The sequence below is a fragment of the Phyllobates terribilis genome, unplaced genomic scaffold, assembly GCF_046119375.1.
Source record: "Phyllobates terribilis strain yellow unplaced genomic scaffold, ASM4611937v1 Scaffold_4__5_contigs__length_816908805, whole genome shotgun sequence".
Taxonomy (NCBI): Eukaryota; Metazoa; Chordata; class Amphibia; order Anura; family Dendrobatidae; genus Phyllobates; species Phyllobates terribilis.
In genome coordinates this window covers 420,353,359-420,930,074 of record NW_027362764.1, presented here as the reverse complement: position 1 = coordinate 420,930,074, position 576,716 = coordinate 420,353,359, and the positions used below count along the sequence as shown (strand labels likewise).

At 43.0% G+C, this 576,716-nt stretch overlaps 4 protein-coding genes and 3 long non-coding RNA genes across 9 annotated transcripts; 3 read left to right on the top strand and 4 right to left on the bottom strand.

Annotated features, from left to right (window-relative positions):
• Positions 1 to 60,137: 60,137 nt before the first annotated feature.
• Positions 60,138 to 79,967, bottom strand: ZNF622 (zinc finger protein 622). Its single transcript, XM_073678628.1, has 7 exons — positions 79,861 to 79,967; positions 75,511 to 76,138; positions 74,780 to 75,046; positions 74,353 to 74,515; positions 71,679 to 71,794; positions 61,840 to 61,983; positions 60,138 to 60,731 (listed from the first exon to the last, which is right to left on the bottom strand). The coding sequence occupies exons 2-7, from the start codon at positions 76,109 to 76,111 to the stop codon at positions 60,604 to 60,606; spliced, it is 1,419 nt and encodes a 472-aa protein (XP_073534729.1). The 5' UTR covers positions 76,112 to 76,138; positions 79,861 to 79,967; the 3' UTR covers positions 60,138 to 60,603.
• A 34,781-nt stretch (positions 79,968 to 114,748) lies between these two features.
• On the bottom strand, positions 114,749 to 243,820 carry RETREG1 (reticulophagy regulator 1). Of its 3 annotated transcripts, XM_073678625.1 has the most exons (9): positions 243,454 to 243,820; positions 234,731 to 234,837; positions 228,416 to 228,446; positions 145,376 to 145,502; positions 130,501 to 130,585; positions 125,799 to 125,936; positions 124,231 to 124,298; positions 121,475 to 121,601; positions 114,749 to 118,562 (listed from the first exon to the last, which is right to left on the bottom strand). In XM_073678625.1, exons 1-9 carry the CDS (start codon positions 243,594 to 243,596, stop codon positions 118,096 to 118,098), a joined length of 1,293 nt encoding a protein of 430 aa, XP_073534726.1. In that variant the 5' UTR covers positions 243,597 to 243,820; the 3' UTR covers positions 114,749 to 118,095. The 3 variants fall into 3 exon arrangements, with proteins under 3 accessions (XP_073534726.1, XP_073534728.1, XP_073534727.1); XM_073678627.1 differs by lacking the exons at positions 234,731 to 234,837; positions 243,454 to 243,820 and adding an exon at positions 230,393 to 230,416; XM_073678626.1 differs by lacking the exons at positions 228,416 to 228,446; positions 234,731 to 234,837; positions 243,454 to 243,820 and adding an exon at positions 169,433 to 169,705.
• A 27,730-nt stretch (positions 243,821 to 271,550) lies between these two features.
• On the bottom strand, positions 271,551 to 512,853 carry MYO10 (myosin X). Its single transcript, XM_073678623.1, has 41 exons — positions 512,469 to 512,853; positions 465,798 to 465,896; positions 425,277 to 425,435; positions 375,604 to 375,791; positions 369,732 to 369,866; positions 367,767 to 367,891; positions 367,447 to 367,460; positions 367,268 to 367,352; positions 359,293 to 359,396; positions 356,693 to 356,822; positions 356,475 to 356,593; positions 355,086 to 355,232; positions 351,449 to 351,549; positions 351,298 to 351,364; positions 351,093 to 351,185; positions 349,401 to 349,469; positions 349,161 to 349,243; positions 347,190 to 347,298; positions 346,969 to 347,049; positions 309,509 to 309,633; positions 308,497 to 308,611; positions 307,565 to 307,671; positions 305,436 to 305,741; positions 304,741 to 304,780; positions 300,204 to 301,097; positions 296,697 to 296,820; positions 291,676 to 291,919; positions 288,354 to 288,449; positions 285,417 to 285,510; positions 283,365 to 283,420; positions 281,785 to 281,927; positions 279,901 to 280,095; positions 279,661 to 279,818; positions 279,387 to 279,510; positions 277,833 to 278,130; positions 276,488 to 276,695; positions 275,846 to 275,982; positions 274,517 to 274,637; positions 273,929 to 274,381; positions 273,596 to 273,787; positions 271,551 to 272,529 (listed from the first exon to the last, which is right to left on the bottom strand). The coding sequence occupies exons 1-41, from the start codon at positions 512,487 to 512,489 to the stop codon at positions 272,419 to 272,421; spliced, it is 6,270 nt and encodes a 2,089-aa protein (XP_073534724.1). The 5' UTR covers positions 512,490 to 512,853; the 3' UTR covers positions 271,551 to 272,418.
• On the top strand, positions 288,281 to 298,769 carry LOC141265475 (uncharacterized). Its single transcript, XR_012320100.1, has 3 exons — positions 288,281 to 288,385; positions 291,539 to 291,616; positions 298,616 to 298,769. It is a non-coding gene; the product is annotated as an uncharacterized lncRNA (long non-coding RNA).
• On the bottom strand, positions 316,463 to 318,029 carry LOC141264119 (uncharacterized). The gene has a single exon (XM_073676433.1). It carries the CDS (start codon positions 318,027 to 318,029, stop codon positions 317,322 to 317,324), a length of 708 nt encoding a protein of 235 aa, XP_073532534.1. The 3' UTR covers positions 316,463 to 317,321.
• LOC141265477 (uncharacterized) lies at positions 334,265 to 382,385 on the top strand. The gene is made up of 3 exons (XR_012320102.1): positions 334,265 to 334,570; positions 347,568 to 347,718; positions 381,815 to 382,385. It is a non-coding gene; the product is annotated as an uncharacterized lncRNA (long non-coding RNA).
• LOC141265476 (uncharacterized) lies at positions 409,326 to 485,573 on the top strand. The gene is made up of 3 exons (XR_012320101.1): positions 409,326 to 409,391; positions 459,964 to 460,078; positions 485,441 to 485,573. It is a non-coding gene; the product is annotated as an uncharacterized lncRNA (long non-coding RNA).
• Positions 512,854 to 576,716: the final 63,863 nt, after the last annotated feature.

The window sequence follows — 576,716 nt, the reverse complement described above, 5'->3', positions numbered from 1 at the left end:
TCTCGTAGGTTCTCCTCTGTATATCCTTCAAGCATCTGGTTCTTCAATTCCAAAATTATACATATTTATTTCGTTCTCTGCTCTTTACTCCTGAGGTCTTTTTATATAACTAGTCTATCAAAACCTCAATGCTTTTGAATATCCAAGAATCACATCAGGCATAGCTTTACATCTTTAATTGGGATATGCGACGACTGAATCTGTCAGTACCATGTTTTAAGAAATGTATACTGATGAGGCAAAACAGCGGCCTTCCTGCATTACTCACTGCTGTCAATTAATCTAGAAATGAGGGCATGTATATTTTCGGCTGTAATCACATTTAGTCCTATAGATTAAATGTTTCTATTTCCATAACTTCAATAGGGTGTCATATTGTTCCCCTGATGACCCATGAAGTTGAGAATAATGGTGCCTGGTGGAAATATCACTTTTTGTTGTGGCCTAGACAAAATCTTTCCAGATCCCCATTTTCTTGAAGCCACAATGAGAAAACTGCATAGGTCATGACATTACTCGGCCACCCATGAACATTTTGCAGTTTCATATATTCCAGATGTTGGGGATGTCTTGTAGCTAAGCAGAGGTCCACATGTGTGTATCTTGGCTCACATATACCTACTGTCTATGGGATTCTGCAACGTGAAGATCATGCTACTCTCAGTATACCTCCATGCCGAACAAGACACTTTCTTACTGATGGCTACTTTGGTTCTAATCTCTTTAATATGTTTCATATATTGTGGAGCAAAACATTTTGTTCCCATCTGTAGTATGTCAGGTTTCAGCTGATTTAGCCCCCATCTTGACAGCATACTTTGGTTTCTAATGTGGGCGGCCAGCTGTGCTGATTTTTACTTTATTGCACTTATCATCAGCATCTCCAAATCAGCACATCAAATTTGTTGAATTAGAAAGAAAAAAAAATCCATTTTACAATAGTGGATTGAGTCTTTACATAGGAACATGACACATGTTAAAAAAGAACCAAAGTCAGAATTTTCCTAGACAGGGATAGAAGTTCTGAAACATAAAGCGCTATTCCCATCTTCATATTTTTGAATAGTACTTTTGCCATTTACTGCTTATTAAAGTTTGCAGCCAGTCTTGAGATTTTAACACTTTTTTTGTTTACAGCTCATGGCCTAGGATACCGACCACTGCTTATGTTTAGTCTGTAAACTCTGCACTGAAGCTGGCGGAGATTAGGAGGTAACAGCGCACTGACGGGATCCTGGTCAGCTTCAGAACAGTAATTACATGCTAAATAGAAAGAACTTATAAGCATTGCACATGTTCTGCCATATAGCAGTGGTGGTCGGTCTCCAAGGCAACAAGCTGAAAACAAAAGAAAAGCTTTAATAGCTCATGCACAGATGAAAATTTTAATAAGCAGTGAATTGCAAAATACTTTTTTATGAAGATGGGAATAATCCTTTAAGGCTGGGGCTACATGGCAACTTTGGCTGCAAAACCGATTGTGCAGCCAAAGATGGCTCTATGCCACTGCTAAATCGCAGCATAATGCAAGTGAATGGAATTACCTTGCAGCCGGTAAGGTCCCACAACTGCAACAAGCAAAGTCGCAAAAATAAAACTAGTTCTGTCTTTTTGCATCTTGTTTGCTGCAGTTGCGGTAATTCCACTTTATTCCCGTGCAATATGCTTCAATATAGCAGCCAAAAACAGCAATCCTTGACTTTACGACCTGTCACGACAAAGTAACCGTGCTCTAGTCTAATAATGAGCTATGTTCCAACTTTTTGACTTTGGAGAGTTTAAAGATGTTGTTCAACACATCAAAAAAAATGTGTAAAAGGCAGGGATGTTTTATAAACAATAAAATCAAATATATTCACTAGATCTAACTCCCATGGATCCTGGGATGACGTCCCGTTAGTAGTGGGGGAGGCACAGGGGGCAGTTGCCCCAAGCCCTGCACTTTGAGGGGCCCACCTGGAGCTACCACTACCCTTAAAGGGGTTGTCCACTACTTATTATCCCCTCCCCAATGTATCCACCCGGGCCCCATAAGTGTCTTTGTGTCACCCAGGGGGAATATAGGGGACTCGGTACCCGGGCCTTTTGCCTTGTTTAGGAGGTCACGGCAGTCGGCTCCCGGGCCCGTACTCTGGGTCTCTCTTTAAAAAGGGGTTTTAGTGTACAGTTTGTCCCGTGACGCCACCTGTGGTTTCCGGTAATGGTTACCGGGGCTGCTGCAGACCTCCGGGGGTGATGGGATGGCAGCTGGGATGTTCTTGCTCCCCACAGGCGGAGCGGGCCCCCGGGGCAGTGTAGGTGCAGATGGTGGTGATGCTGGGGCTTGTAGTGCAGGCAAGATGGCGCAGCAGGAGTAACTGACAGAGACAGGGGATTCACTTCAGTACCTTTTACTGGTGCGGATGTCAGGTACGGTCCAGGGTACTCGGTAGGAAGGGTGCACTTCAGGACTTCTCCCCAGTGAGGGGGTATAAGGCCTCCTGGTCCGTGTCTCCCTCTCTCTAAGCTCCTGGCCAGCCTGCAACTGGGCCTAGCTTCTGTGTGGTGCTGTTCCTTCACCTGTCGCTTGGTAGTAGGACCTTTTTCTGGCAACCACTATCCCTGGACGCCGGGGCCTTCATGGTTCCTAGTCCTGTCAAGGGTTTAGCTTCAGGTCGACCAGGAACTTGTAGTCCTCCTAGTATGCCGGTGATCCCTACTGGGTATAAAGGACCCTGTAGGCGCAGACCCGGTGTCCAGTTCGTGTCTTGGGGTGAGCCTGTGATGCTCCTCTGCCCCCTCAACTCCTCTCTCCTCTCCTCCTTGCCTCCAGCCACACTCAGGGCCCTCAATACAGCAGCAGACGTGCTGCGTCTTCTCTGCTCTCAGTGGCAGCACACTCTCTGAATTCTAACTAACTGCCTGGCTCCACCCTCCATATATATATCCCTATCAGGGCTCCCTCTGGTGGTATGAGGTGGAAGGGTGGAGATGTTTGTTTGTAGTGAGGGCCTCTTGTGGAGAAGTCCATCCATGCACCCTTTTGGGTCCTGTGGTACCTGTGAACAGCAGGGTGCCACATCTTTGTAATTACCTTCTGTTGCAGGTTCTGCCTGTGAGCAGCGCTATCACTGGCCGCTCACAGGCATCACGTGACCCCCGGCTGCAGCCGGCGCTGACATCTGCTGACATCATGACAAGTCCAGGATGCAGCCGAGGGTCCCTCTTTTGCGTTTCACCGGTGGATGCTGGGTTGTGGGCGGGGTTACCCAGCACATCACACCCAGCATCCACCGCACGCTCTGCCTCTCCCCATTCATTGGGAAAGCGCGAGGTGGATGCTGGGTGTGACGCGGGGAATAACCACCAGCAGCCACCGCGGCGACCCCAGCACTGAGTCACACCTCACTTGTCGTGACGTCAGTGCGGGGTCACGTGATGCCTGTGAGCGGCCAAGGATAGCGCCGCTCACAGGCATTATCTGCAAGAGAAGGTAATTACAAAGACACTTATGGGCCCCGAGGGGATACATTAGGGGCATAATAAAAAGTTGTGGCCAACTTCTATAACTACAGTATATCAGCGTTCGCAGTTCACTGATATAGCTAACTTCAGTGACATGATCTCCCTGCACTACCACTCTCTATTTTGTAAACCGCAGGTCACTTTACACCTACCGTCTAGAGAACGACAGGGTGATGGAGTGGCTGAGGCGCAGCTGCACGTTAGAGTCCTGGCACAGTGATGTCATCCCGTCACACCGGGATTCTGACGTCCTGTGCGTGCGTCGGTGCTATTATATCAGAAGACGGTCCACAAGGCCCTTGTCAGGATCCTGGATTAAGGTGAGTATACAGTTTTTGGGCCTAATTCGGGGGCTATTATACATTTTAGGGGCTAATGTGGGGGCCATTATAGTTTTGGGGGCTAATGTGGGGGCAATTATACATTTTGGGGGCTAATGTTGGGGCCATTATACCGTTTGGGGGCTAATGTGGTGGGCCCTCATACAGTGTGAGGCATCCTCAAACAGTGTTATGGCCCTCATATAGTGTAGGGGACCTTCATACAGTGTGGGGGGCATCTTATAGTGTGTGGGGCTGTCATACTGTGGGTGGGCCCTTCATACATTGTTGGGACATCTTTGGGGGGTCCTCATAAAGTGTGGGAGTCATTGTACAGCGTAGGAACTAATGTGGGGGCAATTCAATTGTTCGGTACCTACTGTGGGGCCATACAGTATGGGGAACATTATACAGTGTGGGGTCTACTGTGGGGGCCATTATACAATTTGGGAGCTATTGTGGGGGTCATTATACTGTGTTTTGGGGGAGTTGTGGGGACATCATATTATGTATAGGGGAGCTGCTGGGACATCATACTGTGTATAGTGGAGCTGTGGGCTCATTACACTGTGTATAGGGGAGCTGTGGGGGCATTATACTGTGCATAGTGGAGTTGTGGGCCCATCATACTGTGTAAAGGGAAGCTTTGGTGGCATTATACTGTGTATATGGCCCATCATTCTCTGTATAGGGTAGCTATGGGGGTATCATACTGTCTATAGCAGAGCTGGGGGCCCATCATACTGTGTATAAGGGAGATGTTGGCCCAATTATACTGTGTTTTTGGGAACCGTTGGTTCATTATACTGTGTATAGGGGAACTGTGAGACCATCATACTGTGTATAGAGGAGCTGTACATGATAGGACTCAGGGGACATTATTAGTGGGCACTTAAAAAGCATTATTGCTATAGGGGCACTCAGAGTATTGTGACTGTCAAAGGTGCACAGGGGGCATTATTACTTTCCAGGGTCAAAGTGTGGGCACTGTTTTCTAGGGCACTTGCACAGGGCATTAATATTTTCTAGGGAGCAATTTTACCATCTAGAGGGCACAAAGGAGGCATTATTACTATGTAAGGGGCACAGTGGTGGGCACTATTATGTGGGGAACTAACAGGAGCACTGTTTTTGTGCCACACATAAGGTGCAGTAATAGGGACAAATATGGCAGCAGCGGCTCAGTATTGGGGTGACAGCATGGTGAGGAGTTTGTGCAGGTTGCAAATAGATAGAGACAGTGCTGTAAATGTGAGAACTCATATGTGTCTTTGTTGTAAAGTCTGCTGGAAGAAATTGTTATGTTGGTCTGGACCAGATGGAAAAGATGGGAAAAGTGAACGATTTCCTCAGAAAGAATGTCATCTGTAAGTCTCCTAATATAACTTTACTGTGATTTCTTATACGTTATGCAGGACTGAGATATACCACTATATGGTCACCATATGGCAGTAATATCAGTGTTGGTCTTCATATAATGATTTATTTTCAGTAACTCCATGGACATCTGCTGAGGTTCCCCTAAACTCACTATTAAGGGGCGCCACTGTACTTGTACACACGGTTACCTGGTTGCGGGCCCAATCAGAATTTTTGCCCCCTCTAAGCTGAACCCCTAGTTACGTCTCTGCGTCCAATTCTTCACTCACCTGACCACTTACGCTTGACTTTATCGCCCGTCAAAGAACAAGTTTATACATAAATTACAAAATTTATTGCTTTAGTAGTACACACAGTTTTTTGTTAAAACAGTTCTATGAAAATTTTCCTAGACATCTTTAATATATGACCCCATAATTAGTCTGTTCTAGCATATTACTTATTTTGGACAGTTTTAATGTACCCAGTACCAGTTATCTGGCATTACAAAGGTTTTTTTATATTGCTACTTATATGAACTTTTTATTATAATACTGTCATATATATTGAGGGTATATAAGAAAGATTTTGTCTAGTGATGGATCCTTAGGTAAGTAAAACTTATAGTTTATTTAAAAAAAATTGTTTAAAAACATGAATAGCAGTATATAGCAGGCCAGACTCCAGGAGTAATACCACAACCTACGCATTTCGGTGTATAGCCTTCATCATGGCTATGGTAAAAATAAGACTAAAATAATAAAATCCTTATACTCACCTGTCCGGAGATGTCCCCCACTGTAATCCTCTGACCGCTGACGCAGAGGAGCTGGGGAAAATGAGCCGCTCCAGCGAGCAGGGTCCTGCTCTGTGCTGAGCTCAGTGAGTGTCCTGTCATTCAGTGAGCTCCACTCAGTGCAGGACCCTGCTCGCTGGAGCTGCTCATTTTCCCCGGCAGCAGTCAGAGGATTATCACGGGGGACATCTCCGGACAGGTGAGTATAAGTATTTTTTTATTTTATTTTTATTTTTACACAGGGACACAGGGGAGCAAACACTACTGCTCCCAACATTGTCCCTGCTGGTGCTGATCACTGCGCGAGCAATAGACAATGATGAGGTCAGCGTTCAGCACCCAGCGCTTGGGAACAGCGCTAACTGTATGCTGATTCCCAGGCGCCGGTATGTGTCACACTGATGACAAACGAATGTCATCTGTGTGTGTTCAGCGTGAGACATTTTGCGGACTGTGCAGCGTGTTAAAAAACGGACATGTCAACGTGTTGAGCATACAGACACACGGTCCGTGGAAACACACTGACATGTGCGCAGACCCACAGATTTGAAAGGGTCTGCATGTGTCAGTGTCTCCAGTACGTATGGAAATTGTCACCACACGTACTAGACACACTGACTTCGGACTGGTGGCTGCTACTAACATAAGTCCAATGCAAAAACCTGCTGAGCACAAAGTCCAGAATAGTCTCCTGTCACTGATTGCAAACTGACAGCAATCTGTGCTTTTGGAAATACTGAAATGCAAAACTTTCTAGAGAATTGCATAACTTTTTCATCATACAATGATAAAGCTTTATTAACGTAAGACTGTTGCAATCATTTAACACAGGGCTGACAGAGATTCCAACCTATAGTCATAAGAATTATAGGTCAGCAGCTTCAAAGGGCACCTGTCAGGTTTCCCAGTTCTGAATTAATGTCAGTTCTCTGTTTACTCTCTGCAGAGCGCGTTGTTATTCTGTGTCCTTATTTCACCTCCGCAGCTCGACACACGAGAGAATAGTGACTTGTCCCAGGTCTTGTGCAAACCAGAGCAAAGCACTCCAATGGGCAGCATGGTGGCTCAGTGGTTCGCACTACTGATTTAATAGTGCTTAGGTCCTGGGTTCTAATCCCACCAAGAACAACATCTACCAGGAGTCAACCAAACTGGCCCTATCTATATATATAATCGTCTTATTCTGTCTGTCTGTCCAGGAAATCCCGCGTCGCTCATTGGTCCAGCAGCGGCCAATCAGCGCCGCGGGATTTCTGAAAAAAGATGGCAGCCGTTAGCGGCTTATCTGCAGGACAGAGCTGAGCGGCGATGCAGCCGGGAGATGAGCACCACGAGGCGCTCATCTCCCAGCCGGTACCAGCAGAAGGACCTTGACCACCGGACACATCTGCAGGACGGAGATGAGCGGCGCAAGGTGCTCATCTCCCAGCCGGTAGCAGCGGAAGGACCACCAGCGTCGCTGACCTCCATGAGGAAGAGAGGACCGGGGAGCGGTGCTGCGGGTCAGGATACTTCTGCTGCAAGCGCCCGCTCATGTCCTGGGTTCTCGCAGCGGAAGTACCCACACAGGCAGCACCGCTCCCTGGTGCTCACCAAGACAATTCAATGATTGGTTGCGGTCTTCAGACCTGACCAATCACTGATCTTAGTGAAAAAGTTAAACACCGCTGTGCTGATTGGTCGCGGATGCTGCCCGCGACCAATCACCGATTTGGGCGCCACATTTAAATATCGGCCACGACCAATCAGCACAGCGGTGTTTAACCTTTGCGCTAAGATCGGTAATTTAAATTTGGCGCCCAAATCGGTGATTGGTCGCGGGCAGCGTCCGCGACCAATCAGCACAGTAGTGTTTAACTTTGGCGGCAAGATTAGTGATTGGTCGCGGGCCAAGACGACGACCAATCACCGATTTGTGCGGCACATTTAAATAGCGGCCGCGACCAAATGGATGTCAGCGCCGCTCCCCGGTCCTCCCTTCACACCCTAGCCGCATGGATGTCAGCGGCGCTGCCTGTGCGGATACTTCTGCTGCGAGAACCCGGGACATGAGCGACTGCTCGCAGCAGAAGTATCCCGACCCGCAGCGCCGCTCCCCGGTCCTTCCTTCGCAGCCTAGCCGCTGATGTCCCCACAGTAGCCGCATGGTGCTACAAAGGTCCGGACATTTGTGTTAAAAATCGCTGATTGGTCGCTGGCGCTGCCCGCGACCAATCACCGATTTGGGCGCCACATTTAAATAGCGGCCGCTACCAATCACCAATTTTGACGCCACATTTAAACACTGCTGTGCTAATTGGTGGCGGACGCCAGCCGCGACCAATCAGCGAGCTTGGCGCCAAATTTAAACAACGCTCTGCTGATTGGTCGCGGACGCCAGACGCGTCCAATCTGTGAGATTGGCGCCAAATTTAAACAACGCTCTGCTGATTGGTCGCAGCCGGCCACCGCGACCAATCAGCGAGATGGCCGGCAAATTTAAACGCCGCTCTGCTGATTGGTCGCGGTGGCCGGCCGCGACCAATGAGCGAGATGGGCGGCAAATTTAAACGCCGCTCTGCTGATTAATCGCGGCCGGCCGCAACCAATCAGCGAGATGGGTGGCAAATTTAAACGCCGCTCTGCTGATTAATCGCGGCCGTCCACCGCGACCAATCAGCGATATCGCCGGCAAATTTAAACGCCGCTCTGCTGATTGGTCGCTGTGGCCGGCCGCAACCAATCAGCAGAGCGGCGTTTAAATTTGCCACCCATCTCGCTGATTGGTCGCGGTCGGCCACAGCGACCAATCAGCAGAGCGGCGTTTAAATTTGCCGGCGATATCGCTGATTGGTCGCGGCCGGCCACAGCGACCAAACGCCGCTCTGCTGATTGGTCGCTGTGGCCGACCGCGACCAATCAGCGAGATGGGTGGCAAATTTAAACGCCGCTCTGCTGATTGGTCGCGGTGGCCGGCCGCGACCAATCAGCGAGATGGCCGGCAAATTTAAACGCCGCTCTGCTCAGTGGTCACGGTGGCCGGCCGCGACCAATCAGCGAGATGGGCGGCACATTTAAACGCAGCTCTGCTGATTGGTCGCGGTGGCCGGCCGCGACCAATCAGCGATATAGGCTGCAAATGTAAACACCGCTGTGCTGATTGGTCGCGGCCGCCAGCGACCGCTACCAATCAGCGATTTTGGCACCAAATTTACACACCGCTCTGCTCATTGGTCCCGGCCGCCGGCCGGCCGAGACCAATCAGGGAGATTGCCGCCAAATTTAAACAACGCTCTGCTGATTGGTCGATTTTATCGCCAAATTTAAACAAGCTCTCCGGTCCTCACTAACACAGTTCGCTGATTGGTCGCGGCCGCCACCCGTGACCAATCACCGATCTTGCCGCCAAATTTAAACACCGTTTTGCTGATTGCGCCCGGTCAGCCGCATACATATTCTAGAATACCCGATGCGTTAGAATCGGGCCACCATCTAGTTTGTAATAAGAGTCTATAATATACTCCAATATAGAAAAAGGCTCTATATCATACAAGACAATGGTGCTTTATTATTTCAAAAATATTATATATTGAATAATATAGTATCAAATAAAATCATGTAAGAATCAGGGAAACAAAACATGATGTGGAAAACAAGGTCAGGTAGCACTCTGCAATGCATGACAGTAAGGGCTCGTTCACACGACTGTATTTTCATGAGCGATTGTTTTCACTAACTGAATGTGTGTGAAAAAACTTGCAGCATGCACTATTTTCCTCAGAAACTCACCCATTCAGGTCTATGGGTGCACCAAATAAATTGGGTGCCATACAGAGCCACAGTATAGCATGCGTATTTGTACGGATATAATGTGATTGTTTAATATAGGAAACTCTAAATGATCTTGTAAATGATGAATAGATGCAACTGTAAAAAGCAGATTGTATACAGACTGCACACGGAAGACAAGTAAGAAACAAATCGTCCCACTTTTCTGGATGAAACTCTGAATGATTTTTGTATACGCTGATTTGAACCTACTCGATTATTAATTGTATACCTGATAACATGGGTCAATTCATTCCCAATAAACTAGCCTTCAATCAATAGCTAATGTGCATGTCAATATGAATATTACGCTACAAAGTGCAACAATAGTGTCACACATAAAGTGCATGTGACTCGCCCCCTGGGCCGTGAGGCACTCGGAACCAGGCTTCTGCGCAATGATGGGGGTAGTAGTGGCGACCCGATCCCGTGGCTCAGGGTGGTCAGACCAGTGGCAATCTTTCATATGTTTTAGGTTAATGTCCGACTACGCCACCCGTGGATTGCGGTCAGGGATAACCGCCGCTGCAGTGCAGACCGCTGGGGCAGATGTACGTGTGCAGCACTGAATAATATAACTCCCCACGGGAGGAGTGTGGCCCCAGGGCAGTATAGATGGGTGATAGAGGGGATGATTCCGACCGCAATAGCCAGGAAACGGAGGCCTCTTAAACAGTTCAGGGTCTTTATTTGAACAGGTGAAATGTCCCAAAAACAGTCCCGGCTAGGAGGGGGCCTGGATGTCTGAGAACAAGTGGGAAGCCCTTCTGGTCAGGGTGAGGGTGTAGGCCTACCGTGCTCTCTGCGTTCTTCCTGGCTATTTCCCTCCTCGTGGTGTAATAGCCCACGTTCCTGAGCTTGCCGTGTCTTCTCGCCCGTATGGCTTGCAACTTGGGTCCCTTTCTACTCTTGGCCTGGTGCAGCTTTGCTGGTCCCTTCTGCTGTGGCAGAACCTCCGGGCTTCTTAGGCCAAGGGACATACAATCCCCTGCGGGCTGGTTATTTTCTGTAGGACTTGGAATCCTAACAGCCTCGGACACCAAAGTCGGGTAGATCTGTTTCTCTCTCAGCCAGGACAGGCTCACCTCGCCTTCCGTCCCTGGCTCATGGCTCTTCTACTGCCACACGACCTCCTCAGCTACAGCTGAACTGACTCTTCCTTCTCTGGGATGCCTCTCACTTCAGAGACAGGTCGTCCAGCTCTCCCTAACCCTGCCCCCAGTTCCAGCTTTTATAGGGGCAGCCTGCTCCCCCTACTGGCCTGGGACAGGAGGTGCTGCATGCTAATGGTCCCTGACCAGAGAACCTCCCTCTTGCTCTCAGACACAGCTTTATTAAACATTTGTGGCATCCAGGCCAGGGTGACACATTCCCCCCTAGTGAAACTTATTACTCCGGGACTAAGCTTAAAACAAGAGTAATATGCATGACCATAAAAACATTACTAGGCAAGTAAAAGCAAACGACGCACAGGTTGAGTTCTTAAGGTCACAGTGTGGTCTGTGACCGGGTGTCCATCTCACCAACAACAACGGGGAGCTCTAACCAGGTGGGGGTCTGCCGTAGCCCCAAGTCCTTGACAGTCCTTGTTCATTCCGTTGGTTAAGCGCCAAACATATTTACAGGAAAGTCTCGGTTACTCACAGTTCATAACCTGTTAGTCCATGTATTAACTGAAAGAAACTGAGAAAACGCGTAGTTACTGGTCATGTAATTACATTTTAAACAATTCAACATTTTGCAGGCTATTTACATTTGCTATCACACCCTACACTCTCCAGTGAGCTGGTATTTGCCCCTTAGTGCTCCGGGTTGACCTACGCAACCCACTGTCTGGTGGTGGTCTAACCTGGCTTTTCTCACTAGCACTCGGGGTGTAGTCACTGGCTAGATTTACAGGCAGGGCAGGCTGCTATCTGCGGTTCCTTTGGCTTACCACAGGCATGGCAGGCTCACTGTCAGCAGAGGGTTGACTCTCCTGGGTTGCTGGTACAGGCTCTTCTGCCTCTGGGGCTGCTTGTTCTTCTTCCCCTTCCTGCTCTAGTGTAGGTTGTTCCTGAATTGGTTGCAGGAAATGTAGGACGGGTACCACTATGGCATAGTTTATTCGAGTCCAGGACTGAGGGAACTCCCCAAGAACTGTGCTGATCATCTCTTCCTTGTCCTCTGCCGGTTCAAGGTCACTTTGATCCTCTTCTGCACTTTGTAGTTGCTCGGGGCACCTTTTTAGGTGGTCTCTGGAGACGGTACTAGTGGTTTCTCCTCCATCCTTGGTGATCACGCACACCTTCGGGTTGTCGTGATCAGACTGCAGTACTGTGTAGGGTTCCCTTTCCCACTGGTCGTCCAGCTTGTGTAGCCTTCTCTTTCGCTTCAGGACTTGCTCACCAGGTTCTAGGGGACCAGCAGGGGCGTGTTGGTTGAAGAGTCTCTCTTGCCTTTCTCTCACCTGGGCCAGGCTCTTCTCCACATTTTCCTGTACCTTCTTGTACTGCAGTCACCTTTCCGTATCCCAGTCCGCATCTGGGGAGGTGTCCTCGGGTGTTAGGACTCCCATCTCCAGATCTATGGGCAGCTTACCTGGTCTGGCTCACATCAGGTAAGCCGAGGTGCAGTTTGTAGCATTCACCGGGATATGGTTGTATAAGTCTATCAGGTCCGGCAGTTTTTCTGGTCACAGGCTGCGTTCCTCCAGGGGCAACGTCTTCAGGAGATCAATGACTATATTGTTCATTTTCTCACACATCCCGTTGGTTTGTGGGTGGTAAGGCGTTGTCCGAATCTTCTTACAGCCATAGAGGTTGCAGAACTCTTGGAAGATTTCAGCCTCGAACGCTGGACCCTGGTCTGTCAGGACCTGTTCCGGATACCCGTGTGGGCGGCAGAAGTGTTGCTGGAAGGCTCTAGCCGCCGTTTGAGCTGTCAAGTCTTTTACAGGGACCACCACTAGAAATCGGGAATAGTGGTCCATGATTGTCAGGGCATAAACGTATCCTGACCGGCTTGGAGCCAATTTGACGTGGTCCAGAGCTACCAGCTCAAGAGGCTGCTTGGTGACGATGAGCCTCAAGGGTGTCTTCTGGCTGGTGCGGTCCTTCCTCCTTAGATTACAAGGGCCACAGTCTCTGCACCACTTCTCTATAGCCCCTCTCATGCCGATCCAGAAGAACCATCCTCTTAGCAGGAACTCCAGTTTCTTCCAGCCGAAGTGCCCCGCTCTGTCATGGTAAGCCTCCAGGACCATAGCTGCATCTCGCCTTGGGAACAAGACTTGCCAGGTCAGCTCATGCGTCCAGTGGTTGACGAGTCTCCTGCACAGCTTACCTTCATAGAGGAACAGCCTGCTCTTCTGTTTCCATAGCTGCTTGGCTTCCTCTGGAGCATCCGGATCTAGACGGGTATCTTCCCGGGTCAGCAGGTCTTTCGCCATGTGGATTGCAGGGTCACTATCTTGGGTCTCGGCTCAGCTGTGGTGAGGTAGGGGATTGATCATGATGGTTGTTAAGTCTTCGTCCTTCACGCGGTGGGAGTATTGAGTGGCTCCATACAGGTGAAACGCAGGGAGTTCTACCTCCTCCAGCTATTCTGGGTCTTCGCCTCCGTCAGGTAAGTGAGGCATTCTTCATAGGGCATCAGCGTTGGCATTGGTTCTGGCTGCCCGGTACTTGATCGTGAAGTCATAATTCGAGAGTCGCGCCATCCATCGCTGCTCTAGGGCACCTAGTCTTGCATTGTCCAGGTGTGTCAACGGGTTGTTGTCCGTGTACACGGTGAACTTTGCGGAGGCCAGGTAATGCTTATACCGTTCTGTGACGGCCCACACCACTGCCAAGAATTCTAGCTTGAAGGAGCTGTAATTCTCCGGGTTTCTTTCAGTGGGCCTCAGCTTCCGGCTGGCATATGCGATCACCCTTTCTCTGCCCTGTTGGTTTTGTGACAGTACGGCTTCCAGCCCCACATTACTGGCATCTGTGTGAAGGATAAAAGGCTGGCCATAATCTGGGTAGGCCAGGATCTCATCCCCCGTGAGGGCCATCTTCAACTGGCGGAAGGACTCCTCTTCCGGCTTGTCCCACTTGAAGGGTGGCTTTTGACTTCTGGATTTGGATTGACCTATCAGGAGGTCGTGCATTCGAGCTGCCATCTTAGTGAACCCAGGGATGAACCTTCAGTAGTAGCCTACCAACCCGAGAAACTGCCTCACTTCTTTGATGTTTGAGGGGCTTGGCCAGCGCTTGATTACTGTGACCTTGTCAGGGTCGGGGGCTACTCCTTCTGCACTCACCACATGCACTAGGTACTGGACCTTCGGTTTCAACAGGTGACACTTTGATGGTTTCACCTTCAGGCCATAGCCTGCCAGGGCTTCGAACACCTCTGCCAGGTGTTTTAGATGGTACTCGTAGGTCTTCGAATAGACGATCACGTCGTCCAGGTAAAGTAGGACCGTCTCGAAGTTTCGGTGCCCTAGACAGCATTCCATCAGCCTCTGGAAGGTCCCTGGTGCGTTGCAGAGCCCGAAAGGCATACAGTTGAATTCGCTCAATCCCATCGGGGTGGTGAAGGCGGTCTTCTCCTTGTCAGCCTCTGCCACAGGAACCTGCCAGTACCCGCTAGTAAGGTCCAAAGTAGAGAAGAAGTTAACTGATTTTAGGGCGGCCAAGGACTCCTCTATCCTAGGTAACGGATACGCGTCTTTATGGGTGATACGGTTGATTTGTCTATAGTCCACGCACATTCTCATGGTACCGTCTTTCTTTTATACCAGAACCAAGGGGTCTGCCCAGGGGCTACAGCTATTTCTAATGACCCCAGCTTCTTTAATTTCTCTTAGCATCCCCTTTGCATTCTGATAATGTGCAGGGGGTACAGGTCTGTGCCTCTCTTTTATTGGTGGGTGGCTCCCCGTGGGGATGTGGTGTTCCACTCCCTTTACTCGGCCGAAGTCTAGCAGGTGTTTACTAAAATTTCTCTCGTACTCCTGAACCACCCGGTAGACTCCTTGTTTTTGGTGCAGGGGAGTGGAGTCAGCACCCACATGGAGTTTCTGGCACCAGTCCTCCTTTTGCTTCTGGGAGCTATTTCCCTCCGCCTGTGGAGATGGAGGCAAAGGTTCCACGGCCCAGATAACTTTGTGCTCAACAGCAAACAGTTTGGCAAGTGTAGCGTACCTGGGTAAGTGTACCTCCCTCTCCCCAATGTTGAGAATGCGAACGGGCACCCTCCCATGACGGACATCAACCACCCCCCGGGCTGTCAAAATGGTGGGCCTGCTGTCTGAGTACACGGGTTCTACCATGGCTTGGTAGTCTCTGCCTCTCAACCTGATTGCAGTCCGACACCAGATCATCATTTCACTTTTGGGAGGCATGGAAATGGGGAATGGGTCACTCATTCTTACGCTACCGATCTCACCACCAGACAGTTCTACCTGCTGCCGTCTCATCAGAGCCTTTATCTCTTTGTTGAGGACTCTCTGTTGGCTGGAACTAGCATTCACCGCCACCTGCTGTAAAATTACAATTATCTCTGAAAACAATTTTCAATCACGTTAGTACCCACAGTTATTTTAGGGTGACTTTCACGAAGGTCAATGTCCACAATAATCACCCCCTGTGCCAACAGTTCAACTTTACCAATCTTAATGGTCATCTCTTTGAACCCCATCTGCGGCACGGGCAAGCCATTACTGGCGATGATGCTCAAGTCATTGTCTGGATACCGTGTTATATCAGCATCAGTCCAATACTGCTTAAAAAGTACATAAGGGATAGTAGTATCCAGCAAGGCACTCATGGGGATACCGTCCAGCACCACGGGTAAAACCGGGCGCCCCCCAACGTACTTATTACGCCAATTGTAAGGGCCTGGTGATCTTATGCCTGGGGGTTGGCCCTCTGCCCCAGGTTGGACCCGTTTAAATTACAGTACCTGGAAATGTGTCCGGGCTGGCTGCATCGACGGCAAATGGGCTGTCCATCCTCTGCGTAGCGGTCTGTGGGCCTCCCTCGGAACCACGGGGTCCTCCTCTGTCGACGCCACGGGACATCCTCCGGACTTGAAGCCAACTAGATGGGCCTTGACGGGTCCACTTGTAACGCCTGGACGGTCCTGGTCAACGCCGCGACGCTCCTGGTCAGCTCCTGGACTTGGTGGTGCAGATCTTTCGACGGGGCTTGGTTCAGGGCCTGTGCATCGGCCCCCACAGAGTCCATAGAAGAGGGCGCCGCCTCCTGGTGGTAGGTGAGAGCAGGGCGCCGGGGGTTTATAGCGCCACTTGGTGCAGGTTCACGGAGCACCCTTATGGCCCTGTCCTTGAATTGGGCAAAGGTCAGACCAGGGTTTTGAAAGAACATGAGGTGCAGCTGGGTTCTGTGGGCACTAGACAGCAGACCTTCTATGAATTGTTCTGTTAGTAGCTTATCTGTATCCTGCACGCTGCCAGGGTCAGCTTGCTTGATGGCTCTTAAGGCTTCCTGCAAATTTAGGGCATAGTCTCTGATGTTGTCCTGTGCCCGCTGTTTACAGCCATAGAACCGCATTTTGATCTCTGCTGAGGTACGGGTGTAAAAGGTACTCCGCAGCCAGGTCAGAATGTCCCTTACAGTCCTTTTCTCCTCATCTGACCATGATTTCACTTCCCGCTAGGCTGCGCCGGTTAACTGCCCCGTCAGAATGCTCACCTTCTGTTCTTCTGTCAGGGGATAAACTTTAAATAGACTGTGTAGTCTTTCTTTAAAGTCAGTTAAGGTATGGGATTCCCCTGAGTATTGGGGCAGCCAGGCTGCTCCGGGAATGTAGGGCATGGAGAACGGCATCACCGCTGCTGCAGCCACGCTGGTGGTAGAAGGTCCCTCTGCTTCTGTCATTTTCCTCCCCCCTAGTTAAGCGTGGCCTGCCTTCCGTTGATCCTCTTTCGTAGGCCGCGGCTCCGCTGGTGCTGCTCCGCGCGAGGACCTTGCGTCGCTTCCTGGTGACGTCAGCGTCGCTCTCACTCCTTCCAGGACCTTGCGCAGCGTCGGTGCGTAGGGCGGGGCTTCGGGTCTCACGCGGTTTGGATGTCCACGCCCCTCTTCTTCCCGCGCGGCGTCCTGAAGATGGCGTCCGATGGCGGGAACATGGCTGAGGATGGCGGGAAACGGCTGAAGATGGCGGGAAACGGCTCCGGATGGCGGGAAACCTCTTTCTCAGGTAAGTGTGAAGTCTTTTCCAGGCACGCAATACCCGTTTGTGGCGGGTTGGTCACAATCCTGCCGACTACGCCAAAGCTGACTCGCCCCCTGGGCCGTGGGGCACTCGGAACCGGGCTTCTGCGCAATGATGGGGGTAGTAGTGGCGACCCGATCCTGTGGCTCAGGGTGGTCAGACCAGTGGCAATCTTTCATATGTTTTAGGTTAATGTCCGACTACGCCACCCATTGATTGCGGTCAGGGATAACCGCCGCTGCAGTGCAGACCGCTGGGGTACATGTACGTGTGCAGCACTGAATAATATAACTCCCCACGGGAGGAGTGTGGCCCCAGGGCAGTATAGATGGGTGATAGAGGGGATGATTCCGACCGCAATAGCCAGGAAACGGAGGCCTCTTAAACAGTTCAGGGTCTTTATTTGAACAGGTGAAATGACCCAAAAACAGTCCCGGCTAGGAGGGGGCCTGGATGTCTGAGTGGGAAGCCCTTCTGGTCAGGGTGAGGGTGTAGGCCTACGGTGCTCTCTGCGCTCTTCCTGGCTATTTCCCTCCTCGTGGTGTAATAGCCCACGTTCCTGAGCTTGCCGTGTCTTCTCGCCCGTATGGCTTGCAACTTGGGTCCCTTTCTACTCTTGGCCTGGTGCAGCTTTGCTGGTCCCTTCTGCTGTGGCGGAACCTCCGGGCTTCTTAGGCCAAGGGACATACAATCCCCTGCGGGCTGGTTATTTGCTGTAGGACTTGGAATCCTAACAGCCTCGGACACCAAAGTCGGGTAGATCTGTTTCTCTCTCAGCCAGGACAGGCTCACCTCGCCTTCCGTCCCTGGCTCGTGGCTCTTCTACTGCCACATGACCTCCTCAGCTACAGCTGAACTGACTCTCCCTTCTCTGGGACACCTCTCACTTCAGAGACAGGTCGTCCAGCTCTCCCTAACCCTGCCCCCAGTTCCAGCTTTTATAGGGGCAGCCTGCTCCCCCTACTGGCCTGGGACAGGAAGTGCTGCATGCTAATGGTCCCTGACCAGAGAACCTCCCTCTTGCTCTCAGACACAGCTTTATTAAATATTTGTGGCATCCAGGCCAGGGTGACACACATGTGCTTGCTGTACTCTACAAGGTGCAATAAATGTATTCTCACAGATGCCATAGAAACTCGCCAAACTGGAGGAGACAAGGCATATCATGCACCAAATGATGGTGGAGATGTCATAATTCGGGGATAGAAGGAACTTAAAGAGCCAACTTAAATATACCATGCAGCATGTGGCACCAGGAGCACCCCTGATGTTAGCTTCCCCAGATGGGGCTTCATTTATTGCACCTTGTGGATGAGGTGTTTGCGTGGGTTTCCTCTGAGAGCTACGTTTTTTTCCCACACTCCAAAGACATACTGATAGGGAAGTTAGATTGTGAGTCCCAATGGGGACAGTGATGATAATGTCTGTAAAGTGGTGTGGAAATTATGTCAAAGTACTCATGGACATTTTCATGGCAGTGGAATGAACTGTCCCATGCACATACGGCAGGTTTTAGATCAATGACGATAGTGCAAACAGTGCTGTATAAATGATGTAAGGGACATGCTTCATATCAATGGGAGGCTAAGGTGCTCGATCCTGAGGTTCACCAAAGGCGGGTCTGAACCCACATCTTAGACCCCTTTGTCTTGATCATGGACTAACCCTTTGTAGAGAAGTTATCATCAGAAAATGACCTATGGTTTAAATCAGGTTTTTATGTTAAATGTTTTTTCTTTTTTTAAGTTTTGGAATTTTTTTTTTACATATCACAATCTATATTAAAAATATAAATCTTACGATTCTCACACTGGCTACTATGGCTTTTTTGGACTCTAACGTCCTCTTGTTTCAGGAAACAACATATGTACATAGCCACAATAAACAAACAATGAATCTACCGTTAGAAGCATCTAATGAACATGTGCAAAGGTCATTGTGAAGGAGGGGGAGCGAGGTTAGCTGTGATTGGTGGATCCTGTGTGCATAAAGGTGATTCCTGTCATGGTCTCTCCTGATAAGAAACCTGCTTTAAAGGACAGAAAATAGTGGTCTAAAAATTACCAATGTGAAAATTACAAGATTATTAATTTAGTTCTTTTAATAAAGATTGGGATATGAAAAACAACAAACGTTACCAAATAATAAGAAACACATATAACTCAAACACATGAATTAAACATTAGGACATTTTCTGATGAAAGCTTCCTTTTAAAGGATGAAATTAACTAGGGACACTGCTTCCAATATTAGCATACCCATTACATTCAAGACAGATGTATTGTACGACCATTACACTTCTAATAAGTTTGTCAGGTTTACATTTTTATGGGAAAAAAGCAACAGGAACCAATGGAAAGGACCCTACAGATAGTGTGTACAGGGACGGATTTTGATTTATTTCCAGTTGTCAACTGTTTGCCGCTGTTTAGAAGGAAGTGATTCATGTTTTTGTCTAAATAAATTATTCTGGACTTTCTGCTGCTGCTCACCGTGCTTGTATTATTCACAGGTCTATTAATGCCTACTATAGAATCTGTCAGCAGTTTTTTGCTATGTAATCTGAAGACAGCATGAAGTAGGGGTTATTACACAGATTTCAGGGATGCCTCTGTTATCAAGCTCTGTGGTTTTGTTTGCTTCCAATGATTGTTTTAGCACCAGTAGACTATCATTGCTGTGACTAGCTGTCATGTGAGCCCTGGTCCCACACGCCCACTCCTGTGATAGGCAGCTCACTGTCTATGGACATTGTATATACAGAGCCTGGTGTGGGCGGGGTTTGCTTTCTCAGCTCTGCTTCATGCTAAATCTAAAAGCTCTTATTGTGGAGAATGGCTGCACCCAGTTATCTAAGTGATACATCGTTGGATTCAAGATCTATTTGCGTACATCAGGCTGCTCTTAGAAGAGGTAGTTAAAACCTACTGACAGATTCCCTTTAAATGTTTGATTGGTCTCTCTCTATCTATCTAGTCTCCACCACAAAACACTTTTTTTTAAGTAATTTTATGAACTATGTAATTTACTATTGATAGATTCCTTTTAAGTATTGCTGGTTTTATCGGATCAGCTGTTCCAGCCTGGGCTTATATCATTACATTATTTGTTGTCCTCTATTGTTGATAAATGTGTACATCAATATTGATGACATTTTTACATTGTAGAACAGTAACATGATGTCAGTATTCACTGACCTACACACTGGATGATATAAAGGTTTTCCTGTTCCTGTCTGTCCAAGTTGGAGCCACGAACATTGATTTTCCTCCATGATTAAGCAATGGGATGATACACCTCAACATCATCAAACAATATAAACATTATTCTATAGAGCTAAACAGATATAGCCAAAGCTAGCGATATGGGAGAGATTTATACTCATTGTGATGGACAGAAATCTAGAATATACTTGATTATATTGTCAATATCTTTTAATATGAACAGCTATTTCTTTTAAATTAGGGTACATAAATGCTTTGTATATATACAATATATAATGTAATATCATGTATACACAGCACTGTGCTAAAGTTTTAGGCGGGTGTAAAAAAAAAAAGTAAGAATGGTTTAAAAAAAAAAAAGAAGTGTTAATAGTTTATATTTATAAATTAACAAAATGCAAAATGAATGAAATGAGGAGAAGTATTCTTCATTTGCGGCATGTTTTCCTGATCTGCCTAAAACTTTTGCACCGTACAGTATATCTGTAATTTAACTTCCCTGAGCTAATTTTATGCAATATCAGTAAGAATATGCCATTTTTTTAATTGAATTGTAGGATGTTATTCCATGTAAAAAGCAAAAAAAAAAGAATAAAAACTTGAGGGATTTGGCAACAAAAAGAAATGTGTGGTTATTTGCTAAAATACTGCAAAAAATATTGTGTAGACAGCATCTGAACGTACCATAATTCAGCCCTCCCAGGAAGACAATATTTTTGGTCTGTAGCCACATCTCTGAAATTTTTTTCACACCGCCATACCCTTTTTTCAGTCCAAACTCATCTATGCCCCCTCCATCAAAGACGCTGCTGCTTTTTGACAGTCTTTGGAAAGATTCAGTGGTGCACAGGTGATTTGCCAAATGTTCTGAGAGTACGTCAGGTCTTCCCTTTTTCCAGGAATCTCCAGATGTTCCAGAAGACTTGGTAGTGATTAAATATGCTCAGGCCACAAAATTAAAAGACGCTTTCCCAATTTCTTCCCCAGCAAAGAAACTCCTTCTATGATCTCCAATGACTTCATGAGTTATATGGATGGCCACTTAATTGAATGTCTGTATATAACAGCACATTTCTCAAGAAGGCAACAGATCCAGCAATGGAGTTAAAAGCGACAAAGTTTTTTAAAACTTGTTAAAATCCAATGTGTATAATCAGCACATAAGATGCACTATTACTGACATGTTTAAAGGGATTGTCTGACCTTAGGCTACAAGTCTGCAGCCACTGTGTGTGACTGCAGACGGGTGAATCCTCACATCGCACACACTGTGTGCTGTGAGGATTCTCCAGAGCCGGGTGCGACGGCCACATGACCACAAGTAAGTAATTTCCATACATACGGTCATTTGCCAACTAGATGGACATGGCCTCGCTCAATTCAAGGGTACTGAGTGAGGCCAGAAACAGTCTAGTTGAAATGTGGCCGTGAGTATGCATATTGCATAGCCGTGACATAACCGCTGTTGCCGGTGCTGACATAGGAGAATCCTCACAGCGTGCAGTGTATGTAGTGTTATGGTTCACAAGTCTGCAGTCACATAGAGTGATGGCAAACTTATAGCTTAAGACTGGACAACCCCTTTAATGCTGCAACTTAAATACCTTACCAACAACTCTCCAGTCTGCATTCCCTTGAGATATTTTTTCACAATTCAATAAGGCTACATCCTTCCTCCCCCTTCCAGAATTGGGTTTTCAACTCTGGTGGCTAGTGGCTAACCTACAGTCAGCTTTATGGTCAAGATGTACAGATGCATCTCACAAAATTAGAATATCATCAAAAAGTTAATTTATTTCAGTTCTTCAATACAAAAAGTGAAACTCCTATATTATATAGAGTCATTACAAACAGAGTGATCTATTTCAAGTGTTTATTTCTGTTAGTGTTGATGATTATGGCTTACAGCCAATGAAAACACAAAAGTCATTATCTCATTAAATTACAATACTTTATAACAACAGCTTGAAAAATGTTTGTAAAATCCGAAATGTAGGCCTACTGAAATGTATGCTCAGTAAATGCACTCAATACTTGGTCGATGCTCCTTTGGCATCAATTACTGCATCAATGTGGCGTGACATGGAGGCGATCAGCCTGTGGCACTGCTGAGGTGTTATGGAAGCCCAGGTTGCTTTGGTAGCAGCCTTCAGCTTGTCTGCATTGTTGGGTCTCATGTCTCTCATCTTCCTCTTGACAATACCCCATAGATTCTCTATGGGGTTAAGGTCAGGCGAGTTTGCTGCCAATCAAGCACAGTGATACTGTTGTTTTTATACCAGGTATTGGTACTTTTGGCAGTGTGGACAGGTGCCAAGTCCTGCTGGAGAATGAAATTTCCATCTCCAAAAAGCTTGTCAGAAGAGGGAAGCATTAAGTGCTCTAAAATTTCCTGGTAGATGGCTGCGCTGACTTTGGTCTTGATAAAACACAATGGACCTACACCAGCAGATGACATGGCTCCCCAAACCATCACTGATTGTGGAAACTTCACACTAGACCTCAAGCAGCTTGGATTGTGGCCTCTCCGCTCTTCCCCCAGACTTTGGGACCTTGATTTCCAAATGAAAATTGGAACTCTGGGACCTTGTGGGGTGTGTCAATGACTGCCTCCTGGACATTTGTCAAGTCAGCAGTCTTCCTCATGATTGTGGAGCCTACTGAAACAGACTAAGGGACCTTTTAAAGGCTCAGGAAGCCTTTGCAGGTGTTTTTTGTTAATTATTCAAATTTACTGAGATAATGACTTTGTGTTTTCATAGGCTGTAAGCCATAATCATCAACATTAACAGAAATAAACAATTGAAATAGATCACTCTGTTTGTAATGACCCTATATAATATATGAGTTTCACTTTTTGTATTGAAGAGCTGAAATAAATTAACTTTTTGATGATATTCTAATTTTGTGAGAGGCACCTGTAAGACTGCAAGTATGTGATTTGCGTACATGTGGTCACTTAACAAGTAGATGGGCGCATCCTCACACAGTGCAAATGTATTGAGCGAGGCCGGAAACAGTCTAGTCGGAATGTGGCTGGAAGTATTCAAATCGCATACTTGGGGTCACATATCCCAAAGAATCCTCACAGCATGCAGTGGGTGTGATCTGAGGATTCCCAGGTCTGCAGTCACATAGAGTTTAAGGCATCTCTACGCCCACAGTAGTAGCTTCCTAGTATAGTGCAGCTTGTGTTCTGATTATTTACATTGGATTTTAACAAGTTTAACTGCTTCCCGACCTCCCACTGTAGATAAACGTCCGCGCTGCCTTGGCTCTGTGCAGCGCGAACGTTTAATAACGGTGGGTGGTCCCGCAGCGCTCAGGACCCCCAGGGTCTTGCAAGTGCTGCGGGAGCGGTGCAGAGCGATTGCTCTGACAGGGAACATCATCGGGACCTGATTGGATCAGGTCCCAGTGATGTTAACCCTTAGCTGTCTTCTATATGCCGCGATCTATAGTGATCGCGGCATATAGAAGACAGCAGGAGGAGAGGGGGTCGTCCACTTACCTCTCCGACGACTGCTGATACCTTCCAGGACCTTGGGTTGCTATGGCAGCTGGAGGTCACATGACCGCCTCCAGCTCTGCCATATATGGTGTCCTGCCTGGCTCAGCCTGCAGCCTGCAGCTGAAGCCTGGCAGGAGACTCTGACTGTGAAACAGTCAGTGAAGATTCATGTAATGTAATATATGTCTATTACGTTACATGAGATCAGGGATCAGAAAAATAAAAATTAATGTCCCATACAGGGACTAAGTAAAAATGTAAAAAAAAGTAAAAAAAAATGTTTTGAAACTGTTAAAAAAAAATACAAAATAAATAAATAAAATATTAAACCGATAAATCCGTATATTTATGCAAAAATAAAAAAAGTACACATATTTGGTATTGCCGCGTCCGAAACAACTCGAGCTATAAAACTGTCACACTAATTAACTTCTTCTGTGCACACCGTAATAAAAATAAATAAAAAACGGAGCAAAAAACTATGCTTTTTCCTCATATCGCCAAACAAAAAGTGGAAAAAAATGTGATCAAAAAGCAAAATGGAAATAAAAATGGTACCGCTGAAAACGTCATCTTGTTCCGCAAAAAAAGGCCGCCATACTGCTCCATCAGCCGAAAAATAAAACAGTTATAGCGCTCAGAATAAAGCAATGCAAAAAAAATATTTTTTCTATAAAATTGTTTTATTGTGTAAAAGCGCCAAAACATGAAAAAATATACAGTAAGTGTAGTATCGCTGTAAACGTACTGACCCGAAGAATAGAGCTGCCTGATCACTTTTACCACACGCAGAACGGCATAAAAAAACCCTCAAAAAACAATTCCTGAATTGTTGGTTTTTGTTAATTTTACCTCCCAAAAAACGGAATAGAAAGCGATCAAAAAATGTCCCGTACCCAAAAATGGTACCAATAAAAATGTCAACTCGTCCCGCAAAAAACAAGCCGTCACATGACTCTGTCGGCAGAAATATGGAAAAATTATAGCTCTCAAAATATGGCGATGCAAAAACTAGATTTTGCAAAAAAAAAGCATCTCTTAGTGTGTGACAGCTGTCAGTCATAAAAACCCGATATAAATCTGGTATCTCTGTAATCGCACCGACCCGAAGAATAAAGTAATCTAATCAGTTATATCACACTAGGAACGGCGTAAAAAAATAAATAAAACCAATTCTTCACCTGCTACTGATTTGTTTATTATGTCTCCCAAAGATCGCAGTATGGCTCGGCACACATTTATCCTGCGCTCTGCGCTGAGCACTTACGCCAGAGTTTCCGTGTAAATCCCTGAAATATGTGATTCAGCCGGAACCCATGACGGAAGATTCCCTGTAATGAGGCAGATATAGGCCACTGTGGATGCCGTCTGGCCTGTGATCCCACGGTGTCATTTGTTTTAGGCGTGCATAAAAGTGCGTTTGGCCACAGTTTTGTGCACTTCTGAAAAAAAGGACACCACTAAACAGAGGCCAGACGGAGTCCAGAGTAACTCTGCTGCCTCATTACAGTGAATGGATCCCGCAGGGGTTTCATCTGAATTACATCACTTAGAAATTTAGATGGAAACCCCGATGTAAGTGTTCAGCCTAGAGCGCCGGATAAATGTTACGTAAAATGTTCCCAATAGAAGCTTCAACTCAGTCCTCAAAAAAAGCTAGTCCCCACTCAGGTCCGTCATCTGTTAAAAATATAAGGGACTTTCAAGTTACTGGTAGCAGAAAGGCTCTGGAAAAGCAAAATGGCCCTTGCCCCCCAAAAGAAATTCAGAAAATTTTGTGCTCCCAAATCCAAATGCCTATTCTACAATAATTTGTTCTCCAATTGTCAAATAGCGCTCCGTCCCCCCCAGATCTCGCCGTATGGCTGAGTGGTACGATACAGCCACATATGGGGTATTGCCACTTTTAGAAGAAATTGTGTGACACATTTCGGCACCATTTTTACCCATTGCCCTGTGTGAAAATGTAAAATCTGAGGGTAAAACATTTTTTTGTGGTAAAAATATAATTATGCTTTTTTCACTGCCCAATGGTATAAATTTAAAAATTAAAAAATACTCACTACTTCCCTAGATGAATTCCTTGAGAGGTGTAGTTTACAAAATGGGGTCACTTGTGGGGGTTTCTGCTGTTTCGGCATGTCAGCGACTCTTCAAATGTGACATGGTGTCTGCTGCCTATCCCAGCCAACATAGCGCTCCTTTTTCTTCCGAACCCTGCCGTACACCAAAGCAGTGGTTTTCCCCCACATATGGGGTATCAGCGTACTCAGGAGAAATTGTACAACAAATTTAATGGTGCAATTTATCCTGTTACCCTTATGATAATGCAAAATTAGGGAATGAAAAACATTTTTTGTGGGAAAAATGTGAAAATTTTATTTTTATGGCATAATATTATAAACTTCTGTGAAGCAGCTGGGGGTGCAAGGTGCTCGCCACACATCTAGATAAGTTCCCTAAGGGGTCTAGTTTCCAAAATGGTGTCACTTGTGGGGGGTTTCCACTGTTTAGGCACATCTGGGGCTCCCCAAATGCAACATGGCGTCCGCTAATTATTCAAACAAATTTTACATTCAAAAAGTCAAATGGCGCGCCTTCCCTTTCAAACCCTGCCATGCGCCCAAACAGTGGCTTGCCTCCACATATGGGGTATCGGCGTGTTCAGGAGAAATTGCACAACAAATTTCATGGTGCAATTTATCCTATTACCCTTATGATAATGCAAAATTAAGGGATGAAAAACGTTTTTGTGGGAAAAATGTGAAAATTTTATTTTTACAGCTGATTATTATAAACTTCTGTGAAGCACCTTGGGGTTGAAGGTACTCACCACACATCTAGATATGTTCCCTAAGGGGTCTAGTTTCCAAAATGGTGTCACTTGTGGGGGGTTTCCACTGTTTAGGAACATCAGGGGCTCTCCAAACGCAACATGGCGTCAGCTAATTATTCAGACAAATTTTACATTCAAAAAGTCTAATGGCGCTCCTTCCCTTCCAAACCCTGCCGTGCGCCCAAACAGTGGTTTGCCCCCACATATGGGGTATCGGCGTGTTCAGGAGAAACTGCACAGCAAATTTCATGGTGCAATTTATCCTATTACCCTTATGATAATGCAAAATTAAGGGATGAAAAACGTTTTTGTGGGAAAAATGTGAAAATTTTATTTTTACAGCTCAATTTTATAAACTTCTGTGAAGCACCTTGGGGTTCAAGGTGCTCACCACACATCTAGATATGTTCCCTAAGGGGTCTAGTTTCCAAAATGGTGTCACTTGTGGGGGGTTTCCACTGTTTAGGAACATCAGGGGCTCTCCAAACGCAACATGGCGTCAGCTAATTATTCAGACAAATTTTACATTCAAAAAGTCTAATGGCGCTCCTTCCCTTCCCAGCCCTGCTGTGCGCCCAAACAGTGGTTTTCCCTCACATATGGGGTATCAGCGCGCTCAAGAGAAATTGCACAACAAATTTCGGGGTCCATTTTTTCCTGTTACCCCTGTGAAAATAAAAAAAATTGGGTCTAAAGTAACATTTTTGTGAAAAAAGTTAAATGTTAATTTTTTTCTTCCACATTCCAAAAATTCCTGTGAAGCACCTGAAGGGTTAATAAAGTTCTTGAATGTGGTTTTGAGCATCTTGAGGGGTGCAGTTTTTAGAATGGTGTCACTTTTGGGTATTTTCTGTCATAAAGACCCCTCAAAGTGACTTCAAATGTGATGTGGTCCCTAAAAAAATGTTTTTGGAAATTTTGTTGGAAAAATGAGAAATCGCTGGTCAACTTTTAACCCTTATAGCTCACTAACAAAAAAAAATTTTGGTTCCAAAATTGTGCTGATGTAAAGTAGACATGTGGGAAATGTTATTTTTTAACTATTTTGTGTGACATATCTCTCTGATTTAAGGGCATGAAAATTCAAAGTTTGAAAATTGCAAAATTTTCAAACTTTTAGCCAAATTTCTGATTTTTTCACAAATAAACGCAAGTGATATCAAAGAAATGTTACAACTATCATGAAGTACAATATGTCACGAAAAACAATCTCAGAATCAGCGGAATCCGTTGAAGTGTTCCAGAGTAATTACTTCATAAAGTGACAGTGGTCAGAATTGACAAAATTGGCCCGGTCACGAAGGCAAAAACAGGCTCTGGTGCGAAGTGGTTAAAGAAAACTTTGGTGCTTTTACCTCCACTGCTGGACCTTCTTGAGAATTCGTTTCTGCACCCAGCCAGAGGTGAGCACTGTGCGTGAAGGAGCAGCTAAGCATATGGTGAGCCGGAATTATTTTTTGTTGTATCTAACACTTAATTTCTCCTGTGGGGGCTACTACAGGTAATTCAAGCAACTCTAGAATAAATTTCATCAGGGCACTAAATAATCTGCTTTTACAGAAATCTTGTGCATTTTATTGTTGATTATTTGTAATGTAAATTGATCTGAGCTGCAGAATATCAATTTAACCACAGATTTCACCATTTACAAATGGGATCTAAGGGATAACGTTTCTACTTGTGGAGAGTGACAATCCAGGCATGTCAGAGTAAGGACACTTATATGCCATGCATACTCCTCTGGGAAATTAAATATGCAAATTGTCTCCTCAGAGTGTAAGAGGACTAGAACTCTAGTGCCACCTATTGGAAGTGGCAATCCTAAAAGTCAATATTGACCCTTGATTGAGCCTTGTTAGATGACTTAGGATAAAAGCTAAACCAGTATCTAGATTGGCAGACAAGGTGCAAGTCACTCTCCACAAGGACAAATGACTCGCCTCCTGGGCCGTGGGGCACTCGGATCCGGGCAACAGGGCAATAATGGGGGTAGTAGTGGCAACCCGGTCCGTGCCTCATGGTGGTCAGACCAGTGGCAGTCTTCTATATGTTTTGCAATGTCCGACTACGCCACCCGTGGATTGCGGTCAGGGCTAACCGCCGCTGCAGTGCAGACCGCTGGGGCAGATGTAAATGTGCAGCACTGAATAGTACAACTCCTCACGGGAGGAGTATGGCCCCAGGGCAGTATATGATGGAGGGGATGATTCCGACCGCAATAGCCAGGAAACGGAGGCCTCTTAAACAGTTCAGGGTCTTTATTAGAACAGGTGAAACGACCCAAAAACAGGCCCGGCTAGGAGGGGGCCTGGATGTCTGAGAACAAGTGGGAAGCTGGCCCTGATCAGGGAGAGGGTGTAGGCTTACCGTGCTCTCTGCGCTCTCTCTGGCTATTTCCCTCCTCGTGGTGTAATAGTCCACGTTCCTGAGCTCACTGTGTCTTCTCGCCCGTATGGCTGGCGACTTGGGTCCCTTTTTACTCTTGGCCTGGTGCGGCTTCACCGGTCCCTTCTGCTGTGGCGGAACCTCCGGGCTTCTTAGGCCAGGGAACATACAATCCCCTGCGGACTGGTTATTTGCTGTAGGACTTGGAATCCTCACAGCCTCAGACACCAAAGTTTGGTAGATTAGTTTCTCTATCTGCCAGGACAGGCTCGCTTCGCCTCTTGTCCCTGGCTCGTGGCTCTCCTACTGCCACACGGCCTCTTAGGCTGCAACACAACTGTCTGTCCCTGCTTTGGGACACCTCTTTCTCCAGAGACAGGTTGTCCAGTTCTCTCCTAACCCTGCCCCCAGTTCCAGCTTTTATAGGGGCAGCCTGCTCCCCTTACTGGCCTGGGACAGGAGGTATTGCATGCTAATGGTCCTTGACCAGAGAACCTCCCCCTTGCTCTCAGACACAGCTTTATTATACATTTGTGGCATCCAGGCCAGGGTGACACACAAACATTATGCCTTAGATCCCAGTCTTAAGCCTCGCACCTAGCCAAATCAGATCTCATACTTTGCACTGATGAGGGACAATACCTGAAACACAGTGTCTGCAAATTGAGGCTCTGGTTTGGCATTCATCCTAAATTGATGGCTTGTTAAAAGGTCAATATTGACTTTTAGGATTGCTACTTCCAATAAGTGTCACTAGGATTCTAGTTCTATTCCTTTCTAAAGAGGCAATTTGCATATTTAATTTCCCAGAGCAGCATGCATGGCATATAAGTCTCCTCACTCTGACATTCCAGGCCTGGCTTGTTGCTCTCCTCAAGGAAAAAGGTTACCCCTTAGATCCCAGTCTTAAGCCTCTCACCTAGACTAATCAATATCTCATACTTTGCACTTAGGAGCAGCAATTTCCCGAAACACAGTGTCTACAAATTGAGATTCTGGTTTGGCTTTTATCCTAAGTCATGTGACAAGACTCATTAAAGGGTGGTTGATATTGACTTTTAGGATTGTTACTTCCAATAGGTGGCACTAGACTTCTAGTCCTCTTCCTCTTTGAAGAGGCAATTTTCATATATCCTTTACAATGCAAAGTGTAAAATGTGTGACTCAACCACACCATTAAGGATATCACTGTGGATATCACTGCAGGATTTCTGCTGTGGAATTTCCCTTGGGAACATAGTCTTAATTTTGTTACCTCATGAGATGTATTACAAAATCAAATGCTAATATTGTGCAACAATCTACCACTGTTTTTAATCACATACACACGTGGTCAAAATTGTTGGTACCCCTCATTTAATGAAAGAAAAACCCACAATGGTCACAGAAATAACTTGAATCTGACAAAAGTAATAATAAATTAAAAATCTATGAAAATTAACAAATGAAAGTCAGACATTGCTTTTCAACCCTGCTTCCACAGATTTTTTTTAAAAATTAGACTCATGAAATAGACCTGGACAGAAATGATGGTACCCCTGAAAATAATGTGACAAAGGGACATTTTAAATCAAGTTGTGTCCACTAATTAGCATCACAGGTGTCTACAATCTTGTAATCAGTCAGTGGGCCTGTATATAGGGCTACAGATACTCACTGTGCTGTTTGGGGACATGGTGTGTACCACACTCAACATGGACCAGAGGAAGCAAAGGAAAGAGTTGTCTCAGGAGATTAGAAAGAAAATTATAGACAAGCATGTTAAAGGTAAAGGTTATAAGACCATCTCCAAGCAGCTTGATGTTCCTGTGACTACAGATGTACATATTATTCAGAAATGTAAGATCCATGGGACTGTAGCCAACCTCCTTGGACGTGGCCGCAGGAGGAAAATTGATGACAAATTAGAGATGGATAATATGAATGGTAAAAAAAGAGCCCAGGATAACTTCTAAAGAGATTAATGGTGAACTTCAAGCTCAAGGAACATCAGTGTCAGATCGCACTATCCGTCGTTGTTTGATCCAAAGTGGACTTCATGGGAGACGACCAAGGAGAACACCATTGTTGAAAAAAATCAGAAAAAAGCCAGACTGGAATATTCCAAACTACATGTTGACAAGCCACAAAGCTTCTGTGATAATGTTCTATGGACAGATGAGACAAAAATGGAAGTTTTTGGCAAGGCACATCAACTCTATGTTCACAGATGGAAAAATGAAGCATATCAAGAAAAGAACACTGTCCCTACTGTGAAACATGGAGGAGGATCTGTTATGTTCTGGGCCTGTTTTGCTGCATCTGGCACAGGGTGTCTTGAATCTGTGCAGGGTACAATGAAATCTCAAGACTATCAAGGGATTCTAGAGAGAAATGTGCTGCCCGGTGTCAGAAAGCTTTGTCACAGTCACAGGTCATGGGTCTTGCAACAGGATAATGACCCAAAACACACAGCTAAAAACATCCAAAAATAACTAAGAGGAAAACATTGGACTATTCTGAAGTGGCCTTCTATGAGCCCTGACCTAAATCCTATTGAGCATCTTTGGAAAGAGCTGAAACATGCCGTCTGGAAAAGGCAACCTTCAAACATGAGACAACAGGAGCAGTTTGCTCATGAGGAGTGGGCCAAAATACCTGTTACAGGAATCGTTTGATTGCAGTGATTGCCTCAAAAGGTTGTTAAAATATTAAGTTAAGAGTACCATCATTTCTGTCCAGGCCTATTTCATGAGTTTTATTTTTTTTTTTAATTCTGTGTACGCAGGGTTGAAAAGCAATGTCTGACTTTCATTTGTTCATTTTCATAGATTTTTAATTTATTATTACTTTTGTCAGATTCAAGTTATCTCTGTGACCATTGTGGGTTTTTCTTTCATTAAACGAGGGGTACCAACAATTTTGACCACATGTGTATATTAATATCCTTGTTATAGTCAAAATTAAAAATCCTTGCAGAGATGAGAGAAAGAGCTTGCACTCTTCAAGTTGTCTCCACATGACACTCTGTAGCTGGCCCCCTCCTTTAAAATCAGGCAGATTTACGAGTGAGATATGAACTAGGAGAAACCTAAAGATCCCTGTGGTCTGTGCCTGCTTATTAGAAATTAAGAAGGAAGGTTTGTATGAACTGTGTTGATCTAATAGATAGGAAAGCCATATTTTTGGAAATGTAATGAAGTGGCGAATGCAAAGCATGGTTTCACGTCGCTGGGCAATGGCCAGAATCCCTCCAATTGAATAACGCCTGATAGACAAGGCTACACCTGTCATATTTGGGGTCTATGCAATGGTAAAATCATGACGAAAAAAATGACAGCAATGTCTAGTGCCTGCGACCCTCAGGGTCAAAGATATAGTGAAGGTAGGGAATCTCATAATTTTCGGAAACTGAAGCGACATTCCATGACTAGCCCTGTTATGAGTCATCAAGGGGAGGTGTGTGGGTGTAACTTAGGAGCTAATAAAAGGCAAACGCCAAATTTTAGACCTTGTCAGACCCTGGAAGTGCAGCTAACTGTGGTTCTGTCCGTTTCCTTCTAAAGTGTCTCCCTGCATAAATCTGAAGCCTTTGCACTGATGTCAGGTTTAGTAAGGTTCTTTTGTTAATCCTTTTTATTTTATGTAATTGTATACACTGTATTGTTTTGTCCCCTTTGTAAAATCTTTTGTATATTTTTTCATAAACACTGCCACCTGAAACTGGTGTCCAATCAGCCTATATAAACGATTGGTGGTGGCAGCTAATAATCTTTCTTGTTTTTTTTTTAAGCTGGCAGTAATCATACCGAGGTATATATATATTCCATGCATTGGAATAGGTTGTATATATACAATACAATACACTGTGAGCTCCCCAATAATCGGCCTAGTAGTGGTAACAGCCGCAGCCTCCTCTGTTAATCGTCGGTCAATTGCGTAATTGATGATAGGGGGAAGAAGAGGGCTGTTCATGACAAAAAGGTGACAGAGGGTTGGTTCAATGTGACCCCCCCCCCCTGGCTGTGATCTTGGACAATCCAGTTTTATAAAGATCATTCAACGATCTTACAAAATGAATTACATTTTCAGACTCAGACCTCAAAACGTAACAGTCAAAATGCAGGACAACTCGCTTTACCCAACTCTCACAATTCCGTTTCCTATCTACAATTCGAAGGCATAAAGGCATTCATTTGTTTTGTCTATTAAAGAGAATCTACCAAAAAGGAGACCAAAAAAAATCTCAAATAAACAGTATATCATTACGAAAACCATCAAATTCCTGTCTAATTTAGTGATAATAGCTCTGACTCATTAAAAGGAACCTAACAGTTCCCCCATGCCCTCTAACCCTCCAGCATTACTATTTGTTGCTAAATACCCTGTCTAACAAGCCCTCTATAGTGTTTAACACCTAGACACCTGTTAAAAAAAGGCTATATAAATGTTTGGTTTTATATGCTAATTAGGCCTTTGACTAGTCAATGGGACATTGTTTTCCTCCAGCCTAGTCGGCCCTATAAGCATGATATCACACCCCTGTGGGCATGATAAAATGATTTGCAAGAGTCAGGGTCATCCCCAATCCTCTGCAAAACTCTTGCATGCGCGTGGCTAAGGGTGCAGATAGCGAAGACATTGGGATGCCATACTGTTGCAGCCCATGGGCCACTGTTTTCAGCCCCTTGGCTGTCTCGGTCCACGGGCTGGACTGGAACAGCCAGAGGGTCAGATGTGGCCCCACTTTTCCCAGGTCTGGTTTAAAAGGTACCTGTCACCAGCTTTTCCCTATTTTATTCACTACCTTTAAGTCATCTGAAACAGTACACCAGCAACCTGTTTATAAGAGCTAATATCAATTGACGCCTTCTGATCCAATGGGTGTCGCTGGTCTTTGCTTGGCACCTGCTTTGTCCCAGCAATTGTAGGAACTCCTGTCTTGAGTGATATCTCATACAGAGTCTGTTGTGCCTGTGTAACTCTTGTTCTCTACAGCGCAGGCATGAGATTTGATCAGACTGTGGATGACATAGGAGACTTCAGTCCTGTCAATCAAGACAGGAGGTCAGCAATTGCAGGGACAGATGAGGCGCAGAGCACAGACCAGCGACACCCATAGGACTAGATATGCGGGGCAGCTGGGCTCCCCGCATTGTACTTTCAACTGTTTTGACATCCTGGATGCCGATACAGTTGCAAACAATGATGGGAGAGGGAGCGTCAGCTGACACTCCCTCTCCCATCATTCCCTCTTTGCGTCTGAGCTCTGTGATGTCTAAGCGCAGAGAGCGGGATGACATCACTACAGCACGCCCTCTGTGCCAAGCAGTGTAGAGGGTCAGAAGACGTTGAGGAGACACGGAGCAGCCAGGGAAGGGGAGAGGTGAGTATTCGATTATTTATTTTTTAGATATGCAGCATTATATGTGGCCCAGTATACTGTATGGAGTACTATTTGGGGCCTATTATACTGAATGGAGCAACATATGGGGTCCATTATACTGTATAGAGCAATATAAGGGGCCCATTATACTGTATGAAGCAATATATGGTGCCCACTATACTGTATGGAGCAATATATGGGGCTCATTATACTTTATGGAGCATTATGTGGGGCCCATTATACTGTATGGAGCACTATGTGGTGCCCTTAATACTTTATGGAGGACTATGTGGTCCCCATAATACTGTATGGAGGACCATGTGGTGCCCATAATACTGTATGGAAGGGAAAACTATATAGGAGAAATATGACTTTGTAAGGGCTGCAAAGTTGGGAGATATTCTTTGGGGCTGAAGCAACATTTTTGTGAGAAAAATGTATTTTCATGGCTCAGCGTTATACAATTCTGTGAAGCATCTGTGGGTTCAAGGTGCTCACAACACCTCCAAATAAGTTCTTTCAGGGATGTAGTTTCCAAAATGGGGTCATTTGTGTTTTTTTTCACTGTTTAGGCACATCAGGGACTCTCCAAACGCGAAATGGTCGTCCACTATATATTCCAGCCAATTTTGTGTTCCAAATTCAATTAGTGCTCATTCCCTTCCGAGTCCTGCCGTGCACCCAAACAGTAGTTTTCCACCACATATGGGGTATCAACGTACTCAGAAGAAACAGCACAACAAATTGTATGGTCTATCTTCTCCTGTTACTTTTGTGAAAAAGAAATATTTGGGGCTAATGCAACATTTTTGTGGGAAAAGTATATATTTTCATTTTCACAGCTCAACGGTATAACATTCTGTGAAGCACCTGTGGGACAAGGTGCTCACTACACCTCTAGATAAGTTCTTTGAGGGAGGGGTGTAGTTTCCAAAATGGGGTCACTCCTGGGGGGTTTCCAGTCTTTTGGCACATCAGGGGTTCTGCAAACACGACATCGCGTCCGCTATCTATTCAAGCCAATTTTGCATTCCAAAAGTCAAATGTCGCTTTTTCCCGTCCGAGCCCTGCCGTGCACCCAAATAGTAGTTTTCCTCCACATATTGGGTATCTACATACTCAGGAGGAATTGCACAACAAATTGTACAGTTCATTTTTTCCTGTTACCCTTGTAACAATACAAAAATGGACATTTTTTGGGGAAAAATTAAAATGTTCATTTTTTTCCTTCCACGTTGCTTTAATTCCCATGAAGACCCTAAAGGGTTAATAAACTTCTTGACTGTGGTTTTGAACACGCCCGCAGGAAGAAGCAAGCGAGGTGAAATGTGCATCAGGGCAATGGTACACATTATGCCTGCAACATCTAGATAGACCCACAGTGACAGTTAACTCTAATGTTCAGGTAAAATTCCTTATATACAATTAAAATACTTTATAGGAAAACTATTAGGGAAACTTAAGTAATTAAGTCAATAATACACATGTATAAATAATATCAATGGAGTCTCCTTATAAGGAAAAGTAAAGCTATGTGCCCACGACGCAGAAATGCTGCATATTTTTTCCGCTTCTCCCTGGCAGGAAAAAAGCATGCGGTTTTTACCTGTGTTTTTCCCGCCAAGTAGAAGCGTTTGTCAAGTGTTTTTGCATGCATTTCTGCATGTGGGTGGGTTATCAAGCACTTTTCCAAGCGATTTTAGCATCACTTGGAAAAGTGCTTGACAACTTGTTCACACTATATAAATCCATGCAACCGGCAATTTATAGTAGTGTGACCAAGTTAGTTAAAAAAAAAAGAATAAGAAAGGTAAAAAATTAAAAAAAAAAGATTATACTTACCTTCTGATGTCCTCCTGTGTTTTCTCTGCTGCGTCCGGTGTCTTGGGCGGCTCACGGTGGTGTGAAGGACCTGCGGTGACATCATTGAGTCATGTGACAGGTCACATGACTCAGTGACGTCATGGCAGGTCTTTCACAACACCACGACCCATACAGCAGACCAGACGGAGGGGAGAAAACACCGGGAGGACATCGGAAGGTAAGTATAATCTTTATTTTTTATTTAAAATTCTTTTTTTTACAGTTTCTATGGTACCCAGGTCTGGATGAGAGTCTCCTCTTCTCCAGACCTGGGTACCATCCGCACATTGAACCGTGTGATATCCGCTTGTGCAGATGCAGTGATGCGGATGTCACGCAGTCCAATGCAAGTCAATGGCAGTGATTACGCTGCGTGTCTGCAAAATTAATGGACATGCTGCGTATTTTTCCGCAATGATAATCCGCAGCGGAAATTTCCGCAGCATGTGCACAGCACATGCGGATTATCATTGGGGACCATGGGGCACGTATTACTAAGCGTTTTTTAAGCGTTTTCGCTACATAAATTCCGCGGCAAAAACACTTGATAAACGCATAGTGGACACGCAGCCTTAAGGTGCACATAAATACACTGTTCAAAAAAATAAAGGGAACACTCAAATAACACATCCTAGATCTGAATGAATGAAATATTCTCATTGAATACTTGGTTCTGTACAAAGTTGAATGTGCTGAACACAAAATCACACAAAAATCATCAATGGAAATCAAATTTATTAACCAATGGAGGCCTGGATTTGGAGTCACCCCCAAAATTAAAGTGGAAAAACATACTACAGGCTGATCCAACTTTGATGTAATGTCCTTAAAACAAGTCAAAATGAGGCTCAGTATTGTGTGTGACCTCCACGTGCCTGTATGACCTCCCTACAACACTTGGGGAACGGAGGAACGTTTTCAGACACAGGCGGACGACCTGAGAGACCGTTTTTTTCAGAGGGGGTACAGCAGGAGAAGTATTAGGGCAGGCTACAACAGGGCCAAAAAGTGTCCCGTGGGCAATTACTTCAGTCTAGGAACATGAGAAATGGGCCTGACCAAACAGTCAGATTCATTTCCACTTATAATCATGAGTGGGAAACAATGAGGCAGGCTATGTTGAAGCATTGGTCCATACTTAAGATTGAACCGTGTTTTGCAGAATGTCTGGGTGAGGGGCCGTCTATGACCCCAAGGCGCAGCAAAAATTTAAAAGATCTATTGACACGCAGCCACTACGCCCCCCCTGTGCCCGGACTGTTTGGTTCTCGACGACCCCTTTTGGGCTGTTTTCCCTGCGGCCATTGTGTCGCCTGTACCAACATCATCCGATCCACAACTTTTTCTTCCGTTGACGGCACACGTACCTTTAATATTAAGCAATACAGGCATCAAAACTATGAATTAACACATGTGTAATTATATACTTAACAAAAAAGTGTGAAACAACTGAAAATATGTCTTATATTCTAGGTTCTTCAAAGTAGCCACCTTTTGCTTTGATGACTGCTTTGTACACTCTTGGCATTCTCTTGATGAGCTTCAAGAGGTAGTCACCGGAAATGGTTTTCACTTCACAGGTGTGCCCTGTCAGGTTTAATAAGTGAGATTTCTTGCCTTATAAATGGGGTTGGGACCATCAGTTGTGTTGTGCAGAAGTCAGGTGGATACACAGCTAATAGTCCTACTGAATAGACTGTTAGAATTTGTATTATGGCAAGAAAAAAGCAGCTAAATAAAGAAAAATGAGTGGCCATCATTACTTTAAGAAATGAAGGTCAGTCAGTCCAAAAAACTGGGCAAACTTTGAATGTGTCCCGAAGTGCAGTTGCAAAAACCATCAAGCGCTACAAAAAAACTGGCTCACATGAGGACCGCCCCAGGAAAGGAAGACCAAGAGTCACCTCTGCTTCTGAGGATAAGTTTATCCAAGTCACCAGCCTCAGAAATTGCAGGTTAACAGCAGCTCAGATTAGAGACCAGGTCAATGCCACACAGAGTTCTAGCAGCAGACACATCTCTACAACAACTGTTAAGAGGAGACTTTGTGCAGCAGGCCTTCATGGTAAAATAGCTGCTAGGAAACCACTGCTAAGGACAGGCAACAAGCAGAAGAGACTTGTTTGGGCTAAAGAACACAAGGAATGGACATTAGACCAGTGGAAATCTGTGCTTTGGTCTGAAGAGTCCAAATTTGAGATCTTTGGTTCTAACCACCGTGTCTTTGTGCGACGCAGAAAAGGTGAACAGATGGACTCTACATACCTGGTTCCCACTGTGAAGCATGGAGGAGGAGGTGTGATGGTGTGGGGGTGCTTTGCCGGTGACACTGTTGGGGATTTATTCAAAATTGAAGGCATACTGACCCAGCATGGCTACCACAGCATCTTGCAGCGGCATGCTATTCCATCCGGTTTGCGTTTAGTTGGACCATCATTTATTTTCAACAGGACAATGACCCCAAACACACCTCCAGGCTGTGTAAGGGCTATTTGACCAAGAAGGGGAGTGATGGGGTGCTACGCCAGATGACCTGGCCTCCACAGTCACCAGACCTGAACCCAATCGAGATGGTTTGGGGTGAGCTGGACCTCAGAGTGAAGGCAAAAGGGCCAACAAGTGCTAAGCATCTCTGGGAACTCCTTCAAGATTGTTGGAAGACCATTTCCCGTGACTACCTCTTGAAGCTCATCAAGAGAATGCCAAGAGTGTGCAAAGCATTCATCAAAGCAAAAGGTGGCTCAATTCATAGTTTTGATGCCTTCAGTGTGAATGTACAATTTTCATAGTCATGAAAATACAGAAATTTCTTTAAATGAGAAGGTGTGTCCAAACTTTTGGTCTGTACTGTATATCCTCTTATAGGTGCATGTGTAGACTGGACTATATGATGACCAATCGGCAATGGAAACATGAAAAACCAAGAGAGACAGAAAAAACGAAAAAAGGTCAAATGGTGGTAAAAAATGTCAAACTTTATTAGAACAAGATATTAGTGCACGTAGGGGAAAGGAACAACCAAAAGAAAGAGGACACCAATAAAAGTTTGCCACATAATTAATAGGCATGTAAAAGACATTATACAACCCCTGGCAAAAATTATGGAATCACCGGGCTCAGAGGATGTTCATTCAGTTGTTTAATATTGAAAAAAAGCAGAGCACAGAACTAAAGTCATTTCAAATGGTAACTTTAGGGCTGTAAGAAACGCTAAAAGAAGTCAAGATTAAAAATGTGGTACTCAGTAAGGGTACTTTTCTTCAGACCAAGCAGAGGGAACAAATTATGGAATCACTCAATTCTGGGGAAAAAATTATGGAATCACCCTGTAAATTTTCATTTACAAAACTAACACCTGCATCAAATTAGATCTGCTCAAATAAAATGAATCTAAGGTATCACAGAATATGCTTATATTAAATTAAATAGAGGTTTATCAATGTGGATAAAAAAGATCATCAGTAGTGTTGAGCGAGCACTAAAATGCTCAGGTGCTCGAAGCTCGCGCCGAGCTCACCGTGATACTCGGGTGCTCGACCCGAGCAATGAGCCCAATGTTAGTCTGTGGGAGAACCGAGCATTTTGCGGCAGCACCCCCGGCAGTTTGTAGAAAGCCTAAAAAGTGCCCAAAACGATAGTGACAGTGCTCAAATGACATGGGGACAGCATGGGGATTGCCCCGGGAATAATTTCTGACCCCCAGGTCACTGCTGTCAACAACGTGGTCAGAGGTATGAAGCCACTTTTACAGGCTCACAATAAAACGTTCAAAAACGAAACTGAAACGGTTTTCCTGTGAAATATGTTCAGGAACATCCTTTCCAGGGTAAAGACTTGTGTATAAGGTAAAATAAATAACCAAAAACAAAAATACTCCTCCACACCTTGGGCTATGTTCACAAGTAGCATTTTTTATGCGTTTTTGCACTTTTGTATTGCTTTCAACCATGACAAATGCATTCACCAGGAAATGTCATTTTAACATTTTACAACCTTATCTGGCCTTGTGCTGTGTGACACATGCATACAGTGCTGAAAAGACATGGGAACAGCATGGGGAAGACCCCTGGAAGCATCTCTGACACCTAGGTCACTGCCTAAAAGTGTGCCCATCAGAAGTGATCCTTGCCGTATCAGAAGATGCAGACTTGTAACTATCCCCGTGCAAGTCCTTGTCTATCTGGGATGGATATTAGTCCTCAGAAGAACTGTTTGTTTGATTTTAAAGGCTTTAGAGACCCTACACTACCTATTTCGCAGTATAAATCTCTCCCTAGCTCAGCAGCACTCTCCCTACACTGTCTGATCCGGAGCGACTGTGTCCAAGATGGCGGCACCCGGTTTTAAATACTTGAGGTGATGCTGTGCGGCCAGCCAATCACTGTAATGCCCACAACCAACATGGCTGCAGCATTACAGTGACTGGCTGGCAATCCCTGCATGTTCATTGGCTCTGTAAAGAGCGCCAAACATGCAGGGCGGAGACCCGAACTCCCACCCGAGTAACCTGAAAATGCTCGGTGCTCGCCAAGCATCCCGAGTAGTGAGATGCTCGGGTGAGTACCGAGCAGTGTCGAGCATGCTCGCTCAACACTAATCATCAGATATCTAAAGATAACATAATATTTTGCAGCATAGTAAAAATCTCAATATTTAAACCATGAGGTAGTGTGTTTGCATGTGTTTATGTCTCTTAAACAAAAATAAGGTGCAATAGTGCCTAGATACCTGGAAGGAAAGAGGGCTCCTAGCTTATGTGATGTGGCTAAGTGATCCCAATAGAAGGTAGATAATGTAAATATTTTAAATATATATATATGTACCTGGGAAGAAGCCAGAGGCTAGGGGTCAGGGGGTGTCCTGACGAAGGCAGGCGCCGAAACGCACGTCGGGGTGGGCGCATCCTTGTGTGACATTTGGCCTCTGGCCACAGCCCCTCCTGATAACTACTCACCCCTCTTCCTCCAAAACCAGCTTCCCCCACCATTACAGAATATAAATCTTCCTCTCTACACTCCAGATCACATCTCACCACCTGTGCATTTCACCCAATCCCATCCTACCTCATCCCAAACCTCACTACAGTCTCCATCCCAACCTCTTCAACTTATTACTAACAACTGGTGTCTTCCCCTGATACTTTAAACATGCATTGATCACACCAATCCTCAAAAAACCTCCTTTGACCCATACTCAGTGTCTAGCTATCGCCCGTTATCACTTCTCCCCTATGGCTCAAAACTACTGGAACAGCATGTCCATCTCGAACTGTCCTCCCACCTCTCCTCCTGCTACCTCTTTTACCAGTTACAATCTGGCTTCCAACCGCATCATTCAATCAATACTGCCCTAACTAAAGTCACCAAAGACCTACTAACCACCAAAGCTAAGCGACACTTGTCTGTCCTCCTTCTCCTGGACCTGTCTTCTGCCTTCGACACAATGGACCATTCCCTCTTTCTACAGATTCTTTTGGCATCACAGACTTGGCCCTATCTTGGATCTCTTCATAACAGACCAGACATTCAGCTTCTCCCACTCACACACCACCTCCTCTTCTCGTCTCCTATCTGTTGGTGTAACCCAAGGTTCAGTTCTAGGACCCTTGCTCTTCTCCATTACACCTTCAGCCTGGGACAGCTCATAGAGTCCCATGGCTTTCAGTATCATCTCCATGCTGATGACAAAACAGGACCCGATATCAACTCCTTACTAACCAGAATCCCACAATGTCTGTCCGCTATTTCATCCTTCTCTGTTCGATTTCTTAAACTTAACATGGACAAAACAGAATTCATCATCTTTCCCCCATCTTACTCAAGTCCCCTATCAGACCTATCCATCAAAGTCAATGGCTGCTCACTCTCCCCAGTTCCACAAGCTCGCTGCTTTAGGGTAACCCTTGACTCTGCTCTCCTTCATACCGCATATCCAAGCCCTTTTCACCTCCTGCCGACTCAAACTCAAAAATATTTCCCAGATCCATACATTGCTTAACCAAGAATCTGCAAAAACACTAGTGCATGCCCTCATCATCTCCTGCCTCGACTACTGCAACCTCCTGCTCTGTGGCATTCCTTCTAACACTCTCGTACCCAGAGGCGTATCTACGGGGGGGGGCCAGGGCATGTGCACCAGGTGCAGCTGGCAGGGGTGGTGCAGTTGGGCCGCCTTATGTGGCGGTCCAAAGTGTCCCCTGGCGGCTGCAATTTTCCACCCCCAAATGGGATTCAGCCATTCTCTGAGTCGACTCACAGAACCTACAGCGCACTGGTTCCCAGTGTTCAATTGTACTCTCTTCTTTCAGATTCGAGTATACTTGAAGCTCTGACCGCCGCGTTAGAGCGACGTCAGCAGTGTGATCAGCTTATGTGATCATGCTGCTGACATCACTCGCCGGCGGGCAGAAGCACTGAAGACACCGAAGATTAAATGTAACGGGAGGGCAGGAGGGAGATTTACTGTGTGGGGGTATTTACTGTGGTGGGGAAGATTTACTGTGGTGTGGGAAATTTAGTGTAACAGGGGGGATGATTTGAGGACACAAGTTTCGGGAGCAAGGAAGGGACAGGTGCAGACACAATATGGGGATCAGGAGAAATTTGAAGACACAATATGAGGAGCAAAGGGTGAGTGGGGGGATGGGTGTGGACACAGTATGAGGAGAGAGGGGAAAACGTATGCGGACACAGTTTGGGAAGTCGGGGGGATGAGCCAGGATGCAATATGTAAAATGAGATGGTAAATGTATGAGGAGGGAGAGGGAAACAAGTGAGGAGAGTATTGAGGGGAATAGTGCGAGGAGACAGTATGGGGGAGAAAAGTGTGAGTGGGCACAGAATAAAGACTTTGTGTGTGTGCGTGGGAGGGAGTAGCATGGGGGAGGGACAGTGTAAGGGCACAGCCAGGATGGGATTGTAAGCCAAGGAGGGGGGTGTGGCGAGGGTGCATAGTATAGAGACTGGGCGCTATAGGGGACACACAGTGTAAAAGTTCAGGAAAGCCGAGGCACCAAAACAGCAGGTTCTTAATAAAAACTTGTTCTTTATTCCATGTCAGTTAAAAACATCACAGGAAGACACAGCAAACAACGTTTCAGCTAAAATTGGTCTTTTTTAAGCCCTTAAAGATTTCATACTGCTATAGAGTCTTTTTCAAGCCCTAAAAGATTTCATACAGCTATAGAGCTAAGGGCTTGAAAAAGGCCAATTATGGCCGAAACGTTACCTGCTGTGTATTCCTGTGATGTTTTTAACTGACATGGAATAAAGAACAAGTTTTTATCAAGAACCTGCTGTTTTGGTGCCTCAGCTTTCCTGAACTTTTATATTGCTTCTGGACCCGATAGAAGGCACAGCCAAGTTCAGCACAAGTCTATTCAATGGTACATATGAATCTAACTTTGTACGGGGGAACACAGTGTGAGAAGACAGTGTAAAGAGCAGGCCCAGTATGGAAAGGAGAGGGCAGTGTGGAGAGCATGTACCATAAGAGGAACAGGTGCAGGTCATATTTTGTGCCGGGAACATAGTGTGGGGCAATTATTTATTCAGGACCATTATAATGACCCGGCTATCTGTGGGCATCGTGTGGAGATGTGCTGCCCAAGACCGAAGAAGAGGGAAGTCTACAGAGACGAGGAGTGGATGAGAAAAATTCATCATGGAGGCTGGACAAGATAAAGAAAAGAGAACGACTCCAGAGACAACGTCATCTATAAGGTACCTGGATGTAAATGTTTTTTTGTGATACTAATTCTCATATTTTTATTTATATTATATTTATATTATTTATATCTCAAACCTGGACAAGCCCTTAAATATAAAATGAAGCCCTGTAGCATGACAATCCTAACAGCGTGTAATATACTCACTGTCAGAATTCAGCTCTGCTTGCTGGTTCCATGAGTCATCACATGGCCACTTCACTCATATGCGATATTCAATCTTATGGTCACGTGACAATGAGCTTATCAGTTTTTCACTGAACATTGAGAGAATTAGGGAGAGCAGCTCGTCGGCACGTGACTAAGGCCCCGGCTCCACTATCAGTATTTGGTCAGTATTTTTTCTCAGGCGTTACAGCCAAAACCAGGTGAGGAACAATCAGAGAAAAGGTATAAAAGAAACAAGCGCACCAATTCTGCACTTATCACCCACTCCTGGTTTTGGCTCCCACTCCTGAGAAAAAATACTGACCGGATACTGATAGTGGGGCCGTGGCCTTAGTGTGCAAATCACATTTATGCTTAGGGGAGCCAAACTGAATTATTATCCTGGGTGCCAGAAATCCTAGATATACCTCTGCTCACACCCCTCCAATCTATCCCAAACTGCTGCCCAACTATTGCACCTATCCCCCCTTCATATCCTCTTCCCACAATCGCATACAGGATTTTTCCCAAGCATCTCCCCTACTCTGGAACTCTCTAGCCCAACACATCAGACTCTCACCTACCGTGGAAACCTTCAAAAGGAACCTGAAGACCGACCTCTTCCGACAAGCCTAAAACCTTGCTCCATCATACCGCTCCATGACCAGCGCTACCCTCGCCTACTGTATCCTCACCCATCCCTTGTAGATTGTGAGCCCTCGCGGGCAGGGTCCTCGCTCCTCCTGTACCAGTCGCTGACTTGTATTGCTCATGATTATATGTATACACCTTTTCACATGTAAAGTGCCATGGAATAAATGATGCTATAGTAAATAATAATAATAATAATACAGTATAAAATTAATCACAACAGAAATTTGGAGCTTTCTAGATAAATTAAATTATACTAAATGTTCAGTATAATAAAACAATACAAGGATACCCAAGAGAGTAGATTCCTGGAGGTTATATAAATATAGGAGTTTCCATACATTAATAGTATATACTAGTAATATTTCACCAAACAGGATTACGGACCAACGTAAACCAAGGGGACAGTCGGAAAATGCAGACAAGAAAAAGGGGGGGGGGTGAAGAAACCGACCATAAAGTCCCAAACGTCAAATAAAGTGGAAAATTATATATTTATTAATTACAGGTGACAAAAAATGGATAGTGAACAATGTACAATAAAATATTAAAAACATCTAAAAACAGGGGCACATATCCGGGTTATGTGTAGAACAATTCATGTTGGGAACCGACAATTAATAAATGGAAAATCTAATCAATAGACCACAAATTACATACAGTTATATGAAAAAGTTTGGGCACCCCTATTAATCTTAAGCTTAATGTTTTATAAAAATTGGTGTTTTTGCAACAGCTATTTCAGTTTGATATATGTAATAACTGTTGGACACAGTAATGTTTCTGCCTTGAAATGAGGTTTATTGTACTAACAGAAAATGTGCAATCTGCATTCAAATAAAATTTGACAGGTGCATAAGTATGGGCACCCTTATCATTTTCTTGTTTTAAATACTCCTACTTACTTTTTACTGACTTACTAAATCACTTTTTTTGGGTTTTGTAACCTCATTGAGCTTTGAACTTCATAGCTAGGTGTATGCAATCATGAGAAAAGCTACTTAAAGTGGCCATTTGCAAATTGCTCTCCTGTTTGAATCTCCTCTGAAGAGTGGCATCATGGGCTCCTCAAAACAACTGTCAAATGATCTGAAAACAAAGATTATTCAACATAGTTGTTCAGGGGAAGGATACAAAAAGCTGTCTCAGAGATTTAACCTGTCAGTTTCCACTGTGAGGTACATAGTAAGGAAATGGAAGAACACAGGGACAGTTCTTGTTAAGGCCAGAAGTGGCAGGCCAAGAAAAACATCAGAAAGGCAGAGAAGAAGAATACTGAAATCAGTCAAGGACAATCCTCAGACCACCTCCAGAGAGCTGCAGCATCAACTTGCTGCAGATGGTGTCACTGTGCATCGGTCAACTATACAACGCACTTTGCACAAGGAGAAGCTGTATGGGAGAGTGATGCGAAAGAAGCCGTTTCTGCAAGCACGCCACATACAGAGTCAGCTGAGGTATGCAAAAGCACATTTGGAGAAGCCAATTTCTTTTTGGAAGAAGGTCCTGTGGACTGATGAAACCAAGATTGAGTTGTTTGGTCATACAAAAAGGCGTTATGCATGACGGCAAAAAAACACAGCATTCCAAGAAAAGCACTTGCTACCCACAGTAAAATTTGGTGGAGGTTCCATCATGCTTTGGGGCTGTGTGGCCAATGCCGGCACCGGGAATCTTGTTAAAGTTGAGGGACGCATGGATTCCACTCAGTATCAGCAGATTCTTGACAATAATGTTCAAGAATCAGTGATAAAGTTGAAGTTACGCAGGGGATGGATCTTTCAGCAAGACAATGATCCAAAACACCGCTCCAAATCTACTCAGGCATTCATGCAGAGGAACAATTACAATGTTCTGGAATGGCCATCCCAGTCCCCAGACCTGAATATCATTGAACATCTGTAGGATCATTTGAAGATGGCTGTCCATGCTCGGCGACCATCAAACTTAACTGAACTGGAATTGTTTTGTAAAGAGGAATGGTCAAAAATACCTTCATCCAGGATCCAGGAACTCATTAAAAGCTACAGGAAGCGAATAGAGGCAGTTATTTTTGCAAAAGGAGGATCTACTAAATATTAATGTCACTTTTCTGGTGAGGTGCCCATACTTATGCACCTGTCAAATTTTGTTTGAATGCAGATTGCACATTTTCTGTTAGTACAATAAACCTCATTTCAAGGAAGAAACATTACTGTGTCCAACAGTTATAACATATATCAAACTGAAATAGCTGTTGCAAAAACACCAATTTTTATAAAACATTAAGCTTAAGATTAATAGGGGTGCCCAAACTTTTTCATATAACTGTATATACATGTGCATACACGTGACTGTCACATGAGAATCATACAGGAGGTAAACAAAATATAATATATAGTATATAAAGTGCAAATGCGTATAGTATATCACTCTCTCTCCCCAGAAAAGTGTACAGAGTTGCAATACATATCTACCTCACTCTCTCCCAGAATGTGCAAAATTGCAAAGTATATATCTCACATTCCTACAGTGGAGGGAAGGGGGAGGAGAAGCCATGCGGTGGCCAAATAACACAAAAAGAGTAGTCAAAAAATCATGTATGGTAAGGTGAGATTCAAGGCAAAGATGTGCACAGGGAATGCTCCTTAATCATTGGACCACATAATTAGCATGTATCATAGATATAGGATACCTACAATGAATTACAAAAAGTTCCCAATCCCGGGTTGCGTCCACCCCGACGCGTGTTTCGGCAAGCGCCTTCATCAATGGGTGGAGACATCAAGTAGGCTGGAAGTATAAAAAGAGTCAAAAGCCAATCAAAAAGAAAGGGTGTGTAATGGTGGACCAATCAACAAGGAGGGGGCGTGGTGTGACGCGATGCGGGCTCCAGCACCAGGACGCCCCCGTGACAACCACGTCAGGTGACCAGCAGCCCCGAGAACACGACACCAATGAGAAGCGGCTGGCACGGAGACATACAAACCCGGGAGCGCGCCCGCGTGCCGCCATCTCCGAGGTGATAGAGGAGGCGTGGTGTGACACATGCAATGCCACGATGCCAGAGGGCAGACGCGACCACCACGTCTTGTGACCCAGCGCCGTGATCACATGGAGGCACGCGATCCAGCGCAATGGACCACATAAAGACGCAGCGGTCGCAGGTATCCAAAAGCAGCAGGGCACCCACGCGTGCCGTCTCCTCCCAAAGGAGATTAATTAATCAGTACTTGAAAATAAAGGAGGAACAACCCCATAGAGAACATGCCAAAGAATGAAGAATGCACCTATTTAATTAAATAAGTATATAATAGGGAAATAAGATGACAAATAATATATAGATATAACATAAATGAATAAAGATTAAAAAAAAGTAAGGATGATGAAAACCATGAATAAAATATACATACATAATACGTGTATAAACATTATAATATATATAGACTAACAAAATATATATATATATATAGTAAAGACAATAATGTGACAAAACCATAATGATGCATAATACTGTGTTGTTATACAGATAAAAAATTAGTAATAATAAAAATAAAAATAATAAATAGAAATAAAATCATAATCCTGAACAAAAATGGAACATAAAAATTATTATAACAGTATGTGAAACATAATAGCGTGAGTGTGAATGTATGAATGATCATAAATGTGTAAACACAAGTGAATGTGAATGAGTGATGAGTGATGGAATGTGAAAAAAACATGACAATAAGATAAGAATGGTGATAAAAATAATATTATACATGGTGACCAAAAACAAATACTAAACAAAACGTGTCAAAAAACACATGTAATGTATATCGGGGAAATGAAAGTGTGAGGTGAATAAAAGATGAATATACAGTCATGGCCAAAAGTATTGAGAATGAGACAAATAGTAATTTTTCCAAAGTTTACTGCTTCATTTTTTGTAATGGCAATTTGCATATACTCCTGAATGTCAAAGAGTGATCAGCTTAACAGCAATTACTGTACTTGCAAAGTCAATATTTGCCCAGAAAATGAACTTTAACCCCCAAAACACATTTCAACATCATTGCAGTCCTGCCTTAAAAGGAACAGCTAACATCATTTTAGTGATTGATCCATTAACACAGGTGTGGGTGTTGATGAGGACAGGGCTGGCGATCAATCAGTCATGATTAAGTAAGAATGACATCACTGGACACTTTAAAAGGAGGCTCATTCTTGGTATCATTGTTTCTCTTCAGTTAACCATGGTTATCTCTAAAGAAACACGTGCAGCCATCATTGCACTGCACAAAAATGGCCTAACAGGGAAGAGTATCGCAGCTACAAAGATTGCACCTCAGTCAACAATCTATCGCATCATCAAGAACTTCAAGGAGAGAGCTTCCATTGTTGTCAAAAAGGCTCCAGGGCGCCCAAGAAAGACCAGCAAGCGCCAGGACCGTATCTTAAAACTGTTTCAGCTGCGGGATCGGACTACCAGCAATGCCGAGCTTGCTCAGGAATGGCAGCAGGCTGGTGTGAGTGCTTCTGCACGCACTGTGAGGCGGGGACTCTTTGAGCAAGGGCTGGTTTCAAGGAGGGCAGCAAAGAAGCCACTTCTCTCCAGAAAAAACATCAGGGACCGACTGATATTCTGCAAAAGGTACAGGGAGTGGACTGCTGAGGACTGGGGCAAAGTCATTTTCTCTGATGAATCCCCTTTTCGATTGTTTGGGACATCTGGAAAACAGCTTATTCGGAGAAGAAGAGGTGAGCGCTACCACCAGTCTTGTCTCATGCCAACTGTAAAGCATCCTGAAACCATTCATGTGTGGGGTTGCTTCTCAGCCAAGGGAATCGGCTCACTCACAGTCTTGCCTAAAAACACAGCCATGAATAAAGAATGGTACCAGAATGTCCTCCAAGAGCAACTTCTCCCAACCGTCCAAGAGCAGTTTGGAGCCCAACAATGCCTTTTCCAGCATGATGGAGCACCTTGCCATAAAGCAAAGGTGATAACTAAATGGCTCATGGAACAAAACATAGAGATTTTGGGTCCATGGCCTGGAAACTCCCCAGATCTTAATCCCATTGAGAACTTGTGGTCAATCATCAAGAGACGGGTGGACAAACAAAAACCAACAAATTCTGGCAAAATGCAAGCATTGATTATGCAAGAATGGACTGCTATCAGTCAGGATTTGGTCCAAAAGTTGATTGAGAGCATGCCAGGGAGAATTACAGAGGTCTTGAAGAAGAAGGGGCAACACTGCAAATATTGACTTGCTGCATTAACTCATTCTAGCTGTCAATATAACCTATTGGTACTCATAATATGATTGCAATTATATTTCTGTATGTGATATAAACATCAGACAAACACTAATAAAAACCAGAGGCCAGCAGATCATGTGAAAATATAATTTTGGTGTCATTCTCAAAACTTTTGGCCATGACTGTATGTGTATGTATGTGCATGAATGTGTGTATCATGTGAAAAAATAGTGTAAAAACGTGAAATAGTGTGAAAATGAACAAAAATAGTGATTTGAATGCCTGGATGTACAGACCAAAAGTTTGGACACACCTTCTCATTTAAAGATTTTTCTGTATTTTCATGACTATGAAAATTGTACATTCACACTGAAGGCATCAAAACTATGAATTGAGCCACATTTTGCTTTGATGACTGCTTTGCACACTCTTGGCATTCTCTTGATGAGCTTCAAGAGGTAGTCACCGGAAATGGTCTTCCAACAATCTTGAAGGAGTTCCCAGAGATGCTTAGCACTTGTTGGCCCTTTTGCCTTCACTCTGAGGTCCAGCTCACCCCAAACCATCTTGATTGGGTTCAGGTCTGGTGACTGTGGAGGCCAGGTCATCTGGCGTAGCACCCCATCACTCCCCTTCTTGGTCTGATGAGTCCAAATCTGAGATCTTTGGTTCCAACCACCGTGTCTTTGTGCGACGCAGAAAAGGTGAACGGATGGACTCTACACATGCCTGGTTCCCACCGTGAAGCATGGAGGAGGAGATGTGATGGTGTGGGGGTGCTTTGCTGGTGACACTGTTGGGGATTTATTCAAAATTGAAGGCATACTGAACCAGCATGGCTACCACAGCATCTTGCAGCGGCATGCTATTCCATCCAGTTTGCGTTTAGTTGGACCATCATTTATTTTTCAACAGGACAATGACCCCAAACACACCTCCAGGCTGGCCTCCACAGTCACCACACCTGAACCCAATCGAGATGGTTTGGGGTGAGCTGGACCGCAGAGTGAAAGCAAAAGGGCCAACAAGTGCTAAGCATCTCTGGGAACTGCTTCAAGATTGTTGGAACACCATTTCCGGTGACTACCTCTTGAAGCTCATCAAGAGAATGCCAAGAGTGTGCAAAGCCGTCATCAAAGCAAAAGGTGGCTACTTTGAAGAACCTAGAATATAAGACATATTTTCAGTTGTTTCACACTTTTTTGTTAAGTATATAATTCCACATGTGTTAATTCATAGTTTTGATGCCTTCAGTGTGAATGTACAGTTTTCATAGTCCACCATATACAGGATAGCCTATATCCACATCTAGGACACCCTATAAATAATAAAACATAACTAAAAACACATAAATACAGTATATATAAATATAAAATATAAAAACAGAGAAAAAAGGACCAGCCTGATGTCAAGTAGGTAGTCAGAGAAACGGGACAAAACTGTTATTTTCACTAAGGCCAGAGGGGTGGACTGTATTTAAAGTCCAAATCCATTTTGTTTCCCTCTGGGCAAGATTACGACTAATATTACCACCTCTAATAGTGGGGGAAATAGTGTCAATACCACGGACCATAAACCTAGTGCTGTCACAATTATGGTGAACTTTAAAATGTCCTGGAATTGTCTTCAAAACCGATGCATCCTTCTCATCCTTAGCGGCCAAAATACCCAGAACATGTTCACGTACCCGCACTTTAAGTTGTCTCGTTGTCATCCCGACGTATATTTTAGGACAGGGTTCCCCAACTCCAGTCCTCAAGGCCCACCAACAGGTCATGTTTTCAGGATTTCCTTAGTATTGCACAGGTGATGTAACTATTGCCTGTGCTGATGATGGAATTATCACCTGTGCAATACTAAGGAAATCCTGAAAACATGACCTGTTGGTGGGCCTTGAGGACTGGAGTTGGGGAACCCTGTTTTAGGACATGGGTATGTAGCATAATAAATGACAGCCTTAGTCGTACATTAAATATTTTTATTCATTTTTTCGTTTTGAACCCCTTTGAATCAGCAAAGGTATTAGAGCGCTCTATATTGGGGCACGCCACACATCTACCACAGGCTGAACATCCCCCTGCCGGATGGTGACTATCCAAAAATGTCTTGGGGGGATCCGCTTGGTAATGACTTCTTACTAGTTGGTCGCGTAAGTTTTTGGATCTCCGGAACGTAATTTGCGGTTTATCCGGAAGATATTTAGATAGCGTAGGATTGTCATGGGGGCATCCTGGCGCTGGAGCCCGCATCGCGTCACTCCACGCCCCCTCCTTGTTGATTGGTTCACCATAACACACCCTTTTTTTTTATTGACTTTTGACTCTTTTTATACTTCCGGCCTACTTGATGTCTCCACCCCGTGATGAAGGCGCTTGCCGAAACGTGCGTCAGGGTGGACGCTGCCCGGGATTGGGAACTTTTTGTAATTCATTGTAAGCATCCTATATCTATGATACATGCTAATTATGTGGTCCAATGATTAAGGAGCATTCCCTGTGCACATCTTTGCCTTGAATCTCACCTTACCATACATGATTTTTTGACTACTCTTTTTGTGTTATTTGGCCACCGCATGGCTTCTCCTCCCCCTTCCCTCCACTGTAGGAATGTGAGATATATACTTTGCAATTTTGCACATTCTGGGAGAGAGTGAGGTAGATATGTATTGCAACTCTGTACACTTTTCTGGGGAGAGAGAGTGATCTACTATACGCATTTGCACTTTATATACTATATATTATATTTTGTTTACCTCCTGTATGATTCTCATGTGACAGTCACGTGTATGCACATGTATATATGTAATTTGTGGTCTATTGATTAGATTTTCCATTTATTAATTGTCTGTTCCCAACATGAATTGTTCTACACATAACCCGGATATGTGCCCCTGTTTTTAGATGTTTTTAATATTTTATTGTACATTGTTCGCTATCCATTTTTTGTCACCTGTAATTATTAAATATATAATTTTCCACTTTATTTGACGTTTGGGACTTTATGGTAATCCCCCTCCCCTTTTTCTTAAATGTACAGTATGAAGTCTACAAAATGATGTCTGCACAATATTTGTCAGGTTTATAATTATGAAACAAAATACTATGACCACCTAGAAAGAATATAATCAGAAAAGAGAATTTCAGTGGCTGTTTATCTCAGGCATTGATGAATAGACCCAAGACATCCTTAAATAACCCGAGTGTCTTGAATTGGTATCCAGAATATAAACGTACGGGTAGAAAGTGATCTCAGTGTGTGCAGCATGTATCTATTAAGATCATTATAGCACAAGCTGAATGGCTGAACAACGTAGAAACCCTGTATAAAATATGTTTCCGCCATCAGGATGAGAGCAGCACAATCTGTTGGACTTATTGCAGATTCTTACATGTGATGGTTGTGACCTTTTTATTGCTGCGAGAGTCTCGCTTTTCACTTTGCCAACACATTATAAAATATTGACAGCAACACTTTGCATCTCTTTCCTTTTAATTGCCAATTTATCTCAACTATGAAACATCTGTCTTCGTATTATTGAAGGGCTGTTTTTCATTACATATATAGCACCAGCCTGCTTGTCCTTGTCAGTGGCTGCCAGCACTTCATGCAGATTAATGTCGTGGAGTCTGGCATTTCTCCTTTTTATTTATTTTTTTTCCCCTAAATCTGCTATTTGAAAAGGTTTTTTCTTTCAGATGAGAAACGTGATTTTAATTTGGATATCTGTGAATATTTTAAAGAATGTCTTACTATTCGACAGAATATTGCAAACATTTCCACTATGTCAAGTACTGTATGGGCAACAGATATAAACCACGTCTTCATCTTATACTGCCAATCTACGCAGAAAGAAATATCAGTATTTCACTCACAGTTCCTTTTATATTGTATGATAACGTTATTAACCCTCAGCGCAGGGTATTTGCAGACACTTGGGGTAATAAGATAGAGCAACAATATGGCTAAGACTACATAGTGACACCGGTCCCATAACATGAAGATTGCGATGTTGTTTTGGGACTTCCATCCTAATGATTATCAACGGGACCTACTGTCTACGACAACCATGGTCCGATAGATGCATGCAACTTTGACCCCTAGACTCCAATGCATGTCGCACGGGACCTGTCTGCAATGACTTTTTTTTCTTGTACACATAAATTGCGGCTCTAAAATTCTTAACAATAAAAAGTTGCAGACATGTTTTGGTGGTGTGTCCGGTTTTGCCCTGTTGTCCTAGCCTAACAGTAAGTGGTTGTCAGTAGTTATAGGTGGTATTGCCTCCCTTCTTAGTTAACACATGATTTCTAATGAGGGGATTCTTATAGACAACCCCTATATTAAAATAAAACTGTTGTTCCAATCAGCTATTTAACAGAGGTGAGGCTAAGGGTGGAGTCAGACGGCCATATTACTCACGCGAGGATTACATTGCAATCCTCGGACTGGCAGTCGGGCTCTCCAAATGTATTTTCAAGAAGCCTCTTTTTTTTGTGGCAGCCCGTGTAGGTGGGACCCCTGCTATCACAAAGCTCTGGTCTCTCATGAACAAGTACAATTGGCATGTCCACGTGGATTCATTAACCAAGACATGCTCCGCATAAGCATGTTGTGACGCAGTAGTTTACGCAAAACTAGTTCACAGTAGCTGAACTTCCTGTGAGAAGTTCAAGTTCCTGCTTCATTCTGAAGCAGATACATAAAAACGAATGCTATGGTTGATCCGTATGGGGTCTGTTCTTCTTGTGCACCCATAGACTTGGAATAGGTGAATCTCATCCAAAATATGGAAAAAACTACTGCACTGTGTGATTTTTTTTCACAAGCAGATTCGGTCCATGGAAATAAAACAAAAAAGTTATCTGAATATACGAGGGTCAGTCAATAAGTAATGCCTCCTATTTTTTTTTTCTTCTTAAATAAGGTAGTTATGTTAAATATTCGAATTTGGCACAATTCCTCAAACCTTCTTCTCCAATCCACAGCAATTGCAACTTCCTGCACCAACAGGTGGCAGGACTGTATCCGTTTGCAAAATGGCTGACATTGATGTTCGTATTAGACAACGTTCTGTGATTGAATTCTTGCATGCAGAAGGTGAAACGCCCATTCGAATTCATGAGACTGAAAAATGAGTACGGTGATGCAACAGTGGATGTCAGTACTGTTAGACGATCTGTTCATCGCTGTAACACAGCTGAAGGGCCATCACCGTTGGCTGACAAAATGCGGAGTGGCAGGCCAGTAACCGCAGTGACTCCAAGCAACATTCAGCGAGTCGATGACATCATTCGTGGTGACCGCCGGGTGACTGCAGATGAATTGGGTGGCATTATCTGCCTCAGTAAAGGCAGTGTGAGGAAAATTATTGGACAACTGGGATACAGAAAAGTTTGTGCACAGTGGGTCCCAAGAATGCTTTTTACCATGCTGGAATACATGCCCTTGTTAAACGGTGGACCAAGACTGTGGAAATGGATGGAGATTATATTGAAAAGTGACAAATTAATCGTTAATGTTGTGGTTTTCAACCTATGCAATTGCATTTGAATTTCTTGCCAATTAAAAGGAGAAAAAAAATAGGAGGCATTACTTATTGACTGACCCTCGTACCAAGTGAATAACATCGGTCTGTGTGGTCACTTTTTTCATGGACAGAACTCGGACCAAAAATACAGTCGTGTGAATGTACAGTGGCGACCAAAAGTTTTGCATTTTTTTTAAAAGTGTGATTACGTCTGTCTAATTGTTGTGATGACATTTTCCTGGTGATTTTAGTAAACTGGAAACAAATGGTTGTCAGCTATAAGGACGAAAATGATGATTACTTACCGGTAATCGGATTTTCCAGAACCCACGAGAGCACCACGGAGAGAGTATCCGCCCGTTTGGTTAGTTTATATAGACATATATACATACAGGTTTTGTAATTCATGATATTGGTATCACATCATGACCTGTACGTGACATACATATATATTTGGACAGAGACAACATTTTTATAATTTTGGTTCTAGACATTACCGCAATTAATTTTAAACAAAACAATTCAGATGCAGTTGAAGTTCAGACTTTCAGCTTTCGTTTGAGGGTATCCACATTAAAATTGGATGACGGGTTTAGGAGTTTCAGCTCCTTAACATGTGCCACCCTGTTTTTAAAGGGACCAAAAGTAATTGGACAATTGACTCCAAGGCTATTTCATGGACAGGTATGGGCCATCCCTTCGTTATGTCATTCTCAATTAAGCAGATAAAAGGCCTGGAGTTGATTTGAGGTGTGGGGCTTGCATTTGGAAGGTTTTACTGTGAAGTAAACATGCGGACAAAGGAGCTCTCCATGCAGGTGAAACAAGCCATCCTTAAGCTGCAAAAACAGAAAAAACCCATCTGAGAAATTGCTACAATATTAGGAGTGGCAAAATCTACAGTTTGGTACATCCTGAGAAAGAAAGAAAGCACTGGTGAACTCATCAATGCAAAAAGACCTGGGCGCCCACGGAAGACAACAGTGGTGGATGATCGCAGTATAATCTCCATGGTGAAGAGAAACCCCTTTACAACAGCCAACCAAGTGAACAACACTCTCCAGGAAGTAGGCGTATCAATATCCAAATCTACCATAAAAAGAGAAGACTGCATAAAAGTAAATACAGAGTGTTCACTGCACGGTGCAAGATACTCATAAGCATCAAGAATAAAAAGGCTAGACTGGACTTTGCTAAAAAACATCTAAAAAAGCCAGCACAGTTCTGGAAGAACATTCTTTGGACAGATGAAACCAAGATCAACCTCTACCAGAATGATGGAAAGAGAAAAGTATGGTGAAGGCGAGGTACAGCTCATGATCCAAAGCATACCACATCATCTGTAAAACACGGCGGAGGCAGTGTGATGGCTTGGGCATGCATGGCTGCCAGTGGCACTGGGTCACTAGTGTTTATTGATGATGTGACACAGGACAGAAGCAGCCGAATGAATTCTGATGTATTCAGAGCCATACTGTGTGCTCAGATCCAGCCAAATGCAGCCAAACTGATTGGTCGTCGTTTCATACTACAGATGGACAATGACCCAAAACATAAAGCCAAAGCAACCCAGGAGTTTATTAAAGCAAAGAAGTGGAATATTCTTGAATGGCCAAGTCAGTCACCTGATCTCAACCCAATTGAGCATGCATTTCACTTGTTAAAGACTAAACTTCAGACAGAAAGGCCCACAAACAAACAGCAACTGAAAACCACCCCTGGCAGAGCATCAAAAAGGAGGAAACACAGCGTCTGGTGATGTCCATGAGTTCAAAGACTTCAGGCAGTCATTGCCAACAAAGGGTTTTCAACCAAGTACCAGAAATGAACATTTTATTTTCAATTATTTAATCTGTCCAATTACTTTGGTCCCTTTAAAAACAGGGCGGCACATGTTAAGGAGCTGAAACTCCTAAACCCTTCATCCAATTTTAATGTGGATACCCTCAAATGAAAGCTGAAAGTCGGAACTTCAACTGCATCTGAATTGTTTTGTTTAAAATTCATTGTGGTAATGTCTAGAACCAAAATTGGTATGTGCTGCACCTCCAATCCTGGTATGCATGGTACCCCTCATCCCCAATCCTGGAATGCTTGGCACCCCTCATCCCCTAATCCTGGTATGCGTGGCACCCCTCATCCCCAACCCTGGAACGTGTGGCACCCCTCACCCCCCCAATCCCGGTATGCATGGTCCCCTCACCCCCCAATCCTGGTATGCATGGTCCCCTCACCCCTCAGTCCTGGTATGCATGGTACCCCTCATCCTGGTATGCATGGTCCCCCCAGATCCCTATCCCGGTATGCGTGCCACCCCTCACCCCCAATCCTGGTATGCATCGCGCCCCTGTGTGGTCAAATAGCCCTTACACAGCCAGGAGGTGTGTTTGGGGTCATTGTCCTGTTGAAAAATAAATGATGGTCCAACTAAAAGCAAATCGAATGGAATAGCATGCCGCTGCAAGATGCTGTGGTAGCCATCGTGGTTCAGTATGCCTTCAATTTTGATATATATATATATATTTTGCTCAATTGGAAAAAGTAATGATGTAAGGTACCAAACACCTACAGTGAAACATGGTGGAGGCAATGTCATGGTTTGGGGCTGCTTTCTGCAACTGCATTGGCCCTCTGCATAGAATTGATGGAAATATGAATTCTACCATGTACAAGGATATACTGGAGAATGTAATGCTGACACATGGTAAAACCAAAGTAGGCAGGGGATGGAAATTCCAGCAAGACAATGATCTTAAGCACACATCCAATTTAGTCAAAGATTGGTTAGCAAAGAAAAATGTTCCCCTGTTGCAATGGTCAAGCTAATCACCTAATTTAAAATATAGAGCACCTTTGGGACGAGTTGGGGCCTGTACCCATAGTAATAAGGATGAATATGAATTGCTTGCAGATTTGCAAATGGAATAGAGCAAAATCCCTCAAGATGTCTTGAATACCCTAGTGGCTTCAATGCCCCGTAGGTCTGGTGCAGTAATTAAAGCAAGATGTTAGTATTTTGTAGAATAAGTTATGTAATTGTAAACAATGAATTACTCGATTACTCTATGTTGTCATCAATAAATAGTATAAGCAAAACTTTTGGCAGTCCGTTTTCTTTAATTAAATGACCATACCTATATTCAAAAGCATTTTGGTTAAAATTAAGGTCTTGCATGATGACCTCATGCGCTTTCAATTCATCATCAGGGAAATGGCATCACAACCACCAGACAGAAATAATCACACTTTTTAAAAAAAAAAAAAAAAAAGCAAAACCTTTGGTCGCCACGGTACCTTATAAAATAGTGCACTTAAATGTTATCAGCGTTCCTCCCGAATCCTCACTTTAGAGAAAGTATAGTTTGAACAGATGAAGAAAAAGGACACATGGATAAATAATAAAGTATACAAAGCGTGACACATTCCCTTAGAATTTGTATTATGTTGATAAAAATGTTAGGTTTCTGCTAGACTAAATTATTCACACAAACTACTATTAAGGAGCAGACTTCACATCAAATTTGATTCTTGCCAAGTTACTTTTAGTTAAGGCCTTATGCACATGGAGTCTTTTTCATGCGGATTCCGCCCAGAATCCACCTGAAAAAGTGCCCCAAAAGATGAACATAATGCGCAGCAATGATAAAACAACATTGCTGTGCAGATGTTCAGTCTTTTGTTACTACTTTTGCCTGCTTCAGGATTCGGAAACCCTGGAGGGGTTAAAACGTGTAACATGCTCATGCTTTGGGAGGCTTCTACTAGGAAGCTCCTTGCTCTCTGTACTTAAAAGTATGACGTGAAGGAGCCACTGCAAAAGCGGTGCCAAAACTGCCAGCGAAACCGGTTCAGTAAAAGGACTGCCAGTATTTTCTTGAAGCGACTTCGCTTGGAAAACCTGCCATGTGCACATAGTCTAATACAAAAATCACTGCAGCGAGAGCTTCATCATACTTACAATTGCTGCAGCCATTAAATATTAACACAGGATTGTTTAACTTCTCCACTAAATGAAGCTATATACTTGATATACTTGATTTATTTAATTCTGGGTACGCTGCATAAACGTATCCAAGTCTCACCAATAATATAACATTTTCTGCATTTTGTTATTTTAAGAAAATTATTAGGCTTGTTGGATATGTGGTCATGCTGGGAGTTGCCCATATGTTTTTTTATTCCATAGAACTTGTGAAAGCTGTAATGCAACATGAGAAGTATCTTTTCATTCAAAGACCATTTGTGCATTTTATCCTGTAGGGTGGTATTCCGGCTCTCATAATAAGGCCACGGCCCCACTATCAGTATTCAGTCAGTATTTTTTCTCAGGAGTGGGAGCCAAAACCAGGAGTGGGTGATAAATGCAGAATTGGTGACTTGCTTCTATTATACCTTTCCTCTGATTGTTCCTCACCTGGTTTTGGCTCCCACTCCTAAGAAAAAATACTGACTGAATACTGATAGTGGGACCGTGGTTTAAGATATATTATTGCGAAAGGACTAAGTGTTGTCTCTATTTTTACATTTTATCAATGGTGAATTGGACAGAGCCCCACTACCAGCTGTGGTAGAGAACTTACCAAGAAATCTGGAAGGTAAGATAAAGGCTTGCGCTTCTAGTCTTACATGATTATTTCATACTTGTGTCTGCATGTACTAACAATACTACTCAGGATTCTGTACTGCAAGTTTTATTTGGATTAACAGCATAATATACATTCATTAAAAGTTTTTTGGGGAGGCAATAACAGTTTATCGAAAACTTCCACAGCCACGCACTGGAGACTGTACGTGTTTTTGTTCAGCATTACAAATACCTCTTGAAGGTACCATCCTACATTCGTACATACATTTTTAGTTGCATTTCTTTATTTTCACTGATGCAGTAAACAGTGAAGCAGGCACTGGTACAATTTGCCACTTTTCTGCTTGTCTTGCAAAATGTGTTAAAATAAGTATGTTGTAATAAGTGGGCATATTAAAGCACTCCTAGAGGGTCTCACATCAGGGTCCTCTAAAGGCCACTCTTTACATTTCAGATACATCGCTCACAAGACAAAGAAGATTAGATTAGGACTGTACATCACGACCTGGCAACAGCCGAACCATTTCACATTCATCCATTCCTGTTAACCAAACATATGAGAGCTTCAAAATCGAACTTGGGGCCTGTAGTGCATCTGCTTTGTAGCATTATTGCTCATCCCTGTTCTCAGCATCCACTTTGACTTCATCTTCTGCACATACTGCATGTCCCGTCCATGCTGAACACTGCCACCTAAGAGGGGAAGACCAGTTTTGCAGAATTAGGACAAAAATCTAAGGAAATTCTGAAGATAAACTACCATGCAATGCAAAATTGCCAACATTCAAGACTAGTGTTGAGCGAGTATGTTCTGTTAACCCTTTCGCCGAGTATGCTCGGGCAGAGCTCCGAGTAGTTACAGCTGCTCGGTGATATGTTTGAATCGCTCCCGTGTGCATGATTTGTGACTGTTTGACAGTTTTATTACATGTGAAGAATGTCTATTTCTTACACATTCCTCACATGTACTAAAGCTGTCAAACAGTCGCAAATCATGCACACAGGAGCGATTCAAGCATATCACTGAGCAGCTGTAACTACTCGGTGCTCAGCCGAGCACACTCGGACAGAACATACTCGCTCAACACTATTCAAGACTCTAAACTGAACATTATATTGAGCCATGTGTCTCCAGTATGGAATCTATTACTTTTACAAACAAATCAAGTCATTATGTGTGACGAGGAATGCCAGGAGGACTCGATCTATGGCATCATGCATTTGAATGAGGCACACCGGTTTGTGTGACAATTGCTGGGGACATATTTTGTCATTATACGTTATTGTATCTGAACAGCCTGTACATGCTGTGGTAGTGTGTATTGTACAGCAAAAATCTACAATTCAACTTACAAATAGGTTTAAGATTTAGTTTTTTTGTTCGTGTGGGTTATGAAGGTGAAAATTTTGTTTAAATCAACTTGTACAAAGCACACATCTTGAAAAGAGTGTTAATCATTAATAAAACGACATGGGGTTTTGTCACACACATCTCGCTTCACAATTCACTATAGCTATGTGTAGAGGTGGCACCAATCTCTGGGCTTGAGGCTCAAAGGACAGAATTACTTGCAATCAGCTACATGCAGTGTCCCTGGTACTGACCAGTCATCCTCATCAGCAGCACTACACTTGTACTTTCTAATTATACATATTAACTGTTACCTGTATAGTAAAAATTATGAGTAGTACAACAACTAAGATGATAAAAAAAGTATGTATGTGTTTGGTCTACTTAGTACATTTACCTCTTTGAACATCACTATCAAGCAAACCAGTCACGCATTTAGTAGAAACTTACCAGTCCCCCCAGTCCAGCCCAGGGCTTTGTACTGCTGTAAGACTCTGCCTACAGCTCTTTGGTTCTTGGATACGACCACTGCTCTGTCCACACCAAATTTCTGTTTGTAGTATTTCATAAGTGAGCGATGACCGATCCTGGCACCTATAATAGAAGCACAGATGCTTTAAAGGAAGAAACAAACAAAAAGTTCTAAAAACATAAAAAAGGCTTCTCATACTACACCATAGAACAAGCCGCTGTTGATTGGTAGCCATAATGAGAGTGTTCAGAAGTAGGGATGAGTGGACCCGTGGAAGTTCGGGTTCTGGTACCCAACACAAACTTTAGTCCAAAGTTCGGTCCGGGTACCAGAACTGTATCCGAACTTGAACCCCATTGCAAACAGTGGAGACCCGAACTTTGGAGATCTCTCACTCTTCATTGCAACAGACTTTTCAGTTCGGGTTCGCTCATATCTATTCAGGAGCCTCGATCATAAATGAATGGAAGAGTGTGCCACAGCTAAACCTTCAGATATATGCCCCACCTATTATACCCTTCATAATCAAAACCAAATCTAGATTTATGCCTTATTCAGGCATCAGTTTTTTAATGTACGTACAAGAAAAATGATGATCAGTGATTTTTATTAGAATGAGATCCGAGTTATCAGAGTTTGTTCTGATTTTCATCAATTTTTCTCGTATATGAAAAGAAGAAAAAAAAAAAAGATTCTCCACTTTCTCATATCTAACAGTCCGTGAAAAACAAACAGCACTCAGAAGGGATCCAAGTGCGGTCCAGTTTTCTTACGGACCCATAGACTTGCATTGCTGAGTTTGATCCGACACTCGGATCAATATCGGACATGCCTCTGCCATTTTGCATGGACCACTCAACCTGCAAAAAAATCATGGACATGTGAACAGGCCCAGACTATATTAGGTACAGTGAAAAACACAGAGAGCAATTTTACGCAAAGAAAGGACGTCTGAATGAGCCCCTAGACTGTGAGACGATCAGAGTGAAGAGACCAAAGAAATGTTTAAAATCTAGGACTTAGAGGTGATGCTTGTATGAAGACAGTCCGCACCATTTACCTACAGTTCTCAAATAATAACAAACGTCAAGTACTAGCAAAAGGGAATGTGTTAGTAGGTTCAACCCCCCAAACTGGTATTAAGTGGTCTTGGTGTGACGCAGCACTTAATATGCCTCTTGAGGTTGTTCCCACCCAGCACAGACATCAGGTGGCAGGCAAGGAACTCAGACAGTGAGCCATCAATCATGCTAAAGAGGGTGGTGCTGGGCTGTCACCAGCTCAGGGGGAAGCGCTGTCACCAGCTCAGGGGGAAGCGCTGTCACCAGCTCAGGGGGAAGCGCTGTCACCAGCTCAGGGGGAAGTGCTGTCACCAGCTCAGGGGGAAGGGCTGTCACCAGCTCAGGGGGAAGGGCTGTCACCAGCTCAGGAGGAAGGGCTGTCACCAGCTCAGGAGGTAGTGCTGTCATACTCAGACCTGGTAATGCCTCATTTGAATAGGAATTAGAAATGCTAATTTGTTGACAGTGAAGCAACAGATAGAAGATACAAAGGTGTCAATGGATTTAGATTACAAAGAACTCCATGCCCATATAGTTGGTTTGGGGGGAATTTGATCTTACTGACAGATTCTTTTTAAAGCACAGTAAAATTTCAAAAAGCCATGACTTTCTGCTGATCATAAAACAAGGGAAATGGCCACAAAATACTGTTATAACAAAGCCACCAGATACAGAGCCCATACAGTAAAGCACAAATGTCTTCTTGATAATCCTGCACTACTCGTGAGGTCATCAGCCAGGAAAAAGATGATTGCAAGTCGTATATGACTCCTGAGCCACACTGAAGCCACGCCGGCTATGTTGCCAAGGATGAAACAATGGCAGTCCTGTCACTGATGGCTGTCATGGAGGCTGACCAGCCTTTGCTTTCTGCTAAATGTCACATGTGGGACACAAGTGGGAAAACAGCATCTTTCTCTTATTACTGGTTTCAGCACATACAGACTTTGTGATGTGATGGAAAACCTTGCTTTAACTAGAACTAGCCACACTGTTATTAACACTGAAAGCTATCAAAGTGGTAGCTTACTAAAAGGCTCCTGACAGATTAACACACCGGAAGTGAAGGAGTAATATTTCAGACAGCAGTCACACTGGACACAGGACGGCTAGTAATAACTCAGCTTAGAGAGCCGCGCTGACTGCACAGGGTTTTTACATTCGGCTTTTCGTATCCTTTCGCAGATCAATATACAGTACTATCAAATTCTAATCTCCAGCCGGGATAATACCGAGCAGTGAGACATTTAAAAGGGCAACTAAACCTAAAGAGGCGACTTATAATAGAGCAGCTTATACAAAGAGCTGACTGCATCATCTACACAGATGTATGGAGGATTTCACAACCGATACTGCAATGATATTGGGGGGAGTCAATATTTTCTGGACTTTCTGTAAGAAATCTCATTGCAGTTAGTCTCTCTCCACACTAAATGGCTGATAACAGGGAACATCAGACCGTTTCTTTTTACTATACGATTACTTTAATCCACCCTACACCAGGTAGCCGTGCCCAGACCAATAAGTTGCTTAAACAATAACCTGAAAATACAGAGCTGCTTGTTATGAATCTTATGTACTGAGATTTATCATAAGTCTTCTGCGTTTTCTTTGCATTTCCCCACATGCAGGCTTTATTCAACCTGAAATCAATACCTAATGCTACAGCCCTGCTACAATGAACCCTGCATTATTTCCTCCCTTTAATTTTAAATCAATAGATCGAGCTTTTAAAAAACCTTTTACAAGTGAGCCTGTCCGTTCCCTTCCTTGTCTCGATAATTATTATAATAGGCACTGTACAAATAACACAGACTAGAATATCTAAAGCCTTGTCCTATTATCTGCCATCAGCTGACTGCCGGCTGGATTTTAATGATTGGGTCCTTAACCAGTTCAGGACCGGGTCATTTTTCCCTGCACATTTTTAGGGTTTTAGCATACAGGCACTTTAGAAAATAAAAAAATTCTTATTTGAATATTCAAATAATTTTTGCCTCTTTTTTTTCACGTCCTTTTTAGATTTTTCTACTGTTAAATAAAATGTAATGAAAAATAGGAAATACATGCCTATTCACATTTTATTTATTCATTTATTTTTACTATCACAAAGGACCACTCAAAAACTATTTTAAATTGTGTTTCCCTTTCCGTAAAAGTTATTTTTATATATTGGGACTTTTTTTTTTCTTTTTTTAACAGAGGCGGAGCTATAAACAGCGATTCTGATTGGCACGGTGTTCTCTTAGTTTTATTTATTTATTTTAATTTTTTAATTTCATTTTGCACAATTTTCCCCCATAAGGTCTTGAAAGAGCTTTCAGGGGTATTTGAACACAAAACCTTTTCTTTATTCCCAAATTCCAGTTATGATGGAAATTCAACCTCCTGACTGCATAGGAAAGCTGACTGAGTCTCATAGGACCCAGCAGCAATTGCTCCCTCCCGACACTCAGCGAGCACATGACCAATGGGCACAGAGGAGAAAGCACTGTTAGTGCTTCATAGTCTGTATGCACAAGCTTGGCTCAGGATTGTCTACACAGTGATTAGGAGGGCAAACATAAGAATAAATGTCTGCCTTCTGTGTGTGGAGTCGGGCTGTGCCTGACAGCCAACTGTCCGCTCCACAATCTCTCTACCTGGACGTTTAGGCTGTGTGGATGCACTGTGTTTTTGATGTGTTTTTTCAGTGCAGATTTGTCTCAAAGTGAATGAGAATCCTGAAGTCTCATGCATACATTGCTTATTTGTGACTTGCAGATTTGGTGCAGATATAATCTGCAGCATGTCAATTCTTTCAGTGTTATGCTGCAGATTTCACCCTTACTAACGAGTGTTAAAATCGTGCGTTTTTGCCACTGAGTTTTTCCTATCAAGAGATGCAGAAATTTCTGCACCAAATACTTAATGAGAACCTGTCAGCAGGATCAAGACCTATAAACTAAAGGCATGGCCATAATGGCGCTGTGATGCTGATTAATATGATCCCTGATGTGAAGGGATCCGCTGAGTGGCTGCTGAATACTTTAAGAAGTTTTCATAAAATGATGTCTTCTGTGCTCCAGTGTGCTTCAGGGAGGGACGTGCGGCCAGGATCTTCTTCTCGTTCTCTGCCCCCCCGCCCCACCAGCCTCCTCTGTTTCTTGTGCAGGTCACTGATTATTCAGTGACCTGCCTCCTTTTTAAAATTCCGTGCCGCTGCCACCATTGTAGTGTGGACAGCCTTAGTCTGTGTACTGTGTACAGGACTTCAATAAAATGGTGCCGAGGCGGCGCATGCGCAGATGGAGATTTTGGCTCAGTTGAATTTTTCGAAGAGATGGGGTGACCAAAAAAAAAGGAATACTGGAATTATGATTATTTTTCTGTTTATGACATTTAATACAGTGCTTTCGAAAGTCTTGGTGACTGTAAGGTAAAGGCAAGCTATACACTCACTACATCTAAGACAGCCAGTTACATCAGAGGATAACAAAGTAGTGGGCCCTGAGGGAGATGTATAGCGACTGTGAACCAGTCTGTCATTCAATGATCTACCCTTTCTAAAGGTTATCTGAGGGTAAGGGGCAATGGAGTTGACAATTTATTGGTCCATTTTGAGGATCGGCCAATATTTTTCCAAGATATATCTAATTGCTATAGGCAAAAAAAAGCCAACAAGGGGTGGAGACTGGGACAGACCCATGTTACAATGTGAAATTAAATGAATACATAGTCTTAAAACTCTTTTACCCCTAGGTTTCAATGAACAACTTTCCTATAGCTGTTTTGCCTACCAAGGCCTCAAGAGGGACAGATGGGAAGGGAGTGGAGTGGGAGCGCCACTGCGCAGGTTCTTTATGGTGCCAATCCCCGCGGTTAGGTAGATTGGTACACCATTTCTTTAGGGAAAGTTTTTTTTCTCATACCTCCTTTTCTACCAAATTGACAGTAGTTATTTGAGGTGGTAATTTCGAGGTAGCCCCCGATGTCCTCTCTGTATATATATTTTTTAAATAAAAATCAATGATACAATGTTTTATCAATTAATAAATCATATGCCTTTGTATCCAACTGATGATTTCAACCCACTAATGCCTTGAATCCAGTATTAGAAACACTAGAATTCTCCATCCCCATGAACTAACCAAATTAGGAATCACATGATCCATTAGGACTTCTAAGTGTGACTGGGGTTAATAGAGTTTTTTCTGGTCTAATAATTGCCTTGTATATCTGCAGGTATGGGTTCCTTATACAATCCTCCTTTACCCCCTCCCTTCTGGCGATATGCGCTTCACTTGTGTGTTCTATGCGTCAGAGGGCGATGCCTATTGATGCAAACATGCCTACTTAAAGGGGTATTCCCATCTCCAAGATCCCATCCCAATATGTAGTAGGTGTAATAATAATAATATTAGCACATACCTCCAATTAGAAATGCAGTATCGTTTTTCTAATTCGCTATGTCTCTTTCCTCATGTGCAGGCATTCCAGGGCCTTAGGTATCCTTGGTTACATCCACTGATATAGTGACAGTTATCTAGCTGCCAGTGGTCGTAACCGTGGATACCCAAGGTCCCGCAATACCTGCACATGAAGTGACATAGCAAATCAAAAATACTATACTACATTTCTAATTGATGATATTTGCTAATATTATTATTATTACACCTACTACATATTGGGATAGGCTCTTGGAGATGGGAATACCCCTTTAAGACAATAATACTTTTCCCAGACGCGATCTACGACTATTCTAGTCTGATGTCTGAATGTTTCAAGGATGCATTCCTTGCTGACACTGGCGCCCAGAAATGAAGACGCTCCAGGGATGCATTCCGGATTTCTGGTTGATACCCGGAAGCGATCCTTCTGCATTCCACGGGCTCTACAGCGCTTATTGAATATGCTACCTGGCCATATCAGGCAGTCATCTACACACCTGGTGTCTAGAAGTGATGTAAATCAATTATTTCGGTGCCAGGAAATGTTTTTCTTCTAGTAAAAGCATAATTACATATAGGAGCCATATGGGATGGGGCAGACTAATGGAGATGTGCAATATTTTTGGTCTATGCCGCCTTGGACGAGGCAGCTTTCTAATTTCCTGATGAATCATTTATGAAAAAAACAAGTCAGGAGTTTTTCTATATTTTTTATGCAAATTGTCTCTTCAGAGAGGAACAGCAACAGAACTCTAGTGCCACCTACAGGAAGTAGCAATCCTAAAAGTCAATAGTGACCCTTTAACAAGCCTTATCAACCCTTTTAACCCAGCCAAACCAGCACTCACACTTTGCACTGACGAGGGGCAGTACCCCCGAAACACCGTGTCTGCAAATTGAGTTTCTGGCTTATATCCTAAGTCATGTGATAAGGCTCGTTAAAGGGTCACTATTGACTTTTAGGATTGCTACTTCCTGTAGGTGGCACTAGAGTTCTGGTCCTCTTCCTCTCTGAAGAGACAATTTGCATATTTCCCAGAGGAGCATTGCGGTTTTAAAAGTCTCCTCACTGTGACATGCTTAACATGTCGCTCTCCAATAGGAGAAATGTTACTCCTCTATATTTTTTGGAAGCTAATTCACACCCAAGATACTACAAGATGACGGGTATCTGGACCCCCCTTTTTGGTATTATCTTAGAATCTGAATTGACAATGGAATTGGGTGAGACCTTTCATACTTTTCATAGAGCCCTCCATATTAGACATAACCCCATTTGATATCTATACCTACCACTGAGAGGAATATGTTGGAAGATGATCTAATAGGGTTTTTTTATTGTTTTAATGCAGATTTCTTTTTGTGAGATTTGGGTTTATTACAATTTTTCAAATGGCATAAATTTGGGGATTGACCAGGCCTAATTTTAATGACCTAATAAAGGTTACGTTTTAATCAGTGACGGAGGGAAACAGCAACTCAGTGAACTGTAGCGCTAGGCTAGAATAACATGGCATCCGTCTCCACCCATACTTGTGAACTGCCCATGACAGGGTGTGCACTTTCACAGCTGATGTGGCCACAGCATAGGAGATTGTCGCCAGAGTTCGACCGCAGTCTCCTATGTTCTATGGCTGCCCCCAGTGAATGCTAAATAAATTAATAAAAAAAAAAAAACAATCCTATAGTTAATTTTAAACTCTTTTTAAAAATATTTACTTATATCTTTAATAAAACAATTGTGATACATTACCTTTAAAGAAACCAGGCAATCCCTTAAATGTGGTGCAAGAGCTCAAGTAACAAAGCACAATCTGCTGTTGTTCAAATACATATGTATACATACATAAGACTACATGTATGCTGATCTCTGTATACATAGTTACAAAAATATTATTATTATGAATCATTTCTATAGTGCCAAAAAATTCCACAGCACTTTACATTTTAGAGGGGACTAATACAGACAATAAAGACATTGCAGAACAACAAATAACTCGGGTACCAAATGGAGTGAGATCCCTGCTCACAAGCTTACAATCTATGAGGAAATGGGGGAGACACGAAAAGTAAATGGTAAAAAGTGTTTGTATTGTACGGTCCGGCCATCAATATAATAAATAGGGTATTCACATAATGCTGCATGAATTGGTCACCAGCCAGTGTGAGAACAGGTACAGACACAGAGGGCCATTAATAGTGTTGAGCAAACATGCTCCGATAAAGGGTTATCCGAGCACTCTCGAGTCCTAACCGAGTACCTTCGGCATGCTTGCAAAATATGTTTGTGTAGCCGCGGCCATTTGACAGCCACGAGACATGAAGATTGCCTGGCAATTGCGGCATGTGTTGCAGCTGTCTAACAGCCGCGAGACATGCAGCCATGGCGACGCAAACATATTTTGCAAGAACGCTGAAGATACTCGGTTAGGACTAGAGAGTGCTCGGATACCCCTTATCCGAGCACATTCGCACAACACTAGCTATTAAGTACAAGGAGGGTGTGTGAAGAGATGCTACGAGGGTCATGAGTTTCAAGAAACTTGTGTGTGGACAAAACGGGGAAAGTGTGTTGAGGTGATAGGCCAGTCTAAAGAAATGCGTTTTAGGCCACGCTTAAAACTGTGGGTATTGGGAATTAATTGAATTGTCCTGGGTAGTGCATTCCAAAGAACTGACGCAGCACGCGAGACGTCTTCGGGACGGGAATGGGAGGTTTGGATTACTGAGGATGTTAGCTTTAAGTCATTACCAGAAGGGAGGGCACAAGTAGGGTGGTAGACTGAGACGAGGGAGGAGATGCAAGATGGTGCTGAACCATGGAGCGCTTTGTGGGTGAGTGTGATAACTTTATATTGAACTTTGTAGAAGATGGGTAACGAGTGCAGTGACTGGCACAGGGCAGAGACATCGGTGTAGTGGCTGGAAAGGAATATAATCCTGGCTGCTGCATTCAGGACGGATTGGAGAGGGGAGTTTAGTAAGAGATTGACCGATTAGTAGAGAGTTACAACAGTCCAGACGAGAATGAATAAAGCAACAGTAAGAGTTTTTGCAGAGTCAAAGGTAAGAGAAGGTTGAATTCTAGAGACGTTTTTGAGGTGTAGGTGACACGAGCGAGCGAGTGATAGGATGTGGGGAGTGAAATATGAGTCAAATATGACCCCAAATTGATGGGCATGTTTTTGAGGAGCAATGGTAGAACCACACACGGAAATGGCAATATGAGGCATAGGTAGATTAGTGGGAGGAAACACAAGGAGTTCAGTTTTTGACAGATACAGTTTTAGATAGAGGGAGAACATAATGTTAGAGACAGCAGAAAGACCATCACTGGTATTTTGTAGTAATGCAGGGGTGATGTCAGGAGATGATGTGTATAATTAGGTGTCATCACCATAGAGATGGTACTGAAAACCAAATCTACTGATGGTTTGTCCAATAGGGTCAGTATAAATGGAGAAGAGAAGGGGGCTTAGGACTGATACTTGAGGAAACCCAACAGTAAGGGGGAGAGGTGAGGAAGAGGAACCAACAAAAGATACAGTGAAGTGAAGGAGCGTTCAGAGAGGTAGGAGGAGAACATAGGAGAGAGTGGCATCTTTGAGACCAATAGAACGGAGCATAGTGAGGAAGAGCTGGTGATCCACAGTGTCAAGTGCTGCAGAGAGATCCAGGAGAATCAGCAGAGAGTAGTGGTCATGAGATTTAGCTGTTAGTAGATCGTTAGAGACTTTAGTGAGTACAGTTTCATTAGAATGTAAGGAGCGGAAACCAGATTATAAAGGGTCAATAAGAGATTTACCTGAGAGACAGCGGATTATATAGGAGTGGACCAAGTGTTCCATGAGTTTATAGATGAAGGGAAAGATTAGACAGGTCTGTAATTAGCATTGTAGTTCTGGTCGAGGGATGTTTTTTTTAAGTAATGGATGTATGTTGATGTGTTTAAATGAGGAGGGAAAAATACCAGATGAGAGAGAGGTTAAATATTTTAGTTAGGTGAGTGGTGACAGCCGGAGAAAGGGACTGAAGGAGATGTGAGGGTATAGGGTCACTGGTGCAGGTAGTAGGGCGAGAAGATGCAAAGAGCCTGGTCACTTCTTCTGTTACTGGTTCAAAGACAGATATTGAGCTAGATGCAGTGCAAGAGGGAATAGAATGAATAACGTTAGGGGATTGGGAGAAAATTTCCTGTCGGATATCGTCAATTTTTTCTTTTAAATATTTGGATAGATCAATTCATGTCACTGGCCATATTCATGTCAAGGAAATGTAAACTGTACACAATTTCACACACTGTGAAAATATTAGCCAATTCCTCACCTGAGGGCAACACCAATTCCATGGTTTCCTCATCATATTCTAGAGCTTTCTCATGTGTAACTTCTCGGTCAGCCATTTCTACATCTTCACCTTCTTTATGATCTGGATAACTGGACCTAGTACACAAAAACACAAAAAGTTGCCTCATGTCTCAAGGTGTACCTATTGAAAAGAAGATGTTACAATCAAGCTGGTAATAAGCCTATTTCACTCAGGCCTCATTCACATGTCACTGATTTTTATTGTATGCAAAAAGAGGTATTTTCATCAATATTTAGTCTGTGTCAATTTTTACCATCACAGTGATTTTCTCATAAAAATGAATAAATACAATGCGTATGACAGCTTTGTAAATGTTAACCCTTTCACAACATCAGCTGTACAGATGTGCTAGTTCACACCATACTCAGCAGATCATGGCTGTGTGTTACAGCTAGGACCTGCCTCTCACAATCGAGGGTAGAGTGGAGATCCGCCCGCGATTGTTAACTTGACAGCGGCATTTAACACGTGATGACATCCATGCACCCATAGCAGCACAAGTGACGTGATCGCGGGTCCCTGATGGCTTGGATGACAGCCGGGGGGGGGCTACTGAAGACCTTCGTGCTTGTCAGTACTTCGCTCCTTTGAAACCCTGCCTGTGGCCGGGCTTCAAAGGAAACAGTGATTTTTACTATATGCAGCGATTCTGTGGCCTCGCTGTATATAGCACAAGTGATCAGACGATCGCAGCATCTAACAAAAACTATTAAAAGTAAAAAAAAATGTAATAATGTTTTAAAAAATATGAAAAAAACAAAACATAAAAAAGTTCAAATCAGCCCTTTTTCCCCCCATTAAAAATAAAGATATAAAAAAATACACATTTGGTATCGTCACGTTTAGAAAAGTCAGATTTATCAAAATATAATAATTATTAACCTGATAGGTAAACACCCATCCCAAAATGTAATCAATAAAAACGTTGTCTCGCCCCACAAATAAGCCATTACACAACTCCTTCGGCTGAAAAATAAAAATGTTATGGGTCTTGGAGAATGGCGACACAACCCCCAAAATTTTTTTTTTTTTTTTTTGTAAACTTCTGATTTTTTCCACACTAAAATAATAGTAAAAAAAACTGGACTTGTTTGGTATCGCCGCAATCATACTGATCAGCAAGATCATACTGCAAGGTAATTTTTACCACAAAATGTACACTGTAAAAATAATGTTAAAATTGAAAAACCTACAAGGAGCAAAATGAACATAAACCCTGCTGTAAATAAATAAAAAGCAAGTGCATTTAAATAAAATAGGGTTCTTAGTAACACTGTTTTTGATCAAAAATAATATATAAGCCATCCCACCATCAACAAGGAGAACCCGCTTGGGACGGTCCTACACTGTCTAATATTAGAAACCTTACCATGTGTCAAAGTTGACCTCAATGTGTGAATAAGGGCAGACAAAGCACTGGGATCTAAACTATTATGAATGTTAGAATTGAAGTTTTTTTTTTTCACGATTTCTCCCCACTTGGAATTTTTTCCCAATTTTCTAGAACATTATATGGTAAAATGAATGGTGTCATTCAAAAGTACAACTTGTTCTACAAAAAACAAGCCCTCATATTCCTTGAGCACAGAAAAATAAAAAAGGTATGGCTCGGTATGGCTCTGGGAAAAAGGGGAGGAAAACAAAAATGCAAAAACAAATTGGCTGCGGCGTGAAAAGGACAGCACACGGACTGAATCATGTTCGGTCTGTGATTTTTACAAACTCAGACTAATATGTGTAATTTTTATCCAAGACTTGGATCGAAAAAAGGAATGTCTCCAATTTTTTTTTGTGTGGACCCCATTAGGGAATAGGAATGTTACAAATGAGTCTCCTGCTAGGGATATCATATATAACATGAAAGTTATAAGGTAGTAAGAGAATGCAGGTTCAGAATAATTAAAGGGGTTGGTTACGTTAACAAATGAGCTGTGGACATGATTATGTGGCACTTACTAATATATATAAGTATTACAGGTTCTCCTCCTGCACTTGTTAGTATAGTCTTCCTCACACACTGTGCGGTGCTCCTGTCCATAAAATGGCTTTTGGTGGAGGCACATGTGACCAGAACTTTCCATCAGCCGCCTCCATCAGTGGTCGCTCACTCACGCTCGGAATTCAGGAAAATCGTGACAGTGAGCACGTTCCAGATTTTTATGATTTGGCAATCTGTTGTCACATAGAGTGGCTGCAGACATATGTTTACAGCCTGGAAACCCCCTTTAATGAAAACTGTATAGGATGCTGTGCACAAGTGATTTCAGCCCATTTGTAGTTTAAAGGGGTTGTCTAATATATAAAATGCCTTGTATAAATATCTATTTTTAAGTCCTAACCACTTCTGTAATTTGCTTTTATGGAAAAATCCCTACTGTTCTCCCCGTACAGCTAATCCCTATATCTGACTTTTTATTTCACCTCATGCGCGACATTATGTTTGAGAGGATTCTCAAGAGAGACATCAGGAGTCACTTTCCTACAGCATCTACCACCTCCCCTGGAACAGGAGGTCATCAGGGGACGGCACTGTGGTCACTTACCATATCATCTATCATTGCCAGCAGTTTTGTTTAAGTGGAAAACCCCTTTAAATAACTAAAGGAACAGTGAAACAATTGTTTATTCATACCTGAAATCATAAAAGTCGGCAAACTCCAGAGCAGCATCTCCATCAGTGAAGAGCTTGCAGTGGCTCTTGTCATTCATGTGAGCTTGAACCGATTCTGTAGTATAAAAAGATTTTCCTTTCTCATTACACCACAGACATATCTTCCCGATACCGACCTTCTCACCTAAAGGGACAGAAAAAAAAGAAGGTAAATATAAGGGTGTCCAAATATATATTCCCATAAAGCTACACATAATTTTGGTGACAAACATTGCAGATTATCTCCACCCAAATATCAGAAAATGTATGGTTTTAGATGGACATGTAATATTGCACACAACTGTAGTGAAATGCATATTTTTAATATTGCAGTATGAACCAGGCAACCAATATTCCTTTGTTATGGCCGCATTCATTTAAGCTGAACATGAAGACATGGTCCACCTACCTAAGTAGCGAATGAGACCCTGGAGATCCTGGAGGAATTCAATGTCTGGAATAAAGAAGCTGTGGACTTTGGTCATGTGGGCGACATTCTTCAGTAAGGAGCGGGAATGGTGTAAGCAGAACAAGCAGTTTGTGGTAGGAATAGCTCCAGTAGGGGGCGCAGAGCTCTCTGCTGCTAGTGCAGAACTGGCCTCATCAACTCCAGTATCATCCTCCATTTCCTCATCGGTGTCTCCATCATCCTCATCTGAATCCATATCTTCCCAATCTGCAAAATGAAAACGTATAGACTTCAATAGAACTTTTTTCGCACTCCCACTTTCATGGTAACATTTCCAGTAATGCATGGCTAATGCTTACACTGAATGGAACCACAACCAAAGCCATTGGGGAGGTGCAATCACCAGGAATGAATTAGAGCTACTCTGATTTGGGTTTGTATTCTGGGCCGAAATCTGCGTAAAAACAAGCTCTAATTCACCTCCTATTCTTTTCAATGGGAACTCCATGTTGACGTTCAATTAGCCACATGCTGATTAGCCCTATGTAGAATTAATCTACATGTGGATTAGCAACAATCAGAGGATCATCTCTGAAGTTCTGTCACTGAAGATGACCATTCTGGCTCGTACATAAGGGACCTGAAGAGCCCTTATTTCCTAATAGGAAGGTAAAATTATAAGTTACTCTAAGTTGTGTGAAAGCAAACCAGTTCCCTATGCTATGCATTACCTTGTTCTTCCTCCTCCATAGAGTCTTCATCATCCTCCAGGGTGGCCAGTTTCTTGGCTTGATCTTCGTACCATTGTAACCTGGGTGGTTTGTCAGGACGTACCCTCGCCTGTTGTTCTTGCTTGCCAGGAACAGCGGCTTCCCTTTCTTGACTGATGCTGGCTTTCTTTTTGGGAGAGGACGGCTGGGACTTGACAGCCTGCTGTATGACTGCGTTCATGGCATCTTTGTCTACATTCTCGGCCCTGATGCCTTTCTCCAGGTTCTTCTCATTCATCATCTCCACCTTCTTGGTGATTGCCTCTGCTGCCTTCTTCTCTAGGTCCAAGTGCTTCTTGGATTTCAGGTGGTTTTCATAGGCATTGAATGTTGAGAACCTCTTGCTGCACACAGTACAGTAGGTGGCCGTTTCCTTGCTCTGCTCCTCCACAACAGCTCTTTGGGCCAGAACACGTTCTTGGAAATTTTCAGCTGTTACTGGGGGCATGTCGGCCACCTTCCTCTTCAGGTTGTATCTGTGCCAGTCAGTCTTGTAATGAGCTCTCTGGATATCAGGGTCGGCAAAGGCTACTCGACACGTAATGCAGGTGTAGGCAGCCATTTTTATACAAGTTTGGTCTCTTGACCACTGGAAAACAAATCGCAACATTTTAAGGATATGGACATGTGTAAGCAAATCTGAGATATGTCATGATCCAACGGTCTGTATGCATAGGAGTACAGAGCATAACACAAGCGCTGTATCAGTGATCCCCAATGTGTGACTCGCTATGTGCTGCAAAGCTACAGCTCCTGTGACCCTTTACTCCATGAGAACTCTGTAATAAGCACTAGTGATGAGCAAAGAGCTTGTTGCTCGAGTCTGCCGAGGGTGCTCGGGTATGCACCAAGTAGTGACATGTTCCAGACCCCACAGCCGCATGTTAAACACCGGCAATCCCTGCATGTTTTGTGGCTGCCTTAACAGCCACAAAACATGCGGCCAAGCGGACTCAAACATGTTACTCAAGCACCTGCGATGCTCGATGGATACCCGAGCACCCTCTGTAAACTTGGGTAACGAGCACTTGCGTTCATCACTAATAAGCACCTAGTCCCACAGCAATAAACAGGCTGAGGGCCCAGCAACCAGCACAGAGTGAAGTACCACAAAATAACTGGAGATATCTGGTGCACTCCATATAACACGACCCTTATACCCAGAATCCACTCACTGGGTGTCCGGTGGCATCTCTCCACACATGAAACGGGGGGAATAGGGTTTAGCCTGGACAACCCCCTTAAAGGGAACCTGTTGCCATTTCATGAAAGAAGTTTTCCCACAAACAAAAGTTGATTTCATTCAGTCAATAGATCTTGGAATAATAATAAGTTCCACAATTGAATGTGTTTAAATAAAATGTTCCCGTGCTGATATAATCTTATATATGTGCCCCTGCTGTGTACTGTGTAATGGCTGTGTCTGACCGCACAGGAACATGGTCTGATCATACCACATCCCCTGGATGGGGGGGGAAGCAAAAGGGTATACAGACATTAATGCAGGGGATCACAGCTGATTCTATCTGTGAGGTAAAACATTTCCCTGCCTGTTTTTAAACAATGTTTTGCCTCACAGAAAGAATCAGCTGTGATCCCCTGCTGTAATGTCTGTATACTCTTTCTCTTCCTCCCCTGCCCAGGAGATGTGGTACGATCAGACCACATCCGTGTACGGTCAGACACAGCCATTACACAGTACACAGCAGGGGCACATTTATAAGATTATCTCAGCACAGGAACATTTTATTTAATCACATCTGTGAAAATTATTATTATTCCAAGATCTGTTGATTAAAATCAACTTTTGTTTGTGGGGAAACCCCCTTTAAGGACATCTATAAGATGCTCAAAGTATTCAGCTACTTAAACTGCAAGGTGTCCATTCATAAGTGTGCTACGTATGCTAAACAAAGGACTACATGGGTACGCGGCATCACGATATGGTAGCCATGATAAACCTTGATTGGCATGAAGGCAAACTCTTTCATAGGAGTTATAACACAAGCAATAATCACAGGAGTCTATAGACGTTCTTTATAAGGGTACGTGCCCACGCCAAGGGTGCTTTCCTGAATCGACTTCTTGTGGTCACTTTTGTGGCATCCCATTTTCTTTCTTTTTTTAACCTCTTACTGACGTGGCTAAATTTTTCAAATCTTATGTGGCAATAATTCTGGAATGCTTCAACATATCCTAGTGATTTTGAGACTGTTTTTGGTGAGCTATTGAACTTTATGTTAGTGGTAAATTTTAGGTCAATATGTTTTGTGTTTATTTATAAAAAAATATCAGAAAATCAACAAAAATTTTCCAAGAAATTGCAGGCAGTCAGCAAGTTAGTTTTAACCCCTTCTCACCCTGCACCTTACTAGCAACACATGGTCACAGGTTGCACATGTATATAGCTTGTATGGTGTGTAATCGGGGTCAGCTGTAACAGACTGAATGACCCAAGACTGGAGCAAGCTGACTCTGGCGGATTTCCTGTAAGATGGCCATCAGTGCTGCTGCAGCCCAACTGCACGGTGCCTATGGGTTCCCATGGCAGCAAGGAGCCATATAGAGATCACCATGCGTGCCAGGCAGGGCCGACTCCAACAATATATAATAAATTGGGTTCATTAGTACAATGCAGGATGTGCTGTAAGAGTTTCATAAGAATTTGGGAAAGTTATGAAATGTCTGTTCTGTTCCTGATCTAAGGATGTCGGCTTTTAGTTGTGATGAATCTGTGCAGCACTTTATGTACACGCTCAGTAGTGACCAGTGCTGTGGAGTCAGTGGTTTGGGTTACCGACTCCGCAGCATTGCTGCCAGTCACCCTGGAATATGAAGCCTTGCCGGTGAGCATAGCGAGTGCAGGGGGTCATGGAAGTCATCAATGCATCACATGGTAACGTGGCCTTATGTGATGAATTATAAGGCTGTGTGCCCACGATGCGTTTAAGTGTTTTTGCAGCGGCAATTCCACTGCAGAAACGCTTAAAAAACGCTTGGTAGAAGGCCTGCCATGGTCCCCAATGATAATCTGCATGTCCTGTGCACATGCTGCGGAAATTTCCGCTGCGGATTATCATTGCGGAAAAAAACGCAGCACTACCTATTATGTTGCGGAAGTGCTGCATTTTCGCCGCCATCGACTTGCATTAGAACGCATGGAATCCGCATCACTGGATCTGTACATGCGCATTCCATGTGTTTCAATGTGCGGATGGTACCCGGGTGTGTAGGACAGGAGACTCTCCTCCAGACCCGGGTACCATAGAACCTGTAAAGAAAAGAATAAAATAAAAAATAAATATTATATTTAGCTTCTGATGGTCCCCGGTCTCCTTGTCTTCACTTGCCGTCAGATCGCGGTGGACTGAAGGACCTGCGCTGACGTCATTTAGTCATGTGACGGCAGGTCCTTCAGTGTACCGCGAGCTGCCGGCAGCCAGGACGGATGGAATAAAGACACCGTGGGCCATCAGAAGGTAAGTATAGATTTATTTTTTACCATTCTTTCGGTCACACTATATAAATCCATGCCGGTTACATGGATTTATATATCGTGACCAAGTTGTCAAGCACTTTCCAAGTGATGCTAAAATCGCTTGGAAAGCGCTTGTCAACCCGCATGCGGAAATGCAAGTGAAGAACGCTTCACATCCGCATGTCCCTGGCAGGAAAAACGCATGTACAATCCACATGTACAATCCACATGCACACTCCGCATGTACAATCCGCATGCACACTCCGCATGCACACTCCGCATGCACACTCCGCATGCACACTCCGCATGCACACTCCGCATGCACACTCCGCATGCACACTCCGCATGCACACTCCGCATGCACACTCCGCATGCACACTCCGCATGTGTTTTTTCTGCCAGGGAGATGCAGAAACGCTCAGGAAAAATCCGCAGCATTTCTGCATCGTGGGCACAGCCTAAAAGAAATCCAAATAAGAAGCACAGATCTCACTTGTGACATAAAGTCCTTTATGTTGGAAAATCAATGCCAGGATCTTATGTCTCCCGTTAACAATATCACATCAGGACCCAGAAAACTGCCCCCATAGAGGGATGGAGTGTATGTATCTGTAGGGAAGAAACAAGAGACAAAGAAATAAGAAGCTGCGGCTAATATATAGCGGCAAGGGAAGAAACAAGTGTGTATGGGGGCGCTGCAGCGACATGGCGGTGATCAGACGTGACCCAGAGCACCGTCACCTCCTTACTGTAAGCCGTCCCCAATGCTGCAGCCAGGAGCCGGGTAACACCACTAGCACGGCCACAATACCATCAGGTACGGGACTACTCACGTCAACAGCTCCGTCACGTTTTCTACTCTTCTCTTCCTAGTTCCGGGAAACCTTGCCCCATGACGTCACCTCCGCTCACGTCGGAACTATCATGCCATCTTTGATTCGGGCAATTTTAAACCTGTTGTTTGATCGTATTCTGCCACCTGCTGGTTCATTCTGAGAATGCAGTGTCTGAACTTCGTTTGGATATATAGTGTTCGTGCAAATGATTGTATGAAAATAAATAAAGTGTAAGTTAGTCCTCCAGCAATGTATTTCATAGGGAAAGCCATGGACTGCAGAACAAAGCTAATCTACCTAAAAAGGAAAAACAACGCAGCACCAATTCCTCAAAGTGTGGGTGCACTACCCCAGATCCACTAGCCGCTAGATCACAATAGTTATCTGTCCATCTATCTATCTATCTATCTGTCTGTCTATCTGTTTATCTATCTATCATCAATCTATCTATCTATCTGTTATCTCTCTCTATCCATTTGTTATCTACAGTTATATGAAAAAGTTTGGGCACCCCTATTAATCTTAAGCTTATTGTTTTATAAAAATTGGTGTTTTTGCAACAGCTATTTCAGTTTGATATATGTAATAACTGTTGGACACAGGAATGTTTCTGCCTTGAAATGAGGTTTATTGTACTAACAGAAAATGTGCAATCTGCATTCAAACAAAATTTGACAGGTGCATAAGTATGGGCACCCTTATCATTTTCTTGTTTTAAATACTCCTACCTACTTTTTACTGACTTACTAAAGCACTTTTTTTGGTTTTGTAACCTCATTGAGCTTTGAACTTCATAGCCAGGTGTATGCAATCATGAGAAAAGCTACTTAAAGTGGCCACTTGCAAGTTGTTCTCCTGTTTGAATCTCCTCTGAAGAGTGGCATCATGGGCTCCTCAAAACAACTGTCAAATGATCTGAAAACAAAGATTATTCAACATAGTTGTTCAGGGGAAGGATACAAAAAGCTGTCTCAGAGATTTAACCTGTCAGTTTCCACTGTGAGGAACATAGTAAGGAAATGGAAGAACACAGGGACAGTTCTTGTTAAGGTCAGAAGTGGCAGGCCAAGAAAAACATCAGAAAGGCAGAGAAGAAGAATGGTGAGATCAGTCAAGGACAATCCTCAGACCACCTCCAGAGAGCTTCAGCATCAACTTGCTGCAGATGGTGTCACTGTGCATCGGTCAGCTATACAACGCACTTTGCACAAGTAGAAGCTGTATGGGAGAGTGATGCGAAAGAAGCCGTTTCTGCAAGCACGCCACAAACAGAGTCGGCTGAGGTATGCAAAAGCACATTTGGACAAGCCAATTTCTTTTTGGAAGAAGGTCCTGTGGACTGATGAAACCAAGATTGAGTTGTTTGGTCATACAAAAAGGCGTTTTGCATGGCGGCAAAAAAACACAGCATTCCAAGAAAAACACTTGCTACCCACAGTAAAATTTGGTGGAGGTTCCATCATGCTTTGGGGCTGTGTGGCAAATGCCGGCACCGGGAATCTTGTTAAAGTTGAGGGACGCATGGATTCCACTCAGTATCAGCAGATTCTTGACAATAATGTTCAAGAATCAGTGACAAAGTTGAAGTTACGCAGGGGATGGATCTTTCAGCAAGACAATGATCCAAACCACCGCTCCAAATCTACTCAGCCATTCATGCAGAGGAACAATTACAATGTTCTGGAATGGCCATCCCAGTCCCCAGACCTGAATATCATTGAACATCTGTGGGATCATTTGAAGAGGGCTGTCCATGCTCGGCGACCATCAAACTTAACTGAACTGGAATTGTTTTGTAAAGAGGAATGGTCAAAAATACCTTCATCCAGGATCCAGGAAATCATTAAAAGCTACAGGAAGCGACTAGAGGCTGTTATTTTTGCAAAATGAGGATCTACTAAATATTAATGTCACTTTTCTGGTGAGGTGCCCATACTTATGCACCTGTCCCCTTTGTTGAGCTGATTAGTATATATGTAGCTTACCACGGGCCTAGGTGGTCTGAAGTTGGGACCCGGTCCTATTTGTCTACCCTTTTATATGCATTACTTCAACTTTGATATACAGTAAGGTTTTTAATATAGACAGTGTAGGTACCGTCCCAATTTAGGGTCACCTTGTCGCTGGTGGGACGGCTTGTATACTTTTTTTGATCAAAAATAGTTCACTAAGTACCCTATATTTAATATGCAACTTTGCTTTACATTTATATATAATGATGGTAGGGTATGAGATATATTTTTTGTCTTTTGTAGGTTTTGCTTCTTTTTGCTAGTGTGAACATGCTCCTATTTCTTGCATGTCTACCATCTTAGACCTCAGTTCACATTGCTTGGTTTTTTGTCTTGTTTGCATTCTGTGCAAATTAAGGGTGTGGCATCCCCTTTGTTGAGCTGATTAGTATATATGTAGCTTACCACGGGTCTAGGTGGTCTGGAGTTGGGACCCGGTCCTATTTGTCTACCCTTTTATATGCATTACTTCAACTTTGATATACAGTAAGGTTTTTAATATAGACAGTGTAGGAAAGTCCCAATTTAGGGTCACCTTGTCGCTGGTGGGACGGCTTGTATACTTTTTTTGATCAAAAATAGTTCACTAAGTACCCTATATTTAATATGCAACTTTGCTTTACATTTATATATAATGATGGTAGGGTATGAGATATATTTTTTGTCTTTTGTAGGTTTTGCTTCTTTTTGCTCGTGTGAACATGCTCCTATTTCTTGCATGTCTACCATCTTAGACCTCAGTTCACATTGCTTGGTTACCTGTCAAATTTTGTTTGAATGCAGATTGCACATTTTCTGTTAGTACAATAAACCTCATTTCAAGGCAGGAACATTACTGTGTCCAACAGTTATTACATATATCAAACTGAAATAGCTGTTGCAAAAACACCAACTTTTATAAAACAATAAGCTTAAGATTAATAGGGGTGCCCAAACTTTTTCATATAACTCTATCTATCTATCTATCTATCTATCTCTAATCATTCTGTGGTGTTATTCACGCATGCGCATTGATCGTTTTGGTTGTACCGCACTAAATATGGCACTGTTAATACATCCGCCCGAAAGATGACTTATGTGACCGGATATGAGGTTGCCAGCGCATACGCTATGGCTTTTTTGGACTTAGGCTGTGTGCCCACTATGCGTTTTTCAAGCGTTTTTGCTGCAGAATTTCCGCAGCGTAAATGCTTGCAAAACGCTTGGTAATCCGCACCCCATGATCCCCAATGAAAATCTGCATGTTCTGTGCCCATGTTGCAGAATTTTCTGCAGTGGATTTTCCTTGCGGAAAAATCCACAGCATGTCGATTATTTGTGCATTTCTGCATGCGGATTTGAGGTCCCAATGCATTTGAAAAACGCAAGTCAAATCCGCATGTAAAAACGCGTCAAAAGCGCTTGTAAAATCTGCAAGCGTTTTTACTGCCAAGAGCATGCAGAAACGCTGCAGAAATTTTCTGCTTCAATTCTGCATTGTGGGCACATACCCTTACAGCGCAATCAAGTGCGGATTATGTTTCGGGTGCACTGACACTTCTGTCATGCGCATTATACAATCACAAACGCCGGGAATCGTCATTTTCCATGTGTTGATGTTTGGGGTGAGCTTATTCATGCCTATTATGTATACCTGTTACCTATAAACAATTAACTGTAATATGTATATAATAATATACTAGCGGATCATGTAAGCAATCTCTTATTAATCATGTTTTGCTTTTTAATATGTAATTGTTACTATGTAATTTTTGTAAATTGATCTGCACCTTGCACAGCACTATTCAGCAGTTTAATAATATTATTACTATGTAAATTGATGTATGCATATATACCTTACCAGGACACTTTTGCACTTTGCCTGAAAAAGGCTCACACAACAGAGCCGAAACGTTGCCTTAGCCCTTTTGGGCGAATAAATCACTTTTTTGGAAGGAGTGCTGTCCGTTTTTGCATTTTTATCTATCTATCTGTATATCGTATTGTAAGCTAAGTGCACAACTTATCAGGTCATATAGGGTTTATATACAGTATAAATTAGTCCATGTCCATAGAAACATGACTATGAGGTACATGGATGTTTTGTGGTGTTAGGGTGTGTGCCCACGATGCGTTTTTTAAGCGTTTCCGCAGCGGCAAAAAACGCTTCAGAAACGCTTAAAAAATGCATGGTAGAAGACCTGCCATGGTCCCCAATGATAATCCGCATGTGCTGTGCACATGCTGTGGAAATTTCCGCTGCGGATTATCATTGCGGAAAAAAATGCAGCACTACCAATTATTTTGCGGAAGCGCACCGTTTTCGCTGCCATTGACTTGCATTGGAACGCACGGATTCCGCATCACTGGATCTGTACATGCGAAATCCAAGCGTTTCAATGTGCGGGTGGTACCGGGGTCTAGAGGAGAGGAGACTCTCCTCTGGACCCGGGTACCATAGAACTAGTAAAAAAAAGAATAAAATAAAAAATAAATATTATATTTACCTTCTGATGACCCCCGGTCTCCTTGTCTTTGCTTGCCGGCAGATTGCGGTGGACTGAAGGACCTGCGCTGATGTCATTTAGTCATGTGACGGGTCACGTGACGCTGACGTCGGCAAGTCCTTCAGTGTAGTGTACCGCGAGCTGCCGGCAGCCAGGACGGATCGAATAAATACTGCTGGGGCCACCAGAAGGTAAGTATAGATTTATTTTTTTATTTTTTACCATTCTTTCGGTCACACTATATGAATCCATGCTGGTTGCATAGATTTATATAGTGTGACCAAGTTGTCAAGCACCTTCCAAGTGATGCTAAAATCGCTTGGAAAGCGTTTGACAATCCGCATGTGGAAATGCATGTGAAGAACGCTTCACTTCCGCTTGTCCCTGGCAGGAAAGACGCATGTACAATCCGCATGTACAATCTGCATGTACAATCCGCATGTACAATCCGCATGTACAATCCGCATGTACAATCCACATGTACAATCCGCAGGACATCATATATGATTCTTCTTGGACTTTGTTAGGTTTTTTTTTTCTGGTCAGATTGTTGAAAAATATTGGTGATATATATATACCACTTAGTCTACTAGTATCTATATTGTATGTATTTATATATGTTTATTACATATTATCTGATCATCTATTGAGGAGGCCTGGTCAGTTAGAGTAGTGGTAGGTCTACGTAGGGGCAGTCAACGAAGAGCGGAGGCGCCATACTGTTTCAAGTTAGGGTGCCAACCTCTGTTGTCAGGAAGGGAATTGTGAAGGGCAAAACTAGTCATTGTCTCACCTCATTTCTACTCTTTTTTGTTTTTTTAAATCACTGTTATTCTGTGCAAACCTGTGTGCATTTATGTCTTTATGTATTGGGTTTTTACACTAAATAAAGAAGGAATTTTTTACGTTTTTTTTGTTATTGTTTACATGTAGAAGGGCTCCATGATTGAGCTGGCTATCTGGGGGCTTATATTGTATGTAGCGGGCTATGTGGGGGCTCATAATGTATATAGGGGTATGTCAGCATACTTAATTGTGCTCAATATTAAGTTATACAATTAATGTAAAAAAATTATTATAGTTAATTTGTTGGTATCAATATTGAGCAGAATTAATTTCAGCCTATTGGTTCGGCATGCACAACAGTCACGGTCTCTCAAGTGGCCCCACTGGAAAATAAATCTCTCACCCCTGCTCTTTTTTATATAGCACCATGTTATGTATAGGGCTGTACACAAGGGGAAAATTTGTGCGTAACACTATGTGCGCCACTGTCATTTTCCATCTACAGATGTGCACCAGAGCACCTGTGTGTTACTCACATGACCTATCACATGATTTATCAAAGGGGGGTCATGTGACATGTCACGTGATACATCGGGTACCTGGGGGGGGCCCACGCCTTCTAAACTGCCCGGGGCCCTGGCTACTCTTAATCCGCCCCTGAGCGCAGAAACACTACATTATGACGAGAAGCAAGCTGGAGACAGATGTTGAACCGATAAGCCCTAGGAGCTCGCCTTTTAAGACCCTAAACATATTTCCCCTAACTATACTGAAAGAGCCACACAATTATATATCCTTCACTGTAAGTATTACAATACATCCAGAATGCACAGGGTACAACATCAAATCCTAGATGAGTACCCCATATGTCACAGGGACCCGGCAACATTTTTTCACCTTCTGTGGGATTGCCCGGAGAGGGGACACAAGGCCAAATTGGTCCAGTTCCCACATAACCACATGGGAGTCCCCATTACAGATGAACCTAAAACATGTCTACTATCTGTTGACCCTAAAAAATACTAATGGACTGTACATAGATTATTTCAGACTTACTATTTATCGCCGAAAATGTGTGTCCAGACATTGGATGTCATAAAGAATACCAACCATCACAATGAAAACATCAACATCGCTTTTTTTTTTTAAATGATCTATAAACGCCAGAGCTGCCATGGAAAATATCAAAATAATTTGGGTAGATGAAGTGAATTGCCCATGACTGCTTAACCAGGTGGGGTTCTGCAGGGGTTTAATGGTGGCTGACTGGAGGAGAGAGGAAAAGGGCTTCTGGGGCTTCTATGTGGTCATGAATAGCTTCGGACTCGCCCTTAATCAAACTATCTCACTAGGTAGAAATAGAAAAACTATTGTGTAACATAGTTTATTTGGTATGATTTTCTGTTTGGAACTGTGGCACCCCTGGGGTCCGGGTGCCACAGTGGCATTGCCTCCCTCACAGGGGGTGATGCCATGCCTAGAAGCAAGGAGGGGTCCCCTAATCAGGGATACCAGCATACAACACTTTCCTGGTTCCAGACCAGAAAGGGGAGCTCCTCCCCTTCAAACTGGAATCTGAAGGCGGGGTTAGAAAGAGTTAGTGAGAGTAGTTGGAGAGAGGAGAGCGACGAAGAAGGACCTGGGGAAGGGAGCTGTGGATAAGCTCACCCCATAGAGAAGCGCAAAGGAACTGGACACCGGAGTTCGTGGTTGTGGGGCACTGAAGGCCCAGCAGGTGAATCTGGAAGGCAGGAGATTGCAGGTCTCCTGGTCCCACCAGACGCCCGGCGGCACAGCAGCATCATAGGGCCCAGCACCGCCACATGGGAGCGACACTTGAGAAAGGCCCGAGCTGCCTGTCATACGGGTGATGAAGAGACGTTTTACTCAGGGACGAGGCCGCAGCATAGCTTCAAGCAGCGGGGCCAACGAGAATAGCACAGAGGGAAGGCCTACAACTCCACCTGGCGAAGTGGATCCCCTACTTGCTTCCAGGCCACCCGGACCTCCACTACCAGCTAGTACCCGTGCCCCAGTCTGCTCTGACCAACCGCAAGTAAAGATAGAGGACACCACCATTAAGTTGTTGTCTGGTCATTACCTGCGCCCTCAGCCCTGCATTACACCGCACCAACCACATCTACCTGCACAATTCATCATATACTGCCCTGGGGCCTATCTCTGCCTGTGGAGAGCTGAACCAACTCTGCTGCGTCACCATCAGCTCCAGTGGATCTGCACAGCAGCGGCGGTCTCATATAGCCGCATACCACAGGTGGCGTCACGAACATTGTCTTTAAAAACTTTATTCCCCTTCAACTTTCCCTTTATTTGACCGCCCAGGGCCACGGACCGGGTCACTGCCACCTTGACATCCCCAGCACCGACCGGCCCGGCTACCAAGTACCCCATGGCCCCAGGGGGCGTGTCAACTTGGCGTCACAAACAGGATTCGAAGCCCGGTATAACTGGGTACTGTGTGCCATAGACTTTGCTGAACTGTCATCACGTCATTTGCTGTCAGCGGAGGAAAAGCAGGAGGCCCGATCCGGAACCACCGGGTAAGCGATCCCTCTCGCCTGCAGAGCAGCATACTGGTACGCCAGCAGAAACCCAGGACCGGGCTGAGGTTCACTTGTGACACCCAGCTGTGCCTGGTATCACAGATCCTAGAAGGGTGTATTGAAGGATTCCTCCACAAGAGGCCCCATAACCATTCACACATCTCCACCTTCCACCTTAGACCACCAGAGGGAGCCCGTTAGGGATAGATAAATAGAGAAGGTGGGGCCAGGCAGCAGTTAGTTCCTGCAGAGTGAGATGCAGAAACAAGTCTGGTCTAGACTGGAGTTGACAGAAAGCAAACCTGTTGAGAGAGTTCCTGCAGTGCAAAAGCCTGGGAGAGGTCAGTCTGCAGTGGAGCACTGTCTAGACTCAGTTGTAGCTCAGAGAGGTGAGCTTTAGGTGTGCCGGCGCCATAAGATCGGTGAAGCACGGCAAGCCGCCGTTATTGTGAGTAGCCTAGTGAGGGCCCGAGTAGGCCGAAGGCAAGAGGAAAGTTAGTACATAGGGGGCAGAGGAGCTTAATTGGCTCACCCCGAAGCAGTTACCGGACACCGGGTCTGAAGTTTACCGGGATCTCTATGACCCAGTAAGATAAACCGGAATCCCTGGAGAACTACAAGTCCCAGGATCGCTAAAGTGCTGATACGTACCAGAGCCAGGAGACACATAGGTCCCGTAAGTCGGGAGCGTGTACTCCAAGAAAAGGCCCTACCACATGGTCAGCCAGCGCAGGACAGAGACAAAGTTAGGCCTAGCTCCAGGCAGGTCAGAAACTTACTACGTAGAGGCAAGAAGCAGGAGGCCCAAAGCCCGCTCATTGGGGAGGATACTGACATACACCCTTCACCCTACAGTGCCTGAATTTCCATCAGTAAAAGGTACTGAAGTGACTATCGTGTCAGTCCCTATTCTTGCTCTGACCCGGCTGGGTCTCGTCTGTCCTGCATATCCATTTCCCTACACTGCCCTGAAGCCTAGCTCCACCTGTGGGGAGCTATACCATCGAGCTGCCTTATCATCGGCCTCAGTGGACTATGCAGCGCTGGTGATCCTCACCAGAAGCCACAGGTGGCGTCACAAACTCTTTCTTATATAAAATCAACCAATTATCCAACCCTTTTAAAGGAGCGAACCCAGGGTACGGGCCCGGGAGCCGACCACCGCGACATCCCTACAAGGCCAGGCTAAAGGCCCAGGTACCGAGTCATCCCCATTCCCCTGGGCGAGTCATCTCCAACTTGACGTCACGAACAGGATTGCATGCCCGCTGCAGCGACTAAGTGTTATGCCCGTTGCCACCGGGTACTGTGCGCCTTTATTCTGAACTGTGTACGTAAAGTTGTGGTGAAGGTTGCCGCCATTGTTGGGCCGCTGAGCGAAAAGAATGGCGTAACCGCGGGAAAATTAGGGGCGTACCTGCAAAAGAGCGCGAAGTCCCGGACATGCCCCCACGCCTCGACGTCAAAGCAGGAAGCGCCAGGTCCTGTACGGAGCATCGCTGAACGCTCTGACGTAGGACACAAGCGACGCAAGGTCCTGAAGACAACCGTCACCTACGGAGCTGCGGCCTACCGGAAGAAAAGCTAAAAGGTAAGCCACGGGGGGGCGCCAAACATGTCCGACGAACAGCAGAACGCCGACTTGCCGGTCAACGTCCCTGAAATTCAACCCGTGCCCGATGATGAGCAGGCCGAAGCCGCCGCTCCACCAGCCGCGCCTGTAACACCCGTCATTCCTATGACTTTACCGTATATTCCTGGAGCAAAGTGGCTCCCCCAGTACAACGGCAAACCAGATACCCTGTCTGGATTCAAACGGAAGATAAGTGGTATCTTGGACATGTACTCTATGACCGGCAAACAAAGAGCCGCCGTTGTATTAACTGACCGGTGCTGCTGAACGTGAAGTTGAAACATGGTCCGCCCCAGACCAGGAGTTAGTGTCCGCAATCTTTCAAAAACTACAGACTGTATTTGAGGACCTTACTGAGGCGGACCTCCGGATGAGGTTCTACAGCTGCTCCCAACAACCAGAGGACAATGTTCGGGACTACGCCTGGCGTCTACAGGGGGCCCTGCGGGCTCTGAACCAGGTTAGTCCAACCAGCGTTGAAAATGAGAACAAGATGCTGAAGGAACAGTTTGTCCAGGGACTAAGGTCTCCAGAGGAAAGCAGGACTGTCCGTTGGTGGTCCCTGGACCATCCAGATGCCACCTTTGACAACCTTAAGGACATGGCTATAAAAGGACTGCAGTCCCTGGAAACAAATGCCATCCAACGTTACCAGGGTGGGGCTACCACAGAGCCTGCTACACCCACCTTCTCCCCAGTGACTGCTGAAGTTAAAGTCCCAGCGACGTCCCCTAAAGAACAGGACAGTTAGCGCTCTGAAGTGCGTCAGTTGAGCAAATCCCTGACCACCGTGCTGAGTGCTCTGCAGCTGCGGATGGAGCCCGAGGAAGGAGGGAAGATCCTGTTACCCGATAGTCCTGAGGATGTCCCCTGGATGCGAAGGAGGAGGAGGCCAACACCGCCCTCGCCAAGGACCAGTGACCAGCGACGTCCACAGAAGGACCCTGCCTGTTACCGCAAGACCAGACACATCGCCCAGAATTGTCCTTTAAACGAGAAAACCTTGAGTCCGAGGGTCGACACCCAGGAGTAAACTCACCAGGCCCATCAGACTGGTACAACAGGTTCGTCGGAGGAAGACCTTTCCTGTCCATTGTGTTGGATGGGATCCCGACGCATGCTCTGCTGGACACAGGATCTCAGTTAACCATCATGCCTGACGTCCTCTACAAGAGGCTCTGGTCCATGGACGACCTGCGTCCGCCAGCTCCAAATTTGTCTGTATATGCCTCAAATGGACTCCCCCTTAACCTACTCGGGGTTAAGAATGTGACTGTAAAGGTGGGGAGAGTGGAGCTGAAGGACCAGGGACTGATTGTAGTAGAGACTAATCCTGATGACACCAACCCGTATATGGTACTTGGCACTAATATTGTTGGTAACTGTTTGGGAGAGGTTGTGTTCTTGCTCCAACAGATCACCGACACTGCCAGACCGAGACAGAGGAGGGCACTGCAAAGGGAGATCCGAGTCCTGATGTATCAACAGCAAGTGAGGTTAACAGACGGTGAAATTGGCAACGTGAGGGTAACCGACCCCATACCCATTGTTATCCCTCCAATGAGTGAAATGCTCATCTGGTGTAGAGCTGCCATAGGTCTAAGAGGACAGAGCTACCAGGCGGTAGTAGAACCCCTTTGCTCCGAGCATAGACCCACGCTCTTAACCGCCAGGGGAGTGGTAGATGTACGTAATGGGAGGGTGCCCGTCCGTCTTCTCAACTTAGGGGAAGATGAGGTCAAACTGCCACGTTATGCCACTGTTGCCAAATTACATGCTGTCAACAACAACTGCATTCATGAGACGGAGTCCTTAACTTCACCAGACGAAGTGGAGGATAATGACCCTGCAACCCAGGTGGAGGATTGGTGTCAACAGCTCCATGTTGGGACAGACACCACTCCTGCCCATCAAAAACAGGGTGTACACCGGGTGGTTCAAGAATACTCGCAGGTGTTCAGTAAACATCCACTTGACTTCGGGAGGGTTAAGGGGGTTCAACATCATATCCCCACAGGCAACCATTCCCCAATCAAAGAACGTTATAGGCCTATACCCCCAGCTCACTACCAGAAGGCAAAAGAAATGCTGCATGACATGAGGAAGGCGGGAGTAATAAGGGATAGTTGTAGTCCCTGGGCGGCTCCCCTAGTGCTAGTTAGGAAAAAGGACGGGAGCATGAGAATGTGTGTGGATTACCGTCAAGTAAATCGCATTACACATAAAGATGCATACCCTTTACCACGCATAGAGGAGTCCCTAGCTGCCTTAAAGTCTGCAAATTACTTTTCCACCCTTGATCTCACTAGTGGGTACTGGCAAGTAGCTGTGGCTGAGGAGGATCGGGAGAAGACGGCCTTCACCACCCCGATGGGACTCTGCGAGTTCAACAGTATGCCGTTTGGACTCTGCAATGCCCCCTGAACGTTCCAGAGATTGATGGAGTGCTGCCTGGGACATCGCAACTTCGAGACTGTGTTACATTACCTGGATGACTTAATAGTGTATTCCAGAAAGTGCGAGGACCACTTGAAGCACCTGGCAGAGGTATTTGAGTCACTGTCCCGGTACGGGATGAAGTTGAAGCCCTCAAAGTGCCACCTGCTCAAGAGAAAGGTACAGTACCTGGGGCACATTGTCAGTCCGGAAGGGGTAGCACCAGACCCGGAGAAAGTCACAGCCATCCAGAAGTGACTGGAGCCGAAGAACCTCAAGGAGGTGCATCAGTTTTTGGGACTAGTCGGATACTACCGGAGGTAAGTAAAGGACTATACTAAGAAAGCAGCTCCTCTGCAAGACCTCCTGGTAGGGCAGTCCCCCAAAGGCAGAAATCCCCCATTCCACAGGGGTAAGGAGCAAGCCGAGTCGTTTCAGGAGATGAAGGAGATCCTAGCCTACCCTGACTACAGCCAACCGTTCCTGCTGTACACAGATGCCAGCAACGAAGGGCTGGGCGCTGTTTTAAGTCATAAGCAGAATGGCCAAGAGAAGGTAATCGCATACGCAAGCAGGAAGCTCCGCCCGACTGAGAGGAACCCAGAGAACTATAGCAGTTTTAAGTTGGAGTTCCTGGCCTTGGTCTGGGCCATCACTGAAAGGTTCAAGCACTATCTGGCCTCCAGCAAGTTCACTGCCTTTACTAACAACCCCTTGACCCATCTTGAAATAGCTAAGTTGCGAGCTCTGGAACAACGATGGATGGCTCGGCTGTCAAACTACCAATTTATAATTAAATACCGGGCGGGCCGCAAGAACGCCAACGCCGATGCCCTGTCTAGGATGCCTCACCAGTCAGACACAGAAGAAGAAGTGGATGACTTGGAAGAGATAGAGCTACCTGCCTTTCATCGGAGTGGGATGATCCATGAGCAACGAGCCTCCAGGAAACAGCGTGGAAAGACGTTAAACCCCCTGCCTCACCACAGCTGGAAAGAGACCCAGGACAGTGACCCGGTTGTCAGCCGCATCAAACAGCTGATAACCCAGGAAAGTGCCTCCCTGGAGAAAGATGCGTCTCTCCAAGCGAAGCAGCTGTGGAACGAGAGAAGCCGGCTATTTATCTACCGTTAAAAATGTTGTGCCGGAGGTACGTCAATCAAAGAACTCATGAGATGGTATGGCAGATAGTGGTCCCGAAGACAGACATCCAAATGGTATTAGAGGCTTACCATGATCAGGCGGGGCACTTTGGCTGGAAAAAGCTAGAGACCCTGCTGAAGTGTCGATTCTACTGGGTAGGAATGCGCAGCTCCATTGAGAGGTGGTGCCGGGACTGTGGACCCTATGGTCTAAGAAGAAAGGACTTCAGCAGCCAGAAGGCACCCCTGCAACCCATCAAGACGGCTCGACCCCTGGAGATCGTGGCCCTGGACGATGTCAAGCTCCCCCCAGCAGGTCAGGGTACTCCTATGCTCTGACCATGGTGGATCACTGCTCACGTTTAATGGTGGTCGCCCCGGTCAAAGACCTGATGGCAGAGACAGCAGCAAAGACATTCGAAGCGTATTTCTGCAGACCCCATGGTTACCCTGAGCAGGTGCTGACGGACCAAGGCCCGGCCTTTGAAGCGGAGTTGTTCAAGGAGTTCTGCCATTTGTATGGTTGTAAAAAGATCAGAACTACACCTTACCACCCACAAACAAACGGTCTCTGCGAAAAGATGAACAACATCATCATCGACCTGCTAAAGACCATACCACTTGAGGAGAGAAACCAGTGGCCAGACCTACTACCTGACTTAGTGGATCTGTATTATCATATACCAGTCAGTTCCACCAATTGCACTCCGGCATATCTCATGCAGGCAAGGCCAGGAAAGCTGCCCATGGATCTGGAGCTTGGTGTTGTTGAGCCTGAAGCTGATATGACCACTGAGGACTGGGACACCACCAGACAAGAGCAGTACAGAAGAGTACAAGCTTGTGTCAAGGACAGTCTTACTCGGGTTAGAGAAAAGCAGTAAGCGCATTACAACAAAAACTCACCCGCAGAACCTTTCACACCTGGTGAAACAGTACTGAAAAGGAAAAGACTCAACCACAAACTTGATGACCAGTGGGAAAAAGAACCCTACACTGTGTTGCCGTCAAGATTTGACAACAAGAAGACATGCTTAATCAGTCGAGATGGAGGAAAAACATCTACAACAGTGTCCAGGGACCACCTAAAGTTGTGTCCAGACCTACTGAAACCCCAGGAAAAAGTGCCTTCCCCAATCCCGGAAGAACCTGAAGAAACAGTGATCCACACTGACGTAGGAGACTTCCCAGCGAATTGGCCTCAAATAGGAGGTACAGTAATTATTCCAGTACTCCAATTCTATGAACAGCCAGAAAAACCTCCACAGCAAGTTGAACCTGTAAGTGCTGCAGAAGAGCCAGCTCAAGAAGTATCCCCGGATGAAGGATCCCCGGTAGGAGCCTTGCAAGAGGGCCCAGCCAGTGGTAGACTTGCCAGCCCAAGAGAGAGGTTAAGGCAGTTTTACAACATGGTCACACGTAGAACTGGTAGAGTAACTGAGAATACAGACACTGACACCCCACAAACCACCGCACTACGCAGATCAATACGTAGCATGAGAGGTAAACCCCCTGTCAGGTACACTGAATAAAATAGTAACATTTCTGAAAGTGTAGATAGTTACCCCTGGGGTATTGTGTAATAAACTGAAAATTTATTGAATTAATTGTGTATTTTCATGCATGTTTAGCAATTTGTGCTTTACCTCATTAATTACTGTCTTATTTACCAAAGAACTGCATGGCTGAGGACTGTGTGCAGCCCAAAAACTGCTTTTGTATATAATTGCGCTCCCTGGAGTGCCCCTTTAGGTGTCCTCAGAAGAAAAAACCTGCCTGGAGTGGCTCTTTTGGAGGTCCAACTTGGGATCTTCATGCCCTGCAGCCACCCCAGGGCCTACGTAGAGGGTTTAGCACAGGTCCCTCAAAACCATCAAGTACTCTACTTTGTGAGATGGACATCCAGTTTTGGAACTTCACAATAGGAGACTTGAATTCTGAGGACACTCTGCTTTGTTATTGTTATGTAACGTTTTAAGATTCGTGCCTCTCATAAAGGGAAGATTGTTCTTGCATTGCTTATGTTTCCTAATGTTACTATAAAATGTACTTCAGCCCGGGAGTGCTGAGTTTAACTAGGGGGGAATGTGACGCCCAGCTGCGCTTGGTATCACAGATCCTAGAAGGGTGTATTGAAGGATTCCTCCACAAGAGGCCCCCATAACCATTCACACATCTTCAGCTTCCACCTTAGACCACCAGAGGGAGCCCGTTAGGGATAGATAAATAGAGAAGGTGGGGCCAGGCAGCAGTTAGTTCCTGCAGAGTGAGACGCAGAAACTAGTCTGGTCTAGACTGGAGTTGACAGAAAGAGTTCCTGCAGTGGAAAAGCCTGGGAGAGGTCAGTCTGCAGTGGAGCACGGTCTAGACTCAGTTGTAGCTCAGAGAGGTAAGCTTTAGGTGTGCCGGCGCCATAAGATCGGTGAAGCACGGCAAGCTGCCGTTAGTGTGAGTAGCCTAGTGAGGGCCCGAGTAGGCCGAAGGCAAGAGGAAAGTTAGTACATAGGGGGCAGAGGAGCTTAATTGGCTCACCCCGAAGCAGTTACCGGACACTGGGTCTGAAGTTTACCAGGATCTCTATGACCCAGTTAGATAAACCGGAATCCCTGGAGAACTGCAAGTCCCAGGATCGCTAAAGTGCTGATACGTACCAGAGCCAGGAGACACATAGACCCCGTAAGTCGGGAGCGTGTACTCCAAGAAAAGGCCCTACCACAAGGTCAGCCAGCGCAGGACAGAGACAAAGTTAGGCCTAGCTCCAGGCAGGTCAGAAACTTACTACGTAGAGACAAGAAGCAGGAGGCCCAAAGCCCGCTCATTGGGGAGGATCCTGACATACACCCTTCACCCTACAGTGCTACGGGATGTGCCTGAATTTCCATCAGTAAAAGGTACTGAAGTGACTATCGTGTCAGTCCCTGTTCTTGCTCTGACCTGGCTGGGTCTCGTCTGTCCTGCATATCCATTTCCCTACACTGCCCTGAGGCCTAGCTCCACCTGTGGGGAGCTATACCATCGAGCTGCCTTATCATCGGCCTCAGTGGACTGCGCAGCGCTGGTGATCCTCACCAGAAGCCACAGGTGGCGTCACAAACTCTTTCTTTTATAAAATGAACCAATTATCCAACCCTTTTAAAGGAGCGACCCCAGGGTACGGGCCCGGGAGCCGACCACCGCGACATCCCTACAAGGCCAGGCTAAAGGCCCGGGTACCGATTCATCCCCATTCCCCTGGGCGAGTCACACTAGGGGGGAGGAAGATGCCCAACCTGGGAGAGGATCTAGCTGCGGGCACGGCCGCAGCCACAGTAATGCCTTTTTCCATGCCGTAGATACCGGGGGCGGCGTGGTTGCCCCAGTACTCAGGGGAGTCACACACCCTGAGCGAATTTGAGGAGAGACTGCTCAGTTTATTTCAAGTGTACTCCCTGTCTGAGGAGCAAAAAGTCAGCATCCTCATAGGCCAGCTAATCGGTGCAGCCCAGAGGGAGGTGAAGTCCTGGTCGGACAGGGACAAAAGCACTGTTAAGGAAATACTGGCCCGGTTGAAGGATACCTTTGACACTCGCACAGCAGCAGAGGTTAAAATGAAGTTCTACGGGTGCAAACAACGGGTGCAGGACAGTGTATGGGACTATGCTCTAAACCTGCAGGAGGCGCTGTGGGCCATTAAACAGGTAGACCCCGACAGTGTGCGAGACGAGGACAGATTGCTAGCTGAGCAGTTTATCGAGGGGCTCTTGTCTAACGCTCACCGGACACAGCTGCGCATAATGGCTCTGCAAAACCCTGATCTGGACTTTGCGCAATTTAAAGACCGATCCATCCAGGTGCTGCGAGAACCAACCCCAAGTGGCACTGCACCCCTCCGGCGCCCAGCTATCACATACCACCAGGAGGTGGCGCCCTTTTCACCGGCACCTGTAGAGCCTGATGCGCCGACCCTAGATAATGACCCCTCTGCAGACCTACGCCTTCAGGTCCAGGAGCTGACCAAAAGTATGGCTACACTAACCAAAACCATGCAGGCCATGCAAGTGTCTCCAAAGGAAAGGATCCAGCTGGCTTCCAGTCCAGATGACGTCCCGTGGTGACGACAGAGAAGAATTCCACCGACCAGAGGGAGAAACAGCGATCGCTACGACCAGGACAGACAACCCATCTGCCAGCGCTGTCAAAAGGCGGGGCACCTCGCAAGATTCTGCGATTTAAACGAGCAACCCCTGGAGCAGAGGGCCAACTCCCGGGAGTAAGACGACCAGGCCCACAAAGCTGGCGAGACAAGTGCGTGGGAGGACGACCGGTCCTACCTGTCGTGCTTGATGGCATCCCGATGAACGTGTTACTGAACACTGGTTCCCAGGTGACAACGATGCCATATATCGTTTTCAAACGATACTGGACTGATTCAGACATTACCCGCAGTCCAGATGGACATATTAACATCTTTGCCAGCAATTGTCAGCCCTTGCCTCAGGTGGGGTATAAAGAGGTGACCATAAAAGTTGGCCGAGTAGAATTGCTATCACAATTGATGATTATTGTTGATATTGATCGCAGAGAAAGCCATCCTATGATAACAAATAGTAGCCCTCCTGAAAAATTGAGAAAGCAACGCACTGTCAACGCGAAACGTGCGTAGGGAAGTTGTTTTAGCACCCTTTTATCCCACTGGGTCCTGTCCTTGGGTAAGTGTCCACTACTGGTCTCATTTATGTCCCAGTTCAGCACAATTTTTCAGGAGGGCTACTATTTGTTGCTCCCTCTGTTTGGCTCTTGATTGGCTATGGGGTGTTTTAGCAGCATTTTCTGCTCCCCTTCACTTAATGCTACCTCTCAGTAGTTTACTTGTTAGGTGGTCATGTGCTGATATGTGGTTATGTATACTTGTTAACTTCATTACCTTGCACTTTACCCCTTGGAGTGGTTATCCTTATGGGGTGTCTGCTTCTGTTCTGAACACATTGTAGATGTTTTATTGACTCTATGTGAAATTTTACAATTTATATATTTATTCAATAAAGAATTTTTGTATTTGCATTTAAAAGCTCTTGTTGTCTCCTGCTATTATATGTACTTTGGAGCTATGCTGCTGTTCCGGCATGTTCTCACCTACTGGTATTGACGTGCCTTCAGCAACCATGTATTTGGGTTTTTTGGTCCTAAGAGTTTACCATCAAGTATCCGGCGGGGCATAGAAACGCTAATGCTGATGCACTGTCCAGGATGCCCAACTTGCCAAATGGGGGAGAAGACCCAGAAGAGCTGGAGGAGATAGAGCTACCGGCTTTCCATCGTCACGGGGTGACCCAGTGCTCCCACTGTGTGAGGTACAAGCGCTCCACCAACAGAGAGGCCACGTTTAACCCATTGCCCCACCATGGATGGGCAGAAATGCAGAATAGCGACCCAGCTGTCCACCTAGTAAAGGAGTTGCTGACACAAGCTGACTCGCACCCTGGTTCAGATGCTCCACAGGAGACCCAACAGTTGTGGAAGGAGAAGGGCAAGCTGTTCATCTATGAGGGAAAGCTGTGTCGGAGAAGCATCAACTCAAGGACACACGAACTGGTCTGGCAGGTGGTAGTCCCAAAGCGGGATGCGCTAATGGTCTTAGAGACGTACCACGATGGAGCTGGACACTTTGGGTGGAAGAAGTTGGAAGCCCTGCTACGTGAACGATTCTACTGGGCTGGCATGAGGAAAGCAATCGAGAGATGGTGTCGAGAATGTGGTCCATGCAACCTGAGGCGGAAAGACCGTGATAGCCAGAGGGCTCCCCTTCAGCCCATAATCACCAAACAACCACTTGAACTGGTAGCCTTGGACCACGTGAAGCTAGCCCCAAGCCGGTCAGGCTATGTCTACGCTCTCACCATAGTAGACCACTACTCCCGGTTCCTGATAGTAGTGCCAGTGAAGGATCAGACGGCTAAGACGGCAGCCAAAGCATTTCAACAACACTTTTGTTGCCCGCACGGTTACCCTGAACGAGTGCTTACCGACCAAGGCCCAGCCTTTGAAGCAGAAGTGTTTCAAGAATTCTGTAACTTGTACGGCTGCAAGAAAATAAGGACGACGCCGTATCAACGGGTTGTGCGAGAAAATGAACCAGGTGGTAATAGACCTGTTGAAGACGTTGCCCCTTGAAGAATGTAGCCTGTGGCCAGAAAAGTTACCAGATTTGGTAGACCTATATAACCACATCCCGGTGAACTCCACCAACTGTACACCAGCCTACCTGATGAGGGCAAGACGTGGCAAGCTACCCATTGACTTAGACATGGGAGTTTTAACACCTGAGACGCCATCACCAGATGCAGACTGGGATACGGAGCGGCAGCAACAATACCGCAAGGTGCAAGAATGTGTAGAGAGAAGTTTGTCCCAGGCGAGACAGAGGCAGGAGAGAACTTATAATCAGCATGCACCTGCAGTTCCCTTGTCACCTGGAGAACAGGTACTCAAAAGGAAAAGACAAGTTCACAAATTAGATGATCAGTGGGAGGTTGAGCCATACACCGTCTTACCTTCAAATTTCGACAACACCAAGGTATGTCTCATCAGTAAAGATGGAGGAGAGACTTCAGCAGCAGTCTCAAGAGACCACCTGAAGATATGCCCTGATCAATTGAGACACAAAGAGGAAGATCAAAACAGCCCCCAGCACACAGAAAATGTAGAAGAAACGGTTCAAACCATCCTTGGAGAATTTCCCCAGTCTTGGACGCAGGTGAACCAAGCAATCATGGTACTTGTCCTGACCTTTCCCCAAGTAGCCTCACCGGAAGCCGCAGAGACTCTAGAACAGCAGAGAGACCCAGAAATAGATGCTTCATCAGCAGCGGATCAGGAGAACCTACCCCATGCTAGCGGTGAATCTGTCATACCCATGGTGAGTCAAAGAAGTCGTAGGAGACTACCAAGCCTACCAGTATTACCTCAGGCTAACTGTAGTGTAGTCCACACTGAGCCCACCACACCAGTGGTAGACATTAGAGACCCGGGTAGGTCATTGGCAACCACTGTACTGCGTAGATCAACCCGTTGTACCATTGATCAGCTCCCTGCCAGTTATAGGGACTAAAGTAGTAAAATAATAGTATATGTTATATAGTTGCAACCATTAAATATGAGAGCCTACAGAGACTTCCTGTAAGAACTTTTAAGCAATTGTGAGTGTATATAGTTATTAAATTTATGGACAAATGGACCACTGTAAAAAAAATACTTCTTTCTGTATATTTTTTCTATCGAGGACTTCTCAAAGTATCAATATCATGATATTCTTATAAAAAATGTATCAATTTATTCTCGGGTTGTCCATTAAAAAGAATGATTGCAGAATGTACATACAATAATTAGTTACAAAGTGATTGTCCATTTGTCCATAATTAGCTTAATTGTTGAGATTCACCCATCTTTTCCTGGGATCCGGGCTGGTAGATTGCGTCTGTCTGTGCTCAGCACGTGTGTCAGGATGACACCATGTGTTCGTTGTGCCTACATCAGCAGCTGGTTTACACACAGACCCTCGTCCTGTGTCCTGTGGAATGGCAAGAGAGCCCCCCTGTCTCTAACATGGACTTTATAGCCCGGTTATTCCGCATATGGTAATGAACTAAAAATACACACACAAATAGCGCATGTCATCTAGAAACGATGGCTGATGCAATCTGTATGGTACAGAATTCAGAATAAAGAATAAAATGAATATCCATAATTAATATTTAACAATTCCCCCTTTTTGAGAATGACAGATATCAACTGAAATCCTCAAAGAAGATAGGTTCATCATTAGGATAACAGGATCATTTTCCTTTTTCTTCTTCCTTGGCAATATCATTTAATGTTCATAATAATAACAATAATAATATTAATAATAATAATATCAATATCGGATTATTGTTATATAATGATGTAAATTCATGTTATGGTAAGCCGTGACTAATATTCATTTAACATATATAATTATACTTCCCTAAATCTAAATCGAAGTAATCACGGGTCCAATCGTCATCATCTGATGTCATCGGGTCTTCGTCTCGTCTTCTTGGTTCTTTTAAAACACAGTCTTTAGATGAAAACTCCTTTGAAATAAATTATAATGTGTAGATATTGTACAGTCCATAATTGTATTCATTATTGTTCAGTCCATAAACTGTACTCTTTTTTAGAAAGATCATGTGCGTCAATTGATAAGAAAACAAAGTCCATGGATGAAATGTAGCTTTAATATTTATGTAGTGTCACCTGGACTTACGTTGGATTGTCTTTGGATAATTCTGGAATCCTCCGTGTCTTCCGCACTGGTCTCATGTCACTTTTGGAACAGATGTGACGTCTTTGGTCAGTAAAGCAAGGGTTAGCTTGACACTTCCCTGCTTTATATAGCACCATAACCAGTACTCAGTCCTTTATGTACAGGACACATATGTCAGGTATTACCTGTTCACCAGCTTTCATTGACGTGTTGCAGGTGATAAGAAAATACTGGAACGTGATGAAACTTGAACACAACACAGTACATATAGGATCATTGTCCTCTTCTGTCCTGGTGATCAGTGGTGTGAATTGTATTGTATGTAATGGACACAGTCTATTATAACACTCAGCATTCACAACATCTTAACCTTCTGAGACTTCCGGATATCGGTTGCTTCTTCTTGTAACTTTTGAGAATCTCATTGATTTATAAATATTAAAAGAATTCATAATTGCGATGTATTGATTGAAGTCTTCATTCCCTAATCAGATACCAAATCTGGCAATTTTCCTAACTTATAATATGACAGCGTACCATAGCAATCAATAATATCCATCTAATTATTATCAAAATATTAAAATAAATTATTTTTGGAATAATAAACAATAATAGTAATTCATTATTAATCAAGTTCTTCATGTGGTAGAATATTTTTATGTCATATGTGTAATTACCTTTTCCAACCCATAGGTGTCAGTGTGTTTTGAAATAACAAGTGTTTATATCTTTATTAAACCAATAATACCAAAGAATGTATACTCATGAACCAAAATGAATAAATATATGAATGAATGAATTGTTGTGTGTACTCAGAAAATATAAACATTTTTCTTATATTAATTCATATCATTATATTTAATGAAGCAATATTCTTGTATTAGACATTATTTTCTTAAATATTGTGTTTTCTCAATTGAGATATTGAACTGAACTAAAATCAAAAAATGAGAATTAAAAATATATATTTTAATGACAAATGCAGAGTAATTATATTCTCCATGAAAATACCCTTATATTTCCATTATCTGGATGATTTCATATTTGTCATAACCTTGTATTACCAAACATGATTCAATTATGCAACTTTGCATGTAATACCCTTCTTAATTATACCATTGTACCTTATTAATATTTCTTCTTCATTAAAATGTGTGAAAAATAAGTATTGATCAAAAGTGATTATGTAATCAGGATCAAAAACACATTTTCCCCCTTAATACCAAAAAATATTATTTTATAAAATAATTTATGTATATATCAGAACCAAATAAAAAATAATTATTCTTCAATAAATATTTAGCATAGATTTCATATCAATGTGTAGCATAGATTTTTCTGAAGAGGTGTGTATCTATTTAGGTAACCATGAAAAAAATAACATCCTTGAATACTATAAAATTATTATGTGGAAAAATTATTCTAAATGTAAATTTGCTTTATAAACCATTTTGATATGTGGTTGCCCTTATCCACTATTAACTAAATCAAGAAATAATAATTACTAAAGAAATATAGAAATATATATATATAATGTAGATAATAATTAATTATGTATCATAATTTTCTCAGAATTAAATATATTTGTGTACCTTCACATAAAGAAACGTTTCTTTTCCTTGCATACATGAGGCCTCTGTCACACAAATCACACTTAGCAGCTGCTGATAAATTCATCACATTTCACTCTGACTGTCACAGATTTGTTCAACTCAAACATTCCACATATGAAGTTATAGATATATATACAGTACAGACCAAAAGTTTGGACACACCTTCTCATTTAAAGATTTTTCTGTATTTTCATGACTTTGAAAATTGTACATTCACACTGAAGGCATCAAAACTATGAATTAACACATGTGGAATTATATACTTAACAAAAAAGTGTGAAACAACTGAAAATATGTCTTATATTCTAGGTTCTTCAAAGTAGCCACCTTTTGCTTTGATGACTGCTTTGCACACTCTTGGCATTCTCTTGATGAGCTTCAAGAGGTAGTCAACGGAAATGGTTTTCACTTCACAGGTGTGCCCTGTCAGGTTTAATAAGTGGGATTTCTTGCCTTATAAATGGGGTTGGGACCATCAGTTGTGTTGTGCAGAAGTCTGGTGGATACACAGCTGATAGTCCTACTGAATAGACTGTTAGAATTTGTATTATGGCAAGAAAAAAGCAGCTCGCAGCAGAAGTACCCCGACCGGCGGCGCCGCTGACCTTCATGCGGCTACCATCGGGAGATCTGCGGCTAGGGCCGCTGATCTCCCGATGGCAAGTGTGAACGGAGGAACAGGGAGCGGCGCCACTCCCTGTTCCTCCGTTCACACTTGCCATCGGGATGCTTCTGCTGCGAGCAACCGCTCATCTCCCGGCTGCTCGCAATGGAAGTACCCGCACAGGCAGCGCCGCTCCCCGGTCCTCACTAATACGATTCGCTGGCGGCCGCGACCAATCAGCGACATTGGCGCCAAATTTAAACACCGCTCTCCGGTCCTCACTAACACGGTTCACTGATTGGTCGCCGGCCGCGACCAATCAGCGATTTTGGCGCCAAATTTAAACACCGCTCTACTGATTGAGCCCGGTCAGCTGCTTACATATTTTAGAATACCCGATACGTTAGAATCGGGCCACCATCTAGTATAATATAATATGAGAGTAATTCACTGAAATTTACGACGCTTGAAAAAAATACTCTTGACTTGCAAAAATAGAAATGTCTTAGATTCTTTTTTTACTGGCTGCCAGGTTTTAAGCTACGTCAGCTGAAAATAGAATGAATGGGATTCTATACTATTTGCTCAAAGTTCAGAGGCAGCAGCTGTCACACGTCATGCAATAAAGTTACTTTAGTTATAAAACACAAAAGAAATAATTAATAAGCGTTACACATAATATAGTTCAACTAGTTATATTGTTATTTTTTTAAAATGTTATACACATAAACCATGTCATTTTTTCCAACTTCCTATGTGAATAAAGAAATAAATCCATTTTAGAGTTGTTTGATCAAATCCTGCTTTGGAATGAAAACTCTAAGGAAATATAAAAAATAAAATTAAATATCAAATTCATACAGAAACAGAATTATTTAAATATCTTATACATATATTTGCTCTAATGTATTTCAAAATATTGCTACTTTAATTTCTATATGAGGTTCTAATTTATTAATTAATATTTTTAATTATTACTATAAATATATATATAAATACAATTATACACAATCTCAACTGTGTACAAGTGTGTATATATATATTGTAGATATACAGTACAGACCAAAAGTTGGGACACACCTTCTCATTTAAAGATTTTTCTGTATTTTCATGACTATGAAAATTGTACATTCACACTGAAGGCATCAAAACTATGAATTAACACATGTGGAATTATATACTTAACAAAAAAGTGTGAAACAACTGAAAATATGTCTTATATTCTAGGTTCTTCAAAGTAGCCACCTTTTGCTTTGATGACTGCTTTGCACACTCTTGGCATTCTCTTGATGAGCTTCAAGAGGTAGTCACTGGAAATGGTCTTCCAACAATCTTGAAGGAGTTCCCAGAGATGCTTAGCACTTGTTGGCCCTTTTGCCTTCACTCTGCGGTCCAGCTCACCCCAAACCATCTCGATTGGGTTCAGGTCTGGTGACTGTGGAGGCCAGGTCATCTGGCGTAGCACCCCATCACTCTCCTTCTTGGTCAAATAGCCCTTACACAGCCTGGAAGTGTGTTTGGGGTCATTGTCCTGTTGAAAAATAAATGATGGTCCAACTAAACGCAAAACGGATGGAATAGCATGCCGCTGCAAGATCCTGAGGTAGCCATGCTGGTTCAGTATACCTTCAATTTTGAATAAATCACCAACAGTGTCACCAGCAAAGCATCCCCACACCATTACACCTCCTTCTCCATGTTTCACGGTGGGAATCAGGCATGTAGAGTCCACCTGTTCACCTTTTCTGCGTCGCACAAAGACACGGTGGTTGGAACCAAATATCTCAAATTTGGACTCATCAGACCAAAGCACAGATTTCCACTGATCTAATGTCCATTCATTGTGTTCTTTAGCCCAAACAAGTCTCTTCTGCTTGTTGCCTGTCCTTAGCAGTGGTTTCTTAGCAGCTCTTTTACCATGAAGGCCTGCAGCACAAAGTCTCCTCTTAACAGTTGTTATAGAGATGTGTCTGCTGCTAGAACTCCGTGTGGCATTGACCTGGTCTCTAATCTGAGCTGCTATTAACCTTCGATTTCTGAGGCTGGTGACTCGGATAAACTTATCCTCTGAAGCAGAGGTGAGTCTTGGTCTTCCTTTCCTGGGGCAGTCCTCATGTGAGCCAGTTTCTTTGTAGCGCTTGATGGTTTTTGCAACTGCACTTGGGGACACTTTCAAAGTTTTCCCAATTTTTCGGACTGACTGACCTTCATTTCTTAAAATAATGATGGCCACTCGTTTTTCTTTACTTAGCTGCTTTTTTCTTGGCATAATACAAATTCTAACAGTCTATTCAGTAGGACTATCATCTGTGTATCCACCAGACTTCTGCACAACACAACTGATGGTCCCAACCCCATTTTTAAGGCAAGAAATCCCACTTATTAAACCTGACAGGGCACACCTGTGAAGGGGAACCCATTTCCGGTTACTACCTCTTGAAGCTCATCAAGAGAATGCCAAGAGTGTGCAAAGCAGTCATCAAAGCAAAAGGTGGCTACTTTGAAGAACCTAGAATATAGTACTGTATATACAGTCATATGAAAAAGTTTGGGCACCCCTATTAATCTTAAGCTTAATGTTTTATAAAAATTGGTGTTTTTGCAACAGCTATTTCAGTTTGATATATGTAATAACTGTTGGACACAGTAATGTTTCTGCCTTGAAATGAGGTTTATTGTACTAACAGAAAATGTGCAATCTGCATTCAAACAAAATTTGACAGGTGCATAAGTATGGGCACCTCACCAGAAAAGTGACATTAATATTTAGTAGATCCTCCTTTTGCAAAAATAACAGCCTCTAGTCGCTTCCTGTAGCTTTTAATGAGTTCCTGGATCCTGGATGAAGGTATTTTTGACCATTCCTCTTTACAAAACAATTCCAGTTCAGTTAAGTTTGATGGTCGCCGAGCATGGACAGCCTCTTCAAATGATCCCACAGATGTTCAATGATATTCAGGTCTGGGGACTGGGATGGCCATTCCAGAACATTGTAATTGTTCCTCTGCATGAATGCCTGAGTAGATTTGGAGCGGTGTTTTGGATCATTGTCTTGCTGAAAGATCCATCCACTGCGTAACTTCAACTTTATCACTGATTCTTGAACACTATTGCCAAGAATCTGCTGATACTGAGTGGAATCCATGCGTCCCTCAACTTTAACAAGATTCCCAGTGCCGGCATTGACCACACAGCCCCAAAGCATGATGGAACCTCCACCAAATTTTACTGTGGGTAGCAAGTGTTTTTCTTGGAATGCTGTGTTTTTTTGCCACCATGCATAACGCCTTTTTGTATGACCAAACAACTCAATCTTGGTTTCATCAGTCCACAGGACCTTCTTCCAAAAAGAAATAGGCTTCTTCCAATGTGCTTTTGCATACCTCAGCCGACTCTGTTTGTGCGTACTTGCAGAAACGGCTTCTTTCGCATCACTCTCCCATACAGCTTCTCCTTGTGCAAAGTGCGTTGTATAGTTGACCGATGCACAGTGACACCATCTGCAGCAAGTTGATGCTGCAGCTCTCTGGAGGTGGTCTGAGGATTGTCCTTGACTGATCTCACCATTCTTCTTCTCTGCCTTTCTGATGTTTTTCTTGTCCTGACACTTCTGGCCTTAACAAGAACTGTCCCTATGTTCTTCCATTTCCTTACTATGTTCCTCACAGTGGAAACTGACAGGTTAAATCTCTGAGACAGCTTTTTGTATCCTTCCCCTGAACAACTATGTTGAATAATCTTTGTTTTCAGATCATTTGACAGTTGTTTTGAGGAGCCCATGATGCCACTCTTCAGAGAAGATTCAAACAGGAGAACAACTTGCAAGTGGCCACTTTAAGTAGCTTTTCTCATGATTGCATACACCTGGCTATAAAGTTCAAAGCTCAATGAGGTTACAAAACCAAAAAAAGTGCTTTAGTAAGTCAGTAAAAAGTAGGCAGGAGTATTTAAAACAAGAAAATGATAAGGGTGCCCATACTTATGCACCGGTCAAATTTTGTTTGAATGCAGATTGCACATTTTCTGTTAGCACAATAAACCTCATTTCAAGGCAGAAACATTACTGTGTCCAACAGTTATTACATATATCAAACTGAAATAGCTGTTGCAAAAACACCAATTTTTATAAAACATTAAGCTTAAGATTAATAGGGGTGCCCAAACTTTTTCATATGACTGTATATATATATATATATATATATAAACTAGCAGATACTATGTAACTACACAATTTTACTGTATAAGATTATAAATAACTAATGATACATTGTATAACACTTTGATACAACATATAATTACAATTTTTTCTTAGCCACTCCCTAAACCAAATCTTCTGTCTCTGTCAAAAATCTCCAGAAAAGCTCTATTTAGAAAATACATCTTTCTATCCTTCAAAAGCTCAGATAACTGACTGTTCTTCAGTCCACATTCCATGTCACTCAGCTGATCGGCTCACCTGCCTCTGTCCATCAATTTCGGCCATTTTCCTTTTTAGAGAGTCACAGTTCTGACTTTTGAATCATCTGATATGGCTTATAACATATATGAAATCTTCTGCGTGTTTCATAGATTTCATTTCGAGGATGACTCATTGGCTTTTGGTAAGATTTCTTTTCTGGTTTTACAAATTTAGCTTGATTTATTTTCTTTTCACGATTTTCATGTTTTCTAACAAAATCAAGCAACTGCGCACATTTAAATAGACAAACTTTTGTGACGCAATAACTCGAGATACTGGATTTAAGAATTTGAATTTTTGTACAAAAGTGGTTATTATTTGTTGTAATTTTCCATTTTTGATGAGAGCTTTGTACAACCGTTCAAATATGGACATGAATGTATATGTTCATTCTTTCCTACCAATCCTTAATTTTTGTAGATCATCTATGTTGGGGAAATCCTTTGTGGTACAATAAATCAAATATTTTAATCTGTCCGAATCATTTTTCCATTCATTAGGAGAGTCATTTTCACAGGGCATTAAATTTAAACGTCGGGAAAAAATCACAGGAATCCACATTTTAAATAATTGATTCCTCTCCTCATTGGATAAATCAAACTTATCAGAAAAGCTCTCAAATATCTCTGAATTTCTACAGACATGGATTTTGACATCATATTTTGGCATGATTTTGTATAATTTTAGCAATTTTTTTCTCCTTTTAATTTGAAGTTGGGTCTCGGTAGCTCCTAAGTTTTCTGCTATTTTTAGTGGCCCTTGTACATCAGTTCCTCCTACGTCACTTATGTCTCCGCCCACATCACCTAATATGTCAGTTTCTCGTATGTCAATCATGTCTCCTCCCATGTCAGTTTTTTGTATGTCCGTCTCTTCGTCAGACCCAAGGTTACCTTCAGTTACAGACATGTGTCTTACTTCTTGCTCAATTTCCACATTACAGTCAGAATCAGTATCACCATTTGACACTATTTCTACACTATTGTCCTGCTTAGACCTCTCAAGCACCAGACGATGAAATACATGTATCAAATGTAGAATATTCCTCAATTTGTGTTAGTCTCTATTTACCAATTTAGAAGTTAACTGTAAATTCTGCAAATCACATTCTCTATATAAACTAAGCCACAAAACATCTAAGTCATTTCCTTCATTAACTCTGAAGTTAATCTTACTTTGTTTAGCAAAAGAAGAAATTATATCCATATTTTGCTTACTTTCAGATTTCTTAGCTTCTGATGATCAGTACGTACTATCCTCTGTTCGTCTGATATGATCCTTGTAGTACCTCTGGTGCCTGTCAGTCCATCTGTAGAATAGATCAGTCCTCAATCTATAGGTTCTTTCTGATTCTTGTGACAAAGTTAGTGGATTTCCTGACACGTGAACAACAGCTGTTCAGCTCGTCTCGTCTCATCTCTCCCCCCTTTGTTCAAGAAGGAAATTCACTTAAAAACACGAAAAATCAGGACTGGCTAAGGCTCGCTAATGTAAAAAAAATACTTCTTTCTGTATATTTTTTCTATCGAGGACTTCTCAAAGTATCAATATTACGATATTCTTATAAAAAAATGTATCGATTTATTCTCGGGTTGTCCATTAAAAAGAATGATTGCAGAAGGTACATACAATAATTAGTTACAAAGTGATTGTCCATTTGTCCATAATTAGCTTTATCGTTGAGATTCACCCATCTTTTCCTGGGATCCGGGCTGGTAGATTGCGTCTGTCTGTGTGCAGCACGTGTGTCAGGATGACACCATGTGTCCGTTGGGCCTACATCAGCAGCTGGTTTACACACAGACCCTCGTCCTGTGTCCTGTGGAATGGCAAAAGAGCCCCCCATCTCTAACATGGGCTTTTATAGCCCGGTTATTCCGCATATGGTAATGAACTAAAAATACACACACAAATAGCGCATGTCATCTAGAAACGATGGCTGATGCAATCTGTATGGTACAGAATTCAGAATAAAAAATGAAATGAATATCCATAATTAATATTTAACAACCACAGGACTAGGTGTGGTCAGGACAATGTTGAATAAAGTTAATTGCTGGCCTTGAAAATAAACTGCAGGCGTGGCCGAAAACCAGGCCCACCGACAAAGTGCCCTGAAGCCACGCCCAGGGACGATACACGAAGTGGGTTGAGGCGGTTCCCACCAAACAACCTTCAAGTACCCGGAAAAAAGACAATTCCTGGGTAGTGGCGTAAAGACTAAGCGCTGCAAGCGTTCCCAAGTTTAGTTTGGTTTTTGTTGTTCTGCAATTTTTGCCTTTTTGAGATTTTGTAAATTATTTGGTAATATGAATTGTTATTGTTGTTAATTGTTTAATTCTAAAGGTGTCTTCAGTCCGGGACTACCTAATTTAACTAGGGGGGAATGTGGCACCCGAGGGGTCCGGTTGCCACAGTGGCATTGCCTCCCTCACAGGGGGTGATGCCATGCCTAGAAGCAAGGAGGGGTCCCCTAATCAAGTATACCAGCATACAACACTTTCCTGGCTCCAGACCAGAAAGGGAAGTTAATCCCCTTCAAACTGGAATCTGGAGGCGGGGTTAGTAAGAGTTAGTTGAGAGGAGTTGGAGACAGGAGAGCAACGAGGAAGGACCTGGGGAAGGGTGCTGTGGATAAGCTCACCCCATAGAGAAGCGCAAAGGAACCGGACAACGGAGTCCGTGGTTGTGGGGCACTGAAGGCCCAGCAGCTGAATTCGGAGGGCAGGAGATTGCAGGTCACCAGACGCCCGGCGGCACTGCAGCATCATAGGGCCCAGCACCGCCACGTGGGAGCGACACTTGAGGAAGGCCTGAGCTGCCAGCCATACGGGTGAGGAAGAGACGTTTTACTCAGGGACGAGGCTGCAGCATAGTTTCAAGCAGCAGGGCCAAAGAGAATAGCACAGAGGGAAGGCCTACAACTCCACCTGGCAAGGTGGATCCCCTACTTGCTTCCAGGCCACCCGGACCTCCACTACCAGCTAGTACCCGTGCCCCGGTCTGCTCTGACCAATCGCATGTAAAGATAGAGGACACCACCATTAAGTTGTTGTCTGGTCATTACCTGCACCCTCAGCCCTGCATTACACTGCACCAACATCTACCTGCACAATTCATCATATACTGCCCTGGAGCCTAGCTCTGCCTGTGGAGAGCTAAACCAACTCTGCTGCATCACCATCAGATCCAGTGGATCTGCACCGCAGCGGCGGCCCCCATATAGCCGCATACCACAGGTGGCGTCGCGAACATTATCTCTAAAAACTTTATTCCCCTTCTACTTTCCCTTTATTTGACCACCCGGGGTCACGGACTGGGTCACTGCCACCGTGACATCCCCAGCACCGACCGGCCCGGCTACTGAGTACCCCACGGGGCGGGTCAGAACCCACAGAAATATATTTTGAGATAATATTTTCAAGTACTCTATATCCGTTCCACAATATCTTTAATACTGTTACTATAATGTGCTAAATATTTATTTTCGTTCCTGGTAATGATTTATTGGATTTATTGTTCCCCTGAGTTTAAAAGACATCGTATGCACATATACTTAACCAACAGAGTCAAAACTTACGTGGGAAGGTCTGATAATTTCCTTATTAAATTCCTCAACACCTTTAGGCCTCATTCAGATAATTCAGATGTCATTTTTTCTGGTGTGCAAAAACTAATATGAGTTTCATCAGTGTATACGATCAGATTTTCATCAGTGTTTGGTCAAGGTTTCAATTTTTACCATCAGTGTTTGGCCACGGCGCTACTATCAGTATTTGGTCAGTATTCGGTCAGTATTTTTTCTCAGGAGTGGGAGCCAAAAACAGGTGAGGAACAATCAGAGAAAAGGCTTAATAGAAACAAGTCACCAATTCTGCATTTATTACCCACTCCTGGTTTTGGCTCCCACTCCTGAGAAAAAATACTGACCGAATACTGACCAAATACTGATAGTGGGGCCGTGGCCTTTCATCTTGTTTGGTCAATATTTCAATTTTTACCATCGGTGATTCATCAGTGTTTTTTCTTGTATGAAGAAATAAATTATAAAGCTTCTCCTACCCATTGCAACGATTGTCAAGGACGGCACACGGATTGAATACTGGTGTCATCCATGTGCGGTGAGCAATTTTCACAGTCCCATACACTTTCATGGGTAAATTTGATCCATTATTCAGATTAAAATCAACATGTCTTTGTGATTTTATATGCATGTTCCATAAACTATAATACGTCCTTGTCAAGTAGTTGTTTAAATTTGGCCTTAACAACACTTTTTCATCCTTCTTGTAAAATTGAAGCCACACTTGTGAATGTTCTAGGTCAGTGGCCCCAACCTTTTTTACCTTGAGAGCCTCATTCAGCTTTTAGAGATACTTGCAAGCTACCATCTATGCAACAAGCCATATTGCAACCTATAAGCGATAAATGGTTATTAAAGGGATATCAGTGGTCGTTAAAGAGTTATTCTGATCGGCAGGTATTGAGCACCTGTCATACTCATTAGAATTGACCAGATGTATAATACCTGCTGATCACACACATGTTCCAGCAGATATCTGTAGACCTGACGTCTTCCTGCTGTCACTAATGTGGTTAACTCCATTTCCCTATCAGGAATACATGTCTCCAGGAACCTAGAAGACTTTTACGAGGTGAATATCCATCTTCTCATCATTTGTTCAGAATAAGATAAAGGGATAAGAGAAGCTGTCCTTATCGATTATGGCTCACATCAGTCTGATCAAACTAACTTGTTATGCCGAAAGTGATATCCATCCTCCTACAAACACCAGTATCTGTAAACAACACATTTGATAGACTCCTTTCTTCTGCTGTTATCTCACAGGACAGTAGGGTCAGAATCCTGCGGTATCGCTGGATTCGGGGAGGGACTGATCAGCGGACCTTTAAATATATTACTGGGCAGCCCAGCTTTCTCATCTGTGTTGTTGGAAGGGGATGAATTGCTGAGAGACATTGTGGAGATCGTCCGCCCCTATGTACCAGAAATCTCACACCCACTACATGTACTATTCGCCTCCTCTATGATATGCTCCTTCACCGATTGACAGCTGTGTACACTGTGCATAGGAAGAAATCAGTTAATCTGTGATGGTATCGGGGCAATACAGAGCTCATTAATATGGAGCTGTGTGCAGCAGATTTACTAGTCCTCTTGTGATAATATCCTGCTGGTGAAACAGAAGTTTTAGTAAACTACTGCAAGTAACCCAGTAAGTGAGACATCACTGTAATCAGGGTTCCTGTCTCAATTTTACACTGCTCTCAGATTAGGCAGCAAAAACCTGTTGACCGATTTCCTTTAAGGTTGTGGCTACACAGCAACGCAATACAACTGAATGGGTTATACTGCGGCACCAAGAACATTGTGACTGCAATGAACAAGTAGCAAGAAGTCCAACTGCATCAGATTCTTTTGTGACTTGCTTACCGCAGTTGCAGTTTCCTCAAATTCGCAATGATATACCATTCACTTGTGTTGTGAGGTAGCAGCAACACCTAGCAAACTTTGGCTGCACGACATGTCCCAAAGTTGAGGTGTAGCCCTACCTTTAATGAGACAAAATTTTGGTGCCAAACTAGACAGCCTAAAAATGCTCCAAAATTTGTCCTGCAGCAAGCAAGTTTGTACTGTTGTATTGTCGGGGCATGTGGTTGCATTTTTGCTGAGGTTTTGAGGAGTTTTGAATTTTTGGAGGAGGATTTGGAGAGTTTCCGTTTAGTTTCCACTTCAAAAACTCAGCAAACTGAGTGTGCACATACAGTACCTTAGACAGTTTTAGTATATTAGCCCCACTGTGTTTAAACCAGTTATTTGGAAAACAGTAATGAGTCCACAGTTTGCCTAAGACTACGTTCCCACGATGAGTATTTGGTGAGTTTCTGATATTGCAGATTTTCTGCAGTATTTCTGCACCAATAAGCTAAATTAAGTTACTTGCGTTTTTTTAATTGTGTACCTGCAAGAGAAATTGACATGTTGCGGATTTCAAAAAAGGGCCACAGGTAATTTTGTACAGCGTAAAAATAACACAGTGGGTACTAGACTGGAACTAAAAGACACTGTGTTTTTTGAGAAGTGAAAATACTCAGCATCAAAAATGTACCACCAAAAACTCATTGTGGGATTTTAACCTAAAGATTTAGTATTTGCCAGTGAATCCTTCTCCGGCTAGGGACAACTGAAACCAAGTAATTTCCAGTTACAGATTTTGAGTTATAAAGAACCGATGTAAATACTTTTATGCCCAAAAATGACAAAAGTATTCTTGGAGTGATACCTTTATTAGCTAACCAGAAAAAAAAATATATATATATGTGCAAGCTTTCAGAGTACAGAGGCTCCTTCATCAGGCACTATTACAAATGAATTCATAAGACAAGGGGCACAACATTTAAGAGATGTTACAGTACGACATTTGTTCATGAGGAGGAGGGGGTGATGCCTCCTAATGATAAGTCCAAGAGATGTCTGTGGGAATGCTTAATTATTTGAAGACCATCTGGTGGATGTGTGCATTGACTCCATGTAGTCATAAACCCAGGTGTTAGATTGAGTCCTCTTGTCAGAGAATTGAACATCTTTATCAGTTTGAATTCCCAGATTCTTCTCTCCCTGTCGTCTTTGAAGTGACCTTTTAGTACTAAAACTTTTAAATCTTTCATACAGTGTCCCTGACTAGACAAATGTTTTCCCACAGGCGTGTCCAGTTCATTCTTAAGTTATGAAGAAAGAAGTAATTTTTGTCTCAAGTTCGGGTTGAACATCGTGCCCATCACTGTTCCAGTTTATGTGAATGGTTCATTTTTCCAGTACAGCATGTTTTACATATTGTGACTAATTGCTGAAATAAAGAGCTGTATTTTATATGTTTTAATATTTTATTTATTTCATTGTAAGTGTTAAGTTATCAATCACTGAATATGCTTGTGGTACATTGAGTAAACCGAATCAGTAAAATATCAAAGTGCATTGTTTATTTCCAGGTTACGAGCATCCTTCAGCAAATTATACAATAAATACACATGTAAAAAGAAATCAACATACAGCACAAGTACACTAGCTCTAATGGTGCTTTGTGGGAAAAAGAACTATTTAGAAACTGTTTCTACAAACTACAAGAAATCATGGCGGAAAAGAGAAGGAAGTAGTTACTTTTTTCTACTAAACAATAAAGTGCATTTTTGAAATCACTGTTTTTTTTCTATGCCCAGAATCAGTTCGTTATAGGAATTTGAGGTTTTGTATGAGGCTAGAGTGAACATTCCCCAGTAACGCAGATTTATTATCTTATTCTTTTACTGTACTGCAGCCATGCAATTAAATGCTTTTACAATATGTTTCTTCTATATAATTTCTACTTTTTAGTTGCTATTATTCAATAAAAGATAGGAGTTCTTAATAGCGCTCAACTTGTATGGCAATGGTTACAACCTATAATCGAAATAAATGGTCGGCTATCTCGGTAAGGCATACTCGCTATCACGTTTAGTTTAGATTCTTATCACTTTTAATGGCTAGAGTGGTGCAGCATGCCATCATGGAAACTACAACCGAGCGCTCAGTATTAGTCAATAGAATCAGCGGATCACCATTTGAGTCCGACATACAATAAATCAGTACCAGGTCATGACTTACGTTACAAATGGAAGCCATGAGGTGCAACTGAGCGAACCGAGCCCTAGGGTGCATCTACACTTACCGATTACTGTGAACGAGCATTCCTAAGATCGCTTGTTACCCAATAATCGGGCAATATAAACATGCTGAGAATTACCCAACAGATAAGCCAAGTGTTCCTCAGGTGAAATGATTTTTAAGCTTGCTTGAAAATCACTGTACTCGGCAACACAACATCCTGAGTAAACAGGACATGTGCTGCCGACAGCAATGAGATTGTATGCATACGGAAGGATCGTATTCTATGATAACATCTAATCATTCTATCTACATGGAAAGTGTGGTCAGCCTGTCTAAACTGGCTATTACATGACTGTTGATCAGCTTACATGTAGCTAATCCATGGTTGTTTAATGCTGCAGGTTGGCCAGTGTAAATGCACCCTTATTATGTATCTTTATCTTCTAGTATACTGTACAGTATTCACTTTCCATGTTAAATGTCAGGTTGCTAGCATTATGTCAAACTCTATATTTTGACCCTTTTATTATGGAGAAAATGGTTATAATAACCAGGGTCACAAAAGCAACCTCATAGTAGCTAACTGATGTAAATGAGTTGCATTGCAGTATGATGCACTGTGACACAATCATTGCAAACAATGAGACCTGCATTGTGTCAACTTTCCAAACTCACGACTAAAGTTAACATACAGTCTTAGCACATTGTGATATCAGGAATTGTTGGACTAAATGATGTTAAATATCTCTACACACCTTAGATAGCTTTCTTTCTTGACACAGCCATACACATGAACGCTAAGCTCAACATTTATGTTTTCAATGGAGAGAGAGGAGTGAATGTTAAAGGAGTTTTATATCTCCTGGGAATGATAGGATCAGATGTTAGAATACTGCCCAATCCTTATCTTTCCTGATATCAGTTGTCGGGGTGAGTTGGGAGGCCACTCAAACACCTTAGACTTTCGGTCAGTCCTGCTGAAATCAGTAGCTTCGCCAGACTTCAGTCTAATGTGAAAAGGTCCACTTACACTGCACAAATATTGTGAATGAGCGTTCCCTAAAATGGGAACGCCTCTTCTCGGTTTTCTCTTGCATAAATGCAATCAAGACAGTCTGGTATTCAGCAACACTTCAATTGGAGAAGCAAAAAAAATTGGATTAACTTGAAGAAGCCTCCCAGTCTACATGCAATACTTATCACAGCCATCTTGTATTCACTGAGATATTATGTAGTGAGAATCCCATAGTCTGCTATGATTAGTGCTATTTTTTAGGTAAGTTAATTTTCCAAACTGAATCATCTCGTTTCTGTATTTCCCAATATAATTTGGACTTATGGGATCAATATGTATTGATCAAAAAAATACCATAGCAAAAACAAACATTGTAATTCCTTATAGTGCGGTCTTCTATGTCATTGCATATTGTGATTTATAAACTGGTCAGATAAATACCCCAGATGGAAAGAATCATATTGCTGACATTGCCTTTGTACTTACGATTGGACATTTCTCAGGAACCTAGCATACGCAATGCTACGATCTTCTCTAATGGCTGCCTATCATCATTTGTGTGAGATGCTGCTCAGGGGCCAATGACCTTCAACTATCTTGTCACATTTTTTCATGTATTGGTGGCAGTCCATATTCTGTGATAAATTATTCTAAAATCACCAAGAAACATCAACCTAAACTGAGAGGTTTGCTGCAGTTCTGCCCAGGTGGCTGGATCGGAGCAGGAGCGATTTCACATCATTTTCTTCCTTCTACTCCTAGTGCTACCTGCAGCCTAGACATCTTATGAATGGTAACCAACCATGTACTGCCCTCACATAAATTATATAGTGAGGAAACTGATGACATGTTGCCTTGTACTATATATTTGTTAAGTGTGTCATTTAATATGTTACAAAGCACTATGCCCAGATTTTATTTTATTATTTCAGTTTATTACTAGCACACAGAATTCTTTAAGTTATATCATAGTAATTTAGAGTGTCTTACCGTAGATCTCATGACCTGTTTCATTTATTAAAGTGCAGAGATAAGCAGAAAAGTCTTTCCTTTATGGCTGTTTAGGGAGAGTTGGCATTGGGAAGTAACCAGAGATATACATACATATATATAATAAATCAGTTGTTGCAGTCTTGGCACCATTGTACTATTACCATATCTTGCTGGATGGACCTTACCGCCCAGAAGAGAATAAAATGATGTGTTTGTAAACCTTGTAGTGCACATGTGACCAGATAAAGATACCTTAATGGCTGTGTCTTTCCCCTATAACATATAAGAGCTATGGCTTACACTTGGCATGTATACATATACAACCCCATGCGACAAATTAGGATGTAGTAAGGATACCGCCTGTAAAACAGCTATGGTTTTTGCAATCGTCCATTCAGGCCTAAAGTGACAACACGTCCTATGGGGAGCAATACTTAAAGCTTCAGCGTTTACACTTCTAATTAATCTTGTTTCCTTTCTATGTTACTTGTCGTACGCTATTGACTTGTTCTGTGAGGTTTCTCACAATCTATAATGTAAGAAGTGGAAATTGTTAAATGTTAATTACCCCCAAGAAGACTGGAAAGAAATCCTGAAGATGGCTTCTTGCCCCCTGATTCTTGGCTCGATGAATGTCCCATTTCATCGTCTATATCCTCCAGCTCTGACTGGTCCAGAAGTTCAAAGTCATCAGCTTCTTCTATGCCAATGTCCTCAGTAATGCTGGCAGCTGGGGGCTGTGGGCACAGCAAGGCAGACTGTAACTGGTCAGTTATGGCTGCTGTGATGGCCTCGCCAACCATACTAGTGACTAGGTTATATGGCTGCTCGTTACCCAGAAGTACAGACAGTGCTGCTGCTGAACACTGCTTATCACTTGATTTATGACTCTTGTCATGCTTTCTCTTCAGCGTTGAAGGTATGCCTATACTGGAGTCTTCGTCATTGGATCCTGAACCATTCTCTGGAGAGGGGAACTCAGTTAGGTCTCTAGAAAACACCTCCTCTTCACTTGGTCGGTCAAGATCTGCGTAACAGAGCAAAAATTATACAAAATGTATATATTATAAGGATGTGTGTGAAATAGGGAAACAATCATTCTTATTTTACCTCTTAGTACTGTATTTTTGTCAGTCTGTCTTATAGAACAGCTTTAGGTCTTACAAACTGGGTATCAGACATAAGAAAACCAAAACTAGAGCTTTTGCAATATTGCTCTGTACATTGTGTAGCAGCCATAAATCGTACTGTCTCTCCCATTCATTAATATGGGCAAGAGCTTGCAGTACCGTTTAAAGCCGCAACATGAAGTACAGAGATATGCCAGTTCTGGTGCTCTGCATCCTATTAAATCAGATGATTGCTGAACCCCACTGACATGATCCCAATGATAACTCATCAATATTAAAATCTCAGAAGGCCCCTATAAGTGGCAGTTACTTTGTCACATGGGTTATATGGGTTCTGAATACCTCTGTGCACATTTAGTCATCTTGTGACAGGTTTTGAGACATAACAGAAGACTTCACAAGTTTCATGTACCTTCATTTTCTGAGTTGGACATTGTCAGGAATGGCACGGGCAGGATCACACAATATCCCACTGCTGCGACCAATTTGTCAGGGATTCCACCCACACACAGTCAGGACGACACCGGGGAGATCACACAATATCTCACCGTGCCGTCACGCTGTCCGTATTTCGTCCGGAGTCGCGAGCACGCGATCCAGACTACTCTCTACGTAGGTATCGGTAAGCGACCAGTGAGCGTATGGCTCAACACCCTGGGTTCCACAACCTGGAATCCGTGTTTAATGCCTTCCGTACGGTCACTGTCAGCTTCACGATAGCCCAATTATTAATACTCTCTGCCACCACCGGCTGAGTTTGAAATATAATACAGGCCTGGCCGAACGCCTGCGTTTTGGTAGCGTATATGGCTTCGGGGGAGGGAACGATTACAGAACAAAAGAAACAGAACTATTAAATTTTATATTTAATCCAAAAGGGAGGCAGTGTTTAAGAAAAATATATACAAGGATGTTACAAAGGGGACATTAACATACATACGCAGTTACATAAAATAAACAGAGTAAAAAAGTGAAACTTACACTATAAAGTTCGTTGCGACGACTCAATATAGGTGGAGGAGGGGCGCTCCGGTTGGAATATGCTGTTATTGAACAGGACCCGTTGCTTATAATTCTTATTCCCCCCTGGCAATGAGTGCTCCTGTCTTCTCCATAGATTCTTTTATACCTCAGGTGAGATCTGGCCACACGCCCCTGGTGGTGACATCATGTGGGCCGGTCTCCAGCCTGTACATTTTTATTAGAAACGCTAACTTCTGCGATAACTCATCGCTCGTTGATCGCAGAAGCTTGCAAACTACGCCATTTTTTCCCTTATGATTTTATCCTTATTTTGATATCACACTTCGCATAGCTGCAGTCTGCCATTCTGGTGTTTTTGCGCTGCAGCTCCCTGATTTTGGTTATAGCCCTGGAAAAGTACCTACACATTCCTGGGCTGATTTGGTCACTACCCATTTGGGTCTCGTTATTGCCGGACGTATGGAACTCATACTATCTCATAATTCATATCGGAGTCATCATGTCTGCAAATTCCCATTTGAAGCTCGGGGAGCAGCTTCAACAGTTACACGCAAATTAGTGCAAGCCTGCATTTTAATTACTTCCTGCAACTTTCAGGGACAAGATGCTTGCTTCCTAATGAAGTTATAACACTCCTTGGCTGGTCGTATTTGCATAAACTATTTACTTTGGGTTAATTGGGGCTTTTGTGCTGAGCAGAAGGGGAATAAGGGAGGGGGGTGAACATCTACGTCAGGCAGATATGGAAGAACATTTTGCTGATATTAATATTTTCCTTACAGACATCTTTGAATCACTTAGTCTGTTATTGTAATACACTACAGTGCCCTGTACAAAGCATCTTTTTTAAAGAGGACCTTTCACTGGATTTTTTATTAAACTGGGTAGCTCCTCCAATTGGTGCCGCTTCACTGATTCTAGAATAGTTTTTTCTTTTTTTCCTGCGACCCTCTGCTCCACAGTTATGCTCTTTGGAAATAGTGGTGCAAATTTTCCCTTCAACCAATTGGGTGTATACCACAGAACTACTCTGTGGGCATTTTCTTTTTATCCTCTGACGCTAGCCAATCAAATCAGAGCCAAACCCACAGAGAAGTTCTGTAGTATCCGCCCTGTTGGTTGAAGGGAAAATTTGAGACATTATTACCAGGAGGCATAACTTTTGAAAAGGAGGGGCGCTGAAAAAGAAAAACTCAAGAATCAGTGGAGCAGCGGCAATTGGACATAATTAGTTTAAATTTAAAAATCCAGTGAAAGGTCCTCTTTACAATGTATGGAAATTACTGTGTCTCGAACCATCCACTATATACACTGTAGTTTACATTCAGAAACCAAATGTATGGCCAGTTACGAGGCAGCTGTCATACACTACAATGAACACTACAGCTACATGAATACCCCAAATTGGACAGGTTTTCAGCCTTTGGGTATAAAAAAATATTTACTTTCAATAACAGTAAGCAGAGATCTTGAAAACGGCAAAGGACACAATGGGGTATAAAAGTGGTGCAAAGCAAAAATGGAGCAGTTTGCCCCAAAGAGACTTCTCATTATTTAGAGGCCCTGACTGGTTGCCTTGACCAGCTATTCCACTTTGAATTTACATGAATTATTCTTTCACCAATAATTTATTTTAACTATAATATAAACAAATCATAACCAGTTAATTTGGTATTTGTTAGATTTGGTTGGCTTTGTGATATTGGGAAGATTTCATTCATAGGAAGAGAAGGCTCTGTAAGTAGCTTAGATGTTTCCTACTATTTTCATACAACACTACTAGTAGTAACAATGGTTTCTATTTCTCTTATACATGTGCTCATACCATCTGACGTATCGGTCTGTGGAGTGTACCCTTCTGAGAGGTTGAATGTTCCATTGTCTGTCCAGGACAAGTCAGAGGGTTCTGTTCCAGAAACTGATAGTTCTTTAGCTACCATTTCTGGACTGATCTACAAAGCAAGAAGTGTATATTAATGAGGATATATCATGGTATAATGTAACTCAGAATATTAATCCCTTCACTACCCGACGATTTTACGTTTTTTCCTCTCCTTCTTCCAAGAGCCATAACTTTTTTATTTTACGGGCAGTATGGCCATGTGAGGGCTTTTTTTTTGCAGGACAAGTTGTACTTTTGAACAGCACCATTCATTTTACCAAATAGCGCACTGGAAATGGGGAAAAAATCCAAGTGCATTGAAATTGCAAAATAAAGTGCAATGCCACAATTGTTTTTTTTTTTTAATTTACCATGTTCATGAGCATATAAACCTATAAAAATGACATACAACCAATATGTCAATATATGTTCAAATTATAATTCTTAGTTTATTAATAAATTGAATACAAACAAACATAAAAAATATTTCAAGGGAAACAATAACACAAAAATAATATTAAAAACTCATGGTGAAGGGGTAAAGTAAAAGATGTATGGCTGCATAATTATTATATTGAAAAAATATAAAACAATATCAAATGCTGCTCAAAGTAAAAAATCTATAGCTAAGTAGCGAAAATCTTTCAAATAAATAACTAAATAATATGGTCATAGAGGCATAGGTATAACAACCAACAGGCAATGCATCATGAAAATGTGAATGTAAACATGCAGAATCAATAAAACATAGAGTCCAATAAATTCCAAGTGAATAGAAACCCTGCACCTTGAGTGATACGCCCAACGCGCGTTTCGCCGGTGGCTTTGATGAGGGACCGTATGCTTATATTCACATTTTCATGATGCAATGCTTATCCTTTGTATACCTTTACCTCTATGACCATATTACTTAGGATTTTTGATACTTAGCTATATATTTTTTTATACTAGTGGTAATCGTGTATTTTATCTATTTATGCATCAGCACCCATGTATAGGCACTTTTATATATAGGCACATGTCACTTTACTAATTTTATATAATTTATTTTTTTTACTTATTAATATGAACTACACCATTATTATTTATATCTACTGACTTACTTATTGGTCTATGTACTGTATTATGGATTTTTTTTCATTTGTCATACTTTTTTCAATATAATAATCATGCATCCATACATTTTTTACTTTTTCCCTTCACTATGAGTTTTTAGTATTATTTTTCTGTTATTGTTTGTATTCAACGTATTAATAAACTAAGAATTGTAATTTGAATATATATTGGTTATATGTCATTTTTACTGGTACATGTTCACTATATAGTAAAACTGACCTGGATATATGATACTCCAGGTCAGTACGAGTACACAGACACCAAACATGTATGGTTTATTTTTTATTTAGGTGGTGAAAAAAAAATAGGAAATTTCTAAAAAAAATGTTTTTTGTCGCCATTTTCCGAAAAAGGGAAAATGTTTTCATTTTTCGAGATATTGGGCTGTGTGAAGGCTTGTTTTTTGAGCTCTGAGCTGACGTTTTTATTGATACCATTTTGGAGTACATAACGATGTTTTGATCGCATCTTATTGCATTTATTGCAATGTTGCAGCGGGCAAAAAAACAATTCTGCCGTTTCGATTTTTTTCTCGTTACACTGTTTACCGATCGAATTAATTGATTTTATATTTTGATAGATTGGACATTTCTGAATGCAGCAATACCAATTGTTTTATTTTCAATTGGGTAATAGTGGGGTGATTTGAACTTTTGTGTTTTTTTTATTAGTTTTTTTTTTCATATTTTTACAACCTTTTTTTTTACTTTTTTAATAGTCCCCTTAGGAGACTTGAAGCTGCAATTGTCAGATCGCTTGTGCTATAAATAGCAGTGCATCAGAACAGCTATGTATAGCAGAAATTGGGATCTTCTGGGAACTACAACCACGAGCTAGCTTTCACAGGAGCATCGCAATGACAGGCAAGGGGTCTTCTGTAGTCATGACAGCCGATGGGTGCCCTGCGATCACATAACAGGGGTGCCGATGGGCGGGATTTGTGACGCACCCCTGGCTGGCTCGAGTTAATTCCTGCTGTCAATCATTTCTATTCTCTGAAACAAGGCCAAGAAAGGAAAAATTCTGCCGGGGTATGTAAACTTTTGAGTACAACTCTATTATAAAGTTGCTTATTTTCATGAGTACCACTGATGTATGAAATAAAAATTAAAATGATGGTTACTCTTTAAGGTCTGGATATCAGGACTAAATGTGCGCCAGAACATGCAACTTATAAAAATACAATGTTACTGTTAGATATGTCATTGTGATGTGCACATATACAGTTGTCACTTATTATCAGCTGGAAATAACACGATAACTCTTTTTTTTTTTTTACTGAAAAGCCATTAAAGAAACACTTTGGGCAAAACTGATTCACAGTGTTATCCATGGAGCAGGTCCAGAAAGACAGTGAATATTTCTATGGTGCCTTTCAAATCCTTGTGTGATTCACTGCCCTATTCAGACCCAGTGAATGTTTTAAAAATTAAAAAATGTCTGAAAAGTTTGACCATTATATTTTATATCATATTTCATTTAATTTTCATACAAACGTATGTAGGTCTGGATACAATTTGGAATTTAGTGGTACTTCTGATCTTCCTTAACCTTCTTATAAATAATCAAGCTATATTGGTTACCTGAGGGCACAACGCAGAGATCTCCAATTCACTGTCCTCTTCTGCTGTAATTTTTTCTTTCTCCTTTTCTGCAAAGAATAGAAATACATATTTAAAGGAAATATGTCACCAGGTTTTTGCTACCCAATCTGAGAGCAGGCATGGTGTAGGGGCAGAGGCCCTGATTTCAGTGACTTATCACTTACTGAGCTGCTTGGTGTGGTGTAGTAGAAAATCCATGTTTTCTCTGCTGCAGATCTACCAGATCTCTAAATGCTGAGCCCTCTATGATTTTGCGCACACCAGATTGACAGATTTCACTGTTTCAAAACTGCAGCAAGCAGCCCAGTAAGTGACACATTGCTGGAATCGGGGTCTGATTCTACATCATGCTGCTCTCAGAATACGTGGCAAAAACCAGGTGACAAAATTACCTTTACATAACTTCAACATTTTAAACTAATATTTTTGTGACTTATAATTCCTTGACTTTTCATTTTGTACATATGATACAATACTAGTATCTAGATAACATGTGTAAACATGTGTGAGGCTGCATTCACAGGCCATTCTTTTTTTCTCACAAGAAAATGGACATTTTTGTTTCATTGTGCTGTATCCATTTTTGTTCCGTGTGTCAATTTGTACAATCTGTATGTCATCCATTTTTCTAGTTTAGAAATCAAAACTTCTGTCAACTGCTCAGTAAAGAATGGACATGACATGGATGACAAGGGAATGGCATTCGGGTGCTATCCATTTTTTACTGACCCATTTACTTGAATTGGGTCCCTGTGATGTGCAAATCGGATAAAAAATGGACATGTAATTTTTTGTACAAAAAACTCTGCGGTGAATGAAACCATAAGGTATTTAAAGGCCCCGTCACACTTAGCGACGCTGCAGCGATCCCGACAACGATACGACCTGTCAGGGATCGTTGCTGCGTCGCTATGTGGTCGCTGGTGAGCTGTAAAACAGGCAGGCTCACCAACCATCAGGGGAGCAGCGACATCGTGGAAAGAATTTTTCCACGATGTCCTGCTCCTGGTTACCAGCCTGCTGAAGCAGGAGCAGGCTGGTAACCATGATAAACAGCGGGTTACTAGGGGCACACGCGCACCTAGTAACCCGTTGTTTATCATGGTTACCACTCTGCTATGGTGAGCGGGAGGTTACCGCTCACTTTAGCAGGCTCGTAACCATGATAAACAACGGGTTACTAAGTGCGCATGCGCCCCTAGTAACCCGCTGTTTATCATGGTTACCAGCCTGATCGCTGCTCCCGCTGGTCACACACAGCGATGTGTGCTGACCATCGGGGGGCAACGACCAAAAAAAGGTCCAGGACATTCTGCAGCGATCAGCGACCTCACAGCAGGGGCCTGATCGCTGCAAAGTGTCACACATAGCGACATCGCTGGTGAGGTCACTGTTGCGTCACCAAAACCTTGACTCAGCAGCGATCTCGCTAGCGATCTCGCTATGTGAGACGGGGGCTTTAGGTAAGGTAAGCAGATATTTTATGTGTGCAGTGTCTTGAGTGAGGGGTCCGGGACTAGGTGTTTTAGCACAATCAATATACTTACTAGATTTGGCTTTCATCCACAGGCTGACAAATAACTGCAACCCATAGTCCAGTTTCTGCACAACTGGCCTCAACTTGCTGCACACTTTCTGGCCTACTTCATTGCATTTTATTAATGGACACAAGAAGGCACACAATACTGTACAGAAAAAAAGCACAAAACATGATTTAAAATAAAGTCTTTTATACGCATGAAATGTCTTCACAGATTGCGTTTGACAACATATTTTGGTGCACAAGTTTATAACAGTTGGTCTTTCTCTGCAGTACATAATGTGGCCCCTTCATGTTTGTAAATGGATGGGGGTCCCAGCACTTGGACATGCACTAATAGTACATTAAGGGATTTGTCCAGTGTTTCTTTCACAATTCCTATGAACGAACTTCGAATGTTCAAAGGAAGCGTGAAAACTGCATCCTATTAATGGCCGCTGACTAGCTGCAGTTTTCACATGTTATAACAATGTCACGTGAGGTCTGGGAGACCCTGTGCCACCATCACTGGATCTGTGATGGTGTGGGAAGTGAGTTATTATTATTTTTATTTAACTCTTTAGTATTTAAGAAGGGGTTGTCTGAGCATTTTACAACCCCTTTAATAGACTTTTCTAGAAGTGATCTTTTCCAGCCATTATAATGTATGTAATGAGTTTTGTACCTAGATGAATAGCTCAATTTCAGGACATGTTTTCATTCCGAGACAGCGAGTATGGATCTTAAGGCCCCGTCACACTAAGCGATATCGCTAGCGAGATCGCTGCTGTGTCACGGTTTTGGTGACTCACCAGCGACCTCACCAGCGATGTCGCTATGTGTGACACTTTGCAACGATCAGGCCCCTGCTGTGAGGTCGCTGATCGTTGCAAAGTGTCCTGGACCATTTTTTGGTCGTTGGCCTCCCGCTGGCCAGCACACATCGCTGTGTGTGACCAGCGGGACCAACGATCTGGCTGGTAACCATGGTAAACATCGGGTTACTAGGGGCACGCGTGCACTTAGTAACCCGCTGTTTACCATAGATACCACTCTGCTACTGTGAGCGGAGGCTCCAGCGCACGGTAGCAGAGTGGTATCCATGGTAAACAGCGGGTTACTAGGGGCACACGCGCACTTAGTAACCCGATGTTTACCATAGTTACCAGCCTGCTCCTGCTTGCAGCAGGCTGGTAACGGGAGCAGGACATCGTGGAACGATTCTTTCCACGATATCGTTGCTCCCCTGATCGCTGGTGAGCCTGCCTGTTTGACAGCTCACCAGCGATGTATTAGCGATGCAGCAACGATCCCTGACAGGTCGTATCGTTGTCGGGATCGCTGCTGCATCGCTTAGTGTGACGGGGCCTTTAGAGTATTTTCAAGTTCTCTCTTGAGCAGCTTAGAGCTATGCAGTCTCCTTACTTCCTGGTTTCAGGCAGCGCGAGCTTTCCTCTTTGAGTGACAGTTCTGGTGATAGCAGAGCTGAAGTGTTAGGCCATGGCCCCACTATCAGTATTTGGTCAGTAGTACTGAAAACCAGGTGAGGAACAATCAGAGAAAAGGTATAATATAAACAAGTCACCAATTCTGCATTTATCACCCACTCCTGGTTTTGGCTCCCACCCCTGAGAAAAAATACTGACCAAATACTGATAGTGGGGCCGTGGCCTTAGTAGAACTAAAAAGCTCAGCAAAAATTATGCTGTAAGGCTGTGTGCCCACAATGCGTTTTTTAGCCCTTTTGGGCGAATAAATCACTTTTTTGGAAGGAGTGCTGTCCGTTTTTGCATTTTTATCTATCTATCTGTATATCATATTGTAAACTAAGTGCACAACTTATCAGGTCATATAGGGTTTATATACAGTATAAATTAGTCCATGTCCATAGAAACATGACTATGAGGTACATGGATGTTTTGTGGTGTTAGGCTGTGTGCCCACGATGCGTTTTTTAAGCGTTTCCGCAGCGGCAAAAATGCTGCAGAAACGCTTAAAAAATGCATGGTAGAAGGCCTGCCATGTTCCCCAATGATAATCCCCATGTGCTGTGCACATGCTGCGGAAATTTCCACTGCGGGTTATCATTGCGGAAAAAAATGCAGCACTACCAATTACTTTGCGGAAGCGCTGAGTTTTTGCCGCCATTGACTTGCATTGGAACGCATGGATTCTGCATCACTGTATATGTAGATGCGCATTCCATGCGTTCTAATGTGCGGATGGTACCCAGGTCTAGAGGAGAAGAGACTCTCCTCTGGACCTGGGTACCATAGAACCTGTAAAAAAAAGAATAAAATAAAAAATAAATGTTATATTTACCTTCTGACGGCTCCCGCTGCGCTCATCCTCCCATGCCGGCAGATCGCGGTGGACTGAAGGACCTGCGCTGATGTCATAGTCATGTGACGGGTCACGCGATGCTGAAGTCGGCAGGTCCTTCAGTGTACCGCGATCTGCCGGCAGCCAAGATGGAGCAAAGCAAGACTGCGGGGGCCATCGGAAGGTAAGTATAGATTTATTTTTTTATTTTTTTACATTCTCTCGGGTCACACTATATAAATCCATGCCATTTGCAAGAATTTATATAGTGTGACCAAGTTGTCAAGCACCTTCCAAGTGATGCTAAATTCGCTTGGAAAGCGCTTGTCAACCCGCATGCGGAAATGCATGTGAAGAACGCTTCACTTCCGCTTGTCCCTGGCAGGAAAAACGCATGTACAATCTGCATGTACAATCCGCATGTACAATCCGCATGTACAATCCGCATGCGTTTTTTCTGCCAGGGAGATGCAGAAACGCTCAGGAAAAGTCCGGAACATTTCTGCATCATGGGCACATAGCCTAAAACATTCAGTTATCAGTGGTTTGTTTTGGAGTCTATACTGTTATCACTTAATTTACACATGTAGATAACAGGGCAATTTTAACAAGCATACAACTCAGGACAATGAATTGTAATTAGAAGAACTGCTCTGAAAGCTGCAGAGCTGGTGATTTTGCAAGATATATAACAACAGCTGAGAGTGAGGAGAAGGGAGGTGAGCAACTAATTGTAGTCTGGAAATCAATGGGTTACAGAGAGGTGGCTGGGACATTAGAAGATAGCCTTTCTTCTGCAATGTAACTACTGCACACATTTGGCCAGTGTCAAGGCAGGCACTGGTGGCGTAGCTCCATGGAAACTAGCTGATCGCTATGAAAGATGAAAGCTCCCACAGCAGAAGAATGACAGCAGATAGAAAAAAACAAGCTTATTGGACATTTATTTTCATGCTGTCTAATTAATAACAGCAATTTAATAACTTGAGAATACCTTTTTAAGGAATCGTGTGAAATTCTTGCAATCTACACTGATGACGACTTTATTAGAGACCCTTGCCAATTCATGGTTAGATCTTCTCAGTATTAAATTATGCTCGACCCCAGAATGCAGCATAACATCACGTAAGTTTTCAACAAGTCAGTTATAGTGAGAAACCACATTAGAATGGAAAACATCAAGTGATCTGAGGGATGTCAAGTGAGGCAGGGTCATTAGTGCTACACTAGCTGGAGGCCAAAAACTGCCAAAGATGTGGGGTTCTTTTTTTGAGACTATACAAAGAATGCGCGATTAAGCAAAAATCATGTGGATAGAAACAATGAAAATGGTCAGAGAAGGATGCCAAGAATCTTTTTGATGTACAGGCAATGCAGTCAGCAACTGGCAGTGGAATAAATCACTGGTGCTCCAATTAATGGGTCCTACCATATAACTCATCATTGCTTTGCATGGGTGGGCTATAAAGGCAGATGACCAGTTTGAGTGTCATTGCTCTCTAAGGACACATTCACGCATACAGAATTTGGTCAGTATTTGACATCAGTATGTGTAAGCCAAAACCAGGAGTGGGTGATAAATACAGAAGTGGTGATGTGTTTCTATTATACTTTTCCTCTGATTGTTCCACTCCTGGTTCTGGATTACACATACTGAGGTAAAATACTGACGAAATACTGAATGTATGAATGTGGCCTAAGGGAGACAGAATGGCCATTGGCAGGACTCCAGTGGACAAAAAGCACAAACTTTTGGAATATTTACATGAATCTAGATTTCTTTTGGACTATGCTGATAAGAGGAATTGGGCGCAAGCAGCATGAATCGATGGATCCTTCACGTTCAAACTGGTAGAGGTGAAATAATGCTGTGGGGACCTTGGGTCTCTGAAACCTGAGAATGGATGTTTGGACAGTAGGGCTACTGAAGCATTTTGGCTGACTAAGTTCATCACTGCATTGAATAAGGACACTTTCAGCAGGACAATGCACTATGGTGTGGTATAGCGAAGGATTGGTTCCAGGAAAATGTCAGCGAGTGGTCCATGTTTCGCTAACCTTCACAGTCCTCAGATCTGAATCCTAAGATGAGGTAGAACAGACTGTTCAGAACATGTCAGCATCTCCATCTAATTTGCAACAAAGGGAGCTATTGTGTCCACATGAGCCAACATTCCCAGAGAACGATTTCAACACTTAGTGGAACCTATCATATGATGAACTGCTGTGATTCTGAAGCCCAAAGGAGGTCTCACAAATTACTAGATGGGGGTCTCTAATAAAGTGGTCATTCAAGTTATATACAGTGTGTATGGATGTGTAAATCGGAAATATTCATTAGATATATTATTAAAAAGACTAATAATAATAAATATTAAATGTTATTGTTGAATGATGTAGGTACTTACATATGAAATAGGAGAGGACAACTCCAGGAATGTAGCTTCCCAACAGAATAAAAAATGTGCACACACTGCAGACCAAAAGGCAAAACTGCAAAAAACATACAAGATACGACTTTAGGACATAACTTATCTCATCAATTTGTTAAAATCTGAAATAGAATTCTAGATATGAAATTTAATTTTAGAACTTCCTGATCCAGAAAATGCAGACTGTAGAAATCAAGTTCCTAGTCTGTCTTCTAATAGCCAATATAAAGTGTGAGCACTAGTGATGAGCAACGTGCTCGTTTAACCATTTCGCCTTTCGCCGAGCACGCTCGGGTGCTTTTCGAGTATCTTCAACGTGCTCGTATATTAAGTTTGAGTCCCAGCATCTACATGATTTATGGCTGTTAGTCAGACTCAACACATGCAGAGATTGCCTGTTTGTTGGGGAATCCTCACATGTGTTGAAGCTGCCTAACAGCCATAAATCATGCAAACGCAGGGACTCAAACTTAATATACGAGCATGTCGAAGATACTCGGAAAGCACCCGAGCGTGCTCGGTGAAAGGGTTAAACGAGCAGGCTCGCTCATCACTAGTGAGCACATCTAGAGAGTAACCCACTATTAGGGTATGTGCACATAAGGCGGAATTTCTGCAGATTTCCATAGCAATTTCGCCAGTAACTAACATGGATATCTGCAGCGTCAAATCTACACCAATCGGGCAAATTCTATTGCAGATTTGGCAGAGATTGGGCAAAATAATAAAAAACACTATAGTTATTTCTTCTGGTGCTTCTATGACTGTCTGGGATGGTCCTCTGCCAGGCTCTGTACAATCCAGCCTCATGCTACAGTATGTCAATTCATCCCAATGCTGTGGCTTATAATTGGCTGTAGAAAACGCTGAGTTAGGCCTCGTTCACATGTTCAGTATTTGGTGAGTTTTCTACCTCAGTATTTGTAAGCGAAAACAAGGAAGTGGTGACGTGTTTCCATTATACTTTTCCTCTGATTGTTCCACTCCTGGTTTTGACTTACAAATACGGAGGTAAAATACTGAATGTGTGAATGTGGCCTTATAGAAAGACTGGCAAATGACTAGGCAAGGCAGCCATGCAAGCTCCAGGGAAGGTGAGTATAGCATCTTCTTAAGGCTATGTTCATACATCAGTATTTAGTCAGTATTTTACATCAGTATGTGTAATCCAAAACCAGGAGGGGAACAATCAGAGGAAAAGTATAATAGAAACACGTCACCACTTCTGTATTTATCACCCACTCCTGGTTTTGACTTACAAATACCGATGTAAAATCCTGACCAAATACTCAACGTGTGAACCTTATTTTTATACTTTGCAAAGTGTTTTTTTTTCAGTGGTTTAGGGTTTGCTACACATCCCAAGGTAATCTGCAGCAGACTCCACAACAAATTACCTTCCCATTGATCTCAATAGTGAAAATACGCAACCAATCTGCAACATAAACTCAGATGCTGCAGATTCCAAATATCCTCCAACCTCGGCAGCTTCTGTGACTATTTTGGTTGAAGTCTGTGAAAACGATTTGGTAAAATCTTATTCACTTTGCTACTACTGTAATGAACTACGGATTTCCCTCCTAAGGGCTCATGCACATGACCGATTTTCTCATACTAATGCTATCTGTGGTTTTCACGGATAGCACTTGTACCTATGATATACTATAGGGCTGTGCATATGTCCGATTTGTCACCTCGGACTGAGTGGTACGTGGAAAAAAATTGGAGACATGTCTGATTTTGAGACAAGTGTTAGATCAAAATCGGCAATGCAAGTCTATGGGTCTGTGAAAATCATCGGACTGCACTCAGATGACATCCAAGTGTGGCCCAATTTTCACGGACTAACAGAATGGAGAAGGTAGAGGAATTTTTTTTTCCTCTCCAATGTACGAGAAAACTTGATGTCACTCTGATCAAAGTCTGATCAGAGTAATCAGACTGTTTTCCTCTGTTCATTTTTGTTGCATAAAACACTCAGTGTCCTAAAAGTTCCAGCAAAGAAAATAGGATTTACAGTTGAAACCAGAAGTTTACATACACTATATAAAAAGACACATATGCATGATTTTCTCAATATCTGACATGAAATCAGAATAAACCTTTCCCGTTTTAGGTCAATTAGGATTACCATAATTTTTGATATTTGCCAAATGCCAGAATAATGACAGAGAGAGAATGTTTTAAGGCATTTTTATTACTTATTGCAAAGTCAAAAGTTTACATACATTTCATTAGTATTTGGTACCATTGCCCGTAAACTGAATGACTTGGGTCAAACGGTTAGGATATTTTCACAAGCTTCTCACAATAGTTGGTCGGAATTTGGGCCCATTCCTCCTGACAACACTGGTGTAACTGATCCAGGTTTGTAGGTCGCCTTGTTCGCACCTGCCTTTTCAGCTTTGCCCATAAATTTTCAATAGGACTGAGATCAGGGCTTTGTGATGGCCACTCCAAAAAACTGTCTTTGTTATCCTGAAGCCACTTTCTTACCATTTTGGCAATATGCTTTGGGTCATTGTCCATTTGGAAGACCCATTTCCTCCCAAGCTTTCTGGCTGATGTCTTGAGATGTTGCTTCAGTATTGCCACATAATCTTCTTTTCTCATGATGCCATCTATTTTGTGAAGTTCACCAGTCCCTCCTGCAGCAAAACAATCCCACAACATGATGCTGCCACCGTGTTTCATAGTTGGGATGGTGTTTTTAGGCTTCCAAGCTTCTCCCTTTTTCCTCCAAATGTAACGATGGCCATTATGCCCAAAAAGTTTAATTTTAGTTTCATCAGACCACAGGACATGTCTCCAAAAATTAAGGTCCTTGTTCCTGTGTGCATTTGCAAACATTAATCTGGCTTTTTTATGTTTCTTTTGGAGTAATGGCTTCTTCCTGGCAGAGTGGCCTTTCAGCCCATGTTGATACAGTACTCGTTTCACTGTGGTTATTGACACAATCTTACCAGATTCCACCATTATCTGCACAAGGTCTTTTGCTTTTGTCCTTGGGTTGATATGCACATGTCGGACCAAAGCATGTTTATCTCTGGGACACAGAACCCATCTCCTTCCTGAGTGGTATGATGGCTGGACATTCCCATCTTGCTTGTACTTGCGTAAAATTGTTTGTACATATGAACGAGGCACCTTCAGGTATCTTGAAATTGTACCCAAGGATGAGCCAGACTTGTGCAAATCCATAATTCTCTTCCTGATATCTTGGCTGATTTCTTTAGACTTTCCCATGATGCTACCAAAGAAGCAGTGTGTTTCAGGTGTGTATTAAAATACATCCACAGGTGTGTCTCTAATTAACTCAGATGTTGCCAAAAAAAACTATCAGAAGCTTCCAAACACATGACATCATCATATGGGCAGTCCAGAATTGTTTAAAGGCATAGCAATCTTAGTGTATGTAAACTTTTGACTTTGCAGTAGGTAATAAAAATGCGTTAAAACATTCTCTCTCTCTCATTATTATGGCATTTGGCAAATATTAAAAATTATGGTAATCCTAATTGACTTAAAAAGGGAAAGGTTTATTCTGATTTCATGTCAGACATTGAGAAAAACATGCATATGTGTCTTTTTATATAGTGTATGTAAACTTCTGGTTTCAACTGTACAGAAATCTCATGGCCACTGTACTTTTTTTACGCAGCAGAAATTGACCTGCGGTGCATATTTGAAATCTGCAACATGTCAATTTCTGTTGTGGTAAATATGCGTTTTATTTGTGGACTTTCTCCATATAGTTGAATGACAAGAGGAAAACCCGCAGATAAAAAATGAATATGCGTTTTTTTTTGCGTTTCCGTAGCAAAAATGCACTAAAGATGCATGGAATCCATACATGACTTTTATCAAAGCTAAGTAAAGACGGGATTGTACATGCGTTTTTCCTGCCAAATACATGCGGATGTGAAGCGTTCTTCACATGCATTTCCGCATGCGGGTGTCAAGCGCTTTCCAGGCGATTTTAGCATCACTTGGAAAGTGCTTGACAACTTGGTCACACTATATAAATCCATGCAAACAGCTTAAACAAAACCAGCAATAAAAACGCATATAAAAAAGGCAGATAACCTAATTTAGCTAATTGGTGCAGAAATGCTGTAAAAAAATCTGCAACATCAAAAACTCACAAAATTGTGGGAATTTAGCCTTAAAATTCAGGCAGATTATCTGTAGTGTATTCACCCCACATGTCATAGTTAAACAAGACCACGTTCACATGTTGAGTATTTGGTGAGTTTTTTACCTCAGTATTTGTAATCCAAAACCAGGAGTGGGTGATAAATGCAGAAGTGGTGACGAGTTTCTATTATACTTTTCCTCGGACTGTTCCTCTCCTGATTTTGGATTACAAATACTGAGGTAAAAAACTCACCAAATACTCAACGTGTGCACATGGCCTAATCTAATGCAAAGGTTGCTCAGCAAGGTGCAGTTGGCTTGACAACTTTTTTTTATGAGAGCACTTAAAGGGATTGTCCGGTCTAATCCGTTAAGTCTGCAGTCACTCTGTGTGCTGCAAGGATTCGCTGGTTTCAGAGCCGTGACCGAAGGGTATGTATGTGTGGCGGCCCTGAGGGTTCAGTCGCCACAGAGGTACTGCACCTCTCCCAGAGGTGTGGTGTCTCCTTCTCTCAGGTAAGGAGGGAGTGCTGCCCGGAACCCCAACACTACACTGCTCCAGGCCGGCTGGAAGGGCAAGATGCAATGTGTTTCCTGCTGAGCCCTGACCCTGGCTGGAGTGGGGGGAACCAAAGGTAGGGGGAACCAGTAGTGGGTGTGGGTGGAGGAAGCAGTTTAGTGGAGCACCATGGTAGGAGATATATAATGGGAAGCCATCTTAGGGTGGCAGGTCAGAACAGTTGAGAGCAGTTCAGAAGAGCAGCTCAGGAGGACAGTCAGGGAGCAGAGTCTCATTAGGAGCTCTGCTCCACAAGCAGGGCCCAGTCCTAGAGGCCCAGGAGGGGAGCAGAGGAGTAGGCTCCATTCTAAGGAAGGGATCCCAGGGGGTAAGGCGAGTGCAGGACGGCACCCGTACGCCCCAAATCTGTCAGAAGACAGAGGGATCGTAGGCCGCAAGAAGGGAACCGGCCCCTGGTCCAGTCGTGTAACTTCAAGTCTTGGCTGGGAAAACTGGAGGCCTCTGGCTTATATAGTCAGTTGCCGAAGCCGCATTCTAATCTTCGCGAAGGTCAAGCAGGTCCAGGAACTCCAACGTACAGGAGGGACTTCAGAGCACCCGAGCGGGATTGAGAGTGGGCAGCGCAGGGCAGGAGGGAGAATGACCCAGCGTGAAGGCGGTCTAGCTAGGAACACAAGAAAGTGGGGTTCTGCCAGGTACTCTTAATCTGCCTGAGGAAGTGCTGAACCCCTGCCTGGTGAACGCAGCGCGACGTGGGAGGCTGACACCTGTACAGTGCACCAGTGGAACTGTCATAAGAACTGTGAGTAAAAACTCAGATGACTGCACTGCACTGCCTCCGTCCCTTCTTTCATCAGCGCCATCGCCATCTTTCCCTCCCTGCACTACAACACCCAGCGCAACTCACACTACCTACACTGCCCTGGAGCAAGCTCTACCTGTGGAGAGCCACACCATCCCTGCTGCCGTAACACCAGCTCCAGAGGACTGCTCCGCAGCGGCGACTCCCTTTAGCCGCAATCCACAGGTGGCGTCAAGAACTTTCCAAATCCCCTATAAATATTCCCCTTTTTACTGACCGCCCTGGGTCATGGACCGGGCCAGCCACCGTGATATCCCCCAACCGGCATCCAGAGGCTCGGCTGCCGAGTACCCCACGGCCCTGTGGGCGCGTCATCTTCTGGCGTCACGAACAGGATACGTGACCAACACGTAAACCGCAGGTATTGTGTGCCTAAGGAACTGTGTAATGGTACTGAATGTGGCGCTCGCCCCAGAAGAACGGGCGCCATTATGTGCGTGATCAAAGACAACAATATGGAACCTCCCATCGTGGGCCGGGTCCCAGAATGGCGCCAAAAGCACACCCTGCCCCTTGCAACAGTGACTGTCCGCATAGATGTGTCCGTTAAGGCAGGGAGGACGTCGCAAGGAGTGACCGACAGCAGATTGCCATGTGACCGCCCCCGAAAGAGGAGAGGAGGAGGAGAGAAAGAATGGAGACAGGGTGTGGTCTTAACCAGTCTAGACAGACCGCACCCGGCAGCCAGCATGGACGGATGCCAAGACCAAGCCTCCGCCTCTGGCCTGCTGCAGTGGCAAGCGACCCCCCTCACCCTGGAGGGAGAAGCTGGAAAACTATCCCCGAAGGACGCAGAGTTCCTCCAGAATGAAGTCCTGGAGTTGAGCCAACAAGTGGAGCGGGCCCAGCAAGCAGCGGTCACCAAATGGAGGAGCGAGCTGCTAGAGAAGTTGTGGAGGAGCGAGCTGCTAGAGAAGTTAGCAGCGCGGCGGAGAGCAGCACTGGATGCCAGCAGCGGCACCCCAGCCCCGGCGGAGCCAGAGGAGCACCAGGAGGCCGTATACAGCGCAGGTAGGAAGAGTTCCCCTGTCCCAGGCACTGCAAGCGCCGACCTGCTCCTGGACCTCCTTCACCAGCACTCCCCGTATGCCGCTATGCCCTCTCTGGAGCAGCTGCTCTGCCCGGAACCTCCACCCTCGGGTGCTGACCCTGAGGGCCTTCCACCTAGTGCCCTCCCAGAACCTCCGCTCCCGGCTGCTGAAACCAGGAACCTTCTGCTTGGTTCCCTCCCGGAGCCTCCACCTCCGGCACCCGAGTGGGTGTACAGCGCACCGGCCTTAGATTGGTCCGCCCGGTTCGAGGACCAGCAGCCGTGCCAGCAACTCCCGACGCCAGTGCCCCCGGTTGCCTACACCAGCGGAGTAGAGCTTTGCTGGGACAACCGGGTGGGGGGGGGGGGGGGGCTGATGGGGTTCCCGCGGGAGACCGAGGCCCTGCAGAGGAAGGAATTCTGCAGGCGGGAGCTCCAGCAGATGGAGAAGTAGCGGCGCGCTCAGCGGGCGCGTTGCAAGCGTCTGGAGGCCCAGAAGAAGGCTGCAAAGGCTCAATTTCGTCAGGCGGAGTCAGCCCACCCCAGCCCCCGCGAGGAAGGACTCGTGGTAAAGTTTGACCTGAAGGCTGGGTGGGGCTTTATCAGAGATCCTAACTTTGCGAGGGACATCTTCGTAAACCGGCGGGATGTGGAGCCCGAGCTGGAACAGGGCCATCCCGACCGGAATCTATACCCTGGTGACAGGGTCACCTACACACGTCACCACGGGGAGCGCGGGTGGTACGCCCTGCAAGTGTACCATATAATTGAGGACGCACCCCCGCAGGACATACCTTATGACCTGGCTGGGTCAGGTAACAATGAAAGGTACCCCAGGCGGGGACCCCACTATTAGTCCAGCAAGTGGGACTGAACACAATGTATATAATCACCTGTAAGGGTACATACGTTTAAAGTTCAGAATAATGTTTTCTAATAGTGAGTGTTTTGCATAATTACCCGTCAGGGTATATAGACTCCAGGCTGGGGACTGTGAACAGCTAGAAACTTATTTTGTAAATAGTTCTGCACTTCTTAAAGTGCTTCCTATTGGTTTTATAAGCGTAACCACATGACCTCAGAAGAAAAACCCGTTTGGCGTGGCGGAAGACGTGGTCCACCACCAGGATCACCTATGTCCGGCAGCCACGCCCAGGGCCTACGTTGAGGGTTTGCGGATGGGTCCCCCATGCTGCTACATTTGCACTCGGCTACCAGTAAAAAGGACACCCTGTTGCAAGAACGTTATGAAAAGTGTTTGATAAAGTTTGATAAATGTAACCAGTAACGTTTAAAGTGAAGTGTCTCCCATAAAGGGAAGAAAGTTTTACAATCTTATATGTGATGCATCTAAAAATTTGCATGTCTGTGATATACCCTGTTTTACTCTGTTCCAGCCCGCGGAGGTGCTGTGTTTTACCAGGGGGGAATGTGGCGCCCCTGAGGGTTCAGTCGCCACAGAGGTACTGCACCTCAACCAGAGGTGTGGTGTCTCCTTCTCTCAGGTAAGGAGGGATTGCTGCCCGGAACCCCAACACCAGCATCCAACACTACACTGCTCCAGGCCGGCTGGAAGGGCAAGATGCAATGTGCTTCCTGCTGAGCCCTGACCCTGGCTGGAGTGGGGGGAACCAAAGGTAGGGGGAACCAGTAGTGGGTGTGGGTGGAGGAAGCAGTTTAGTGGAGCACCATGGTAGGAGATATATAATGGGAAGCCATCTTAGGGTGGCAGGTCAGAACAGTTGAGAGCAGTTCAGAAGAACAGCTCAGGAGGACAGTCAGGGAGCAGAGTCTCATTAGGAGCTCTGCTCCACAAGCAGGGCCCAGTCCTAGAGGCCCAGGAGGGGAGCAGAGGAGTAGGCTCCGTTCTAAGTAAGGGATCCCAGGGGGTACGGCGAGTGCAGGACGGCACCCGTACGCCCCAAATCTGTCAGAAGACAGAGGGATCGTAGGCCGCAAGAAGGGGACCGGCCCCTGGTCCAGTCGTGTAACTTCAAGTCTCGGCTGGGAAAACCGGAGGCTTCTGGCTTATATAGTCAGTTGCCGAAGCCGCATTCTAATCTCCGCGAAGGTCAAGCAGGTCCGGGAACTTCAACGTACAGGAGGGACTTCAGAGCACCCGAGCGGGATTGAGAGTGGACAGCGCAGGGCAGGAGAGGGAAAGACCCAGCGTGAAGACGGTCTAGCTAGGAACACAAGAAAGTGGGGTTCTGCCAGGTACTCTTAATCTGCCTGAGGAAGTGCTGAACCCCTGCCTGGTGAACGCAGCGCGACGTGGGAGGCTGACACCTGTACAGTGCACCAGTGGAACTGTCATAAGAACTGTGAGTAAAAACTCGGATGACTGCACTGCACTGCCTCCGTCCCTTCTTTCATCGGCGCCATCTTTCCCTCCCTGCACTACAACACCCAGCGCAACTCACACTACCTACACTGCCCTGGAGCAAGCTCTACCTGTGGAGAGCCACACCATCCCTGCTGCCGTAACACCAGCTCCAGAGGACTGCTCCGCAGTGGCGGCTCCCTTTAGCCGCAATCCACAGGTGGCGTCACGAACTTTCCAAATCCCCTATAAATATTCCCCTTTTTACTGACCGTCCTGGGTCACGGACCGGGCCAGCCACCGTGATATCCCCCAACCGGCATCCAGAGGCACGGCTGCCGAGTACCCCACGGCCCTGGGGGTGCGTCATATGCGTTATACATACTCCCTGCCAGGGCCAGTCTAGTGGGCGCAGCCTCTCTCAATACATTTGTATAGAGCGAAGGCCACGCCCCGACTGGTGAGGCGGCTATCCAGTGGGCGTGGCCGCTTAGAGGGTGCTGCCTCACTCCATACAAGTATATGGAACGAGGCCACGCCCACTGGACAAGCTCTGGCCGGGAGTATGTATAACAAATACATACCCATCAGTCCCGGCTCAGAAACCAGTGATTCCCTGCAGTGCACAGTGCGTATGCTGGTGGGATTCAGAACACAGAGTGACTACAGACTTATCGATTCGGACCGGACAACCCCTTTAATAAAAATTGTGGAGACATTGAAAATAGCTGTACAGCGCAGGATGCTATACTAAGGCATTAACTCTATGTCACAGCAAACATCTTTATAACAAGTGCAGAGCATAATTGTTCAGACTGCTATGGACTATTGACTACGAGGCCAATGGGCCCTGAATGGCCCTAATTATATAATAGTATGTCATCCTTAATATACCGGTAAACTGAAAAAACTGGTACCAGAGATATCCGTGTCCCGTGTGTCCGTGTGTGTCACATGTTTGGCAACTGTGAGCTGCCGTGTGCCTCATCAGGATCAAACGTACCAGCGCCTGGGAATCAGTGTACAGTTAGTGCTGTTCCCAAGCGCCGGGTGCTGAACTCTGCCCTCTTCATGGTTCCTGCCAGAGCTGCGATCAGCACCAGCAGGGACAATGATGAAGGTAATAGTAGTCTGTTCCTGCAGTGTCCCTGTGTAAAAATAATAATAAAATAATAAAATCCTTATACTCACCTCATTCTCCCCGAGGAGCCAGGGAGAATGAGCCGCTCTAGCGAGCAGCTCCGGAGCTGCGCTCACTGAGTGACAGGACACCGCTCGCTGGAGAGGCTAACTCTCTCCGGCTCCTTGGTGTCAGCGGTCAGAGGATTACAGCGGGAGACACTTAGGACAGGTGAGTATAAGGATTTTATAATTTTATTCTTATTTTTACACAGGGACACTGCGGGAGCAAACACTACTACTCTCATCATTGTCCCTGCTCGTGCTGATCGCAGCGCCTGCAGGGAACCATGATGAGGGCAGCATTCAGCACCCGGTGCTTGGAAACAGCGCTAACTGTACCGCTGATTCCCAGGCGCCGGTATGTGTCACACTGATGACATATGGAAGCCATATGTTTGTGTTCAGCATGAGACACTTTTGCGGACTGTGCATCTGCAAAAACGGACATGTCAGCATGTGGAGCACACAGACACACTGTCCGTGGAAACACAATGACATGTGCACAGACCCATTCATATGAATGGGTCTACGTGTGTCAGTGTCTCCAGAACGTGCGGAAACTGTCACCACACGAACTGGAGACACGGATGTGTTTACGAGCCCTAAAAGTGAATGATATTTTACCAAATATCATAGTAAAAAATCTGCATGGAATCTGCGTGGAAGTTGACCAACAGGGCATGCTTTATGCACTGCAAAGATGCAAATCTGCAGTGAAGTCTGCAGTCTAAATTGACATGCTGAAAATATCAAGCTCTGAAAAATGCATGTAGTGAAATTACTGAAAAATCCGTGACAAACATGCACCTATCACACCTTTGGGGTATGTGCAAACAATGTCTTTTTTAGGTGGGTCCACTCCAAAACCCACCTGATGAAGTACCCAAAAATGCTCAAAAGGATGAACCTATGCATTTCTATGTAAAACAGTCCTGCTGTTTATATGTTCCGCCTTTTGAGTATCTTTTATTTGCTTAATTTTTCCAAAGAAGCCATGAAGTGACCTGTCCATTCTTCACGCGGCTTCTGCTCTGAAGATGCTCTATACTTTACAATACAAGCAAGTCAAGTGGAAGGCTCATGAGACGCTCAGAAGACATCTGGGCATCTTTTTGAGAATTTTTCCAGCAGTTTTCTTAATTGTTGGATGGAGTTAAAAACGTTGAGAAAACACCAATTAAACTGGTGGTCAAAAATGTCTAAAAAACGCTCAGGAAACAATCAAAAAAGGGCTAAAAACGGTACTTCCTTAAGTGTCTTCCTCTTGAAAAGCTCAGTGTGTGCCTGAAAAAGGCATACTCTTAAGGCCCCGTCACACTTAGCGATGCTGCAACGATCCCGACAACGATACGACCTGTCAGGGATCGTTGCTGCGTCGCTATGTGGTCGCTGGTGAGCTGTCAAACAGGCAGGCTCACCAACGATCAGGGGAGCAGCGACATTGTGGAAAGAATCTTTCCACGATGTCCTGCTCCTGGTTACGAGCCTGCTGAAGCAGGAGCAGGCTGGTAACTATGGTAAGCATCGGGTTACTAGGGGCACACTCGCTCCTAGTAACCCGCTGTTTATCATGGTTACCACTCTGCTACAGTGAGCGGGAGGTTACCGCTCACTTTAGCAGGCTCGTAACCATGATAAACAGCGGGTTACTAGGTGCGCGTGTGCCCCTAGTGACCCGATGTTTACCATAGTTACCAGCCTGATCGCTGCTCCCGCTGGTCACAGACAGCGATGTGTGCTGACCAGCGGGAGAGCAACGACCAAAAAATGGTCCAGGACACTTTGCATCGATCAGCGACCTAACAGCAGGGGCCTGATCGTTGCAAAGTGTCACACATAGCGACATCGCTGGTGAGGTCGCTGTTGCGTCACCAAAACCGTGACACAGCAGCGATCTCGCTAGCGATCTCGCTATGTGAGACTCGGGCTTTAGGCCTCGTTCACACGTTCGGTGTTTGAAAAATGCAGAAGTGGTGACGTGTTTCTATTATACTTTTCTTCTGATTGTTCCACTCCTGATTTTGTCTTATAAATACTGATGTTAAATACTGAAGGTGTGAACGTGGCCTTAGGGTGGATACACGGAAAATGTAATTTTAGGTTATGCACGATAAGCTTTTGGTGAGTTCTGGATGTTGCAGAATTTCTGCACCTATTATTTAAAATAGGTTACTTGAGTTTTTGTGTGCATTTTTTTAAAATGATTCTTTTTCATGACGTTTTTGACACTGTGGGTTTTTGTCTCTGGTGTGTCATTCTTTAAAAACCAAAAAGAGGACTAACAATAGCCTGGAGGGATATTTATACAATATTTACCAGATGGGGAAACCCCATATAATATCCCTCACTATGGGCTATAAAATGTAACTTTTATTATTATTCCATTAAAATGCACATCGGGTATTAAAAAATTGTTCTTAATCTACCTAAACTTTCTAATATAATCACTTATACATTTGTTCTGATGACCCCATAGGAAGCCACCATTTGTGGTAGATCAGGACAGCAGTATATAATAGCACACATCCCCCCGTGTGCTATTATAAACGCCTGCTTTGTTTTTGAAACTTCCTGGTATTTTGATTTCACTGAACTATATTGTTATACTTAGGTGCGGATTACATGCGTTTTTTATGGGTTTCCGCCATGGAAACGCACTAAAGACGCATGTGCGTTTTTTACCTGTGGATTTTCCACATCTAATGTAAGTCTATGGGAAAAATCTGCACCTAAAACTCAGTGTACCTGCAAGAGAAATTGACATGCTGCAGATTTGAAAAATGCACCGCAGGTCAGTTTATGCAGCATATATAAGAAGCACAGTGGGCATGAGATTTCTAGAAATCCCATCTACTTTGCTGGAAATGTAAGACACTGTGTTTATGATGCAGTGAAGACACGCAGCGTCAAAACTTGATAAAAGATTATCGTGGGAACGTAGCCTTAGCCCCCCACAAATGATGTGCAAAATAGGTCTTCCATAGTATTGCCGTGAATCCCACCATCAGTAATTCCACAGCATCAAAATCCACATGAATGACATGCAGAGTCCATTTTATGGTGGATTTGTCAGGGCGTATATTTACGGCCTGTGTTTTTTATTCAGGTTGCGGATCAAACTCATCTGCATCATGTGAATAGGTTGGGAGAAAAACAGATAGCACTCATATGTTATCAGTGTGTCATCCGAGTGATGTCCATTCTTTACTGTTTAATGAATAGTAGAAGCATGGAATTTATTTTTTTTCGACACAAGAAAAACTGATGCCACAAAGATGATAAAATAAACACATAGCCCAAAAATAGATGAAACATTGGATCCAGGGCACTAATGATAAATTGTCAGCATTTTTTCTCAGGAGTGGGAGCCAAAACCAGGAGTGGGTGATAAATGTAGAATTGGTGACTTGTTTCTATTATACCTTTCCTCTGATTGTTCCTCAGCTGGTTTTGGCTCCCACTCCTGAGAAAAAATACTGGCCGAATACTGATAGTGGGGCCGTGGCTTAAGCCATAAAAACAGACGTCTAAAAGAGGCCCAACAGTTCTTTCTAAGTGAACGTACAGGGAAGAGCAGTAATGTTACTGATGTCACCGCTCTTCAAAGTTGCCTGGCCTCGCGTTGCGCAGCGGGACTCGACAGTCGCTGTATGCAAAAGCTATGGAGCGTCAGTACGAGGCTCCACAGCCTTTATCAGTCAGAATCGCTGGACTACGTCGGATTCGGTTGACTACGGCGCACCTGGGTGGGATTTTATTCCTTTTTGAATTAAGTGGTTAATGAGGGAGTCTTTATTTCCTTAAAGTATTGTTTTGTGTTTGGGTTTTTTCCATTACTGGGTTAGTAATGGGGGTGTCTGATAGACACCTCTCCATTACTGACACCAGGGATTGATGCCAGCTGTGTTTTTGGACACTACACAGCTGACATCAACCCCAAAAATCATTACCCCGATTGCCAGAGTACCAGGGCAATCAGGAAGAGCCAAGGAGAAGCGCCAAAATTAGAGCATCTCATGCGATGCTCTATTTCTGGGGCGGATGCGGGCTGGTATTTAGCCTGGGAAAAGCCCAATAAACATAGACCTTCCCAGCCTGATAATATCAGCTCACAGCTGTCTGCTTTACCTTTGCTGGTTTAAAAAAATGGGGACCCCACGTCATATTTTTTCATTTACTTATTTATTTAGTTTGGATAATAGAAAGCACTACAAGGTATCTATCTATCTATCTATCTATCTATCTATCTATCTACTGTAGCTAGCTGGCTATCATCTATGCACATCTTTAACACTTAAAAATCAGTAATTTCTTGAATGCATTATATTTCGGTACGTGTCACACTGACGGCACACAGATGCCACACGGATGATGCACACGTACACAAAGATAGCACACGGATTGAAAAAAAGTATACACACAGATGTTGAAAAAAAAGCACACGGATGATCAAAATGGAACGTTCCACACGGACGCGTTTTCATCCGCGTGTCTGAAGGGGACCTAAGAGAAATTTCTGTAGTCACTCTATGTGACTGCAGATTGCTGAATGGTTACAATGTGCTTTGTTCTATTGAGAGAAACGGTCAAGAATCTAGTAAGCACCTTCCTGCAATTATTCAAATCTCATAATTATGGTCATCCGACTGCCCACTCATAATGGAAATTGAGGGGGAATCCTCTCAGTGTGCACACTGCTCACGTGCACATTTCAGCAACATAGAGTGACTGCAGAAATTTATTTTGAGCCCAGAAAACACCTTTAAGTAAGGAGGTGAAAATGGATAATGTTTATACCTTGCCTGGATTTTGCTGTTTAAAATGAGATAATTCATGAAGAAATATGGTGTAGCTTGACCAGGATTCTGCAATGCACTGGCTGAGACGAGGTTTGCATTCTGAATTAGCGCTGATCACCTCCCACCTAAGAAAGATAAATTTACAAATTAAAACAATAAATACATAAAAAATACATATACAGAGTGTGAACAATGTATTGAACACGTCACCAATTTTCTAAGTCAATATATTTCTAAAGGTGCTAATGACATGAAATTCTCACCAGATGTCGGTAACAACCCATCCAATCTACACAGGCAAAGAAATCAAACCAAAGATGTCCATAAATTAAGTTATGTGGAATAATGAGAAACGACACAGGGAAAAAGTATTGAACACATGAAGAAAGAGAGGTGCAAAAAGCCATGGAAAGTCATGACAACAGCTGACATCTATCTGTAATTAGAAAGCAATTCCGCCACTTAGTGAAAAATAATATCAGCTGGTTTAACTGATGGCCTATAAAAAGGTGTCTCATTACCAAGGTGCCACACAAGAAACACCTCATTATGGGTAAAGCCAGTAAGCTATCTCAAGACTTTTGCAACCTTATTGTTGCAAAATATACTGATGGCATTACTTACAGAAGAATTTCTAAACCACTGAAGGTTCCAGTGAGCATTTTTGGGGCCATAATCCGGATGTAGAAAAAACATTATTTCACCATAGACTGGTCATGACCAGGTGCTTTGTGCAAGATTTCAGACAGAGGAGTGAAAAGAATTATCAGAAGAGCTATCCAAGAGCCAATGATCACCTGTGGAGAGCTACTGGAATCAGCAGGTACAATTGTTTCAAAGAAAACTATAAATAATGCACTCAACCTCCACGGCCTGTATGCAAGCTCACCACGCAACACTCCACTGCTGAACAAAAAGCATGTTCAAGTGCATTTAAAGTTTACTCAACAACATTTAGACAAGCCTGTGAAATACTGGTAAATACTGGTTGAATATTGTCTGGTCAGATGAGACCAAAATTGAGCTCTTTTGATGTCATAATACACACCATGTTTAGAGGCCAAAAGTCACTGCATTTCATCCCAAAAACAGCATACCAACAGTGAAGTTTGGTGGTGGGAACATCATGGTGTGGGGCTGTTTTTCAGCATACAGCTCTAGCAAACTTTATATAATTGAAGGAAGGATGAATGGACAAATGTACCAAGACATTCTTGATAAAAATCTGCTGCCATCCACCAGGATAATAAGAATGAAACAAGGGTGGACACTTCAGCAAGATAATGATCCCAAACACACACGCAAGGAAACTCTCAATTGGTTTCAGATAAAGAAAATAAAGCTGATAGAATAGCCCAGCCAATCACCTGACCTGAGTCCAATAGAAAATTTATGAAAGGAACTAAAGCTCAGAGTTCATAGAAGGAGCCCACGGAACCTTCAGGCTTTCACACCTGAGCAATGCAGGCAATCAGTTTCTCCATACAGGAGGTGTCTCAATGCTGTCATCACCAACAAAGGCTCTTGCACGAAGTATTAAAGGGAACCTGTCACCAGAAAAAAACGCTATTAACCTGCAGATATGTGATTAATCTACAGGTTAATACTGTAGCATTACTAACCTGCCCAATGTCCGTACTTAGCCGAATGCTGCAGGGAGAAAATGAACTTTATTCTCCCCGGCAGCATTCCGGTTTCAGTCACAGGGGCAGCGCCAGCGATGGTTCAGTCACCACTCTGACTAATAGCCGGCCTCAATGCAAAGCCAGTGTCAGTCCATTTTTGACAGATAATTGCAATTATGTTACATAGGAAACTGTAAATGGTCTTGTAAATTACTAAATAGTTGTTGTTGTAAAAAAAAACTGATTGCATACGGACCGCATAAGGATGACAAGTGAGAAAAAAATCATCCCACTTTTCTGGATGAAACTCTGACCGATTCTTTAATACACTTGTGTGACCCTATCATTGCACTCTACATTTCTGCATTTTTTTGTCATTAAATTAGTGGTTTTAATTGTGTTTGTTTACAAGCTTTTTTTTTCTGGGGTTTTTTGAAATCTTGGGAGGAAAACTTATGGGGAAAATGTCTAAAGAATAAACTTTCAGCATCAATTTGGGTGGTACATGTTGGGGATTCCGATTTTCTGCTGTAGAGAATAGTGCAGCAGACTGTTCCATAAGCGGCTCCCAGTAATCCATCCTGAGGAATATGCTTTCTTGTGATGGGATCCTGTAGGTAATGCATGCTGCTGTATAGCATTCATCAAAGGCCTCAAAACACAGGGAGCTTTTCAATGGAAGCCAATAATGCAATGTGAAAAGAAGTTGACAGGCAATGTACCCTCATATTAAAATATTTGGCACACAACTATGAGCTGGCGTAGGGTTCAGTTATGTCAGTTTCTGGTGTGTACTGTCTTATAGTAAATTTGTTGGGTGGCGCTTAAGCATGCCTCATTTTCAGGAATGGACACAGACAGAAGAGGGCCTCTGTGCAAGAACAGTATATGGGCCCTTTGCAGCTCAATAGATCATTATATTGCACAAATCCACTTGGTTCGGAGATAGAAGCGCTCCCTTTACCTCTTGGACCCATGTCTAGCTGCACAGGTTGTCAGCCTCTGCCCATTTTACTATCTCCACATATTTTATATTTTTTAGAAAAGTGACGAGAGGTCACAAAGGGGCAAAAAATATCACCATTTTCACTAAGCAACTTTTTTTTTACTTTTTTGAACACCAGCGGGGGTTTTTTTTTTAGCCTTTTTCTATAATCTTTGTGGCATGTTTTTCATACTGGCAACAATTTTTCAACTTCATTCAACAATGAAGCAAGAAGCCAACAAAACAATCAAAAAGATGCCCTGGCGCAGAGCAACAAACGTCTGAAGAATGGCACATTTTTTTTAATCGCTTGGTGTCTTTGGAAACCTGAAGCACTTAAAAGACGATCAAAACTGTGAAAATATGAAATAGTCATTTTTACATAGAAAAGCATATGTTCATTCTTGTGAGCGTTTTGTTAGCACTTCTTTTAAGCAGTTTTCAATGCAGACCCACCTGGAAAAAATTTGCGCTCATACTGTGGCTCTTATATTTTACACAGGAGGACCCAGAAGACAGGACAAAAGCACTGAAGTTGGGGAGACATATACATAGCTGCCATCCTTCACTGGTAAAATAGTTGCCCAATCCTTATGAACGCAGGAGACTGATAAACGTAAAAGTATCATAAGTAGTTCAGCATGTTATATCTGTACGTGTCACGGAGAAAGACACAGCCTTTGCTTATCATTTTATTAATTTGGACAACAAATGTTTTGCACCCCATTAAACATAATTGGTCTCTAATTCACAATGATTCACAGCTCCGGGACCTTCTCCCGACTTTACTACAGTCAATATAAATAAGTACTTGTTTAGGGTCACACTACCATTGAACTCTAAAGCACTGGAAACACATTCCCTGGATTGAGAAAGCCCCTTCATCTGGCAGTTACCCAAGAGAAAGTCTCCGGTCAGTATGAGTAGAGTCAACTCTAAGGGCTCATTCAGACGTCTGTCCTTTACATACAAGTGCTATCTGTGTTTTTCATGGATAGCACTGGTAACCAATACTAGTGAATGGGGCTGTTCACATGTCCGTGATTTTTCTTAGACCGAGCAGTCCACGCAAAATCGCAGAGACACGTCCAATATTGATCTGAATGTCAGATCAAAATGGGCAATGCAAGTCTATGGGTCTGTGAAAAAAATCTGACAGCACTCGGATGACATCTGAGTGCGGTGCAATTTTCACAAACTGTTACATAAAAGAAGGTGAAGAAACTTTTTTTTTCACATACGAGAAAAAGTGATGAAAAAGTGACCAAACTCTGATTAAAATCTAACCAAACTCTGATGAAATTTACTGGTGAAACTCAATTCATTTTTATAATACTTAAAAAAAAAAAGACATCGGAATAAGGCCTAAGTTTTATGAATGCGGACTAATGGTCTGGAGAAGTTTTTCATAGTTTCAGTTGATTTTGGTATGGCTATTAGTTGCAGAGAATGGAGATTTTAGTTTTAAAGCCTCTAGGTCATCTATATGGGCATGTAGGTCATAGAAAGCTGAAAAAAAATGATACCATGATATCTGTGATCCGATGTCTTATTCCAGAGAAATCCACGTTTTCTGCAATATGTTAATGAGCTGTTACGATCTATGGGCCGAACATAGATCTCCCTGAGAATCTGTCTCCAGAACTTATTTTAAATGAAATGGTATGTTACCAGTGTGAGACATGTAATGGCTGACAGTCTGCTCTCCTGATCTACATGTCTCACACTGGTCATGCTCCTTTTCAAATATAACAAGCTCTGGAGGCAGGTTCTCAGAGAGATCTGTGTCCGGCCAATAGTTCTAAACAGCTTATTTGTATAGAAGAAAAACATGGATTTCTTTGGAATAAGACATCAGATCTCAGATATCACGGTATCATGTTATTCAGCTTCCTAAGACCTACATGCCCATATAGACGGCTTAGGAGGGTTGATCCTATTGACAGATTCATATTAATGGACTGCAGAGGGTTCTGATCTAAACCAATCCTGTGGCTTTTGATGAAGTGAAATATTGCCTATAATCCATGTTTTTATCCATGCGTATTTTGTCCACCTTTGAGGACAATTTTTTTTCTTATGTGAATGGATGTACCTTTGGCTAAAAATATTTTCTGCGATTGGGTTCCAGTAACAAGTTTGCCTTCTTTAGCCTCTGTTTTGCATTGTCTATTGCTGGCTGCAAAATGAATTCACTGAGGATCTGCCAGTGAGCTTATTCCAATGGTCCAATGAGAAAGGTTCTAACTAATTTATCTGTCTTTTTTGAGCTTGTGTCATCTGATTTATCACCACAGACAACATCGAAGTTGAATGCCCAGAGAAACAAATGTGATCATCAGTAGTATCTATTCTCTGGAAACAATTCTAAAAACAATTAAATAAGTCTAATGCTTTTTAATGTAAAACAGTAACACATAATACAGTATTTTGTGCTCTTCATATGTCTCATATACATAGTAAGTAATACGAAGACTAATATTGTAATGTGTGTCACTATTAATGTGACCAAAACTATAACCAAATTGTCATCTTCTCGAATAACATCCCCTAACAAATGATGACATCTGCTGAGGCTTTGTAAGTTTGGCTGGTGCCCACACTACATTGCTGTAGTGTATTAATATCCTTATGCATCACAAGGAAAAGAAAGACTGAAATGTCAGGACACAGGTGGAGGGTACTCACTGTGAGCCCCATTTAGAGAATCGGAGTGAGATGTCACCAAAACACGGAAGAGTAGAAAGAAGAGAAAATAAAGGTATAGGCAGGTGTAATACAGAAAATCAAATTATCTTATTCTTGTCTTTCATCTCAAATATTGTGGTGTGCTGAAGTAAAAAATATATTCATACGGTCAGGGCTGCCATCAGGGCATTACTGCCCTTACTACTGTATGGTGCCCGGTGAACAGAAGCAAAAAGGGGGACCCGGCCAGCCACGGCCCCCCTCTCAGGGAGTCAGGGGCAACAGTTTGGAACATAATGCACCCGGCAGCCGGAAATTAAGCGCTATACCTTTAAACCACGGCCTGGTGCATCATAGTCCTGATACCGGTCACATGACACGCTGCACGCTCATTTTCATTCCGGAGTAGAGCAGTGTGCGTGCCACACGTGGATTGGGACCAGAGACTTAGTAGGCGGCGTGTGTTTGTGTTAGTGTTGCCGTAGCCTATCAGTATTCGGACAGTATTTTTTCTCAGCAGTGGGAGACAAAACCAGGAGTGGGTGATAAATGCAGAATTGGTGACTTGTTTCTATTATACCTTTTCTCTGATAGTTCCTCATCTGGTTTTGGCTCCCACTCCTGAGAGAAAATACTAACCAAATACTGATAGTGGGGCCGTGGCCTTACACAATGAGTAGGAGGAGAGACTGCTGACTGGTTTCTGGTCTGGTGAGGGCAGGAGAGGCTGCTGAGGGATTTATGGTGAGGGCAGGAGAGGCTGCTGAGGGGTTTCTGGTCTGGTGAGGGCAGGAGAGGCTGCTGAGGGGTTTCTGGTGAGGGCAGGAGAGGCAGCTGAGGGGTTTATGGTCTGGTGGGGGCATGAGAGGCTGCTGAGGGCTTGCTGGTCTAATGAAGGCAGGAGAGGCTGCTGAGGGGTTGCTGGTTTAATGAGGGCAGGAGAGGCTGCTGACGGGTTTCTGGTCGGGTGAGGGCAGGAGAGGCTGCTGAGGGGTTTCTGGTGAGGGCAGGAGAGGCTGCTGAGGGGTTTCTGGTCTGGTGAGAGCTGGAGAGGCTTCTGAGGGGTTTCTGGTGAGGGCAGGAGAGGCTGCTGAGGGGTTTCTGGTGAGGGCAAGAGAGGCTGCTGAGGGGTTTCTCGTCTGGTGAGGGCAGGAGAGGCTGCTGAGGGGTTTCTGGTGTGGTGAGGGCAGCAGAGGCTGCTGAGGGGTTTCTAGTCTGGTGAGAGCTGGAGAGGCTACTAAGGGGTTCCTGGTGAGGGCAGGAGAGGCTGCTGAGGGGTTTATGGTCTGGTGAGGGCAGGAGAGGCGGCTGAGGGGCTTATGGTCTGGTGAGGGCAGGAGAGGCTGCTGAGGGGTTTCTGGTGTGGTGAGGGCAGCAGAGGCTGCTGAGGGGTTTATGGACTGGTGAGGGCAGGAGAGGCTGCTGAGGTGTTTATGGTCTGGTGAGGGCAGGAGAGGCTGCTGAGGTGTTTATGGTCTGGTGAGGGCAGGAGAGGCAGCTGAGGGGTTTCTGGTGAGGGCAGGAGAGGCGGCTGAGGGGTTTATGGTCTGGTGAGGGCAGGAGAGGCTGCTGAAGGGTTTATGGTCTGGTGAGGGCATAAGAGGCTGCTGAGGGGTTTCTAGTCTGGTGAGAGCTGGAGAGGCTACTAAGGGGTTCCTGGTGAGGGCAGGAGAGGCTGCTTAGGGGTTTATGGTCCGGTGAGGGCAGGAGAGGCTGCTGAGGGGTTTATGGTCTGGTGAGGGCAGCAGAGGCAGCTGAGGGGTTTCTGGTGAGGGCAGGAGAGGCGGCAGAGGGGTTTATGGTCTGGTGAGGGCAGGAGAGGCTGCTGAGGGGTTTATGGTCTGGTGAGGGCAGGAGAGGCTGCTGAGGGGTTTCTAGTCTAGTGAGAGCTGGAGAGGCTACTAAGGGGTTCCTGGTGAGGGCAGGAGAGGCTGCTGAGGGGTTTATGGTCTGGTGAGGGCAGGAGAGGCGGCTGAGGGGCTTATGGTCTGGTCAGGGCAGGAGAGGCGGCTGAGGGGTTTATGGTCTGGTGAGGGCAGCAGAGGCTGCTGAGGGGTTTATGGACTGGTGAGGGCAGCAGAGGCTGCTGAGGTGTTTATGGTCTGGTGAGGGCAGGAGAGGCAGCTGAGGGGTTTCTGGTGAGGGCACGAGAGGCGGCTGAGGGGTTTATGGTCTGGTGAGGGCAAGAGAGGCTGCTGAGGGGTTTATGGTCTGGTGAGGGCAAGAGAGGTTGCTGAGGGGTTTATGGTCTGGTGAGGGCAGGAGAGGCTACTAAGGGGTTCCTGGTGAGGGCAGGAGAGGCTGCTGAGGGGTTTATGGTCTGGTGAGGGCAGGAGAGGTGGCTGAGGGGTTTATGGTCTGGTGAGGGCAGGAGAGGCTGCTGAGGGGTTTCCAGTCTGGTGAGAGCTGGAGAGGCTACCGAGGGGTTCCTGGTGAGGGCAGGAGAGGCTGCTAATGGGTTTCTGGTCTGGTGAGGGCAGGAGAGGCTGCAGTGGGGTTTATGGTGGTGAGGGGAGGCTGCTGAAGGGTTTCTGGCAGTGAGGGCAGCAGAGGCTGCTGAGGGGTTTATGGTCTGGTGAGGGCAGGAGAGGCTGCTGAGGGGTTTCTGGTCTGGTGAGCGCAGGAGAGGCTGCTCAGGGGCTTATGGTCTGGTGAGGGCAGGAGAGGCTGCTGAAGGGTTTCTGGTCTGGTGAGGGCAGGGGAGGCTGCTGAGGGGTTGCTGGTCTAATGAGGGCAGCAGAGGCTGCTGAGGGGTTTCTGGTCTGGTGAGGGCAGGAGAGGCAGCTGAGGGGTTTCTGGTGAGGGCAGGAGAGGCAGCTGAGGGGTTTCTGGTGAGGGCAGGAGAGGCTGCTGAGGGGTTTCTGGCGGTGAGGGGAGGATGCTGAGGAGATTCTGGTGAGGAGGGGGTGAGGACAACCAAGGCTAGTCGACAAGGATTGCGTTTCAAGAGGGTGCCAACCAGAAGGTAGGAACAAGAGTAGTTGACAAATAGGGTGTCCCCCTCCCCCTTTTACTCTTGACTACTTGATATTTTTTTTACATTATCACACTTTGAAGGGTTTTTCCCACAAACAAAAGTTCATTTTAAAACCTGTCTGTGTCTGATCGTGTACGGAACATACCACAGCTCCTGGGCGGGGGGGAAGCTAAAGACAATATAGACATTACAGCAGGGGATTGCAGAAGATTCATTTTGTGAGGTAAAATATTGTCTAAAAACAGGTAGTGAAATGTTTTACCTCACAAAATGAATCCTCTGTGATCCCCTGCTATAATATCTGTATACTCTTTCGCTTCCTCCCCTGCCCAGGAGATGTGGTATGTTCCATACATGGTCAGACACGGACAATTTTTAAAATGAACTTTTGTTTGTGGGAAAACTCATTTAAGTTATGTTTTGAGGTGTATTTGTATTTATATTCTAGAATTTATAGGTTTTAATGAATACAAATAAAGATATTTGTTAGTAGTATATAATCAGTGAATATATATATACACTGTTTACATTTATTAATTTGGTGATCGCAGGATGAGGCGGAGGTGTGGGCAGGCTGAGGTGGCCATTAGAGTCTTCTTGACTTGGGGGGGCGCAGCGGCGGTGCCACTGGCTGTGTGAGTAGCTAACCTAAGTCCATGTATTAATTTGTCCACCATCGCAGTACGTATGATACAATCATTCCCTCCCCTGCCCCATTCCAACCCCCAACCAACAGGATCATCCAGTAGTTTATAAATTTTTGTTAGAGGTTGGAATGGGGGAGGGGAGGGAATGATTGATGTAGGAGGGTATATATGATTGGGAAACATCTTTATTATTATGGCAGTGTAATTATTAGAAGGAGGAAATCGGTCTGCGCTCGGCCTGCAGTGCATGGACTGGGCGCCGATCTCCTGATCCACATCCTCATACATGCTGTGAGGCTGCAGAGTTCAGGTCAGGAGACCCGCGGCCAGTCCATGAACTGCGGTCCGAATGCAATCCCATATTCACAGACAGCTGAATGGGCCTTAAAGGGGTTGTCTGGTTTAAATCCACAAGCCTGCAGTCCCTCTGCGTCACTGATTGCAGACTTGTGAATCCTCACATTGTACACACTGTGAGGTTTCGCCAGTATCCGAGCCGGAAACGGCAGTCACCTGGCTGCAGACTACCGGCCAGAATCCAACTATATGGGAGCAGACTCACTTAATATACTTGCATTGAGTGCGGCCATGCTCCTCTAGTCGGATTCTGGCTGCGAGTCTGCATTTCACATCCTTGCAGCCACGTGACCGCCGTTCGAGGCTTTGATGACTAAAGTCACTTTCTCAGCATAATCCTATGGTATCCTTAGTGTGGGACCCATAGGATTGCATTGAGAAGATCAATTTCTGGCCCACACAAAGGAGATGCTGTATAATTCAGTTACTCTGAAATGTGGATGCAAAACAGGACCAGAATAGCATGGAAATCAGGAGAAAACGGTGATAGATACGTATATGAACACATGCATATTGCTAAGGGACTAAGAAATCTACATTTTTCTGGGAGTGCTTGTTGAAAGCGTGTCCGTCAGCACAAAATGACTGTTCACGACAAGCACAAGCTCTTGGTGCACCCTTGTAGTGGCCAAATAGTTTAGTGCACCTTTCCATCAGAATTTATATTCCTCTGACCACAGTAAAGCCAAAGCTGTCAATCACGGAAGATGGGGGGTTAAGGCTAATGCAAAACAATGTTTGGCCATTCCAGGCGTGCACAGAGTACCCGTGCTTGGTTTGAATAGTCATTTTTGAGTCCCTTTAATCATTTCACTCTATATCTTCATACTACTGACTACCTTGCACTTACAAAGTCAGAACACATTTTAAAAGGGTTTTCCACTTTAATTAAACCCCAAACGCTTTTATATATCTATGCCCATGAAACATGCTGGTGGTGGTGTGTCCCAAGCTCATATATTGCCGTGGGTTTCCTCTTACTATGGTTACTCCCCTGATGTTCCATCTAAGCTGCACAGCATCTACACTTGCCCAGTTTAGTCTTGTCCCTTACTCACTAGCTCACTGAACTGAGCATGCGATGCATCATTTTGTTTTTATAGCAGGGTACCTTGGTATCGCCTAATAATCAGGAGGAAAGAGGCATACTATTCATTTTGGAATTACATTTTAACACTAAATTTTGATTTCCTCCCATGTCAGGCTGTGTCATATTTGTAATAGAGAAGTAGGTGTGGGCAGGCAATCAGTAAAGGCTGAGTTTCAGTCCCGGTCTGCCCTTGTTTAGCCATGTTATTTAGACATGGTATGGCAGTGTTACTTGGTTTCTGCATTGTGGTGTTATTCTGTCACAGTATGATAGTCTTATAATCATAGTATTCAGTCATGAGATGGTGGTGTTATCTGGGTATAGTATAGTGGTATTATTCGGTTACTGCATGGTGGTATTATTCAATCACAGTATGATAGTATTATATAATCATCGTATGGTGGCATTATTCAGTCACGGTAGGGTGGAGTCATTTAGGTATGGTATGGTGGTGTTATTCAGTTACTGCATGGTGATGTTATTCAGTTGTTGTAGGCTTGAATTTCGTTATTGTACTGTATTATTTAATTATAATGATAATATTTATTCACAATACTGTGATATCATTTACTGATTGTGCCTTCCAAGAATGTTTATTTTTATGACAGAACGACTGATGATCAGTTTTATGATTTTTTATTGACTGTTAATATTTAACTTTGTTAAAACAGGGCAATTATCATTAGGTCATCGAAAAATGAGGACATAAAAATAATTGGCTAGTGTAAAAGTGCCTTTATTGGGGACTTTTCAGCCTCAGTCCTGAGAGTAGTGTGGGCTGTATGGCTTGTATTCAAAAGGCATGAAAGAAAAAACATTAAGAAAGAAGGAAACATGATTTAAAAGATGGGAAAGAAATGAAGCAACATATACTACAAAGTTACTTGACTTTTTCTATACAAATTGTCTCTTGCAATATCTTCTGTTATCTTCCCTGAAGGCAATAGGCCTAATGTATGTTAGTATTGCCAGTTGGACTGCTATGACTGCAGCATTTTTTGTCTTTGCCTCCTTCTAATGCTGGCGATCTGCCCAGCTACTGAAACAGAACCAATTTGCGCATGGACTTGGATACAAACACAGTCACTCGTCAGCTGCCAGACACAGCTGCCTCTCTTCATCACTGTCATTTCATCTCATGACTTCCCGTTCTGTACAGATGACTGCTAACCTTATACTGTTGTGTAGTAAATATGTGGTGAGGCAACCGTATGGTGTGGCCATACCTAGTGACCGGCCTCCAGACCCACCTCCTAAAGGTCACAGAGTCTCAGATTGCACATTTCCCAATCTGCAACTTTAGATCACTGGAACAATCTAATCATGTGAGTAAATAGTAAATACCATTAGCTAACGATTCCAGTTATCCACCTAAGGAGACATGGTGAATGCGGAAAAACCTCATAGGGGAAAACACTGCAGGAGGAGGTATCATGGTGTGGATTATAGTAGGAAGTCCTAGATATCAATCTTCAGTTATAGTTTATAGAGTGAGTTATATGGTCAGTAGCTTTAGGCAACTGTGCTGCTTGACATTTATTCTATCATCTCTATGTAGCCTTCAATGAACTGATGATGGTAATTACAGTTAAAGGGAATCTGTCACCAGGTTTTAGCTAGGTCATCTGAAAGCAGTATAATGTAAGAAAAGAGACCCTGATTCCAATTATGTATCACTTAGTTTACTAAGTGCAGCATTTGTGACACAATCAGAGTTTTTAGATGTAGCATGCACCAAAGCCCAATAAGCAAACCCTGCCCACACCACTGAATCACAGCTCTCCATGTACATAGTCTATTGACAGCAAGCTGCTTATCAGAGGAGGGGGGCGTGGTCAGACTAGAGTTCATATGCGCTGTGGTCCAGGCAGTGATAATATCCTGGTGATAAAACATTCGTTGTATGAAACTACAGCACACAGCCTAATAAGTGACACGTCCCTGAAATCTGTGTGTCAGTCTCTACCTCATGCTCTACCTCGCTGGTGGGACGGCTTGTATACTTTTTTTGATCAAAAATAGTTCACTAAGTACCCTATATTTAATATGCAACTTTGCTTTACATTTATATATAATGATGGTAGGGTATGAGATATATTTTTTGTCTTTTGTAGGTTTTGCTTCTTTTTGCTAGTGTGAACATGCTCCTATTTCTTGCATGTGTACCATCTTAGACCTCAGTTCACATTGCTTGGTTTTTTGTCTTGTTTGCATTCTGTGCAAATTAAGGGTGTGGCATCCCCTTTGTTGAGCTGATTAGTATATATGTAGCTTACCACGGGCCTAGGTGGTCTGGAGTTGGGACCCGGTCCTATTTGTCTACCCTTTTATATGCATTACTTCAACTTTGATATACAGTAAGGTTTTTAATATAGACAGTGTAGGAAAGTCCCAATTTAGGGTCACCTTGTCGCTGGTGGGATGGCTTGTATACTTTTTTTGATCAAAAATAGTTCACTAAGTACCCTATATTTCATATGCAACTTTGCTTTACATTTATATATAATGATGGTAGGGTATGAGATATATTTTTTGTCTTTTGTAGGTTTTGCTCATGCTTTCTTCAGATTACATAGCAAAAAACCTGCTCACAGATTCCCCTTCAAGGAACTGTCTACTTTTACAAACCATTGTTTTATTTCTCCAACACAGCAAAGATGAAAGATAAAGCAACTTTGCCTATGGCTCCAGACTATATACAGACGATAAACAATGGGTGCAGTCTAATCCTGCAGTCATACTCTCTTCTATTTGTCTTTCTTGTTTGTAATTTTACCATGATGTAGACTACAAAGGCTTTTGCGTGTAGTCTACAACCATCGATTTTCATAGGTCTGCATGAGAATTGATTACACAAAACAAAAGATTACTTTTAAGAAAGGTTATCTGTCAAGTGAGAGCATTTTTATTTTTGCTGTATTAGATCACATATTGCTCCTCTTGTGATGTTGTGTTTGTGGCTTGCTAGGCCCTGGGTCCTCTTATGTGGAATTTATTAGGAGGTCCTATACAAATCTAAATGTATATAATAAAAGTGCCCACATACAGTACAAATTGCTATTACTCAAAGGATGGTAGGTCACAAATCTTTAGAACATTAGGAAAATCATTTCACAATTCTCTTCATATGTTAATGTCAAAGAAAAAAAAGAAAAAATAGAAATACATGTACAGTTTGCAGAAAGGCCTGTGGATTACTCTAGAAGTGGAAAAATATGTTGTGAGCCATAAACCCAGCTATGTTTGAAATAAGACAAACAGCACAAACACTTGACATTCCAACCTTAACAATATATGGTATTCCTTAAAGGGGTTGTCCGGGCCAAATCGATAAGTCTGCAGTCACTCTGTGTGACTGCAGACTTATGAATCCCCCCAGCGCAGGCACTGTGCGTTGCGGGGATTCGCCGGTTTCAGACCCGGTAACAGAGAGGATTCGCTGGTTTCTGAGCCGGGACTGGAGGGTATGTATGAGTTACACATTGTCCAGAGCTCATCCGGGAGACGGAAAATCAAGAAAACAAAATGAATAAATACCCTGCTGTAAATAAATAAGTAAAAACAATAGTGCATATAAATAACATTGGGGACTTAATAAACACCATTTTTGATTAAAAAAAAACGTAGAAGCCATCCCAACAGCGTCAAGGTGTGCCCAAATTCAGGATGGTCCTAACCTCAAACCTTACCCTGCGTCATAGTGACGTCCTGTGTGAATAAGAGCTGAGAACATGCTCCTATTTTGCATGCATACCAACTTGACTCTAGTTCATTTCTTTTGGCTTAGCTTCAGGTTTCTGCATTTAGAACAGGTAAGGATGTGGCTTCCCTTCCTTTGAGCTGGATATCCAATTTAAAAGCTCCTCACTAGCTGTGTGTCCATGTTCGGGGCCCGGTCCTGTTCAGCCCTTATTCACACAGGACATCACTATGACGCATGGTAAGATTTAATATTAAAAGTTAGACCATCCCGAATTTGGGCACACCTTGACGCTGGTGGGATGGCTTTTACACTTTTTTTGATCAAAAACGGTGTTTACTAAGTACCTAATGTAATTTACTTGCACTATTGCTTTTACTTACTTATTTACAGCCTGGTATTTATTTATTTTGTTTCTGTCTTGGTTTTGTCTGTTTTTCGGCCAGTCTGAACATGCTTCTGTTTTGCATGCATATCTACTTGACTCCAGTTAATTTTTTGGGGTTTTAATATATTAAAAATTATAGAATTGGATGCAGTATGCTAAAAAAAACAACTTATGGAAACTTTGTACTGGGCTAACCAACGTGTTAACAAGCTCCATATTTCTGGCACATTTCTCTCCAGATATGAAGATTAGCACATGAAGTAGATGCATCCTGTCAATATCAGGAAGATTATGAAATCATGTTTGTTTTGTCAACGTGGACTTTTCCAGTGTACTGGAGATTACGTTAAATCTCTTCATTCCTCAAGGACATGTTCTAGGTACATACAAGTCATAAACTGTTAGTCATCAGATCTATTTGTTCATTCTCACATGATGCTACTGTACTTGAGGTGAAAAAGGGCTATGGGCACTGAACTGACAATCATTTATAAAATATAAAACTATGGAGCGGGTATGACTGTCAGGAAAATTCATCACTGCCAGCAGGAAAATCATGTCATGTTTCCCCTTTTTAGTGGCGGAGGTTTCTAAGCGTCATGGATAGATGTTATTATTTGGAGTAGGGGCTTTTATGGAGGCATTGTGGCTGCCAGGGTGGCACTATGACTAGTATATGACATTGTGGCTATCATAGCAGGAATTGCGGCTGCCATGGGCCACACTGACTGTAATGTAGGGCAATCTGTGGCTCTCAAGAGTTGTCAAGAGGCACATCATAATAACTGAGAGAAGCCTTCATACTGGTCTGGGCAAGATGGAGAAGATAAAGAGAAACCTACTCACAATCGGACAACTGAGAGACATTGATTTACTTGTTGCTTGTTCGTCATCTGACTGCACATAAACAGTACAGTATGTAATGCATATATTACCCTGCAAAATGGTCTTCCTCTTACTCTTGATTGAGAAGGAGCGCTGCCAATCGAGCGAGGGAGGCAGCCACATGCAAAATGAGTGAGTGGAACAGTGCACAGATCAGTGTCACGGGTGTGTTGCCACGAAGATCGTCACGAGTACACAGCCTGACTTCTCGCAGCTGACTTGTTGGTGCTTTGTGTTTTCTCGGCAGTGAAGGAGTTAATTCTCTCTCTCTCTGGGCTAGCTGAGGTCCAGCCTCGCCCAGCTGCAATCAATGCTTCGTTAGTGAGACTCCTTTATATTCCTGCAGGTCTGTTTGTGAGGTGTCGGTGAAAGCTTTTCATTCAGACTTACAGAGCGGATCGTGGTGTTTGGAGTTGCTGAGATAAGTGTATTTGAAAGTGTTATTTCCCTTTCCTCGCTTTATCATTTATCTCCTTTCCCGTTGGTGTTCCCTCTGTTGTAGTTTTGTTGAAGTTGTATGCAAGGTGGTTTTGGTTTTTCCCTTGTACTGTCTCGTTCGTCTAAATACTGTGTGTGGGCATATTATCGCTGGTTCCCAATTGTTGTGATCGGGGTCCTTCTCAGGACTAGATTACTGTGGTGCAGGGGTCCTCAGGAGGTAGGGGTTACGCTGGCGGCCTGGACCTCTGTACCTTTAACAGTACCTCCAGGATGAGGGATTAGTCAGGGCCCCAGCTTAGGGTCAGCTTAGGCCCCCTACCTCCAGTATTCTGTGACAGTGTGACATTTTCACCGACCAACTTAGTTTTTCTCCAGCTACCATGGATCCAGTAGCCGGTCTAGCTCAGCAGTTGCAGAGTTTGTCCATGGGGCTGGCGGACGTTAGGTCCAAGGTTTTGCATCCTCTGGAGCAAGCCGGACCAGAACCTAAAGTAGCTCTCCCTGACAGGTTCACTGGGGGGCGGGACAAGTTTTTTGTTTTCCGGGAGGCATGCAAATTGTACTTTCGGCTGCGGCCTCGGTCATCGGGCAGTGAAGAACAAAGGGTGGGAATTGTCATCTCGCTCCTACAAGGGGACCCACAATCTTGGGCGTTCTCTCTTCCCCCTAGCTCCCCAGTTCTCCAGTCAGTGGATAGGTTTTTCGCTGCTTTGGGACTCGTATATGATGACCCAGATCGGATCTCCCTTGCTGAGTCTAAGTTACGTAGGATTCAGCAGGGAGATCGTCCGGCGGAGGAATTCTGTTCGGAGTTCCGTAGGTGGGCCACGGACACCCAGTGGAATGACCCGGCTCTTAGGAGCCAGTTTTGTCATGGTTTATCCGACAAATTACAGGATGTGTTGGCACAGTATGACTCTCCCGCGTCACTGGAAGCCGCTATGGCCCTTGCTATTCGCGTTGACAGACGGCTTCGGGAGAGGTGCGGGATAACTCTACCCCCTGTAATGTCTCCACCTCTTACAAGGTCCCCTCATATGGTGGTTCCCCTGGTCAGTCCGGAGGAGCCTATGCAATTAGGAGGGACATCATTTCGGGGAAGGGGACCGGTGGTGCGCCATAAGACAGGAAGGTGTTTCCTCTGCGGGAAAAAGGGACATTTTATTGGGGGGTGTCCATCCCGCCCCTTGCTGAGTAAAGAGTCGTCGAAAAAACTGTTGATCCCAGGTTGTGTGGTGGACGGCAATCTGGGAGTAGGTATTTCGTCCCTAGGTTCGTCTCAGTTTCTCGTACCGGCGGAGGTGGTGGTGGGTACGAGAACTGAGAGGATATCTGTTCTTCTGGATAGTGGGGCCGGGGCTAATCTGGTTGATGCTCGGTTTGCCCGGGTTCAAGGTATGCGATTGAGTGAGTTGGCTAAACCCATCCCCATATTCTCGATCGATGCCAGGCCTCTCGGTCAGGGAAGTTTTTTGCAAGCTGTGCATGGCGTAAAACTTCAAGTGGGGGCAATACATAAAGAACTGTTGTCTTGCTACGTGTTGGAGGGTCTTCCCACTCCTATAGTGTTGGGCCTTCCTTGGTTAGCTAAGCATAACCCTGTTATTAATTGGCAAACCAGAGAGATAAGCCAATGGAGTAAATTCTGTAATAAAAACTGCATGAACACGGTCATCGGTGCGGTTACTCCTTGGGTCTTACCTCCATTTCTGGCAGACTTTGAGGATGTATTCTCGGAGAATGGGTGTCAGGAACTACCTCCTCATCGCGAGTATGACTGTTCTGTAAAACTGCTCCCTGAGGCCAAGTTACCTAAAGCTAGGTTGTATAACCTTTCTGGTCCTGAGAGGCAGGCCATGAAGGATTATATTTCTGAAAGTCTGGCTAAGGGGCATATTAGACCTTCATCTTCACCGGTGGCCGCGGGGTTCTTCTTTGTTAAGAAGAAAGATGGAGGCCTACGCCCTTGCCTGGATTTCCGTGAACTTAATCGGATTACGGTCCGAGATCCGTATCCGCTCCCACTTATTCCCGATCTCTTTAATCAGATCGTGGGCGCCAAATGGTTCTCTAAGTTGGATCTCAGGGGGGCGTACAATTTGATTAGGATGAAGGAGGGGGATGAGTGGAAGACGGCTTTTAACACTCCGGAGGGGCATTATGAGAACCTTGTCATGCCATTCGGTCTGACTAACGCCCCGGCGGTGTTTCAACACTTTGTTAATGATATTTTTCGCCACCTGGTGGGACAGTTTGTTGTCATATATCTGGATGATATCTTAATTTACTCGCCGGATCTGGTGTCTCATCAGGAGCATGTTAGACAGGTGTTACAGATCTTGCGGGATAATAAACTGTATGCCAAGTGGGAAAAGTGTGTGTTCGCCGTACAGGAACTCCAGTTTTTAGGCTTCCTGGTTTCTGCGTCCGGTTTTCGTATGGACCCTGGGAAAGTGCGGGCAGTTCTTGAGTGGGATCGGCCGGAGAATCTTAAGGCACTACAACGTTTCCTGGGGTTTGCTAACTATTACCGGAAGTTCATTCGTAATTTCTCGTCCGTGGTTAAGCCTCTCACAGACATGACTAAAAAGGGGACGGATTTTTCTAGGTGGTCTGACAAGGCTTGTCAAGCATTCTCCTCCTTGAAAAAATGTTTTGCCTCGGCACCCATACTCATTCAACCTGATGCGTCTCAGCCATTCTTTGTAGAGGTAGACGCTTCCGAGGTAGGGGTGGGAGCAGTATTGTCACAGGGTTCGTCCCCTGGTAAGTGGCATCCGTGCGCCTTTTTCTCTAAAAAATTGTCGTCCGCTGAGAGGAATTACGATGTCGGCAATAGGGAACTCCTGGCCATTAAGTTAGCTTTTGAGGAGTGGCGCCATTTTTTGGAGGGGGCAGTTCATCCGGTCACCGTCATCACCGATCACAAGAACCTGCTATATCTGGAGTCCGCTAAACGTCTGAATCCCAGACAAGCTAGGTGGTCATTGTTTTTTACCAGGTTTAATTTTGTCGTTACATATCGTCCTGGGTCTAAAAATGTAAAGGCGGATGCCTTATCTCGTAGTTTCCCTGGGGCCGGGAATACGGACGACCCGATTCCTGTTCTTCAGGAGGGGGTGGTGGTTTCGGCAGTATGCTCTGAGCTGGAGGAGGAGATATTGGAGGCTCAGGGGGACGCCCCTGTTGGACCTCCGGGGAGACTGTTCGTTCCAGATCAGTTGCGACAAAAGGTGATCGAGGCACACCATAACTCAGTTTTTGCAGGACACCCGGGGAGTAAAGCAACTGTGGATCTCCTCTCGCGTCGGTTTTGGTGGCCTAACTTACATAAAGAGGTGGTAACTTTTGTCGCGTCCTGTGGGGTTTGTGCGCGCTCTAAGACCTCACATACCCGTCCGTCTGGGGCCCTCTTACCTTTGAAGATCCCGGAGCGTCCTTGGACTCATCTGTCTATGGACTTTATTACGGACCTCCCTCCGTCTTCGGGTAAAACGGTCATACTCGTTGTAGTGGACAGGTTCAGCAAGATGGCACATTTTATCGCTCTTCCGGCTCTCCCTAATGCTAAAACTCTTGCGCAGGTGTTCATTGGGGAGATTGTGAGGCTTCACGGGGTACCCTCCGAGGTGGTGTCTGATCGGGGGTCTCAGTTTGTGTCCAAGTTCTGGAAGGCGTTTTGTGCACGGCGGGGGATGCATTTGTCATTCTCGTCGGCTTTTCATCCTCAGACCAATGGTCAGACGGAACGTATGAACCAGAGCTTGGAGACATATCTTCGGTGTTTTGTGTCAGAGAACCAGGAGGACTGGGCTTCTTTCCTACCTCTGGCAGAGTTTGCTCTCAATAATAGGCGAAGCGAGTCCACTGGCAAGTCCCCGTTTTTTGGGGCATATGGTTTTCACCCCCAGTTTTGTACTTTCAGTAGGGGGGGCTCTTCGGGGGTTCCGGAGGAGGAACGATTTTCCTCATCTCTCGCTTCAGTATGGAGAGGGGTGCTGAAGAATCTGAATACTATGGGGAACCGATACAAACGTATGGCTGATAGGAGGAGAGTGTCTGGTCCGGACCTAAGTGTGAACGATCAGGTATGGTTGTCTACCAGGAATATTAAACTTAAGGTTCCCTCCTGGAAACTGGGTCCCAGGTTCATCGGGCCGTACAGAATCAGTTCTGTTATTAATCCGGTGGCATTCCGTCTTGACCTCCCCCCTACGTTTAAAATTCACAACGTGTTTCACAGATCATTGCTTAAGAGGTATGTGGCGCCGGTGGTACCGTCACCTTTACCTCCCCCTCCTGTGGTTGTCAATGGTAACTTGGAGTTCCAGGTATCGAGGGTCATTGATTCACGCTTTAATCGCCGGTCCCTTCAGTACTTGGTTCATTGGAAGGGGTATGGTCCTGAGGAGAGGATGTGGGTTCCTGCGTCGGATATTAACGCAGACCGATTAGTTCGGGCCTTCCACACGACTCACCCGGATAAACCTGGCCCTGAGGGTCCGGAGGCCCCTCGTAGAAGGGGGGGTACTGTCACGGGTGTGTTGCCACGAAGATCGTCACGAGTACACAGCCTGACTTCTCGCAGCTGACTTGTTGGTGCTTTGTGTTTTCTCGGCAGTGAAGGAGTTAATTCTCTCTCTCTCTGGGCTAGCTGAGGTCCAGCCTCGCCCAGCTGCAATCAATGCTTCGTTAGTGAGACTCCTTTATATTCCTGCAGGTCTGTTTGTGAGGTGTCGGTGAAAGCTTTTCATTCAGACTTACAGAGCGGATCGTGGTGTTTGGAGTTGCTGAGATAAGTGTATTTGAAAGTGTTATTTCCCTTTCCTCGCTTTATCATTTATCTCCTTTCCCGTTGGTGTTCCCTCTGTTGTAGTTTTGTTGAAGTTGTATGCAAGGTGGTTTTGGTTTTTCCCTTGTACTGTCTCGTTCGTCTAAATACTGTGTGTGGGCATATTATCGCTGGTTCCCAATTGTTGTGATCGGGGTCCTTCTCAGGACTAGATTACTGTGGTGCAGGGGTCCTCAGGAGGTAGGGGTTACGCTGGCGGCCTGGACCTCTGTACCTTTAACAGTACCTCCAGGATGAGGGATTAGTCAGGGCCCCAGCTTAGGGTCAGCTTAGGCCCCCTACCTCCAGTATTCTGTGACAGTGTGACAATCAGCCTGAGCATGCCAAAGGTGCACCAAGCACCCTAATTAGCGAATATGAACAAAATTCATTTTCCAGAGAAGCCGATTTGTAAAGGTAGAATTTTTATAGGAGCTATATCCCCTACAAGGCAATGTGCTTACTTTAAATTGTCAGTTTGGGCTGTCAGATTCCCTATAATTAGCTAAATAGCAAAAGTGCTAATCACTTTATGTAAAAAATATATCTTACCCCGCGTAGTCTCCTAATTGACAACCACTAGGGGTCTCACTTCACAACAACTTTGTTGTTATGACAGATGTGTCCCTAGCAACAAACTAATTAGCAAAATTCCATGGCATCCTATCCTCTCTGTCAAATAGCATACAGGCAGAGAGGTAGCAAACCCCAAACTTAAGTGGACAGCATGTAGGTGCGCTGCGGATAAGGGGCTCTCAAAGGAAAAACAGATAAGAGTAATTAATGGGTTGTACTATAAACAACATTTATTTCCTATCTATAGAGTAGATGATAAATGTAGGCAGCTGAATATCCCCGCAGATCCTGAGAACTGTGAATGCATACTGAATGCATGACAGGGCAGAAAGTCTCAGTGATGGGACCTTACATCTTTCGGACATTTATGACATATCCTATTAATGCCACAAATGTTCCTGCTGGGAAAACCCCTCTAAGTCACATAAGGTGACAAATTTACTGAACACTTTCTACCTCTTTTCATCTTAAATATGGGGTGGTGAATAACCCCTGGGAACCCAGCCGTTACTCATCAGTATAGGCCGCATTCTCCAACAGCCATGCGGTACACATTACACTCTTTCCTCAGACTGGCATGCCATCCGGACTTTACACATGTGCGCCATAGTGTGAATGCCAAACCCCTATGACAAGCATGGTGTAAAGTAGAGTACATTAACACGGTCAATGTAACAGATAAATCCATCATCTTTCCCTATCAGATTCACAGATGAGCCATATGTGAAACCAACCTGCGGTTTAGGTTTTGTGACATTACAGATGCTTTTCTACAAACATAATGAGAAGATACTTCAACTATTATGATGTGAGATAAAGCAATGGTTAATTCTAAAAGAAATGATAAAAATATAAAAATTAAAAAAAAATCTGAAAGCAAAAAAATACAACACTATTGTTCATAGAGACCAATCAGATGATAATATTCGCTTTTAAAATAACAGTTAACATCTGATCGGGTGGCATAGGTAAAACCCATGTTTAAATCATATGTATTAGTTTTTTTATAAGAGTTCTAAAGTGATATTATTCCAAAATTACATAAAATATGTACTAATGCATATAAAAATATCATGGCCACCCTCTTCTTCAGTACTCAGGAGTACATAGCCCTAGTCTAAGCACTGGAGCTTATCATACAGATAGAGAATGCCAATAACCAGCGTGACCTAATATGTTGGCTAAACATTCTTCAAAGATATGCTACATACATAATAAGGCGTGATGTATACAGTACTTTATTACAGCCTTGGTGACACTGAAAAACATTACTTAACTACTTGTTATCATTGTAAATTGTGTATGCACTTTCATTCCATGATGGGATCTGCAGAAACTATGCTATTTGTGTATCAGAAAATGATTAATATCACACACAAAAAACCCTGCAAGCATTTCTTAGAGATCTAAATGTTATAGAACTGGAATCTATAGCTGCATGCTGTATTTTTGGATGCCTCATGTGAGAAGAATGGAAAGTTAATTTGCATTCTTAAAGGAGTTTTCCTGTTCCAGAAAAACCCTCCCCTCTACCTGCACTATGTTATTTGTTTTGTAAAACTGTTCTTTACTCACCCTTACTTGGTCTATACTGAGTCTCCATAGCTGCTTCCAGTGTCTGTTATTGTTTGCAATGCTGATATATAGTAGACAGCGCTGCAGCCAATCAATGAGCTCTTAGCGACTCCTGTGACCAACTTGGGCAGAACCACTGAGCTTAGTTATAGGCTGCAGTTGGTGTCTATGTCTCTCTATGACTTAATTCATAGTTAATTATTTGCTTACTTTGAAATGTGGTCTGTTCCAGGACTGAAACTCACAACCACTGGCATGGCAGGCCGGAGCTGTAACAGTGAGCTGTAAGCTGCACTGCTAAAAATATGAGACTTTTAATGTCTATGGAGCTAAATAGTATTCTTCTTCCTTACAGGCATATTGTGCTGGTACATAGCGATACATCTCTATATATAAGTGCATTTCTATATATCTGAATATTATTGGTAAAAAAGTCAAACGATTTTTTTCATGCAAATTTATAAAAAATAATTAAAAGCAATTACAATAATCATTGTTTTTAATATGCTTTTTAAAAAATAAATATCACAAATCAGTAAAAAATAAGAACAACATGTACAATACAGTGAACACATTATTTATGGTGATCGGTAAATGGCGTCAATTAATGGTGTAATGTTTTTTTTTCTTCATTAAATCCATAAAAAGTTTACATTAATGTAACTGGCAAAATGGCACTTGAAGATATTACAGCTCGTATCGCCAGAATAACGTATATAAAAATAAAACAGATTTGGCTGTTACAACTATAAATAATTGAACAAAAAATATTGTCTGCTCATTTGAGCAAGAGCTTTATAAAGATGTCACTGTGCCTATGTATGTATTTTGTGTATGTACGTATCTTATTCATGCTTGTGTGCATGTATGTACTATATATATATGCATGTATAATTGGTAAATGTGCGTGTATTATGTATCACCAAGTGCACATATTATATTGTTTCTAATATGCTTGTAAATGTGTTTCCACGGGTGGGGCCTATGGGATGGTAAGGCCCAAACACAAATCTTCACTGTCAGTGTCCACCCCTGGTTTGTATGTTCTCCCTGGGTTTGCATGGGTTTCCTCCGGGTTCTCCAGTTTCCTCCAATCATTCTCCAAAGACATACTGATAGGGAAATTAGATTGTGAGCCCAAATGAGGACAGTGATAAAGTCTGTAATATGATGGCGCTATATAAGCAAAGCATAATAAATAAATAATACAGAGCCAGACTAAGGTATTATTTCAACACAGGTTATAACTAACATATAGTCATGATTTAGAACATAGTAAGAAGAGAATACCTCTCATCTAATTCAAAGTCTTCACCGTCAGGCATTTCTGCCTTGTTTTCAAAGCCGTCTGTGCCAGTGAGTATAATCCAGGTAGAGAAGTGTTTCCTTCCAGTTAACCTTCACCAGGGCTGCCCAGGTCGTGCAGGCTCGGCACTGTGAAAGCCTGTTTACAAACCTCCTGTGTGTCGCTGCTCTTGAATGAAGCAGTGTGTGAGCGTGCACGGATTGGCTGGTATAAATATGCCTGTGAACACACCCGGGTCTCATCAGCTGCCTGCTGGCATCTTATCCTCTGTTGTGACCAGGCTACACCCTTCCTATATTTTTATTGTGACATCTTCTGCTTGAAGACATACCACATTATTAATCCATTGTCAAAGCCTTAATTATTTGTTGACTTGGACTGTGTCACTTGCCAATAAAGCACAATATAAACTCAGATGGTAATGAGTATAAACAATTTATAGTCAAACAGGATTTCTGTGCATGTTTTCCGGTTCCCGAGCATTTCTCGTGCTCTGAGACAGTGAAAAAACTACCGTAGGTTGGCTTCATGAATCTCAACAGTATACTGTAGGGTAAAGCCTACAAAGTATCAATATAACTCTCTAGGAAAAGGAGAATAAGATTTTTGCATTTTGAACAAAACCCTTGTCAGCTTTTGTGATGTCACCCTGAACCTACGGCCATACATTGCTGTTAGATGAAGAAGAGCCACTGAGAAAGCAAAGGGTTAAGTGGCTTTTACATCTTAATAATTAAAATGGATGTCAGGTTAGTATAGGCTCCAGAGTCTTTCCCTTAGGCCACGGCCCAACTATCAGTATTGGGTCAGTATTTTTTCTCAGGAGTGGGATACAAAACCAGGCGAGGAACAATCAAAGAAAAGGTATAATAGAAACAAGTCACCAATTCTACATTTATCACCCACTCCTGGTTTTTGCTCCCACTCATGAGAAAAAATACTGACCGAATACTGATAGTGGGGCCATGGCCTTAGGCATCACTCCCACTTGCTTATAAAATTGGCAAATGCAATATGATAAAAAAAATCGCATTGCACTAGCACGAAGTTATTCAGTGAGGCAATGTGCATCTGCAAGATTTTCCTCAGCTGTAATCGGGCTGAGGAAAAAAAATCACAGCATGCTGCATATAGCTGCTGTAAGGCAGCACTAGTCATCATAATGGGGAATACTCGCTTTGCTGCGACAATCAATGCACACGTGCAATGTCTTTCCGTTTTTAAACAATGCTCAGCAGTTTATTACTTCATAAACCACAGTTCACACAGTCCATCTTAGTCCGCCACTGGCATGTTTACACACTTAACATCCGGGAGTCTCTCAAGTAGCAGACAGGCCCAAGTGGCCCAAGTAACAGCCTTCAGCAAGGTAATAAAATAGCAATGTCCATATTAATGTCCATATAACACAGGGTATTACCTTTGCCGGGTTTAGCTGTCTCAGTCCATTACTCTGCCACCACTGTGGCTTTGCAGCTTCCCAGGTAGGGGTCTCCAGCCGTCGTTCCCTCAAAGGCCACTGACATCCACACAAGATCCAGGCTCTGCCTTTCAGGACTCTTCCTCAAGCCTCTGCCTTCCAAGGCCACTAGCATCCACACAGGATCCAGTCTTTGCCTTTCAGGCTGCCAGGCTTCACTCGGCCTCACTAGGCCTCTCACAAATGGTGTCCCACACACACAGAGCACAGGCCTCACGCCTCACACCGAACACACCTGTCTCCCATCAAGCAGGGTTTATATATGCATCCCGTGCACACACACACACACATACTGACAGGACCTTGCTGATGTCACAGTCATGTGATCAGACAGACATTCTGTGCGTGCAGGACCTGTGCTATGTCACAGTCATGTGACCAGTCACCTGAGGGGAAAAAGTACATGGTCAGGTAAAACACATCCTGGACCATTACCGTAATGCCAGCAAGTCGCTGCATTACATATCCCCCCCCTCTGTTCAAACTTGTGGGGTTGAACACATAATATACACAACCACTATAACCCCCAGTTCACATAGAGACCATGTACTTTACAATTGTGCTACTCAGCTCCTGGAACATTAGTCAACGACATTAGCCCATTCCTTAGGGACCTACCATTTGTCACTGTCACTGACTTCGTCAGGTCACCTTTCCGGGTCGTAACCTTGTCAGAGCTCCCCCGCTCCCAGCGGTCAGTTGTAACCTTGTCAGGTCTCCCCCGCTCGCAGCGGTCAGACGTAACCTTGTCAGGTCTCACCCGCTCCCAGCGGTCAGTCGTAACCCTGTCAGGTCTCCCCCGCTCCCAGCGGTCAGTCATACAGTGGTGTGACTCGCATGCCCTGGTATCTAAGGTCCGGTTTGACTCCGTAATGTCCCGTCCTCTATTGGGTCGTTTGTATGGGCTGCTCAAACCTGAGTTACTGGAGGTCTCACTACCTCTAAACCCACGCCCACTACTCTCAGGACATCTTGAAAGGTCCCTAACTTCAGCTGTATCTGTTCTGTTATTTAGGGGGCCCTTTCTCTGTCGGGTCTCACTATTTCTAGACGGCTGCCACCTTCTGCCGCTCAGGAGATGTTGCCTTTCCATTTGTAGTCTGGCGAGATTCAACTGTTCTACCTCTCGCAGGTAGGTCACTCTGTACTTGATCAGCATGCGTATATATGCCAGGCTTTCTTCCGTTCCTACAGCGGAGAATGACACCATGCCGTCTTCATCTGGTATCCAGTCCAGACGATCACGTGGACTGCTTACTTTCACCACACCAGACTTCTTGACCATCATCTGCATGGCTCGACCCTTTCTCCCAACGAGCTTTCTCACTAAAACATGAGGCACCCGGATGACCTCTTCGCGCAGACTGTGAGCTTTTCTCCTAAGCTCCAGTTGTCTAACGGCTTGTTCCATCTTCAACCGGAGAAACCGCTTCGTGCGAATACATCGCCAGTGCATGTCACTTAGGATAGCCACCCTCTTCACTGTGACTTCGGTCGTGGACAGGACCACCAGCTGTTTAGCTTCTGAGGTCAAGTACACCTCACAGGCTCCCACGGCCTTCTTAAACTCCTCATGCATGGACTCACTGGTGCATTCTTCCCTCAAATCCTCGGGTATATCTACGAGGCACTTGTACCGAGACGTTTCGGTCTCACCAGTGGTTTCCAGACGATCAACCAGCTCAGGTTTCAGGGACAACTGACCTCCAGCTTCTTCACCCTGTATGCTTTCCCTGAGTTGACTCACAGCTACAACTTCACGAATTTCCGTCTTGACCACTTCCATCTCATATTAATCTGTGGTTAACACTCTCTTAGCTCTCCTCAGGTCGACCCTCTCTTGGTATAAGGGAGTGAGTGCAACGCGTTCGCCCTTTTCCTTCTCCATGAAGGCCTCGTTCACTGAGTGATACTTTGTCAGGCGACTTTTGAGCCCGGAAACTCCTTCCTCTAGCTCCGCCACTCGCCTCTCAGCGGCCCGTCTCTGAAGCTCTTCCTGCTTCAACTGCTATTCCAGCAGCAGAGCTCTCTCAGACCTCTCCGTCTCCAATGCGCCCACTCGGCTCTCAATAGCCAGTCTCTCACGCTTCTCTTGCGTCCACTGGGTTTGTAGCAACTCCTTGAGCTGCTTGATCTCGGCTCCGACATCCACCGAACCCTCCGAGCCCACATAACTCGAGGAGGTATCTGCTTCATACCTCCCATCACCAGCGGCCAACTCCTGGCCCTGGTCTGTGGCTTTTCCGATGGACTCCTCCATCCTCTCTCGCTCAGCTTCCATCTTGCTGACTGTTTCCTTAAGGTACGTCTCCGCATTCTGGAGAGTATCACAGGACATCTGTAGCTCCTTCACCTGAGCTTCCAGATCTAGGGTCTTTCCCCGGAGATCATCATTCTCCTCACGGGTGTCTTGCAGAGTGGTCTCAACCACTTGGCGCACTTGCTCTGCACCTACCTTATCCTCCTCTAGTTTTTTCTTCACTTTGAGGAGATCCTCATAATCTCTCTTACTCTGTAGCAGTTCCCTACTGCGTTCACCACACTCCTTCTTGGAGTCACACAGCTCCTGGTTGAGCTGTTTGCGCAGTCGTTCTAGGGTTTGTTCACGCCCAGCAACTTCATGCTGCAGCGCCTCTTTGAGGGCACACAGCTCTAACTGTACCAGGGAGAAGCGATCTTTCACCTCGCATAACTCATCTTCACACACAGCTCTGTCAATCTCTAATTGAAAAACCTCCTCCTTGATTTTGCGGCGGTCCTCCTTAATTCCGTAGAACATTTCCTTCCAATGGTTAATTTCAGCGTTGCTTCCCTCCACGTCTCGCTGCCAGTTCCTCATAACCTGGTATATTTTCCGCTGTTCAGATTCCAGGTTCAGCTGGTCTGAGGACACGTTCCCCAGGCTTTCCCTTAGTTGCTGCATGTCACTCTGATACTGCTGCCTGATAGGCTCCAGCTCTTGGTCATGACGGGCCGCCTCCTCTTTCAGGGCTGTCAGATCCTTCTGACTCGGTACCATACCGGAGGTTGTTACTGGCAACATCACCTCCTCTTCTACCTCTAATGGAGGATCCACCCTTAAAGCAAAGGCACACAGAACTACATTCTTTTTATTTTCATTTTCAGCCAAGTCTACAGGAGCAACCTTTTTGTGGCCCTTGCGCTGTCGACGACGAGAGGGGGACTCTCTCCCCTCGTCTATCCCCTCCTGACTGAACTCACTTTTTACTTTCATAGTGTCACAGTCAGCTACGGGGTCTGTGTCACTCCCCATGGTGTTGTGGACTAACAGGTCACCTCCCACTTTGACGTCACCCCCTTCTACTGGAGTTCCCCCGTTACCAACGGTCACATTGTCATTTTTAGAAGGTACCAACCCACAACCAGTAATAATTTCCAGTTTTCTGCACTCTACGTCGTTTTGAAAATCCGCCCCTTTTTTAGACTCCGCCCCCTTTTTAACAACCACACCGGCAGGGTAATTTTTAGAAAAAAAATCAGTAATAGTCTTAGGACTTACTTCACAACAGCTCTTACCACCTCCCCGGGCACTCTGGGACAACACTGGCGCCCCCGGAGAGTTCATAGAATGGTCCACTGCCGCCATTCCATATGGTGCCCACAGCTCCTGTGGTTCCTGCACCATGTCCAGTTTCATGTCCAGTAGACGCTTCTCATATATGCGGTCCGACTCATCAGACCCATTTGCTGCTCCGTTCACAGCCATCGCGGTGCACTGTTCACACCAGAACTTCACCGCTCTCCCCGGAAAATTTTCGTGGCCCCGCCGAACCACAGCAAAACGGGATGTGAGTGCGACGACAACCTTCGCAACCCCGCCGAGTTGCAGCCAGATGCTTTAAACTTCGTGAGCCCCGCCGAGCCACAGCAAACCAGGTTTGAGTGCGACGCCAATCTTCGCAACCCCGCCGAGTTGCAGCCAGATGCTTTACCACACTCGTCGACCTGTGTCGTTGCCACTAGCAACCGGACTGCAGCTGCCCGCACTCTCGAACCATATGTAAGGCAGCACTAGTCATCATAATGGGGAATACTTGCTTTGCTGCGACAATCAATGCACACGTGCAATGTCTTTCCGTTTTTAAACAATGCTCAGCAGTTTATTACTTCATAAACCACAGTTCACACAGTCCATCTTAGTCCGCCACCGGCATGTTTACACACTTAAGATCCGGGAGTCTCTCAAGTAGCAGACAGGCCCAAGTGGCCCAAGTAACAGCCTTCAGCAAGGTAATAAAATAGCAATGTCCATATAACACTGGGTATTACCTTTGCCGGGTTTAGCTGTCTCAGTCCATTACTCCGCCACCACTGTGGCTTTGCAGCTTCCCAGGTAGGGGTCTCCAGCCGTCGTTCCCTCAAAGGCCACTGACATCCACAGAAGAACCAGGCTCTGCCTTTCAGGATTCTTCCTCAAGCCTCTGCCTTCCAAGGCCACTAGCATCCACACAGGATCCAGTCTTTGCCTTTCAGGCTGCCAGGCTTCACTCGGCCTCACTAGGCCTCTCACAAATGGTGTCCCACACACACGGAGCACAGGCCTCACGCCTCACACCGAACACACCTGTCTCCCATCAAGCAGGGATTATATATGCATCCCGTGCACACACACACGCACACACACATACTGACAGGACCTTGCTGATGTCACAGTCATGTGATCAGACAGACATTCTGTGCGTGCAGGACCTGTGCTATGTCACAGTCATGTGACCAGTCACCTCTGGGGAAAAAGTACATGGTCAGGTAAAACACATCCTGGACCATTACCGTAATGCCAGCAAGTCGCTGCATTACACTGCGTATATCGGACGAGACTGCTGCAAGTCAATGGGTGGGAGAAAAAAATTGGATGGCACATACATCATGCGTATGCCGTCCGATTTTTATGCACACATCTCAAAGGAACCACGAAATTTCATCAGCAAATACAGAAAAATAACAGCCAGAACTCTCAGAATAGATAGATAGATAGATGTCCTATAGATATATAATTTCACAAGCCCCCTACATATAATAAACTTGCACTCTTTAGGGCCTTTCGTGTGGCACCAAAGATTGTTTATGCTTGTTTAACCTAATATATAAATAAATAAGCCAAATGACGTTGTGTTCCCCCTAAAATATAAAAAGAGAGAATTAAAGACAAGACATTTTCCCTTGTTCACCAATTTATTAGAAAACAAAAAGTTTTGACATACAGTACAGACCAAAAGTTTGGACACACCTTCTCATTTAAAGATTTTTCTGTATTTTCATGACTATGAAAATTGTACATTCACACACATTCATCAAAACTATGAATTAACACATGTGGAATTATATACTAAACAAAAAAAGTGTGAAACAACTGAAAATATGTCTTATATTCTAGGTTCTTCAAAGTAGCCACCTTTTGCTTTGATGACTGCTTTGCACACTCTTGGCATTCTCTTGATGAGCTTCAAGAGGTAGTCACCGGAAATGGTTTTCACTTCACAGGTGTGCCCTGTCAGGTTTAATAAGTGAGATTTCTTGTCTTATAAATGGGGTTGGGACCATCAGTTGTGTTGTGCAGAAGTCTGGTGGATACACAGCTGATAGTCCTACTGAATAGACTGTTAGAATTTGTATTATGGCAAGAAAAAAGCAGCTAAGTAAAGAAAAATGAGTGGCCATCATTACTTTAAGAAATGAAGGTCAGTCAGTCCGAAAAATTGGGAAAACTTTGAAAGTGTCCCCAAGTGCAGTTGCAAAAACCATCAAGCGCTACAAAGAAACTGGCTCACATGAGGACCGCCCCAGGAAAGGAAGACCAAGAGTCACCTCTGCTTCTGAGGATAAGTTTATCCGACTCACCAGCCTCAGAAATCGCAGGTTAACAGCAGCTCAGATTAGAGACCAGGTCAATGCCACACAGAGTTCTAGCAGCAGACACATTTCTTCAACAACTGTTAAGAGGAGACTTTGTGCAGCAGGCCTTCATGGTAAAATAGCTGCTAGGAAACCACTGCTAAGGACAGGCAACAAGCAGAAGAGACTTGTTTGGGCTAAAGAACACAAGGAATGGACATTAGACCAGTGGAAATCTGTGCTTTGGTCTGATGAGTCCAAATTTGAGATCTTTGGTTCCAACCACCGTGTCTTTGTGCGACGCAGAAAAGGTGAACGAATGGACTCTACATGCCTGGTTCCCACCATGAAGCATGGAGGAGGAGGTGTGATGGTGTGGGGGTGCTTTGCTGGTGACACTGTTGGGGATTTATTCAAAATTGAAGGTATACACTGTGTTCCAAATTATTATGCAAAAAGTGTTTATGAGTGATAAGGTAAGAATTTTTTTGTTTGGCAGTTAAACTCATTGATGGTGATGTGTGTCAGGGCTCTTTATATCACTGTAAGCAATTGCAGACACCTGTGCTAGATAGTTTGGCAGGTGTGTCCAATGAAAGGCAAGACTACTTAAGAAGGCTGTCCCACATTATTAAGCAGCCTACATTTTCTGCCAAAATGGGAAAGAAAAAGGATGTGTCGGCTGCTGAGAAAGCAACAAATTGTGGAGTGTTTAGGTCAAGGCATGACTACAATCAACATTTCCAAGATACTTCATCGTGATCATCGCACAATCAAGAAGTATGTAGCTGATTCACAGTACACACGTGTGCGTGCTGATAAGGGAAAATTGAGGACTCTTTCCTACAGGCAATTATGTCAGGTTAAAAGAGCAGCGGCAAAAAAGTCTTGTCATAGCAGCAGACAAGTTTTTGAAGCTGCTGGTGCCTCCAACGTCCCCCGAACAACAAGATGCAGGGTCCTTCAGAGGTTTGCAGCTGTGCGTAAGCCATCCTGTCGACCTCCTCTATCCACTGCACACAAGCAGAAACTGCTCCAGTGGGCCAAACAATACATGAAGACTGACTTCAAAACTGTTTTGTTCACCAATGAGTGCCGTGCAACGCTTGATGGTCCAGATGGATGGAGTGGAGGATGGCTGGTTGATGGACACCCCATGCAAACACGGCTACGGCGCCAACAAGGAGGAGGTGGAATAATGTTTTGGGCTGGAATCATGGGGAGAGAGATTGTCGGCCCCTTTAGGATCCCTGAAGGGGTAAAGATGAACTCCATAATGTATGTTGAGTTTCTCAAACAGCACTTCCTGCCATGGTTCAAGAAGAAGAACCGTGCATTCCGCAGCAAGATCATTTTCATGCATGATAATGCACCGTCTCATGCTGCACATAACACATCTGCATCTCTGGCTGCTATGGGCATAAAAGGGGACAAACTTATGGTGTGGCACCCATGCTCCCCTGACCTCAACCTAATTGAGAACCTCTGGAGCATCATCAAAAGGAGTGTCTATGATGGCGGGAGGCAGTTCACATCTAAGCAACAGCTCTGGGAGGGTATTCTGTCCTTATGCAAAACAATTGAAGCAGAAACCATCCAAAACCTGACAAATTCAATGGACGAGAGAGTTCAGAAGCTCCTTTCGAACAAGGGGTCCTATGTGCAAATGTAACATCACCTAGAATAAAGTTTTGAGTTGAAAACTGTTTGATTTCAGTTTCTAATAACCTGCTAATGCTTATAATTTAAAAAATGACCATTCTTTTGTTCTTTATCAAAATGAAAAGGTTGAAAACTCTGCTGTGCATAATAATTTGGAACATGCATTTTGAGTGCAGTTTGAGTGTTTTATTTTTTAAAAAATATACTGTTATCATAGGCAGTTTGTACAAAAACCTTTCAGTTGTACTCTAATAGTTATTTGACTGGAAAATTAAAATGACTGCAATTCATATAGGTAATTTGGGAAAATCTGAGAAAATATTATTTGCATAATAATTTGGAACACAGCGTACTGAACCAGCATGGCTACCACAGTATCTTGCAGCGGCATGCTATTCCATCCGGTTTGCGTTTAGTTGAACCATCATTTATTTTTCAACAGGACAATGACCCCAAACACACCTCCAGGCTGTGTAAGGGCTATTTGACCAAGAAGGAGAGTGATGGGGTGCTACGCCAGATGACCTGGCCTCCAGTCACCAGACCTGAACCCAATCGAGATGGTTTGGGGTGAGCTGGACCGCAGAGTGAAGGCAAAAGGGCCAACAAGTGCTAAGCATCTCTGGGAACTCCTTCAAGATTGTTGGAAGACCATTTCCCGTGACTACCTCTTGAAGCTCATCAAGAGAATGCAAGGGTGTGCAAAGCAGTCATCAAAGCAAAAGGTGGCTACTTTGAAGAACCTAGAATATAAGACATATTTTCAGTTGTTTCACACTTTTTTGTTAAGTATATAATTCCACATGTGTTAATTCATAGTTTTGATGCCTTCAGTGTGAATGTACAATTTTCAAAGTCATGAAAATACAGAAAAATCTTTAAATGAGAAGGTGTGTCCAAACTTTTGGCCTGTACTGTAGGTCCGACGTAGTCCTTGGTGTTCCCATGACGATCCCCGAATCCGACGTCCAAAGGCTATGGAGCCTTGTTCAGAGAACAAAGCTCCATGGGCTGTAGCAGAAGCCTTTCCGGGCCCTGCTTTGCTCCACGAGATGCGGCGGCTCTGAACAGCGGTGACGTCAGTATCGCTCATCAGTCACCGAGTCTCATAGAGGGCAGCAGTACTCTGCGACTCTGATGAGCGGTATAGTTACTGACGTCACCACTGTTCAGAGTCGCCAGGTCTCGCAGTGCGCAGCACTCGGAGTGGCTGCTGCTATAGCCTATGGAGCTTTGATCTCTGAATGAGGTTCCATAGCCTTTGGATGTTGGATTCAGGTATTGTCGTGAGAACGTCAATGACTACGTCGGACCTGTGTGTGAACTTTTTGTTTTCTAATAAATTGGATAACGATGGACTACGGCGTTTTCTGTGGACTACGGTGGAGTCCCTGGACTACGACTGACCTGCATGGCTATTTTTTCTTTAATTGGGGAACCAGGGAGTGTTTTTTCAGATAAAGTATTTTTTTTGGTGTGTTTTTTTTCATTACTGGGTTAGTAATAGGGGTGTCTGATAAACAACTCTCCATTACTAACACCAGGGCTTGATGCTAGCTGTGATTTTTGACAAATCACAGCTGACATCAACCCCCAACTACCATTACCCCGATTGCCATTGCACCAGGGCAATCGGAAAGAGCTGGGCAAAGCGCCAGAATTGGCGCATCCAATGTGATGCTCCACTTCTGGGGCGGCTACGGTTTGGTATTTTTAGGCTTGGAAGGGCCCAATAACCATGGACCTTCCCAGCCTGATAATATCAGCGGTCAGTTGTCTGCTTTACTTTTGCTGGTTATCAAAAATAGGGGGGACCCCACGTTGTTTTTTTAATTAATTTATTTATCAGCTTAAACAAAGCTAGACACCCTTTAGAGCCACACGAAAGGCACTAAAGGGTGCAAGTTTATTACATGCAGGGGGCTTCTGACATTATATATCTACAGGATATCAATCTAATCTACCCATTATATATCTAATATCTTTCTATCATCTACCTATTTATATCAGTATAACTACAGCTGTTCTGTGAACGCCTCAGAGGTTTGTTTGAGAACATTAGGGATTAAACAGTATAATGAAAACTAAGGGACACACCAGGAAGGTCAGGGATACATTTGTGAAGTAGATGCAGGGTTAGGTTTTAAAAAAAATAGCACAAGCTCTGAACTTCTCATAGAGCACTGTTCAATCCATTATTCAAAAATGGAAAAAGTCTGCATAACTGCAAACCTACCAAGACATGGCCATCCACTTGAACTGACATCTCAGTCAAGAAGAGCACTAATTAGAGATGTAGCCAAAAGGCTCATGGTCACTCTGGAGGAGCTGCAGAGATCCACAGCTCAGGTGGGAGAATCTGTCCACAGGGCAACTATTAATCACATGCTCCACAAATCAGTGGAGTGGGAAGAAGAAAGCCATTTTTGAAAGCAAGTCATAAGAAGTCCCGTTTACAGTTTGCAAAGAGCCATTTAGGGGACACAGCTATATGGAAGAAGGTGCTCTGATCAGATGAGACCAAATTAGAACCTTTTGGGCTAAATACAAAATGCAATGTCTGGTGGAAAACTAACATTGCACATCACAATGAAAACACCATCCTCACCATCAAACAAGGTGGTGGCAGAATCATGCTGTGGGGATGCTTTTCTTCAGCAGGGACAGGGAAGCCTGTCAGAGGTGATGGGAAGATGGATGACGCTAAATTCTAGGCAATCCTGGAGGAAAATCTGTTAGAGGCTGCAAAATACTTGAGACTAGGGCGTAGGTTCACCTTCCAGCAGGACAATGACACTAAACATACTGCCAAAGCTACAATGGAATGGTTTAGATCAAAGCATATCCATGCGTTTAAATGAACCAGTCACATTTAAATCCCATTGAGAATCTGTGGCAAGAACTGAAAATTGCTGTTCACAGACGCTAATCATCCAATCTCACTAAGCTAGAGCTAGTTTGCAAAGAAGAATGGGCAAAAATGTCACACTTTAGATGTGCAGAGACATATCCCAAAAGACTTGCAGTAGTAATTGCAAAGAAAGGTGGTCCTACAAAGTATTGACTAAGGGAGAACTGAATACAAATGTACATCACAAATTCCAGATTTATATTTTTAAAGTATTTAGAAAGCCATGTATCATTTCCTTTACACTTCACAAATACTTGCTATGTTGTGTTGGTATATCACATAAAATCCTCTCTAAAATACATTTATGCTTGTGGGTGTAACATGAAAAAATGTGGAAAAGTTTACATGGTACTGTATATAATACATTGGAATATTTCTGTATCATGCCCGTCAGCAGGGTCTAATAGACTACCATACACTGTGGAACTTGCCATAGTAATCCACTGGCACCCCAATCGATGTTACAGGGGGTGATGTGGTGACAGAAGGTGCCACTCCTCTGCTAACAATTTAGTTGCTAAGGCAAATGACCATGGGATTTGAGGAATAATATATCAGAATTATCTCCAATCTAGGTCATTAGGGCTTGCTCACACGAGCATATAACACGGCCGAGTGTTATCTGATGGTTTATCGGATAGCACTTTGCCCAATATTATACTATGGGGCAGTGCAGATCTGCCATTTTTTCTTCATGCCGATTCGGAAATCGGAATCGCACAAAAATATCGCAGCATGCTGTGAGTGCATTCGATAATCGGACCACACACACTGATACAAGTCTATGGGTGCGTGTGAAAAATCGGACTGCACTCAGATGTCATCCGAGTGCAGTCCGATTTACGTGGACACAGACAATGGAGAAAGTGGAGAAATTCCGTTCTCCATCTTCTCCGCACCTGTGCTGCGATTCTTTCATGTGAGAGAATTGGACCACACTAACATGACACTCGGCTCAAACACTGATGTCATTAACATAATTGGCCCGATTCTCTTACATGAGAGAATCTACGGCCGTGTGAGCGAACCCTTAAAGTAAGGTGTGAGAAGTATATTACAGTTGGTTCCTGCAAGTTATGGTGCAGGCAAAGCTCCTATACCTTCACTATCACCATACTGTCATATCACCACATATCTCAAATATTATTACAGGAAGCATTTAGGTATATATGGAATACAATGCAACATGGCACAATTTTTTTCTATATTATCTGACAGTAAATCTTATGCTCTTATCTGTAATCAAAGGTATACAGAAATACAGTAAGGGTTCTGTTACCTGTATACGTGTTACGTGTATGAGATGAGCCTCTATGGTCCATTTAGATGAGGCAGCCGCTAATGACTGCCGATCGCCTACATACGGTATAAGCTGATCGGTGGTGATTTAACGGTCTGTTTAGACGAGTCGATCACACTTCAATGTGTAAAGGATGATCGTTACTAGGCATAGAACATCATGCTATCAGCATCACGTCACCGATATACACAGGAGGATGTGCTACTGCTGAGAATAATGATTTTTAAGCCTGTTTACAAATAATCTCACCTGAAGAACGTGTGTCTTTCTTGTTTATGAGGTGATTGTCGGTCAGTTGAGACAGACTGATAATCTGGAAACGAAGCAGTTTCCCAATTATTGGCTTGTCTAAGTGCTCTCTTAGTCTTATGTGCTTAAGTAAGCTATAACATTATAATCCATTTTATGTGGGTATATTACAGTGAGATTATTCTGTAGCTGCTACCGGGGTCATTCTGCAAATATGACATTTCAACAAAGCACTTTGACAAAACAAGCATGTCTCCATAACAGTAGGAACATAAGTGACCACTTCAGTGTAAATTCATTTGTCCCTCATGACCGAAATGAAATGTCAATGTGATAAGCCTTGGAATTAGATTTTATCTGCAAATGATCAAAGGTTCAGTGATTCTTCCAACTAAGCCATGATGATCAGTGATATGGTTTATCCCTGAAATATCACAGTCACCTGAGCCGATTCTGGAATCCCACTCTTCTTCCTCTTATACTGGAAAGTTCCAATCTATCCATCTACAGGAATATCTAGCGGTTTATGTGCCCCCCAAATATAGTGCACTTGGACTATTTAAAGTGCTCCAACTATTTGAGCAACATATTACTCAATATTGAGCAAGTTTTATTTAAAGATACCATCGAGTTCTTCCACTTTCCAGGCTTGACCTTACTCAAGAGGTAAGTAGTACTGTATATTAGTGCCTAGTACTTATTAGCAGCTGCTATATAGGGATATTACCTGATGGACCAGTGGAAAGAGAGACAATATCCTTGTTGTTTTTCATGGTTTATATAGTATACTGTGACGCGCCCCCTGGGCTGTGGGGTACTCGGTAGCCGGGCCGGTCGATGCTGGGGGATGTCACGGTGGCAGTGACCCAGTCCATGACCCAGGGCGGTCAATTAAAGGGAAAGTAAAAGGGGAATAAAGTTTTCATAGAGATAATATTCGTGACGCTGTAGTGAGCTGGCAGGCTCTGGCTGTTCTGTGATAATTGAGATAGAGCCTGTGACAGAAATGATAACGCAGGATGGTGTTGCCACCTTGTGGCCAGAGGTTGCACCTGCGCAGGATGTGATGACAGAGAAAAAGACTGAGTCTCCTGGGTCCCTCCCTGGAGAGTCACGTGAGCAAAGTGAAAGAAAAGCAAAAGCGCGCGAAGAGTCTGAGGTGGTCTGTAAAAGGAACCAAGACGGTGTGCAGGTCCTCGTGTGTGCCGTAGAGGATACTCTCAACGTGGTTTCTGTTATCTGACGCCTTATCCTCAGAGTTTTCCCCAGCTTCCACACTGCTGAAGGATTCAGCTGTTACACTTCCCGCTACTGGAGTGTGAACCACATAAGGGAATCCACAAAAGCTACTACCCGGATCACAGAGACTGTAAGCGGGACCTCTGGCGAGAGGCCGAAGTATTCCTTCCTTTCAGCAAAGTCTGCTGTTCCTGTTTTCTTCGGCTGGGACGCCTTCCTGCAAAGACAGACAGGCCTGCGACGGGGGACACATCCTTCTGGAGTAAAGGACTGGTAACGTGTGAGTAGGGACAGTGAGGGTCAGCTTATAAGTACACGTTATTGCTCTGAACATTTACGGTTGTCATTTATTGTGTTCTGCTGTGCTAAAAATGTATACAAGTAAAGATACGGTTATCAAGGTAGAGTCTGTGTGTGGGGATCTTGCTGGGCCAGATCATGGATATCAACGCGCGGCCTTGCCCGCGGTCACTTCATCTGGCGTAGTCGGCAGGATCTGTGACCAGCAAGATTCCCACCCAGGCCACGTGTACAGTCAGAAAGCCCCGCCGGTGTCTATTGTGAATCAGGTCAGGAAATTTGGCGGACGAAACTACCCTGTACCAGAGTGGGCGGAACAAGTCCGGATACTGGGGGAAATGTATAATATTGACCCTAAGACCTTGGCAGAAATGGCGGTACTGACGCTAGAAGGGGAGGCATGGACGACAGTCAGACTGGAGACGGTCAGGGGCCAGCGTACAGTGGATGATTTGGTGCGGGTGCTGGAGAACACCTATGGGCCGACCACATACCCGGGAACACTGCGACACATGTTCTTTAGACGGACGCAGCTTGAATGGGAGGATATTCCCCAATATGCGAACGCCCTTCAGGTACTCCTTGAACAAGCCTGTGGAAAAGGGGAACAACTAGCTGGTATGGCTCCTCGTGACCTGGTACTGAGAGACCAATTTGTAATAGGACTGAGAGACCAGTATCTTAACCGCACGTTACAGGACTTGATCCGGACCGTTGGACTTCAACAGATGACAGAGGAACAACTACCCCTAGCCGCCATTACGGTGCCACGCCGTACCCGGATTACTTTGCCCGCTGAAAAAGAGACAGTCATTTCCTTACCCCTTAACACCCACCGACAACTTGAGGGGGTTGAAGTGTTGATCGAGCCGAGGACCCCAAGTGGGGGTAAGCTAAACCCACTAGTTGCTCGCACTCTGGCCGTCGTGAGGAACGGGAGAGTCCCTGTCAGGCTAAACAACACCGCAGACGTAGGCCTAGCCCTTGAAGCCGGCACTCAACTTGCCCGGGTATATGCTCTACCCATGGAAGTGAATCCCATTGGACCCCTAAAATTCACCCCGTCTACAGAAGGAAACTGGACGGTAACCGTCTCAGCCATAAAGCTCAAGTAGACGATGAAGACATTGGGCGAAAACTACGGGAAAAAGTACAGCTAGACAAGTCTCAATACACCAAACAAGAAGTGTCTCAAGTGGAGGAACTCCTACGGGAACACCAAGACTCCTTTGCAAAGCATGACACAGACTTTGGGTGTACCACCAGTATCCAGCAAGAGATACCCACGGGCGATACCCCCCCTATCCGCGAGAGGTACCGGCAGATACCACCTCAACAATACCAGGAGGTGAAAAGCCTATTAGAATCCATGCTACACGCCGGAGTGGTACGTGAAAGCCAGAGCCCGTGGGCTGCACCCGTGGTGATAGTCAAAAAGAAAGATGGTTCCCTGAGATTTTGCGTAGACTACAGTAGGCTGAACGCTTGCACTATCCGGGACTCATATCCACTTCCCCGGATCTAAGAGTCACTGACCGCCCTGAAGAAGGCCAAATATTTTTCGTCCCTAGACCTGGCCAGTGGATATTGGCAGGTTCCAATGAGTGAGAAGGACAGGGAAAAGACCGCCTTCATCCTTCCCATGGGCCTGTATGAGTTTGACCGGATGCCGTTCGGCTTGAATAACGCACCAGGGACCTTTCAGAGACTGATGGAACGCTGTCTGGGAGACTTCAACTTTGAGTTTACGCTGATATACCTTGACGACATCGTGGTATACTCCGCCACCTTTGAGGATCATCTTCACAAGCTTGGCCAAGTGTTCCAGCGCTTGAGGGGACACGGCTTGAAGTTGAAGCCCAGCAAGTGCCGTCTGTTCCAGCAGGAAATCGACTACTTGGGTCACCAGATCTCGGCCGAAGGTGTCCAGCCCTCTCCGGAGAAGATAGCAGCCGTTCAAGAGTGGCCGCAGCCAACTACCGTCAAAGAAGTCCGGGCTTTTCTGGGGCTGGCAGTCTACTACCGTCGGTTTGTCAAGGACTTTGCTCGGCTTGCTGAACCACTGCATGAGGTTCTCCGAGGGACCGCAAACAGTCCCAGAGGACGACGCATCAGTTGGGGGCCTGACCAAGAAAAATCCTTTCAGGCACTTAAGGCTGCTCTAACATCACCCCCTGTTCTGGCGTATGCAGATTACACATTACCGTTCCAGTTGCACACCGACGCCAGCCTTCAAGGTCTAGGGTCGGTCCTCTCTCAAGTTCAAGATAATAAAGAACGCGTAATAGCCTATGCCAGTAGGTCTCTCCGTGACACCGAAAAGAATCCCGTCAACTACAGCTCCTTCCACTTGGAACTCTTGGCTCTGACTTGGGCTATGACGGAGAAATTTGCTGGCTATCTGACAGGAGCGGAGGTGCTGGTCATGACGGACAACAATCCTCTCGCCCACCTAGAGAATGCCAAACTAAGGGCAATGGAACAGCGCTGGATGGCCAGGCTCTCTAGATTCCAGTACAAAATTAAATACAGAGCGGGGAATGAGAATCAGAATGCTGACAGCCTGTCTAGAGTGACATCATCCCCGCGAATTGGGGGACCGGGATGAAGAGTTGGAGGAAGATGAGATGCCTGACTTTGCCCGGCTCGCAAAGCAAATAGAAGATAGCCGCCAGTATGCTGTAGGAGGGATTGAAGCCGTAGTGGGATCTCCCCTGTTCCAGCAAGAATGGGCCAAGCTTCAAGATTGAGATCCCGAGCTCGTCTTACTGAAACGGTATGTCAATAAACAAGAGTAACCGCCCTCCGAAGTGAGAGCCCGACTATCGACTGGAGCCTTGACTCTGCTTGCCCAATGGGATCGGCTGATCGTGAAAGATGGAGTCCTGTATCGCAGGGCCCTTTTATCCCATATGCTGGAGGAGTGTTTGCAGATTGTCGTCCCGATGCAGTTGGCCCATGAGATGGTGGGCGAAGCTCACAGGAGGAATGGCCACTTCGGCATAGACAAGACCCTCCGGGGGACCCAGCAGTTCATTTTTTGTCCGGGGCTCCGTAAGCTGGTTGAAAGCGTCTGTCAAGAATGCCGTACCTGTGAATTCCACAAGTCCGCTGAGCAGCATGCACCCGTCCAGACTATTAGGACGTCGAGGCCCCTCGAGCTGTTGATGGTGGACTATCTGTTGATCGGAACGGAGAATAGTGGCTACCAGTACTGTATGGTGATGGTGGACCACTTCACGAAATTCGCCGTCGCTGTTGCTACCAAGGATCAGACTGCCGAATCAGCTGCACAGGCCATCTGTCAACAGTTCGTTCGGGTCTACGGATGTCCGGAGCGGCTGCACTCTGATCAGGGGGCTTGTTTCGAAGGGCGAGTCATTGAAGAACTCCAACGGATGTATGGAATCAATAAGTCCAGGACCACCCTTACCATCCACAAGGGAATGGCGCGTGTGAACGCTTTAACCGGACCCTCTTACAACTGATCCGGACACTGGCTGAAGACAAAAAGCCCGACTGGCCTCGATTCCTCCCAGAACTGCTGTGGGCCTATAATAATCAAGTCCATTCCGTCACCGGATACACCCCATACACCCTTCTCTTTGGCCGTCCAGGCAAAGACATCCATGAGTTGCAACTGTCTAATTCCGAAGAAGATACCTGTGATACCTATCCTTCCTGGCTACAAACACACCGCCAGAGAATGGAGACTGTCTACCGGCTAGTAGACCGACAAATCCAGGATCAAGTGCAAGCTGACCCACTTCCGGTACAAGAGGACTCACTGAAAGTAGGTCAACTGGTCCTAGTCCGTATAAAGAAACCGCAAGGGAAACTCCTATCGAGTAATTGGACACCCGTACCCTGGTGGCTCCGTCTATCGAGTGCAGGGCGAAGACAGCGGCAGCATCCGTACTTTGCACCGTAATATGTTGCGCCCCTGTCGCTCCCAGCCTGACTCCCCTACTGTGATACCTAGAGAGATGGATATCACTAATACTGTCGGAGACACTGACCCCGGGGATGTAGAGATTGAATGCATGCCTACCCCTGTCCGTCTGACTGACGCACTTGAACCGATTACCTCCTCTACTGACATGTCGACTGGGAAAGAGAGTGGGGTGACTGATAGGAGAGAGGGGATCCAACCCGTTAGGCGGACAACGAGGACCACTGCAGGGGTACCTCCAGGACAGTCCTACAGAGACCAATATGTGTGGCCCTCTTCCCAGCCGCCCCCTGTAACATCCACAGCCATCGCCGCCCTGGAGCCGGTCGTTGGCAGGGACTGACAACCTTTGAGCGGGGGGGCATGTAGTGAGCTGGCAGTCTCTGGCTGTTCTGTGATAATTGAGATAGAGCCTGTGACAGAAATGATAACGCACGATGGTGTTGCCACCTTGTGGCCAGAGGTTGCACCTGCGCAGGATGTGATGACAGAGAAAAAGACTGAGTCTCCTGGGTCCCTCCCTGGAGAGTCACGTGAGCAAAGTGAAAGAAAAGCAAAAGCGCGAAGAGTCTGAGGTGGTCTGTGAAAGGAACCAGGACGGTGTGCAGGTCCTCGTGTGTGCCGTAGAGGATACTCTCAACGTGGTTTCTGTTATCTGACGCCTTATCCTCAGAGTTTTCCCCAGCTTAAGCACTGCTGAAAGATTCAGCTGTTACACTCCCCGCTACTGGAGTGTGAACCACATAAGGGAATCCACAAGAGCTACTACCCGGATCAGAGAGACTGTAAGCGGGACCTCTGGCGAGAGGCCGAAGTATTCCTTCCTTTCAGCGAAGTCTGCTGTTCCTGTTTTCTTTGGCTGGGACGCCTTCCTGCAAAGACAGACAGGCCTGCAACGGTGGACACATCCTTCTGGAGAAAAGGACTGGTAACGTGTGAGTAGGGACAGTGAGGGTCAGCTTATAAGTACACGTTATTGCTGTGAACATTTACGGTTGTCATTTATTGTGTTCTGCTGTGTTAAAAATTTATACAAGTAAAGATAAGGTTATCAAGGTAGAGTCTGTGTGTGGGGATCTTGCTGGGCCAGATCATGGATATCAACGCGCGGCCTTACCCGCGGTCACTTCAACGCCACCTGTGGTATGCGGCTATAAGGGGCCGCCGCTGCGGTGCATATCCTCTGGAGCTGATGGTGACACAGCAGAGTTGGTTCAGCTCTCCACATGTAGAGCTTAGCTCCAGGGCAGGATATAGTGATGCTATGAGGTAGATGTTGTTGGTGCAGTGTAGTGCAGGTGATGGCGCAGTTAATAACCAGTCCACAGCTTAATGGCGGTTTCCTCTTATTTTTACTTGCGGTTGTTAAGCAGACCGGGGCACTGGTACTAGCTGGTAGTAGAGGTCCGGGCGGCCTGGGAGCAAATTGGGGATCCACCTCGCCAGGTGAAGTTGTAGGCCTTACCTCTGCGCTAATCTCTTTGGCCTTGCAGCTTGAAGCTATGCTGCGGCCCTTGTCCCTGAGTAAAACGTCTTTTTCCTCACCCGTATGGCAGGCAGCTCGGGCCTTCCTTAAGTGTCGCTCCCACGTGGCGGTGCTGGGCCCTATGGTGCTGCTGTGTCTCCGGGCGTCTGGTGGGGCCAGGAGACCTGCAGTCTCCTGCACTCCGGATTCTGCTCCTGGGCTTTCAGTGCCCCACAACGTCGGACTCCGGTGTTTGGTTCACTTGCGCTTCTCTCCTCTGGGGTAAGCTTGCACACAGCTCCCTTCCCTAGGTCCTTCATCATCGCTATCCTGTCTTCAACTCCTCTCACTAACTCTTTCTAACCCCGCCTCCAGATTCTAGTTGCTAAGGGGAGGAGCTCCCCTTTCTGGTCTGGAGCCAGGAAAGTGTTGTATGCTGGTAAACCTGATTAGGGGATCCCTCCTTGCTTCCAGGCATGGCATCACCCTCTGTGAGGGAGGCAATGCCACTGTGGCAACCGGACCCCTAGGGTGCCACATTCCCCCCTGGTTAAATTCAGTACTCCCGGACTGAGGACACCTTTTAGAATTAACAATTAACAACAATAACAATTCACATTACCAAAAATTTACAAAGTCTCAAAAAGGTAAAAATTGCAGAATAACAAAAAACAAACTAGAACTGGGAGCAGTCATTGTGGCGCTTAGTCTTTACGCCGCTACCCAGGAATTGTCTTTTTCCGGGTACTTGAAGGTTGGTTGGTGGGAACCACCTCAACCCACTTTGTGTATCGTCCCTGATCGTGGCTTCAGGGCAGTCTGTTGGTGGGCCTGGTTTTCGGCCACGCCTGCAGTTTATTTCTAGATCAATAATCAACTTTATTCAACATTGTCCTGACCACACCTAGTCCTGTGGTCCATTTGTCCATCAATTTAATAACTATTTACTATTATTTTACTACTTCTTAGTCCCTATAATGGGCAGGGAGCTGACCTATGGTACTACGGGTTGATCTACGCAGTACAGTGGTTGCCAATGACCTACCCGGGTCTCTAGTGTCTACCGCTGGCGTGTTCAGTGTGGACTACACTACGGTTAGTCTGAGGTAACACCAGTAGGCTTGGTAGTCTTCTACGAATTCTTTGACTCACCATGGGTATGACAGATTCGCCGCTAGCAGGGGGTGGATTCACTTGTTCCACTCTGGTTGTGGCATCTGTAGCTGGTGCTGTCTGGTCTCTCAGCTGTTCTGGAGTCTCTGCGGCTTCCGGTGAGGCTACTTGGGGAAAGGTCAGGACAGGTACCACGATTGCTTGGTTCACCTGCGTCCAAGACCGGGGAACTTCTCCAAGGATGGTTTGAACCGTCTCTTCCAGCTTTTTGGTGTGCTGGGGGCTGTTTTGATCTTCCTCCTTGTGTCTCAACTGATCAGGGCATAACTTCAGGTGGTCTCTTGAGACTGCCGCTGAAGTCTCTCCTCCATCTTTACTGATGAGGCATACCTTGGTGTTGTTGAAATTTGAATGGAAGACAGTGTATGGCTCAACCTTCCACTGATCATCTAATTTGTGAACTCGTCTTTTCCTTTCGAGTACCTGTTCTCCATGTGACAGGGGAACTGCAGGTGAGTGCTGATTATAAGTCTTCTCCTGCCTCTGTCTGGCCTGGAACAAACTTCTCTCTACACATTCTTGCACCTTGCGGTATTGTTGCTGCTGCTCCGTATTGCAGTCTGCATCTGGTGATGCCGTCTCAGGTGTTAAAACTCCCATGTCTAAGTCAATGGGTAACTTGCCAGGTCTTGCTCTCATCAGGTAGGCGCATGTACAGTTGGTGGAGTTCACCGGGATGTGGTTATATAGGTCCACAGGCTACGTTCTTCAAGGGGCAACGTCTTTAACAGGTCTATTACCACCTGGTTCATCTTCTCGCACAACCCGTTGGTCTGGGGATGATACAGCATCGTCCTTATTTTCTTGCAGCTGTACAAGTTACAGAATTCTTGAAACACTTCTGCTTCAAAGGCTGGACGTTGGTCGGTCAGCACTCGTTCAGGGTAACCGTGTGGGCGACAAAAGTGTTGTTGAAACGCTTTTGCTGCCGTCTTAGCCGTCTGATCTTTCACTGGCACTACTACCAGGAATCGGGAGTAGTGGTCTACTATGGTGAGAGCGTAGACATAGCCTGACCGGCTTGGGTCTAGCTTCACGTGGTCTAAGGCTACCAGTTCAAGTGGTTGCTTGGTGATTATGGGCTGCAGGGGAGCCCTCTGGCTATCACGGTCTTTCCGTCTCAGGTTGCATGGACCACATTCTCGACACCATCTCTCGATCGCTTTCCTCGTGCAAGCCCAGTAGAATCGCTCACGTCGCAGGGCTTCCAACTTCTTCCACCCAAAGTGTCCTGCTCCATCGTGGTACGCTTCTAAGACCATTAGCGCATCCCGCCTTGGGACTACCACCTGCCAGACCAGTTTGTGTGTCCGGGAGTTGATGCTTCTCCGACACAGCTTTCCCTCATAGATGAACAGCTTGCCCTTCTCCTTCCACAACTGTTGGGTCTCCTGTGGAGCATCTGGATCAGGGTGCGAGTCAGCTTCTGTCAGCAACTCCTTGACTAGGTGGACAGCCGTGTCGCTATCCTGCATCTCTGCCCATCCATGGTGGGGCAATGGGTTAAACGTGGCCTCTCTGTTGGCAGAGCGCTTGTTCCTCACACAGTGGGAGCACTGGGTCACCCTATGATGATGGAAAGCGAGTATCTCTATCTCCTCCAGCTCTTCCAGGTCTTCTCCCCCATCTGGCAAGTTGGGCATCCTGGATAGCGCATCAGCATTAGTGTTTTTATGCCCTGCCCGATACTTGATGGTAAACTCGTAGTTGGACAGTCGAGCCATCCATCGTTGTTCTAGGGCACCAAGCTTCGCAGTATCCAGGTGCGTCAGCGAGTTGTTGTCCGTGAAGACTGTAAATCTGGAGGAGACGAGGTAGTGTTTGAAGCGCTCTGTTACAGCCCAGACTATGGCCAGAAACTCCAACTTCAAGGAACTATAGTTGTCGGGGTTCCTTTCCGTAGGACGGAGCTTCCTGCTGGCGTAGGCAATCACTCTCTCTCTGCCCTGCTGTACCTGGGACAGACCGCTCCCAATCCCACGTTGCTGGCATCCGTATGGAGTATAAAGGGTTGGCCATAGTCGGGGTAGGCTAGGACTTCGTCTCCCGTAAGAGCCACTTTCAGTCCAGTGAAGGATTCGTCTTCTGCTTTACTCCACTTGAACGGAGGATTCGGGTTCTTGGCCTTCTTGGACTGGCCCACTAGGAGGTCCTGCATGGGTGCCGCTATCTTGGTGAAACCCTTGATGAATCTCCAGTAGGCTACCAGCCTGAGGAACTGCCGCACTTCCTTGATAGTGGAGGGTCTTGGCCAGTCCTTGTTCACGGTGACTTTTTCAGGGTCTGGTGCTACACCTTCGGCGCTTACCACATGACCTAGGTACTGCACCTTGGGCTTCAACAGGTGGCACTTGGACGGCTTTATTTTCAGGCCATAACCAGATAGGGCTTCGAACACCTCGGCCAGGTGGTCTTCGTATGTCTTGGAGTAGACGTCGTCTAGGTACAGCAGAACGGTTTCAAAGTTTTTGTGTCCTAGGCAACACTCCATTAACTGCTGGAAGGTTCCTGGGGCATTGCAGAGCCCAAATGGCATGCAGTTGAACTCGCTGAGGCCCATTGGTGTTGTAAATGCAGTTTTCTCTCTGTCCACCTCTGCCATGGGAACCTGCCAATACCCACTGGTGAGATCCAAAGTGGAGAAATAGTTTGCGGATCTTAGTGCAGCTAAGGATTCCTCAATTCTGGGTAATGGGTAGGAGTCCTTATGTGTAATGTGGCTAATCTGCCTGTAATCAACACACGTCCTCATTGTACAATCTTTCTTTCTAACGAGAACTAATGGAGCTGCCCAGGGGCTACAACTATCTCTGATCACCCCAGCCTCCTTCATCTCCCGTAACATTCCTTTGGCACATTGATAGTGAGCTGGGGGTACAGGCCGGTACCTCTCTTTAATGGGTGGATGGTCTCCTGTGGGGATATGATGTTGGACCCCTTTTACCTGCCCAAAGTTTAGCGGGTGTTTGCTAAAGACTCACTCATATTCTTGGACCACCCGGTACACCCCATGCTTTTGGTGCAAAGGGGTGGAGTCAGTGCCTACTTATAGCTTCTGACACCAATCCTCCACCTGCTCCTTGGAACCATTATCCTCAGCCAGTTTGGATGGAGGCAAGGGTTCCACTGCCTTTATTGCATTGTTACTGACAGTGAACAGCTTAGCAAGGGTGGTATACCTGGGTAAATGAACCTCTTTCTCCCCACAATTCAGGATGCATATCGGTGCTCTCCCATTGCGGACATCGACTACACCCCTGGCTGTCAAGATGGTGTGCCTACTATCAGAGTACACGGGCTCTACCAGGGCCTGATAATCTTGACCCCTGAGACCTATTGCTGCCCAACACCATATTAATATTTCACTCCTAGGGGGCATTGCAATGGGGAACGGATCACTCATTCTGACACTGCCGACTTCTCCTCCAGACAGCTCTACCTGTTGTCTTTGCATCAGGGCTCTGATCTCCTTCTGCAGAACTCACTGCTGACTGGAACTGGCAGTCTCTGCGACCTGTTGCAACAAAACAATAATTTCCCCAAGACAATTCTCTATCACATTGGTGCCTATAGTTATCATAGGATGACTTTCTCGGCGATCAATATCAACAATAATCATTCCTTGTGATAGCAATTCTACTCAGCCAACCTTTATGGTCACCTCTTTATACCCCACCTGAGGCAAGGGCTGACCATTGCTGGCATAGATGTTAAGATGTTCATCTGGACTGCGGGTAATGTCTGAGTCAGTCTAGTATCGTTTGAACAGGATATATGGCATCGTTGTCACCTGGGAACCAGTGTCCAGCAATGCATTCATCGGGATGCCATCAAGCACGACAGGTAGGACCGGTCGTCCTCGCACGTACTTGTTTCGCCAGCTTTGTGGGCCTGGTCGTCTTACTCCTGGGGGTTGTCCCTCTACCCCAGGGGTTGATCGTTTAAATAGCAGAATCTTGCAAGGTGCCCCGCCTTTTGACTGTGGTGGCAAATGGGTTGTCCGTTCTGGTCGTAGCGATCGCTGTTTCTCCCTCTGGTCGGTGGAATTCTTCTCTGTCGTCGCCACGGGACATTCATCTGGACTGGAAGCCAGCTGGATTCTTTCCTTTGCAGACACTTGCATGGCTTGCACGGTTTTGGTTAGTGTAGGCACACTTTTGGTCAGCTCCTGGACCTGAAGGCGTAGGTCTGCAGAGGGGTCATTATCTAGGGTCTGCGCATCAGCCTCCACAGGTGCCGGGGAAAAGGACGCCACCTCCTGGTGGTATTGTGGCGTCCCTGAGGGTTCAGTCGCTACAGAGGTACTGTACCTCACCCAGAGGTGTGGTGTCTCCTTCTCTCAGGTAAGGAGGGAGTGCTGCCCGGGACCCCAACACCTGCATCCAACACTACACTGCTCCAGGCCGGCTGGAAGGGCAAGATGCAATGTGTTTTCCTGCTGAGCCCTTACCCTGGCTGGAGTGGGGGGAACCCAGAGGTAGGGGGAACCAGTAGTGGGTGTGGGTGGAGGAAGTAGTTTAAGGGAGCACTATAGTAGTAGGTATCTATAAAGGGGAGCAATTTTAGGGTGGCAGGTTAGTGAGAGGAACAGTAGTGAGAGGACAGTTCAGAAGAACAGTCCGGGAGCAGAGTCTGAGTAGGAGCTCTGCTCCACAAGTAGGGGCCTAGTGATAGAGGCCCAGGTGGGGAGCAGAGGAGTAGGCTCCGTTCTAAGGAAGGGATCCTAGGGGGTACGGCGAGTGCAAGAAGACAGAGGGATCGTAGGCCACAAGAAGGGCACCGGCCCCTGGCCCAGTCGTGTACTTCAAGTCTCGGCTGGAAAAGCCGGAGGCTCCTGGCTTATATAGTCAGTGGCCGAAGCCTCATTCTAATCCCCAGGAAGGTCAAGCAGGTCCGGGAACTCCGATGCACAGGAGGGACTTCAGAGCACCCGAGCGGGATTGAGAGTGGGCAGAGCAGGGCAGGAGGGAGAAAAACACAGCGTGAAGTCGGTCTAGCTAGGAACACAAGAAAATGGGGTTCTGTCCGGTACTCCTAATCTTCCTGAGGAAGTGCTGAACCCCTACCTGGTGAACGCAGCGCGACGTGGGAGGCTAGCACCCGTACAGTGCACCAGTGGAACTGTCATAAAAACTGTGAGTAAAGACTCGGATGACGGCACCGCACTGCCTCCGTCCATTCTTTATCTGTGGCATCTTTCCCTCACTGCACTACAACACCCAGTGCAACCACCATCTTTCTACACAGCCCTGGAGCTAGCTCTACCTGTTGAGGTCCACACCATCCCTGCTGCCGTAACACCAGCTCCAGAGGACTGCTCCGCAGCGGCGGCACCCCTTAGCCGCATTCCACAGGTGGCGTCACGAACACTTTCCCAAATCCCTAATATCTTCCCCTTTTTACTGACCACCCTGGGTCACGGACTGGGCCAGCTACCGTGATATCCCCCAGCAACCAGGGGCCCGGGTGCCGAGTACCCCACGGCCCAGGGGGCGCGTCAGTATGTGATAGCTGGGCGCCGGAGGGGTGTAGTGCCACTTGGTGTCGATTCTCGCAGCACCAGGATGGCCCGGTCTTTAAATTGCACAAAGTCCAGATCAGGGTTTTGCAGAGCCATAATGCGCAGCTGTATCCTGTGAGCGTTAGACAGGAGCCCCTCAATAAACTACCTGTTTAATGGCCCACAGCGCCTCCTGCAGGTTTAGAGCATAGTCCCGTACACTGTCCTGCACCCTTTGTTTGCACCCGTAGAACTTCATTTTAATCTCTGCTGCTGTGCGGGGGTCAAAGGTATCCTTCAAACGGGCCAGTATTTCCTTAACAGTGCCTTTGTCCCTGCCCGGCCAGGACTTCACCTCCCTCTGGGCTGCACCGATTAGCTGGTCTATGAGGATGCTGATTTTCTGCTCCTCAGACAGGGGGTACACTTGGAACAAACTGCGCAGTCTTTCCTCAAAGTCGCTCAGGGTGTGCGACTCCCTTGAGTACATGGGCAACCACACCGCCGCTGGTATATATAGCATGGACAACGGCATTACAGTGGCGGCGGCCGCGCCCGCGGCTGAATTCTCTCCCAGGTTGGGCATCTTCCTTCCCCCTAGTGAACCTCAGCCAGGTCCTGGGTTTCTGCTGGCGTAGCAGTATGCTGCTCTGCAGGCGAGAGGGATCGCTTACCCGGTGGTTCAGGATTGGGGCCTCCTGCTTCCCCTCGGCTGACGGCAAATGACGTGATGACACAGTTCAGTAAAATCTATGGCACATAGTACCCGGTTACACCCGGCTTTGTGAATCCTGTTCGTGACGCCAAGATGACTCGCCCCCTGGGCCGTGGGGTACTTCGTAGCCTGGCCGGTCGATGCTGGGGGATGTCACGTGGCAGTGACCCGGTCCGTGACCCAGGGCGGTCAATTAAAGGGAAAGTAAAAGGGGAATAAAGTTTTTATAGAGATAATGTTCGTGACGCCACCTGTGGTATGCGGCTATATGGGGCCGCCGCAGCGGTGCAGATCCTCTGGAGCTGATGGTGACACAGCAGAGTTGGTTCAGCTCTCCACAGGCAGAGCTTAGCTCCACGGCAGGATATAGTGATGCTATGAGGTAGATGTTGTTGGTGCAGTGTAGTGCAGGTGATGGCGCAGATAATGACCAGTCCACAGCTTAATGGCGGTTTCCTCTTATTTTTACTTGCGGTTGTTAAGCAGACCGGGGCACGGGTACTAGCTGGTAGTAGAGGTCCGGGTGGCCTGGGAGCAAGTTTGGGATCCACCTCGGCAGGTGAAGTTGTAGGCCTTACCTCTGCGCTAATCTCTTTGGCCCTGCTGCTTGAAGCTATGCTCGTCCCTGAATAAAACGTCTTTTTCCTCACCCGTATGGCAGGCAGCTCGGGCCTTCCTTAAATGTCTCTCCCACGTGGCGGTGCTGGGCCCTATGGTGCTGCTGTGTTGCTGAGCGTCTGGTGGGGCCAGGAGACCTGCAGTCTCCTGCCCTCCGGATTCTGCTGCAGGGCTTTCAGTGCCCCACAACGTCGGACTCCGGTGTCCGGTTCACTTGCGCTTCTCTCCTCTGGGGTGAGCTTGCACACAGCTCTCTTCTCTAGGTCCTTCCTCATCGCTATCCTGTCTTCAACTCCTCTCACTAACTCTTTCCAACCCCGCCTCCAGATTCTGGTTGCTAAGGGGAGGAGCTCCCCTTTCTGGTCTGGAGCCAGGAAAGTGTTGTATGCTGGTAAACCTGATTAGGGGTCCCCTCCTTGCTTCCAGGCATGGCATCACCCCCTGTGAGGGAGGCAATGCCACTGTGGCAAACGGACCCCTGGGGTGCCACAACTGTATATTACTTTATTAAAGGTAGGACAATTCTTTTTTTTACAGATGCTACAGTACTACAGCGCACAATAACCCCTATCTGAAACTGCAATGGCTGATTGGATATTATGATACAAGGAATTTAAGAAGTAGCACATTAGTCAGCCGGGTGTGCAACAATTCCAAAAAGTTTATGATAAGGCTATGTTCAAACACGTTGGATTTTTCAGCGTATTTTGCTGCAGCTTTTATGCAAATTTTCAGCTGCGTTTTGCAGTACCAGCAAAGTCTATGAGAAAACAGAATTCTCTGTTCACACATCTTGTTTTTTTTTTTTTTTGCTGCGTATTTTGTGCCTTGGTTGGGTTTTGGAAAATAGAGAATGTCAATTCTTTCAGCGTTTTTTTCACCTGTAGGGAGTAGTGTGTGGTTAAAAAAACGCACCAAAAAAGCAGATAAATGTTTTCAGCGTTTTTGATGGCAAAATAGAATGGGGTTCTTTTTTTTCACAGAACTTTATGTACATCCATAAATAGAGACAGAAGGACAGTGAAAAAAACGCTGAAAAAATGCATACAAAAATGCAGAAAAACCTGCAAGTAAAAAACCACAACATGTGGGTACATAGCCTTAAGGTCAATGAAATTTCTAGAAAATTTGTTATTTTGGGCTTTCTTACGTGAGGTTGGAGGTGGTTCCCTGCATAATGCTGCATAACCCGATAAATGGGTGTCTTCAGAGCAATGGGCTTTTTGATGTTCTCCTAAATGTTATGGTGGTATCATCTATTGCAGGTTTGAGCGAAGTTGGGCTTTGAGGACTTTCTGGAGCAGATTTTGCCATTTGAGCTTTCATTAACCTCATTTTATGACTTCACTATGGCCTAGTAAGAAGTGGAACATTCTTTACAGATGAATTGGACCTTGTCTGGGTTTGTGGATTTACTACTGCTACTTTTGGTGAGGTATTTTCAAAGTACAGCATTGGTGGGGTATCTACAGATGGAGGTGGAGGAGGCAGGAACTCATGATGTGTTGGAGGTGGAAATTCAGCATCATTTCGAGGAGATAGAAATTCTGTTGTATGCTCTTTGCTGTGGGCATCATTTGGGCAGAGAAATTTCTTTGTTGAAAAACCATTGGCAAGTTTGCCCCAGAAAGACTAAGTTTCACTGGTTTTGGTGGAGCTGTTGGTAGGGGTAGTAACTCTTCAGAAGAAGATTCGAAAGATTTTGAACATTTACACACAACTCTCAACATGGGACAATTCTTGATAAATGTTGGGATGGCTGAGTTTCGTCATGGAGTAGTAATCAGTTAATGGTGAGGTTGGACGTAATAAGTACATTATTAACTATAGATTTTGAATTTTGTATCATTTATTAATTAAATATATTTATTGCTCACTGCATATTTACTTTCGTAAGAAGTTGAGAAATGTTAATCATATAAATTTGTCTTCCATTTCACTGCAGTAGATTTGTTATTACATATTATGTGTAAAAGGGTGGAAAGCAGAAGATGAAATTAGTCAACGTTCCACAGCACTCACAACCAAATACTGGTTGAGCCAAACAGATGGGAACTGAAAGATGGGGAGAGTATTTCCGGATGGAAGAGCTTGAAGGGGACACTGTATCATGCAGTTGCCAAATATAAAAGGACAGGATGGCAAAGTGGGAACTCAGTTGGCGCCAAGATATAAGAAGGGGAGTACGCATGAGCAGAGTAAAGAGCTTATGGTCATCTCCAGAATAGAGTCACCTGTGAGCGACTGGATATAAGAGCAGGCGAGATGATGTTGGTCAAGCACCGAAGTCCAGACTTCCCTGATCAAAACCTCACGTCCATACTCCACAGGACAAGCATCGAAGGCTGGATGCTTTGGATGGGACAGAACGTCTGTCATGCTGAGGAGAAGTCTGGGGTGAATCGGGCAGTTACTTCTGACAAAGATGTACAGTACAGGGTGTGGGCCAGGGCCGTGCTTCAAGGAACGAAGGTGGTCAGTGCGAGGAACACACTGAGGATCAAGTGTGTTACATATTGGGGACGTGCGGCATAACGGGAAAGTACCAGTGACCCCCCTTAGGGCCAGTGTAGCAAACAGAGACACCAACGGAAGCGTAAGATGCTGATGGGCCTAGTACTGGGAGTGATGTCTGTTCAGTTGAGATATACAGGCCCTATTAGTCATTCAACTGCTAGATATTAAGGATAGTGTATATAAATAGAGTGTTGAATAAGATATCACATTTAATGTTGTAATCATCATAACATACTGTATTACTCTTGTTGTTCTTACCTATCGTATCTTGTGTACTTGCATATACGTATATACCTATAACTGATTTCATTTCTGTGTCAAATAAATAGTGCCTGTTCACTATCACTGCTTACTCATTGCCTGCAGTGTTGCATCACAGTGACCTGCTCACATATGCATGAGCGATTTATGAACGAGCTGCGTCCAAAACGCTGTGTTCTATGATACAAGCACAGTGGATGGGATTTATAGAAATCTCATGCCCACTGTGCTTCTATTTGACGCTGCGTAAACTGTTACATGCATGCCGCTAGGTTCAGATAGGGCGAGACGGGTTTCATGAATTCTTTGGAATCCTGGGGGAACCGTTACTCAGGGCGACCATAGGCTGCAGCTTCTCTCAGGCACACGATAGATTCAATTGCTGATCAGACACATCTGACATGAGTCTTTTTCAACAGTTTAGCAGTGGAATTTAATCTGAAGCACGTCCAGTGCAATTCAAGGATATTACCGCAACAATCTTCATTACAGTACAGTCTGAGTTTCTTCAGCAACCGGCTCCAGTAACAAAACAGTAGTTTCTTCACAAGGCACAGTATTAGGCTGTGTGCCCACGATGCGTTTTTTAAGCGTTTCCGCAGCGGCAAAAACGCTGCAGAGACGCTTAAAAAACGCATGGTAGAAGGCCTGCCATGTTTCCCAATGATAATCCGCATGCTGTGCACATGCTGCGGAAATTTCCGCTGTGGATTATCATTGCGGAAAAAAACGCAGCACTACCAATTATTTTGCGGAAGTGCTGCGTTTTCACCGCCAGTGACTTGCATTATAACGTATGCATTTCGCTTCACTAGATAAGGACATGCGGAATGCAAGCGTTCCAATGTGCGGATGGTACCCGGGTCTAGAGGAGAGGAGACTCTCCTCCGGACCCGGGTACCATAGAAACTGTGAGAAAAAGAATAAAATAAAAAATAAAGATTATATTTACCTTCTGACGGCCCCCGCTGCACTCGTCCTTTCATGCCGGCAGATCGCGATGGACTGAAGGACCTGCGCTGACGTCATAGTCATGTGACGGGTCACGCGACGCTGACGTCGGCAGGTCCTTCAGTGTACCGCTGCAGGCAGCCAGGACGGAGGGAAGCAAGACACCGTGGGCCATCAGAGGGTAAGTATATATTTATTTTTTTATTTTTTACCATTCTTTCGGTCACAGTATATAAATCCATGCCGTTTGCATGTATTTATATAGTGTGACCAAGTTGTGAAGCACTTTCCAAGTGATGCTAAATTCGCTTGGAAAGTGCTTGTCAACCCGCATGCAGAAATGCATGTGAAGAACGCTTCACTTCCGCTTGTCCCTGGCAGGAAAACGCATGTACAATCCGCATGTACAATCTGCATGTACAATCCGCATGTACAATCCACATGCGTTTTTTTCTGCCAGGGAGATGCAGAAACGCTCAGGAAAAAATCCTGAGCATTTCTGCATCATGGGCACATAGCCTTACAGTCTGTTCAGGAGCATAATTCAGCATAGATTAGATCTCTTAGCAGCACACTTCTATGCATACACAACCACAGGCTTTTCCTTCACAAGGACACAATAGTACACAGCATTCTTTATCATGCATAGAGATGGAGGGGGGAGGGTTTGATGAGGGAGATGATCCCTGTGACATAATTCCTTTCAGTCCTTATCTTCCTGCCAGATAATACTCCCACTGTTAGTTCAGGGAGTTTATCTGACCTGTGTTTAGTTTCTCTCCTGATCTGAATCCTGATCAGTTGCCTTCTATCAGATCCAGATAACACACCACCTCTCTCTTTGGCTTCAACCAGACTACAATAACAAGTACCCCACAATCCCCCTGGGGCTCTGCTAAAACACTCCCCTTCTCCTGTGACTGTGTTAACCCCTCTAGTTGCTGGATGCTTCTGGAGCACAACACTTCCTGTCTCCTGTGCTTGTGTTTCTTCTAATAGTTGCTGGATGCTTTTAAAGCAACAGCACTACTTCTGCATGTCACAAAACTCACAAGCAGAGTGGGTTTACAAGCCGCAGTATGTCAATTTCTAGCGTCTCCACAACAGGAATTTCCTCAATAGAATGTACTAGGTGCGTGATTAGAACGCAGCACTTTGGAAGCAGCGAATACACGCTGCTTCCAAAACGCTGCTATTTTCTGACACGCTGCTTCCAAAACGCTGCTATTTTCTGATCGTGGGCACATAGCCTGAGTCAGAAAGTCCACAGCACTGAAAAGACTGTCCAGTTTACAAAATCTATAAACACTTTGATTACGGTAAAGAAGTTCCCTTTCAGACTTGATCACAAAGTACTAAGGTGAGAAATTAATAAAGGGGTCTTCTACTCGTTTTGAAAAGTGAATAAACAGTTGGAATCCTTACATAAAATGAATAAACAATACTTATTGCTAAAACCTTCTACCCTATCGTGCAATTGTCTCCTTTGGGACTGGAATTAATGATATCCAGATCACTAGTAGCCTGATCCTGCACCCTATCAGTGGCCTCAGGGGTCAATTGATTCCCCCTTTTAGACAGAAGGGACTATGGCTCAGTGTTTTTAATGGCAAGAAATTAATGGTACCAAAAGAATGGAGATCAGGGACAAACACCAAAATATTAGACACTATGACAAGAAGCCAAGAGACGTAAAGGATAAGAGGACATTCCTCCTACTGCTCCTAATGTCCCTATCTACTGATTAGCTGGCTATGTCACACGGTGAGCCCTGCCATAAGCAGCGTATACAAGGAATGGCGGGGGTAGGATATGCCAAGCGTATCCTTTCCAATATGCATTGCAGGAACTCACATTAAGAGGTTCTGTTTGTGATATTCATTCTCAGCTAGTTCCTTCCGCATTGATTTTTAAGAACTTGAGACTTTGTTCCTATACTAGGTGTTTATCATGTGATAAGTATTTTATTCTGCCCTGTGTGGGTAATGCAGAGATCTGATACAGGATTTATGGAATTATCAGGAACCTTTTTTTATAAATATGATATCAGACTTATGGAAGGCATTTGGTTTAAATCAATATCATAAGCCTACCAGCAGACAAGACTTAAACAGATTTGAGAACTAAGGCTACTCCTGGGCAGAGAGTCCCATAATGAGCTTGTATCAGGAACACAGTGCATGTCTCCTGAATACACTGGCAGCAGCTGTTTTGTTCATTCCTGTTAACAGTATATCATGTGAGCTAGCTGCAATCTCCAAAAGCCACATGATCAACAGGTTCAGGTTATGTAAAGAACTCCTTCTTCCATACAAGCTGATAATGTTTCATGGTCGGAGTAGGGAGATGATTAGTAACATTGTATTTCAGTGTGACAGTGAAGGAATGATCATCCTGTGCTGCGGCATATTTATTACATTTCAAGGGAATCTTTGCTGGCAAAAAAATTACACTTTGAGAATTTGTTGGCAATCTCTTCTAAAGATTCTGAAAACCTTTCCTTCTTGCCACAGTACTGTATCATGGAAGAACTTGGATCTCATGAACAGTAGACATCAATCATCATAATGTCACTTCTGTTAACAAATGCAAAACCTGCAGCTCCAAAAATGGGTTTAGTAATCAGGCAGCTAACAAGCACTAGTTATTGCTCTCAATCCATTTTCCGCTTGTAGAAGAATATCTGCCGTTTGTCAATGGCATATCCATCTTATTTCAGACAAAATATGGGTACATACTGTCTAACACCACTGTACTTAAAAGGGTTGTCTAGGCATGAAGTTGACTCTAAGTGACTGCAGATTTGTGAATACTCTTAGCGCGCTCAGTGCGAGCTGTCAGTATTTTCCGGTGCGAGAGCTGGGAGTGGTCGGGCACATGACTGCAAACATGAGGTTACATGCCGACTTGACGTGTGTGGCCTCTCTCAATATAAATGAATTGAGCGAAGCTGGATACGTCTAGTCAGCATGTGGCCGGAAGTATGCAAATCGCAAACATGCGGTGACATGACTGCCTGCTTCTGATGCTGGAGAATCCTAACTAAGGATTGAACCCCAAGCCTGGAAAACTCCATTAATCTACGACATAATGCAGTAATGACTAATTTCACAGAGGGACTCTATGAGGGACATTTATTAATAAGGGCATTTCATGTCCCTTTTTGCTAAATGATAAGCAGCTAAGTTTATTTTGAAGATAACACACCATCTTGATAGGTTGTCACAGAAGGTTAGCTCACTTAAAGGGGTGTTCCAGTCAAAAGTGATAAGTATGCAGTTACTCTGTGTGACTGAAGACTTATGAATTTCCTCAGCGCACGCACTGTGCGTTGCGGGGATTCGCCGGTTTCAGACCCGGTAACAGAGAGTATGTATGAGTTATACATCCCCCCGACCAGTGCCTCAGTCCATACACTTGTATAGAGCAAGGACACGCCCCGTCTAGTGATGCAAATGGCCAGTGGGCGTGTCCGATTAAAAGGCAGCATGGCTTCACTCAATACAAGTGTATGGAGAGTGAGGCTGCGCCCACTGGCCGGGAGTATGTATAACATATACATATCCTCCGTCTGAAAACGGCGAATCCCCGCAGCGCACAGTGCGAGCACTGGGGAGATTCATAAGTCTGTAGTCACACAGAGTGACTGCAAACTTATCACTTTTGACCGGACAATCCCTTTTAAGGGGTTGTCCACTACTATGCAATAGTGGCCCATAACAAATAAAAAAAAATTATACTCCCCTCCCTCAGCAGTGCTGTTCCTGAATTGTTGGCGTCAGGTCTCTCAGCTCTGACTTTGCTATGCCACGTGAGCACTGCAGCCTATCAACACCCATTGATGGATTGTAGCACTCACATGCTATAAAAATTTCAAGTGATCGCCAGGACGACTGCTGGAACTGCACTTGTGCGGAAGTTGAATATAAGGGTTTTTTTAACTTTTTTATGGGGCACTATTGCATTTCAAAAGTGGTTGTCCAAGTAGCGGACAGCCCTTTTAAGAGGGTGTAAATAACATTGCACATGCCCCTTAAGTCACGGCCCCACTATCAGTATTTGGTCAGTATTTGGTCAGTATATTTTCTCAGGAGTAGGAGCCAAAACCAGGTGAGGAACAATCAGAGAAAAGGTATAATAGAAACAAGTCACCAATTCTGCATTTATCACCCAATCCTGGTTTTGGCTCCCACTCCTGAGAAAAAATACTGTCCGAATACTGACCAAATACTGATAGTGGGCCGTGGCCTTAGGCAGCATTCACACATCCTTGCGTCACATTCTGAATACAGACCATGACCTGAACTTGACAGCCTTGTACATGTCTATGAAGCTGTGAAATTCAGAAGCACCGCAGCCGGTCCGTGTTTGGACCATAACATACAGATTTGTGAATTAGCCAAATTTATTAAGAAGAAAGCCTGAAAATGAAAATCACTCCAACTATCTCTTTTATATACAAAAACCAACGTAACATATGTGACTTTTAGGACATGTGGCTAATTGTGGAAATGTATACATTACGCAGAAGTGTATTTGCTGTACACTATCTATACATTAGGATCACTCCAATTAGTACTGCTGTCTCGCTCAGATGTGTCCAGTAGGGCCAGCATATGGCAGCAATGACACAGCAAAGTACAGAGTTGTTTTCCGCACATAAGGGAACTTCTCATTTGATGTCACTTTCTACTTTGAGAAAAGAGCTGGGAACACAAGTAGTTTCTAGGAACATGAAGAACACAGTGTTACTGACTACACATTACACAGAAGTTCTGCTTGTGAATGACTGTGAAACTGATCATATGTGTAAATGTGTGCTCAGAATAAAATATGCACGTGCCAACATGACAGCTGAGGTCCAGGAAAGAAGAGCGACTGCTACCAAAACCTACATTTTTGTGCTCGTAATCTAGCACATATATGAGCATTTCATTACTGTGTTACACAAGGAGATATTACGCGGACTGTACCTTGGCTCAGTCAATAAACTAGAAAAAAACATGTTATTGTGTTGGCTTGTACACGGGCGTATGAAGGGCGGTCTCAGCTGTGTCTCCTGAAGCCAATAGTGTACGGAGCCAGGGGGCACACCCTCAAATGTCTGCAAACAAAATACAAGGATACGCCAGCACTTCAATACCAGTCTACAGGGAAGAGCAGAATACACAATGAACAATAGTGACAATGATATAGTAAATGCACTGCCACCTCCCACCACTGAATGACTGGCAGTATCTCTGCCATGGGGCATTATAAGTCAAGAGTGAAGAACATACAACGTAGAGATTAGGAGCCAGATGCACATACAAAGTAAGGCCCCTTTCACATATTCAATTTTCTTCATGTTTTATCCACATTTTTTATGTAAAGAAAACACACTCTTTATAGTCTATGGGGCTGTTCACATGTCATTTTTCAGTTGAAGACATGGACCCCAATTCAATAGGGTTTTTATGCCAAAATTCTGGAGTAAAACAGCTTTAAAAAGTTGCAACATTTTTGTGCAACATGAAGTTCTTGTTAGTTTTGGCTCATTCTGCTAAAAAGGTGGAGTTGGGCAAAATCTGGGATGGAAATACCCGCCCAATAAGCATGTCGTACATCAGAAATGTTACTCCAGTTCCTGACCGGAGTAACATTTCTGGCAAGGCGCAAGGAGGTTTATGTCGCATTGCGTTTATTTTGTACTTACAAAAAAAGCAAAGACCAAATTTTGGGGTCCAAAACAACATATGAAAGACTAACTTTTTTTCTCTATTATTCTCAAAAGGAAAAGTACTGAAACGTAAAGCAGTATGGTCCAGTCTGTACTATTAAAAGCTAGTTGAAAAACTGTTTTAAAAAAAATTTATCGAGGTATAAATGAAATTACAGACAGACATTCAACATATGACACACACTTACATACATTTTTGACAAATACATCTGATGCATACATATAAATGCGAACATAGTCAAAAAAACTGATGAAACACTGGTAAAAACTGACACACTGATGAAAATCTGATCCATCAGTCTGACGGAAATCAGTCCCTTTTTGTTGTATGCAAAAAAAAGAAAACCATGATGTGTGAATTCAGCCTTAGGTTCCTTTAACATTACGTTTTTGCCCACACTGGATGGCCCCATCGGGGCTTACGTCCAAACCCCCCACAAAATGGGATTCAGACGTATTCGCCGACGGGGCCATAGACTATAATGGTGCCGACAGAGTCAATGTGTGCTCTGACGTGCATCATTTTCGGGCGTATACCCAGACATAGTAGACTGCATAGATCGCCAGGAGGCGTATACGCCTGAAAATGATGCACATCAGAGCACACTTTGACTCTATCGGCATCATTATAGTCTATGACCCTGTGGACGAATATGTAAGTCCCCACGGGACCACTGAACTTTTTTTGGACATGCTGCTAAACCTAGTGAAAATAACTATGCCTGATAAGTAGGGATGAGCAGACCCGTGGAAGTTCGGGTCTGTGAGATGCTCTATAGATAATAGATTGATAATAGATAGATATACAGATAGATATAAATATGTGATATATATAATCCGTACTTAGCGTGTGTATCTTACTGTCCATGTCATTTATTAATAAATGAGTACATTTCTGGAAAAAAAATGGCGTGCAGTCCCCCCGTAATTTTATTAACCAGCAGATGGAAAGCGGACAGCTGGGGCGGATGTTTTTAGCCTGGGAAAGGGGTAATACCCATGGAGCTTCCCAGGCTACTAATATCAACCCCCAGCTGTATACATAGCCTTTACTGGCTATTAAAATGGGGGACCCCAAAGAAAAAAGATGTGGGGTCCCCCTATTTTAACAGCTAGCAAAGGCTATGCAGACAGCAGGGGGCTGATATTAATAGCCTAGGAAGGGGCCATGAATAATGCCCCCTCCGAGGCTAGAAACAGGAGCCCTCAGCCGCCCCAGAAATGGTGCATCCATAGGATGCGCCAATTCTGGTACTTAGCCTCGCAGTGGGGTTATTAAGGTTGGGGATGAGGTCAGCTTAGTAATGGAGAGGTGTCTATAAGACGCCCCCATTACTAACCCCATAGTGTAAGTAAAATGTAAAATAAAAACACCCACACCATGTATAAAATATTTTATTTGAAATAAAGACAGTATTCCTTTAATATCCTAAATTAAACCATACTTACCGTCACGCCCATTCCAGCTGAAGCCAACGTAATCTGTAATAAAAATAAAATAATAAACCAACCTCATCCATACATAGTCAGTGTATTGCCGGCAAATGAACAGAGCGGTCACATACAGTGTGGCCGCTCTGTTCATGGAATCTTCGTGGGACCTTCGTTATTTGGACTTCGTCGGAAAGGTAAGGATGAGGTTGGTTTATTATTTTACTTTTATTACAGGTGATCGTGGGCTTCGGAGATTAGGTGTAAGTGAGTATACAGTGTTTTTTTATTTTTTATTTTTTGCAGGGGCGGCGAACATCGGGGACCAGGTGTAGGTGAGTATAATGTGATTTATTTTTATTTTAATATTTTTTTATTAATTTTAACTTTTTTTTTTTACATTCAGCACAGCACAGGCGCCGGCGAATGGGAGACTACTGCTCCCATCCAGTGGTGCCTGTGCTCGCTGTTTCCAACGACAGGAGGCGCCGATGGATGGTGGTAGTAGTATCATGCTGACACCTGTAGCATCATGCTGACACCTGTCAGCATGATGCCACGGCGCTCTGACCGCGGAAATGCAATTACCACCGATCAGAGGCTGTGCTTCCTGTTTAGTCACGCAAGTGACAGCGTGGGAAACTAGGTCACTGTTACAGCTGTGGCATCATGCTAACACCTGTCAGCATGATTCCATAGCGCTCTAATGCAATTACCGCCGATCAGAGGCTGTGTTTCCTGCGTTGTCACGCAAGTGAGAGCGTGGGAAACACCCAAACCCGAGCCTGAACAGTAACACGGACTTCCAGAGAAAGTCCGTGTTCGAGGTCCGGGACCGAACAGTAGATGTTCGGTACAGACGCCGAACTTTACTGTTCGGGTTCACCCAACACTAATTACAACCATTAGCAGCTTTCAACTCATAGCAGTCAATGTGGAAGGGGGAGTACCGACTGCTGTGAGATGTAATGATACACTGCCCTGCTCTCAGCCCTGATCTTTGCAACTACTGTGTAGTGTACAGCAGACCTGAGTGTCATTACAAACATCTACAGCTTTTATCTCACAGTAGTTTGTTTGGGAGGGGAGAGTACAGCCGAGTGTCATTACAATCACTTGCAGCCTTCATCTCTGGCCAGTCAGTTTGAGGGTAGGGGAGTACAGCTGAGCTGATAGTGCTGTGACAGAAGAGTGGCATCTGCAATAGGTGTTTGAAAAGACACTCAGCTCGGCAGTAACCTTCCCCCAAACTGTCTGCCCTGAGATGAAAGCTGGAGGTGTCTGTAATGACACACAGCTCTGATCTCCTCTACACAGTAGCTGCAGAGATCAGGGCTGACAGCAGGGCTGTTTATCATTACATTTCACAAGAGAAAGCAAGTTCTTTTGATCTTCTGGGAGGATGTTCTTTTTTTCCCCTGCATGATGCCTGTGAGGAGCTGGCCTTGTTCTAAGACTATCGGACCAATGCACGTAGAGAGGAGTCCACGGTTCTAACTTTTTCCAGCATGGAGCACCGGTTCTGTCGATCTTATTATTGTGTTTTATTAGAGATTTGCTTGCTGTGTTTTATTAATGTTCTGCTTGTTCATCAGTTTATATGCACTAATTTCACTTGTAAAGTGTTCAGCTTTAGGAATCAATGTTTCCATTTAGTGACAGAAAGCAGAGGAAGACATGCTGGTTGGAACTTATGTATAAATAAGGCCTGACAAGAGATTGCTAAAGGTAAATGTAAATTATTTTAATCTCGTTAGTATCTCAGGGGCCTTAAGTCATTGTTCTAAGAGCCACTAGTCCCATTGTGTGGATGGGGACAATAGTCGCAGTGCAGCCATCACCACAGGGGGTCTCACATGCAGTCACCAGTGATCAGTGATGGGCTTCTGAAGTATTCTTCAATCTTTAAGCTAAAATAAAATGTTTAAGGGGGAGGGGTGTGAACACTTCTGCCCATTCAGGAGGCTGATCCCAGGGAGGGATAAGCCACATATTTAGTCAGGAAGTTGGTGGAATGATATCGAAGGTATAAGGTATAGGCTGAGGATCTGGAGCCGATGGATGGATGGCCTGTGGAGTTTTGGAGATCAGTTACCGACTGGGCTGGATAAATGTGCTACAGTAATAGAATCTGTTGTTTAAATTTAAACTTTCTTAAAGGACTGTTGCTACTGGATACATGTGCTTCTATCGTTTTATCTGTCATCTGGAGGATCGTGGAATGTGAACACAGACTATACTGGCTGAAGATACGAAATCTGTGGGCCAACCAAAAGTTGGGAGACAGTAAGTATCGCCTGGTACAAAGGCAGTGGAACTATCCTCCCAGGTAGGGGATCTTGTGGACTGAGACAATTGTATTTTGGCCATTTACCTAGAGTTTTTGTAAAACCTTGATGTAAGGAATAAAATATTGCTGCAAAGTTAACCTGCTTAGGTGATTATTTACAACCCACAACCTCAGATTCTCACAATGCATTATGCTTATGAATGGTCAACATCATGCAGGGGAAATAGTATGCACCCCCAGAGAAGAATCTCCGGTATCGCCCCTTTGGACTTGTCATAAATTAAAATCAAAACTTTACAAGCTAATATCTCCGCAACGGAGAGGAGAAATTCATAAATAAAAACATTTTACTCAGCTCTGCAGTCACTATTCCATGATGTGGCCAATTTAACATACTGTACTCCAACCGAAGAAAGTTCACCTTTAACTATGCACTAAGGTCCTCTTTAAAGGGATTCTGTCATGTCCGATAATGCTACTAACCTGTAGATATAGGGTTAAGAAATTAGAGTCACTGTAAGCATAACCCGTACATCACTGACAGTTGCAGGGCTGTGAGCGATGACTGTAATTGCTACGGGCACGCCTACATGACTGAAAGCTGGTGGCTTCTGGGAGAAATAAAGGTAATTTTCTCCCAGATGCTGAATCAGTACGGAGACTGGGCACCTTTTTAACACTATTAACCTACAGATTAACCCTATATCAGCAGGTTAATAGCGTTATTGGACATAACAGGTTCCCTTTAACTGATACCACTTTACAATTAGACAGAAGGGCACACAATACGGTGCTGGTTCATGTGGTCTCATAGCTATGGGCACACTGTACTCACATGGAGAGGTCCCCCTGCTTCTTCTGGCCCCACTCAGCAATAACTGATGGCTGGCTCTTTTTCCAGTTAGGGCTAACAGTAGACTACACCTGTCCCCATACCATACAATAATGCCCTTAAACAAATGATAACACCTATGATGACAGGTTCACTTTAATAAAATACATGGTATGTTCTATGCATAAACTTTTGAGAAGTTTTTGCATAATGGGCCTCATTTATCAGAACTGTCAAAAAATCCAGTCTATGTTGCTCATAGCAGCCAATCAGAGCAAAGCTTTTATTTCTATTAACAGCTCTTGTAAAATGAAAGCTGCACTATTATTGGTGACTTTGGGTAACAAAGACAAGTGTTTCATATAGATATTGTTTTACACATCTGCCCCAATATGTCACAATACACAAGATGGTGATGTCATAGTGGTTGGGTTTGGTAGTTAAAGGGGTTGTTAAAAAAATGGTTAACTGTAGAGGTGCTTTGAAAATAATAAACTGACACTTACTCCATAGCTATTACCCCATATGGATCCAGTAATAACATCTTTGGTGGTCTGCGCCAGGAAGCCATGATGTAACCACTAAGACCTGTTATTGGCTCTAGCTGTCATGTGAGTGTATCAGTCCATCATAATTTCTGACCCTAGTGCAGACCACCAGAGAAGTCAGCGCTGGATCCACAGTAATAAGAGCCAGAATGTCTCCGTTTTTTCAACATGTCGGCTTCACTTAGCCCATCTAAATATTCTGACCAAGGTGAACTGGCTACTGGTAACCCTGACATCAAACACTATGATCCGTCACATTCGTCTGAATCTAGGTTCTTGGGGCTCTAGATGAGTAATTTCACTTTCTAGACTTGAGAATATGAAGTCCTGTCTTGTGACAAAAGAGTTAAACATGATATAGTCCTCAAACCACTTATTATACAAAGGCCATTTCCAGGAGTTCAACTATTAATCATCAACCCGTTTCTCTGCTTTCTAACATTTGACTTTGTGATTCCTGAATCCCTAAAGTAAAAATAACCTGCATGAAGTCCATCCCGTGCTGCAGGAGCATTCTACTGCCTCGTAAATTCCACCTGCCCTCAAACAATCATCAAGAACCGCGAGATGGAACGAGACAACCAGAATATAAGATGACAGATATCTCCCAACAATATAAACACCCACAAGCTATGTCAGATATCTACTTATACTCGAAGTCTATGAGCAGCGCAGTCCTACTCTAACTGAAAGGTCAGCCCGCTGCCCACTTAAATTAACTTTACAGAAATAGGTAAGTGTGCTGAGCCAAAGAGCTTACTGCTGCCAGGGCAGGTTCCCCTGACACTAAAGGAATGTCCACTCATGACACATGTCACTGTGTTAATCATTCAGCTCCCACTGAAGTGTGACTTTGAAGTGACCATGACTCAGGGAAATACATGTTAACCATGCGTTTCTTCAAGATCTACCATCACTATAACAATTAAGAGACTAGTAGATAGCTTGCCTCAGGATGGCAACTGTAATAGGGCAGATTTCTTATCCCAGGGCGACTGCAATACATATGTATAGAATCCAGCTTGGCAGAGGAGCTGCTAAGCATGGACCCCCTTGTTCTTGCTAACGCCCACATCAAGCTGTATTCCTGTACAGTGCTTTAATGTGGGTCTCTATTGGCTACACTGGAGAATGAGTGGAGTGGTATTATTCTCTCTCAACCCGCACCACCCCGGCTGGTGAGTGCGGGCCATAGCATCCTGTGTTGTATAATTAGGTGTCAAGTCCTATACCCTCCGGTATTGTATTACCATACACATTCTCTGTAACAAAATCAGCAAGAAAAACCCACAACTAATCTTCCTGTGTACGTTTAGAAAACATGTGACCACATGACAAATCAAAAAATTGAGTGTTCCAGCTATGTCTTACTGACAGTGATTGACAGTTACCTCTGTATGCACACGTATACTAAGAATGCTGTCAGTCGCTGATAGGACCGCTCACTGGACAGGAAAATCCCAGATTAAATTATTAAAACACAGATTATACTGAATCTTTTCTCACAAAACTATATATCTCCCCTTACTATAACCTGACGCCTGCAGACTGGACTCCATTTTCATGGTGAGGGGACCTGTTAGAAAATTATAGAATTATCACACTCCACAAACTTATTTATTTACTTAACTCCTTCCCATCTTCTGCAGTATGCGTAGAGTTAATGGTATAGTTGGTAGGAGTTGTACGGATCAGTCTTAGGACACTCACTCAATAAACAGCACGTAGTATATAGCCAGGCTTCTACTACAATTACTGCATTTAGAGAAAACCCCTTAGGCCCTGGCCCCACTATCAGTATTTGGTCAGTATTTTTTCTCAGGAGTGGGAGCCAAAATCAGGAGTGGGTGATAAATGCAGAATTGGTGACCTGTTTCTATTATACCTTTTCTCTGATTGTTCCTCAACTGGTTTTGGCTCCCACTCCTGAGAAAAAATACTGACCGAATACTGACCAAATACTGATAGTGGGGCCGTGGCCTTAGATATGTAATAGGATTTGCAGCATCTAACCAGTTATATTCTATCACTTCATTGTTCTACCTTGTGAAATGTCATTGTAGGCCTGATGAAGACCATCTAATAAAGACCACCCCTCCCCTGCATTAAAAGTTACAAAAAAACTTTTCCATTTTGCCAAACAAGTTCAATGTACCCCTAAATTTTACCAATAAAAATAAGAGCCCTTACACAGTTTCATCTAAGGAAAAAAGGTATGGCTACAAAAAACATTTTTTTTTTTTAAATATGTTTCTTTAAAGTAGTAAAACACAGAATAATCTAAAAAAAAATCCTGTGGCCATACCTATGCTGACCACTTGTATAAAGTTAGCATGTTATTTTTACTGCACAATGGAGCTAGATAACAAAAAATAAACCCAAAAATGGCTGCATATTATTCGACTCCACAGAGAGAATTTTTATACTTTATTTGGTACACAATAATAAAACCCTGTTCACATAAAGAAAAAGACTCTTGTTTAAAGTGTTCCTCTGGTTTAAATAATAGTGGCTTGTTTACATGGAGGACTTTTAAAGGTTTATTCCCAAAATATTAAGAAACTTGCTGATTGCAGGGGTTCTAACCACAAGGACCCTCAGTGATGTTGAGAACGTGGTTCTTCAGCTCCATATTGAATGGATTGTAGGGACGCATGGTTGGCCTCTGCTTCATTCCTTGTGTAAGAGATAGAGAACTCAGCTTTCTCCAGCAGTCCCATAGAGTGTGAATGGAGCAGAGATCGAGCACACACACTTCCACTCCATTCAAAATGGAGCTGCACAGCCTCGTTCTCGGGGTCCCAGAGCCTTGTTCTGGGGATCGCTGGTGCTCCTAATGGTTGCATCTCAGTGATCAGTAAGTAATCAAGGATAAATTGCTTTTTGGGAATAACCCTTTAATATGCAGTACATGAATTAAATTGATACCTACATCAATTAAAACAGTTTAGAAAATTACAGTTAATAAACAGTTAACATATACAGTATATTAGATAAAAAAAAAAGGCTTATTAACGGTTAAACAAGAGGCTTCGCCTAGACTGGGGTATTCCAGACAGAGAATTCTTTCCGTAAATTAATATTCTTAAGTAAATACCAGCACATTTAGTGAACCGCAGTAAAACTTACAAAGAGCTGCTCAATAATCAAGTAAAGTACAAACGTACATGAATAACATAAGCACACGTCACATTTGTTATTTGCCTTTATAAAGGCAGGACCATGTTGTGCTGCCAGGCTTTATATCAGCTAAAGATTGTGATACCCACGGACAGTAGCATAGTGTAGCTTACTCATTAGGAAGTGGTAAGCATGTGAAAGAAAATACACTGGGGGAAATTTAGTAAGGCTTTTGTACCAGTTTTTTGTTGTTAAAATAGCAAATTCAATCACACGTTTTTGTACAAAAATGTATGACTTCTAGCGATTTTACACTACTCTTGACATTTTTTAAAATGGATGAGAATGTGGGTGTCATTAGATAGGCAAATAGGGGTAAGCCAGACTAATCTTTGCAATTTTTTTTTTAAATCTGCAGTATTTAAAAATTCTCAATTCTCACTCTTGTAGGGGGCTGGTGTAAAAAGTGAAAAAAGAGCTCTAGACAGAAGGATTATATATAAAAATGTAACACTTGGATACTGTCATGGCTCATCTCTGGGATTTGATCCAGTGATCTATGGGTGAGTGTTAGTTCCCCTCTCCATTGAACCACAGCCTGTGCTTTCTCAGTCCAACTGCTGATAATGTTCTTGGCTTTGCTTTGCTTTGTTGCTTCTGTGGCACCCCAGGGGTCTGGTTGCCACAGTGGCATTGCCTCCCTCAAAAGAGGTAATGCCATGCCTGGAAGCAAGCAGGGGTCCCCTAGTCAGGGATACTAAACATGCAACACTTTCCTGGCTCCAGACCAGCAAGGGGAGCTCCTCCCTTTGGCAACTGGATCTGGAGGCGGGGTTAGTCAGTCTTAGTGTCAGAGAGTTGAGTTTAGGACGTGGAGGAGACAAGAGCTAGGGACTGGAGCTGAGGTAGCTCGTCCTAGCTAGAGAAACACAGAGGACCGGACACCGGAGTCCGAGGCTGTGGGGCACAGAAGGCCCAGCAGCAAATACCGTAGGGCAGGAGATTGCAGGTCTCCAGGCCCCATCAGACGCCCGGAAGCTCAGCAGCACAGAGGGACCAGCACAGCTACGGGGAAGCAACGCATAAGTAAGGCCCGAGCTGCTAGCCATACGGGTGAGCACAGATCGTTACACTCAGGGACGTGGGCTATAGCACAGCTACAAGCAGCAAAGCCAAAGAGTATAGTGAGAAGGGGAGGCCTACAACTTCACCTGGCAAGGAGGACTCTATGTTTGCTTCCAGGCTGACCGGACTCTTACCTCTAGCCAGTACCCCAGTCCAGGCTTGTCTAATTGTCATCAGTAAAGACCCTGGGACTGCACTATACTGACTCTGTGGTTATTACAGCACTACGACACCTTGCACAACCACCATCATCCCCACACTGCCCTGAAGCTAACTATTCCTGTGGGGAGTTGTACCATCATTGCTGCAAAACCACAAGCTTCAGAGGACTGTTCCGCAGCGACGGCCCCTTTAGCCGCATTCCACAGGTGGCGTAGTCGGACATCATAAACTCTATATACAATTTCCCCTTGGATTGACCGCCCTGGGTCACGGACCGGGTCGCTGCCACAGTGACTACAACCCCCAGCATCCACCGGCCCGGCACCGGGTACCCCACGGTCCAGGGGGCGCGTCAACTTTGGCATAGTCGGCAGGATTTCGTGCCCATTGCCACCGGGTACTGTGCGCTTTAAGGAACTGTGTCCCATACCGTGGTGAAGTTTCGCGCCAATTGCCGCTGTTTCCCGCCATTATCCGCCATTTCCGGGTTGCCGTGCGGGAAGAAGAGGGGCATAACCGCTGGAAGCGCACGAAGCCCAAGCCCCGCCTCACGCACTGACGCAGCGCCAGGTCCTGGAACGAGCCCCAGTGACCGCTTACGTCAGATGCGTGCGACGCCAGGTCCTGAAGGAGACCGTCACCGGCGGAACTGCGGCCTACCAGGAGCAAGGTGAAAGGAGGTAGGCCACGGTTCACTAGGGGGGAGGAAGACGCCCAACATGGAGGAAAGTTCAGCCGCAGGCGCGGCCGCAGCCACCGTAATGCTGTTGTCGATGCCGTATATACCGGGAGCGGCGTGGCTGCCCCAGTACTCAGGAGAGTCGCACACCCTGAGTGATTTTGAGGAAAGACTACGCAGTCTGTTTAAAGTGTACCCCCTGTCTGAGGAACAGAAAGTAAGCATCCTCATAGGCCAGCTAATCGGTGCAGCCCAGAGAGAAATGAAGTCCTGGCCGGGCAGAGACAAAGGTACAGTGAAAGAAATACTGGCCCGACTGAAGGACACCTTTGACACCCGCACTGCAGCTGAAATAAAAATGAAGTTTTACGGGTGCAAACAAAGGGTGCAGGACAGTGTACGGGACTATGCTTTAAACCTGCAGGAGGCGCTGCGGGCCATCAAACAAGTAGACCCCGACAGTGTGCGAGATGAGAACAGATTGCTAACTGAACAGTTTATTGAGGGACTCCTGTCCAGCGCTTACAGGACGCAGCTGCGCATTATGGCTCTGCAAAACCCTGATCTGGACTTTGCACAATTTAAAGACAGAGCCATCAGGGTGCTGCGGGAATCAACACCAGAAGGCGCTGCATCCCACCAGCGTCCAGCTGTCACCTACCACCAGGAGGTGGCATCCTTTCCCCCAACACCTGTGGAGGCTGATGTGCAGACGCTGGACAATGACCCGTCTGCAGACCTGCGCCTTCAGGTCCAAGAGCTGACCAAAAGCGTGGCTGCGTTAACCAAAACCTTGCAGGCCCTGCAAGTGTCTCCACAGGAAAAGATCGAGCTGGCTTCCAGTCCAGATGACGTCCCGTGGCGATGACAGAAAAGAATTCCACCGATCAGAGGGAGGAACAGCGATCGCTACGACCAGGACAGACAACCCATCTGCCGCCGCTGTCACAAGGCAGGACACTATGCAAGGTACTGTAATTTAAACGAGCAAAACCTGGGGCAGAGGGCCAACCCCCAGGAGTAAGGCCACCAGGCCCACAATGTTGGCGAGACAAGTACGTAGGAGGACGGCCGGTCCTACCTGTCGTGCTTGATGGCATCCCAATGAACGCGTTGCTGGACACTAGGTCCCAGGTGACCACTATGCCATACATTCTTTATAAACGATACTGGACTGATTCGGACATTACCCGCCGTCCAGATGAGCATCTGAGCATCTATGCCAGCAATGGCCAGCCCTTGCCTCAGGTGGGATATACACTGTGTTCCAAATTATTATGCAAATAATATTTTCTCAGATTTTCCCAAATTACCTATATGAATTGCAGTCATTGTAATTTTCCAGTCAAATAACTATTAGAGTACAATTGAAAGGTTTTTGTACAAACTGCCTATGATAACAGTATATTTAAAAAAAAAATAAAAAACTCAAACTGCACTCAAAATGCATGTTCCAAATTATTATGCACAGCAGAGTTTTCAACCTTTTCATTTTAATAATGAACAAAAAAATGGTCATTTTTGAAATGATAAGCATTAGCAGGTTATTACAAACTGAAATCAAACAGTTTTCAACTCAAAACTTTATTCTAGGTGATGTTACATTTGCACATAGGACCCCTTGTTCGAAAGGAGCTTCTGAACTCTCTCGTCCATTGAATTTGTCAGGTTTTGGATGGTTTCTGCTTTAATTGTTTTGCATGAGGACAGAATACCCTCCCAGAGCTGTTGCTTAGATGTGAACTGCCTCCCGACATCATAGACACTCCTTTTGATGATGCTCCAGAGGTTCTCAATGGGGTTGAGGTCAGGGGAGCATGGGTGCCACACCATAAGTTTGTCCCCTTTTATGCCCATACCAGCCAGAGATGCAGATGTGTTATGTACAGCATGAGACGGGGCATTATCATGCATGAAAATGATCTTGCTGCGGAATGCACGGTTCTTCTTCTTGAACCATGGAAGGAAGTGCTGATTGAGAAACTCAACATACATTATGGAGTTCATCTTTACCCCTTCAGGGATCCTAAAAGGGCCGACAATCTCTCTCCCCATGATTCCAGCCCAAAACATTACTCCACCTCCTCCTTGTTAGTGCCGTAGCCGTGTTTGCATGGGGTGTCCATCAACCAGCCATCCTCCACTCCATCCATCTGGACCATCGAGATCATTTCATGCATGATAATGCCCCGTCTCATGCTGCACATAACACATCTGCATCTCTGGCTGCTATGGGCATAAAAGTGGACAAACTTATGGTGTGGCACCCATGCTCCCCAGACCTCAGTTTCATCAGTTTCATCATCAGCAGACCAGGAAAATCTACCCTCGGCTAGTAGTGAACCTGTCAAACCATGGTGAGCCAAAGAATCCATAGCAGATTACCCAGCCTATCAGTACCACCTCAGACTACCCGTAGAGTAGGTCTCACTGAGCCCACCACACCAGGGATAGACACAAGGGGCCAGGGTAGAGCAGTAACTACCAATGTACTACGTAGGTCGACCAGGAGTACAAAAGGTCAGCTCCCTGCTCGTTGGAGAAATTAAAATGTAAAGTTTAAAGTATAAGAGTATTAAAATGTATGCTGTATATAGCTACCCGTAAGGGTATGCCAGAGACATTGCCAGTTTGAAAAATTTTATATGTGTTTATCCAGTTACCCAGTAGGGGTACAAAGACTTGTAGGTTATGGACAGTGAATAACCAAAGAACTTTCCATTGTAAATAGTTGCACTTGTTAAAGCGCCCCTTATTGGTGCTATATTAAAAGACCACTGAACAAAAACCCGCTTGGCGTGGCCGAAGACGTGGTCCATCGCCGAATCACCAATGCCCTGCAGCCACGCCCTGGGCCTACGTTGAGGGTTTTCGGACAGGTCCCTCATGTTCATCAAATTGCACCTTGCTCAGTGGAATGGACATCTGGTTGCAGATTATACTGTAACCTGTTTATAATTTTCTATGTGCCTTGTTACTGTTATTTGTTACTTTTGAAAAATATTCTCAGTCCCGGAGTACTGAAATTAACTAGGGGGGAATGTGGCACCCCAGGGGTCTGGTTGCCACAGTGGCATTGCCTCCCTCAAAAGAGGTAATGCCATGCCTGGAGGCAAGCAGGGGTCCCCTAGTCAGGGATACTAAACATGCAACACTTTCCTGGCTCCAGACCAGCAAGGGGAGCACCTCCCCTTGGCAACTGGATCTGGAGGCGGGGTTAGTCAGTCTTAGTGTCAGAGAGTTGAGTTTAGGACGTTGAGGAGACAAGAGCTAGGGACTGGAGCTGAGGTAGCTCGTCCTAGCTAGAGAAACACAGAGGACCGGACACCGGAGTCCGAGGCTGTGGGGCACAGAAGGCCTAGCAGCAAATACCGTAGGGCAGGAGATTGCAGGTCTCCTGGCCCCATCAGACGCCTGGAGGCTCAGCAGCGCAGAGGGACCAGCACCGCTACGTGGAAGCAACGCATGAGTAAGGCCAGAGCAGCCAGCCATACGGGTGAGCACAGAACGTTACACTCAGGGACGTGGGGTATAGCACAGCTACAAGCAGCAAATCCAAAGAGTATAGTGAGAAGGGGAGGCCTACAACTTCACCTGGCAAGGAGGACTCTATGTTTGCTTCCAGGCTGACCGGACTCTTACCTCTAGCCAGTACCCCAGTCCAGGCTTGTCTAATTGTCATCAGTAAAGACCCTGGGACTGCACTATACTGACTCTGTAGTTATTACTGCACTATGACACCTTGCACAACCACCAACATCCACACACTGCCCTGAAGCTAACTCTTCCTGTGGGGAGTTGTACCATCATTGCTGCAAAACCACCAGCTTCAGAGGCCTGTTCCGCAGCGGCGGCCCCTTTAGCCGCATTCCACAGGTGGCGTAGTCGGACATCATAAACTCTATATACAATTTCCCCTTGGATTGACCGCCCTGGGTCACGGACCGGGTAGCCGCCACAGTGACTACAATCCCCAGCATCCACCGGCCCGGCACCGGGTACCCCACAGCCCAGGGGACGCGTCACTTCTATGCAGGTGTTTTCACTTCTTCGTTTGGTTTGTCCTATCACATCTTGGGAGGGGCTATTTATACTCTCCTGGCACATGCAGTCTTTGCTGATTATGTTCTAAGTTTGATGGTGTTTGGAGACCCAGCTTCACAGCTAGTGATTATCTTATCTAATATATGTCGCTTTTCTTACGGTTTGTTTGTGTGTCTTCCTCCCCTGTTCCCTTTTCTTTCTTTTACTTTTAGGGTCTGGGAGGTTTTCCACATATTCCGTTTGTTGTTTGGTTCTTTTTAATTTCTTTAGTCTTTCCTGTGTGACTGTGTGAACACAGTCTTTTCTTCTCACCCTCTGCTTGTGTGCACTACTTTCTGTTGTTGTCATTTTGGTGTAGTTTAAGGTACAGTTAAGGACACTCAGGGTCAGCCGATGTTTAGTGGGGATGCGTAATCTTAGGGTGCCAACTTCCAAGGTCAGGCAGAGACAAATCAGGGCCAGGTTAGGGATTTCCCAGTCTGAATAGGTACCTGTGGTGAGCAGATTTATCATCTCCCCTGGTTTATACATTACCTGTGTGTGTGTGTGCTTATACAGTCATAACAGATACAATTAGAGCTAATAAAAGCAATGAGGCCTCCAGCACCATTGCTGAGTGGCTTATTCAGTGGGACCTGGATTTTACATGCTCCATTAACTTTCTGTCCAGACTCCAGATTATCCGCATGGTCCTCTATTTATAGAATCTGACACTCTTTGGGACAATATGCACACAAACTGCTCTTCCGACACATCTGGTGTCTTAGTTGAATGGGCTGCTTCTGAAGACAAGAGGGATTGAGGACCCTACTCCATTGATGTCCAAATTGGAAAACTAAACTTCAATAAACCTTCTCCCCTGAGGAATGGACTAAGGCTTTGTCATAACACAAAAATCATCCATTTTCTTGTAAATTTCAAAAGAAAAAATATAAAATTCTTACTAAGGGGTATGGGACTCCAGCCTTACTTCATAGCTACTACCCTCAATATGCATTTGCTGGAGATGTGGGACGGTAGCACACATACACACAACTGGGGAGAATATTGCTCCCTTTTGGTCAGCAATTACTGATTTTGATGAAAAAATGTGCCCAGTGACAATTCACTAGTCTCCAGCAGGGTCATGTGCCCAGTGACCCTTCACTGGTCCACAGCAATGGTTTTGTTATCTAACTTACAGGCTCCTTCTCTGCACTTAAAGGGGTTTTCCCACGAACTAAAGTTGATTTTAATCAATAGATCTTGGAAGAATAATAAGTTCCACAATTGATTTGTTTAAATAAAATGTTCCTGTGCTGAGATAATCTTATAAATGTGCCCCTGTGTAATGGCTGTGTCTGACCGTGTACAGAACATGGTCTGATTATACCACATCTCCTGGGTAGGGGAGGAAGCAAAAGAGAGTATACAGACAGGACAGCACGGGATCACAGCTGATTCTTTTTGGGAGATAAATCATTTCACTGCCTGTTTTTAAACAATGTTTTACTTCAAAGAAAGAATCAGCTGTGATCCCATGCTGTAATATCTATATACTCTTTTGCTTCTTCCCCTGCCCAGGAGAAGTGGTATGATCAGACCAAGTTCCGTACACAGTCAGATACAGCCATTACACAGGGGAACATTTATAAGATTATCTCAGCACAGGAACATTTTATTTAAACACATTCAATCGTGGAAATTATTATTATTATTCAAAGATCTATTTATTAAAATTAACTTTTGTTTGTGGGAAAACCCCTTTAACAAAGACTATTTGAGCTTCCTTTCAGTTTGATTATTCCACGGCACTAGAAAACTTCCCACCTCCCGACATTAGAGGAGTGGTTGGACACCTTCCTTGGTGAAATGGGGGAGCTAATTGTCCAGGACCAAGACAAAGTCGATACTTCTTCAGTCTGGAGCTCCTGGATTATGTTTACAGTTACCAACGATCCATCCGCTTGGCCCAATAACCATATCAGCTAGAAACATAGGCATAAAAATGGACTTTGCCCTCTTTCTCTCCACCACCCTCCATTTTATTATTATTACACTCATCATTGACATTGCAACATTAAAAAAGGAAAAATCATGGAATTATTGTAATTGCAGAATCGATAGACCTATTAATAATATTTAAATGATGAAAAATGGAAACAAAATTTTCAAAACATCTCAAATTATTTAGTAATGCATATGAGCGCCTCTCTTAACACTCCTTGGCTGCTATCAATGAGGTTATTAATGGTTGTCTGAGGAATGTTCTGCCACGGTGAATTTACTTGTGCACACAAATCATCAAGATCCGCCGTTGGCTGCTCCCTTAGAAACCGCCAACCAATGACGTTACGTATTAGATGGGAGACAAGACCCGAGATGCTGCTCAGTTGCATGAGTAACATGTCGCCTGGCGTTATGTTAAAAACGGTTCCTGGTACACTTTATAGAAATGGCCGTACCACTGGTTCCATGATTGATCCATTCTGTACTGCAAGTGAAACTGGTCAACACACACCATGCCTAAGCTGTCAAACAGTGTCAATAAGAACCATCAGAATGTATTTACATGCAGCCAGACGTCCAGTTACAAGTGTTCCACTGACCTCACGCCACCTCTCTCAAAAGCTATTATGGTGCAGAGCAAGATGGCAATGGAGGCCTGGATGGAGAACTATCCTCTTCAGAGATAACTGCCGCTTTTATCTTGAACTAATGATAGCCATAGATTGGTCTGTAGACCACGTGGACAATGACACGAAGAGGCCTTCATGAGGAAACGTCACACCCTTCTTACTACTGGGATTTTGGTTCTATATTTTCATCATTTGCATGTCATTAACTTGTCTATCGATCCTGCGATTTCCATAATTTCACAACGTTTCCTTCCTGATGTTGAACTTTCAATGTTGAGGAGTGTATTATTATTGTTATGATTATTGCTCCATTTTATTCTTTTTTTGGTTAATTTATCATTGGATTCCTTGCATAACATTAAATTGTTTGATATTAGGCTTTTACTATTACATAACAGTTGTAATATTCACATTATTGCGAACCAACATCTTGTCGTTCACTGTTAATTAAATCTTGAAGATGATGGCTTTCCATACCTACCAGATAGATAAATACATAAAACTTCTCTAAAAAAACCTCCTCTACACTGTGAAAGAAAAAATCTTTCCAAAATACATACATATATTTAGTCTTATCAAGTGTGATAGTTTTCAGCTATAAAAATTATACAAAGCTTGCAAAGTGGTTCTCAGAACTGGATTACAAGGAAGAGCATGAATAGACATCAATAGTGGAATTCAATCCACACTTGAGCGTCCAGAAGGTAGAACGCTTTCTGGCAGATGGTGAGTACAGGGTGGTGTCAGGATGCTTTGCCAGGAATATGTAAGTAAAATTTGCAGTCCTGCAATGGCCTTTGTAATTGATGTTCCTGAGGGGTGTGGGAGGATAGCAATGTCAATGTCAGAACACCATGCCGCTACTGTAGACAGGTTCCTGTTTAGTCCCTTGCTGAAGGCAGTGGTAATATGCAGCATCTCTCAGACTGTCTGGCTTCACCATTTGGGTAATACTAACAATAACAGGTAATGTCAGCCATTAGCATTTGTCTTATTACTTATTGTGATGCTTGGCTAAAAGAAGACATAGCAAATTGATCTTGATAATAACAGGTTAACATAGCACTGATGAAAGTCACATCATTTTTGGGAATGCATTGCTGGAGAAACCCTGCGTTTAACCCATTTACACCAGAAAAGGCAAACAATAAATAGATAAGTAATGCTTAATTTTTTTTCCAATAATAGGTCATTTTAATTATCTATTGGTAATTCCACTTTAGGGGGAATCTGTCAGCAGGATTTCACCCTTCAAACTACCGTGTATACTCAAGTATAAGCCAACCCGAGTATAAGCTGAGGTACCTAATTTTACCACAAAAAACTGGGAAAACTTATTGACTCGAGTATAAGCCTAGAGTGGGAAATGCAGCAGCTACTGGTAAATTTCCCCATCCTTGTACGCATTGCTCCCTCATCCCAAATCCTGGTATGCATGGCACCCCTCATCCCCAATCCTGGTATGCATGGCACCCCTCATCCCCAATCCTGGTATATATGGCACCCCTCATCCCCCAATCCTAATATACATGGCCCCCTCATCCCCAATCCTGGAATGGCAGCCCTCATCCCCAATCCTGGAATGCATGGCACCCCTCATCCCCAATCCTGGTATATATGGCACCCCTCATCCCCCAATCCTAATATACATGGCCCCCTCATCCCCAATCCTGGAATGGCAGCCCTCATCCCCAATCCTGGTATGTATGGCACCCCTCATCCCTAATCCTGGTATGTATGGCACCCCTCATCCCCAATCCCGGTATGTATAGCTCCCTTCATCCCCAATCCTGATATACATGGCCCACTCATCCCCAATCCTGGTATGCATGGCCCCCTCATACCTAATCCTGGTATGTATGGCACCCCTCATCCCTAATCCTGGTATGTATGGCACCCCTCATCCCCAATCCTGGTATGTATGGCACCCCTCATCCCCAATCCCGGTATGTATAGCTCCCTTCATCCCCAATCCTGATATACATGGCCCCCTCATCCCCAATCCTGGTATGCATGGCCCCCTCATACCTAATCCTGGTATGTATGGCACCCCTCATCCCCAATCCTGGTATGTAAGGCACACCTGATGTGAACTGCCGGAATATTCACTTCTCTCCATGCTGGGACTATGTGCATGGAGAAGAGTGAATATGCATTCTCTTTAGTAGTGGGCACTGTCAGCAGGAGCTTGCGGCTCAGCGCTACTCTCTGTCCGCTATTAAAGAGAATGAATATTCAGGAGATGATGTCTGCTGGAACGGGATGATGAGGGCTTTGGAGGCATATTTTAGCAAAACTAATTGTAGATGATAATGAACAGATGCTTCCCATTCATAACATACAATAGGGAAGAACTTCAGAAATAATAATATCCAAAATAGAAAACAGGATTAAAGAAATGCTAAATTGTTAAAAGGATAAATAGATTTGTTTCTGTACATCTTCTAATAGAGCAATGAACATTATTCTGAAAGTCTGTACCCAGCTGGCAATGGTACGTGCACACCCGCCTGGTGTCATTGCTGTTCTTCATTGCTTGTTTTTCTGTGAAGTACCTTTTATGAAAACTTATTATTATAGCAAAATAAGTAATATAATTGCCATTAGTTATGTAAGAAGATTTCATAACATTTAAAGTACATTAACCCCTTCTCACTGTAGCCAGTTTAGTTTTTTTGCCGCTTTTTCCTCCCCTTCTCCCAAGAGCCATAACTTTTTTAGTTAATATAACAGGCCACTTGGGGGCTTGTTTTGCAGGGTGAGTTGTAATTTTCGATAATACCCTCAGTTTACTATATAATGGACTGAAAAGCAGAAAAAATAAATCTACGTGAGTTGAGATGGTGAAAAAAGGAACCCACAGTACTGGCAGTGCTGCTTGTGTGCTGTAAAAATGGTGTGTACCTGATAACATAATTCTGTAGGTCAGGACCATCACAGCAAAACTCAATTTAGTTAAGTTTCATTTTTTATACTTCACTGCTTGTAAAAAAGTCTAAACTTTTTAAAACAATTGATTTGAGCCGCCATTTTCTTAGACCCATGACTCTGTTTTCCCTCTATGGAGCTGTTAGAGGACTTTTTGCAGGGTGAGCTGTAGTTTTTTGCAGCACATTGGCTACGTAAAACTTTTTGATCATTTTTTATTCCATTTTTTTTGGGGGGGGGGGTACAGAGGTTTATGACAATCCTTGAAGGGTTTTTTTTGTTTGCTTATTTGTTTTTTTTTCACGGCTCTGAATTTAACAGATGCAGCATTACCGAAAAATCTTATTTTCAGGATTACCGAAAAATCTTATTTTCAGGATGGGTAAATGGGAGTAGTTTGAACTTTTGTGATTTTATTTTTTTAAATATTTGACACTTTTTTTACTATTTTATTTAGAATTTTTTTGCCTCCTTAAAGGGCCTGAACATGCAATTGTTTGATCAGTCTTACAATACACTGCAATACTACATCACTGCAATACTATGTGGCAAAGCTCCATAGGAGTGCCGACCATGGCAGATCTTGCTGACATAACAATTCCAATCTCTATTCAAAACAAAGACTGCCGAGCTCTGTGATTGACTCCAGGGGTGAAACACAGTCACCTGGCCGTTATAGCCAATCACAGGTCCTGTTACAGAAGGATGGTAACGTCATGGTTTCCAGTGCCAGCGCAGACCATGAGTGACAGTAGGTTATGCCACAGACAGTTCTTTATAAAGGGGTATTCTTATGTTTGGAAGTTATCCCCTAACCACTTGATAAGGGATAACTTTCCAATTGCTGTGGTCTGACCACTGGGACCTCCACCAATTTCCAGTCCTATGTGAATGGATTGGTGGTTGATCTTGCGCACTGTCGCTCTATTCATTCTTATGGTAGTGCCGAAGACAAGCTAAGTGCAGCGTTTGGCTATCTCTGGTGGTAACGGTAGAGCACATGATGAACCACTGCTCCATTCACACACGGTCCTTCAAAGCCCTGGTTCTCAGGATCAGTCGGGATCCCAAGAGTCAAATCACCAGCGATTTGGAGGAAATCGCCTATCCCATAGATAGTGGATAACTTCCAAACTTGAGAAAACACCTTTAAGCAATCAAATCCCAAATTATATTGTTTTTTTATTATTAAGGATGGACAACCCAAGTAATTATGTTACCTGCAATGTTGCATAAAACTTAGTAAAAATAGGGAAAAAAAATCATCATTGTCATTAAAAATGTATGATAATTTATAATAAGGTTAAAATGTAAGTCCACCATACCTTCTGACAATACCTCTCCATAGTTGTGCACCTGAAAAATGAAATGTCAGAGATTATGTCATGTTAAGAACAAAAACCATTTCATGTCTGTAGCATTCACGTGGCATTTGGGTACGTTCACACCTGCTGCTGGCATCCACCTAGATTTTTGCATGGAAAAATCCGCAATGGAAATCCGATGCAGAAAAGTGGATATGCTGAGAAATGGTCTACATAGGAGTTGACCTGCGGTGTAGACTTTTAAAGGGGTTCTTCCATGAACAAAAGTACATTTTAATCAATAGATCTTGGAATAATAATAAGTTCCACAATTGGACGTATTTAAATAAAATGTTCCAGTGCTTAGATAATCTTATAAATGTGCCCTTGCTGTGTACTGTGTAATGGCTGTGTCTGACCATATAGGAACATGGTCTGATCATACCACAGCTCCTGGGCAGGAGAGGAAGGAAGAGTATACAGAACTTACTGCACGAGATCGCAGCTGATTCTTTCTTTGAAGTAAAACATTGTTTAAAAACAGGCAGGGAAATGTTTTACCTCACAAAAAGAATCAGCTGTGATCCCATGCTGTAATGTCTGTATACTCTTTTGCTTCCTCCCCATCCAGGAGCTGTGGTATAATCAGACCATGTTCCTACACGGTCAGACACAGCCATTACACAGTACACAGCAGGGGCACATTTATAACATTATCTCAGCACAGGAACATTTTATTTAAACACATCCAATTGTGGAAATTATTATTATTTCAAGATCTATTGATTAAAATGAACTTTGGTTCTTGGGAAAACTCCTTTAATTTCGCAGCATGTATATTTATGTTGGCTGAGGATTTATTGCAAATTTTCAGTGTTTATTGGTGTAGAAAAAATCAAATACTATTACCAGCATAATCTGCAGGCCCACAAATTAAAAAAGAATACACTTTACTATTTTTGAAATAAAAAAACTCTATACTCCCCTGTTGTCAACACAAGCCTGGTACTCTGATCTGTCATCACGTATGACCACTGCACCAGCAAAAATGAACTGGCTGAGAACCAGGGTAGGTGAGTAGAGTGTTTTGGATTTTTTTATCCACACAATCAGCTTTTAATCACAGGGGAATCCACAGTGTACTTTACAGTCCCTAGGAAGCACTGGGATAAAGCCCACTCCCCAGAGATCAGGGTGTGACTGGGTAGATACATACGGTATCTTATCTGCTGTATTATGTCTCATGCAGATGAGCATGCAAATCAGTCCAATCACAGACCGCAATGCACGGACTGGCCACAGGTCTTCTGACTGGTGCGAGATAGCCTCATAGAAATATATGACGCTGTCACGTTGGGGTCGGGTCAGGAGAGCTGCGGTCAGTCTGTGCATTGCAGTATGTGATCGGAACGAAATCCACGAACATCTACATGAGCCCTTGAGGGTGGAAAAACCCATTATGCAACCTGTGCAGCTGCATAGAGGCCTACAAGAAAGGGGTACGCTACTGCGTCTAAAAATAGGAGTGATCCTTGTTCAAATGTAAGGCCTCATTTTCACGTACGTCTTTTTCACAGATAGAACTCATATCCATTATAAAAAATGTAGTACAGACAGCACTCTTCAAGAGGGTTAAAAAAAATTCCTTTATTACTCCATATAAAAATATCCAATAGCAACGTTTCGACCTGTAAGGTCTTCATCAAGCTTCCAAATTGTGACATACCAATAGAATTATATAGACAGTGCAAATTTCAATTAACCAATCAGATAACAAGAGTGTGCACACCCCCTTAAAAAAGTCATACCACAGATCATAATAACACACATATACATGAATATTTCACTTCCCAAAAATATATGAATGAATAGAAACTAGGGGAGGACGAACACATCACAAAAACTCAGCATGGATAATAGTGTAAATTCGCAGATCTCAGGATCTATCAGGAACTAGTGTGCATATCTGGGCTCATCTAATGCTATTTATTTACTTACTCATTCTGTTTTTACCCTAGGTTTTGTCTGTTGAATAGCCGCTGGGTCCTGCTCTGTCCCCATCTATTTTGAGATCTGCTGACACACAGAGAGGTGAACTACAAGAGTTAGGGACCCTCTGATTGGATACACCTTGTTGCGGTGGGATGGCTTTTATGATTTTTTTGATCAAAATAGTGTCAACTGAGTATCCTGTGTTATTTACATGTACTATTATATTTACTTACTGCAGGGTATTTGCTCATTTTGTTTTTTATCCCAGGGTTTGTCTATGAAAGTTATGAGCAGAGGGAGCTTGAAAGGCTCTCCGCAGTTCCCATTTCTCCATTTTATCTCAAGTTCGACAGGTGACTAAGAGTCAGTGGGAAACTTCTACCTCCAGGTCATATGATATTGGAATACTCCTTTAACACTTTGACGACATATCACGTACAGATTACTGCGTGGAGTTTGTTTGCGTGATTATCCTCATCCTCTCCTATTTGGTTTCACCTACCTTACCCTCCCCTGTGTTCCACTCTGTTGTTTGGTCAGTGTATTTTGTATGATTGCAGTTTTCATTTATCCCTGTCTGTCTTCCCTTGTCTGTCTGGTTAGTGTTATCCTATACACTTCTGCCTCACACCTTCTTCCTGGGTGGGGGAACAGATAAGGGTAAGTCAGAAGCATAGCAAGGCACGTGACCCCAGCGTCTCCACCATCCGGGGTAACCCGGGAACAGAGATAGACTAGGGCCTCCCCTAGCGTGAGGAATAGGGAACGGACCCTTTTCCCTGAGAAATCTTGCAACAGTACCGTGACATTCAGCCTGTAGCTGGTGTTCACAGGAGACCATGATTTTGCTCCATACAGCAAAGCTGTATCATTGCTTTATATAGCACAAGCAATCAGACGATCATAGGTTCAAGTGAGGACTAACAAACACAGTTAAAAGTAAAAAAAAATCTGAAAAAAATTTATATAAAAAAGTTCAAATCACTCCCTTTTTCCCCATTAAAAATCAATAAATAAAAAAACAACAACATATATTTGGTATCACTGCATTCGTAAAAGTCAGATTTATCAAAATATAAAATAAATGAATCTGATTGGTAAACGGCATAATAAGAAAAAAATTCAAAATTCTAGACTTTTGTTTTTTCGTCTATTGCAACAAAACAAAAAAATGTAATAAGAGTGGATCAAAACAAAGTATCTACCCCAAACTGATATCAATAAAAACATTGGCTCGGAGCACAAAAAACAAACCCTTACACATCTTCATATCCCGAAAATGTAAAACGTTACGGCTCTCGGAAAATAAAGTCACAAGCAATTTTTTTTTTTTTTTACAAATTTCTGAATTTTTTTTTCACCACTTAAATAAAACTACAGCAGCAATCTAAAAGTTTGGGCACCCCTGGTCAAAATGAATGTTATTGTGAACAGTTAAGCAATTTGAAGATGAAATGATCTCTAAAAGGCCTAAAGTTAAAGACACACTTTCTTAGTATTTTAGGCAATATATATATATATATCACAAGTAAGTGCAAGTATCACAGCTTGTAAACGCTTTTTGTAGATTTGAGGGATTTTCGTCCATACTTCCTTGGAAAATTCTTCCAGTTCTGTGAGATTCCTGGGTCGTCTTGCATGCACTGCTATTTTGAGGTCTAGCCACAGATTTTCAATGATGTTCAGATCAGGGGACTATGAGGGCCATTGTAAAACGTTCAGCTTGCGCCTTTTGCGGTAGCCTATTGTGGATTTTGACGTGTGTTTAGGATTATTATCCATTTGTAGAAGCCATCCTCTTTTCAACTTCAGCTTCTTTACAGATGGTGTTGTGTTTGCATCAAGAATTTGTTGAAATTTCATTGAATCCATTCTTCCCTCTACCTGTGAAATGTTCCATGTGCCATTGGCTGCAACACAACCACAAAGCACGATTGATCCATCCCCATGCTTAATGGTTGGCGAGATGTTCTTTTCCTGAAATTCTGGGCCCTGTTTTCTCTACACATACCTTTGATCATTGTGGCCCAAGAGTTCTATTTTAACCTCATCAGTCCGCAGGACTTGTTTCTAAAATAAAACAGGCTTGTTTAGATGTTCTTTTTCATACTTCTGATGCTGAATTTAATGATGAGAAGCAGGAGAGGTTTTCTTCTGATGACTCTTCCATGAAGGTCATATTTGGGCAGGTGTCTCTGAACAGTAGAACAAGGTACCACAACTCTTTCTGAAGGTCTTTTGCAGTCAAGAAGGGATTTTGATTTGCCTCTCTAACAATCCTACGAGCAGCTCTCACTGAAATTTTGCTTGGTCTTCCAGATCTTATCTTGACCTCCACTATTCCTGATAACTGCCATTTCTTAATTACATTTCGAACTGAGGAAAGGGCAACTTGAAAACGCTTTGCTATATTATTATAGTCTTCTCCTGGTTTGTAGGCCTCCATTTTCATTTTCAGAGTGCTAGGCAGCTGCTTAGAAGAACCCATGGCTGCTGTTTTTTGGCAAGAGGATAGAGGAAGCTGGGATTTTATAAAGCTGAGAAATTTGCATCACCTGGCCTTTCCTAGCGATGATACTGAGCAAGCCATAACCCTAACATGCTAATTAAGGTCTGAAACCTTGGTCAAAGTTATCTGAGTACACAAATCTTCAAGGGTGCCCAAACTTTTGCATTGGCCCATTTTTCTTTTTATAATTTTTAAAATGTAAAAAATTACAATATTTTTCTTTTTTTTGCCTAAAATACAAAGAAAATTTGTCATCTTTAACTTTAGGCCTTTTAGAGATCATTTCATCTTCAACTTGCTTAACTGTTCACAATAACAATCATTTTGACCAGGGGTGCCCAAACTTTTATTACATGCCGCTGTATGCATGTTTGGTATCTGCATAATCTTACTGACCTGAAAAATCATATTGACAGGTAATTTTTACCGTAAAATGAACGCTGCAAGTAAACAAATATAAAAAACAATTGAGGAATTATGCTTATTTTTTGCTATTTTGCCATACTTGGAATTGTTTTCCCACTTTCCAGTACATCACATGATAAAATGGTTGGTGTCACTCAAAAGTACAACTCATTAAGCAAAAAAAACAAGGCTTCGTACGGCTATGTCGGTGGAAAAATAAAAAAGTTATGGCTCTTGGAATAAGGGGAAGAAAAAACAAAAGTGCAAGAAAGAAAAACTGCCCGGTCCTTAAAGGGTTAATCATTGTATAAAGAAATTTTTGCATTTTGGATTCTTCAAATAAAAGACTCTGGATTACACCTAGAGACTGAAAAAGCAGTACAAATCTGGCCCTGCGTACAGCTCCACTTATCAGACGAGAGATTTGTGCTCCTCAAGAATTACAGCAGCTCACATAGGAGTGCCAGAACAGGACGTCACTGTTTTCACCCCTGTTCTTTGAAATTGTTAAAGAAGTTTCTGGGAATTTAAAAAAAATGACTAAAACTAAAAAGTGTAAACATAATAAAATAACTTTTACCCCACCTTTGGTCCCCACTGGCAATGTCAGACTGGGGTGCCTAGGGCCCACCAGTGACAGTGACTCTGTGGGAGCCCACTGTTCATCCTCATGCAAATATTACATTAATAATTAATTTATAATAATACACTGGGTTGATTGTTCAGCCTTTGTTTGAATATAGTGACTCAAGTGTATTGTGCCAACTACTGCTCATATTAGAGGGGGCCCAATATTTCATAGAAGCCCACCGGGGAATTAATTTGCTCCCCTATGGGCTAGTCTGAGCCGGCCCAACAGAGCTACAGTGAAAATGTCACGTCCATCATCCATGTCAACAATTATTGGCCTTGGCAGTGAAAGTTGCATACATAAAGCTTGTGACCGCCAAGGCTAGTGACTGGCTGCAGCGGTCAGGTGAATGATGGACATGGACATGAATCATCGCAAGACTGGTGGGATCTACTAGAGTGGGGGGGTGGGTTAAACTGAAAAGTAATGTTCTATTATGTGAACACTTCTGAAGCTCTTTGGGTATGTGAACATGGTATCTTTTAGACGACGTGTTTTTCCTGAAGAGTCTTTTCTGACGCTTTCTTAGACGTTTTTTACATTTTATATATAAAATAGTGGTGGCTTCCAGGTGGAAGCCAGAAGAATGGACCGGTCACTTCTTTTAGCCGCTTTTGAAGCCTGGTGCAGTTAACAGAAGTGATAGACGTCGGTACTTATGGACAGCAAGTTGTTCTGCGCTCTTTCAAGTGGGCTCCAGACAAAATCCAGTCTTTTGTCCACCTGTAATATACAACTCAAAGTAACTTGGAGATAAGTAGTATTTTCACATTTACACATTTTTTATGAAGCTGCTTACCTCGACTTTTTGACAGTAAAAAATGTCTGATTATCTGAACCATAACAAGTCCGATTGAAATGAGTGACAATAAATGATATATTCTCCAGGGAGTAGAGGCAAGAAACCTGGAAAATAAGTAAAAGTCAAAATTACACTTTTTGGGAAAATATCGTATACCATACCAACACCAAGAGTAATAGCTCTGTTCAATCAACCACTGATTTCAATGAGGCAAATGGAGTCCAAAGTAAGAAACTTTAGACTTTGTTTCACTTCCTATCCGGGCAGTGCCCATCTTTTTAGCCCGACATATTAGACAAGGCTATTATGTCCAGCTGAAAAGATGCAAATAAGCTCTTCAGAGAGGAAGTGGACAGGAACTCTAGTGCCACCTATTGGATGTAGCAATGCTAAAAGTCAGTATGACCCTTTAATGGTACTTGTCACGTGACTTAACGTAAGATAAAATTTCGGAAACTCCATTTGCAGACACGCACTTCGGGGAGTTTGCCCTTCATCAGTGCAAAGCAGGAGTAGTGGTTGGCAGGATGGGAGGCCTCTGATAGGGGATTTAAAGGGAAAAGTTTCTGCTTGTAGTGAACACCAAGTCAACAATTTGCATATTAAAATACCTAGGGGAACACTGCATGGCCTATAAGTCTCCCTGCACCAACTTAGCACTCTCAACAAGGAGAAACTTTAACCTCTAGACAGATATTGCTGGGGGCCCATCTGTATTTTTGGGATTCAGGGGGAAGGCCCAAATGGAGTCATGAACAGAAATACGGGATGTGAACGAAACCTAAGACTGGCATGTAAATGTCACAAGGGGACCCCATTAGGGACCCTGATTATGAGCAAGAGCTGAAAGCTGGCCTGGGTGAATTGACCTGTCCTTTTATTAAACAGATGGCTGTTCACATTCATGGTCGCCATGTAGTGCTACATTTCTCAGCAGCAGGTGTATAACTACAGGTAACAATCATTGGGAGGGGGAATATTGTACGAATGGACATAATGGATGTAATTATTTGTTCCCCCGCTCTTGTCATATGCTCTTGTCGTACATTTACATTACTCCCTAATTACTTGTGCTGTGCTGCAGACCAATGGTCATTTTTTATGTCCGCATAGAAGATGTGATCAACAACAAATGAGTATTTTGCTGTTTGGGCAAGTTAACACTGTGCAGTGTCAAAGGCTCTTTAGTAAGTCAAAGCTCTTATAATAACCGTGCACCTTTACAGCAGGATATGATTAGTATATTATAGATTTTCGGTCTCTGGGTCTAAGTCCACGTTCACACATTCAGTATTTGGTCAGTATTTTACATCAGTATTTGTAATCCAAAATCTGGAGTGGAACAATCAGAGGAAAAGTATAATAGAAACAGGTCACCACTTCTGTATTTATCACCCACTCCTGGTTTTGGCTTACAAATACTGAGGTAAAATCCTGACCAAATACTGAACGTGTGAACGTGGCCTTAACCAGAATATTTCCTTTCATTGACAGCAAGCAGGTGCCTTGCACATAGTGAGCAATTCTTCTACAAAGTACATTAAGGGCTGCACCATAAATAAAGTTTATTTACCTAAAAGTTGAAAATGACTTTAATCTCTGCTGAGCGTTTACTTGCTCATTTCCGTCTCAGTGAAACAGCGCTGGATTCTCTCAGATCATTCATGTATTGTCCTTAATATCTGGGTGTTAACTTACAGCAGGATATTGAAACATATAATTACTGTGAAAGTCCCATAAACACTTATGAAAAGCTTATTTTATCAGTTTGCAAAGCTGATAGCCATACAATGTAGATAGCTAGTCAAACAGAGTTATCATGCCCGCAGTCATAGATCGGTCATGGTATTGTAACACAGGCTTATTGTTACTGTTTCACAGATTCACAAAACAATTATTAGGAGAACTAGATGGTGGCCCGATTCTAACATATCGGGTATTCTAGAATATGTATGCGGCTGACAGGGCGCAATCAGCAGAGCAGTGTTTAAATTTGGTGCCAAAATCGCTGATTGGTCGCCGCTGGCGGCCGCGACCAATCAGCAGAGCGGCGTTTAAATGTAGCGGCACTATCGCTGATTGGTCTTGGGCAGCGGCCGCGACCAATCAGCGAACCGTGTTAGTGAGGACCGAAGAGCGTGTTTAAATTTGGTGCCAAAATCGCTGATTGGTCGCCGCCGCCGGCCGCGACCAATCAGCAGAGCGGTGTTTAAATTTGGCACCAATCAGCAGAGCGGTGTTTAAATTTAGCGCCACTATCACTGCCCGCGACCAATCAGCGAACCGTGTTAGTGAGGACCGGAGAGCGTGTTTAAATTTGGCGCCAAAATCGCTGATTGGTCGCGGCCGCTGGTCCTCCCTTCACACTTGCCGTCGGGAGATCAGCAGCTCTAGCCATTGATCTCCCGACGGTAGCAGCATGGAGGTCAGCGGCGCCGCCGGTCGGGGTACTTATGCTGCGAGCAGCCGGGAGATGACCGGCTAGCGCCGGTCATCTCCCGGCTGCATCGCCGCTGACCTCCGTGCGGCAGATAACCAATCAGCGACGAGGGATTTCCTGGACTGAAGAACAGACAGACGGGATAAGCCGATTATGTAGTAGATAATATAAAACAGTCCTGGAAAAATCATACTCAAGCTCAGTAACGACTCCATGTACGGCTGGGTTCGGGGATAGGACAGCTTGGATTTGAACATCCCTTGAGGTTTTTTGCATGCAGAATAGAGGCACAGCAATATCTCTCTTCTCTACGGGGAACACAAAATGAGTGGAAAAAATCTGCAGAAATTCTTTTGGTGGAACTGCAACAAAATCTGCACTAGTTACAAGTGGATTTGTTGTGAATATTACTGCAAATTTGACTATGCATTTCAAGGCATGAACTATGAAGTGAAGATCCGCAGCCGAAATTGACATGATCCGTATTAAAAATTCACATTGCAGGTCAAATTCTGCAAAGTTTTTTTTTTTTACAACATTTGAATGATATTTGTTATAAAAAACGTTCCAGAATATCTGCAGCAAATCGGCCCCGTGTGGACATACACCAGCAGCAATAATTGCCTGTCCACAGCCCTCTAGTAGTAAGGAAACACTTGAGCATTGTTTGTGGTTTTTTGCTGCACTTTTAGGGGATATTCACTTTTGAGTTTTTTGAAGCGGAAACTGAAAACTCAAAAACTAAAAACTTGGAGTTTCTGCTCAATTTCTGCTCCAAAAAGAAAGACTCAGTGTGAACATGCTTTTAAGGGTATATGCACACTGATATTTTTGGGTCGGTCAAAAACGATGAGTTTTCAAATCAAAACCACTTCAGGAAATACTCCTGTTTGGGTTCATTTTTGGAGGAGTTTTTTTCTTTTCTTGAAAAGTTTTTGATGAGTTTTGGAAAAGTTTTTTCGTTCTGAAACATTTTTTTGTAATCTTTTAATTGGAAAGTGCCTAATTTGAAGAGTTTTACATCAGGAACGGTTTGAAATATGCAACATGCACTTTTTTTTCCCACCAGGTTTTTTTCAAAAACTGTAGCAAAAAAAAAAGACTTTAACACTGAACATATGAACAATAAAGGTTTTACAATAGAAATAAATGTAAAAATTCTTTCAAGCTTTCAAGCAAAGTGACTTTTCAGGTGTTTTTTTTTAAGTGGACCTGCTCCAAAAGACTCCCCCCAAAAATTCTGTGTGCACATACCCTAAAGCTGCATGTACTTAGGTTTTGATTTAGTTTTGTCCCATCACTTTATTTGAAAGCGCAAAAACTATTCTGATCAATGTCTCCTCCGTCCCTAGAGGTCACAGTAACAATCTCAAGCTTCTCCTCTCCCAATGGTCAAGCCCAAACTTCCCCAGTCCATCTCCTTCCCAGTAATCATAACCTTAACCACCCTATCAGTATCCTCGCCAATAATCCTCCTCAGGCCACCCGATCTCATTAGTTACAGTTACAATTCTACAACAGACCATGCTCCTCCTAGTAGTCATAGCTACAATTTACCCAAAACCTACCCCACCCCTCAGGAGGCACAGCTATTATCCCTCCAACACCTAACTACACCCTCAGTAGTCACAGCCACAATCCCCTGAAAACCTACACCACTCAGTAGTCAAAGCCTCAATCCCCTGAACACCTACCACCCGTCCAAGTAGTCAAAGCCACAATCTTCTGAAAACCTACCCAGCTCAGTGGTCACTGCCACAATTTCAGAAAACCTACCCACCTCAGTAGTCACAGTCATATTATGCAAAAACCCTCCCCCTCCAAATAGGCACAGCCACAATCCTTGAAATCCTACCCACTTCAGTAGTCACTGCAACAATACTCTGAAAAACTACCCCACTCAGTGATCACTGCCACAATTACCGAAAACCTACCCCCCTCAGTAGTCACAGCCACAATCCGCTAAAACCCTCCCCTACCAAGTAATTACATCCACGATCCCCCAAAAACCCACCTTCCTCAGTTATAGTCTCAGAACCATTTCTCGAAAACCTACCCCCTTCAGTAATCGTCACCACAAATTCTGAAAACCTACCTCCTCAGTAATCACTGCCACAATCCACTGAAACCCTCTCCCACAAGTAGTCACAGCTACAATCACTCTAAAACCCACCCCCCTCAGTAGTCACAGCACCATTCCCTGAAAATCTACCACACTCAGTAGTCACAGAATCAATCCCTTGAAAACCTACCCATCAAAGTAGTCACAGTCACAATCCTTTGAAAATCTACCCTGCTCAGTGTTTACCACCACAGCCCCCGTAAACCTACACCCCTCCGTAATCACAGCCACAATTCATTAAAACCCTCCCTCCAAGTATTCAAAGCCAAAATCCTCGAAAACCTACCCCTTCAATAGTCACTGCTACAATCCTCTGAAAACCTACCCCCCATTCAGTAGTCACAGCCGCAATCCTCAGAAACTCCCTCACAGCCACTATTACACATGCACCTAACGGCTTTTGTCATGATCCCGAACTCCAAGACTATAAAGCTTTTCAGCGCCTCATCATTTATGTTTCTTCTGGCCTGGGAGGGGACAAGAGGAGCATTGTGCCCATTGCTAGAAAGCGTTCACCCAATCTCCACCAGAAGGGACACTGATGAATACTGCACGGCTGCCATCATTATACCTACTTTAATACTGGCATCATCCTATTACAGGGCAATCCTGGTGCCATTAATCGTTTGTCACAGAGACATGGTGATTCACCTCTATGGAAACTAAATCAATGCGTATTATAAGGGCACACATAAAAGACACACTGAAAATGTGAGCAGACAAACTGAAATTCCATTATACTCATAGCCTCAGTTATAATCATAAGGTTACCAAGCCTATGAGCCAGAAGAAAGGGCTTAAGACTGGGATGATAGGAGCCGGTACCAACACTCAAAATGGGATCCTGTTACTACTGCATCGAAGAGGGAAATCCGTCACTGGACCTGTAACGCCAACACTTTTCCAACAAGCCACAGTGGCCCTACAAGATTCCAGACAACGCATCCCAACAGTGACAAAATGCCACAGTGCCCCTACAAGATTCCAGACAACGCATCCGAACAGTGACAGCATGCCACAGTGCCCATACAAGATTCCAGACAACGCATCCCAACAGTGACAGCATGCCACAGTGCCCATACAAGATTCCAGACAACGCATCCCAACAGTGGCAGCATGCCACAGTGCTCCTAAAGATTCCAGACAAAGTGTCCCAACAGTGACAGCATGCCACAGTGCTCCTAAAGATTCCAGACAAAGCGTCCCAACAGTGACAGCATGCCACAGTGCCCCTACAAGATTCCAGACAACGCATCCCAACAGTGACAGCATGCCACAGTGCCCCTACAAGATTCCAGACAGCGCATCCCAACAGTGGCAGCATGCCACAGTGCCCCTACAAGATTCCAGACAACGCATCCGAACAGTGACAGCATGCCACAGTGCCCCTACAAGATTCCAGACAACGCATCCCAACAGTGACAGCATGCCACAGTGCCCCTACAAGATTCCACACAACGCATCCCAACAGTGACAGCATGCCACAGTGCCCCTACAAGATTCCAGACAACGCATCCGAACAGTGAGAGCATGCCACAGTGCCCCTACAAGATTCCAGACAACGCATCCCAACAGTGGCAGCATGCCACAGTGCTCCTAAAGATTCCAGACAAAGCGTCCCAACAGTGACAGCATACCACAGTGCCCCTACAAGATTCCACACAACGCATCCCAACAGTGACAGCATGCCACAGTGCCCCTAAAAGTTTACAGACAACGCATCCCAACAGTGACAGCATGCCACAGTGCCCTTACAACATTCCAGACAACACATCCCAACAGTGACAGCATGCCAAAGTGCCCCTAGAACATTCCAGACAACATCCCCCAACAGTGACAGCACGCCACAGTGCCCCTAGAACATTCCAGACAGCGCATCCCAACAGTGACAGCATGCCACAGTGCCCTTACAACATTCCAAACAATGCATCCCAACAGTGATAGCATGCCACAGTGCCCCTACAACATTCCAGACAATGCCCCCCAACAGTGACAGGATGTCACAGTGCCCCTACAACATTCCAGACAATGCTCCCCAACAGTGACAAAATGCCACAGTGCCCCTACAAGATTCCAGACAACGCATCTGAACAGTGACAGCATGCCACAGTGCCCCTACAAGATTCCAGACAACGCATCCCAACAGTGAGAGCATGCCACAGTGCCCCTACAAGATTCCAGTCAATGAATCCCAACAGTGGCAGCATGCCACAGTGTTCCTAAAGATTCCAGACAAAGCGTCCCAACAGTGACAGCATGCCACAGTGCCCCTACAAGATTCCAGACAACGCATCCCAACAGTGACAGCATGCCACAGTGCCCCTACAAGATTCCAGACAATGCATCCCAACAGTGACAGCATGCTACAGTGCCCTTACAACATTCCAGACAACGCATCCAACAGTGACAGCATGCCACAGTGCTCCTACAAGATTCCAGACAGCGCATCCCAACAGTGACAGCATGCCACAGTCCCCCTACAACATTCCAGACAATGCTCCCCAACAGTGACAGCATGCCACAGTGCCCCTACAACATTCCAGACAATGCCCCCCAACAGTGATGGCATGCCACAGTGCCCCTACAACATTCCAGACAATGCCCCCCAACAGTGACAGGATGCCACAGTGCCTCTACAACATTCCAGACAATGCATCTGAACAGTGATAGCATGCCACAGTGCCCCTACAACATTCCAGACAATGCCCCCCAACAGTGATAGCATGCCACAGTGCCCCTACAACATTCCAGACAATGCCTCCCAACAGTGACAGGATGCCACAGTGCCCCTACAACATTCCAGACAATGCATCTGAACAGTGACAGCATGCCACAGTGCCTCTACAAGATTCCAGACAATGCATCCCAACAGCGACAGCATGCCACAGTGCCCCTACAAGATTCCAGACAACGCATCCCAACAGTGACAGGATGCCACAGTGCCCCTACAACATGCAAGACAATGCATCTGAACAGTGACAGCATGCCACAGTGCCCCTACAAGATTCCAGACAACGCATCCCAACAGTGAGAGCATGCCACAGTGCCTCTACAAGATTCCAGACAACGCATCCCAACAGTGAGAGCATGCCACAGTGCCTCTACAAGATTCCAGACAACGCATCCCAACAGCGACAGCATGCCACAGTGCCTCTACAAGATTCCAGACAACGCATCCCAACAGCGACAGCATGCCACAGTGCCCCTACAAGATTCCAGACAAAGCATCCCAACAGTGACAGCATGCCACAGTGGCCTGCAATATTGCCAGTGTGCTAAAGCCACCCAGGCAATCACAATGTCCCACGTGACAACTAGCAACAGTCCAAAGTTTTTCCTGAAGCTGATGCCTCTAGGTGGCACTGTGCAACTAAAATACATCTATGACCAGTATAAGATATGCACGCTTTACCTCCTCACCTCTAACATACAATATGCAACTTTTCACTCAATCACTTTGTTCTCCCACCCAGCAGAATAGGATGTACAGCAGCGTCTCTCCACATTCCGGGCCTCCTTCATTATATCAGCAGTGTATAAATACACATATATATATATATATATATATATATATATATAATTACTGTATAGGTGGGCTCTGGGAGGATTACAGGGCAGAAAACAAAGCACCGGCCTGACAGCCATCACCCCCAACCCACATGGCCTGGTAGGAGAATAGTGCAGTCCTGTGTCCTTACCTCTACCTATCCCCTGTTCTATCTATCTATCCATACATCTATCTATCTACCTATCATTTATCTATTATCTATCTGTACATCTATCTATCTACCTATCATTTATCTATCTATGTATTCTCTATCCATATATCTATTATCTATCTGTACATCTGCCTATCTATCCATATCCATATATCTATCCATTTATCTATCTATCTATCTGTACATCTATCTATCTATCTATCTATCCTCTATCTATTATCTATCCTCTATCTATCTATCCATATATCTATTATCTATCTATCCATTATCTATAGTATGTATGTATCCATCTCTCTGTACTGCTTCTGTGTGTGCCTCTGGATGTATCGCCCTACTATCTCTCTTCACACCTGTCTGTCTGTCTGTCTCCTTCCCATCCATCAGGTTTACGCCCAGCATCACCCCATGCCAGCTGCTGCCCTGCTGTGCCTTCACCTACCAGAAGAGGAGGTTGCAGCAGATGAAGGCTGCCAGGCTGTACAGGGGCCTCCTCCAGGCCAGCACGTCCGTCACCCGCAGTACAGTCTGCCCCCATTGGGGCTCCCGGTCCCCGGCGCCGCCGTCCGCTGCTGTGCCGGCCATGCTGCTGCGTTTGGCCCAGCTCCTGCCTCCCCCGCCCGCCGTGTTATGTATTGGCTGAGGCGGATGCTCGGTGCCCCCATGTAGGACGGGCAGGTGGGATCTCCTCTTCCTCCCCTCCTCACGTCACGGTGGGCACAGCGCTGCTCCCCGGGGATGAGGGTGATGCTAATGTGCTGGTCATGGACTACACCCTTGTGCTGCCGGCTCATGGGCACCGTCATTGCCGCCCCATAATCCGGCTATTAGTATAGTGCCCCACCCCCTGCTGCCCCCAATCTGTGCCAGGCTGACCACTAAGAAACAAACGATCCCATCATTTAACCCTTTATAAGCAAGTGCACCATAATAAAAAAAAGGGCCTTTAGTAGTCAGGTTGTCAGACTATCTATCCAGCCATTATAGGGTAAAAGGTGGGTGACAACTATTGGGGTGTGGCCGGCCCGCAGAGATTTTTCAGGTGGATTTTGGTGGTTAGTCAGACCTGAAACCTTCGCGGCCACAGCCCTCCTATTATTGATGTAATAAGAAATCGCTGGACAAATAGTGCAGATTGTGTCCACATGGATCTAACACCGGCATTGTGGAAATGTCCCTTCTGGAAAGCGTGGAGGGCGGCCACGTGTGGATGAGCCCCAGGAGGTGGCAGATATGTGGCAAGTGTAACCCGGGGCCAGCACTGCTGTGGTCGGGGCCTCTGGAAAGCAGCGTCAGACTTTACCACATGACTGTCACCCTCACAGTGCCACAAACCTGACAAAGTGACCCCGCAATAACCCAGCTGACACAATGACGTGTCGGTAGGACCTGATAGAGAACACCACGGATGTGACACTGCACAATTATATGCAGAAGCCAAGCCGCAGTGTGAACAGGCACCACGGCTCCCTGACCTATTCCAGGTCACTCGTAGCCTTTTTTCTGTTCATGCAGTAATTTTCATTGGATCCACTTTGCTGTACATTCATATGTGGGATTACTTTTATTTAGGAGGCAGAATGAACAAAAATAGCAAACCTGGCAATCGAGGGGATTCTTTTTCCATATAAAATAACGAAAAAAAATCGGATTGCACTCGCCACAATGTTACCCTGTGCTTGCATCTGCCGATTCGGCATGTGAAAACAATCACAGCATGCTGCAATTGCATCCGTGAATCGGATCTCACGCACCCATACAAGTCTATAGGTGCATGTGAAACATTGCACTGCACTCGGATGTCACCTGAATGCAGTGCAATTTCTGCAGACACCTGCAACAGAGGAGGTGTAGAAATTACTTTCTCCGTCTCCTCCACAGCTATGCTGCGATTTTCTCGTGAGAGGATCAGAGCACTGACACTCAGCTCACACTCACAGCAGAGCAGGAGCCGAGTGTCATTACATATTGCATCCAAATTTTCTCACATGAGATGGTATATGCTAATGTAACTTCGGCCTTATACTGACATTCAAAATATAATATATAGACATACACTATAACAATTGTTTTAACCATTTATTCACAATTTTGTATAAACTTGGATTTACACAGTATTTTTGTGAATACTCCGCCTCTCTCCATCTCATCATTTAAAATTGCTTGGTCCAGGATGGGGACATTACAATAAGATGGGACCAGGATGGGGACATTACAATAAGATGGGACCAGGATGGAGACATTACAATAAGATGGGACCAGGATGGGGATATTGCTATAAAATGAAACCAGGATAGGGACATGAAAATAAGATGGGAACAGAATGGGGACATTACAATAAGATGGGACCAGGATGGGGACATTATTCTAAGATGGGACCAGGATGGTGACATTACTCTAAGATGGGACCAGGATGTGGAAATTACTATAAAATGGGACCAGGCTGAGGAGGTTATAATAAGATGGGACCAGGATGGGGACATTTTACAATAACATGAGACCAGGATGGGGACATTACAATAAGATGGGACCAGGATGGGGACATTACTCTAAGATGGGACCAGGATGGGGATATTACTCTAAGATGGGACTAGGATGGACACATTACTATAAGATGGGACCAGGATGGGCACATTACTACAAGATGGAACCCGGACATTACTATAAGATGGGACGAGGATGGGGAGGTTACAATAAGATGAGACAAGGATGAGGACTTTGCTACAAGATAGGGACCAGGATGGGGAAATTGCGATAAGAAGGGCATCAGGATGGGGACATTAGTACAAGAAGGGCACAAGGCTGGAGACATTACTACAAGATGGGGACCATGATGGGGAGAATGCTACAAGATAGGGACCAGGATGGGCAAATTGCGATAAGAAGGGCATCAGGATGGGGACATTACTACAAGAAGGGTACAAGGATGGAGACATTACTACAAGATGGGGACCATGATGGTGACATTACTATAAGATAGAACCATGATGGGGACATTACAATAAGATGGGACAAGAATGGGTACATTACTATAAGATGGGACCAGGATAAGGACATTGCTGCAAGATGCGGACTAGGATGGGGGACATTACTACAAGATAGGGACCAGGATGGGGACATTACTACAAGATGGGGTCCAGGATGAGGACATTACTACAAGATGTAGTGGCATGGGCGGCAAAGTGGCTCAGTGGTTAGCACTGCAGCGCTGGGGTCCAGGGTTCAAATCCCACCAAAGACAACATCTGCAAGGAATTTATATGTTCTCCCCATGTTTGCGTGGGGTTCCTCCCACACTCCAAAGACATATCGATAGGGAATGTGGATTGTGAGCCCCAATGGGGACAGTGCCAATAATATTTGTAAATTGTTGAAATGTGATATTTTTTATTGTCTGTACATGTCCCTACTTAATAGTAAAGTGCTGCAGAATATGTTGGCGCTATATAGATAAAAATCATTATTATTATTACAAGGATGGGAACATTACTACAAGGGGACCATTATTACATGATAAAGGACATTATTAAAGAATAGAGGACATTATTACAAGATAGAGAATATTATCACAGAATGGGGATCAGAATGGGGGACATTATTACAAGATGGGGACCATGATGGGGACCTTATTACAAGATGGGGACATTACTACAAGATGGGGACCAGGATTGGGACATTACTACAAGATGGGGACATTACTACAAGATGGGGATGAGGATGAGGACATTACTACAAAATGGTGACAAGGATGTGGACGTTACTACAAGGGGACCATTACTACAGGACAGGGACATTATTACAGGATGGAGAATATTATAGAATGGAGACCAAGATGGAGGACATTATAACAAGATGGGGACCATTACTACAGGATGGGGGACCATTAACACAGTATAAGAGACTATTATTAGAGAATGGGGGACCAATATTACAGGATAGGGAACCTGTATTACAGGTTGGGGGACCATTATTACAGGTTGAGGGGACATTATTACAGGGCACGGAACATTATTACAGGACTGGAAACATTATTACAGGATGGGCGGCAGAATTACTATAAGGGGTTAATTGTAAAGCAATATTACTGTATGGGGCCGATTGGGAAACGAAAAAAGGAAAAAAATTCAAAATAAAGCATGAAAAAAAATGGAAAAATATTTAGCCTCTAAAAATGCTGTTTTATGTAAAAAGTGACATAAAAGAGAAGACCTCGTCCCTAACCCATATAATATACACCATTACAAAAAATAAAAAAAACATGCCAAAAATTAAAAAAAATTATGACCCAAAAAGTCAAATAGAAAAATAATGATATCACTGAAAATATAATCTTCTCCCGTAAAGAATGTGGCCCTTCATATTTAAATGTTTTCTGTGTGGACCATTTACCCGTCTGAGTTTGAGAATCCTGGTTTAGATCAAAGTATATTCATGCAGTCAAAGTCCACACCTAAACCCCTTTGAAACTCTATGGCAAGACTTGAAAATTGCTGTTCACAGAAGTTCTCCATCCAATCTCACTGAGCTGGAGCTAGTTTGCAAAGAAGAATGGGAAAAAATATCAGCCTCTAGATGTGCAAAGCTGTAGAGACATACCCCAAAAGACTTGCAGCAGTAATTGCAGCGAAAGGTGGTCCTACAAAGTATTGACTCGGGGCTGAATACAAATGCACGTCACAATTTTCAGATTTATATTTTTAAAATATTGAGAAAACCGTGTATCATTTCCTTTACACTTCACAAATTCTTGCTGCATAACGTTGGTTTATTACATAAAATCACAATAAGATACATTTAAGTTTGTGGGTGTAATGTGAAAAAATGTGGAAAAGTTCACGGAGTATGATAACATTTTCAAGGCATTGTACTGAATGCGTCCATGTCTTGTTTTTCATTTCACATTAGTATTACACTGACACACAGACATGTATGTACATTTGAAATCAGCAGTTTACATACACTATGGATGTATTTTAATGCACACTTGAAACACACTGTTTCTTTGAGTAGCATCATGGGAAAGTCTAAAGATATCAGCCAAGATATTAGGAAGTGAATTGTGGACTTGCACAAGTCTGGCTCATCCTTGGGTACAATTTCAAGATACCTAAAGGTGCCTCGTTCATCTGTACAAACAATTATACGCAAGTACAAACAAGATGGGAATGTCCAGCCATCATACCGCTTAGGAAGGAGGCGGGTTCTGTGTCCCAGAGATGAACGTGCTTTGGTCCGACATGTGCATATCAACCCAAGGACAAAAGACCTTGTGAAGATGATAGCGGAAGCTGGAAAGATTGTGTCAATATCCACAGTGATGTAAGGGGGAAGACCGGGGTGTAAGTACTTTCAGAAGAAGGGATCCGGAACTGCCGGAGCCATACCTCTGGTTGCAGGGGGAAGACACTGCGAGCACAGGAGTCAGGTGACTGGGAAGCTGGGGGCGTGTCCAGAGTGAGAGCTGGGAGGTCAGGTGACCGGGAAACTGGTGGTGTGGCTAGAGATAGGGAGAGACGAGGACTTTTGCGCGGGAAAGCAGCAAGAGAGTTCTGCTCAGGAGAGCAGTTTGAGAGGGTCCAGGCTCCTGGCTCCAGTACTGGGAGCAAGACTTGGAAGAAAGATCCGAGTGCAGTGGACCGCAGGAGTCAAGCCGACTAGAGGGAGTAGAGACGCAGGGTCCGTGGAGCCAAGCACGTGAGGTGCACTGTTATGGACTAGGGGCTCAGCGGGTAAAACCGGAGACCGCCCGCTGCCGCCAGAAGACGGAGCATTGTTTGGGCGGGAAAGCCTGAAGAAAGCATCACCAGCATCAGCTGGCAACTGCCTTGTGGAGGATAAAAGTCAGCTAAGTGTAAAAACTGTCGATTACAACCGTTTCGACTCTGCTACATCTAGTTAAACTGTGAACTGTCAGTTATAGACTTATACCTGCTATTTCCCTTGTTTTTCCCCATATTTTCCCCTGTTACTCCCTGCGTGGAGATTTACCGTTTATCATAAACCTCCCCTGTTTATTAACCCTGTATTGGCTGCTCTGTGTTTCTGTGTCACTGCATCTAAAGTACCCGTGTTACAGTGAAACGAGTACTGTATCAACATGGACTGAAAGGCCACTCTGCCAGAAAGAGATCATTATTCCAAAAAATAACATGAAAAAGCCAAATTAATGTTTGCAAATGCACACAGGAACAAAGACCTTAATTTTTGGAGACATGTCCTGTGGTCTGATGAAACTAAAATTGAACTTTTTGTGCATACTGACCATCGTTACTTTTGAAGGAAAAAGGGAGAAGCTTTGAAGCCTAAGAACACCATCCCAACTGTGAAACACGGGGATGGCAGCATCATGTTTTGGGGTTGTTTTGCTGCAGGAGGGACTGGTTAACTTCACAAAATGGATGGCATCATGAGAAAAGAAGATTATGTGGCAATACTGAAGGAACATCTCAAGACATCATCCAGGAAGTTAAAGCTTGGGTGGAAATGGGTCTTCCAAATGGACAATGACCTGAAGCATACTGCCAACATGGAAAGAAAGTGGCTTAAGGATAACAAAGACAATGTATTGGAGTGGCCATCACAAAGTCCTGATCTCAATCCTATTGAAAATTTATGGGCAAAGCTGAAAAGGCAGGTGCGAGCAAGGCGACCTACAAACCTGGATCAGTTACAGCAGTTTTGTCAGGAGGAATGGGCCCAAATTCCGACTAATTATTGTGAGAAGCTTGTGGAAGGATATCCCAAACGTTTGACCCAAGTCATTCAGTTGAAGGGCAATGGTACCAAATACTAATGAAATGTATGTAAACTTTTGACTTTGCAGTAAGTAATAAAAATGCCTTAAAACATTCTCTATCATTATCCTGGCATTTGGCAAATATTAAAAATTATGGTAATTGTAATTGACCTAAAATGGGAAAGGTTTATTCTGATTTCATGTCAGATATTGAGAAAAACATGCAAATGTGTATTTTTATATAGTGTATGAAAACTTCTGGTTTCAACTGTAGGCCCTAATAGGTTCATAGCAAAAGCTTAAATTTGGCCGACATCTAAGCAAAAAAAACAAAAAATATATATACATAGATACAGTTATACGAAAAAGTTTGGGCACCCCTATTAATCTTAAGCTTAATGTTTTATAAAAATTGGTGTTTTTGCAACAGCTATTTCAGTTTGATATATGTAATAACTATTGGACACAGTAATGTTTCTGCCTTGAAATGATGTTTATTGTACTAACAGAAAATGTGCAATCTGCATTCAAACAAAATTTGACAGGTGCATAAGTATGGGCACCCTTATCATTTTCTTGTTTTAAATACTCCTACCTACTTTTTACTGACTTACTAAAGCACTTTTTTTGGTTTTGTAACTTCATTGAGCTTTGAACTTCATAGCCAGGTGTATGCAATCATGAGAAAAGCTATTTAAAGTGGCCACTTGCAAGTTGTTCTCCTGTTTGAATCTCCTCTGAAGAGTGGCATCATGGGCTCCTCAAAACAACTGTCAAATGATCTGAAAACAAAGATTATTCAACATAGTTGTTCATGGGAAAGATACAAAAAGCTGTCTCAGAGATTTAACCTGTCAGTTTCCACTGTGAGGAACATAGTAAGGAAATGGAATAACACAGGGACAGTTTTTGTTAAGGCCAGAAGTGGCAGGCCAAGAAAAACATCAGAAAGGCAGAGAAGAAGAATGGTGAGATCAGTCAAGGACAATCCTCAGACCACCTCCAGAGAGCTGCAGCATCAACTTGCTGCAGATGGTGTCACTGTGCATCGGTCAACTATACAACGCACTTTGCACAAGGAGAAGCTGTATGGGAGAGTGATGCGAAAGAAGCCGTTTCTGCAAGCACGCCACAAACAGTCGGCTGAGATATGCAAAAGCACATTTGAAGAAGCCAATTTCTTTGAGTTGTTTGGTCATACAAAAAGGCGTTATGCATGGCGGCAAAAAAACACAGCATTCCAAGAAAAACACTTGCTACCCACAGTAAAATTTGGTGGAGGTTCCATCATGCTTTGGGGCTGTGTGGCCAATGCCGGCACCGGGAATCTTGTTAAAGTTGAGGGACACATGGATTCCACTCAGTATCAGCAGATTCTTGACAATAATGTTCAAGAATCAGTGATAAAGTTGAAGTTACGCAGGGGATGGATCTTTCAGCAAGACAATGATCCAAAACACCGCTCCAAATCTACTCAGCCATTCATGCAGAGGAACAATTACAATGTTCTGGAATGGCCATCCCAGTCCCCAGACCTGAATATCATTGAACATCTGTGGGATCATTTGAAGAGGGCTGTCCATGCTCGGCGACCATCAAACTTAACTGAACTGGAATTGTTTTGTAAAGAGGAATGGTCAAAAATACCTTCATCCAGGATCCAGGAACTCATTAAAAGCTACAGGAAGCGACTAGAGGCTGTTATTTTTGCAAAAGGAGGATCTACTAAATATTAATGTCACTTTTCTGGTGAGGTGCCCATACTTATGCACCTGTCAAATTTTGTTTGAATGCAGATTGCACATTTTCTGTTAGTACAATAAACCTCATTTCAAGGCAGAAACATTACTGTGTCCAACAGTTATTACATATATCAAACTGAAATAGCTGTTGCAAAAACACCAATTTTTATAAAACAATAAGCTTAAGATTAATAGGGGTGCCCAAACTTTTTCATATAACTGTATTTTTGGCGGAATAGACAGGCTCATATCTCCCAACTTTTATAAATAGGAAGAGAGACCTGTATTTTGGCACATACATGGTAATTATCCCCCTTTTGAGGCCCCTTAGTGCTCTCAGCCCCTTTCATGGCTATAATAGAGTTTGATGCTCTCACAAATGCCCACATCCACCAACAAAGAGTATAATACCCCCCACACCTTTTGGAATAATACTCTCGCACAATATCATTGTACCCACAATACTCCCTCCTCCGCACACACACACAAGCATACAGTGGTGGACACAGACATAAAAGGGCCCCGGTGCAAGAACAGTATATGGGCCCTTTGTCGTCCAATAGCATCATAATGCTCAAGTCCAACTGCTTTGAAGGTGCAAATAGGTTCTCTTACCTCTTGGGCCCCTGTGAGGCAGCAGAGGCTGCAGCAATGAAATGTCCGCCCCTGAGCACAGTGTGATGGCCCCTCAGTATTATGCCTCCCACCCCACATAGTATCATGGTACCCACTTAGTATCATTCCCCTCAATTTGATACCCCACAGCCCCCCACACAGTATCATGTTCCTCACAGCACTCTACACAGTATGCTTGTCCTTTAGCCTAATGCTCCCACAGCCCCTTACTTGATATGATGGTCTCCTTAGCCTGCCCCCCACTCAGTATGATGACCACTAAATCCAGCCCACCACTCAGCATGATAGCCCCCAATGCCAGCTCCCCACTCAGTAAGAAGGCCCTACAGGCCAACACTCAGTATGATTCTCCCACAGACCCTCAATATGATGCTTCCACAGCCCCCCCTCAGCATGATGTCCTCCCATAGCCTATCACCACTCTGCATGATGTCCCCAACAGCCCAACCCCCACTCAGTATAATAGCTCCACAAGCCCCCACTCAGTATGATGTCCCCCACAACCGCCCATTCAGGAAAAATTTCCCCACAATTCCCTATTCAGCATTATGTTCCCCACAGTCTAGTCCCTACTCAGTATGATGTCTCCCACAGAACCTACTCAGTATGATATCTACACATCTCACTCCCTCTCAATATAAGGGGCCCCGCAGGTACTGACATGAAAAAAAATAAACACTACTCACCTCGCCCCCATTACCTCAGTGCGCTGCTCTGGTCTGTGCAGTGTGAGTACTAAGGCCCCGCGATGTTCAGTGGCTTGTGAAAGTGGTATAAAAGAAAATTTGCACTGGCCTTCTAGGGCAGGTAAATATACTAAACAATGGCAGAATTATAAATAAAATAAGTAATTTATTAAAATGGTATTAAAACAATTAGTAATACGATGACGAATGGTAAAAGCTCATAGAGAACAGTTGGTGGAGATTAGTCTCAGAGGATATCGTAGAACATCTTGGAGCACTGGAGTTGGTAGTGGTGGAGTAGGGAGTAATCCTTTGATCGATGTTGTTGGTGAATCAACGTATGGGAGGTGGTTGGGGGGTCCTCAAAAAGGTGTGAGGTCGTGGGTTAGTCAAAATGCAGGTATAGAGGATACCAGCATGTGACCATGCCTGTCTGGCTCACTGGAGAGAGTCTTCAATCTATAATGGTGTCAATGGCGTACTTGAGCTGTGCCTGGTGGGCACTGGTGAGAGAAATCACAGGACCAGGATGATTACCCTTGCGTCCATGTGCTGAGTCCCTTGCTGGAGGGATCTGGTGGAGATAGGAATAGTGAAAGATATAGGATGGTGCCAATATGGCTCTGTAAGACTCTGCAGCGGCACTTCGTGATGTTTCACAGGTAAGTAATTGGACTTACAGTTACTGTAGTGGAGTTCCTTCAGAGATGCCCGATGCTAGGGGTTCGGGAAGGCTGTAGTCCTGGATGAGAGGTTACCTCCAAAGGTGGTGCTGATGCCTGGCAGGCAGCGGCTGAAGTGGTGTAGGATCAGCAGTAGTTTGAATGTGCGGCTGCTTATTAGAGCCATGCCGGCATCTGGTAGGTGGCGGCTGCTGTATCGTGGCGTGTAATTGAATGGAGAGGGGAGGGGCAGAGTCCTGGAGACTTGCTGCTCCTACCCGCTCTCAGTCTGTCGGCGCTGGGTGATACTTGAGGACCTGCGCAAAGCACTTGGCGTCGAGAAGGACCTTCGTGATGTCATGTCACGTGGTGGGTACCTGTACGGGTGCCTAATAGGACTAATATAACTGACCCGTTTCGGAAAACGGCGGTTTCCTTCCTCAGAGTTAGTTAGGCATTGGTGGGTCCTTTATATAGGTACTAGCCTTGATAGAACTTTCAGTGGTTTGACAGCTGCACCAATTAGAGGCTATCAATAATTAAAGGTATACAGTTAAATTTCTGTATTTAATCTCTTTTTCACCAATAACTTTGTCTTCTTTTAAGATATCCCAATGTTTTCTAATGATTTTTTTCAGCAGATGAGTGTTAGAATTATAGGGTGTAATAATAGGAATATTGATTTTATTTTGGACTGCTTGGATGTCTTTATCAGGGCTTTCTAAAATGTTTTCACGTGGTATTCGTTTTACTAGATTCATAGTTTTCCTGAGAAATTGGGGATCATACACTTTTTGTTGGAATTTGGTAGTTAACTCATTAGCCTCCTCATCAAAATAGTTGCTATTAGAGCAGTTTCTGTGTAGACGCAGAAACTGACTCTTAGGAATGTTAAGGAGCCAACTTGGAAGATGGCAGCTGTCCAGGGAGATATAGCTATTTGAATCAGTAGGTTTAGTATAGGTGCGAGTTTGGATTTGGTTATTACATATGTGAATATTTAGATCAAGAAAATTAATTTGTTCAGTACTAATGGTAGAGGTAAATTGTAAGAAAAATTAATTGTGATTAATCTCATTGATAAATGTATCTAGGGATGTTTTGCTCCCGGACCATATGAATATAATGTCATCAATAAAGCGATGCCAAAGGACCAGGTTCGGACGCAGAGACCCCTAGGGTTAGATGGTAGATTCTTCCCATCTACCCATGTACAGGTTGGCGTAACTGGGTGCAAACCTGGTCCCCATCGCTGTACCCCATTGCTGGGTATAGTAGTGCTTGTCATGTTTAAAATAGTTGTGTTTAAGAATGAAGAGCATACATTCGTTGATAAAGGAAATTTGTTCCTCCGGCATTTTGTTTTGTTTTTGTATGAAATATGTGGCTGCCTGACACTCTTTTTCATGCTGAATAACTGTATATAAAGACGTGATGTCCATGGTTCTTAGAATATAATTGTCCTGCCAAGACACCTTTTTTAGTAGGCGTAACACATGTTGACTATCCTTAATATAGGCTGGTAACAGGGGTACCAGGTCATGGAGATGGTTGTCGACATATCAGGATAAGAGACACTGAATACCTGATATAATAGGTCTTCCTGGCAGGTTTGTAAGTGATTTGTGTATTTTGGGGAGATAATAGAAGACGGCTATTCATGGAGAGAGGATATTGATGTACTTGGATTAAGATTTATTTAAATAACCTGCTTCCATTCCTTTTCTACACAGAAGACTCAATTCCTTAGAGTAGGTGATAGTAGGATCATTAGCTAGCCTCTTGTAAGTTTGTTCATCACTAAGGAGTCTGTTTGCTTCAGATTGATATTGTTCATTGTCAAGGATAACTATTCCTCCCCCTTTGTCTGCAGGGCGTATGGTTATGTTATGATTGTTTTGGAGAAGTTTCACAGCCTTACGTTCTGCCAGACCGAGGTTGTTTTTAAATTTAGCGCATCTCCGGTCACTGAGTTTGCGTATATCAGAAATGACATGTTGCTGAAAGCTTTCAAATGCTGTAGAATATTCATTAAGGGGGTGGAATTTTGATTTATTTTTGAGGTTGGTATGAATATATTTGGAGGTCGGTTGGTTTGAGTTGTTTTGTGTTACAGCTTGAGTTTCCCTTTTTAGGTGGTATTTTTTTTTTTAGGGCCAGTTTTCTCATTAATTGTTTCATTCCAATAAAAGCTTGAAATTTGTTAAGGCCTACTGCCGGGGCATATTTCTATTTCAAACCCTTATTTAGTAGTTTAGTTTCGTTCGGTTTCAATGTATATTTACTAAGGTTAAATATCGGGTTGCTTCCCTCACTTATCTTGTCCGGTTGTTTTTTCTTTTTGGAGAGTTGCCCTCCTCTACAACCTCTCTGGTGTTTTTTCTTTGAACCACCCAAAAAAAATTAGAGTTGCTAGTCCTTTTCCTTATTTGTGGGTTTTGGGAATTGGATCGTGTTCTCATGGTTGAAATATGGGTCGAGTTCGGATTGTCATTTGTGATTCGTTTATGGTTTCTAGTGGGTCAAATCTATTTTGGGTGATGACTGGAGTCAATGCCGGAGTTGTTGTTACTGTTGGTAAAGGTTGTGAAAGTATTCAACCCCTTGGCTTTTTACCTATTTTGTTACAACCTGTGATTAAATATTTTTGTAATCCGATTTGTGTGTGATGCATCAGCACTAAATCGTCTAAGTTGTTAAAGTGAAGTGAGAAAAATATTGGTATAAATTAAATTTATGGGATCAAATAGCTAAAAATTGGCATGTGGATATGTATTCACCCCTTTTGCGATGAAGCCTCTAAAAATTTCTGGTGCAAGAAATTACCTTCAGAATTCACATGCTTAGTGAAAGGAAGTCCACCTGTGTGCAATCTAAGTATCACATGGTCTATCAGTATATACACACCTTTTCTGAAAGGCCACAGAGGCTGCAACACCATTAAGATGCACCAGTAACCAAACAACACCATGAAGACCAAGGAGATCTCCAAACAAGTCAGGGACAAAGTTGTTGAGAAGTAGAAGTCAGGGTTGGGTTATAAAAAAAATCCCAATCTCTGATGATTCCCCAGAGCACCATCAAATCCATTATCATCAAATGAAAAGAACATGGTACCACAACAAACATGCCAAGAGAGAGCCACCGACCAAAACTCTCAACCCTGGCAAGGAGGGCATTATTCAAAGAGGCAGCACAGAGACCAAAGGTAACCCTAAAGGAGCTGCCGAGTTCCCAAGCAGAGATTGGAGTATCTGTCCATATAATCACAATGAGCTGTACACTCCATATAGGTAGGCTTTATGGAAGAGTGGGCAAAAAAAAAGCCTTTACTCACAAAAATTGCAAAGCTTGTTTTGAGTTTTCCAAAAGACATGTGGAAGACTCCCCAAATGTACTGTGTATGAAGGAAGGTGCTGTGGTCAGATGATACCAAAATGTAACTTTTTGGCCACTAAGGTAAAGCTATGCCTGGCGCCAAACCAACACAGCTCATCACCCGAAGAACACCATTTTTCGGCAGCAGGGACAGGGAAAATGGTCCGAGTTGAGGGGAAGATGGATGGTGCTAAATTCTCAAGCAAAACCTGTTTCAGGCTGTCAGTGATTTAAGACTGGGACAGAGGTTCACCTTCCAACAAGACAATAACCAAAATCATACTGCTAAAGCAACACTTGAGTGGTTTATGGGGAAACACAGGGTATATCAGCCCCTCCCTTCTCCCCTCTCCCATGTATAACTCTGAGGCTCTACTGACATTCCTCACCCACTGCAAACCATCCTCTACCTCCATACAGCATTCAAAACGTTCATACAAATCATTAGACCACCTGATCTTTCTCTTCTTTCTCCTTTTACTAGTCGCAGGCGACATCTCCCCCAACCCTGGGCCCCCCTCCACTAGCGTACACCACTCTCCTCCAGCTGCATATAGAAACCCTGCTAATCTTATTAACGTTCAGTGCATGCCCTCTCCTATTGATTTCCATTGCGCTCTCTGGAACGCACGGTCTGTGTGTAACAAACTAACTTACATTCATGATTTTTTCCTCTCTAATTCTCTTAACCTTCTGGCTATCACAGAAACCTGGATTCAGCAGCTAGACACCACCGCTGCTGCTGCTGCTCTCTCGTTTGGTGGGCTGAAATTTTCACATACCGCCAGACATGGCAACAGACAGGGTGGAGGTGTTGGTCTGCTCCTTTCCTCACAATGTGCTTTCCAGGTCATCCCCCCGGTTCCCTCACTTATGTTTCCTTCCTTTGAAGTCCACACCATCAGACTCTTTAAACCCTTCTCCCTGCGAGTGGCAGTCGTGTATCGCCCTCCAGGCTCCGCCCGCCAGTTCTTGGATCACTTTGCCACCTGGCTTCCTCACTTTCTATCCTGTGACATCCCCACCCTCATCATGGGCGACTTTAACATCCCCATCGATGACCCCCTCTCCCAATCTGCCTCTCATCTACTTTCTCTAACTTCTTCATTCCGTCTCTCACAGTTTACGAATTCTCCTACCCATGAAGACGGGAACACTCTGGACCTGGTTTTTTCCAGTCTCTGCTTGCTGGATGACTTTACCAACTTCCCTCTCCCGCTCTCGGACCACAACCTTCTCTTCTTCTCTGTTAAGAATTGTCTCCTCACCCGGGACACCCCCACTTACCACACTTATAGGAATACACGTACCATTAATACCCAGCAGCTTATGGACAATCTCCACACATCTTTAGCCCCCATCTCCTCCTTCTCCTGTCCAGACTTGGCATTGTCACACTACAACAATACACTGAAGAGCGTCCTAGATGAAGCAGCTCCTTCTACTCGCAGAAAGATCCGACACAGACAACGGCAGCCCTGGCACACGATGCAAACACGCTTTCTTCAACGTTGCTCGAGGTGTGCTGAGCGTCAGTGGAGAAAATCTCTTTTAGCAGAGGACTTCATCCACTATAAATTCATGCTCAAAACCTATAACTCTGCCCTTCATCTGGCCAAACAATCCTACTTCACCACCCTCATCACTTCAATGTCCAACAACCCAAAACGACTTTTCGAAACCTTAAACTCCCTCCTGAAACCTAAAGCACAGGCCCCCACCACCAACCTCCAACCAGTGAGGATCTGGCCACTTATTTCTTGGAAAAAATCAACCACATCCATCAGGACATCTCAGCCCAATCTCCTCAGTGCCTGGATCCCCTTCCCTACTGCACTTCAAGCTCACTAGCCATCTTTGAGCCTGTCACAGAAGAAGAGGTTACCCAGCTCCTCGCTTCTTCTCGGCCTACAACCTGCAACAGTGACCCCATTCCTTCACATCTCCTGCAGTCCCTCTCACCGGTGGTCACCACTCACCTGACTAAAATATTTAACCTCTCTCTTTCGTCAGGTATCTTTCCCTCCTCATTTAAACATGCCATCATAACCCCTTTACTTAAAAAGCCATCCCTGGACCAGAACTGCACTGCTAACTATAGACCTGTCCAGGGGCGGACACAGACTGTAGTGGGCCCCTGTGCAAGAAATTTTTGGGGGCCCCCCCCCTGCGCTTCATAAGGCAACAAAGTTATGTAAACATAACCCCCCCATGTGCAGCTCTCATCCCCCCCATGTGCAGCTCACCCCCCCGATGCATCTCTCATCCCCCCCCGTGCATCTCTCACCCCCCCCATGTGCATCTCTCACCCCCCATGTGCGTCTCTCACCCCCCCATGTGCGTCTCTCACCCCCCCCATGTGCGTCTCTCACCCCCCCATGTGCGTCTCTCATCCCCCCATGTGCGTCTCTCATCCCCCCCATGTGCATCTCTCATCCCCCCCATGTGCATCTCTCATCCCCCCCATGTGCATCTCTCATCCCCCCCATGTGCATCTCTCATCCCCCCCATGTGCATCTCTCATCCCCCCCATGTGCATCTCTCACCCCCCCATGTGCATCTCTCACCCCCCCATGTGCATCTCTCACCCCCCCCATGTGCATCTCTCACCCCCCCATGTGCATCTCTCACCCCCCCATGTGCATCTCTCACCCCCCCTCATGTGCATCTCTCACCCCCCCTCATGTGCATCTCTCACCCCCCCTCATGTGCATCTCTCACCCCCCCCATTCCTAGTTAATTAATTGTATTTAAGAAAAATAAAACTTGTTATACTTACCCCCATGCGATCCCTGCAGAATCCTGGCGCTCGTCCACGTCGCTGCCACCAGGCTCTCCTGACGTTCGGCCATGTGACGGTGCCACATACATAGCCAACAGCTTTTGTTTTGGCCAAAAGATTTTTAAAGCTGCCACTACGATAAGGTAGACTCTTCTGGCCGGGCCCTACTCTAACCTATTAAAATTTTCTTAAAATATCCAATACTCTTTTTAGATATATTTTTATTTAGTTTTCTTTAAGGGAATGTGTCATATACATTTTTTTTTTAAATGACCAATAATACCACATACAGGGAATACCGCCACACCATCACCAGACCACATATTACCACAACATAGTGACCGAATAATACCACACAGAAGGGAGAAAAACTGCCACACCATGACCAGACCACATATTACCACCACATTACTAATATTACCACCACATTACTAATATTACCATAAGTGTCATTATACACAGGAGCTCTATACATGGTATGTATAATGTAAGTGTCCAGGTAATCTAGTGATCACCAGTGACATTATACACAGGAGCTCTGTATATAGTGTCAGTGTACAGGTAATACAGTGATCACCAGTGACATTATACACAGGAGCTCTGTATATAGTGTACAGGTAATACAGGGATCACCAGTGACATTATACACAGGAGCTCTGTATATAGTGTACAGGTAATACATGGATCACCAGTGACATTATACACAGGAGCTCTGTATATATTGTCAGTGTACAGGTAATACAGTGATTACCAGTGACATTATACACAGGAGCTCTGTATATAGTGTCAGTGTACAGGTAATACAGTGATCACCAGTGACATTATACACAGGAGCTCTGTATATAGTGTACAGGTAATACAGGGATCACCAGTGACATTATACACAGGAGCTCTGTATATATTGTCAGTGTACAGGTAATACAGTGATCACCAGTGACATTATACATAGGAGCTCTGTATATAGTGTCAGTGTACAGGTAATACAGTGATCACCAGTGACATTATACACAGGAGCTCTGTATATAGTGTACAGGTAATACAGTGATCACCAGTGACATTATACACAGGAGCCCGGTACATAGTATATAGTGTAAGTGTACATGTAATGCACTGACTCACTGGTGACGTCTCTAGGTGAAGTCCTTCAGCTACGCTTTCCTCCTTCATCCAGCACAGACCGCCATCACGTCTTCCAGCCAGGACTCGTCTCTGCATAAAATAACACAGTTATCTAGAGCACATTCCCCAACTTCTACATTACGCAGCTGAATACAGACGTGCATCCACCATCAATATATGGTTAGTTATTATGTAACCTACCATTCCAAATATAAATTGTAATCCACCACGGTGCCCCCATTAACTGTAAATAGGCACTTAATATATAATTTAATTAGAACCTCTACTCTATACTTCCTGCTCCCCGCATTCATTATTTACATGCACCCCCTGCCCCAATTCATTATATCATGTCCGTGCTCTCCCCACCCCATCGTCATTTATCATTTACTCTCCCCCACCCCACATTCATTATGTGCAGCTCATTATCCCCCTACTCCTAATTCCCCCATGTGCAGCTCATTATCTCCCAATTCCCCCATGTGCAGCTCTCACCCCCCCATGAGCAGCTCTCACCACCCCCCCATGTGCACATCTCTCATCCCCCTCCCCCACATGTGCCCCTCTCTCATCCCCCTCCCCCACATGTGCCCCTCTCTCATCCCCCTCCCCATGTGCCCCTCTCTCATCCCCCTCCCCCAAATGTGCCCCTCTCTCATCCCCCCCATGTGCATCTCTCATCCCCCCCACATGTGCACATCTCTCATCCCCCTCCCCCACATGTGCACCTCTCTCATCCCCCGCCATGTGCATCTCTTATCTCCCCCCCATGTGCATCTCTTATCTCCCCCCCATGTGCATCTCTTATCTCCCCCCATGTGCATCTCTTATCTCCCCCCCATGTGCATCTCTTATCTCCCCCCCATGTGCATCTCTTATCCCCCCCCCACGTGCACCTCTCTCATCCCCCTCCCCCCACGTGCACCTCTCTCATCCCCCTCCCCCCACATGTGCACCTCTCTCATCCCCCTCCCCCCACATGTGCACCTCTCTCACCCCCCCACCCCATGTGCATCTTTTATCATCTCCCCCCACCCCATGTGCATCTTTTATCATCTCCCCCCCCCATGTGCATCTCTTATCTCACACACACACCTCCCATTCCCCCCACTCCTAGTAAATTGTATTTTGAAAAAAACAAAACTTGTTATACTTACCCCCATGCGATCCCTGCAGAATTCTGGCGCTCGTCCAAATCGCTGACACTAGGTTCTCCTGACTTCCGGCCATGTGACGGCGCCGTCACATGACCGGAAATCAGGGGAATCATGAAGGCGCTGCCGCAGGAGCGCAGCGCAGCGCTGAGATGTCCCGGACCCGGCGCTTAGCATGGGGCCGGGGGTCCCATGAGGAGAGAGACTCACAAGAGGGGGCCTCCAAGGGGGCCCCTACCGGCTGGGCCCCACACTGGAGTCAGGGCAGACATGCCCTGATGGCGGCCCTGCTGGGGGGGCCCCCTCTCCCTCGGGGCCCCCGTTCAATGAACCGGCTGCACGGGCGGTAGTTCCGCCCCTGGACCTGTCTCTAATCTTCCCTTCATCTCTAAACTCCTGGAACGCTTGGTCCACTCCCGTCTAATCCGCTATCTCTCAGATAACTCTCTCCTCGACCCTCTACAATCTGGTTTCCGCTCCTTACACTCCACTGAAACTGCCCTCACTAAAGTCTCTAACGATCTACTAACAGCCAAATCCAAAGGTCACTGCTCCCTGCTGATTCTCCTGGATCTCTCTGCAGCATTTGACACTGTGGATCACCAGCTCCTCCTCACTATGCTCCGCTCTATAGGCCTCAAGGAAACCGTTCTCTCCTGGTTCTCCTCCTACCTCTCTGACCGCTCCTTCACTGTATCTTTTGCCGGCTCCTCTTCCCCTCTTCATCCCTTTACTATCGGGGTTCCTCAGGGCTCAGTCCTAGGCCCCCTCCTCTTCTCTCTATACACTGCCCCTATTGGACAAACAATCAGCAGATTTGGGTTCCAGTATCATCTCTATGCTGACGACACCCAACTATACACTTCTTCCCCTGACATCACCCCTACCCTAATACAAAACACCAAGGATTGTTTATCTGCTGTGTCTAGCATCATGTCCTCCCTCTATCTCAAATTGAATCTCTCCAAAACTGAACTTCTTGTGTTTCCCCCCTCTAGTAACCTAACTCTACCTAATATCGAAATTACCTTGGAGGGGTCAACCATAACTCCCAAGCAGCACGCCCGCTGCCTTGGGGTCATATTCGACACTAACCTTTCCTTTACTCCCTATATCCGATCACTCACTCGCTCTTGTCACCTGCATCTTAAAAACATCTCCAGAATCCGACCTTTTCTCACTTTGGAAACTGCTAAAACTCTTACTGTTGCTCTTATTCACTCTCGTCTGGACTACTGCAACTCTCTTCTGATCGGTCTCCCTCTTACCAAAATTTCCCCTCTCCAATCTGTCCTGAATGCGGCAGCCAGGGTCGTATTTATGTCCAGCCGCTTCACCGATGCCTCCACCTTGTGCCAGTCATTACACTGGTTACCCATTCACTACAGGGTCCAATATAAACTCATTGCTCTCACCCACAAAGCTCTCTACAGTTCTGCACCACCTTATATCTCCTCTCTCATCTCAGTCTATCATCCTACACATGCCCTCCGTTCCACAAATGACCTAAGGCTAACATCCCCCATAATCCGAACCTCACACCTCCGTCTCCAAGACTTCTCTCGTGCTGCACCAGTTCTCTGGAATGCTCTACCCCAGACGATCCGATTGATGCCTAGCCCCGATGTCTTCAAGCGCGCTTTAAAAACCCATCTCTTTAAACAAGCCTACCACCTCAACTACTCAGTAAACTAACTTTCCCCTGTTCCCTCCTAAATACTATTCAGAATCTGCACCCTACTGTTCATCTGTTTCTACACCCTCCATGCACTCGATAACTGCACTCGGTAATTGAGTATTGCACTTTAACATACAGGCTGATGACCGGATCATACAGCTTTATATGATAATCCCGACTTATTATAATTGCCAGACCTGAAATAACAAGCACTTTCCACCTATTGTGTCCCCCCATTTCCATGTAGATTGTAAGCTTGCGAGCAGGGACCTCACTCCTGATGTAACTGTTAAACTGTCTCACCTTGTATTGAATTTATTGTTTGTACATGTCCCCGCTTAATTGTAAAGTGCTGCGGAATATGTTGGCGCTATATAAATAAAAATTATTATTATTATTATTATTAAACACGTAAATGTTGTCGAGTGGCCTAGTCAAAGCCCAGACCTTAATCGAATAGAGAATCTGTGGTCTGACTTGAAGATTGCTGTTCACCAGAGGAAACCATCTAACTTGAAGGAACTGGAGCAGTTTTGCCTTGAAGAATGGTCAAAAATCCCAGTGGCAAGATGCGGAAAGCTCATAGAGACTTATCTAAAGCGACTTGCAGCTGTAATTGCCGCAAAAGCAGGCTCTACAAAGTACTGACTTTAGGGAGGTGAAGAGTTCTGCACACTGAAGTTTTCAGTTATTTTGACCTATTTGTTGTTTGCTTCATAAAAAAAAGAAAACCAAATGTTTACAGTTGTAGACATGATCTTGACATGAACTCTCAAAAAAAACCAGTCAACCTAAATTACAGGTTGTAAGGTAGATAAACACTAAAAATGCCAAGGGGTTGAATACTTTCGCGAGCCGCTGTGACATCATTGCGTCTGCAGTACACGTAATCTGACTCACAGGCACTGGCTGAATGGTGGGTCACAGAGCCTTTGGCTCCGATTCACCATTCTATTCAACAGCATCTGCATCCTGTGAATGTGGATGCTGCTGATATCGTGATGATGGGTGGGAGGAGGGACAAGTGTTGAGCGGTGCCACCCCCCCGCCTTATGGGCCCCATAGCGGCCATGTACTCTGCCACCTACTACCATGGCAACCCATTGTGGTCCTCATCTTTTAGGTTTCATGGTAATTGTTGACTATAGCATTTAAGGAGTTAAACATCCGGAAATGGAGATGGCTCTCAGCAAGGAGTTGCATGTTATAGGTGATGGTAACTTACACTGGTCGCTAAGCTTTCAGATTCTAACATTAACGACTAGTGTTGAGCATTCCGATACTGAAATATCAGGAGAATTTTCCCACGCTGTCAGTGACGTGCATGAGGTGAGCTGAGTTCATTGGACATGACCTCGGCTCATCTTTATGCCGTCACAGCGAGACACTGAGGAGCACAAGCATGCCTGCGCTTCTCAGTGTCTGCGGCATGGCAAGCTGGATGGCAGCTTTCGGCTGCGATCCAGCCTGTCATGTGAATGTAGCAGAGCTGAAGCTGTCGTGGGAACCATGGAAAGGTAAGGATGATGTTGGTTTATTATTTTACTTTTATTGCAGGAGATCGTTGGCTTCAGCTGGAATGGGTGTGATGGTAAGTATGGTTTAATTTAGAACAATAAAGAATTGTGTCTTTATTTCAATTAAAGGACTTTATTCTGGGTGTTTGTGTTTTTTTTTTAACTTTGACTATGGGGTTAGTAATGGGGGTGTCTTATAGACGCCTCTCCATTACTAACCTGGGCTTGATGTCTGCTGGCATTATAAGCTGACATCAACCCCAGCCCTATTACCCCACTGCCACCGCTACAGGGCAGTGGGAAGAGCGAGGCTAAGTGCCAGAATTGGCACATCCTATGGATGCGCCATTTCTGGGAAGGCTGACGGCTGGTGTTTCTAGCCTGGGAGGGGGCCAATATTCATGGCACCCTTCTTGGGCTATTAATATCAGCCCCCAGCTGTCTGCCTAGCCTTTGCTAGCTATTAAAATAGGGGGGACCCCACGTCATTTTTTTTGGGGTCCCCCATTTTAATAGCTAGTAAAGGCTAGGTATTCAGCTGGGGGCTGATATTAGTAGCCTGGGAAGCTCCGTGGGTATTACCCCCTTCCCAGGCTTCAAACGTCTGCCCCAGCTGTCTGCTTAACCTCCGCTAGAGCCTAAAATTATGGGGAACCCCACGCCAATTTTTTTTTTAATAAATCCTTTATTTTAACACTAAATGACAAGTACAGTAATCAACACTGTCACTGTACTTATTATATATGTGACTGACATGTTTCTATCTAATCTATGTATGATTCTCTATTCTTTCTATTCTAAATTGTCGGGTACCGCTGCTGAATTGCCGGCCGGCTTTTTTAAAGAGACGGTGCATGAAAACACTGTTATTTTTTTTAATAAATCCTTTACACTAAATGACAAGTACAGTAAGCAACACTGTCACTGTACTTCATATATGTGTGACTGACATGTTTCTATCTATCTAATCTATGTGTGATGCTCTATTCTTTCTGTTCTAAATTGTCGGGTACTGGTGTATGCCGCTGATGAATTGCCGGCTTTTCATGTCATTCTACATTATTCTTAGTTGTTTTCCTTCATGTAGAATTAACCTACAAGGAAAAAAAGGGTTTATTTTTATTCCGATATTTGTGTCCCATTGACTTACATTGGTTTCCGGTATCGGAATCGGCGATATCCGATACTTTTTGGGTATCGGTCCGATCCAATCCGATCCGATATTTCCCGATATCGGAAGGTATTGCTCAACACTATTAACGACCCAACAATCACTATAATTGCGTGATGTGAATGAATGGGTTGAGCAACTGAACAATATGTCCGAAAAGGCTCGTTCATCGTGTAGGAAATAATTTATACAGGCAAAAAAATTCTCATTCATCGTTTGAAAGTTGTGTAATATAAATGGAGATTGCTTGTCCCAAGATTAGACTGGCAAAAGGGAGGCGTGAAAATTCAAGTCCTAAATAGTCATTGTCATGCTAATGGATGAGGATCCACTGCGCCACGGACTGGGCTTACCCTGGAGGGGTAACTAAGCAGCTACCTTGTCTTCACTAGAGCCTCTGATGGTGAAGTTAGGCTTGAGCTGCAGGTAGCCACCAGGTACCACTCCAGGTCAGTCCCCGGTACGGCAGCAGCTGACTCCAAAGGTCAGGGTTGCAGATACGGACTCAGAGTATCAGGCTGGACAAGAGCAGGATCATTGGCAGAAAGGATACTGGTGCTGGTTCAGACTGGATGGGTTCTGCAGGTTCAGAATCATAGGTACTGGTTCAGACAATACAGCTGGTTTAGATGGGACAGGTTCAAGATCACAGGTTCTGGTTCAGTCAGGATGGCTGGTTTAGACGGGACAGGTTTGGGATCACTGGTACTGGTACAGACAGAATGGCTAGTTTAGACAGGACAGGGTTCAGGATCACAGGAATTGGTTCAGACATGACGGGGACGCTGACAACGGACTAGAAGGATTGAAGACAAACTAGAAACTACAGTTGCTCAGGCACCTCCCTACAGGGGAGGGTGCCTTAAATACATGATGCATCCCAGGAATAGGCTGGGGACACTTCCAGAGTGCATGCGCCGACCCTCCAAGAAGCAAGGAGCGAGCGCGCCCTAAGTGTTTCCAGCAGACCTGCGGGGCATGCGCAGGTTGTGGGGCCTGGGAGCTGCGGCGGAATCCAGAGCAGGAGGAACAGCAGAGTGGCTGTGGCGGTGAGCATGTTGGCGTCCCTGTATTATGGAGATAAGTATCCTCTGGGGGTCTTCTGTGTATAGCCTGGGAAATTGCTATTAAGGGTGCGCTCTGGTGGATGTATATGTGAACCTGAAATTAATTATATATAACAAAGCAGGACTGTCTGGTGATTTGATATTATGCATTGTGATTTTCTTATATACCCATCATTATATCGTTACGTGCATATCTGAGATACCCAGAAGGATGGTATATATCTACGCATTGTATATATTCATTGCCTAGCACAAGGGACATTAGGGTTTTCAGGGACTGCTGACGTTGAGCGGGGCTGCCATGTTGAGTGTCTAGGGTGCCAACCTCCACGGTCTGGTAGCCTTAACAGTTCTATAGGGATGATTAGGGTCTGTTAGCCTTAAACATATTTTTCCCTGTATAAACCCTTCAATGTCCAAAGACCGACTATGATTTTATTGAATTGCGTGTTCTCCCTTACTTTTTGGATTTGGAATGTACAGAGCTTTAATTTCTCATAAAACATTATTGCAACATTGCAGCAAAGCCTTTGACTAACTGTAATTCACATCATGACCACCAGTACCAGATGCCCAGTCGGCACTACTTCTCAAAGAAAGGTGTGCCTGCGCTCCACCAGCATGTCGCACACAACATCACCGCTTCTTTGAGAAACTCTGTGTGTGACAGGGTGCATTTCACCACAGACACTTGGACGAGTAGGCATGGACAGGGGCGTTACATGTCGCTGACTGGGCACTGGGTAACTATGGTGACAGCAGGACAAGGGGCTGCTGTCCAAGTCTTGCCGTCCCCACGAGTTGTGCGTCAATCCTCTTTATGTCATTTTTCCTCCACTGCTTCTGCCTCCTCAACCTCCTCTCGGTCTTCCACCTGCACCCAAAGCCTGTCTGGTCATGCCACAAGCTTTCTAACTGCGCAGAAGGGATCCTGCACACCTCCTTACTATGCTGGCAGTAGGGCTCAACGTCATCAGGCGGTTTTTACATTGAAATGTCTGGGAAATGTGAGTCACACAGCTGAGGAGTTGTGGTCAGCTCTGGAGAACCAATTTCATGAATGGTTGTCTCCACTGGACCTGAAACCAGGGAAGGCCGTGTGCGACAATGCTGCAAACCTGGGTGCGGCCCTTCGCCGGGGCAATGTCACACACGTGCCTTGTATGGCTCACGTGTTGAACCTGGTTGTCCAGCAATTTTTAGCCCACTATCCCAGACTAGATGGCCTTCTGCAGAGGGCACGGTCGCTGTGTGCTCACTTCCGCCATTCGCATCCCGCAGCTCAGCGACTTACATCTCTACAGAAGTCGTTGGGCCTGCCACTTCACCGGCTAAAATGCGATGTGCCTACCCGGTGGAATTCAACTCTGCACATGTTGCAGCGACTGTGGCAGCACCGACAAGCCCTGGTGCAATACGTTCTGACGTATAGCCTGGGCCAACGAGATTCAGAGGTGGGGCAAATCACGCTGGAGGAGTGGTCTCAGATCAGGGACCTATGCACCCTTCTGCACAGTTTTGAAATGGCGACGAAGATGTTTAGTGCTGACGATGCCATTATCAGCATGACTATTCCGGTGATTTACATGCTGGAGCACATGTTAAACAGAATTCGGAGTCAGGTGGTGGCACAAGAGGAGGTGGAGGAAGTAGAGGAGGAGGAGTTGTATGCGGAAGGGCTAACATCTGCAAGGTCCAGACGGTCGGCAGCACCAAGGCGGCAGGCATGTGAGGGTGGGGGAGATGATTTTACCAGGGCGCATGGTAGCAGCCAAACTAGTGAGGAAGGTGCAGGAGCCCAGGAAGAAGTGGAGGACGAACTGATGGAAGACTCATCAGATGAGGGAGACCTTGATCACATTTCTGTTGTGCGAGGTTGGGGGGAGAGGACAGAGGAAGGAAGCATGATTGCTACCTCGCCACCAACACAACAGGGACTTGGTGCTCCTGGATGCGCAACACACATGAGTGCCTTCTTGCTGCACTACCTGCAACATGACCCTCGAATTGTGAGAATTAGAAATAATCCTGACTACTGGGTTGCCACACTGTTAGATCCCCGGTACAAAAGTAAATTTGCAGAAATTATTCCTGCCATAGAAAGGGATGCACGCATGCAGGAGTATCAGCAGAGACTGTTGCAGAATCTTACATGTGCTTTTCCACAAAATACCAGTGGTGCACGTAGTGAATCTCACAGTTCCAACTTGCCAACCGTGGGACCGTCAAGTGTTCAGCACTCAAACCGTAACAGAACCACAGTATCTGCTGGTAACATCAATTTTGCGGAATCATTTCACCACTTTTTTAGCCCATCCTTTGCAAGGCCACAGGAGACAAGAAGTCTGACACATAGTCAACGCCTAGAGACGATGGTACAGGAGTATCTCCAAGTAAACATTGAAGCCACGACTGTGTCACTGGACCCTTGCTCTTTTTGGGCTTCCAATCTGGATAAATGGCTGGAGCTAGCCACTTACGCCTTGGAGATCTTATCATGCCCCGCAGCCAGCGTTCTGTCTGAACGTGTGTTCAGCGCTGCTGGTGGTGTGCTGACAGATAAGCGCACGCGGCTCTCCACTGATAATGTAGACAGACTCACGTTCATAAAGATGAACAAATCATGGATCCGAAACGACTTTTCTACCCCTGTGTCATCCTGGGGAGAGTAAAAGCTTGAGGTCAGTATAGATGGACTAATAGACCAAGTCCCACACACCGCTAGAAGCCCAAATATTTTTTCAGAGCTAGATGCAGAAAAAAATTATATTCAATTTGCAACCTGCTGGAGGTCAGTATAGAAGGACTAATAGAACAAGTCCCACACACTGCTAGAAGCCCAAATATTTTTTCAGAGCTAAATGAAGAAAAAAATTATTTTTAATTTGCAACCTGATGGAGGTCAGTATAGATGGACTAATAGACCAAGTCCCACACACTGCTAGAAGCCCAAATATTTTTTCAGAGCTAGATGCAGAAAAAAATTATATTCAGTTTGCAACCTGATGGAGGTCAGTATAGATGGACTAATAGAATGATGCTATGCCCAAAAGGTTTTACTTCACTAGGTGCAGTAAAAAAATTGGTATTCTATACACAGGTGGTATATCTTGCAGCACAGATAGGCTACTCCACTAACTAACACACTCTGCAATAGGCCAAAAAGGATTAGCTTTGCTAGATTCAGCCAAATGCTGTGAAAAAAACTTGCACAGCACTGGCACAGACCTGCCTGGCAAAAACTGATAGGAACTGATGTAACCTAGTCCTGAAAAGGACTCCAATTACAATTAGTCTTTACTCCCACAATCTATCTATTTAAGAGCACAGACCTGCCTGATAAAAGTCGTAGGAAATGCTGCAACCTAGTCCTTAAAAGGACTGCAATCACAACTATTCCCTACTCCCAAGCTATCTGTAGATTTGTGCGAAAATTGGCTTGAAATTAACAAGGTATAGCGCACACAGCAACAGCGGTGCCGTCTAACACGCAGCTGCAGCAGTGAGAAAATGGTGGCGACGGGGAAAATGGCTTGGTCTTATAGGGCAAGGACATGTGACATACACTGCCAATCACACATGCCCTTGCTTGTGTGAAAAAAAGCACTTCGCTCCGTGTGTGCGCTGCTGATAGGCTGACACACTGCACCTCCCCACTGCAAATGCGGGAAAGAGAAAAAAAAATGGAGATCTTCATTGTTCCTGCAGAGATCCATCCCCTGCCCCTCCCCCCGCCCCGCTGTACACTCAAACTGCGTATTAACATTAATTTTCATCATTACTGAGAAAAAATCCAGTTATGATTTTGGTGCACGAACAGTTATCGAACATAACCTCGAACAGCCGAATTTTTCTCAAATTGTTCGTGTTCGCCGAACGGCTCGAACACCGCCCAAAACAGCTCGAATTTGAGATTGGCGAACAGTTCGAGTAGAACAACGCTCATCTCTAATAAAGATCTCATGTTGGTGCATCATGAAATCATGTTTTCTTGCTACAAAGGTAAGGACGGTCACATCTGTATGATCACATTTTCATATTACACCCAGGGAAATAGTCTATAGCAGTGTGGCCACTTACCCATTGTTTGCACTTCAGAGGATTTGACCATCTGACAACTTGGCAGAGACTTGCTGGGGAATCCCTAACCAGGTTCCAATAAATATCAAAATGGAAACTTATTGTTTAAAAAAAAATCACACCAATCCACATTAAATATTTTATTGACAAGATTTTATATTACAATGAGGCAAATCTTTTAACGTAAAGCCTTTCCATTGCAGAATAAATTTGGTGTATCTGACGCTAACCACAAGGTGGTGAAATATTTTGCTTCATATTAAAACTTTCCATAGAAAAATAAAGCACTGACATTTCCCTATTTACAAGCACTTTAATAATGTTAATATGGCAAAATGTATCAAGTAAAGAAAATGTTTGTAGAGCAAGTGCTACTGACATATTGAGAGTCTCTTAGAATAAGGCAGTTCATAAATACTGTACTCTTTCTAGTAGCTAGGTCTTATACCTCTTAATTTAATATACAGCAGTCGGGGGATGTATACTGGCTACAGCGAGAAAGTAATACAAAACGGTAAAACTGGCATTATAACAAACACGACAGGCTGCAATCACTACATGGAACTGATCAATGGAAATATACACACTGCATTGCACATTAACATTCCCTTTCATCCAATACATGGAATAAAAAAAGAATTTACAAAATTCACGCACAAAAATACGGCAAAAATACAAAGTTGCATTAATGGGTCCCGGGGAAGGCTGCCTGCAGCTATCCAATACTCTTCTTGAGGAAACAAGGAGGGCAGGTTTTCGGTTTGGAGGCATTTGAGGGTATAAAAGGCACATCACTCGGCATTCAGCAGGGTCATTTCATCTAAGGCAATGCTCACGGAGAAGCAATGAAACTTTGGGATCTTGCTGTCATTTTTAATAGTTTAGGCACTACATCATCCCGATTGTCCGAACAACCTGAATAAGAGATTTGATGTCCTGCTACTTGTTATCGAAGCACCTTTAAATTAGGGTTAAGGAGATATGTGAGAGGCACCGTCTTCACCTAGAACTCCCCTGACTCCCATGGCTACTTTCTGATCGAGTGGTGCTGTATCTCTTCTTTACTATCATACTGATGTATGCCTTCATCAGCTTCGCAATATCAACCACCTTTATGAGAGAGAGTAAAACAAATAGGTTATTGCCATTTATATATATTTGAATGAATGGAATTAATTTATAAACAGCCGATAATTTGTGGTAAATCATGTATTAAAGTATTTTATGCGATAATCCAATGTAAAAAGCTAGAGGTTATCTAAAGGGGCTGCCTGGTGAAAACAAGTTATCACTAGGGATGAGCGAACTCGGGAAAGTTTGGGTTCTGGCACCCGACCCGAACTTCTGAGCTGGAAAATTCTCTCTCTCTTCTTCCCATGAAACATTGCAATGGACTTCCTGGAGAAGTCCGTGATCGGCGGTTAGCACCGGACACTAACTATCCGGTACGAACCCTGAACCTTTAAGTTCAGGTTTGCTCATCTCTAGTTATCATCTATCTATAGGATAGCATGGTGGCTCAGTGGTTAGCACTGCAGCCTTGCAGCGCTGGGGTCCTGGTACAAATCCCATCAAGGACAACATCTACAAGGAGTTTGTATGTTCTCCCCGTGTTTGTGTGGGTTTCCTCTGGGTTCTCTGCTTTCCTCCCACACTCCAAAAACATACTAATAGGGAATGTAGATTGTGAGCCCCAATGGGGACAGTGCTGATAATGTCTGTAAAGAGCTAAGGAATATAATAGACCTATATAAGTGAGTAAAATAAATTGGTGATAACTTATTGATTGATGGGGGTCCGACCTCTAGAACTGCACCTTTGAGGCGTTTTTCAGCATAACAATACTAGCCAGCACATTATTTCTGCTACTGCATAGCCTGTATTTCCTAAGCATGCTATCCTGTAAAGGGAGCTGCCGGCAGTAGATCTTGATGATTTACGTGCCCAAGAGCATTGACCATGGCAGAACAGTCTCCAGACAACCATTAATAACCTCACTGATAACAGCCAAGGCATATAAGTGTGTGTAGTTCTACACATAGTGCTCTTACTCAATACTGAATAAATTGAGATTTTTTCACTTTTTTCCCCATTTTTTTAATCATTTGCCTATTATTGATATGCCTATCGATTCTACAATTTCTATAACTACAAAATTAAATCTGAGTTTACTTACTGCACTAGTTTCAAAGAGAAGCTCCCGCTCATCCACAACTATCTTGTAGGTGTTGGATAATGGAGCACCAAAAGAAAGGATATGTTCATAGTGAAACACCTCCAAAGGTCGTCCTTCTCCTCTTTTGTAGACTGAAACTGATTCCACGCTCACACCTAACCACAATTCTTGTGGAAATCCACCTTCTTTGCACTGTAGAACAAACAAACATGCAACAATGTTAGAATTTGATAAGAACTTGCAAATCTGACAGCAAGTACCATTTATTATCAGACTATTTCACTGAATATAACATAAGAAAAATCCAAAGCATTTCATATATAATTTTCCTACCTCAACATCAAACAGCGTTGACCCATAACCAGGCCATTCTTTTATCAGGGCCATGTATTTGGTTATGCAGTGTTCTGGAGTGGTGCCCTGGAGTTTCTTCCATTTGTCAATAATATTGGTCCTGGTTGACATCACCTCTTCTTTAACCCACATATCCAACATTTGGTCTTCTTCTACCTTCTGCTTACTGACAGAGCCACTTCTAAAGCTTCTCCTTAAGGATCCTTCCAAGAAACTAGATCTCTTCCTTTCAGATCTTTCTATTGGTGTAGTCACTTTGGTGGATTGGGAAATACGAGACTTCAGTTTATGAACAGGGTAAAACTGTTCCATCTCTGGTACCGTAGTGTGTGGGCTGTGGTCTCCTTGAGAATACTGTAATCTTAAAGCTGCAAGGACCTGTAAAGTCTCTTCAGGGGCAGGAAAATGGCCTCGAATAACTGCTTCATGTGCCTGAAAAGTATAATGGTGGGCAATGTCAAGTGCAGAACTTCCTTGCAATTAGATTTTGTAATAACCAGACATTTGTGCTGCGTATTACATGATTGTAGAAGAAAGTTGTGAAGAAGGTGGTTACTTTATCCTTACCTGTTCAAACATAAATGCGTATTCAACACTGTCTCTTGGTACATGTTCTGTGTCTAAGAAGCAATACAGCTTAAAGTAGAACTTCCACTGTCTATCTCCTGGATCAGCACTGACAGCAAGCCTTGAAAAGAAAAGAAACCTGTATTTAAGATTACCTGCTGAATATACAATGTCCATGATCTGATTATTAACCAGATAAAAACAGCAGGCAGTAGACCTTTTCCTAAAACTGGCAGTGAAAATGATTACTTTTGTAATGCTCATCTTTCCATGGTCATCTCACTAGTTACAGCCAAAATGCTTCATTGGCTTTAAAATTAGTGATGAGTGCATGTGTTCGTTACTCGAGTTTGCCGAGAGTGCTCGGGTATGCACCGAGTATCATGGGTGCTCGAGTCCCTGCTGCTGCATGTTTCACAGCTGTTATACAGCCACAAAACATGCGGGTATTGCCTGTGTTTGTCAGGCAATCCCCGCATGTTTTTGGCTAACAGCCGCTAAATATGAGGCCGTGGGGACTTGACCATGTCACTCGAGCACCCCCGATACTCGGCGCATACCCGAGCACCCAAGGCAAATGCGAGTAACGAGCACTTGCGCTCATCACTATTTAAAATATATCCCATTGTGGTATTTTCAGCTCTTGAGACAGTTTTGGAGTTAAAGGTGCTGTTAATTATTTTAGAAAATATGGCTGCTTTATTCTAAAATCCATACTAACCCTTTCTACAGCACCCACTGACTTCAATAGAGTCAAGCTGTAATACCAGTCACAACCCATGGCATGGAGTGGCGCTGTTTCCAGAAGAAAGCTACTATGTTTTTATTCATGTAACACGGCATATTCTGGAAACTGTAAGGATATGTTCACATGTAGCGTTTTTTCCTGCATAAAAAAAGTGTTGGCATGGAAAACACTGTTCACATTATGTGCATTTTTTATGTGTTTTTGATGCTTTATTTGAGTTTTTATGCGTGTTTTTATCTCATTGATGCATGATCTTACTGGAAAAAATGCTGAAAGATTTTTCTGAATAGGTGCCGGAGGGCTCAGGTGGGTTTTGTAGGTGCTAGGTGGTTGGAGCCTCACACTGCGTACACAATGGCTTGACAGAGCACCCACCATTTTTTAATAGTATGATAAGGAAATGATAAAACTGACACTGTAAATCTTGATTACTGAAATGGCATCACAGTAAAGCATATGGATTGGGAGAAAAATACAGAGATCAATAGAAAATACACACAGATTCTGTGTAGTAATAAGTGCTACTTTCCGATTGTGAGCTTTGGCGATCACTAGTAGAACGTAGAACAAGCGAAACCTACTTTTCAAATTTAGCCAGGACATCGGCCACCACAGCTCTACTTTCAATGGCTTTATCTGTGACACCATTGTACTCGAAGAGGGCGAACATATTTCTGCTATCTTCCATAGCCAGGCCCCGGATCAACTTCTCTACAACCTACAAAGAGACAATTGCTTTCATTATGGAGGGCGAACAGCTGTATGTAAGGCTTTGACTGAGGACACATTATAGTGCAGTATTAAACCATTAAACCATGCCCATTAAACATTATTGCCCATTAGGTGAACAAGTAATATATGGTTGTGCCGGGGTCTCTAGGGTGAGATCAGCTCTCCAGTCTAGGACATAATTGTCCCAATAAGATGACCCCTTTAGAAGGAGATTAGACATAACTGGTATAATATGAGTTTACTGTTAATAACCATTATTATTATATTAAAATATAATACTATTGCATTAACTAGCATACATATTGCTTTACAAAACCAATTATATTTAATAAGAAAGACACTTGGAGACAGTATCCAATATCTAGTAAATATGTAATATACCTTTATTTCCCAAAGGGCATTAAATAATGTAATATGTGGGTCACTACGGACGACTTGTCTAGTTTTGTAACTCCCCGACCTGTAATGGTCAGTTCATGTCAAGGACTCACCTCGCCAGCTGTGGTGTGGGAGTTGATGGTGATCTTACAAGCCCCTCCACCGTGGCAGTATACTGTGGTTGTAATTTCCTGCCTCTTTATTAAAGCTTCAATTTCATCTCGAGATGGCACAAACTCCCTGCACTTGGCTTTTTTCAAGGATTCATAGATGAATGCAGCATACTTTTCCATCTCCGAACCTTGGAAGTGTTCTCGTATTCTAGAAAGGTAAAATAAAAAGCAGACAAGTACAAAGAATTAGCTGCCTTACTTAATATATAAATTGTAAAAAAAATTAATAAAACACTGATGTAGAAACACATGAATTAAAGAAGCACTCCCATGAAGTTTTCTCCGTGAAATGTTTGTATAGTATATATGCATGTACTGTAGTGTGTATGTGTTAATATACTCAAAAACCGCTGTCTTCTCCGGTGTCCAGTGTTGTTCTGCTCCTCTTCTCAGTGACGTCACCGCCGTGCAGACTGTCCAGTTCACTCTATGCTCTATGCGTGAGCTGGAAGTCTCTTTCACAGTATAAGCCTACAGTGCATCATTCTGACGCTCCATGGGCTTACATTGTAAAAGCCACTTGCGCGTCATGGAGAGCATAGTATGACCCAGAGAGTCTGAAGAGCGGTGATGTCACTGAGAAGTGGAGCAGAACGGAACTGGATCCTGAAGAAGGCAGCGGTAGGCGAGTATATTAACAGATACACACTACAGTAGATGCACATATTCACTGATTTAATGGAAAAAAATCTTAATGGGAGGGCTTCTTTAAGCCAAATCACTGTCTGAAAATATAGGGTGTAATGTGCACCAGAGCAAGAGTGGCTGACCCATACACAGTATTCATCTGAAGGTTTTTCAAGCTATATAGTTGGCAACCGAGCATTATATGTATTACTCTATGGTGCAGTTCAGTCTTGATGTGTAAGGGCTAAATTAAAGTGAACCTATTACCTACAAAAACACCATTTACTTGCAAATATAGTGATAATCTGCAGAAAAATATCATATTAATAATGTTTAGCAGTGTAACTGGACCAGGGGCTGCAGGGAGAAAATGAAGTTTTATTCTCCCCGCAGCTGCCCATTTGTAGGGCGGAGCTGTGTAGTGATCAGTGACACCATACACTGGCCCAATGTCTGGAAGCGAGCAGCTGCAGGGAGAATAAAACTTAATTTTCTCCCAGTAGCTGCTATTTCAGTAACCAGCTGAACATGACTAAAATGTTATTTACTTGCAATTTACCTCTGTACGTGCAGGCAAATAGTGCTTTTGTAGGTGACAGGTCCCAGTTATATTTGTCATTTAAATAGTAGTGATATGCCATCTAAACGTATATCTCACCTCTTCAGATGAAATTTGAGATACTTGAGAATACTGCGACTAGGTGGAAAGGTACAGCTCAGACACGTGACGATCTGCCAATGATACAGGTTCCCGATGCTGCCAGGATGTAGAGCTTTGTTGGTCTGCTTAATGAGCTGACAGTAAAGTTCATCTCTCAAAGGTCGCAAGTCATGACCAGTCTGAAGAATACCCTGGATTATTGGCACAGGATCAGGGAGAGACTCGAGCTGCTGCAGAGAATTGAATATCTTGATGGCTTCGTCCTGGAGCGTTGTATAGCCTTTGTCTTTTAACACTGTAACAAGAATAGACATGGGTAATTAATTCCTGAGCACATCTGATAATATCAGGATGATAATGCAATCATAAAGTTAATTAAGTGCCCATTCCATGTAATAACAAAGTGCTCTTCTGGCAGTGATAACTACTGGAGTGAGTTTACTGTACTACGGAATATAGTTGGCCTTTGACTGTATGACTGCACTTCATATCAGTATAACAGGGAAAGAGTGGGTCACAGTTTAATAGGATATAGCACAGGACTGGTGCGGAGTCAAGCTTTTTGGGACTGTAATATTGACGGCCAATCCTGCAACAGACCATTAATATCAGATTAGTGGGGTCCATTTACCAGCACATCCACAGATCTGTCAGTTAGTGCAACTCTCTGCACTTCAGTCCCATTCACATAAAAGGGACTGAGCTGAAATGCCAAGTGCAGATCCTACAAATTTATGGTGCTGAAAGGGACACTAGCCCGTGGAATCAGCAGATCATAATGGTGCCATCAGTACTGGAAGATCCCTAGTGCTGAACCTGTCATGTTGGAACATTCTGCTCCGTTTTCAGGCACAGTATTGCCTGAAAACTAAGGCGGTGCTGAATAGGACTTGTACAATTTTGTGGAAAAATGCATTCATCTAACACTATGTTTATTCTGAGCTTACAAATCCAAAGGGTGGTCTCACTCAAAGGCTGAATGTCCTCTCTGTATGAGTGTGCACACAGGTAGCTGTCAGTCAATGAGTAGGACCCCCCACTGAACTGCTATGCCCACAATGAACAAGAATCTAATGAAAATGACATTCCCATCTTAGCAACTTGGCTGATTGCTGGAGGTCTCACCACTGAGACCCCCTCCAATTTTAAGAATGGGACTCTGAAGTGCACAGTTTTAACGAAGCAATGGCGGAACATGCATCCAACTGCTCCAGTCATTGCCTACGGGACTGAACTGCCGGAGATAGCCAAGTACTGTATCCTGCCATCCCTCCATTCAGAACACTTCAGAGCCCAGGTCTTGGATATGGTGGGGGTCCCTATGGTGGGATCCTCAGTATCTGCAAATTATTGCTTGCGTAGATGATAACTTGCCAAGTCGGGAATCAACCTTTAATAAAATACTAGGTATACAGAATCCTCTCCGACAAAACTATATGTATCACTCTGCTCCGCCATTTCTGTACTGTAACATGCTCATTGCATATAAGATCACATTCGGTGCAGATCAGGTACACGTTATGCCATATTCAGAGATAAGGAAAGACGTACAGTTTAAGTTGATGTCTCCATAAGGAAGTGGCAGCAATGGAGAATGCAGAGGGTGGTGAGTGTAGCGAAGGATTGGATTTCTTTTGTATATCTGCTCTACAACTTCATTATTCAGGCAATTTTCCTAAAAAAAGCAAACAAGCAACCCATTTCCCATGAGATAGAGATCAGGACCATGTCACAACAACATATACATTAGTATTATCAGCATCTTTTCTTTTTACTGGGGTTATTACTCTACATTTGGCAGGGCACCACTTTATTAGCTGCTGACCTTGATGTCCTGTATTAGCTGCTGTGTTGGGGTGTCTATAGGAGCCTTAGTGTCAATGACATTCTGAATAGCGCTGGCCCATCTCGTGGCTTCATTCAGCAGCTTGGTGTAAAGGCGATAACAGTGCTTGCGGCCATACACCATCACGTTCCAGTATCCTGGGGAACAGATCGGTCTTACACTCATCATACATATATTCACGTCTCATACATCACATATACAAAAGAAAGGGTTACTCACCAGTTTCTTTAAAGATTTTCTCCTCCGGCTGTACCACAGAACATAGGCTGTTAAGGACCAACGTGCCCAGTTTAATGGCATTTTTCTCTGAGTTCTTGTAATAGTCTAGTGAATTGTGGGTAAGGACAAACCAACGCTTCTTTAGCTTCAATGAAGACATCTTAGGGCTGTTTTTCACTTCCTTGTGCAGCCAACCTATAATATAATATAATATTAATGGTGCCGTTTTCTTATAAGTGAGAAGAATATAAAATAGAGCAATAGTGTACTGTATACTGCTGTGATACGTGACATACAGCCATTCTCCATAGACAAAAAGCGCTTTTTTGCGTTTTTTTTACATGCGTTTTTGTAGCGTTTTTAATGTTGCGGTTTTTGTCTCTTGTTGGTATGTCATGTTTTAAATAAAGCTGCTTTGTTTTTGATGCATCTTGGTATTTGGCTTTGACAAAACTTTAGTGATACAGTCATGTGCGGATTACATGCGTTTTTGATGCACCATCAGCTGATGCCAATACTCTTCTGTGTGTGCCTGCCCACATAGAGTTAACCTGGCAGTCAAGAATTTTTCTGTCCATATGGTTGGGGGCCATACACAATGGCATTGTGGGCCCCATGTGTCCCTTGGGTCACAGATTGTACATCCCTGGTGAATGGGAAGAGGCCCTGATACTGGTGATGTACACCTTACTGACCTGTTAGCTGCAGTATTATCTGCTGCAGATCTACCAGTTCTCTGAATGCTGAGCTCTGTATAACCCGCCCACACCACTGACTGGCAGCTTTATGTGTACACTGCATAGGCAGAAAGCTGACAAGCTGCTAATGAGTGCCAAGGTGTGGTTGGACTATCTGGCAGGAGGTGTACTAGTCCTCTAGTGATAATCTCCTGCTGATAAAACAGTGACTTTATCAAAACTACATCAAGCAACCCAGTAAGTGACACATTGCTGGAATCAGGGTCCCTGTCTCTACATTATGCTACTCTCAGATTAGGTGGTAAAACCCTGGTGACAGATTGCCTTTAAGAATAAATCTTTTCAGGTAATATTTTATCAATGTAACACTATATAAACATATATACCATAAATGTATATGTACTTTATGTACTAGATGTACGCTATAATATATATCGAAATTGCATAAATATCAATCAGATACATAGAATATATTAATTTTACATGAATTACTATCTTTAAAATAGGTAGTGCTCAGTAAAAAGGCTCATAGTACTGGAAGGAAATAGAGTTTCCTAAAATCTAGGCTATTCATTGTGTAATGAAGCATTCTACAATTTACCAGTATGCTTTCTCACCCCTTATAACAGGATCCCTCCATAGAATAGAAATGTGTCCTCGTCGTGTGATTTACAGGAGCCTGTACGGTATAAGTAACAAGCCAGGCACACGACCGGGAAAGATTTCTATCCCATAGAAGTAACCTGAGAAGCAAGCAGAGATTGGTAAAATGATTCAAAAAGTCTAGTAATAAAATGTGCATCTTCCATTATACAATGAGCGCGCTTTATGGCTGGTGTTGGAATCTGAATACCCTTTAAAATGTCCTTACAAATGGCGACTGGTGCACCAGTCAGCAAAACACAGATCTCTCTATGGAAGGAGCTACTGAGATGAATACATTATAACGATATTAGAAGTGTCCGCCAATATTTTACTTAGGCCGAGATCGACATCAAAGCGTCCGTCACAGATTCCTTCATATTTAATTCTGTTTTGTGCACTTCCATAGAATATCATTTGAATAATATTTTGGATAAAAAATCCAACTTTCATTCATTGCCATATCCTACTTTTTGGAAATAATCTTCATCTGACTGCAGAATTTAGTTAATATACAATATGCTAAGCTGAACCTGCTTCTCACCTCGGACAATGAATTCCTGCCCCTCCACTCGAGTGTCGCCCTTGGACCTCTGCAGCAGTGTTATCCAGTGGTGCATTTCTTCAGGGGTGTCTGAGTTACAGTGAAGAACGCGATTTGCAGTGATGATTACAAATGAGTTTGGTCTGAAGATGGAAAAAGGGTGGGAAAACGTTAATAGCTGTAAAATAAACATGGGCGTTGTTTGCACAACAGCCGATGGCCCAAGAATTATTTACCCTCAGTGACCAAGTACATATGAAATACGTGGAAGAATACTCCTTCCATTATATTTACTGTAAAGCTGCCAGTCGTTATAGAAATAATTTGTAGATGTATCATTTAAAATGTCTTGTGAGCACAACCCTCGCAGGGATAGTATCACGTTAGGTAGGGGATAACTTCCCGATCGCTGGGGGTCCGACTGTAGGGATCCACACTGATCCTGAGAACTGGGTTTCTGAATGAAGAAATGACACTTCATTCTTAATGGAACCACAGGAGATAGCCAAGCGCTGCTCTCAGCTGGTCTTGCACCCCAATAAACTCCAATCTGGAGAATAGCCCTTTAAGGCTATGTTCACACATCATGTTTTTTGATGCGTTTTTTAATGCAAATTTTCAGCTGCGTTTTGCAGTAGCAGCAAAGTCTAAGACATTTCAGAAATCTTATGCACACATCGTGTTTTTTTTTTTTAGTTCAGGATTTTGCAAAATAGAGCATGTCACTTCTTTCAGTGTTTTTTCAGCGTTTTTTCACCCATTGCAAGTAATGGGCGGTGAAAAAAACGCTGAAAAAACACACCAAAAACGCAGGTGTCAAGTTTTCAGCATTTTTTGTGCCTAAACCAGAATGAGATTTTTTTTTTCACTGAACTTTATGTACATGCATAACAGAGACAAAAGGACAGTGAAAAAATGCTGAAAAAATGCACCAATAAAAAAGCAAGAAAGCAGCAAAAAAAAACCTGAACAAGCTCCTGGCAAGAGATCAGGTTTTGCTGCAGAAAATGAACACTGAAAAAAACCATGATGTGTGAACATAGCCTAAAGGCGTTTCCCATATATGACACTTATAACCTATCACCTTTGCTGGAACCCCCACTTTCACTAAAATGGGTCTCCTGATCCTGTTTTTCCTCACCACATGGTCAGCCAGAACTGATACAGCTCCACTCATATCTTTTGAACTGATGGATGGAGATATCAGACTGCTTTATTCAGCTGTCTCCGTTAGTCCCATAGCAATCATATGCTCTATCCATCCCCACATAGTTAGTAAGAGCAGGGGATGGCAACCTCCGTTCTCATGGTTGATGGGATCCTCCCTACCCTGTGGTGATAAATGTCTCCCCTTCGATCAATCCAACATCCAAAGTCCCCTCTTACCACTTATGTCTTCTAGCCTCTAGTGTGCTAATATGCCAGGGCTTTTTCCTTGTGTGTGAGTTGATCTGTACTTTGCGTTGCCTTTATGTATGTACCAGTTCTTCTGGGAATATGATGAATGCATTACATGTTTCACATACTGTCATGACATCTGCAGACTACCCTTGGTTAATATCTGTGCCAGGATGCCTTACCTATCAGGGTTGTCAGAAGCACAGACAGAATCGATCAATCCAACATCCAAAGTCCCCTGTATAGAGACAAAATATCATCTTTAGAAATTTTAAAAGGAATCATCCATCTAATTCCATAAGATAAACTTCTTATGAGTTGATGTGCAAATCACCTATTAGATTTTATCCGTGATATGTTCTATGTGTGCAATGAGGGCAATAAAGATGATAGAAATAAGGACCAGTACAGATTTAGTCTAGGTACTGAAAATGGGCCTTCAAAACGTTATCTTCTGTTGGATCCCAGGACTGACACTGTGTATGTATCAAGTTAATATTACAAAGTCTTGACTCACTACCCCCAGTGGGGTTCACAATCTAAATTCTCTATCATTATATCCTTGGAAACCCATGTAAACATGTGGAGAACATACAAACTCTATGCAAATGTTGTAGATCAGTGTTCCTCAACTCCTGTCCTCAAGACCCAACAGGTCATGTTTTCAGGATTTCCATTCACATTGCACAAGTGATGGAATTATCACCTCGGCAATACTAAGGAAATCCTGAAAACATGACCTGTTGGTGGGTCTTGAGGACCGGAGTTGAGAAACACTGTTGTAGACGATCCCAGGGCTGCAAAGCAACAGTCCCACCCACCGAATCACTGAGTTGTTGATAATAATACTGTTATTACTGCTAAGGATGAAGGTTAGGTTGTGCGTAATTAGGCCTGCATCACAACTATGGATTAGGCTCGGTGCACGTAACGTTTCGCAATGTATACATAATAAATAATCTTTATTATGGCATAATTCACATTAAGAAACACTAAAAAAACATACAAAAAAGTGATACAGGAAAAAAAGGGTTGTACACCTGGTTTGCCTCCATACACTCATAAAGTGTAAGTGCATATGAAGCCCAAATATAATTCATTAATAGACCGATCAAAATGCTGATGGTCAGACGGTAGCAGTGTGATTTTTGATTGGTACAGATTTCTTATTGAGAATTATGTCGTAACGATTATTGATTATGTATACACTGTGGAACAGTCTCCTCTGTATATAGGTTGTTGGTTATTGTAGGAGTATATATTCACTTATTCTCATTCTGGCCTAGGTTGGTTGTTACAAGTCTTATGTGCCATCCATATACAAGAAGTGTCCATTTGGCAGAGTATATGTTGGAACAGCTTTGCCTCTACTTTACTGAAAACAGGTGTCGAGAATACTTTCACAGCAAGTGTATAAAAAGTATAGCCATCTTGAGCATAGTGCCCATGCTAATGCCAGAGCAGTGTGAACGTTATATGAATCACATACATACCATATATAATATGTATGTTCTCTTATCCATACTTTACATTCATCAAGAGTAAAGAATTTGGTTCCAAAGATCCTTAACAGATGCGGATCGCAGAATGGGATCAATTCCTAATAAGTTACAGCTACTTTAATGGTAGTGTCTTTTACTGACTGTACTAGGGACAGCAAGAAAACTAAAAACCTGACCACCACCTCCATATAGTGTGAACAGGTGCACGCTGCAATGACTGCATAACATACAATAACAAAGCACAGCAGCACGCTGTAAGGGCCAAGACATATGCAAACACTGAGAACATAAGAGCTATGTATAGCTGTATATACAGTATATATATATATATATATATATATATATTATGTTCTCAGTGTTTGCATATGTCTTGGCCCTTACAGTGTGCTGCGTTGCTTTCTTATTGTATGTACCAGGGACGGTCACCTACTCCGTTAGACCTTTTTACTAAACTACCATAGTGCTCCCAAGAACCCAGTGCCAAGGCAAAGTGATGAAAACATGTTCTCCCTATTATAAGCTATTGAGATAATATTTGTAATCTGCATTTCAGGTACAATAAGATGTACAGGAGCAGATTCTTACATAAACCTGAATCTTCTGTAAAAAAGTATTGCATTACTAGACAGATAGATCTCTTCTGGAACAAAAAAAGAGTAAAAAGGTCTTAGTAGGATTAGACTAATCTCCGAATAATACATGCAGCTGAGTGATGAATGAATTCCCACTTACCACAGCATTTTGTGGATTTGCTTGCTCATCGTGCATTTCCCGAATTTCCTGCTCGGTGGATGACTGAACCTGGCTCATAACGCTGAACCACTGACTGCGGGAAGAAGAGAGACAGCACTCGGACATGAGAAGCCTGCATACAGGCCACAATCACCATAACAGAGGCATATATCCTGCACAGCCTATGAGCTTCCATGTTCTGGCCAGTAATATCCAACGTACATGGTGGAGTCTGATCTGCCACCAGACCTCAGCTGTATCAGCCCTGATGAAGGCACCGGAGAATACGTGCAGAAGGCTTTATACAATCGCTGCACTTGTTTACTGGAAACAGATATCATTATCCGACAATGTTTTGGAAAAGTTGCTCATGAGTCACCAAACAGATAAAGACGAAATTACTAACATGACTGTGCGCCGGTGTCTATTATTATTATACTGTATTGGGTGTAATATCCTTAATAAAATGACCACACGTGAAGGAACAGCGTTCTTATTTCTAGTCATATACAGTATACTCTGATATGGCAAATGCTGCTCCTCTTTTAGAAAGTCTAGTCTGGAGGGTCCAGATAATTTTTTTTGTTTTTTATTATATCACTCTTCAGATCAAAAGATATCTTGATTTTTTTCTTTCTTGTATTTTACTATGTCACCCCTTCAGTCAAAGGCAAATGTCTTTTTTTGTATTTTATTTTGTTACTTTTCAGTTAAAGGGAATCTACCAGTAGGAAGCGTTATCGGTGTGAGACATGTAATGGCTGACAGTCTGCTCTCCTGATCTACATGTCTCACACTGGTAATGCCCCCTTCTATTTAATCTGGAGGCAGATTCTCATGCAGATCACTGTCCGGCCAAAAGTCCTGAACTACATACAAGAAAAATGTGCATTTCTCTGGAATAAGACATCAGATCGCAGATATGAAAGTATCATTTTACTCAGCTTCCTATGACCTACATGCCCATATAGACAGCTTAGGAGGCTTGATCCTGAATTTTTTCATTTTATTGTGTCACTCTTCAGTTAAGGATAGATATCTTTTTTGGATTTTATTATGTCACCCCCTCAATTAAGGACAGATTTTTTTTTTGTATTTTATATCACTCTTTGGGCTCATGCACATGACTGCTTTTCTCGGACGAGAGCTATACCTGGTTTTCACAGATAGCACCTGTACCTATGAAATTCTATGGGGCTGTGCACATGTCCGACTTTCTCCTAGGACCGAGTGGTCTGCGGAAAAAATTGGAGACGTGTTTGATTTTGATCCGAGGGGTCGGATCAAAATTGGCATTTATTCTATGGGTCCCTGGAAAAAAAATCGGACCGCACTTGGATGACATTGATTTTCACGGCCTGACAGAAGACAAGGTGAAGAAACTTTTTGTTCTCTCCACGTATGAGAGAAACTTATGCCACTCTGAGCAAACTCTGATCAAAGTCTTTTCAGAATAACCAGTCGGTTATTCTCGCATGTGCAGGAATTGGTCGCCTGTACCTACCCTTTTTTTCTACTTTGTTATGTCACCCTTCAGGTAAGGAGGGTAAGTGTTTGATGATGACCGCGCTGTTGTAGAAGATGAGTAGTTCCACACTCTGGCGCAAGTTCAAGTAGCTTTTAATAACGAGTTTCTGGTTTGAACCAAATCCTTTATCAAAACAAACACCAGCTTCCATTCACCTCCCCAGGTATGGACAGATCTCTTTATTCCTGTACTTCATTGTGTCACCCTTCAGGTAAGTACAGATATCTTTTTTATAGGCTAGGCTCGCACACATTTCTATGCACAATGAATTAGCATTCCAGGTGACTTTCACTGTATAAAACAGGCCAGGGGTCAGCGCTACAATTTTTCATCTGGTGCCATAATTTCCATGTAATGACACATACTGAAAGTAACTGACACAACGTTGAAACTGGTTGGACAGCTCCTGTCTTACAAGCCAACAACAATCTTTCTTATCTTAGACCTCACATGTGTACATAGAAGTCTTATATATACCACTGAAAACAATCACTGGATACAAAAAGATACCATTCATTCTAATAGATTGGAAGTCAGATGTCTGCAGAATTATTAGAAATCCAGCACAGACATGTTATAACAATAGGGTTTTCCACCAGAGAAATCAAACTGCTGGGACCCTCAGTGTGAAGACAACTACCACCAGCATTTCTGGTGCTTTTTCATTTACAGTGGATATGTCAAGAAGCAGGGTCTACATGCCATTGGTGCAACCAAGCGGTAAGGGGGCCACATATTGTGCAAGATGATGAGTTCTTGGACTGCAAAGGGCCCATATATTTTTCTTGCCTGGGAGAACCTCTTCTGTCTGTGTCTGCATTTGTCAAGAGGCATTATCCTATAAGTAGCTCCTTGCACCTATCTTTTATTATGCTAAATCTTATGAAGTCATTCATTCAGTATGTTACTTTTTTTTAATATCTCATCATACTCACACAGTGACATACAGGCAGAAGAAAAGGTCATGGTTAACTGACCACCTCCATGGGCTGCTGTGTCATATGCATGCACAAAAACATGTACGGATATATTAAGCTCGGTATACACTTATGCAGGGTACATATAGAGTGGAATAAATGTTACTTAGTAATACAGAGACTAGAAGTGATGGGGCTAAATGCAAACTTTATGCACCATTGAATTGAGAAATCCAAATTTTACTAGATTCCACAAAATGTGTTTCATTTTCTTTGAAATATTTTATTTTGACTCTAGATTAAAGTTTTGGATTTTGAGCTACAGCTGGCAATGCTTGTACATTAACAGCAGGTGGCGCAGTAACTTCAGTAATAATTCTGCTGTATTGCTATATAAGAATTGACTGTGAGTATTTCCTGACATTCAAAGCAGTTTCTTCTATCAAGTTCAGAACATAAGGAACTTTGAGAAGTGAGAAGAGATTGGCCTACCTGGCATCTTCTGGAGATTCCGCAATTAAATGGTATGTTCGATTCTCCACTACTATGTCAATGCCATTCTCTTTGCCTGTGTTGTCGATGATCTCTCTGTAATAAGTGTGAATTGGAAATTATTATTTATTATTATTATAATGACATTTATTCCATGGCGCTTTACATGTGAAAAAGGGGGAAAAATAGCAAAAACAATTACAATAATCTTGAACAAAAAGGCAACAGCGACTGGTACAGGAGGAGAGAGGACCCTGCCCGTGAGGGCTCACAGTCTACAAGGGATGGGTGAGGATACAGTAGGTGGGGGTAGAGCTGGTCGTGCAGAGGTATAGCGGAACGATGGTTACTGCAGGTTGTAGGCTTGTCGGAAGAGGTCGGTCTTCAGGTTCCTTATGAAGGTTTCTACGGTAGGTGAGAGTCAGAAATGGTGGGGTAGAGAGTTCCAGAGTAGGGGGGAAGCATGGGGCAAATCTTGTATGCGATTGTGGGAGGAGGAGATAAGAGGGTAGTAGAGCAGGAGATCTTGTGAGGATCGGAGGTTGCGTGCAGGTAAGTCCTGGGAGAATAGGTGACAGATGTATGGAGGAAACAGGTTGTGGATTGCTTTGTATGCCATGATTAAAGGGGTTGTCCAGTCAAAAGTGATAAGTCTGCAGTGTCTCTGTGTGACTGCAAACTTATGAATCCCCCCAGCGCAGGCACTGTGTGCTGTGGGGATTCGCTGGTATGAGACCCGGTAACGGAGGATATGTATGTGTTATACATACCCCTGGCCAGTGGGCGCAGCCTCACTCTCCATACACTTGTATTGAGCAAGGCCGCACCTTCTAGTCGGACACGCCCAGTGGCCATCTGCGTCACCAGACGGGGCATAGCCTCGCTCCATACACTTGTTGGCGCTGAATGGCCTGGTATATATAACGCATACATAGCCTCCAGTCCCGGGTCACATACCGGTGAATCCTCGCAGAGCACAGTGCCTGCGCTGAGGGGGATTCATAAGTCTGCAGTCACACAGAGTGACTGCAGACTTATCACTTTTGACCGGATAACCCCTTTAAGGTTTTGAACTGGAGTCTCTGGGCAAATGGGAGCCAGTGAAGGGATTGACAGAGAGGAGAGGCCGGGGAATAGCGGGGGGACAGGTTGATTAGTCGGGCAGCAGAGTTTAGGATGGATTGGAGGGGTGCGAGAGTGTTAGAATGGAGGCCACAGAGCAGGAGGTTGCAGTAGTCGAGGCGGAAGATGATGAGGGCGTGTACTAGTGTTTTTGCAGATTCGTGGTTGAGGAATGTGCAGATCCGGGAGATATTTTTGAGTTGGAGTCGGCAAGAAGTGGAAAGGGCTTGGATATGTGGTTTGAAGGAGAGATTAGAGTTCAGGGGTACCCCGAGGCAGCGAGCTTGTGGGACTTTGGGAGAGTGGACAGCCATTGACTTTGATAGGTCAGATGGGGGGTTGAATGAGATGGTGGAAAGATGATGAATTCTGTTTTATCCATGTTAAGTTTTAGAAATCTAGCAGAGAAGAAGGATGAAATAGCGGACAGACATTGTGGGATTCTGGTTAGTAAGGAGGTGATATTGGGTCCAGAGAGGTAGATCTGTGTGTCGTCAGCATAGAGGTGATACTGAAAGCCGTGGGACTCTATGAGCTGTCCAAGGCTGAAGGTGTAGATGGAGAAGAGCAGGGGCCCTAGGACTGAACCTTGCGGGACACCAACAGATAGGGGGCGAGATGAGGAGGTGGTGTGTGAGTGGGAGACACTGAATGTCCTGTCTGTTAGGTATGAGGAGATCCAAGATAGGGCCAAGTCTGTGATGCCGAGAGATGAGAGAGTCTGTAGTAAGAGGGAATGGTCCACTGTGTCGAAGGCAGATGACAGGTCTAGGAGGAGGAGCACAGAGTAGGGTCTCTTGGATTTGGCAGTTAGTAGGTCATTGGTAACTTTAGTCAGGGCAGTTTCAGTGGAATGGTGCGGTCGGAAGCCTCATTGTAAGCGGTCAAAGAGGGAGCAGGAGGAGAGGTGGGAGGACAGTTCAAAATGGACGTGTTGTTCCAGTAGTTTTGAGGCATAGGGGAGAAGTGATATGGGGCGATAGCTAGTCAGAGAGGATGGGTCAAGGGAGCGCTTTTAGAGGACGGGTGTGATCGAGGCATGTTTGAAGCATGAGGGGAAGACACCAGTTGTTAGTGACAGGTTGAAGAGGTGAGTTAAGGTTGAGATGAAGACTGTGGTAAGATTAGAGATTAGGTGGGACAGGAGTGGGTCAAGTTCACAGGTGGTGAGGTGTGATTCGGAGAGTAAAGAAAAAAGTTGATCTTCTGTGATGGTGGAGGAGCTGGTTTTGGAAGAGGATTGAGTAGATATGAGGAGGGGCTGGGGGGACTTTAAACAAAAGCTTTGTCTGATGGTATCAATCTTCTGTTTGAAGAATGAGGCAAAGTCTTCATCATTTTAACTGTATTATAGTATAGACTAGAGTGTACATCATATGTTTTATTAGACAGTTTAGGAGCTGGTAATAGCCATAGTAGAGTATTTCAGAGGTTATTACCTAATATCACCAGGGTGCTTAGGGGATCTGTCACATTGTACATCCGATCTGTGGACAGCTTGGTATAGAGAAGGGGAAGCATGATATATAGTTTTACTGGAAAATCTTTAGTATAATTGTATTTTAATCATTGAAATCCCTGGTGTTTGTATGTGCATACGAGTCCAGTGGGCGGTCCTACTCCGTGATTGACAATTACCTCCACATGTATAGTCATACACGGAAGCCTGTCAATCACTGAGTAGGACCGCCTACTGGACTCTTATACATACAAACACCAGGGATTTCACTGCGTAAAATCCAAGTTCTCCTGAAACTTTTCCCACAAAAATGAATATTAATCTGCTCCGCTCCTCCTGCTCTCTAACATCCTGCCTGCAGATCAGATACCATTTTCCACATGAGAGGTTCCCTTTAAAGGGGTTTTACTTTTTATTCTTAGTTTTTCTTCCACTTCCATACAGAATAGGAAGGTTGGGACAGATAACTTATTTAGCGACAACAGCTATCTTATATGTAAAGCCAATGTCTAAGATAAAGATCTAATTGTTGTTTAGTTATGTGTAAATCAATGTGTAATAATGAGGTTAATTCTTAATTTCTGATCTCTCAAATGCCGAACAGGTCAATATTCATAGTAACTAGTCTGAAAATCTAAGAATACCAGACGACCAGGCAGGACTGGGCAAGGGCAATAAATTGGTAAGAACTAATACAGATGATTTAATATAATGCAGTGAATCTTAGGTGAAGACACGTACTTAGCTTCTCGGAGTTCTATAGTTCCTTTTAATTTTTCTTCGCTGTCACTTTCAAAGTACATCAGCTTGGACTGCCGGAGAACAAACCAACGTTTCTTCCAGTTTCTTCTAGACAGAGTCGATGAGCCGCCACCTTTTTTATAAAGCCAGCCTTGCTTCAAAGCTTCCTGCTTGGACCTGAACCACAGGAAGGTCTCATCTTTCAGGACGCACCAACGCTTCTTCCATGTATTCATCATCCCACCTACCAAAAGGACAAGGGAAGGATCAATTATAAACTCCTTTGTGACCAAAGATTTTGGTGCCTAAATGTCAACATCAAAATGTAATTTTTTCAAAATAATTACATTTAAGAGGACCAGTAACCAAGTTGAAAAGTGGCCAGTTTTTACCCCTGCTTTATTCCTGCTGCTTTGCTAAGAATTCCGTTTTTTGTTATATTTAAATCCGCAATACAGTTCCATACATACGGGCCTCTTTATTTAGTGCTTATTTTTATGGTCTTTGCCAAGTGGGCGTGACTCATAGGATTCTCTGGGGATGTGTCTTTTGGCTCCTCTTCTTTATTACCCTTGAGCAAAGCCCCCTTGGTAAGGACTATAAAATTTGCACTACATAAAAGGTCCATATCTCTGAAACTCTACGATGGATTTAAAAAAGAACGAAAACTGGAATTTTCAGGGGAGCAGTGGAAGTAAAGCAAGAGCAAAATCCAGTCACTTTTGATCTGGAGGCAGGTCCTCTTTTAAAGGGTAAATATCTTTCATTTCATACCAGGGCACTACCTTGCTAATCTCAAGTAGTCTTAGATTTTTTTAATTTATTTCCATTTGTAATTTAATGGAATAAATTGATTTAACCAAACAAATGACCATGTATAATGATGATACATGTAATCTTTATTACCATTGCAAATCCAAGTATCTCTTGCTATGAGATGGTAAAGGCGCGCGTTTTGAATGCTATCTTTAGGACTTTTTGTGGCAGAAAGGTGACCATTTCTACTTTATGTCAGATCAGTGCTGAAAAAGTGCCATATTGGCAAAGTGCATATACTGAGATTTACCATTAAAGTGGTGGACATGTGTATGCCTCCCAGCTGCTCAGTGCGTGGACAGATGGTGGCCACAAAGAGGCTTAAATCGCTTATGTAGAATAGTAATTATAGGTACAATAAGTATAATTGGATATGATAATCTGCAAATCCAATGGTCCTGTAATGGGACTCGATGAGTCTGATAGAAAAGAACGACAGGGAGAATTGCTCTAATATATAGTGCTATGTTAATGCAAATATTTCAATGATGTCTACATTTTTGGTTCAGAATAACAGTATTCCAGACAGGTGGATAGTGCTATCCATTACATCAGAGTGGATGATATTAAAGCTCTAAGTGCCCCATTAAAGAAAGCTTTATGACAGGATTCTGGCGCAAAAAGCTTTGAAAAGTCACATAATACTGCTGCAACTGGCAGCTGCACTAAAACTATGCGACTTTTGGCATTTTCACGCCATTTTCACATACTTTGCCAGAGCTGGGGTGAGAAAAGGGTGTCTACTGCTGCTTGTCAAGTTCATGATGGGCGCCATTCCCTACACCACAAATCTTACTCCAGCAGGGACTGGAGTAGGATTTGTAGCGATGCGCACACCACTCATCCGGTACTCCTGATTCATGAGAAGACACACACCCTTTCATGAATCAGGATCATCTAACTCCAGCGTGCCTGCTATTCAATACTGGTGTGAACAACACTGGTCTTGATGTATGGGGCCCAAGGTGTTTGGACTTCATATCGTATTGCCCAAGACAACATCTACAAGGAGTTTGTATGTTCTCCCCGTGTTTGCGTGGGTTTCCTCCGGGTTCTCCGGTTTCCTCCCACACTCCAAAGACATACTGATAGGGAATCTAGATTGTGAGCCCAAATGGGGACAGTGCCCATAATGTCTGTAAAGTGCTGTGAAACTAATGGCGCTATAGAAGTGAGTAATATAAATAAATAAATAGTGATGTACATATATCAACTCATAAACTGTGTTTTTTGAAGAAATTGACACTCAAATTACTATGCATGGTTTTACGTAAGGGACAATTGAATAAGGAAAAAACATCATATCTTATTACTTCCATTCTTCAGTTCCACTCTGAAAAGCTGAAAATCAACCAGCATCTGACCTGGGCCTTATAAGTTATCCATTTACCGAAAAGATTCCCATAGCAGGAAAGTGGAGAGATGACTTTAAAGGGAACGTGTCATCAGAAAATCACCTATTGCTTGAATCAGTTTTTTGTGTTAATAGTATGTTTTCATAATTTGGCAATGTTTTTCTTCCATATCACAATCTGTATTAAAAATGAGACATCTTGCCACTCATTTTGTTTCTCAATATAAACCATGATATGATTTTTTTAATTTTTTTTTTTAAACACATGTAACACAAAAACCTGATTTAAAGAGTAGGTCATTTTGTGATAATATATTCTCTTTAAATCAAATGTATGAGCTCTATATTTTTTTGTACTTATTAAAACCAGATACTAAAACTTATTTTTTTTTGCTTCTCTATAGGACTGTAATGAGTATAACAAATATGTACTCATGTTGTATGGAGTTAGAGAAACATGACTGTTGCTGCAGTTCTCCATGGGTTGTGTCTGGTCAGCTCCATAGACGTGAGATGATACTGCTTGGCACCAATGAAGTGTATGGGGCAGGACTATAATAACACAAATAACCTATGGCAGACATGGACCTTTTCTAGAAGAAGTTCGAAAATGTTTTTATTTCGACTCTTGGTCCAAGAAAGCTGAAATACAGAGGATAAAGAAAAAAAAATAAGGCAATGGTGACTTTCATCCCTTGCCCTGTAGTCAAATATTAACACTTTAAATCTAGAGTGTTTCTCTTAATGGAAATCTATCCCAGGGTTTTTGCCATCCAATCTGACAGCAGCATAATGTAGAGACAGAGACGCTGATTCCAGCGATGTGTCACTTGCTGGGCTGCTTGCTTTAATTTTGATTAAATCCCTGTTTTATCAGCAAGATATTATCACTAAAGAAAGGTTAAACCTGCTGCCATGTAGTCCTCCATATTAATGCGCTCCCTATAACCCCACCACTAATTGGCAGCTTTCTGTCTATGCACAGTGTACACAGACAGCTCAGCATTCAGAGAACTGCTAGATCTGCATCAGATAAAACAGTGATTGCATCAAAACTGCAGTGTACAGCCCAGTAAGTGATATATTGCTGGAATCAGAGTCTCTGCCCCTACTTCATGCTGCTCTGAGATGTAACAAAAAACCTGGTGAGAGACTCCCTTTAAGCCATAAGAATTGTGGGGGTTGTATATCCGACCACTATGTTGTATTGCTACAGATTACATGTGTATAATTTCCATGAAGATCCTGCACAGACGTCTCATACAATCTAGACAATTAGTAATAATGGCCTCCCTGTGTAGACTCCAAATATGGAAAATACTTATTATCGAGACTTAAGTTAAAATTCTTCCATCAACAACAACAAAATAAATACTAGTCTGACCGCCAGCACTTAAGGATTACCATAAAGGCAGACATGGATAACTACGACATTGACGTCAAGGAGAGCCACATACTGTATTTGTTCTCTTCACTCCATATCCACATTACAATACCTGTATTATGTACTAAAGCCTTTTGTTCTGTGACGGGTGTCTGTGCCTGCTAATCTTATGTCTGACAAGTGACATGTGTATGCTAATCTGAAGGCTCGGTATGTAGTCCATATGCTTTACAGCTTATCCTAGTGCACCTTTAAAGAAATATTTTAGATTTATTACTAATTAAACCATATACCGATGAATATTTTTTTTTTCTAATCTATTTTTATATTCTGATTGTACATTTCCTAATACTATATTCTGTATATGACTACAGGGGCGGTCATTTTGCCTGAGTTTCTGTTAACAACAATCAGAAACATACATTAGATCCACCACATGGTCCATAGGAAGCACTAGACAGGAGATGTTCATTGACTTTAGGTTTCTAGGCATGCTCAGTGATCTGTGCATTGGTCATTGCACAAAGAAGGGGAGGAGAAGAGCTGTAATCATCATCAATTGTGATAATAGATTTTTTCATTGTCATTCTGACTATCATCATAATTAAATAATAAACTGATTAAGTGTCAGCTTAATATTAGATGCAGTGACCAAAAGTGTACGATTTCAGAATTTTTTTTAAACATGGAAAATTAATGAAAAAAATCAACAAAAATATGTCTAAAATATAAACCGAATAGTTAAACAATAGGTCATTTTTGGTGACACATTCCCTTTAAACAGAACAAATATCAACTTTTTGGGAAATTCTAACAAATGATGCTTAAGTCTAAATATACTCTATGATATGGATGTGTTATATAATGTGATTTTTGTGAATGTTGTATACGGTTTTACAAGAAAATCTTGTCTAGAGACACAGCATGTCGATCAGACAATGCCACAAACTATACAAATACCCTTTTTACCATCAAGAATGATTTGAGATCACTTGAAAAATGGCATTATTGTGCCTTTAAAAAAATATATTCCATTTGACCTTTAATAAAGAACCTTTCTGAATGACCTCATTGTGCACGTGTGTCCGACCCCAGTTAGCTCTCATCAAAGCAAGACACATGTCTGCCCTCTACTGCGCCATGCAAACAAAGGCTGTAGAGCACAAAGTGCTGCATATAATAGCCACATGTCATCAGCAGCCCAACATGTCATCTGCTGTAGGGGGTAATTATGGATCATTGAAAAACAGAGACTAAAGCTGCTTTTGCAATATATATATATACATATATATATATATATATATATATATATCAATACCTATAACAGCATGCATCATGATGCATCTTTATAGGGCACTGTGCATGCATTATAGCCAGGTGCAATGTGTAGTGACTCAAAACCAGATGAGCTCATAAATCAGGAATACTAGACAGGGGTCATATACACAGTAGTTAGCAGTAGCTTACCTTTCATGTGCAGAAAACTGTGGAAATACGGCAGTGTAACGCAGCTGTAGACAGAATCCCGCCTGTACGAGAGCTCATCATCTGTGTCAAACCTTGAATCAAAGTCTTCTTCACTATCTTCAAACTGTAAATGCAGAAACACAGCATTATAAGACCTATAAAAGAGTCCTAGAGGTGTAACCCCCACAAGAACAGTTAGGTACTGCCATGCTATTAATATATGTAGTGCTCTGGTCAGGAGAGTTCTTATGTATTGTAACTGCATCTGGAGTCTAAATTATATATATATATATATATATATATATATATATATATATATATATATATATATATGTATATATATCTCCTTAGTATTGTGTGAGTGGCACAGACAGAGAACGGCCCCGGTGTTAGAATATATGGGCCCTTTGCAGTCAAAAGGCTTATCATAATGCACAATCCCACCTGCTTTAGAGGTGGATGTGGCCCCCTTACCCCTTGGGCCCCTGTGTGGCCGCACAGGTTGCACCAATGGTATGTCCGCCCCTGGTTAATGTATGATATACATTTTCAAAACATACTGAAATTTCCATGAAAACCTACCGCAATCTATGTCCCATGCCAGTAATTGAGGTTTCTGCAACCTTCCTTACTTGCATCAGAAAATTTCCTCCTTCCCACATTCTACTGTTTTTTTCTCAAATTTTGTATAGGAAATCCACGGCTGTGCAAACTGCACGTCTGCAACGGAAACATGAGTTTCTGCACAGATTTCTGCCACAGCAATTACGGGTGAGATTTTAATGTGAAGATATCCTTAAAGGGTTTTTCTAGTTTCAAAAAAATCCTGCCCCCTGTCTGCAGTTTGTTTTAAAAAACAAACAGTGCTTCATACACTCTCCCCAGGTCCAGTGCCAAGTTTCCTCCTCGTGGTCCCAGAGTCTGTTACTGCTTGCAGCGCTGATGGCTCGTGCTGTCAACTCAGGCTAAGCTCAGTTATTGGCTGCAGCTTTTTCAAAGTGACGTTCGCGCTGCAGGCATCAACAGATAGCAGCAGTGGTGGAGCTGGACCTTGGGAGGGTGAGTTAGGTACAGTTTGTTTTTTTTAGAACTGCAACCGGAGTCTTTGAGGATCTGGAAAAACTCCGACACTCGTCATGAATTTGAGCGGCGGTCGCCATCTCCCATGTTGCCCCAGCTTCGCCTACTTTGTCGGAACTTGGTGAAAATGGTGTAAGGATGCAAAGAGTCGCAAAATTTTTGTGCAGCCTCCAATTGTGCCAAAATGATACAACTTTTCAAAGCATTTTACGCCATAATGCAGGTGTAAAAGCTGTGATAAATCGGGCCCTATATTTTTAAAGGTATTATCAGTGACTCACGGTAGACCAGAAATGTTTATTAAAAGACACAAGTAATTTAATTACAACAAAAAGGAAAAATATTAGTGATTGCTCGTTGCTCTTGTCCATGGACTGTACCTGGTATTGCAGATCAGTACCATTTCAGTAAATTGGGCTTTGCTGGAATACCCAGACAGAAGAAAACCTTTCCTTAGGTTGCAATTTTTGGAGCAGAAACTGAGCAGAACTTTTTGAAGAGTTTTGAATTTTGGAGGAGGATTTGGAGAGTTTACGATCAGTTTCTGCTCTAAAATCTCCTAAAAAACCCCTGTGTGCACATAGCCTTATACTTCTTCAATGAACTCTCTGTATGGAGAATTATATAGTAGGTCCATGCTGCCTAGAGGATTAATATAATGGTTAACTGTGTCAGCTTTTGTAAAGTATGCATTCACCAGGCCTCCATGCTGCCCAGCCTGAAGTGACATTTTGTGTTCTGAGTAATCGATATCGCTGTCTTAACAGCGACTTGTTTCAACTGCAAATGGCTAAGCACAAAAAGCAATGGAAAATATCTGTTTTCTTTCCATTTTACAGTTCCTGTCCATTGGAGGTTAAACTGTTTGCATTACACACAAAAGGAAAAAGAATTTATTAAAGAAAGGTAGGGAAAAGTGGACCGCTCTGGTTTACAGATACACGTCTGTATTCTTATAAATGCACAACTTATTCCACCGGACATCAGAAAGAGAAACCCACTCTAAGAACTCAGTAAATATTAATGGGGTATGAAAAATCTCATAGCTGACTCATGTTTGCATCTGTTCATTAAATGTGAATGATGTATCGATAAGGAGAGGATTTTATTCTTTTCAGATATTTACAGCATTTATAAATGATTTATGATTTGCATTTTTGTGTACTTAGTATAATATTGCATCATATGTGTGAGCTCATTTCTAGTGCCCATGAGTTTTCCCTATGATCCATTTTTATCTGTCTTAAAAATATAGATTGATTGCCTGGTTAAAGGGAACCTGTCACGTGAAAAAACGCTATTATCCTGCAGATACGGGGTTAATCTGCAGGTTAATAGCGTTCTGAACCTGCCTGGAGGCGGCACTTAGAGCCCCCCTGCCAGGAGGAAATTAACTTTATTCCCCCCCACCACCACCGGCAGCATTTGGCGTTCAGTCACAGGGGTGGTGCTATTGTGGATGCAGTCACTGATCTGCGTATAGGGAGCAGTGGCTGTAACTGCACCCCCGGCACTGACTGACAGCAGGATCAGCATTAGGGCTGGCTGTCAGTCAGCTCCAGGGATGCAATTACAGGCAACACTCTATATACCTGAGCGGTGACTGAAACCGCGCCACCTCCACGACTGAATGCCGAATGCTGCCGAGGAGAATATACTTAATTTCCATCTGGCAACAGGACAAGTGCTGGCGGCGGGCGGGTTCAGAACGCTATTAACCTGCAGATTAACCCCATATTTGCAGGTTGGTGGCATTTTTTCACGTGACAGGTTCCCTTTAAGTAAAATTTTCACTTATGGATCTATAAAAAGGGCTGTTATCAGACAGACTGATTATGGATCTATAAAAAGGGGTTATGAAACCATCTTTCCACATTGCTGCTAAAGCATAGGAGAAATGTTGTGCTTTTTTAACATTCATTTCTAATATATGATCACGACAAGTCACAAGGAATGAAAGGTGATAAGCTGCTGACTGCTGGGGATCCCCTTTGGATCCCAGGAACAGGGCTGTGGAGTCCCAGTTTGAATGAAGCGATGGTCCCGCATGCGCACCTTCGCTTTATTAATGGTTTATGGGACTGGACTGAAGAGATACCTGAACGATGTACCTTGACTCCATCAGTCCCATAGACAATAAATCTTACTGGCTTTACTGAAGTCCCTAGGAGCTATAGCAAGCTTGCAATTTTTCTTGTAAAAATGATAAGAAAATACATCTTGATGCCCAAATGGCTGCAGAAATGCTAAGTAATTAAGGTCTCACAATTGTCACTGCAATCGAGAATTCTTGCAAACATCAAAATAAAAACCATAGTATATTGATCCAATTATTTTATCACACAAACCTGACTGTTTCTATAAAGCAGAGGTGCAGCGAAAACATTAGTAGTGGAAGTTAAGGGACATAATGAAAATGAAACTTACTGATGACTGAGCTCCTTCTGAACTAAATCGGTAGGCCGAAGAACTGTTGTATGTTCCTATGGAGCACTGATAATCTGGAGACCACTGGCTGCTGTGGGAGTTAGAGAATGTCACACTGCTTCCAGAGGTAATGGCACCATCTTGGTAATCATCATGGTCATAGTCATAATCTCCATCAGGAATAATGAGGTTTTCAAGGCCCTGTAGGCGATCTGGTTGCTTTTCTGGTACACAGTATGTAGACTCTCCCCCGGCAACTTTTTTTGCAGTCTTTGGATCTTGCCCAGGAGGAAGTAATATATTGTTTGGCCCAGCTTCAGCAGCTGGTCCAAGAGTATAATTCATGTAAGGGTCTTCTTCTGAAGAGTCATCACTGGTTCTAATTCCACTAGTTCTTTGGTCAGAGTGACCATGTTCACTTGGATTTGGTGAGTCCTTAAATGCATCATCATCAGCTTCAAAGCCCTCATCGACCTCCTCTTCAGGATAAGGTTGACTAAAGTTAAAAGTCGGTTTCTCACAGCTGGCAATGCATTTGAGATCCTCTGGAAATACATCACTTACAGATAGGGACATTTCAATATTCTTAACACATTCATCAATCTCATCAAAGTTTAAGGACTCGAGAAACTCCTGGGCTGCTTTGCAAGCCTCTTCTTCTAGACGTTTCAGCTCATCATCGCGGAGTTGTTGCAGCCGCTGTAAAGATGCTTCTGTTAAGGATAATTCTTGTTTCTCCTTAATGCGTTGCAAGTCATCAATTTCTTTCTCTAATCTGAGAATTTCTTCCACCTGTCTGTTTTCCTTTTGTTTTTCTACTTCTCGACTTTTCTTAGTCTCTTTTTCGACTTCCAACATGGCAGCAAGTTCTTTCTGTTTCTTTGCTTCTTCAGCCTACAGTTAAGTAGATGAAAATGTTATGCTCGAAATAAAAGCTAATATGAAATATTTGTATTTTTGTAATGAATTAAAATCATTAAGTAATATTCACAAAATTAAAGCATAACGCGCTACTCTATCCTGCCGCAATAACACACGGATGAGAAAAATCCACATATTATCAAAACAAACACAGCTTTGAATGAAATATGAAACTGGCCAAAAGACAGAACATGAGAAGAATGGATGGCAAGTAAACGAGGCACAGGTCAACTGATAAGATAAGACTAGATCTTACGAGCACAGCAACTGTAGACAAGTGTTACAGAAGGAACAAAAGACTGACAATTCATTGTTTCTTACAAGTTATTTATCATTCACTTATTGTAACTATCGTCTGGAATCATATAAATTGTATCACAAATCTATAATAAAACGAGAATAGTTAAAAGTGCCATTGCTTCTGACATATGTACTGTACTGGGACACACAGGTTTGGCCTAGATACATCTGGAGGAGGATGGTGAGGGTTGAACTATTCTATTGCATAAGCATAAATGCAAAAAAAACCCTTGAAGTGTTGATTTCTCTTATTAGGCTACATTCCCATGGAAAGTATTTACTGTGGACCTCCGACAGTGGAAGTCCCGCAGTGATACCTGCAGTGGTATATAATGCTGTGGATATCATAGTGAAAAAAGGTACAGAGAAACTGCACATTTTCCCACCTATCCGCAGAATACACTGACATGTTGGGCATCTCTCACAGCTACTGTCATTTTACAAATATATTTAGCAGCATGTGCATAAGATTTCTTAAAATCCCATGCACTTTGCTGGCACTGTAAAGGCAGTGGAGTTTACACAATCAAGCACACCATGTAAAATCCACTATGTTTTCTCATAGTGGGAACTTAAACTTAGTGTTCTTGAAGTGCAACGACAACATATATTACTGTGGCATTATTGAAGATAACCTGACAGGAGATTCTTGCTTACTGGACAACTGGCAGCAAGAATCAGATACTAGTGGTGATATTACAGCCATGTATGTTTTACTCTGAAATGCAGCAGAGTTTCACAGAAAACATGCTTTGAAAAGCATGATTCTCTCCAAAAATAAACTTCTGGTGTTTCTTCCCTCAACTAACCTACCTATATGTGATATTGCAATAGTCTTGGTTGGTTCAACCATAACTCCAAACAGCAAATTTGGTTTCTTGGTTTCATATTTGACACAGAACTTTTCTTTATTCCCTATATCTAATCGCTCACTTGCTCATGTTACCTGCATCTTAAAAACCTCTGCAGAATTCAACCTTTTCTGACCTTTGAAACTATAAAAACTCTTACTGTTGCTCTTATTCATTCCCATCTGGACTACTGCAACTCTCTACTAATCTGTCTCCCTCTTACCAAACTTTCTCCTCTCCAATCCATCCTGAATGCTGTAGCCAGGGTCGTATTTCGGTCCAGCCGCTTCACCGATGCCTCCACCCTGTACCAGTCATTGCACTGGTTACCCATGCACTACACAGTACAATATAAACATATCTCTCTCTCCACAGTTCTGTACCACCATACATCTCCTCCCTGATCTCTATCACCCTATCTGTGCTCTCCATTTTGCAAACTGATCTAAAACTAACATCCTCCATAATTTGAACCTCCCACTTCTATCTCCAAGACTTCTCTCATGCTGCACCAGTTTTCAGGAATGCACTACCCTGGACGATTCGATTAATACCTAGCCCTCACTTTTTTAAGTGTGCTTTAAAAACACATCTCTTTAAATAAGCCTATCACCCCAATTTACTAATCTAACTGTTCCCTCTTTCTCAATTTTCCTCAGAATCTGGTCCCTCCTATTTATCTGTCTCCAAATCCTCCATGCACTTAATAGCACTTGGTAACTGTTCTTAGATACTGGCTGATGACTGGTTCATGCAGCTTTACATCATAACCCCTATTTATTATAATGATGGCCGGACCATACATTTCAAGCACTTTCTACCTATTGTGTGCCCCCTATTTCCTTATAGATTGTAAGCTGGTAATAAGGGCCCTCACTCCTGTAACTGTTGAAATGTGTTACTCTGTTATCTTTACTTGTAAAGTGCTGCGGAATTTGTTGGTGCTATATAAAAAAAAATATTATTATTATTATTAATATTAAAAGCCAGCAGGTCACGTGTGTACATAGGAAGAACACTGTCAATTAACTGTAGGGGCAGAAGCCGGCTGAGGACCATGTGACTTAGATGACTAGTCCAAGGCTGGTCCCCAAAAGCTTCTCCTTGTCCCGCTCCCATAGGCTGATTGGTCTCTTCCTATGTGTAGGGTAGGAGAAGTGCTGAGGACCTGTCATCTGAGACTAATAGTCCGCGGCCACCTTTTCAAAGTATGTTTTCCTCAAAAAGGCTGCAGCGTTTCAGAGTTATAACATACACGGCTGCCATAATGTCTAATTTGTGCTACCGGTGGTTCGGGCAGCATTAATCTCTTGTCAGATTTCCTTTAAAGGATTTTCACCATATCAAGCTTAAGTTTAAAAGGGTATTCACACCTTGTACATTTTGACATGTCTACAGATCATGCTATAAGTGTATAGTAGATGTGGGTGCCATCAACAGGGCCTGTATCTATTTCCAGAACATGGCCCTGCTGTGCACCGCAGACAGTGAAGAGGTGGTCGGAATTCCCATTCATTTCAGTGGCAGTTCCGACCATCTCCGCACTCTGACAGTAGCATGTGCCCAGGCCCCTGTTCTGGAGACAGATGCAGGACCATTGGTGCGAAACACATCTTCTATACTTTATTGGGGGCATTTTAAGATTCCAGATCTCTGCCTCTTGCAGCCATTGAAGGGGGTGTAAGTCGGTTTGTCAGGTCATGTGATGTTTTTGCAGTAGGGAGCACCAGTAGGTGTAGTGTAACTGTAAATGATCCGAGCGCCATCACCATCATCACATCTCCAGGATTTATATTTATGCACAGGAAATAAATGATAAAACTTTTGATTCAGTGAGTAGAATAGAAATTATGGAAATTGTAAAGATTCAACATACAAAGTATTTTAAAACGCTGCAAAGGTTTTCTATATAATATTATTAAACTATTGCTTTATACAATGGATATAGTAATATAATATAAAACCCTCCTTCATTAGAAGATCTTGCTGATATGACAATGCTAAATCATAGATCAATCATTCATTATAATGATATAAAATAATAAAATAACAGGAGGACACTCCAGTCACCCTACATCTTGATTCTTACATCTATCTGAGTAAGACAAATATTAGCTTAGAGGCCATGTTGCTATGCAATTTCTCCTGTTGCTTAGGAATGTATCACATATCGTATTAAAGGTCAGGCCAAGATTACATTCTGCTGAGTGTCAAGTATAAGGTTTGGCTACAGCGTATATTTATGGGATGGTAATAAATCAGATGTCCGTACATGTATATCTCGGCAGTGAGCAGATGTAGGTCTGTGTCTAATAATGTAAACCATGAAAATGAATGAACGGTATATTAGCAATGCTGAAAGCTTAAGCTATGACTAGTGATGAAATACAAGCAGGAGCTGTATATTAGCATGGCATCCTCTAGGCTTAGGAAAGCAGACATCAGTGTATCAGTTAATTGCTTACCTGTTTGGCGAGTAGTTCTGCCTCTCGTCTTTGTCTTTCTCTGTAAGAGGATATTCAACATTAGTAGATGCATTTTCCAGGCTTACACCCGGTGCATACACAATCATCTTTCATTGATTTTACAACCGATCCTGTGCAAAGACAGATCTTCCTGCAGCCACTGCTTGTAGGGATTAAAGTACTGTATGTATGAAATGACTTCAGGTCAGTCATCAGATTGTTGGCATCTACTATATACATATTGGTATGAACACGTGGAATGCAATGACTATATCAGGCACTCATCGACCTTACAGAACAATGGCTGGCACATATTCACCAACCTATTGGCTACTCTACAGCATTATATACATTATATATATAACCAAGTAGCATTAGCATATTATATCATTAGCTGTAGCTGTCAGGAGATAATAAAATGTATTTGTATATAAACATACAGTGTATGTTTGAGTAGCACTAGCAAATCATTAGATGTAGCTGGCATGAAATATGTGAAATGATATACTCATATATATATATATATATATACAAAAATAATTAAATAGCATTAGCATATAATTAGATGTAGCTGGCATGAAATACATTAAATAATAATATATATATATATATATATGTAGTATTAGCATATCATTAGATGTACTTGGCATATAATATAAATTTCTAGACTTTCCTACTTATTCTATATCCCATACCTTTCTTCAGCTTCTTTTCTTAGTCTTTCTTCCTCTTCTTTCTTCTTCCTTTCTTCCTCTTTCCTCAGCCTCTCTTCCTCCTCTTTCCTCCTCCTCTCCTCTTCCTCTCTTCTTCTCCTCTCTTCTTCTTCTTTCCGTTTCTGTTCCCGGAGCTGTCTGAATGTACGGCGGGCTATCTGCCCACGCAGCTGCTTCTGGAAGGTCACAGCTGCTTTTTTAAGGCGTAAAAACTTTGTTCTCCAGAGGAAAGCCCGGTAGTTCTTCTGGATAATAACAATGCAGTGAAGCACCTTTCTGTACTGCTTTCTACAGGGAAGAAGGAGAGAAGCATGTTGCACAAATCGATAAGAAATAATCCATCCTATTTATGCATCCCGTTTACAGCAAGTGTCAAGGTGTCACAGCCGCAATATAAATGACATCCACAGTAGTACGCTTGCAGCTCCTTGCAGACTGAATCCGGGCTAAGCTGATGTTAAGCACAGCCGTATCCTTACTTCTGGCATGACTAGGGTTTGGGAAGAGGCAGAATGAGCTCTGATATATGCCATGCTTACAGAAGAAGTAATTACACCCAGCAGGATGCCTTTCTGGGTGACATATTGGCCTATATGTACAGCCAGGACTCATATGCACATGAAAAGGGACTACCTCATTATGCAAACAGCTATTGAACTGGCCACCATTGACTTTGAGAAGACCCAGAAGTAAACAGATGCGGCTATTGGTCTGGATTTAATACATAATACATGACACTGGTTAGCCAGTAATATTAGCAGCATTTTCTGATACTATTACTGCTCACGATTTGTAAATGGAAAGATAAGAAGATTTATGAGGGTGACTATTCGGACATAATCCTTTTAGGGCAACTCTGATATTGTTCTGGAAAGGATCATCTGATCTAACTTAATAGTAACTCCAAATACATCTTCTCCCAATCATTACTCACACTAATGGTGATCGGAGACGATACGGACGTAACTAACCTTTCCTTAATTACATGTCATTCTGTATGATTTATTAACAAATGGATGGCAGGAAAGAGGTTTCTCCCTACCTATAAAATTGATTTGATATGTAAAGCCAATCCTGGGTCTACGGTCAATGCGGTTCCTTGCTGCTTTCATCAAAACCGCGAGAGTAATGTTATCTTGGTACAATGAGAACAAAAACTGGGGAAGGATAAACTCTCATGGCTGAATCTTAAACATAAGTAGATTTTTTTTTAACAAATTGTGGGCCAAAAGAAAACAATCATTATGTGTCAGAAAATCCAGTTATCTTTATGATGACTTTGGCACAAGATAGTGACGTTGTGATGAGGTTTTACATAAGTTTTTAGCTAAATTGCATTGTAATTTTACTTTTGACTATAGAGAAATCTGACTCGAGAGCTAAAGAGTATCCGTTGTTTTTATTATTTCATAAATCAATAGTACATCAGAGCATGTACGTCTGCTTCTTTCTCACCCAGGACTGATTAATTATTTTCACATGTAAAATTTGTATTCAGTGAAGGCAGATTGTTACATTACTAAGACAGGAGATGGCGGTTACTACTGATAAGGTTCTATGTAGATGGGGAGGATGGAGGAGCTAGATGCAAAGTTCCTCCATCCTCCTCCCCCTCCAACCTCTTTCTATAAAGGAGATAGCAGTCTGTGCTGATAACATTCTATCTCAGTAATGTGACAATCTGTCTTCACTGAATACAGATTTTATCCGTAAATTGAGGATTTTGAACATGAACTCTGACATGCCAGGCCTGTCTTGTCACTCTCCACAAGGAGAAACGTTACCCCTTAGATCACTTATAGGATTTAGAATGCTACAAGTTCCCGTACATCTGACCAACATGCAGGGGTGCAGGGGCCCAGGTCCAAGTTTGGCACCGAAGCCCATCGGACTCTAGTTACGTCACTGATAATTATGTCTGTAAAACGCTGTGAAATATGATGGCGCTATATAAGCAAACAATAATCACTTATCTAATCATTAAGCCCTGAAGTCTGACATCCAGTGGATATTCACATTATTATTTTTATGTACAGTAATTCAATAAATACAATCCAGGTAAAGTCACACAAGACCAATTTTACCCCTTCAATGTGACACCTTATGCCTACCTTGCCACAAAGCCCATGATGTGTGACTGTATGACCAAGGCTGCCTTGTATACCTCGACTTCACGCTGCTTCTCCAATTTTTGCTCCAAAGACTCGCGCAGAAAGACCTGGGCAAGGACAAAATACAATCATTTTTTTTTTTAGCTGCACAGATTAATTTTTTCCTTTCGTGCACTCAAAACAGGTCATATACCTAGTATATTGAGTAGTTGGGCTGATTTAGTATTCTTTCCATAGGTAAAGAAATGGAAATAATGGTGCTTGCTGTATCATACGTACCAATGATTACAACTCCAAATTCAACACATTTGATCCCCACTCAGTAACTGGCACATTTTGGGCATAGATTTGTTACTTCCCACCTCCTTTGTGGTCTAGTTTACATGATTGTCTTTGGATTGTCTTGCATTCATTAGAATTGCTCTCATGTAATAATACATATAGATAATGCTATAGGTAGCAATTCTCACTTATGGATGTATCATGCAAAATCATAACATCTAAGGCCATACTAAGCCTACAGGGTGATCAGCCTACAATCAATACCTGCCATGTGCATGTGACTCAGAAGTGAGACTTGTCCTAGGCTATTCATGATCAGATGTGATCTGCTTTTCCTGTTTCCTATGTCAACATGAGAGCATTCATACAAAGAGTGACACATATATCTGCTACATAAACAAGAGAATATTGCCTTAGGCTTTATCATAAAGTGCACCTTTATACTCTTATGTAATGTACAATAAAGGGTACACAGCACAAGGTAAGGCTAGTTTAACAGAATTTCTGGCTCATGGTGAACAGAGATTTTATACTAAACCATAAAGTGTTAACAAAGTGGCAGCCTATGATTTATTGAACCATCGTAACCCCACAGTAATAAATTATCGTCACGCTACCGCTTCTTATGAATACAAAGGGTAGCTTATTACCTTGGTCTTCCCAAGCTGCCAATCGGTATCTGTCGTGTCATGAAGATGGAGTAAGGTCTCACACTTGCCTTTCAAATCCTCAGGAAGGCTTAGATTTCTCATTAGAACTTTATACCTTGAAGAAAATTGGTAATCAATAACTAATCGGGATAAGAAGATTAATATCCATTTACAGCAACAAAATAGGAAGATGTCTACCCATCTAGACCGCAACATAATATATATGAAGAAACTACCCAAAAGAAGGGTTGTCACCTTGTCTCATTTTCTAGGCAGGGGCAAAGAAAAATTAGGCCAGAACTGAGGAGGCCACTGACCTGTATAGTCAGCAGATGTCTAGTGTACAGCAAACATATATGGACTTTTCGTCCATTCAGCTTTGTCTTATAGCAGGTCAACAGCGCAGCCTCCAGCAAGCAACATGCTTGTCTGGTACATGTGGTTTGACTGTGTCAGACATCTTTTCATATAGAGATCAATGATCTACTAGAGTAGAGTACTTGGCCATAGGATTATCTTAGTATCTACTAAAATCAAGTGTGTACATGACCTTAGAGCTTCAAAACATACAAAAATACCATAGTAATTAGTGATGAGCGAGTATGTTTTGTTAACCCTTTTGCCGAGTATGCTCCGGCGAGCTACGAGTAGTTACAGCTGCTCGGTGTTATGTTTGAATCGCTCCCTGTACATGATTTGTGACTGTTTGACAGCTTTATTACATGTGAGGAATGTATAAGATATAGACATTCCTCACATGTAATAAAGCTGTCAAACAGTCGCAAATCATGCACACGGGAGCGATTCAAACATATCACCGAGCAGCTGTAACTACTCGGAGCTCGGCCCGAGCATACTCGGCGAAAGGGTTAATAGAACATACTCGCTCATCACTAATAGTAATGCTATGCTAAGTCTTAATAATATCAGCTACAGGAACACACACAATATTGCCTACACTATACAAAACATGAATATAGGGGCAGAAATACAAGAAATGGAACATGCTCACCGAAAATAAAAATCATGGAAAGGTCTTCTGACAGGAAAGCCAGCTCTGCGGATTCTGACTGTTTCAAGCATTCCCGAGTACCTTAACTGGTTGAGGACCATTGACTGGTCAAACTGGTCTGGCATCTGCAAAAAAAAAAGTGCAGGTAAAATGGCACATTAATGCAGATAAAGAAAACATAATGATCATGTATGATTGTTCTACAGTATAATAAAAGCAATTTATTGCAGCAGTAAAATTATAACACAATAGAGGCTCTGAACAATGAACGGGACGATTCACCAGCGCAAGATCAATTACTTCCATAATTAGACAAAACTTTCAATAAAAAGTGTAAGAAAAATAAAAGAAAAACCACCTGATTTTCACTGTTTTATCACAAAAGTAATGTCATTTATTCACAAATGGTAATGATGGAGATCTTATATTTTGCAGACTAATAGGTTTCTTAATAATGAATTCAGAATAACAATATAGACGTGGAAAGAAGAAAGAAAAAGACAGATTGAGAGAAGTAAAGGAGGAAGGAAGGACAGAATGGAGGGAGGGAGGGAGGAAAGATACAAAGAAAGATAGAAAGAAAGATAGAAAGGAAAGAAAAAATAAGTGATCTAAGAAGGAAAGAGAGAAAGAAATAAGAGAAGGAATTAAGAAAAGAAAGAAAGAAGGGAATAAAGTAAGAAAGAAGAAATAAATAGAATGAAGGAAGGAATGAAGGAAAGGCTAACTAGATGTGTCAATGAGAATTCAGAGTTCTTAATAACTTTTCATTGACACGAGGCAAAAATGGAACAAGACATTTAAGCAACAAGAAGAAAATGTAATGAAATGGATAAGAATATGTAATATACATAAATAAAATCTCCTGTACATCTAGATTATTTTCTTAGCCCACATGTAGCCTCCACCCAATACATCGATAATTCTATGAGTACACAGGCACCATGCATCATGTTTTCCCCCAGTATAACAATATATGTAGAGTTTCCACCGATGGGATGCAATGACGGAGCCCCACATCACCTTGCCTGACGCCTTCCCAGCACTTACATGTACAAATCCATCCAACACATTACTTTCCCCTGAATACCAAGGAGCTGGCAGCATCTGGTGTGGAGTTTGTCCCCTGACTTACATTTCCATGAAGAACAAGCTGTAGAATGACCTGAGCCAGTGAGATGAAGAGGCTGGATATACTGAACACTACGGCCATGCTTTACATGCGCTCTGTACCCACAGTAACACTCCCCCATCTGAGGAGGGGCATTGAAAGTGGGATCATCTCTCATGGGGCCTCTGACCTAGAGAAGTCAGTGGGCGCTGAATGCATGCCATCTCACCGTGCCATCTCGCCTTGTCCTCCGGCTGTATTGTCGGCATACTCCTCAGGAGTAGGAGACATCTATACAGTATAATAACAGCATTCTTCTTCTATCTGTGATTGACACTGTTATTTCTTGTATGTATCATAAATCAGTGTTTGTATCTGTCCTATCATTTACTCCTCCGCTATGCCACACATGTGACAATAAGTATGCCTGCATGAGAAGGAGCACAAAATGTACCAAACCGTGACCCCTGACACACTGTAACAGCCCCACACACACTGCGTACCTGTCCTAACCAGGCAGAACAGTACACAGCATAGAGGTGTGCAGAAGAATGAGGCTATAGTGACTGCACCACCTCTGCATTGCTGCCACATTCTCCAAGAGCCTTTTATTTTACTTATATAGCGCCATCATATTCAGACATTATCATCACTCTACCCACAGTCTACATTCCCTATCACTATGTCTTTGGAACGTGGGAGGAAACCGGAGAACCTGGAGGAAACCCACGCAAACAAGGGGAGAACATACAAACTCCTTGTAGATGTTGGCCTTGGTGGGATTTGAACCCAGGACACAAAGCACCAAGTGTTAACCACTGAGTCACCATGCTGCCCCATCCAAGGGACATCTCGTGATCTGTGTGCCATTTTTGACAGTTTATCTAATGCCGTAGGATATACCCTGACAACGCTATGAAACCTAATATATTGAGAAATTAGAGATGAGCGAATCCATCTGTTTACAATCAACTTAATATCAAATTTCCTGAATTTCCAGGAAAACTCAAACATTTTCACATTAGATTTGTGAGGATTGCAAAAAAACAAAACAAAAAAAGCACATGTCCCGGACCAGTGACTCTGCAGTAATGTGTATCTCTAGAAGTCATGTCAGGTCTCGAAAAGACTTCTGCAAATAAAACATGTAAGTTCAAGTACAGTTTAATAGTAACAGTCTGTTATATCTGAAATCTGTATTTACAGGGAGGATTTCATACGGCACTGCAGTCAAAATGTTTCTCCATTTTTGAGGCAAAAGAGATTGAGTAACAGTAACAATCATCTGCCGCATTTACACACATCGATGCTTTTATCTGTAAGTTTCCGGCAGTCAAAAACTTTTCAAATTCATCTTTAAAGAAAACAAAAAAACAAAAAACAACAGCTGATCTGATAGATGTCACAGACAGCAGACGCAGAGCGAAAGCTTTTATTCTTCATAGGACTCCTGTGTATATAACGCAGACATGCTTCGCTGTGAGCCCATAGTGAGCATGGCGGCTGTGCGAAGAAGAAGAAGGGACTCCGCAAGTATTGTAACTTGTTTCCATTATATCCCTTTTATCTATCTATCTATCTATCCATATATCTATTATATACAGTACAGACCAAAAGTTTGGACACACCTTCTCATTTAAAGATTTTTCTGTATTTTCATGACTATGAAAATTGTACATTCACACTGAAGGCATCAAAACTACGAATTAACACATGTGGAATTATATACTTAACAAAAAAGTGTGAAACAACTGAAAATATGTCTTATATTCTAGGTTCTTCAAAGTAGCCACCTTTTGCTTTGATGACTGCTTTGCACACTCTTGGCATTCTCTTGATGAGCTTCAAGAGGTAGTCACCGGAAATGGTTTTCACTTCACAAGTGTGCCCTGTCAGGTTTAATAAGTGGGATTTCTTGCCTCATAAATGGGGTTGGGACCATCAGTTGTGTTGTGCAGAAGTCTGGTGGATACACAGCTGATAGTCCTACTGAATAGACTGTTAGAATTTGTATTATGGCAAGAAAAAAGCAGCTAAGTAAAGAAAAACGAGTGGCCATCATTACTTTAAGAAATGAAGGTCAGTCAGTGCGAAAAATTGGGAAAACTTTGAAAGTGTCCCCAAGTGCAGTTGCAAAAACCATCAAGCGCTACAAAGAAACTGGCTCACATGAGGACCGCCCCAGGAAAGGAAGACCAAGAGTCACCTCTGCTTCTGAGGATAAGTTTATCCGAGTCACCAGCCCCAGAAATCGCAGGTTAACAGCAGCTCAGATTAGAGACCAGGTCAATGCCACACAGAGTTCTAGCAGCAGACACATCTCTACAACAACTGTTAAGAGGAGACTTTGTGCAGCAGGCCTTCATGGTAAAATAGCTGCTAGGAAACCACTGCTAACTTGTGTGGGCTAAAGAACACAATGAATGGACATTAGACCAGTGGAAATCTGTGCTTTGGTCTGATGAGTCCAAATTTGAGATCTTTGGTTCCAACCACCGTGTCTTTGTGCGACGCAGAAAAGGTGAACGGATGGACTCTACATGCCTGGTTCCCACCGTGAAGCATGGAGGAGGAGGTGTGATGGTGTGGGGGTGCTTTGCTGGTGACACTGTTGGGGATTTATTCAAAATTGAAGGCATACTGAACCAGCATGGCTACCACAGCATCTTGCAGCGGCATGCTATTCCATCCGGTTTGCGTTTAGTTGGACCATCATTTATTTTTCAACAGGACAATGATCCCAAACACACCTCCAGGCTGTATAAGGACTATTTGACCAAGAGGGAGAGTGATGGGGTGCTACGCCAGATGACCTGGCTCCACAGTCACCAGACCTGAACCCAATCGAGATGGTTTGGGGTGAGCTGGACCGCAGAGCGAAGGCAAAAGGGCCAACAAGTGCTAAGCATCTCTGGGAACTCCTTCAAGATTGTTGGAAGACCATTTCCGGTGACTACCTCTTGTAGCTCATCAAGAGAATGCCAAGAGTGTGCAAAGCAGTCATCAAAGCAAAAGGTGGCTACTTTGAAGAACCTAGAATATAAGACATATTTTCAGATGTTTCACACTTTTTTGTTAAGTATATAATTCCACATGTGTTAATTCATAGTTTTGATGCCTTCAGTGTGAATGTACAATTTTCATAGTCATGAAAATACAGAAAAATCTTTAAATGAGAAGGTGTGTCCAAACTTTTGGTCTGTACTGTATCTATCCATATATCTATCTATCTATCTATCCATATATCTATCTATCTATCTATCCATATATCTATTATCTATCTATCTATCCATATATCTATCTATCCATCTATCCATATATCTATTTATCTATCTATCTATCTATCTATCTATCTATCTATCCATCTATATATCTATTATCTATCCATCTATATATCTATTATCTATCTATCTATCTATCCATATATCTATCTATCTATCTAACTATCTATCCATCTATATATCTATTATCTATCTATCTATCTATCCATATATCTATTTATCTATCTATCATCTATCTATCTATCCATATATCTATTATCTATCTATCCATATATCTATTATCTATCTATCTATCAATCAATCTATCTATCCATATATCTATTTATCTATCTAACATCTATCTATCCATATATCTATTATCTATCCATATATCTATTTATCTATCTATCTATCTATCTATCTATCTATCTATCTATCTATCTATCTATCTATCCATACATCTATTATCTATCTATCATATAACTATCTATCTATCCATTATCTATCTATCCATCCATCTTCTATCTATCCATATGTCTATCTATCTTATATCTATCTATCTCTCAATCTACTTATCTATCTATCTATTTATCTATCTATCTATCTAATATCTATCTTATATCTATCTACTTATCTATCTATCTATCTATCCTCTATCTATCTATCTATCTATCTATCTATCTATCTATCCTCTATCTATCTATCTATCTAATATAAATCTATATTACATCTATCTATCTAATATATATCTATCTTCTATCTATCTATCTATCTATCTATCCTCTATCTATATATTTATCTATCTAATATAAATCTATCTTATATCTATCTAATATAAATCTATCTTTATCTACTTATCTATCAATCCATCTATCTACTTATCTATTATCTATCTATCCTCTATCTATCTATCTATCTATCTATCCATCTGTTTATCCTCTATGTATTCATCTACAGTAGGGAAAAAAAGTATTTAGTCAGCCACCAATTGTGCAAGTTCTCCCATTTAAAAAGATGAGAGAGGCCTGTAATTGACATCATAGGTAGACCTCAACTATGAGAGACAAAATGAGAAAACAAATCCTGAAAATCACATTGTCTGATTTGGAAAGAAATTTTTTTCAAATTTTGGTGAAAAATAAGTATTTGGTCAATTACAAACAAGCAAGATTTCTGGCTCTCACAGACCTGTAACTTCTTCTTTAAGAGGCTCCTCTGTCCTCCACTCATTACCTGTAGTACTGGCACCTGTTTGAACTTGTTATCAGTATAAAAGACACCTGTCCGCAACCTCAAACAGTCATACTCCAAACTCCACTATGGTGAAGACCAAAGAGCTGTCCAAGGACACCAGAAACAAAATTGTAGCCCTGCACCAGGCTAGGAAGACTGAATCTGCAATAGGCAAGCAGCTTGGTGTGAAGAAATCAACTGTGGGTGCAATAATTAGAAAATGGAAGACATACAAGACCACTAATAATCTCCCTCGATCTGGGGCTCCACACAAGATCTCACCCCGTGGGGTCAAAATGATCTAAAAAACGGTGAGCAAAAATCCCAGAACCACACGGGGGGACCTATTGAATGACCTGCAGAGAGCTGGGACCAACTTTACAAAGGCTACCATCAGTAACACACTACGCCGCCAGGGACTCAGATCCTGCAGTGCCAGGCGTGTCCCCCTGCTTAAGCCACTACATGTCCGGGCCTGTCCGAAGTTTGCTAGAGAGCATTTGGATGATCCAGAAGAGTATTGGGAGAATGTCATATGGTCAGATGAAGCCAAAGTAGAACTGATTGGTAGAAATACAACTCGTCATGTTTGGAGGAGAAAGAATGCTGAGTTGAATCCAAAGAACACCATACCTACTGTGAAGCATGGGGGTGGCAACATCATGCTTTGGGGCTGTTTCTCTCCCAAGGGAGCAGGACGACTGATCCGTGTACTTGAAAGAATGAATGGGGCCATGTATCATGAGATTTTGAGTGCAAACCTCCTTCCATCAGCAAGGGCATTGAAGATGAAACGTGGCTGGGTCTTTCAGCATGACAATGATCCCAAGCACACCGCCAGGGCAACGAAGGAGTGGCTTCGTGAGAAGTATTTCAAGGTCCTGGAGTGGCCTAGCCAGTCTCCAGATCTAAACCCTATAGAAAACCTTTGGAGGGAGTTGAAAGTCCGTGTTGCCCAGCGACAGCCCCAAAACATCACTGCTCTAGAGGAGATCTGCATGGAGGAATGGGCCAACATACCAGCAACAGCGTGTGCCAACCTTGTGAAGACTTACAGAAAACGTTTGACCTCTGTCATTGCCAACAAAGGATATATAACAAAGTATTGAGATTAACTTTTGTAATTGACCAAATACTTATTTTTCACCAAAATTTGAAAAAAATTTCTTTCCAAATCAGACAATGTTATTTTCAGGATTTGTTTTCTCATTTTGTCTCTCATAGTTGAGGTCTACCTATGATGTCAATTACAGGCCTCTCTCATCTTTTTAAGTGGGAGAACTTGCACAATTGGTGGCTGACTAAATACTTTTTTTCCCCACTGTATCTATCTATCCTTTATCTATCTATCCATCTATCCTTTATCTATCTATCCATCTATTTATTATCTATCTATCCATATCTATCTATTATCTATCTATCTATCCATATATCTATGTATTATCTATCCATATATCTATCTATCTATCCATATATCTATCTATCTATCTATCCATATATCTATCTATCTATCTATCTATCTATCCATATATCTATCTATCTATCTATCTATCTATCACCAGGACTACATGGCTACATGGCTGCATCTATACAGCAATACTACACTTGTTCCAGAACATCTGCACCATGGTTAACGACCCGTCTATACACTTGACAGTTTCGCATGGCAGCAGATTTTCGGCAAGATCATGACCTTGTAGAATGTCTTTTATGAGGAAATCTCTAGGGACATTTCCGCAGTTACCCCATAATGTGTTAATAATATGGTCTAACGTCAAGCCAATTAAACTTTCTGAATGATTAATTTCTGCACGGTATGGCCACTGCATCGCCTCTCTTCCTCCATTGTCTGCAGTTATCCATTTTCAAAAAAATCAGTCTCTTAGATTAACATGATAAACAGGCTATTGGACGCTTATTACATTGCATCTGCCGCTTCATGGCTGTCTTATTTTTATACAATGGATTGTATTAACCTTTAGTTGATTAAATTTATCTATCTATCCATCCATCTATCATATCTATCTTTATCTAGATGTATGATATATCTATATACACAGCATATATATTTTTCCTAGACCTAAAGTATATCAATATGCAGTATATAGAGCATATCCCAGAGCAACCAAATATTCACTGTATTTAGGTTTCTCTTTTGTTCATGCACTTTGCATTTTGTTGATACAGTAAAAATAAACTATTTACATTTCTATTCTTTAAAGCATTTTTTTCCTACCTGCTTAAGACCTCTCTCCCTCTCCCTTTCCTTCTCCCTATTCATCTCACTTTCCTTCTCCCTCTCCATTTCCTTCTCACTATTCATCTCTCTCTCCCTTTCCTTCACCATCTCCATTTCCCTCTCCCTTTCCTTCTCCCCCTCCCTTTCCTTCTCCCTCTTCATTTCCCTCTCTCTTTCCTTCTCCCTGTCCATTTCCCTCTCCCTTTCCTTCTCCCTATCCATCTCCCTCTCCCTTTCTTTCTTACTCTCCCTTTCCTTCTCCCTATCCATCTCCCTCTCCCTTTCTTTCTCCCTCTCCATTATCCTCCCCCTCTCCATTTCCCTTTCCCTTTCCATTTCCCTCTCCCTTTCCTTCTCCCTATCCATCTCCCTCTCCCTTTCTTTCTTCCTCTCCATTATCCTCCCCCTCTCCATTTCCCTCTCCCTCTCCATTTCCCTCTCCCTTTCCATTTCCCTCTCCCTTTCCTTCTCCCTATCCATATCCCTCTCCCTTTCTTTCTTACTCTCCCTTTCCTTCTCCCTATCCATCTCCCTCTCCCTTTCTTTCTCCCTCTCCATTATCCTCCCCCTCTCCATTTCCCTCTCCCTCTCCTTTTCTTTCTCCCTCTCCATTTCCCTCTCCCTCTCCATTTCCCTCTCCCTTTCCTTCTCCCTCTCCCGTTCCTTCTCCCTCTCCATTTCCCTCTCCCTCTCTCTCTCTATATATTTATGTATATGTGTATATATTATATCTATCTGTCCTCTGCTCTGGCTGGAACTTTGGATTTATAAAGGTTATTTTAGTTTGAAAGAGGAACACGCTGTGGAAGGATGACTCTTAATGGTTGGAACATGGGAACACAATAAAATACTTTCCCCCGTACAAATCATTTCAAGTTGCTAAGAAACTATTAAAGCCACATTTTCTCAAAGCTGATCCACAAATCCTTGAGAAAGTTGGCACGTTGTGTACTGTGCTATGTACAAAGCTTATTTCTGTGGGATTCACAACTACAGCAGAATTTCAATATACCATAAAGCAGCACAATGTTACAATTCAATCAGTACCTTGAAATAAAACAAAAAAACCCCTCCAGACCTGACTTGTATATATTTGTCCTGTCTGGTAAACACACGTCAAGCTACTAGACAGCAGAATCCCTTTGTGCATTGAGACAATAGCTACAATCTGAGCACAGGGAAATACAGGACTTCTCAGTGACACATAAATTACATCCAAATCTTAATTAAGCAAAGATTTATTCTTCAACTTTCCACTGGAAGAGCCGAAAAACAAAGCAGGGGTATTTAGATAAGGAGCTGTTAATCAATGATGTGTGAAGAACAGTGATTTACTATATATGCAATCATCCTAACAGCAAATCTCACCGCCAAGGGCATTAGTAAGAAGCTATGAGATGGACAGGAACGAAAGAGTTCAAGATTTATGTCTATAATATTGTAATAGTAAAGAGGTTCTCCATGTTAGATTGGTCGCCAAGTGGAGACTAGTGGTACTGCGCTCTATGACTGCAATGGTTTTGTGGAAATTGTATGGATCATTAACTGTTTGACATACATATATTACATACGTTTAAAAATGACCATTAATGACCTAGGACTTGAACCCCAGTGATCAGACACTGGTGGCCTCTTCTAAGAAAATAACTCTTAATTGAGGGCAAAATCAATAATTTTTGAAAAAGCAATTTGTGTTTTACACAAGAGGATGAATAATCCTTTTGGGGGTTAGAAGGGTCTTGTATGTGTCCTACTTAATACACTGTGCAATAATCACTTGTCTTTGGGACCTGAATTATGGGATTGTCATGTTTGGAGAACACAGAAACCCCTTTCAAGAGCAGAAAACACGGTGTACATTCTTTGTCTGCCACTAATAACTGAACAGGGAATTCTATTCGTATCTGTCTGATAGGAAGAAGGCAACTATTCAAGGCAAAAATACGAAACCACCGAAATCACAAAACCAAGGTCCTGCATTCAACCAGCTATTGAGATATCTAGGTCAGTCTCATCTAGTCGTAGCTGAGCGGAGGATACCTCATACCAGCTTGTGGCACTGTATATATTTGTATAAATTTGTTACCACCACCCCAAATCATATATTAGACCCCTGATTGTATTCAGCACTCATCTACATAATCATATATTGTCAATGTAATAATTTCAATTCTTGTCTTTAAAAGGTTTTCTAAGACTTGTTTTTTTAATTCTGCAGGCTTGCATTTGCAGGTTCAGCACTGCCACTCTGCTACCCTTGGTCTGTGTTGACAGGTTGCAGTGTTTTTTTCGGCACTACAGTGCATGTGACCTCTGCAGACAGCAGGCCTGAAGAAGAAGGCACGAGACCACTGAGCCCACTGTTTGGCTGAAGCAGTCACAGTTATTATGTCATCGCTGCAGCCTGACAATAAAGACCAAGGTCTCGTATATACACTACCGTTCAAAAGTTTGGGGTCACCCAGACAATTTTGTGTTTTCCATGAAAACTCATACTTTTATTTATCAAATGAGTTGCAAAATGATTAGAAAATATAGTCCAGACATTGACAAGGTTAGAAATAATGATTTTTATTTGAAAGAATAATTTTCTCCTTCAAACTTTGCTTTCGTGAAAGAATGCTCCCTTTCCCTTTGCAGCAATTACAGCATTGCAGACCTTTGGCATTCTAGCTGTTAATTTGCTGAGGTAATCTTGAGAAATTTCACCCCATGCTTCCTGAAGCCCCTCCCACAAGTTGGATTGGCTTGATGGGCACTTTTTGCGTACCATACGGTCAAGCTGCTCCCACAACAGCTCAATGGGGTTGAGATCTGGTGACTGCACTGGCCACTCCATTACAGATAGAATACCAGCTGCCTGCTTCTTCCCTAAATAGTTCATGCATAATTTGGAGGTGTGCTTTAGGTCATTGTCCTGTTGTAGGATGTAATTGGCTCCAATCAAGCGCTGTCCACAGGGTATGGCATGGCGTTGCAAAATGGAGTGATAGCCTTCCTTATTCAAAATCCCATTTACCTTGTACAAATCTCCCACTTTACCAGCACCAAAGCAACCCCGGACCATCACATTACTTCCACCATGCTTGACAGATGGCGTCAGGCACTCTTCCAGCATCTTTTCAGTTGTTCTGCGTCTCACAAATGTTCTTCTATGTGATCCAGACACCTCAAACTTTGATTCGTCTGTCCATAAAACTTTTTTCCAATCTTCCTCTTTCCAATGTCTGTGGCCTGTGTTCTTTTGCCCATATTAATCTTTTCCTTTTATTAGCCAGTCTCAGATATCGCTTTTCCTTTGCCACTTTGCCCTGAAGGCCAGCATCCCGGAGTCGCCTCTTCACTGTAGACGTTGACACTGGCGTTTTGCGTGTACTATTTAATGAAGCTGCCAGGTGAGGAGCTGTGAGGCGTCGATTTCTCAAACTAGAGACTCTAATGTACTTGTCTTGTTGCTCAGTTGTGCAGCGGGGCCTCCCACTTCTCTTTCTACTCTGGTTAGAGCCTGTTTGTGCTCTCCTCTGAAGGGAGTAGTACACACCATTGTAGGAAATCTTCAGTTCCTTGGCAATTTCTCACATGGAATAGCCTTCATTTCTAAGAACAAGAATAGACTGTGGAGTTTCACGTGAAAGTTCTCTTTTTCTGACCATTTTGAGAGTTTCACAGAACAAACAAATGTAATGCTCCAGATTCTCAACTAGCTCAAAGGAAGGTCAATTTTATACCTTCTCAAATCAGCCAAACCGTTTTCATCTGGGCTAACATACTTGTGAAAGGGTTTTCTAGGGTTTTCTAAACATCCATTAGCCTTCTTACACAGTTAGCAAACACAATGTACCATTAAAACACTGGAGTTGTGGTTGTTGGAAATGGTCCTCTATACACCTTTGTAGATATTGCAATAAAAACAAGACGTTTGCAGCTAGAATAGTCATTTACGACATTAACAATGTATAGAGTGTATTTCTGATTCATTTAATGTTCGCTTCATTGAAAAAAAATGTGCTTTTCTTTCAAAAATAATGAAATTTCTAAATGACCCCAAACTTTTGAACAGTAGTGTATATATACATATATACAGTATATATATATATAAAAACAAAAATATACAGTAGGTTCAGCACTAGCAGTAGCAAATTGGAGTGGCGGGTGCAAAGCCTCCCATGCAAAACCAAACCTCAATAATATCCAAAAAAGATAGAGGCACCACTCCAAGGTCCAAACATCTAAGTTATTTATTGACCCATAGTGATGGCGACATTTCTTTTCAAATATGGAACTTTTTCAAACTCAGGTGTTTTTCTGGAAGACCCTACCCGGAGCGCTGGGTAAGGGGCCTGAAAAAGTTCCACATTTAGAAAGAAACGTCACCATCTCTATGGGTCACTAAATGACTTACAGGTGCATCTCACTAAATTAGAATATCATCAAAAAGTTAATTTATTTCAGTTCTTCAATACAAAAAGTGAAACTCATATATTATATAGAGTCATTACAAACAGAGTGATCTATTTCAAGTGTTTTTTTCTGTTAATGTTGATGATTATGGCTTACAGCCAATGAAAACACAAAAGTCATTATCTCAGCAAATTGAAATAATTCAAGGGAACCTGTCACGTCCTAGTCACTGTTATCACTGCCCCCATAGCGTTGTTAGTGATGCAATTAGTTTCATCACTAACAACGCTATGGGGGCAGTGTACATAGCAATTAGGACGTGACAGGTTCCCTTCAACAAAAAACACCTATAAAGGCTTCCTAAGCGTTTAAAAAGGTCCCTTAGTCTTTTTCAGTAGGCTTCACAATCATGGGGAAGACTGCTGACTTGACAAACGTCCAGAAGTCAGTCATTGACACACTCCACAAGGTCCCAGAGTTCCAATTTTTATTTGGAAACCAAGGTCCCAGAGTCTGGAGGAAGAGTGGAGAGATACACCATCCAAGCAGCTTGAGGTCTAGTGTGAAGTTTCCACAATCAGTGATGGTTTGGGGAGCCATGTCATCTGCTGGTGTAGGTCCACTGTGTTTTATCTAGAACAAAGTCAGCACAGCCGTCTACCAGGAAATTTTAGAGCACTTCATGCTTCCCTCTGCTGCCAAGCTTTTTTGAGATGGAAATTTCATTCTCCAGCAGGACTTGGCACTTGTCCACACTGCCAAAAGTACCAATACCTGGTGTAAAACAACAGTATCACTGTGCTTGATTGGCCAGCAAACTCCCCTGACCTTAACCCCATAGAGAATGTATGGGGTATTGTCAAGAGGAAGATGAGACACCAGACCCAACAATGCAGACGAGCTGAAGGCTGCTATAAAAGCAACCTGGGCTTCCATAACACCTCAGCAGTGCCACAGGCTGATGGCCTCCATGCCACGCCATATGGATGCAGTAATTGGAGCAAAAGGAGCCCCGACCAAGTATTGAGAGCATTTACTGAACATACATTTCAGTAGGCCAACATTTCGGATTTAAAAACATTTTTCAAGCTGGTGTTATAAAGTATTCTAATTTAATGAGATAATGACTTTTGTGTTTTCATTGGCTGTAAGCCATAATCATCAACATTAACAGAAATAAACACTTGAAATAGATCACTCTGTTTGTAATGACTCTATATAATATATGAGTTTCACTTTTTGTATTGAAGAACTGAAATAAATTAACTTTTTGATGATATTCTAATTTAGTGAGATGCACCTGTATATGTTTGGACCTTGGACTGGTGCCTCTATCCTTTTTGGATACAGAATATATATATATATATAGATATATATATCTCGTATATATACCTATATACACATATATATTACTTTTGGGGGGGGGCACCTTTAGGAGATGATGGAAACATGTTATTATCTATAGGAGCCCATACACTTTGGTTTAGCTAAATTCTAACATGTTTTCAATGGGGAGAGGGGTACCGTATATGTTGATGTAACAGCTTATCTTCGGTGAGGAAAAACGCATGGAACATGCTAAAATTCAGCATGCCTATTCATACTCTATGTATTGATCAGAATCTACTATTAACCTATAGCTGGAAAGATTTCTATTCATTCTCTCCCCTGACTTGTGCTATCAGGGGAGTCAGGAGACCCTCATACATCTCCAATAGTTTCCTGGTCTAGGCAATAGCAGTGGGGTATCCTAACTTAGAGGACATCTAAAATCAGTGGGGTATCCGAACTTACATACTTTACATTAGTACATGTAATGTGCATGTGCATTTTAAGGCCACGTTCACACGTTGAGTATTTGGTCAGCATTTTACATCAGTATGTGTAATCCAGAACCAGGAGTGGAACAATCAGAGGAAAAGTATAATAGAAACACGTCACCACTTCTGTATTTATCACCCACTCCTGGTTTTGGATTACACATACTGAGGTAAAATACTGACCAAATACTGAATGTGTGACCGTTTTCTAACACATAGATAAAGAAAGCAGTGTAAAAATAAACTTGCTCAAATGTCCTGATATCTCATAAAGTGTTTTTTTTAGCGATGGTGCCAGGATGACAGAGGAATGAAATGATCTGACTGCCCTATAATTGGGATGTGACTGGATTGCCGTCAGACTCCACTATCGGGTTTCTGAGATTCCTCCATCGTCAGATCTGGGTCTTCATAGACACACAATGAATAGAGAAGCTGGATGTGAATAGTGCACGCTTCTAGATATCATCCACAAAATAGTGTCTATTAATGTCAGCTCTATCAGTCCGGACCCTGTTGATGTATATGATCGGGGGCTGTCACTGCAGCTTAGCAGGGTAATGTAGCAGAGCTGCGTGTGTGCAGCAGAGCCGAGTTTTTCGTACAGTATATCTGAGTTTGATCTGCACAATGGCCAAGTTTGTCAGTATTAGTAGCGTTGAGCATGTCAATAAGCCATAGCTGAAACAGCAGGTGAAAAGCTTCTGATACTACAATGCAAAAGAGCTGAGCATATTAACGCAGTAAAACTGAATATTATATAAGATGTAGCACAGATGAGCTCTGCTATATTATCTATTTGCTGATGTTGCAGCAATTAATAACATGGGAGCCTTGTGCAGAACTCATAGTAAAAGGGGTACAGGGGTTAATTCTTTGCTCATAGGGTTGCCACAATACTACATCCAGGAGAAAACCGTCCTGACATATTCAGTCCTGCTACATCTGTAGAAACGTTTGAATTCTGAATTTCTGTCTGATTGGCAATAACAATACAAGAGACATAAGCGACAGGTGTAAATGGAAAGCAAATCTATACACTGGTAATAAACCCACCCCAATGGCAGAATGAACGTGCGGCATTTTTATCCTAATTTTTCAAGTTCACTACAATCTAGTGAAAAGGATTTGATATATAGAATGTAAATGGATGTGTATTCAATATATGGAAACTTTCTGGATTGTGATAAAACATAATGTAAGGTAGATAATTCCTGAATCCGCAGATTTGGATCCAGCATCCAGGGATTTAATCCAGACATGGGGCCAGTTGAGCCCCTGCAATGAACCCCTAAGCCTTGGTACATGGAAGGAAAGCAGCTCACCTACCTACCTTTCCTTTATTCCTCTCTCGGCGTAGCTCGCGGCATGCTAGCAGGCATTGGACAGCAGTGCGCACAGGCTCCCAGCACACACAGAACAAGGCTTTCTTATGCAGGCTGGTATTTCAAGTCCCCCATGTGATATCTTTGGCTGAGATTGTTCAATTCATTCCTTCTTTTGCTTAAAGGAAGTCGGACTTGGAAGATAGCCTTGCAGGTTGAGTGTATCAGCATACACAAGGAACTGGCAGCAGGCAGAAGAAACAACCACTAGAACTGTGTACTTAAAGAACTTGTGCAGGCAGGAAAGTTCTTGAGGTTAAAACAAATAGCATTCTTGGAACAGTCAACGCTAAGAAAAATAGACAACCTGCTGCAGGTCAGCACCGCCTAGGAATACTTATTAATGAGGCGTACTCTCTGGGAGAGCTTTTGGAGCATTGTAAGTCTTCTCCAACCATTTCCAAGGCAACTTGGTCAGTTTGAAGTCATCCACAGTGGTTCTTCTCAATAATGGGCTCTTCACAATACAAGGAATGTGAAGAATATGGCGTCCGCTAATGATGGCTGGTAATGATGCTAAATATGAATGGAATAAAAATCCAGAGGGTGTAGAAGCTGGTGCTGTGAAGACTCCTGGTGTAATGTAACATATCATATATTGAAGTCCATCTATCAATCACATGTCACATAATGTGAATCCGGACCTACAAGCCACACTATAGAAAAGCTTATAAGCCTGCTGTAGGTGGAAGGAGCCGAGAATTCTAACATATATACATGAGGCTATGCTATTCAATGGAAGATAACTTCCCCTGTATCCCATGCCAAACTTCTGCAGCATAAAACCATCAGTGAAATCCGCAGCAAAAAATACTTTCTGTCAATTTCACTGCAAAAAATGTCCACATTTTACGCACCTTTCACCCTATGCATGGTTACACAGGTTCATCTACTTTTTTCGCAGCATGAGAATGAGATTTACTTAAAGGGGCTGTCCATTACTCAAACAACCCCTACTTCAATACTACATTCCCCATTGTAAAATAAAAATACCCTGTTCTCACCTCCCATACTGGCACCGTTACAGAGATGGTGGCGCCAAGTCTCCCAAGGCTTGCGTGACATTGTAATGCTATGTAAGCCTGCAGCCAATCAGGGGTGGCTAATAGGCTGCTGCACCCACACCTCCCAAAGATGTCCAAGGGTTGTCCGAGGGGAATGAGAGCACAGCAGTCCAATTGCAGCCACCGATTGGCTGCAGGGCTGATGTGGCAAAATAATGTCACTCGAGCCCCAAGAGGACCAGCGCCTACATCGCTGAAAAGGCACCAGTACAGGAGGTGAGTATAGTTTTGAGTTTTGTTTAGATTAGTGTGTATTATTTAAGTCCACTGCTTGGACAACCCCTTTAAATCTTATTTACAATGCTGGTACAGTAATATTCTGTGGATTTTCAGTTACTAAATTCACAGCAGAAAATTTGTTGAATAAATATCCGAAAGGCGAGCTCACATGTTGTGGATTTTTTCAGATAAATGGAACTGATGATTTTCAATATGTCGTGTGTGAATTCACTCCATGTTTATTTCAGGTGGGTGAAAATGACAAAGTTATCAAACAGAAATTGCTTCAGGGACGCCAACACTTTTGCAGTGTTTTTTCCCCTGAAGGATCTTTTCGCACACTCTTTGGGGAGTTTCTTTAATCCATTTGTAATCGTTGTTGGGGGCATTTCTTGTACTTTTTTTTTTTTTTGAGGGGAGCAAATTTCAGGGATTTTTTGAACTTCATTAAGCAATGAGTAAAATGTGAGCATTTTTGGACAGAAATGCTCACAAAACACATTTTTGCCTTCTCATTCATTCCTATTGTAAAGTACGAAGTGTCTTCCAAGTGAAAAATGCCTTAAGAATGGTCAACTCATTTCTTTTAATTACTTGGCATCTTTGGAAACCTGAAGCGATTGAAAGACACTCAAAAGCATGAACATATATCCAGCAAGTCGTTTTTACATAGAAATGAATAGGAAGATTCTTTGGAGTGGTTTATGAGGGCTTTTTCAGGTGACATTTGGAGCGGACACGCTCTAAACCCGCATGTCATGTCAACATAAACTAAGGGACTAAGGGTATGTGCACATGACTTGTTTTTTAAATGTGGCGCAACTGTTTTTCCTGCAAAAGACGCTTCAAGAAAACTGCGTTTTTCTGAAGCATCTTTTTTGCCATCTTCTCTGATTTATCTTGTGGTATTTTTCTTTTTATTTAAATGTAAATGTATATATTGACTAGCAGCCCGAGTTCCGAAACAAATAAGTTTCGGAAGCTAGAAAAGTGTGCTCTACATAATAAAAACTAACTGAAATTACCCATGTCTATTCACTTTCAGCCTTTTTATACGATAAATAACAAAGTTGTCATAACTAATAAATTAGTAAATGGCATTACGAAAAACAAAAATAAAATTTAGAAGATTACAGAGATGTTCATCAATTCAAATAGTGAACTGCCCAGGGCAGATCGTGTGGAAATCTCTCTGTATGCCTTATCACCTTCAGCTCATTCTGTTAAAACCTCTGCCTCAAGAACATTTCTATTCAGTGGAAGTGCATTGAGCTGTAGGGTGCATTGCTGCAAAAGGGAAAAAACAAACAAAAAAATACTCTTTAAATCTTCTTCCTTAGCGAGTGTGACCAGAGTGTAAGTGCAAACGAAAGTAAGTGTGTGACTTGGGGGACTGGTAATGGGGGACTCAATTATTAGGGGAACAGATAGGGCAATCTGTCACAAAGACAGGGATCGTCAAACAGTGTGCTGCCTACCTGGCGCTCGAGTCCGGCACATCGCTGATCGGGTTGACTGATTACTGGGAGGGGCTGGTGAGGACCCAGCAGTCATGGTGCACATTGGCACAAATGACAAAGTTAGAGGTAGGTGGAAGGTCCTTAAAGATGATTTCAGGGAATTAGGCTGCAAGCTGAAAGCAAGGACCTCCAAGGTGGTATTCTCTGAAATACTACCGGTACCACGTGCCACGCCAGAGAGGCAACGGGAGATTAGGGAGATAAATAAGTGGCTCAAGAACTGGTGTAGGAAGGAGGGATTCGGGTTCCTGGAGAACTGGGCCGACTTCTCAGTTGGCTACAGACTCTACGCTAGGCACCGGCAGCACCTCAATGGGGAGGGTGCAGCTGTGCTGGGGGAGAAAATGGCTAGAAGGTTGGAGGAGTGTTTAAACTAGGGATTGGGGGGGAGGGTATTCATTTTATAGGTGGGGAAGATAGTGCAGATAGTGACCTGGGCACGAATAAAGAAATTGGGGGTGGGGTTAGAACAGTCAATAAAGTAAGAAGGAATAGAGGTACAGAGAGATTCATAAAATGCATGTACACTAATGCCGGAAGCCTCACCAACAAAATAGAGGAATTAGAATTAATTTTGTTGGAAAATAATTATGACATGGTGTCTCCAAAAAAAATGGAAGCAGCGGAGAATATCCTCGTAAAGCAAATAGATGAAGCAGCGACTCAAGGAGAAGTCATTATTATGGGGGACTTCAACTACCCTGAAATACATTGGGGGACAGAAACCTGTAGTTCAAGCAAAGGTAATAGGTTTTTGACAACTACGAGAGACAATTACCTTTCACAACCGGTTCAGGACCCAACAAGAAGGGGGGCACAGCTAGACCTAATATTAACCAATAGGCCAGACCACATATCAAATCTACGAGTTGGGGGTCACTTGGGTAATAGTGATCACAAAATAATAAGTTTTCATGTAACCTTTAATAAGATGTGTAGTAGAGGGGTTACAAGGACACTAAACTTCAGAAAGGCAAATTTCCAACGGTTGAGATATGATCGTAGTGCAATAAACTGGGACGATATCCTGAGACATAAAGCTACACAAAGCAAATGGGAGACATTTATTAGCATCCTGAATAGGACCTGTGCACAATATACACCCTATGGGAATAAACATGCTAGAAATAGGAGGAAACCACTATGGCTAAATAGAGCTGTAAGGGGCGCAATAAGTGACAAAAAGAAAGCATTTAGAGAACTAAAGCAAGTAGGTAGTGATGAGGCATTAAATAAAAATAGAAAATTAAATAAATTCTGTAAAAACCAAATCAAGGCAGCAAAGATTGAGGCAGAGAGAATCATTGCCAGAGAAAGTAAAAATAACCCCAAAATATTCTTTAACTACATAAATAGTAAAAAACTAAAAAATTATAGTATTGGCCCCCTTAAAAATAGTCTGGGTGAAATGGTGGATGAGGATGACGAAAAAGCCAATATGCTAAATGATTTTTTTTCAACCGTATTTACACAAGAAAATCGCATGACAGAAAACATGATTAGTGATAACAAAAATTCTCCATTAAATGTCATTTGCTTAACCCAGCAGGAAGTACGGCAGCGTCTAAAAATCATTAAAGTTGACAAATCCCCGGGCCTGGATGGGATACACCCGCGAGTACTGCAGGAATTAAGTAACGTCATAGATAGACCATTATTTTTAATCTTTAAAGATTCCATAATAACAGGGTCTGTACCACAGGACTGGCGTATAGCAAATGTGGTGCCAATATTCAAAAAGGGGACAAAAACTGAACTTGGAAATTATAGGCCAGTAAGCTTAACCTCCACTGGGGGTAAAATCCTGGAGGGTTTCTTAACAGATGCTATACTAGAGTATCTGAAGAAGAATAACCTCATGACCCAATATCAACATGGGTTTACGAGGGACCGTTCCTGTCAAACTAATCTGATCAGTTTTTATGAGGAGGCAAGTTCTGGACTGGGCCAAGGAAAAGTCAGTGGATGTTGTGTATATGGACTTTTCAAAAGCTTTTGATACGGTTCCACACAAAAGATTAATACATAAAATGAGAACAATGGGGATAGGGGAAAATATATGTATGTGGGTTAAGAATTTGCTCAGTGATGGGAAACAAAAGGGTGGTTATTAAGGGAAAACACTCAGACTGGGTCTCAGTTAACAGTGGGGTACTACAGGGGTCAGTATTGGGCCCCCTTCTTTTTAACATATTTATTAATGACCTTGTAAGGGGTATACAGAGAAATATTTCAATATTTGCAGATGACACTAAACTCTGCAGGGTAATCTATACAGAGGAGGACAATTTTATATTACAGGAGGATCTATGTAAACTAGAAGCTTGGGCTGATAAATGGCAAATGAGCTTTAATGGGGATAAATGTAAGGTAATGCACTTGGGCAGAGGAAATAAAATGTATAATTATATGCTTAATTGTAAAACACTGGGAAAAACTGTAACTGAAAAAGACCTGGGTGTATTGGTGGACGACAAGCTCACGTTTAGTGGCCAGTGTCAGGCAGCTGCTGCAAAGGCAAATAAAATAATGGGATGCATTAAAAGAGGCATAGATGCTTATGAGGAGAACATAATTTTACCTCTATACAAGTCATTAGTGCGACCACACTTAGAATACTGTATACAGTTCTGGTCTCCGGTGTATAAGAAAGACATAGCTGAACTAGAGCGGGTGCAGAGAAGAGCGACCAAGGTTATTAGAGGACTGGGGGGTCTGCAATACCAAGACAGGTTATTACACTTGGGGTTATTTACTGTGGAAAAACGAAGGCTTAGAGGTGATCTTATTACTATGTACAAGTATATGAGGGGACAGTACAAAGACCTTTCTACTGATCTTTTTACTCTGAGGCCATAGACTGGGACAAGGGGTCATCTTCTACGTCTGGAGGAAAGAAGGTTTAATCATAATTACAGATTCTTTACTGTAAGAACAGTGAGACTATGGAACTCTCAGCTGCATGATGTTGTAATGAGTGATTCACTGTTAAAATTTAAGAAGGGCATGGATGCCTTTCTTGAAAAGTATAATTTTACAGGTTATATATACTAGATTCCTTGATAGCGCGTTGATCCAGGGAACTAGTCTGATTGTCGTATGGAATCGGGAAGGAATTTTTTTCCCCAATGTGGAGCTTAGTGTTTGCCACATGTTTTTTTTTGCCTTCCTCTGGATCAACATGTTAGGCTATGGGTTGAACTAGATGGACTTAGTCTTCCTTCAACCTTAAAAACTATGTTACTATGTTACTATGATGCTACAACTAATCGTGTACCATTGCAGTGTCCTCGTTTTGTATTCAAATTTCTCAACAACATAATAATGCTGCCCACTTTAAGTCTAAGGCAATGACTTGGCATGCCTGATGGGGTTAAGCTATTTAAAAATTCAATAGGAAAATGTTCTCTTTCATCGTCGTCATCTACAACAACAGAGTCATCGCTACAACTGTTTTTCTCGGACTTACCTCAACATTAAGCTCTTTATGTAGTAAGATAGTGAGCGGCTCCCAAGTGGTAGCTGCCAGGAAAATGGACTGGTCATTTCTTATAACCACTCCATGGCTTTCAAAGCCTGAAGAAGTTAAAAGAAGTTTAAAAAGTCGTCTTGACTAGTGTTGAGTGAATTTGTTCGGCATTTCAAATTCGGGTTCGTGTTCGTGAGCTGATGTTATCTGCGTGACAGCGTGGCAAATCAGGGATGTTCGTGGGTGGAGCCGATTTTTTGGCGCGAACAAGCTGGAACCCCGAACACGAACCCAAATTTGAAATGCCAAACAAATTCGCTCAACATTAGTCTTGACATTGCAATGCATATGCTCATTCTTTTGCCGTCTTTTAAGGCCTTTTTTCAGGGAGGTCCCAAGAGGAGTCCGCGATAGAAGACGTTTTGTGCACCAAGTTGTTGTCAGTCTTTTCAGTGAATATATAAATGTTATTGCTCTTCCGAATTCTGCAGAACGCAATCCGTATCAGGAATGGATCAACGTCTATACACTATCCATCTATAGAAAATGCTTGTATTTGATGGTTATACACCACCCTGGTGTTTAACTGTGATATAGGAGCATGGATTTTCCAAGAGGCGTGTCCCATAATTATAATCATAATGTATGCACACACCTGCTGTTAATTATTCAATTCACATGATTATGTCTTTTATTAACTATCATATTGACTTGAAACGTGTATGTATATATATATATATGTATATATATGTATATATATGTATATATATATATATATATATATATATATATATATATATATATATATACTCTGTGTACTTTATGCTTTATTAATGCCAATATTGATTAATCACTGTTTATGAACTGATGTCTGTGATATACTATATAGAGCCATTTATTTACACCTTATGACTGGTTCCAAGGCAAACTGAAATGTTGCTGTTGGATATGCATTTATAAAGGCACCTTTTTTTTCACTTATTGGTGGAGTGCTGCTGGATTTTGAATATAATGTATACTATCTCTATCTATCTATCTATCTATCTATCTATCTATCTATCTATCTATCTATCCCATTCCCATCAATCTAACCTAGCTACAGTACAGTGTTAAATAAAAATAATACTATTGTTATCAAATGATCATCCACTATAATATATATATATATATATATATATATATATATATATATATGTGTGTGTGTACTGGTACTAATATATAAAATGTACACTACCGTTCAAAAGTTTGGGGTCATTTAAAAATTTCATTATTTTTTAAAGAAAAGCACATTTTTATTCAATGAAGCTAATATCCAATGAATCAGAAATACACTCTATATACTGTTAATGTGGTAAATGACTATTCTAGCTGCAAACGTCTTGTTTTCATTGCAATATCTAAGTAGGTGTATAGAGGCCCATTTCCAACAACCACCACTCCAGTGTGTTAATGGTACATTGTGTTTGCTAACTGTGTAAGAAGGCTAATGGATGTTTAGAAAACCCTTGCACAACTATGTTATCCCAGCTGAAAACAGTTTGGCTGATTTGAGAAGCTATAAAATTGACCTTCCTTTGAGCTGGTTGAGAATCTGGAGCATTACATTTGTTTGTTCTATGAAACTCTCAAAATGGCCAGAAAAAGAAAACTTTCATGTGAAACTGGACAGTCTATTCCATGCGAGTAATTGCCAAGAAACTGAAGATTTCCTACAACGGTGTGTACCCTTCAGAGGAGAGCACAAACAGGCTCTAACCAGAGTAGAAAGAGAAGTGGGAGGCCCCGCTGCACAACTGAGCAACAAGACAAGTACATTAGAGACTCTAGTTTGAGAAATCGACACCTCATAGCTCGTCAACTGGCAGCTTAATTAAATAGTACACGCAAAACGCCAGTGTCAAAGTCTACAGTGAAGAGGCAACTCCGGGATGCTGGCCTTCAAGGCAAAGAGGCAAAGAAAGAGCCATATCTGAGATCGGCTAATTAAAAGAAAAGATTAATATGGGCAAAAGAACCCAGATATTGGACAGAGGAAGATTGGAAAAAAGTTTTATGGACAGACGAATCAGAGTTTGAGGTGTTTGCATCACACAGAAGAACATTTGTGAGAATCAAAACAACTGAAAAGATGCTGGAAGAGTGCCTGACACCATCTGTCAAGCATGGTGGAGGTAATGTCATGGTCTGGGGTTGCTTTGGTGCTGATAAAGTGGGATATATGTACAAGGTAAATGGGATTTTGAATAAGGAAGGCTATCACTCCATTTTGCAACGCCATGTCATACCCTGTGGACAGCGCTTGATTGGAGCCAATTTCATCCTACAACAGGACAATGACCCAAAGCACACCTCCAAATTATGCATGACCTATTTAAGGAAGAAGCAGGCAGCTGGTATTCTATCTGTAATGGAGTGGCCAGCGCAGTCACCAGATCTGAACCCCATTGAGCTGTTGTGGGAGCAGCTTGACCGCATGGTCCGCAAAAAGTGCCCATCAAGCCAATCCATCTTGTGGGAGGGGCTTCAGGAAGCATGGGGGGAAATTTCTCAAGATTACCTCAGCAAATTAACAGCTAGAATGCCAAAGGTCTGCAATGCTGTAATTGCTGCAAAGGGAAAGGGAGCATTCTGTCACAAAAGCAAAGTATGAAGGAGAAAATTATTCTTTCAAATAAAAATCATTATTTCTAACCTTGTCAATGTCTGGATTATATAATCTATTCATTTTGCAACTCATTTGATAAATAAAAGTATGCCAAGAGTGTGCAAAGCAGTCATCAAAGCAAAAGGTGGCTACTTTGAAGAACCTAGAATATGAGATATTTTCAGTTGTTTCACACTTTTTTGTTAAGTATATAATTCCACATGTGTTAATTCATAGTTTTGATGCCTTCAGTGTGAATGTACAATTTTCATAGTCGTGAAAATACAGAAAAATATTTAAATGAGAAGGTGTGTCCAAACTTTTGGTCTGTACTATATATATATATATAGTGTATATTTAATAAAGAATGCCTGTCTATTCACAGAGAGACTTTACATTTGCAAGAACCATGTAACAGAAAGAGAAAGTGTCCCTGTATCTACATAAAGAAGCACTGTCCTATTTTCTAAATGGAGAAGTGACAAACAAGCTACTCCACTGTGAAAGGGATATGTGACATAAAAGAACGCCCCACTCACACAGAAAGAGGCCACAAAGGACACAGCTTGAGTTTACACAAAGTCAAATGATGGAACATGAACAAAGGTGAAGAAGGAAGAGTTGGGGCCGCAGTAAGATGCCCGGCTGTACAGAGCATTGTGGCAGATAATTGCTCAGACGCTAACACTAACTGCAGGTAATTATAATTAAACATCATTGATTGACCTACATTTATTGAAAATTAAAGAAACACTTCCCCATGCTAATCACTGTGCTAGGTTTATTTTCTTAGAGCCACATTCATACAGTACATGCTGTTCAGATTTCTATTTGTGCAATTTGCTATGTTCTGACTTAAGAAGCTCTTATAGTATTCTGTTAGGAATACAGACGTCTGGAATCTATCCCAAAGAGACATTGTAAGGGATCTATAAAAGGATGCAGCTGCTTTACACATAAAGTGACCTTTCATAGTAATGGTGACTGAGTATTTGATGATACAAGTGACCAGTAAAATAGCCGAGCAGATCTTTCCATTCCTCCTTTATATCTGCACCTACACATCACATACCGGCAGTTGGGAATGAGGACACGTCATGGTTGGGGGTCAGTTTTTGTCAACCTGAAGTCATGTACAGAAAATACAGCTGGGATTTTGCTGGTTTGTAGCCAGCAATAAAACAGTGCCACCTAATGGCAAAAATACTAAGAGTAATAAAACATGAAATATCTTGTATAAATCATTTGTCTTAGATCTTATATACTTTACCTGCAGTGTCTTGGTTAAATAGTATAGAATAAGGATTATCAGGTATTTTATTACAACAAGAACAAGTATTTTTTTCGTTTAGTGAGATTTTCTGGTATGGATAAAGAAATAAATAATAAAGCTTCTCCTATAAACACAAACAGCACACGGACTGTACACTGACGCCATCCGTGTGCTGTACGTGCTTTTCACGAACCCATAGAATTGTATTGGCCCTTGTCATCTGTGCTGCAGGAAAAAACACAGATATGTGAGCAGTCCCGTAGGTTATATATTGCGTACATGTGGGAGCTGTGAAAACAACGGATACGACACGTACTGGAAACATGTGAAGAAGGTCTAAGTGATCAGACGATTAAAAGTTCAAGTCCCCTAAGGGAACTAAAAAAATAAAAAAATACTTTCTAAAAATATATAAAAAAAAAATATATCAAATTTTAAAAATTCAAATCACTCCCCTTCCCCCCCATTAAAAATAAAGAAATATAAAAATATTTAGTATTTCAATATAGGTAAAAGTCTCATCTATCAAAATATAAAACAAATTAACCCGTATGATAAATGCCATGAAGAGAAAACAACTTAAAATGCCAGAATTGTGGTTTTACGGTCATCACTCCTCACTAAAAAAATGCAATAAAAAGCAATCAAAATGTAATTTATATCCCAAATCAGTATTAATAAAAACGATAAGTAACAATACAAAAAACATGCACATTTAGAATTGCTGTAATAATTCTGTCCTGGTGAATCAAGCTGCCAGGTCATTTTACATCCCGGTGGCAGTGAAAAAACAGAAGCAAAAAGTAATTGCAGTCATTTTTACAATTTCACAGCATCTTACATTTTTTTACCTGTTTTTCAATACATAATGTAGTAAAATGAATGATGTAATTCAAAACTACAAAATGTCCTGGATAAAACAAGCTCTCATAAGGCTATGCTAACAGAAAAATAAAAAACTCATGGCTCTTGGAAAAAGGTGAGAAAAAAATGAAAGTGCAAAAATGAAAAATTGCCCTCTCTTTGAGGGATTAAAGGGAACCTGTCTTTAAAAAACAAACAAACAGTATTAACCTTCAACCATAGTGCTAATCTGCAGGTAGATGCCGTTTCAAAGATATGCAGTTGTCTAACTGGATGGTCGGCTGCAGGGAGAATTATAGTTTTATTCTCCCTGCAGCCGCTCACTTGCAGTCATTGGGTGGCACTAGGGCAGTTCCGACCACACAAAGTTGTAATCTCCAGATAAATAATGTTTTAATCATGTTTAGCTGTCTAACTGGAAGAGTGGCTACAAGGAGGATATGTAGTTATATTCTCCCTCACCAGGGAGACATTGGGGTCTGTATCGCTGTAATCACTCGCCCCTTCTCCTTGACTGACAGTTTGCTCTGCAGCGTGTGCAGAGCAGGATGTCAATCAATGTGTCGGGGAGTGATTTTAGCAAGCTCACTGTGTGCTGAGCGGCAACTGATAACTTCCCATTAGTGCCGTCCAATGACTGGAATGACAGGAAGAATAAAATTTCATTTTCTACCTGTAGCCGCTCTTCCAGTTATACAGCTGAAAAGTCTTACAATGGCATTTATCTGCAGAGTATCACTATGTCTGTATGTAAATATATATATTTTTCCCTGACAGGTCAGCTTTAAATGAGCAGACGATGGTATTTTAGGTAGTGGAAACATTTTTCAGCATTCTAGATGCAATAAGTAAAGGACCTGGAACCAGAGAAAACGTCTCAGGACATTCTGGTTGTAACTAAAACATATACCTGGGTCATGTTCTACCCAGTTTATTAGAGACCTAGGCAGATGCAATGGTAAGTTTGCAGAATTTAGGGTCCCATCCAAGTGAGGTCACCTTGTCGGTGGGTGGGATTACATAATTCTGATCAAAATGTAAACTAAGAAATAAAGGCAGCTGTACATCTTACCAGTGGCATGATGCCCCCTAATGGTTCTAGGTAAGGGTAGTATGTGCTCTAGTAGTTATAGGTAAAAGTGGTATAGCCTCTGATTATCCTGGGAAAACGTATATGCCTTTGTGGTTCCATGTGAAAGAATTATGCCCTGTCGTGAAACTTGATAAAGGCAGTAGGTTACGCTTCTAGGAGGAGCAAGTGGTTCGTGGACCCACAGTGCCACAGACCGGACTTACCCTGGAGGAGCGTGACTAAGCAGCTACCTTGGTGTTCTCTGAAGCCTCTAATGGTGAGGTCAGGCTTGTGTGGCAAGTAGCAGCCAGGTGCTACTGCAGGGCGGCGTCCGGCAGTAGCTGCTGACCCCAACGGGCAGAGACGTTAACTCAGACCCTCAGCAGGGCAGGACAGCCACTTGGGACAAGTTCAGACAGGACAGCCACTGGGACAGGTTCAGACTGAGCAGACAGGACGACCACTGGGACAGGGTCAGACAGTGTAGATAGGACGGCCACTGGGACAGGTTCAGACTGTGCAGTCAGGACGGCCACTGGGACAGGTTCAGACTGTGCAGACAGGACGGCCACTGAGACAGGTTCAGACTGAGCAGACAGGATGGCGGCTGGGACAAGTTAAGACTGTGCAGACAGGACGGCCACTGGGACAGGTTCAGACTCACTGGTCTAGGGTAACAGTTCTGGTACCACCTATGTGACCATGGGGTACAGATAACGTGGACGCGGTTACAGGTTCAGGGTTCAGGCCTGGGCACTGAGCCCCCAGGGTAGCAGACAGGTACCGCTGATGCGGTTTCAGGATACAGACACCATCAAGGCGGACACAGGAACATGGACAAAGTATACTGGACTAACAGGAAACATGATACAGGAATTACTTTCACAGACTAGGGATGGTGGACCTGGCAACATACAGTTGATTACCAAACCACATAACATAACTATAGTGGTTGCCCAGGCACCTTCCTATTGGGGAGAATGCCTTTTACAGAAGATGTCTCCCAGCTATTGGCAGGGATACACCTTGCAGGTGAAAGACTTTAACTAATTGCCTCCCAGCTGTTAGCTGGGGGCATTTACCAAATGCACGCACTGCCCCTTTAAGAGCAGGGGAGTGCGCGTGCGCACTAGGCGCACCTCTGGCACACAGTGCAGCGTGCACAGCAGAGAGGAGGAAGCATGACGGGGAGCACATTGAGGACGGGGACAGTGAGTAAGCCGGCGCCCCTGCATGAAGAGGAAAGGGAACACCATGCAGGGGTGCAGGCAGCAGAGCTACACAGTATACCCTTCTAGGGAGGGTAATACACACATGACAGTTTCTATATAGTATGCCCTCTCTCTATTGTTTTAGTAGAGCATGAAGATTAAAGAGAATCTCCTAGTGGCAATCCAAACATATGCCCAGACAGGGGTCAGAAGTCCACTGATGGCCCTAGGTAAAGGAGGTACTCTACGGTTCTCAGCAAAATAGTAAAGTGTTATTTAAGCAAAAAGAATATGTGTTATCAAAATATATAGTTTAAACCCAGTTCACTAATATTAAATAATGAATATTATAAAGAGCATGATCAATCACTTTATTTCAGTCTTTGGATGAAATAATTGACACCTCTTAGACCCGCACCTTGTCACCACGCAGAAGAAAGGTGACATGCCTGATGAGACACAAGAGGCATACAAAAGATACACAAACAGGCAATAGTATTAAAGTATGTCAGGAATGCCTCTGTAAGATTTTATAACTCAAGGTACTTAGTCTTTCAGATTAAAAACAAGACTCTGGGGGCGGAAGGAGACTGGCAATGTGAATGCGTGTGGGATTTTGGTGAATTAGAAAGATTTATGTAGTAATTAAAGCATTGCGGTCTGTATGGAAGGAAAAGGAACATGACCCCCAGCTGGCAGGTGTACAAAGTTAAAAAACAAGAACAAATACGTAATCCCTAATACATGAAGTAATCCCTAAAACTACAAGTAGAGCAAATTAGCCCACCTTTATACTTAAATGTAGGTTTAGTCTTCATTTTAAATAAACTGCATCAATCACAGTTCCTCAATGTACAGTACAGACCAAAAGTTTGGACACACCTTCTCATTTAAAGATTTTTCTGTATTTTCATGACTATGAAAATTGTACATTCACACTGAAGGCATCAAAACTATGAATTAACACATGTGGAATTATATACTTAGCAAAAAAGTGTGAAACAACTGAAAATATGTCTTATATTCTAGGTTTTTCAAAGTAGCCACCTTTTGCTTTGATGACTGCTTTGCACACTCTTGGCATTCTCTTGATGAGCTTCAAGAGGTAGTCACCGGAAATGGTTTTCACTTCACAGGTGTGCCCTGTCAGGTTTAATAAGTGGGATTTCTTGCCTTATAAATGGGGTTGGGACCATCAGTTGTGTTGTACAGAAGTCTGGTGAATACACAGCTGATAGTCCTACTGAATAGACTGTTAGAATTTGTATTATGGCAAGAAAAAAGCAGCTAAGTAAAGAAAAATGAGTGGCCATCATTACTTTAAGAAATGAAGGTCAGTCAGTGCGAAAAATTGGGAAAACTTTGAAGGTGTCCCCAAGTGCAGTTGCAAAAACCATCAAGCGCTACAAAGAAACTGGCTCACATGAGAACCGCCCCAGGAAAGGAAGACCAAGAGTCACCTCTGCTTCTGAGGATAAGTTTATCCGAGTCACCAGCCTCAGAAATCGCAGGTTAACAGCAGCTCAGATTAGAGACCAGGTCAATGCCACACAGAGTTCGAGCAGCAGACACATCTCTTCAACAACTGTTAAGAGGAGACTTTGTGCAGCAGGCCTTCATGGTAAAATAGCTGCTAGGAAACCACTGCTAAGGACAGGCAACAAGCAGAAGAGACTTGTTTGGGCTAAATAACACAAGGAATGGACATTAGACCAGTGGAAATCTGTGCTTTGGTCTGATGAGTCCAAATTTGAGAACTTTGGTTCCAACCACCGTGTCTTTGTGCGATGCAGAAAAGGTGAACGGATGGACTCTACATGCCTGGTTCCCACCGTGAAGCATGGAGGAGGAGGTGTGATGGTGTGGAGTTGCTTTGCTGGTGACACTGTTGGGGATTTATTCAAAATTGAAGGCATACTGAACCAGCATGGCTACCACAGCATCTTGCAGAGGCATGCTATTCCATCCGGTTTGCATTTAGTTGGACCATCATTTATTTTTCAGCAGGACAATGACCCCAAACACACCTCCAGGCTGTGTAAGGGCTATTTGACCAAGAAGGAGAGTGATGGGGTGCTACGCCAGATGACCTGGCCTCCACAGTCACCAGACCTGAACCCAATCGAGATGGTTTGGGGTGAGCTGGACCGCAGAGTGAAGACAAAAGGGCCAACAAGTGCTAAGCATCTCTGGGAACTCCTTCAAGATTGTTGGAAGACCATTTCCGGTGACTACCTCTTGAAGCTCATCAAGAGAATGCCAAGAGTGTGCAAAGCAGTCATCAAAGCAAAAGGTGGCTACTTTGAAGAACCTAGAATATAAGACATATTTTCAGTTGTTTCACACTTTTTTGTTAAGTATATAATTCCACATGTGTTAATTCATAGTTTTGATGCCTTCAGTGTGAATGTACAATTTTCATAGTCATGAAAATACAGAAAAATCTTTAAATGAGGTGTGTCCAAACTTTTGGTCTGTACTGTGTATGTTCTATAAAATAACAGGCATTAAGCAATTGTAATTCAAGTAGTTCCCCAATATGTTATTTAAGTATCACAAAAAGCGTCCATAGCATTAAAGCTGGTGGTTTTCTGTGTTACCTTGCAGGTCATTTTTACATATAAAATACATTAACTATAGGTTCTGATGTGCAGACAGGACAACTAATAAAGGTGTAACTGTGGCAAATGAAGGCCAGAGGCCATATTATACAGCACCTGCTAGTGCACCAGCTAAATACAATCTGCTAGATCTCGAAACATCAGAACCTGCTTTAGGATTTATTCTATACAACGTGATGCAAAACCTGTCGGCACACTGCGGATCACAAGTGGCAGATTATGATTTAATGCAGATAGAGCCGGGCACAGGACTGTGCCATGATGTGCTACAGGTAGCGCCCCCTGCTCTGTACTGTGCCGATGGACAATAAATTAGCCAGTTCTTGTTCCCTGGAGATAATGCTTCTGGGAAAACACACACACATATATATATATATATATACAGTTAGGTCCATAAATATTTGGACAGAGACAACATTTTTCTAATTTTGGTTCTAGACATTACCACAATGAATTTTAAACAAAACAGACAGCAACTGAAAACCACCGCAGTGAAGGCCTGGCAGAGCATCAAAAAGGAGGAAACACAGCGTCTGGTGATGTCCATGAGTTCAAGACTTCAGGCAGTCATTGCCAACAAAGGGTTTTCAACCAAGTACTAGAAATGAACATTTTATTTACAATTATTTAATCTGTCCAATTAATTTTGGTCCCTTTAAAAACAGGATGGCACATGTTAAGGAGCTGAAACTTATAAACCCTTCATCCAATTTTAATGTGGATACCCTCAAATGAAAGCTGAAAGTCTGAACTTCAACTGCATCTGAATTGTTTTGTTTAAAATTCATTGTGGTAATGTCTAGAACCAAAATTAGAAAAATGTTGTCTCTGTCCAAATATATATGGACCTAACTGTATACATATATATATATATATACTGTGCATATATATATATATATATATATATATATATATATATATATATACATACATATGTATATATATATATATATATATATAAATATATATATAGATCCATTTATTTATATGATTATATTCTAGACCAACGGTTTAAGATTCTAATACAATAGATGAATAATATTTATCTTACAATAATCAACATCTTTAAATAAATAATCAGCACCATTCAATGGAAGGTATTACTCGCCGGGGCTTCCTCTTTGTTAGCCAGGGCAGTGTTAGTTCTGGAGTACTTGCCATGATCAGGGTCACCCAATGACTTTAACAGATGTCGTGTAATGATGGATGCGCTGGTAAAATATCTCTTTGGTGATCTACCCACTATTGTGTGAAGTGCCACTAGATAGGGATTTGCCATTGCTGGATAATAACTATACACAGATTATATAACTACTGAGTGACATAATGTAAAGATGGACTTTAAAGGGGTTGTTCAGTCAAAACAAGTGATCACCTATTCGTAAGATAAGCGATAGCTTGTTGATAAGTGGGGGTCCAACGGCTGAATGAAGCGTCAGTGAGTATGCTTGACCACTGCTCCATTCATTCATTTATTATAGGGCTGCTGAGCGCTGCGTTCAGATGTTTCCGCAAGGAAGCCTCATAGAAAATGAATGAAGTAGCAGTCAGGAATTCCCCGATCTGCTGATGTGGGACATCGATCAACAATTAACACCTATCTGAAGGATCGTTGATGATATATTTTGACTGAATCCCTTTAAATTCTCATGCATGAGACTGTGGTAGTTTCCAATAATAGTCAGATTAGTATTTGTACCAAAGAATCTCATGTGTTCTTGATTTGCACAGGTAAAACAGTTCTAACTAGTAATGGAGGGACTGTATTTTGGGTGGAGTTATAGTTTTATACATGTTACAAGTAATATCCGACCAATCTCCGACTACTCTCACATCACGGCACTGACCATAACAGCTCACAGAGATGCTATCAGCGTGTGGGAGTCACAAAGCAGCAACTACTAGCCAGGATCAGCTTTATATAGTGCATATGGGGCTATAATTACAAGGGACAATGACTTAGTATAATATCATACTGGAGACAGAGTTACAGCTTCCACACTGTGCAGATAGGTAGCGCTGTTACTGAGATTGCTGAATACACAAGTAAATTGTTTTAACTCTTTCTATTTCAGAGTTCATCGTTTAGAGCAGAGATGTCAAACTCAAATACACAGAGGGCCAAAATGAAAAACTTGGACAAAGTCGCGAGCCAACCTTGATATTAGAAAAAAAAATATCACAACTTTGTATCCCTTTCAGAGTAATTTTCCTCCTATTGAAGCCCCTAGATTGCCCTTTACTTGTCCTCAAAGTATGAAGCCAACAAAAGTCAAACACAGTCTGATTCCCCCACAGTGAAATCCTCCACAAGTATGGTATGATGACTCCACTGTACCCCCCCTCAACTCTCCTGGCAAATTTTGGTGACCCCCAACACAGTATAATACCCCAACAATGATGCCCATAAAGCCCTCCATACAGTTTAATGGGCAACACAAAGTTCTCCTTACAGTATAATGGGCCCCACAAAGTCCTCCACACAGTATTATGGGCCACACAAAGTCCTCCATACAGTATTATTGGCACCACATAGTCCTCCATACAGTATAATGGGTCCCACACAGTCCTCCATTCAGTATAATGGGCCCCACAAAGTCCTTCATACAGTATAATGGACCCCACACAGTCCTCCATACAGTATTATGGACACCACATAGTCCTCCATACAGAATAATGGCCCCACATAATCCTCCATACAGCATAATGGGCCCCACATAGTCCTTCATACAGTATAATGGGCCCCACATAGTCCTCCATACAGTATGATGGACACGACATAGTCCTCCATACAGAATAATGGCCCCACATAGTCCTCCATACAGAATAATGGGCCCCACATAGTCCTCCATACAGAATAATGGGCCCACCATAGTCCTCCATACAGAATAATGTGCTCCACATAGTGCTCCATATAGAATAGTGGCCCCACATAGTCCTCCATACAGAATAATGGGCCCCACATAGTCCTCCACATAGAATAATGGGCCCCACATAGTGGTCCATACAGAATAATGGGCCCCACATAGTCCTCCATACAGTGTAATGGGCTCCACATAGTCCTCCATTCAGAATAATGGGCCCCATATAGTGCTCCATACAGTATAATGGCCCCACATAGTCCTCCATACAGAATAATGGGCCCCATATAGTGCTCCATACAGTATAATGGCCCCACATAGTCCTCCATACATAATAATGGGCCCCACATAGTCCTCCATACAGAATAATGGGCCCCACATAGTCCTTCATAAAGTATAATGGGCCCCACATAGTCCTCCATACAGAACAATAGGCCCCACATAGTCCTTCATACAGAATAATGGGACCCACATAGTCCTCCATACTGTATAAGGGGCACAACATAGTCCTCCATACAGAATAATTAGCCGCACATAGTCCTCCATAAAGAATAATGGCCCTACATGGTGCTCCATACTGTATAATGGGCCCCACATAGTCCTCAATACAGAATAATGGGCCCCACATAGTGCTCCATACAGAATAATGGCCCCACATAATCCTCCATACAGGATAATGGACCCCACATAGTGCTCCATACAGAATAATGGGCTCCACATAGTCCTCCATGTGGTATAATGGCCCCACATAGTCCTCCATACAGTACAGTGGGCCCCACAAAGTCCTCCATACAGAATAATGGCCCTACATAGTCCTTCATACAGAATAATGGGCCCCACATAGTCCTTCATACAGAATAATGGCCCCACATAGTCCTCCATACAGTATAATGGGCCCCACATAGTCCTCCATACAGTGTAATGGCCCCACATAGTCCTCCATACAGAATAATGGGCCCACATAGTCCTCCATACAGAATAATGGCCCCATATAGTCCTCCATACAGTATAATGGCTCCACATAGTCCTCCATACAGTATAATGGGCTCCACATAGTCCTTCATACAGAATAATGGGCCCCACATAGTCCTCCATACAGTATAATGGGCTCCACATAGTCCTTCATACAGTATAATGGGCCCACATAGTGCTCCATACAGTATTATGGGCACCACATAGTCCTCCATACAGTATTATGGGCACCACATAGTGCTCCATACAGTATAATGGCCCCACACAATCCTCCATACAGAATAATGGCCCCACATAGTCCTCCATACAGTATAATGGGCTCCACATAGTCCTCCATACAGAATACTGGCCCCACATAGTCCTCCATACAGTATAAGGGGCTCCACATAGTCCTCCATACAGATTAATGGCCCCACATAGTCCTCTATACAGAATAATGGGCCCACATAGTCCTCCATACCGTATAATGGCCCCACATAGTCCTCCATACAGAATAATGGCCCTACATAGTGCTTCATACAGAATAATGGGCCCCACATAGTCCTTCATACAGAATAATGGCCCTACATAGTCCTCCATATAGTATAATGGGCCCCACATAGTCCTCCATACTGTGTAATGACCCCACATAGTCCTCCATACAGTATAATGGGCTCCACATAGTGCTCCATACAGTTTTATGGGCACCACATAGTCCACCATACAGTATTATGTGCACCACATAGTGCTCCATACAGTGCAATAGCCCCACACAGTCCTCCATACAGAATAATGGGCCCCACATAGTGCTCCATATAGTATAATGGCACCACATAGTCCTCCATACAGAATAATGGCCCCACATAGTCCTCCATACAGAATAATGGCCCTACATAGTCCTCCATACAGTATAATGGCCCCATATAGTCCTCCATACAGTATAATGGGCTCAACATAGTCCTTCATACAGAATAATGGGCCCCACATAGTCCTCCATACAGTATAATGGGCTCCACATAGTCCTTCATACAGAATAATAGGCCCACATAGTGCTCCATATAGTATTATGGGCACCACATAGTCCTCCATACAGTATTATGGGCACCACATAGTGTTCCATACGGTATTATGGCTCCACACAATCCTCCATACAGAATAATGGGCCCCACATAGTGCTCCATACAGTATAATGTCCTCACATAGTCCTCTATACAGAATAATGGGCCCACATAGTCCTCCATACAGTATAATGGGCCCCTCATAGTCCTCCATACAGTATAAGGGCCCCACATAGTCCTCCATACAGAGTAATGGCCCCACCTAGTCCTCCATACAGAATAATGGCCCTTCATATTCCTCCTTACAGTATAATGGCCCCACATAGTCCTCCATACAGTATAATGGGCTCCACATAGTCCTTCATACAGAATAATGGGCCCTACATAGTCCTCCTTACAGTATAATGGCCCCACATAGTCCTCCATACAGAATAATGGTCCCACATAGTCCTCAATACAGTATAATGGCCCCATATATTCCTCCATACAGAATAATGGCCTCACATAGTGCTCCATACAGAATAATGAACCCCACATAGTGCTCCATACAGAATAATAGTCCCACATAGTCCTCCATACAGAATAATAGTCCCACATAGTCCTCCATACAGAATAATGGGCCCCACATAGTCCTTCATACAGAATAATGGGCCCCACATAGTCCTTCATACAGCATAATGGCCCTACATAGTCCTCCATATGTCATCGCGGGCCAAATAATATCACCCTGAGGGCCACATTTGTGTGGTTTAGGGGGAATCCGGAAAGATATAGACAAATACATAATAAGTGATCCTTTCCTAGAACAGATAATAGCAGTAATGTATCTAAAATTACTTATGATTCATTTTTAGTGCAATTTACATTAACAGATATCTCACTTCAAAGTACATTATTCCACGGATCAAAAGTTATCCATAGGCCAGGGATAACTTACTGATTGTTGGGGTCTGATTGCTGTGATCCCCCACAATCTGAAGAACCAGATCCTGGGATACAGGCTCTGCAGAGTCCAGATGGGGAGGAAGGGCGATCGCTCAACCTCTGCACTATTCATTGTCTATGGGAGTGCTGGAGAGGGCTGAGTACAGAACTTGGCTACTAACGCTTTAAATGCAAAATAGAATATAAGAAAAGATAACAATTCAAGCGTTTTTCTTTAATTATCCAGAGCTCTATCTCACCTTGTGTATATTTGGCTTAATGCAGCGCACAAAGAAAGGATTAGATGTGCTCAGTTTTGCCATCAAGGAATGCAGGGAATCCTAAAATAAAGAATAGCTTTATAATTATTCCCAGAGGAAACATTACTGCTTCACCACATCTTCAGCTTTGGCACTCAAGCCTATAGGGGTTTACACTTCCTAGCAGTGCCCCCTGGTGGTAGAATGAGTTCTATACAGACCTTAAACTGCAGGCTGACAGTAGGTTTCCGGTGCTTACTTCCAGACTTTAGAGTGTCCTGGTTATTTCGGCTTGAAACATGTTCAAACAGGTCATATATAAAGTCAAGTCTAGGTAAAAAAAAAAGCAAGAAGACAATAGATTCACAGCACTAAGAACTCATAATTAATGCACAAATGAATAGACTTAATTTTTATAATGCAAGAAATCCGACTATTACTATTGCTGAGATAATTTAGCGCTAAAAGTCATGTTTCCTAATACAGTAGATGTCTGTTAGTTTTTCACCTGATTATCCAGAAGCGCCAAAGTATCCTATACTGTATTATAACTCTATAACTGCATTAACAAAATGTAATATAATTGTATGGCATTTTAGGTTCCTGCTAGTGAGTATTAAGGGCAGGACTAACGGTGAGGGACACACAAGTGTCAGCCGTGCATGAGTGCTTTGGAGCCCTTGGGAATCTTCAGACCCACTTTGGACCTCGGACCTATTAGGAGAAATGGACCATCAAAAAGGAGATAAGGTACTTCCCTTGGTTTGGAATTTGTGAGTATCCAGTGCTTAGTTGGTCCTAGGGGTGCTGGATTATTTTCTTTTTGCTTACATTCCTGACATGTCTCCTCTCATCTCAGAAGCTGAGGTAGCCATGAGGGAGATATCTGCCTACGTATGTCCATAGATACCTACAGTCATGAGAAAAACTAAGTACAACCGCTTTGAATTTCATAGTTTTTACAAAGCAGGACATAATAATAAAAACAACTAACTAGGCCAAAATTCTGAAGCAGTGAGTAAAAAAATATGTGCACCCTTATTCTTTCCATGGGGATTAAGTAGCAGCCAGGTGCTGATAATCAAATTTCTTTTATTAACTGTTCACCAGCAAGTGTGACCTAATCTATAAAAGCTGAAGTTATGACAGTTTGCTGGTCTAAAGTGTTCAAGCGTCTGTTAAGACAATGCCAAGAAGGAAAGACATTAACAATGCAAGAAGCAATTATTGCTGCCCATCAATCTGGGAAGGGTTATATACAATGCCATATCCAAACAATTAGGAGTCCACTGTAATACAGTGAGAAAAACTATTTACAAGTGGAAAATATTCAAGACAGTCCACAATCTTCTAAGGAGTTTATGCTCCAGAAAATGCACCCTAAGGACAGGACATGCTCAGAGAAATTGCAAAATACCCATGAGCTACAGCTGAGAATCTAAAGGCCTCAGAATGTTAAATTATCACGTTTATGACAGTACAAATTGAAAAAGACTGAATAATTTTGGCTTGTTTTGAAGGTTTTGCCAGGCTAAAACCTTTTATTTCTAAAAAGAACATGACCGCATCACTAGAGTTTGCAAAGTTGCATCTGAAGAAACCACAAGACACATGGAACAATGTTCTTTGGACAAATACCAAAGTGAAGATGTTTGGCCATAATGCCCTGCGCTACATTTGATAAAAACCATATCAGCACATACACCTGATACCAACTGTGAAGCACAATGCTGGGGGAAGGGTAATGATTTGGGCTTGTTTTGAAGCCTAAAGACACCTGAGCACCTTCCAGACATTGAGTTGTCTATGAACTCCTCTGCACACCAATCTATTCTAGAGTCAAATGTAAGGCCATATATCCAAAAGCTGAAGCTTGACCAAAACTGGGTCATGCAACAGGACAACTGCAAATATATATATAAGAATATATGGAAATATATAAGAAAAATCAAGGAGTTGCATTGAACCTATCAAAGTCCAGACCTCAATCCAATTGAAATGCTGTACCGAGACTTTAAGAGACTTGTGCATAAATGTATGCTCAAAACTTCATTGAACTTAAGTAACGGATACGTGAAATCAATGAATTTGAGAGGGTGTACTTAGTTTTTCTCATGATTATATATATGTATCAGCATGGATCATTCCAATAATACGGGTACAGGGTATATAAGAAGAACAATGCCCCTTACCTGCTTTCACGTAAAAGGTTGAGAAGGTCATCTCTAAAAGTGTCCCGGTTCTTTTCCAAAGTTCCTCTGACATCATACAAGACCTTTTAATTGGAACAGACGACGTCATTGTACAACTAGATAACCTTAGTAAAATATGATTTGAAACTAGAAATCCCATAGATATTGTCCTCTTATGGTGTCAGACCCTTGTACTCTATCATTACAGTCACTTATATATGGCAAAGAAATGACAGTTACCTCTCCAGCATAGTGCTTTATTCCAAAGTTGTGGACGGCAACTCTTGGCTTCACATAAAAGGAATTATTCTATAGAAAATAAACATACACAACAAATAAATGCTAAAGAAACAGAAAAAGTAAAAAAAAACCCGTATGTAACAGTTGATTATAGGAAAACATAATTATACAATAAGAGCTAATGAACACTTTAGACACAGGATGCATATGGGGTGTATGGGAATAGCTCAGCAGCTGAGAACGCTCTGTACCTGGCTGAAGATGGCTGTACATACACAGCATCTGCCTCTATCAGCAGCAACCAGAGCGATCTCTGATTGCTGCTGATTAACCATTTAAATGATTTAAATGACAGTGTCTATTGCAAGGAGCCGATGGGTTACCATAGCAGCTGGGGCCCTACTAAAGGTCCCCATGGCTGCCGTTTAAGTCCACCTTTGAACTCCAGTTTCAGACTGTGTTTCATAGGAGAATGTCAGTTACACTATATACTACAATACAGTAATACTGAAGTAAATAGTATGAGCTAACGATCGCAAGTTCAAATCCCCTAAGAGAACTACAAAACAGTAAAAATGAAAAAACTAAACTTGTAAAAATATTCTAAAAAATATAATAGTTTAAATCAATCAAAAAAAATAAAACTAAAAAATGTAAAAAAAAAAAGTTTAAAAACTTCCATAAAAGTCCGATCTATCACAGCATAAAGTTATTTGAAGCGTAAGATAAGCGTAGAAAAGAGAAAAAAAATGAAACGGCATAAATGCTGTTTTTTGGTCGCTGCACTGCCCCCAAAAATGCAATAAAAATGTAAAAACGATCAAAATGTCATATGTACCCCAAAATGATATCAATAAAACTACAACCTGTTGCGCAAAAAGCATGCTCACCTGTATGCCCATATATGCCTTTGGGGGAGTTCATCTTAGTGGCAGATTCTCATGAATGGGTCAAAATTGAATTTTGGGGTAGCTTCCTGTAGGTGGTACTAGGGAAGAGTTAAAGGGAATCTGTCACCAGGTTTTTGCTCCCCCATCTGAGAGCAGCAGGATGTAGGGGCAGAGACACTGATGTGTCACTTACTGGGCTGCCTGCTCTCAATTTGCTAAAATCACTGTTTTCTCTGCTGCAGATCTAGCAGTTCTCTAAATGTTGAGCTCTGTATAACCCGACCACACCACTGTTAACTCTCTGCCCATGTACAATGTATACAGAAAGCTGCCAGTCAATATTATATACATTCTATATAGAGCTCATGAATATGAAGGACTACGTGGCAAGAGGTTTACAAGTCCTCTAGTGCTCTTATCCTGCTGATAAAACTGTGATTTTATCAAAATTACAGCAAGCAGCCCAGTAAGTGACACATTGCTGGAATCAGGGTTTCTGTCCCTACACCATGCCCCTCTCAGATTACACAGCAAAAACCTAATGACAGATTCCCTTTAACCTGCTACATGTCAGAATGAATTAAGATGGGCCATTACTGTGGTCCTCCGTCCTCACCCCCATCACCGATACCGTTAGGGGTCCAAACAGCATTATTTGACAAATATCATATCTTCTCTTGATCTCTATGGTTTATCCTTTCTTGTTAACACATGGTCTCCATGTCCTAATATTGCCCTATACAAATTACAAATATAGTAATCTTCTAAAGAACCAACGCAGAATATTGAAAGTGACACGTACGGCATGCTGGGTGTGGAGCTTCTCCAGTAAGGTGCTATCCGTGGCTTTTGGGAAGTAGCTTTCTTCATTGATTAGCGCTAATAATCCCAGTTTCTGGTAAAGCAAAATATATGCAAACAAGTCAGTGATTTTGGCAATTCATGACATCATTAATAATCAGTGATGTCATGAGCTGATCAGAGTCATCTGAATCTCACAGACTTACCTTCTCTATCAGGTCTAGGCACTCCCCGTTGTCCGTCCAGTTAATGTCTTCCCATACCAGTCCTTCTCTACAGGGAAGGTACAAATAAGATGTTATACATTTGTGTTGCACGTTTGCTGCCTTCTATGGCTGACAGAGCTTTGCCTCTCACCTGCTGTATTCTAGCTGCTCCAAGGAAAAGATGTGCTTATTGAAGTATTCCTGCAGCTTCTCGTTGGCGTAGTTTATACTGAACTGTTCAAAGCGATTCACCTGAAACAATGCCAGATAAAATAGATGCAACCCATAGAAATAAGTCATTCATTCACTTGTTTTAAGAGTAGACTTGCGTTTGAACACTGTAAACTTTACGTATAGCTATGCTACGGGCAAGCATGCTGGCTGAACTATGATTGCAGCTCTTGATTGTGATACAGGCTTTAAATTGTGATCAGTAAAAGAAAAGTATTGCAATGTTTTTAAACAGTACTCAGTATAGTTATAATTGTAAAATGCTGTCTATGGATGAGCATATGCTTTAACTCTTTCACTGCCAAGGAAGCAATCTGTTGGTATCATGATAAAACAAAATTCAAGGCTCATTATTCTAGATTGTAAATTCGTCTGAACTTTGGTAGCCGAATGAAGCTTTTTACTTTCTGGTTCTGTATTGCCTATAAAGACCACAGGACAGGGGTGGGGGGAAGAGAACTTCTCTTTATGTTATCATCCCCTTACCAATCAGGAAGTATATGGGTAAGATGGATGAGAACCAGCAGCAAAATGAAGGGCCATATGCAGAATGAAGGGACATATGCAGAATGAAGAGACATATGCAGAATGAAGGGCCATATGCAGAATGAGGGGACATATGCAGAATGAAGAGACATATGCAGAATGAAGGGCCATATGCAGAATGAAGGGACATATGCAGAATGAAGGGACATATGCAGAATGAAGGGCCATATGCAGAATGAGGGGACATATGCAGAATGAAGAGACATATGCAGAATGAAGGGCCATATGCAGAATGAAGGGCCATATGCAGAATGAAGGGACATATGCAGAATGAAGGGACATATGCAGAATGAAGGGATGTATGCAAAATGAAGGGACATATGCAGAATGAAGGGACATATGCAGAATGAAGGGACGTATGCAGAATGAAGGGCCATATGCAGAATGAAGAGACATATGCAGAATGAAGGGATATATGCAGAATGAAGAGACATATGCAGAATGAAGAGACATATGCAGAATGAAGGGACATATGCAGAATGAAGTGACATATGCAGAATGAAGGGACGTATGCAGAATGAAGGGACATATGCAGAATGAAGGGACATATGCAGAATGAAGGGACATATGCAGAATGAAGAGACATATGCAGAATGAAGTGACATATGCAGAATGAAGGGCCATATGCAGAATGAAGAGACATATGCAGAATGAAGGGACATATGCAGAATGAAGAGACATATGCAGAATGAAGGGACATATGCAGAATGAAGTGACATATGCAGAATGAAGGGACGTATGCAGAATGAAGGGACATATGCAGAATGAAGGGACATATGCAGAATGAAGAGACATATGCAGAATGAAGTGACATATGCAGAATGAAGGGCCATATGCAGAATGAAGAGACATATGCAGAATGAAGGGACGTATGCAGAATGAAGGGACGTATGCAGAATGAAGGCATGTATGCAGAATGAAGAGACATGCAGAATGAAGGGACATATGCAGAATGAAGAGACATATGCAGAATTAAGGGACATATGCAGAATGAAGAGAAATATGCAGAATGAAGGGACATATGCAGAATGAAGGCACGTATGCAGAATGAGGGGACATATGCAGAATGAAGGGACATATGCAGAATAAGGGACATATGCAGAATGAGGGAACATATGCAGAATAAGGGACATATGCAGAATGAGGGGACATATGCAGAATAAGGGACATATACAGAATAAGGGACATATGCAGAATGAGGGGACATATGCAGAATAAGGGACATATGCAGAATGAGGGGACATATGCAGAATAAGGGACATATGCAGAAGGAGGGGACATATGCAGAATGAAGAGACATATGCAGAATTAAGGGACATATGCAGAATGAAGAGAAATATGCAGAATGAAGGGACATATGCAGAATGAAGGCACGTATGCAGAATGAGGGGACATATGCAGAATGAAGGGACATATGCAGAATAAGGGACATATGCAGAATGAGGGGACATATGCAGAATAAGGGACATATGCAGAATGAGGGGACATATGCAGAATAAGGGACATATGCAGAATGAGGGACATATGCAGAATGAAGGGACATATGCAGAATGAGGGGACATATGCAGAATGAGGGGACATATGCAGAATGAGGGGACATATGCAGAATGAGGGGACATATGCAGAATAAGGGACATATGCAGAATGAGGGGACATATGCAGAATAAGGGACATATGCAGAATGAGGGGACATATGCAGAATAAGGGACATATGCAGAATGAGGGGACATATGCAGAATGAAGGGACATATGCTGAATATAGGGACATATGCAGAATAAGGGACATATGCAGAATGAGGGGACATATGCAGAATGAAGAGACATATGCAGAATTAAGGGACATATGCAGAATGAAGAGAAATATGCAGAATGAAGGGACATATGCAGAATGAAGGCACGTATGCAGAATGAAGGCACGTATGCAGAATGAAGGGACATATGCTGAATAAGGGACATATGCAGAATGAGGGGACATATGCAGAATAAGGGGACATATGCAGAATGAGGGGACATATGCAGAATAAGGGACATATGCAGAATGAGGGACATATGCAGAATAAGGGGACATATGCAGAATGAAGGGACATATGCAGAATGAGGGGACATATGCAGAATAAGGGACATATGCAGAATAAGGGACATATGCAGAATGAGGGGACATATGCAGAATAAGGGACATATGCAGAATGAGGGGACATATGCAGAATAAGGGACATATGCAGAATGAAGGGACATATGCAGAATAAAGGGACATATGCAGAATAAAGGGACATATGCAGAATAAGGGACATATGCAGAATGAGGGGACATATGCAGAATGAAGAGACATATGCAGAATTAAGGGACATATGCAGAATGAAGAGAAATATGCAGAATGAAGGGACATATGCAGAATGAAGGCATGTATGCAGAATGAGGGGACATATGCAGAATGAAGGGACATATGCAGAATAAGGGACATATGCAGAATGAGGGGACATATGCAGAATAAGGGACATATGCAGAATGAGGGGACATATGCAGAATAAGGGACATATGCAGAATGAGGGACATATGCAGAATAAGGGGACATATGCAGAATGAAGGGACATATGCAGAATAAAGGGACATATGCAGAATGAGGGGACATATGCAGAATAAGGGACATATGCAGAATGAGGGGACATATGCAGAATAAGGGACATATGCAGAATGAGGGGACATATGCAGAATAAGGGACATATGCAGAATGAGGGGACATATGCAGAATGAAGGGACATATGCAGAATAAAGGGACATATGCAGAATAAGGGACATATGCAGAATGAGGGGACATATTCAGAATAAGGGACATATGCAGAATGAGGGGACATATGCAGAATAAGGGACATATGCAGAATGAGGGGACATATACAGAATGAAGGGACATATGCAGAATGAAGGGACGTATGCAGAATAAGGGACATATGCAGTTTGAGGGGACATATGCAAAATGAAGGGACATATGCAGAATGAAGGGACATATGCAATACCTCAAAATTTTCAAATCCAAAGATGTCAAGAATGCCAATTGATTTGAAATAGTCTTTTCCTTTAACCCGGCTGTTGATCTTCCTGATTACCCAGGTGAAGCATTGTGAGTAGAGAGCCATGGCCACCGAATCCCTGCTGTCTATAGCCTGTGGTAGCACATGAAACGATAAGGGTTAATACAAGGGATGTTATGTTCATCCCATATACATGACTACAAGATAGGTACAATAATTACATGAAGGCTTATGCAGCAAGAAAAGTCGCCCAAAATAAATGTGCCTTGTCTAGTAACAGCTTTTTTTCTAGAAGAAACAGTCACTTTGAATGTATCCATGATCCACCCTCTTCCAATTCATGTAATGTTAGCCTCCTGGTTCCCTCCCCTAATATACAGGGTGGTCCAAAAGTAGGTGGACAGAAAGTGTAATAAGGTTATGAAGGGGGAGATTTATCAAACACTAAATTGCAGCCGCCTGTCTGTATCATCCTCCAATAAACCATGAATTAGACGTGGACGATAAGCTTTTCACCCAATAGATTTCAGGATTCGCATGATAGAAGCTCGTGAAATTCCCAATTCCAAAGAGGCTCTTCTGGTGGACTTCTTTGGACTCTGAACAAATGTTTCAGCAACAAGTTGTTTATTATCTTCTGTACAGACTGTTTTGGGTCGACCAGTTTTTGGAGCATTAAGGATTGAGCCAGTGGCATTGAATTTGTCACGAATGCGGTAAATGGTTTGTCTCTTTGGGGCTTGAGTACCAAATGTTTCAACCCAATTTGCTCTAACGGTTTCAGCATTTTGAGATTTCCAATACTCTGTTAAAATCCATTTTCTTTGAAGTGTATTTAAATTATTTGCCATTATGTGTCATCTGAATTATCTGAAAAAAAAAACAGATTTGGGGGAGATCTATCTGTGAAAACTAGATCTGTGAAACTGGCTCAGTTGCCCTTAGCAACCAATCAGATTCCACCTTTCATTTTCCAAAGAGTCTGTGAGGAATGAAAAGTGGAATCTGATTGGTTGCTAAGGGCAACTGAGCCAGTTTCACTTCACACCATGTTTGATAAATCTCCCCCTTCATAACCTTATTACACTTTCTGTCCACCTACTTTTGGACCACCCTGTATATGTTGTCATCTTTGATGTGATCTTTATTGGAAGGCTGAAGCTAATCACAGCGCATGCGCAAAGTGTTACACAGAGTTAAAGTGATTTTTCATAAAACTTCAACTGATTTGGTTTTATAATCCGCACTTGTAGGTCAAGGTTGTCCCTTACACTAAAGTGTCTCTCATATTTTTGGACTTTGCAATGATTTGCAGTATGTTAAATATTTTCTATCTTGCTCCCAATAAAACATACTAATAGTTTGTGAACTTACTTGTTCGATGCTGAGCGGTGTAGAGATTTCCTCTCCCCTGAGGATCATGGATCTGTGTGTTAGTGCTTCCGTTAATTGCTCAGAGTCCAGCCCCAGCAAATCTGCAGTTCGCCCTAGTGCTGGTTATAAAATAATATCATGTCATGATAAATAACACATTATGAGAAGTGTCACTGCATTACCAATGCCGTGGATGCCACATACAGTACGGTTCTTACCTGTCTTTGTAGAGATTTGTGCTCCGCCAGCAGTTATAAAATCTATGTTTCCAAGGTGCAAAATCCCAGCAAGTAACCGAAGAACTTCACGGACATCTTCAGAATTAAACTTCATGACTTCCATAGCAGTCTGCAATAATGGAGACGTTACAGAATCATATAAAGCACCAATAAAAGTCAAAGTAAAAACAAAATAAATCTTGGTTTTGACTGGGTCGGAGAGAACATTAGATTTATTGTATTCAACGATGTCCTGTAGGTCTCAGATAATTGCAGATACCATGGGTCACTGATCTATTGGCTCATCATGACCTGCCCGATCATATGATTATATGTCAGGATTTAATAGGATCCAGGGGATAAGATCTCGTAGAGCTGTTGGGGTGTTCTGGTTATCTGTCCTTACTCTAATTGATTTCACTCCCTATTGATAGATTCCAGCTGAATTTTGTTAGGTTGGAGTTCAGTTTTGGGTGAAGCTTCAACTGACAGTAGACAGGATTGGGCTCATCCAGAATAATGCCTACTAATGCAAAACATGCCTCATCTTAGAGCTTTCGAAATTTATGATGAGGAAACAAAGATCTCAGGATTTGTACCACGGCGTGTACAGCATGTAGATGAACATAAATGCCACAAACATCTAAAGCATGTCATCAGATGACCACATCAGACATAAGGGCTTTCTCCTAAATTCTGGGTTATACCCGATACAGTTTGCCTTGTTGACAGATTCTCAAATATTTTCCAGTCTAATGAAAAAATGTAAGCATGTCCAGAACACATTGTACAAAGTCCTGGTATGTTAGGCAATGTTATTGTGAAAGGGTGTAAAATATCATTCAAAGAGTAACAATCATTTAAATTTTTATTTTATAAATCAATAATACGCATGAAATTAAACTTTGTGTTATATCTCATCAGAGAAATCTACTTCTTCTCCTCCTGGACTGATCGCTCAAAATTCTCAATTACCGCATAAAATCTGTATTCAGTGAAGACAGATTGTTACATTACTGATAAGACTGTAGATGAAAAAGACGAGGAGGAAGGAGCTAGCGTTTTTCTCCCTTCCCATCTACATAGAACCTTATCAGTAGCGACTGTCATCTCCTATCTCAGTAATGTAACAATCTGTCTTCTCTGAATACAGATTTCACCCGAGAATTGAGAATTTTGAAAATGATCAATCGATCGACGAGAAAGAGGCAGATTTCTCTGATAGGATATATTACAAAGTTGCTTATTTTCATGTGTACTATTGATATGCAAAATAAAAATTAATATGACGGTTACTCTTAAACATGTTTGACACAATTAATGTTCAGAAGCCAAAGAGTTTATTCAGGAAAATAAAGCATTAATGCTGCATTCCTTGGCTTGAAAGTCATGAAGCCATCTCTTCTCAGAGTAATCAAAGATTATTATAAAATATTGGATACAAGAGAATATGCAACATAAACAACCTTGGAAGATGTTATTAACACACTATTCAGGAATGTAATAAAGTAATATTAATGGGAGATTGTGATAAAGATGAAGACACAGACACTGGATACATTACCAGCTGTATGGCACAGGACGCCCAGCGCAATGTTACAGACTGTGTTACTAGTGTGAAGATTAAAATATGGTAATATATAAAAATATTCATTAGTATAATGTGCATTTAATTTTAGTTCCTTAGATTAATTATTCAAGGATTCTCTTTGTCTTTTATTGCTTGGTTACATTTTGTAATTTTGTTATCGTATCTGGTAGGATTCCTGTTATAGGCATTATGTTTCCTTCCTTATCCGTAATGAAGTGACTTTTCCAGAGTATCTCGTTCCGCTTTACTCCACAACTGCGGTGAGGAGAAGTAGAAGTGGAGCAGAGGTCTTCCATAAGTGGTAAACTGCTGCTCAAAGCCTATGGGCTGAAGGAGATTTGTAGGAAAAATCTGCTACAAATACTGATGTATTGGTAGGAAAAATGCGTCAAATAAGCATACTTTTGATGCTTTTTTTTTTTTTGCATGCGTTTTTTTACCCCTTCATTTTAATGGGTGAAAAATGCTGCAAAAACACTGAAAGAATTTACATGGCGCAGATATGAAACTGCTTCACATGTGCGTCACTCTGCATCGATGGCATAGTGCCAGGCCAGCTAATCAAAAGAGGAGCCGCGGATCCAGGCAGGTAAGAGGTGGTAATCCCGCACCCGTGCAGTGGCCACAGATTAATGTCGGAATGGAAAGGGACAAGTGAAGAGATTCACACCAGCTCTAGAATCAATACATCATATATTTAGGGTGATCTTCTTACCATAAACCAGAGTCAGACCCTCACTAATGTGTAACACAAAGGAGCCACCGCAGTTGGTACAGCACCAAATATCCCATTATTCTAGGCATGAATCCTCAGTGACTGAGAGCTTTGTAACATATCCAGTCATTACATGTATATTCATAGAAATACAGATCCACCAAATATTAACTTGAGGATTTCAATGTTGTTTTCATCATCATGGTATTTTTCTCTATCATGGTATGTAATATGTTTCTTGCCAAGTTATCATTTGCTACATCTATAGGCGGTATTTGTCATATGTCAACCTACTTTTACTTCGTGAAAGGTCTCCTTGTCACTGATGGTTTCATCTCTGATACATCCGGACTGATTCAAGTAGTGGTATTTCTCTGGATGCAATAAATAAAAAGCCTCTGTGGAAAAACACAGACATGAATGAGCATTTACAGGTGACACTTTCAGACTGACATGGTGATGTCTCCCACAAGACATGCACTCGGTTCTCCACAAAAGTGTGGAACCCACCCAGTGTTACCCATTGGTTTCCTCGCCAGTTACTAAGCCATAGCATACTTTTTCAGGACATTAAGCATAACTAAGGCTCTGTTCAGATTTACTTTGGAGCCTCCATCACAATTTTTCAGATTTGATGAGAATAGCGTTGCTTGTCAGGAGTCCGACAAATCCGCTACTGGGATGTGATTTGGATTAAAAGTGGAAGCCGCGATGTAGATGTGTCCAGAGCCATACAATATTCTTTAAAGGCAATCTGTCACCCCCTGGGATGTATATAACCTATTAATATGGCCATACAGGGCAGCATGGTACTATTATAATGAAGAGAGGAGGTGGGGATCTCTTATGGGTCCGGGGCATCATTAACATAAGGATAAAATAAAAGATTTCACAAAACAAGACCATTATTATGAGGCATACAGCTAGGACTAGGTTAACATTTCTATCACCTGTATGAAAATATTAATAGGTTATATACGTCACAGGGGGTGACAGATTCCCTTTAAGAAAATAAGTATTTTAATAAGTTTCTTTTTAAATTGACTTTTATGAACCACTGAATATACACTGCTCAAAAAATAAAGGGAACACTCAAATAACACATCCTAGATCTGAATGAATGAAATATTCTCATTGAATACTTTGTTCTGTACAAAGCTGAATGTGCTGACAACAAAATCACACAAAAATCATCAATGGAAATCAAATTTATTAACCAATGGAGGCCTGGATTTGGAGTCACCCCCAAAATTAAAGTGGAAAAACATACTACAGGCTGATCCAACTTTGATGTAATGTCCTTAAAACAAGTCAAAATGAGGCTCAGTTTTGTGTGTGGCCTCCACGTGCCTGTATGACCTCCCTACAACGCCTGGGCATGCTTCTGATGAGGATGCGGATGGTCTCCTGTGGGATCTTCTCCCAGACCTGGACTAAAGCATCCGCCAACTCCTGGACAGTCTGTGGTGCAACGTGACGTTGGTGGATGGAGTGAGACATGATGTCCCAGATGTGCTCAATCGGATTCAGGTCTGGGGAACGGGCGGGTCAGTCCATAGCATCAATGCCTTCATCTTGCAGGAACTGCTGACACACTCCAGCCACATGAGGTCTGGCATTGTCCTGCATTAGGAGGAACCCAGGGCCAACCGCACCAGCATATCGTCTCACAAGGGGTCTGAGGATCTCATCTCGGTACCTAATGGCAGTCAGGCTACCTCTGGCGAGCACATGGAGGGCTGTGCGGCCCTCCAAAGAGATGCCACCCCACACCATTACTGACCCACTGGCAAACCAGTCATGCTGAAAGATGTTGCAGGCAGCAGATCGCTCTCCACAGTGTCTCCAGACTCTGTCACGTCTGTCACATGTGCTCAGTGTTAACCTGCTTTCATCTGTGAAGAGCACAGGGCGCTAGTGGCGACTTTGCCAATCCTGGTGTTCTGTGGCAAGTGCCAAGTGTCCTGCACGGTGTTGGGCTGTGAGAACAACCCTCATCTGTGGACGTCAGGCCCTTATACCACCCTCATGGAGTCGGTTTCTAACCGTTTGTGCAGACACATGCACATTTGTGGCCTGCTGGAGGTCATTTTGCAGAGCTCTGGCACTGCTCCTCCTGCTCCTCCTTGCACAAAGGCGGAGGTAACGGTCCTGCTTCTGGGTTGTTGCCCTCCTAAGGCTCCCACCACGTCTCCTGGTGTACTGGCCTGTCTCCTGGTAGCGCCTCCAGCCTCTGGACATTATGCTGACAGACACAGAAAACCTTCTTGCCACAGCTCGCATTGATGTGCCATCCTGGATGAGCTGCACTACCTGATCAACTTCTGTGGGTTGTAGAGTCGGTCTCATGCTACCAAAAGTGTGAAAGCATAACCAACATTCAAAAGTGACCAAAACATCAGCCAGAAAGCATTGGTACTGAGATGTGGTCTGTGGTCCCCACCTGCAGAACCGCTCCTTTATGGAGTGTGTCTTGATAATTGCCAATAATTTCCATCTATTGTCTATTCCATTTGCACAACAGCATGTGAAATTGATTGTCAATCAGTGTTGCTTCCTAAGTGGACAGTTTGATTTCACAGAAGTTTGATTTACTAGGAGTTATATTCTATTGTTTAAATGTTCCCTTTATTTTTTTGAGCAGTGTATATATCCACAGAAAACAGGTCCAGGTGAGAGGAAGCAGGCAATATGTTATGACATCTGTAGAGGAACACCGCCCACACCACTGATTGGCATCTTTGTGTGTACGCTGTGTGTAGGCAGAAAGTTGCCAATAAGTGGTGTTGGTGGGTTTATGCAGAGCTCATGAACGTGGAGGACTACATGGCAGCAGGTTTTCTAGTCCTCTAGTGATAATCTCCTGCTGATAAACAGTGAATTTATCAAAACTACAGCAAGAAGCCCAGTAAGTGACACATTGCTGGAATCAGGATCTCTGTCTCTTCATTATGCTGCTCTCAGATTAGATGGTAAAACCTTGATGACAGATCCCCATTAAGTTAACTGTACACTTACATTGTACATCTCTCTCGACTTTGCTGTAAATAGTAACTGATTCTTGAGAGTTTCCTGTGCCTAGTATCTCTATTTCTGTATTTACTGATATTTGATTGTTTTACTGCTGTTTCGCAAATTCCTCTGTATGAATAATAGCACAGAGGAAGGAAACCAGACTGCACGTTTCTACTGGAGACATTCACATACTAAATTTAAAGTGGAAAACATAGATTTCTTTTTTAATGGATAGGTGAACACAAGTAAACAAATAATTATTACATTTTGGAATATGTAAGTAAATTATCGCTACCAATTTTAGCATTAGGAGAATTAAGTTACATCATGGTTTCTTTAATTTCAAGTTTTATTCAAGTTTTCAATCTGGAATATTTCAAAAACTACTTGAAAAACCAAAGGGGTATTCCTTTGTACACCAATGTGACCTACTTCTATCTCAAGAATGGTGCCCCATCAGGTGCTACGGTCAGTGCAGAAGTTGTCAGAAGGGCAACGTTCCTGAGATATATGCAGATCCTTTAGTGGGACCCATAAATGTATTATACGTTGATAGCGTAGCCTGTCCTTAAAGATATGAGATGGGAATGCCCCTTTAACTACAAAGATAACTACGGTATATAGCATCTGCTATTGGACTCTATAACTAAGGCCTCATTCAGTTGTCCGTGTTTGCTCACATAAAAAATAGTACCAATGTCATCAGGATTTTGGATTAAATTTTCATCAGTGTTTTGGCCATCTGTCAGTTTTTACCATTAGTGTTTCATCAGTGTTTTTTCACAGATGGATAAATAAATAGATAAATGACAAAGCTTCTCCTATCATTTGCAAAGTTAAAAACAGAGAAATGATGGATTGTACACCAACGTCATGTATGTGCTGTACGTGATTTTCACGGACCCATAGACTTGTATAGGGTCCATATTGTATTATACCAGAAAAAAACGGATGTGTCTCTGTGATTTTTGCACAAACAGATGTCCCGCAAAAAGGCAAGGACATTGTGAATAGCACCATAATTTATAATGGGTGCTTGTTCTATCACAGATAGGACATGTACATGGAACACAGACCTCTAAATGAGACAAAGGGGCCTATCTACACACATAAGTACTATTCAATTAGGGATAACTACAAAAAATGGAAATGGGGCTTAGAAAATGAAATGAGACCCTATTTCTAGTTATGTTATAAAGCTCCCTAAGTACAGATGTTTTCATTTCCTAACATGATGCACATAGCACAATGTAGAAATACACTGTTACACGTGCGCCGCTAGGTTCAGATAGGGGCGAGACGGGTTTCATGAATTCTTTGGAATCCTGGGGGAACCGTTACTCAGGGCGACCATAGACTGCAGCTTCTCTCAGGTACACGATAGATTCAATTGCTGACCCGACACATCTGACAAGAGTCTTTATCAACAGTTTAACAGTGGAATTTAATCTGAAGCAAGGCCAGTGCAATTCACGGATATTACAGCAACAATCTTCATTACAGTACAGTCTGAGTTTCTTGAGCAACTGGCTCCAGCAACAATACAGTAGTTTCTTCACAAGGCACAGTATTACAGTCTCTTCATTAGCATAATTCAGCATAGATTAGATCTCTTTGTAGCACACTTCTCTCCATACACCACCACAGTGTTTTCCTCCACAAGGACACAATAGTACACAACATTCTTTATCCTACATGATTTGGTTTGATGAGGGAGATGATCCCTGTGACACAATTCCTTCCAGTCCTTATCTTCCTGGCTGATAATACTCTGCACTCTTAGTTCAGGGAGTTTATCTGACCTCTGTTTAAGGCCCCGTCACACATAACGAGATCGCTAGCGAGATCGCTGATGAGTCACGTTTTGGTGACGCAATAGCGATCTCGCTAGCGATCTCATTATGTCTGACAGGTAGCAACGATCAGGCCCCTGCTGCGAGATCGCTGATCGTTACAAAGCTTCCTGGACCATTCCTGGGTCGTTGCGCTCCCGCTGGGCAGGGTGCATCGCTGTATTTGACACCTTGTCAACGACCTCGCTAGCGATTCAGCCATCTTTAGCGAAGTAGGTATTGTTTGGGGTCTCAAATGAGTTTCCATTTTTAATTCATTTATAGGACATCTACCAATTATCTGCTATCATTGCTCTTCAGGGAGGGAGGGCTTGGCTTCTATCTGTATATATATGCTTTTGCATGGGCAGATATTTTAGGGGTCTCGTGCACACACACCCACACAGCACGTTTTTTGACACGCTGTTGTGGCCAACCGCTTCAGAGTTTTTCATACGCCAATTAACATGAAGCTTAAATCAATAGACTCTGTTCTTTTGGCCTGTTGCACGCTTCAAAACTTTCTTCGTCGACGTGATGCAATTACGTACTGTCCGCCTGGCTTTGTGGACTCTGTGGACCGAGCCAATGGGGAAGTGGAGCTCGGTGAATAGCGTGCAAACGATCCTACAATTGCAGGCCTTCAACCAGTGGGACATTGCAGAAACACCCATGATGCGAAGACCTGCCGCGACAACTGCTGCCAGTATTTTAACGGTCCTGGTGCCCCATCACACATAACGAGATCGCTAACGAGATCGCTATTGAAGCCAAGCCCTCCCTCCCTGAAGAGCAATGATAGCAGATAATTGGTAGATGTCCTATAAATGAATTAAAAATGGAAACTCATTTGAGACCCCAAACAATACCTACTTCGCTAAAGATGGCTGATTTGTTCAAAGTGGAGTCACAGCCAGAGAACGCTGGTGGGATCTGAAAAAACAAGGACGCAGTAGCGACCACCAATCGGGGACGATGAACGCAGAAAAGTCCAATTTATGCACCTCTACGTGTCTCAGTTCTGAATCGCTAGCGAGGTCGTTGACAAGGTGTCAAATACAGCGATGCACACTGCCCAGCGGGAGCGCAACGACCCAGGAATGGTCCAGGAAGCTTTGTAACGATCAGCGATCTCGCAGCAGGGGCCTGATCGTTGCTACCTGTCAGACATAACGAGATCGCTAGCGAGATCGCTATTGCGTCACCAAACCGTGACTCATCAGCGATCTCGCTAGCGATCTCGTTATGTGTGACGGCGCCTTTAGTTTCTCTCCTGATCTGAATCCTGATCAATTGCCTTCTATCAGATCCAGATAACACACCACCTTTCTATTCAGCTTCAGGCAGACTACAACAACAAGTTCCCCACAATCCCCCTGGGGCTCTGCTAAAACACTCCCAGTCTCCTGTGACTGTGTTAACCCCTCTAGTTGTTGGATGCTTCTGAAGCACAACACTTCCTGTCTCATGTGCTTGTGTTATTTATAACAGTTGCTGGATGCTTTTGAAGCAACAGCACTACTTCTGCATTTCACAACATCTTAATGTAGAAAATCTATATACTTGACATGACATGAGCTGCGTAAAATGTCAAGTTACCGTTTTCTGCAACAAGATAAACTTTCTGAATCATGGGATAGTTCATTGTTAGGTCAAAGTAAGTTACTTGTAACTTGTTTTTTGTCTTTGTTGTGGTTATTATTTATGGCACTACTACTTCTAGTATCCCATACTGTGACACAATTTGAGTTTAATGACCTAAATGGGTTAATCACCAGGTATGTGATTTTTATACTGTAATATCATTGTGTGCATTATTCCTTTATTGTGACATTAGTTTGTGCATTATACCAGTAAGGTGAAGCCAATTTAAGCATTATACTGTGGCATCGCTAATCTCTAAATGGATTATGCCTGTACTATGACATCACTGTGTGCATTGCACCTATGCTGTAAATGGATTATGCCTGTGCTATGACATCACTGTGTGCATTGCACCTAAGCTGTAAATGGATTATGCCTGTACTATGAAATCACTGTGTGCATTGCACCTATGCTGTAAATGGATTATGCCTGTACTATGAAATCACTGTGTGCATTGCACCTAAGCTGTAAATGGATTATGCCTGTACTATGAAATCACTGTGTGCATGACACCTATGCTGTTAATGGATTATGCCCGTACTATGATATCACTGTGTGCATTACACCTATGCTGTAAATGGATTATGCCCGTGCTTTGACATCACTGTGTGCATTGCACCTATGCTGTAAATGGATTATGCCCGTGCTATGATATCACTGTGTGCATTACACTTATGTTGTAAATGGATTACGCCTGTACTATGAAATCACTGTGTGCATTGCACCTATGCTGTAAATGGATTATGCCTGTGCTATGACATCACTGTGTGCATGACACCTATGCTGTTAATGGATTATGCCCGTACTATGATATCACTGTGTGCATTACACCTACGCTGTAAATGGATTATGCCTGTGCTTTGACATCACGGTGTGCATTGCACCTATGCTGTAAATGGATTATGCCTGTACTATGAAATCACTGTGTGCATTGCACCTATGCAGTAAATGGATTATGCCTCTACTATGACATCACTGTGTGCATGACACCTATGCTGTTAATGGATTATGCCCGTACTATGATATCACTGTGTGCATTACACCTATGCTGTAAATGGATTATGCCCATGCTTTGACATCACTGTGTGCATTGCACCTATGCTGTAAATGGATTATGCCCGTGATATGACATCACTGTGTGCATTACACTTATGTTGTAAATGGATTATGCCTGTACTATGATATCACTGTGTGCATTACACCTATGCTATGACTTCACTGAGTATCCTCTCTCTGAATTTAATAAAAGTCTCATGGCACAAATTGGAGGCAAAAATAAAGATAAATTTCTTGTTACATACTGCATAAGGTGCTCATGTTACGAGTCTTGCTATGGGTGACTTGTTATGCTCCTCTGAAAGATTTTTTTTTTTATTGAAATACTTTTCAACCATAAAAATGTGTCTTTATGCTATAAATATTATATATATATAAAAATAATAAGAAACAAGTTGTGGGCAAGGTCCACTAGCCTGGATAGACCGCTCCTTATGTGGTAAGGAAAGGAAAATCTGTCTAGCATTGAGTTTATTTGTCGGGCTATTCAACCAAATCTTGAGCTACTGTAGGTACTCAGTCTAGAAAGCTTACAAGTAGACTCCAACATATTTCAGCAGTGTGAAGAAGTTACCTTTCCAAGACTCCGTAAAGTACTTGCCCCTTGGTGAACAAAGGGTCTCTTAAAACGATAAAGTAAAGCAGCAGAAAACATAAAAATAACATCCAAGACTAATAGAAGAACATCAAGGCCATTTCATCAAAGCCTAATGGCTTAATACCTCTCTCTTCCTTCCCAGCTCCTTCCAACAGTGCATAAAATATGTGGTAATTCCTCTCCTCGGGGTTCTGCCGCACAACTCGATTCTACAAAGAGGTAAAAAAGGCCTCAATTAATCTGTCATTCATCTACGCATGAACAGTGAGAAAATAATGCAATAAGTAGTACCATCTCACTAACCTTTTCTAATAAATCTTCATTACGAGAACACAGTAGTTAAAGAGTCATAACCCATGACCAAGACATAAAGAAATTATCTGTGCATACATTTAAAAGGGCTGATAAGTATTCTTCACTTTATAAACACAAGGCCGATATCTTGACACAAGAACAATTCTAATTATTATATTAATATTAATCAGTACAACTGCTATTATTTCTCTCTCTTGTTTAGAGGTGATAAGTGACATCCATCGACAGGAAATTATGTTTAATTCGTTCTTGACAGTATAAGTAGAAATGAATTTAAAAGGTGCCATTATGTTGCCATGAAAGGATACAATCTACAATACGTCCGCCCTGAATGTGTCCTTTTTGACATATATGGAGTTGAATAAACTTCCCAAAACGGCTTGAATTATTATTGTAAACAGTCTTCGCGTTCCCAAAGGCTTCCATGATTGGACTACAAGACACAAAGGCAGAATAAATGGATTTTATGTTGCATCTATAAACATCAGTGTATTACTAAACAAAATATGGTGCAATGTCTAAATCAGACATTGCTTTTACATGCACTACATATTTATAGCAACTATGTGATAACCTCCTCTGATGGCTAGAAATCTATTGATGGCTATAAATCAATATTTCAACATTTGCATTAAACGTTATACAATGAAAATGTGCACAAGTAAAAGGTTATAGTAACCTTTACACCAAAATATATATTTTTTAATATGCTTCTTAAATTTAAAATGAAGCAACATTCCCTTTGTAGAGGCTGTGCAACTCCTTCACATAGCTGTCCAGCTGCTTCTGATACAGCAGAGAGAGACCAACACTTCTCTTTATACCAGAGATAGCAGCAGAAAGGGGGTAGGGAAGAAGGGGTTGTGTATGGCAGAAGAAAGTGTAGAAAGGAGGATAAAGAATCCAAGTCTCCAAGGAAGGAAGATCACACAGACTGTATAGCATCAGAGCGCAGATAGGAAGGAAAGTACACACAGGAGAGAGGGGGAACAGCATTGTGCATTAGTGTAGAGAAAAAAGAGATCACCCATACTCTTCAGGAGGAAGAGGAGTAAATCAATCAATTCTAGCTCAGAGATCTCTTGTGGTTTGTAGATGAGGAAATCATTATGGGAATGAAGGTGTAATGAAACATGAGACACTATATCACAATCTGAAAATGAATGAAGGAATGAAGATTGCTGCCTGAAATTTATTGCAACTTAATGCAAGGTAGTGAGTAACAGATCTTAAATATTTTTTTACACATTAAATGTGGTTATAACATATTTACTTAATAAGTTTGCAGCCATTTTTTTGTTTGTTTAAATGTATGTAAAGTAAAACTTTTTTTACAAAAAGTTTTGGCTAAATACATCCTGCTTTGTGCCTACAGGTGCTATGCTGAAATATATGAGTACAGACGGCACACAAAACACGTGTTACTCTCTGCTATTGGCCCCCTCTCAATTGTTATAGATTAGACAGAAGACAGAACAGAGTTACGGATGACTGCTGGACTGGATCAGACTAATTATTCTTAACTTGTAGTCAAAAGTCATGAAGACTTACAGCCCTTTATAGAAAACGCTAGTATATGCTTTATGATGATTACATGGCTTAAATTTTATTTTACATTTATTAACGCTATAAAATCAGATAACAAATGTGCACATAATCTTTCGTAGAGATTATGCAAAATGGTAGAAATAAGTTACATTGTCTTGGCATAGAATGGCATCAAACAAGTTTTGTTCAGCATCTAACGCTAAGATACACATCTAGGTATGCAATCGGTTTTAGTCAAGAGTGACAGCCTGTCACTGAAATAAAACTGATAAAATGATATAACCCTGGGAAGAACTGCATTGTACCAGGTAATATTTGGTCATGCTGAATTCCTTGGCGTCAGTCTTTGCACTTAGTGGTCAGATCTGGTAGAAGCTGGAATGGTAGTGTGAATTCTCAGGGATACAGCCTCTCACGGTCACTTAGTGTTATCGGAGTATAATAATGACATTCATTTATTAAGTATATGAATAACCATTGCTTTGACAACACCGGGCACTCAGGTTTGTAAGAATGTAGTGAAGTGATACTCAGCAGATCTACCAATAATTGTAATGTCACAGTAATGGGCCACATAGAAGTCAATGGCTCTTTGGTAGGGCAGTGATCATTGTCATCTACTTCTATAGGGGTGAGATTGTTATATATTACATTGTGTGACTCAATGGATGAGACTACATGGGACATACACACAAGCACATTTATTTGGTATATTTGACCATTACCTGCTCTCCAGAATTGCTTGTTCCACACTTGCGGTCTTTTCTTTTGAAGAAACTTCCAGGGAATGTTGGCTCATTGCAGAGAGGTATTTTAGAATGAGCTTTGTGCTTTCCGTCTTTCCTGCTCCACTCTCACCGCTGAAATCAGTAAGACACATTTAGGCATCACATAGGAATACATAGGCAACATATAAAAAGTGCTGCCGCCTTCTGAACCTCCAATCTGACTTAAAGGGGTATTCCCATCTCCAAGATCCTATCCCAATATGTAGTAGGTGTAATAATAATTTTATAAGTATAATTTTTCTGATTCTCCATGTCTCTTTCCTCATATACAGGCAATGCAGGACGTTAGGTATCCACAGTTATGATCACTAGAAACTAGCTAACGAATTGTCACTAAATGAGTGGTCATAACCATGGATACATAAGGTCCTGCAATGTCCTGCACATGAGGGAAGAGACATAGCGAATCAGAAGAACTATACTACATTTCTCATTGGAGATATTTGCTAATATTATTATTATTACACCTACTACATATTGGGACAGGATCTTGGAGATGGGAATACCCCTTTAAAGAGTAGCCGTCATATTAATTTTATTTCATTGGAACACATGAACATAAGAAACTTGTAATACATCTTATTATCTTTTACTCCAGAATTGAGAATTTGGAGAATGACTGATCCTGGAGGAGAAAGAAGCAGATTTCTCTTATAAGATATATTACAAAGTTTCTTATTTTCATGAATACTTTATGAAAAAAAACACCAAAATGGTTATTCTTTAAAGGATGTCCACCCCCTGGCAGATCCAAGGCGACCATGTGTTTAACTTCTCATGAACCCCTTTATTGCAACCCGTGATGACCTAAAAATTAATGGCAACCTGTCAGATCCCGAAGCCTCTCAAATTTCTGCTATAATGCTTTAGAGCCTGATTCCTATATCTGAATAATGACTTTGATGGCCAAAGCATCTCTTCATAAGTGTGACAAATTTTTTATCGCACCACTCATCATATGCTAATTAACCTGGACTAGTCTGGGGGGCTCCGCTTCCCCTAGACTACAACGGCTGTAATCTTGCCCCCAGGCATCAGTGATGGCCTTATCTTTCTCATCTCAAAGTCACTGAAAATCTTGTCCTTCTTGAAGTTATTACGGCACACATATGAAGAGTTGCTTGGGACATCAAGTACATTTTTGGGATACAAGGATAGGGCTCTTGAACATTATGTTGGACGTTTGAGAGAATTGGAGGACCTGACAGGTTCCCTTTAATAAAAAAATATACTCTTAATATAAAAATTATAATCTAGGCCTAATATTGTCTTTGCAGATGATAAACTACAGCTGTAAAGCGCAATATACACTAGGTTTTCCTGAGACCGTATACAGGATTTCTGCATTTTTATTTCCATAAACTAAAAATAGTAAAATAAAGAAAAGGACTAGCAGACAGTTACAATTAAATAAAAAAATATCCCAGTTATTCAAGGGTTAATGTGGCTGGGTTTCGCTGCAAAGTACAGGAATCCATTTACTTATTGTTTTATGTCATATATTGCAATTATACACTTAGAATATTGTACTATATGGCCGGTTGTGCAGTTTCCCTGTTACTATGTAAATTCTTCTGAATTACTTTCTGTTTCCTTAATCAGGTTTGGACGGCCTCAGCCCATCAAGTCTTGTAGCCCTGAAGTAATGAATGGAGGACTACTCCGTGTATTGTAGCTTGGCGCCAGGAGACAAATTACAAAAAAATACTGACAGTAATGCAAACGTAATCTGCAAAAAAAGCATTGTCAGCAGCTCATATGATGGAAGGGGGCTGGCTGTCTTCTATCCAATGGGAGAGATTTATCACAAATTCTGACCAAAAAAACTGTCTGCACTTTATTATGTATTTTAAGCACTTTCTGCACCATTGGCGCCAAGGGAGTGTCACCTTGTTATTACATAGGCCAAAAAGGCACCAGAATTGTGGCACATAAAGTAAGGCTAGGTATTCTTACCATTGGGTAGGTTTATGAAGCAGCATGAGCCACTCTGATGAACTGGTGCAGACTAAGTTTACACTATCTAAGAATTAAACAGCATTGTTACATTTGCCTTTGGTCATGCCAAACACCACCTCCCTGAGCCAACTTTGTTCTACTCACCCCATTCCCACAGATGTGTCATAGTAACAAAACCAAAAGGCAGTTGCTTCTTAAGACCAGAGTCACACATTCTCCCCATCCACTTCCATCAGACCCAGATTCTTTCTCTTCCTGAACTGATCATCCATTTTCAAAAGTCTCTTTTCTCAGATAATATCTGTCTTAAGTAAATACAGATTTTCCTAGTGCTGAGACTGGAGATGACAGTTGGTGCTCATAAAGTTCTATGGAGAACTGTAACGGACGTTTCAGAACTTTTTAGCAGAATGTGTGTGTGTGTGTCTGCCTCTAGCTCCTCCCCTCCATAGAATGTAAAGAGCACCAACTGTCATCTCCTATCTCAGTAATGTAAGAACCTGTCTTCACTGATTTTATCTATGATTTGAGAATGAATGATCAGTCCAGGAGAAGAAAGAAGCAGATTTCTCTGATAAAAATATGTTACAAAGTTGCTTTTTTTCATGCGTGCTAATTAAAGTGACAGTTACTCTTTAATGGCAATTCCTTAGGGATATGAAAAGTGGCCCCTAATAATTGACATATTAAAGACGTCTATACAAAGTACACAGAAGTGAAATGCATTACTATATGATAATCTCCTAAAGCCCCTTCAATAAACAGACTTATCTGGACTGTGAGTTGCTCATGGCTGGAACTTAAGTCTTGATCATTTTTACTTTATTTTTAATACTTCCTTTTAGGTTTTGAGCAATTTTCCATTTTTTTGCAGAAAATATACTTTTTCTAAAACTAATACGGCATATAGTTCTATATTAATAACCTATTTGGTTAGAAATAATTTGACAGTGCTTCCATTTAAAGTATTGTCAGAAATATCTGCAAGTCCAAGCAATAGAAATAATTGGTTAACCTTTTCTTTTTCATTTGCTGCCAGTTTCTACATGATCTCTTCCTAGAGTGTAAATTGAATTTCATCCACTAGGGGGAGCCATGAACATAACATACCTCCTCTCCCAGAAACACATTTGCAATAATCTCACATTAGATTTGCTGTTAAATATCAGGACTATGTGTCATGGTGGGACATCATCCTAAGTCTTCTCAGCAGAGTTATCTCAGGACAAAGCATATCCATAAAGTCAGCTAACCATCGGTGAGCCGTTACCAGCAGTGAGCCAAAACGGACGTGACCAAATGTAATAGACAACTCACAGAGAAATATTTTTTTTATTTTAATGTAAATATCACGTTATTTGCCAATTAAATGGTTCACTTGAAGGTGCATACTTAGGAATTAAACTATGACATGGCCATACGTTATCACAGAGCCAGAAATAGGCACTCCTGACACTGCGTCCAGGTGTCCTGAGTATATAGTAGGGAAGCAAGCCGCGTCTGATGTGACATTCTGGTATAATTTGATTAGGCTTATCAATATACAAAAAAAAAAAGATTGGTACTTTAAGGCATAGACATTACTATCAGCTCCATTTTATCATTGCTCATATACATTAGTCTATAAAGTCCCAGATTAAGTCATGATCCCCTTTTGAAGTCATAGGTTGCACTTTAGGCTGGTTTTGATCATTACTGTGCTGGATCCAGTTTTGTTCTCTGTGTCAGAGCTGTCTGTTTTTCCCATATGAAGCTGCTATCAACTAATCAGAGAAAAATGGACAGAAAGTGGATGACTCAGGGATGGCATTCTAGTGATATCTGCCATTTCACAGACCCATTCAAATAAAGGGAACATATCATGTTCTAAAACACTATCAACCTGCTGATATAGGGTTAATCTGCAGGTTAATACAACCCCTGGCAAAAATTCTGGAATCCCCGGGCTTGGAGGATGTTCATTCAGTTGTTGAAATAAAGCAGATCACAGACATGGCACAAAACTAAAGTCATTTCAAATGGCAACTTTAGGGCTTTAAGAAACACTAAAAGAAATCAAGATTATAAGTGAGCAGCGGTTGTAATCAGGCCCTGCCACTGACTGACAACTGGCTCAGTAGTGTCAGTCACTGTCAGGGCATTAATCTGCCACTCACTGTGTGCGGCGTGGTTACTGAAGCCGAGCTGGCCTCTATGACTGAAAGCCAAAGGCTGCCGGAAGGAATAAGGTTAATTTCCTCCCGGTAGCCAGGCTTACAGCCGCACAGCTTTATAACACTATTAATCTGCAGATTAACCCCATATCTGCAGATTAATAGCATTTTTTGACATAACAGGTTCCCTTTAAATGGATTACTTTGGTACCCAACACATTAAAGTAGGACATGTGTAAAAGGCATTTTGGGCCTGATTCATTAATGCATTTACTATGCCTGTCTTTTTGTTGAGTTTTTACTGTTTTCTGCTTTGCTTTAGTCTGCACCAGTTCCATCTTTCCATTTACACCTTTTCTATCTTATCTTGCGTTCACTTGTCTTTTTTAGTTTGCCAAAAAAGGGTTTACAGATATTTTCACTTCTTTCATAATTTGCAACTTTTCAAAAAGTCACATAATTTGCATGCAAATTTTTTCCACTCTCCACTAAATTGATTTTGTGTACACATTTTTGCTTCATTTTGCAAAATGTGCAACGTTTTACACTAAAAAGTAACAAAAAAGTTGAAGACAAAATAGAAACAATTTTCTGACTACAAAATTCATAAACTGCGTGCACCATTTTGAAAAATGTGAATACCACATGGTAAAACCCCCCGCAAATAATAAAGTTTAATTTTAATGTATCCATGAGCTATCTTCTAGGCCTCGTTCAGACATGTGGCATGTCCTTGTTGTATACGTTTTTTCACGGATACAACACAAACCAATTATAATCTATGCCGCTGTTCACATGTCCATTTTTTCCAGCAGCACGGATGACAAGGGACAATACAAGTCTATGGGTCTGTTAAAAACACAGCACATGGATGGCGTCAGTGTACAGTCTTTGTGTTGTACGCAAAGTATAGAAGGCGCTTTGTAATTTATTTACCTATCCATCTGATGTTAAAAACGGACACACGGACCGTACACTGATGGTAAAAATGGGACACACTGATGACATCGGTACCATTTTTTCATGTACGTGTTTAAACATAGACGTGTGAATGAGGCCTTAAAAAAATTGATAGCACATGTACGACATAAACTGATATGTGAATGAGCCTTAAGTGAATGCACAGCTGTCACACTACATCACACTCCAATACAAGTGAATGAAGAAGACAACCACGTAAAATGACATGACATTTCCATTTACTTCTATTGAACTGCATCAAATGCTGAAAAAACATGAAATTCAGGTTGTGTGTCTACAGTGCACCTGAGAGCACACAGCCAAAGCTGTCTAGGAACCGACTAAAATCTGCAAGCAAGGTACATATAGATCAGTAAATCTTACTGGCGTACTTTCCCTTGTGACTTGGGCATGGTTCGTAACCTGAACACAATTGAATTGGGTTCAAAATAGTTAATTCCAGGTGATTTCTACAAGGGCTTGTTCAGATGGACTGACCAATGTAATTGAATGCAGCGGTTCAGATGACAGCTTTTTCAAACAGACCCAGAGTATGTAAAAAACAGATGTCATATGGATCATCTCCGTAGTATTTGAATTTCTTCATGTACATTTTACGATGTTGATGTATAAAAACACAGATGAATTTTTAATACGCTTGTCTGACCCAGGCGATCTCAGAGGAGATTCTATTCACCTTTCATCCTCAAAGTATTGATGCCGCATATACTCCTCACCTGATGAGAACACATTGATTGTCATGGCGCTTCCATAGGCAGCGGTAGCATTCATTGGCCACAGCAAAGATGTGAGGGGGGATTTCTCCCATGTGGTGCCTGCTGTATAACTCCACTGTGTTTCGGTCATATAAACCAGGAATCAGCTTGTAGGGATTGACAGAAGCAAGGATGGAGCCAATATAGGTCTGAAATAAAGCATAAAAAAATTAACATAAATATATATCACATATAAATATCTATATATAAAGTTGTGTGAATCCAGCCCATAACACAGCAGTGCCAACTATTTCACGTCTCTTCTTATTATTTATATAGAACTAACAGTATTTTACACTGACTGTATTTACTCCCTTTCATCAGTAAGACCTCCACCTGTCAGATACACACATAGGTCTAGGGGGTCTTTTTTCTACTTTTGGAGACCATCAAGCTGGCATAGGGACACAGACCAGGCAATGATTTTTGGGAAAAAGATATGCAAATATGTCCTCTCGCAAAACGAAGCAAGCTGGCTTTCTAGTGCCATCTACTGGAGGTGACCACCCAAAATCAATGTTGACCTTTGCCACATGACTTAAAATGGAGACCTTTTTCTTTTGGAAAAGACCCTGGTTTGACTATTATACATGCTTATATAGCGCCATCATATTCTGCAGCGCTTTAGAGTCATTATCACTGTCCCCATTGAGGCTCATAATAGAAATGATCTATTGGTAAGATTTTAGACAATGTGAGGAAACACAGTACCTGTAGAAAACCCACACAAACACAGGGAGAACATATAAACCCCTTTAAGAAGTTGTACTTGGTGAGATTTAACCCCAGTATCTTTGCGCTGTGAAGCAACAGTGCTATCCATTGTTTGTCAAATGAATTAGTCTATGATAAAATCCTAAATCATTTGACAAACCATGACTCATAAGGTAGACAACTGCAATAAGCGCCACTTTCTAACTTTTGTAGCACTAGTCTACATACATACATATAAAATATAGCCCACTGTTTTAGAAAAGTAGAGAATGTCCAAGAAAAAAAGTGAAAAACACAAATAGTAAATGCAACTTTTATTAGATAAATATAGCATATACAACAGATAAAAACATGAATCTTAAAACAGGATAGCATAAATAGCCTGATGATGCAAATACAGAAGGTAAAAAATATACTAATGTGGCTACAGGAACGGGTATCACTCACTAAATAGGGGGTACTCAAATTTCCCTATACACATATGTTAGACAATAGCCACCCACTGAAAGATCATTATGATTGGTCATTTTTACCTGTGAGATAGGATCTTATATGAACAGCAGGGAGATTATCAGGCACCGCTTCCCTCCACCCCGACGCACGTTTCACATTGCTTCTTTCAAGGGCGTACCTTTGTTTTTATACCTTTTTATCTGCTATATAAGTTATATTTACATAATAAAATTTGTATTTACTATTTGGACTTTTCACTTTTTTTTCTGGGACATTCACTACTTTCCTAGAACAGTGAGTTATATTCTATGTTTAGTGTTATCCACTAAAACCCTCTATGTAAGGGACATTTATACTATATACTTATACACATATAAAATAGAGAACGTAGAGGACAACCATGTAACCATAGGGAGAAGATGTTCAGATTTTAATTCTACATCCCAATTTAGTGAGATATCAATAATGTCTACTAAGCTACTATGTTGAACAAACAAGTGCATAGGTTAGAAGTGATGGCAGTAAATGCAGTACTTAGTGCCTCAAAAGCATTGTACAGGGTTAGAAAACATTTAGGCAACGGCACAGGAAGACCTTCAATGGCTGAGAATTTGACTATAACATTTACAGGCTCAAATCATATCAAAGGCTTTCCCTGACCACAGACTGTGCTGGAGCTCATGTCAGACCGGCAACTTCACATAAACACATCTGTACGCGACACACAGCAAACCTGCCCGTAACGTGACATTTACAATGAGACTGTTATTTTTTCCCTTTCTACAATTTTCTGCTGAGGGCAGACGCTTTTCCACTCGGGTTTCTCCTAATTCCATCATCTGACTGTTGGCTCTCATGTGCTTTGATGTGAGACTAGCGAGCATCAACAAATATGCCTTGCTATTTTTGAAATCTCTTCTGCCCAGTCCAAACCACATACAGAATTTTCCAGAGTTTCACATTTCAAATTGGATGCCCAGAACCTTCACTATACTTAACTGTAGCTGAACCTCGCCAGGTCAGCCATTAAGAGACTGCAGATGCTGGGAAACAACAGAGGCAAACACTGGCACATTTGAGTCGTTACCCTATGGAAATGATGTCTGTAAAACAACCACGTGACAACCATATACAGTGGCGTACCGCCAATGGCGACAGGCCACGCAACTGCTATCGGCCGCCCCCTGCATTGGGCACCCGCCGCCCCTATATCGGCCCCCCTGAACAGCCAGCGCCCCACCCCCCTCCCTCCTGCTACGCATTCAAATGTATCGGCAGATACTGATACATTTGAAACCAATGATGGAGAAGGGAGCGTTATGTGACACTCTCTCCCATCATTCCTCCTCTGCGTCTGACGTAGCGGCGCGATCACGTGCCACGTTGTCTCAGGCAGTTTTGCCGACAGATGAGAGAGACGTGCTGCAGAGAGTGAAGCAGCGGGGAACAAGGAGCGGTAAGTGTGTATTTATTTATATTTTTTAAATCAGTGTGTACCCTATGGGGGGGAGGCGGCAGCATTTAAACCTATGGGGGACCGCACTGTTTACCCAGGGGCCGCACTGCTTACCCAGGGGCCGCACTGTTTAACCAGGGGCTGCACTTTTACCCTATTGGGGGGGTGCACTTTTACCCTATGGGGGGGATGCATTATACTGCTTACAGGACTATGGGGAGTGCTTTATACTGTGTGGAGGACCATGGGGAGCTAATTATACTCTGTGGAGTGTGAAGGTTTGTGTGGGGCCATTATACTGCATGGAGAGCTGTGTAGGGTCACAGTAGGGGGATCGTACTGTATTGGGGTCACCATTCTTTGCCCTGGGAGTTAAGGTGGGGTAAAGTGGGGTTATTATACTGTGCATGTGGTGGATATTGTGTAGGAATTTAACATGGGGGTATCACTGTGTTGGTGTCACCATACATTTCCGGGGGACGTGGGTACAGTAGGGCAGTAGGGTCATTATGCTGTACATGTGGAGGAATTCACCATGGGGGTATCATACTGTGTTTGGGGGAAACTTTTGTTGGCATCATACTTTATGGGGGCAATGAAAGAGGGATCTGGGACTTCAGCAGGAGGGAAATTGCTGTGTTAAGGCTGGAAAGTTGTAAGATATGCTCTCCTGTGACCCCAACAATTATTTGCTTTTTTTTGTTTTTGGGGGTGGCCAATTAGAACTTCTGCTATGGGGCCCCATGATTCCTATGTACGCCCCTGACCATATATAAAGTAATCCCATGGCAGACATAGATAGAAGAGGGTCTTGTATATGGGCCCCTTTGGGCCTCAGTGCAGCTGCACAGGTTGCACCAATGATATGTCAACCCCTGAAGTAATCATTGGTGTAGATCTGTGGATCTGTCTTCTCATAGACATCAGCTTGAGGGAAGATAGAATAAACCTTACTTTATGGAACATTTTATTTTACACTATCACTCTGAAGCCTCTTGGACCTAAGAAACAAGTTTTTTTTACACTATTGTGTGACAGTCCGATAAATCAGTAAAACTTATAATCTAGATCCTGTAATATTACACAGAAGAAAAGTTATTATTCTATATATCACATAAAAATATTAGTAGATAAATAAATTGACCAAAACCAAATCAAAGCAATACAAGACAAACTACAAACAAACAAAAAGTCCTACAAAATAATATCAAGGACAAGGACAGGCCACTACTGGACTGTTTTCAGGGCTGGGACATGGGGGTAGGCAAAGTAAGAGTGTGCCACAGGTATGAAGGGAATGATTGAGGGGGCATAACTTTTGACCCAAACAAAATTGTGGGATATTGTACATTGATAATTAAACATGAGGAATCATTACAAATATTTATGCACTTCTTCCCCTAGACATACCTACAAATGGGAATGTAACATAAAAGGATTTCACTACGAGTCAATGAAAGTCCGCCAATAAAAAGCGAGATTGATGCCCGAGGAAGAGCCATATGACAAAGTGTTTAGATTACTGTACATTTCAGCACTTGTCTGCGCACTCCTCAATCACTATATACAAAGGACAAATATCTCATCCTATGTGATGAAAGATCAGACCGTTTACCAAACAGTCTCCGATCAGTAGACACATGCCGCGCGCTCTTTTCCTTCCGACTCGTTGTGTAACTTTACAGGCAGATACTACATCTCATTTACACGTTCCATATGTCTGCATCTGCACTGCTAAATAATTACTTCAAAGGTTCCTGTCCAAACTATTCCCATGAAATAAATACAGGGAAGTAGACAATAATAAAAGACTACCTCATGATTAACTGCTTCACATAGCACTCCCCCATTATGCCCAGCTTTTTCTATTAAAGGGGATGGCCACTATGTCCAGTTTTTTATTAAAGGGGTTGGCTAAATTATTTTGTTAAAGGGAATCTGTCACCAGGTTTTTGTTCCCTCAGTATAATGTAGGAAAATAGACCCTGATTTCAACAATGTATCACTTAGTTTACTGGGTGCAACAGAGTTTTTAGACATAGCAGAGCTGAGAAAGCTAACCCTGCCCACAATAGGCTCTCTGTGTATACTGTCTATTGATAATGAGCTGCTAATCACAGGAGGTGGAGTCGGACTAGGTCTCATGTGCTGCAGTAGCTGCTGTCGTCCAAGCAACAATAATGTCCCAGCGATAAAACCTTCATTGTATGTAAACAACAGCACACAGCATGAGCAGGGACACATTGCTGAATTCAGTGTTTAAACCCCTACATCATGATGTCTTCAGATTAAATAGCAAAGCCTGATGACAGATTCCCTTTAAGGCTATGTGCCCACGATGCAGAAATGCTCAGGATTTTTCCTGAGCATTTCTGCATTTCCCTGGCAGAAAAAACGCATGTGGATTGTACATGCGGATTGTACATGCGGATTGTACATGCGTTTTTCCTGCCAGGGACAAGCGGATGTGAAGCATGTGAAAGTGCTTGTCAACTTGGTCACACTATATAAATCCATGCAAACGGCATGGATTTATATAGTGTGACCGAAAAGAACGGTAAAAAATAAAAAATAAATCTATACTTACCTTCTGATGGCCCCCGCAGTCTTTATTCGCTCCGTCCTGGCTGCCGGCAGCTCGCAGTGCACTACACTGAAGGACCTGCTGTCACATGACTAAATGACATCAGCGCAGGTCCTTCAGTCCACCGCGATCTGCCAGCAAGGGAGGACAAGCACACCGGGGGCCATCAGAAGGTAAATATAATATTTATTTTTTATTATATTCTTTTTTTTACAGTTTTCTATGGTACCCGGGTCCGGAGGAGAGTCTCCTGTCCTCCACACCCGGGTACCACCCGCACATTGGAACGCTTGCATTCCGCATGTCCTTATCTAGTGAAGCGGAATCCATACGTTCCAATGAAAGTCAATGGCGGCGAAAACGCAGCGCTTCCGCAAAATAATTGGTAGTGCTGCGTTTTTTTCCGCAATGATAATCCGCAGCGGAAATTTCCGCAGCATGTGCACAGCACATGCGGATTATCATTGGGGAACATGGCAGGCCTTCTACCAAGCGTTTTTTAAGCATTTCTGCAGCGTTTTTTCCGCTGCGGAAACGATTAAAAAACGCATCGTAGGCACACAGCCTAAAGCAGCTTTCCTCACAAGCTGACCAGACTTGTCCATAAGTCTCTTCCATTTGTAAAACACCTCACATGGGAAAGCTGCTTTTCTATTGGAGGAGGTTGATGGACTTGTCTGTTCATGCACTCCTCAACCAGCAGCCAGAACTGAAGTGCTGGTCAGTTTGAGGAGAAAGCTGCACCAACAAAAGAGAGTGGTCAACCCATTTAATGGGCAAGTACTTTCAGGTGACTTTTCAAAATAAGTTACTTTGTGTGTACATGAGCAATAACAATACATCTTGCCACTATATGACTTGTGACCTGAATTTTCACCAGTTTTTCTCCCTGCAGGCTCTATGTCTTCATTTTCATTTTATTCTGAGCTTGTGAGACTAACTGCTACGATCTTTTCCATACACAGCACAGCACACAGAGAGGTATTCCTGCTCTTCATTCCTGTAGCAGCACACTTATAGAAGCAGCAGCATGGAGGAAATGATATATCAGTAGTGTAAGGAAGTGGATGAGAGAAGATGAGTAGAGCTGACGCCTAGCTGAGTAACTGCCAACAAACACTGTCATCTGCTAGTCAAAGGCGAAAGTGAAAGCAAAGGAAGAATTGCAGTAGTAGGAACCTAATAGTGGGAACCTATGTTCCCACTGGAAGAGTTTTGATGACACCAGGTCAGGTGACACCTGTGTCGCAGTTAATAATTATAAAAGACCTGGCTGGGTCGAGAAGAGGAAGTTGGCTCCAGAACCTGTACCAGGACAGGAGGCATGGCTGATAGGTGGGCTTACAGCCACCATCACCATAGAAGGGTCCGAGAGCGATCAGATACCGGAGAACGCCCGAGCTGTGAGGAAGATCCACACCCCACTCCAATAGAAGATCCGCATCCAGCACCAGTAGAAGATCTGTACCCAGCGCCAGTAGAAGATTCGCACCCTGCATCAGTAGAAGACCCGTAAGCCGCACCCGTGGAAGACCATGACCAGATCCGAACCAGGCTTGGGAGATGATCTGGCTGCAGCAGAGGACCGTTCCTGTGGACCGCTACTTCCAACGAAGACGTACAGTACAGGGTGTGGGTTGGGGCCGTGTTTCAGGAAACGGATACCGGTGACCCCCGCTAGGGCCAGTTTAACAATCAGAGGTGTTTATAGAGACTACGATGGGAACGGGCCTAGTGTTGAGCGTGACGCCCATTAAATGGAGACATAAAGGCATTAACAGTCATTTAACTGCTAGATAACAAGAACAGTTTATGTAATAGAAGGTTGCATAAATACTGTATTTAGTCACATTGCTGTGTCATAGTATACTGTATTAGCCCTGTTACTGTAACCCACCATATAGTGCTTACTTGTATATATACAGTACAGACCAAAAGTTTGGACACACCTTCTCATTTAAAGATTTTTCTGTATTTTCATAACAATAAAAATTGTACATTTACACTGAAGGCATCAAAACTATGAATTAACACATGTGAAATTATATACTTAACAAAAAAGTGTGAAACAACTGAAAATATGTCTTATATTCTAGGTTCTTCAAAGTAGCCACCTTTTGCTTTGATAACTGCTTTGCACACTCTTGGCATTCTCTTGATGAGCTTCAAGAGGTAGTCACCGGAAATGGTTTTCACTTCACAGGTGTGCCCTGTCAGGTTTAATAAGTGGGATTTCTTGCCTTATAAATGAGGTTGGGACCATCAGTTGTGTTGTGCAGAAGTCAGGTGGATACACAGCTGATAGTCCTACTGAATAGACTGTTAGAATTTGTATTATGGCAAGAAAAAAGCAGCTAAGTAAAGAAAAACGAGTGGCCATCATTACTTTAAAAAATGAAGGTCAGTCAGTGCGAAAAATTGGGAAAACTTTGAAAGTGTCCCCAAGTGCAGTTGCAAAAACCATCAAGCGCTACAAAGAAACTGGTTCACATGAGGACCGCCCCAAGACAGGAAGACCAAGAGTCACCTCTGCTTCTGAGGATAAGTTTATCCGAGTCACCAGCCTCAGAAATCGCAGGTTAACAGCAGCTCAGATTAGAGACTAGGTCAATGACACACAGAGTTCTAGCAGCAGACACATCTCTTCAACAACTGTTAAGAGGAGACTTTGTGCTGCAGGCCTTCATGGTAAAATAGCTGCTAGGAGACCACTGCTAAGGACAGGCAACAAGCAGAAGAGACTTGTTTGGGCTAAAGAACACAAGGAATGGACATTAGACCAGTGGAAATCTGTGCTTTGGTCTGATGAGTCCAAATTTGAGATCATTGGTTCCAACCACCGTGTCTTTGTGCGAAGCAGAAAAGGTGAACGGATGGACTCTACATGCCTGGTTCCCACCGTGAAGCATGGAGGAGGAGGTGTGATGGTGTGGGGTGCTTTGCTGGTGACACTGTTGGGGATTTATTCAAAATTGAAGGCATACTGAACCAGCATGGCTACCACAGCATCTTGCAGCGTCATGCTATTCCATCCGGTTTGCGTTTAGTTGGACCATCATTTATTTTTCAACAGGACAATGACCCCAAACACACCTCCAGGCTGTGTAAGGGCTATTTGACTAAGAAGGAGAGTGATGGGGTGCTAAGCCAGATGATCTGGCCTCCACAGTCACCAGACCTGAACCCAATCGAGATGGTTTGGGGTGAGCTGGACCGCAGAGTGAAGGCAAAAGGGCCAACAAGTGCTAAGCATCTCTGGGAACTCCTTCAAGATTGTTGGAAAACCATTTCCAGTGACTACCTCTTGAAGCTCATCAAGAGAATGCCAAGAGTGTGCAAAGCAGTCATCAAAGCAAAAGGTGGCTACTTTGAAGAACCTAGAATATAAGACATATTTTCAGTTGTTTCACACTTTTTTGTTAAGTATATAATTCCACATGTGTTAATTCATAGTTTTGATGCCTTCAGTGTGAATGTACAATTTTCATAGTCATGAAAATACAGAAAAATCTTTAAATGAGAAGGTGTGTCCAAACTTTTGGTCTGTACTGTATATATATATATATATATATATATATATATATATATATATATATATATATATATATATATATATATATACATATATACTTATAAATAGATTTCCCTTCCGTGTAAGTCAAATAAATAGTGTTGGTTAAGTACAACTGTCTGCTCATTGTCTGCTCTGTTGCATCCAAACAACCTGCTTACAGTAGCAATCTGTGTAGCTATGAATCCAGCTCTGGGCTGAGGTAAAAGACTTGTTAGAAAACTCAGCACAATCTTTCTGTGTCCATGTCTACCTGTTTTATCACTCCACTCCTCCTCCGCTTGCCATAGAGTATAATAGGCTGTGTAACCAGGCTGTGTAACTAGACACTTCATTGTCCTGGTATCTTCAGCAAGACAGAGTTGAGATGAAGGAATGAGGAGTTCAAGAGGCGGGGAGCTTGGGTTGAGAAGAAGTGGCTCACAGGAGGAGAAAGAAGCAGATTTCTCTAATAAGATATATTTCAAAGTTTCTTATTTTTGCTTGTACTATTGATTTATGAAAAGATTTTTTAAAGTACAGTTCCCATTTCAAGCAGTTTTTTGGGGTGTGTAGCTTTTCTTTAGGGGACAACACTGTGAGGCATTTCTATGGTAATATTGTGGCAGTCACTATTATTCGGGCACTGTGGAAGTTACTGTCATGGGCCTCTGTGGCATCTACTTTCTCTGTGAAGTCAATTCTTAGACCTAGACAAATATACGATACAATTTTGATCAGGACAGTGAATATTTCTAGCTATGTATGCAAACTGTAGTGGTGTCGATTGGTTTGGGAAGTTGTGTGTTCACAGCTAATCATATGATAAGTTGTTTTTTTATTCATGTGATTGGCAAAACAGCCACACATAAAAAGATTAGTCTCTGCCTTGGAATACTGCACAATAAATTTGGCATACTTTATAGCTTTGTATAGAGTGCGTAAAGTAAAAATGAGTAAACTAAAAAGGAGTGAATTTTGTCTAGACGCCTGTACATTCCCATGTGATTATTTTATACCTGAAAATAATACAGGTTCTCGTTATCCTAGAAGCCCTTAGGCACTTGTATGCATGAAACTTTCCAACATGCTGAGTTTTGTTTTATTTCATTAATTTTATTGAGTTTCAACTAGTAGTCATAGTGTGATAATCAGATTGTAGGATTACATCATCAGAATACAATGTGGTGGAAAAACATTATTATAAAGCTCCCATCTAAGTTTCAGTCAACAAGCATGCTATCACTAAAGGGTCAAATGTGGTTTAGAGTTAGTAACACTTAGGTTATGTTCACACCCAGCGTTTTTCGCAACTTTTTTTCTGCATTTTTGCTGTTTTTTTGGTGCAGATTACATGTGTGCTTTGACTACAGTACATGTTTCATAATGTTACTTTTATTCACCAAAAATGTAGCTAATAATGCTGCAAAAAATTACAGCAAAACCTATTTGCTGCATTTTTGCACTTTAATTACTTTCTATGGGTGAAAAAAGCTGAAAGCATTGACATGCTGCAGATTTTAAAAAAAGCTGCAATGCTCAAATTCAGTCAGGAAAAAAACCATTTTGCTTGTACTGTAAAACACAGCTTCTTTTCTGCAGAAAAAAACGCAGCAAAAAAAAAACGCTGCAAAAATGCTGTGTGTGAATTTTTGTAATTTATCTATATAATTTTCAAGCTTTATCAACAGAAAACTATAGATATAATTAAGAGGGTGGCAATAGGGAGTGATTGTTTCCTTCCATTGACTAACAGAAATCCTAAAAGGAAGCCTTTTAATTCCTGAAGATCAGGTTCATGTGGGCTGCCATGTGTTCACTTTTACATCAGTTCAGGTTACCAAGCAGGCGCATTAGACATATGGTGTGAAAATCGGAGGAATATACAAAAGTTTGACAGGAACAGAAGTAGGAGAAAGGAGAGGAAAGCTGAACATTAGTTTGTAAACTTGAAGAGGCTATTGAGGCTTGAGCTAATTTTTTGCAGTCAATCTACATAACTGCAGATTGAAAAATCCTGACAGTGTGAATTATGCACATATTCTCCTCAATTGCCAGATTGAGCAGATGGTCACCTGCCACTGGATTTTCACCTGCTTTTCCTAATGTTGCATTAGGTAGATCGATTGCATACTGGCGCTCAAAACACCACCCACTCAATCTGATAATTGAAGGGAATATGTGCATAATGCACACTGTTAGGATTTGCAAATCTGCAGTCGCATACAGTGACTTCAGAAATTTAGCTCAGGCCTGAAAAACACCTTCAAATGCAAGACTAGTGACTGGGTGACCACAAACAGTGCTCCATAGTCTGCAAGATGGTTTCCTTTCTTGATATTGAGAATTCTGTGCACTGGCATGAAATGTTTATAGGGTAAGGATGCTAGCAGGAAACTGAGGTCAGCTAATCCCCTGAGAAGTAGTACAATTTGACCATCATCCAGCATAATAATGAAAAATGCTTTCTCAATGTTCCTACGGTTTACCACATTTAATAGATAATTCCAAAATAAAAATTACATATGTGACCGTTCATATACCGATAGCCCTTGAACAACAGGACATGCATAACTTTCTGATTAAAGCGGTCTAAAATAGTCCTATCAACATAGAACAGAGACTACTGCCTCTATATACATTAGACTTACGTTGGCCAAACTCATCGATATCGATGGGTTCGCCTGATAGTCTAATATGTTTAGGACCCCACGATAGATGATTGTTGAGGAGTTGTTGTTCTGGCATGTTCCGATTTTGGAAAGCCAATCCTTTCTTTCTCCCTGAGATAAGCTGCCACCAGATATGTCTGGCATCAGCTCTCTCATAGAGAACAAGGGAGCGCTCAGCAGAGTGAAAGTTCCTGTGTATAGGAAAGTCAGACGAGATAGATGCTGGCTGAATGTTCAACCAAACCATTGTTCAGTTGACAGTCATTTAATGAATACGGGGGGCTTTAGAGACTGAAATAAAAGGAAAGTGAAGGAGGAAAAAGTGAACACAACATAAAAAATAGAAGGGAAAAATGTTTGTGCAGGTAATAATAATAAAATTGGAAACTTACCTGTCAAAAAACAAACAAAAAAATAGTTTAAAAGTTAACCTAATTACTTAGGGAATTCCTTGTCTATTGAAGTCCTTGCCCATTACTTTGCACCATTATCCTGAGCACCGTGAGTCATGTATGCTGCATCAGATCACCCCGTGGTATTTTTAGATCAGTTAATACATACAAGTCAAACTCTGGCCCGTGGGCCATATTTGGCCCTAGTAGTGATTATATTTGGCTCGCAATGCCATATGGAGGACTATGTGGGGCCCATAATACTGTGTGGAGGGTTGTACAGGGATCACAGTTGGGGCATCATACTGTGTTGGGGTCACCATACTTTACCAGGGGAGTTGAGGCGGGGTACAGTAGGGTCATCATACTGTGCGTGTGGAGGAATTCACTGTGGGGGTATCATACTGCACTTTTGCTAGCATCATACTTTATGGGGGCAATGAAAGGGCAATCTAAGGGCTTCAATAGGAGGAAAATTACTCTGTAAGGGCTGCAAAGTTCTGAGAAAGGCTCCTCTGTGACACCACCGAATATTAAGTTGTTTTTTTTAAATAAATATCAAGGTTGGCCCGAGACTTTGTCCAAGTTTTTAATTTTGGCCCTCTGTGTATTTGAGTTAGACATCCCTGTGTCAATACTACAAATGACATTATGGAACCTACAGAACAACGCAGGTCACTTGTAAAACGTTTTACCAACAAACCTGCACCTCACATATATTTACCAGGTAGCATGCTAATTGTTCTATTGACATTCATTTTACATAGATTATAAAGGGCCATCATAGCTTGTAGCACTGCACAGAGAGCTTGTTACCAGTCTCATCACTTTGTGGGGGCTCACAATTGAATGTCTGACTTCAGAATGGCTAATTTTGTTAATTTATATATCTTTTTGTAGTGTAGGAGGATTCCATGCAAACCTAAAGAAATCCCACAAGGAGAGGACAGAAACTCCATACTGGTTGGAAGGGAACCCCAGAACCCAACCTGCACAATACCAGTGGCCCAAACCATTCATAGATCTATCAGGTAGTAGGCGAGGAAGTCCTTTGGAAACCAACATAAGAGATCAGCAAAAAGTCAAGAAAAAAAAGGAAACGAGAGTAACAGTGTTCATAGATCAGTAACACACCTTTGAGAGTTTCACTCAAAAATTACTAGATCTAACCATTTTACGAACCTGGTAGCCAAATACTAGTCAGAATGTGTTTATAATTGTCTAAGATGATCCAGTTATATCTGCCATGGAAATAATAAGCCTTGTGGGTTGTCTGGATTTCCAAGTCATGGTTGCAATAACAGGGGAATGTAGTTGAACCAAAGTAATGATAAAGTTGGTTTTATGTAATTGATTGTAATGGATTTCTGTAAATCTAAATATTAAATTGCCCTTTTAGAAAAGTGCATTGAAAAGGTTAACCGAGTATATGGCTATATCTACAGCTATATTGTACAAGCCACATGCCAGGCAGCTGGATACAACAGCTGGATACAGTCACTGTTCTTCGCTTGGTCGCAAATAAAACATATGTCTCAGAGACTGAGCAGGCGATGGAGAGAACATTACTTAGAGAATGTATCTGCTGATCCTTCATAAACACAGACAAGATAATTCATGGCCTTGTTTTAGCTCTTAAACTTCATTTAAGGTCTGTGGTAATGTAATGAGTGATTTTCCTTGTCTCCCACTAATTTGCACTGGGCTTCATCCAACTTTCTCCCTAAATTATAAACTGTACATCTAAGGTCACATTCTTCTCATTGAGCCTTGATCCAGGACAGTAGTATGAAAATGTTACTGCAGTATGAAGAGAGAAACAAACATCCAAGTACACAGACCCACCAAGAGAGCAATAAACTCCGTACCATGAGACCGCACGTGACACTCAACTGATGACTCCAATGTTCTGCTCCTTTCAGCAAATTATCGAATATATAAAAAAGATGCTGAGGACTCTGAAACTTAACCCTGTCCTCACCAAGAGATCTAGGAGATATCCATCTTATTATTCTGCATTCTTTACCAATGTAAGTGTTACAGAACCAGTGGAGCTCAGATATCATGATCATGTAATTACACTTGGCTGTTTCCGGAGCCCCATCTCCTTTAGCCAGTGCTTGGATGCTGATATCCCTGCCTCAGCCATTAACAGCTGAGATGGGAATAACCCTTTAATCTATACATGTTCTAGCTATAAGAGATTAGCAAATACAATTTGCATGACCCTGGTCAAGCGGTCAGGTCAGTATTTTGTGGCCGCTGGACTGGAGCCCTGAAAACTGCCTCATAACTGTCGGTATCCGTGGTTCCTCTATTGATTAGCCAACCTGACACCACATCATTTGTGCAGCGCACCACAACTATGATGTTGCGCCAGGCCGGCTAATCAAAAAAGAAGTGGGGGATATTGGAAGGTACAGTGCATTGTGAAAGTATTTGGCCCCCTTGAACTTTTCTACCTTTTGCCACATTTCTGGCTTCAAACATAAAGCTATACAATTCAATTTTTTTGGGGAAGAATCAACAATAAGTGGGAAACAATCGTGAAGTGGAACGAAATTTATTGGATATTTTAAACTTTTTTAACAAATTAAAAACTGAAAAGTGGGGCGTGCAATATTATTTGGCCCCTTTACTTTCAGTGCAGCAAACTCACTCCAGAAGTTCAGTGAGGATCTCTGAATGATCCATTGTTGTCCTAAATGACTGGTAATGATAAATAGAATCCACCTGTGTGTAATCAAGTCTCCATAGAAATGCACCTGCTCTGTGATAGTCTCAGGGTACTGTTTCAAGTACAGAGAGCATCATGAAGACCAAGGAACACACCAGGCAGGTCCGAGATACTGTTGTGGCGAAGTTTAAAGCTGGATTTGGATACAAAAAGATTTCCCAAATTTTAAACCTCTCAAGGAGCACTGTGCAAGCGATCATATTGAAATGGAAAGAGTATCAGACCACTGCAAATCTACCAAGACCCGGCCGTTCCTCTAAACTTTAATCTCGAACAAGGAGTAGACTGATCAGAGATGCAGCCAAAAGGCCCATGATCACTCTGCATGAACTGCAGAGATCTACAGCTGAGGTGACAGAGTCTGTCCATAGGACAACAATCAGACGTACACTGCACAAATCTGGCCTTTATGGAAGAGTAGCAAGAAGAAAGCCATTTCTCAAAGATATCCATAAAAAGTCTCGTTTGAAGTTTGCCACAAGCCACCTGGGAGACACACCAAACATGTGGAATAAGGTGCTCTGGTCAGATGAAACAAAAATCTAACTTTTTGGCCACAATGCAAAACGATATGTTTGGCGTAAAAGCAACACAGATCATCACCCTCAAAACACCATCCCCACTGTCAAACATGGTGGTGGCAGCATCATGGTTTGGGCCTGCTTTTCTTCATCAGGGACAGGGCAGATGGTTAAAATTGATGGGAAGATGGACGGAGCCAAATACAGGACCATTCTGGAAGAAAACCTGTTGGAGTCTGCAAAAGACCTGAGACTGGGACGGAGATTTATCTTCCAACAAGACAATGATCCCAAACAAAGCAAAATCTACAATGGAATAGTTCAAAAATAAACGTGCCCAGGTGTTAGAATGGCCAAGTCAAAGTCCAGACCTGAATCCAATCGAGAATCTGCCGAAAGAGCTGAAAACTGCTGTTCACAAACGCCCTCCAACCAACCTCAATGAGCTCGAGCTGTTTTGCAAGGAAGAATGGGCAAGAATTTCAGCCTCTCGATGTGCAAAACTGATAGAGACATACCCCAAGAGACTTGCAGCTGTAATCGCAGCAAAAGGTGGCGCTACAAAGTATTAACTCAAGGGGGCCGAATAATATTGCACGCCCCACTTTTCAGTTTTTAATTGGTTAAAAAAGTTTAAAATATACAATAAATTTTGTTCCACTTCACAATTGTGTCCCACTTGTTGTTGATTCTTCCCCAAAAAATAGAATTTTATATCTTTATGTTTGAAGCCAGAAATGTGGCAAAAGGTAGAAAAGTTCAAGGCCAAATACTTTCACAATGCACTGTAGTAGGCAGTTCGCTGGGCTCCTTTTCGATGGCCACAGAATGATGACCAGTTGCTGGACCAGAGTTCTGCAAATTGATTAACTCATCCATATCTATCTATAGTTCAGCATTTTACTTTCTTTCTACATCATGTTAGTAAACTTCCATTATCTTTCAGAACAAAGGGAAGTGATATAAAACCCTAAAAAGGCATGAGAAGTACCTATGTATTTTCCAGAAAATTGCATGCTGCTTCCATTTTAGAAGGCAAAGAGTAAAAAGACTTGCGAGACACGGACACATCAACAAAAAAAAAACATCTGCATAGTTTCAAGTCACATTCTCTAAAGTAGACAAGCTGCAGTTTTTCCTATTAACTTCCGTCTAAAAGTAGTAAAAGTAAATATAAAATATCTCCATATCTTTAACTTTTTACAGACTGCAACTAAGAGACTTTTGTAGTGGTATTCCCATCCACCTATATACTACGCGTCCAGTTCTGTTCAGTATAAGTTGCAGAATAACATATAGTGATGGAAAGGCTCTATAACAAGAAGAACAGCAGCTGTTAGAGACATATTCAGAACTGTCTCCAATAATACCAGGTAGTTAATGGAAATGGGTTAAAACATGCTCACCTGCCTTCATGTATTTTGCAGTGCAGGAATTACCACAAGTAAGTAATCAATTATGGTATATTATACAGGACTTCCTTCTCTGTTTAAGTTACTAGAAACTAGCCTCGCTTGTAGTTTACCACAAACATTAATTACCAGAGGGAACTCTGTACAAACATTAAAAGTGGTATTGCCATCTTGTACATTTATGGCATATCCACAAGCATTTATGGGATAAATATTATGATATTTTATTAGTAATGTCAGTTATGCATGAGACAATAATAATAATAATTTTATTTCTATAGCGACAACATATTTACACTACCAAATATGTTTATTTTTTTTACATTTTTGGGGTGTTTTTTTCTGCAACGTGGACAGCGCGACTGCACCGTATTGAAGGAAGATGGATGGGGTCATGTATCACGAGATTTTGTCCAACAACCTCCTTCCCTTAGTAAGAGAATTAAAGATGGACCATGGTTGGGTCTTCCAGCATGACAATGACCTGAAACACTCAATCAGGGCAACTAAGGAGTGTCTCCGTAAGAAGCATTTCATGGTCCTGGAGTGGGCTAGCCAGTCTCCAGACCTGAACCCAATTGGAGGAAGATGAAACTCAACGTTGCCCAGTGACAGCCCCTTAAACCTGAAAGATCTGGAGAAGATCTGTATGGAGGAGTGGGCCAAAATCCCTGCTGCAGTGTGTGCAAACTTGGTGAAGAACTACAGGAAATGTCTGACCTCTGTAATTGCAAACAAAGGATTCTCTACCAAATTTTAAGTTCTGTTTTACTATTGTATCAAATACTTATTTCATACAATAAAATGCAATTTAATTATGTAAAAATCATACAATGTGATTTTATGGTTTTTATTTTAAATTCTGTCTCTCACAGTTGAAGTGTACTTAGATAAAAATTATAGACCTCTCCATTCTTTGTAGAGGGGAAAACATGCAAAATCGGCAGTGTAACAAAAACTTATTTTCCCCACTGTATATATATATATATATATATATATATATATATATATATACACACACTGCTCAAAAAAAATAAAGGGAACACTTAAACAAGAGAATATAACTCCAAGTAAATGAAACTTCTGTGAAATCAAACTGTCCATTTAGGAAGCAACACTGATTGACAATCAATTTCACATGCTGTTGTGCAAATGGAATAGACAATCGATGGAAATTATTGGCAATTATCAAGACACACTCAATAAAGGAGTGGTTCTGCAGGTGGGGACCACAGACCACATCTCAGCACCAATGCTTTCTGGCTGATGTTTTGGTCACTTTTGAATGTTGGTTGTGCCTTCATACTCGTGGTAGCAGGAGACGGACTCTACAACCCACAGAAATTGCTCAGTTAGTGCAGCTCATCCAGGATGGCACATCAATGCGATCTGTGGCAAGAAGGTTTGCTGTGTCTGTCAGCGTAGTGTCCAGAGGCTGGAGGCGCTACCAGGAGACAGGCAAGTACACCAGGAGACGTGGAGGGAGTCATAGGAGGGCAACAACCCAGCAGCAGGACCGCTACCTCCGCCTTTGTGCAAGGAGGAACAGGAGGAGCAGTGACAGAGCCCTGCAAAATGACCTCCAGCAGGCCACAAATGTGCATGTGTCTGCACAAACGGTTAGAAAGCGACTCCATGAGTGTAGTATGAGGGACCGACGTCCGCAGATGGGGGTTGTGCTCAGCCCAACACCGTGCAGGATGCTTTGCATTTGCCACAGAACACCAGGATTGGAAAAGTCGCCACTGACGCCCTGTGCTCTTCACAGATGAAAGAAGGTTCACACTGAGCACATGTGACAGACGTGACAGAGTCTGGAGACGCCGTGGAGAGCGATCTGCTGCCTGCAACATCCTTCAGCATGACCAGTCTGGCAGTGGGTCAGTAATGGTGTGGGGTGGCATTTCTTTGGAGGGCCGCACAGCCCTCCATGTGCTCGCCAGAGGTAACCTGACTGCTATTAGGTACCGGGATGAGATCCTCAGAGCCATGGTGAGACCATATGCTGGTGCGGTTGGCCCTGGGTTCCTCCTAATGCAGGACAATGCCAGACCTCATGTGGCTGGAGTGTGTCAGCAGTTCCTGCAAGATGAATGCATTGAAGCTATGGACTGACCCGCCCGTTCCCTAGACCTGAATCCGATTGAGCACATCTGGGACATCATGTCTCGCTCCATCCACCGTCACGTTGCACCACAGACTGTCCAGGAGTTGGCGGATGCTTTAGCCAAGATCTGGGAGGAGATCCCACAGGAGACCATCCGCAACCTCATCAGGAGCATGCCCAGGCGTTGTAGGGAGGTCATACAGGCACGTGGAGGCCACACACAATACTGAGCCTCATTTTGACTTGTTTTAAGGACATTACATCAAAGTTGGTTCAGCCTGTAGTGTGTTTTTTCACTTTAATTTTGGGGGTGACTCCAAATCCAGGCCTCCATTGGTTAATAAATTTGATTTCCATTGTTGACATTTGTGTGATTTTGTTGTCAGCACATTCAACTTTGTACAGAACAAAGTATTCAATGAGAATGTTTCATTCATTCAGATCTAGGATGTGTTATTTGAGTGTTCCCTTTATTTTTTTGAGCAGTGTATACAGTGGTGGCCGAAAGTATTGGCACCCCTGCAATTCTGTCAGATAATACTCAGTTTCTTCCTGAAAATGATTGCAATCACAAATTCTTTGGTATTATTATCTTCATTTAATTTGTCATCAATGAAAAAACACAAAAAGAATTGTCCTAAAGCCAAATTGGATACAATACCACACCAAACCTAAAAAAGGGGATGGACAAAAGTATTGGCACTGTTTGAAAAATCATGTGATGCTTGTCTAATTCGTGTAGTTAACAGCACCTGTAACTTACCTGTGGCACCTAACAGGTGTTGGCAATAACTAAATCACACTTGCAGCCAGTTAACATGGATTAAAGTTGACTCAACCTCTGTCCTGTGTCCTTGTGTGTACCACATTGAGCATGGAGAAAAGAAAGAAGACCAAAGAACAGTCTGAGGACTTGAGAAACCAAATTGTGAGGAAACATGAGCAATCTCAAGGCTACAAGTCCATCTCCAAAGACCTGAATGTTCCTGTGTCTTCCGTGCGCAGAGTCATCAAGAAGTTTAAAGCCCATGGCACTGTGGCTAACCTCCCTAGATGTGGATGGAAAAGAAAAATTGACGAGAGATTTCAACGCAAGATTGTGCCGATGGTGGATAAAGAACCTCGACGAACATCCAAACAAGTTCAAGCTGCCCTACAGTCCGAGGGTACAACAGTGTCAACCCGTACTATCCGTCGGTGTCTGAATGAAAAGGGACTGGTAGGATACCCAGGAAGACCCCACTTCTTACCCCGAGACATAAAAAAGTCAGGCTGGAGTTTGCCAAAACTTACCTGAGAAAGCCTAAAACGTCTTGGAAGAATGTTCTCTGGTCAGATGAGACAAAAGTAGAGCTTTTTGGGAAAAAGCAAAGACATAGAGTGTACAGGAAAAAAAAGAGGCATTCAAAGAAAAGAACACGGTCCCTACAGTCAAACATGGCGGAGGTTCCCTGATGTTTTGGGGTTGCTTTGCTGCCTCTGGCACTGGACTGCTTGACCGTGTGCATGGCATTATGAAGTCTGAAGACTACCAACAAATTTTGCAGCATAATCTAGGGCCCAGTGTGAGAAAGCTGGGTCTCCCTCAGAGGTTATGGGTCTTCCAGCAGGACAATGACCCAAAACACACTTCCAAAAGCACTATAAAATGGTTTGAGAGAAAGCACTGGAGACTTCTAAGGTGGCCAGCACTGAGTCCAGACCTGAATCCCATAGAACACCTGTGGAGAGATCGCAAAATGGCAGTTCGGAGAAGGCACCCTTCAAATATCAGGGACCTGGAGCAGTTTGCCAAAGAAGAATGGTCTACAATTCCAGCAGAGCATTGTAAGAAACTCATTGATGGTTACCGGAAGCGGTTGTTCGCAGTTATTTTGGCTAAAGGTTGTGCAACCAAGTATTAGGCTGAGGGTGCCAATACTTTTGTCTGGCCCATTTTTGGAGTTTTGTGTGAAATGATCAATGATTTGATTTTGGCTTCATTCTCTTTTGTGTTTTTTCCTTGCAAGCAAATTAAATGAAGAGAATACCAAAGAATTTGTGATTGCAATCATTTTCAGGAAGAAACTGAGTATTATCTGACAGAATTGCAGGGGTGCCAATACTTTTGGCCACCACTGTATATATATATATACTTTTCATTAGTCACACTACCGGGACTTGAACCTGCTTGGGATTGATAGGTGTTGGAAGAGACATCTTCCCCTATTTCCAACCTCTTAAAAGATTCTATCATAACTTATAACAGCAGTATCTAAGAGGTAAAACACCTGTCACCACAGATAGATCTGTTCACAGCTGTTAGACTTGGGTGTCAGCTGTATAACACAGTGGACACTGATGCTGTATTGTGCGGGCTCAGGCTCTGAGGCCGCTCCATTTATGCAACATGCACTACTGCTCGATATTGTACAGCGCATGTCACAATTTAAGATAGATCTATAACACATTAGTGGTACCAGGATCTACAATGCATTTATACTATAGCCTGTAAATATGCCATAAATGTATGAGATTGGAATACCCCATTAAGTTAGCTTGGAATGATGGAAAATTTTAGCTCTACTGCGTACAAAAGTGTGAATGGAGCTATTTACCATATTAGCTTTGTAATAGTTTTCAGAAGTGGATAATAACTACAATAAATGTAAGTTATTTTTGCCATTTTGTTGATCATTGCAAAAAAAATCCTTGCAGCGTTTTCCTTTCTGTCCTGGGGAGATCAAGCTACAAATGCTGAGGTCACTACAATTCTGGAACTGATTTGTTGTGTTAACACAGTGAATTCAAGAGCGAGGCCCTAGGTTGCTCCTGCCGCCTTAACATTGTGTCTTTGTGAAGCTGCTCCAGCTTTTATGTTTATTTGTCGAATAAATTCCGGGTTCATCATTATAAACTTTGCTGCTGATGCTGGAATAACAAGCTTACTGTGGGTGTGATTTCTCGGACACAGAAGTTCCACAGTGACTGAAGTAGCCTATTTTTAGAGTAAAAGAAAACATGCCGGTCAATGGCACCATTCAGGTGGAACGACAGTACCTGTAAACTATTTTAAGACCAGGTCCACAAACTATTCTGGGGTAACAGCCAATCAGCACTGTGGTTTTGGACGCTTTTACACATTCCTAATAGTAATGCTCATACACAGAAAGTGTGGGGAACATATTCAGCTTGAAGTTTATAAAAGTGAAACATGTTGGCATTGCCTAAAATAAGTAAACCCATCTGTTTCATTCTCCAAAGAGGACTGCAATTTATATTCTACTACATACATAGCTAAAAATACAGTGTTCTTTATTCACCAAGAGATGTCCCAGTAACTTGATGACCTATTCTTTAAGAATTAAAGGGAACCTGTAATCAAAATATTACCTACTGCTTAAATCAGGGTTTTTATGTTAAATGTATTTTTCTTGGTAACTTTTTTTTACATATCACAATCTGTATTAAAAATAAAAAAGATGACAACCTTGCAATTTTCTCACTGTCCACTGGGGCTTTTTTAAGACTCCTAACTTCCTGTTGTTTCAGGAAACAACATCTGTACATAGCCACAAAGTCCAACCCTATCTTTAGTATCCATTCACATAAACTAACTATCCCCCCCAAAACTTAATCATAAACATGAATGCCCGTATTTACTGAACCTGCATATTTATTTTATTAGTGAAAGGGTAGAAAGTCACAGATAGATATGATGCACCCCCTGGGCCGTGGGGATACCCGGAGCCAGGCCTGTAAATGCTGGGGGTTGTAGTCACCGTGGCGGTGACCCGGTCCGTGACCCAGGGCGGTCAAACCAGGGGTAGTCTATGTGTACTAATATCAATGTCCGACTACGCCACCTGTGGATTGCAGTTATTGGTAACCGCCGCTGCGGGGCAGTCCGCTGAAGCTGGTGGTATGTGCAGCAAGGCAATGTGACTCCCCACAGGTAGAGTGTAGCTTCAGGGCAGCGTGTAGGGATGATGGTGGTGATGGTGCAATGTGTCGCGGTGCAAGAATGATCACAGAGTCCAGATGATGCAGTCCCAGATCCTTTACTCACGGTTTAAGCAGTTCCACTTACAGGGCCAGTGTAAGAGCCCACGGCGTCCTGTGCTCACGCAGTAAGGGGCTCGGTCGACCCTCAGGTATCTCTGGAGCATTTAGCAGGACCCCCTTCTGTGTGTCCTCTCTGGCCTCTCTCCTTGTACCTCACACCTAGCGGCACCTCTGTCCAGTGTCCTCGGGCCTTAGCAGGCGATGTGTGTTCCGTCCCCTGGCCCTATGTGGCTACTTTGCTAGTGGCTGGTGTGGACGGCTTGCTGTACTTGAAGTGCTGCAGCCTCCGGTTCCCAGTTGAGCCCTGTAGTCTCTGCTGGTTGAGGGATCCGGTTCCCTTCTTCTGGCCTGACCCCCCCACCTCCTGGCAGCGGCGGGCGTACGGGTGGCGGTTGCACGGCCCGTACCCCTAGGGTCCCTTCGGTTCCTGTCCTGGAGCTTTTCTGCTCCCTCTTTCCTCTGTTCTCTCCTTCCAGGCTCAGGCCTCTTAACTAGGCCTGCCTGTGGAGCAGAGCTCGTACAGAGCCCCTGCTCCTGACACTCTCCTCCTCTGACTGACCACTTCCCCCAAACCAAAATGGTTCCTTACTTTTATACCTCCTACTCCAGTGCTCCCAGGATCTACGTCCTCCACCCAACCACTACATAGTTCCCCCTCTCTAGGTGGTTCCTCCCCACTCCAGCCAGGGATCAGGGACACTTGTGCTCTCCCATAGGAGCATTATCGCCCTGTCCCCCGGAAATGTGGTGTAGTGGATGTGCTGTTAGGGTCCTGAGCCATACTCCTTCTTTACCTGAGAGTGAGATACCACACCTCTGGGTGAGATGCAATACCTCTGTGGCGACCGAACCCTCAGGGGCGCCACAGATACCTTTGGAAGCGCCTAACAGATACAGTAAAGTAAAAGAAGACAGGGCGCTATTGTACTATATGCCTAGGCAGATGCTAGTTTTCTCTATATGACATCTGCAAATAGTGTGACTAGACATGAAACACACTGAGCATAGCAACATGTATAGGAGATTTAAAAAGAGACCCAATGGTCAATAAAAAATACCCATATGATATAAGATGTTTGCTATGTGGACAGAATAAATGGCAGACCATTCGGATGGGAACACAACTGACCAAGAGAACCACTGAATGTTAGGTCCAAATATCAACTTGACAATAATTAGAAAGGATAAGGCTATGTGCCCACGATGCAGAAATGCTGCATATTTTTTCCGCTTCTCCCTGGCAGGAAAAACGCATGCGGTTTTTACATGCGTTTTTCCTGCCAGGTAGAAGCGTTTGTCAAGCGTTTTTGCATGCATTTCTGCATGCGGGTTATCAAGCGCTTTTCCAAGCGATTTTAGCATCACTTGGAAAGTGCTTGACAACTTGGTCACACTATATAAATCCATGCAACTGGCATGGATTTATAGTAGTGTGACCAAGTTAGTTAAAAAAAAAAAGAATAAGAATGGTAAAAAATAAAAAAAAAGATTATACTTACCTTTCCATGTCCTCCCGGTGTTTTCTCTGCTGCGTCTGGTGTCTTGGGCGGCTCGCGGTGGTGTGAAGGACCTGCGGTGACGTCACATGACTCAATGACGTCATGGCAGGTCCTTCACAACACCGCGACCCATAGAGCAGACCAGACCCAGTGGAAAAAACACCGGGAGGACATCGGAGGGTAAGTATAATCTTTTTTTTTTATTTTAAATTTTTTTTTTACAGGTACTATGGTACCCAGGTCTGGATGAGAGTCTCCTCTCCTCCAGACCTGGGTACCATCCGCACACTGAACCGTGTGATATCCGCATGTGCAGATGCAGTGATGCAGATGTCACGCAGTCCAATGCAAGTCAATGGCGGCGATTACGCTGCGTGTCCGCAAAATTAATGGACACGCTGCGTATTTTTCCGCAATGATAATCCGCAGCGGAAATTTCCGCAGCATGTGCACAGCACATGCGGATTATCATTGGGGACCATGGGACACGTATTACCAAGCGTTTTTTAAGCGTTTTCGCTGCAGAGATTCCGCGGCAAAAACGCTTGAAAAATGCATTGTGGGCACGCAGCCTAAAAAACCTTTATTGAAGCGATGGTTGGAGTGGCACTACATGCACAAGAGTGCCCTCACTCAAAAATTAATATAAATCACAAAATAGCATGTTAGCAACAACAAATAAAGGGCCAAAAGAAAGAATAATATACATAGACAATACTTCAGGTATGGTATATAATGTTAATATACGATGGATTATAAATCACCATGTACAGAAATAGTAGTATACGGTGCCTGTGTGATATACCTGTGGTTTGTTTTTCAAAGAGTATATCATATACCATTATCAATCATATGGTGGATACTAAACTGTCATGTGCAGGCAGTATATCACCAGGCACCATACCCAAATAAATATGACCAATGGTAATGTATCAATGCCACCCCTGGTGTATACATGTGACAATATATATAAAGACTCGTGTATAATGCCCTCACAGGGAGAGAAAGAGGGGGGAGGGAAGAAGGGGGAGGTGGGAGAAAGGGTATACACTAAAGAGTCCAAGTGGGCATATGGTGTAGTAGAGGAGGGCTAAAAGTGCTAGGGAGGCAACCAAATGTGGTAATTACCTCAGAGAACATTTTGAAATCCTCCTGACTCTAGTGGACGCTAATCCCTGACGAAGGACTTCTGTTCGAAACGCGCGTCAGGGATGCCGCTCTTATTCTCAGGACCATTCTGCTCAGGTAATTACCACATTTGGTTGACTGAAATGCTGACACAACTCAATTTTACAATTATTTTTAATAATATTAAGTTGGGCTCCTATCTTCCAACCACTAAACCCAGTTAGTTGGGCATTGCCTTCTTTCTATTCAATAGGCTCATGTAATAAAAAATTAGTTACATGCAAAAATTTAAAGGGTTGTTCTCATGTTCTTAAGAAGGGCTGGCATAAGTAACAGTTCAGACGAGCAGCTTGATCTCGCTGCTGGCATGAATTGTGCATGCTCACAATGCTGCTATATGAGGCAGTAATGCCAGCCTCAGCAACATCAGAAGCTGGAGAGTGTTGGCAGGTATTAGGATCTAGCCGTGTGCGCCATTGGTACAGGTTGGTCTAAGTCCAGTGCTTATAAGCACAGTAGAAAAGAGCACTGCTCATGTTCGACCACTGCTCCAGTAGTCCATCCACTTGGCTAGGAGCCATAGTCAATAAAATAAAAAAGGAGACAAATTAGGTGATTTATGGCAAATTTAAACAGCAAATAAGCTTATTTTTTGCAATGTCTACCTAAAGATATCCAACTAAGATGATGAAATTAAGGGGTTAGTGTTGGTTCTTTTTCTAGAAACAGTGCAACTTTTGTTCCCGTGTTGTGTCTGGAAGTATAACTCAGTCCTAATAGTGGCCGCAACCCAACAACAGTAAAGCAGTTTCTGGAAATAAAAATGACTCTTTTTTTAATCTTGTACAAGTATTAAGTCAGGGTGGCTAGTCGGACCTGAGCCAGACATTCACATCCTCATTCTCCTCTATTACCCTAAATAAAGTCTCATATGCAATTTGTTTCCTCCATATTCTCTAAAAAAAGTAAAATATCATAAGTGCCAAAATCAATATAGAGAAAAAAAGTGTTTAACTTTTGCCAGATGTGTAAATAGTATATAATTATATACCAGATGGTGCCCATGTTATTACATCAAATCCCATAGAGTTAGTGTAATGATTGATGCTAGCCAATGCAGTGAATGGATGTCCTCAGAAGCAAAAACAAAAGAAAAAGTAGGGAAAACCTGGCTCATTTTCAGCAGCACGCTGTATTGTTAGTACAACATTCGCCGAGTTCAGCAATGGAATTGGGAACTGATTGGATCAAAGTTATATAAACGTGAAAGATGAAAGATGATTTTAAAAGTCTAATCATTTGTTTTTGCTGATTTTCATTGCTGATTTACCCTTTGCAATTCACAGGGTGAATCCACTGCAAATCCACAACCAAATCCATGTCAAAATTAGAGTAGAATAGTTTTGTCTGCAGAAAATCCGCAATGTAGTACAATACCAGCTAAGTGGATAAGATTGCAATAAATCTTATCTACTTAGACATTACTGAAACTTTAATGCATGGAAATCGACATGTGGTGCGGATTTTAAAGTTCACATTGAGTTAACTCTTTGTTTTTAATTCATTGTGGATTTCACCCTTTGTAACGCAGAGTGAAATCTGCCGCCAATCCACCACAAAATGTTGCCATAAGATTTTGCTGCAGATAAGCTGGTTATATTCTATAAAAAAACTGCAGCAAATCTGCTTTGCATTAACATATCTTTGAAGTGTATTTCCTGAGAATTGGTCAAAATATTGTTATGGCTGGTTTTATGATGTACAACAGCATTGCTGTATTCTTGTAAAAAAGAAAAACCCATCTCAAACCTTTTTTTCTTGCAATTAAGTTTCAAGCTGCCAGCTATTAATATCTATTAATCTCCAAGTATATCTATTAATATATATCTATATATCTTATATCTATTAATCTCCAAGTATAAGGAACAGACTACTTCTTACCCGATACCACCAATATACTACATTTCTTGGACCTGTCAGTTCTCCTGATATGTAATATCCTCTACTATAATAATTCTGGATCATCTTTACCTAAAACGCCGCATTATGTCCTTCCTCTGTCATTCCTCTTAGAGCTATATGAATAAAGTGACAACTGGGTGTTACCTTTCCCTTCATTAATGAGGTGTGTCTCTACACAACTTAACACTGTCACTGCTGATTGGTCAATGTCAGTGCATGGAGACACACTCCCAACTGGAAAAGCTGGTTATTAATATTCCACAATGAACAGCAAAATGCTTTGTCATAAGAAAAGTCGCTCCGGAATTGTTATTTATGGGGAATACAAGTATTAATATAGACATAATAGGAGCTTATAAGCCCCCTTAATGAGAAAAAATAAAATAATATTTTGTATCTATTATATATTAGATTTGTCTATCGGTGGCATTTTTTTTTTCATAATCACAATCTTTATTAATAAAAAAACAAAAACAAAAAACAAAGTTAATAATTTTGTACTTTTCACAGTGGGCGCTGGCACAATTTTAGACTCATCCCTCCTGTACATTCAGCTGGTTCCTTATCAGCAGAGGCCAAATTACAATGACCTCTCTATACAACACGGGTTCCTCCATTCACAATACATGATGGCACAGCTGACCTGCTCTCCTCCCTTCACAATGACCTTTGCACACGCTCATTAGATGCTTCTATATAAAAAATAGGTTCATTGTTGCAAATGTACATGTCAATTTCCTGAAACAAGAAGATATTACAGTCTCAATGCCTGGACCGCACTGATGTTCGGAACGTTTGATTTATTCCAATATCTAAAACAGTATTGGAGCTTTTAAATGATTACAGTTATATCTTCACATACATGATGGAAGCAATTTAAATACTCTCAACTACCAACAATAGAACACATATAAAACGCAAAAAGAATCATTGATGCATAAATAATCATTGATTAAATAATGAATGAATGAAACATTTTTTGAAATTTCATTAAGCAGTGCTCAGGACTTGATTGCCGTAGGTTTTTTTTCTACTTTGTTCTAAAGAAGAGTGTCCTTCTTTTTACTATTTTTTAATATTAACAGGCTTGCATTATATTGGCTATGTGGACATGTGTTTTTAATGCCAGACTCAAAGGAAAATCAGACCCATGTGAGCACAAATTAGACATGTGAGCCTAAAGTGCTGGAGGCAGCATTAACGCGCATGACTGGCACGCATGCCAAAGGATCACCCCAGTACTCTCTGACCTTGGAATAACAGTTCAGCTCATACATTAAATTGAATGGTTTTATCTATATTGATTGTCTCAACAAATTTATTTCCACAAACTGTAGTCTACAATTACTCATAATAACCCATGTATGAGTGAGGAGTAGGCTCAAAATGCCCTTTATGGATGACTACTATGTTATTTAAGCAAAAGAGCTGGGGTAGTACTAAGACAACCAACCTTAGGTTCATTCAAGAAGACATCTTGACCGTAAAATGAACACGTGGACAGAAAGAAAAACCAGTGCCAGAATGTATATTTGAAAATCTAGCTACATCAGGGTGAAAAAGTAAAAATGTATTTCTCATTTTTATAAATATGTATCTCCCCCCTTCAGTCGGCAGCTGTATTTATCACATCTCCATTTTCTTTAATTTTGTATAAGAAAACGTGTTGAGAGATCCCAGCATGTTCTACTCATAAAGCATGCGCCATCTACTCATACACATAACAGAATCATACGCGCTATGATAGTCATTAACTGGTCGAGAAAAGAAATGTAAAAAAAATACAAAATATTACAGCATATATGATATGATTAAAGGCTTCAGGTGATGGCTACAGTATATGTCTCCTAATTATGAAAGACAGAGGTGAATTGGAAACAAAATAAGCACTAAAATGCAGGAAACCCACAGGGCTGGATCATATCCTGTCAAACAGGAAGACATGGATTAAGAATTCAGGATTTCTGCAAAAATCAATTACAAAACCTTCCTTTACTAAGTGCTCTGTAGGTATATGAAAAATACTTAGGAGAAACATATATCAAATTCAATATATCCCACTATTATGGTCTCCAGAGCCAAAAACAACTACACGTCCTGAATTATGGTAACTCCACTGTAAACCTGGCCATACACAGCAGTTATATAACGGTCCAATGCTCATTTAGCCAATAATTCGTTCCCGATCCATCTGTTCCCACGTATAAAGGGTTTGGCCAAGTGTGAATGTGTTTATATGAGGAAAGGAGAATACGTTTTTTTCCAGATTCCTCAGGTAGAAGCTTATCTGAAGGGAGATCAGAAGGATCAGAAGTTTAAAGGGAATCTGCCACCAGGGTTTTGGCAACCCATCTGAGAGCAGCATGACATGGGGGCAGATTCCAGTGATATGTCACTAACTTTACTGATTGCTGCAGTTTTAATTAAAAACTGTTTTATATCCTGCCGATCTACCAGTTCTCTGTATGCTGAGCTCTGTATAACCACACCACTGATTGGCCGCTTTCTGTGAACACCGTGCATAGGCAGAAACCTGCTAATCAGTGGTGGGGGCGGGTTAGAATACCTGACAGCAGGCTAAGTAGTCCTCTAGTGATATAATCTCCAGATGATAAAACAGTGATTTTATAAAGACTATAGTAAGCAGCCCAGTAAGTGACACATCACTGGAATGAGGATTTCTGTATACATTATGTTGCTCTCAGATTAGGTAGCAAAAACCTGGAGACAGATTGCCTTTAAATTTAAAGTGAGTGATCCTTCTCTCCCCCAACAAATTAGATGGTGATTGGCAAGTTAGACCAACTTTTATCCAATGTGTATGAGGGCCCTAACACACAACTATATCTACGGATATGTATTATAGCTAAAATATGCCAACATTGCACCTCATCCCCTAGTTATACATTCACACTCAATTATTACTATTATACAATATAGATATCATAGGTAAACCCTCAAATATATGTTTGTGGCTATGTAGAGTCATCCACTAAAAAACCCCACTGTCATAACAAAACTTGTCGCTGAATTGTAAAGCTGTTAATCAGACTTCAACTTTATCTACTTTTAGCTAATTATTTCTTCTTCAGAACCACAGATGATCTATTCATATATAGATATTTACAGTATACTGTATTTAATCACTGCTCAACATTGAAATTGCAAAACTAAGGAGGAAAATTCGTGGAAAAATGGAAATCACGGGATCGATCGACATGTTAATGATATGCAAACGATGAAGAATGAAAACTACATTTACAAAACATCTTGAATTATTCAGTATCAAGTACATGCGCCACGTGCAGAATATACAGGCACTTACAATCCACGGCTGCTATCAGCGAGGCTATTAATGGTTGTCTGAGGAATCTTCTGTCTCACTGAATGCACTAGGGCAAATCATTCACATCCACTGCTAGCAACTCCCTTTGCAATTGCCGACCAATGACGTTCTAGATGTGCTTGATGGGAAACAAGAGCTGAGATGCTGCAGGTAGCACGCCGTACCATGACTGAAATCCATCCTGAAATAGTCCTGTTGAAAAACATCTCATGGGACACGTTTCCTCGTAAAGGCCTCTTCATGACACTGCTCACATCGTCTCCACAACAATTTTCGGCTATTACTGCATTCAAGACAAAAACAGGACTTGTTGTTGAAGAGGATAATCCTCCATTTCAGTCTCCTTTGCTGTCTTGCTCTGGACCATGAGTATTTGAGCGTGGTGGCATGAGGTTAATGGAAGACCTATAGCTGGACATCTGGCTCATAGCCCAATGTTTGTGCAAATGCCTTCTGATGGGTTTGTGTAGACATTGTTTGATGCCTTAGGTTTTCTATGTGACATCTCATTTAAATTCCAGTATAGAATGGATCACTACAGGACTTTAATAAAATCTAAAGAGACCACATGAGCAATGCCATCCCTTCAGGAGGGAATGCCACAATGGTCATACTCTTGGGATTGTAGTGTGGGAAGGCATAATGCTCAATAGCCCAACCCCTCTAGTCTTCAATCCAGGTAAGCTAACGGTTTAGTGTTACATTGATTTGATTTTGGAAGCAGTGGTTTGGTCATTTTTTCAAAGTGTTCAAGGAGCTATTTTTCAGTACAACAATTCTATGCCACACGTTGCTCGTGATACTGTGAGCAGCCTATGTGGCCTAAAAATGATGTGCTACCATGGCCTGTGGCATCTCCACATCTCCAGACTTGTCTCCTGTTGAGCACCTCTGGTTGGCAGTTGCAAAGGGAGCGGCCAGCAGTGGATCTTGAAGAATTGTGTGCTCAAGTTCTTTCAGCGTGATTTTCATAATTCCATTTTCCTTCCTGTTGTTGCAATTCAGATGTTGAGGAGTATATACAGTATGTATATATTGCAGCAAAGCCAGGTAGGACAGGGTTAAGTCGTAGCTCTGCAGGATTTGATTAGATGCATCTGCCTAGCTTTTTACTAGAACCAGGGCCTGTGTTCACTAGGTATGTCAGTCTGCTGAATGGAACAGAATTGAGTCTGCTACTGGTGAGTGACCAGCCAAAATGTGAGCTGTAGCTGAGAGAGAGACATGTCAAGGTCTCTCTATGAATGAAGACTGCATGGCTCAGCTAGGAAAGGTGAGAAATCTGTTTGTGGGAGCTGCAGAGAACCGTGTGGAAGCTGCTGCCTGTTCAGTGTGATCATGCCTCTTCTGTGTATGAAATTTGCTCCGGGAATATGGACTATAATCTGGTGAGCCCACACTGACATATACTGTGAAGGAAATAATTATTTGATCCCTTGCTGTTTTTGTAAGTTTGCCCACTGACAAAGACATGAACATCCTATAATTGTAAGGGTAGGTTAATTTTAACATTGAGAGATAGAATATCACCCCCAAAAAATCAAGAAAATCACATTGTATAAATTAGATACATTTATTTGCATTTTGCAGTGAGAAATAAGTATTTGATCCCCTACAAACCATTATGAGTTCTGGCTCCTACAGACCAGTTAGATGCTCCTAATCAACTCGTTACCTGCATTAAAAACAGCTGTCTTACATAGTCACCTGAATAAAAGACTCCTGTCCACAGACTCAATTAATCAGTCAGACTCTAACCTCTACAACATGGGCAAGACCAAAGAGCTTTCTAAGGATGTTAGGGACAAGATCATAGACCTGCACAAAGCTAGAATGGGCTACAAAACCATAAGTAAGACGCTGGGTGAGAAGGAGACAACTGTTGGTGCAATAGTAAGAAAATGGAAGAAATACAAAATGACTGTCAATCGACATCGATCTGGGGCACCATGCAAAATCTCCCCTCATGGGGTATCCTTGATCATGAGGAAGGTGAGAAATCAGCCTAAAACTATACGGGGGAACTTGTTAATGATCTCAAGGCAGCTGGGACCACAGTCACCAAGAAAACCATTGGTAACCCTTTATGCCTTAAAGGTTTAAAATCCTGTAGTGCCCACAAGGTCCCCCTGCTCAAGAAGGCACATATGCAGGCCCACCTGAAGTTTGACAATGAACACCTGGATGATTCTGTGAGTTATTGGGAGAAGGTGTTGGGGTCAGATGAGACAAAAATTGAGCTCTTTGGCATTAACTCAACTCGCCGAGTTTGGAGGAAGAGAAATGCTGCCTATGACCCAAAGAACACCGTCCCCACAGTCAAGCATGGAGGTGGAAACATTATGTTTTGGTGGTGTTTCTCCGCTATGGGCACAGAACTACTTCACCTCATCAATGGGAGAATGGATGGAGCCATGTACCGTAAAATCCTGAGTGACAACCTCATTCCCACCACCAGGACATTAAAAGTGGGTCGTGGCTGGGTCTTCCAGCAAGACAATGACCCAAAACATACAGCCAAGGCAACAAAGGAGTGGCTCAAAAAGAAGCACATTAAGGTTATGGAGTACCCTAGCTTGTCTCCAGACCTTAATCCCATAGAAAACTTATTGAGGGAGTTAAAGCTCCAGGTTGCCAAGCGACAGTCTCAAAATCTGAATGATTTAGAGATGATCTGCTAAGAGGAGTGGACCAAAATTCCTCCTGACATGTGCGCAACCCTCATCATCAACTACAAAAAACGTCTGACTGCTGTGCTTGCCAACAAGGGTTTTGCCACCAAGTATTAAGTGTTGTTTGCCAGAGGGATCAAATACTTATTTCTCACTGCAAAATGCAAATAAATTTATCTAATTTATTCAATGTGATTTTCTTGATTTTTGGGGGGGGGGATATTCTACCTCTCAATGTTAAAATTAACCTACCCTTAAAATTATAGACTGCTCATGTCTTTGTCAATGGGCAAACTTACAAAAACAACAAGGGATCAAATACTTATTTCCTTCACTATATGTACCTGCTGAATGAACTGTTTATTTGCTGTTATACCTTTGTGCCCAGAAGAATCCCTTGGAGTTTTATGAAAGCAATAAAACTGCTCCTGTTTGGACCAAAGTGCATTGCTTGTGTGAACTCTACCTAATGCCTACCTGAGAGACTGAATCCCTACAATGTATGTATACGTCTGTGTGTTTTTTACACATAAATACTTGCAACTTTAATAATTGTAATAGCTATTCACTTGTGCTATATAAAACAAATCTTAATTAACTAGCACTTCTGTCCTGAAAAAAATAATATAGGTAATGATAATATCATCAGTAAGAATACTTACACATACCAGTTGTGTGAAATTATCATATTAATGTATCTCTTTATTACATGTATTACATGCTGACTGTTTAGATTTTAATTCTTAAACCAGGAAAACATTGCTGTGGTACATATATGCGTAATCTCTGGATTTAGATCAATTGACATGAATACACCCTAGGTGTGGCAAGTTACCACAATGTTAAACACAGGGTGGAATAATTTAATTGGTAGTTATTTGGGCTTCTAGAAGCCAGTTTGAAGCCAAATTTAAAGTGAGAAACCCCTTAGCTGAAACATGATAATTGGAAACATAGTTTCTCAAGTAGACATCTGTATAAAAGACAGATGTAAAGCAATAAAAAAGAATGCTATAAAATGTCAGATTTACATTTCTGGAACCACTTCATCTAAAACATTTACCTAATCCATAGCATAGCTTTGGACTAGTGCAATGTGTACATGCTACTTCACTTTAATGGGAAGCTGTCATTAGAAAATGACCTATTGATTAAATCAGGTTTTGTGTTAAATGTATATTAATAAACAAACTGCCATTTTTTTTTTACACAGCACAATCTGTATTAGGAATAAAAAATAGAAATCTTGCAATTTCCACACTGGCCACTGGGGCTTTTTTAGAATCATACTTCCTTTTGTTTCAGGAAATAACACATGTACATATCCAAAATAGTCAGATATGGACCCTATATTATATACTGAAATGAGAAGGAGCAGCTGAGACATCTCCAATTGTGATTGGTGGATCCTGTGTTATCATCTGTGAGCTGTGTTACCTGTCATTGTGATCCTGCCTCTACTAATAAGAAAATTCCTCCTGAAAGAACTAGAATTATGAGTCTAAAAAAGCCAGAATGCCCAGTGTGAAAATTGCAAAATTAATAATTTTTTTTAAATAAATATCACTGTCATAAAAAATATTAAGATCCATAACCTAACCCAGTGAGGGGGCATTCACCCCCCTCCTCTCACACAGAATTTCCAGTAGAAGGACAGGAGTTTACACTCCTTGGTTGTAGAAACACCTGTTTAACATATGGGAAGATAGTAAATTACACAGAGCTAGGGGGTGAGGAAACTAAGATAGAGAGAGTTAAACATTCAAGTTCCCTTTGATGCCCAAACTCCCTACACTGTGAAGGTAATTAGACAGGAAAGATCTTTTCTAAGGTTCAGATAACACAAGGAACATGTTTTTATGCATGGATAAAGTGGAGAAGTCTCATTTGTTCCCACGAAAGACAACATGAGGTGAGAGGAAACTTGTGTTCCCTTCAGGGTAAATGTTACACCTGCAACCAGACACAGTGGCACTGGTGGAAAGTTATTAATATTGGGGTTTGAATAGATCCGATACTGATGGGACATACATCTTCAACTTCAGGACTAATCAGGGAAGAACATGCATATTTTCTCATAACTGTGACACCTGCCTATAAGCCCCATATCTATATTAACCAGATTGCTGACAACAGGCATGTCATGTTTGGTCTCTGGGTATTGGTAAAATCCCAATAAAAAATATGGTGGCAATCTCAAACTTCTGCGATCATCAGGAGTGAACATATAGTTAATATTGGAAATTTCATAACATTCTGAAGGGCTGAGAATATCCCACAACCCAGCCCACGTGAGGTCATCAAGGGGGGGTATATAGGTGTAACTTAGGTGCTGATAAAAGGTCGAGGCGAATTATGAACTGTGTTTCTGTAGAGAGATACACATCAGTGTATGCACGATCCTGTTCACTGAACGTTTCCAATCGAAATGTTTTCTTACGCTAAGCCGAATCATCTTTGTGATCAGCGTAAGTTTCTTTTGTTATTCCTGTTTATTTTATGTAATTGTATATGCTGTATTGTTTTCTCCCCTTTGTAAAATCTTTTGCATATTTTTTATAAACACTGCCTATCGTTCTGGATTAAATATCAAATTGAATAGTTCTGTTCCTTTTGTTCTGTAAACCGCACCCCAAAGCCATACGCTACCTGTCAAGCATCCAATTGGCCTGTATAAATGATTGGTGGCGGCAGTGAGTAGTTCTTGGGTTATTGTGGAGTTAGCAGTGACTGTACCGGGGTATATATATATTTCATGCGTTGGAATCGGAGGTGTATATAGCATACGCTCATTGTTAGTTTACCAATAACCGGCCTATTAGTGGAAACCGTCTGCGGCCTCCTCCGTTAATTGTTGGTCAATCTCGTAATTGTTTGGACGATAGGGGGCAGCAGAGAGCTGTTCATGACAAGAAGATAACAGCGGGTGGATCTGCACGACCTCCCAAGCTGTAATCCTTGACAACCACGATACAAAAAAACCCACTGCAGAATTGAAAAAAAAAAACACACGTAACACAAAAGTCTGATTTAAATAACAGGTCATTTTCTGATGAAAGCTACCCTTTAAACATATTATTAATAATTGCAAGTAATATTATGTTAAAATACAACTGCATGTAGACAATGGAGGAAAAAAAACAATAAAATATAACCTATTCTTCTTTCATTTAAAACTGTAAAAATTGTAAAAAAAAATCTTTGATATGTGTCTAAGGACATTAGCCATTTCGACTCTCTTTCTGACAAGCCTGAAACTGAACTTGCTCCTGGCTGTAAGGCAACTGTCTGCAGTAGTAACCTTTCATCTTTTTTTCTGTCGAGATCAGTCATCCAAGCCATACCCCTTAAAACAAAAACATTTGTGATTCACGAATTAATCTAGGACCTTACAGTCTGAGGGTGTGCGACATCCATGAGGTAGAGAAATTTTATTATACAGTAGTGTTTAATCATTTAGCTATTACAACTACTTTCTTTTTCAGATAAAATAATGGGAAGTTATCCCAACCCAATCCTATTTCCATTGTTACTGAATAGTAATATAACCTTGCTTAGAGTTATGACTAGTTCTATATGGAGATACAAAACATGTGTGCTACCTTTCCCTAATAAATGCTTTCACACTGAATGGGTTGTGGTCTTAAACCAAAATGTAATACTAGATAAAGGGAACCTGAGTACTAAATGCAAACTAATCCAAAAGTAACATAAACACATAATCAAGTAACTGACCATATTCAAAGGATAGGCAAAAATGTATTATATTGGAGCTCTGATCCCTGGGAATCATACCAATCATGAGAACGGAGATCAAAGGTACCTGTGTATAAGGAATGGTAGTGACCACCACTCCATTCACTTTTGTGGCACTGGCAAAGATACCCATTTCACCAGTTCTATGGAAAAGAAGCACTGGTTGAGCATGTGCGCTACTACTCCATTCACACAAGGACTTTTTGACCTCTTAAAGGGCATCTATCACCAGGTTTTTGCTACCTCATCCGAGAATAGGATAATGTAGGAAAAGAGACCCTGATTCCAGCGATGTATCACTTAGTTAACTGGGTGCAGCAGTTGTGATACTTTCAGAGTTTTTAGATGTAACATGAAGCAGAGTTCAGAAAGCAAACCCCACCCACATCACAGTTTTCGGTGTACACTGTATATTGACAATAAGCTGCTAAATAGAGGTGGGGGTGCAGTTGGAATGCATGCAAGCTATAGTCTGGGCAGTGATAATCTCCGGCTGACAAAACATTCATTGTATTGAAACAACAGCACACAGCCTATTAAGAGATACATGGCGGAAAACAGTGTCTCAGCCCCTACCCCATGATGCCCTCAGATTACATAGAAAAACCTGCTGACTGACTCCTTTTAAAAGGTTAGTCAGTAAGATCAACCCCCCCAAACTGCACATATGAGCATGCAGGCCTTTGAAATGTAAATACATTATCACCTTTACATCTTCTATCTGTTGCTGAATTCCCAAGTAATTAGTGTTTTAATTCATATGCAAATGAGCCTCTTTAGCTTGATTGATAACTCACACTATGATTTCCTTGCCTGGTGCCTGACATCACACAGCTATCAATCAAGCTAAAGAGGCTGGAGCTGGGCAAGGAAATAACCTTGGAAGGCAGAGGCTCTTGAAGTGCTCTGTCACACCCAGAGCTCTTAATGCATTTTTTGAACATAAATGAACATGCTAATTACTCTGGAATGCAGCAACAGGTAGAAGATATAAAGTGTCGATGGATTTACATGTCAAATACCAGCATGTCTGTATATTCAATGATGGTGGCGGTGGGGTGATCTTATTAACAGATTCCCTTTAATGGTTCTATTAACACTGATGTCTACTCTAGTCTGCCATACTTTTCCTGCCGTGAAAAAAACCTTGAAAACAAAGGAAACCTAACAAACCCCATAATAATAGGTCAGTTGAGATTATCAGAATTTAGTGGGCTCTGTTAGAACTATGATGGCTCATTAGGGAAAGAAGACATGACACTAGCATGAACAGAACTCTACATTCTGCTAAGTTAACACTATGCTTGGTGCAGTCAGTCCTGTTGAATTGAAACCTCCCTATATATTGAGCTCCCAGCACAAAAAAAGAAAAGTACAAGAAAATTCAGATTTCTGAACCTGTTAGTTGACTTTAATTCAGTTGTCAGGGGCCTTGTGTGCAAATGCAGTAAGACTGCCTTAAAGATTACACCATTCGGCTGACAGCCATCTCTGCTGACTCTCCCATACACAGGAGTGCTCGACTTGGCCGAACGCTCCTGTGTTCTCTAAGGGAAAGCCACCGACTGACACGTCGTCGGCGGCTTATCTCAGATAGAACAATGTAATCAGCAGTCCGAAATTGGACATGCGTGATCAACAGCTCTCTCAACCATCAGCGAATAAAAATTGGCCTGTTGGCCAAACATGTCCATATCGGTGGGTGCTGCAGACATTTACCTAATGTGTATGGAGGCCTTAGAACTGCAGAAGATGCAAATCATTTGTATACAGCCTAGACAGAAGCTACAATCTCTGGACCTCAGCCTTTATCCAGTCTCACCAAAGGCTCCAGAACCTTTCTGAAGAATAATCATTATATCAATTTCTCTAAAGCACTATGCAACCAAGAAATCAATGATTCTAACACAGATAAATAGGCCTGGCTGGTATATTTTACTATACTTGGATACATGCACTAAATGTGGATAATACAATTAATGAATAGTTTTGAATCCTTTTTGAATAACATGACTAAATTCTTCAGTAATTAGGATGTGCGTGCTTACTGTTTAACGCTTTAGGGCCACATATGATACTCTCTGCAGCTGGAGGCCGCTTTTAACACAATTGAGAAGTATGCAGCTCCAAAGATAGACGTACTGGATTAAAAGACTGGCTTTTATTTCATATCAGGACTGAGGTTTCCTGTTCATAAAGCCGTGCATTCCATGCATATTCCATAAAGTGTGGGAAGGCAGATCTGTAAATTACACCACCCCGTTCAATGCTGGAAAATATCACACTATTAACAGTTCAAAGCAATTACAAGATAACTGATACATATCTTAAGTATTCGTCCTCAAATTATTAGCACTTAATGTTAATAAATCATAAGATAAAAGGAGATAAGGCAAATATTTCAGAATGATAAAACCAAAATGTACATTAAACACATCTTCTGACATGCGCAATGTCATTGGCGCGGGTGCTCAGAATCTAAACTGAACGGATTGTGGAATTTGTAAAATGTTTCACCCTTTAGAACTAGTCAGAGGCTCCAAAACTGGAAATTTTACAGTCTACTAATACTCCAAAAAGGTCACAGTACTGCACCACTAAATGTAATCATACCCTGCCAAAATTGTGCCATGTTATTGTTGCAGCAGAGCATGAAATTAATTACGGTTTCCTGTGATGAAACAAATATTGCAGACTCCATCCATGACTAACCTGTTTTTTTCTGTACAATGAGTACTAAACCTATTACATTAGTGCTGTAAGGTGCCCCAGCGAGGTAGTCGTGGGCGAGCTGTAGCCCCCTCTCGCTATGGCACCCTACAGACAATACGTGTCCTCTCTCTGAAGTGTGGCTGTGTATGTAGTGCTCTTCACTTACTTCACGCCATCCGATCGCGGCTGTCTCCAGGCAATTTTCTTCTGGGACCAGGGCAGCAATAATTTCAGAGGACACGAGGTTCTTAACCAGAACTTGGACTTTACTTGGGGAAGAGGAATATTTACAGTATTTACAGTCAGATATAATGGATAAGGCCCGACAGGTAATCATCTCCCTCACAGGCGCCGTTAACTACTTCAGCCCTGGTTCCCTCTTTAAGCGGAGCATCTCTGTGGCTATAATTCCTGGCCCTAGAGACTCCTCTGTATTAACAGTGAACGGATCCGATATCTCTCCCCCACGTCTTGGCTTGGAGTACTGTTTAGCTTCCTCTGCTGCCTGCAGACCAGAAGTGCCCCGTGTCCTCACTACGCTTTGGTGAGTTTCTACGGCGAGCGAACAGGACTCGTGCTCTTGCGTGGGGAGAACTGCGCACTGGGATCTCACTGTCTGAGGGTTCGGAGCTCCCGTCTACCCTAGCAGCCACTATAGTAAGGCTGTCTCATCAGGTCGCAATCCCTTCTTGTACTACTCTATCACTTCCTGATTCAGGAAATTAAAACAGAGACTTTCCTAATATGCCCACCCTCAGTGAGCTGTCATCACAGAACCTTAACCCATCACTGTCTATAGCTCGGCTAGCAGACTCATCCTGACATCTGCACCCCGAACAGTGGCATCTTGTGGCTGTTTTCAGGTACTACAGCCCAGAAGGAACTATACCAGGAACAAGCTCTATATCTCTCTAGGCTTGATAAGGGCACTAAGTTCCCCCTCTGCTCTACCAACCGGACCACTAAAGCTAACCCCCTTAGCTTGGCCTACCACAGTTGGGGAGGTCTGTCTTCAGGAACTCTTCCTTTTACTCTCTCAGTCTCAAGGGAAGGCTACGCCCTTCCCCACTATTACATTCCCCGACACTTTAATGTTGGTCGTCCCTGACCACACTAGGCAATAAACATCAATCAACAGTTATAAAATTACATTACTAAATTTTACTAAAACATTCTTAGTAAGCGACTGGTCCTGAGGTCATCTTCTTGGCTGGAAGACCGGCCCTTCTCGGTTAAGGGCCCTGGAACAGCAATTCAGGACAGTCCACTATCAACTTTTTCAGAGGCACCGGTCCTTCTTGGTAAGGACCCTGGAACCGAAGTGTCCATGTCCACATTTTTAAATCAGGTCAACTCTTCAATAGCCCTTAATCCCCTCCTGGGGCTACATTCTGAGGCACACCGTCACAGGTAACACCCTGTGAGTCTCTTTTCTTCTTGGCCCTAGCGGGGGTCACCGGTTCTTCCCGCTAGGCCGCAAGTCTCTTAGATTCGGAGGATATCCATCCTCAAGGTGTGCCTCAGCAATTTAAATTCCAGCAGAAAAAGGCGCAACAAGCGCAACAAAAAGAAAACAAAAATAAAAACAAAAAGAGCAGCTCTCCCGGGCACGCAACTTTTGGGTGCTGCTTAAGGCCTTCCTGGCCTAGGAGGTAGGGGAACAGTCCTCCATTTTTTTTTTTGTTTCAACTGAAGTCAACATGGGGCACTTCGCCCCCACTGGGTAACAGTCCCAAACTACAGAAAGGACCACCACCGATGGGTCCTAGTAGGAGAAGAAGTGAAAGGTCAACGGACCTTTTAGCCCACTTAGCTCACTTCTTCCGGGCCTCCCTCTGTTCCCTCATGAAGGCGGCCCATGCTGCAGATGAAGGTGGCTTCCTCCACTTCCACGGCTGATCGGGGTATCTGCTAGGCCCGGGGTCCTCGTCCGAGGACGTAGCACTGCCACAGCCGACCTGGGTAGGGCCGTAGCTGGTGACAGAAAAATGATGGACCTCCTGGCTAACACCAGCCTGAGTCTCTCTGGCAGCCCCCTGCTCAACTGCCTCAGCCCCTCCTGGGTGTTGTGGTGCCGACTCCTTCTCTGGCACCTCACTAAGGAAATCGGCTTCCTTGCTGCTGGCGACATCCTCCTCCTCGTCGCTCACAATATCTCCCCACTGCCGCCTCCCAGGCTCCTCTGTCGGTGGAGTACTGGCCTTAGGTGGGGACAGAAAGCCTTTAGGGGCTTCCCTAGCCCAGCGTTGCTTAGCCTCTCTTTTGGCCCTCCTCTCGAAGACCTGTCGGTCCTTCTCTAGGACGTCTTCCCATTTATATGGGCGGGTGACCGCAGCCGCATACCACCCGTTTTGGCACTCACATTTTACAAAGTGCACGATGTCCCCCACGTGCAGGTTGTGTAAACGGTCAGGCAGATAGTCCCGTTTTACCGCCTCGCGGGACACGAACACCTCGTGCCCGGTCCATTCTTCTTCCAGAAACCCGTACCCCTCATGGATACGGAATTCTATGACCCGCCCCCGGGTCTGAGCTTCCTCCACTGACTCCCTTCTTGCCGCGTTGGACCCCTCCAGCCAGCCTCTCAGGAAGGTATCGGTCCATCGCCGCTGTTCTCGCGCGGTCATCGGGGGGTCCCGGGTTGCCCACTTAGGACTCCTGGGCTCGGCGTACCGCTCTGCCGAGGGGGAATGCAGGGCCTCCAAGGCCAACGACCAGAAATTCTCCCGCGGGGCCTTTCTTTTAGGGGGCTTCCCTTCCGCACCGTCCCCTGAAGGCCTGGGGGCCTCTGTTGCCACGGAAACTACTGGGGCAGGTACCGCAGACGTGACCGGCCGCTGGGGCATGGACCGCTCACCTTCTGTAAGCTTCGCTGCAGCTATTGCTCCGGCCCCACCTGGATGTTCTCCTCCCTCAGCCGAGGGGGACGTTTGCTCCGGCATCCGGCTCCAGCACCACATGTGAAGCTCGTGGACTAGCAGGCCCAGCTCCGGATCAGGCCTAGTGGCCCACTGAACAGCCACTGGGGGTAAAGGCAGCGGATCGCGGGCAGCGCCCGCCGGCGGACGACTTCCAGCCGCGGCCCCTGGTGTAGTGATCTTCAGGGGTTCCTCCTCACCGCTTGCCTCGCGCACGTTGTCAGGCTCTGGGGCTGCCATCCTCTCAGGACGTCTGCTGCCGCACCTCCTTCTCCTTACGTGCCGGACAGAAAATGGCGCCGGTCGCTTACCGGTGACGCGCGTCCTGCGCGTCCAGCTCCGCCTCTTCCTGGGCCGGACCTCTGACGCGACCGCCGCGTCACTTGTCACTCTCGGCCGCTCCGCCTTCAGCCGCGCCCCCTCTCTGCGCGCGCTGATACTCACGGGGCCGGACTTCACTTTGCGCCGCACCCTCTTCCTCACTGGACGTCCCATCCTGGGGCGCATCTTCACCGCTGGGCCCATCCCTCTTCGGGCCGGAACTCGTAGGGGCTGGACATCTTTTCGCGCTCTCCAGCGCCGTCCACTCCCACGATGGGCGGTTCTTCTCCCAGACTTTACCGCCGTCGTCACCATCTTGGAATCCATGCTTCGGGCCGCCATCTTGGGCCGCATGCCTTCCAACACTTTCTCCTCAGTGTTCTGTGTCGGCTCTTCCCCGCTTTCTTCATGCGAGGAGCTCGCATCCTGCCGACTACGCCAAATGTAAGGTGCCCCAGCGAGGTAGTCGTGGGCGAGCTGTAGCCCCCTCTCGCTATGGCACCCTACAGACAATACGTGTCCTCTCTCTGAAGTGTGGCTGTGTATGTAGTGCTCTTCACTTACTTCACGCCATCCGATCGCGGCTGTCTCCAGGCAATTTTCTTCTGGGACCAGGGCAGCAATAATTTCAGAGGACACGAGGTTCTTAACCAGAACTTGGACTTTACTTGGGGAAGAGGAATATTTACAGTATTTACAGTCAGATATAATGGATAAGGCCCGACAGGTAATCATCTCCCTCACAGGCGCCGTTAACTACTTCAGCCCTGGTTCCCTCTTTAAGCGGAGCATCTCTGTGGCTATAATTCCTGGCCCTAGAGACTCCTCTGTATTAACAGTGAACGGATCCGATATCTCTCCCCCACGTCTTGGCTTGGAGTACTGTTTAGCTTCCTCTGCTGCCTGCAGACCAGAAGTGCCCCGTGTCCTCACTACGCTTTGGTGAGTTTCTACGGCGAGCGAACAGGACTCGTGCTCTTGCGTGGGGAGAACTGCGCACTGGGATCTCACTGTCTGAGGGTTCGGAGCTCCCGTCTACCCTAGCAGCCACTATAGTAAGGCTGTCTCATCAGGTCGCAATCCCTTCTTGTACTACTCTATCACTTCCTGATTCAGGAAATTAAAACAGAGACTTTCCTAATATGCCCACCCTCAGTGAGCTGTCATCACAGAACCTTAACCCATCACTGTCTATAGCTCGGCTAGCAGACTCATCCTGACATCTGCACCCCGAACAGTGGCATCTTGTGGCTGTTTTCAGGTACTACAGCCCAGAAGGAACTATACCAGGAACAAGCTCTATATCTCTCTAGGCTTGATAAGGGCACTAAGTTCCCCCTCTGCTCTACCAACCGGACCACTAAAGCGAACCCCCTTAGCTTGGCCTACCACAGTTGGGGAGGTCTGTCTTCAGGAACTCTTCCTTTTACTCTCTCAGTCTCAAGGGAAGGCTACGCCCTTCCCCACTATTACAGTGCCTCATAATTTAAATGGCTACATCCATACTTTGCACTAGTCCCACAGGGGACTGAATAGCCCCAAATGCAACATTTTCTCAGTAATGGCACACTGAATTACTACAAGACAGGTATAATGTTTTATTGTGGTTCACGGACCTTTACAGCCATACCACGAGTCTGATTACTAATATCATCCTGACAGGTTCCCTTCAATTATGCTTAAATTAGTAAGTTATACTTATGCTTTATTATTACAAGTGTCCCTATGTTCAGATATCACCACTGGTCCTGGATTTGGTAGCTCCACTCTCTATCCTGTGTTTGATGCAAAAGTTTCCTGTCTTTGCACCATCAGTGCTCTGTGTGAATGGGAGCTCACTGTTTGGCTCATGCCAATAACTAAGCAAGTCCCCTTCTCTATTTATATATCAGCTATGAAAAAGCTTGGCCTTAGCTATTCAAATGAGCAAATCAGCGAGCCCCCTTCATATTAGAACTATTGGTGTGCTGACACTAGAGAAAGCATAGGACCAAAAGTGGAACTGCTGAAACCTTGGACTTGGATGGACTGTGATATCTCAAGCAAATATGTTTTATAGGTCACTATCTTAGGTATATTTAAAGGGAATGTGTCACCCCCCCTGGGCGATATCAGACCTCTACAATGGCCATACAGGGTATAGAAAAGTAAATCTATACTTACCTGTATGGCCCATAGCAGAGGTCTGATTGCAGAGAAATCTGGTTTTATAAAGTCTGTTTTCCAGAGGCTTGGCCAAGCAAACCCCTCCTAGCTGCTTACTATTCCCCTAAATCGCTGCCTCACTGCTAAATTACCATATTCCCCATCTCCCCTGCACGTCACAGGGCCCATAGTAGAGGTCTGATATCGCCCAGGGGGTGACACATTCCCTTTAAGTATATTATTTTTTAAATTAGATAACCATTTTAAAAAGTATATTGAACATATATGTACTGTCTATTTTTTTTATTTTATTTTCACTCCACATCAACCATTTATTACGAATGTAAGAAACTTAGCCCCCACCCATACATATAAGACTATTTTTGGCAGAATCCACCAATATCAATGGGGTTGGCCAAAAGTCTAACGTGTACAGGTGCCCTGGTCAGGTAATTGTCAGGGGAATTACTGATCCAACATGCCTTATTTTGGATTGCCGATCATACTGTCTACTGAAGATAAGCTGCCACCAGTCATGTTCAGCGACGGCTGTCTCATAGAGAAGACAGGAGTCCTTGCCCAGATACATTCTCCTGTGTAAGGGTGAGCCGAAATGAACGATAAGCTGGACTGCTAACTAATGTGTATGGCTTTAGTATACAGCATTTACCACTGATGTGTATTTATGATTGCTTATGGATGAAGACAATTTAATTTCCTTTTCATCTTGTCATCTGCACTAGTTTACATTTTACTAATGGAGTATGATGGCCAGCTTACATGGGTGTTTTGTCAACATAGAATGACTTACAGAAAATATAAAATGAATCATTTTCTTAAGTGGCCCACATTTCTCAGAGATTGTATGGTCTGATAAGCCTAAAAAAACCATTACACGTCAACCTTAAGATAAACAAGCATATGATTTTTGTGGTTCAATTCACAGCTCTCATAGTGAGGAAAAGCAGACCTTGGAACATTTACACGTGTTGATGTTGCAATTATGAGCCAATCAACCAATCAAGCAGTACGGGAAAGGAAATATCTGACAATACATAAGTGGCTAATAGATGAAATAGTAATACAATGATGAGTAACATTATGGATTTCATGCGGAAAGTCAACTAACTATTGAGAAATGAAGTGTTACACTAATGAAATGCAATTTCTTGACTTATTGGCTTGGCTGGATGTCAATGACACCAGGATTCTTGTTTGTTCATCTAAATATAGTTAGGTTCTAGGTTAATGGGCATGTTGTAAATTATTTCATGTATTCTGTATACTTTATGTAAATACTTTTGCAATAGGACCAACTAGAAATGTATGGAACTGAAATGGGTTATTCGGGTATCCAGCATTGTAGAGCTTATCAGAAAGGAAGAAACTTCATTATTTACTTGTTAAATGTTTGCTCTTTTCCTGAAGTCACATGTGGTGATGTCACCTTCAATTCCTTATTTTCTGCTACAGTCTGTTGAAAGCACAGAGCAGAGAGATTTCCAGTCTGTGCTTTGAAAGGCTCAGCCAGCAGCTCTGCAGTGTGCTCTCAATGGTGATGACATGGGGGTACTTAGTCTGTGATCCTCAACTAGTTTAGAGTGATTGGGGATGTGTACATGGAGAGCATATTGTAGGCACCACGCATGAAGAAGTAATCTCATCAGCTTGTGACTTTAGCCAAAGGTGGTGCTGCAGTGTGTCCCAGAGTGCTAGTTTGCATTAGAATAAATGAGTAAAATTTACGACTCATTGCAATAGACCAAGCCTGTGTGGCACCAGTGTCAGCACACGTAACATTACTGACTGCAGGAGATTCTCAGAACCGTGCATACTAGGTGAAGTGGGAGTTATATTAGGAAGGAAAAACTGTATGTACAGCAATGTATACATCTTAAGACTGTGCAGGAGTCTCAGGATGGCGATTGTTAGGTGGAGTGGGCAGACAAAGAGGTTGGGAGTGTGCGAGCGATGGGACAGGTACAGTTTTGTCTCTTAGACGCACAGAGGGAGGGCTGGCAAGACGTTCAAGATATAAACAATAACAAACCATCATGACGTCTGCAGTGGGCTTAAGGGGGGAGGTAAAAAAAATAAAGGTAAACAGTGTTTTGGGGTCTAATTTCAGCGTCAGCCAGATACTTTCTTTTTGCTTTTTATTGTACCTAGAAAAGCCCTTTAAACTACTTTTACCCATGAGATGACTGGTTAGGTTGGTAGAAATGACACAGTAGGCATTATATTCAGCTTGTATGTTAGAAATTAAATATAAAGAAGCATTGGAATAAAGTGAATGGGAAATGATATGAATGCTCTCTAGCATTGGTCTTCCAAAAGTTGAGTTACACTCAGTAATTTTTTTTATTATTTTCTATTGATTGTACATTAGCAGTGCTAAAATATTCTCTCAATTTGTCCTCACTCACATTGTTTTTTTAATCATTACCATAATTAATATTATATAATGTATTACTATTATTTTATTAAAGAAGTTGTCCACTACTTTTACATTGAGGCGGATGTGCAGTACACCGCAGCGGCCACTACCACTTGAGGGCAGAACCCCGCGGGTGAGTACTTCCAGCTAGCGGCCGCCGGCACCGATAACAGCTGATCGGCGGGGGTGCCGTGTGCGGGACCCCAGCCGATCATACATTGATGCTCTATTCTACGGATAGGGCATTAATGTAAAAGTAGTGAACAACCCCTTTAATGCAAAAGATATAACAATCTAGCAGCTATACCATTCCCTGCAATCCATATTTACTCCGTGGCACTTTAGAAAACTAGAGTCTGAATATTCCAGTTTTGTGTTTAATTTAGGGTATATATGCAACAGTAGCAAAAACGACTCTAACGTGCCTTCTACAGTGGTGGTGGATCAAACATTTGCTGACGATTTTAGATGTAATATACAATAAAATAATAACTACGGTATACACTTGCTTTGTGAGACAGAAATGAGTTAAAAATATCATGAGAAGAAAATAATTTAATTGACACTTCCGGATACTGGAGCAATGATTGCAAGAGATCGAATGAACAAGATAATTAACCAGATGGTTCCAGTCTTCCCCAGGCAAGGACAGCTAAAATCTATGTGCACTAGGCTTCAAAAATAAAATAAACTACCGTATATAAAGCTTACCAAGCTGGAAGCAAGTGCTTGTCATGGAGACATGTGCACCTTCATGTTGTGAGAATTGAAATGTACAAACATAAAGCCAAATACTAATTACTGGAGTCATTGTATCTTTCGAGGTCAGCATTGTGTCAGCATCTATGGGAAATGTCCTATAGACATAATCATTTGCTGAAGGCTAAATTATGTTGCACTTCTGTTAACTTATCAATGAAATAACAGAAAAAAGTACAAAAAATAAAAAACACCCTGCGACTGCTAAAGCAATCATCCTATGTCCTAGATACTGGAGCCACAACAAAGGCAAAATCCCAAAATATCTTCAAGTAACTTTTTCAAGCTTAGTCACTTTTCTTACAAGTCTTCATTCTGTACTTAAAGGGGTATTCTTGTTTAAAAATATATTCTAATTTTGTAAAGCTTTCTCTATTCACTTCCATAAGAATTGGTCAAACAAGCATGGCTTGATTTTTTCATAGTGCTAAGCATCCATTCTCTAAAGATTCAACTACACAGGCAGGACGGGGGTCAGAGTACACCTGTTCTTGAGGTGAGACCCAAGTCTGTAAGATATTTAAGGATATCCTGTGGATATTCCATAAATGTCTTCGGAGCCATGTTTCCAACACCAAAGCTGAAAAATACAATAAGTACTGTATGGTGACAAAGCACTGTAGCCTTCAGCGTTCGATTTCAGTCCATGTTTAACAACATATCTTCAGTTTTCATTTCCTCATGTTTTCTTGAATTGACTCAGTTGCTTGAAAGACAATTGTCCATCTTACATTAAGAAAAAGTCTTGACTTTCACAAACAGTATTTAGGGAATATACCAAATATGATTTCGCAAATAAAACCAGTCAACAATCGATATAGAGTTTGAGAACATACATTCTTCTGTACGTTACAAGTAAGGTTTTGGGCACATTCACACATCAGTTTTTTTCATCCATATGATGTCCGGACATCACATGGACTCAGAGTTTAATGTAACTATTTAAACATTTGGTTTTAATGGATCCGCGTGTATGTTCCATTAAACTCAGTGCATGTCCTATTCACATTCATTTTCAAGGATTAGAATCAAGTCTATTGCGGATGGAATAAAATGGATGAAAAATTAAAGACATCAGTTTTTAATCCTGTTTCCAACAATTTTTACCAGATTCATTGAGAAGAAAAATTGTGAAATCTAAAATTGTTAAAACACATTTTCCTCCTTTAGCTTCTAAAAGTAAAAAACATTTGCAGAACATCTGCAAAATCAAACAAAAAAAATGCAAAATGGTTTCTCTTTGACAGATGTCAAAATGGAAGTGGATAAGTGAATGTGCCCTAAATTTAGGTTATAGCTAAGGATGAATTCTTCTGACTGTACAGAATTATACTTACATATATATTATTCTCCTGGTATCTCTGATAAAGATTGTACATGATCGATCCCTCATGAAGGTCGCAGAGTGCCGCCATATCTTCTACACCATTTTTACTGGTTGGATGCATAGTGGTTACCTTCTGCCGAGTAATTGTGCTTTGTTTATATGTGAATACCTAAAAAACATAGAAAAGATATTTTAGTACATATCGAAGATTCAAATGTTGCGCAATTATGTAAACCCAAAATTTGTAAACTTTCATGTTTTAGATGGTATTTGTAAAGCATGTGAGCAGCTAACGAAACATGGATTTCTTTCTCATGTACTTAAAAATTTTTCTTTGCGTGTTTTGTATTCTATTTTAAAAGTTGCTTATTAAAATGAATACTAATTTGGCATGATAGCTCAGATGAAACAGGATGGGACTCGTCTAACATCTTTCATGAGAAAACAGAAAAAACCTTGGACGGCATTTAATGTAATATATTTATTTTATTTTACTTACTTATTTAGTGTTATTAATTCCACACCACTTTATAGACATCAGCACCACTCTTCCTATTGGGGCTTATAAAATAAATTCCCTATCATTATGTCTTTGGAGTGTAGGCGGAAACAGTAACAATACAATACAATACCAAGAGGAAACCCACGCAAACACAGGGACAACATACAAATTCCTTGCAGATGTTGTCCTTGGTGGGATATGAATACATATAATGGCATTGCCTCCAATCATCTCAATCACATGCCAATCTAGCACATGAACTCATTCTTATTTGAAACTAAACTGTAAATTTAAAAGGCATTTCTGATATTGGTAAAAAGGTATCTGGTACTTGTATAAATGGTGACTGGTACTGCTGTAAAAGGTGTCTGGTATAAAAAGTGTTTGAAACTGTTATAAAAGTGTCTATAACAATATGTCTGGCACTGGTATAAAGGGAGCCTGATACTGTTATAAGTGGTGTCTGATACTGCTATAAGTGGTGTCTAGTACTGTATAAAAGGTGTCTGTCAAGGGAAGCACCAGAGAGATCACGCAGATCCCATCGCCACCAGTTTGTCAGGGAACGCAACCCCGCTGTTTCCAATCACCAGGACAATTACGCAATTGCCTGATGAGTGATGGACAAGGTCTGCGGCTGTTTCCACTACTAGTCCAGTTATTGGGGAGCTCACAGTCAGTGTATGGTATATACACCTCCGATACGATCACTGACAACTCCACAACAACAAAAGGGACTACTAGCTGCCTCCACCAATCGTTTATACAGGCCGATTGGACACTCGTTACAGGTAGAATATGGCTTCAGGGGTGTGGTTTACAGAGCAAGAGGAACAGAGCTATTAAATTTTATATATTCAATCTAGAAAGGTAGGCAGTGTTTATAAAAAATATACAAAGATATTACAAAATGGGAACAAAACAGGGATAACAAAAGAAAAAGTACTAGACCTGTGTCACGGAAATGGCTCAGCAGAGGGAGTTACTCATTTAGGAAACAGACATAACTACAGCAATCTTTACCTTCCAGGACTGACAAAAGACTAAAACCCAAACTCTGATTTTTATTAGATCATGGTTACAACCACATACCTCCCCTTGGTAAGCTCAGATGGGGACTGGTCATGGAATATGCTAGGTGTTCTAGAATTTTAGGAGATTTCCAACTTTCAGGAGATCTTCACCCCAGGAGGACTCAGGCTGGAGATATCATTGTCATGTTTCCTATCATGATTTTACCTTTCTATAGAGATGTAACATGGCATGGATAGCACCATCCATCTGACCGATATTACGTTGGATGTGTTCGGTTGGCATTACAGTGATGTGAGTGAATGTATTATGTTCGTCCCTTCGCAATGACGCCAAAAATATATCTCCCATAAATATTGGATCAATGCAAACACCAATATTCATCACTGACTACTGGCTCCAGAGTGTCTAAGAAAAATCCTTTGGGCAGAGGAAGCTCTTGCCTCGGAAGTATAATTCTCTGCCTCTGAGTATACGAATCCTAGCCTTTTTGGCTGGTTCTCATCAGATTCCTTGTTGTAATTACCTGTTCACAACAGGATGCTCTACATCAATAGAGGTTGAAGTGTCAGCTCTTTCTCACTTGCCCAGTTAGAATTAGGTTCTCACTTCCCCAGTTATAGTTAATCCCATATGTTCAAAGTGAGGATGATATGTCCCCTCTTCCGGAGATGTCTGTATGGATTCTATAATTTTTTCCTTACGACATTGTCTGATACTGCTATAAAATGTGTCTGGTGCTGCTATAAGTAGTGTCTAGTACTGTATAAAAGTTTTCTGATACTGCTATAAGTGGTGTCTGATACTGGTATTAATGTGTCTGCTACTGTATAAGAGTGTCTGTTACTTTTATAGCAATGTGTCTGGTATTGGTATAAAAGGTGTCTTGTACTGTATAAAGGTGTCTGATACTGCTATAAGTGGTGTCTGATACCACTAAAGGTGGCTTTAGATTGGTATGCGGAAACACCATAGATTAACCATTTGGGCAATATGAAGCCACATAGGGAAGCCTGAACTAGTTGGCCTTATCCACCTTGCCATAGATAGCCTAGGACTCTCCAATGGCACTGTTATGTGCCAGGCTTCCAGGGCTATAAGGAGGAAGGCAGGGCTCTCGAGTGCTCTATGTACCGCATGCCACTGGATCCAAAATTCTCCTTTTCCTATTCCACTAATAAAAACAGTATTTGGCAATCAAAACTAAACTTGTATTTTTGCCTAGAACTTTTCTCTAAAAGACAGTAGTTTACTTTAGCTATTAACAACACATTAATAAGAAATTATCAGGAGATTTACTATTATACTAACACTGGCCATATAAATGAGGTACGTGTAGAGGACGGCTGTGTGCTGGACTTAGTGAGCATTATAAGCTTTTGTGAATTACTTCATATTTAGACATTGCATCCATTCACCCCCCTCTCTTGGTAATTGTACAATTACTAAAATAAGCAGACAATTGTTCTCCCGCATGATTACTATAAAAGTACATGCTATGTGTTTGGGTGCTGGAAAACAGCATGGAACAAAAATACCTTAGGAATCTATCTGCTTTGGGGAATTCTTATTTGTATATATTTAGCAGCAATCATGTATGCCCTAAACTTGCTAAAGCTCCAGCATCTTGGCCCTATGGAGGGGGAGTGAGGCCCAGGGTTCACGTTACAAGTTAAGGAATGCGGCATCCTGCGGAGTTAGTGCTGGGATGCCAGACTATTTCAGCAGTTCACTGACAATACTGCAAAAATATCCCTTCCAATGCAGCTATTAGTAAAAAAACAATGTGAATCAATGTAAGGAAGTCTATTCAGTATTGCATTTCATTAACAGACATTGTTTCCAGAAGTCAAGGTAAAATCATGTAGCGGCACACCCTCCGGAGACGTAAACATGACCTATATACATTCCAGTCTTTCTGGTCCTTTGCAAAATTGTGGTAGTTTGGTACCTTATATGTCTATACAGTAAATCTCCTGAGGAGACCCTGGGTGATGAAAAACAGACGCTTGCAGAATATTACAGCTCCTGTTTAATCATTTAGTCTAGGAGGTAAGAATGTCCATGTGAGTTATGCTGCTCAATAGTGGAAGTCATGTTAAGGTCCAACATCTTCCACCATAGAGAAGGAGTGTAATGCAAGACTGTTAGAGAACGGAAAAATGTCCTGAAAGGGCTGTCTGGCCTACTTCCACCAAAACACACATACAATTATTAAAACGCAAGATGTTTTATACATTCAAGGGGTGGTTCCCTTTCAGAAAACTTTGGGGTATAAGCTTCAGTACTTATTAAAAAAAATCAAGTATTACTTACCCTCCCTGGGTCCAGCACCGACTTTACACTGCTTCCCCAATCTGTTTGTCTGCAGCGATGACATCATGTGGACCGAGCTGCAGCCAATCGGGCAGCTCAGCGGAGCCACTGAGATCTGTGATTAGCTGCAGCACTATCAATGTGACATCTGAGCTGCAGACAAACAACAAAGACTAGAACACTGGACCCAGGGAGGTCAAGTAATATTCATGCAGTTTTTTATGTCTACCCTAGTTTGTCCACAAGTTTTCTGAAAGGATACTGACCCTTTAATGATAATATTAATGGACTATAATATTAATAAAAAGGCATTGAAATCAATAGGAATCTGCCAATTTACACCATTTGTGGCATGTCTTAATACTAAATAAATTAGCTGACATGAATAGCTGCAATGTAGACTTTCACATATAAGAATGATAGAACAGTGCTATTACGTGTCGCATGATGCACCAGACTAGCTCAAAGCAGAATACTAAGTTCAAGAGGTCTCTCCAGATGACATATTACCACTCAGGAGCCAACTTCGTTAAAAAAAGAAAAGTCAGGGAACTCACTTTGTCTACTCCTAATCTCTACTCTGAAAACCGTAAAGGGATTTTTAAAATGAATGGCCTATCTTCCGGTCATCAATATTAGTTCAGCGGGATTTTACTCTCAGTCACCTGTTTGAAGGCGCTAAGACCTCTGACACCTCCTTGTGTTTAAAGCTTTATATTGCACGATACTATACATTTTAAAAACCTGAAAAGCAGATTTAAATACATAGCTTACCACATTCAAATAGCAAATGGCGGTATACCCATGCTTCTTAAACCCCCAAAAGTGCTTAAAAATGATTTTTGGGTTAATATTATTAAGCCAATTCCCTTCTTACTTCCCTTCATTAAAAAAGAGACTGTTAAAGAGGTTGTTCACTACTTTTACCTTAGTGACCTATCCTAAGAATAGGTCACCAATGTCTGATCGGCCAGTGTCCAACACCCTGCACCTCTGCCGATCGGCTGTTAACGGTATCAGTGCTGGCCAGAAGTACTCACTTGCTGAGCTGCTCCGTCTTGTGGTAGTGGCCAAGGTTTGGTACTGCACATCCACCATGGGCTTACCCAGGATCAAAACTAGGCGGGGGGCAAAAAAAAAAAATCAAATACTCACCTCACGTCTCACCTGCTGCCGCTGCTCCGGACTCCTCAGCGTTGCCAGCCTCATTCCACTCTGCGCTGTGACTGCTCAGGAGAGAGCGCGGTGTAAAGACGTCACCGCGCCCTCTGACCTGAGACGTCACAGTGCAGCAGCCGCGGAGGATGCAGGACCTGCTGCGGAGGCACGGGGAGAGGTAAGTATTGTGCCGGGTGCCGGGGCCCTGAGCAAGCGGGGGGGAGCGGGCGCTGACGGTGAGGGGCCCCCCCGCCTGCTCAGGGCCCTGACATTTGCTCAGGTGCGCCGGGTGCGGACGCCGGCCCTGGTGTGCGGCCCTGCTTCTAGGGGGGGGCAGCAGCCCCCCCCTGCCCCACGGTGGGTACGCCCATGGTGGCCACTATCAGTAGACGGAGCAGCTCTGCAAGTGAGTACTTCTGGCCAGCAGCCGCCACCGATAACAGCTGATCGGCAAGGGTGCCGTGTGTCGGACCTCGGCCGATCAGACATTGATAACCTATCCTAAGGATGACCTATCCTAAGGATAGGTCATCGATGAAAAAGTAGTGGACAAACTCTTTAAGAAGAAAGCCAAAAGAGGTCTTTTGGTTTTGTGGAAACAAAAATACTACACCTTCGAATAAAAAAGCTCCTAAAGTTTCCTATATACTCTACTTATAACATTATTTTATAGAAGTAAGTTGGAATATTCTTCTTTCCATTCATAAGAAAATATGTCCAGGTAACTGCAACTTAGAAAGCTGCGATGTTTCACAAGAGAGATGTGTATTTCACTCAATGAAATAGTACCTGTGCCAGATGGACATGGTCAGGACACGAAAACAAGAATTAATAAAAATACAAAGTATCTTAGAAATGTACATAACATAATTATTCTATAAATCTTGAAAATCCTTCAGAAAACACAAATGAGTGCAAATACTTCAGTAGAAAACAAATATAACGTGGTGAATAGGAGCTGAACTAACTCAGCAAACACACATAGGGTCTGGTACAGTCATGTCATAGGTCCAGGCTCCGCATGAACAGAAATGCTCTCTGTTTCATGACCTTGTCGCCATCTGATTGCTTTCCAAGCTTGATAATGGTTAAACCCAAACAATCTGCAAGATTTATAACTAAGCTCTTTAACTGAGAGTCAAAATTAAACTGCACTGCATCCTTGACTATGGCTTATCTAGTACTAAATATGCCAACGCATCTATATTCAGAGTAACCGACAGTGAAAGCTTGGGGCTCTTGTCAGTCCATGTGTTCAGGCATGATGACAGTCCAGGTTTACATACTATATTATTAGAATATGACTTTTATAAAGAACAGTGTCATAAACAAAACAATATTAAGATTTGAGAGTCCTCGGTGATTGATCCCTTTTAATGGCTAAATGAAAAGATGGTAATAAATTGAAAGCTTTCCAGACTACGCAGGTCTCTTCCTCAGGCATAGTATAACACAAAATTTGAGGATAAAAACAAAACAAATCTTCCTAGTGGTTCACAGGTTCATCTTTTATTGTACCTGTTCAGCAAAGAGCAGATATAGACAAAACACAATAGACTAGTTTCCAGAACTCGTCACTTTTTTAGCAACGAGACAATAGGAACCTCACTCATAAGCTTTAAAGGGGTATTCTGCGATTTTCAAAAACTTGGCCAAGCGTAAGGAAGAAATGACAGCCATGCCAGTCTTTCAGCAATCATGAGCTATACAGCATTGACGAGTCTCACTTTCCTCTCAACAATGACGTCTACACGTACATAGTGTGAATGCTGAGACTTGACTGGTAGCAATGTTAATGATGCTCAAGACGTCATCACTGCAAGAATTATGGGGATCCATTGGGTAATTATTGGTTATTTATATTTAATTCTTGACAACAAAATCCTGAAAAACCCATTTAATAACAAGTTTGACATCAGAAACAAATGTCTGAATCCACCGACTACCTTTCCCCTTCGATTTGTCTAGTCCTTCTTTGGACACAAAATAATTCCATAAATTACTTTTCATCAGAACCTAAAGCAAATATATATATATAGGTTGGCAAAGAGAAGGAATCTCTTTTTTATTTCCACATACATAATAATTTATTCATAGACGTTCCCATGTGCCGCAGGTTAGTTGCCGTTTTACAAGAGAAGGCCTTGGCATTCAAACAACCAAGGTTTAGTCCGGGATTCGCACATAATTAGGAAGTCTGTGTCATAGCAGTTCTACATTAACACTTCATTATTCACTGTTTCCCCTTACAGATATATGTACATGCGTCTCACCAGCACACACTTGTGAGGCCACTATTTCAGGACAAAGCTATAAGTTCTACCCTCTAAACTTTGTAATTAATAACTCTAAAAAAATCAGTTTAACGTAATTGCTGGGGGGCCTAGTACATAAAATCTTGTCGTTAAAGTACAGGGAGTTTCCAAACATTATCATAGCTGTCATTTTCTAACATTATTTCTTGAATTAAACATATTACTCATTTTTGGAAGACAACCACTATTGTTGCTATATATGCTAAGCGTGTGAGATGAGAATCACTCACTTTTTTTTATTTAAGGATATGTATTTCAGATCAAAAGAACTGAACTATCAGGTGATTTTAATACTCAGTATATTTATGATGTTGAATAATATCTCTATTTTCCCTAATCAGGGGTATACTATCTGCCAGGGATTTGGAGAAAGACTGATCTATGTAAATACTTTCATGCCTAAAAGGACAAAAGTCTTCTAGGAGTGATACCTTCATTGGCTAACCAGAAAGATAATATTTGCAGCTTTCAGAGCACAGAGGCTCCTTCATCAGACAGGTTTACAAATGAATTACTGAGACAAGAGCCCCACACTAAAAAGAAGTCATGATTTATGTCCTGTTGTAACATCTCTTAAATGTTTTGCTCTTGTCTCAGTAATTCATTTGTAAACTGTCTGATGAAGGAGCCGCTGTGCTCTGAAAGCTGCAAATATAATTTTTTCTGGTCACTCCTAGAATAGTTATGTCTCTTTGGGCTTAAAAATATTTACGTACATTTTTATGGCTAACATAGTACCACATTATAATTTTTTATTGTACATCATAATTATGGCGAGAGACCTAGAATTTTCTCCCAGACAATAAAGGAAATATGTCATCAGAAAATATTCTATAAATCCTTAAGTTTTTGTGTTAACTGGATTGTATAAAAAATGTCGGCAATGTTTTAATTTCCGTATCACAAACTTTTATTAAAATTATGAAATCTTGCAAATTTTCTCACTGATCGCTGGAAGTTTTTTAGGCTCTGACTTCCTGTTGTAACAAGAAATTCACACGTACATTAGCAACAATGAACAGGCCCTGACCCTACTTTTTGTATTGAAGAATCTAATGAGCATGTGCAAAGGTCATTGTGATGGGAGAAGGAGCAGGGTCAGCAGTGACATCATCGCCTATTGTGATTGGTGGATCCGGTGTTATCAGCTGAGTATAGACATGTTACCTGTGATTGTACTCATGCTTCTTCTGCTAACTAAACTGCTGTAAACTCTTCCTGAAAGGACAGAAAGTGAGGACCCCCGAACACAATAGATACCTTTCGGCTGAACGATGGTTCAGGGGATCGATCATTTGGCTGGAAGCTATCTCTCTCTCCTCCATACACAGCATTGCTCACTCTTCTAAGCGCTCCCATGTTCTCTATGTGACTCCTCTGGTGGCAGCTTAACTCTATCAGAACAAAAGGATTGGCATTCCGAAATCAGACATGTTGGATATTTATGTCTCCCAATCAACTGTTAGGGAAGAGACGGGAGGCCCTCATACACAGTAGACTGTCGTCCGAGCTTGTCGATACCGTCAAGTTCAGCTGACATTAGACAAATCTGAATTGGAGGCTTTAGAGTTTAAAAAAGTATCAGCGCCCAGCGTGAAAAATGCTAATTTTGCTTTTTCATAAGCATTGCAATATAAAAAATGCAATTTTTTAAAAATATATGTGATACAAAAACCTGGTTTAAACAATAGATCATTTTCTGATGATACATTCCCTTTAAGGGTAATAGATCTAATATTATATCGTTTTTTTTCCCTTTCTTTAAAATTCTTCATTCCCTACTTTATTCCTTGGGAAGGGAAGGAGTTTTTATCAAAAAGAAAAATTGAGTGTTTACCAGCTACAAATATCGAATTATATATTCCATTCTTTCAATATTACATGTGAGACATACATGTGATAAAAAAAAGAAACATTAGTGGTTGGAGCCAGCTCATGTGTGGCGGCTAGATGCTCAAGCTCTCAAGAGCTTTCCAAAATTCTCACACATTCTGCTCTGAAATTTTAGATTAATGTTCTTTGCTCACTCTTCACCACTTATTGAAGCAAAAATGGAAATGTGCCAACCATCTACAATGAACACAAAGACATTCTTAAAATGCAACTGATTTTAGATCACATTTGACTTTTTCCTTATTGGAGACTCACCCATTGTTCAGTATGAGCATTGTTGATTAAAATGAAATATAACTAGTGGTTATTTATTCATAAAAAATAGTGTCTAAGTGGTAAAGTTTCTCCTTGTGGAGAGTGCTAAGCTGGCGTTCAGAGACCTATAGGCCACATGCTCCTATGTGAATTTAAAAATACAAGTAACCTTTTTAGAGAGGAAGAGGACAGGAACTCCAGTGCCACCTATTGGAGATAGCAATCCTAAAAGACAACACTGACCCCAGGGTCTAGTGACCTTTAAAGGGTCTAGTGCAGTGCTGGGCAAACTGTGGCCCGTGGATTGAGACAGCTGAAGGGCTGAAAATGGGGGCCCATTGGTTGCGCCATGCCTTCACCTGTCCGCCACCACCCGCTGTCACCATTATTCGCATTCTCGAGATGCAAATAGCACTGAATACATTTGTGGAGGACGGAGCTGCCAGCTCCTTCTTACCCCAATCAGCGTGTGCAACATAGTCAGCTGATGCGATGACATCACTTCATTACATCAGCTGTGTGAAGAGTCAGTGCACTGGAGATCGGAGCAGAGTGTCAGAGGAATGAGAGCGTGGCAAGTATTTATTTATTTTACTCACTTATATAGTGCCATTACTTCCACAGCGCTTCACAGACATTGTCGGCACTATCCCCATCGGGGCTCACAATCTAATTGCCTATCAGTATGTCTTTGGAGTGTGGGAGGAAGCCGGAGAACACGGAGGAAACCCACGCAAACACAGGGAGAACATACAAACTTCTTGTAGATGTTGTCCTTGGTGGGATTTTAACCCAGGACTCCAGTGCTGCAAGGCTGCAGTGCTAACCACTGAACCACCATGCTGCCCAGTATGTGTTTTTTTTTCCATATGTGCATGGGAAGTTTACATGTATAGGAGGCTATTTGTGGGCTCATACTGTATTTAGGAGGCGATGTGGGGGCTCATACTGTACATAGGAGGCTATGTGGGGGCTCACACTGTATATTGGAGGCTATGTGGGGGCTCACACTGTAGTTATGGGGCTATGTGGGGCTAATACTGAATTTAAGATGCTATGTGGTGCCTCACATTGTATGTAGGGGCTATGCGGGGGCTTATACTATATGTAGGGGGCTATGTGGGGCCCACACTGTATATAGGGGGCAATGTGGGGGGGTCATACGGTATATGGGGGTTATGTGGGGTTTCATACTGTATATAAAATCTAACGGTACTCAGTGATCTATATAAAGAAATACTCTTTCTTCCAGATTATTTATTTATTTTACTCACTTATATAGCGCCATTAACTCCACAGCACTTTACAGACATTATGGGCACTGTCCCCATTGGGGCTCACAATCTACATTCCCTATCAGTATGTCTTTTGGAGTGTGGGAGGAAACCCACGCAAACACGGGGAGAACATACAAACTCCTTGCAGATGTTGTCCTGGGTGGGATTTGAACATAGGACCCCAGCGCTGCAAGGCTGCAGTGTTAGCCACTGAGCCACCATGCTGCAGTTTTAAAAAAGTTCTCTATTAAATATGTGAAATATTCCACAAATTTTACGTACACATGTTCTATGAGACCTCTGCTAGGATGTTCATTTTCTATATTTTAACTATGGTAACACTCTCTAATACTTTAAGGCTATGTGCCCACGTTGCATTTATGAAGCGAAAATTTCTGCTGCATAAATGCAAGTCCTCTCCCGGAAAAACGCATGCGGAATTCCGCACGCGTTTATCGCGCATTTTTCGCGCGTTTATCACGCGTTTTCCACATGCGGAATTGCCTTGCGTTTTTTATGCATTGGACTAAGGCAATTCCGCTTGCGGAAACGCAAAATTAAATGACATGCTGCGGATTTTTGAACGCGGCATAAACGCTGCGGAAAAATCCGCAGCATGTGCATAGAAGTTGCGGAATCCCATTGGGGACCATGGGGTGCGGATATACATGCGTTTTTCAAGCGTTTACGCTGCGGAAATTCCGCAGCATATACGCTTGAAAAATGCTACGTGGGCACACAGCCTAAGTGACTTTTTTTTTATAATAAGCTATATAAAATGGCAGGAAAACTAGAAAAATATTGTAAAGGGTTATATCCATACAAACTTATAAATATTACTGCCACAAACAAGATCCAAAAAAATAAAGATTTTAGTGTTAATTACATGATTGAAACCAATTAAAAAGTTGGAAGGTGATCATTTTACAAGAACCAATGGAGGCATATACATAATTATTATTCATGTATGGTACTAGAATTCACATATCTAGGACTCAAAAAAATTGATAATAAATAAACATGGTATGTTAATATAATTAACAATTTTCTCAATAGTAAGAAACATTAATTAAATAAAGTATGAGTGCAATCATGCATATTATTTTTAGCAATATACTTGAATAAACAGTCAAAGGATTATAAGTGCTAACTGCCTAATTATATAGAACCCTACATTAAAAGTATAAAGAGATGTATACCACAAAAATCCATTAGTGATAGACTTCTACATGTGGGACATATGCATCATCAAATAAGAACAGAAAGGACTCAAGAACAAGATGCACAATAATATGCAATAATGACGTGAGCTTGTGCTCCCCCATGTATGTACCCAAAGGGTTATACCCATCATTTAAAGGGGTTGTCTGGTCCAAATTGATAAGTCTGCAGTCACTCTGTGTGACTGCACACTTATGATTCCCCCCAGTGCATGCACTGTGAGCAGCGGAAATTTGTCGGTTTCTGAACCGGGACTGAAGGGTATGTATGAATTATACATACTCCCGGTCATAGCCTCACTCCATACACTTGTATGCCCCGAGTAGTGATGCAGACGTCCAGTGGGAGTGGCCGACTAGGGGGTGCGGCCTTGCTCCATACAAATCTATGGAATCGAGAGGCCGCGCCCACTGGCCGGAAGTATGTATAACTCATACACATCCTCCGGTCCTGGGTCTCATACCAACGAATAACGGCAGAGCACAGAGTGTGCTGGGGGGATTCATAGGGCTGCAGTCACACAGAGTGACTGTAGACTTATTGATTTGGACCGGACAACCCCTTTTGGTAATCAGCTAACCAAAGGATAGTTGATAACTTATGGATTGGTGGGGGTCTCATCATGCTACTGCAATAATCCCAGATACGGGCTTTAAAATGCCCAATTAGAATGGGGTGGTGGCTGTGCATGTGAGCACTATTTATTCTCCATTGGACTGCTGGAGATAGCCGAGTGCACCGCTTTCAATGTCTCGTTCTGGAATCAGTGGGAGTCCCAACGGTCAGGCCTCCATCAATCTGTAAGTTATCCCCTATTCTTCAGATAGGTGATAAATTGTAAATGGGAGCAGCGGCGGAGAGGCATAGTTGGAGCACAGGAACCAAAAGCAAGTGCAAAGCCTTATGCTACAGCAAGATCGAAAAAATGTTGCCTTCTTGTGGTTTCAGTTGAATCTAAATAAATATGTGTAAATATGGAAACTTAATTATCACAAGTAATTTCTCCTTTTAAAGTTTTTTTTTAGCATGTTCAACCTCCTTCAAACAATATTATGCCCGGCACCACCCAACCACATCAGATAATCACACTGAAAGCCAGAATGTTGTCTGCCACATCAAAGCATGATGCACAAAGTCTTACAGGCCATTGCCAAGCAGCATTCTCATTAATGCATTAGGCAGGATTATAACAGCTATTGATTTTACAAAGCTTTTCAGGTAGACTAGTAAAGGACAGGTTTTGAATTGTTTGATTAAAGGAGCAAACATCTATTACTAGCAAGGTTACATCCCCTAATGCTAGTTTTCTAATTATATGTTTATCTGTGATAGAAGTAACTCTCCCATAACTTATATACTGTCAGCTCAGTCAATGGCCCATTCTAAAACATTCCCGAATATTTCTAAATTCATACTGTATGTATTTTATAATAAGGTTCTAAAGCTTCTAAATCATAATGGTTAACTAAGGTGAATTCTAATGTTTTAAATATCTTTACCCCATTGAAGGTAATTGAGATCTCATTGCACCCCTCTTTTTCTTATCATATATCGACAATAGCTGGGGCTTAATTACAACAATGCGGATTCCGCTAATATTAGACAATGTAGAATTTTGTAACTAGTTTGTAGGAGAACAATGACCTGAAGCCTCAATTTGATAGGAATTGTGCGGAATAGTATTAAAGGAGTTTTCCACAAACCACTGGATACTTGTCAAAAAACAAACATAGATAGTAGTCACCCTCCCCATATACAGGAACAGCTTTTAGTGGCAGCTCCGGTATCTGCCGTGAAGTCAGCGCACATCACTCCTGCAGCCAATCACTGAGCTGAGATATTCTGATGTAGATGGCGAGAGCAGTCTAGCTCAGTGATTGGCTGCAGCAGAAATACAGCTAAATCCCTAAGACCAGAGCAACGACACGGAGTTGCCACTGGACCGGGCCAGAGTGACTACTATCTGTGTTTGTTTTTATGAAAGTATCCAGTGTTGCCAACTTGATTTTTTATTATTTTTAGACGGCTTATCAAAAAATCACGGACACATTGGAAAAACTATAATAAATTATTAAGGTTAGTAATACAAATCTATAGCCAATAATTCTAATATAAACACATTGCATAAACTGTAAATTGCAGAATAATGATCATTACTAGTGTTGAGCGAGCATGCTCGACACTGCTCGGTACTCGCCCGAGCATCTCACTACTCGGGATGTTCGGCGAGCACCGAGCATTTCCGGGTTACTCGGGCGGGAGCTCGGGTCTCCGCCCTGCAGGTCTGGCGCTCTTTACAGAGCCAATGAACATGCAGGGATTGCCAGCCAGTCACTGTAATGCCGCAGACATGTTGTTTGTGGGCATTACAGTGATTGGCTGGCCGCACAGCATCACCTCGAGTATTTAAAACCGGGCGCCGCCATCTTGGACACAGTCGCTCCGGATCAGACAGTGTAGGGTCAGTGCTGCAGAGCTAGGGAGAGATTTATACTGCAAAATAGTTAGTGTAGGGTCTCTAAAGCCTGCCAAATCAAACAAACAGTCCTTCTCAGGACTAATATCCATCCTAGATATCAAGCAGGCAGGCAGGCTGTATAGGAGACGCAGTGATTATACCAACAAATGCTGCATTACAGTCCTGTGTGCTGCTGCTGCTCAAATTGCTAGACTTATCCCCCGGTCTCAGGGGCCAGGAAAAATCCTTTTTTTTTCATCTAAATCCTGTTTTGTTTTTTTTTTCCTCAGTCAGACTGTACAAATACCCATCTTATTACCCTTTTGGTATCTGCCCCTCCAAAAAAAATTGAGTGTGTCTGTGAGTGTTCAGACACAAACATATCTGTTTAAAAGAGTCTGGTGTAGGCTAGAGAACTAGAACTGTGTTTTTCCTCTTCCACGGTTCAAATCTGGGTGTTATCAACCTGCTTGCCTTTTTCCATAAAAAAAACTGTTTAAGAGTGTGTCGCTGACTGTTCAGACACCAATATATCTATTTTAACAAGTCTGGTATACACCAGGAAATTATAACTGTGGTTTCGCAGTTCCACGGTTCAAATCTCTGTACTATCCACTTTTTTGTGCCGACGCAGAAATGACGTGGTGGCCAGATTCCGCCTCCACATGCCTAAAAGGCCCAATTTCAAGTGCAAGCAAGCAAGCAGTACGGTATTGCAGCCTGGGGGTGGGTGGCAGGCTGCATACTTGCGCTTGCATTGCAAGGAATGGGGGAGGTACAATTGAACACTGCCCTGGGACAAGGACTTGCACGGGGATATTTGCAAGTCTGCATCTTCTGATGTGGCAAGGATCACTTCTGATGGGCACACTTTTAGGCAGTGACTTGCGTGTCAGAGATGCTTCCAGGGGTCTTCCCCATGCTGTTCCCATGTCTTTTCAGCACTGTATGCATGTGTCACACAGCACATGGCCAGATAAGGTTGTAAAATGTTAAAATGACATTTCCCGGTGAATGCATTTGTCACGGTTGAAAGCAATACAAAAGTGCAAAAACGCATAAAAAATGCTACTTGTGAACATAGCCCAATGCGTGGAGGAGTATTTTTGTTTTTGGTTATTTATTTTACCTTATACACAAGTCTTTACCCTGGAAAGGATGTTCCTTAACATATTTCACAGGAAAGCAGTTTCAGTTTCGTTTTTGAACGTTTTATTGTGAGCCCGTAAAGTGGCTTAATACCTCTGACCACGTTGTTGACAGCAGTGACCTGGGGGGTCAGAAATGCTTCCTGGGGCGAAGCCCATGCTGTCCCCATGTCTTTTGAGCACTGTCACTATTGTTTTGGGCACTTTTTAGGCTTTCTACAGACTGCCGGGGGTGCCACCGCAAAAATGCTCGGGTCTCCCATAGACTAACATTGGGCTCGTTGCTCGGGTCGAGCACCCGAGTATCACGGTGAGCTCGGCCCGAGCTTCGAGCACCCGAGCATTTTAGTGCTCGCTCAATACTAATCATTACAGTCAAAATCATCTGTAGAAGTTTCTTCAGCCTCCAAAAAATCATAGATGCCTTACTATTTTTTACGGACAGAGCCAAAAAATGGCCAATTTTTACGAACGCTCGTGGAATTTCTGGATGGTTGGCAGCCCTGAAAATATCCAATTGATTGGGAATCACTTTTTTGAAAGTGGAAAACCCCTTTAAATATTGTAGATGAATTACTGACATATGCTAGACAAGTTCTGGACTCACTTCAGCATCACTAACATCACTATTACAGCAAAGATATAGACATGGTGCTTGACTCAATAGAACAATAAACCGAGAAATAAATATTTCATCAATCTTACTTGTAATAGGAGATAAATTTGGATAAAAGAAAATGATTATTGAAGGAACTGCTGTAATATATTTATTTTAATGACAGGTGTATTTTCTCGGGCTGTTATGTCACGTACGCCCTGCTGCCAGTCAGATGCAGCCAATCAGAAGTCTATAATGGGCCACTTCACTCTCACTTCCTTAGGATGAAACTGACATCCATAAAAAATGAGAGAGCAGCAGATTTTACTTCATCTGGATGTCACTTTTGTCTGAAGGAAGTGCGAGTGAAGCGGCCCATCAGTGGTCTCAGATTGTCTGTAAGGCTCACTTGACATAACAATGTAACACGAGCCCTGGGAGACCTGACGCTGATATTGCTGGAACACTGTCGACACCAGAGATTGGTACAGGCTGTTTTTATGTTAACATATGGGAATATAGTAATTGAGAAGGGGTTGTCTGAGTAGTAGACAACCCCTTTTAGTAACCAACTAAATAATATGGCTCACATTATCATGGCTCAGTAGTCAGCATTGTTATGCAGCAGTACTGGGTTCCTAGGTTCAACAGCAAGATCTGCATGGTCTGAATGTTCACCCCATCTTTGCAAGGTTTCCTTATACACTGATCACAGAGACAGGGACTAATGTGAGCAATGACAATATCTGTACAGTACGGAATAATGTGGGTACAATTAAGCACAAATTATTCATAAATTAATAAATAATGAGTAATTTATTGCTATGATCTGAGCTAAGGAAATTGGTCTGTCTCCCATGCTTTCTGGATGACTTCAGGGGAAAATCAAACAAAAAGGTAACACCATGTGTGGTTACATTAATGTTGTATGAATGGCTTCACATGGGATATACAATTACCACACAGAAGAAGGTGAATATTTCTTAGCAGGTTCTTTCTTATGTTGAGAAGTGATGCAGACTAACCCATAAAGCAGAAGACTGTGGAACGTCGGTGGTGATGAAGCAATGGTGTACATGCTCCGCTGTTCCCCATACACACGCCTTGATCATCTGCCATATGCATGATTTCTGGTCAATGTTCTCCAGCAAATAAAAACACATCCTGTTTCTTTGTGCTGTTCTGTCTGATAATCTGATTACACAATGTATAGAATATATATGAGTGCTAAGTGATTAATTGCATCTTATCATCTGTGCATCACAGGTTCTTTTCAATTTTCCATGTCACTATATGTAAAAAAAAATCCTGTTATACGGAAATATGCAGAAAATGATCCAGTCTTCACAGGTTATTTGCAAAAAAAGGAAATTTATTTTGAATAAAAGTTACAATCAAAAATATTTATGGTACCTTCATATGTTGAGTTTTTGCTGCCTTTTTCTACACTAAAAATACATCTCTTGGCACTAAAAACGCAGCATTTAATCCGTGCATTTTTCAAAACATTCTGCCCAGTTGAACAGAGAAAAACGCAATGCAGTATAATATGTATTATTATAATTATACAATTATTTCAGCTAAGCAATAATGGCAACTTATAGATGTTAATAGTTCTATTGATTATTTTTTACTGTATATCCTGACATCTTGCAGCGTCGATGGAATCTTCACACGTTGAGTTTTTGCCACATTTCTTTCTGCACTAAAAATGCATGTCTTGGTAAGAAAAACGCAACGTACACTAGGCACATATTGGATACACTTTTACTTGAGTTTTTTATGCATTCATTTAAATGGGTGAAAATCGCTGAAAGAATTGACATGCTGTAGATTATAAAAAATAAACGCATTGGGTAAAATACACCAGGAAACAAAGAGTAGCATGTACATGAGATTTCATAAATCTAATTCATTTTGCTACTACTGTAAAATGCAGCATTTTTTATGCATGAAAAATGCACTGAAAAATTGTACCCTTATATTGGCAACTGAGCTAAACAACTGACTGTTTTATTATCAGAATAGGAAGATTTACAATGAAAAGTAACAACTATATGAAGAGAAGATTACACTATTCATAATAGATCATGGTCACAGGTCACCTCCTCCCCCTTCATGTACAATGACCTCTGTGCAGATCATAGAGCATGCCTACAAAACACTCCTATAGAAGTCAATGGAGATCTCCAGACTACTGTTGTCTATGGTCCATCTGGTTGCAGTAAAGCATATCTCCAAATGCTGTTAAAAGCAGCTCAGGCCCCTATAATCATGTACAAAAAAAAGAAAAACTACCATAAAAAAAAACAAAAAATACAACAATCCTGTTCATTGACTACTATAAAACTAACTCTGACTGAGATGAATGTGAGTTACTATAAATGAATTTCCTGAATCTGGAAAATCCAAATGGTTGGAAAAAAATTGCTGTTTCATAACCAATATCCTATGAGTCAACCGAATCATATTAACATTTATATTATATATATATATATATATATATATATATATATATATATATATATATATATATATATATATATATATGACATTGAGTGGAAAAAAAATCAGGACTGCCTGCCTGTACAGAACACTAAATCGCAGGCTTGGAGGTAATTGCAGGGGTCGTATATATTTGCAGTAGGTAAATGGCGTCAGTTTGGAATTTATTTATAGAAAATTGTAAATTCATCCCATTTGTTTTCATTGCCAACAGACCTTACTAAAAATGTAATGCAATTGCAATGGTGTCTTGAAAGCAGGGACAGATCAACAGTAATTTACAGCATGTTACAGATACTCACAGGAATCAAGTGAAAATGTGGATGATCTGCCTAAATTACTAAGGACGCCTTGAAAAGTTCTACATTTGCGAGTAACACGCTATCTCTGTCAGTCCCACTGAGAGTGAATGAAGGATCAGTGTGCATGCGTTACCTGCCCTCCATTCACATAAGATAATCAGGAATATACAGACTGACCCCCTATGTTCAGAAACGTATCACCTATTCTGTGGATATGTGACGCTGCACACATTATTAGACAGATCTCATTGACCACTTTGAAAATCCATGTCACAATGGCTTTATACTCATTTTTGAAAGACCGAGTCCAGCAAGGGAGAAAAAGAGTTAATGAATTCAAATATATTCATTCTCCACCTACCTAACCTTACAAAATCCTCAGTGATCCTCCTCCACTGCTGCTGTGAAAATCTCACATTCCTCTGGACAGCCGCAACAGTCATTCAGGCTGGGTGGGCACAGACTGGATACCAGTCCATGGGGACTGGGCTCCATCACCAATGGGAAAATGTTAAAACATAACTTTTACTGTGCAATTAAAAACATGGTGAGAAAAAGCAAAAAGATAAAAAAGATTACAGAGCCATAACTTAACGCATTTCGGGTTAGCAAACCTTATTCATAGCTGTTAGCATACCCTTATTCACAGCTTTGAAGTGTAAGATTATGGATCCTTAATCTTTTTTAATCTTTTTGCTTTTTCTCACCATGTTTTTAATTGCACAGTAAAAGTTAAGTTTTAACATTTTCCCATTGGTGCTGGAGCTCAGTCCTCATGGACCCTTCTTCCATTTCTGACCTGGATAAGAGGCCAGTGTGTTCCTACACTACTTGCACCACATCCTGACCAAACAAGGTCTACACATGGACTTCCTTATGGTTGAGATGGTATGTACCTCTGACTTCTGCAGGAATTAAGTACCGTAATAGACCATTATTTCTTATACTGATTTATTCCATTATAGCAAGGTCTTTTACAATAGACTGGCAGATAGCAAATTTGGTGCCAACATTCAAAGAGGGTTCAAATCTGAGCCTGGAAATAAGTCAGTAAGTATAATCTTTGAGGGTTTTCTAAGAGGTGCTAGCCTGGAGTATCTCAATAAAAATAACCCCATGGTCTCCTTTTAACACCAGCCATGGTTTGGCTTTCACAGGAGGATAGTCGGATCGTCATGACAAGCACAAGGGTCTTCAGCAGACCCTTGGCTGTCATGGCAGCTCATGGACGCCCCGCGATCACATCATGGGCGTGCCAATAGGCATGTAGAATGACGCACTCCCCTGCCGCCAGTGTGTCTACATGTCGACACCATTTGGTTGTTGAAGGTTTTGCTGACATGCCACGTAGGTATTGAATTTGCATAGAGAGTAACTGAAGTCCTTAATCAAACTTGTGTAAAAGTAAGGATTTGCAAATCTGTATGTCTTCCCAATTAGCACAATGACCACACACCTAGATCTTTCCCGTCTGTATAATGGATAGTTCTCTGTGTACAGGTGAACACAACTATTATGCCTAATATATGAGAATACAGTGTGGTTAGAGATACGGGGCATCCGAACATGCAGAAGAAAGGATCTGAGTGGAACATTAACAGTACCAGGTTGCAGAGCATTTATTATTATTAGATAATAGATTGGACCCCTCCAAACTAATCTTCCTTTAAATTGATCCTTTTTTCATCACGATTTGTTTCATGTTCTAGCATTGTTGATGTCTATTGCCCCTTTATTGTCCACACACGTAACCATCCCTTTGTATACGTGAACCGGCCCTTAGGTTCACATCCTCTTGCTTGTAGCTAGTAAACATTCTCATGGTTATGGTGTGCACTCTTAGCCTTTTATCAGAAACAATCATTTCCATAGACAATCAAAGGAGGACTTTCTCAACAGCCTCTCCAGCATCCACCCCTACAGCTGAGATGAATTATAACTCTTGTATGGTGGAATGAGGATGTCGGTCTGTGCACAACATCTGCTTCAATATGAATTCATTAGAAGTGTGGCTATTTCTGTACTTTTCTGCAAAAGAAATAGGCCCAGATTGTTTGTGTTATGCATCTGAAATCCAACAGTATGTATGATCTTCTTATGAGACCATTTGTATTGTGCTAATTCACAAAAGCTAGATTGCGACCTGCGTTATTGGAGTTGTATAGTTATTCTATGAGAAAGAAGTCAAACATGACAATCATGAGTAGCACAGAAATCTACGCTTTGTGTAATATTTATCAGACATATGCGGATATAATAGAACCATATTCATCTATCCTACATGTAGGTATGTATTCTTAAAGAGAAGTTATCGGAAAATGACGCATTGTTGAAATAACATTTTTTTGATAAATTATTTTTTTTAAATGTTGGCAATGTTTTGTTTTACATATCACAATCTGTATTCAAAATAAAAAGTAGAAATCTTGCAATTTTCACACTGGCTACTGGAGCTTTTTTAGATTCTAACTTCCTGTTGTTTCAGGAAACAACAAATGTATATAGTCACACTGAAAATACCCTACTTTTTGTATAGAAGTGTATAATAAGCAAAGGTGATTGTGAAAGGAGAAGGAACAGGGTCAGCTGATATGATGGATGCTGTGTTATCAGCTGTGTATAGAGGTGTCACCTGGCATTGTATTCCTGTCTCTGCTGATAAAGGAGTCTGCTGAAAATTTTTTTTGAAAGGACAGGAAGTATGAGTTTAAAAAATCCACAGTGGTGATTGTGAAAATTGCAAGATGCCAATTTTTTTTAATAAAAATTGATATGAAAAATAAAAGCATTGCAATGTTTTTTAATAAATGTTACACAAAAAGTGCTTTCAACAATAGGTCATTTTCTGATGATAACTTCCCTGTAATCCAGTCAAGGCAATGTAGCTCTCCTCCAGAAGGAAGAATGCTAAAGATGTTTCTCTAGTTACTTTCCAACAGGTGGCATTGGTGAGTCAGCTGCAGGAAAAGCTAATTTGCATACATGCCTTGTCTTTAAGTCATTCTACACCAGCAGGTAATCTCCACAAGAAGAAACCTCAATCTAGCCTAAAACATATATTGACTAGCACAAGTGTAGTTTTGCTAATGTAAATGAATATTTTGGAATCTATATCACAATTTTTAATATTTATAACTAAAATGTGTATGGATGGATATAAAAGGCACATGGCAAAGTTGTGTGTAGATAAAGTCACTGCAGTTCTGTCACAGAGGTACAATATAGGTTCACAGCAGCCTACGAGGACATTCAAGATGTAAATGATTTCCGGTCTGGACTTCTACAAGGCACAGGACACACAATGGTGCTACTGGCAATTTATTATTGATCTTACTTCAAGGATCTGGTATTTGGCCATGTATGTGGGACATGTATATGGGGCATTAGTGAGCACGTATATATGCAAAGATCATATGAAAGCCTATTATCAATGTGAATAAATGGCCATCAGAATGTGTTTTTCTTCCCTCATGTACTGAAAGATTGCACAGTATAAATCTACAAAAGTGGGTTTAAGCAGTGGTAATATTGTAACATATATCATCTCAGTGCCCCAATTTAAAGGGTTATTCCCACAATCGCATTATTTTTCAAAAGGCATCAAGTCAAATGAAACAAGGCAAAAACGCAATATATTATAATATAATATAGTAATATAAAGGATACAGGTGTCTGAATGTGTTCAGTAGTGGATAGCTATCAGTAGAGATGAGCGAACATGAACTGGAAAGTTCGGGATTCGTACCAGACAGCTGAACTCCGGACATGGACGTCTCCTGGAAGTCCGTTTTACAGTTCGGGGAGGAGAAAAATATTTGCCAGCTCCAAAGTTTTGGTCCCTATTGATTTCTATGGGGTTCAGGTTCAATTTCGGGTACAGTTCTGGTACCCAAACCGAACTTTGGACTAAAGTCCAGTCGAACCTGACGAACCCGACTTCCACGGGTCCGCTCATTTATAGCCATCAGTGCTGTTTTTGTCATGACTGCTTTAACCTATTAGCAGTTGTTAAGATGATTGTCTTTGCACATAGTGATATGGAATTTAGATTGCGCGTTCCAATGGGGACAGTAATGACAATGTCTATAAAGTGCTGTGGAATATACTGGTGCTATAAAAGCTAACATAATAAAAAAAAAATGATTGTGACCGCAATGATAGAGTTGTCTTCAGAACTTAATTAGACAAATGCCGGAACATCTAATAATTTACTTTTCTGAAAAACAAATATTTAATGATTTTAATCTAAAAAACAAAAATAAATAAATAAATAAATAAATAAATAAAGCTACCACCCAACCATCAATACTAACTATGCAATATCTTGATGAAACACAAGACTATAGTGTAATGGTAAATAGTGCAGTGACTTTTTTTCTTAGCGATCCCAAAATAAAGGGTCCATATTAAGGTGGAGGCTCAACCTTAAAGATAAATTTAAGGAAAAAGCCATCAGCTGTTGTCAGTGTATTTATACATGAGCACACACTGTGACACTTCAATGTCCACAGGCAATGTGACAGTTACAAGGAAACAATCCTTGTCAGAAACAGATGTACGTAATAATAGGTGCAGCATGTTCAACCCCAATAGCCAGAGACAGGCACCCAAAAACAATCCAGGCTCATTATTTAGGGCTGTAACAAAGAAAACTAATAGAAAACTGCACTGGTACATTGCAGTTTTCCATGTGCATATGTATACACAGTATCTCAATCATTGCTCTTAATAGGTGGTGATTGTCTCTTGTTTCTCAGATTTTTTTATTTTTTTTTTATAGCATCACAATGAGAAGTTTATTAAGTTCATGATTTCTTTTTCTAAACACCATAAAGGACGTCACAAGCAGTTCTCCTTGGCCTGGAATGGCCTTCAGAAGGAAATAAGAGTTCAATGAACTGCACGAAATGCAAACTTCAGAAAGTATTAAGCTTCTTGATGTAAAAAAGATCTTCCTTAAACATTGCGTGCGATATACCCTCACTGCTGAGACCTTTACACTGTGTCCCCCCTATATCAGGCGTTTGGCCCTGTTAGATTTTTCATAGCACTTATGTCAAGCAACAATTTTTCGCCAAGTGTTATGAAACAGAGATGATTGTGAATACAAACACAACCCGCCTTTAGGTGAAAGCTCAATTTCTACCGCCCCACACTGATTAGCTATATATTAGTCTGCTATGTATTATGTTACATATACTGGAGCCTATGACGGATTTAGTAGCTCGTTTTAAAAAGAACAGGACATTTTTCACTTGTATATATGAATGGCTGCCAGATATTCACAAAGCACCAGAGGAGGAATTAGAGGATTGTCCAAGGTCCTACAGCAGTTATAACTTGTATCCCTTTTCTCTATTATTTGTATGAATGGAGATATTTAATTAATTTAATAAGAAAAAGTTAGATAAGAAAATGTTCATTAATGAGCTCCTTAAATGCAGAAGTCAGACTTCAGTCAAACACTACTCAGACACACAATAGATCCAGTCTTCTCTGACCTCCGAGCTTTCTGTTCTGGAATCTTGACTGAATTTGACATCTGTAGCTCATTGAGTTTTTGGTTGGGTTTCTACAGTCAGCAATCTGACAAAGTACAAAAGTATTCCTATCTGACTCTAAAATGGCGCTGCACAAATGCTCATGAGAACGCTGCTTTGTGACTCCATCAGGAGAGATTCTGTACTGTCAAAGATGGTTGACTAGCCTGGGATCCTAAATGTGATATAGTGTTTCTAGGGCTAGTTCAAAGGTTAAATGACTTCCCTAGCACTGCATGACCTGTAGGATGAAACTTAGGTTTGTTCTGCAAGGCCATAAATGAATCTGCATTCCACAGGGGCTTTGTACTGTTTATGGAGCTATCCTATTACCATGACTGGCAATTCTTCACTCTTGTTTGCCCAAAATAAAATTGAAGGTTTGATCCTACACGTGTCTAAGATTACAATCTACAATCATCTACAATCTTACATTTTATACCAATGAAAATATTTAAGTGATCCTATAAGTTTATAACCCTAAGGGCTCATGCAGACGTCAGTGGATCTAGGTCCAATTACTTATTGCATAGAATGGTCTAGGGTCTGCCGACCGGAGCATGATAGCTTCATATATTTCTATGAGGCTGTCACTCTCAGGTTGAGAGACCCACGGTCAGTCCGTGCACTGCGGTCTCTGATCAGACCTATATCCACAGACATCTACATGAGTCTTTAGGTAGCAATCTACAGATGTTATAACTTAACAATATAAATCCTTTCTCCATTTTACCTACCTAACATGTCGAATATCATAGAATAGGCTCTTGTGCACATTGGAGAGCACTTCTGGCCACACCAACATTGACTCTACCCTGTGACATTACAAAGTTAAACCCCCTTCCAATTTCTGAGCATCTTAGCAAGACTTTATAACGAATAAAGAGACTTGAAATTGCATTTGATGCCTATTTAAACATTATTATGGCGACTACCAATTTCTCCTATTACTGGGCAGGTTGCCTCAGGGACACCTGTCCTCGATAATCTTTTTTTCGGTGCCCATAAGGGTTGTCTCTCAGCTCATCTATAATTAACTGTGTATACTTATCTCCAATCACTCAAGCAAGTAAGAAGCATTCTAGGGATAAGATTATTGCTTTTTAATACTTCCTCACATGTCACAAGTCATTTATTTGAAATGATTCATGCTCTCCATTGCATGGGATGTCTGTGTGGTTTTCAGATGTACAAAAAAAAAAGACACAAAAGACACACTGCTCAGCAAAGAAATAAAAGCTGAAAAAGTCTTCAAAGTATTTCATGTAATATCTCAACATTCTTCACATTAGTTAAACTTACCAGCATTCTGTAAGATTGTCATTTCCAAACACAATGCAATTCCTCTCATTTACGTTTTGTTCCGTCTTTAGATGAACATACACATTAGATAGAATTAGATGTGGCTCAGTGGTTAGCACTGCAGCCTTGCCTGGGTTCAAATCCCACAGAGGACAACATCTGCAAGGAGTTTGTATGTTCTCCCCGTGTTTGTGTGGGTTTTCACCGGGTTCTCTGGTTTCTACACTCCAAAGACATACTGATAGGGAATGTAGATTGTGAGCCCCAATGGGGACAGAGATGATAATGTATGTAAAGTGCTGCGGGATATATAAACAATGCAAAATACATAAAAATAAATATATATTAGACAGCTGCGATGGATCTAAGATGAATCAGAGTCTGGATGCATTTTCATTCTGTTGGCGAGGACTCTAGTTTGACTTATATCCCTAATCATGTTGAAAGACTTATTAAGGCTGTGTGCCCACGTAGCGTTTTTCAAGCGTTTTTGATGCGGAATTTCCGCAGCGGAAACGCTTGTAAAACGCTTGGTAACCCGCACCCCGTGGTCCCCAATGGGATTCCGCAAGTTCTATGCACATGCTGCGGATTTTTCCGCAGCGTTTATGCTGCGTTCAAAAATCCGCAGCATGTCAATTAATTTTGCGTTTCCGCAAGCAGAATTGCCTTTGTCCAATGCATAAAAAACGCAAGGCAATTCCGCATGTGGAAAACGCGTGATAAATGCGCGATAAACGCGTGCGGAATTCCGCATGCGTTTTTCCGGGAGAGGACTTGCAGAAATGAAGCAGAAATTTTCTGCTTCATTTATGCAACGTGGGCACATAGCCTATAGGTTGAGACATTGTCTGGATAGGTTGATTTTTTTACCCAGTTTTTTTATTTCCCTTAAAGAAAATGCAGCAGCAGAAATATCTGGAAGCCACTCACATTCCCAGACCTTATTATATTAACACCGTAGAGCTGATCATCTGGGATTCCAACAAAGGCTCCAATCACAATCAGATCATTGTCTGCCTCAGGAAAGAAGAGAGTCCTACAAGGAGACTTAAGCCCCGGTCTCACATAGCGAGATCGCTGCTGTGTCACGGTTTTGGTGACGCAACAGCGACCTCACCAGCGATGTCGCTGTGTGTGACACTTTGCAACGATCAGGCCCCTGCTGTGAGGTCGCTGATCGCTGCAAAGTGTCCTGGACCATTTTTTGGTCGTTGCTCTCCCGCTGGTCAGCACACATCGCTGTGTGTGACCAGCGGGAGCAGCGATCAGGCTTGTAACTATGGTAAACATCGGGTTACTAGGGGCACACGCGCACCTAGTAACCCGTTGTTTATCATGGTTACGAGCCTGCTAAAGTGAGTGATAACCTCCCGCTCACTGTAGCAGAGTGGTAACCATGATAAACAACGGGTTACTAGGAGCACGTGTGCCCCTAGTAACCCTATGTTTACCATAGTTACCAGCCTGCTCATGCTTCAGCAGGCTCGTAACCAGGAGCAGGACATCGTGGAAAGATTCTTTCCACGATGTCGCTGCTCCCCTGATCGTTGGTGAGCCTGCCTGTTTGACAGCTCACCAGCGACCACATAGCGACGCAGCAACGATCCCTGACAGGTCGTATAGCTGTCGGGATCGTTGCAGCGTCGCTAAGTGTGACGGGGCCTTTAATAGTGGGCTTTGTAAACAGCAAACTTGACAACTTAAGCTCCACCATACACATTAGACTAATGTTGGTCTCACCCGCCGATATCGATAAGTTTATGCACACTCTCATATGTATGATATCCCACTGCTGACAGCTTTATTCTCCCAGAGATAAGCCGCAAGCAGAGATAGCTGGAGGTGGTTTTCTAATAAAGAACCCAGGAGCACTCGGCCAAGAGAGCGTTCATGTATGTAGGAGAGGCGGTCAAGATGGATGCCGGCTGAGCAGTCAACTGAAGCATTGTTCGGCCGACAGCCATCGAATGTGTATACCAGCCTAACTAATATTTTTTTTTATATACAAGTAGATAATAATTGAGCTACAATACTGGCACCTCCACTGTCCCATATGTGGTCCATCCTCTGCCGGCCAACACATAGCACCCTTTATTGCAATAGGAAAACTAACCTATGAAACCCAATCTGGATGACAGCTCAGGGCTGATACTGTTTGAATGAGCAGCATGAGTAGCATATGCTGTGCACAGTATTGTTATCAGTGAGTATATAGCTTAGCCATTCAGCATCTGCCAGGGGCTTTGTTTATAAGGGGCCTCAGCAGATGCTTGGCAATCATTACACGTGAACCTGAAAGACTTGCAAGTTCCCCTTTTATTAGAGCAAACTATTGAAAAAAAATATTTGGATGTCTCGAGGAGGAAGAAGTTCCCTTGTTCTTTTTTTTTTTTATAGCACAAGGGATTTTTATGTTGGGCACTTTATTGAACAAGTTAAACTTGATGTAAAATCTTACTTATAAAGAAGTGTGCAATAAGAAAAACTTTTTGTGCTTGCAGAATGGAATTCTTGTAATGTGAAATTCAATTGACAATAGGCAAAAGGAAGGCCAAGAAAATAATATATATACAGTACAGACCAAAAGTTTGGACACACCTTCTCATTTAAAGATTTTTCTGTATTTTCATGACTATGAAAATTGTACATTCACACTGAAGGCATCAAAACTATGAATTAACACATGTGGAATTATATACTTAAAAAAAAAGTGTGAAACAACTGAAAATATGTCATATATTCTAGGTTCTTCAAAGTAGCCACCTTTTGCTTTATGACTGCTTTGCACACTCTTGGCATTCTCTTGATGAGCTTCAAGAGGTAGTCACCGGAAATGGTTTTCACTTCACAAGTGTGTCCTGTCAGGTTTAATAAGTGGGATTTCTTGCCTTATAAATGGGGTTAGGACCATCAGTTGTGTTGTGCAGAAGTCAGGTGGATACACATCTGATAGTCCTACTGAATAGACTGCTAGAATTTGTATTATGGCAAGAAAAAAGCAGCTAAGTAAAGAAAAAGGAGTGGTCATCATCATTACTTTAAGAAATGAAGGTCAGTCAGTGCGAAAAATTGGGAAAACTTTGAAAGTGTCCCCAAGTGCAGTTGCAAAAACCATCAAGCGCTACAAAGAAACTGGCTCACATGAGAACCGCCCCAGGAAAGGAAGACCAAGAGTCACCTCTGCTTCTGAGGATAAGTTTATCCGAGTCACCAGCCTCAGAAATCGCAGGTTAACAGCAGCTCAGATTAGAGACCAGGTCAATGCCACACAGAGTTCTAGCAGCAGACACATCTCTTCAACAACTGTTAAGAGGAGACTTTGTGCAGCAGGCCTTCATGGTAAAATAGCTGCTAGGAAACCACTGCTAAGGACAGGCAACAAGCAGAAGAGACTTGTTTGGGCTAAAGAACACAAAGAATGGACATTAGACCAGTGGAAATCTGTGCTTTAGTCTGATGAGTCCAAATTTGAGATCTTTGGTTCCAACCATCGTGTCTTTGTGCGACGCAGAAAAGGTGAATGGATGGACTGTACATGCCTGGTTCCCACCGTGAAGCAGGGAGGAGGAGATGTGATGGTGTGGGGGTGCTTTGCTGGTGACACTGTTGGGGATTTATTCAAAATTGAAGGCATACTGAACCAGCATGGCTACCACAGCATCTTGCAGCGGCATGCTATTCCATCCGGTTTGCATTTAGTTGGACAATCATTTATTTTTCAACAGGACAATGACCCCAAACACACCTCCAGGCTGTGTAAGGGCTATTTGACCAAGAAGGAGAATGATGGGGTGCTACACCAGATGACCTGGCCTCCACAGTCACCAGACCTGAACCCAATCGAGATGGTTTGGGGTGAGCTGGACCGCAGAGTGAAGGCAAAAGGGCCAACAAGTGCTAAGCATCTCTGGGAACTCCTTCAAGATTGTTGGAAGACCATTTCCGGTGACTACCTCTTGAAGCTCATCAAGAGAATGCCAAGAGTGTGCAAAGCAGTCATCAAAGCAAAAGGTGGCTACTTTGAAGAACCTAGAATATAAGACATATTTTCAGTTGTTTCACACTTTTTTGTTAAGTATATAATTCCACATGTGTTAATTCATAGTTTTGATGCCTTCAGTGTGAATGTACAATTTTCAAAGTCATGAAAATGCAGAAAAATCTTTAAATGCGAAGGTGTGTCCAAACTTTTGGTCTGTACTGTATATATATATATCTTCAAAGGGATTCTTTAAATGCAGAATGAAAGCAGAGTACTGTAATAAAGCTACAAGCATGTATAGATTATATTCCTGTATATGGTGGAGTGGGGAGATATACCGTAGCTGTCGGGTGGGTGAGCGATCGGCTGAAGCTGAACCATTGTATGGCAGACAGCTGTCTATTCTGTATGGCTGGCTTTACAGAGGACTAAAGTTGGTGCTAATCAATTCCCACTAGTCCAGTGGCCACGACAGTGGTCAGTGGCCACCAGATGAGAGCAGATGAACCACCTCTTTAACAGCTGCATATGGAGATCCTTTTTTGATTAGCCTACGTGGCACAATGTCACATAGGCATCAGGCCGCAACAATGATGTCACACCAGGCCAGCTAATCCAAAGATAAGCCACCAATATTGCCAGGTAGGATGTGGTTCTCCAGTTCCCGTCCAGTGCCATAGACCGCTGTTGTAGCAGATAGACTGGGACGTGCGAATCGATTCACACCAGCTGTAGCCCTCTGTAAAGCCCCTCCATGCTCAATAGATAACTGTAGGCCGTACAGTGGTTGAGCTTCAGAGATCCTGTCACCATTCCTGAGATGTCTGTTTTAGAGTTACAATAAATACTTTCATTCTTTATGAAATAATGATTCTTGATCTTATTTACTAAGAATGTTCTGTTGTGCCAATCCTCTGTTTTTCCTTCTAGAAATGTATAAGTAAATGGAGAACTGGGTGTTACCAGTTGGGGGTGGGGTCTCTAAGTAAAAATACTAAATAGTCTCAGCCGTGACATTGCAACACTGCATAAGGACACACCTCCTTCACAAGGAGAATGGTAACACCCAGTTGTCTTTTATTTATGAAAATTCTGGAGGAATACCACGGGAACCGCATGACACAAAACTGTGAAAAAATTGCTCCAGAACTGGAACACAATTATTAACCAAAACATGCCAGAAGTGATGTAAAGGAAATTTATCATGTGCAAAAACGCTATTAACCTGCAAATATGGGGATAATCTGCAGGTTAATAGTGTTCTGTACCAGCCTAGCACCCACACTGAGAGCCCCGCTGCTGAGAGAAAATTAACTTTATTTCTCCTGGCAACATCGGGCTTTCAGTTACAGGGGTGGGCCGGTGCAGCTTCCGTTACTGCTCAATAGATAGTGAGCAGAGGCTGTATCCACGCCCCAGCCCTGACTGACAGCCAGCTCACCCCAATGACTGAAAGCCTGAGGAATAAGGTTCATTCTGTGCCGGCAATTGGGCTCTCAGTGTGAGCGCTGGGCAGCTTCAGAATGCTATTAACCTGCAAATTAACCTCATATCTGCAGGTTAATAGAGTTTTTTTTCATGACAGGTTCTCATTAAGGTCTTCCCCAAAAGGGTTGTCTCATCATAGATAGTGATGGCATCTTGATAGGGTATAGTACTAATATGTAGTGTCAAGCACCTTGTCACTAGTTGTTAGCTTCAGTGATGCTACATCCATGTTGATTGCCCTTGTCTCATCTTTGATGAGCTGATCTGACAGCGTTACACAGTGTAAGGGGCAGCCCGGCTGTGTGGCAGTGGCAGATGTTGGGAAAATAAGGATTACAGAAAGTTAGATTTTTTGTTTAACTGGAAGACAGCGATGCCAGAGGTGTCTGAGAAAGTCAATGCTGGAGTCGACTCAGATAGTTGATGGATAAACAGATTGCTATCTGTGTGGGAGCGGCTAAGTGCTGCAGGCAATCAGATTAATGCGACTGAGAACAGTTACACAGATATGCACCTTTCAGATAAATCTTGCACTATTTCTGATGAATTGAATTATATGTAAAAGAGAATTGTGTCTTTGTAGAATTGTCTTAAAAAATAACAGTTTTCCACAATCAGACTTCTCGCTTTATAGCCAGCTTGTTTCCTTGCTTATTCCTGAATGAAAGAATTCATTGTCAGTGAGAATAAGGTAAATTATTTTGGCAGATGCTGTTATTCGGGGGTTGATTTATAACATCTGCAGTGCAGCTTTTACACGAAAACTTGTTGAGCTCTATTTAAACACATCGTTTACTGGAGAAAAGCTTTTTTCTACCAAAGTATTCCAAGTATGATGACTGATCTATTCACAGACTACTTTATATACAAATAATTGCCATTAGGAGGCACAGAAACATTTAAATGTGCTATTATCTTTCAGTTGTATTTGCATAAAGTTTTTAAAACAAAAAATACATAAAATCGCTGGTGAACTTGTGCCTCGGCCCAGCTGTTACTATAACTCCCAGAGAATAAGAACCTGATCGCTTCTTCTATTACTCCCACTGACGGATGCTGAAGGCTATTTTGGATTTTTCAAATGGGGATCATAAGAATTCTGTTCTATATCACACATTTTTTATGGATTTTGCGGAACATTTATGAATAAGTTTATGCCACGCCTTAATTTATGACTTTTTACATTTTCTCTGCGGTTCAAAACACTTTTCAAAAATTGTGCAGAGGCTAGCGGAAAAGCAAGGGACACATTTACTATAGTATACTCCAGAGGGTTGTGTAAGCTCCAGAGTGGTGGTGTGCACTCAGGGGTATCGTACTCCAGGGTGCTTTTTATGAAGACTGGCATGAAGCATGGCTGTCTTGATCTATATCCCCCTCTATCAGAATGTCATTAAAGGGAACCTGACAGCTGATACATGCTGCCTTTAGATTGGAGAGCATCTATCAGACACTGGCTGCACGATTCAACTATATCCAGTTGAAACCAGAAGTTTACATATACTATATAAAAGACACATATGCATGATTTTCTCAATATCTGACATGAAATCAGAATAAACCTTTCCCGTTTTAGGTCAATTAGGATTATCATAATTTTTAATATTTGCCAAATGGCAGAATAATGAGAGAATGTTTTAAGGCATTTTTATTACTTATTGCAAAGTCAAAAGTTTACATACATTTCATTAGTATTTGGTACCATTGCCCTTAAATTTAATGACTTGGGTCAAATGTTTGGGATATCCTTCCACAAGCTTCTTACAATAGTTGGTCGGAATTTGGGCCCATTCCTCCTGACAAAACTGCTGTAACTGATCCAGGTTTGTATGTCACCTTGCTGGCACCTGCCTTTTCAGCTTTGCCCATAAATTTTTAATAGGATTGAGATCAGGACTTTGTGATGGACACTCCAAAACATTGATTTTGTTATTCTTAAAGCCACTTACCATTTTGGCAGTATGCTTCAGGTCACTGTCCATTTGGAAGACCCATTTCCTCCCAGGCTTTAACTTTCTGGCTGATGTCTTGAGATGTTGCTTCAGTATTGCCACATAATCTTCTTTTATCATGATGTCGTCTATTTTGTGAAGTGCACCAGTCCCTCCTGCGGAAAAACAACCCCACAACATGATGCTGCCGCCCCCATGTTTCATAGTTGGGATGGTGTTCTTAGGCTTCCAAGCTTCGCCCTTTTTCCTCCAAAAGTAATGATGGTCATTATGCACAAAAAGTAAAATTTTAGTTTCATCAGACCACAGGACATGTCTCCAAAAATGAAGGTCTTTGTTGCTGTGTGAATTAGCAAACATTAATCTGGCTTTTTTATGTTTGAGTAATGGCTTCTTCCTGGCAGAGTGGCCTCTCAGCCCATGTTGATACATCACTTGTTTCACTGTGGTTATTGACACAATCTTACCAGCTTCCGCCATCATCTTCACAAGGTCTTTCGCTTTTGTAGTTAGGCTGATATGCACATGTCGGACCAAAGCACGTTCACCTCTGGGACACAGAACCCGTCTTCTTTCTGAGCGGTATGATGGCTGGAAATTCCCATCTTGTTTGTACTTGCGTATAATTGTTTGTACAGATGAACGAGGCACCTTCAGGTATCTTCAAATTGTAGCCAAGGATGAGCCAGACTTGTGCAAGTCCACAATTCTCTTCCTGGTATCTTGGCTGATTTCTTTGGACATTCCCGTGATGCTAGCACAAAGAGGCAGTGTGTTTCAGGTGTGAATTAAAATACATCCACAGGTGTGTCTCTAATTAACTCAGATGTTGCCAAAAAAAACTATCAGAAGCTTCCTAACACATGACATCATCATATGGGCAGTCAAGAATTGTTTAAAAGCTAAGTAATCATAGTGTATGTAAACTTTTGACTTTGCAGTAAGTAATAAAAATGCCTTAAAGGGGTTGTCCACTACTATTCAAAATAGTCCAATGTATTTTTATGCTGAATAGATGCTTCTTTCTAATTACCTCCCTCTGCTGTTTCTGCCTGTGAGTGGCGCTATCACTGGCCGCTCACAGGCATGACGTGACCCCTGGCTGCAGCCGGCTCTGACATCTGCTGATGTCACGTCATGATTCCAGATGCAGCCTGGGGTCCCTCTTCTGCGTTCCACGGTGGCTGCTGGGTTGTGGGCGGGATTACTCTGCGCGTCACACCCAGCATCCACCGCGCAATGTCCCTCTCCCCATTCATTGGGAAAGCGCGCGGTGGATGCTGGGTGTGACGCTCAGGGTAACCCCGCCCACAACCCAGCAGCCACCACGGGGACCTCAGCGCCGAGTCACGCCTCACTTGGCGTGACGTCAGAGAGGGGTCACGTGCTGCCTGTGAGCGGCCCGCGATAGCACAAGTATATACAATATATGTGACCTTGTTATTTTTAGGGTTGTACTGATCATCGTGACAAGATGAGTCGTGGCTGGGAGATGTCGACATGAAGGTCTGACCAGATAGAGAAGAAGCAGCAGAAACTGACTCTGATCAGAAGAGACGTTAGTGGTAAGTTCCTGGATGTAAATATTATTCTGTATCTGCACTGTGTGACTTGGAGTGATAATGTTATCTGTAAAATCCCTTAGGCTGCATTCTCATATTTGTGTGAAATGTCCGTGTGCTGCCAGAATTTTTTATCGCATGGTCCACGGACTCGTAGCGTTTTATAGATATATAAAACATCCATGAAAATCACGGATCTGAGAATGAGATCTGTGAGGGTCAGAGACTGTCCTGTTCTGATCCGATTTTGAGGATCAGAATAGGACATGCTCAATGTGTCTGTAAAAGTGGGCAGCACACCGACACTGCACACAGATGCAGGAATGTAGCCGTATTATGTATAGCATACTCAGTATATAGTGTACTCGCTTATTATGTGTAGCGCCATCCTTAGTTATATCGTTTCACCTTTTTTTATGTATAACACCCTCCCTTATTACGTATCATTCTCTCTAGCTCTAAAGGGTCACAGTTGGGGGATCATACTGTGTTGGGGTCACCATACTTTGCCCTGGGAGTTGAGGTGGGGTACAGTAGGACATTATACTGCGCATGTGGAGGAATTCACCATGGGGGTATCATACTGTGTTTGGGGGGGACACTTTTGTTGGCATGACACTTTCATCAAGCTCATCAAGAGAATGCCAAGAGTGTGCAAAGCAGTCATCAAAGCAAAAGGTGGCTACTTTGAAGAACCTAGAATATAAGACATATTTTCAGTTGTTTCACACTTTTTTGTTAAGTATATAATTCCACATGTGTTAATTCATAGTTTTGATGCCTTCAGTGTGAATGTACAATTTTCAAAGTCATGAAAATACAGAAAAATCTTTAAATGAGAAGGTGTGTCCAAACTTTTGGTCGGTACTGTATCTCATTGCATGAAATATAGCGAGACATAAGGCTGTGTGCCCACGTAGCATTTTTCAAGCGTATATGCTGCGGAATTTCCGCAGCGTAAACGCTTGAAAAACGCATGGTAATCCGCACCCCATGGTCCCCAATGGGATTCCGCAACTTCTATGCACATGCTGCGGATTTTTCCGCAGCGTTTATGCCGCGTTCAAAAATCCGCAGCATGTCATTTAATTTTGCGTTTCCGCAAGCGGAATTGCCTTAGTCCAATGCATAAAAAACGCAAGGCAATTCCGCATGTGGAAAACGCGTGATAAACGCGCGAAAAATGCGCGATAAAGGCGTGCGGAATTCCGCATGCGTTTTTCCGGGAGAGGACTTGCATTTATGCAGCAGAAATTTTCTGCTTCATAAATGCAACGTGGGCACATAGCCTAAGGCTGTGTGCCCACGTAGCGTTTTTCAAGCGTATATGCTGCGGAACTTCCGCAGCGTAAACGCTTGAAAAACGCATGTAGATCCGCACCCCATGGTCCCCAATGGCATTCCGCAATGTCAATGCCCATGCTGCGGATTTTTCCGCAGCGTATATGCTGCAGTCAAAAATCCGCAGCATGTTCATTAATTTTGCGGAAGCGCAGCGGAATCAATGTGCGGATGGTACCCAAGTCTGGAGGAGAGGAGACTCTCATCCAGACCTGGGTACCAAAGAACCTGTAAAAAAAAGAATAAAATAAAGTTTATACTTATCTTATGATGTTTTCCCTCCGTCGCGCTGTTGTCTGAAGGACCTGCCACGTCATTGAGTCATGTGACCCACCACATGACTCAATGACGTCACCGCAGGTCCTGCACACAACAGCGTGAGCCGCTCAAGCCTCCGGACGGGGCAGAGAATGCATCAGAAGGTGAGTATAAAGTTTATTTTTTTATTTTTTACCATTCTGAACAAGTTGTCAAGCACTTTTCCAAGTGATGCTTGGAGAAGTGCTTGATAACCCGCATGCGGAAATGCATGCAAAGACGCCTCACAAACGCTTCTACCTGGCGGGAAAACCGCATGTAATATCCGCATGCGATTTTCCCGCCAGGGAGAAGCGTAAAAAATATGCTTCAGGTCCGCAACGTGGGCACATAGCCTAAAACTGGCAGAGATTATGTAGGTAGGATTATCAGCCGACAGCTGTTTCTAATTGTATTGTTACATTTCACTGTATTTGACAATATTAGCACATGGCTGAGGTCTGATAAGCATGATCCAACATTCTGCTGAAAAATGACCTTTTTCGGCTCGTTCTCTAAATGTAAAGAACAAATGTAAGACTTAATGGATTTTCGTAAATATCAAAGTAACATATCAGAAGATGTCTGAAGATGTCCTGGTCCCTTATATCAGAAGATGTTACCGATAAGCATCCTTTGGAGCTTATCAGAGATGTCAATTAATGAAAATCCTGAAAATGTCATGTAGAAATTGATTATTTTTTGAACAACACTATTATTCCCCCCAAAAAATTCTAGTTATAGCACAAAATGATGTCAATTTTTTAACCCAAGGACAGGGAACTTCAGATCTTCCAAGGAATCATCTATTCCTTAATAAAAATAACAACAATAATAATAATACTGCCAGCACGGTGGCTCAGTGGTTAGCATGCAGCCTTGCAGCACTGGGGTCCTGGGTTTAATTCCCACCAAGGACAACATCTGCAAGGAGTTTGTATGTTCTCCCTGTGTTTGTGTGGGTTTCCTCCGGGTTCCTCTAACACTGCAGAGACATACTGATAGGGAATCTAGATTGTGTGCCCCAATGGGGACAGTGCCCATTTTATGCCTGTAAAGCGCTGTGGAATTAATGGCTCTATATAAGTGAGTTAAATAAATAAATAAATTAAAAATATATATATATATTCAGGGGAGATATGGAAATAAAATAAGGGCAATAACGTGTCACTTTTGACCTGGTGACACATTCTCTTTAACTCATTCAATTTCAACAATCTCCATTGGTAGATGCCTATTTAGAACTGGTATAGCGGAATTCCTTAGATGTTAAAAGCTTTAGAAATATTTCTATACTCCTAAATATTTCTATATTATAGAAATATTTCTATTTGTCCTGTTCCTCCCAGTTTATTTCTTATTTTTCTTAGTTTATAACAGAATATATTGCAACATGAGTTCCATTGGATGAAGACAGAAATCAGCGACATGTTAGTAGATTAGGGATAAGTTCATATCCATACAGTAGATTTCCTACCTGATGCTATTAGAGACATCGGTAATATGAGTCTACCACTATGCCTTTCTTCAGCATGCGGTATTTACTTAGATACAAGATTCACAATGCTTGTGTCTGTCTTGTAAAATTGTGCAGCTGCAACAGCTTAAAAATGATTCCTGAAGCGGTATATGTCATTGTTTGTGGATACATGTGCACATCTATGTAGAAGAAGGGTTTCTCAGCAATAAAGAAAATGAAACAGACCGTAGTAGGGATAAGTAAACATGTGCATGCAGCTCGCACTGACAAAGAAGCCTAATCTCTCCATAGATCACGGTAATTACTAGCACTGATACATTGACAATGGATGGTAGGCTCATCCGACAACACTTTTTGTAGCGTGATTCTAGTGACATGTAAAAGAAATATGTTTTTATTGCTCAGCCATTTAAAGAACTGTTACACGTAAAACGCCATCTGCCTCTCATGAATGCGCTATCCAAGTGTAAATGCCTGTCATAGCCATCAACCAGGTGCTGAAAAATGTGCTGAAGTCAGTGTAAAAACAATGTAAACTAGAAGTCTCCGGGCCGATGATAAAGGAATAAATTAAAATCCTCCTCTCTTGCGATCCTGCAATCTGTTTCAAATGCAGCATCACAAGGGTTAAAAACTGGGATTTTCTCTGATATCAGCTGTTCTTGGTTGGTAGCTGCTAGATGGTCATGGGTGGTCAAGCTAATAATGGTAGGCATCAAGGTTGCTTGGTATTGACTGAATTTGTTCATCCAGCCCTCCAGCAACAAGTCATGGCATCAGAGGGTGCCACAGTAGGTAGATCTCTTTATCCCGATTCAACAAAGAGATTACATCAGAATTCTGGCATAAATCTTTTTGAAAAGACACAACAATTTTGTGCAAAAATTTAGCAAGTTTTTAGTGGTTTCACACCAGTTTTTCCCAGCTCTATCAAAATGGGCAGAGCTGGAGTAGAACAGGGGCATGACAGCACAGCTTGTCTAATTTATAATGAGCTGTGCTACGCCTTACTCCAGAAATCTTACTCCACTCCCTGACTGGAGTAAGATTTGTGGCAAGGTGCACAGAGGCACATGCCACTAGTCAGAGCCCTCTTAATGAATCAAGAGTGTCTGGCTCCAACACACCTCCTCATCAACACCGATGTGAACATTGTCTTGATGAATCTGGCCATTGGTTTCACAGATATAAGCATAGTTACCCTTTATGCTTCTAACCCTCTGCACTCAATAAAAAGTTAGGCGTGATCTTTGCGCAGTCGGTCAATTTTCTTTAGGTTATTAAAAGGTTCTTTAGAACTTGTTACAAACTTACAGAAATCAAGAATTTTCTTAAAATAACAACATAACAATGTCTTACCCTTTCTACTCCAGCGTCTCCAGTGCTACTGCATGATCTACAGAGATGATATCTCATTTATTATCGATGTACAGTAACTGCTGCAGTCAATCACTGGCCACTGACTTTTTCATGTACAGCACATGACTTCTGAGACCAGTGATTGGCTGCAGTGGATATATGAATCATGCACAGCACATTAATGCATTACTCAAATCACCCAACTGTGGCAGCCAATCACTGGCTGCAGTGGTCTTCCTGCTACTGGATGAACGGTGATGTCTCCTCTTTCTGTGTCAAATTTGTGTGACAAATCATGGAGTAGCCTGCCCGGCATCAAGGTGGGAACCAGTAGGCAAGTATGACTTTAGGTGCATTTACGCTGCACAATAATCATAACCAAGTGTTGCTAAGAACGCTCATTTCACAATAATCTTGCATTCCAAACAGGCTGCTGATCACCCAATGAACAAGCAAAAAACTTGTTAGTTGGGTGAAATGATCTTTATGTTTGAAAAAAAGACCATCTGTGAAAGATCTGTGCACATAGGCTGCCATTGTTTTCGGCAGCACAAGTCCTAATTACACGTGCTGATGTGCTGCCGAGAACAATGGCAGCCTATGTGCACAGATCTTTCTCAGATTGTTCAGTGTACATCTGAAGCATACTCTGCATGTGTAAACAGGTCATTAAATATCTGTCGACCCACAAACATGTTGCCAGTAGACTGTCATTTAACGCTGCACCTCACGCAGTGTAAATGGCACCTAATTTGTTATTTTTTTATGCTATAATCCAATAAGAAACTTTTTTTTTGCCTGGACAATCCCTTCAATTTAATGGTTAATAGTGTTGAGCGAGCGTACTCGTTTAACCCTTTAAACGAGCACGCTCGGGTGCTTGCCGAGTAGTTTTGGCGTGCTCGGCACCTCTGTGTGTGCCGCCACAGCAGCATGTGTCGTGGCTGTTAAGACAGCTGTGACACATGCAGGGATTGCCTAACAAACAGGCAATCCCTGCATGTGTCACAGCTGTCTAACAGCAGCGTCACATGCGGCAGCTCAAACAGAGATGCCGAGCACGCCGAAACTACTCGGCAAGCACCCGAGCGTGCTCGTTTAAAGGGTTAAACAAGCACGCTCGCTCAACACTAATGATTAAATGTCAAAAATGTTTTCTGGAACAATGCCATGCATGATATGTTAATACGGTGAAGACACTATAGAAATAGGAGTGCTACCACAGACAGTATTAGCTTTACCTACCTGATTATAATATGTCTTAAATACAATAACACCGCCAGCACAGGACTGAACATAACTTGGATAATGTTGTCCATTTTCTCGTAACCAGACTTGAGTTCCCTGCAGCAAAAAAAGAAGATATAATTCAGATTTAGAAGTGATATTTACTTAGAAGGATCTAAAGTATGTATACAACATGCACAAGAGTGGTTTCTCAGGCCGACCACACATAGGTCAGCAGTGAAGGCAACAATCTTTCTACAATTTATTTACTTCCAGAAGAGGTCAAGATTTTCTTGGCATTTAACGTGTTTGCATCTAGTTTAGAAAAACCATACAGCAGGACTTTTTGGGAGGGATGCTCTGATAATTAGTAGTGGTTCTCCCATTCAGGACCCTAATCTATTAGCCGGAGCTAAAAAAATGGCTAAAAAGAGCATCCGAAGGACCTGGCATATCCATACCTTACACGAACAGAGCATTGACTTTAGAGAGAACTGCTAATGCTTCACCCCTACCTGTGCTGGAACTGAACACTTAGGCCCCAATTTATCAAAGTGTTTACGTTAGTATTCCCTATTATGTCGTAAAACACTTTTAAAAAGTCAGAACTTTTTTGTACAATGCGAAGATGTGCAAAAAGTTTGCAACTTTTGTCGTTTTCAGTCATGCCAGTTTTGACCAGCTCTGCCCAAATGGGCCTATATTGTAGTCTTTCTCAGTAATTTATTTCCATGTAATCAGTAAATGTCTGCCCACCTATCATTTATTGTGTAGATCCATAGTAAAAATATGATTTGATCGTCATTATGACGCATTATTTACTCAGGAACCCGTCTTTTGTTTTACCAGCATAAAATGACTAAAATAGCACATAGTGGAAGTGTTCCCTGCCCTGATGACCTACATAGAAAGCTGCTCTACAAAAGGTTCATTCAAAGGCATAATATCCGGTGCTGCCTGTATATGTTCTACCCAATAATACTGCAGAGGTGGATAGTAGATGTCACACATTTAGAAGGGGCTACTGTGGTTTCTCCCTGCATGCTTGGCTATTGATCCACTGAAACGGTGGACTTGGGACTCCATGTTAGTGTGTTGTGTATGGGGGGCGATCAGCAACTAATCACCAATCTTGCAAAACTAACAATGAGTTATAATATTGGTAAAACCCATTCGATAATTATTTTCATAGTCATTGAGTTACATACTTCACAAGAAAAACATATAGTACATCGCAATGTGGAAACTATTGACATTGATGCATCTACCTAGACGGGAAACACGTAGGCTATAGATGTTCTACCCTGGCACCATATTCTGCAGGCACCCCTGGTCACAGCTCGCATGTTACAGAAAAAAATGTCTGATCCCAATCTGTGTACACGTGAAATAAAAGAAGATATAAGAGCATTTTCAGCTGCCTCTTGGATTTGTGCATTTTGGTTTGTGGTGGACAGCTGCACTTCTCTACTGTAAAGTCAACCAACTGCTCTAAATGGATAACACAGGCCAGACAGCACAGATACATTGCATGGCATTTTACAGGCTGACAATTGATGTGGGCGAGTAATTACTATAGTTTTAAAAAGAACTCTTGCAATTTTTAGGCTATGTGCCCACGATGCAGAAATGCTCCGGATTTTTTCCTGAGCGTTTCTGCATCTACCTGGCAGAAAAAAACGCATGCGGATTGTACATGCGGATTGTACATGCGGATTGTACATGCGGATTGTACATGCGTTTTTCCTGCCAGGGACAAGCGGATGTGAAGCGTTCTTCACTTGCATTTCCGCATGCGGGTTGACAAGCGCTTTCCAAGTGATTTTAGCATCACTTGGAAAGTGCTTGTCAACGTGGTCACACTATATAAATCCATGCAAACGGCATGGATTTATATAGTGTGACCCGAGAGAATGTAAAAAAATAAATCTATACTTACCTTCCGATGGCCCCCGGTGTCTTGCTTCCCTCCGTTCTCCCTTGCCGGCAGCGGTACACTGAAGGACTTGCTGACGTCAGCGTCGCGTGACCCGTCACATGACTATGACGTCAGCTCAAGTCCTTCATTCCATCGCGATCTGCGAGCAAGTGAAGACAAGGACACCGGGGGCCGCCAGAAGGTAAGTATATATTTATTTTTTATTTTATTCTTTTTTTTTTACAGTTTTCTATGGTACCCAGGTCCGGAGGAGAGTCTCCTCTTCTCTAGACCTGGGTCCCATCCGCACATTATACAGTGATGCGTAATCCATGCGATCTAATGCAAGTCAATGGAGGCGAAAACGCAGCACTTCCGCAAAATAATTGGTAGTGTTGCGTTTTTTTCCGCAACGATAATCCACAGCGGAAATTTCCGCAGCATGTGCACAGCACATGCGGATTATCATTGGGGAACATGGCAGGCCTTCTACCAAGCGTTTAAGCGTTTCAGCAGCGTTTTTGCCACTGCGGAAACGCTTAAAAAACGCATCGTGGGCACACAGCCTTACACCAGCTACTTGACCTAAATTTTATGCTCATACTTCCTGTTATTTACAGCAGCCACACGGACATATGCAGTAATAGACTGGCCCAACCCTCCAAACTGGGCAAAGGTCATTGTGAAGGAAGTGGGAGAAGGTGAGCTGTGACATCACCAATTGTGAATGATGGATCCTGTATTATCTACTGTATATAATTGTGTAATCCTGACTGTGCAAGCAGTGAGAATGCTGAAAAATCTTGTGTAAAGAAGAGGAAGCAGCAGTCTAACAGTGGCCGGAGTGAAATTGCAAGAGTTCTGATTTATTAAATGTAGACAGTGACATGGAAATTTTAAAAACTATATAATAAACATAGTTTAAAAATAAATTTACCCCAAAATCAACATTGAAACAATAATGTTTTTTTCTTATGACGCATTTCCTTAAAGTGTTGTCATTAGTGAAAAAACTGCATCATGTACACGTGTTCAAATCGGGCGTGGGGCAGAAAAGTAAAGCAGCACTAGTCACCCATTACAGAGCACACTGATCTCATACTTTCAGTTGTTTGTGTGACTCAGAAATTGGTTAAATTATTATTTACCTGAGTGCAGCGAATGTGACCTTACTGTGGCAGAGACATTACTATGCTTTGGTTTGACAGTGAGTGACTTGTTGATGCACTATGTAGCGCTGAGGTTTTTATTACCTAGTAATCTGATCCATACGATGATAAAATCCTCTGCAGGCATACAAGCTGTTATAGAGGAGCCGCCTGGGAGCCAGGTGTGACCAAGTGCTGATAAGCTCTCCAGGGCAGGTGACCGCTGATAACAGCTCTACCTTCTATTGCAAGGTTTGTATTTGAAAGAAAACATTAGGGAAATGCTCTTTTGAACAATCATAAACTACATTGAACTCTGCTACAGATTCTTTGTAATATCCAAGGAGAAAAAAAAGCCAAACACCCTATCACTGTCAGAAGAACAAGGTTTAGACTTTTAGTAAGAGTAGAAATAAAGTGTACGTCACTAGAAGGCATCTATACTTCCAACCATTTCACCCCATTCATCCTTTGTTCTAAGAAGTTCTCAAATAAGTATTCGAGAAAGAGTAGCCTAGAGGATGGCAAAGAAACGTGCACACAATACAACGGTTTTGGAAGTTTAGATGAATGCAGGGAAGTTGATTAAATGAAAAATAAAAACATCAAAACTCAACTCGATGTACCACAATTTACAGTAGTCCTTGACGAACTTTCCATACTAGTCCTGCAATGATAACCTACACACATGTACAGCATGCCATTGCTGCAGGGAACTAAACAGAGATCGGTGGCTACCATCAGAGCGGTGATACTCCAGAGGTCTCCAACCTCTCTGACCTTGAGAGTCACATTCAGCTGTGAAAGAGGGTCGCAAGCCATATTAAGCTCTGAGAGAGGCTTGCGAGCCACGTCCAGCTCCTGCCCCCCTCACAGTAGTGACACCCAGAGTCTCCTATTACCAGAATAATCACAAAGTTTTTCCACTGAAATCACACCAAGGCAGTAAGCCAAGATCCAGGGTTTCCTATTTTACCCCCATTCAGATCTGCTCTCCTGTGCAGGGCTACACACACAAGTCGTGATCTAGAGACCTACTCTTAATAGCTGTTTGCTACACCTGGAGCCAATACACCAAGCTGGCAGACAGCCATGAGCCACACACCACGGGCCCACAAGCTACAGGTTGGGGACCCCTGACTTAAACAATGAAAAAAAATCAAACATTTTAACCTCTATTGAATATAAACCATCTCCAGCAGATGCTTTTCCAAAGTTACAAAGACACAAAACAAAGTCTTATCAGAGGCATACATAGAAAAGAAGGGGACCCCATGGCAAAAGATCAAAATAAGCTCTCATTGTCAACTTTGAACACACTTTCCATAACTTGGACCAATTCCCTCTCCCTTTGCCAACAATACTGTTTCTCTGGAAAAGTGAATTCTCCCCAGGTTCTTGCAACCCATCGACAAAGGGGGTTGAAGCAAATAATACTAGGTCCCCCCTCCAAGAGTATTGTAGCCCCAAAAAGCATGCCTCCAAGGTATTTACACCATTGCCCATGGTATGACAGATAAGATTCCCTGAATATAAAAGCATAAGAATTATATTACGTGCTGCAGAGAGGACCAGTTTTAAAGATACAGCTTGCATACTATACTGTACATAGGTCCACAATATCTGATCGGTGGTGGTCCGCACTCTGCACACTCAACAGTTAGTCATTATCTGCTCCGCAGTGGCAGGATATTAGTGATTTGGTGGTCTTCAGCTCTGTACATTGTTTAATGGCCGCTACCGAGCGAATGGGAGATAATCTGCATCATTTGGCAGCAGCCACCAAACAATCTACTGAGCTGTGATGCTCTGCTCGGTACATTGCTAACATACTAAGCCGGAGCCACTGTATATGGAGGTATTAAGACGCTGCCAGACTCTTTGGGTGGTAAGTTATCTCCCAGATAAACATGAATTTCAACATACCAGATCCTACTTTTCCCCACAATCATGTATCAATGGAGAGTTTGGAGGCCCGACACATATAATGAGAAAAGCGGACTTGTCTGAAACTTAAAAGTGTTTTACAACTTTCAAAAAAATGCAAACTGCAATCTAGTCAAAGATTGCACCCTGTGATTGGCTGAAGCGGCTACGTATCCATTAGGAGGGATCATCGCTGTCTAGGAGTACCACTCTGATATAACTACCTGAATATTATGTTGTTGGTTGTGTCCTACACGAGTGCAAGGAAAGTTCCAGATACACATGTCAAAGATAGCCACAGTTGCTTTTTGGCACAATGGATGCCTGAAAGGCGAATGTTTTGTATACTTTTGCGTGGTATGTACTGGCACTTCTTTGTTTCTGCAGTATTCATAAGGGTAGTAGGTAACGCGTTTCGATACAAAGACACCAAGCAAAAGTCTATACATTGAGGAACACTTTTAAGGTCCATTTTCACAGACTGATACAAATACTTTTACCAGTTGGTGGTCATTTAACTATGCCGACCCATAGGCTGCCATAGTTCTTGGCAGTGCGAGTCCTGGTTACACAGGACGATCACTACCGGGAACAATAATTTTTTGAGGGTCACAAAAGATCATTTCACCCGATTAAGCGTTTTGAACGTTCATCGGGTGAAGGCTGTATACACAGCAAGGATAATCGTGAAATGAGCGTTTTTAACAGCACTCGGTCATTACTATCTTGCAGTGTAAATGCAGGTTTACATGGAAGCCTTTGTGCAATGTTTGCAGCAGTATGGTAGACAAGTTCACACTTACATACACAGCGTGCAGAATTATTAGGCAAATGAGTATTTTGATCACATGATACTTTTTATACATGTTGTCCTACTCCAAGCTGTATAGGCTTGACAGCCAACTACCAATTAAGTAAATCTGGTGATGTGCATCTCTGTAATGAGGAGGGGTGTTGACTAATGACATCAACACCCTATATAAGGTGTGCTTAATTATTAGGCAACTTCCTTTCCTTTGGCAAAATGGGTCAGAAGAGAGATTTGACAGGCTCTGAAAAGTCCAAAATTGTGAGATGTCTTGCAGAGGGATGCAGCAGTCTTGAAATTTCCAAACTTTTGAAGCGTGATCACCGAACAATCAAGCGTTTCATGGTAAATAGCCAACAGGGTCGCAAGAAGCGTGTTGGCCAAAAAAGGCGCAAAATAACTGCCCATGAATTGAGGAAAATCAAGCGTGAAGCTGCCAAGATGCCATTCGCCACCAATTTTGCCATATTTCAGAGCTGCAACGTTACTGGAGTATCAAAAAGCACAAGGTGTGCGATACTCAGGGACATGGCCAAGGTAAGGAAGGCTGAAAAACGACCACCTTTGAACAAGAAACATAAGATAAAATGTCAAGAATGGGCCAAGAAATATCTTAAGACTGATTTTTCAAAGGTTTTATGGACTGATGAAATGAGAGGGACTCTTGATGGGCCAGATGGATGGGCCAGAGGCTGGATCAGGAAAGGGCAGAGAGCTCCACTCCGACTCAGACGCCAGCAAGGTGGAAGTGAGGTACTGGTATGGGCTGGGATCATCAAAGATGAACTTGTGGGACCTTTTCGGGTTGAGGATGGAGTGAAGCTCAACTCCCAGACCTACTGCTAGTTTCTGGAAGACAACTTCTTCAAGCACTGGTACAGGAAGAAGTCGGTATCGTTCAAGAAAAACATGATTTTCAAGCAGGACAATGCTCCATCACATGCATCCAACTACTCCACAGCGTGGCTGGCCAGTAAAGGTCTAAAAGAAGAAAAAATAATGACATGGCCCCTCGTTCACCTGATCTGAACCCCATAGAGAACCTGTCGTCCAACATAAAATGTGAGATCTACAGGGAGGGAAAACAGTACACCTCTAGGAACAGTGTCTGGGAGGCTGGGGTGGCTGCTGCACGCAATGTTGATCGAAAACAGATCAAGTAACTCACATAATCTATGAATGGAAGGCTGTTGAGTGCCATCATAAAGAAAGGTGGCTATATTGATCACTAATTATTTTGGTTTTTGTTTTTGCATGTCAGAAATGTTTATTTCTAAATTTTGTGCACTGATATTGGTTTACCTGGTGAAAATAAACAAGTGAGATGGGATTAGAATTGTTTTTTATTAAGTTGTCTAATAATTCTAATAGTTACCTGCACAAACAGATATCCTCCTAAGATAGCCAAATCTAAAAAAAAAAACACTCCAACTTCCAAAAATATTAAGCTTGGATATTTGAGTCTTTTGGGTTGCTTGAGAACATAGTTGTTGACCAATAATAAAAATAATCCTCTAAAATACAACTTACCTAATAATTCTGCACACAGTGAACAACAGGAGTCATTTTTCGATGCATATTATTCAAGTCATATATGCTGAATGTACACTAAACCATAATAGCAAAAAAGCCTTACTTTCATTAGTATTTTTAGTATATAGTTACATAGTTTATAAGGCCGAAAAAAGACAAGCGTCCATCCAGTTCAGCCTATTTCTTGTGCACTGCAGCTATTCCGCTATTCCTATACCATGCGGTATAGGCCAATTTACATCATTGACGAAAAATTCACTTCCCGACACCAATCTGGCAGTTAGTTAATTAATCCAGGGATTTAATCTATCACTAAGCATAAGATGTAATTTTATTGTTCTCAAGAAAGGCGTCCAGGCCTCTCTTGAACTCATTAAGTGAGTTGGACATCACCACTTGCTCTCCCAGAGAGTTCCAGAGTCTCACGGCTCTGACCGTAAAGAATCCCCTTCCATGCTGGTGCAGGAACCTCCTTTCCTCCAGACGCATAGTGTGCCCCCTCGTGTTTGTCACCATCCTTGGTATAAACAGGTCATGGGAGAGATCTCTGTACTGTCCCCTGATGTATTGATACATGTTTATGAGGTCTCCCCTAAGCCTTCTCTTTTCCAATGTAAATAGGCCTAATTTTGACAACCTCTCTGGGTATTCTAGTCCCTCCATTCCCTTTTTTCCCTATAGGTGATAGCATTTATATCTAATGAAAACTATGGTGTACTAGACTATTTCAGTATGCGGATGAACTGTAGAAATATGGCACCTGCAGTTAAAACTAAAACATTGCTAATTTGCTATTGTATAGTGAGCACTGGAACAATACGTCAATGATACAGGGGAAACTGTTTTGGGCATGTATTGGCAGAGTTTATTGTATTGTGTTTGTGTTTTGTCAGCTATGACATGAGGGAGAACATGTATATTAAGGCTAGGCTACACAGGACAGGAATAACCAGTATCTACAGAATGAATTCATTTATAGGGCTAGACAAAGCTGCAGTCAATTGAGGTTCAAGAAGATTTAAAGCATATTTAGTAAAGATCTAGTATATTTTGTCCATTTTATTGAAATATATCAATAACCATATTAAAATACCCATAAAAATTGCACAACTTGGTTAATCATGATCAGCCAAATGTGTAAAAACACATATGTAAAGAATCAGAACAGATTAGATGTTACATAAGACTATGTTCACACGTTCAAGATTTCATCAAGATTAAGGCAAAAACCGGATTCCTAATTCTATGACATATGAACATACAACTATGGTCACTATGGGCGTATAGAAGGTCCAGATGGTTACGCGAACTTCAGACATAAATGACACAAGGATAAAGTTATAGGCTACATTCCCACGATGAGCTTTTGGTGCGTTTTTGATGCAGCATATTTTTTCTGCATCAGAAACACAGAGTCTTACATGTTCAGCAAAGTGGATCAGATTTATAGAAATCTCCTGTCAACTGTGCGTTTTTTTATGCAGCATAAACTGACCTGCGGTGCGTGTTTCAAATCCACAACATGTCAACTTCTCTTGCGGGTACGTTGAGTTTTCTGTGTGTAATTTTTCCATAGACTTGCAATAGGTGTGGAAATTCCACAGGTAAAAAATGCAAATGCATCTTAAGTGCGTTTCTTACATATGAGTCTGTTACATACAGTACAATCATTTTTGGACAATGATGGAACCACTGTATGTGCAATGTTCTTTCACTTCTCCAGTGCGTTCAATACCTTGCAGCCCCTCTTACTATGCAAAAAGACGACTGATGTGAAGGTGGAGGTGGGGATGAGAAATTGGATAACTGACTACTAGTGATGAATGAACATGCTCAGATAAGGGGTTAACCGAACACGCTAGGGTGTTATCCAAGTATCTTCGACGTGCTCGCATATTATGTTCGAGTCCCTGCGTCTGCATGATTTATGGCTGGTAGACAGCCTCAACACAGGTGAGGATTCCCCAACAAACAGGCAATCCCTGCATGTGTTGAGGCTGTCTAAAACCATAAATCATGCAGACGCAGGGACTCTAACATAATGTACAAGCACGCTGAAGATACTCGGTTAGAACCCGAGCATGCTCGGTTAACCCTTTAGCCAAGCACGTTCGCTCATCACTACAGACTACCTGTCAGACAAGCCACAGTTTATACAGATGGGAGCAGTTGTGTCTGGCAGATTATTGAGCAGTGTAGGTGCCCTCAGTGAATGGTGCTGTCGCCTTCGCTTTTCATGTTGTATACAGCAGATTTTCAGTATAAATCAGATTTTTGCCACCTCAAAAAATTATTGGATGACTCCGTGGTAGTTGGATGTATTAGGGCGGGCCGAGGTGAGGAGGAATATAGGAGGGTGGTGTCGGATTTTGTGAATTGGTGCCAGACTAACTATTTACAACTAAACATAAATAAAACTAAGGAGCTGGTGGTGAACTATAGCAGGAGAAAGATGGACTGTTCACCTGTCACTATTGCTGGTTAGGAAGTGGAGCAGGTCGAGAGTTATAAATATTTGAGGTTCCACTTGGACAGAAAACTGCACTGGAGGTGCCATATGGAGAAGATGTATAAGAAGGGGATGAGCAAACTGTACTTCCTATGGAAACTAAGGTCATTTAATGTTTGCAGAAAAATGTTAGAAATGTTCTACCAGTCCGTAGTGGCAGGTGCCATCTTTTTCGCAATCATATGCTAGAGAAGTAGTGTGCGGGTGTCTGATGCTAATAAGCTAAATAAGCTTTTCAAGAAGGCAAGCTCCTCTGTTGGCCGCCATCTTGACACTTTTTAGGAGGTAGTGGAGGAATGAATTCAGAAGAAGTGTTTGGCAATAAAGAACAATAATTCACCCCAATTATAAGAGCTGTTCATGAGGCAGAGGAGCACCTTCAGCAACCGTCTAATCCTACTAAGGTGTAAGAAGGAAAGATACAGGAAATAGTTCGTGCCTACTGTTACGTGAATGTAAAACAACTACCTAATTGTGAAATTCTCCAAGTGACTGGTGTATTATTGGCGTTCTCATTGTATATTGTACTGATCGGTCATGAATAGGGATGTATGAGATTATACCTGCAAAATTCTACTGCTGTGTTGTAATTCATGTCTATGTTCTGCTGCTGTGATACTGTAATTTCCCGCCGGATCAATAAAGTGTATCTTATATAGTCAAAATACTCACTTACCTAATAATTCTGCACACAGCGACACTTCTGCCAGACACTACACTGTACACTTTGAAAACCCCTTAAAACCAGCTACAAAACTTTATTTTTGGATTAATTTTCATAAGTGTACTCCAGTAATTTTTAGATGTAAAGCACATTTTTATAGTGTTATTATTTTTTTTAGATGAAAGTCACAGAAAGGACTATACTCAATGAACCAAGGAATATTGTTTTTCCTATTTCTTCTTCCTTAGGCCTCAGGTCTAACTGCCTTCAGTTAATAAAGCTTATAATTTATTTGCTGTTCGTTTTGGGGTGAGACTATTTGGACTGAGAACCAGAATAACAAGTTGTGCAGATTCTTCCTTAATAGTGATTATGTCTTTGTATTGAGTTTAGCTCACTAGATTGGGAGCAAGGATTTTAAGAGCTCACGCACACAAGCGTATTTCAGGCTTAGTGCCCACGATGCAGAAATGAAGCAGAAATTTTCCTGAGCATTTCTGCATCTCCTTGGCAGAAAAATGCATGCGGTTTTTACATGCGTTTTTGACACGTATTTGACACGTATTTGCATGAGTATTTGCCATGCGTTTTTCCAATGCATTGTATAGGCAAATACGCATGCAGAAACGTACAAGAATTGGTCATGTACGTATTTTTTCCGCAAGTAAAATTTGCGCAGAAAAAATTCTGACCATGTGCACAGAACTTGCAGAATGTCATAGCAAGTCATGGGATAAGGTATGCAATGCGTTTCTGGAGCGTTTACACGCTGCAAATCCGCACCAAAAACGCATCGTGGGCACATAGCCTCAATCTCATAACTAATCAGAGCATTAACGAATATATAGCATGGTCCATTTCAGAGGTATTCTTATCTAGAAGTAGCACTTTTACTGGGGAACATCTCTGGCTTACAGTGCCGTATGGAAAGGCAATACCGAGCCTTCCAGTAAGTACTATGTGCCAGGAGACTATGTGCTGACATACACTGTTCTGCCACATAAATTAAGATTCTATTTCTCGATTTCAAACTCTAAATACTTATATAATGGTTAACATTTAATATAATTAGGGCCATAGAGTATGACGAGTTAAGGGAAAATGTAAAAGAAAATAAGGGCCTTGTATAGCTATGGTGCTTATATAAGGCTATGGTCACACTTGTGCAGCCTATAATAAAGACACCATGTTTTTTTTTCAGTTTTGGTTCACATAGCACAGCTTGCAGCTTCATTCTTCCAAAATGATAGACACCTCGACGCAACCCAGACTCATTTCATTATAAGTCAATGGGGTTATTGTATGACGAATCCAGCACATTATCATTAATTCCGTTATAAATTAAAAGTATAGCAGACCCCCCAGACTTCGACTGGTCTCTAGGAAATAACTATAGGAATGGCTTTTCCCATGCAGTTAACTATAGGGATGGCCATTCACATGCAGTTAACTATAGGGATGGCCATTCACATGCAGTTAACTATAGGGATGGCCATTCACATGCAGTTAACTATAGGGATGGTCATTCCCATGCAGTTAACTATAGGGATGGCCTTTCCCATGCAGTTAACTACAGGAATGGCCTTTCCCATGCAGTTAACTATAGGAATGGCTTTTCCCATGCAGTTAACTATAGGAATGGCCTTTCCCATGCAGTTAACTATAGGAATGGCCATTCCCATGCAGTTAACTATAGGGATGGCCATTCACATGCAGTTAACTATAGGAATGGCCATTCCCGTGCAGTTAACTATAGGAATGGCTTTTCCCATGCAGTTAACTATAGGAATGGCTTTTCCCATGCAGTTAACTATAGGAATGGCTTTTCCCATGCAGTTAACTATAGGAATGGCTTTTCCCATGCAGTTAACTATAGGAATGGCTTTTCCCATGCAGTTAACTATAGGAATGGCCTTTCCCATGCAGTTAACTATAGGAATGACCTTTCCCATGCAGTTAACTATAGGAATGGCCTTTCCCATACAGTTAACTATAGGGATGGCCATTCACATGCAGTTAACTATAGGAATGGCCATTCCCGTGCAGTTAACTATAGGGATGGCCATTCACATGCAGTTAACTATAGGAATGGCCATTCCCGTGCAGTTAACTATAGGGATGGCTTTTCCCATGCAGTTAACTATAGGAATGGCCTTTCCCATGCAGTTAGTCATCTTCTCCCTACAAATAATTCCACTTCTGCTATCCATAGTCCTACAATGGGAAAGGGAAACAGTGTCATTTCTGAAAGCAATGTGGGGTGAAATAAAATGTTGCCATTAAACTACAGTTTACAATTCTTTAATTGACCATATGCCTTCATGGCGTTCATTACACATGATTTTGCTTTCTATCTTATCTGCCTTCTTTACATACAGTGCTGGCCAAAAGTATTGGCACCCCTGCAATTCTGTCAGATAATACTCAGTTTCTTCCTGAAAATGATTGCAATCACAAATTCTTTGGTATTATTCTCTTCATTTAATTTGTCTTCAATGAAAACAACACAAAAAGAATTGTCCTAAAGCCAAATTGGATATAATTCCACACCAAACCTAAAAAGGGGGTGGACAAAAGTATTGGCACCCTTTGAAAAAATCATGTGATGCTTCTCTAATTTGTGTAATTAACAGCACCTATAACTTACCTGTGGCACCTAACAGGTGTTGGCAATAACTAAATCACACTTGCAGCCAGTTAATATGGATTAAAGTTGACTCAACCTCTGTCCTGTGTCCTTGTGTGTACCACATTGAGCATGGAGAAAAGAAAGAAGACCAAAGAACTGTCTGAGGACTTGAGAAACCAAATTGTGAGGAAGCATGAGCAATCTCAAGGCTACAAGTCCATCTCCAAAGACCTGAATGTTCCTGTGTCTTCCGTGCGCAGTGTCATCAAGAAGTTTAAAGCCCATGGCACTGTGGCTAACCTCCCTAGATGTGGACGGAAAAGAAAAATTGACAAGAGATTTCAACGCAAGATTGTGCGGATGGAGGATAAAGAACCTCGACTAACATCCAAACAAGTTCAAGCTGCCCTGCAGTCCGAGGGTACAACATTGTCAACCCGCACTATCCGTCGGCGTATGAATGAAAAGGGACTGTATGGTAGAATACCCAGGAAGACCCCACTTCTTACCCCGAGATATAAAAAAGCCAGGCTGGAGTTTGCCAAAACTTACCTGAGAAAGCCTAAAACGTTTTGGAAGAATGTTCTCTGGTCAGATGAGACAAAAGTAGAGCTTTTTGGGAAAAAGCATCAACATAGAGTGTACAGGAAAAAAAAGAGGCATTCAAAGAAAAGAACACGGTCCCTACAGTCAAACATGGTGGAGGTTCCCTGATGTTTTGGGGTTGCTTTGCTGCCTCTGGCACTGGACTGCTTGACCGTGTGCATGGCTTTATGAAGTCTGAAGACTACCAACAAATTTTGCAGCATAATGTAGGGCCCAGTGTGAGAAAGCTGGGTCTCCCTCAGAGGTCATGGGTGTTCCAGCAGGACAATGACCCAAAACACACTTCCAAAAGCACTATAAAATGATTTGAGAGAAAGCACTGGAGACTTCTAAGGTGGCCAGCAATGAGTCCAGACCTGAATCCCATAGAACACCTGTGGAGAGATCTCAAAATGGCAGTTTGGAGAAGGCACCCTTCAAAATCAGGGACCTGGAGCAGTTTGCCAAAGAAGAATGGTCTACAATTCCAGCAGAGCATTGTAAGAAACTCATTGATGGTTACCGGAAGCGGTTGTTCGCAGTTATTTTGGCTAAAGGTTGTGCAACCAAGTATTAGGCTGAGGGCGACAACACTTTTGTCCGGCCCTTTTTTGGAGTTTTGTGTGAAATGATCAATGATTTGATTTTTGCTTCATTCTCTTTTGTGTTTTTTCATTGAAGACAAATTAAATGAAGAGAATAATACCAAAGAATTTGTGATTGCAATCATTTTCAGGAAGAAACTGAGTATTATCTGACAGAATTGCAGGGGTGCCAATACTTTTGGCCAGCACTGTAACTGATGTAAGCGGTACAGTCATCCACACTTCAATGAGATTGTGCAAATCAATATTACGACAGTAACGGCCACCGCACCCTTGTTTCACAGAATACTACTACAGTAGACAGAAAATTCATTTGCTTCCTGAGGCAAAGATGCTTCACACTTGCCTGCAAGTCATTCATTACTAATTGTTGTGTCACCCAATGTCAATGAGCCAGGCAGCAAATGAATAACGTGCATTGGTTCAGAAGTAAAACTCATCCAAACACAACTGTAATTACAAGAGGAATGTAAAATGCTGCATGTTTAAGTACAGGTACATGATAAAACTAATTTCTGATGTGATGCAGATGATCAGTCATGGGATGAAGATTAATTGTGATAACGTATGTGATACTGCTAAGGAGTTGGATAGTAATGACCAAATGCAGATGCAATCTAGAAACTTAAGAGGCAAATTCAAGTCAATTTCAGTGGGATCAGTCAACAATCAATATAGTATAAGGACAGCCCAGCATTAATCGTGGCAGATATGGGGCGAATGTGCAGCTGCTCTGATGCATGCCCAATAATGTGTTCCTTCCGGAGAGTTTCCTCATAGCTTATCTCCCTCTGCGGGAATAGAGCAGACCCATAGAAGTACCCATAGAAGGAAATAGAATAGGGTCCCAATTTACAAACAAAGCCAAAGCGTGCATACATGACCATCTCTTCATTCAGTTCTATGGGTCTATGGGAGTGGTATTCCACATGTGACCAATGCTCCTTTCACTTCTATGGGAGCAGTGAGATACAGAGAATGGAGCGTTGGTCACCCTTGCGCATTACTGCCTTATTCACACATTTTGACCTTTGCACTGTTTACTTCTATGGGAGCAGTAGTGTACATACATGACCACTACAATAGATGTCAAAGGGACAGTGCAGAATGACTGTTTAAACCAAATATAGGTACTCGGTGAACCCTTGGCAGGACCAAACATTTAAGTTCACCTTCCTACCTACTTATTTTCCTTCTATCTCCACCTTCCCTCTTATTTGATTGACAGTTGTCACTTCATAAAGCCAGAGAACATCAGAGATAGATGGGTAGGTGCACTTAAAGGATTGGCCACACCAAGGGTGCACCGATCTCCTGTAGTTGGTTTGAACAGTCATTATGTGCTGACAGATTCCCTTTAATGGAGCACTGGTCACACATGCACACATCAGCTGCATTCACATTGGGGGGCTTTGGGACCTGTTGCTTTTAGGAGTCTCAGCTGTTTAAATACATTTATCACCTATCCTATTGATAGACATATAACCCCTTTAAGAATGTGTCATTAATTTCGATCTTGAAAGCAATTTGGCTATAGGTAGTAATAATCACAGGAGGCTTATAATAATTGCTTTTGATTAATCATAATAGCTATCATTATAAGTAAAACTATTCTTCCATGTTGATTTGTGCCGATAAACATACTCCAACGTGGTTGCTGTTGCCCTCAGTATAGAATCCTCTTCTCTCTTTGGCAAAGAAATGCGCAGTCTTTCACCACTACGTTACAAAAGATTTGTCCAAATCTATTAATTAGTCAGAATTTAGCAAACTCTAAAGCAAGTACCGTATATTCCGGCGTATAAGACGACCTGGTGTATAAGACGACCCCCCTACTTTCCTGTTAAAATATAGAGTTTAGGATATATTCACCGTATAAGACTACCCCTTTTCCAACGCATACCAAACACCGGTAAAAATTAAAAAAAAACAGATTTGAATTTAACATGGTCCTTTTTTAATTTAAATTCTTATGACATGCAGGTATATAGCAGGAAAACTGTCACTCATAAACATATTAAAATAGGGGGGACCCCACGTCATTTTTTGGGGGGGTCCCCCATTCTAATAGCTAGTAAAGGCTAGGTATTCAGCTGGGGGCTGATATTAGTAGCCTGGGAAGCTCCGTGGGTATTACCCTCTTCCCAGACTTCAAACATCTGCCCCAGCCGTCTGCTTAACCTCCGCTAGAGACTATAATGATGGTGGATCCCACGCCAATTTTCTTTTTAAAAAATCCTTTATTTTAACACTAAATGACAATTGAGGGGTTAATAAAGATGCAGTCCCTAAATTATTAATTTTGTAATTAATTTTTCCCAAAAATGTTGACGTGGGGCTTCGCCATATTTTTGTGTCCAGCCAGGTACAGCAGGCAGGAACGGGCTGCCCCCAACCACCAGCTGCCTATTTGTACCTGGCCGGACACAACAATATAGGGAAGGCCTTTTTTTCTTAATTATTTCATGAATTTCATGAAATAATTAAAAAAAAAGTACGTGGGGCTTCGCCCTATTTTTGTGTCCAGCCAGGTACAACTAGGCAGCTGGGGACTGGAATCTGCAGCGCAGGGAGGCCCAAGCTTTCTGGGCCCCACCCGCTGCAAATTGCAGTCCGCAGCCACCCCGGAAAATGGCGCGTTCATAGAAGCGCCATCTTCTGGCGCTGTACCCAACTCATCCAGGGCCCTGGTGCGGTGGCTCACTGGGTAATAAAGGGGTTAAGGCCAGCTTGGCATTATCAGCTGGCCCTAAGCCCGAAATTCATGGGGTCACGCCAATATTAGACATGAACACCATGAATTTCTAGTAAAGTAATTAAAAAAACACAACACCCAGAATAAAGTCCTTTAATTGAAATAAAGACACAATTTTTTAATGTTCTAAATTAAACCATACTTACCATCACGCCCATTCCAGCTGAAGCCAACGATCTCCTGCTATAAAAGTAAAATAATAAAGCAACCTCATCCTTACCTCTCCATGGTTCCCAGGACCGGTCCAGCTCTGCTACATTCACATGACAGGCTGCACCGCAGCAGAACGCTGCCGTTCAGCTTGCCATGCGGCAGACATTGAGAAGCGCAGGCTTGCTTGTGCTCCTCAGTGTCTGACTGTGACGGCATCCAGATGAGCCGAGATCATGTCCAATGAACTCGGCTCACCTCATGCACGTCACTGACAGCGTGGGAAAATTCTCCTGCTCCCCGCATGCGCAGTAGAAGTTTCCCACGCTGTCAGTGACGGACGTCCAGGAGGTGAGCTGAGTTCATTGTCGGCTCATCTTTATGCCGTCACAGCCAGACACTGAGGAGCGCAAGCATGCCTGCGCTTCTCAGTGTCTGCGGGATGACAGGCTGGATGGCAGCGTTCTGCAGGTCCAGCCTGTCATCTCGATGTAGCAGAGCTGAAGCTGTCGTGGGAACCATGGAAAGGTAAGGATGAGGTTGCTTTATCATTTTTCTTTTATTGCAGGAGATCGTTGGCTTCAGCTGGAATGGGTGTGATGGTAAGTATGGTTTAATTTAGAACAATAAAGAATTGTGTCTTTATTTCAATTAAAGGACTTTATTCTGGGTGTTTGTGTTTTTTTTAACTTTGACTATGGGGTTAGTAATGGGGGTGTCTTATAGACGCCTCTCCATTACTAACCTGGGCTTGATGTCAGCTGGCATTATAAGCTGACATCAACCCCAGCCCTATTACCCCACTGCCACCGCTACAGGGCAGTGGGAAGAGCGAGGCTAAGTGCCAGAATTGGCGCATCCTATGGATGCGCCATTCCTGGGGCGGCTGACGGCTGGTGTTTCTAGCCTGGGAGGGGGCCAATATTCATGGCACCCTTCCTGGGCTATTAATATCAGCCTCCAGCTGTCTGCCTAGCCTTTGCTAGCTATTAAAATAGGGGGGACCCCACGTCATTTTTTTGGGATCCCCCATTTTAATAGCTAGTAAAGGCTAGGTATTCAGCGGGGGGCTGATATTAGTAGCCTGGGAAGCTCCGTGGGTATTACCCCCTTCCCAGGCTTCAAACATTTGCCCCAGCTGTCTGCTTAACCTCCGCTAGAGACTAAAATTAAGGGGAACCCCACGCCAATTTTTTTTTTAATAAATCCGTTATTTTAACACTAGATGACAAGTACAGTAACCAGCACTGTCACTGTACTTCATATATATGTGACTGACATGTTTCTATCTATCTAATCTATGTGTGAAGCTCTATTCTTTCTATTCTAAATTGTCGGGTGCCGGCTTATGCCGCTGCTGAATTGCCGGCTTTTCATATATTGTCACAGAAGCGATGCGAACTTCCCTGCTCCGGACACAGCGCAGCGCTTCTGTGACAAGTGAAAGCTGTCGGCACAGAAGCCCTGCGCTGTGTCCGGAGCTGGGAATACGCAGCGATGTGTCCGTTTCAGCACAGAAGCGCTGACCGTCTGGACCTACCGCCACCGTATTTTAACTCCCTCCACCTTATATTAACTCCGACATGGCAGGGATACGGCCACGGCAGCTTATTAACACCCCCAGAGTATCCCCGCATGTCAATTTCTGAAAGTTCAAAAGCATTACCGGCGTATAAGACGACCCCAGACTAGACAGAAGATTTTTCAGTCTTCAAAAGTCGTCTTATACGCCGGAATATACGGTAAATCACATTAGATGGCTGTCGACTGAATGAAGCTTCGACCAATCGTTCGGACAACAGCCATCTTAACCGTTTCTGACATGGAGAACCCGTTCAGCCGAGCCCTTATGTTCTATGAGAAAGCCGTCACCAGACATGTCATACAATATCATCGACAGTCTGAAATTGGACATGCATGATCGACATTTCCCCGAAAATCAGTTTTCTGGGGCCTTCATACACATAGTTAGCAGCAGATTTGCAGCAGAAAAAAACACTTGTGTGAACATAGCCTTAACACGTGGATATCGGTGGGTTCGGCTGACATCAGTCTAATGTGTATGGGGGCCTTAAGAGTGAGAACACAGTTGTGCTATAAGAACGGTGAACTTTTAAACATCGTAAACTTGAGATTTGCAATGTATAGTGAAAAGACATCATAACATGACATCACTATATATAATTGTAGGATTAAACAAATTTATGTCACTTCAGGAGACATAGTATTTTTTTTAACAGTCAGACAATAAGGACATTCATATAAATGAACCCACAAAGTTAGGCTCCAGGAACATATTACTAGATGCACTGAATACCTGTCTCCAGTATACATGCCATGACCTGATTATAGGAATATTCTGATAGAGCCTTCCATACTGTGTGCACAATTATTACGTGAGTATTTTGACCATTTCTTCATTTTTATGCAGATTTTCCAACTCCAAGTTGTATAAAGCTGAATGCTTATTGGATGAAGCAGATCAGGTGATGTGCTCACATTAACTGCCAAAGATTGAGAAGAATCCAAAGTGAAGAGACCAAGAGACCATTACCCTCCAGTGCTTATTCCAGAACTACTGTACGTCCTAACTGCCCAACAACCTGACAGCGCCGTAGTTGTTCAATGAAAAAATGAATCATCAAAATTACAAATTGCCTAATAATTATGCACACAGTGCAATATCTCAAGGACAGAATAAAGGAAAATACATAACTGACTGTATTACCAAGGTTAAGTCAACTGGCTTGTAACAGGAAGTCCATATCACTTATTTCACTGCCACAGCACTAGTTCTACAGAAAGTAAAAAAAATAAATCAACATTTAAATTGTATTTTTTTTACAAGAAAGTAGTAACAGATCCAAAAAAGGGTTTTCCAGAAAAAAACCTGCCCTTATTATTTGTGACTTTACCCAAAAATATGAAAAAAAATCAAAGAAGATTTCACATTAAGTCACTTTAAGGACCAACACTGATCAACATATTAAAGAGAATCTGTTTTTGTTCCCCTATCTGAGAGCAACATTATGAGACCCTGATTACAGTGATATATCACTTACTGGGCTGCTAGCTGCAGTTTTGATAAAATCACTGTTGTATCTGCTGCAGATCTACCAGTTCACTGAATACTGAGCTCTGTACCCACATTACGGATTGGCAGTTTTCTGTGTACACTGTGCATAGGCAGAAAGCTGCCAATCTGTGGTTGGGGCTGGGTAATACAGAGCTCATGAATATGGTGGACTGCACGGCAGCAGGTTTACTAGTCCTCTAGTGATAATTTGCTGCTGATAAATCAGTGATTTTAGAAAACATACAGCAAGTAGACCAGTAAGTGACATATCGCTGGAATCAGGGTCTCTGCCCCTATATTATGCTGTTCTCAGATTAGGTGGCAAAAACCTGGTGACAGATTCCCTTTAAATTAGAAATAGCATCCATACATGCCATTTATATATATATATATATATATACAGGGTGGTACAAAAGTAGGTGGACAGAAAGTGTAATAAGGTCCTGAAGGGGGAGATTTATCAAACATGGTGTAAAGTAAAACTGCCTCAGTTGTCCTTAGCAACCAATCAGATTCCACTTTTCATTCCTCACAGACTCTTTGGAAAATGAAAGGTGGAATCTGATTGGTTGCTAAGGGCAACTGAGCCAGTTTCACAGATCTAGTTTTCACAGATAGATCTCCCCCAAATCTGTTTTCTTTTCAGATAATTCAGATAACACATAATGGCAAATAATTTAACTACAGATCAAAGAAAATGTATTTTAACAGAGTATTGGAAATCTCAAAATGCTTAAACCGTTAGAGCAAATTGGGTTGAAACATTTGGTACTCAAGCCCCAAAGAGACAAACCATTTACCGCATTTGTGACAAATTCAATGCCACTGGCTCAATCCTTAATGCGCCAAAAACCGGTCGACCCAAAACAGTCTGTACAGAAGATAATAAACAACTTGTTGCTGAAACATTTGTTCAGAGTCCAAAAAAGTCCACCAGAAGAGCCTCTTTGGAGTTGGGAATTTCACGAGCTTCTATCATGCGAATCCTGAAATCTATTGGGTGGAAAGCTTATCGTCCACATCTAATTCATGGTTTATTGAAGGATGATCCAGACAGGCGGCTGCAATTTAGTGAGATTATACTTAACGAAATTGAAGAAAATCCAGTAATTTTAGATAACATTATGTGGAGTGATGAAGCTTCTTTCAAATTATCCGGCCATATTAACAGACATAATTGTATTTACTGGTATAATGAGAACATGCATTTAACATTAGAGCAACAACTAAATGAGCCTGGTGTCAATGTTTGGGGTGGTATTTCAAGTTTTGGTGTTTTAGGACCAATATTTTTTGATGGAACAGTCACAGGAGATAAGTATCTCAAAATTCTAATGAATCAAGTTGCTCCCCAGTTACAGCAACAGCCTAATTCAAATGACCTTTATTTCCAACAAGATGGGGCCCCTCCACATTATTCAAGAGTGGCCCGCGAGTATCTTGATGAAACATTTCCTAATAAATGGATTGGCCGAAGAGGCCCACTTGATTAGCTGGCACGTTCATCAGACTTGACCCCAATGGATTTTTTCTTTTGGGGAGTACTCAAGGACAAAGTTTATAGTCGAAAACCAAAAAGTGTCAGTGATTTGAAAAATTACAAGAGATGCATTTCAAGAAATGAATACCCATAGAGACTTGTGCAAAAAAGTTTGTCGAAGCGTAAGAGGCAGACTTCAAAGCTGTGCAAATTGTAATGGAAAACAGTTTGAGCACCTGCGTTGATAAAATTTAAGGGCTTTTGCATTATTGTTCAGAATAAAATTTAATTGTCAACTGCTTGTGCTAGTAAATATCATTTTATATATAAATCAAAATAAATGTTATTATTTTCTGTCCACCCACTTTTGGACCACCCTGTATATATATGCTATCTATAACATGGAGCTGCCATTTTCCTAGCAGTGTTTTATGGGTACACCGTAATGACTACCATTGGGTGAAGGGCTGTGCAGTAACAGAAGTAAATTTAGCAGCAGTTCTAATAAAAAAATTCAGCTTAAACAATGCCCACGTTGCATTTATGAAGCAGAAAATTTCTGCTTCATTTCTGCAAGTCCTCTCCCGGAAAAACGCATGCGGAATTCCGCACGCGTTTATCGCGCATTTATCACGCGTTTTCCACATGCGGAATTGCCTTGCGTTTTTTATGCATTGGACAAAGGCAATTCTGCATGCGGAAACGCAAAATTAAATGACATGCTGCGGATTTTTGAACGCAGCATAAACGCTGCGGAAAAATCCGCAGCATGGGCATTGACATTGCGGAATGCCATTGGGGACCATGGGGTGCGGATATACATGCGTTTTTCAAGCGTTTACGCTGCGGAAATTCCGCAGCATATACGCTTGAAAAATGCTACGTGGGCACACAGCCTTAAGTGAACAATAGCATTTTACATATTAACTCACAAACCTGTAACCCAAAAATCTGAGAGGTAAAAAGATCAAGGTGTTAAAGGCAGAAATGTAATATAACTGCCTTGGCTCATAATGAAGGGAAAGGGCTTTGGTCTGTCTGGAAAGATCAAGAGTTAGTAGTTAAAAATATAACTCTTACTCATTAGGAAGTCTGGGTGGGCAGAGGGCAAAGATGAATGGCAATTTAATGTGCCACATGGTCAGCAAGGCGGTGCTGCAGGAGAGGGTGCGACACAACAAAAAGAGGCATAAAATGAGGTCTTTATTCTGGGCAGTTTTATGAGCATTAGTTGAAACGCTCGAACCTTATAAATAGTTATGGGAGAGCGCTCAGACGTGCGCAGTGTGTGCAGCCTGCTCCTTATTCATTTCATTGGCGAGAAGGCAGTCTATATTAATATCAAAAGTCAAGGGGTCAAATAGTTCAAAAATGAAAAATGAAAGGAGGGACAGAGTAAATTCACATAGGTCATAGCACCATATCCCCATGTAGGTCACATCAGATTGTATACAAACCCATTGTCTATGGATAGGTCTACATCTTTTCAGGTAGCACTCAGGGGGTACTGTTTCTCCTTGGAAGATCCAGCTAACATATGGACTTTTACAGATGTAAGCCTGATGAAGTTTCCTCTCCTCCATATCTAGTTTACTTTACCAATGCAGTTTGTTTTGGTACCAGGTGTCATCTTGAGGGCACGGTGGCTCAGTGGTTAGCACTGCAGCCTTGCAGCACTGGGGTCCTGGGTTCAAATCCCACCAAGGACAACATCTGCAAGGAGTTTGTATGTTCTCCCAGTGTTTGCGTGGGTTTCCTCAGGGTTCTCCGGTTTCCTCCCACACTTCAAAGACATACTGATAGGGAATGTAGATTGTGAGCCCCAATGGGGACAATGCCCATAATGTCTGTAAATTGTCTGAATTGTAAAGTGCTGTGGAATATGTTGGCGCTATATAAATAAAAAAATTATTATTATACCATCGATAGGGTTAAGGCTCATTACACTGGCCGACCAGTGGCTTTAAACAAATGCCAATCGGCTACCTAGAAGGTCGTTGAACAACCTGTATAGGCAGGCCGGCCGCGTTTACGATGTGCTGTAATAGATCATTCTATACAATAGTCTGTCTATGTTCTCACCAGCATATGTCATGCTAAGCAAGATGATTTTTTAAGCCAGCCAGAAGATCACTGCACCTTACTAATGAGTGTTTTTTTTTTTTTGTTTATTGGGTGATCTCCGGCCCGTGTACACTGCGCAATTATCGGAATAGAGCGCTCCTAGAAATAATTGTTCCCGATAATCGTGCAGTCATTTTATGTGAATTGTTACCGCTAAGTCAGTGGGGTCCGTCAGGGCATTGTTGGTATCTATCATGTGATGTTTCTGGCTCAGTTTTCAATTTTAATCGTCTGCTCTACTGATAGGGCAGAATAATGGAGGTGATATAAGCAGATGTGAACAGAGCCTTAACTAAATATGCTCAGGTTCAACTTTCATTTGATACGATTGAAACAAATTTTGATGGAAAAATTAGATCAGAGTAATGGATCCAAGCAGGACAGAGGGTTGGAGAACCTTTATTTTGAATTTATGTTGATTTGCTATAAATTTCTTATATAAGAATACCCCTTTAACTTTGTGTATAATATGTACAAAGAAAAGAGAATGAAAGCATAGTACAAAAAACATAGTACAAAAGACAGTCCCCTTTAAAATATTCTCCAGGAAATTTCTACTACTGGAATAGCTTAGGTCCTTTCACATTTGAGCCTTATGTTTGGTGTGTGTCCTTTTGGCCTCTTATGGACTAGTATACATTGGCCAATGTTGAAGACATTCTTTGGAGCAATACATTGGCCAATACACCCAAAGTATAAATCTGACAGAAAGCTCACACTTCATGTGAACTGAGCCTTATCTCAGACTATCAAAGACAGTCTGTCTACAAGAAGAGTGCAGAACAACAACCCCTATATAAAAAGATTAAAGATAGATAATAACAAGAATCCTGATAAATATATTGAATATTAATGAATAATCTACACTTATCATACTGAAAATATTATTTAAAGACAAAATGCCTTTTCTATAGGAAGTAAAATCATTACTCTTATCACAAAATATGCGAAATCATCCTTGATTGTGCACTACATGTTTTCTATGCCAAGAACAAGTTTCATGCTGTTCACTATAAAGAGGCTTCTTTCGAATGACACACGGCTACTCTGTAATCTACAGACTAGTTTAACTGAGGATCAGTCAAGTTAATAAGAATCCATGACAAATAGCCTGTAAATGTCAAGTCTGTGTGTGAAGGCTGTTATTTTACATCAGCATACATGGTTTCCCTTCAATGTACAATGACTTAACCACTAGAAAGCATTGTGTATACTGCATATATGAACAAAATATAAAAATAACACATAGTATGTGTCAGATGATATGTGCAGTGCAAAGACGCAGTCCAAGGAGAAGCTACAGAGTGAGTACATTAAAGTTTATATCTATTAAGTACATGAAATTAGGCTCCCTACACACAAGCATCATTTATTCATTGGAACACTGTGGTCCCCAACTTTTCTTACCTTAAGGCCACGTTCACATCTCAGTATTTGGCCAGTATTTTACATCAGTATTTGTAAGCCAAAACCAGGAATGGAACAATCAGAGGAAAAGTAAAATAGAAACATGTGCACCATTTCGGTATTTTTCACCTACTCCTGAACGTGTGAACATGGCCTAAGAGCCACAATCAGCTCTGAGAAATGGTTGCGAGCCACATCCAGAGCTTTCGAGTAGCAAAATCCAACCCTCTCCCCACCCACAGTAGTTACACCCAAGGGCCCCCATTACTGGTATGAGAGCCAAAGCTTCCCTACAGAAATCATACTGAGACCATGTGCCCTCCTCCCTAAAAGGCAGTATTCTTAAATCTAGGGGTTCCCACCTTTGGCATTATTGCATCAAGAACTCCCACCACACCATCGCAATCCTCTAACTAGCAGTATCATCTTTATCTTACAATATTACCCTATGCACCCACGCCCAGTATATGTGCATCCACATCTGCTCTTCTGTGCAGGGTTATTCACAAACGTCACCATTTAAAAGTCCTGCTCTTCAAAGATGTTTGCTAGACCAGGGTACTAATGCACAAAGCTGGAAACCAACAGCGAGCCACATTGCATGGGCTTGAAAACCACAAGTTGGGGACCCTTGCTGTAAGCCATTTCAGTGATAATTAGCAGGGCCGGCTCCAAGTTTTTGTGGTCCCCGGGCAAAAGAGTCTCAGTGGGCCCCTTTAGCGCATACCACAATTCATGATGCACAGATACGGCGGAGAAATATAGGTATACAACACAGGGCCCAGCCTACCCCCTCATCCTTCACATATGAAGACATGCATACTCGCACGCCACACGCACACAGTAGGCAGACATGCACACGCACACAGTAGGCAGACATGCACACAGTACAGACATGCACAAATAGTATGCAGACATGTGCACACACACAGTATGCAGACATACACACACACAGTATGCAGACATGCGCACAGTACACAGACATGCGCACACACAGTACGTAGACATGCGCACACACAGTATGTAGACATGCACACGCACACGGTACACAGACATGCACACGCACCCACATTATGGAGATATGTGCACACATGCAGGCATGCACACACATACACACATGCACATGGTACAGATATGCACACATACAATACGCAAACACACACATACACAAACATATACACAGATAGTCACACACAGACATACATACATATTTGAACACAAATTCTAAAAAACACATATAAAACAAACAAATATATATACATACACACTGACATACACAGATATTCACATCATACACACACACACACACACACACACACTAGAAATATTTTTAATATGGGGATTGGGGATGCTCGCTCACCGGTCCCTGGCCTGTGTCCTGTCCAGCAGTGCCTTAGGCATGTGGCTTTGCAGGTCCGCTGGCGAGTCACAGACATGGCCCGGGATCCTCAGAGGGGCCAACTTGCTATCGGTGCCCGGGCTGCTTCCCCAGCATCTGTACAGGGCCGCCGGAGCTGTGTGAGTGCTGTCACTTTCCATACATGGCCGCGTGAAGTGCGCTGTGCGGCTGTGTCTGCTAGTAATGGCGCGGCAGGGGTGACACACAAGCACAATTAAAGGCACAGTGTAGCCCCTGCAGCATTATTACTACAAGACAGCCACACAGTGCACTGCACGCGGCCATGTCTGGAAAGTGACAGCACTCACACAGCACCGGCGGTCCTGCACAGATGCCGAGGAAGCGGCCCAGGCCCCGACAGAGAGTAGGTCCCCCTGATGGCCCAGGGCCTAGCACTTGCCAGGGTACGCCGGGTGTTGACGCCAGCCCTGATAATTAGGAAACATCTAGTTTTATGATGGTTATAGCTGACAACATGGCCACTCAGTTTAGCTGAACACACAAGGCATTATGACAGCAACATCAGGGTTAAACAACAGTTAGTCTTGATACTTCTACCTAAATGCCCTACATACACCTTAGATAGCTATCGTCCATACATTGGTTCGGCTAATCATTCAGCCCAGCATCCATCTCTTCTGTCTCTCCCATATCCATATACAGGACTGCTCGCTCTGCTCCAATGTTCTCTATGCGAGAGCTGGTATCAGAAATCTCTGGCGACTCTTTAACTCTCAGAAAACAAAAGATCGGCAGTCCAAAATCGGATGTGAGGGATCCTTATTTTCCCCGACACATGATGATGAGAGTAAGGGGCAATAATACACATTAGATTGTCGTACATATAATAGTCCAATGGTAAGCAAAAAAAAACAATAGTGGACAGCACTTGTACATATATACTACCACACCAACACATCAGTGATAAAAATAAGTCACTGAAGAAAGTGAACACAAACGTCCAAAAACTATAATTGTAAAACAAATATAAAGCAGTGCCTCACGGAGGGTACATGTAAGATGGTCAGATAGTAACAAATATGCAATGATGAAAGTTATTGAGAATTATTCGAGGTGTCTAGGTAATGACCTAGTAACAGTGTACAATTACCATCCATAAATAGCTATACAACCACTCTGGTAACACTAAACATGCATATATTTAATGCAGCTCAGCATATAAGATAGTAATTGTGGTATTACCTATAAATTTGGATTTAGCTGCAGTCAAAACCAGAGACCATCACCATGTCCCTCCACGCCAACGCGTGTTTTGCTCCTGCTTCTTCTTAATGCCCCCAGAAGATAGGATAGGATAGGGGATAACTTTCAAACTTGAAAATACTCCTTTCACTCAATTTTCATGTGGCAGACATGAACTTCAATTATTGTACTGTAACAATGACCAAAGACTCTGCAATGTTCATATCAGCAACCATTGCATACCATTTATTGTGTATTACTGCCTTTGTAAGTGTGAATGGCTAAAGAGGAAGGCCACAATTCAGACCAGGAAAGAGTGAATCTCCTCTCAGTCCATTTTTTAGAGGATTTGGATGATCTTTCAGGTCCAAATTAAACTTTCTTTAAATAAAACAAATGTGTAAAGGACAGTGTAAATAATTTCATATTGCGATCTACATCATTAGTGTCGTAAAGCGGAGAACCACAAGAACATTCCCTAAAATTCCGTGATGTGATACGCTTTTCATGCCACGATCTTTTGTGTTTGTCATCATAAACACATCTGAAAACCGAATCCTGCCATTGTAATCAGTAACATATGTTGGTCAGATAGTATATGTATTTATTTTTAATAGCCCCAGAATGAGCTTTCATGTCTAAACAACTTGTGGCCAATTACTCTTGTGCCGGTCTAATTGACTTCATTCTTCAGTGGTAATTGGAAGTAATTGGAAAACCCTTCTGTTACAGATGCTTATCTATGGTTAAGGCAATGTATGGCTTGTATTAGGAGGCTGGGTGGGTGAGGGGCTGTGGGTGAAGGGAAAATGTAAACACTTTTTTTTTTCCGTGAGCCCTTGTTATTCTATACAACTAAAACTACACAAGACAAAAGAGAAAAAGCTGTTTAGCACAATAGGAAAAAAAGGCCAAACCTTACCAATCAACGACAAAATTATTTCTTACATCTACTGTAGTTCTTATTAGAAAGGTATTACATAAATTTGGTGTTGCGTGTTACTGTCCTCAGGGGTCATGTGCTCTACATGCCAGAATTACTCCTGCGGCCAGTGATTGGCTGCTGCAGTCACATGGATGATGTACAGCATATGATCCCCGCAGGGAGTAAACAGAGATCGTTGGGGGTCACTAGAAAAGTAGCACTGGAGTAAACTGAAAAAATGAGTATAGTTTATTTTTTAAATTAACCTATTTCCTGTTCTTGGATAAATTTTAATAAATCTCGAAACACCCCCTTAAATCCTAAAAAATGGCCATTATCGAAAGCCTACTCTAGACCAAACCTTACTTGGCGATCATTAAATTGTTGACCATGCAGTCAAAGGATAATCATGGTTTACTCTTTCTGTTCAATGAAGCATTGGTGGCCAGGCCAGCTGTCACATAAAGATGGTGGTTTACATGTTTGTACATCTTATTGCAATATACAGGGAATAGAGAAGAGTCAAAACCTTGCTGTCTCACCCTCCTGACAAATACAGAGTCAGCTCATGGTCCAAGGAAATCCATTGTTAATTGTTATCAGGTAGACATGCAAAGTTCAAGAGGTGAACGGCCTTCTCCTATAGGGTCAAACAGAAAATGTATTGTTCCTAAACACACCGCCTTCATTCCACTCTTCAACTGCCATAATAAACTGAGAATATAGGATAAGCAAGGTCTAATTTGCAAGTCACTGTAGCTAAAAGCAGAAAAGGACAAAGTGAGGGGGGTTTATTGTGGTATAAATACCTTAGGTGTAATGTATAAAAAGCATCCAGATATGTCCCTGAAAATGGGGAAATTATTCTTTGAAACACTGAAGTTCTGAGAACTAGTTTCTTTTATTATTATTATCATTATTATTATTATAACACCATTTATTCCATGGCGCTTTACACATGAAAAAGGGATATACATAATAAAAAACAAGTACAAAAATCTTGAACAAAAACAAGTCACCGACTGGTACAGGAGAAGAGAGGACCCTGCCCGCGAGGGCTCACAGTCTACACTTTATCTTCTTTATCTGTAAAATATATAAAGTGTGATTCAATGGCTCTCTCCATGAGAGCTAACATTTCAGCTTTAGGCTATGTTCATACAATAAGTTTTTGACATTGCGTATTTTCGCTTCACAAAAAATCTGTAAGGCTGTGTGCCCACAATGCGTTTTTTAAGTGTTTCCGCAGCAGCTAAAACGCTGCAGAAACGCTTAAAAAACGCATGGTAGAAGGCCTGCCATGTCCCCCAATGATAATCCATATGTGCTGTGCACATGCTGCGGAAATTTCCGCTGCGGATTATCATTGCGGAAAAAACGCAGCACTACCAATTATTTTGCGGAAGTGCTGCGTTTTCGCCGCCATTGACTTGCATTAGAACGCATGGATTCCGCATCACTGTATATGTAGATGCACATTCCATGCATTCCAATGTGCAGATGGTACCCAGGTGTCGAGGAGAGGAGACTCTCCTCCGGACCCGGGTACCATAGAACCTGTAAAAAAAAAAGAATAAAATAAAAAATAAAATGTTATATTTACCTTCTGGTGGCAACCGCTCTTCTGGTCTTCAATTGCCAGCAGCTCGCGATGGACTGAAGGACCTTTGCTGACGTCATAGTCATGTGACGGGTCACGCGATGCTGACGTCGGCAGGTCCTTCAGTGTACCACGATCTGCCGGCAGTCAGCACCGAGCGAAGCAAGACTCCGGGGGCCATCGGAAGGTAAGTATAGATTTATTTTTTACCATTCTTTAAGGTCACACTATATAAATCCATGCCTTTTGCATGGATTTATATAGTGTGACCAAGTTGACAAGCACTTTCCAAGTGATGCGCTCGTCAACCCACATGCGGAAATGCATGTGAAGAACGCTTCAGATCCGCATGTACAATCCGCATGTAGAATCCGCATGCGTTTTTTCTGCCAGGGGAGATGCAGAAACGCTCAGGAAAAATCCGGAGCATTTCTGCATCGTGGGCACATAGCCTAACTGGAAATGACTTGGTATCAGTTCCCTAGCAGGAGAAGGATTCACTGACAAATACTAAACCTCTAGGATAAGATCCCAAGATGAGTTTTGGTTGTGAGTTTTCGATGCTGAGTATTTTCACAGTTCTAAAAATGCAGCGCCTGACAGCTCCAGGAAAGTGGATGGATTTGTAAAAATTTCCTGCTCACTGGGTTTTTTTGACGCAAACTGTCCTGCGGTGCGTGTTTCAAATATGCAACATGTCAATTTTTCTTGCAGGTACACTGAGCTTTATGTGCAGATTTCCCCCATAGAGTTGCATTAGATGCGAATAATCTGCAGGTAAAAAATGCACATATGATTTTAGAGTGTTTCTGCTGCGGAAACTCACTAAAAACACATGTACAAACAAACAGGTTTATTTATTTAATACAAGATATAGCAAAAAAAAAAAAAAGACAAAACCACACAGACAAAACCTCAAAAACACAAAAAAAATGCATTTGGAAAAAACACAAAGTAACTTAATTTAACTATTAAGTGCAGAAATTCTGCAACATCAAAAACTCACCAAATACTCATCGAGAGATCGTAGCATAAGGTGACGTAAAATTCTACCGGGGTATGTTACAAGTGGCTCTTTCACATAAGACACTGTATTCATTCAGGGGATATCCGGGACTCAAAAAAAAAAGTGCCTGGGCACTAACAGGCAGGTAGTTGCCATTCTACGCCGGCAGTATAAAGCGGTCAGACTTCCGCTGACATCAAGTCAAAGAGAGCGGCGGTTTCTCTTCCTGTTGACAGGGCGGGACTACTAGTGTCTTGTTGATTGACAACTGGTTCCCCACTGCCTAATTGGGGGAAGCCGGCTGTCAATCAACATGACACCAGTAGTACCGCCCTGTCAACAGGAAGAGAAACCTCTGCTCTGTTGACTGGGAGTGGCTGAATTTCCAGCATGAGCGGTCAATGACCGCCATAGGGTACATCAGGCAGGTAGCATCTCTGTTAGCAACCGCATGCCTGTTAGTGTTTAGGTACATTTTATTTTAAAGTCCCAGATATTCTCTTTAAAGTAGATAGAATGAAAATCAGGCAGAGAAGATGCAAATTAAGGATTTTAATACAGCTGCGTATCTCATTAAAATAACAGATATTTAAGGAGTCTGGGTAATTCACTGGCTATAAATTGGTTACATGCAAACCTTTGTGTATCAGCGGTTGGTCTTAACAATAGATACTCCTACCACTGTTTCCTGGACATACTAGGAGTGCAAATGATTGAAAGACCTACCACATATTTCAGGAAATGTTCCCCGTATATTTTATATTATCGTCAATACCAACAAGAATATCAAGGCTTACTAGATAACCGTGCGATGATTTTGGTCACTTATTATATTTTTGCAATACCCAAGGCTTTCCAGATCACCGCTTTGCATAGAAGATTCAAAAAAGTCTCAAAAAATAAAATAGAAGCTAAAATTTGCCCTCCATTAGAGAACTAACCATATGTCCTCATGTAGACACATTCAACATTAACTTAAAGTCTGTTCTTCCAGGATGTCCCGGTTTTCTGGCCACCCGGTGAATCAGGGGCAGTCAGCAGATACGCGCTGTCAGTTACTGACGTCACAATCCTGTTTAAAAAAAACCCAAAAGCTAACAAGTGAAGCATGTCGGGTAGCTGCGGCCGGATCCCAGCGCTTTACTCCTCAGCACACCACACCGGGTTAATTATTAGCAGCCCTTTCAAGTTAACCTGTTAAAAGGAGGGAAGAAAACGCTCCTTCCCCCAGTAATGTTTCACCTACAGAATTGTTTTTGATCTTGTAAGCTCATATACTGCAGGATTGAAAGCAAGCAAGCCCGGTCTAGGAAAGAAGTATGCAAAGTGTACAAAGCTCAGCTGTACTTCATGTATATAAAAGCAGCCAGGATCATTCCCACCTGCCTGTCTGCACTGTGAGCAAACAATAGGCAGGTGTTGAGCGAAAAAAAGACCTAACAAAGAAGTCTGTTCCACATAATAAACAGCAAACATGGTTCACTTATGTTACAGTATGGGAAAGTGTGCATCAAAACTACGACCTACACAACTACAATGTGACAATAAATGTTAATGGTTAACAGTTTAAAGGAGGATAACCTCAGAGTAAGTGCCCTACAAGAGCACATAGATGTCACAATCTTCCACAAGGCTGGTCTCATACATCTGTCTTTATGGACCACGATGCATGGACTGGCTGTGGGTCTCCTTGTTCGAACTCAACAGTTTCATTGGAATATATCAGGATGCAGAGATGGGGTCTGGAAACCTGCAGTAAGACTGTGCATTACGGTCATGGTGCGCACTACGATACAGGGATGTGTGTAACCGGCCTCGGGATGTCTTATTATTAGAAAAATACCAAACACCTAGAAAAACACAGATCCCAAGGATATATAGATCCAGAACACCCCTGGAGACCGGTATCTAAGGGGTAACAAAGGCTAGTTAAAGGATCACTATTGACTTTTAGGATTGCTACTTCCTGTAGGTGGCACTAGAGTTCTGGTCCTCTTCCTCTCTGAAGAGACAAGTCGCATATTTCCCAGAGGAGCATTGCAGCTTTAAAAGTCTCCTGACCGTGATATGCTTAACATGTCGCTCTCCGCAAGGAGAAATGTTACTCCTTAGATACCGGTCTGACGCCTCTCACCCAGCCAAACCAGAACTCTTTACACTGACGAGGGGCAGTACCCCGAAACACTGTCTGCAAATTGAGTTTCCGGTTCTGGCTTATGTCCTAAGTCATGTGATAAGGCTCGTTAAAGGGTCGCTATTGACTTTTAGGATTGCTACTTCCTGTAGGTGGCACTAGAGTTTTGGTCTTCTTCCTCTCTGAAGAGACAAGTTGCCTATTTCCCAGAGGAATTTTGCAGCTTTAAAAGTCTCCTGACCATGACATGCTTAACATGTCGTTCTCCTCTCCGCAAGGAGAAATGTTACTCCTTAAATATAGGTCTGACACCTCTCACCCAGCCAAACCAGAACTCTTTACACTGACGAGGGGCAGTACCCCGAAACACAGTGTCTGCAAATTGAGTTTCCGGTTCTGGCTTATAACCTAAGCAGGGGTGTACATAGAAGTCATGGGGCCCCATAGCAGAAGCTCTAATTGGGCCCCCCCCCCTAGAAAAAATAAATATTTGTCTGTGTCACAGAAGAGCAGCTCTCATAACTCTCCAGCCTTTAGGGTATGTGCACACGATGCAGAAATGCTCAGGATTTTTTCCTGAGCGTTTCTGCATCTCTCTGGCAGGAAAAAACGCATGCGGATTGTACATGCGGTTTCCTGCCAGGGACATGCGGAAATGAAGCGGTCTTCACTTTCATTTCCGCATGCGGGTTGACAAGCGCTTCCCAAGCGATTTTAGCATCACTTGGAAAGTGCTTGTCAACTTCACACTATATAAATCCATGCAACCGGCATGGATTTATATAGTGTGTGATGTCAAAAAATAAAAAATAAATCTATACGTTACCATCTGATGGCCCCCGGTGTCCTGCTTCATCGGTCCCGGCTGCCGGCAGTGAAGACTGTAGGACCTTCCGACGTCAGCGTCACGTGACCCGTCACATGACTCTGACGTCAGCGAAGGTCCTTCATTCAACCGCGAAGTGCGCAGGAAGCCGGCAGGACGCAGCGCGGGCCGTCAGAAGGTGAGAATATATATATTTTTTATTTTATTCTTTTTTTTTAATGGTACCTGGGTCTGGATGAGAGTTCTCTCATCCACACCCGGGTACCATCCGCACATTAGACCGCATGGAATGCACATCAACATATACAGTGATGCGGATTCCATGCGGTCTAATGCAAGTCAATGGCGGCAAAAGAGCAGCGTTTCCGCAAAATTAATTGACATGCTGCGGATTTTTGACCGCAGCGTTTACGCTGCGGAAAAATCCGCATCATGGGCACAGCACATGCGGATTTCCATTGGGGAACATTGCTGCCCTTCTACCATGCGTTTTTCATGCATTTCCGCGGCGTTTACGCAACTGCAAAAACGCCGCGGAAACGCATGAAAAACGCATCGTGTGAACTCAGCCTTACATAGTAATTTACCTCCTTCTGAAGTCATAGATTCCTCCTTCATTGTCCCCATAAAGTATGATGCCAACAAAAGTGCCCCCCAAACAGTATGATACCCCTATGGTGCATTCCTCCACATTAGCCTCCACATGCACAGTATAATGACCCTATTGTACCCCACATCATCTCCCACGGCAAAGTATGGTGACCCTAACACAGTATAATCCCCCAACTGTGAACCCCACAGAGCCCTCCATACACTCTCATGGCCCCCACACAGCCCTCCAAACAGTATAATGACCCCACACTAACCTTCACACTGTATAATTGCTTTCATACAGTATAATGGCCCCCCACATAGCCCTCAAAATATTATAATGGCCCCACATAGCCTTCCATATAGTATAATGCACCACCAATAATCTTCCATATAGTATAATGTGCCCCCATAATCCTCCATATAGTATAATGCTCCCCCATAAACCTCCATATAGTATAATGCGCCCCCCATAATCCTCCATATAGTATAATGAACTTCCCATGGTCCTCCATAGAATATAATGCACTCCCCATAGTCCTCCATACAGTATATTACACACCCCATAGGGTAAAATGCAGCCCCCATATAGTATAATGCACGCCACAGTCCTGCAGTATTATGGGCACCACGTACTCACTGATTTTAAAATACCGTATATTTTAAATAAGCCGACCCGAATATAAGCCAAGGCCCCTAATTTTACCACATAAAAATGGGAAAACCTATTGACTTGAGTATAAGCCTAGGGTGGGAAATGCAGCAGCTACTGGTAAATTTCCCCATCCTCGTATGTGTAGCCCCCTCAATCCCACAATCCCTGGTATGTGTGGCCCCTACAATCCCTGGTATGTGTAGCCTCCTCAATCCCCCAATCCCTGGCATGTGTGGCCCCCTCAATCTCACAATCCCTGGCATGTGTGGCCCCCTCAATCCCACAATCCCTGGCATGTGTGGCCTCCTCAATCCCACAATCCCTGGCATGTGTGGCCCCCTCAATCCCCCAATCCCTGGCATGTGTAGCCCCCTCAATCCCCCAATCCTGGTATGTGTGGCCTCCTCAATCCCCAAATCCTGGTATGTGTGGCCTCCTCAATCCCCAAATCCTGGTATGTGTGGCCTCCTCAATCCCCAAATCCTGGTATGTGTGGCCTCCTCAATCCCCAAATCCTGGTAAGTGTGGCCTCCTCAATCCCCAAATCCCGGTAAGTGTGGCCTCCACAATCCCCAAATCCCGGTAAGTGTGGCCTCCTCAACCCCCCAATCCTGGTATGTGTGGCCTCCTCAATCCCCCATTCCTGGTATGTGTGGCCTCCTCAATTCCCCATTCCTGGTATGTGTGGCCTCCTCAATCCCCCATTCCTGGTATGTGTGGCCTCCTCAATCCCCCATTCCTGGTATGTGTGGCCTCCTCAATCCCCCATTCCTGGTATGTGTGGCCTCCTCAATCCCCCATTCCTGGTATGTGTGGCCTCCTCAATCCCCCATTCCTGGTATGTGTGGCCTCCTCAATCCCCCATTCCTGGTATGTGTGGCCTCCTCAATCCCCCATTCCTGGTATGTGTGGCCTCCTCAATCCCCCATTCCTGGTATGTGTGGCCTCCTCAATCCCCCAATCCTGGCATGTGTGGCCTCCTCAATCCCCCAATCCTGGCATGTGTGGCCTCCTCAATCCCCCAATCCTGGCATGTGTGGCCTCCTCAATCCCCCAATCCTGGCATGTGTGGCTTCCTCAATCCAAGTATCCTGGTATGTGTGGTTTCCTCATCCCCCAATCACTGCACACGAAACAATAAACACTTATACTCACCTTCCTTCCTCACCTCTGCTCCAGCGCTGAGTCCTGTCTGCAGCAGCTCATGTCTGCATCTGAGCAGCGCGCGCTCTCAGAAGCCGAGGTGAGCTGCTGCCGGCACATTCACTCCTCTCGCGTGAATATGCATTCTCTTTAGCGGCGGCCACTGACAGCAGGAGCCGGGGCTCAGCGCTCCTCCGTCCCCGCTACTAAAGAGAATGAATATTCCGTCTTCTCCACGCCCATGGGAGTGGAGAAGAGGGAATATTCATGTTCCTTTAGCAGCGGGCACACGTGATAGCTGCAGCAGCGGCTACAGTGTGTGCTCCGCTCCTCCACTGCCGCAAACTCCTACTCACCTATCCTCCTCGTTCCCACGCTGCTTGGGACCCTCACGGGCCCCCTCCTGCCACGGGCCCCATAGCAGTGGCGTGGTCTGCCGCCATTGGTGGTACGCCACTGATCCTAAGTCATGTAACAAGGCTCGTTAAAGGGTCAATATTGACTTTTAGGATTGCTACTTCCTGTAGGTGGCACTAGAGTTCTAGTCCTCTTCCTCTCTTAAGAGACAATTTGCATAAATAGTACTTGAAAATTCAAGCAATTTACTGCTTATTAAAATTTTCAGCCACTCCTAAGATAGTAAAAAATTTTTCTTTTGTTTACAGCTCATTGCCTTGGAGACTGACCACACTGCTAGGTGGCAAAACATACACATTGCTTACAATCTCTTTTCTACTGAGCTTGTAAGCACTGTTTAGAAGCTGGCCAGGATTGCTGGAGTGCGCCGATACCTAATAATAATCACCAGATTCAGCACAGTGCTTACCAGCTAAAAAGCCGCGATGGTCGGTCCCCTATGCAATGAGCTGAAAACATCAGAAAAGTGTTAATATCTCAAGAACGGATGCAAATTTCAATTAGCTGTAAATAGCAAAACAAGCACTATCTGAAAAGATCTTACTATGAAAATGGGATGAGTTTTTCTAAACAATTAAAGGATCCAAAAAATTGGACAAATATATGATTTTGGTCATAAAAATCTATGCTCAAATCATCTTCATCCAGAAATGCTGACAGTGTACTACAAACCTAATCTAACATATGTATAGGTACACAGCCGATGCTGTGAATGCACCAAGTGCGTATTGATCGTATTGACAATGTTGGCGTGGTACATCTAGTTAAAGGACACAGGTTCTAAGGGCTCTGTACTGTATAAACATGAGGCTTACATAAAGGTCATTCATTGAAGCTTTACCAACACCGTACACTCAAGGTCTACTCTGAGTCTCAAATGTAAACCCAGTATCAAAGGTAATCAATTGGAGACAAAAGCTTAGAGATAGCAACTAGGGATGAGAGGACCCAAAATTAAAAGGTCGGTGTCCGTACTGGACAGTTGCTGTCCGACGCTAACAGCCGAATATGGACTTTCCCTGGAGGTCCATTGCAATGTTCGTAGTTCTGGGGGAAATCCGTTGCAGAGAGAGGAAGATTTTCCTTTTGAATATAGTTTGGGTTGGGTACCAGAACCCCAACTTCCACGAGTCCGCTCATCCCTAACAGCAACAAGTTGCACAAAGACATTAGCAAAGTCTGCCGTAGCCCCATCTCCAGGACGTTATGTGTAATCTCCCTATACCATTTAGATATAAAGAATGGCTCCTTATCAAACTGCTTCACAGTGTACCCAACTTTGTATGCGTCTTATACACGGCTAAATAAAAAATGAAATAGATACCAATTGCGCTAATTAGGACTAATTTACTAGGATCTTAACACAACCTAAGTAAGCAAGGTAGGCAAAGCTGCAATACAAACACTTCTCTGTCTCATCAAGCCAAATACTGCAGATTTCCAATTTTCAAGTACTTTGAAATGTAAATGACCAGTGCCTCTTTTTATCTAGATTGGACTGTGTCTAAAGCCCACCATACCAATGAGACTACTGGTGGCCAAATCCACCAATATCGACAGGTTCAAACAACAATCTTATGCATATAGGAGCTCCAGACAATTTGTTGTAGGGGTAATATCAATCTGGCATGACTCATTTCAGACTGCCAATTGTATTGTTTTCAGCAGCACATTTTCCAGTGTAAACAGGTTGTGCTGCCGAGAACATGATGTACTAAATGCACAGAACGATTGCATTAATGTTCGTTCTGCTTGCATGAAAGTGCATTTAATCAGTCTAAAACGGAAAATAAATGACCAGGAATTGGTTTGCAAGGCCGATCATAGTAGATCTGTAGTAGTTTAACGGCCTTAGTCAACTTGTCTAAATGGAAGCGAATGCATAACAATGATGGCTGGTCATATAAAGGCATACATGACTGAATCTTTTTATTACTTGACTACATTATCTGTTGTTGGGAAACACCTATATTTTACAAAATGTGTAGAAGGATCATTTTAGTCTATGTCAAAAAGATTTTCTTGTCTAATTGGATAGGAAACTGAATGGACTTGCGCCAATATACATACACATGGATAACGTTGAGCTGTGACCAGCAAATTTGTAACGACTACTGTAGGGTATAACTGCCATTGTTGGTCTATGAGTTGCAACATCCCACAAGGCCTCCTGCCACATAACAACTTGCAGGAGATGCAGTATAAGGGAAAAGCGGATTATAGTCGGACCAATGTTATTCAATGGGGCAGGGAAGATGAATGATTTTTTTTCACTGATCGGATCTGTGTGTGAAAAAAATTTGCAGCATGAACAAGTCTCCTCCATAAACAGATGAGACTCATCCATTCAAGCCTACAAGTGCGCAAAAATAATCGGATGCCTTACGGAGACACAGTTTAACATCCGATATTTACGGATACATTGCAATTCTGTAACATAGGAAACTGTAAATGGTCTAGTAAGAGATTAATAGCTTTAATAAAACAGATTGCATACTGACTGTACACGGATAGCAAGGGAGAAAATAATCGTCCCAGTTTTCAGGATGAAACTGAATGATTCTTTATACAGTTATGTGAACTTACCCTTAGGTTAAGTTCCCATGATGAGCTTTTGTGAGCAAAAACGCAGTATTTTCCAGTTACAGCAAAGTAGATGGGATTTATAGAAATCTCATGACCACTGTGCTTTTTTCATACAGTGTAAATTGACCTGCGGTGCGTGTTTGAAATTCGCAACATGGTAATTTCTCTTGCGGATATGCTGAGTTTTATGTGCGGATTTTCCCCATAGACTTGCATTAAATACAGAAATGCACTAAAAACGCATCTACACATGACTGTATCAATAAAGATTTGTCAAAGCCAAATAGCACTAAGTACCAAAAACAAAGCAGCTTTATTAAAAACATGACATAGCAAAGAGACAAAAACCGTAGGGTCAAAAACGTGAAAAAATACATTTGAAACTAGACAATGAGAAAAGCGCAAGTAACCTAATAGGTGCGGAAAATCTGCAACATCAAGAACTCACCAAATACTCATTGTGGAAACTTGGCTTAAAAGTTTTTCCCATTTTTAAAACCCTTTATCATCTTCTCTTTTATCCTCTGGGCTACATGCAACTTTCTGTAGCGCTACTGATTGATTTTAACTATTAAGTGGCAGCAGCAGTCCACCCAACTGCATACAACTCAATGGATGGCTTTGAACTGTAGCTGTAGCTAAATAGTTACAATCAATCAGTAGAGCTACAAAAAGTTGCAGTGTAGCCCAGGCCTTAGGCCATATGAACTTCAGGACTATAAACCAGAGAAGTGCAGCAATGAGCTGGATTACAGCCGTCAGCTTATTACTGGGGGTAGAGAAGCTGGATCTGAAAGCAATTAGGTAATCACTGGGGCTGCTATACTCTACTGCAGGGGTCTCAAACACGCGGCCCGCGGGCCGCATGCGGCCCCTGAGGCTGCTTTATGCGGCCCGCAGGCACAGACCCCTTGATGATCCCGACCTGGTCCAGGAGGAGCCGCCGACAGCAGCGCTGAATTGCCGCACAGAGACTGTTTCCCAGCACTGCATTTCCAATGCCAGCCACCGGCCAATCAGAGGCCAGCAGCTGATATCTGCGTGTCGGCGCAGCGAGTATGACGTCATTGCCATATGCAGATGTCAGCTGCTGGCCTCTGATTGGCCGGCGGCTGACATTGAAAATGCAGTGCTGGGAGACAGTCTATGTGCGGCAATGCAGCGCTGCTGTCGGCGGCTCCTCCTGGACCAGGTCGGGATCGTCAAGGGGTCGGACTCTGTGGTGCCTGCGGGCCACATCTGCAGGAAGGACGCCGAGGGAACGGAGGACAGGTGAGAATCATCTTTTTTTTTTTCTATTTTATGTGTGTGAAGAACAGCACAGGGGGCACATAGCCACAAGAGGGGACCTGGATGAGGCACAGAGCCACAGGATGGGGACCTGGATGGGGCACATAGCCACAAGAGGGGACCTGGATGGGGCACATAGCCACAAGAGGGGACCTGGATGGGGCACATAGCCACAGGATGGGGACCTGGATGGGGCACAGAGCCTCAAGATGTGGACCTGGATGGGGCACATAGCCACAAGATGGGGACCTGGATGGGGAACATTGCCACAGGACGGGGACCTGGATGGGGCACAGAGCCTCAAGATGTGGACCTGGATGGGGCAAGTAGCCTCAAGATGTGGACCTGGATGGGGCACATAGCCACAAGATGGGGACCTGGATGGGGCACAGAGCCACAAGATGGGGACCAGAGCCACAAGATGGGGACCTGGATGGGGCACATAGCCACAAGATGGGGACCTGGATGGGGCACATAGCCACAAGATGGGGACCTGGATGGGGCACAGAGCCACAAGATGGGGACCAGAGCCACAAGATGGGGACCTGGATGGGGCACATAGCCACAAGATGGGGACCTGGATGGGGCACATAGCCACAAGATGGGGACCTGGATGGGGCACAGAGCCACAAGATGGGGACCAGAGCCACAAGATGGGGACCTGGATGGGGCACATAGCCACAAGATGGGGACCTGGATGGGGCACATAGCCACAAGATGGGGACCTGGATGGGGCACATAGCCACAGGACGGGGACCTGGATGGGGCACAGAGCCTCAAGATGTGGACCTGGATGGGGCACAGAGCCACAAGATGGGGACCAGAGCCTCAAGATGTGGACCTGGATGGGGCACAGAGCCACAAGATGGGGACCAGAGCCACAAGATGGGGACCTGGATGGGGCACATAGCCACAAGATGGGGACCTGGATGGGGCACATAGCCACAAGATGGGGACCTGGATGGGGCACATAGCCACAAGATGGGGACCTGGATGGGGCACAGAGCCACAAGATGGGGACCAGAGCCACAACATGGGGACCTGGATGGGGCACATAGCCACAAGATGGGGACCTGGATGGGGCACATAGCCACAAGATGGGGACCTGGATGGGGCACATAGCCACAAGATGGGGACCTGGATGGGGCACATTAGTACAAGATGGGCGCCAGGATGGGGAACGTTGCCACAGGATGGGGACCTGGATGGGGCACATAGCCACAAGATGGGGACCTGGATGGGGCACAGAGCCACAAGATGGGGACCTGGATGGGGCACAGAGCCATAAGATGGGGACCAGAGCCACAAGATGGGGACCTGGATGGGGAACATTGCCACAGGATGGGGACCTGGATGGGGCACATAGCCCCAAGATGGAGACCTGGATGAGGCACATTAGTACAAGATGGGCGCCAGGATGGGGAACGTTGCCACAGGATGGGGACCTGGATGGGGCACATAGCCACAAGATGGGGACCTGGATGAGGCACATTAGTACAAGATGGGCGCCAGGATGGGGAACGTTGCCACAGGATGGGGACCTGGATGGGGCACATTAGTACAAGATGTTTTCCATTATTACTATATGATGCTAATTGTAAGACAATATTACTGTATGTGGCCAATTGGGGGAAATAAAATTGTAAAAAAAATAAAAAATAAAATAAAGCATGAAAAAATATTGGGCACTAAAAATGCTGTTTTATATGTAAACTAAAGTAAACACAAAAAAGTGCACGTTTATTATCGCCACATCCATAACGACCCAAGCCATAAAAAAATAAACACGCAAAAATGTTCAAAAGGTGTATACAAAAAAAATGGTATCACTAAAAATGTCACATTGAACAAAGAATGCGGCCCCCCAAATTCAAATTTTTTCCATGTGCGGCCCATATACCCAGCTGAGTTTGAGACCCCTGCTCTACTGTATGGTCCGATAGGACAACTCCTTTATGTCCCCAGACTCATATATAGGGTTCACTCACACAGTCGAGTGCTATCCGACGTTTTATTGGACTCGGAGCAATGTTATACTCTGGGGCAGTGCAGATCAACGATTATTTTCTCATGCCAATTTGGCATGCTGGGAGTGGCCCAGATATTCACACCACGTGCCCCCATACAAGTCTAGGGGAGCTTGCGAAACATCGGACTGCACTTGAATGTCATCTGAGTGCAGTCAGATTACCGCAAACACAGGCAGTGGAGAAGATGGGGAAATGAAGTTCTCTATCTTCTCTCTATCTTCTCCGTGCCTGTGCTGCGATTCTCGTATGCGAGAGAAACATCAACCGACAATTTGTTATTGGCCAGCTCTTATCTGGTCATTTTCATGTTATATAATAAATTCTCATGGCAGTTGTCCCATCTGAGTTGTCCATTTCATTTTTTTTTCAACTGTACTTTACATGGTTTTTCCAGTGTTATGACCCTAGAAACATCTTGGTGACTAACCTGGAATCTTCTGACAACTAGCTGAGAAGTTTTCTATTCTAATATTTAGAGCCATTCTACTTTATAGCAGTCACAATCTGCGTCCTTCCACTCTTTGTTCTCGAAACTCATTGGTATAAAAATTTGTATAGTTTCCAGATACACAATAAGATTGTAGATTTGATAGGGACAAACTGGAGTCAAGCCAACTTTAATATTTTTCTTCTTGTATTGTCTCTGGAACCCAATATAACATCCCCCAATTGGATTGTGCTGCAGTCCCTTTTACAGACATGGGTGGGATTTTCTTCCAGAATCTATGCCCATAACCATGAATAGAATTTGAGCCAAATGTGAAACAGAAACACGTCTCCAGATCTGGAGTCAGACTAATAGATGCCAGATTATGTCACAAACCGCACAAGCAGCCATGCCATTTTTTGTTTTAATGTTTTCATTTGCAGAGGTATCCATGTAGAACTGTCTCGTATCCCTCCATATCCTCAGCCAAGCTAAAATCTGCAGATTGTAGATATAAACAAGTCTATGAAACAAACTATTCAACACCGTCCTTGATAAGAAATCACATGAGTAGAAAGGATGATTTATCTCAACTAATTTTCCATGAAAATGTTGCCTTGGGCTTCAGCTAAGGAGTAATTTAATTTATTTTTTTTAAAGGAGAGTTTACATATAGCGTCTGTGTCTGTATTATAACGGGATACAAATTATGTTATGTTGCAAAGCTTCAGATCCCCCAAAGATGACTTGAGCGAAGTATTGCTGCAGTTCTGGAAAGTATTGCACCATTTATAGCGCCATGATTTTTTCCCAGCTCGCGACACAGAGCTGTGAAAGTCACAGGTACATCATCTACCTCAATGAGGATGACTTTCAATTCTCTGCTCATGGCCTGATCGATTCTGAAAATGGTCCGGTAGCTGTTCCTGCAGACTGCAGTAAGTTAGGATACGTCATACACCCCCGTGGGACAGATTCACTGTGGACCTCCAGCAGTGGAAATGCCACAGCAAAATCCACGGTAGTTTATTTTTGCTTAGGATTTGGTCTTGAAAATGGTGTGGTTAAGGCGTATATTTCATTCATGTATTGCAAAGGGAGAAATCCAAGTTATTTCTGCAGCTTAAATTTACATTACTGATGTTCTTCATAACTCATGCATGATATCACTTTAAAATCTCATTCACAGTTCTGCTACTGTAACAGCCATGCATGACGTGTGCACATACCCAAAAAACACAGATTTAAAGGGAACTTACCATCTGATTAATGCTGCCAGAATCATGGGCAGCATAAAACACACACTGGCTGCAATATTTCAGAAGTGTATGTTTTACTCTGAAATCTCACAGCTACTTTGAAAAGCTAAACAAGGACTGTATACATCTCAGGTGACTAGTCCGAAGCAGGTACCTGGTGGCCTCACCCCACCCTGATCCCCTTGACTGAAAGGTCTGTCCCCTATACACAAACATAGGAAGAGACCTGTCAGTCATGGGGATGGGGCTGGGAGCAGACACCAGTGTGACTAGGATTAGTCATCTGAGATCCTGGCCGGATTGTCAAAATATGTTGTCTCTGATATGCCACAACGTTTCAGTGTAATGCGGACAGGTCCCGGACTCATGCTACCCATAGTTTGGGCAGCATGAATCTGATGACAGGTTCCCTTTAAGGCCACGTTCACACGATCAGTATTTGGTCAGTATTTTACCTCAGTATTTGTAAGTCAAAACCAGGAGTAGGTGATAAATACAGAAGTGGTGACCTGTTTCTATTATACTTTTTCCAGTCCTGGTTTTGACTTATAAATACTGATGTAAAATACTGAATGTGTGAATGTGGCCTACCAGGGTTTATACACTGATAGACTACCCAGATAGGCCATCAATGTGTAATCAGCTGGGGTATAATTCCAGAGACCATACAATCTGGGGAACTAAACAGCCATGGCATTTTCTGAACTACCACCGCCACTTCAACATTTACCTATTGGTGTAGATTCAGAATTTTGGCTGTGCCTGATACTGCACCTCCGCTCAATTCACTTGATATGTTCCTTTAAAGGGTCATTTATAAATATTATCAGCGCCAGTAATTATTGGTAATAGTCAAAATAAAAACAAAAAATGTAACAATTGTGTTCGATTCAAACTAGCAAACAATAACGTTTCTCCATTTTTGATCTCCTATGCCTAGTTACTAATCTGTTCTTTAGTTCTTATTTGGCACTATTAAAGAATGGGGGCTGAGTGATGAAACTACTTTGGTGGCTATATTGTCTGAATAACATTTGACAACTGAATTTTCCATTCAAGACAATACAAATATTTACGTAGAAAGATTTTACCATGAATCGATTTTCATACAGTAGTAAATGATCTACGTTTGATCCTGGACAGATCTACACCTATGGCCACATCTACAGTCAATGCTCCTTATTTTACTTTATTTCCCTGGCATTCTTCTCCAGACATGTGGTTTGTCTTTCTCTACACAGAGGGTCTGTGCGCCTTCAGCTTCATATATCAAGGTACCCCTCACAGGAAACCTAAACTTTACTAAAAGGAAATACCAGACCTCTCTGTGAGGAATCAGGCAGATTGCCATCCCCTTGTTTCAGACCTAGCACCTATGTCCTCCACCAGACAGCAAAGTACATCACAATAGCCACAACTTCTAAGCCTGCAGTGATCTTTCCATGTGGAAGTATCCCTACTGTACTAACTAATAACCCTGCTTAATGATGCAGTTTATATTTCCTTGGCACAGCATCTGGGAATGTTTTCTATGTCACTTTTCCTGTTACCAGGAGAAAACAGGAAAGTCAAACACAATACCAGAGCCTAGAATTTAAGAAAGATAGTGAATATTTAATCACAAAATCCAGCTTATATGGTACTTCACATTAAACAATGTAAGCAGCCCCCTCTACACACAAACACCTTTGTATCAAACACAATGCAAGCACACACTAGAGGTGAGAACTACCGAGGTGACCACAAAGCCATCAAGTGGCCACTTCATTCATTATGTGATCCATCACTGTCTACAGGATGGGAAATCATTACAAATAGACTAATAATCACTTCCCAATATAAAGTGTGAGCCCACAACTTCCAGCAGCAGACCTAACTCACCTCGGTGAAGAAGTTGTCCATTGTTTTTAGAGTTGTAGCCTCAAGAAGCCAAGTCTAGAGTAAGATCCTGAGGAAGCATGTGCTACATGTAGTAGTATATATCTGGAGAGCTAATCCATTCTCCCTTCTGTTGTATACACCGGGATCAGTAATGCACCTTCATCCGAGCCTTTGTCTTATCCTGAGCAGTTGGTGGCACTGCGGCAACTTAAGGCTGAGGTTCTGCTAGTGAAGATCTGGCTTCTGAGACGTCCCGAGGTCCAGAGCTCGTCTCCTGGTTCCTGGGGTTAAGTTGAACTAATTTGGTGCAGGCTCCCCGGCTCTGTCACTGTGCTGACTGTGCTTTGCCTCGGCTAATGCTGCTGCTGGAAGTCTGTCTAACCCTCCCCAGTCCCAGTGTGAGATCCCTCCCCTGGAGCTGCCAATCACCTCCAGCCTGCAGACGTCTACTAAAACCTCTACTGAGATCTCCTGCAGACGTCTACTAAAACCTCTACGGAGATCTCCCGCAGACGTCTACTAAAACCTCTACTGAGATCTCCTGCAGACGTCTACTAAAACCTCTACTGAGATCTCCTGCAGACGTCTACTAAAACCTCTACTGAGATCTCCTGCAGACGTCTACTAAAACCTCTACGGAGATCTCCCGCAGACGTCTACTAAAACCTCTACTGAGATCTCCTGCAGACGTCTACTAAAACCTCTACTGAGATCTCCCGCAGACGTCTACTAAAACCTCTACTGAGATCTCCTGCAGACGTCTACTAAAACCTCTACTGAGATCTCCCGCAGACGTCTACTAAAACCTCTACTGAGATCTCCTGCAGACGTCTACTAAAACCTCTACTGAGATCTCCCGCAGACGTCTACTAAAACCTCTACTGAGATCTCCTGCAGACGTCTACTAAAACCTCTACTGAGATCTCCTGCAGACGTCCTGCTAGTAACACTGGTACTGGGATCTCCTCCAGACGTCCTGCTACTAACACTGGTACTGGGATCTCCTCCAGACGTCCTGCTACTAACACTGGTACTGGGATCTCCTCCAGACGTCCTGCTACTAACACTGGTACTGGGATCTCCTGCAGACGTCTACTAAAACCTCTACTGAGATCTCCTGCAGACGTCTACTAATACCTCTACTGAGATCTCCCGCAGACCTCTACTAAAACCTCTACTGAGATCTCCCGCAGAAGTCCTGCTAGTAACACTGGTACTGGGATCTCCTGCAGACGTCTACTAATACCTCTACTGGGATCTCCTGCAGACGTCCTGCTAGTAACACTGGTACTGTGATCTCCTCCAGACGTCCTGCTACTAACACTGGTACCGAGATCTCCTGCAGACGTCCTGCTAGTAACACTGGTACTGGGATCTCCTGCTAGTAACACTGGTACTGGGATCTCCCGCAGACGTCCTGCTAGTAACACTGGTACTGGGATCTCCCGCAGACGTCCTGCTGGTAACACTGGTACTGGGATCTCCCGCAGACGTCCTGCTGGTAACACTGGTACTGGGATCTCCCGCAGACGTCCTGCTGGTAACACTGGTACTGGGATCTCCCGCAGACGTCCTGCTGGTAACACTGGTACTGGGATCTCCCGCAGACGTCCTGCTGGTAACACTGGTACTGGGATCTCCCGCAGACGTCCTGCTGGTAACACTGGTACTGGGATCTCCTGCAGACGTCTACTAATACCTCTACTGAGATCTCCTGCAGACCTCCTGCTAGTAACACTGGTACTGGGATCTCCTGCAGACGTCCTGCTAGTAACACTGGTACTGGGATCTCCCGCAGACGTCCTGCTGGTAACACTGGTACTGGGATCTCCTGCAGACGTCTACTAATACCTCTACTGAGATCTCCTGCAGACCTCCTGCTAGTAACACTGGTACTGGGATCTCCTGCAGACGTCCTGCTAGTAACACTGGTACTGGGATCTCCTGCAGACGTCCTGCTGGTAACACTGGTACTGGGATCTCCTGCAGACGTCCTGCTAGTAACATTGGTACTGGGATCTCCTGCAGACGTCCTGCTAGTAACACTGGTACTGGGATCTCCTGCAGACGTCCTGCTAGTAACACTGGTATTGGGATCTCCTGCAGACCTCCTAGTAACACTGGTACTGGGATCTCCTGCAGACCTCCTGCTAGTAACACTGGTACTGGGATCTCCTGCAGACGTCTACTAATACCTCCCCAGTCCCACTGTGAGATCCCTCCCCTGGAGCTGCCAATCACCTACAGCCTGCAGACGTCTACTAAAACCTCTACTGAGATCTCCTGCAGACGTCTACTAATACCTCTACTGGGATCTCCTGCAGAAGTCTACTAATACCTCTACTGGGATCTCCTGCAGACGTCCTGCTACTAACACTGGTACCTCCTGCAGACGTCCTGCTACTAACACTGGTACTGGGATCTCCTGCAGACGTCCTGCTAGTAACACTGGTACTGGGATCTCCTGCAGACGTCCTGCTAGTAACGCTGGTACTGGGATCTCCTGCAGACGTCCTGCAAGTAACACTGGTACTGGGATCTCCCGCAGACGTCCTGCAAGTAACACTGGTACTGGGATCTCCTGCAGACGTCTACTAATACCTCTACTGAGATCTCCTGCAGACGTCTACTAATACCTCTACTGAGATCTCCTGCAGACGTCTACTAATACCTCTACTGGGATCTCCTGCAGACGTCTACTGAGATCTCTACTGGGATCTCCTGCAGACGTCCTGCTAGTAACACTGGTACTGGGATCTCCTGCAGACCTCCTGCTACTAACACTGGTACTGGGATCTCCTGCAGACTTCCTGCTGGTAACACTGGTACTGGAATCTCCTGCAGACTTCCTGCTGGCAACACTGGTACTGGAATCTCCTGCAGATGTCCTGCTAGTAACACTGGTACTGGAATCTCCTGCAGACCTCCTGCTGGAAACACTGATACAGGAATCTCCTGCAGACATCCTGCTGGTAACACTAGTATTTGGATCTCCTGCAGACCTCCTGCTACTAACACTGGTACTGGGATCTCCTGCAGGCGTCCTGCTAGTAACACTGGTACTGGAATCTCCTGCAGACGTCTTACTATTCATTCTACTACTCAGATCCCATGCAGTCGCCCTGCCAGTAACACTGGTACTGGGATCTCCTGCAGACGTCCTGCTAGTAGCACTGGTACTGGGATCTCCTGCAGAAGTCCTGCTAGTAACACTGGTACTGGGATCTGCTGCAGTCCTCTACTAATGGAATCTCATGCAGACAGACTGCTGGTAATACTGGTACTGTGATCTCCTGCAATTGTCTGCTAGTAATACTGGTACTGTACTGAGATCTCCTGCAGTCTTCTTACTATAATTCTACTAAAAGAATCTAATACAGACGTCCTGCTAGTAATTCTGGTACTGGTATCTTCTGCAGACATCCTACTATAATTCTACAAATGGAATTTCATGCAAACTTCCTGCTGGTAACACTTGTACTGGGATCATCTGCAGACGTCCTGCTAGTAATACTGGAACTGGGATCTCCTGCAGACGTCTACTAATTCTACTAATGGAATCTCCTTCAGATGTCCTCCTTGTAATACTGGTACAGGGATATCCTGAAGTCCTACTAATAATTCTACTACTGGGATCTCCTGCAGACGTACTACTATTAATTCTACTACTGGGGTCTCCTGCTGACGCCCTGCTAGTAATACTGATACTAGGATCTCCTCAGACATCTGCTAATAATTTTACTACTGGGATCTCCTGCAGACTCCCTACTAATGATTCTACTACTGGAATCTCCTACAGACGTCCTACTATTAATTCTACTACTCAGATCTCCTGCAGACGTCCTGTTACTAATACTGGTACTGGGATCTCCTGCAGATGTCTACTAATAATTATACTACTGAGATCTCCTGCAAATGTCTTACTAGTAATACTGGTACTGCAGATGTATATACTACTGGGATCAGCTTCAGAAAGCGAGACAGTAATACTGATACTGGGATCTCCTGCAGATGTCTACTAATAATTCTAATACAGGGATCTTCTACAGATGTCCTACTAATAAAACTTTAACTAGGATCTCCTGCAGACATCTACTAATAGTTCTACTACAGGGACCTCCTGCAGACATCTGCTAATAATTATATAACTGGGATCTGCTGTTGACTCTCTGCTAGTAACACTGGTACTGGGATCTCCTGCAGGCGTACTACTAGTAATACTGGTACTGAGATCTCATATAGTTGTCATACTAACAATACTGGTACTGGGATTTCCTGTAGGCATCCTACTAGTAATAATGATCCTGGATCTCCTGCATAACTCTTGTAATAATTCTACTACTAGGATCTCATGCAGACGTCCTACTAATAACACTACCACTGTTACGATACTGGCGTAGTACTGCTGGAAGCCAGTGGCTGAAGGAGCACGAGCAGGAACAGCAAGCGGTAGTAGAAGTTCTTGGAGTTTGCAAAGGAGTTGTAGGAAACAATACGTAGATAGGTTAGAACAGTATGGGTAAGAATGTTCAGGAGCTGGAGAGTGGAACTAGGCTAACAGCTAGACACAATACTGAAGCAATGAGTGAGAGATCCATGCAGCTTTTGAGTAGGCCCAAGCAGGAAACAAGATGGATCCCACAGGTTCAGAATCTGCCATCTTAGTAAAGGGCAATTGCAGAACACAACAGCAGTCTCCAGTGGTAAGGAGTGGGATTGCAGCACAATTATTAAGGTGAACAATAGCTGCCACTAGTGGTTAAACTGTAGAAAGACAACAGGAATTCTGACATTACTCACCCTTTCAACAGCCGCCTCTGGACGATGCTTGGCTTGGTTGATGTTGGTATTTTTGGTGAAACTCTTTAACCCCTTAATAACATCTGACGTACTAATACGCGTCTGTGCCCTGGGACTTAAGAGCCAGACCCGTATTAGTACGTCATGGCGATCGCGCGCGCACACAGGCTGTGCGGGCGCGATCGCCGCCGGGTGTCAGCTGATAGTATCGGGTGTCAGCTGTGACAATGTGCAGGGAGCGGTCCTGCACCTCTCCCAGCACATTAACCCCCGCGATGCTGCGATCGAAGTCGATCGCAGCATTGCGGGGGCAAGGGGAGGTGATCGCCGATACTCACCTCCTCTTCCGGCTTCCAGCGCTGTCTGCAAAGGCCTCCCGGGTGTTGCCATGACGACCCGATGTCGTCATGACAACATCCGGGTCACCAGACAGCAGGAAGATTGTTTGGACATGCGCAGTGCATCTCCAAACAATCTTCTCCCTGTCCGGCGCTGACAGCCTGCATAGCACAGGGATGGTGCTGCATTCCTGTGCCATGTAGGCGATCAGAGAAAAAAAAGTGAAAGTCCCAGAGTGGGACAAAGTAATAAACTATATAATCTTCCAGAAAGTGAAAAAAAAATATAAAAAATAATCCACCAAAAATAAAAATATAATGTACCCATCAATAAATATTATTATAAAAAAAAAACCAATAAAAGTACACATATTTGGTATCGCCGCGTCCGGAACAACCTGACCTATAAAACTGTCCCACTAGTTAACCCCTTCAGTGAACACGGTAAAAAAAAAAAAAAAAAAGAAAAACGAAGCAAACAACAATGCTTTATCACCATACCGCCAAACAAAAAATAGACTATCACGCGATCAAAAAGACAAATATAAATAAAAATGGTACCGCTGAAAACGTCATCTCGTCCCGCAAAAAACAAGCCGCAATACAGCTCCATCATCCGAAAAATAAAAAAGATATAGCTCTCAGAATAAAGCGATGCTAAAAAATATTTTTTTCTATAAAATTGCTTTTATTATGTAAAAGTGCAAAACATAGAAAAACGATATAAATGTGGTACTGCTGTAAACGTACTGACCCAAAGAATAAAGCTGCCTTATCAATTTTACCACACGCGGAACAGAATAAAAAAAACCCAAAAAAACAATTCCTGAATTGTTGGTTTTTGTTTATTCTGCCTCCCAAAAATCGGAATAGAAAGCGATCAAAAAATGTCACGAGCCTGAAAATGGCACCAATAACAACGTCAAGTCATCCCGCAAAAAACGAGCCGTCACATGACTGTCTGCCAAAATCTGGAAAAATTATAGCTCTCAAAATATGGCGATGCAAAAACTAGATTTTACAAAAAATGCGTCTTTTAGTGTGTGACAGCTGTCAGTCATAAAAGCATCATATGATTCTGGTATTGCTGTAATCATACCGACCCGAAGAATAAAGTCGTCTAATCACTTATACCGCACAAGGAACGGCGTCAAAAATAAACTCTTGGGTTAGGATTGGGCTAGGGTTAGGGCTGGGTTTGGGGCTAGGGTTGTGCTAGGGTTAGGGATTTTTTTCAAAAGTAAGAAAAAAAGATGACGATATGGCGACAAGTGTTGAGCGCAAGTGCTCGCTACTTGAGTTTGCATCTGGTGCTCTGGTATGCATTGAGTATCGTGGGTATTTGAGTGACATGCTCGAGTCTCTGCCCCATATGCTTCGTGGCCAAAAAAACTTTACGGGGATTGCCTGCCATGCACGAGCGATCCCCGCATGTTTTTTTTTGGGTGTCTAATAACCATGAAACATGCGGAGCAGGGACTCGAGCATGTCACTCGAGCACACGCTGTACATGGTGCATACCTGAGTACCCGATGCAAACTCAAGTAGCGAGCACTTGCGCTTAAGACCAATGACAACTTATTCAATATGATGACCTAATGTAAACAAATTCTGTGTCGTACCTCTGGGTTCAAAATGTTCACTATACACCTTAATAAAATCCTTGGGGGGTATAGTTTCCAAAATGGGATCAATTGTGGGGGTGCTCCACTGTTTAGTCACATCACGGGCTCTCCAAACGCGACATGGTGTCCGCTAACAAATTGAATGGAAAATCGTCTCAAATTGTTAGCGGACGCCATGTTGCGTTTGGAGAGCCACTGTGTGCCCAAACATTGGAGCTCCCCCACAAGTGACCCCATTTTGGAAACTAGACCCCCCAAGGCTCCTATCTAGATGCATAATGATCACTTGGAACCCCCAGGTGCTTCACAAATTGATTCAAAAAAATGAAAAAGTGTTTTTTTTTTCACTTTTTCATTTTTATGAATCAATTTGTGAAGCACCTGGGGGTTCCAAGTGCTCACTATGCATCTAGATAGGTGCCTTGGGGGGTCTAGTTTCCAAAATGGGGTAACTTGTGGGGGAGCTCCAATGTTTGGGCACACAGGGGCTCTCCAAACACAACATGGCGTCCGCTAATTATTCAAGCAAATTTTACAATCAAAAAGTCAAATGGCGCTCCTTCCCTTCCGAGCCCTGCCGTGCGCCCAAACAGTGTTTTTTCCCCAAATATTGGGTATCTGCGTGCCCAGGGGAAATTGCACAACAAATTTTGGGGTCCATTTTTTCTTGTTACCCCTGTGAAAAAAAAAAAATTGGGTCTAAAGTAACATTTTTGTGAAAAAAGTTAAATGTTCATTTTTTTCTTCCACATTCAAAAAATTCCTGTGAAGCACCTGAAGGGTTAATAAAGTTCTTGAATGTGGTTTTGAGCACCTTGAGGGGTGCAGTTTTTAGAATGGTGTCACTTTTGGGTATTTTATGTCATAAAGACCTCTCAAAGTGACTTCAAATGTGATGTGGTCCCTAAAAAAATGGTTTTGTAAATTTTGTTGGAAAAATGAGAAATCACTTGTCAACTTTTAACCCTTATAGCTCCATAACAAAAAAAAATTTGGTTCCAAAATTGTGCTGATGTAAAGTAGACATGTGGGAAATGTTATTTATTAACTCTTTTGTGTGAAATATCTCTCTGATTTAAGGGCATAAAAATTCAAATTTTGAAAATTGCAAAATTTTCAAAATTTTTGCCAAATTTCCATTTTTTTTCACAAATAAACGCAAGTGATATCGAAGAAATTTTACCACAATCATGAAGTACAATATGTCACGAAAAAAACAATCTCAGAATCAGGGGGATCCGTTGAAGCATTCCAGAGTAATTACCTCATAAAGTGACAGTGGTCAGAATTGTATAAATTGGCCTGGTCATTAACGTGCAAACCACCCTCGGGGCTTAAGGGGTTAAGCAGTCGAGGAGCATTGATATTTTCTACAGGTTCCCAGGAGTTATCTTCAGGGCCGTACCCTTGTCACTTTATTAAGTACTGCAACTTGTTTCTGAATATTCTGGAATCCTGTGTAACTCTGTAATGTTCTTGCCCATCTACTTCAATAGGATCAGGAGGAGGTAGACGACCTCTAAAAGGATTTAAAACAAATGGCTTTAGTAAGGAGACATGGAACACTGGATGTATCTTCATTGTTCTGGGAAGTTGAAGGCAAAAAGCTACTGAGCTAACTTATCCAATTATTTTAAAAGGACCAATGAATTTTTGACCCAGTTTTGGTGAGGGTATATGGAGTTTCAAATTCTTGGTGGAAAGCCATACTTCATCACCCACTTGGAAGCTAGTAGAAGATCTGCGAGATTTATCTGCTGCTTCCTTATATTTCTCCTGGGAAATTCTTAAAGTGTCTTTTAGTATTTCCAGATTCTGTTGCAGGGATTGTATTCTGTCGGTGACAGCAGGGATAGGCGTTTCTCTTGGAAAATTAGGAAAGATACTTGGATGGTACTCGGAATTTGTAAAGAATGGTGTTTGTTTGGTCGAAGCATTTTGAGAATTGTATGAAAATTCTGCCATAGGAAGCAAATCAACCCAGTCATCCTGCATATTGTAGCATCTGAGATATTGCTCGAGGGTTTGGCTTGTGCATTCAGTCTGACCATTAGGCTACGGTCTCACTATCAGTATTTGGTCAGTATTTTTTCTCAGGAGTGGGAGCCAAAACCAGATGAGGAACAATCAGAGAAAAGGTATAATAGAAACAAGTGCACCAATTCTGCATTTGTCTCCCACTCCTGAGAAAAATACTGACCAAATACTGATAGTGGCGATGGAATGCAGTAGATAAATTGACATAAATTTCCAATGCTGCACAAAAATTCTTCCAGAATCTCGATGTAAATTGTGTTCCACGATCAGAGACGACTTCGTCTGGAACCCCATGAAGACTAAACATATTTTGAATTACAAGATCATTGGTGAATTTGTGTCACCCTGTGTCACGCTGTCTCAACGTACAGGAGGTCAGGGGCCTGAGCTGACCCTAAACAGGGGCCCTGACTAATCCCTCAACCTGGAGGTACTGTTAATGGTACAGAGGTCCAGGCCGCCAGCGCAACCCTAAACTCCTGAATATCCCTGAACCTCTGTAATCTAGTCCTGAGAAGGACCCCGATCACAACAATGGGGAACAGGATAGAAAATGCCCAAACACAGTACTAAACAAATGAGACAGTACAAGGGGAAAACCAAAAACCACCTTGCATACAAAAAACTCACACCACAATTACAGAGGGAACAACAACAGGTTAGGAGATAAATGATAAAGGGAGGAAGGGAAGAAACCACACCGTATACTCTTCGCTCCGAATTCCACCAAACAACGATCCGCTCTGTAGGTCTGCAAGAAATGCTTTCACCGACAACTTCCCTATCAGACCAGCAGGTATTTGAAGGAATCCCAATCCAGCAGCATAAACTGCAGCTGGGCGAGGCAGAGCCTCCTCAAGCACAGAGGGAGAGAATTAACTCCCTCACTACCAAAACACAAAGCACCAAAAACTCAGCTGCGAGAAGTCAGGCTGTGTAGTCGCGACGATCTTCGTGGCGACACACCCGTGACACCCTGGCCTGGATGCCACAAAATGTAATAAAGCTGTGTCTGAGAGCAAGGGGGAGGTTCTCTAGTCAGGGGAACATTAGCATGCAGTACCTCCTGTCTCAGGCCAGTAGGGGGAGCAGGCTGCCCCTATAAAAGCTGGTGCTGGGGGCAGGGTTAGGGAGAACTTGATGGCCTGTCTCAGCACTGAGACTTGTCCCAGAGCCAGAGCAGGGACAGACAGTTGCACTGCACCTAAGAGGAAGTGTGGCAGGAGGAGAGCCACAAGCCAGAGACAAGAGGCGAAGAGAGCCTGTCTTGGCAGAGAAAGGACTTAATTTACCAGACTTTGGTGTCTGAGGCTGGAAGGATTCCACATTCTCCAGCAGATAACCAGTCCGCAAGGGACTGTATATTCCTTGGCCTAAGAAGCCTGGAGGCCCTGCCACAACCGAAGGGACCAGTAAAGCCGTACAAGGCTGGGAGCAGAAAGGAACCCACGTCGCAGGCCATACAGGCGAGAATACACGGAAAGCTCAGAAACATGGGCTGTTACCCTATAACGAGGAGATAGCCAGAAGGAGCGCAGAAAGCACGGTAGGCCTACACCCTCACCCTGACCAGGGCCAATTTCCCCGTTGCTCTCAGACATCCAGGTCCCCTCCTAGCTGGGACTGTTTATGGGTCAGTTTACCTGTTTCAGTAAAGACCCTGGACTGCAACCTATTGTCTGTGTGCTCCTTCGCGCCTCCAGCACTACCGGTACTGGGACTCTCACCACCATCACTCCCACCGTCCACTACACTGCCCTGGGGCCGCACTCTTTCCGTGGGGAGTCACACCATCCCAGCTGCACACCTCATCAGCCCCAGTGGTCTGCCTTGCAGCGGCGGTACCTAATGACCGCAAATCCACGGGTGGCGTAGTCGGACATTATCAATAGAGCATAGCAGACTACCATTGGTCTGACCACCCTGAGCCACGGAACCGGGTTGCCACTACTACTCCCATCGTTTCCCTACCGCCCGGATCCGAGTGCCCCACGGCCCAGGGGGCGAGTCAAATTACACCCATTGGTGATGTGCGGAGAGTTTTATATGTGGCACCCCAGGGGTCTGGTTTCCACAGTAATAGCAATATTACGTCTGTGAGCAGGTGGGAGGTTTCCTGGTCAGACATCCTATGCATGCCACACCTCCTGCCCAGTCCTGGGAGGGGAAGAACTTCCCCTATATAAAGCTGGGGCTGAGGCAGGGTTAGGAGAGAAAGAGCAGAGAACACAGACAGAGACACAGTCCGGTCTGTAGTGGAGCAGCTTTAGGGACAAGAAAGATCAGGAGCTCTGTGGGAGCTGTGTTAAAAGAGATCAGGGGCTGGAAGCTGTAGAGCTCGCCCTGATTGAAGAGTTCTTACCGGACCCGGAGTCCGAGGCTGTGGGGACTAATCCTTACCCAGCAGCAGAAACCGCCCAGCAGGGGATTTCAGGTCCTCTGGCCAAGAAACCCGAAGGCACGGTCACACGCAAGGGACCAGCACCGCGACGTGGAGCGGAAGCTACCAAAAGGCCCCGAGTCACCGGCCATACGGGTGAGCACCACACGGTACACTCAGGGACGTGGGCTACTTTTACCCGCCTCTAGCAAGGTAGCCAGAAGAGTACGATTAGTTGGGGAGGCCTACAACTCCGCCTGGCCAGGGGAGATCCCATCAGCTCACGGACTGACCAGGCCCCGATCGCTAGCCAGTACTCCGGGAGGGTCTACCTTGTCACCAGTAAAGACCCAAAACTACACCGCATCGTCTCTGAGTGGTTCCTGCTACCCCCATCATCCACGTCGGCTGCCCTGAGGCCATACCCCTCCCGTTGGGGGTTATACCATCCACGCTGCACAATCCTTCCACCGGCCTCAGCGGTCTGCCCTGCAGCGGCAGCTCCATAGCTGCATTCAACGGGTGGCGTAGTCGTCCAACATCTACTGCTAATACTCAGCCACACAGTTTGACTCCCTGGGCACGGACCGGGTCACCGCCACGAGACTACTACCCCCAACAGGCCCGGCTCCGGGTAGTCCCCGCGTGCGCAACGCTACACCAAGTAGGCCCAGGGGCGCGTCAACTTTGGCGTAGTCGGCAGGATTTCGTGCCCGCAACCACCGGGTGCTGCGTGCCTGAAAAAGACTGTTCAAACTTACCAGTGGTGAAGATTCCCGCCATCTGTGGAGGTTTCCCGCCATCCGGCGCCATCTTCTACCTTCTTCCCGCCATCCGCGAAGTTTTCCCGCCATCCGGCGCCATCTTCTGCCTTCTTCCCGCCTTCCGTGGAGTTTTCCCGCCGTTGGACGCCATCTTGAAGACGCCGCGCGGGAAGAAGAGGGGCGTGGACTCCGAAAGCGCGCGAGAACTGAAGCCCCGCCTCACGTCCGGACGTTGCGGAAGGTCCTGGAAGGAGCCCAGCAGACGCCGACGTCACAGGAGCGCGATGGAAGGTCCTCGACCCTGACGATCCACTGCGGAGCCGCGGCCTACGGAAGAGGATCATCGCAAGGTAGGCCACGGTCGACTAGGGGGGGAGAAAGATGTCGGATACGGAGGAGAGCTTCACTGCCTCAACCCCCGCCAGCGCCACCGCTGCTGCAGTCATGCCTTTCACCATGCCCTATATCCCGGGAGCAGCCTGGCTACTCCAGTACTCAGGGGAGTCACATACCCTGAATGACTTTAAAGAAAAGCTGGATAGCCTCTTCCAGGTGTACCCCCTCACAGAAGAGCAAAAAGTGAGCATCCTGGTGGCCCAACTAACCGGGGCAGCCCAAAGGGAGGTAAAGTCCTGGCCACCTGGGAGGAGGACTGTTGCAGGGATATTAACCCGGCTGAAGGACACCTTTGATACCCGCACCTCAGCCGAGATTAAGCTTAGATTCTACGGGTGCAAACAGCGAGCACATGAGAATATAAGGGACTATGCACTAAACCTACAAGAGGCCCTGAGAGCTATTAAGCAGACCAACCCTGACAGCGTGGGAAACGAGGACAGGCTGTTGACCGAACAATTTATAGAGGGACTATATTGCAATGCCCACCGAACCCAGTTGCGGGCAATGGCCTTACAGGATCCTCGTCTGGACTTTGCACAGTTCAAGGACAGAGCCATCCGGGTGCTCCGAGAACCGGCACCGGGTGGCGTTGTGACCCACAAGCGCCCTACTACCGCTTACCACCAGGAGGCGGCGCCCTTGTCTGCAGGGCCTGTGGGAGCTGATGCGCAGGCTTTGAACAATGACCCGGCTCCAGACCTGCACCATCAGGTCCAAGAGCTAGCTAAAAGCGTAGCTGCGCTAACCCGAACTGTGCAGTCTTTACAGGTTGCTGCTCCAGGGAAGATCCAGCTGGCATCTGGACCGGAGGACATCCCGTGGCGTCGACCAAGGAGGACCCCACCGGCCAGAGGAAGACCCAGCGACCGATACAACGAGGACGGACAACCCATCTGCCGCCGCTGCAATCAACCCGGACATATGGCAAGGTACTGTCCTTTAAACTGGCACAACCTGGGGTAGAGGGCCAACCCCCAGGAATAAGATCACCAGGCCCATCGAACTGGCGTGACAAATACGTGGGAGGACGTCCAGTCTTGCCTGTGGTACTGGATGGCATTCCTATGAGTGCCCTACTTGACACCGGGTCACAGGTCACCACCATCCCGTACGTGCTCTTCAAGCAGTACTGGAATGACTCGGATATAACCCGCTATCCAGACGACGACTTGAGTATCATCGCCAGTAATGGTCAGCCCGTGCCACAGATCGGATTTAAAGAAATGACCATTAAAATCGGTAGAGTCGAACTGGCAGCACAGGGACTGATCATTGTAGACATTGACAAGCGCGAGAGTCACCCAAAGATAACTCTAGGAACTAATGTGATTGAAAATTGTCTTGCAGAGGTGATTTTCATTTTACAGCAGGTTGCCAAGAACGCCAGCTCCGGCCAGCAGCGAGTGCTCCAGAAAGAGATCCGGGCACTGATGCGACGGCAACAGGTGGAACTCTCCGGTGGTGAGATTGGTAGCGTAAGAATGTGTGACCCTTTCCCTATTGCCATGCCCCCGAAAAGTGAAATGATGATTTGGTGCCGGTCAGCTATTGGTCTGAGAGGTAGAGATTACCAGGCCATGGTAGAACCAGTCTACTCAGACAGTAGGCCCACCATTTTGACAGCACGGGGGGTAGTTGATGTACGCCATGGGAGGGTGCCCGTTCGTATAATAAATATCGGGAAAAGGGAAGTATACCTGCCCCGGTATGCTACGCTAGCCAAATTATACACCATCAATCAGAATTCTGTACAGGCCGTGGAACCCTTGCCTCCATCTCAACCAGAGGAAGGTAACGGCTCTAAGAAACCAATGGAGGACTGGTGTCAGCAACTACATCTGGGTACTGACTCCACTCCCTCACACCAGAAACAGGGAGTCTATCGGGTGGTTCAAGAGTACGAGAGAGTGTTTAGTAAACACCCGTTAGACTTCGGGCGAGTAAAGGGGGTAGAACACCATATCCCCACGGGAGACCATCCTCCCATAAAGGAGAGATACCGACCCGTACCCCCTGCACACTACCAACACGCCAAGGGGATGCTTAGAGACATGAAGGAGGCTGGGGTAATCAGGGATAGCTGTAGCCCCTGGGCAGCTCCACTAGTCTTGGTTAAAAAGAAAGACAACACCATGAGAATGTGTGTAGATTACCGGAAAATCAACCGTATCACACACAAAGATGCGTACCCCTTACCAAGGATAGAGGAGTCTTTGGCTGCTTTAAAATCTGCTAACTTCTTCTCCACTTTGGATCTCACTAGCGGGTACTGGCAGGTTCCTGTAGCAGAGGCGGACCGGGAGAAGACCGCATTCACCACCCCGATGGGACTTAGCGAGTTTACCTGCATGCCGTTCGGACTCTGCAACGCACCAGGAACCTTCCAGCGATTGATGGAATGCTGTCTGGGACACCGAAACTTTGAGATGGTCCTGTTATACCTGGACGATGTCATCGTCTATTCCAAGACCTACGAGGACCACCTGAAACACCTGGCGGAAGTGTTCGAAGCTGTGGCAAGTTACGGCCTAAAGGTGAAACCCTCCAAGTGTCACCTCCTGAAGCCAAAGGTGCAGTACCTGGGACACGTGGTGAGTGCTGACGGAGTGGCTCCCGACCCTGATAAGATCACCGCAATTAAGGAATGGCCAAGCCCCTCAAGCGTAAAGGAAGTGAGGCAGTTCCTCGGGTTGGTAGGCTACTACCGAAGGTTCATTCCCGGTTTCACCAAAAAGGCAGCTCCTATGCAGGACCTCCTGATAGGCCAGTCCAGGAAGGCCAAGAACCAGAAGCCACCCTTCAGATGGGAGAAGCTGGAAGAAGAGTCCTTCCGCCAGCTGAAGATGGCCCTCACGGGGGATGAAATCCTGGCGTACCCTGATTATAGCCAGCCCTTTATCCTCTACACCGACGCCAGTAACATCGGGCTAGGAGCCGTACTGTCCCAGATCCAGCAGGGGAAGGAACGGGTAATTGCTTACGCCAGCCGAAAACTGCGACCCACCGAAAGAAACCCTGAGAATTACAGCTCATTTAAGCTAGAGTTCCTGGCAGTGGTGTGGGCAGTCACCGAACGCTTTAAGCACTACCTCGCTGCTTCCCGGTTCACCGTGTACACGGATAACAACCCGTTGACACACCTGGACACTGCAAGACTCGGTGCCCTAGAGCAGAGATGGATGGCCCGCTTGTCCAACTATGAGTTTACAATCAAATACCGGGCAGGACGCTCCAATACCAACGCGGACGCCCTGTCCAGGATGCCGAACCTACCGGACGTAGGGGAAGATTCAGAGGAACTGGAAGAAGTTGAACTCCCCGCGTTCCACCGTCATGGGACTATCCAGTATTCCCACCGTGTAAGGAGTAAGCAATCCGCTACGTTCAACCCATTACCTCATTACAACTGGGCGGAGACGCAAGACAGTGACCCTGCCGTCCGACTGGTAAAGGAGATGCTGACTCGGCCAGATGCACGCCTTGACCCAGACGCTCCGGAGGAAGCCAAGCAACTGTGGGCTGAGAAGAGTCGACTGTTCCTTTACAAGGGGAAGTTGTGCCGCAGAATGGTTAACTCCCGGACGCATGAACTAATCTGGCAAGTAGTGGTGCCAAGAAGAGACGCAGCTATGGTGATGGAGGCATACCACGACGGAGCTGGGCACTTCGGATGGAAGAAGCTGGAGTTCCTGCTGCGCGGGCGGTTCCATTGGGTAGGCATGAGAGGAACCATTGAGAGGTGGTGCAGAGACTGTGGCCCATGCAACCTAAGAAGGAGGGACCGTGCCAGCCAGAAGACTCCCCTGCAGTCCATCATCACCAGACAGCCGTTGGAACTGGTAGCCTTGGATCATGTAAAACTGACCCCAAGCAGAAGTGGCTACGTCTACGCGTTAACCATCGTGGATCACTACTCCCGGTTCTTGGTTGTCGTCCCCGTCAAGGACTTAACGGCTCAAACAGCAGCTAGAGCCTTCCAGCAGCACTTCTGCCGTCCGCACGGATACCCGGAGCAGGTGCTGACGGACCAGGGGCCTGCCTTTGAAGCGGAAGTCTTCCAGGAGTTCTGCACCCTGTATGGCTGCCGGAAGATAAGAACAACACCCTATCACCCGCAAACTAATGGACTTTGTGAGAAAATGAACCAGGTGGTGATAGATCTTCTGAAAACATTGCCCCTGGAAGAACGTAGTCTGTGGCCTGAAAAGCTGCCCGACCTGGTGGACCTATACAACCACATCCCTGTAGGTTCCACCAACTGTACCCCGGCTTACCTAATGAGGGCAAGACCTGGTAAGCTTCCTGTTGATCTGGAGATGGGAGTCCTGACACCCGAGGACACTTCACCAGAAGCGGACTGGGACACAGAGAGGCAGCAGCAGTACCGGAAAGTACAGGAGAGCGTGGAGCGAAGTCTCTGTCAAGCTAGGGAAAGACAAGAGAAAACTTACAACCAGTATGCTCCCGCTGTTCCCCTGGTGCCCGGAGAGCAGGTCTTGAAGAGGAAAAGACGGCTCCACAAGTTGGACGACCAGTGGGAGAAGGACCCGTACACCGTACTGCCCTCAAGCCACGACAACCCAAAGATCTGTACAATCAGTAAAGACGGAGGGGAAACCACAGCCATTGTATCCCGGGATCACCTGAAGAAGTGTCCCGAACAGCTACGGAACCCTGAAGAGGAACAAGAAGACCCTCGACCCGTAGAGGAAAGGGAAGATATGGTTAGTACTGTGCTCGGAGACTTCCCTCGGTCTTGGACTCAAGTTAATGGTGCTGTTGTGGTACCCGTCCTCACGTTCCTCCAACCAGCATCCCAAGTGCCTACGGAGACACAGGTAGAGCTGGAAGAACAGCCGGTAAAGGAGGCAGAAGACCCCACACAAGCAGACCAGAAGAATCAACCCTCTGCTTATAGTGAGCCTGCCATACCTCTAGTGAGCCAAAGAGTCCGTAGACGGCTGCCCAGTTTACCCTTGACAGCTCCTATACCCTGTAGCTCAGGACCAGTCAGCCAGCTCCGTAGGTCCACTAGGGTCACTAGATTCCAGTTGCCCATACGGTGGAGGATCTAAATGTTCAAGCTATTTTATTAATGTTTACCTGTTTATTGTTGCTTGTGTATAATTATGTGTTTCTAGTTATTTGTAGGAGTCTTTGGTGGATTTACCGGGAATCCTTTGTGCATATAGTTGGAGCGTAACCCAGGACGGACTAAAAGACTGATAAGGACTCGGGGCAGGACAGACCCCTACCTGGTTACGTCTCCCTGTTTTGGTGAAATGGACACCTTTGTTTTCCTTAAAAGTTACACCCGGTTGCGGACACGCCGTGACCACCTTATGTGTTGTCTCTACCAGAACGTTATTGTTTTTACTTGTTATGTTTTACAAAAATATGTTTAGTCCCGGAGTACTAAATTTCACTAGGGGGGAATGTGGCACCCCAGGGGTCTGGTTTCCACAGTAATAGCAATATTACGTCTGTGAGCAGGTGGGAGGTTTCCTGGTCAGACATCCTATGCATGCCACACCTCCTGCCCAGTCCTGGGAGGGGAAGAACTTCCCCTATATAAAGCTGGGGCTGAGGCAGGGTTAGGAGAGAAAGAGCAGAGAACACAGACAGAGACACAGTCCGGTCTGTAGTGGAGCAGCTTTAGGGACAAGAAAGATCAGGAGCTCTGTGGGAGCTGTGTTAAAAGAGATCAGGGGCTGGAAGCTGTAGAGCTCGCCCTGATTGAAGAGTTCTTACCGGACCCGGAGTCCGAGGCTGTGGGGACTAATCCTTACCCAGCAGCAGAAACCGCCCGGCAGGGGATTTCAGGTCCTCTGGCCAAGAAACCCAAAGGCACGGTCACACGCAAGGGACCAGCACCGCGACGTGGAGCGGAAGCTACCAAAAGGCCCCGAGTCACCGGCCATACGGGTGAGCACCACACGGTACACTCAGGGACGTGGGCTACTTTTACCCGCCTCTAGCAAGGTAGCCAGAAGAGTACGATTAGTTGGGGAGGCCTACAACTCCGCCTGGCCAGGGGAGATCCCATCAGCTCACGGACTGACCAGGCCCCGATCGCTAGCCAGTACTCCGGGAGGGTCTACCTTGTCACCAGTAAAGACCCAAAACTACACCGCATCGTCTCTGAGTGGTTCCTGCTACCCCCATCATCCACGTCGCCTGCCCTGAGGCCATACCCCTCCCGTTGGGGGTTATACCATCCACGCTGCACAATCCTTCCACCGGCCTCAGCGGTCTGCCCTGCAGCGGCAGCTCCATAGCTGCATTCAACGGGTGGCGTAGTCGTCCAACATCTACTGCTAATACTCAGCCACACAGTTTGACTCCCTGGGCACGGACCGGGTCACCGCCACGAGACTACTACCCCCAACAGGCCCGGCTCCGGGTAGTCCCCGCGTGCGCAATGCTACACCAAGTAGGCCCAGGGGCGCGTCATATACATGGCACAGGTGCTACAGGAAGATACATATTGTTTAACGTCTTTTTGGTAATTGGGCCACCAAAAGAAATGAGACAGAAATTCCTGCATTTTTTTAATTCCTTTGTGTCCTGCTAACTTGAAATCATGGATTAGTTTCAATACTTTAAGTTTCACAGTTTCTGGAACATAGATGCAATGATTATGAGTCCATACTTTATTTTGAAAGGTACGAGATATATCATGTGGAGGATGCAGAAGAATTGGGTCTGTCTCGTATGCTTCCCATATATCTTCCAGCAAGTCTTTGTTATGGATCTCCCCCTGGAAGTTGGACTCAGGCAGAATACTGTAGAAGGATCTTTGGAGAAGATCGTAGATAAAGCATCAGCCTTATTACCGTTACGGGAGCCAGGTCTGTAAGAGATAACAAAGTTGAATTGGTTAAGAAAGAGACTCCATTGAGCCTGACGGGGGGGGGGGGAACATACATTTGGCAGACCTGATAAATTGAAGGTTACGATAATCAGTTAGAACAACAATTCATTGAGCTGCTCCTTCTAGATAATGTCTCCATTCCTTGAAAGCAGCAATGATAGCTAAGAGCTCTTTGGTCCCCACATCATAATTCTTCTCTGACACGGTCAAATTTCTGGAGAAATAAGCACAAGTATGTAGGAAATCTTTTGTTCCTCTTCTTTGTGATAGAATGGCCCCTACTGCGCTGTCTGAAGTATCCACTTCTACAATAAAGGCATGTTCAGGATAGGGATGAATTAGTATAGGAGCTATGGTGAACTTCGTCTCCAGGTAAGAAAAAGCATCTTGTGCTTGAGGAAACTATATGCCTTTCTTTGTTAATTTGGTGATTGGTGCAATTATACCTGAAGAATTATTAACAAAATGTCTGTAAAAATTGGCAAAGCCCACAAATCGTTGGACTTCTTTCATGGTATTTTTGCGTTGACCACTCAGTGACAGCTTGAATCTTGCTAGAGTCCATTTGCAATCCTTGTGTAGAGATTATTTGGCCCAAGAACTGGATCTCTGATGGAACTCACATTTTTCCAGCTTAACATAAAGATGATGGGTTCTTAGATGCTCTAGCACAGTTTTCACATGATTCTGATGCTCGTCTGCAGAATTAGAAAAGATTAGTATATCATCTAGATAACTGACTACAAATTGATCAAGCAAGTCTCTGAAAATGTCATTAACGAAATGCTAAAAGGTTGCAGGAGCATTGCACAGTCCAAACGACATTACTAAGTACTCATAGTGTCCATAACGTGATCTGAATACTGTTTTCCATTCATCACCTGGTCTAACATGAACCAAGTTGTATGCCTCTCGAAGATCCAGTTTTGTGAACAACTTTGCATGACTAACTCTGTCCAGCATTTCAGGGATCAAAGGCAGAGGGTAACGATTCTTTATAGTAATTTTATTCAATTCTCTGTAATCTCTGTCTTAAGGAACAGTCTTCCTTTTAACAAAAAATATAGGCCCACCTGCTGGTGATGAAGATGGACGAATAAAACCTTTAGCTAAATTTTCATCAATGTATTCCTTGAGTATTTTTAATTCCTGCTCTAGTGTGTTCTAGAGGGAGGTGTCGGCAATATTCATTACTACCTGTAAAGGCTTTAGCAAAACTTTGTCCTCTCTGGAGCTTGAGGATGCATTTGTCTTTAGTCGTCTAAAGCTAAGCTATTTCCCCCTGTTTGTCCTTCCTTGTTGTAGTATTTAGCGGAGATCGACTAGTGCTCATCTCCTCCCTTCCCTAGCCTCAGCCAAACGCCAGGGAAAGACAGGGTGAGGTATGCATGCGGTGATTGGTGAAGAGCCAATACTGGGATGTTAGGGGAGACAGGGTGACACTAGATCAACCTAGGAGGTCTCCACTTTCCCCCCTTTCCCTTGAGTCTGGGCTCCCTTTCCCTCTTTCCTTTGTGTTGCACTAAGTCTTTCCTACACCTTGCGTGACATTATCGCCGGCCGAGCACAATTTGAAAAGGGAAAAAAAAAAGAGACTGACACTTTGTTTTTTTTTTCTTCTCTGTGTGTTGGGCGTGGACCTTTTTTTTTTTTTCTTTCTCCCTTGGTATGGGTTCAGTTGCAGAGCTCGCAGAGCAGTTCCGCCGTCTGTCTCTGGAGGTGCATGACCTCCGCTGTGAAGTTCAGCAGCAGCATCAGCGGTTACAGGTCGCCAATGTGGGGGTCTCTGCAGGTAGGCTTGTCCAGCCTGAACCCAAAGTTGCCCTCCCGGACAGGTTTTCAGGAGGTAGGGACAAGTTTTTTGTATTTAAGGAGGCATGCAAATTGTATTTTAAACTTCGTCCTTACTCCTCCGGAAATGAGGAGCAACGGGTTGGTATTGTGATCTCTCTCTTGTAGGGAGAACGTCAGTCTTGGGCGTTGTCCTTACCGCAGGACTCGGTTTGTCTCCAGTCTGTGGAGGGGTTTTTCGGGGCTCTGGCCCTCATCTATGATGACCCTGACTGAGTCGCCTTGGCTGAGTCTAGGCTACGTTGCCTTCAGCAGGGAAATCAGTCAGTGGAGACGTACAGTTCGGAATTCCATAGATGGGCAACGGATTCCAAATGGAATGACCCAGCCCTTAGAAGTCAATTTTGTGAGGGGCTTACTGAAAGGTTGAAAGATGCCATGGCAGTTTATGAAACCCCTCACTTCTTGGAAGCTGCCATGTCATTGGCCATACGTCTTGATAGACGCCTATGGGATAGATGGGTGAGACCACCTTCTACGGGGCCTTCTTGCCGGGGGTGTGTACCTCTGCCGGGGGAGTGGTCTGGAGGAGAACCAGTACTGGGGGAGGTGGAGGAACCAATGCAATTAGCGGGTGTCTCTGCATCATACATCTCCCCGGAGATTCACAGGAAAAAAAGTGTATGTTTTTTTTGTGGGAAAAAGGGACATTTTGTTGGAACCTGTCCTTCAATTCCTAAACAAACAATGATGGTTGCGAGAGTGTGTCAATATTTCTGTGCTTCTCCGTGTTCAAAAAGGATGCATCATCCAGTGCTTATTTTGTACATTTATTCATGTCAAAGCTAAAATCAGACTCGTTTCGTGGACGTCCCGTGGACTTCATCAAGTGTATAGTTTATGATATACATACATATAGCTTATGATATGATAAGCTATGCACTTGATGAAGTGGATGGGACGTCCACAAAACGCGTCTGATTTTAGCTTGACATGAATAAATTGACATAATAAGCACTGGATGATGCATCCTTTTTGAACACGGAGGAGGCGGAAATATTGACACACTCTCGCATCCATCATTGATTGCATTTCGGACCCCTGAGGTTTGGTGTCTCCTGCAGCACTTCCATTACCTATCATATGAGTTGTGCATTTCACAACTCTACAAGGTGAGCATTACTGTATCCCTTACGCTATTGTTTGTTTTGGTAACAGCACTATTGCACCCCCTCTCAATCCCATTGCAGAATTCCTAAACAAAAGGTGACTCAATTAACTTTTGGTAGTCTGAAGTTGGATAAACAAGGGGTTAATTTGTTACCAATCTGCAGTTCCCGCTTTGTCCTTTCAGCAGAGGTGGTGCTAGAGAGCAAAACTGAGAAAACTTCTTTGTTTTTTGACAGTGGAGCCGGAGTCACCATGGTTGATGCAGAGTTTATGAAAACTCATGGTCTAGCTTGCTCTGCTTTAGCTAAACCTATTTCCTTCTTTGCCATCGACTCGGTGCCACGTGCACAGAAAGCATTTACGCAGATTGTACATAATGTAAAACTGAGGATGGGGTCAGTTCATTGTGAAATAATCCCTTGCTATGTCCTGGACAATCTTCCCACACCTATTGTTTTGGGTATTCCTTGGCCTGTTAAAAATAATTCATTGGTGGATTGGCAAATTGGGGAGATTATTGAATGGGGAGATTACTGCCATGAGAACTGTTTAAATATTTCCCTTGCTACTGTCTCTATGGAAATATTACCTGCTTTTCTGTCTGGTTTTGAGGACGTTTTTTCTGAGAGGGGGTGTCAGGATTTGCCTCCTCATCGTGCTTATGATTGTCCTATTAACCTGGCTCCCGGAGCTAAACTACCAAAGTCCAGACTGTATAACCTTTCTGGCCCTGAGAGACAAGCCATGAAGGATTTCATTGCGGAAAGTCTGGACAAGGGACATATCAGACACTCATCTTCGCCCGAGGCGATAGGGTTCTTCTTTGTGAAGAAAAAAGATGGCAGTCTATGTCCCTGTTTAGATTTCTGGAAGTTAAATCAAATTACCATCCGTGATCCATACCCTCTTCCTCTGATTCCTGATTTGTTCAGCCGAGTTGTAGGAGCTAAGGTATTCTCCAAGTTGGATTTAAGGGCAACCTACAATCTGGTTAGATTCAGAGAGGGGGATGAATGGAAAACAGCGTTAAATACCCCGGAAGGACATTTCGAGAGTCTGGTTATGCCTTTTGGTTTGACCAATGCACCTGTGGTATTCCAGCATTTCATAAATGATATTTTCCATCATTTGGTGAGGAGGTTTGTGGTGGTGTATCTGGACGATATTTTGGTTTACTCACCTGATTTTAAGGCACATTGAGGGCATGTTAAGCAGGTGCTCCAGATATTAAGGGTTAACAAACTTTATGCCAAACTGGAAAAATGTGTTTTCGCTGTTCAGGAGGTGCAGTTTTTGGGGTACTTGTTGTCATCTTCAGGTTTTCGGATGGATCCGGACGAGATGATCCGTGCCGTCCTTGATTGGGAATGTCCCGAGAAACTGAAGGCTCTACAACGTTTTCTGGGGTTTACTAATTTTTACCGGAAATTCATCCAAAATTACTCTGTTATTGTGAAACCCCTTACTGACATGACTAAGAAGGGGTCTGATTTTTCCAAATGGTCGGTGCTTCCCTCCAGGCTTTTTCTTCCTTAAAGAATAATTTTGCCACTCCACCTATACTCAGTCAACTCGATGTTTCCCAACCCTTTATTGTGGAGGTTGATGCGTTGGATGTCGGGGTTGGTGATGTGTTGTCTCAGGGTCTGTCCCCTGGTAAATGGTGTCCTTGCACCTTCTTTTATAAAAAATTGTCTTCGGCTGAGAGAAATTATGACGTGGGTAATAGGCAACTTTTGTCGATCAAATTGGCATTCGAAAAATGGCGACATTGGTTGGAGGGGGCTGTCCATCCTATTACTGTTATTACTGACCATAATAACCTGTCATATCTCCAGTCAGCTAAACGTCTCAACCCTAGGCAAGCCAGATGGTCCCTGTTTTTTACTAGGTTCAATTTTGTTGTCACTTTTCGTCCAGGTGTCAAAAATGTCAAGGCTGATGCTTTGTCCCGGAGCTTCTATGGTGGTGGTGACCATGAGAAACCTGCCCCGATATTACAGAAATTATGTAGTCATTTTGGCACTGTTTCCTGAACAGGAGGGCGAGGTGTTGGAGGCTCAGGGGGACGCCCCTGCCTCCTGGCCTTCAGGAAGGTTATTCGTACCATCTGATCTGCGCCGCAAAGTAATTAAGGACCATCATAACTCTGTGCTTACTGGGCATCCAGGTGGTAAGGCAACCGCGGACCTCCTCTCTCGCCGTTTTTGGTGGCCGGGGTTGAATCGCGATGTGACTGAACATGTAGCTGCTTGTAGTATTAGCGCGTGTTCTAAGGTTTCGCATACCCGTCCATCTGGTACTCTTCTTCCACTACCTATCTCTAGTAGGCCATGGACACACTCCTCCATGGATTTTACTACTGACTTATTGGTTTCTGCAGGCAAAACGATGATTTTGTTGGTAGTAGATATGTTTAGTAAAATGGTTCATTTCATTGCATTGCCTGCACTTCCAAATGCCAAGACACTTGCTCAGGTGTTCATAAATGATATCGTGAAGCTTCACGGGCTTCCCTCCGATGTGGTGTCAGATCAGGGGACCCAGTTTGTGTCCAAGTTTTGGAAGGCATTCTGTTCACGACTGGAGGTGCAGCTTTCCTTTTCCTCTGCCTTCCACCCTCTACCTGACAGACCGATCATGTCAATCAGAATTTGGAGACCTACCTCAGGTGTTTCTTCTCCGAAAATCAGGAGGATTGGGCATCCTATCTACCGCTGGCAGAATTTGGCATTAATAATCATTGTTAAGAATCCACTGGCAGGTCACTGTTCTTCGGTGCATATGGTTATCACCCACAGTTTTGTACCTTTAGTGCGGGAGAAGCTTCAGGGGTTCCTGAGGAGGACCGGTTTGATTTGTCGCTCTCCTCGGTATGGCAGGGTGTTTTTAGTACCTGAATGTGAATGACTTTGTGTGGTTGTCTACCAGGAATATAAGATTGAAAGTTCCTTCTTGGAAGCTGGGACGTAGGTTTATTGGTCTCTATAAAATAACCGCCGTTATTAACCCAGCAGCGTTTCGTCTTGAACGTCCTCAGGCCCTTAAGGTCCACAACATGTTCCATAGGTCCTTACTCAAAAAGTATGTGGAACCTCTTGATCCCTCGCTCTCTACCACCGCCCCCAGTAATGGTTGATGGTAATCTGGAGTTCCAGATTTTGAGGATTGTAGATTCTCATCTCCAACGTCGTCCTCTACAATACTTGGTGCACTGGAAAGGCTATGGTCCAGAGAAGAGGATGTGGGTTTCAGCGTCGAAGGTGAACGCTCCCAGATTGGTTTGCTCATTCCACACCTCTTATCCTGAGAAATCCAGACCTGAATGTCTGGAGCCACTCGTAGGGAAGGTGGGAGTAATATCACAGGTGTGTCAGAAGTGACAGACTGTCACCCTGCAGTGAGTTGCAGGAGATCTCTACGTTTAGCATTAAAGACATCTTCTTAGAGGCTTTCTCTAGGACCCAGCGGCTACCTCCCTCTAGCTAATTAACTCCCTGGCCTGATTGTATAAATACCTGGTGTGTTCTAGAGGGAGGTTCTGGCGATATTCATTAGTACCTGTGAAGGCTTTAGCAAGAGCTGGAGCTTGAGGATGCTTGCGAATTTGTCTAGAGTCATCTAAAGCTAAGCTATTTCCTCCAGTTTTTCCTTCCTTGTTGTCTATAGTGTTTAGTGGACATCGACTAGTTTTCATCTCCTCCCTTCCCGAGCCTGAGCCAAATGCCAGGGAAAGACAGGGTGAAGTATGCGTGCGGAGATTGGTGAAGAGCCAATAGAGGGACAATAGGGGAGACAGGGTGACGCTAGATCAAGCTAGGAGGTCTCCACTTCTCCCCCCTTTCCCTAGAGTCTGGGCTCCCTTTCCCTCTTCCGTTTGTGTTGCACTAAGTCTTTCCCACACCTTGCGTGACAATACTGAGGTGAAGAAAAATATATATTTTTGTTCCTATAAACATAGTAAAAATAATAATAAGCAATTACAAAAATTGTCATTTTTTCTTTGAATCTCCCTGGTATTTGAGCCCACAACCTTAACATTACAGGCAGGAGCTTAAGCTACTGAACCACAATCTTACGTGATGTCATGGGGAAAATTTTGTGTTCTTTATCTGTATTGCTGCCGGTTCTGACTTCACAGGCAGATTACATAGAGATACATTGTACACAGCAAAGTATTTCTATGTAATTGTATTCTAGAGGGAGAATAATGTTTTTTCATCTTATAAAATTACTAAAAAATAATAATGAAAAACACTTGATAATGAAAAAATAATGTCATGTTTATTATTTAAAAAAAAGAACATTAAAAATCACAAATCAGCAAATAACATCAACATATTTGCTGTCCCTGTAATCGTAACGACCCCCACAACACAGCCATCAAAATTATTTACGGAGATCGGTAAATGACGTAAAAAATGACGTGATTGATATTTTTCTCTATTAAACCCATAAAAAATGTAATAAAACTGAAAAGCTGAGGTTGTGTTCACACATAGCGTAAATGTTGTGTTCTTTCAGCTGATTTTTTTCTGCACCAATTCTGAAGGTGTCCGCACCACAAGACGCAATAACAATCTTCTCTGGTTATTGCATCTTTGCTTTGTTTCTTTTATGTGTCTTCCCTCTTATTTGATGTGTTTTTGGTGCAAATATGAAGCAGAGTTTACAACGCTTTTTTAATAGTACAGAAAAGCTTTGATTCTGTGCTTAAAAATGCAATAGTGTTTTTTTTTCATGTGTTTTTTCAGAAGAAGCCTATAGAGAAAAAATGTACCAAAACCAGAGTTCAGCAGCATTTTTAGACGCACCGAGGGCGGCGATTTATGAAATTTCATCCGCTTTGCTTGGAAATTTAGACCTTATTCACATGTAGCGTAAATGCTGCTTATGTTTTGCACAAAACTTCTGCTGTGTTTAACTGTCCAAGCAAAGTGGATGTGATTCCCTGAAAACTGCACCGGCTGTGCGCCCAAGAATTTACATAGTTACATAGTTTATAAGGCCGAAAAAAGACAAGCGTCCATCCAGTTCAGCCTATTTCTTGTGCACTGCAGCTATTCCGCAGCGTTGATCCAGGGGAAGGCAACAAAAAACCATGCGGTATAGGCCAATTTACATCATTGAGGAAAAATTCACTTCCCGACACCAATCTGGCAGTCAGATTAAATCCCTGGATTAATTAACTATCCCTAAGCATAAGATGTAATTTTATTGTTCTCAAGAAAGGCGTCCAGGCCTCTCTTGAACTCATTAAGTGAGTTGGACATCACCACTTCCTCTCCCAGAGAGTTCCAGAGTCTCACGGCTCTGACCGTAAAGAATCCCCTTCTATGCTGGTGCAGGAACCTCCTTTCCTCCAGACGCATAGTGTGCCCCCTCGTGTTTGTCACCATCCTTGGTATAAACAGGTCATGGGAGAGATCTCTGTACTGCCCCCTGATGTATTTATACATGTTTATGAGGTCTCCCCTAAGCCTTCTCTTTGCCAACGTAAATAGGCCTAATTTTGACAACCACTCTAGGTATTCTAGTCCCTCCATTCCCTTTATTACCTTAGTCGCCCTCCTTTGTACCCTCTCTAGCTCCAATATGTCTTTCCTGAGCATCGGAGCCCAGAACTGTGCACAATATTCTAAGTGCGGCCTTACCAGCGCTTTATACAGAGGAAGAACAATGTTCTCATCATATGCCCCTATTCCTCTTCTGATGCATGCCATGACTCTATTTGCCTTCGCAGCTGCTGCCTGACACTGCGCACTCCAATTTAATTTGCTATTAACCAAGACGCCCAGGTCCTTCTCCATGTCAGATTTCCCCAAAGGTTTCCCATTTAATATGTATGGGTGACTGCTGTTTTTCTTTCCCATGTGCATGACCTTACATTTATCGGCATTGAACCCCATTTGCCATTTTTTGGCCCAACTCCCCAATTTATCTAAATCCTCCTGTAGCTGTGCCCTATCCTCATCGGTATTAACTACTTTACAAAGTTTAGTATCATCTGCAAATATTGCTATTTTACTATGCAACCCTTCCACTAGATCATTAATAAATATATTAAATAATATAGGGCCCAAGACAGACCCTTGAGGCACCCCGCTAGTAACCCTGACACACCCTGAGCTTACTCCATTGATAACCACCCTCTGCTTTCTATCACTCAGCCAGCTATTTACCCACTTGCACACATTATCCCCCAGACCAAGCATTCTCATTTTATAAACCAACCTTTTGTGTGGCACGGTATCAAACGCTTTGGAGAAGTCAAGGTATACAACATCCACTGACTCTCCCCGGTCCAGCTGTGAGCTCACCTCCTCGTAGAAGGCGATCAGGTTTGTTTGGCAGGAGCGATCCCTCATGAATCCATGTTGATATGGAGTTAGACAGTTATTATCATTAAGATATTCTACAATAGCATCTCTAAGAAATCCTTCAAACAATTTACCCACAACAGATGTTAAGCTTACTGGTCTATAGTTCCCAGGGTCACTTTTAGACCCCTTTTTGAATATTGGTACCACATTTGCTTGGCGCCAGTCTAGTGGGACAGTCCCTGTCCATAAAGAGTGCTTGAATATAAGATACAGCGGTCTGTCTATCACATTACTTAATTCTTTTAGTACCCGGGGGTGTATGCCATCTGGGCCTGGTGACTTGTCTATTTTGATATTATTTAGGCGTTTCTGAACTTCCTCCTGGGTTAGGTGGGTGATATTTAGCGGAGGGTTTACTTTATCACTCTGCATTTCCTCCGATAAATTGTTTTCTTTTGTGAAAACAGTGGAGAAGAAGCTATTGAGTAGGTTTGCTTTACCCTCATCGCCCTCTATGATTTTACCCAGGTTATTTTTCAATGGGCCAACTACATCAGCTTTAATCCTTTTACTGTTTATATAGTTAAAGAACAGTTTGGGATTCGTTTTACTTTCCTTGGCAATTAGTCTCTCTGTCTCCTCTTTTGCTATTCTTATTTGTTTCTTACAGATTTTGTTTTTTTCCCTATAAGATATTAGCGCTTCCTCGCTGCCTTCTTGTTTAAGTTTACCGAAAGCCCTTTTTTTGTTTTTCATTGCCCTCTTGACTTCCTTATTTAGCCACATTGGCTTCCTCCTATTCCTAGCCCTTTTATTCCCATAAGGTATGTACCTTCTACAGTGACTATGTAGGACTGTTTTGAAAATTTCCCATTTTCTATCCGTGCTCCTATTACTAAAGATACTATCCCAGTCTATAAGGTGAAGGGCATCTCTTAGCTGATCAAACTTTGCCCTCCTGAAGTTCAGTGTTTTTGTGACTCCCTTGCTGGGCACCCTACTGAAGCACATGTGGAATTGTATAATGTTGTGGTCACTATTTCCCAGGTGCCCCCCGACCTGCACCTCAGTTATTCTGTCTGGCCTGTTAGTTAATATTAAGTCTAAAAGGGCCGTCCCTCTAGTTGGTTCCTGCACAAGTTGTGACAAATAATTGTCTTTGATAATTGACAGAAACCTGTTTCCTTTCTGAGATCTACAGCTTTCGGTTTCCCAGTCTATATCGGGGTAGTTGAAGTCCCCCATAATAATCACCTCGTTATTTTTTGCTACTTCGTCTATTTGTCTCATTAATAGACTTTCCGTGGCTTCTGCTATATTTGGTGGTTTATAACAGACTCCTATGATAATTTTACTATTGTTTTTTGCCCCATGTATCTCCACCCATAAGGACTCGACCTCCTCATTTCCCTCCCATACATCCTCCCGTATTGTAGGCTTTAGACACGTCTTTACATATAGACAGACTCCACCCCCTTTCCGACTTCTTCGATCCCTTCTAAACAGACTGTAACCCTGTAAGTTAACTGCCCAGTCATAGCTTTCATCTAACCATGTCTCGGTTATTCCCACTATGTCATAGTTACCTGTAGATATTTCTGCTTCCAGTTCATCCATCTTGTTTGTCAGGCTCCTGGCATTTGCTAGCATGCAGTTTACACGATTTTGTTTTGTTCCAATCTTCTCCCTGTGGATTGTATTAGAAATTTTCTTACCTCCCTTCCAAGTATCTTGTCTTGGACCTTCTTTGTCGCACTTCATATCTTTCATTAGTATGTTCTCTGGTTGCATGTTCGTGTCCGGCATTTTTCTTCCCATCCCCTCTTCTTCTAGTTTAACGCCCTCCTGATGAGTGTTGCTAATCTCCTGGCGAATGTGTGTTTCCTGGGTTTGTTGAGGTGTAGTCCGTCTCTGGCAAGGAGTCCGTCATAGAGGTAATTCACACCGTGGTCCAGGAATCCAAATCCTTGTTGTCTGCACCATCGTCTCAGCCAGTTGTTCACATCAAGGATCCTGTTCCATCTCCTGACGCCATGCCAGTCTACTGGAAGGATAGAAGAAAAAACTACCTGCGCATCCAGTTCTTTTACTTTCTTCCCCAATGCTTCAAAGTCCTTGCAGATTGTCGGTAGGTCCTTCTTTGCCGTGTCATTGGTGCCAACATGTATCAGAAGAAATGGGTGGACATCCTTGGAACTGATGAGCTTCGGTATCCTATCGGTAACATCCTTGATCTTCGCCCCTGGGAGGCAGCATACTTCTCTTGCGGTTATGTCCGGTCTGCAGATAGCTGCTTCTGTTCCTCTCAGTAGTGAGTCTCCCACCACCACCACTCTTCTTCCCTTCTTGGCTGTCCTTTTTCTTGTCGCTTCTGGGTGTTTCTGGGTGCTCTTTTCTTTTTTGCTTGCTGGTAGTTCCTCATCCTTAGGTGTGCCATCTTCGTCCTCCACAAGTCCTTGGAATCTGTTTCTCAGTTGTGTGGTTAGTGGTGTCTCCATGGTCTTCTTGCTTCTTTTGGTCACTTGCCTCCACTTGTCTGCCTCTGGAGGTTCTCTGACGCTTCCTTCACTTTCCGTGACCAGTAGTGACGCTTCTGTTCTGTCCAGGAAGTCTTCATTTTCCTTGATGAGTTTTAATGTCGCAATTCTTTCTTCCAGTCCCCGCACCTTTTCTTCTAAAAGAGCCAGTAGTCTACACTTCTGGCAGGTGAAGTTGGTTTCAACTTCTAGTCGATCTGTGAACATGTAGCACATGTTGCAGCTCACCATGTAGGTTGTCACATCTGCCATGCTGCTCCTTGTCCCTGCTGACTTGATGTCTGTCTTCTTTCTTGTGATACCCTAGGATAAACAAATTGCTGATCCCGGCTGTACCCAACGATCTTCTAGCTGAAGGAGACTCTTCGCTTTTCCCAGAAGGCACCTGGAATATGCAAATTGTCCTCTTCAAGCTTCAATCCCTGGTTAGGGAATGCTGCTGAACTGTGCTGTTTCGGTGCTTTTTTTTCTCTATTGTCTTCTATCTGGAGCCTAAGAAAACACATGTAAAAAATGCAGTTACTTTTTTTAGTGCAGAATCAAAGCTTTTCTGTGCTATAAAAAACACATTAAAAACGCGGCTTCACGTCTGCACCAAAAACGCATCAAATAAGGGGGAGAAGATTGTTAAGTGTGTAGTTTGGTGCGGGCACGTGCGAACACAAAAAGCACAGTATTTCTGCAACGTGTGAACACGGCCTACAGCCACAAAAAAGCCAGATGTCGTATAGCGAAACTACATAAAGATGGGAAAGTTCTGGTGGCTCTGACTGTGAATGAATGAACAAAAAATAATCCACAGGTCCCAACTACAGATAAGCAGGATGCACCGATGACGTCCCCCCAGCCCAGGCTAATCAAAAGCTGCAACAGGGACGCCGGAAGGTTAGAGATTTGCGGACTCCCGTCAAGCTCCCAGTTAGTACTGACTTTCACACTGGACCAGAAACCCATGAATCAATCCGCTCATCTCTAGTTCCACCTGTCCCAGTATTTTTGTGGACTAGGGGCCTGATCAGCTCATGTCCACTAGATGGCAAGAAATACTTTTAATACATTAGCCCATGTGGGGCTGCACTAGCAACATGCCTCTACCTTAGCATATCTGGGGCTGTAGCGTGCCAAGCGCTGTCCATGAGTGGTTTTTCAAGTGTGTATTTTCCCCATTCCACCTTGTTCTATTTACCTGTATATTTATTTATAATTGTGTAATAAAATTTCAACTTTTAATTCTACTTTGCTTAGTGGGATTATTTTTGATTGCATTTTTTTCTTTGGTTTCTCTGATATTATTTGCGATTATGCCCCGTTTTAATCCAAAGGTGATGGTAAATACGTGTTACTAAAAATATGATATATTTACACCAGTTGATGACTATAATTATTGTTTATACTGTGTTATGCACAGCATTCTTGTTCTCAACAGATATGGATTTTAGGGCCAAGGAACAAGCTTGGCTCTGTCAGATGGATCAGGTATTTGGTTCAGGTGGGATGGATTTGCAGTCAGTGAGTGACCGGAGTTGGGAGAATCAAGTGAAATCTATACAAGACTTATTATTGAAGCGGACAAAATTGTGGTGGAACCGCGCCTTTCTACAAAGATATATTACGAACAAATTAATCCCTAGAGGTTTACCGGTCCGGGAGATCCCCACATTTATAGTGGAGGATATTGACTTTATTACAGGGTGGGAGGAGGTCTGCAATAATTATTCCGTGGGGCTTATGCAGCTGCTTATCGATCATAACACAAAGATCATTGTGGACCTTGATAAATCCATTGATGAGATACAAAGTAATTTGAGAGCTGCGTGTCCCAGTGAGAAACTTAAGGAATTTGATTCTCAAATAGAAAAAAATCTTGACTCATGTGTTAAGAGAATCCATGAGACACAGTCTACTAAAATGCTGAGAGATCAAAGAGATGTTTCCACCAATGCGGTCTATCATTGGAGGAAACCTGGTAACCAGCTCTCCCGTACTCAATGCACACCATCGATTACATTAGTATTGTCATTGAGTGAATCATCAGAGATGTCATCTTCATCAATTACAACACGTTCAGGCCTAATCCTTAACAGGACACGTGATGCTAATTTTCATCCATACAGACGTGGACCTTTTAGATCATACACGTCGAACATGAAAGATAATAATTAATTTGAGTGAATATCCGCTGAGTAAGGCTGATTTAAAACTGCTAAGTAGAGGTCTTTCTTTTTCCCCTAAGTGTAAATTTGATATGTTTACTGCTGTTAAAGACTTTCACCTTTTTTCAGATCTCTCATGTTTAAAAAGCATTTCTATGATGACAATCTTCATTCTTTATTCCCGACAGAAGAGGAACAAATAGCTATAAGGACATTAGAAGAACTATCTATTGAGCGCAATGCCACTGAGGGAGGGAAGATTCCAACATCAATTAAAGTAAGGTCTAAAGCCCCTGTCACACTAAGCGAGATCGCTAGCGAGATCGCTGCTGAGTCACAAGTTTTGTGACGCAACAGCGACCTCAGCATCAATCTCGCTACGTTTGACATGTAGCAGTGACCAGGCCCCTGCTGTGAGATCGCTGGTCATGTCGAAATGGCCTGTACCATTTTTTGATCGTTAAGGTCGGCTGGGTAGCATGCATCGGTGTGTTTGACACCTTACCAACGACCTCGTTGGCGACTCAGAACTGAGAAGTCGTCCCTCATCGAGGTCTGAATCGTCAGAGTAGCTGCTATGTGACAAGGTCCCAACGACCGCCAACATCGTTATACAGGTCGCTACGGGTCGCCGTATCGTTGCTGCGTCGTTGGGAAGATCTGACTGTTTGACATCTCACCAGCGACCACATAGCAACGCAGCAACGATCCCTGCCAGGTCGTATCGTTGTCAGGATCACTGTAGCGTCGCTAAGTTTGACGGTACCTTAAGAAGTTCCTTCCCTTATCTGCTTGTGCAAACATCGACCTCTTTGTCCAAGTGGTGGCTAAAGAATTTCAGCGCATCTTGCAATATATTCAAAATGATAATCTCACTAGGGAAGAGCGAGTACATTTGAGAACTCTTCAGGAACTTCCTAATGTAGTGTTGAAGCCAGCTGATAAAGGTGGCAACATTGTGCTCTGGCCAAAAGAGCTGTAAGAGAGGGAGGCGTTTAAACAATTGAACAACAAAACCTGTTATAAATGTTTGACATATAATCCATTAACCTCCTTTTCGTTACAACTAACAAAGATTATTGATAATGCCGTAACCAATGGGGTCATCACGAAGGAGCTGGCTTTGGCACTGCAGGTTAAAGAGCCTACTATTTCCACATTATATTTGTTGCCTAAACTACATAAAAATATGACCGTACCGCCGGGTCGTCCAATTATTTCTGGTGCTGGCAACTATCTTGAACGTGTAAACCATTGGATTGATGATAAATTGCAGCCTTTAGTACAAAGCCTGCCCTCGTTCCTTTTGGATACAGGTGAACTTCTTAGGAGAATAGATGGTGTGTGTTTGGGTTCTGATATGCTTCTTGTAACGGGAGATGTGGAATCGTTGTATACGAACATTAGGCATGCAGATGGACTCAGGGCTACTAAGTTTTATTTAAGTTTATCAAATCTGCCAAATGAGATTTTCGCATTGATTTTGGAACTTCTTGAGTTCTCTTTGACACACAATTTTTTCATCTTCAAAGGGTCCTTCTACCTACAGCTCCAGGGTACAGCCATGGGGGCGGTCTTTGCCCTGGCTTACGCCAATCTAATCCTGGGGCTGTGGGAGAGGGACCTTACCCTGCCGGTTCGGCGGGCATCAATGGACTGCGTTCCTCTCTGGACGCAGTACATTGACGATATCCTGCTGATCTGGCAGGGGTCTGTGGAATCACTTCTTGTGTTCATGGAGTCCCTCAATGAAAATGATGTTAACATTCATATAACATACCTGTTATGATCTGCAACAAGACCTAAGGAAAGATAGGGGAAATCTGTCCTTACAGTAAGACTAAGCTGAATCCCTACGATATAGCGGGCTGCCTGTTCCTTGTGAACAGACCCGCCTTTGTCCTCGGCTAGTCTGTACGAAGACTTATAGAAATAAGGAAGGGGTCCCTAAAAGTACTAAGGACTGGGACAAAAATGAAACAGAAATTGTTGTAGAACACAAAAGACAAACTGACAAAATGTACTAGAGGTCCCAGAGGACCAAGCGAACTAGACAGAGATAGGCACCGAAGCACCTGGCTAGAGAGACGGTCAAACAACACTGAAGTCCAGCAAAGCCAGAAGGGCGAAGCTGGAATAAATAGGCAGATGGTCACGTGACCGCAAAACACAAGATAGAAAAACTAACAGGAGGATTCTAACAGTACCCCCTCTTTTATGAGGATCCTCCGGATCCTCCAGGTCCAGGCCTATCCGGAAACCTCCTGTGGAAAGCTTTAACAAGCCTAGGAGCAGAGACATCATCCGTCCTTACCCAGGAGTTGTCTTCAGGACCGAAACTCTTCCAGGAGACAAGATACTGTAATTTCCCTCTATGCCATCTAGAATTCAAAATACGAGAAATTTCATATTTGTCGTCTTCCACCACAGGGGGAACTGTGACAGTGGCGTCCCTATTAGATACGTCAGCCTTTTTCAACAAGGAAACATGAAACACAGGATTAATCTTCCAGGAAGTAGGGACATCCAACATAACAGCAGATGGGTAAAAAACCTGAAGCACTTTTAATGGACCCACAAACTTAGGACCCAGTTTTTTAGAGGGAATCCTCAACCACAGGTTCTTCGAGGACAACCAAACCATGTCACCCACAGTAAACAAAACCTCTTTACGTTTCCTGTCAAAATACTTCTTGGACTTCTTGTTAGCCTCTTGCAGGTTACAACGTACATTAGTCCAAACTTTCTCCAAATCACCGGAAAAATTCTCCTCCTCCAGCACCGCCGACCCCAATTTGTAGAACAAACCAAAAGACGGATGTCTCCCTGTACTACAAAAAGGCTGTGTGCCCACGTAGCATTTTTCAAGCGTATATGCTGCGGAATTTCCGCAGCGTAAACGCTTGAAAAACGCATGTATATCCGCACCCCATGGTCCCCAATGGGATTCCGCAAGTTCTATGCACATGCTGCGGATTTTTCCGCAGCGTTTATGCCGCGTTCAAAAATCCGCAGCATGTCATTTAATTTTGCGTTTCCACAAGCGGAATTGCCTTTGTCCAATGCATAAAAAACGCAAGGCAATTCCGCATGTGGAAAACGCGTGATAAACGCGCGAAAAATGCGCGATAAACGCGTGCGGAATTCCGCATGCGTTTTTCCGGGAGAGGACTTGCATTTATGCAGCAGAAATTTTCTGCTTCATAAATGCAACGTGGGCACATAGCCAAAAAAGAACACCCAGCAGAGGAGGATGTATGATTGTTAAGAGCGAATTCTGCGAGAGGCAGAAACTCAGACCACACCTCTTGATTGTCTGCCACAAAACAACGCAAAAACTGTTCAACATCCTGGTTCTTTCTTTCAGTCTGTCCATTCGACTCAGGATGATAACCAGACGAAAATGACAAATGGACTCCCAACCTGTCACAAAAAGCACGCCAAAAGCGAGCCACAAACTGAGGTCCTCTTTCAGAAACAATATCCGTGGGAACGTCATGGAGCTTGATAATCTCCTTAACAAACGCCTAGCGAGAGTCTTGGCGCAGGACAACTTAATGAATGGAACCAAATGACACATCTTACTAAAACGGTCCACGACCACCCAGATGACAGTAAAACCCTCGGACACAGGAAGATCAGTAATAAAATCCATTGTGAGATGCGTCCAAGGCGCACTAGGAACCTCCAGAGAGCAAAGCAACCCTGCAGCAGGAGTATGTGAAGCCTTTGACCTAGCACACACAGTACACTGTCGCACCCACTTGATGACTTCCTTCTGCCATCCAGGCCACCAAAAACTGCGACTGATAAGTCTCTTAGTCTTCGAAACTCCTGGATGACCTGCCAACCGAGACTCATGACACTCCACAAACAAATCTTTCCTAAAGGCTCTAGGCACGAACAACCTCCCATCGGAAGTGTTAGATGGGGCATCATCTTGAGCATGCAGAATCCCATTCTCCAAAACGGAGTCCAAAGCCGCCACCACAACTCCTTTCTGCAAAATGCTCTCCTCCTCAGCACCGACCGTAGAAGAGAAGCTGCGAGATAAAGCATCGGCTTTAACATTCTTAGTACCAGGGATATAGGTAACAGAAAAATGAAACCGAGAAAAAAAAGTGCCCACCTAGCTTGGCGGGCATTCAAGCGCTTGGCAGCATCCAGATAGATCAAATTCTTATGATCTGTGAAAACCTGAATAGGAAATCTAGCGCCTTCCAAAAAATGATGCCAGTGTTCAAAGGCAAGTTTAATAGCCAGCAACTCCCGATTTCCAACATCTTAATTCAGTTTGGTTTCCGAAATTTTTTTCGAAAAGAAGGCACAAGGATGTACTCCACCCTTGTTCTCCTGAGACAAAACTGCTCCGACCCCCACTGATGAAGCATCGACCTCGACCAAAAAAGGCTTGGTCTCATCAGGCTGCATAAGGATAGGGGCAGAACTGAACCTCTCTTTGAGATATTCAAACGCTTCAATGGCCTCAGTAGTCCACTGGGCCGTATTCGCACCCTTCCTGGTGAGATCGGTTAGAGGTTTAACAATTACAGAAAAATTCTTAATGAATTTCCTGTAATAATTGGCAAAACCCAAAAATCTCTGTATAGATTTCAAACCAATAGGCCTAGGCCATTCCTGCACAGCCTGAACCTTCAAAGGGTCCATCTCAAAGCCCTCGCTGGAGACAATGTAGCCCAAAAAACTAATTTTCTGCACAACAAACTCACATTTCTCCAGCTTAGCAAAGAGTGAATTATCACTTAATAACTGCAAAACTTCACATACACTCTGCCAATGGGACTCTAGATCTGGTGAATAAATCAAAATGTCATCCAAATACACAACCACATTCTTACCAATCAAAGGTCTAAGGATGTCATTAATAAGGTTCTGAGAAAATGCAGGTGCATTGGTAAGACCGAAAGGCATCACCAGATTCTCAAAATGACCTACCGGAGTGTTAAAAGCAGTTTTTCATTCATCACCCTCCTTCACACGTAACAAATTATATGCCCCCCGGAGATCAATCTTGGAGAACCACTTGGCTCCCACTAACTGGTTAAACAAGTCAGGAATTAACGGCAATGGGTAGGAATTGCGTACGGTAATCTTATTAATTTCACGAAAATCCAGACATGGACGTAAACCGCCGTCCTTTTTTTTAGCAAAGAAGAATCCAACTGACACAGGTGACTTAGAAGGTCTAATGTGACCAGCAGCCAAGCTAGTCTGCATGTACTCCTCCAAGGCCTTTCTTTCAGGGATAGTCAGATTAAACAAGCGACTTTTGGGAAGAGTAGCACCCAGAACAAACTCAATGGCGCAATCATAATCCCTATGAGGAGGTAAAACTTGCGAGTCCTGCTCCGAAAAAACCCTCCAAAAATCTTGAATAGGTACCGGTAATTCCCCTTTTTCCACAGCCGCAATGCGACCATTACAACATTTATCATAGCACTTCGGACTCCAAGACTTAATCACATCAGTAGACCAGTCCAATAAAGGATTATGCAGTCTTAACCAAGGCAATCCTAGAACAACTGGAGAGGGCAAATTATCCAAAACAACCAAGTCCAAAATTTCTTGGTGCCCTCTATTGATAGTGAGGGGAAATGCAGCAGTCTTGTGAGTAATATATTTCAAAGGAGTGTTATCAATTGCGACCACAGAAATAGGTGATGACAAAGGTTTGGATTTCAATTTAAGGTTTTCCAAAAACCCTTTATCAATCACATTAAGTGTTGAACCACAATCCACAAATACCTGAAATTCAATCAAATCTCCCTTCAGAGTAGTACTCCCTGAAAGAAATACTCCTGCAGAACGTAAACAAGCTATACGGGCGTAACTGACCTTTTTTTTTTCTTTACTTAAACGACGCTCACAATACTTAATCAAATGGTCATCTTTACCACAATAAAGACATAAACCTTCGGCGAATCTCCGATCTCTCTTCTGAGAGCGGAGTGACATCACCTCAACCTGCATTGGTTCTCCGCTGTCAGAGCAGATTTTCTGCGAACTAGGACCTGACGTTACAGGAGTTTTTACATCATTCACCCTGGACCTCAGTCTCCTGTCCACATGAACAGCTAACTGCATAGCTTCCTACAGAGTCTCAGGTGCAGGGAATGCAATTAGCAAATCCTTAACCCTTTCACTCAGACCAGCAAGAAATAAACATCTCAGCGCAGAATCATTCCATTTAACTTCTGAGGCCCATCTCCTAAAGAGTGTGCAACAATTTTCAACATCATCTGACCCCTGATTCAAACATCTAAGTTCTGATTCAGCAGATAAAATTCGATCAGGATCATCATATCTGCCCCATAGCAGAAAAAAATTCTTCAACAGAACTTAAACACGGATCATTAGGTTGGAGAGAAACGGCCCAACCCTGTGGTTCTTTCAAAAGTGACATAATAAAACCAATGCACTGTGATTCATTCCCAGAGGACCTTGGTCTCAAACGAAAATATAACAAACAAGCATTTTTAAAGGAAAAAAATCTTGCTGTTTACCATAAAAAACATCAGGCAGTCCTACCTTGGGTTCGACAAAATGCGCTCCAGGACAGCTACTCACGTGTTGCTGAAGCTCGGCCACCTCCAGAGACAATCCCTGCAGGCATTGAGCCAACTCCTGGACGGAAACCATACTGATCCCCGAATTTCTTTCCTTTTAGTTTTTTTTTTGGGCTGGACTTACTGTTATGATCTGCAACAAGAACTAAGGAAAGATAGGGGAAAGCTGTCCCTACAGTAAGACTAAGCTGAATCCCTACAATGTAGCGGGCTGCCTGTTCCTTGTGAACAGACCCGCCTTTGTCCTCGGCTAGTCTGAACGAAGACCTATAGAAATAAGGAAGGGGTCCCTAAAAGTACTAAGGACTGGGACAGAAATGGGACACCTCCTAAACAGAAATTGTTGTAGAACACAAAAGACAAACTGACAAGAAGTACTAGAGGTCCCAGAGGACCAAGCGAACTAGACAGAGATAGGCACCGAAGCACCTGGCTAGAGAGACAGTCAAACAAGACTGAAGTCCAGCAAAGCCAGAATGGCGGAGCTGGAATAAATAGGCAGATGGTCACGTGACCGCAAAACACAAGATAGAAAAACTAACAGGAGGGTTCTAACAATACCAATGGCACAAGGATGTGATTAACTTCTTGGATGTGACGATTAGAAGGGACAGCAATAATTTTCTACAGACGAATGTATATAGGAAGGATACTTCCACGAATATGCTGCTCCATGCTACATCATCGCATCCTAAACACATGATTCAGTCTGTACCTATTGGTCAGTTCTTGCGCCTCCGTGGAATCTGTTCTGATGCTCTGGAATTCCACACACAGGCGGCTGATCTCAAGAACTCAGATTCTATGAGAGAGAATATAGCAAACGCATGATTAAAAGGGCTTATAATCGTGCCAAACATTCTGACCGTCATGAGCTACTGTATAAGACTAAGGATGTTAAAACAGAGGATAAGGTCAGATTCATTACCAGCCTTCATGGTCAATTTGCCCTTATGAGGGATTGTCTAACACGGGCATGGCCAATACTTCTTGCAAAATTTCTTTCTGAACGGCCTAGTATCACCATACGCCGTTCCAAAAATTTACGCAATCATCTAGTTCACAGTCATTATCATGGTCAATCCAAAATTACCTTCCTGGACAGTCAATGTCCTGGGCTTGTAAGTGCTCCATGTGGTCGGTGTTGTATGGCGTGTCCCAACATGGAGAGAGACAACACATTTACTAATTCATCTGGTTCCAAAACCTTTGATATCCGTAGTAGAATTACTTGTACTTCGAGATACAGTGCTGGCCAAAAGTATTGGCATCCCTGCAATTCTGTCAGATAATACTCAGTTTCTTCCTGAAAATGATTGCAACTACAAATTCTTTGGTATTATTCTCTTCATTTAATTTGCTTGCAAGGAAAAAACACAAAAGGGAATGAAGCAAAAATCAAATCATTGATCATTTCACACAAAACTCCAAAAAAGGGCCGGACAAAAGTATTGGCACCCTCAGCCTAATACTTGGTTGCACAACCTTTAGCCAAAATAATTGTGAACAACCGCTTCCGGTAACCATCAGTGAGTTTATTACAATGCTCTGCTGGAATTGTAGACCATTCTTCTTTGGCAAACTGCTCCAGGTCCCTGATATTTGAAGGGTGCCTTCTCCAAACTGCCATTTTGAGATCTCTCCACAGGTGTTCTATGGGATTCGGGTCTGGACTCATTGCTGGCCACCTTCGAAGTCTCCAGTGCTTTCTCTCAAACCATTTTATAGTGCTTTTGGAAGTGTGTTTTGGGTCATTGTCCTGCTGAAAGACCCATGACCTCTGAGGGAGACCCAGCTTTCTCACACTGGGCCCTACATTATGCTGCAAAATTTGTTGGTAGTCTTCAGACTTCATAATGCCATGCACACGATCAAGCAGTCCAGTGCCAGAGGCAGCAAAGCAACCCCAAAACATCAGGGAACCTGCGCCATGTTTGACTGTAGGGACCGTGTTCTTTTCTTTGAATGCCTCTTTTTTTTTCCTGTACACTCTATGTTGATGCTTTTTCCCAAAAAGCTCTTCTTTTGTCTCATCTGACCAGACAACATTCTTCCAAAACGTTTTAGGCTTTCTCAGGTAAGTTTTGGCAAACTCCAGCCTGGCTTTTTTATGTCTCGGTGTTAGGAGTGGGGTCTTCCTGGGTATCCTACCATACAGTCCCTTTTCATTCAGACGCCGACGGATCTTACGGGTTGACACTGTTGTACCCTCGGACTGCAGGGCAGCTTGAACTTGTTTGGATGTTAGTCGAAGTTCTTTATCAACCATCCGCACAATCTTGCGTTGAAATCTCTCGTCAATTTTTCTTTTCCGTCCACATCTAGGGAGGTTAGCCACAGTGCCATGGGCTTTAAACTTCTTGATGACACTGCGCACGGAAGACACAGGAACATTCAGGTCTTTGGAGATGGACTTGTAGCCTTGAGATTGCTCATGCTTCCTCACAATTTGGTTTCTGAAGTCCTCAGACAGTTCTTTGGTCTTTCTTTTCTCCATGCTCAATGTGGTACACACAAGGACACAGGACAGAGGTTGAGTCAACTTTAATCCATGTTAACTGGCTGCAAGTGTGATTTAGTTATTGCCAACACCTGTTAGGTGCCACAGGTAAGTTACAGGTGCTGTTAATTACACGAATTAGAGAAGCATCACATGATTTTTCAAACAGTGCCAATACTTTTGTCCACCCCCTTTTTTAGGTTTGGTGTGGAAAAATATCCAATTTGGCTTTAGGACAATTCTTTTTGTGTTTTTTCATTGAAGACAAATTAAATGAAAAGAATAATACCAAAGAATTTGTGATTGCAATCATTTTCAGGAAGAAACTGAGTATTATCTAACAGAATTGCAGGGGTGCCAATACTTTTGGCCAGCACTGTATGTAATTTATTATGCTACATGTCCCTGTGGATTGATATACATGGGGCTAACAATGCGCAAACTCAAAGTTAGAATTAGGGAACATGTGTTGGGCATCATAGCTGCGACCGACCACCTGGACACTTCCACACTCAGGACCATCCCGTGACATTTTAAATTATTCCATGATTGTGATAGCACCTTATTGAAAGTAAGAGGAATTGATGCACTCAAAATCGGCATTTGGGGTGGCAATATTAGTCAGCGCCTGGCCAGATCAGAGTCCAGATGGATTTGGACTCTGAATGCTTTACACCCTAATGGCCTAAACGAAAACTTAAGTTTTGCTCCCTTCCTCTGATTGCTCATTCTCTGCCATACATACATGTTTTTATCTGGTTTTAATCCTATTTTGAAATGATGTTTAATAAGAGGACATTGTATCCCACTACTCCTTGCTGCATGTTTTTCCATCATGCTATTATTTTATATTTCTGTACAGTCTTGTTTGTTCTCTTCTCTTTGGTTGATGAAGTCATATTTACCGTAATTGCGTATTATACAAATTGAATTGGTGTCAGATATTACTAGCCAGGTTTGCCTTATGTGATAAAGACCTGTGCGCATGCGTTTCACGGCGCTGATTACATCCCTCGGTCCTCGGCGTCTCCACTGCAGGACCTGCGTGATGTCACATGGTCATGTGATGGTAGCGCCGCCCAGCACGCGACGCTGACGCCGTGGGTTGTCCCAGCAACCGTGACACGACATGCGCCACTACTGGTCCATAAATTTCCTATGAATGACTGCCTGACTATTTAAATCTGCTCACAAACTTTATTCGTTCACTACCCCTGAAGAAGGCCGGGCCGAAACACGTGTCGGGGTGGACGCGCGCGCACCTTATGGTCCCCAGTACCCTGCTGTGGCTCTCTCTTGGTAAGCACATTAATGTCTTTGGCCCTGATCTTGGACTATACCTGTTAGCATTTTAGTGTATTTTTGTGGACTAGGGGCCTGATCAGCTCATGTCCACTAGATGGCAAGAAATACTTTTAATACATTAGCCCAAGTGGGGCTGCACTAGCAACATGCCTCTACCTTAGCATATCTGGGGCCGTAGCGTGCCAAGCACTGTCCGTGTGTGGTTTTTCAAGTGTGTATTTTCCCCATTCCACCTTGTTCTATTTACCTGTATATTTATTAATAATTGTGTAATAAAATTTCAACTTTAATTCTACTTTTGATCGCATTTTTTTCTTTGGTTTCTCTGATATTATTCGCGATTATGCCCCGTTTTAATAGTAATCCAAAGGTGATGATAAATACATGTTACTAAAAATAGGATATATTTACAGCAGTTGATGACTATAATTACTGTCCCAGATAGAGCGGACAGTCCTGGATTTGGACCTATGCCCTGCAGTTTTGGTCGTCTGCTGAATTTCCCTCACTGCCACCGCCACTCTGACATCTCCTCCTGCTAGGGTAGAAAGAAATAGTAAATGGGTGTGGATTGGGGTGTGACTAAAGGAGTGGCTAAAATTTGCCGCGAAGTGATACGCGCACCTCATGATCTGTCCCTCTTTCTGTTTTTCAAAAGTTGGGAGTTATGTGTATGTATAATGTATAAGTACATGTATAATGTGCATGTGTGCAGATCCTATGTATCTGATGTGTGTATTATGTCTGTGTTCTTGCAGATATCATGTCCGTGTGTGCCTGGTGTTTTTGATGTCAGTGTGATGCCGTCCCTTGAGTGTGTATCATGTCATGTGATTGTGTCCATGGTGTGTGTATCATGTCTGTGTGATAGCATCCCTGGTTTGTGTGTGATGTCCACGTCCCTAGTATGTGTGTTGTCCGTGTGCAAGAGGGTGACCAGGACGGTCATGCGCCTCTTTCCCTTTTGTGAATGTGTTGTTCTACTCTGTGTTTATATATGAATATGTAAATGTCTATTGTCTAATGTTAGTTACAGGGACAGTATATGTTAGGAGTGGATGGTATATTAGATTAGGAATTGGGTACAGTACAGTGGGGGGCACAATAGTTTAGGATAGAAATAGTTAATATATTTAGTAATAGCTCCAGTGTAGAAGGAGCCGGGGTAGTAACGGAGTAGTTTGCCCAGCAACCGACGCAGACGGATGATGATTGGTCCCGTTGAAAAAGGCGGAGGAGTTTGGGCCAGAGGAGAGCAACGGTTATTTCTGTCAGGAAACAGTTCAGTCAGAGCAGTTGTTGCTGTTGGTAACTTTAGGGTATGTGCTGGAGGAATACTGAGGAGAAGCTCGGGGCCCTTGAGCTGAAGGTCAATAAGGATACCGACGGTTGATGATAGCAAGAGTTAGGCAGCTTGGGGAACGTTGAAGCGGTAAACTCTGAGGAAAATTCCCTAAACGTCCGAGGCCTGTAGAAGGACTGATGGAGCCAGTCTTCACAACTTCCAAAGAGGGGAGAGCGGACGGGGACATACCTGAGGAGAGTAGGACCGTGCTCTGGAAAGCTGCGGAGAAACTAACTCTGAAGATAGGACCAAAAGGGAAAGAAGAGAGGATGACAAATGTAATTGTGATGTGCAAAGGAATGGTATCTGTGACCAGAATTGAGCAACAAAAGGAGTTTAGTAAAGTTATGTTATATAAAAGAAAGACTGTGTGACAATGATTAATTGCCTCCAATGGCTGGATTCCGAAAGAAGATGGAGGAGCAACCAAAAACTGTGTTTTACACAACATGCAAAGCACAATACAATACGGACATTATCTTGTATTTGTGGGTGGTCAGGGTGAGAATATAATACCACAGCAATCCCTCGACACTACTACCACCCTGCACCCCTTACAAAATGTGTGATGGCGTCCCTGGTGTGTGTACCATGTCTATGTGATGGCACCCCTGGTGTGTGTATTATGTCCATGTGATAGCGTCCCTAGTGTGTGTATGATGCTTGTGTGATGGTGTCCCTAGTTTGTGTATCATGTGCGTGTGATGGCGTCCCTGATATCTTATGTTCGTGTGATGGTGGCCCTGGTGTGTATCATATCTGTGTGATGGCATCCCTGGTCTGTATGTGATGTCTGTGTGATGGTGTCTCTGGTTTGTATGTGATGTCCGTGTGATGGCGTCCCTGGTGTGTGAGTGTTATGATGTCTATGTGATGGCATCCCTGGTGTGTGTATTATGTCTGTGTAATGGCGTCTCTGGTGTGTGTGATGTACATTTGATGATGTCCCTGGTGTGTGAGATGTCCATGTGATGGCATCCCTTTTGTGTGAGTGATGTTGTGATGGCCTCCCTGGTGTGTGTATCATGTCCATGTAATGGCATCCCTGGTGTGTGTGATGTCCATTTGATGACGTCCCTGCTGTGTGTATCATGTCTGTGTAATGGCGTTCCTGGTGTGTGTGATGTCCATTTGATGACGTCCCTGGTGTGTGTGTGATGTCCGTGTTATGGGGTCCGTTTTGTGTGAGTGATGTCATGATGTCCTTGTGATGGCATTCCTAGTGTGTGCATCATGTCTGTCTAATGGCGTCTCTGGTGTGTGTAATGTCTGGTTGATGACGTTCCTGCTGTGTATGTGATGTCCGTATGATAGCGTCCTTGGTGTCTGTTTATCACGTCCATGTGATGACATCCCTGCATGTGTGATGGTGTCCTTGGCATGTGTATCATATCCGTGTGATGACGTCCCTGGTGTGTGTATGATGTTCGTGTGATGGTGGGTCTGGTGTGTTTATGATGTCTGTGTGATGGTGTCTCTGGTGTGTGATGTCTGTGTGATGGCACCCATGGTATGTGTATGATATCCATGTAATTGTGTCCCTTGAATGTATCATGTCCATGTGATGGCGTCCCTGGTGTGTGTATGATGTCCATGTGATGGTGTACCAGGTGTGTGTATCACGTCCGTATGATGGCATCCCTGCTCTGTGTATCATGTTTGTGTGATGACGTCCCTGTGGTGTGTATGATGTCCCACTGTGTTTGGTGAAGCTCCTCATCTCTGTGTGTAGGCAACCGAACATTTGTTCAAAAATTATATTGAGATGTTAAGGGCATAGTTACTACATCTGTGCACTACAGTCTTTACAAAAACAGGGTATGCAAATGTGTGTCAGTTACATACGGTTTCTCATGGATCTGTTTTTCATTTTTTTTTGCTCTGATAACCTCTTTGTTGTATGTGCCATTAAATCCTTTACGATCTTGGACGTATAGGTAAATCCAAGGTTGTCTCCCTGCATTTGAAACGGGCTTGGGCACTGAGCTTGCATCTTTCCCGGCACATGACATCTGATCCAATCACACAACGTCTTTGAAGTGTTTTTGGTGACTATATCTAACTTTACTAAATGTACTGTAAACAAAGCACACATAATCCGCTCCCAAAACAAGCTGCGTGTGACATGCAGAAGTAGTGCTGTTGCAGAGTGTGACATGCAGAAGTAGTGCTGTTGCTCTAAAAGCATTCAGCAACTATTAGAAGTAACACAAGCACATGAGACAGGAAGTGTTGTGCTCCAGAAGCACCCAGCAACTAGAGGGGTTAACACAGTCACAGGAGAAGGGGAGTGTTTTAGCAGAGCCCCAGGGGGATTGTGGGGAAGTTGTTTACTGTTTGACTGGAGCCGAAGAGAAAGGTGGTGTGTGTGTTCTGTATCTCACAGAAGCGCCCCTGCAAGTGAAAATGATTCAAGTCAGGAATGAAGCTAAGCGCAGGTCAGGTAGAGTTCCTGAACTAACAGTGCAGCGTATTGTCAGGCAGAAAGATAAGGACTGGAAGAAATGGTGTCACAGGGATCATCTCCCTCAGCAAACCCTCCCCCTCCTCCATCTCACTGTGCTGTAAAGAATGCTGTGTTCATTATTGTGCCTTTGCATTAGAACTGTGCTGTCCTGTACTACTGGGAAGAATGTGAACTGCTGTGCTGCTAAGGAAACTGTACTGTTTGTCACTGGAGCCTGTTGCTCATAAGACTTAACTTGCACTGGCTGTGCAGCTTCTTATTAAATGCTATTGTTCTACCGTTTATGAGGACTCTTGTCAAGTGTGTCTGGTCAACAAGTGAAACAACCTACGTGTTTGTGCCTGAGGGTCAATACCCCTGTGTGCCTGAGAGAAGCTGCAGCACATGGTCTATGGTCGCCCTGAGTAACGGTTCCCCCAGGATTTCAAAGAATTCATGTAACCTGTCTCGCCCCTATCTGAACCTAGCGGCGTGCGTGTAACATATGTCCTACTAGTAAACCTAGCACTGGGTTTTCATGCAGACGTCCTGCTAGTAATACTGGTCCTGGGATTTCTGCAGACATCCTGCTATTAATACAGGCACTTGTATCTCCTGTAAATGTCCTGCTAGTAATACACTGGGATGTCCTGCAGACGTCCTGCTAGTAATACTGGTACTGGACTCTTCTGGAAGAGGTGCGCTTATCACTGTTTCTATGGACTGAATGATCCTTTACATGAAGCAATTACAACAGCTGGAAGGAGAGAGTCAGAACTATATTCAATAGAACTCTGTGTGGAAGAGAAAGACAGGAACAGCTGGAAGAACAGACACATCCATCATCATCCTGCCTCACCCTGCACTCCACTTCAAAGCAGTTCTGCAGGAGCCAACTACTCACACATACACTTGTGCCGGTTCGCATTAATTCTTTCTCACCAACATGCCCATAGACTTTTACTAGTCAATGTATGCTTTGAACATATATCTTCGTTACACATTTTATAACACTTTTTAACAGAAGTTTAGAAAACATATACTATGCAATACACATTTTTTAGAGCAATAATCAGATGTATGCAGTTGTATTGTTGCATTTATCTTGGAAATATGCTCAGTTAGCCACTACAAATTATTTAAAGTAACATAATCCCAAGAACCTTAAAGGGGTTGTCCACCCTTACCTAATCAATTTAGTTCCCCACAAAAAAATAAAAGCAATGTATAGTCACCTCCCACAGAGACAGGAGCGATGTCAGTGCTGCTGATCCATGTGGGTGACGTTGTTGCGTCACTTAACTGCTGCAGTCACTCATTGGTCACTGATCGGCTGCACCTCATCAATATTTGATCACTCTGAAGACAGTAAAGGCCTTATCCATTCAGCAGGCGCAGGTTGGATGTAGTGGTGTCATGTCAACAATGTCATATTACTCACCAGGAACAGCAGAGCTGACATTGATAGAATGGTGCAACTGCGGGACATGAATATACATTATATTTATTTTCTATGGGGCACTGAATTAAATTAAGCAGTGCTTCTGTAATTGTGGACAATCCTTTTAAAGAGGACCTATTAAATGGAGAAAAGTGGCCAGATTTTGCTTTTATTTTATTCCTGCTGCTTGCATGGGTATTCCCTTTTTTTAAATTCGCCATATGGTTCCAGAGATATGAGCCTCATCACCAACAAGCATACAAACAGACCAGTCATTTGCACACCATTCACAGATACGGGACATGCCTGCAGGTCAACCTATGCTGCAGTCCATTGGCTCGGTGGTCATGGGGCAACAGGCGGCTGTGTGACACGGGGCGTGACACCTGCAACAAATCATGTCATTGGATGGGGTCTTTGACAGCAATTCAGATGCCTCCTGGGCTCTTGGACGCCCCCCAGATGTGGCTCTAGTTCCCCTCTTTTGGGTGTCAGACGCCCTTTGGGAACCCAGTATGGAAATGCTAAGACCCCTTGCTTCCCCAAGGAATTCTTAGCCGCCTGGTACTTTTCCACCAGGCCCACCAGGTCATCGGGATTTTGGGGATCTCCCTGGGCAACCCAGGATTGCACCAGCCTCAGAAGGGAGCGTTTAAACCTGTCCATGATGACCCTCTCCACTATCTGTGGTGGGGAGGAAGATTCAGGTCGCAACCACTTTTGGGCCAGGTGTAGGAGGTTGAACTTTTGGGACCGAGGAGGTTTGTCACCGCAATAGGCCCGGTGGTGCAGCCGTTGCGCCCTGACAGTCAGAGTCATTCCTAAGCGCACCAAGATCTCAGTTTTCAACTTGGCGTACTCTTTTGCATCCAGCTAGGCCAGGTCATAATGGGTCTTATGCAGGTCCTCTGTTAGGTATGGCACCAGAACCTACACCCACTGCTCTGGAGGCATTTTCTCCCATTTCGCCACCCTTTCAAAAACCATCAGGAACTCCTCGACGTCATCACCTGTGGTCATCTTTTGCAAAGCTCTCTTTACTGTTTTCCTCACGTGTGAGTCATCACGTTGACTTAGGGCAGTTGCCCTGTCTCATATTGCCTTGGCTAGGAGTTCCATCAGCTGCCTGGGCTGCTGCTGCATCTGCTGCTGTTGCCACTTCTGTTGCTGCCATAGCTGTTGTTGGTGGAGTTTAGCCTGCACTACCTGCTTTAGCAACACCTCCATTTTGTTGGCTTTCGCTCCTGCAGTCGCTTTTACCCAGGACATGTGGTATCTCAGCAGCAGTCCCACCCCTCAGGATTTGTGCCTTTGCTTCCAGCACAATTTGTAGGATTTTACTCACTCACTCAGGAAGCGGTTTCATCAAAATGTCCAGGCTTTTTTATTAAAAAAACATAAACCACTCAGTATCAGCAAACAAAAAAGACAGCCTTTTCTGGCACAGAGTGAAAAACAGAAAATAAATAGTCCATACCGTAGTGCGGGTTTGTCCTCTCAGGTTAGTGTCCTTTAGAAAACACACTGGAGATCTACATACCTCCAGACACGCACACTGAATGAGACAACTGGTCTCCATGTTATTTGCCATACCACGGCCCCAGGGAGGGGATATTTGAGAAGCCAGTCCTACCCGTCTCTTTAACTGCTCATGAAACCCAGCCCTGATATTCCATATTAACTGTCTCAGCACTATACGTGCTGGAGCCTGCTTTCTTGGGCTTATATTACCAAAGCTACCAACCTCGATGATACATATCTCCCCTCAAGGACCTGTCCGGTGGCCATCTTACAATATATATACAGTAAATATACACACGCATACTGTATATATATATATATATACACATATATATATAGTGCCCTCTCTTGTTATGTACAGCGCTGTCCATTACATGCAATGGCTTGCGAAAATATAGTGCCATTTTAACTATTTTGTTACATTACAACCTGTGTTTAAATAATTTTTGTAATCCGATTTGTGTGTGATGCATCAGCTAATAGTCTAAATAAATAGTTGTTGAAGTGGTGTGAAAAAAAAAAGGCATAAATTTAATTTATGATATCAAATAACTAAAAATTGGCATGTGCATATGTATTCACTCCTTTTGCTATGAAGCCTCTAAGAATTTCTGATGCAATCAATTACCTTCATAAGTCACATGTAGTGTTGAGCAAGCATGTTCGACACTGCTCGGTACTCGCCCGAGCATCACGCTACTCGGGATGTTCGGCGAGCACCGAGCATTTAAGGGTTACTCGGGCGGGAGCTCGGGTCTCCGCCCTGCACGTTTGCCGCTCTTTACAGAGCAAATGAACATGCAGGGATTGCTAGCCAGTCACTGTAATGCCGCAGCCATGTTGGTTGTGGGCATTACAGTGATTGTCTGGCCGCACAGCGTCACCTCGAGTATTTAAAACCGGGCGCCGCCATCTTGGACACAGTCGCTCCGGATCAGACGGTGTAGGGAGAGTGCTGCTGAGCTAGGGAGAGATTTATACTGCAAAATATGTAGTGTAGGGTCTCTAAAGCCTGCAAAATCAAACAAACAGTCCTTCTCAGGACTAATATCCATCCCAGATATCAGACAGGCAGGCTGTATAGGAGAGGCAGTGGTTATACTAACAAACACTGCATTACAGTCCTGTGTGCTGCTTTTCAAATTGCTAGACTTAGTCCCAGGTCTCAGGGCCTCTTTTTTTTTCCCTCAGTCAGACTGTACAAATACCCGTCATATTAACCTTTTGGCACCCCCCCTCCAAAAAAAAAAATGTAGTGTGTCTGTGAGTGTTCAGACACAAATATATCTGTTTAAAAGATTCTGGTGTAGGCCAGATAACTAGAACTATGGTTTTCCTCTTCCACGGTGCAAATCTGGGTGTAATCCACCTTTTTGCATAAAAAAAAAACATTTTGAGTGTCTCGCTGACTGTTCAGACACAAATATATCTGTTTAAAAGATTCTGGTGTAGGGCAGATAACTAGAACTGTGGTTTTGCAGTTCCACGGTTCAAATCTCTGTATTATCCACTTTTTTGCCTTTTTTCCATAAAAAAAAACCATTTTGAGTGTCTCGCTGACTGTTCAGACACAAATATATCTGTTTAAAAGATTCTGGTGTAGGCCAGATAACTAGAACTGTGGTTTTCCTCTTCCACGGTTCAAATCTGGGTGTAATCCACCTTGTTGCATAAAAAAAATATTTTGAGTGTCTCACTGACCGTTCAGACACAAATATATCTGTTTAAAAGAGTCTGGTGTAGGCCAGATAACTAGAACTGTGGTTTTCCTCTTCCACGGTTCAAATCTGGGTGTAAACCACCTTTTTGCATAAAAAAAACATTTTGAGTGTCTCGATGACTGTTCAGACACAAATATATCTGTTTAAAAGATTCTGGTGTAGGCCAGATAACTAGAACTGTAGTTTTCCTCTTCCGTGGTTCAAATCTGGGTGTAAACCACCTTTTTGCATAAAAAAAAAACATTTTGAGTGTCTCGCTGACTGTTCAGACACAAATATATGTGTTTAAAAGAGTCTGGTGTAGGCCAGATAACTAGAACTGTGGTTTTCCTCTTCCACGGTTCAAATCTGGATGTAATCCACCTTTTTGCATAAAAAAAAAAGTTTCAGTGTCTCGCTGACTGTTCAGACACAAATATATGTGTTTAAAAGAGTCTGGTGTAGGCCAGATAACTAGAACTGTGGTTTTCCTCTTCCACGGTTCAAATCTGGATGTAATCCACCTTTTTGCATAAAAAAAAAAGTTTCAGTGTCTCACTGACTGTTCAGACACAGATATATCTGTTTAAAAGAGTCTGGTGTAGGCCAGATAACTAGAACTGTGGTTTTCCTCTTCCACGGTTCAAATCTGGGTGTAATCCACCTTTTTGCATAAAAAAAACATTTTGAGTGTCTCCCTGACTGTTCAGACACAAATATATCTGTTTAAAAGATTCTGGTGTAGGCCAGATAACTAGAACTGTGGTTTTCCTCTTCCACGGTTCAGATCTGGGTGTAAACCACCTTTTTGCATAAAAAAAAAAACATTTTGAGTGTCTCGCTGACTGTTCAGACACAAATATATCTGTTTAAAAGAATCTGGTGTAGGCCAGATAACTAGAACTGTGGTTTTCCTCTTCCACGGTTCAAAACTGGGTGTAATCCACCTTTTTGCATAAAAAAAAACATTTTGAGTGTCTCGCTGACTGTTCAGACACAAATAAATGTGTTTAAAAGAGTCTGGTGTAGGCCAGATAACTAGAACTGTGGTTTTCCTCTTCCACGGATCAAATCTGGGTGTAATCCACCTTTTTGCATAAAAAAAAAGTTTCAGTGTCTCGCTGACTGTTCAGACACAAATATATCTGTTTAAAAGAGTCTGGTGTAGGCCAGATAACTAGAACTGTGGTTTTCCTCTTCCACGGTTCAAATCAGGGTGTAATCCACCTTTTTACATAAAAAAAAACATTTTGACTGTCTCGCTGACTGTTCAGACACAAATATATCTGTTGAAAAGATTCTGGTGTAGGCCAGATAACTAGAACTGTGGTTTTCCTCTTCCACGGTTCAAATCTGGGTGTAATAAACCTTTTTGCATAAACAAAACCATTTTGAGTGTCTCGCTGACTGTTCAGACACAAATATATCTGTTTAAAAGAGTCTTGTGTAGGCTAGATAACTAGAACTGTGGTTTTCCTCTTCCACGGTTGAAATCTGGGTGTAATCCACCTTTTTGCATAAAAAAAAGTTTCAGTGTCTCACTGACTGTTCAGACACAAATATATCTGTTTAAAAGATTCTGGTGTAGGCCAGATAACTAGAACTGTGGCTTTCCTCTTCCACGGTTCAAATCTGGGTGTAATCCACCTTTTAGCATAAAAAAAACATTTTGAGTGTCTCGCTGACTGTTCAGACCCAAATATATCTGTTTAATGGAGTCTGGTGTAGGCCAGATAACTAGAACTGTGGTTTTCCTCTTCTACGGTTCAAATCTGGGTGTAATCCACCTTTTTGCATAAAATAAAACATTTTGAGTGTCTCGCTGACAGTTCAAACACAAATATATCTGTTTAAAAGATTCTGGTGTAGGCCAGATAACTAGAACTGTGGTTTTCCTCTTCCACGGTTTAAATCTGGGTGTAATCCACCTTTTTGCATCAAAAAACACATTCTGAGTGTCTCGCTGACTGTTCAGACACAAATATATCTGTTTAAAAGATTCTGGTGTAGGCCAGATAACTAGAACTGTGGTTTTCCTCTTCCACGGTTCAAATCTGGGTGTAAACCACCTTTTTGCATAAAAAAAAAACATTTTGAGTGTCTCGCTGACTGTTCAGACACAAATATATCTGTTTAAAAGATTCTGGTGTAGGCCAGATAACTAGAACTGTGGTTTACATCTTCCACGGTTCAAAACTGGGTGTAATCCACCTTTTTGCATAAAAAAAAACATTTTGAGTGTCTCGCTGACTGTTCAGACACAAATAAATGTGTTTAAAAGAGTCTGGTGTAGGCCAGATAACTAGAACTGTGGTTTTCCTCTTCCACAGATCAAATCTGGGTGTAATCCACCTTTTTGCATAAAAAAAAAGTTTCAGTGTCTCGCTGACTGTTCAGACACAAATATATCTGTTTAAAAGAGTCTGGTGTAGGCCAGATAACTAGAACTGTGGTTTTCCTCTTCCACGGTTCAAATCTGGGTGTAATCCACCTTTTTACATAAAAAAAAACATTTTGACTGTCTCGCTGACTGTTCAGACACAAATATATCTGTTGAAAAGATTCTGGTATAGGCCAGATAACTAGAACTGTGGTTTTCCTCTTTCATGGTTCAAATCTGGGTGTAATAAACCTTTTTGCATAAACAAAACCATTTTGAGTGTCTCGCTGACAGTTCAGACACAAATATATCTGTTTAAAAGAGTCTTGTGTAGGCTAGATAACTAGAACTGTGGTTTTCCTCTTCCACGGTTGAAATCTGGGTGTAATCCACCTTTTTGCATAAAAAAAAAAGTTTCAGTGTCTCACTGACTGTTCAGACACAAATATATCTGTTTAAAAGATTCTGGTGTAGGCCAGATAACTAGAACTGTGGCTTTCCTCTTCCACGGTTCAAATCTGGGTGTAATCCACCTTTTAGCATAAAAAAAACATTTTGAGTGTCTCGCTGACTGTTCAGACCCAAATATATCTGTTTAATGGAGTCTGGTGTAGGCCAGATAACTAGAACTGTGGTTTTCCTCTTCTACGGTTCAAATCTGGGTGTAATCCACCTTTTTGCATAAAATAAAACATTTTGAGTGTCTCGCTGACTGTTCAGACACAAATATATCTGTTTAAAAGATTCTGGTGTAGGCCAGATAACTAGAACTGTGGTTTTCCTCTTCCACGGTTCAAATCTGGGTGTAATACACCCTTTTGCATCAAAAAAACATTTTGAGTGTCTCCCTGACTGTTCAGACACAAATATATCTGTTTAAAAGATTCTGGTGTAGGCCAGATAACTAGAACTGTGGTTTTCATCTTCCACGGTTCAAAACTGGGTGTAATCCACCTTTTTGCATAAAAAAAAACATTTTGAGTGTCTCGCTGACTTTTCAGACACAAATAAATGTGTTTAAAAGAGTCTGGTGTAGGCCAGATAACTAGAACTGTGGTTTTCCTCTTCCACGGTTCAAATCTGGGTGTAATCCACCTTTTTGCATAAAAAAAAAGTTTCAGTGTCTCGCTGACTGTTCAGACACAAATATATCTGTTTAAAAGAGTCTGGTGTAGGCCAGATAACTAGAACTGTGGTTTTCCTCTTCCACGGTTCAAATCTGGGTATAATCCACCTTTTAGCATAAAAAAAACATTTTGAGTGTCTCGCTGACTGTTCAGACACAAATATATCTGTTTAAAAGAGTCTGGTGTAGGCCAGATAACTATAACTGTGGTTTTCCTCTTCCACGGTTCAAATCTGGGTGTAATCCACCTTTTTACATAAAAAAAACATTTTGACTGTCTCGCTGACTGTTCAGACTCAAATATATCTGTTGAAAAGATTATGGTGTAGGCCAGATAACTAGAACTGTGGTTTTCCTCTTCCACGGTTCAAATCTGGGTGTAATCCACCTTTTTGCATCAAAAAAAACATTTTGAGTGTCTCACTGACTGTTCAGACACAAATAAATGTGTTTAAAAGAGTCTGGTGTAGGCCAGATAACTAGAACTGTGGTTTTCCTCTTCCACGGTTCAAATCTGGGTGTAATCCACCTTTTTGCATAAAAAAAAAGTTTCAGTGTCTCGCTGAGTGTTCAGACACAAATATATCTGTTTAAAAGAGTCTGGTGTAGGCCAGATAACTAGAACTGTGGTTTTCCTCTTCCACGGTTCAAATCTGGGTGTAAACCACCTTTTAGCATAAAAAAAACATTTTGAGTGTCTCGCTGACTGTTCAGACACAAATATATCTGTTTAAAAGATTCTGGTGTAGGCCAGATAACTAGAACTGTGGTTTTCCTCTTCCACGGTTCAAATCTGGGTGTAATCCACCTTTTTACATAAAAAAAACATTTTGACTGTCTCGCTGACTGTTCAGACACAAATATATCTGTTTAAAAGAGTCTGGTGTAGGCCAGATAACTAGAACTATGGTTTTCCTCTTCCACGGCTCAAATCTGGGTGTAATCCACCTTTTTGCATCAAAAAAAAAAGTTTCTGTGTCTCGCTGACTGTTCAGACACAAATATATCTGTTTAAAAGAGTCTGGTGTAGGCTAGATAACTAGAACTGTGGTTTTCCTCTTCCACGGTTGAAATCTGGGTGTAATCCACCTTTTTGCATAAAATAAAAAGTTTCAGTGTCTCACTGACTGTTCAGACACAAATATATCTGTTTAAAAGATTCTGGTGTAGGCCAGATAAATAGAACTGTGGCTTTCCTCTTCCACGGTTCAAAACTGGGTGTAATCCACCTTTTTGCATAAAAAAAACATTTTGAGTGTCTCGCTGATTGTTCAGACACAAATAAATGTGATTAAAAGAGTCTGGTGTAGGCCAGATAACTAGAACTGTGGTTTTCCTCTTCCACGGTTCAAATCTGGGTGTAATCCACCTTTTTGCATAAAAAAAAAAACATTTTAAGTGTCTCGCTAAGTGTTCAGACACAAACATATCTGTTTAAAAGATTCTGGTGTAGGCCAGATAACTAGAACTGTGGTTTTCCTCTTCCACGGTTCAAATCTGGGTGTAATCCACCTTTTAGCATAAAAAAAACATTTTGAGTGTCTCGCTGACTGTTCAGACACAAATATATCTGTTTAAAAGAGACTGGTGTAGGCCAGATAACTAGAACTGTGGTTTTCCTCTTCCACGTTTCACATCTGGGTGTAATCCACCTTTTTGCATAAAAAAAAACATTCTGAGTGTCTCGCTGAATGTTCAGACACAAAGATATCTGTTTAAAAGATTCTGGTGTAGGCCAGATAACTAGAACTGTGGTTTTTCTCTTCCACGGTTCAAATCTGGGTGTAATCCACCTTTTTGCATAAAAAAAACATTTTGAGTGTCTAGCTAACTGTTCAGACACAAATATATCTGTTTAAAAGAGTCAGGTGTAGGCCAGATAACTAGAACTGTGGTTTTCCTCTTCCACGGTTCAAACGAGGGTGTAATCCACCTTTTTGCATAAAAAAAAAAGTTTCAGTGTCTCGCTGACTATTCAGACACAAATATATCTGTTTAAAAGAGTCTGGTGTAGGCTAGATAACTAGAACTGTGGTTTTCCTCTTCCACGGTTCAAATCTGGGTGTAATCCACCTTTTTGCATAAAAAAAAGTTTCAGTGTCTCACTGACTGTTCAGACACAAATATATCTGTTTAAAAGAGTCTAGTGTAGGCCAGATAACTAGAACTGTGGTTTTCCTCTTCCACGGTTCAAATCTGGGTGTAATCCACCTTTTTGCATCAAAAAAATCATTTTGAGTGTCTCGCTGACTGTTCAGACACAAATATATCTGTTTAAAAGATTCTGGTGTAGGCCAGATAACTAGAACTGTGGTTTTCCTCTTCCACGGTTCAAATCTGGGTGTAATCCACCTTTTAGCATAAAAAAAACATTTTGAGTGTCTCGCTGACTGTTCAGACCCAAATATATCTGTTTAATGGAGTCTGGTGTAGGCCAGATAACTAGAACTGTGGTTTTCCTCTTCTACGGTTCAAATCTGGGTGTAATCCACCTTTTTGCATAAAAAAAAACATTTTGAGTGTCTCGCTGACTGTTCAGACACAAATATATCTGTTTAAAAGATTCTGGTGTAGGCCAGAAAACTAGAACTGTGGTTTTGCTCTTCCACGGTTCAAATCTGGGTGTAATCCACCCTATTGCATCAAAAAAATCATTTTGAGTGTCTCGCTAAGTGTTCAGACACAAATTTATCTGTTTAAAAGATTCTGGTGTAGGCCAGATAACTAGAACTGTGGTTTTCCTCTTCCACGGTTCAAATCTGGGTGTAATCCACCTTTTAGCATAAAAAAAACATTTTGAGTGTCTCGCTGACTGTTCAGACACAAATATATCTGTTTAAAAGAGACTGGTGTAGGCCAGATAACTAGAACTGTGGTTTTCCTCTTCCACGTTTCACATCTGGGTGTAATCCACCTTTTTGCATAAAAAAAAACATTCTGAGTGTCTCGCTGAATGTTCAGACACAAAGATATCTGTTTAAAAGATTCTGGTGTAGGCCAGATAACTAGAACTGTGGTTTTTCTCTTCCACGGTTCAAATCTGGGTGTAATCCACCTTTTTGCATAAAAAAAACATTTTGAGTGTCTCGCTAACTGTTCAGACACAAATATATCTGTTTAAAAGAGTCTGGTGTAGGCCAGATAACTAGAACTGTGGTTTTCCTCTTCCACGGTTCAAACGAGGGTGTAATCCACCTTTTTGCATAAAAAAAAAAGTTTCAGTGTCTCGCTGACTATTCAGACACAAATATATCTGTTTAAAAGAGTCTGGTGTAGGCTAGATAAATAGAACTGTGGTTTTCCTCTTCCACGGTTCAAATCTGGGTGTAATCCACCTTTTTGCATAAAAAAAAGTTTCAGTGTCTCACTGACTGTTCAGACACAAATATATCTGTTTAAAAGAGTCTGGTGTAGGCCAGATAACTAGAACTGTGGTTTTCCTCTTGCACGGTTCAAATCTGGGTGTAATCCACCTTTTTGCATAAAAAAAAGTTTCAGTGTCTCGCTGACTGTTCAGACACAAATATATCTGTTTAAAAGAGTCTGGTGTAGACCAGATAACTAGAACTGTGGTTTTCCTCTTCCACGGTTCAAATCTGGGTGTAATCCACCTTTTTACATAAAAAAAAACATTTTGACTGTCTCGCTGACTGATCAGACACAAATATATCTGTTGAAAACATTCTGGTGTAGGCCAGATAACTAGAACTGTGGTTTTCCTCTTCCACGGTTCAAATCTGGGTGCAATAAACCTTTTTGTATAAACAAAACCATTTTGAGTGTCTCGCTGACTGTTCAGACACAAATATATCTGTTTAAAAGAGTCTGGTGTAGGCCAGATAACTAGAACTGTGGTTTTCCTCTTCCATGGCTCAAATCTGGGTGTAATCCACCTTTTTGCATAAAAAAAAAAGTTTCTGTGTCTCGCTGACTGTTCAGACACAAATATATCTGTTTAAAAGAGTCTGGTGTAGGCTAGGTAACTAGAACTGTGGTTTTCTTTTTCCACGGTTGAAATCTGGGTGTAATCCACCTTTTTGCATTAAAAAAAAAGTTTCAGTGTCTCACTGACTGTTCAGACACAAATATATCTGTTTAAAAGATTCTGGTGTAGGCCAGATAACTAGAACTGTGGCTTTCCTCTTCCACGGTTCAAATCTGCGTGTAATCCACCCTTTTGCATCAAAAAAATCATTTTGAGTGTCTCGCTGACTGTTCAGACACAAATATACGTGTTTAAAAGAGTCTGGTGTTGACCAGATAACTAGAACTGTGGTTTTCCTCTTCCACGGTTCAAAACTGGGTGTAATCCACCTTTTTGCATAAAAAAAACATTTTGAGTGTCTCGCTGACTGTTCAGACACAAATAAATGTGATTAAAAGAGTCTGGTGTAGGCCAGATAACTAGAACTGTGGTTTTCCTCTTCCACGGTTCAAATCTGGGTGTAATCCACCTTTTAGCATAAAAAAAACATTTTGAGTGTCTCGCTGACTGTTCAGACACAAATATATCTGTTTAAAAGAGACTGGTGTAGGCCAGATAACTAGAACTGTGGTTTTCCTCTTCCACGTTTCACATCTGGGTGTAATCCACCTTTTTGCATAAAAAAAAACATTCTGAGTGTCTCCCTGAATGTTCAGACACAAAGATATCTGTTTAAAAGATTCTGGTGTAGGCCAGATAACTAGAACTGTGGTTTTTCTCTTCCACGGTTCAAATCTGGGTGTAATCCACCTTTTTGCATAAAAAAAACATTTTGAGTGTCTCGCTAACTCTGTTCAGACACAAATATATCTGTTTAAAAGAGTCTGGTGTAGGCCAGATAACTAGAACTGTGGTTTTCCTCTTCCACGGTTGAAACGAGGGTGTAATCCACCTTTTTGCATAAAAAAAAAAGTTTCAGTGTCTCGCTGACTATTCAGACACAAATATATCTGTTTAAAAGAGTCTGGTGTAGGCTAGATAACTAGAACTGTGGTTTTCCTCTTCCACGGTTCAAATCTGGGTGTAATCCACCTTTTTGCATAAATAAAAGTTTCAGTGTCTCACTGACTGTTCAGATACAAATATATCTGTATAAAAGAGTCTAGTGTAGGCCAGATAACTAGAACTGTGGTTTTCCTCTTCCACGGTTCAAATCTGGGTGTAATCCACCTTTTTGCATAAAAAAAAACATTTTGAGTGTCTCGCTGACTGTTCAGACACAAATATATCTGTTTAAAAGATTCTGGTGTAGGCCAGATAACTAGAACTGTGGTTTTCCTCTTCCACGGTTCAAATCTGGGTGTAATCCACCTTTTAGCATAAAAAAAACATTTTGAGTGTCTCACTGACTGTTCAGACCCAAATATATCTGTTTAATGGAGTCTGGTGTAGGCCAGATAACTAGAACTGTGGTTTTCCTCTTCTACGGTTCAAATCTGGGTGTAATCCACCTTTTTGCATAAAAAAAAACATTTTGAGTGTCTCGCTGACTGTTCAGACACAAATATATCAGTTTAAAAGATTCTGGTGTAGGCCAGAAAACTAGAACTGTGGTTTTCCTCTTCCACGGTTCAAATCTGGGTGTAATCCACCCTTTTGCATCAAAAAAATCATTTTGAGTGTCTCGCTGACTGTTCAGACACAAATATATGTGTTTAAAATAGTCTGGTGTAGGCCAGATAACTAGAACTGTGGTTTTCCTCTTCCACGGTTCAAACGAGGGTGTAATCCACCTTTTTGCATAAAAAAAAAGTTTCAGTGTCTCGCTGACTATTCAGACACAAACATATCTGTTTAAAAGAGTCTGGTGTAGGCTAGATAACTAGAACTGTGGTTTTCCTCTTCCACGGTTCAAATCTGGGTGTAATCCACCTTTTTGCATAAAAAAAAGTTTCAGTGTATCACTGACTGTTCAGACACAAATATATCTGTTTAAAAGTGTCTAGTGTAGGCCAGATAACTAGAACTGTGGTTTTCCTCTTCCACGGTTCAAATCTGGGTGTAATCCACCTTTTTGCATAAAAAAAACATTTTGAGTGTCTCGCTAACTGTTCAGACACAAATATATCTGTTTAAAAGAGTCTGGTGTAGGCCAGATAACTAGAACTGTGGTTTTCCTCTTCCACGGTACAAACGAGGGTGTAATCCACCTTTTTGCATAAAAAAAAAGTTTCAGTGTCTCGCTGACTATTCAGACACAAATATATATGTTTAAAAGAGTCTGGTGTAGGCTAGATAACTAGAACTGTGGTTTTCCTCTTCCACGGTTCAAATCTGGGTGTAATCCACCTTTTTGCATAAAAAAAAGTTTCAGTGTCTCACTGACTGTTCAGACACAAATATATCTGTTTAAAAGAGTCTAGTGTAGGCCAGATAACTAGAACTGTGGTTTTCCTCTTCCACGGTTCAAATCTGGGTGTAATCCACCTTTTTGCATCAAAAAAAACATTTTGAGTGTCTCGCTGACTGTTCAGACACAAATATATCTGTTTAAAAGATTCTGGTGTAGGCCAGATAACTAGAACTGTGGTTTTCCTCTTCCACGGTTCAAATCTGGGTGTAATCCACCTTTTAGCATAAAAAAAACATTTTGAGTGTCTCGCTGACTGTTCAGACCCAAATATATCTGTTTAATGGAGTCTGGTGTAGGCCAGATAACTAGAACTGTGGTTTTCCTCTTCTACGGTTCAAATCTGGGTGTAATCCACCTTTTTGCATAAAAAAAACCCATTTTGAGTGTCTCGCTGACTGTTCAGACACAAATATATCTGTTTAAAAGTGTCTAGTGTAGGCCAGATAACTAGAACTGTGGTTTTCCTCTTCCACGGTTCAAATCTGGGTGTAATCCACCTTTTTGCATAAAAAAAACATTTTGAGTGTCTCGCTAACTGTTCAGACACAAATATATCTGTTTAAAAGAGTCTGGTGTAGGCCAGATAACTAGAACTGTGGTTTTCCTCTTCCACGGTTCAAACGAGGGTGTAATCCACCTTTTTGCATAAAAAAAAAGTTTCAGTGTCTCGCTGACTATTCAGACACAAATATATCTGTTTAAAAGAGTCTGGTGTAGGCTAGATAACTAGAACTGTGGTTTTCCTCTTCCACGGTTCAAATCTGGGTGTAATCCACCTTTTTGCATAAAAAAAAGTTTCAATGTCTCACTGACTGTTCAGACACAAATATATCTGTTTAAAAGAGTCTAGTGTAGGCCAGATAACTAGAACTGTGGTTTTCCTCTTCCACGGTTCAAATCTGGGTGTAATCCACCTTTTTGCATCAAAAAAAACATTTTGAGTGTCTCGCTGACTGTTCAGACACAAATATATCTGTTTAAAAGATTCTGGTGTAGGCCAGATAACTAGAATTGTGATTTTCCTCTTCCACGGTTCAAATCTGGGTGTAATCTACCTTTTAGCATAAAAAAAACATTTTGAGTGTCTCGCTGACTGTTCAGACCCAAATATATCTGTTTAATGGAGTCTCGTGTAGGCCAGATAACTAGAACTGTGGTTTTCCTCTTCTACGGTTCAAATCTGGGTGTAATCCACCTTTTTGCATAAAAAAAAACATTTTGAGTGTCTCGCTGACTGTTCAGACACAAATATATCTGTTTAAAAGATTCTGGTGTAGGCCAGAAAACTAGAACTGTGGTTTTCCTCTTCCACGGTTCAAATCTGGGTGTAATCCACCCGTTTGCATCAAAAAAATCATTTTGAGTGTCTCGCTGACTGTTCAGACACAAATGTATGTGTTTAAAAGAGTCTGGTGTTGGCCAGATAACTAGAACTGTGGTTTTCCTCTTCCACGGTTCAAATCTGGGTGTAATCCACCTTTTAGCATAAAAAAAACATTTTGAGTGTCTCGCTGGCTGTTCAGACCCAAATATATCTGTTTAATGGAGTCTGGTGTAGGCCAGATAACTAAAACTGTGGTCTTCCTCTTCCATGGTTCAAACGAGGGTGTAATCCACCTTTTTGCATAAAAAAAAAAGTTTCAGTGTCTCGCTGACTATTCAGACACAAATATATCTGTTTAAAAGAGTCTGGTGTAGGCCAGATAACTAGAACTGTGGTTTTCCTGTTCCACGGTTCAAATCTGGGTGTAATCCACCTTTTTGCATAAAAAAAAGTTTCAGCGTCTCACTGACTGTTCAGACACAAATATATCTGTTTAAAAGAGTCTGGTGTAGGCCAGATAACTAGAACTGTGGTTTTCCTCTTCCACGGTTCAAATCTGGGTGTAATCCACCTGTTTGCATGAAAAAAAAAATTTTGAGTGTCTCGCTGACTGTTCAGACACAAATATATCTGTTTAAAAGAGTCTGGTGTAGGCCAGATAACTAGAACTGTGGTTTTCCTCTTCCACGATTCAAATCTGGGTGTAATCCACCTTTTTACATAAAAAAAACATTTTGACTGTCTCGCTGATTGTTCAGACTCAAACATATCTGTTGAAAAGATTCTGGTGTAGGCCAGATAACTAGAACTGTGGTTTTCCTCTTCCACGGTTCAAATCTGGGTGTAATCCACCTTCTTGCATCAAAAAAAAAATTTTGAGTGTCTCACTGACTGTTCAGACACAAATAAATGTGTTTAAAAGAGTCTGGTGTAGGCCAGATAACTAGAACTGTGGTTTTCCTCTTCCACGGTTCAAATCTGGGTGTAATCCACCTTTTTGCATAAAAAAAAAGTTTCAGTGTCTCGCTGACTGTTCAGACACAA

Bases quoted from the DNA above. Each gene is read 5' to 3' on its own strand.
- ZNF622 (XM_073678628.1), bottom strand. From the start codon at position 76,111: ATGGCTGCCTACACCTGCATTACGTGTCGAGTAGCCTTTGCCGACCCT. The intron at 75,047-75,510 runs GTAATGCATAGC...TTCATTTTGCAG, and splicing joins TATGGAGGAGGAAGAACAAG to ATTGGGAAGATATGGATTCA. The intron at 61,984-71,678 runs GTGAGGAATTGG...CTTCTATTATAG, and splicing joins GGAATTGGTGTTGCCCTCAG to GTGCCAGGATCGGTCATCGC.
- LOC141264119 (XM_073676433.1), bottom strand. From the start codon at position 318,029: ATGGAGAGGGAGAAGGAACGGGAGAGGGAGAAGGAAAGGGAGAGGGAA.
- RETREG1 (XM_073678625.1), bottom strand. From the start codon at position 243,596: ATGGCCGGCACAGCAGCGGACGGCGGCGCCGGGGACCGGGAGCCCCAA. The intron at 145,503-228,415 runs GTATGGTGGACT...TATCTTTCTTAG, and splicing joins TGGAGAGGTATTGTCAGAAG to GTGGGAGGTGATCAGCGCTA. The intron at 125,937-130,500 runs GTAAGTACCTAC...TTTTCTGTACAG, and splicing joins TGTCCTCTCCTATTTCATAT to TATTGTGTGCCTTCTTGTGT.
- MYO10 (XM_073678623.1), bottom strand. From the start codon at position 512,489: ATGGACAACTTCTTCACCGAG. The intron at 301,098-304,740 runs GTAAGCAATTAA...ACTTAACTGTAG, and splicing joins CAGAACTACTCGCCAAACAG to GCTGAAGAAGCAAAGAAACA. The intron at 275,983-276,487 runs GTGAGTCCTTGA...GTCTCTTTGTAG, and splicing joins CCCACACCACAGCTGGCGAG to GTTGTAGAGAAGTTGATCCG.